Raw genomic sequence first — 427,371 nt, forward strand, 5'->3', positions numbered from 1 at the left:
CTGCTGGGCCCCAGCCCATGGGATTAGGATGGGGACGAGAAGGAACAGCATTGCCTACACCGCATTCCCGCCCTCTGTGCGCTCATTCACCTCGTTCCGGCACTGGACCTCACCACTGACAGCATGGAGAGAGGTGCCCAAAACATGCCCCTCTATCTTTCCGTTCTTGAATGACGATGGCCTCCCCTCCAAGAGACTAAAGACCACTGTGGACACGAATACTCATCGCACCTCACCCTCTTACCCCCTACATGCTGAACCTGGAACACAACTGGGAGAGTAGGGGGCCAAGGGCTGTGCCAACTCCAAAAAAAAAGCTCTCTGGAGTGGCGGCCACAGTTGGCAGCAGCAGGGAGTCAGCATCCCTCCCTGCAGCTCCTCTGTGCCCACCTCACTCCTGCTCAGCTCTCTTCACTCCCTTACACCTGCCTCCCCTGACCTCTAGGAAAAGTCAGGGCCATTTATCACCCACCCTGTGGTACCAGGCTCTTTCCCTCAGTTGACATCAACCAACTCCACTATTATATGTTTAATGACTGGCATCCACGTTGGATGGCAAGCTCTGAGAGGATGGGGACTGTGTCTGTTCTGTTTGTTGTTGTGCCCTCAGTTCTTAGCACACGCCTGGTACATCCTGGGTGCTCAACCAGATTCAGTAAGTGTCTGAGTGCACGAGTGAGGAGAAGCTTCCTCAGTGCCCCTTTCCAGGCTCCGAGGAGCTCTGAGGCGGCTTCATTTTACAAACACATACTGACCCCAGGATTTCCAAATTTCCTTTTATTAGCATTTTATTCTCAATCCCTATTACCTTCCTATAAGAAAGGGCTTTCCCCAGAATTTTACTGCTCCAGATCTGACTCCAGGCCTGCACAATGGGCTATACACCATGTGTGTGTGTGTGTGTGTGTGTGTGTGTGTATGTATATATATATATATATATATATATATACACGATCAGATGTTGAGTCTACTTTCCTACACAGGAAGTTTCGAACTTTTGAAGAGAAGCCTTTCAGCCACAGTAGTACTGATGGGTAAAAATTCTTGCTGGCAAGAAAAACCACTAAGGTGGTAAAAAGAAAAATGCTTTATAGCAGTGCCAGATCTCCGGGAAGAGCATCCACTGTCAAAAGGTGGCCCATGGGAGGTTTATGGGATCGCTGTTGCATTTGGAGCAAACAGCCTAGAAAATCTGTCCAATGACTGTTGAAGTCCACCTTCTGGATGGAGAGAGATTTATAGAGCACCCTAAGTGTCAGCACCCAGGCATGAGCAGAGCTTTTGGTGGGGGTGGGCTCAGTCGGCTGCGTTGGGCCTGGCCTTCCCCAGCGCGGTGTGCTGCGGCCCGCCGGTGCAGAAGGCCGCCTTGGCTCTTGGGGGCTGCCGAGGCTTCACGGCCTTCTCGGGGGCCCTGCGAACAAGCAGAGGGTGGGGTGAGTGGGGCGCCCCTCGACCTCCCCACATTTTGCACCCAGTCTTCGCGGCTGTGAAGACAAGCCTGGCGGTTGCTGAGCTACGTTTCGTGAAGGAGCTTCAGGAGGGACTGTAAATGAGAAGAGACTCGTGGCACAGGAACAGAAAACGCAAGGTTTCTTCTCCCATTTTCTAATTTCTTGTGACCATTCTTGCTGAGCTGACACGGTCAACCCTCAGCCGCTAAAGGGGCCTGGGCCCAGCAGGTGGGCTCCGAGACAGCCCCCGCCACACCCCGCTAGCTGTGTCCCGCCTGCGGCACTTCCCTGAGCAGGACCTTGGCCGTCAGTCCGCGGGCTCTGGGTGTACGCAGCTGTGCCGTAGTGAAAACCAGAAGGCCGGCCGTCAAGATGAAGTCAGAGGGCTCTCGGGCAGCCTGAGGCAGGGCTCCTGCAGGCCAAGCAGGGCTCTGTGCCCTTGCCCTCCAGCAGGTGAGATGACCTGCAGGCGGCCAGTCTGCAGGAGGACGAATCCCAGCCTGTGTTTCTGACATTCTTCAAGAGCTAATTTCTTCCTAATATCTGGCAAGAAGATATTTCACAACTGGGTATTCAAAGGAACTGGGCTTGCATAGTTTATGAGTTATGGGGAAGTCAGTTAGTAAAACTTTCCACGGAAAGTTCCGCAGAACCTTAGAGAACCAGCTTCATCTGAGATTCTGATTGCAGGGGAAATAGTGTGAGGGGAGGCCAACTCACTTGGACAGGACATCCATGGTCTGCTGGGTGGCCAGAGTCCTCTTGTCCTGTGGTCCATATAAGAGGGTCTGGAGCTGAAGACACTGCAGAACACCAAGTAGTAATTGTGAGGTTATGCAAATGTCACAGAGCATTTTGCAGGAAAATCAAGTCTCCCTTAAATGAGAGAGAGAATACTTCATTCATAGACCCATGCTATGACGGAATTAGTGTATTCTGAGTTTCTTCCAGGAACAGTCTGACCTTCAATTTGGATGCCCTGAGGGATCCAGGAAACAAATGTACAATTTTAGCACTATTTTATAGAACCCTCTGTGACTATCCGTATGCAAAACTATGTTTAAAAGTTATGTTTCTAGAAAATAAAGGCAAGAACATTGCTATTGACCAGAGGAGGGGTCTCTAGATTCTGATTTTAAATGACCCTTGCTACAGCCCAAAAAACTTTTCTTCTTTTCTAAATGTTTTTGGTTTTTTGTAAAGAAGTGCTTTATCTTATATGGGCTTTCTATATTCATTACTATGCAGCAATTTCTTAGGAGTTGATTTATTTAGGAGTTAAATATTCAGCTGTATATTATCCAGGACTGGCTTTGGCTTGATTTCTCCCTTCTGCTTATTGTCCTGCCATTTGGTTGCTTATACTGGGCCAGGGATAGAGATGAGAGTTGTGCCCAAAATGGTCAAAATAATTTTGAAGAAGAATGAGATGGAGGAGCTTGCTTTGCTGAATGTCAAGACCTTTTATAAAACTAGAGTAATTAAGACAGTGTGGTTTTCATCCAGAGACAGACAAATATATCAACAAAACATGGCAGAGAGTCTAATACTTGATAGATTGACAGAAGTGGCCCTGGAGGGTCCATGAGGAAGTGCTGAACTAGTCAGTAAATGGATCTGGTTTTCCAAATGGAAGGAAATGGATCCCTACCCCATATCAAACACAAAAATTAATCCCAGATAGATTGAGAAACTAAGTGTGAAATTAAAACTTGGAATTTATAGATGAAAATATTGAAGGATACGTTTATGATCTTGAGGTAGGGAAGTATTTCTTAGACAAGATCCAGACAAACCAAGAGTAAAAGACTGATGAAATTTAACTATATTAAAATTCAAAACATCTGTGCACCAAAATGCACCCTAGGCAAGGTACAGACAAACCAGACTGAGGGAAAATATTTGTACAAAACTGGAAAAGGATTAGCATAAAGCACTCATATAAGGTAATGAGAAAAAAAGCCTACCAAAAGAAAAATGATCAAAAGATATAAACAGATATTCAAAGAAGTTGAAAACAGAATGGCTAATAACCATGCCTAAGCTCACTAGTAACCAGTAATGCAAACTAAAACTTCAATGAGATTGCGCCTTCACCTACCAAACTGCAAAAATTATAGTCTGATAATGATAACACCAAGCTTTGTCAAAGATACGAAGCAACAAGAACTCTTTTATATACTGATAGTGGGTGTTAAAGTTGGTACAACCAATTTGGGAATATTTTGTAGAACAATTTGGGAATATTTAGTAATGGATAAGTAAATTGTGATATATGTGTATCATTTATGTATGATACCACACAAATTTTTGATGTATGTCGCCACATGGATGAATCTCATGATTATAGAGAGGAAAAAGAAAATAGCAGATGAATGCATATAATATGTGTGTGCATATTTGTATGTAAAATAAAACCATAGTAAAATAATAAAGATGAGAATGATATCTAATTCAGGATAGTAGTTATCTGGAGATGGGGTGGGGAGGGGGCTTCAACTGTATGGGTCATGTTTTATTTCTTATACTGAATAGTAAACTCAGAGGTGTTTGTTATATTATTCATACTTTTCCTTATATCTGAAATATTTCATATTTTTAAAAGATTGAATTCATTTTTCTACATGGTAACAGCTAGAGTCAAAAAAGTGTGATGGTTTGGGGACATCATACTAAAGACTGTATTCATTCTGATTGGCCAACTGTTTTTAGGTCTTTCGGAAAATTAACACGCAGGCAGCCAAAATCCTTTGTCTTTATGAGCTGTGGAAAACATCAAGACCATCGGAATGTTTGGTTCAATCTGAGGAATTGAGAGTGTGGTTCTGGAATCTGAGAATGTGGTTGTCTTTTGGAGGAAGGAAATATTATTAGATGAAAATATGGCAGGATTTTTTATATAACAGAAAATATTCATTATTTCTTAGCTGAATTATATAACACCAAAAAAGGAGTAAACATTTTCCTGTTATTCTATTTAGTATATAATCCAAATTCTGTAAAGGTAAGGATCCTAGCCCTTCCGCCCAGCAATCCCCGGACTTTCTGAATCTGCACTGGGGCCCTGGCTTGGCCTAGGCAATGTGCTGCTCATTCCCTGGGTTTGAGCTAGCGTTGCTTTAATCCACAGAGAGATTGTTGTGACCTTGGAAATTTAGGAACCGTGAGAAAGTTCTGTGTTGCTTTGAGGGGAAGAAGATGGAGAGGGACACTCATGACACTTGATGTAACCTCTTTTAGCACTCTTCCCCGTTTGGCTCACAGCTGCTGGGAGCCTGGGTACTCGCCACCCAAAGCCTGGCAGAGGAGGCTCAGATGGGGACAGCGTGCGAGAAGCAAGCATGCTCTCCCTCATCCATGTTAGTCGGGGAGAGGCCTCTCTCCAGGGCTAACACATCTTGCCAGACAGACTTCATTTTCTCCTACCTGGCCAGGAATACCTTCACTCGGTGTAAAAGATCAGGTCTAATTTTAAACCCACCCAAACTTCCCTGTTTACATATTTATGAGTGCCTCAGATGCAGCTCGTTTTGAGACGAGCTGATGTTGACATGCAATGGTGTTAATTCATTCACTGAAGCATTAGAATTTTACTGACATTATAACGATTATTTGAGAAAATCTGAGGTCTCAGGACACTCTGCCTTAAGAGGTGGCCTCCAAAATCTGAAACTCAGGAGGAATTTCCATCATACTCCTTTGGTTATTGAAGTTTCTTCTCCCTGGCCCCTCATCCTCTAGGGAAGGAGATATTATACTATTAGCTGAATATTCACGATTCCTGGGAAAAAGGACATGGCAACTGACAGGACTTAACACGGATTCTCACCGGTTCTGCTAACCACATCTATCCCAGACCTTGTTGCTCATTTCCACTGGGGGTGTCAGGATAGTAGAGAGAGTGGAGTTAGGAGAGAGGGTCGTGGTTGGGTAAAGCAGCCCTTTTCAATAATCAAGCCCAGAGAGAGGTGAGCCCATCCCTATCCTACCCCCTATGCCCCAGCAGTCAAGACTCTTCTCTTTCTGGTGTTATTAGGTTTTTTTTAAGGCTACTTATACTCACTAAGGGACTTTGCCCAAAACTCTAGCTGAAGAGGGAAGAGATGTAAAGGGATGTCAACTAGGAGAGGGAAACAGACCCTCAGCCCCAATCCCTTTTGTGATGACAATGCCCAGGGAAGCCATACCAGGCGCCGAGACAGGAAAAGTGGTTCATCCAGTAATTGAACTTGTCTTCAAATGCTATGTGTTTTAAAAAGTGAAATAATCCATTACTGACTTTTACTAGGAAACGTCTTACATAGCTATATATTTATCTAAGAAACATAAATTGAATTTTTCAGTGTTCTGTGGCTCTTAGCTAAATTCGTTTAAGCATTTTTGTGTGAGGTAGGTTTTGTTAAAAACAGGTATTAGAGACAAAGTCAATAAATGTTAATTGAACCTGGCAGCCAGGCATTGTAAACATCTCGCTGAACTAAGTAAAGAACTCCTCAAACCTCGATAGGAGAACATTCTCCATCATAAATAAAGGTATTCTGTACTCTCCAGAATCTTCCAAGGAGGCCAGTGCACTCTGGTCTGAAATCAGCTTCCAAAGGGTGTTTCTCATTTTCCTTTTGAGTGGACAAAAAACAAATTTTGAGGATCCAGATGAAGTTTAGGAAGCCATTATATTGCTTGTGTTCTCTTTGATTTTACCTGCAGGGGTTGGGAGAAGTCACTTGTGTTTTTATTATACCTTAGATACCAAACAAGGAGCTTTCCTCTCTCTCCCTGCAGGAAGACAAAAGGGAACTCGAGCTTTCACAGCAGCCTGCAAGCTGTCCCCAAAGGGGCCATGTTTGTCTTGCTCACCTTTGTGTCCCAGGGCCTTGCACAGTCCCTAGCACCTAAGATGCAATATTTGCTAAATGAATGAATAAGTAAGTAAAGCAAAAGTTCAACTGATGAAATTCTTATATGACAACCTTAGGACATGGCTGGACCACAGGGCTACTGAAACCTCTGGTAGGGAAGCTCCATTGTGGGTGCAGTGTTACAGACCTCCACCGTCATAATCTGGGCATGTTCAATAGCAGAAAGAAAGAGTGCTGTCCCCCAGGTGCTGCTTTCTCTTAGGTGTCATTCATAAAGCCAGGGGAGTTAAGACACAGTCTTAAGCATTTGATGAGAACCTTAAAAATTATATTTGACACGACTTTGAGTTTTGAAAGTTAGGTTTCTCAGGAGCCCAGGAGCCAAGGAGTCTGGATAGGAGGCACCGGCTTGCTGTCCTCCTGGCTGCGGCCCACCTCTGTGCCCCAGAGCTCGCACCCTTCCCTGTGTGGACATATGTGTGGACATAGCTCGCACCCTTCCCTGTGTGGACTGAGCCCTGTGTGGGCTCAGTGGCAGCTGCGGCTTGGAGGTTAGCTGACTGAGTCTACTCTGGCTTTAGAAAACCACAACAGTTTTAGAAAACCTGAACTCACAAGGAAGCATATTTTCTGATTTTGGGGGGACCTCTGAAAATCTACAGTTGGTACTCAGGGCCATTTCTTGTCATGGCAACGCCCCTGCAGAAGTGGGTTGGGGTGCCTGAGCCCTCCTTTTCTCCCTCAACCTTCGGTCTTAAGTCCTGAAATCACATCATCATCTCTATTGGGAAATTTCCAACAGTGAAATGCTGCTGGGACACATCCTATTTATTAACAGAGGCGTTGCAGCCAGGCTGCAGCTAAAGAGCCATCTCAGTTGCAAGGCTATGCAACTCAATAATGGAAAATGGAGAAAGACATACTTTTTCTTGCCTGGGAAAGGTCTGTGCCAAGCCTGTGTATTTTGTCTTTACGTGAAATGAGAAAGCCAGAGAAAGGTAAAAAATTTCAAATGATTCTAATGCTCAGAATCTGAAATCACTACTCTTCTTTACACATATTATCTGATGCTAGAGTATGTCCATGGAGGAGAAGTTACCCAGGAACACATGAACTGTGCTGCTATTTTCATGTCAATTCTCAAGGTTAGTATTAAGAAGAAAAGAAGACGTCAGAAACCAAAATACGTGGAAGTATGAAATGTCTTAAATGTTTAGAAAAACACAAATATGCTTTTCATTTACTAATCTTTACAAGGCAAGCAGAAATGATCACTTACTTGGGGAAATGAAAGGACAAACCAAGATACCGTTCATCAGACAGCATTGTCCTATAGAAACAGGGTCACACGGGGGTGGGGCTTGGTTTTCCCAAGCCCCTCAGAAACCAGCCTTGTCCTCTGGACCTGCGTCTTCTGCTGCAGGCGCACATTCCCGCAGATGTTTGCTGAGCCCCTGCCAGACACCAACCCTGAGTCCACCTCAGTGATGAAGCAGAGGATGGGGGTTTCCAGTGTAGTGTGGGAGCCAGGCATTTAAAAATGTGTAAACAAACATAGCATAACGACTCATGGTAAGAGCTGTGGAAAAGAAAAAAGAACATGGGCTATGAAAGAATAAAGGGGGGGTGGTGTCAGTAGTGGTAGAGGGTACTTGGGTCAGTGAAGGCCTTTCTGAGGTGACATTCAAGTTGAAACCTGCAGGATGGGGAGTCAGCCATGTGAAGAGCACCAGGTCGGGGGGAGGTGGTGGTGGGGTTCCAGGCAGGAGGAGTGGCAAGTGTCTGAGGCAGCATACCCTGCCCCGCTCGCTCTCTCTCTCTCTCTCTCTCTCACACACACACACACACACACACACTCAAACACGCACCTGCAGCTCCCTTACCTGGAAGCCCACTAATTCTGAGACCCAAGGATTGCTGCACAGGTGGGTAGGAAGCCTCCCATGAAAGAAATACAGATAGAGTAGGACCAGGGGCCCCGGGACAAGGGAAATGGGAGAGGAGGAAGAAAGGGAGGGAGGCCCGTCTGAAAAGCCCTCCCTGAGTATCTACGATGCCTGTCTTGGAGTCGAGGTGTCATCCTTGCTGTCTCCCTCACTCGTCACCTCTGAGTTGCCAAGTGCCATGGGTTCTATATCCTACTGACGTCCCTTGACTCCCCCACGACTTTGCTCCAGCCCCTGGCCACTGTCTTGGAGCAAGCTACCATCAACCTTCTCCAGGATAACTGCAACACAAATATTTAGAGAACAAATGCGTCAGCAGGACTTCCTGTGGAGGGGCCTCCTGCTGCGTACCCACATATAAATTCAGGCTTTGTTTTTAGAGTGGACAGCCAGCTGTTTGTAGAAAAGCTGGGCTTGCCTATTTCTGAGCCAGATAGAGCAAGAAATCGAGCCCCCTTAAAAATTAAGCTTTTCAGCTCCCTCCTGATGTGGAGCTCGGCCATCCCGCCCAGTCCCTCCTGAGTTGGTGCAGTAGCACCAGCCATTCCCAGCATCACTCTTTCCACTTGCTAAAGGTCACACTGAATTTATGTGGAAGGAGATTTTGCCTTTCTCGCCGTCTCTGGCAATCCACCCATAAACTCACACTTCTCCTGCATCCAATGAGGTTTTGACAAACACCAGAAGGTCACAGGCCAGGATGGTCTGTCCACACCCACAGTTCTGCACCCTCCAGAACTTGATGCCAATTTGGGAACTCCTGAGGCATTGTGCAGCCACGAAGCCACTGTAAGCGTTCCCATATTGGAGGAGCTTTCCATAGCAAATGTAGCCTTGTCCTGGGCAGTCTGTGTTCAGTGCCTATATATGTTTTCTAAGGGACAGGGAAGGTGGGAGGCGCTGTGCCTGGGCTGCCATAGTTAGGGGGCCCGACCCCAAGGAGAGCAACTCTTCCTGGCAGCTGACGACACAGGGCATCCTATTGCCAGGAGACCTGGAATTCTGATTTCCACCCAGCCTATAGCAGGCAAGGGAGGCTCCATGTTTTCCCCACAGAAGGTTAAGCCCTTGACCCCTTTAACCATCAGCTTCCATTCTTATACTATATCAACCAATTTACAAACATCTCCAAGTAACTAATGAGTGCTTGAAGTGTCTTCAAGCACACTTCTCAAACCAAGAACAGGATTCTGTATACAAAATCAATGTCATTATGACCTTCCTTTCTTTCAAAAAGGATCTGAGGTGGATTGCTGCAGCCCAGCAGTGGGTTAGTCAAAGATGATTAGAAAAATCAAGATCAAGGGATCAAGGACGAATGAGACTCTACCCTTGAAAGCAGTATGGGCTAATACAGGGCTCTGCGGGGACTCCAAACTTGGCTCTGGATTGCCTGGTATCCAGGGCAACAAGGAAAACACCACAAAAGCTAAAGGGAAAGTGAAACTAGGCAGGCCGCTGATGGAATGACAGGACATGAATCATGTATAAAATACAGCCGTCTGCAGAAGGCTCTGTATGTTTGGCCGGTTGGAGGAACAGCAAGGACCTGACAGTCTGTTCTAGAGACTTGACCTGTGGCCACGTAAGACCTGGCCAGGGTTGGCTTTCTCACAGTCAACCTATGAATAAAAACCATTTTCTTTTGCCTTTCTTCAAATGATTCATCGTAGTGGGCTTTGAATTTCTTGGAGAGAGAGGTCACATAAAATTGTTATTCTTTTATGGAAAATGTTTATGTTCACAGCTATAAAGTAATCAGGTAGTGGATGGAACCCTGACGATGACAGTACCTAACAGGGAGGCCAGATTAAGACGGGACCCAACCCTGGTAACTGGGCCTGGGATTAGTCCTGAGATGCTTCTGACCTAGGAAACAGTATTTGTGAATTCTTGTTTGCAGCCTTTTACCTGGATGAAAATCTAGTTCTCCATGTTGCAAAAATGGGAACTTTTGCAGTGGAAATTTCCATCTGGAGCCAACAGAGTTCTCCAACGTTCCCCTGCAGATGCCTTTGAAAGAAAGATCAATAATATGGTTTTCTTTTCAGTAACTTAATCCCACTGTCTGCTTTGTTTCTCGTGCCTTCCTGTTTTTCATGCCCACAGAACCATGCCTGGGCCATTTAGCACAGGAGAGCACATCTGGAAAGTCCAGTATTCAATGGATTCCTGCTCCAGAGTTGAAAACTTGGGGGATGCAGCTGTTGTTGTGATAAAAACAAGAGAAACGCTGGGCCAGTGGCTTTTGAGAGCTGCTGCTGCTGCTGGCTCTGCGGAGCCCAGCACTGAATACGGCATCGGAGAAAGTCCAGCTCAGGAGCAGATGTGAGAGCCACGTTTAAAGCCCTGTGTGTGCCCTGGTGTTCATGAAGTGGCCAGCCCTGTCCTCAGGTGGGTACGTGGGGACCAGTGGAAATGAGGACTGTGTGTACCACAGCGGCCATGACCTGCAGACATACACGTTTCTACCCTTTTCTCTCTGACTCTGGCAAGTGGCCAGATAGCTTTAAAATGTCAAAATCATTGTTTTTAGGACTGATTGGTTAATGAGGCCAAATGAAAGGTAAAAATGTCACCAACTTTCACTGCAGGCTCTGGGAGTGATGAAACCTGGAGTTTCTTGAAGCTGAGCTGATACTCAGCCCCGTGGGTGGGCCTGGGGCCCAGAGCAGTGATTCTCAACTTCCCCCTGGAAGCTAAAATGCAGGTCCCTGGGCCCCTGGCCCTTTGCCCCAGACTCTGGTTCAGAAGGTGAACCTAATGCAGGGGGTTTAAGACCCACGCTTGGCAAACCACTGGCATTAAGGAAAATGTGGGCTTTATTTAACAGTAACTTACCCATAGACAATTCACTTCTAGGAGCCTCAGGCCCCTCATCTGTAAATCAGAGCTATTAAGGTCTGACCTGGAGGGTTGCTGTGAGGGTTGGGAACGATGTATGAGCTGCCATAGCAGCAGTAAGCCTGGCCCCCAGTGTGTGGTCAGTAGTGGAACCAGCCTGGCCCCACTGGAGTCAGCAGGGCCACATGAAGGTTTGTGTGGCTCCAACTCAAATTCTTGCACTTTTGCTAACATTTGCCCCCCTCCCCTATTCCTGGGTCCCTCCCCTGCCTGGGGTTGAGTGTCTAGGCTGAACCCTCAGAAGAGTTTTTCCATATTTCATCTACCCTCCTCAGGGGAGAAATGAGGAAGGGGGAACAAAGTGGAGACTCCCAAGGGCGGGTGGTGTGCCTTGGCCAGGACAGCTCCGCCCTTTCCTCCATCTGGGCCCTTCAGCGGACTGCACTCTGCACCCGGGCAGGGCCTGGCACTTACCAAAGCAGCCCCACTCACCTTGCCTCATACCGGCCTCAGAACAACTATGGGAGTGAAGGAGGGCTTGGGGTTGCTGTTTTCTCTGTTTTACAGATGAGAAAACTGAGGCCTCTTGCCTCGATTCTTCGGCCACTCCACTCCATTCTCAACACTGTCCTCACAGTGATTTTTTAAAAAAAAAATCCAAAGAACAAATATAGACCTATTGTGCCCTACTTAAAATTCCCTCAGTGGCTCCCAGATGCTTAGAGCCAGGTTCAGAAAACTTTTTCTGCAAAGGGCAGGTGGTAAATATTGTAGGCTTTGTGGGCCAAGAGATAAAAATCCAGCTACTATGTAGGTACTTAACCTAGCAACAGAGGAAACAAATGTCCACAAACTTTTGTCGATGAAATTTAAAGCATAATAATAATAAGTACATTTTTTGGGTAATCTAGTTCTACTAATGAAAATAATGGATTTCTTTTTTTGGGGGGAGGATAGAATTTCACTTAGCTGTGGTTCAAAGTCAGTGTTCTCTATCAAATCAATTTATGATCACCTGTAAAATCATTACAGATTTGATAATCATCTGTAAAAAACCATTTTTAACTAAGGGGCCACACAAAAACAGGTAGTGGGCTGGATTCAGCTTGCAGGCCAACGTTTGGGACCCTAGCTTAAAGGATCAAGTCTCAGCCCCTTAACTGGCAAACATGGCAGCGAGGTCATTCCCAGCCACTTCTCTGCAGACAGGTACCCCAACTGCTTTTTGCTTCTTAAATAGGCTTCACTCTCTTGCCCCTGAGTCTCCTCTTCCACCTCGTTTCCAACATGGGAATTCCTGTCTCTGCTAGGCTATGCTCTTTTTCAGGAATACTTATCTGGACACCTTCCCTAATCCCCTTTCTCCCGTTGATCACAGTGTGGACCTGTAGCACAATACTGAGCACATAATATCAGAGTTAGGGGTTTACAGTCTGTAATTCCCCTAACTGGGACTGGGACTCTCTTAAGGGAAGGGGCTATGGCATGCCTATTATACTCAATGCACATGCCCCCAAATAGGGAGGGGCTCTAGTGACCCTGTCCCAGGTCTTCTAACTATGGGACCATGTTTCTTGCACCACCTCCACTGCAGGCCACCCATCGGCCTTGAAGGCACCATGTTCTTACTCCCCACCACACCCCTGGCCTCAGCTGATTGATCTGGGGTGGGCACTGGATCCAAGCCAGGCCTCTCAAATTTTCCCTGAGAACTTCCAAGCTGTGACTGAGAAATGGCAGCAGGGGTAGGAAGTAAAACTCTGGGGGGCTGGCCACCATGATTTCCATCTTGAGGGGAGATGCTGCCATGAGAGAGGAGTAGGGGCAGGTGCAGAGAGAAGCAGGCAGGAATCCTGGGCAGAGAGAACCCTGGTGGCATTCGAGTCTGGCCTTGGCACTTTCTCCCAAGTCTCCGCTGTGTTCCTGTCCTGCTAATCATGTGCCTGTCAGCGTTTCCTTGGAAACCATAAGACAATAGACAGTCCTTTATACCTGAGCTAATTTGAGTTGTATTGTCAGTGGCAACCCGAAGACTCCTACATATCCTTATCTTGGCATTCTCTCCACTGTGCCACTGGTTTCCAAACTTTTTTAAAGCACAAGAAGCCCCTGTTCAAACAAAATCTTACTTGGAAGCCCAAGCTGTGAAATAGATGATAGCATAGAGTAGACTGCACAATATGGACTGCCTGGTGCTAAATCCCCGCTCTGATGACTCCTAGCTTTGCAATCAAGGCTGAGACACTTATCCTCTCAGCCTCAGTTTCCCTCTTTGTAAAAACAGAGAGTAGAGGTATCCAACTCTTAGGGTTACTATAGGGCTTAAATAAGTTAATAGAAAAAAATCATTTAACTCACTGCCAGAGATATAACAATCACTCAGTAAGCATTAACTTAAAAGTGGGGGATGGAGAAACCCAGAGCAACTGCCACCCTCAGCTTCCTTTCTCACCTCTTCCCTCACTGTAATGTCTTTGGCACATGTGTAATGTTTAAAATTATCTGAAATGATTGGTTTAATATATCTTCCTGCCTAGACTAGAAAGTCACACAAAGACAAAAAGCATATTTATCTTGGTTATTCATTGTCTTTCCCCAGTTCTGCCTAGCACAGTAATTGGCCCATAGAAGATATCCAATAACTATTGTTGACTAATTGATAATAAATATAGGTTGTCTCATTAAAAAATAGGCACCACACATGTTACCAAATCTGGTGCTTTTTGCAGCAGAATCAGAAGTCATAAAAAGAGAAAAAAAGGCTTGACCTATAGGACAGCCCACTCAGAACTGAAGTTAATTCTTTTGGTTTGGGCAGTTATATTACTTAAAGGTTCCCAGGTTTTCACCATTTTAAAACTAATTAATGTTATGAAAACACAACATGACAGAACTTATAAGATGCATTTAAAGCAATAATAAGAGGACAATTCATAGCCTAAAACACTTATATCAATAAAAATAAAAACCCAAATGAATTAAATTCCCAATTCAAAAAGATAGGAAAAACTCCAACAGAGTAAAACAAAATAAGTCACAAAGAAAGAAAGAATAAAGATAAAATCAGAAATTAATGAAATAGAGAATAGGAAGGCAATTTATCCATAGAATTCAAATCCTGTTTCTTAGAAAAATTAACAAAATAGACAAACCACTAACTAACTCAGTCAAGAAAAAAAGTGAGAAAATCCAAATAAAAAACTAAGAATTACAATGGGAAAATAACTATTAAAAAAGTAAAAATTTTAAAAATCCATGAGACTACTTGGCAAATCTCTATGCAAATCAATCTGAAAATGTGAATGAAATAGATAATTACCTAGAAAAACACAGTTTACCAAAATGACCCCATTAGAGATAGAAAGCTTCAACAGACCAATTCGTTTGTAGAAGAAATAGAGGAAATTGTCAAGGAATTTTCCCCCCCTAAAAGCACCATGCCTAAAGAGTTTTACACGTGGTACAAACTTTCAAAGACTAGATAGTTTTAATGTTGTATAAAATCCTTCAGTGCATAGAAAATAAAGGTAAACTTCCAAATTATTTTTATGAAGCAAAATAACATTGATACTTAAACAAATATCACTTACAAATATTGGTGCAAAATATTTGCAAAAAATAAATATTAGCAAACAGAATCAACATCACATTGAGAATAATTCATTATGACTAAGGGGATTTATTCCAGGAATGCAAGGTTGGCTCAATATTATAATAAAGTGTACCATATTAAGTGATCTAAGAAGAATCATCTGATTATCTCCATTGATGCTGACAAAGCCTTTGATCCAGCAATTATTTCTAATTTTAAAAAAACCCAGCAACTATTTCTAATTAAAAAAACTCATGAAAATAGAAATTCATGGATACTTCCTTAGCATGATAAATATATATAAATCTTTGTCCAAAGCCAGCATATATTAAATGAGGAATCACTAGAGGCATTTCCATTAACATCAGGAACAAGGCAAGGATGCCTATTATTCCACATTATTTATTATTGTTCTGGAGGTATGAACCAATTCAATTAGACAAAATAAATCAATCAGAGGCATAAAACTTGGAAAACAGAAAGTAAAACTGTTTGCAGATGATGTAATAGTACACCTGGAAAACTTGAGAGAATCGGTGCTCAAATAAACTCAAGCACGAAAAGAATTAAGCAAACTAGCAGAATATAAAATTAACACAGAGAAACCTATAGTCTTCATATACACAAAAATAACCAGTCAAAAGGTGTAACAGTGGATAAAACTCTCCACTTATAGTAGCATTAAAGAAGATAAAATGCTTAGAAATCAACTTAGTAAGAAATGTACAAAACCTATATGAGGAACACTTTAAAAAAATGTGCCTGAATGATACAAAAGTAGACATGAACACATATAAAGACATCCCTTGTTCTTTGGTAGAATGACTCAACATCATAATGATGTCAATCCTCCCAATGTCCATTTACAAATAAAACAATTCTCCAAAAAATACCACCAAACTTTTTATGGAGCTAGATAAGTTGATACCAAAATTCATGTGGAAAGATAAAGATGCCAGAATATCTAGAAAACCTGATATACAAAAACCACGAGGGAGGCTTCCCTGGTGGCACAGTGGTTAAGAATCCGCCTGCCAATGCAGGGGACACGGGTTTGAGCCCTGGTCTGGGAAGATCCCACATGCCGCGGAGCAACTAAGCCCGTGCACCACAACTACTGAGCCCACACACCTAGAGCCCGTGCTCCACAACAAGAGAAGCCACCGCACTGAGAAACCCGTGCACCGCAACAAAGAGTAGCTCCCACTCCCCGCAACTAGAGAAAGCTCGCGTACAGCAATGAAGACCCAATGCAGCCAAAAATCAAAAATAAAAAGAAAACCACGAGGGGAGTCTAATCCTACCAGGTACTACATCATGCTATGAAATCTCTATAATTAAGGCAACGAGGTACTGGGATTCAAATAAACAAAGAGAAAAGTGGAATAGAAAGAAATCCAGAAATAGACTCAGGTACATGTGGAAATGTAGTATGTGACGAAAGTGTTAACTCACTGGAGCATAGATGGACTCTCTAATAAAATGGTGCTGGACAACTGGGCAGCCATTTGGGAAGAAGATAACATTAGATCCATACCTCATGCCATCCACACAAACTCCAAATTAAAAAAAAATAAACATAAGTACTAGAAGAACACACAAAGAGTTCCTCTATAAACCGGGTGTACAGAAAGAGTAAAATAAAATAAGATTGATAAATTACGCTATGTACAAATTTAAAATTATTTTCATAGTAAAGAATAATTAATTTATTTAAAAATCTATGTGCATAAGAGGATTACTGTACCTTTTGCCCCAAAAAGTGTGAGCTGAGATCAACTGCAAAAGTGATGTCATCTTACATAAATAAGCCACTTGTAAAGTTTCATTTAAAAAGAGCATGGTGGAGGGAGAGAAAGCTACCTGTGGGGAAGGGTGGGAGGGTTTTTTTCCGCATTAGTTGGGCTGCAGCTTTACCTTCTTCAGTTTCTTGTGGGCCCCGCTCTGGTTCCCCTGTGCCAGGTCAGCCCCGCCCAGGAGCCGGTATGTCTCTGCCACCTCGGGACTGAGATCGCCAAACACTGCCACTTTGGCCTCCAGGGACTCTCTCAGGATGGAGGTAGCTCTCTGTGAAAGGAACAAAAAGCTGTTTGGTTAAATAAAAAGTTCAAAGCTGGATAAAGATCAGTGCCTCCTAAGAAAATGATGTAACTGATATGTATTTTCACTTTTTAGGGGAATGAGTTTGGGTAGAGCGTCCCATGAGCTGAGCCTACTTTCCTCCTTAAATAGGAATCAGGAAATAATATACATGGGGTGAGGGGGGGTTGTGAGGGACAGGAATGGTTTGAACTCTGAAGAGAGAATGCATAAAGGACCCCTGGAGAAAAAGCCATCTCAGATGTTACAGGAACCCATTTTAGTTGAGTAGTAAGAAGAAAAGCTAACATGTACTGCATCGTGTCCTTTATGTGGCAAGAACCGTGCTAAACAGTTTATGTGTGTGAGCTCATTTAACTTGCACCATCTCCTTTAGATAAGGACAATTTTAATCCTTGTTTGACAGAGGAGGAAACTGAGGCACAGAGCAGTCAAGAAACTTGCTCAGAGTCAGCCCATCAGTGGCAGATCTAGGATCTGGATCCTGCCAGTTTTAATCCCTCTGAGTTGCAGGCTCTTCTCCCTCTGTGCACAGTGATGTTCTTATGTAAGTGAAAACTACAGAGTTTCCTGGCATTTATCTACTTACAGAACATCCAGAACATATTCCAGGGTTTTCCATTTCTCACAAGAAATAGTTCAGGAAACCAAAAGCAAACATTCCAACATGGTGAAAAGTTAAATATATTTGACATCTTGTTTGGTTTATCTGATTTATTTATACCAACATGGAATACAAAATATGAGTTGGTATTAATCTCTTCAGTCATACACCAAGACATACAGAGGGAAAGCCCTGTATGTCGGTCTCCCATGTTTCTCCTGAAATTCTTCTACGATCTTCTACATGAAAGCATGATTACAGGTAGAGATCACAAACGCCCAATTTAAGAGCCGAATAGGGACTTCGCTGTTGGTCCAGTGGTTGGGACATCGTCTTCCAGTGTGTGTGGGGGTGCGGGTTCGATCCCTGGTGGGGGAGCTGGGATCCCACATGCCTCACGGCCAAAAGCCAAGGCACAAAACGGGGGCAAAACTGTAACAAATTCATTGAGGACTTTGGGGATGGTCCACATCAAGGAAATCTTTAAAAAAAAAAATATGGGAGAAATAAGTGGAACTTAAAAGAAAAATAGAGCTGAATAAAGCAGGAACCAGTGAAGGAGCCTTGCCCACCGCATAGTCCTGAAGCCATCCTGCTGGCGCTCCCCAGATAGAGAAGTTCGCAAGGCCTTTACTCATTTTATTGGCAAGAATATGAATTAGGTGCTGGGGGTGGGATCAGGGAACCATGGTAAAGGGCACTGTTAAGGCAGAAACAATTTCTCAGATGGAAAGATAAATCACTGCTGGGGAAGAGAAACTGTAAATTGTGAAGTGTGTGACCCACCTTGGTATGGGTCTTGCCTGATGCTAAAGCCTGTCGTGTCCCTTCCCAGTGTCTGTGATGCAACTGTTGGGTTTGGCAATTTTTCCATGAAAATCGGTTGTCAGGCTTGGAGGAGCCGATGATGGAAAGAAGAGCCAGACACTTTTTCCTAAATGAAGCTCTCAACGCCATTTACAGCCTGATTGGGGAAACTAGAGATAGATGTGCATGAACTTGAATGGCAAGTCGAGATGGCAATGGAAGAGATGCCATATGGATATGGGTTTAAAGGAAAGAGACTGTGACAGTCTCTGAGAGTTAGAAAAGCTTAATGGAGAGAAGTGAAGAATAAATAGGATTTAGGTGGACTAAGAAGAGGGCATGGGAACCTGGGAGCACAGTGGGAGCTGGGGGAAGCACACGGCACATTCAAGGCCAGTGAGGGGACTAATTTGACAACAGCAGAGAAAGTAGGAAGAGGAGCAGAGGGAGATGAGGCAGGAGTCACGGGCTGGGCTGGTGGTGGAGACCTTCATGCCAGGCTGAGGAGTTTAGATTTTCTTATGGGGAATAAGAAGTCAGAGAAGCTTCCTGAGCAGCAGAGCAGCACAGCTGGAAGAGTATCTTAACACGGAGTATCTTTTAACCTGTGGCAAAGTAAACTTCACTTACATTTTACCTTGAAAGGCATTTTCCTTCCCAAAGACCACCTTCCTGTTGGCAAGGGTCCTAGCCCACATGTAGGCTGTGACACCTCTGAGGTGGTCTGAGCACATCCTTGTGCTCGTGCCTGGGACTGTCCTTGGGCCCAGCCCCATTGGCCAGCTCCTGCTGGAACCCACAGTGAGGTCTGTAACCAAGGGTGAGCATAACACAAGGTGACACATTTGGTTGGACAGATTGTGTCACACACAAGGGTGCCTGGCAGGAGAATGAGGAGGGCTGAAGTCCGGCCTGTGTTCCGCTCTCTAAGCAATGTGCTCTGGCACGGGCTGCACCCACCTGAGGAAGAGGCAGCTTTGTCTATTCTTATAAGGGCACCAGAAGGGCTGGCAGGGGCTGTAGAATGAAAAGAGCCAGTTTGCTAAAATCTCCAGGGGAGGCCTCAGGAAGTGAGGTACATCTTTAGATCAATGCCACTGATTTGGGTGACTTGGGCAAGGGCAGTGAGGTGTGGCAGCAGTGATGACAGACACCAGGGCAGGAAGCCAGACAGGAATGGGGAAAAGGGTGGATGCCCTGTGGCAGCCAGAGCAGTCAGGCAGCCCATAGCCAAGCATCCATCCATCCACCCATTGGCTCAACGCTCCCCCACCACGAATAAAAGAGTCCCTGCTGTCATGGAATTTGGTCTAGTCAGGGAGAGACAGTAACCGTCCACAATATTTTATTGTAATACATTACTCTGTTATATAATTATATCGGACAGGATTCTATGATGAAGAATAGTGGGGAGAATCTAATGAAGACTGAGGGAGGGGAATCAGGCAAGCTGGTGAGTCCTGAAGGATGGATCTGCATTAGCCAGGAGATCAATGAGGAAGAACCTTCCAAGAGCAGGAAACAAAAGCTGACACTGCCCAGAAGTGGGGATTAGAAAAGGCCACTGTGGCTGGAACACAGATCAGGGGAGGGGGCAAAATGAGACTGGAAATGTCAGCAGAATCCATAACGTGCAAGGTATTGTGGGCAATGTGGGATTCTGGCTTATCTTAAGGGCACTGAGAAGCCAGTGTAGTATTTTACAAATGGGGGTCCACTGATCAGATCTGCTTTTTGCAAAGATCACCATGGCTTCCTTATTCAGAATGGATTAGAAAAGGGCAACAGTGGAAGCAGCAGCTGGGGAGCCAGAGTTTGTTAGAGAGGTCCAGGTGGGAGATGATGACTGACAGAGGTGGAGATGGCAACCAATGGATGGATTCAAGGGGCATTTTGAAGGTAAAAATGACTGATGAGCTGGAAGGGGTGAGGCATGATGGGGGCAGAATTCCCCTCAGATTTCTGCCCTGAGCACTCCACATAGAACTTTGAGAGATGTTCTAGAATCTGAGGCCCCTGGAAGGCCCCTCTCTACTTGGTTGGGTGATCCAGAAAAATATGGAAACTCCATTTGTTATGGTTACTGTAGCCCGACTTTGGCCTGACGAACATTCGTGCATCTAGATTAAAAACCTATGTTCCTTAAACTCACATCAACTGAGAGAAGGGTGAAGGATTAAGGGTTAGGAGAGAGCTGTCGGGGAGAAGGTCTACAGAACAGCAGAGGACATAAAAAAGTTTTCATCTCAAGGATTTGCCTTGACAGGTTAGAGGTTTTTTGTTTTTTGTTTTTTAAAAAATATTTATTTTTTTGGCTGCGTCGGGTCTTATTTGCGGCATGCGGGATATTTCGTTGCGGCGCGTGGACTTCTCTCTAGTTGTAGCGTGCAGGTTTCCTCTCTCTAGTTGTGGCACACGGGCTCCAGGGTGCGTGGGCTCTGTAGTTTGCGGCATGTGGGCTCTCTTGTTGAGCCGCGCGAGTTCAGTAGTTGTGGTGTGCAGGCTTTGTTGCCCCACAGCCTGTGGGATCTTAGTTCCCTGACCAGGAATCGAACCCACGTCCCCTGAATTGGAAGGCGGATTCTTTACCACTGGACCACCAGGGAAGTCCCATTGACAGGTTAGAGTTGAAAAAAAAATCTATATAAATCAAGCATGTGGCTGTCTGGTAGTTGTTAGGCTTTTTATGGAATAAGTTCCCAAGGGTTTAACTACCAATGAATATAAATTCTGCGTCTGGTTCCATTTTTACAAGCCATGGATAACATGCCTGTATGGTTCAACGGAGAGTGAGCTGTAACTTCTGCACTGTGTAGTTCTTATTAGATATGCAAATTTCATCCATTAGCTAAGATAATAAGGGAGGAATTAGACACACTAACTTCCACCCTCTATGCCAGCCAGAACCACAGGCTGCGGTAAGCAGAGTCTGTCCACTGAGTTCTCAAGGTTTCTAGTCCTTTCAGATACTCTACAGGTGGACATGGCATCTACGTTCTCATGAACTTTTTTGTTTCCCTAGAGCGAATATCTGGGAGCTGCCCAAGAGTGGCTGCCTGGCCTTATTTATCCCTTTCCCTGTGGAGCCTGGCACATGCCTTGCACATGGTAGATGCTTAATGCTTTCAGAGTGCAGGAGTAGCCCTTTGGATATCAACTGGGTCACCCAGGTAAATAACTAGTCAGTGTGGTCCAAACTCACTTACCTCTTTTTGTCCAGTGACTTGTAGAAAATGGCAATAATCATCTTGAATTGAAAGAAATTTGGCTTTTCCTATCCCTTCAGCATCCTTAAGATTAGCCATGCTATCTTGAAAATACTGCTCAGCCACATCTGAAGAAAAGCATCACAACAACAATTTTGAAAACAGCTTGCAGATTTGAAATGGAAACAGAATAACTCTGTGTTTAGTGATGGTGAACTATCTGAAAATAATAAGTAATTGGACAAGATAACCCAGTTAAGGAAACTGTCTTCTTTTGTCAATTAATCTGTTTTATTAGACAGGGTCTAGTTCTCAGAAAGATACTGCAATTTATTTTCGTTGGTTTTCATACATCTTCCCTTTCCCAGTGATACAGTAAGCAAAGTTAATGCAAACAGGGAAACTATCCCCTAGACCTGACACATTGTTAAGTTTTCAGATTGATTAACCATTAATTCTTTGTAAAACTCTGGTTGCTCCTCACTGGGGTTAGGACTCCAAGGATCCACTGACTTTAATGGACTCTGTAATCTTGGAATGTAGGTTGATAACCCTAAAATTCTGGAAAATATGGCTGACATGCTGCTGAAGGAAAAACCTGAACCATTCCAAACACTTAAACATACTGGTGATAATATAACAAAAATATTTGTAAATATTTGCCAATCTTGAAAGCAAAAAAAGGAAAATCTCAGGTATGGAAAATGAAGAGGAAACTAAAAGCCAAAGCAGGGAGGGGGAGCTAAAGCTGAATGGTCCATAACGGGATTAGGAAAAAGGTGTACTGTATTCCAAGATGGGGTTTGATAAGCCTGAGTAGGGCTGGAGATGAAGCCTGAGGCCTGTGTGTGGTAGGAAGCTGGAATGGGGCTCCCCGCAAAAATCCAGTGTTATAGGCAGATTTCTAGGATGTCCCCAAATGACCCTCAACCTTGATTATGCCCTCCTCTTTGATTATGGGTGGAACTTATAAATATGCTGAGATATTACTCCTGTCATAAGATTATGTTATATGGCACAGTTGACTGTGAGAAAGCAAGATTACCCCTTGGGCCTAACCTAATGACACCAGCCCTTTAAAAGCAGAGTTTTCTTCAGTTGGAGGCAGAAAAGGAAGGCAGAGAGATTTGAAGCATGAAAGGGATTTGAAAAGGAGGTTTTCCATTGCTGAGGTGGAGGGGACCATGGTACAAGGACTCAAGAGTGGCCCATAGGAGCTGAGAGAGGTCAATAGTCAGCAAGAAAATGGGGACTTCAGTCCTACAACCACAAAGAACTGAATCCTGATAATAACAGGGATGAGCTTAGAAAAGGACCCCATGATCCAGATGAGAATGTAGCTGGCTGACAACTTGATTTTAGCCTGAGCAGAGACGCCAGCCTTACCATGCTAGACTTCTGACTGACAGAATTGTGAGCTTAAACTGGGTGTTTAAACAACCATAATTTGCTATGCAGCAAAAGAAAACCAATATAGCCAGGAATCCCTAAAATTGAGATAAGAACAATTGCGCTGGTCCAAGGAGAAGCCTCAAGGCTATCCCTCCAGAGGCCATGGCTAGAAAAAGAGCATCTGAAAGAAACTGGGACACTGCACATGAGGCACGCACATGTTTGAGGGCTGAATTTGCACCACCTACATGATTTGGAAGTTCTTTTTTTGTTTTTGTTTTAAATTGTTCCACATCCCTCTCCCTCCCTCCCTCCTTCCCTTCTTTCCTTCTTTCCCACCCTCCCTCCCTCCTTTCCTTCCTGCCATGCTGCAAAGCTTGTGGGATCTTAGTTCCCCAACCAGGGACTGAACCCAGGCCCATGGCAGTGAAAGTATAGAGTCCTACCACTGGACAGCCAGGGAATTCCCTTGGTTTGGAAATTCTGAACCAATAAATTAAAGTAGAAACTAAGGGCTTAATCTCCAAAATATACAAATAAATCATACAACTCGACAACAAAAAAACCAAACAACCCAATAGAAAAATGGGCAGAAGACCTTAATAGACATTTCTCCAAAGAAGACATACAGATGGCCAGTAGGCACATGAAAAGATGCTCAGCATCACTAATTATTAGAGAAATGCGAGTCAAAACTACGAAGAGGTCCCACCTCACACCGGTCAGAATGGCCATCGTTAAAAAGTCTACAAATAACAAATGCTGGAAAGGGTGTGGAGAAAAGGGAGCCCTCTTACACTGTTGGTGGTAATGCAAGTTGGTTCAGCCACTATGGAAAACAGTGTGGAGGTTCCTCAGTGTAGAAACTTCTAGCACTTAATTCTTTTCCACCTTTTCATATTAATTTATTATGCTGAGTCTTGCCAAGCTCAAAAAAAACAAAAACAAAAACCAAAAAACCACTGGTGGAGGAGGGGATGTTGGGAAAGCTGTAGAAGGCAAGAAGCATCTAGAATCCCCCAGGGTTATTTTTTTCTTTGGAAAAAAACATCAGAGGGCCTGGCAGATGGTGGAAACTGTGGACCACTTAGGAAAAAAGAAAAGCCCACTTGCCTTGTTTCCTCTAAGTCTTAAACATAGTTCATTTTCATTTTATGCGGATGATACTAAGAAGTCAGACCATTTCTTTGATAGAATAAGTACAAAATCTTAAGATGTTTTTTGAAAAGAAGCTATTAGCATTTATTAATGAATCCTGTTGAGACATTTCGTAAAAAGAAATATGCATTCCTAGCAAGCTCTGTCTCCAAACTGTTTTTACTTAGGTAAAACTAAAAATAGAATTACCATATGATCTAGCAATCCCACTCCAGGGCATATACCCAGACAAAACTATAATTCAAAAAGATACATGCACTGCTATGTTCACAGCAGCACTATTCACAATAGCCAAAACATGGAAACAACCTAAATGTCCATTGACAGATGAATGGATAAAGAAGATGTGGTACATATATACAATGGAATATTACTCAGCCATAAAAAAGAATGAAATAATGCCGTTTGCAGCCACATGGACGCAACTAGAGATTATCATACTAAGTGAAATAAGTCAGAAAGAGAAAGACAAATACCATATGATATCACTTATATGTGGAATCTAAAATATAGTGCAAATGAACCTATCTATGAATTAGAAACAGACTCACAGACATAGAGAACAGACCTGTGGTTGCCAAGGGGACTTGGGGTGGGGGAGGGAAGGACTGGGAGTATGGGGTTAGCAGATGTAAACTATTATATAGAGGATGGATAAACAACAAGGTCCTACTGTATAGCACAGGGAACTATATTCAATATCCTGTGATAAACCATAATGGAAAAGAATATAAGAAAATGAATGTCTATAAAGTAGAAACTACCCTGAAAGTGGAAAAGTTATAGGACTCCAGCAAAGGGGTCGCAAACTTATTCCGTAAAGGACCAGATGGTAAATATTTCAGGCTTTGAGGACTAAATAGTCTCTACTGCAGCACAGAAAGAGCCAGAGGTGACACGTGAAATGAAGGAGCCTGGCTGTGTGCCAAGAAAACTGTTTACAAACATGGGTGGGGAGCTGCATTGGCCTGTGGACTGTAAGTTTGCTGACCCCTGCTCTAGCAGAGGGAAATGTGATTGTCTTCCTCCCTCAGGGACGTGGGACACCTCCCCCCGCCACCCCGAAGTGCCTGCTGGAGACAACCTCACGGGGACACATGACAGTACATAAAGTTTGTTGGGGACGATTGTGAACCATACATACAATGGTCTACTTAACATTTCCATTTGGAAATCTCATATGTACTGTGTAGCACAAATACACATGAGCAAAAAGATCAGATGTTTTCTTTGGCTTCTTTAGACTTCCTCTGTATTTGGTTATTTTCCCTTTCTCACCTCTAATTTTGTTTTTCTGCTTTCTCCCCATTTTTCTTGATTAGACAGGACAGTGTATTATCTATTTGGATATTCTTCCAAAGAGTGGGCCCTCAAATTAGTTTTTCTCAGACTCTGATGTGAATGCCAGGTGCTTCCAAAGAGGCCTCCATGAACGCAGGGCTCCAGAATTCACGGAGGAGCAAGGATGGGGCTGGCCTGCGCAGACTGTGGTCGCTTCTGGAGGCGGGAGTGAGTGGGAAGGAGGGCAGGCTCCGCAGGTCAGGGGCTGCCTGCGTCAGGCTCCAGCGCTGCCGCCTTCCGGCTGTGCGCCTCCATTGTTGGCCTCGGCTTTTTCACCTCAAAGAGGAACCTTTAGGCTAGCTCCTCCATTATAGGGTTGTTGTAAGGAGTAAATGGGTTAATGCACACACAACTGATGACGTGCCTGACACCTAGTCAGTGCTCAATAACTGTTAACCATTTTAGTTTCAGGGACAGTTTCGATCACTGTGGCTATGGGCCTCCCTCATCCATACTAGGCTGACCAGCAGGCACACTGGAAGCAGAGATGGACATGGAGAGGACAGGAACACTTGGAAAACAGACAGAGTGGTCAAAAGGCACAGAAGCCTGGGATCATGTGCAGATAAACGGCTCTGTACACCTCAAGAGCTCTGAGAACAGCCCTGAAATTCACAATGAGCATGGTGGGTCTCCAGAAACGATTCAAGTACATCCCATGTGATCTGTTGTAGAAAGGAGAGAAGTGAACACTTGGCAAATGTGTCTGTCAAATCCAGGCAACCTAAAGAAAACTTAGGTGTGAAAACAAGTAAGTTTCATTTATCTGCAAGATTTACTTTGCTTAGGATCTAGGCGGTTGCCAGATAGAAGCGAGAATTAGGCTGGGAGGTGCTGCCTTTCAGAGAGGTCTTGGTGCTGACTGGCCCCAGACTTTGTGACTAGACAGAAGTCTATTGAACTGGAGTCCCTGCTCCACTCTTTCAATGGGGGTCTGTCCACTTCCAGACCAGCAGATGGATTTCTAAAGTATTACTCAAATTTTTTCTTGGTAGGAGAAAATTTTACTACTGTACATGAAAAATGTCACATCACTTTAGTCCTTGCTGGCTCATGGGAGAAAATACTACAGATTAAATGTTCAAACTACGTATTAACTTTGGTTGCTTTGATAATCTGATGACAGCAAATGTGGGGATGATGTGGCATTTATTTTGTTGATTCTAAAAGCACTACAGAGATGTATGTTCCATGTATGTATGTATGTATGTTCCATGTCTAAAAATTAACAAGTCTATTCAGGAATGGAGTACTGTTGATATTTTAATTTTCTGTCTAATTGGGAATTAACCAAAGAACGTAACTGAGCCCTTCTTGAAGAGTAGAAGTTTTTCCGAGTCTCAGCCTCGTTCCCCAGAGATGAGCCCTTGCTCTGAAAACCTGTAGTTGTAAAGGGCATAGGAAGGAGTTGGGACTGAACAGGTGAGAACTGAGTTTCTGACCCTGGGCTTTTGCAGAAGAAGTGGTGCCAGGCTCAGAAAAAGGAAGAGATCAAAAGGGATGGGAAGCATTTCCCTCCTTTCCTGGGTAAGGAGCTGGTCTCCCAGACACAGGTGGACATAGCTGAGCTTTGTCCCTTTCCAGCCCCTCTCTTGTAAAGTTCTCCCACCTCTTAGTATTCCTTCCCCTGGCAGTCACATGCTGACCAATCCCCCTCCCCCCACAAAACCACCCCATTTCAGCTGGTCCCCTAGAGCTTAGTGCCAGATGCCCCTTTCCTTTGTGTACCTGATCTCACAGGATGCTGGGAGAAAGGAAGCTGCTTGGCCTAACTCATACTAGTGTGTAAATGGCTCAAACCTCTAACTCAGGGAGGCCTAGTCACATTTTCCAAAGAGGATGCTTGTTAGCATATTTGGATCTCTGGAAGAGGGAATGGAAGTGAGGGAGGAAGGAAGGGGTTGGGGGAAGGAAGGAATTTATTACTCAAACTAAGGCTACATGGCTACTGAAGTGGAAGAAAGCTAGGCTTTGTGGTGAGACGTCAGAGACAGGCCCTGACTGGGAATCTGCCCTCTGGGGTCAGATCCTAAAGTTGCTGCTTCCCTTTCCCCATTTCAGAGTCCTCAGCTTCTCAAAAGGTCCAAGTTTCTTCCATTTCTGTTCCTGGGAGGTCTCTAGTCACCAGGGGGCAAGGCCAGGGAGGTGGGGGGGGGTCTCTGACAGCTGTTGTCACATACAAGCGGACCACAAGTCAGGCACCATGTCAGGACCCTTATATATGAGAACAGCCTAGGGCTCGGGAACAGTGGAAGGTCCAGGGCATACACTGTGGGTGTCTTCCCTGTCTGTAAATTTGAAACCACTTTTATTTTTACCTGGGATATAGGAAAGCTCTTTTATTGAAAGACCCTGACTTATTTTCCCCCATCCCCCAGGCCCCTAAATTAGCTTTCTGAACTATGAATCCCATGATTAGTCTTTGAGGGGAGAGCAAATTTGTCCTATTATTACAGCTAAGCAGTGACTCCCTAAGAAGCAGAGCTGGTTCTCCTGGGAGTGGGCATCCCCCAGGAGGTCCACTTGGCACAAGTGACAGTGGGGTTTCCAGAGGGACAGGAGGTCACAGCCCCTGGGGTGGGATGCCACTTCTTGGCACCGACCTTGTGCCTGAAGCTGGGTGTGGGTTCACAAAGAGCCTCGGCAACCTGATGCTGGTGGCCTCGGCAAGAGATGAGGTCATTTTCTAAAGCACAGGAGCATGACTTAGCTTGTAAATCTGAGCCCTAGTGGCACAGGTGTTCCAAGGCCATGAATCTTCTCCCATTTTCATTCCCGCAGAATGTTGGGGCTGTCTGTGAGTTAGGGTGAGGGGGTAAGTGTGGCCCAGCGGGCAAGGTGGCTTAATGTCTCCGGGAGGCCCCTTCAGACTCTATTCCATCTGTATGTTCATATACAGGCAAAAGAAAACAGGGCTCCATTCAAAGAGCAAGAGGAATGTGGGGTTACGATTTGGCACCCAGGAGGTCAGGAAGCTTTTAATTAAAATAAATTCCAGTGACCCTGGGCTCATTTTCTTGAGGCCCTCCCAAGGCAAGAGTTGGAACAGTGAGGACAACTCTCATTATGAGGGAGGCCTGTGTGTACAATGCGACAATTATCTTTTGTAACAGTCTTCGGAAACTGTACTCTGCACTAACCGCAAAAGCATTAAGGACCCCAAGGAATTTGAATATGGAAAGTCTCATATCCTAGCCTGGCATTAACCCAGAGGAGTGCTATCACCCAGCAAAAAAATGGATTGAACCCATTTAGACCCTGCTGGGAGCTGCCTGGGGCTTTGCACAGGCAGCTGCCCTGAGGCTGCCCGCCAGCCTTGTGGGGGCCACAGAGTAGCCTGAGGACAGACGAAGCCCCGGACAGGTTGACTCCTCACTGCATGGCCCTCAGTGGTCCACACTGGAGACCACCTTCAAGAGGAACGTTTTCATAGGGCCTGGACAGGGCATCCGGGAGCAGTAGACCTGCTGCTCCTGGGCTGTGTGGTCCCTGGAAGTCCATGGCCATCTCTGGGGGCAGGTTTGCATCAGTAGAGTAAGGTGACCAAGATGGCGGCAGGCTGGGTGAGGCTCACACAGCAAAGTGTGCATGAAGTGTCTGCATAGTGCCTGGTGCCCACAGGCCTGGTCTGGGCTCAGTCACCATAGGGACTGCCTGCCTTGAATGTCCTCACCACCAGGAAGCTGACCAGGACTGCCCCCCACCCCCAACACCACCCAGAGTCCCACTTGGGGCCACCCAGTAGTGATCAGGTGCCCAGCGCCTCAGGCCTGTTGCCACAGTTGCTTGTCTTGGTGAAGTATATGTCATTTCCATAAGCTGCCCTAATAATATGTTTTGAAGCCAAGTCAGGGTATAAATAACTTAGGCTTTTCTGAGAAGTTCTAAACATAAATTATCAGCCAGCACAAAAGTGAAAAACCAGAGCCTCATAAAAGTGGTTATCAGAGAGCCCATCATCCCCCCTAGGAGAGGGATAGAGCCGCAGACTTTGTTCTCAGACACAAAGATGAAAGGCAGTTTGTAAGCAAAGCTCAGTGAGGTTTCAGTTCTGCCACAGGTTGTCCCTCTGTGAAGAGAGACCAACAGCACAGACTTGGGGTGGAAAAGGCCACACCTTCTACTCCTCTGCTGGCCTCAAGAGCTGCCAACCCCTGCAGCCCCCACCTGCCCCCACCTTTGGGGCTTCCGGGCTCCCTGGACCTCTGAGGACAGAGCACCCGCAGAGCCACGCCCTCTCTGGTTCTGGAGTGTGGTCAGGTAGGCCGCGCTTGGCCTCTGTCTAAGGCCTTGCTTTGCCTCTAATTGCCAGCGTGACGCTGGACACACCTTGGACCCCAGTCCTCTACATGGGATGTGTTTTAAGGTGCCTTCCAGAGGTTTCTGAGAGGGGGTCCTACTAACGATGGTGGAAAACAGGGTAAGAGGCTTCCCTTTTCTTCTCTGGCCTCACCCACCGCTCTCTCTCTGCTGCTTCCCCTTCCCACCTGGCCTGTGGAGCACTGAGCGGGATGGATGCTGACATCTGCTTGGGGAGCTCAGGCACCAGGCTCAGGCTGGCTGGGCATTTTGTAATAAGAAGCGGGCCCTGAGTAGGAGCTGAGGAAGGGTCTCTCAGAACACACAGGACTTGAGGGGTGTGGGAAGGCCGAGGAGGAAGAGAGAGGGAGAGGGGAATAGTGAGGAGGAAGGGAGAGGTGGGTGGGTGTGGCCAGCAGCACCTTACACTCATTCCCACTGCAGGCCTGCACCACAAGGCCCACTTGGAGGCCTCAGGTTGGAGGTGGGCGATGGAGGCAGCAGGGGCAGCCAAGGAGGGCCACGGGAAGGTGAAGACCACCTTACCGTGGCTGCTCCCAGGTGGCCACATTACCTGTCAGGAGCCCACTGGAGTTGGGTGCGTCTGTCTGATTTCCAGTCTCTCTGAGACACATGGGGCTCAAGGAGCATCAGTAACCCCATGAGCAGGGAGTAGGCTGCGGGTGGGGCAGGGCCCAGCATGGGGCAAGCTGAGAAGCAGGCCACAGGAGGAAGATCTGAGAAGAGCGGTGATCGCCGAGGGTAAAAAAGAGGAGACTCCATGGAGATACAGAGCCTACCTTCATATACTTACATATTTCGTGTCTACTGTATAAAAGGAGGGGAGAGGACAGGACAAGTGGGGGCCCGGGAGACATACGTATCCGTGCGTAGGGAGTTATATCTTGGGAATGCACCCCATGCCCATGAGTCCGTCCATATAGCCAGGGATCCCACCCCCTGCCCCAAGGTGGGCAGGGGCATAGCCCATTCCCTTTTGCTGTCTCTGGAACCTACAGAGCTCCCTGGCCTGCTGGAGCCCAGGCCACAGATGGGGCCACTTCCAAACAAGGCCGCCCGTGCTCAGCGGGCTTTGCCTCTCAAAGGTTTACACTGAAATGTACTTGGCTTCAGCCCATTTCATTTTAATATCCTTTAGGAGAAGAGTTATAAACACAAGGCCAATGCCCGGAGTCTTAGCAGGGTTGGGAGAGCTGTTAATACCAAGTTTGTCTATGGCTGCTCCGGGAAGCTGGCCAGGCTCAGGTTAGTGACATTCTACAAGCCTGAATTGGGAGCCCTTATGCAATCACAATCCTTCGTGACTTCTAAGGCAGTTTTGTCTGCATAAGGAATGAAGGAAGGCACAGAGCAAAGGGATTAGTTTGATTGTGGAGCCTGAAACACACTGGCTTCTTGGCCAGTGGCGTTTTGTTTGTCCGAGGGCAATGCCTTCAATGGACATTCAGCAAGTAGGCTATGGAGAATCCCTAGATGAGAAATTTTTCCTATTAACGATTCTTTAAAAAACAAACAAACAAACTGTACTTGGCACAGACTAGTTTAAGCATAGGAGAGCAGAGTTGAGATCCCCATGCACGTGGATTCCTTGGCACTCCGTGGAACGTGCAGATTTGCTCCCAGGAGATCTGGATGGGACTTCTGAACCACAAATGACCAAAGTCCAGGCCAGAGAGTCCTGCCTGGGTGAGAGCTAGGGTGGGGAGGCTGGTCCCCCCCTTAGTTGTTAGACAAAGATAAATTCCAAATTCCTGCCTTTCCTTTCCCCTTCCAGGAGGTAGCAGAGGCCTGGAGAAACCTCAGCCCTGGGTGGGTTTCTCTCATTACCGCATTGGCCGTGTGTGAGGGGACAGCAGGGACATGAAAACCAGGCACCCTGAAAGACGGTGGGAAGGCGCCTGCCCACTGCCACTGCAGCTCCTGGCTGCGGGGGACCCCATACCTTCATGCTTTTTCAGGGAAGCTGAGTCCATGCATGTAACACGGCTGTACCCTCTGGGCCCAGGCCACTGTGCTTAGGCACTTGCAGGTAAGAGCCGGAACAAACTATCTTAAAATGCCAGCCGGACAGCTCATTGTCCACAGTCTTCCCCATGTTTGTCACCAAGGGAACAAAGATTCCCACGGCAGCACATTCAAGCCTGTTAACACAGTAGGAATAGTCTGTGGTTTCTCCTTGCTTTGATTCTTTTCTGATGTGCCCATTTTGATGGTTGGCTTGAGGCCTTAGGGGCAAGGGCTGGTGCTCCTCTCTGCCCCTGCTCCAGGGTTTCACGCTGCCTCTGCACAAGCATCTGTTTTGATCCGACAGCTTCTCTGCCCAGCCTCCTCATTTAGTGTTGACTCGCCTTCAAGCCTTCAGTAAACTCTCTTCCTGTTGGTGTCAAGGTGATAGACATTTCCAGTGTCTTCTGATTAGTGGAAGCTGACTCTGAGAATGGAGCATCCTTACACTGACTGGGGCTTTGTCCTTGGGTAGAGCAATGAGTAGAGAGGATATGGACTGATGGTGCTGGCGGTATGGAGAGCTGGCTGTGTTAGCTCCTTTGTAAAATGGGAGGTCATCTTGCCTCCAAGGCTTGTTAGGATTAAATGGACATGTTCGTGAGAGTGCCGGCACCTGCATACAATGGGCGCTCGACCCCTGCTACTGCTGTTGTCATTGTTGCTAGTATGATTGTTGCTATGATTCCTGCTGGTTCGGGTTCCTGAGGCTTCTGTGAGTCAATATGTTTCAAGCAATCGATCCTCCAGGCCTCAGGCAGAAGTGACCCCCTTCCTAATCTGCAAAGCCAGTTGCAACTGTCCAACTCCCTGCTCTTGGGGGAAGTTTTTTTCTTATCCTTCCCTATTCATCCTCCTCCTCCTTCAGATACTGACTGGCAAGTTGGCTTTCTGGGTCAGGTCACCAAACAGTCTGAGCTGCCAAACAGACATGGGGCAGAATGGGGGGCTGAGAGCCTGTGCATGCTTCTGGGCTGGCCCCTTCTCAGATGGCACTCAAACTGGTTTCCTTGGGCCACCGTTGCTCTTCTCAAGTCCCTTTCTCTCCCCAAAGCCACACACTCTTTGGGAGGGGAAAGAAGGGAAAAGGCATGTGCAGTGCCAGTCCTTACAATATAGCATGGAGGTCAAGAGCCTAGGTTCAAGTCTACCACTCCCTGGCTATGGCTCTTGGGAAATTACCTAACCCTCTGTGCCTTAGTTTCTCCATCTGAAAACTGGGAACACTTGTACCAAACTCACAGAGCTGTGGTGAGGATTAACTGAGTTAATAAATGTAACATGGTTAGAACCATGACAGTATGTACTATGTAAGAATTAGCTATTATTACTGTGTGAGGTCATTAAATTTTCACAGACCTAATTATCTGTATCAAGTAGGTATTAGTGGCATTCTCTATTTACAGGGGAGGCTATACCAACACCATATTTAGACTGGAAAACTTAGAAAAAAATACATAATTGGATTGTTTCTGATTCTATAATTACACAAAGCAGAATGGTCTAACTTTGCAGCTACAAGAAACAAGTATTTTAGGGACACGATTTCTATTGTTCCCCACCTAATTCATACATTCATCAGGTGTGTACACTGAGCACTAGCTGAGAGGCTGGCAAACCGGAATCCCTCTAGGCAAAGATGGTCTCTGGCCTTAGCCTCCTGTAGTTGCTTGGTATTCTCTGGGAGTAGACCCCCTCCCCCACACCCCAGCAGTTTAAATGCTCAGAAACTTCCAGTTCTCAACCCATGAGCCCCCCAAGAAAAACAGGAAGGACCTGACAACCACTTATTATATTCATGCTTCCCGGGTCAGAAGTTAGGGATCTAGCCCTCACACTTGTTTTGCGTCCCTGAGAGCCTGAAACATATTTGACTTGGTGACCATCAACTATGCATTGATTTCACATAAAAATTCAGATTTCTGCCTTCTACTGAAAAAGCAGACCTGCTAATACAAGCCTGCTTTCCACATGACAGTAATGGGCTGGAGCTGAATAACAGCTGCTCACTTTCGACAGGGGACGGGCCTCTCCAGTTTGCCACAGTCCTCACCACTCCCTATTGCATCTCTCAGATTACAGCCAACAGTTAGCTGCCATTTATAATTATGCTTGCTGCTGCTACTGTTTTCTAATGACTACCCGCTTCACTCACATTGCTTACTTGGTTCCTATAGACATTTAGATTTGTGACTCCTGCTAATCTAGGGGTTTCCAACATGTTTGCATTTTAAGTATCCTATTAATACTTGTGGCATGGAAGGTTCTTTTCCCTTATTAAAGGAATTTTAGCCACCAATAAACTGGTTAAAATGTTGGCTCTTTGAATGTTTTGAAGTTGATTGCTATGTATGGAGTGTTCTAGGGAGTTACGGTAAGGAAGGTCGCCTGCCTTCTCTATCCTCCAGCTCTGAAAAGGTGCTCAAAGCTCCGGGAGACCAGAATGAAGGATCTTTAAGGTGGGATGGACAGAAAGATAAACACTGGTATCCCCTTCCCCAGCTCCTCCCTGGACAGGAGCCCCTGCCTGGCCCAGGGACCTCTGCAGACCAGGCTGCTCACTGAGGTTCCTTCTTCATCTTCTCCCCCCCCCAGCCTCCTCATCTTAGCCCAGCTCCTACTCCCTGAACCTCAACCTCAAGCCTTCCAGATACTGATTTTCAAATTGATGACACACTGGACCTTATTTTCCTACAATGCATAAGTATTTTTAGCTGACATCTTGGAATACACCTCTTGTCTTCTTTATGAGTTATACTCTGTTTCTGAATATTCTGACCAACAACAAAGAAAGTCACTAGAATGCATGTTCTCCATCAATAGAGGCATATTGTATGATCTGAGCCCAGGATGGAGGATTAAAGAACTCCCAAGCTCACTGCTCTACCTATTATGTGGGGCTAAGAAAAACTATATGACTCATAAATGACAACTTCCTTTTGGAATCCTGAAGCCGTGTAAGTTCATCCTGATTGAAAGCTGAGCCCTGTGAGAGTCTGAAGGCCGGAGTTCCAGCAGGTTAGATCCTTTGCCACAGTAGCTCCACAACCTTTAAAAATAGATCACCTTTGAAAGCCCAGTAGATTTCCCTGTAAGCCCAGCACGAACTCTCTGGGGCTCTGATAGCTATGTTTGGATGAAGATTTGCTGTATTTGAGAGTAAAAGATTAGAGAAAGGCTGAAAAAAGATAGAAACCAAAGGACTCTGGACTCTGGTGAAGCTAACAGAGAAGGCTGTCTGAAGGGTCTGTCACAGCTCCATCCACCTGCTCACCCATCCCAAAGGCAGCTAGCCCACAGACACCGACGCACATGGGACAGGCAGGGAGCAGGCCTCGCTGTCCCCCACGGAAGGCTCGCTCTCGCTCTCACCATGGTGCTCAGGCCTCCCAGAAGCGACAGCAGCACAGGCGACGGAGTGTGCGGACACGGCTGCCTCCTCTTGAGAGGGGTTTCTGCTCAGGACGATGAGATGCGCCTGTCATCATGGAAAGAAGACACACGTTTGTTTACATGCTTGGCAGCAGCAGCAGGGAACTAACTGTTCTTGGAGCGATAAGCAGAAAGCCAAGGAAATTTCTAGCAAGCTAAACAATATGATTTATGTGGAAGCACAATCAACTCTTGGGAGAGCTCGGTTTTAAAAGCATTGTGTAGTGGAGAGAGAAAGCACCAAGCCCTGGATGCTGAGTCCAGATAGCTCGATGCTGTGGCCAGGACTTATTTCTAAGTAAATCATTTAGAAGTCTATGCTCCCATGAGTGCAGTGTTAGCAGAAGAGGGGGGAGGGTTTCCAGGAGGAAGGAGATGGATTAAAAAGTGCTTGTGCTGTAGGGGAAGTGGGCAAGCACAGAACCCTACCCACCGGTCAGCCCAGAGAGGGGCACCTACCCCCAGTGTCAGCAGCCTCACCCACAGAAACCCCGACCCCACCCCCATGCCTGGTCTGCCAAGCCCATTTGCCTATAACCTCGGCGAACTGGACCACAGGAGCTGCCCGAACACAGGAAACAACTCAGTTCCTTGAAAATGAAGCCCATTTAAAAATTCTTTAAGGGGAAAAAACCACCCTATGATCCTATGAACATAAAATAAAAATAATCCTTTCAAATAAAATACAAACTACATCCCTTCAAATAAAAAGATATTAAGCAAACAAACAAGTAAAGAATCCCATGGATTAGTCATAGCTCCTGGAGGCTGAAAGAATCGGGGTGCTTTGGGCAGTGTGCACCAGGGCAAGAGGAATGTCAGCATTCATGACATGGTAGAAACAGCAAATCTGAAGGCAGAGCATCAAGGTCAGAATCTTATCTCCATCCTTTATTAGCTGTGAGGTACCTTGGGCAAATCACCCACTCAGCAACCTCAGTTTTTTCATCTATAAAATGAGGATAATAAAAATTGTCAAAAATATTCAAATCAATATCACAAATGAAAAAGAAATGAAAAGTAACAGTCTAAATCTTAGACTAGATAAAGCCATACCACTAGAACCTTCTAGTCCAGACCAAGCAGTGAGACAGCAAAGCCATAGAGACTTGCTCCTCTGATGACCAGCTTAATACATTTCTGAGATGATAAGCAGGGTAGACTCTAAACTGTCCCCTCATTTGTCATATGTTAAAATCCACTAGTTACTAGATCTAGACTTTTTATGATAGGGGCTACTCCAAATCAAGATTGCTGGTAATAACTTTTATTGCTGTGTTAGAACAATCAGAATTTCATATTTGTAAATGCTAACAATATCCTTTGTTTTAAAATGACTTTTCTTATTACAGCAACGGTCCCCAACATTTTTAACACCAGGGACCGGTTTTGTGGAAGACAATTTTTCCACGGACCAGGGGTGGGGTGGGGTTGGGGGGTGGGGGGGCGTGGTTCAGGCGGTAATGCCAGCGATGAGGAGGTGGCAAATGAAGCTTCCCTTGCTTGCCGCTCACCTCCTGCTGTACGGCCCCGTTCCTAACAGGCCCTGGACTGGTACCGGTCTGCGGCCCAGGGGTTGGGGACCCCTATATTACAGGATATAGATAAACTGAATACTTGATTTTGGCAAACCCCAAACTGGTCATTATCCTCGATTTGGCCTGAAGTTCTGACTGGAAATGCTTTTCAAATAGGACACAGGGTTAGAGTGAAAGGATCAAATGTTCAGTGCTCAGGGAAAGGAAAAAAGAGAGGAAAAGCTTGCCCCACCCCAAATGCAAATAGATCATGTTTACTTTGTCTTTTCCCTGGGTTAACTATCTCTAGAATCCACTTTTGAAGAGAGCACCCTCTGATGCCAGAAGAGATTTAACTCATCTTGTTACAAAGACATTTTACACACAGTATTTTAGATTGATTAAAACTCAAATTCAAATTCAAAAAGATTTCATATGTTGTTTCCACTTAATATTATAATTCGAGGCAATGTAAAAGATACGTGTCTATCAAAATTACTTTCAAATGAATTATTAACATGTTCTGAGAGTTCTCTAAGTTGTCTTTTGTCTTGGAAACAGGCAGCAAAGTTTTCCATGAGCAAAAATGCTCATATTATCAAGAAAGTGGATCCTGAAATCTTATGGGGATCTGAACATATCACAAAATCTTCATAACTTCAATGTTTTGCTGTATGAGATGCTAATATAAGCAAACATTTAATATTCATTATTCACTTCAGAAACTCAGTCTCTGATCTAATTTGTTATTTGATGTTCGCGAAGCTTCTAAAAACCATATGCGGTAGTGGGGGGTGAGGGCAGTAGAGAAGGGAACCCATGATGTTTAAAATGTGCAATCTCATTTATTCAGAAAAAGTCAATTCAGTTTAATTTAATTCAGTCCTATTCAATTCAACTTTTCTTAATTTTTAAATGCTTTCTACATGCCAGATATTATTCAAACCCTAGGAATTCACATAAAGATTAGGCAGGGCTTTTGGTTTTAAAGGAGCTTACAGACAAACTACAAAAATGTGGGGTAGTTTGATTTTACCTAAACTCACAGACACTGCCCCTCACTAGGTTTTAGCACCCGGCTCACTACTTTCCTCTCCACCCCTCCTCCTGTTATCATTTTCAGTGATTTCAGTATCCGTAAGATTGGTCTGCACCTATTGGGCAAGAAAGAGATGGCACAGTTTAACAGATGAATAGAGGAAAAGAAGTTGATAAAAGAAAAGAAGTTTGCATGGAGGAAACCTAAGGAAGAGAGTGCAGGACCCCAAACAGGCTGCTTTAACATCACAGGCAGAGCAAGGGAGGGAACATTTGCTGGAACTGGAAAGATGAATTATAGGGGAGGGAGCTGTGGCTTTCAGTGAATGGATGCAGACCACCTGCACTGACCTTGCTGGGAGGAGCTGAGGGAATAAATAAGCTGTGCTCTCTCCTTCCAAGGTCAAGGCTGTGTGCCTCCCAGCCAGAGGGCAAGGCGGCCCACTGACACTGTACTTAAGTGGGCACAGTGAAGGATGCAGAATGGAGCTAAAAGAGCAAACTAAAACACCCAGCGAACGACCCAGCTAACACCTTGGCCTCTTGGGTTTTGACAGGCTTATTTTCCTCCCTACCCTCAGCCACCTGGTCCCCCATGATGCTCTGGGCCTCATCATCGTTTAATCTGTGCTACCTCTGGATCCCGCAGCTCACAGACCCTGTTTGACTGTTGGGGCGTCCTGGCTCTATCACATCCATGCAGCTTCTCGTCCTCTGTCCACTCTCCACATCTCACTAGCCATCCACCCCTCCTGCTGTCCCTTCCCTTCTGGTCCAGCTTAGAGGGCACCACCCATCAGTGTCTATACGGAAAATGCCCTCAACTCCACTGAAGCATTATTTGAGATGGTGAAAAATGGGGAACCATCTGAACATCCATCAGCAGGGGAACGAATATATTGTGGTTTATTCATACAATGATTGAACTCTATCTATATGTATTAACATTTCAAAAACACACCATTGAGTGGAAAAGCAACTTACGAAAGGATGCAAACATCATGATGCCACTGCTTTTCAAGTTTCTGATTTTAAAGCAAAAGAACCCCTTTTATTCCAAACAGAATGGTTCTCTAACATATAAAGCAGGTAAGTGTGGAGCTGCTCTCGCTGGAGCAGGTAGAGAGAGCCTGGGAAGCCCACCCAGTTGCTTCCATCCAGCCACCCCCAAAAGACCCTCCTTGGAACATGAGTGTTGGCGGTGACACAGTTTGACAACCACAGTACCACACCATGCAGGAGGCCTCCTGAGGGATTGAGTACTGAGGAAGCTGACAAAGCTAGTGATTAGATTAACCAATCTTTCCAAACTAAACCACTGTTCACAATTCTGGAACAACACTTTGTTTGCTAAGATAATATAAATACCCCTGTTACATACATCTGAGAGCATTTAAGGACTAGTTGTTCGGGTGAACAGAATTATAGGAGTCCTGCTTGCCTCTCCGGCTTTATACAGAGGCCCGAGTACTAGGCCCCGCTGGGTATCTGCGGCTTGACTACGCTCACTCCTCCTCCTTATTTATTAATCACCCCAGGGCTTGCATCTCTCCTCCCATCCTTTGAAGTTTTTGATATCTTATGGTTATATGTTTATCAACTGTCATCTTGAGGCTGAGGAGGAATGTTTAATATTCTTAAATCTCTTCAGCTGCTAGCATGTCGTACTGGGTTAAAAACAAAAACAAAAACATATTTAATATCCCACATGGAGTAAGGTCATTAATTGAAAAAACTCATTCACAAAACCAACTGCCTCAAGCCCTGGCAAGGTACAGAGCAGCTGTTGCATTCTGGTCCTCCTATGTGTTTCTGGGGGAAACAAAGGATTCCTCAGTGCCAACCCAGCTGTCAATAGACACAGCCAGAGCCAGGGCTGGCAGACTCTTATCTAACTGGGCCTGTCCCCTTGGATTGTAAAATGTGTAACAGTTCTTGAAGAGAAAACTTGATGACTACTAAAAAGGATGTTTCTATTTATGCAGGCAGACCCCACCATATGAACACTCAACTTAAAACACTGGGTGGGTTCTGAGTGTGGAACTCCAGCTTTTGTGGGGAGGGAGAGAGAGATTTTTTTCCCACTTTGATAATGATTAGGGGAATCAGTGACTCAGAGAGAAATCTCTTCTCCCATAGCAAAGTGAAGAGCACACAAGTAGCTCTAAGTACATTTGTGGACTTAAACTGGGTCTATTTACCCTGGAGATGAGAACACTCACAGAGAAGACGATAGTAATTGCCAGGATCTCTTTGTAAAGCTGAGGGCTAGGACAGGGAGGGACTGAGAGAAGGAGGGAAATAACATCGATATACACCAGCTCTGCTTAATCTCAAAATGACCAGTGAGAGTGATGTTAACTGCCTAATTTATGGATGGCGAAATGAAGCTTCGAGGAGAATAATCGACTGTCTGAAGGTCACATAGTTGGTCAATGGCAGAACAGGGATTCAAACTAAGGCCTGTGATTTCAAATTGCATGCTTTTCTCATCTAACACCTGGTTATCAAGAGGGTAGAAGTCACAGAAAGGCAATTTTCAAGTCAATGTAATGAAGAACTATTTAAGAGTCAGAGAAATAGTTGCTAAGTATTAGACTCAGCCCAGAATTAAATAGACTGGCTAGGGAAAGAGCGAGCTGCCAACATATGGAATTCTGAGCACTGACTGTAGAGAGACGCCGTGGAGGGGGTCAGGCAGTGGACGGTGGATGGAGCAGACGTTAAAATGCCTTCTACCAAGTGTCTCCGTTTCTGCTTTGATTCAATTTTGTGCCTTAATTCAACAGAAGCTCAAGTCCACTTGTCACTATGAGATATGAGCTTGCTGTGTTTCTTTTATAACTGACCAGCTGTGAGACTGCATAGCTTTCTCTCTCAGCTCTGCCAGAGCTGGCCATTCTACCCTTCAGCTTTGACTGTCATCCTCGTGCAAGACAGAGTCATGTTGCAGCCCAAGGTTGCCACTTCCTTTCCTCTCCCATCTCTGCGCAGTAGGGAAGTCTTCCATGGCCACACACACAGCAGGGGACTGAGGCGGCTGTAGGGCACTGGCTAAAAAAAAGATGGAGCTGGGAATCCCCGGGGGAAGTAGATGCAAGGGAAGTAACTGGGTGCAGAGGGCATTCAAAAACTGATTTCTGAGGGCCCCAGACTGAGCCAGTTTCTTTTAATAGTCAGAGAAAGTCTCTGCGGCAGCTTTCCAGTTGTCAATTTTAGCTCCTCCAAAGGGCTGGGGAGAAAAGGCCCTACTCGCTGTAAGAGTTAGCACCAAAATAGACATGTTGGGGCCTTATATTTTTGTCTTTTGGTTCTGTGTGTTTTCTTAAAACTTAATTAGATTTTTAAATTATAAGAGTAGTACCTGTATTAAATAGTGGTAAGTTTGTCTCGTTGAAAAGATAATAAAATTGCTTTTTGGTTCTAAAAAAAAAGAGTAGTACCTGCATATAACTTTTTAAAAATCCTAAGTAGTAGAAAAGAATAAGCAATTAAAAATTTTAATGCCCTGTCCTTTGTGTCTATAAGCCTCACCCCCTCTTCTCCCCATTTCCAGTCTGATTTCTTATAGCTACCCACTATCAACAGTTTCCTGCATATCCTCTCAGAAATACTGATGTGCTTATACACACACACACACACACACACACACACACACACACACACACACACACACACGAGATCAGAGCCTGGCCCTGCCCCCCTCTCAGCTCAGCTTCATCTCCTGCCACCCACTCTGGGCTCTCACCACAGTGGTTCCCCTCTCCTCAACCTTTGGGGTGTCTCATTATCAGATCCCACATCAGGTCAGGCTGCCCCGCTGGGAGCTCTCGCAGCACCCGGTACCTCTCCCTGTGGTGCACTTCACACTGGTAGTTTTGCATTCATCTGTGTGATTCTTCACTAAGGTCTATCTTACTCACTAGGCTGCTTCTTGAGGGCAGGGCCTCTGACATCCAAGCCTTCCATCATAGTCCCAGGCCTAACACTGTGCCCAGCACAATGTAGTGTTTAATTGGTCATTGACTGACAGAATACTCTGGTCTATATCTAGCTTTTTTAAATTAAGAATATATTTTGGACACCTTTCTTCAGAACACAGACATCCATCTCATTCTCTTTAGTGGCTCTACAGTATCCCATCACGTGGACAGATCATAGCTTTATAACCAGTCCCCTACTAATGGATTTTAAGGGTGTTTCTAATTTTTTGCTATTGCTAATAACCCTGTTTCTTTGCACACTTGTGCACATCTATCTGTTAGGTAAGTTTCTAGAAGTGAAATTGCTGGGTCAAAGGGTCAGTGTGTTATAAAACTGGAGAGGGAATGTCAATTGCTTTCCCCCAAAATGGTGCTGATTCCCAGTCCTACCAGCAGTGCATGAGGATGTCTGCTTCCCCACACCCTTGCCACCATGGAGTGGCACCAAACTTTTTTGGCATCTCCTTGGTTAAACTGCATTTCTTTATAACAAGTGAGGCTAGGGATTATTTTTGGATGGTTATTGGCCATTGTATTCCCTCTTCAGTAAAATGTCTGTTTCTGTTTTTTGTCCATATTTCTATTGAGTTGTCTTTTTCATCTAGATTTTTTTTTTTTTAAACTTTGGGTTTATTTATTTATTTATTTATTTATTTATGGCTGTGTTGGGTCTTCGTTTCTGTGCGAGGGCTTTCTCTAGTTGCGGCAAGTGGGGGCCACTCTTCATCGCGGTGCACGGGCCTCTCATTATCGCGGCCTCTCTTGTTGCGGAGCACAGGCTCCAGACGCGCAGGCTCAGTAATTGTGGCTCACGGGCCTAGTTGCTCCGCGACATGTGGGATCTTCCCAGACCAGGGCTCAAACCCGTGTCCCCTGCATTGGCAGGCAGATTCTCAACCACTGCGCCACCAGGGAAGCCCCTCATCTAGATTTTATAAGAACTCTTTCTATAATTTCCCCTCCTTGACATTTATTTCTTAACTTTGTGATATGTTGTCATAGAGAACTTTTTCATTTTTATGCTGTCAAGTTTATCAATCTTTCTTTCTCTTTTTTCTCCTTGTCCCTCTGTCTCTCAATCTATAGCTATCTGCACACCTGCAGAGGAAAAATGCTCAACAAGTGTCACAACACTGGGTACTTCTGGGATGGGGGAGGAGGGCTGAGATGACTTGTAGCCCATTTCTCTGTATTTTTCTGTATGGCTTGATTTTTTTTTTTATAAAAAGCATTATCATTATGATAAAAAATAGTTGTCTTTTCAAAAGAAGCAGTATGGCACCGTGATTTGTGTCATTCTTAGAAAAGGTTAATACTGTATAAAATCATAACTGCATTCTGCATCTTTTCTAATTTTAAACAAAATAGCCCAGTGTTGTCAGAGATTTTGAAAATTAAAAATAGCACTCATTTGATTATTTATAATAAATGAATTACACTTTATAGCAAATACACAGCAATTAACAAGAGCCAATAAGAAGTGCTGCCATTTACTGAATAGTCTGCACCTGCCAGGAGCCGCATGTGAGCACCTATCAATCAGCCACCACCTAGGCCTGACCAAGGCCAATAACTCACCCAGAGCAGGAACCTGAACCCAGATTTTCTGATCTTAAAGTCTTAGGTAGAGTAACTGATAACTTATTTCATCATACTTTGCAAATCAAACTTCTCTAAATTTGGGAACTACTGAATGGCAGAGCTGCCCTGAAAACTGAAAAGAGAGATATGCGATTCAAGTGTCAGAGACGTGAAAAAGCAATCCAAGCTAGCGCGGTGTTAACGTATACTCCTTGAAGGCACACACCCACAAACATGCTATTGCTCACACAAATGAAATCCTGTGATTTTTCTTTTGGATAGGAAAATAAGGTTCTAGTGCCAAAATCTGCCACGAAGAGTTTCAGAAACAATCACGTTTGTGTGGTTTTCTCACAGAACCCTGCTGCAGAGGACCCACAGGGCCGATGACAGCTCTTTCATCAGTCCTTGGGACTGCTGCCTTCCCTCTGTGATGGCTCTGTGGGGCTGGCTTTATTTTTCTCCATTTTAATGGGTTAGTTCCTAAAATACTTTGGAACTTTTCTACATTCTACAGAGAATAAAAGGTCTTTTCTCCCTGGGTGTTTCTCTCACTCCAAAGGAATGAAGAGTGAAAAAACAAGAGGGGAAATAACAAAACCCCTTTCCTTTGTGTGTAATTAATAAATGGCTTTTAGGCATGGGCTCCCTTGGAGAGCTGTATCTTTCTGTATTTTAGGTAAAGTTGCTAAAGAAAAGGGGAGCCTTGATAAATGTTTAACAATTACTGTTAATAAATAAAAGTAGCTTATACTGGCAACATGCCAAATTGTTCACAAAGCACTTTCCATTTTGAATCTTTGAGCTGTTCTGTGAAGTGGATAGGGTCTTTTGTAGGTTTTTTTTTTTTTTTTTCTTTTAGAGACTAAATGACTTATATTTTCAAACAAATGGTAAACAGAAGAGTCTGGACTCCAACCCAAGTTTTCTGATTTCAAATCGAATGCTATCTTGACTTCACAAAGCTATCTCTTTAATAATCATAGGCAAGTATTTATTTAAACACTCTCTAATCTTTATTAACCTCAAGAATAAACAATAAAAGTCACCTATCAAACTTTACAAAGCATTAATAAAAATGAGTGAATTCCTCCATAACCTGCATACAGAGAAATATCTCTCAGAGTCAAAATCTAAAAGTAATAAAAGATTGAAAACTTGAAAGCACTAAGAAAACTTTTGCATGGCAAAAAACATTATAAATACACATACACACACAAACTAGAGCTAATAAACAAGTTTACAAAGGTTGCAGGATACAAAGTTAACATACAAAAATCATTTGTATTTCTATGCGTAGGCAATGAACAATAAGAAAAGGAAATTAAGAAAACATTTCCATTTGTAATAACATAAAAAAACTCCAAAATACTTGGGAATAAATCTACCAAAAGAAGTGCAAAACTTATACTATAAAACATGGTTGAAAGAAATTAAGGAAGACCTAAATAAATAAGAGATTATCCCATGGTTATGGATTGAAAGGCTTAATACTGTTAAGATGTCACAATTGCAGTACAGATTCAACATAATCCTTACCAAAATCCCAGCTGTTCCTTTCTTTCTTTCCAGAAATTGGAAAGAAAAAGCTTATCCTAAAATTCATACGGAAATGCAAGGGACCCAGAATAGCCAAAACAATCTTGAAAAAGAATAACAATGTTGGAGATGTCACACTTATGGATTTCAAAACTTACTACAAAATTTGTACATGAATCTTCATAGTAGCATTATTCATAATATCCATAAAGTTACTACAAAACAACAACAATTGAGACTGTGATATAGGCATAAGGATAGACATATAGCTCAATGGAATAGAATTGAAACCAGAAATAAATCCTTACACTTATAGTCAATTGATTTGGACTTGGGTGCCAATATAATTCAATGATGAAAGGATAGTCCTTTTAATAAATGGTGCTGGGACAGGTGAATATCTACATACAAAAGAATAAAGTTAGACCCCTGCCTCATATCATATAAAAACTTAACTCAAAATGAATCAAATACCTCAGTGTAAGAGCTAAAACTATAAAATTCTCAGAAGGAAACATAGATATAAGCCTTCATGAACATGAATTAGGCAGTAGTCTCTTAGATGTGATGCCAAAAGCACAAGCAACAACAAAATAGCTAAACTGAACTTCATCAAAATTAAAAACTTTTGTGCTTCAAAGGACACCATCAAACAGTGAGAAGACAACCACATAATGGGAGAAAATTTTTACAAATCATATATCATAAGGGTCTAGTATCTAGTATCCAGAATATATAAAGAACTCTTAAGTCAACAATAAAAAGACAAATAACTGTATTAAAAATGGACAAAGGATTTGAATAGGCATTCCTCCAAAGAAGATAAACAAATGACCATTAAACATATAAAAAGATGCTGAACATCATTAATTATTAGAGAAATGCAAATCAAAACTACAACGAGATACCATTTCACTCTCTAGGATGGCTGAAATAAAACAGAGAGATAATAACAAGTGTTGGTGAGGATGTGGAGAAAGTGAAACTGTCATGCATTACTGGTGGAAATGTAAAATGCTGAGGCCACTTTGGAAAACACCCTGGAAGTTCCTCAAAAAGCTAAATATTGAGTTACTATATGACCCAACAATTCTACTCCTAGGTTTATACACAAGAGATTTGAAAATACACATCCACATAAAAACTTATATATGAATGTTAATAGCAACATTATTCATAATAACCTTAAAGTGGAAAAACCCAAATGTCAATCAACTGATGAATATAAACAAATGTAGTATATCTATATAATGGAATACTATTCAGTCATAAAAAGGAAATGAAGTACTGATACATGCTAAACACGAATGAACCTTGAAAACATTACTCTAAATAAAATAAGTCAAAGACAAAAGGCCACATATTGTATGATCCTATTTATATATCCTATTTATTTATTTACATTATATGAAATGTCCATAATAGACAAATCCATAGAGACAGAGGATAGATTGGTGGTTGCCAAGGGGTGGGAGGAGGAGGGAATGGGAATGACTCCTAACGGGTACAAGGTTTCTTTTAAGGTGGTGAAAAATTTCTGGAATTAGATAGCAGTAATGGTTGTACAACTTTGTGAGTACAATAAAACCACTAAATTGTACACTTTAAAAGGGTAAGTTTTATGGTATGTAGATTATCTCAATGAAATGCACAAAATTAAAACACAAATGACAAATTGGGTGAAAATATTTATAACATATATTACAGATAGTAGGGAAATATGTGTAATATATAAAGAAATTTTAACTGTTAAGGCAAACTAGATAAAAATTCTATTAAATAGTGGACAAATAATATGAATAATTCACAAAAAAGGAGGTTCATAAAAAATATACTGAAGTCCCTTAAACATATGAAAAGATATTCAGTTCCGTTTTAAGTAAGAGAAATGCAGATTAAAACTATACTGAGATGTCACTTCTCACCTACCAGATGGGAACTAATTCAAAAGCTTGACAATACACTCTTTTGGAAGGGGCTGTGGGGAAATAGGCACTCTTACACTCTGCTGATGGGAATACAAATGGTATAAAAGCCCAATGAAAGGCAACTGGTAATATCCTACAAAACTACCAATGTATGCTCTCTTCGACCTAGCTGTCCCATTTCTAGGAATTTACTCTGAAGATACAAATCCAACAATACAAAAATACATATGTGTAAGGTTATTCATTACAACATTATTTCTATTTGCAAAATATTGGAACCTAACCTAAATGCCAAAACATAAACTATTTGAAAAAACTGTAGAATGTACATAAAATGGAGTATTATCCATCTGTACAAATAAATAAAGAAGATTTAAATGAATTGTATGAAGTGATTTTCAGGATGTATTGTTAAGTGAAAAAAGCAAACATACACACAACAAATAAAAAACTTGGTGGGAAAAGGGAGGGATATTTCAACAGTAGAATATCAACTGATAAATGCAAATGGAATGGCAGAATGGAAAAATCATTGATTTGCAACCATCACGATAAAGACTGGCTTGAGAAAGACTCATCAATGGATGCTAAACCTAGAGGGACATTTCAATGAGGAGTAAGATATTTACATGGTCTTAAAAATGTCTCTTTACAGAATGCTTATTGTCTGCAAAGAGAAAAATAGTTAATACACGGTGAAGAAGCACACACATCACTGTCACTGGGAGATAAAAAATTAATGTCACCAATGAAGGACAGATGGATATCATGTGCCTCCAGATGCAATACCCCAAGAAAATACAACATCCTTTTGTAGCATTCTAGCTGGGAATGCATTGTCAGAATCTAGTCACGAGGAAGCGTCAGATAAACCCAAACTGAGGCACAGTCTATGAAACAACTGGCCTGTATTCTTCAAAAATTTCATTGTCATAAGAGACAATGACAGGCTGAGAAACTGTTTAGATTACAGAAGACCAGAGTCATTGACAACTAAGTGCAATACTTGATCCTGAACTGTATTTTTTATTGGAGTGGGAAAAAATTGCCATGAAGGACAGTATTGGGACAACTGACAAAACAATACGGCCCGTACCAATGTTGACATTTCTGAATTTGATAACTGTATTGTGGTTACATAAGAGAATATCCTTGTTCTCATGAAACATACACTGAAGTATTTAGGGATAAAAGGATATGACATATTCAACATACTTTTAAATGATTACAAAATATAAATAATTATTGCTCTGAGTAAACGTGTGTGTTATGTTTGTCTGTATGTCTATATAGATAGGCAGGGAAAACATGTGGCAAAATACTTTAAAATGATGACTCTGGGCCCCATAAACAAGAGGCACTATTTAACCCATTTCCCATTCACATAGTGCTAAGGGTTCCTAGGAGTGAGCCTGCACTTATATTTGAATCCCTTTGCTGTTCCCTGCCCTCAGACATTTGAATTTTTTTCTCTAGACCAGTGTTTCCTAAACTGTGGCCTGGGAACACTAGTGTCTCATAGACTTATTAAGCCCTACCCCCTTGATTAACAATTTACACTGGCATTTTTAATGCACCGTAAAATGTGTTAAAGACATCTGCTTAATTTTAATTTAATATTTCTCAAATTTATTTGGCCACAAACACCATTTCTGGGAAGACCTAAGAATTCTCAAGAGATGCCAGTATCTTATGGAACACAGTTTGGGAAATGCTTCTCTAAACCAAACTCAAATCTTTGCAATGCATACCATTGGGTCTTAGAAGCCATCTTTCATTTCAGTGAATTTTGTAGGGGGTAATGGCCCTTGCTGGAATACTCTGAGCGTATCTTGATTTCTTTCTTTGAACTTTAGGAACTGGTACAGCAAAGATAGTGCTGAGATGAGGACAGGTCTGGATTTAGTCAGGAAACATTGAGGGAATATGGACTAAGAAAAAAATTCTAAATTAAAATAAATTTGAGATTAATCTCAAATTTATAAAATTTGTAAAAGGGAATAAAATAATATAAAAAAGTTCACAAGGTTGGTGTGAAACTGGCTCAATTAAGAGCAAAGAAAAGCCAACTTCTGGTGGCCAGGTAACTCAAAACAACCTTTTGGCAGAATGTCAACAAAAATCAAGAGGTATAAAAATGTTCATATCTTACCTCCCAGCAGTTTAACTTTTGGAAATGTATATCAGCATATAATTCAAGAAAAGGAAAAACATTTTTTAAAATAAGAATATTCAGAATTATTGATACTAACAAAAAATTGCAAATCCACAGTGTTCCTTCACTCAGTAAATGTCCCAACCAGCCACACGCAGAAAACTGGTCTAAAGCTGGACTCCTCCATCTCCTTCACTCTCCCATCTGCACAACTGCACATCTGCACAACTCCCAGACCTGTCATTTCTACTCTCTATCTGTCCGTGTCTCTCCATTCTCATGACACCGCCTGAGTCCAGGCTGTCATCATGCCTACCTGGTCTGCTGCAGCCACCTACTGAGTCACCTCCCTGGTTATCTCTCTGCCATCCAGTCCCTTCTCCATACTGCAGAGCAACCCTTCTAGACTGATAATCTGGTGATGTCAATCTCCCTGCTCGAAAACCCTTAACTGCCCTTAGGATGAAGCTCAAATTCCTTACCATGACTTTCCACACCCCATCTGAATGATACCCACCCACTGCCTTCCCATTCCCATTGCCCAGGCATCGGGAACTTCTTGCAGTTCCCCAAATGCGTCAAACTTTGTCTTACCTTCAGACCTTTCCATGTACTCTGCCCCCTGCCTGGGCCAGTCCTCCCCACCTCTTAGTATGTTTTGAGGCAGGCACCTGCATTTATTACCTTTGCTTCCTCATATCTCACTCACAGTACAGTCTGGATTCCGTTCTCATCAGTGCCTCAATGTTTCCCTCAACTAGGTCATCAATGAAAGAAAAAGAAAAGCAAGAAAAGGAAAGGGAGAACTTTTCAAAAATTCATATATTGCACTAGCAGGCACTGTGCTCAACACTTTACAAATATGAACTCACTTTTCCTCCTGACAGCTCCATGCCCTCCATAACAGCAAAAGGTATCAAAACGGGTGACAATGAGGATATCTCTTTCTTTTTTACTTTTCTTCTTGTTTTTTTCTGGCAAATTCTTCTTTTTCCTTTACCGATTTATCCTTCTTTACTTGACCAATGAATACCAAAGTTCCTCCATAAACCCTGCCTGGGTGATCTCACCCTCTCCCAAGGCAATTACTGTGTATAAGTGGAGGACTTGCTGACCTATTTTCTGAACTCTAGTCCTGATTATGTAACTGTCTAGCTGTCATTTCTGCTTGGATGCCTTATGGGCATCTCAGACTCACCATCAAAACCTGAGCTCACCATCTCTCCATCACCCAGTCACACCTGCTTCCCCACTGTAAATGGCACAAACATCCACTCAGGTGTTCAGACCAGAAACCTGGGAGTCATCTTTGACTCTTCCCCTTCCCTTTTTGTCCTGCATCCACTCAAGCTCCATATCTCATAAATTCTGCCTCCTAAATCTTTGTCACACCCATCTACTTCTCTTCATCCTTACTAACATCATCCTAGTTTAAGCCACCACCATCTTCAGCCTTCAGTGCTTCACTCTACCTCCACTCTTGGCACACCCTCCCTAGTCTACTCTCTACGTGTCAGCCAGAATTATCTTTCAAAAAAAAAAAATACTGCATTTAAACCTGGGCTATGCCATTTATTGGCTGTGTACTCCTGGACATATCACTCAACCTTTCTAATTTTTGACTTCCTTATCTATAAACTGATAATAATAATAATATGTCACGGGGTGGTAATAATATTTAAGGGAGATAATCCAGAGAAAGTGAGAGAATGGCACACTCTAATAAACTGTGTGTGGGAGTATAAATGGTCATACAAATTTTAAAAGAAATAGCAATAAAGAACCCTCAGTACCATATCATTATATCTCATTTGAAATAAGAAATGAGTTAGTCTATATTTTACAACTTTAACAGGGAAAAATTCTCAGAAAACAATTTAAAATGTGTTTTTAGCAGATGATACCACACAAAAACATCAAACTGACTGTGATGGTTAGTTTTATGTGTCAGCTTGGCTAGGCTATGGTGCCCAGTTGTTAGGTCAAATACTAGTCTAAATGTTGCTATGAATGTACTTTGTAGCTATGATTAACATTTATAATCAGTAGACTTTGAATAAAGGAGATTACCTTCAATAATAGGTAATAATTGGATGAGTAGGCCTCATCCAATCAATTGAAGGTCTACAGAGCAAAAGGCTGTGAAGAAGGAATTCTGCTTCAAGACTGTAACACAGAGACCCTGCCTGCATTTTCAGCTGGCCCACCTACCCTACGGATTTCGGACTTGTCAGCCCCCACAGTTGTGTGAGCCAATTCCTTAAAATATCAGTAAATCTCTCTCTCTCTCTCTCTATGTATACATCCAATTGGTTCTATTTCTCTGAAGAACCCTAACTGACACACTCACAGAGGAATCTTTTAATGACAAAGTGGAACAGCAGCTACCAGATGACAACTCTAAGTGACTTCAGGTAAAGATTGTAGAATGTGGTAGATAAGAACCCTAATAAGTTTGATAACATAAGCTCTAAATAGATAAGCATTAAATAATAAAGAAACTTTGTCTGGGAAACAAGACTTAAATTATGCACCTAATATGAGAAAAGCCACCTTCAGGCAGTCTCAGACTGTTTGTGGAAGATGCACAGGTAACAGAGGACCAGTATCCCACACTTGCCCACTTACGAAGATGTTTGTTGAACTTCTACTCCAGACCAAGTGTTCTACTTATCTAGAGCACTTAACAATGCCAGGCATTCTCAGAGCTGCTATTCCACCTGTATCTGTGAAAAGCAGTGGATTGGAACAGCTTTGGTGGCCAGTACGTTGCAGCTTACCTGTAAAAGGTGGTTGATGGATGCGTCGTGAAATCCCAGGGCTTGTTCTACACCTGCCAATTCCCTCAATGTTGGTACGCACTCAAGACTTTTTTCACCTTTACTGATCTCAATATATTCTAAAGCCTCTTGGTAGTGGGGCAGAGCTTCTTTTGATTTCTTCTGACCTTGATATACCCTAAAAAAATCAAAGGGATTATCTTTAAAGTAATTAAAATAGAAGATACTGAAAATAATAGATGGATTTGGCTCTCTGACCCCTGTTGCCCAGGTTCATTTCCTAGGCAGCTAAGCCTTTCTTTCCTCCAAGGAGCAGCAGGGCATAGTAGTCAAGAGGATAGACTTTGGGATAATCAGGAAGGTTCAAGGGATAATAAGGAAGGTCAAGGGATAATCAGGAAGGTTCAAATCCTGGCTCCACCACTTACTAGATACAGGACCTTCAAGTCACTTGACAGTTTTCTCATCTGTAAGTTAAGAATAATAACAGTGCCCACTTCATTGGGTTATTATAAAGATTAAATTAGTTAATATTTTAAAAAAAACACACCTAGAATAGCTTCTGACACATAGTAAGTGCTGTGTAGGTGTTGGTTTAAAAAATATAAAATATTAAAACAACAATAGTAATCAGAAAGGATGCCATGATGCTGATAACTGATCTGTTGAGAAATTATAGAAATTTCCCAGTTTGGTGAGGGTGTGAAGCACTCTCATTAACTGTTGGGAAGAATATAATTTGGGCACAAACTTTTCTATATCAAAATTATACATATGTATGTACACACGTATTTCTGCTAATTGCACTTTTAATAGTTTATCTTGAAGAAATACTCTGGCAGGATAAGAAGATACTATATACAAGAATGTTTACTGAAGCATTCTTTGTAATAGCGTAAAAGTATAAAGCACTTAAAATACCCCAATAGGTGATCATCCGAGTGGGTTATAGTAAGTACATCTACACCATGTATCCATTAAAGTTAATGTCGATCTGTATTTATCAACATAGAAGTATATCCACTATATATTCTTCAGTAAAAAAGACAGATTACAAAAGTACTTTATATAATCTTATTAGATCAATTTTGTATCTAATCTATACGTACACATATGCATAAAGAGATACCCAGATGTCACTAAAATGTTAGCAATAGTTATCTCTAAGGAGTTGATTGTGAGTGATTTTACTTTCCTTATTTATGCTTTATAAATTTCCCAAATTTTCTTCTATAAAAATATATTACTTTTACATCAGAAAAAATGTTAATTTTTAAAATTAATTTAAAGGTGGCAGTGGGAAAATATTCTTGTAGTTTCTTGGGGTAAGACTCTCTCATATTAAAAAATGTATCTATTTTTTTTCCCCTTAGATTCCATATATATGTGTTAGCATACTGTATTTGTTTTTCTCTTTCTGACTTACTTCACTCTGTATGACAGACTCTAACTCCATCCACCTCACTACAAATACCTCCATTTCGTTTCTTTTTATGGCTGAGTAATATTCCATTGTACATGAAGAACCTAGTGGCAAGACGGGAATAAAGACACAGACCTACTAGAGAATGGACTTGGGGATATGGGGAGGGGGAAGGGTAAGATGTGACAGGGTGAGAGAGTGGCATGGACATATATACACTACTAAATGTAAAATAGATAGCTAGTGGGAAGCAGTCGCAGAGCACAGGGAGATCAGCTCGGTGCTTTGTGACCACCTAGAGGGGTGGGATAGGGAGGGTGGGAGGGAGGGAGACGCAATAGGGAAGAGATATGGGGACATATGTATATGTATAACTGATTCACTTTGTTATACAGCAGAAACTAACACACCATTGTAAAGCAATTATACTCCAATAAAGATGTTAAAAAAAAATGTATCTATATATATTGTTCAGAAACAGGCATTTAAAAACAATCTTCTCAAAAATACTTGTGAAGACTATTAGAAACTTTTCTTGCATGGAAAATTTTTATGTACAAAATTCATAATAAAAGAAATCAATCCTTCTTATGTTTCCCTCCACCCCAGAATCTTTAATACAAAAAGGCCTTACGATTCCCAAATTACCCAAAAACTGAGACATAATGTGAGAAAGTAACTAAGAGACCACAAAAATAGGTTTTGTTTTCAATTGTAAAAATTGTAAAAAATTACAAACAATTGTAAAAAAATTAATAAACAGAAACCTCAGTTAAATAGAGTCAGGAGCCCAGACTCTGGGAGCTCTCCTGCTCTGGGAGGACAGCAGAGCCCAACAGAAAGAAGAAAGACTCCTCTTCTTTCCTGGCAAGAACTTAGTCAACGAAAGCCATGGACTCTTTGTGTACTATGGCTCTCCCAAATCCTTTTCCCTTCTATAAAAGCATTCTCCTTCCCTCGCCATGTGGGGACTTGCACCTGGCTCACCATGGTTTCAGACCCCAAATGGAAATTTTCTGCCGATCCTGAATGAACTTAATTTTTTTTTTTTCCTGGAGAAATAACTGGCAGCCTATTTTTTTTTTTTTAAGGTCAACATAGTCATTGGATACTTTTCACAACTATTTTGCTCTCCAATAAATTTCAAAGGAATTGACTGATAGAAGTAGAGTTACTTTTCAGATCTGTGGTTCAGATGGCCATAATGAAATAAAATGCTCACTGAATAGCTTATGAACTGGGATACCTTCTATAATTGTAAGGAGGTTTAAAACACAAGAGGAGGTCAGGGATATGTTCCTGGACCAAGAAGGGTCCAGGATGCAACTTGCAGCAGCTCTAACCTTGGAAAGGAAGAGATAAATAGATGACCTAGTAATACTGGACTTGCCTTCTAACTCTTAATGAGCTTAGAATATAGTAGGTAATAAGTAGCTTTGTACGTATCACATTTTATTTTTTAAGAGAAACCCCACTAGCATCTATGGTGATAGAAAGAGGCTTTGAAACATATGGTTGGTAACAAATCACTTAGCCAAAGAATTAGATTCCTGGTAGACAAAAATTAAATAATTGAAAACAGGAGTCAGCAAACCGTGGCCTGTGGGCCAGATCTACTCACTGACTGCTTTTGTAAATAAAGTTTTATTGACATAGTCAGGCCCACTTGTTTACTTATTGTCTGTGGCTGCTTTTGCACTACAATGGAAGAGTTGAAGAGTTGCAACAGACACTGTATGGCTTACAAAGCCTAAAATATTTACTCTCTGGGTCTTTACAGAAAAAGTCTGTAAACCAACCTCTTGTCTAGAGTCTAGAGAAAGTCACATACTTTTAAAATGACTTCAGATTTTTTTCTACCTAATTTAGCCTAAATAACTCAGACAATGCCATAGTTATTTGAGCAAAGGAAAAAATTCATCTTTCTTTCTCATGTTCATAAATGATGAAGAGTGTGCCAAGGAAGTAAAGAAGAGGTCCTTTGTTTCCAAGGCTGCTTGTAAAAGTCATAGAAGAGAAATAAAGGCAATACAAATGCCAAGATGATTTCATTTGGGCAACAATTTTAAAAGAAAGCAATATTCGAAGCTTAGCAATCAAGCTGATAAATGAGAAGAAAATAGAAAAGTAAACAACAACAAGGCATAAGTTAATTCATGTATCAAAAATTCTTCCTTTCCTGAGATAGAACACTAAAGAAAAGTATTTGGGGGTTTGTGAAGCCATCTTAGCCAGAAGCACAGCACAGCACTCCAAGTTAACACCACAGCATCTTTTCAGGTATTAAAAAGTGATCCTTCAAATATCTGGCTCTCAGAGAAAATTTTATAGAGAAGAATACAGTATGAGAGGCAGGGCAATCAGTTACAAGTACTGCAACAGGAGTAGAAAACCCAGACTGCAGTTTGAGCATCCTTACTTACTAGGCCACACAACCTTGGGAAAGAACAAAATGTTTCTGAACCTTGGTTTCCTCATCTGAACGCTGGTGTCCAATAGGGTTGCTGTGAGAATCAAGTAAGATGTCTGAAAGTGCTTTGTAAACTGAAGCAAGCCATACAGATTGATATTAAATCCCTATACATAATCATACCTTTTACTCCTTCCTCTCCCAGCCTGTGGTCTCTCTGGAACTGAGAGGCATAGTTTCAGGTTATGTTGAAATGGGCTCATTTGTGGTTTCATCTTGTTCCCACCCGCATGAGATTTTGGAAAGTCCAAATAATAGGTAGAATCAGTCAAACTCATGTGCAAGTGAGGTAGGCATTTTCTTATACAATTGGGCTTTTTAAAAAATTGAGGATAATTTACTATCAAAACAATACATATTCATCATTAAAAGTAAGAAAAGATATGGGAAATTAAAATATATAATTACAACATCCAAAGATGACTGCTATACACCTTGATATATATATATACACACTTCCAGATGATTTTCTATGCATCTTTTAAAAAGGATCATGTTTTAGAACCTGCTTCTTCCACTTAATCATACATTAAATGTGGCAATAAATGCTATAATATCACTTTTAGTGGCTGAATGGTGGCATATAAAGTTTGATTGACCACTCATCTTCAAAAATATTTAGGACAGGGACTTCCCTGGTGGTCCAGTGGTAAAGAATCCACCTTCCGATGCAGGGGACGCGGGTTAAATCCCTGGCTGGTAGGGAAACTAAGATCCCACATGCCGCGGGGCAACAAAGCCTGCGCACCACAACTACTGAGCTCACGTGCCTCAACTAGAGAGCCCATGTGCCACAAACTACAGAGCCTACATGCTCTGGAGCCCACGTGCCACAACTAGAGAAGAGAAAACCTGCATGCCACAACTAGAGAGAAGCCCACGTGCCGCAACAAAGAGCCCGTGTGCTGCAATGAGCACCACAACAAAAATTCCCACATGCCTCAATGAAAAGCCTGTGTGCCGCAACAAAGACCCAATGCAGCCAAATAAATAAATGAATAAATACATATTTTTAAAAATATTCAGGACATATAAAAAATGGTTTGTGAAAAAAAACGGTTTGTGGAATATTTTTACAAATCATATTTCTGATGAGAGACCTGCATTCAGAACATAAAAAGAACTCCTACAACAATAATAAAAAAGATAAATAGCCCAACTAAAAAATGAGCAAAGCACCTAAAGAGTCATTTCTTTGAAGAAGATGCAATAAGCACATAAAGAGATTTTCATCATCATTGGTCATCAAGAAAATGCAAATCAAAACTATAATGAGATACCACTTCACACCCATTAGGACAGTGGCTATAATAATAATGATTTTTAAAAAGATAATAAAAGTGTTGACTAAGAGGTGGAGAAATTGGAATCCTTACACACTGCTGGTGGATATGTAAAATCGTACAGTTACTTTGGAAAACAGTGTCAGTTCCTCAAAAGTTTAAACACAGAATTACTAGATGACCTGGCAATTCCACTACTAGGTATATACCCAAAAGAAACAAAAACATATGTCAACATAAAAACTTGTACACAAATGTTCATAACTGCATTATTCATAAGAGCCAAAAAGTAAAAACAACCCAAATGTCCACCAATTGAAGAATGAATGAATAAAATGTGGTATATCCACTCAATAAAATGTTATTCAGTCACAGAAAGGAAGGAAGTATTGATACATGTTACAACATGGATGAACCTTGAAAAAATTATGCTATGTGAAAGAGGCTAGTCACAAAAGACCACACACTCTATGGTTCCATTTACATGAAATGTCCCTAACAGGCAAATCCATACAGACAGAAAGTAGACTAGTAGTTGCCAGGGGTTGGGGAACTTGAGAATGGGGACAGACTGCTAATGGAATGAAAACGTAAAATTGTTTGTGGTGATATTGCATACTAAAACCCATCAAATTGTATACTTTAACTGGGTGAATTGTATGACATGTGAATTATATCTAAATAAATCTGTTATTTTTGAAAAGTTTGTGAACATTTGGAAGCAAAACAAAATATAGATGAGACTCAGCCATAAACTTAGTCATTTTTGTTTAAAGAAATAACTATATTAATAATTATTAAACAAAAATCAAATTATTTTAACCTTAATATCATCTGCGAGCCAGACACTATTCCTAACTTACTCATTCAAAGCAGGTCAGAAAGAGATGTCAGCTTTGGCTCTAATTTGGTTGCGTCACTGGATGATCCTACCCATGTTTTAATGGGGGAGGTTAGGAGAACAGAGAATGCTGTGGGTCTTGCTGCACCTGACACTCAACAGAGTGGGCATTCCCAAGGGGAGGCCATAAATCAGGCTTGGACACTGAGCTACTGGTCTCTTTCTAACCTTCCAAAGCTGTTGGCATGCCTCCTGAGGAGCTCTAAGTCCTGGAGGTCTCCAGGGGAATGCCTAGGTCTATGAAAAGTATAATCTTAATGAGAAACAGTAAATTCATAGAGAGAAAAGCCGTACAAAAATATTTTAATGGAATATTCTGGTAAATCAATTATACTGTAAGTTTAAATACGTTAATATATTTCATATCATGATCCCAGATGCGGAAGAATCTAGAAATAGGTGATAAATCCAGTCTTTTCCCTTCGGCTGATCAATTCAAGCCACTAAGCTGGGGTTAAGGAAATTAGCCTGAGGATCGGTGAGTTACAAAAGAAAAATAAATTCAATATAGCTCCCAACACCCAGAGTAGCAGAATTCATGATGTGACAACATGGGGTTGGAACAGAAAGGCCAATCCTCCAGCTCAGAGCTGAGTGAAGCACACCAGGCCATCTGGGGTTGGTTTTGGAGTTCTGGTCCAATACTAAGGGCCTCAAACTCTTGTCTTCAGGGCCCGACTCTGCACCCACAGACTCCTGTGCCTTCCTCTGCCTAAATCCTGATGGACACCTGCCAAGGGGGCAAGTGGGAGTTTCAATCCAGCCCAGGCTCTGCTGACTGAGCTGTGTGCTTGGAGACAAGCCTGTGTCCACCTGGAGAAAAGGAGACTTTTTTTTTTAATTCTCACGAAGGCTTCGTTCACTCACCCAGTTGTGTACAAACGTGGCGCAGAGGTGGCAGTGGCTCTGCTGGGACTCTAGTTTCCCTTGACTTGATGAGTTCAGATGACTCATGGGAGTCATCTAAACCTTCCCATTTGGCTCCCCTGATGCCAGTTCTCTTTCAGCTCCCCAGTTGTGTCATGGCTACCTTCTCTCTGGGTCTTTGCTGGTCCTTCTATCTGGAATGTTCTTTCTTCCATCTCTATCTGGCAAACTGCCATTCATCTTTCTATCATCCCTTTTCCAGTTTTACCTTAGCTGTCTCCTCCTTTATGTAGCCTTCCCTGCCAGGGCCAGGACTAGAGTGAGACCAGTGAGACACCTAGGACACACCATTTAAGGAGATGCTCACTCTCAGCATCGGGCAAGTGCAGGGTTGGCATCCAAGTGTGAGCGCCTCCTTAAGTGGTGTGGTCTGGGCACCTGGCTCCCTCATCCTAGTGCTGGCTCTGTTCCCTGACATCCCAGGCTGGGTTGGGCGACTCTGTGAACACCTGACTGTGCTCCCACAGAACTGTGAACCTCCCCTCTCAGGATACATCTCTCGCATTGAATTATAAGTGCCTGGGGACTTGGCACCAATCCCTTTAGTGCAGGACTCTGAGAAAGCAGAGTCCAAGGCTGCCGCATTCATCCTGACATCCCCAGCACCCTGCAGTGTCTGACACACAGTGGGTGCCTGCTGTCTATGGAAGGAGGGAGCGTGAGGTGAGGAGGGAAGACAGAAGAAACAACCTGCAGATCCACTGACTTAGAGACTTTGAGGCTATAGTTCATACCTTAATTTTCATAGATTTTGGAATAAATTTTAGGGAAAAATCTTCAAGAAAAGAACATATTTTCACATTGATTTAGTTGCAAAAATATTAGACTGTTGCTCTAATTAAGGGCTGGAGAAATTATTGAAATTTTATAAAAGGCGGAATAAAAGAAACTTTGTAAGAACCTATTAGGGTTTGAATTGTGTCCCCCCATCCCAAATTCATATGAAGTCCTCATCCTCAGTACCTCAAAATGTGACTTTATTTGGAAATAGCACCGTTGAAGACATAATTAGTTATATTAAGAAAATGTCATACTGGACAGTATGACTGGTATCCTTATAAAAAGGAGATATTTGGACACAGAGGCACAGGGAGAATGCCATGTGAACACAAAGGCAGAGATTGGTGTGATGCATCTGTAAGACAAGGAACACCAAAGGTTGCCAGTACACATCTGGAAGTTAGCAGAGAGGCGTGGAACACCTCATAGTCCCCAGAAGGAACCATCGCCACCCATACGTTCATCTCAGAATAACTTTCTGTTGTTTAAATCACCTAGCTGGTAGTACTTTGTTATGGCAGCCATAATAAACTAGTGCAGAACTCCTACTGGCTGACTCCAGGCTCAGAGATTTTCCTTTCATCAGCACCCTAATAGATGAACACCGGGTGTACTCACCCAGGGCAGCTAGTTAGATATGGAAGTACCAATTTTTCTTTTTTAAATCACATTGTGGTCAAGTCCAAGTGGTAACTTTCCATTACTTCACTGCCTGGAAATTTAATTTGAGTATCTGCTGAGAAGGAGACCTGGAAGGAGGCAATTTCAGCAGGAATAAACACATGGCTTTCATTGACCATAGTTTTGCCCTTGCTACAAGAATGTCTACATGAGGGCACAGACCTCATGAATCCAATGACATCCAACAAGCTGTTAGCAGGATGCCCAGCCCTGAAGGGACGCAGTCACACGTGAAGGTGACCTGTTGCCATTTCTGAACTCTCTAAGTTTAAAAGATTTTTGTCAGCCTATCATTGGTCTCACATTTCAAACCCTCTAGAATTCTTCAGACTCTGAGTCCTTCTTTCACCTGTTGGTAAAACTATTTACCTCCTCACTTAAGTTATCCAAAGGGAAAAAATTAGATCCCTCACACTATGTACACAAAAGTTCCAAGTGACTTTTAGAGGCCTAAATTTAAAAAGCAAAACTTTGATACGTTTGAGGGAAAATATAAGGAAAAGTAACTCCATGACTTTGGGGTAGGGAAGGACTTCTTAAATAAGATACAAAAGTACAAATCAGAATGAAAGAAGTAGGTAAATTTGGTCACATTAAAAATAAAAACTCCTGTGCATCAAAATTCATCATAAAGAAAGTGAGAAGGCAAATGACACATTGGGAGTACATACACAATATATGTAACCAGCAAATAACTTGTCATCAGAAATATGAAGAATGTCTACAAGTTAATAAGAAAAATGCAAATAGTCCAGTTAAAAAATGAGTAAAAGAAATGAACAGACATTTCACAGAACAGAAATTCCAAATGTCCAGCAGATGTATGAAAAGATGTCAAACCTCTCTATCAGGGAAATGCAATTAAAGAAACTATATGATTGGCAAAGATAAAAAGTCTGACAATATCAAGTATTGACGAGGACATGGAGTAATGGGAATTACTGCTGGTGAAAGTATAAACTGGTGGAAAGCAAACCCAGTAAAGCTGATGATGTGGATACTTGTCAATTAAGCAATTACACCCCTGGGCATATACCTCAGAGATAATCTTGCACATATGCCCATAGAGACATGTACAAAAATGATCATGGAAATAGTGTTTATAATAGTGAAAAATTGGAAGCAATTTATGTGTTCACCCTCAGAATGTATAATTAAATTAGAGGAAAGTTAGACGGATTAAACATAATATGGAGGTTTAAAATGAAGAGACTAGTGCTATGTGTATCAATTGACGTGGATACATCTCAAAAATAGAAAAGTAATGGGGGGAGGAAAGCAAGCTACAGAAGGAAACATACATATGAAGTAAAAAAATGAAAAATAATACTGTATATTTTTTATGGCTATACACGTATAGATTCAGAGGAATGAAAAACACTAAATTCAACATCACAATTGCCTGTAACATGGGGAGAAGAAAAGAGTTTGAGAAGAACGCATAACAGGCTTCCACTTATCTGAAATGTTCTATTTTGAAGCTTGATAGTGTGTACTTGAGTATTCGCGTTAACAATATCTTTAGTTTTATATGCCTGAGATATTTGGTTAAAAAGATGAACAAATACAACACTCTGTTGTTTAGCGTGTGCAGAGAATGTGGCACTTTCTACTCTCACCCTTTGAAGTTGCCGTTGCATGCTATTCCAGGGTCCTGGCACTACCAGCCAGAAATGAAGACTATCAAGCTAATGCAATCTACAGTGAGCCTTCTGGAGCTCATTGAGGGTACACTGTTCACATAAAAGAAAAGACAAAATAGAAAATAAAATTACTTTAGCTTCACAATATGTTTAATAAAAAAGGAACTGGGGGAGTACTACATCAGGAAATAACTAAATTATAGTCTTACCTCCATTTCCAATCCATTTAAAGCCATCAGTCAATTTCAGGCAATCTTGTCTGTCTCTATTTGCTCATAAGTAATGTGTGGGAGGGCAACATTTTCTCCTTTCCTTTCCTATCTACCTGCCAGGGATGCTTTGAGGATTTATTATCTAGTGGGCCCATAATGTGTTTGGGTAGCTTTAGGAAACACACTGGACAGATGAAAAGATAGAGAATTCTGAACAACACAATGTGGCAGTATGTTAATTTGGCAGGTCCACAACTTAAACCACAGCATATTTCATTGAATGAAAATACATCTGCAGTAATTCTACAGAGCACATGACAAGACACTATCTCATTTCAGACGAGTTTCAGAAGATCCCACAGGGATGGAGATTTGTTTTAACCTGCAACAAACAAGTGCAATCTCCTCTGGTATTACTAAGGCAATAGAGGGTTTCCTTTTAAAAGCTCAGGAATTTGGCAAGAATATTGAGTACCAATGAACAGCAGAAGCCTTGTGGGACCATTGTTGATGATGGAAATCTGATGAAAAATCAATCTTGGAAGAGGAAAGTTAGGATTTTCTAGAGTCAAAAGGAGAAAAGGTTTACATCTGGGTCTCTCTTTACCATCTGGCACACATAGGTAAAAGCTGTGCTCTGTAGAGGGCATTGTCAGGTTTCCATTCTGTGCTAGCGAATGGGATCTGTGCTGTGGTGAGGAGTGTGGACACCAGAGTTGGATGCAGACCTGGCTCTGCTCTGCTACTTCCCAGCTTTGTGACCCTGGGAAATGACCTCACTTCTCTCAGCTTTGGTTTTCTTCATTTGAAAATGGGAACATGAAGGGTACCCACATCACAGGGAGGACTGCAGATTAAATGGTGAGATGAGGTCTGCAAAGGACTTAGCAAGAGCCAGACCAGAAGGTGATCAAGAATTGCTAGCTAGTGTGGTTGTTTAAAATCATTATTATTAAGTGCAGTTGTTTAAGGGAAATGTATATTATACAGATAGAGTATTAGAAAAGGGAAAGACCAAAATGCAGTGCTCTAAAATAGTAAAGCTATTGGAAGAAAATGAAAACACTAATTTGAAAAGATACATGCGTCCTAATATTCATAGCAGCATTATTTACAATAGCCAAGATATAGAAGCAACCTAAGTGCCCATCAACAGATGAAAGGATAAAGAAGATGTGATACACATATATTGGGTTGGCCAAAAAGTTTGTTCGGGTTTTTCTATAACAGCTTACGAAAAAACACGAACGAACTTTTTAGCCAACCCAATATATAAGCGCGCGCACACACACACAATGGAATAGTACTCGGCCATAAAAAGAATGAAATTCTGCCATTTGCAACAACATGAATGGACCTAGAGATTATTATGCTTAGTGAAATAAGTCAGACAGAGCAAGACAAAAGTCAAATACTCTCTATGCTATCACTTATAAGTGGAATCTAAAAGTAAAAGAATCGAATGAATATAACAAAACAGAAACAGACTCACAGATATAAAGAACAAACTAGTGGTTACCAGTGGGGAGAGGGATGGGGGGAGAGGCAAGACAGGAGTAGGGGATTAAGAGGTACAAACTACTAAGTATAAAGTAGATAAGCAACAAGGATATATTGTACAGCACAGGGAAATTTAGCCATTATTTTGTGATAACTTAAAATGAAGTACAATCTATAAAAATATTGAATCACTATGAAATTAGTTTCAGTACACCTGAAACTAATATAATATCGTAAATCAGCTATACTTCAACAAAAATAAAAATAGTAAAGCTTTAGAGGATTCAAATAATAGAAAGTAGATAAAGTATATGAAAGTAATCTGTGCCATGTGTTTTTCTGCTTCCCCACATTAAAAAAAATGATTTAAAAAACCAGATTTTGTATAAAGTAAGAGCGTCTCTTCAATCATGGGAATACAGGATGACGAAGAGTGCCAGGAAAAATCAAATTATTTCCTTCTTTGTTAAATAAGCATAAAACATTCTAGGCACATAGCATTGAATGGGAGAAGCTGACAGGAGAAATATCTCCTCTGGAGAGCAGTGGGGTGTTTCCTGGAAGTAGGAAAGGGAGAAGGAGGGTTTTGAGCACATGAGCATTTGTCAGAGCCTTTATGCCCAAAAGATAAGTGCAGAGAAAGTGATTCTTTAAAGAAACACTGGGACTTCCCTGGTGGGGCAGTGGTTAAGAATCTGCCTGCCAATGCAGGGGACACGGGTTCGAGCCCTGGTCCAGGAAGATCCCACATGCCGCCGTGGAGCAACTAAGCCCACGTGCCACAACTACTGAAGCCCACGTGCTTAGAGCCTGTGCTCCGCAACAAGAGAAGCCACCACAGTGAGAGGCCCGCGCACCGCAACAAAGAGTAGCCCCTGCTTGCTGCAACTAGAGAAAGCCCAAAAGCAGCAACGAAAACCCAACGCAGCCAAAAAAAAAAAAAGAAACACATCTCTAGGTGATGGCATGAACTAAAAAAATAAAAGCTGAGTAGAGAAAGCAAAAGCTAGATTTGGAGGTTATTGACTGGACCAATTAAGGGAGGATGATGGTAAAAGCAAAGGCTATTTACCGAAGTATCAAAAATTCACAATAAAAGCCTTGGGAATGTATTCTGGGAAACATGTGGAACTAAGTAGAATTCCACCATCCTAATGAGGTGATGGCAGGTAGATATAGACACTGTCCCCCTTGCCACTATTTTCTCCGTTATCTTCTACCCCCTCCCAGGAAGTACTGGCTAAGGGAGAAACCTCTCCCATGTTCTTTCCTCTCTGGAAAACTTGTGTTAGAATCATTTTCCAAATCTTGTGACTATAATGAATCTAGAGAAAGCAAGACAAAGAAACAAACTCGAGCTTAAAACATATACATGTGTATATGTATATACACATATCTACATACAGATATATACATATCTGATTTTTAGCTTAGGTGGTTCGTAAGAGCAAAGACAAAAAAACAAAATGAAACAAAACAGCCTTCTCAAGTCATAGGAAAAAAAAGTATAGGAAAGAATATAGCAAGACAGGGGCAGTCTTGAAGTACAGTATCTTATTCTGTGATGTCGGTACTACATGCTTTAAAATCAAATCATTTCCAGGATGAAATGGCAGAAAGGAAAATGCTCAATTAGACAGTAGCAATAATAATAGCTACTTTCTTAGGCCTACCACATACCCAGATGCTTTAATGTAGGGTTCATTTCATCACCACAGCAACCCTCTGGGGGCTGATCATTCCCACCTCAACAGGAGAGGAGAAGGAAGGACTTGCCCAGGGTCCTTCAGTTGGGAATGTTGAATGGATGCTGACACGAACCCAGGGCGACCTGACTCTAAGGCCATATTGTCAAATATATCATGTCACATACCTTAGAGATACCTGGAAGGTGTCCTGTTGATGCTCTGAGGAGCGTTTACTTATCACAGGCACACTGGAGAGCTAGTTCAGCACAGCAAGCAAGGCCAGGCAAAGTGTTCTCTGGGTAAGCTGTGGAGGACTCCAAAGATGACAAATCAAGCAGTCACAGAGAAAGCTGGGGACAGGTCACATGTTCCAGAGCAGCAGTCTCAATAGGCCATAACCATCATGCCACATAGAAAGATTATTTTAAAAGGTATGTGTGTATGTGTGTGTGTGTGTGTGTGTGTGTGTGTGTATGTGTGCAGTGATGTACTCCTGCCTTTATAAAGACACTATCTGTCTCTGGGGAATCTATCTACCAGTAACCAGGATAGAAAATAATCCTTAACACTGGAAAAAATTTGCTTGCTTTCACTAGTGACTACCTTGGCCCCATTTGAAAAAACAACTGCACACATAGGAACACAAGATTTGGATTCACTCTCCAAAGTTAATAAATAATTACTGAATGAAGTAGTGCTGGAACAGAGAAGCGCAGGTAGAAGGAATGAAGCTTCAGGCCACAGTTAGGGATGGAAGGCACCGAGCATGAGTCACCCTGCAGCCCTTATCTGTCAGCCCAAGGAGAAAAGAACTGGCCTAGCCTGATGGGCACCGTAAAAGGCGATGCAGGAGGAGGAAGAGGATGCACTGAAAGATACCCTTTTAAGAGAAACACAAATCCCGCGAGAACTGCCTATTATCCTGATCTTCCACTTCCAAGACCGGGCAAAAGAAAAAGCCCTTGTGGTTGTGAGCATAATTGTAGAAATGTACAAAACCAAAGCCTTGTTACTTTCTAAAGCAGATCAGTTTGGACAAAATATTTACACTTCACTGAGGAAACAAAGTGATTGCATGAAAACCATGCAGTTTAAACATGCATGTTCCAGTGAATATGTTACAGTGAAGAATCAGGACAGAAAGAAGCAGTGAAGTTTAAACCAACTCCCTTAAACACAAAAGTAACTGTAGGACAGCTTGGAACATTAACTTAAATTCTTGTTGGGTATTCAGCACATATGCGTACAAGGCCCGCCATCTGCTGACAAGGTTTGGTACTGCTAATTTGGAAAGCACTCAGGAGGTGGTGGATTTTGGCAGAGGATAATTTACTCAATTTTGTAGCAAGTGCTCAACATTAAGTACTAATAACATTAGTCAGGTCTCAACATATGCAACAAATATCATATCTTGGACCTCATATCTTTATATTTTCTGTTTTACAATATAAGAAGAATACCTACTTCTGGGCAGGAAGAAATTCTGGACTGGTAGGCCCTCCCAGTCACTATTCTCTTCCTCCTCTGTTACATAAACGGAATCATACAGTATGAATTCTTTTTAGTCTGGCTTCTTTCACAAACATTATGTTTGTGGGAGTCATCCATCATGTTAAGCATAGGAGTTGTTTCATCATTTTCTTTGTATGAACAGATCACAATTTTATCTACTCTACTGCTGATGAACATTTGGATTGTTTCCAATCCTTGGCTATTACAAATAACACATAGCTTTGGACATTCTTGGCTGTGTATTTTGGTGAACATATGTATGCATTTCTGTTGGGTGTATATTTGGGAGTGATACTGCTGGGTCATAGGGTATTCAAACATTTAAACTTAGTAATAATGCCAAACAGTTTTCTAAAGTAGTTATTCCAAATATATTCTAAACAACCACATATGAGAAAACATATGAGAGCACTACATACTTGCCAACTTGATGTTATTAGGCTTTTAAAAACTTTTAGCAATATTAGTGGAAATGTAGTAGTATCCTATGACTTTAATTTTCATTTCCCTGGTGACTGATGAGAGGAGTGTCATTTAATATGCTTTTTAGTTATGTGGGTATCCTTTTTTGTGAAAAGTCTCTTGCCAGGGAGTTCCCTGGCAGTCCAGTGGTTAGGACTTGGCACTTTCACTGCCATGATTCAATCCATAGCTGGGGAACTAAGATCCCGCTAGCCACATGGCCTGGCCAAAAAAAAAAAGTCTCTTGTCCATTTTTCTATTCAGTTGTTTGTCTTTGTTTTATTGATATATAGGAGTTCTTTACAGATGCTAGATATGAGCCCTTTGTCAATTATATTATTACAAATATCTTCTTCCTCTTTCTTCTTGTCTGTGGTATGAAACATATGGTGATTTAAGTACAGAACAATATAGCATCAAGCAGAAGGGAAGAGAGAATTAACATACTCAAAGTTCCTTACATTGTCCAGAAAGTGGTTAATTGACTAGTTGCATTAGAGTGCAATAAGTCAGGGATACAAGTGACAAATTCTATGGTAATCACTAGAAGAAAAACAAAATAATGTATAACTTACCAGTTAATAGATAGGGAAAGGGATGACAAAAATATTTGACTAAACTAAAGGAAGGCAAGAAAGGAGAAAGCAAGGAACATAAAACTGGTAGGATAAAAGGAAATTTAAAAACTCAAATATATCAGTAATTAAAACAAAAAAATATGAAGATTGAAAATTAAGAGATGGAAAAAGGTATTATAGGAAAATTGTTACCAAGAGAGCTAAAGTATCAATTTTAATATCAGGCAAAATAGATACAGACATAGGGGACAAAGAAGAACAATATATACTCACAAATAAAATAACAGATTAAGAAGACAGGCTGTTTAACTCTCCTCCCACCCAACAGAAGATATCAGAATATATAAAAAAATGACTGGCAGAACCATGGGAATCTACAGATGGATCAATAATTATAGTTTTTATTTAAGCACACTTACCTTAAAAACTAACGTATCAAATTGCCAAAAGATAAATATATATATAAATCTGAGTAACAGAATTAATAAAGTTACCCTAATACAGATTTATTAGAACCTTAAACACAACAGGTAAAGAATACAATTTCCTTTTGTAGCATACTTGGAACATTCACAAAAATTGACTATGGACTAGGTCACAAAGGAAGCTTCAGTAAATTTCAAAGAGTTGATACTATACAAATATGTTTCTGCCCACAATGCAGTAAAATTAGAAATAAGTAACATCAGAATATCCTGAAAAACCCCATATATATGCAAACTAGAACACATATCATTTGAATAATATCTGGATTAAAGAGTAATTTATAAACTAAGTTATGTGAGTGATAGTGTTACATGTTAAAACATGTGGGATAGGTTAAAGCAAGACTCACATGGACATTTTGGAGAATATCTTTGATATTTGGGTGAGAAAGGCTTTCTAAATAAACTCTCAAAGCATAAATCATAAGGTTAAAAATTAATGGATTTGACTCTAGAAAAATTAAGTTCCATGCCATGAAGAACACCATAGACAAAATTAATAAACAAGCGATAGATATAAGAAAATATTTGTAATATCGCTAATTTATAATATATAAGAAAATCTCAATTATCAATAAGAAAAGCACAGGAAACCCCAAAAGAAAAATGAGAAAGAATGCTAACAGGCTATTCACAGAAGGGGAATCCAATGGCTAAGCAGTATATGAAGAGGTACTCAAACTCACTAATAAGAGAAACGTAAGTAGAATTGAAAAGTAATTAAATAGCACATATATGCATCAAGGTGGCAAAGGTTAGAAAGACCAACAATGCCAAACATTGTTGGGGATGTGAGAAAACAGGAACCCATGTGCCCCACAAGTGGGAATGCAGATGGGTGTAGCAATTGGCCAGTATGTGGTGAACTTGAAGTATGAGTGTACCCTGTGACCATGCAATCCTATCCTTAGAGTATAAACTCAGAAAAGTCTCTCTGAGCCTCCTAAGTGGAGCTGCACAAGGATGTTCATGGCAGCACCATTGTGGCAGCTGGGAGCTGGGGATGAGCTGAATGCCCACTGCTAGGAGAACAGACAAGCACAGGATGGCAGATGCATTCTATGGAGCACAACAAAGTAGCCCGCAGCAACAACTAAAAACAGTGCTGAGTGGACAAAAGTGAGAAACAGAGTGAGACACATACTGCAAATTTATACAAACCTAAAACGTATAAATACAGAAAACAATGCTATTTATTATTCAGAGATACATATTTAAAGACATAAATCATCGTTTAAAAAGGTTATCTATGATCTGTATGTGACAGAATGAGAGTAAGGATCAGAGATGGAAGGAAAAAATCAATTTAAAAAAGCATATCAGGGACTTCCCTGGTGGCGCAGTGGTTAAGAATCCTCCTGCCAATGCAGGAGACATGGGTTCGAGCCCAGTTCGGGAAGATCCCACATGCCGCGGATCAAGTAAGCCCATGTGCCACAACTACTGAGCCTGCGCTCTAGAGCCTGCACGCCACAACTACTGAGCCCTCGTGCCACAACTACTGAAGCCCACGTGCCTAGAGCCCATGCTCCGCAACAAGAGAAGCCACCTCAAAGAGAAGCCCGTGCACCGCAAAGAAGAGTAGCCCACCACCCTTGCCACAACTAGAGAAAGCCCGCGCGCAACAATGAAGACCCAACTCAGCCAAAAATAAATAGATTAATTCATTTTAAAAAATGTTAAAAAAAAAAAGTGTACCAAAGGTTTTCATGGACTGATGAATTCTCTGCACTTCATATCCAAAAACACTCCCAAACAAACAAATTAACAAGAGTGGACTTATGATCACAAAAATATCTTTAAAAGCATGAGTCAAAGTTAGTCCTTCCCAGCTTCCATTCATATGGAAGCATTAGGTGTGCTCCTTCAAGGCCCTTTCCTTCTTAAAATGAGTCCATTGGGTCCCTGAGTTCTCTTGGGAATCAACCTATATGTGCAGTCTGATTATTAATTTACACTGAATTCTTCCAGGCTTGGTTAAAGGCCGCTGCATAGGTCTGCTGGGGATTCTCTGCCTCTTCTAGAATAGACCTTTCTCTGCCCTCTTCCTCCCACAAACACATCCTTCCAAAGAATGGGTACATCCTCTGTCACCCCACTGCTCTGGGGAATTGGCTTGGGGTTGGCCTTTGGAGAGGGATAAATGTGCTGACTACCCAAAGCCCCTTCTCCCTCAGGCTCCAACCATTATATCTCTTCCACCTGGGTTTATTTGGTGAGTGTGGGTTGGGGGTAGGGAGAAAAAGGAACAATCTTCTCATTCTCATGGATTCAGATACCTCTAAGATCTTTCTCCTTTGAGGCCTTAATCGTAAAATCAATGTATTGAAATATTTTAGACTAGAACAGTAGGGGAAAAAAGGAAGATGGGGGTGTGGGGAGGGGAGGGAAGGAAACAAGGGCAGGAGGAGAGGGGCAGGGAACGCAGGCAAGAAATAGAAAGTCAAGAGAATGACATCAGGACTCTAGGACCCAGGGGTGGGTATGAGAGCACTACACATTTAGTGAAGAGTGCCACTGACCTACATGCCTTGGTTGTGGCTGCTCTGACGTGACTGTCGTCCTCCTCTTTTACTTCTGGATAATGGCCATGGAGAAGCCACCGACACAGCACCATGCAGAAGCTCCTCCTGCCTGAAGACAGAGTCTTCTGGCAAAGAACCTCCAGGAATCACGTATACAAATGTCCTAAACTGAAAACTTACTGTGCAAATGACAATTTGATCTGCGTTTGAATTTCTATCCATTCTTCCTTTATAATCCTTCCACATTGCAGCAGCTCCTTTGAAAGTCTCTCTGCTTTTATCAAATTCTCTGAAGCTTCTTTAAACCTGAGTTGTGTTCAGGAAACTTTACACTTGGTGCTACATTCTGGGGCCCTAGTTCCTGGACATCCTTGGCTCTCATACTTCCCATCACCCTTCCTGAGTCACCTGTCAGCTTTTGATTTGGCCTTAAAAATTAAATATAAGCATTATGAACAGTATTTCTATTTGTAAAGATTAGAGGCAAAAGGATACTTTTGAAGGGAGAGTAAGGCTCTCCCCATGGTATGGAATAACTCAACCGAACACTTGAAAACATCTGTATTGTCATTGTAGGGACGCACAATGGCGTTGGTGAGGATTTCTTTGGCTTTTTCCGCATGTTGTTTTGCTTGCAGTGACAGTCCTGTGGACAAAGAAAAAGAAGTCTCAGTTTCTCTTTCATTTCAGCTGGATAGGAATATAGTTATCTCTGGCCAGGGAATCTAATGAGGTCTCTTTCATATATCATCAAGTGGCACATGGAGATATATCTGGACAGCATGAAATACCATCATGACTATAAGAAACAAAGAAGTGTTTCACACCTAGGACTCAAGATAAAAAATTTTTCCCAAAATGGTCTTTTTAGAATTAAACAGAATGAGCAGGAATTGAACAGCTTTGAAACTTCACCAATATCAGACGTAAAGTGTTATGAATAATTATAAAAAAACAAACGGAATACAAAGACTACAGCATTCTGGGCAGGAAATAAAATATTCATGAATTTTAATCCTGGCTTTGTGACAGCAATCTTAATGAAATACTAAAAATTCTGAATCTTCTGCTCACCCATCCATAATCATAACTTTAGAGAGTTATTTTAACATAATACAAATATGACAATATCTATAAAAACTGACAAACAATTCCAATGAGGTAAGGGGCTGATGTGCTACAATCTCTTATTTCTATGTGGTAATAGACTGATATGAATCAAATGAAGTTTAAAAAAAGTTATTACCAAGAACTAATTCCCGGTGGGTTCCAGCGTTCTTCCATTGGCGTATTCATTTGTGGTAAAGGTGACACTGAGGATCACTATTTAGGTTTCAGGTTTTTTCATTTTCCCACATCCCCATCTTCTTCCCCACAATGACACACCCTTCCACCCACATCCTAATACTCCTGGTCTTACATTCTTCATTACATGGAATTTTATCTCAAATCTCTAAAAAGAGCTGTCAAATTATGAAATTCATTCTGTTCCTATGTCTATAAAACAGAATATATTTTCTGAGGGAGAAAATCCAGGGTATGCTATTCCTATAGGAACACTTACAGAATTTTGTCTTATTTTTTTTAAAAGTACACAATCAACCTACCAGAAATCTATTAGTGCCAACAATGTGTGCAACATTATAAAAGACATGATGAATTTTGGTCCATTTCCTCAAGAAACTTGAACTCAATCTACAAGAGGCAGCATGGGTTGAGGTTCAAGAACTCTAGCTCTGAAATCAGACTGCCCAGAGTGAATTCCCTGCTCCACCACTTACCTGAAATGTTGGCCCCAGCTTCCTCGACTGTAGACAGGAATAATAACATTACCCACCTCATAGCACTGCAGTGAAGATTGAAGGAAATTATACATGGAAAATAGCATGGTGCCTGGCACTCAATAAGACCTTAATAAATAGTAGACACTGCTTTTACTTTAAATTGAGAAAAAAAGACTATAATGCAGAAAGGTAGCAGACTGTGGAAGAAAAACATCGTTAAAAAAAAATCCCCGATGCTAGGACACTGGTACTGGCAACCAAAATCCTAGGTCTGAGTCTCAGATCAGCTATCTATTAACAGTGTGACCTGGGGCAAGCTGTTTCAACTCAAACTAGTTGTTTCCTCTGAATCTAGAAAATAGGGGGTATAGGGGTATGGTTTGAACTAGATGATCTCCAAGGTCCCCTCTGGCTCTCATAGTCTTTGATCTAACAGGTAGGAGCAATCTATAATCAGATTTGGCTAAATTTATTGGGTGGCAATTGTGTGCTTAGCATTGTGGTGTTTTTCACTTCTGTTTGTTTATTTATTCACTGGGCCAATCCTGGGAAGTCAGTGCCATCATATCATCATCATTATCATCGCTTTTCAATTGAAGAAACAGAGTACAGTGATGTACTCTTGTACCTCTTGTCCTAGGTTGCCAGTCCATGTTTTTGCCTTCTCTGCATCCATTCTCCTTTCCCCTGTTTTCTTTTGAGGATGCCCAGCCCCTGCACACTCAGTCCTTGTGATTTAGCCAAGGCCAGCCTCTCCCCAAGGATCCAGTGGAGCCAAAAGGCAGGTCTAGCCAATCAGGGTCTTTCTTGTCTTTGGCATACAACCCACATCAGCCCAATAAGAATCCCCAAACCCTGAGATTTTGGAGGAGAGACACTCTTGTTTTCCTGGGAATGCTGAGGAGGGAAACCTAAAGCTGCTGGCAACCTTGCTGCCACCATGTGGGCAAAGTTTGGCTAAGAATGGAGCCAATACAGAGAAAAACAGAGTCAAGTGGTGCGAAAAGGGAGGAATGGAAATCTGATCACATTGTTTGAAAACGTGGATCTGGCTAAGTCTACAGTAAGTTTTACCCCTGGATTTTTAAGTGTATGGGCCAATGAATTACCTTTTGTTTATTGCCAGCTTGATTTAGCCTTTTATTTTTTTGGGGGGGGTGTCACTTATAGGCAAGAGACTTTCCATCAATACATATGTGAATGGATCCTATTTTAGGCCCCAACTCTATGCCCTGGGCCATTTCTACAATGCCTTCAAAGCTAACAAATTAATTATCTCCTAAGAAGTACTTTTAAGATCATAAAAAACAAAGCTCAGAAGGGCTAAAATCTTCCTTCTCTTTTTTACGTATTGTATTAAAAAATCTTATTGACTCTTTGTGAGAAGAAATGGCTCTCAATGTGTAGAGAGGAGAAGGTCCAAGAAAACCTGATCCTTCTAAAGTTAAGTCAAATTTGAGGAAAAGAGCAGAAACCAACCAGCCGATCCTCCTCAGCCTGAGGCAGACTCACCTTTCAGCTGGAGGTAGCCCTGAGCCAGGTTAACATGCGCCTCGGCCAGTTTCCAGTGTGAGTCACCATAGCAGATCCTCGTCAGCGCCACACAGCGCACAAGCTCCTGGAGAGCCTGTTTATACTGGAGGAAGGGAAATGGGCTCACCAGTTAGACAACAAAGCACAAAATCAACTTGTATTTTTATCCATTCAATATACACTTATTGAGTGTTGATTATGGGCCGGGCATGGTTTTAAGGACTTGTGATACATTAGAGAACAAAACAAAGATCTGTCTTGGACGGCAGGGTATTCATCTGGTTGGGTGAAATAGACAATACACATAAAAAACCAGTAAAATTTATAGTGCATTTAAATTTATAGTAAAGAGTGAAAAACGTTATGGAGTAAAGACGCTGCCCATCAATGAACAGCTACTACATATTCAGACACAACAAGTGGGCGAATGGTGATAGTTTTCAAATAACACCCGTTAGTTCTCAATTCAAACACCTTCTTTAGCAGCTGGGATATTAGCACAGCAAATGAGGTCAGCAGGACTTTACAAACAGATTTCATTAAAGGACTAAAGCACATTTTCATCCGGAGCCAGGACAAAGAGAATAGCGAACCATGGATTCCAGCTCCAGGTCAGCTTAGAGCAGCAATACACACAAAACAAGACTGGTGGTTTTAAAATACAGCTCCAAAATTCTTTGACACTCCTTCCATACAGAGATGGTGGTCTATGTCCCCTTTTCTTTGAATCTGGGTTTTATGACTGTTTGGCCAAAAGAACATGGAGGAAATGATGCAGCGCCACTTTTTAGACCCAGTTCTTAAAGAACTGGCAGTTTCCACTTTTAACTCACTCTTGGAACTTGTTATGGGCTGAATTGTGTCTCCCACCTCCAAATTCATATGTTGGAGTCCTAGGTACTTCAGAATATAACTGTATTTGGAGAGACGGCCTTTAAAGAGGTGAATAAGTTAAAATGAGGCTGTCAGGATGGGGCCCTAATCTAATATGACTGGTGTCCTTGTAAGAAGAGAAAGGGACACTAGGAATGGGCACACACAGAGAAACACGTTGTGAGGACACAGTGGGAGGGCAGGCATTTGTAAGTCAAGGAGCGAGACCTCTGAATAAAATCAACCCTGCCAACACCTTGACCTTAGACTTCTAGGCTCCAGAACTGTGAGAAAATAAACTTCCTTTGTTGAAGCCACTCAGTCTGAGGTATTTTGCCATAGCAACCCCAGAAGACTAATAACCTAACCACCATTCCCTGAGGAAGCCTAAGCGGCCCCACGGAGAGGTCTACATGGAAATGTGATGGTGGCAGCATTAATCGGTCAGCCGCAGGACTACGCCACCCTGGCATCGGATTCTCCACACCTGTTGAGCCCAGCTGATGCTGCATGGAGCAGAGCTGACCAGATCTCACTGAGCTCTGCACAAATTGTGCATTCATGAGCAAACTAAATGGTTGTTTTTGTTTTATGCCACTAAGTCTTAGAGTGTGATACAGTAATAGATAGCTGGAATAGCAAAAGAGGAGGTGGGAGGTACAAAGCTGAAGGGGGCAAAGCAGAGGAAGAACTGTAAGAACAAGGACAGAGTTGTGGAAAAGACCCAGTAGAAGACCCAGTACACCCCCCACCCCTACTCCCCCGGTCAATGCCTAATCTCAAAGGACCTGCACTTCCACAAAGTTCCCATGTGAGTTAGAAACACTTTCACCTTGAAACAACATTCCTCTTGACAAAAAATGCATACCCAGACAGTTGACCACAGGACAGTCGCTTTTCTGACCTAGCAAGAGAGGCTGGGGAACACTGTGCTCACTCCATAGTGATGAAGGAAGATGGAGGTGTGGCTTTTTCCTATAGTAACATTTTTCTTATTACAAAAGTAATACATGCTCATTATCAAAATACAGGTGAGCAAAAAAAATAAAAAATAAAAAATCACCTGCCATCTCACCTCTTAGAGACAACTAGGCAGCTAAATTTCTCTCTATCCTTCATTCCTATGATCTATCTATACATATTTTTTCTTTTTAAAAATAGGCTTATAAGCTACATATAGGTTTGCAACTTTTCACAATTTGTGAACATTTCTCCATGTCATCTTCTATGATAATAATTTTTTATGGCTGCATAGTATTTTATTGTATGGATATATTATAAGTGAGTTACTCAACCAATAGCTATTGAGCACTTAGGTTGTTTTAAAATTTTTTCTCTCTGAACATCCTGTGTGGATAGATTTGCTCATATCCATAAGCATTTTCTTTTTCTTTTTTTTTTATAGCATTCTTTTTTTTATAGATATAAATTTATTTTATTTTATTATTTATTTTTGGCCGCATTGGGTCTTTGATGCTGCACGCGGGCTTTCTGTAGTTGTGGCAAGCAGGGGCTACTCTTTGTTGCTGTGCGCAAGCTTCTCATTGCGGTGGCTTCTCTTGTTGCAGAGCACGGGCTCTAGGTGCGCGGGCTTCAGTAGTTGTGGCACGTGGGCTCAGTAGTTGTGGCTCGCGGGCTCTAGAGCGCAGGCTCAGTAGTTGTGGTGCATGGGCTTAGTTGCTCCGTGGCATGTGGGATCTTCCCGGACCAGGGCTCGAACCTGTGTCCCCCTGCATTGGCAGGAGGATTCTTAACCACTGTGCCACCAGGGAAGCTCCATAAGCATTTTCTTAGAATGAATTCCAACGTGACAATAGGGTAAAGGATGTGCAAAATCCTGAGGCTTTGCTAGAGTTTGCTGGAGTGCTTCCTCGAGAGGCTGCTTCCATCCACACCTCCCTTACAGCACGGTGTGTGAGCAGGGAATGCCCCTTACACAGAGCCAAGCACTAGTTGGGGTTTAACTTGCCAATTTGTCAGTTAACTCATTTCTCCTTGTTATAGTTTGTACTTTTTTTTCCGCAAAGCTAGTGAGGCTGAACATCTTCATGTGTTTATTGGCTTGATGCAAAGTCCAGATCTCTCCCCACAACATCATTCTTGAGTTACCTGAATTTCTTAAACTTCTTAATATTAAAATATGCAACTCTGAGGATCAGTAAGTCTGGCCATACATATTTTAAAATGGGTATTTAATACCCAGATCTTGGTGTCTAAATATCAATACTATTCTCTTCTAAGAGGAACCAGCATTCCCTGAATCCACAGCTGGAGCAGGGAAGTACAAGATGAACCTGAAAAATCTTATTGTGTCGGAAATTAAGGAAAGAATCATGGGGGCATATCAAGGACTCAGAAGCCAGCTTGAAGGGGCTCCCACTGGCAAATACAAAATAATTTAAGTTTTGATGATGATAATGGATTGTAACATATTTGTAAAACAGGATTTCTTGAACCCATACTGATATAAATAAATGAACAATAAAGTGTGAAGAAGGAAAAGCTCTTCCTCATAAAAAGAATGCCAACAAATAAATGTTGAAAGAATGCTGAAGTCAGAGAATCACCATTTGACAAACATCGTAGTAATAGCTAATTCAGGTGGGAATCATCAATGGATGCTATAAACTAGGGGGTGAAGTTTTAATGAGGAATAGGATATGTTCACAGTATCAATGAATCTCCCCACAAAATATTAATTACAAAGGGAAGAATAATAATTCTACAGTGAAAAAACCTGCCAGATAGCCCCTTAACCAAGCGATCAAATTTAGCCTCATAGTAATGAGACAAACGACATCGTATGCCTCCTAATATGATGCATTGAGAAGGGCCCTATGTCAGGTCTGTGGGATTCCTGCCCAAAATGCATAATCTGAATCTAATCATAAGGAAACACATGACAAATTCAAATTGGGAGGTATTCTACAAAATAATTGGAGTGTATATTTGTGGCCCCTGCCAAATTCATATGTTGAAGCCCTAACTCTCACTGTAGTGTTTGGAGATAGGGCCTCTAAGGCTCTAATTAGGGTCAAATGAGGTTATAAAGGTGGGGCCCTGATCAGTAGGATTAGTGTACTTATAAGAAGAGACACCTTTCTCTCCCCCTTCCCCCACACGCACAAAGAAGAGGTCATGTAAGGACACAGCTAGAAGGTGGTGGTCTGCAACCCAAGGGGAGAGCTCTCACCAGACGCCAGCCCTGCTGGCACCTTGATCTTGGACTTCCAGTCTCCAGAACTGCGAGGAGTACATTTCTGTTGTGTAGGCCACCCAGTCTGTGGTATTCTATTACAGCAACCGAAACAGACTAATATAGTTCTTTTCACAAATACTAAGATTGTGAAAGACAAAGACAGGCTAAGTAACTGCTCTAACTGTTGACTATAGTCAACATGATTTCATGGATTGGACCATGGCTGATTTTTTTTCTATAAAAGATATTACTGAGATAATTAGAGAAATATGGATAATGTTTGTAGATTAGATAATAATATATATCAATATTAATTTCCTAATTTCAATCATTGTACTATGGTTATGTAGGAGAATATCCTTTATTCTTGGGAAATAGACACTGATGTATTTAGGGGTAAAGGATCATACATTTGTAACTTACTCTCAGATATTCAGAAAAATAATGACAGAGAGAGAGAGTGAGAAATAAAGAAATAAAGTAAATGTTAACAACTGGTATATCTTGTAAATTTTCTGTAAGTCTGAAAGTATTTTAAAATAAAAAATTACCAAAGAATGGTATTTTAAGAAGCAAATTACGTCATATTAATACTTTCCTAAAAACACTTTAAGGCTTCCTAGAGCACTTAACTTGAGACCTGCAAGGCAGGTAAGCTGCCTCTCCAACTACATTTCACGTCAGCCTGAAGCTTCCTCTCATCACTTCAAACATAGTCACGCTCGTGCCAAACTTATAAATTTTATGGCTGCTGTTCCCTCTCCCTAGAACTCCTTTCCCTCAGCTCCTCCATGCTGGCTCCTTCTCTTCTTTAGGTGTCAGCTCAGATGTCACCTCCTCAATGAGGCCCTCCCTTACCTAAGATAGGCCCACTCTGTTTCCTCCATAGCACTTAGCACAATCTCTACTTCACTGGTTTATTTACAATGTCCCCTCAGCTCCATGAGGGAAGGCAAGCTGTTTGTACTGTTCACTGCTGAATCCAAGGATTCCTCATCTGAACGGCAGAACACAAAAAATGCTTTGATATCATTCTAGATGCATAGAAGAGAAGTTAATTCTTTATATACACCAAATGCAGATGGCCAACAAACACATGAAAAGATGCTCAACATCACTAATTATTAGAGAAATGCAAATCAAAACTACAATGAGGTATCACCTCTCACCAGTCAGAATGGCCATCATCAAAAAACCTACAAACAATAAATGCTGGAGAGGGTGTGGAGAAAAGGGAACCCTCATACACTGTTGGTGGGAATGTAAATTGATACAGCCACTATGGAAAACAGTACTCAGGTTCCTTAAAAAACTAAAAATAGAACTACTGTATGACCCAACAATCCCACTACTGGGCATATACCCAGAGAAAACCATAATTCAAAAAAACACATGCACCCCAATGTTCAGAGCAGCACTATTTACAATAGCCAGGACATGGAAGCAACCTAGATGTCTATCAACAACCTAAATGTCTGTCTTCTTTATCCAGCAAATGAATAAAGAAGATGTGGCACATATATACAATGGAATATTACTCAGCCATAAAAAGGAATAAAATTGGGTCATTTGTAGGTACATGGATGGACCTAGAGAGTGTCATACAGAGTGAAGTAAGTCAGAAAGAGAAAAGCAAATATCGTATAATAACACATATATGTGGAATCTAGAAAAATGGTATAGATGATCTTATTTGCAAAGCAGAAATAGAGACAGAAACGTAGAGAACAAATGTATGGATACCAAGGGGGAAAGGGATGGGGTGGGAGGAATTGGGAGACTGGGATTGACACATATACAGTATTGATACTATGTACAAAATAGACAACTGATGGGAACATACTGTATAGCACAGGGAACTCTACCTAATGCACTGTGGTAACCTAAATGGGAGGGAAGTCCAAAAGGGAGGGGATATCTGTACATGTATGGGTGATTCATTTTGTTGTGCAGTGGAGGCTAACACAACATTGCAAAGCAGCCATACTCCAATACAAATTAATAATAATAATTATATATATATATATATATATATATATATATATATATATATATATACACCAAATGCCTTAGGGCATTAGGGCTTAGTTCTCTTGCAGACCTCTGGTTGAGAAAGGCTGCCAGCTGAGGCCGACATAGCACACAGCTTGGCACATAGTAGGTACTAAATAAATATCTGCTGCATAATGAATAAGCACACCTTCAAAACCGAATTCACACCTTCTCTCCATAATCCTGCTCTTCTTCCTGTATGCATTACAATAACAAAGGGCTCTGACAAGCCTTGGGTCACCCAGGCTGGCTGAGCCCTAAGTCAGGAATTGCACACACCCGTCTCTGGCTCACTCTTGCCTCTCCAACCCCTATGTCCCCCCCAGTTACCAGGTTTCATTGATTCATATTTCCAAATTCTTATCAAAAGATTTCAGCATTTTGCAACTAGATATCATACTAAGTGAAGTAAGTCAGAGAGAGAAAGACAAATACCATATGATATCACTTATGTGTGGATTCTAAAATATGACACAAATGAACCTATCTATGAAACAGAAACAGAATCACAGACATAGAGAACAGACAGGTGGTTGCCAAGGGGAAGGGGATTGGGGGAGGGATGGACTGGGAGTTTGGGATTAGCAGATGCAAACTAATATATATAGAATATATATATATTTATATATATATATAGAATATATATATATATAACAAGGTCCTACTGTATAGCACAGAGAACTATAATCAATATCCTATGATAAACCATAATGGAAAAGAATATTAAAAAAAAGAATGTATATATATGAATAACTGAATCACTTTGCTGAATAGCAGAAATTAACACAACATTGTAAATCAACTATACTTCAAATAAAAAAAAAAAAAGATCTCAGCATTTCTACTGACTCTGCCATATTTCAGGCCCTTGCCAGGATTATTGCAAACATCCTGCAAACTGGCCCTCCTCCAGTTTACCTCCCTTATCTTCCTCCACCACCCAGTTATCTGAGGTCTGAGGGATCATTCCAGAAACTCAGACTTGCTCATGGCCCTCTTCTGCTTATAATCCTATGACAGTCTCCAGCACCCTGAGGAGAAAATCTAAACTTTTCCTGGGTGTTGAACACCTTCTGGTCCCAGCTCCTGTCCATAATCCAACCTCATTTGCTGCCCTGTGTAACTAAAGCCTCCATCCCAGATAGTTCCATATAGTTCCCCAAACAGCCTGTGCACCCTCAGACCCGCAACTCTTGCCCATCTGCCACCTCTGCCCAGAATGCTATTGTCCTCTCTCCTACCTGGGGCCAGCTCCTAAGTACTGTTATCAGTGCAGTCCAAATAACTCCCATCCCAAGAAGCATGCCTTAAGTGCTGTCCCTCCTCCAACTCCAGGGTCAATGCCCATCCCTCCTCCCCTCACTCCCCATGCTTTGCATCTATATCACCTGAGCTTGTGTTTGTCACAGAACTTATGCTGATTACCATTATCCATCTATCTCCCCAACCAGACCATGAATCCCTCTGAGGCAGAGGCTGTAGCTTTCCCATCTGTGCCCCCAGCACTTGCACAGCAACTGGCACACATTAGGTATACAGTAAATTTTTGTGAATAATTGGACAAATAGGGTCTGACACATAAGAGGTGTTAGAGAAATACATATTGAATGAATGAGTAAATGAATAAAACTTTGAAGAGAGATGGGAAAGAAGTATGCAGAGAACAAGATTAGGAACCTAAGAAATATAAGCTCCATGAGAGCAGAAACTTCATCTGCTTTGTCCTGTATTCCAGTGCCTAGACCTGGCACACAGGAGGAGCTCAATAAATATTTATTGATTGATGGAAAATGACTGTAGTAGGTCAAATCACAACCAGTCAGTCTAGTGTACACTTGTCAGAGGTCAGGGCAAACTTGTTTGTTCATTTGTGCACTCATTCAGCAAACATAATGTTGACTGTGCCAAGTGCTGGGCTTGGAGTCCTGAGGTACTACATCCACTCACACTATGAAAAAGGCACTGTCATATTTTCTCTTGTACCAAACTCCTGAGAGTAGGAATGCAACCTAAAGTATCCTACTTCTCAATTACCAGAGTACAGGTATAAAAAGAAAGGCTCCTTACCTCATGACTGCTAGAATAGGACTTTGCTTTCTCTTCACAGAGGTGGAGTTTCTCTCGAGGAGGCTGAAACAGTGCTGTTTGAAGCAGCTTGTTTTGGAGCTTTTTTCTAGGTGTTATACTGACGGCAGCAACAATTTCATCCAGGTGGTTGGATATGTGAGTTTCCTGTGATTCTTGCATATTTTTATATACATTATCCTCTAATTTTTAAATAAGGAAATGAAGGTGTTAATGATTATTTCCATAGTTACTGTTAGAAATACACATTTTTTTTCTAGAAATTGAGACTAGAATCTAAGAAAATTTCAACACTATACCCATGACTTCTTTGAAATAAGTAGCATTCTAACCAAAAAGATCCTAGTGGCTAGTACTAACTTCTTTCAGACTGATTTCAAGTTTTAACTAAACCAAACATTCTTTGTTCTCTCTCTATATTACATGTATATATATGTATGTGTATATGTGTATACACACATACTGATATATTTTATATATTATATATGATATATGTATCTATATATTATATATGGTATATATATGTATGATATATATGTATGATATATATATATGTATGATATATATATATGTATATATATCAGTAGGAATCAGCTGAGCCCAAACAGTTCTCAAAGAGCTCAGATTAGATCTGTTGAATCCCAAGTGACCTTGAAAACAGGAAAAAATGACATGTTAAACTTTCACTTCCAGCCAAGATGGAGTAATAGGGATGAGATTTATCCTCTTGCCCGAAGTCACCAACCAATTAACAAATAACAACAACAAAAAACAACCCATAGGCAAAAAAGGTATGAAACAATGGTTTTCAAGAGACAGGACAACAGACTTGAGAAATGGAAAAAAGAAACAAAGTGAGACCCATGATTGCCCCAGGTTATTGCTTTGAAAAAGTTTCTAGAACATGCAGGGTAACCCAGAATTACCCTGTGGACTATCTGAGTTGAGGAAATAGAGTAGAGCATCTGGGGAGACCAAGGTGGCTGGAGTTCACAGGACAGATTACTAGAGAGGATGGAGCTGCACAGAGAGGACCCCAGAGATTAGCACCCCTCAAGTATGGGGAGAGAATACTGACCAGCATGTGTGTAAGAAAACTACTTGAGTCTGGAGAAAGACTCCTCTAATAAGATTGAAAGGAAGTGTCTGGTGCTTACCAAGGCTGGCGGTGCCTATTCCCACTGACCAGACTGGAAAAACTCATAATTCATGAGGTACAAGGTAAAATATTCAGAAGGGTTTCGTCTCAGTAATGGGGATTAGTCCTAGAGTGAACCCTGCTTAGATCCACTTAACAAACCATGAAAGTAAAACCTAAAAGGATAAAACTGTTTCCAAGTAACTTAACTGTATCAGAGGGCAAAACTCAAGGATGTTCATAGGAATGCAAAAATAGCCAGCATTAAACAAGGTAAAATTCATATAATCTGATGTCCAAAGAAAGATCACCAGGCATGCAAATAGGCAAGAAAACATGGCCCATAATGAGAAGAATAATCAGTCAAAACTGACCCAGAACTGACCCAGATATTAAGTTAGCAGAGAAGAATATTAAAGGTTATTATAATTGTATTCCATATGTTTAAAAAGTTAACTAGAGACACGGACTATAAAAAGACCCAAAATGAACTTCTAGATAAGAAAATTATACGTGAGATGAAAAATACACTAGATCAGATTAATGGGAGATTAGATATTACAGATGAAAAGATGCATGAACTTGCAGACACAGCAATAGAAACCATCATTTAAAAAATCAGTGAGCTGTGAAACAACTTCAAATTGCCTAATATATATATAATTTGAGTCCCTAAAGGAAAGCAGATTGTAGTGGGGACAAAAAAAAGTGTTTGAAGAAATAACGGCCAAAATTTTTCCAAATTTGAGGAAAAGTAAAAACCCAGAGATCCAAGAAGCTAAATGAAAACTAAACACAAGAAGCATAAAGGAAACTACACCAAGATACATCATAACCAAATTGCTCAAAAACCATGATAAAGAGAAAATATTAAAAGTAGTCAGAAAAAAGGACATATTAGTATTAAAAAAAAAGATGATGATAGCAGGTTTCTGGGAGGAAACAAAGCACATGAGAAGACAGTGAAGCACCATATTTAAAGTATGGACAGAAAAAAAATTGCCAAGCTAAAATTCCGTACCAGTGAAAATATCTTTCAAGATCAAAATCTGAAAGAAATCATCACCAGCGGGACTTCCCTGGTGGCGCAGTGGTTAAGAATCCTCCTGCCAATGCAGGGGACACAGGTTCAAGCCCTGGTCCAAGAAGATCCCACATGCTGCAGAGCAACTAAGCCCGTGCGCCACAACTACTGAGCCTGCGCTCTAGAGCCCGCAAGCCACAACTACCGGGCCTGCGTGCCACAACTACTGAAGCCTGCGCACCGAGAGCCTGTGCTCCACACCAAGAGAAGCCACTGCAATGAGAAGCCCACACACTGCAACGAAGAGTAGCCCCCACTAGCCACAACTAGAGAAAGCCCGCGCACAGCAACAAAGACCCAATGCAGCCAAAATAAATAAATAAATAAATAAATTAAAAAAAAATCATCACCAGCAGATCTGCACCCCAATGTTCCCAAGAAATATTAAGTGAAGTCTTTCAAAAGGAAGAAAAATGATAACAAATGGAAATATAGATCTACACAAAGGAATTAAGAACAATGAAAAAGATACATGAGCAAATATGTAAGACTGTTTTCATATTATTTAAATCTCTTTAAAAGATAATTGGGCAGAGGAGTAAGATATGGAGATCACCTTCCTCCCCACAAATACATCAAAAATACATCTACATGTGGAACAACTCTTAGAGAACACCTACTGAACGCTGGCAGAAGACCCCAGACTGCCCAAAAGGCAAGAAAATCCCCACGTACCTGGGTAAGGCAATAGAAAAAAGAGAAAACAGAGACAAAAGAATAGGGATGGGACCTGCACCTCTGGGAGGGAGCTGTGAAGGAAGAAGAGTTTCCACACACTAGGAAGCCCCTTCACTGGTAGAGACGGGGGGTGGGGGGGAAGCTTTGGAGCCATGGAGGAGAGCACAGAAACAGGGGTGCAGAGGGCAAAGCAGAGAGATTCCCGCCCAGAGGATTGGTGTGGACCAGCACTCACGAGCCTGAGAGGCTTGTCTGCTCACCCGCCAGGGCTGGTGGGGGCTTGGGGCTGAGGCTCTGGCTTTGGAGGTCAGATCCCAGGGAGAGGACTGGGGTTGGCTTCATGAACACAGCCTGAAGGGGGGCTAGTGCGTCACAGCTAGCCGGGAGGGAGTCCAGGAAAAAGTCTGGACCTGCCTAAGAGGCAAGAGACCATTGTTTCGGGGTGCGCGAGGAGAAGGGATTCAGAGCACCGCCTAAATGAGCTCCAGAGATGGGTGCGAGCCGCAGCTATCAGCGTGGACATCAGAGACTGGCATGAGAGGCTAAGGCTGCTGCTGCAGCCACCAAGAAGCCTGTGTGCAAGCCCAGGTCACTAACCACACCTCCCCTCCCAAGAGCCTGTGCAGCCCGCCACTGCCAGGGTCCCGTGACCCAGGGACAACTTCCCCGGGAGAACACACAGCATGCCTCAGGCTGTTGCAAAGTCACGCTGGTCTCTGCCGCCACAGGCACGCCCCGCATTCTGTACCCCTCCCTCCCCCGGGCCTAGTGAGCCAGAGTCCCCTAATCAGCTGTTCCTTTAACCCCATCCTGTCTGGGGGAAGAAGAGATGCCTTCAGGCGACCTACACACAGAGGCGGGGCCAAATCCAAAGCTGAACCCCAGGAGCTGTGTGAACAAAGATAGAAAGGGAAATTTCTCCCAGCAGTCTCAGGAGCAGTGGATTAAATCTCCACAATCAACTTGATGTACCCTGCATCTGTGGAATACCTGAATAGATAATGAATCATCCCAAACTTGAGGCGGTGGACTTTGGGAGCAACTGTAGACTTGGGGTTTGCTTTCTGCATCTAATTTGTTTCTGGTTTTATGTTTATCGTAGTTTAGTATTTAGAGTTTATTATCATTAGTAGATTTGTTTATTGATTTGGTTGCTCTCTTTCTTTTATATATATATATATATTTTTTTTCCTTTTTCTCTTTTTGTGAGTGTGTATGTGTATGTTTCTTTGTGTGATTTTGTCTGTATACCTTTGCTTTTACCACTTGTCCTACGGTTCTGTCTGTCTGGTTCTTTTTTGTTTGTTTTGTTTTTTTTAGTATAGTTTTTAGTGCTTGTTATCATTGGTGGATTTGCTTTTTGGTTTGGTTGCTCTCTTCTTTCTTTCTTCCTTTTTTAAAATTTTTAATAATTAAAAAAAATTTTTATTTTAATAACTTTCTTCTCTTTCTTTCTTTCCTTCTCTTTCTTTCTTCCTCCCTCCCTCCTTCCCTCCCTCTCTCCCTCCCTCCCTCCCTCCCTCTTTCTCTCTTTCTCTCTTTCTTTCTTTCTTTCTTTCCAGCAGGGTGTCAGGCCTGAGCCTCTAAGCTGGGAAAGCTGAGTTCAGGACATTGGTCCACCAGAGACCTCCTGGCTCCACATAATAACAAATGGCAAAAGCTCTCTCAGGGATCTCCATCTCAACGCTAAGACCCAGCTCCACTCAACAACCAGCAAGCTACAGTGCTGGACACCCTATGCCAAACAACTAGCAAGATAGGAACACAATCCCACCCATTAGCAGAGAGGCTGCCTAAAATCATAATAAGGTCACAGACACCCCAAAACACACGACCAGACGTGGTCCTGCCCACCAGAAAGAAAAAAAATCCAGCCTCATCCACCAGAACACAGGCACCAGTCCCCTCCACCAGGAAGCCTACACAACCCACTGAACCAACCTTAGCCACTGGGGGCAGACACCAAAAACAATGGGACTTACGAAGCTGCAGCCTGTGAAAAGGAAACCCCAAACACAGTAAGTTAAGCAAAATGAGAAGACAGAGAAACACACAGCAGATGAAGGAGCAGGGTAAAAACCCACCAGACCAAACAAATGAAGAGGAAACAGGCAGTCTACCTGAAAATGAATTCAGAGCAATGATAGCAAAGATGATCCAAAATCTTGGAAACAGAATGGAGAAAATACAAGAAATGTTTAACAAGGACCTAGAATAACTAAAGAGCAAACAAACAATGATGAACAACACAATAAATGATATTAAAAATTCTCTAGAAGGAATCAATAGCAGAATAACTGAGGCAGAAGAACGGATAAGTGACCGGGAAGATAAAATAGTGGAAATAACTAGCACAGAGCAGAAAAAAGAAAAACGAATGAAAAGAACTGAGGACAGTGTCAGAGAACTCTGGGACAACATTAAACGCACCAACGTTCGAATTATAGGGGTCCCAGAAGAAGAAGAGAAAACGAAAAGGACTGAGAAAATATTTGAAGAGATTATAGTTGAAAACTTCCTTAATATGGGAAAGGAAATAGTCAATCGAGTCCAGGAAGTGCAGAGAGTCCCATACAGGATAAATCCAAGGAGAAACACACCAAGACACATATTAATCAAACTAGCAAAAATTAAATACAAAGAAAAAATATTAAAAGCAGCAAGGGAAAAACAACAAATAACATACAAGGGAATCCCCATAAGGTTAACAGCTGATCTTTCAGCAGAAACTCTGTAAGTCAGAAGGGAGTGGCAGGACATATTTAAAGTGATGAACGGGAAAAACCTACAACCAAGATTACTCTACCCAGCAAGGATCTCATTCAGGTTCGACAGAGAAATTAAAACCTTTACAGACAAGCAAAAGCTAAGAGAATTCAGCACTACCAGACCAGCTTTACAACAAATGCTAAAGGAACTTCTCTAGGCAGGAAACACAAGAGAAGGAAAAGACCTACAATAACAAACCCAAAACAATTAAGAAAATGGTCATAGGAACATACATATTGATAACTACCTTAAATGTAAATGGATTAAATGCTCCAACCAAAAGACATAGACTGGCTGAATGGATACAAAAACAAGACCCATATATATGCTGTCTGCAAGAGACCCACTTCAAACCAAGGGACACATACAGACTGAAAGTGAGGGGATGGAAAAAGAAATTCCATGCAAATGGAAATCAAAAGAAAGCTGGAGTAGCAATTCTCATATCAGACAAAATAGACTTTAAAATAAAGACTATTACAAGAGACAAAGAAGGACACTACATAATGATCAAGGGATCAAGCCAAGAAGAAGATATAACAATTGTAAATGTTTATTCACCCAACATAGGAGCACCTCAATACATAAGGTAAATACTAACAGCCATAAAAGGGGAAATCGACAGTAACACAATCATAGTAGGGGACTTTAACACCCCACTTTCACCAATGGACAGATCATCCAAAATGAAAATAAATAAGGAAACACAAGCTTTAAATGATACATTAAACAAGATGGACTTAATTGATATTTATAGGACATTCCATCCAAAAACAACAGAATACACTTTCTTCTCAAGTGCTCATGGAACATTCTCCAGGATAGATCATATCTTGGGTCACAAATCAAGCCTTGGTAAATTTAAGAAAATTGAAATTGTATCAAGTATCTTTTCCAACCACAACGCTCTGAGACTAGATATAAATTACAGGAAAAAATATGTTAAAAATACAAACACATGGAGGCTAAACAACACACTACTAAATAACCAAGAAATCACTGAAGAAATCAAAGAGGAAATCAAAAAATACCTAGAAGCAAATGACAATGAAAACACGATGACCCAAAACCTATGGGATGCAGCAAAAGCAGTTCTAAGAGGGAAGTTTATAGCAATACAATCCTACCTCAAGAAACAAGAAACATCTCAAATAAACAACCTAACCTTACACCTAAAGCAATTAGAGAAAGAAGAACAAAAACCCCCAAAGTTAGCAGAAGGAAAGAAATCATAAATATCAGATCAGAAATAAATGAAAAAGAAATGAAGGAAATGAGAGCAAAGATCAATAAAACTAAAAGCTGGTTCTTTGAGAAGTTAAACAAAATTGATAAACCATTAGCCAGACTCATCAAGAAAAAAAGGGAGGAGACTCAAATCAATAGAATTAGAAATGAAAAAGGAGAAGTAATAACTGACACTGAAGAAATACAAAGGATCATGAGAGATTACTACAAGCAACTATATGCCAATAAAATGGACAACCACGAAGAAATGGACAAATTCTTAGAAAAGCACAACCTTCCAAGACTGAACCTGGAAGAAATAGAAAATATACACAGACAAATCATAAGCACTGAAATTGAGACTGTGATTAAAACTCTTCCAACAAACAAAAGCCAAGGACCAGATGGCTTCACAGGCGAATTCTATCAAACATTTAGAGAAGAGCTAACACCTATCCTTCTCAAGCTCTTCCAAAATATAGCAGAGGGAGGAACACTCCCAAACTCATTCTATGAGGCCACCATCACCCTCATACCAAAACCAGACAAAGATGTCACAAAGAAAGAATACTACAGGCCAATATCACTGATGAACATAGATGGAAAAATCTTCAACAAAATACTAGCAAACAGAATCCAACAGCACATTAAAAGGGTCATACACCATGATGAAGTGGGGTTTATCCCAGCAATGCAAAGATTCTTCAATATACGCAAATCAATCAATGTGATAAACCATATTAACAAATTGAAGGAGAAAAACCATATGATCATCTCAATAGATGCAGAGAAAGCTTTTGACAAAATTCAACACCCATTTATGATAAAAACCTTCTAGAAAGTAGGCATAGTGGGAACTTACCTCAACATAATAAAGACCATATATGAGAAACCCACAGCCAACATCGTTCTCAATGGTGAAAAACTGAAACCATTTCCACTAAGATCAGGAACAAGACAAGGTTGTCCACTCTCACCACTATTATTCAAAATAGTTTTGGAAGTTTTAGCCACAGCAATCAGAGAAGAAAAAGAAATAAAAGGAATCCAAATCGGAAAAGAAGAAGTAAAGCTGTCACTGTTTGCAGATGACATGATACTGTACATAGAGAATCCTAAAGATGCTACCAGAAAACTACTAGAGGTAATCAATGAATTTGGTAAAGTAGCAGGATACAAAATTAATGCACAGAAATCTCTTGCATTACACTAATGATGAAAAATTCCTGTACACTAATAATGAAAAATCTGAAAGAGAAATAAAGGAAAATCTCCCATTTAACGTTGCAACAAAAAGAATAAAATACCTAGGAATAAACCTACCTAAGGAGACAAAAGACCTGTATGCAGAAACCTATAAGACACTGATGAAAGAAATTAATGACATTACAAACACATGGAGAGATATACCATGTTCTTGGATTGGAAGAATCAACATTGTGAAAATGACTATACTACCCAAAGCAATCTACAGATTCAATGCAATCCCTATCAAACTACCAATGGCATTTTCCACAGAACTAGAACAAAAAATTTCACAATTTGTATGGAAACGCAAAAGACCCCGAATAGCCAAAGCAATCTTGAGAAAGAAAAATGGAGCTGGAGGAATCAGGCTCCTGGACTTCAGACTATACTACAAAGCTACAGTAATCAAGACAGTATGGTATTGGCACAAAAACAGAAATATACATCAATGGAATAGGATAGAAAGCCCAGAGATAAACCCACACAAATATGGTCACCTTTTTTTTATAAAGGAGGCAAGAATATACAATGGAGAAAAAAGAGCCTCTTCAATAAGTGGTGCTGGAAAAACTGGACAGCTACGTGCAAAAGAATGATATTAGAACTGTTCCTAACACCATACACAAAAATAAACTCAAAACTGGTTAAAGACCTAAATGTAAGGCCAGACCCTATCAAACTCTTAGAGGAAAACATAGGCAGAATACTCTATGACACAAATCACAGCAAGATCCTTTTTGACCCACCTCCTAGAGAAATGGAAATAAGAACAAAAATAAACAAATGGGACCTAATGAAACTTAAAAGCTTGGCACAGCAAAGGAAACCATAAACAAGATGAAAAGACAACCCTCAGAATGGGAGAAAATATTTGCAAATGAAGCAACTGACAAAGAATTAATCTCCAAAATTTACAAGCAGCTCATGCAGCTCAATATAAAAAAATTAAACAACCCAATCCAAAAATGGGCAGAAGACCTAAATAGACATTTCTCCAAAGAAGATATACAGATTGCCAACAAACACATGAAAGGATGCTCAACATCACTAATCATTAGAGAAATGCAAATCAAAAGTACAATGAGGTATCACCTCACACCAGTCAGAATGGCCATCATCAAAAAATCTACAAACAATAAATGCTGGAGAGGGTGTGGAGGAAAGGGAACCCTCTTGCACTGTTGGTAGGAATGTAAATTGATACAGCCACTATGGAGAACAGTATGGAGGTTCCTCAAAAAACTAAAAGTAGAACTACCATATGACCCAGCAATCCCAGTACTGGGCATATACCCTCAGAAAACTATAATTCAAAGAGAGTCATGTACCACAATGTTCACTGCAGCTCTATTTACAATAGTCAGGACATGGAAGCAACCTAAGTGTCCATCCACAGATGAATGGATAAAGAACATGTGGTACATATATACAATGGAATATTACTCAGTCATAAAAAGAAACGAAATTGAGTTATTTGTAGTGAGGTGGATGGACCTAGCGTCTGTCACACAGAGTGAAGTAAGTTAGAAAGAGAAAAACAAATACTATATGCTAACACATATATATGGAATCTTAAAAAAAAAAAGTGGTTCTGAAGAACCTAGAGGCAGGACAGGAATAAAGACGCAGACGTAGAGAATGGACTTGAGGACACGGGGAGTGTGAAGAGTAAGCTGAGACGAAGTGATAAAGTGGCATGGACATATATACACAACCAAATGTAAAATAGATAGCTAGTGGGAAACAGCTGCATAGCACAGGGAGATCAGCTCGGTGCTTTGTGACCACCTAGAGGGGTGGGATAGGGAGTGTGGGAGGTAGACGCAAGAGGGAGGAGATATGGGGATATATTTATATGTATAGCTGATTCACTTTGTTATAAAGCAGAAACTAACACACCATTGTAAAGCAATTATACTCCAATAAAGATGTTAATGAAAAATTAAAATAAAATATAATCAACTATTTAAACAAAAAAAAATGTACCGTGGGGCTTATAACATATATATGTGTATATATATATATATTTGTGAAATGTATGACCAAAGTTGTATAAAGACTAAGAGGAGAGGATGGAACTGTGACGTTCTTATACTGTATGTGTAACGGTATAATATTACTTGAAGGTAGACTGAGATAAGTTAAAAATGTATAGTGTAAAGCCTACAGCAACAATTAAAATAAAAAAAATGAGTTACAGGTAACAAGCCAACAAAGGAGATAAAAATATAGTCATAAGAATAATCAAATAGAAAAAAGAGGGAAAAGGGAACAAAGAACAGCTGGGACAAATAGCCAATAAATAGCAAGGTGATAGACTTAAATCTAACTATAACAATAACAACATTAAATGTAAATGATCTAAACACCCCAATTAAGAGAAAGACATTGACAGATTGGATAAAAATGCAAAACCCAACAATATGTTGACTATAAGAAATTCAAAGACACTAAGATTAAAAGTAAAAGAATGGAAAATAATATTCTAAAATTAGTCAGAAACAAACTTGGAGTATCCATATTAATATCAAAGTAGATTTTACAGCAAAGAATATTACCATAAGGAAGGTCATTTCATTATGATAAAGGGTCAATTATTCAACAGGACATAACCATCCCAAGTGTTAATATACCTAATAACAGTTTCAACATATAAGACCCCAAACTGATGAAACTGCAAGGAGAAATGATCAAATCCTCAATTATAGTCAGAGATTTAAATACCTTGTTGTCAATAATTGGTACACCAAGTAGGCAGAAAATCAGTAAAGGATACCGAAGACTTGAACTACATCATCAACCAACTTGATTTGGCATTTACTATAACACTCTACCAAAAAGCACAGAATATCCATTCTTTTCAAGTGCATATGGACATTAACTACGACAGATTCTATCCTGCATCATGAAACAAGTTTCAGTAAATTTATAAGGATTCAAGTCATACAAAGTACATTCTATGACCACAAAGGGATTAAGTTATAAATCAGTAACAGAAAGATATCTGGAAAATGTCCAAATATTTAGAAACTAAATAACATTTTTCTAAAAAAAAAAAGCCCCATGGGTCAAAGAAGACATCAAAAAGGATATTTGAAAGTAGTTTAAACTGAATGAATATAAAAAGACAATATACAAGAATTGGAGAATGCCGCTAAAGCAGTCATTATGGGGAAATTTATAGCATTAAATGCCTGTATTAGAAAAGTAAAGTAAAAAAAATCTCAAAATCATGGTCTTAACCTTTACCTTCAATGAGTAGAAAAGGAAGAACAAATTAAACTCAAAGTAGGCATAAGAAAAGAATTAATAAAATAAATAATAAAGATAAATTCACAAATTAAAGTAGAAAAATAGAGAAAAATCAATGAAACGAAAACCTGGTTTTCTGAGACCAATAATGCTGATAAATCTCTAACGTGACTAATCAGAAAAAAAGGAAAGAAGACACAAATCACCAATATCAGGAACGAGAGAGATACCATCACTGCAGATTCTACAAATGTTAAAAGATTAATATGGGAATGTTATGAACACCTATGCCAATAAATTTGACAACTTAGATGAATGGAAAAATTCCTTTAAAGACACAAAATACTAAAGCTCACTCAAGAAAAAACATATACCTGACTAGCCCTATGTCTATTAAAGAAACTGAATTTGTATTTTAAAAACCTTACAAAAAACAAAACAAAAGAAACAAATAAAAACCTCCAGGCCTAGATGGCTTCAATAGTAAATTCTACCAGATATTTAAGGAAGATATAATACCAATTCCATACAACCTCTTCCAGAAAATTGAAAATGAGAATATTTCCTAACTCATTCTATGAGACCCGCATATCAAAACAAGACAAATATATTACAAGAAAAGAAAATTTCAGATCAATATGCCTCAGGAACATAGATGCAAAGATTTAAAGCAAAATTTTAGCAAATTAAACCCAGTAATAAATAAAAAGGAAAATACATCATGACCAAGTAGAGTTTATCTCAGAAATGCAAGATTGGTTTAACATTCAAAAAGCAGTCAATGTGGAACAACAGGAAGGGAGGGGCAAGATGGCGGAAGAGTAAGACGCGGAGATCACCTTCCTCCCCACAGATACATGAGAAATACATCTACACGTGGAACTGCTCCTACAGAACACCCACTGAACGCTGGCAGAAGACGTCAGACCTCCCAAAAGGCAAGAAAATCCCCACGTACTTGGGTAGGGCAAAAGAAAAAAGAAATAACAGAGACAAAAGAATAGGGACGGGACCTGCACCAGTGGGAGGGAGCTGTGAAGGAGGAAAGGTTTCCACACACTAGGAAGCCCCTTCGTGGGCAGAGACTGCGGGTAGCAGAGGGGGGAAGCTTCGGAGCCACGGAGGAGAGCGCAGCCACAGTGGTGCGGAGGGCAAAGCGGAGATTCCCGCACAGAGGAGCGGTGCCGACCAGCACTCACCAGCCCGAGAGGCTTGTCTGCTCAGCCGCCGGGGTGGGCGGGGCCTGGGAGCTGGGGCTCGGGCTTCGGTGCTAGCCGGGAGGGAGTCCGGGAAAAAGACTGCAGCTGCCAAAGAGGCAAGAGAATTTTTCTTGCCTCTTTGTTTCGCGGCGCGCAAGGAGAGGGGATTCAGAGCGCCGCCTAAACGAGCTCCAGAGACGGGCGCGAGCCGCGGCTATCAGCGCGGATCCCACAGCAACAGGGACGCAGAGGGAAAAACGGAGAGATTCCCGCACAGAGGCTCGGCGCCGAGCAGCACTCACCAGCCCGAGAGGCTTGTCTGCTCACCCGCCGGGGCGGGCGGGGGCTGGGAGCTGAGGCGCGGGCTTCGGTCGGATCCCAGGGAGAGGACTGGGGTTGGCTGCGTGAACACAGCCTGAAGGGTCTAGCGCACCACAACTAGCCGGGAGGGTGCACGAGAAAAAGTCTGCAGCTGCCGAAGAGGCAGGAGACTTTTTCTTGCCTCTTTGTTTCACGGCGTGCAAGGAGAGGGGATTCAGAGCGCCACTTAAACGAACTCCAGAGACGGGCGCGAGCCGCGGCTATCAGCGCGGACCCCAGAGACGGGCATGAGACGCTAAGGCTGCTGCTGCCGCCACCAAACAGCCTGTGGGCAAGCACAGGTCATTCTCCACACCGCCCCTCCCGGGAGCCTGTGCAGCCCGCCACGGCCAGGCTCCCGTAATCCGGGGACAACTTCCCCGGGAGAGCGCACGGCGCGCCTCAGGCTGCTGCAACGTCACGCCGGCTTCTGCCGCCGCAGGCTCGCCCCGCCTCCTCCGTACCGCTCCCTCCCCCCGGCCTGACTGAGCCAGAGCCCCCGAATCAGCTGCTCCTTTAACCCCGTTCTGTCTGGGCGGGGAACAGACGCCCTCAGGGGACCTCCATGCAGAGGCGGGTCCAAATCCAAAGCTGAACCCCGGGAGCTGTACGAACAAAGAAGAGAAAGGGAAATCTCTCCCAGCAGCCTCAGAAGCAGCGGATTAAAGCTCCACAAACAACTTGATGTGCCTGCATCTGTGGAATACCTGAATAGACAACGAATCATCCCAAATTTAGGAGATGGACTTTGGGAGCAGGATATATTAACTTTTCCCCTTTTCCTTTTTTTGTGAGTGTAGATGTGTATGCTTCTGGGTGAGATTTTGTCTGTATAGCTTTGCTCTCACCGTTAGTCCTAGGGTTAGGTCCGTCGGTTTTTTTTTTTTTTTTTTTTTTTTTTTGGCTTAAAAAAATTTTTTTTTCCCCTAATAAATGTTTTCTTAATAATTTTTTCCTTATTTTCTATTTTAAAAAAAATTTTTAATAAGTTTTTTCATATTTTTTATTTTAAAAAAATTAAAAAAATTTTTTTCTTAATAAATTTTTTCTAAATAATGTTTTTCTTATTTTTAGTATAAAAAATTAATAAATCTATTTTTAAAAATTAAAAAAAAATTTTTTTTTCTTAATAAATTTACTCTTAATAATTTTTTTTCTTATTTTTTATTATAATTGCTTTATTTTATTTTATTTTATCCTCTTTTTTTCTTTCTTTCCATTTTTTCTCCCTTTTATTCTGAGCCGTGTGGATGAAAGGCTCTTGGTGCTCCAGCCAGGCATCAGGGCTGTGCCTCTGAGGTGGGAGAGCCAACTTCAGGACACTGGTCCACAAGAGACCTCCCAGCTCCACGTAATACCAAACGGTGAAAATCTCTCACAGATCTCCATCTCAACATCAAGACCCAGCTTCACTCAACGACCAGCAAGCTACAGTGCTGGACACCCTATGCCAAACAACTAGCAAGAGAGGAACACAGCCCCATCCATTAACAGAGACGCTGCCTAAAATCATAATAAGGCCACAGACACCCCAAAACACACCAGCAGACGTGGACGAACCCACCAGAAAGACAACATCCAGCCTCATCCACCAGAACACAGGCACTAGTTCCCTCCACCAGGAAACCTACACAACCCACTGAACCAACCTTAGCCACTGGGGACAGATACCAAAAACAACGGGAACTACGAACCTGCAGCCTGTGAAAAGGAGACCCCAAACACAGTAAGATAAGCAAAATGAGAAGACAGAAAAACACACAGCAGATGAAGGAGCAGGGTCAAAACACACCAGACCTAACAAATGAAGAGGAAATAGGTAGTCTACCTGAAAAAGAATTCAGAATAATGATAGTAAGGATGATCCAAAGTCTTGGAAATAGAATAGACAAAATGCAAGAAACATTTAACAAGGACGTAGAAGAACTAAAGAGGAACCAAGAAACGATGACAAGCACAATAAATGAAATTAAAAATACTCTAGATGGGATCAATAGCAGAATAACTGAGGCAGAAGAACGGATAAGTGACCTGGAAGATAAAATGGTGGAAATAACTACTGCAGAGCAGAATAAAGAAAAAAGAATGAAAAGAACTGAGGACAGTCTCAGAGACCTCTGGGACAACATTAAACGCACCAACATTCGAATTATAGGGGTCCCAGAAGAAGAAGAGAAAAAGAAAGGGACTGAGAAAATATTTGAAGAGATTATAGTTGAAAACTTCCCTAATATGGGAAAGGAAATAGTTAATCAAGTCCTGGAAGCACAGAGAGTCCCATACAGGATAAATCCAAGGAGAAACACACCAAGACACATATTAATCAAACTATCAAAAATTAAATATAAAGAAAACATATTAAAAGCAGCAAGGGAAAAACAACAGATAACACACAAGGGCATCCCCATAAAGTTAACAGCTGATCTTTCAGCAGAAACGCTGCAAGCCAGAAGGGAGTGGCAGGATATACTTAAAGTGATGAAGGAGAAAAACCTACAACCAAGATTACTCTACCCAGCAAGGATCTCATTCAGATTTGATGGAGAAATTAAAACCTTTACAGACAAGCAAAAGCTGAGAGAGTTCAGCACCACCAAACCAGCTTTACAACAAATGCTAAAGGAACTTCTCTAGGCAAGAAACACAAGAGAAGGAAAACACCTACAATAACAAACCCAAAACATTTAAGAAAATGGGAATAGGAACATACATATCGATAATTACCTTAAATGTAAATGGATTAAATGCTCCCACCAAAAGACACAGACTGGCTGAATGGATACAAAAACAAGACCCATATATATGCTGTCTACAAGAGACCCACTTCAGACCTAGAGACACATACAGACTGAAAGTGAGGGGATGGAAAAAGATATTCCATGCAAATGGAAATCAAAAGAAAGCTGGAGTAGCAATTCTCATATCAGACAAAATAGACTTTAAAATAAAGACAATTACAAGAGACAAAGACGGACACTATATAATGATCAAGGGATCGATCCAAGAGGAAGGTATAACAATTGTAAATATTTATGCACCCAACATAGGAGCACCTCAATACATAAGGCAAATACTAACAGCCATAAAAGGGGAAATCGACAGTAACACAATCATAGTAGGGGACTTTAACACCCCACTTTCACCAATGGACAGATCATCCAAAATGAAAATAAATAAGGAAACACAAGCTTTAAATGATACATTAAACAAGATGGACTTAATTGATATTTATAGGACATTCCACCCAAAAACAACAGAATACACATTTTTCTCAAGTGCTCATGGAACATTCTCCAGGATAGATCATATCTTGGGGCACAAATCAAGCCTTGGTAAATTTAAAAAAATTGAAATCGTATCAAGTATCTTTTCCGACCACAACGCTATGAGACTAGATATCAATTACAGGAAAAGATCTGTAAAAAATACAAACACATGGAGGCTACACAATACACTACTTAATAACGAAGTGATCACTGAAGAAATCAAAGGGGAAATCAAAAAATACCTAGAAACAAATGACAATGGAGACACGACGATCCAAAACCTATGGGATGCAGCAAAAGCAGTTCTAAGAGGGAAGTTTATAGCAATACAAGCCTACATCAAGAAACAGGAAACATCTCGAATAAACAACCTAACCTTGCACCTAAAGCAATTAGAGAAAGAAGAACAAAAAAACCCCAAAGCTAGCAGAAGGAAAGAAATCATAAAGATCAGATCAGAAATAAATGAAAAAGAAATGAAGGAAACAATAGCAAAAATCAATGAAACTAAAAGCTGGTTCTTTGAGAAGATAAACAAAATTGATAAACCATTAGCCAGACTCATCAAGAGAAAAAAGGAGAAGACTCAAATTAATAGAATTAGAAATGAAAAAGGAGAAGTAACCACTGACACTGCAGAAATACAAACGATCATGAGAGATTACTACAAGCAACTCTATGCTAATAAAATGGACAACCTGGAAGAAATGGACAGATTCTTAGAAATGCACAACCTGCCGAGACTGAACCAGGAAGAAATAGAAAATATGAACAGACCAATCACAAGCACTGAAATTGAAACTGTGATTAAAAATCTTCCAACACACAAAAGCCCAGGACCAGATGGCTTCACAGGCGAATTCTATCAAACATTTAGAGAAGAGCTAACACCTATCCTTCTCAAACTCTTCCAAAATATTGCAGAGGGAGGAACACTCCCCAACTCATTCTACGAGGCCACCATCACCCTGATACCAAAACCAGGCAAAGATGTCACAAAGAAAGAAAACTACAGGCCAATATCACTGATGAACATAGATGCCAAAATCCTCAACAAAATACTAGCAAACAGAATCCAACAGCACATTAAAAGGATCATACACCATGATCAAGTGGGGTTTATTCCAGGAATGCAAGGATTCTTCAACATATGCAAATCAATCAACGTGATACATCATATTAACAAATTGAAGGAGAAAAACCATATGATCATCTCAATAGATGCAGAGAAAGCTTTCGACAAAATTCAACACCCATTTATGATAAAAGTCCTGCAGAAAGTAGGCATAGAGGGAACTTTCCTCAACATAATAAAGGCCGTATATGACAAACCCACAGCCAACATTGTCCTCAATGGTGAAAAACTGAAACCATTTCCACTAAGATCAGGAACAAGACAAGGTTGCCCACTCTCACCACTATTATTCAACATAGTTTTGGAAGTGTTAGCCACAGCAATCAGAGACGAAAAAGAAATAAAAGGAATCCAAATCGGAAAAGAAGAAGTAAAGCTGTCACTGTTTGCAGATGACATGATACTATACATAGAGAATCCAAAAGATGCTACCAGAAAACTACTAGAGCTAATCAATGAATTTGGTAAAGTAGCAGGATACAAAATTAATGCACAGAAATCTCTTGCATTCCTGTATACTAATGATGAAAAATCTGAAAGTGAAATTAAGAAAACACTCCCGTTTACCATTGCAACAAAAAGAATAAAATACCTAGGAATAAACCTACCTAAGGAGACAAAAGACCTGTATGCAGAAAATTATAGGACACTGATGAAAGAAATTAAAGATGATACAAATAGATGGAGAGATATACCATGTTCTTGGATTGGAAGAATCAACATTGTGAAAATGACTCTGCTACCCAAAGCAATCTACAGATTCAATGCAATCCCTATCAAACTACCACTGGCATTTTTCACAGAACTAGAACAAAAAATTTCACAATTTGTATGGAAACACAAAAGACCCCGAATAGCCAAAGCAATCTTGAGAACGAAAAATGGAGCTGGAGGAATCAGGCTCCCTGACTTCAGACTATATTACAAAGCTACAGTAATCAAGACAGTTTGGTACTGGCACAAAAACAGAAATATAGATCAATGGAACAGGATAGAAAGCCCAGAGATAAGCCCACGCACATATGGTCACCTTATCTTTGATAAAGGAGGCAAGCATATACAGTGGAGAAAAGACAGCCTCTTCAATAAATGGTGCTGGGAAAATTGGACAGGTACATGTAAAAGTATGAAATTAGAACACTCCCTAACACCATACACAAAAATAAACTCAAAATGGATTAAAGACCTAAGTGTAAGGCCAGACACTATCAAACTCTTAGAGGAAAACATAGGCAGAACACTGTATGACATAAGTCACAGCAAGATCCTTTTTGACCCAGGTCCTAGAGAAATGGAAATAAAAACACAAATAAACAAATGGGACCTAATGAAACTTAAAAGCTTTTGCACAGCAAAGGAAACCATAAACAAGACCAAAAGACAACCCTCAGAATGGGAGAAAATATTTGCAAATGAAGCAACGGACAAAGGATTAATCTCCAAGATTTACAAGCAGCTCATGCAGCTCAATAACAAAAAAACAAACAACCCAATCCAAAAATGGGCAGAAGACCTAAATAGACATTTCTCCAAAGAAGAGATACAGATTGCCAACAGACACATGAAAGAATGCTCAACATCATTAATCATTAGAGAAATGCAAATCAAAACTACAATGAGGTATCATCTCACACCGGTCAGAATGGCCATCATCAAAAAATCTAGAAACAATAAATGCTGGAGAGGGTGTGGAGAAAAGGGAACACTCTTGCACTGTTGGTGGGAATGTAAATTGATACAGCCACTATGGAGAACAGTATGGAGGTTCCTTAAAAAACTAAAAATAGAACTACCATATGACCCAGCAATCCCACTACTGGGCATATACCCTGAGAAAACCATAATTCAGAAAGAGTCATGTACCAAAATATTCATTGCAGCTCTGTTTACAATAGCCAGGACATGGAAGCAACCTAGGTGTCCATCATCGGATGAATGGATAAAGAAGATGTGGCACATATATACAATGGAATATTACTCAGCCATAAAAAGAAATGAAATGGAGGTGTTTGTAATGAGGTGGATGGATCTAGAGACTGTCATACAGAGTGAAGTAAGTCAGAAAGAGAAAAACAAATACAGTATGCTAACACATATATATGGAATCTAAGGGAAAAAAAAAAAAAAAAAAAAAGAGGTCATGAAGAACCTAGTGGCAAGATGGGAATAAAGACACAGACCTACTAGAGAATGGACTTGAGGATATGGGGAGGGGGAGGGGTGAGATGTGACAGGGTGAGAGAGTGTCATGGACATATATACACTACCAAATGTAAAATAGATAACTAGTGGGAAGCAGCCGCATAGCACAGGGAGATCAGCTCGGTGCTTTGTGACCACCTAGAGGGGTGGGATAGGGAGGGTGGGAGGGAGGGAGATGCAAGAGGGAAGAGATATGGCAACATATGTATATGTGTAACTGATTCACTTTGTTGTAAAGCAGAAGCTAGCACACCATTGTAAAGCAATTATACTTCAATAAAGATGTTTAAAAAAAAAAAAAGCAGTCAATGTAATTCATAACATTAATAAACTAAAAAAGAAAAACTGTATGATCATCTTGATCAGCACACAAAAAAGAACTTGACAAAATCTAATATCCATTTCTGATTTTAAAAAATCCTTACAAAGTAGTAATAGAATTGTACATCCTCACCTGATAAAGGGCACCTGTGAAAAACCTACAGCTAAATTAGTGAAAAATTGAAGGCTCTTCCCCTAAGGTCTGAAACAAGACAAGGAGGTTCACTCTCAACACTTCTATTTAACATTGTAGTGGAGGTTCTAGTCAGTGCAATCAATCAAGAAAAAGAAATAAGAGGCAACCAAATCAGAAAGGAAAAAGTAAAACTGTCTTAAGTCACAGACAGTATACCTCTATTATCATCTGTGTAGAAAATCTGATGGAATATGAAGAAAATCTCCTAGAATAAGTGAGTTGAACAAGGTTATAGAATATAAGAGCACTATACAAAAATTATATTTCTATACATTAGCAATGGACTATCAAATTGAAATTAAAATACAATACTACATGCAATAGCATCAAAATATGAAACAAGGAATAAAGCTGCATTATTTATTTAAAGATGAATATGACTTGCACAATTAAAACTGCAAAACATAGCTGAGAGAAATTAAAGAAGACTTAAACATTTACCATATCCATGGGTTGGAACACTCAATATTATTAAGATGTCAATTCTCCACAAGTTGATCTATAGATTGAAAGCCTTCCCAATCCAAGTCCTTGCATTTCTTTTTTTAAACAGAAATCAACAAACTGTTTCTAGAGTTCATATGAAAATTCAAAGGACCTAGAACACCCAAAACAACTTTGTAAAAGAACAAAGTCAGAGGACAAACACAACTTTTTATCAAGATTTATTATAAAGCTACAGTAACCAAGGCAGTTTGGTATTGCTGTCAAGATAGACAAATAGATGAATGGAACAGAATGGAGAGTCCAAAAATGGATGCCTGCATACATAAGCAATTGATTGTTGACAAAGCTGCAAAGGCAATTCATAGTCTTTTCAACAAATGGTGCTATAACAACTGGATGTTCACGTGTAAAATCAAAACAAAACAAAATAAAAATCTTTGATCCATACCTCACAGCATGTACAAGAATTAACTCAAAATGAAACATAGACCTCTATAAGAAAATCTTTGTGACCTTGGACGAGGCAAAGATTACATATATATGACACACAAAAATTCATAAAAAGAACAAAATGACAAATTGGACTTCAAAAATTAAAAATGTCTGCTCTTCATAAGAAATTGTGAAGAGGATAAAAAGACAAGTCATGGGCTGGGAGAAAATATTTACAAAATATGTATCTAATAAAGGACTTGTATCTTGAATATATAAAGAATTCTCAAAACTCAATAATAAGAAAACAAACAGCTCACTATAAAATAGGCAAAATATTTTAACACACATTTCATCAAAGAAGATATATCAGTAACAAATAGGCACATGAAGAGATGCTCAACATCATTAGTCATTAGGGAAATGCAGTGAGATACTACTCATAACAATTAAAATAACTAAAATTTTAAAGTCTGTATTAAGTGCTGGCATGGAGGTGGAACAACTAGAACTCTCATACGTGTTGGTAGGAATGTAAAATGGTACAACCACTATGGTAAACAGCTTGGCAGTTTCTTAGTAAGTTATGATCTGTCCATTTCACTCCTAGGAATTTACACAAAAGAAATGAAAGCATATATCCATACAAAGACTTATGTACAAATGTTCATAGGAATTTTCTTTTTAATAGCCCAAAACTAGAAACAACCCAAATGTCCATCAATAGTTAAATGGATAAACAAACTGGTATAGCTATATAATGAAATATTACTCAGCAATAAAAAGGAACAGATATGCTACAACATGAATGAATCTCAAAATAGTTATGCTAAGTCCAAGAAGCCAGACCAAAGAGAGTACATACTGTATGAGTCTATTTATATAAAATTCTAGGAAATGAACATCAGTGTTTAGTGACTAGATCAGTGGTTGTCTCAACCTGAAGGGCATGAGATGGCGGAGTGGTGGGGCAAGGAGGAGATGTGGGGAGGGGTGGGATGGAGACATTACAAAGGGGCATGAGGATATTTTGGGGGGTGATGGATATGTTCATTTTCTTGATTGTGGTGGTAGTTTCATGTGTGTATATATATTCATGTGTGTTTTTCAGATTTTGCACTTTTATGTCAATTAATAAAGCTGTTTAAAAAAACCATATATATGTATCAGTCTTTCAGAGATCCCTCCCCATTAACACTACTCCCCATGTGGATACTTCAAACTCCAATTCTATAATTTACTATAATTTACTCTAATTCTATTAATTTATAATTAATAAAGCTGTTTTAAAAAACCATATATATGTATCAGCCTTTCAGAGATCCCTCCCCATTAACACTACTCCCCATGTGGATACTTCAAACTCCAATTCTATAATTTACTATGGATAACTTATTTAAAATTTCACCTTATTGTCATTCATTTATTTATTCATTCAACAAATATTTATTGGATTCCTATTGTAAGCAATGCTAGAAGAGTGGGTAGTGGTAAGACTCCAGAAATGTGAACATTTTCTGTTGCTGCAACTCAGCTAGTTTGATTGAAAAGATTTCAGAGAACAAGGACAGAGAAGAGAAAGCATCCCAAGTAGAGCGAAGGCTCAGGGGTGTTAAGTGAAATGGGTATATGAATAACTGCTGGTGGTTCAGTTTGGCTGGTATGTTTGGGGGCTAGGGGCCATGGATGTAGCATAGCATTTTCCAAACCAATCTCTGTAGTTCACTAGAGTCACAAGACATTAATGCACAATCTATGAGGGAAGGTTACTGCCAAAGATGATCAAATAAGCTGGGAAACACAAATATTGGTTCCACAAAAGAAGGGTTCTAGGATCAAATAAATAGAAAAACATGAACAGGTTTCTTCACATTTTCTCAAAGGCTTTAATGTGGTGTAATTCCTTGTGAATATACTGCAGAGGGGTATAGTATGCAGCACTTTCCCTAACTTTTTTGACCATGAAATCTTCTTTTGCTAGAGCATCTATTAAATGTTATGCAACCATATTTTGAGCATTGTTTGGGAGACCCTTGAGGTAGAGGAAAAGTAGAAGGGTGAAGCGATGTTTAGAAGACATTGATTTCAGGCTAATAGTTTGACTGACTATTTGGAAGGTAGTGGTGAGCCCCTGAAGGTTTTCATCAGGAAAGAGAAATGAAAATGCTCCTATGAGACTGATCTGTAATTAGTAGACAAATATATTATAATGGAAACCACTGGATGCAAAGTGATTTTCAAACTTCAGATATTCTAGTACCTTAACATATCTGTATTCTGCCTGCAATATTGTTAACTTTTTCTTTGAATCTGCACAGTTTTTAAAAACTTAAATACTTGCTTCAGCTTCATCCTAATAAACAATAAGTGACATTATGAGTTTGATGTTATATTTTCTCCTAATACACTTTAAAATAAAAACATACATATTAATATTTAAAGTGTTTGTGCTCCACCTAACATCACATTAAGCATCACCAAATGCAAGCACTACATACTTCAGGAATTTCTAAATTTGAGCAATGTTTCACGACCATTTTTAACCATGATCCATCACTCAAGAAGATTTCATCAAGTTTTACTTTCTATAGTTTATATTCTGACAAAGTAGGCATTTTCCCTAAAAATAAAATGAGAATATTCTATATGGTTCTTAAAACTTCCCCCAAGAAATTCTGATACTTCTTCAGTAAATGAATATGGTCCTGAAGACATCTTCTTACCATGAGTTGAAAAAACTCACTGGGTGAGTATGTTACTGCAATTGTAGAGAATGAATTCAGGTGCATAGTAGCAGGGGGAAGGAAAGGGCAGGGAAGGGAGGGATGAGGGGGATTACGGAAAGGAAAAATTATTGTAATTTGAGAGCTACGTGGATGTAAAAATTAAAGAAGGGGGACAATCAAGACCGACTCTTGATATTTTCATCCTGAGACTGTGGAATAGGGCTTGGAAAATTTTGGCAATGGGACAAATCCTGTCCAGTCTGTTTTTATAACTAAAGCTTTATTGGAACACAGCCCTGTTCATTCACTTACATGCTGTCTATGGCTGCTTTCACAATACAACAGCAGAGGTGAAGAGTTGTAACAAAAACCCTATGGCCCTCACGGCCTAAAATATTTACTATCTGTCTCTTCACAGAAAATGTTTACCAACCCTTAAAAATGGTGATGTCAAGAACAGAAGTAGCAAGATAGAGAGCAATTGTCCTATTGATTAGACAATCAATTTGGTCTCAGCCAGATTGAATTTGAGGTTATGGAAGAAAGTTTATATATAAAGTCTAATTTAGTTGTTAGAAACAGGTCACTAGTTCTGAATGACACCTTTTTAAAGTTAATAATTTTTCCTTTTCTTTAAAAAAATTATAAATTATTCCATGCCTATTTCCAAATAAGATTTGAGATGGCTGCAGGCAAGTGTTGAAGTGTGCCCTCTCCTTAATAATCCAAAATAGAGCTTTACCTTTTACCAGGAAGGAAGTAGGAGCTTTTCTTTTCTTCATAAAGAAATATAGAGGGCTTCCCTGGTGGCGCAGTGGTTGAGAATCTGCCTGCCAATGCAGGGGACACGGGTTCGAGCCCTGGTCTGGGAAGATCCCACATACCACGGAGCAACTGGGCCCGTGAGCCACAATTACTGAGCCTGCGCGTCTGGAGCCTGTGCTCCGCAACAAGAGAGGCCGCGACAGTGAGAGGCCCGCGCACCGCGATGAAGAGTGGCCCCCGCTTGCCACAACTAGAGAAAGCCCTCGCACAGAAACGAAGACCCAACACAGCCATAAATAAATTAAAAAAAAAAAAAATTAAAAAAAAAAAAAGAAATATAGAATGAAAATATCAAACATAGAGGGAAGGAACAAGCCTAAGGTCAAACTATGAGAAAGATACAGAGGCTGAACTATAAGCCGGGCAAACCACTCATTCCTGGGTAGCCCTTCAAAACGTGAAAAGCGAATCTTTCAGGTTCAACATCTAAGCTTTGCCTAAGCCACACTGTACAGAGGCTCCGATTCTAAGATTTGGCTGACTTTTTTTTTATAATAAGCTCTTGCCCTATTGGCAAGATGAGACAAACAATTCAATAGGTGCTGTGGTCTAGAGAAACAGCAGTAGCTTGGGATGGGGAATCTGAGATTCCAGAACCTGTGCTGTCCCAACTACTCATGTAATGTGGGAAATACTCACAACAGATATTTATATAACACTTTATACTTTCACATATTTTATCTCATGTGGCCCTTACCATAGCCATGTGAGGTAGAGGCAGGTATGATTATCCCTATTTTATAAATGAGGACAATGAAGCTGAGAGATGCTCAATTACTTGCCCTATGCTGCATGGCCAGAATCAGGACCCTGGTCTTCTAATAATTTGGTGGTTTCCCACCACATCATTCACCCCTTCATTGACCACAATCTATAGTAGTAGGAATCAAATGCTTTTGCTTTGTAAACCTAAGAATGCAATTTTAAAGTAATCACATTTTAATAATCAGAAAATACAATATCTTTACCAGATTTTACCACACTTTCTTATCTTCTGTTTAGGGGAGGCAGAGGTGAAATTTTAAAAGCTACATAAGTAATATGTCCTGCAGTATTTGCTATTCTGGGCCTCTGAACCTAGTATTAAACTTTGAAATTGATTTTTCTTTTTCTTTTTCATTTTTTTTGGCTCAACTTTTGGTTTGTCTCATGGTCTCTCTTAATAGTGAATCCTTAAAACAGAGGTTATAATCTGAGCACTCACATGTTGGATCTAATCCCTTTACCCCCCTGTTTTTTCCTTTTGGCCAGTTAAAAAATTGAGCCATTATTTAAAAATTAGAAGTTTCACATAAAGATCCAGATTTCTAGATTTCTGGCTTCCTTTGAAGACACCTAACACTTGTCAACACTGGGCCTATGTCACCACAGGCAACAATTAGGTGGGGGAGGGGGTGAGAGGCAGCTGCCCCTGGAGGTAGGATGCACTCTCTAGTTTGCCAGTTGCCACTGCTCTCTATTGATTCTTGGACACAGAAGCAACAAAGTAGTTGCCATTTGTCATCCCTCCAGTGTTGTTGTTTTTCTCATTGTAGAAGAATAGGTCTTTGTATCCATACCTCTCTTTCAAAGTGCAAGGCTGACATAAAAGGATGTGATTTTCCTGGCCCATGCCACTAGCCACTCATTTCCTGAATTGAATTTTATCTAAAACATCTGATTATGACACACTAGTATTTTATAACACTAAAACAGAAACACTGCCATTAAACTATGACTTACCATCGGTTGTAACATGAATTCCAGTTTCAGAGATGTTTAGATGCCAAAAGAAATGTGCATCTCTGAATCAATGAAACGAGGAATGTTATCGATATCTGCCTGGCTTCTGGAAGCATTTGAATCAGTGACCTTGCTTTAAATATGTGTCTGTTTCAATGTGTGTGGTACCATATAGTAACACCTTTAGCACAAAGACACACTTTACAGTTCACTTACTTTGAGCTACCCGCTTATCATCAGTCACTTTTCTTTTCTTTGTAATAGCCATAGCTGGGATTTAAATTTTCAGTAGAAATCAGCCCAGGCCCACACATTACCCTCTTGGGCTCGGCTTCCCAGGTCTCTCAATCCACTGGCCCACAACTGCCAGTCAGACATACCCAATCAATTGATACTATTCCTTCTGCCAGACCTGCCCAGTAGAATGCTGAAGCACACGATCAGCACCAGATCAAAGTGGGAGGAAGTAGAGGTCTGAAGCAGGGTCTCAGTCTTCCATTTCCAAGAGGTGATATTCAAAAATTTAATAACTGGTATAGCAGGAGGACCAACTAATCTGTACAGATGGCAACTATGCTGGAGCTGGGTTCTGAATGTCCCCTGCTCTTCCAGGTGTTAACCTTTGGGTGCTGACTTGTGGGGAGCTGTAGGGAGGCTTGAGGAGGTTACTGGCTCCTAGGAAATAACAACCATTATGACCGTATGAGAGTACTAGTTAAACACCCACTTTGTCAATATGTAAGCTGAGGCATCAAAAAGCTGTGAAATGGAAAAACACCCTATAAAGATACAAAATACCAAAACTGAATGAAAAGGAAATAAATAATCAGAATAGAATTATAACAAATAAATAAATTAGTAACTGAAAATATTCATACAAAGTTAAACCCAGGCCCAGATAGCTTCATTTGTGAATTCTACTAAACCTTTCAAGAAAAGAATAATGTGTACCTTTTGCAAACTCTATCAGAAAAAAGAGGAGGAACCCTTTCCAACTTATTCTACTAAGCCAGTATTATCCTGATACTGAAGCCCGTGTTATCCTGATACTAAAGCCAGACAAAGATAACCCACGAAAACAACAAACCAATACCCTTGATAAATATGGACACAAAATAAACCTCAACAAAATACTAGCAAATGAAATCTAGTGACATATAAAAAGATTATACCCTATGACTGAGGGAGATTCATCCCAGGAATGCAATGTTTGTTTAACATCTGAAATCATTAATGTACTACACCATATTAATAGAATAGCGGACAAAAACTGCATGATCATCTTGATAGCTGCAGAAAAATTATTTGGCAAAATCCAACACCCACTTATGATAAAAACTTCTTCAACCTGATAAAAGCCTTGATTTAAAAAATTTAAGGCTAACATCACACTTAACACTGAATGTTTGCATACTTTCTTCCTAAGGTTGGAAACAAGGCAAAGGTGTTTACTCTCACCACTTGTATTCAAGATTTTAATGGATGTTCTAGCCAGTGCAATAAGGCAAGGAAAAGAAATAAAAGGTATGCGGATCAGAAAGGAAGAAATAAAACTTTATTATTAGATGACATGATCTTATGTGTAGAAAATCTTAAGGAATCCACACAGAAAAACAAAATAAAAAACAAAACAAAAACAACAGTAAAACCCTATTAGAACTACCAATTTCAGCAAGGTTGTAGGATACAAAAGAAACAAAAATTGTATTTCTGTCAATCTGAAAATGAAATTAAGAAAAAATTTTCATTCACAATAGCATCAAAAAGAATAAAATACTTAGGGATAAATTTAACAAAAAAGTACAAGACTTTCACTCTGGAAAACATTACTGAAAGAAGTCAAAGAAGATCTAAATAAATGGAGAGACAGTCCATGTTCATGGACTAGAAGTCTTAATAATATTAAGACAGCAATACTCCCCAGATATTGATCTATAGATTTAATGTAATCTCTATCAAAATTCCAGCTGCCTTTTTCCCCCCAGAATTTGACCTTAAATTCATATGGTAATGTAAGAGACCTAGAATAGCTAAAATGATCTTGAAAAAGAAGAACAAACTTGGAGGAATCACACTTCCCATTTTAAAAACTTACTACAAAGCTACAATAATCAAAAGAGTGTGGTGCTGACATAAGAACTGACATAGAGTTCAATGGGATAGAATTGAGAATCCAGTAATAAACACTTACATTAACTGTCAATTATTTTTTGACTAGCATGCCAAGATAAATCAATCAGGAAAAAATAGTCCTTTTAATAAATGGTGTTGAAACAATTGGATAGGCACATGCAAAAGAATGAAGTTGGAGCCTTACATCACACCATATACAAAAATTAACTCCAACTGGATCACAGACATAAAAGTAAGAGCTAAAACTATAAAACTTTCAGAAAACATAAAACTATGCATGAGCTTGGGTTAGGCAAATATTCTTAGATACAACACCAAAGGCACAAGGGATAAAAGGAAAAAAATAGATAAATAGGACTCTATCAAAATTAAAAACTTTCGTTGCTCTAAAAGACAACCCACAAAATGGGACAAAATATTTGCAAATACATCATATACCTGATAAAGGACTTTTATCTAGAATACACTTACAACTCAATAATAAGACAACAAATAATCCAATTAAAAAATAGGCAAAAGATTTGAATAGATATTTTACAAAGATGATATATGAATGGCCAATAAGCACATGAAAAGGTACCATTATAAGTCATTAGGAAAATGCAAATCAAAACTATAATGAGAACCACTTCACAACAACCAGAGTGACTATAAACAAAAAGACAGACATTTAGAGGTGTTGGTGAAGCTCTGGAGAAGTTGGAACCCTCATTCAACACTGGTGGAATGTAAAATTATGCATTCACTTTAGAAAGCAGTTGCATAATTCTTCAAAAAGTTAAACACAGAGTTACTATATGACTCAGCAATTCCACTCCTAGGTATATACCCAAGAGAACTAAAAGCACATTCACACAAAACCTTGTGAATATCTTCATAGCACTATTATTTACAATAGCTAAAAACTGAAAGCAATCCAAATGCTCATCAACTGGTGACTGGATAAAACAAATGTGGTAGTATCTATATAATGGAATATTTTGCAATAAAAAGGAATGAGGAGGGAACTGATCAAGATGGTGGAGTAGGAGGACACAGAACTCACCTCCCCCCACAAATACATCAAAAATACATCTAAATGTGGACAATTCTCACTGAAAACTAACTGCAGACTGGCAAAAAGACTCCTGTACAACCATGGCTGTAAGAAAGATCCACACAGAATCAGGCAAGAAGAGAAGAGATGAGATCAGGTCAGTTCCTGTGCCCCTGGGAGGAGATTCAGAGTAAAAGGGAGATTACACAAGTAGAGATCCTCCCTGGGGAGTGAGTGGTTTGAGCAACATATTGGGTGCCCCAGCCTTGGGGTCTGACACAGGGAAGACAAGTCCCCATGACTGGTTGGAATGCCAGTGGGACTAACGGGAAGGCCGTGGGAAGCCTGAATTCCACTCACGAGTATCATGTGCCCACTTGATTGCTCCCAAGGCAGGGCAGAGGGAGCAGACTGAGGGCCGTGCAAGTGACTGGTTGGTTTCCCATGATTACCATGGTGTGCGCCACAGCCTGAGCTGAGTGAATATTGAAGTCCTGCTTGGGAGCTTAGCTGTGAGACACAGACTTGGCTCAGACCTGAAGCAGCATCTAGAGGGCAGGGGCAGCCACTGCTGGTGCTAAAGGTAGCTCATCAGAAAAGTTGTGTCTCTGTCTGTGGCTGGACCACCACAGTTCACACCCCGACACATGCTGAGACCCCACGCAGGCCCTGCCTGCTCTGTGGTGCATCTATCTTCATACTAGGGCAGGGGTGGCTGAGGCTATGGGGAGAGCCCAGCTGTGAGAGACAAAGGAGTCTTGGGCCTGAGGTGGCATCTGAACAGGGCAGGGGCAGACATTCCTGCTGCTTACACAGGCAACACATCAAAAGCAGTCCAGATCTCTGACCCCACCTGGACTGTCACAGCCTGTGCCCTGACACATATCGAGTGACCACACCAGCCCCTTTTGCTCAAGTGCAGCTCCCCTCTGGGGCAGTGGTGTCAGTGCTGGGAGGGAGGAGAGCACACACTTGAAGGGAACTGAGGCAGCTTGGGCCCAAGCCTCAGGGTTTCTGCTTCAGGAATTGACACCCACCCCCAACCCCAATATGGTGGTAAAAGCCACTGAGCAGAGGGGAAGCCTCGGCTCACACCTGGCTCTGGCTCTAGCCCCTCCATCTCCAGCCCCACCTTCTACCAAGGTGATAGCTGCCAGTTCACCTTGAGGAAAGACATGACTTGTGTTCACGCCAAATCCTGCTCTCCCACCAAGGCCACTGGGGACATGCAGAATGTATAGGGATGCTCCCACATAAGGACACCCCTTCAAGACTGCAATAGGTTACTATTTCACCTAATTTCATAGAAATAGAGAAAGTTAAGCAAAATGAGAGGACACGGGAATTTGTCATAATTGAAAGAGCAAGAGAAAACCCTTGAAAAAATTACTAAAGAAACAGATATGGGGGACTTCCCTGGTGTGCAGTGGTTAACAATCTGCCTGCAAATGCAGGGGACGTGGGTTTGATCTCTGGTCCAGGAAGATCCCACATGCTGTGGAGCAACTAAGCCTGTGTGCCACAACTACTGAGCCTGTGCTCTGGAGCCCGCGAGCCACAACTACTGAGCCTGTGCGTCACAACTACTGAAGCCTGCGCACCCTAGAGCCTGCGCACTGCAACTACTGAGCCCATGTGCTGCAACTACTGAAGCCTGCATGCTCTAGGGCCCGCAGGCCACAACTACTGAGCCCGCAGGCTGCAACTATTGAAGCCTGCATGCCTAGAGCCTGTGCTCTGCAACAAGAGAAGCCACAACAATGAGAACCCTGCGCACTGCAACTAAGAGTAGCCCCCACTCGCCACAACTAGAGAAAGCCTGCATGCAGCAACGAAGACCCAACGCAGCCAAAAAAAGAAAAAAAAGAAATAGATATAAACAATTCACCAGATAAAGAATTCAAAGCATTGGTAATAAGAATGCTAACTGAATAAAGAATACATGAACACAGCGAGAATTTTAACATGGAACTAGAAAAATATAAAAAAGAACCTGTCAGAACTGAAGAGTACAATAACTGAAATGAAACACACACTAGAAGGAATTAATAGGAGACTAGGTGATACAGAAGAATGCATAAGTGGAAGATAGAACAACGTAAGATAGAATAATGTAAATAGAATAGAATAATGTAAATCACCCAATCAAACAGCAAAAAGAAAAACAAATTCATAAAATGAGAACAGTTTAAGGGACCTTTGGGATAACATTAATGTTACCAATGTTTGCATTACAGGTTTCCCAGAAGGAGAAGAGAGAGTGAAGGGGGTTGAAAATTTATTTCATGAAATTATAGCTGAAAACTTTCCAAACCTGAAGAAGGAAACAGATATTCAAGTACAGGAAGCACAGAGGGTCCCGAACAAGATGAACCCAAACAGACCTATACCAAGACATATCACAATTAAAATGGCAAAATTTAAAGAGAGAATTCTAAAGCAGCAGGAGAAAAACAAAGAGTCATATACAATGGAACCCCCATAAGACTAATCAGTTCATTTTTCTGAAGAAACTTTGCATGCCAGAAGGGAGTGGTGTGATATACTCAAAGTGCTGAAAGGGAAAAATCTGTACCCTAGGATACTCTACCCAGCAAGATTATCATTTAGAATTGAAGGAGAGATAAAGAACTTCTCAGACAAGCAAAAACTGAAAGAGTTTATCAATACTAAACCTACCCTAAAAGGAATGTTAAAGGGTCTTCTCTAAATGGAAAAGAAAAGGTTATAACAAGAAGCAAGAATCTGTAGGAAAGGAAAAATACCACTAGTAAAGGCAAATGTATAGTAAAGGCTGAGGATCAACCACTTAAATAAGGTAGCATGAAGATCAAGAGAAAAAGAAATTGTAAAATCAACTATAATGACAATAATCAGTAAAGGGATAAAAATGAAGATGTAAAATATGACATCAAAACCCAAAATGTTGGGGTGGAGGGAGAGCAAAAACTGTAGATCTTGTAGAATGCATTTGAACTTAAAGGACTACCTTGTTAAAACAAGAAGATATAGTTATAGGTCAACATATATATAGGTAACCACAAATCAAAAACCTATAGTAGATACACAAAAACTAGAGAGAAAGGAATACAAGCCTACCAGTAAAGAAAATCATCAAACCACAAGGGAAGAAACAAAAAAAGAAGAAATAAACAGAGAACTACAAACACAACTGGAAAACAATTAATAAAGTGGAAAGAAGTACATACCTATCAATGATTACTTTAAATGTCAATGGACTAAATGTTCCAATCAAAAGACATAGAGTGATTGATGATAATAAAGCAAGATCCATCTATATGCTGCTTATAAGAGACTCACTTCAGAGCTAAAGACACACATAGACTGAAAGAGAGCAAATGGAAAAAGATATTTCATGCAAATGGAAACAAGAAAGTGGAGACAGCAAAACTCGTATCAGACAAAATAGATTTAAAAACAAAGTCTATGACAAAAGACAAAGAAGGGCATTATATAATGATAAAGGGAAAAATACAAGAAGAGGATATTACACTTGTTAACATATATGCACCCAATACAGGAGCACATAAAGCAAATATTAACAGACATAAAGGGAGAAATTGACAATAATACAATAATAAGAGGGGATTTTAACACCCCACTTACATCAATGGACAGATCATCCAGACAGAAAATCAATAAGGCAACAGTGGTCTTAAATGACAACACAGACAAGTTGGTCTTTAGAGATATCTACAGGACATTCCATCCCAAAACAGCAGAATACACATTCTTTTCAAGTGTGCAGGAAATGTTCTCCAGGATAGACCATATTCTAGGCCACAAAACAAGTTTCAACAAATTTAAGAGGATAGAAATTATCTCAAGCATTTTCCCGATCACAATGGTATGAAACTATAAATCAACTACAGGAAGAACAATGGGAAAAACACAAGCATATGGAGACTAAACAATGTACTACTAAAAATCCAATGGGTCAATGAGGAAGTCAAAAAGGAAATCAGAAAATACCTTGAGACAAATGAAAATGGAAACAAAACTTTCCAAAATCTATGGGATGCAACAAAAGCAGTTCTAAAAGGGAAGTGTATAGTGATACAAGCCTACCTCAAGAAACAAGAAAAATCTCAAAGAATCTAATTTCCCATCTAAAGGAATTAGAAAAAAAAAAATAAAGCCCAAAGTCAGCAGAAACATGAAAATAATAAAGATCAGAGAGGAAATAAAATAGAGACAAAAATAGAAAAGATCAATGAAACCAAGAGCTGTTTTTTTTAAAAAGATAAATAAAATTGATAAACCTTTAGCCATGGTCATCAAGAAGAAAAGAGAAAGGCCCCCAATAAACAAAGCAAGAAATGAAAGAAAAGAACAACTGATATCAAAGAGATACAGAAAAAATTATGACACTAGTATGAACAGTTATATGCCAACAAATTGGACAATCTAGAAGAAATGTACTAATTTCTAGAAACACACCTCCTGCTAAAACTGAAACAGGAAGAAAGAGACAATCTGCACAGACCGATCACCAGTAGAGATATTGAATTTGTAATAATAATAAAAAAAACCTCCCAACAAACCAAAGTCCAGGACTGAACGGCTTCACAGGGGTATTCTGCCAAACATATAAAGAAAAGATAATACCCATTCTTCTTAAACTATTCCAAAAATTGAAGGGGACAGAACACCCCCAAATTCATTCCTTGAGGCTCCCACTACCCTGATACCAAAACCAGACAAGGATAGTACAAAAAAGGAAAATTACAGGCTAATATCTCTGATGAATATACATGCAAAAATCCTCAACAAAATATTAGGAAACCAAATTCAACAATATATAAAAAGGATCATACACCATGATCAAGTGGGATTTGTTCCAGGGATGTAAGGATGGTTCAATATTTATAAATCAATCAATCTGATATATCACATTAATAAAAGAAAGAATAAAAATCACATGATAATCTCAATACACACAGAAAAAGCATTTGACAAAATTCAACATCCATTCATGATAAAAACTCTCATCAAGGTTGTTATAGGGGTATCATATCTCAACATAATAAAGGCCATTTATGACAAACCCACAGCTAACATCATACTCATTGGTGAAAAGCTGAAAGTATTTCCTCTAAAATCAGCAACAAGACAAAGATGCCCACTCTCACCACTTCTATTTAACATAGTATCAGAAGCCCTAGGCATAGCAATCAGAGAGGAAAAATAAATAAAAGGCATCTAAACTGGAAGGGAAGAAGCAAAACTGTCACTATTTTAGATGACATGATACTATATATAGAAAACCCTAAAGTCTCCACCGAAAAAACTATTAGAACTAATAAGTGAATTCAGCAAAGTTGCATGACACAAGATTAATATACAGAAATCTGTTGCTTTTCTATATACTAATAATCAGAAAGAGAAAGCAAGAAAACAATCCCATTTAAAATTGCATCAAAAAGAATAAAATAGATAGGAATAAACTTAACCAAAAAGGTAAAAGACTTAAATTCTGAAAATTATAAAAGCTTGATGAAGGAAATGGAAAGATATCCTGTGTTCTTCGATTCAAAGAATTGATATTGTTAAAATGTCCATACTACCCAAAGCAATCTCCACATTTAATGTAATTTCTATCAAAATACCCATGAAATTTTTCATAGAACTAGAACAAATAATCCTAAAAATTATGTGGAACAACAAAAGACCCTAAATTGCCAAAGTAATCTTGAGAAAAAAGAACAAACTGGAGTTATCACACTTCCTGACTTCAGACTACTACAAAGCTACAGGAATAAAAACAGCATGATACTGGCACAGACACATAGATTAATGGAACAGAATAGAGAGCCCAGAAATAAACCCACACACTTATGGTCAATTAATCTACGACAAAGGAGGCAAGAATATACAATGGAGAAAAGACAGTCTTTTCAGTAAGTGGTGCTGGGAAAACTGTACAGCTACATGTAAAAAAATGAGACAAGAACATTTCCTCACACCATATACAAAAATAAAGTGGATTAAAGACCTAAATGTAAGACCTGAAATCATAAAACTCCTAAAAGAGAACATAGGCAGAACACTCTTTGACAGAAATTGTAGCAATATTTTTTTTGGATCTGTCTCCTCAAGCAAAAGAAGTAAAAGCAAAAATAACCAAATGGGACCTAATTAAACTTAAAAGCTTTTGCACAGCAAAGACAACCATTGACAAAATGAAAGACAACCTATTGAATGGGAGAAAATATTTGCACATGCTATGATCAATAAGGGGTTACTATCCAAAATATATAATCAGTTCACATAACTCAATAACAAAAACAAACAACCCAACTAAAAAATGGGCAGAAGACCTGAATAGACATTTTTCCAAAGAAGACACACAGATGGCTAACAGGCACATGAAAAGATGCACATTACTAATCATCAGAAAAATGCATATCAAATACACATGAAATATCACCTCACACCTGTCAGAATGGCTATCATCAGAAAGACCACAAATAACAAATGTTGGCAGGGATGCAGAAAAAAGGGAATCCTTATACATTATTGATGAGAATAAATTTGTGCAGCCACTATGAAAAGCAGTATGGAGGTTCCTCAAAAAACGAAAAATAGAACTACCATATGATCCAGCAATAATTCCACTCATATATCTGAAGAAAATAAAATAAAATATACATGCACCCAATGTTCATAGCAGCATTATTTACAACAGCCAAGATTTGGAAGCAACCATCAACAGATGAATGTATAAAGAATATGTGAGAGATATATATATATATATATATATACACACACACACACACACACATACAATGGATTATTACTCAGCCATAAAAATAATAAAATTCTGCCATTTGCAATAACATGGATGAACCTAGAGGGTATTATGCCTAGTGAAATAAGTCAGACAAAGACAAATACTGGTTATAACTTACATGTGGAATCTAAAAAAAATAAAAGAATTGAATGAATATAACAAAATGGAATCAGACTCAGAGATATAGAGAACAAACTAATGGTTACCAGTGGAGAGAGGGAAGAGGGGAGGAGTGAGATAGGGGTATGGGGTTAAGAGATACAAACTACTATGTATCAAACAAATAAGCAACAAGGTTATATTGTACACCACAGAGAAATATAGCCATTATTTTGTTATAACTTTAAATGGAGTATATAATCTGTAAAAATATTGAATCACTATGTTGTATACTTGAAACTAGTATAATATTCTAAATCAACTATACTTCAATAAAAAAACAAAAGGAATGAAGGACTGACACATACTACAACATGGATAAACCTCAAAAACATGCTGAGTGAAAGAAGCCAGATGCAAAATACCACATATTGTATGATTCCATTTGCATTAATGTATTAAATGTCCAGAAAAGGCAAATCTATAGAGACAGAAATTTTATTATTGATTGCCTGGGCTGGGGGTAGGAATGAGAAGTGCTTGCAAATGGGCATGAGGTATCTTTTTACAGCGATGGACATTTTCTAAAATTGGGATGTGGTGATAGTTACACAACTCTGTAAATTTTCTAAAAAAATCATTGAGTTATATCCTTAAAGTGAGTGAATTTTATAGTATGTAAATTATACCTTACTAAAGCTGTTAAAAAATAGCTATGAAACCACCATGCAGTTTTATATGTAATTCTGACTTTTATACATCTTATAACTACAAGACTTTCATAAGATAGGGCAGCACTGATTCCCAACGACAATATGGCAGAAGCTCCAAAAATTTTGAAAATCAATCTTAACATTCTGGCTCTACGAATAGATGGGTCACATGGTATTATTGCCTGACACCTAATAGGCCTCAATAAATGTTTACTGGATGAACAATCAAACCATCTTTATAGCGTGATTTTCCCCCAAACGTATCATCTACCTGATAGATGAAACTCAGTTGATTAGGGCATATTTTTCTTAAGAAAACTGAAATAAATGAAATGCCGATATCCTCAGGGGAAAATCTGATAAGAGCTTAGGTAGTCAGGATCTGTTAGGCTATAATGAGGTAAGATACTAACTCCTACATGCTACAGACTCACTTGATTTAGTAGGGTGTGGAGATGGAGGTGGGGAGTGGGAATGTCTGATCCACAGTCTTTCAGAGATCCAGGCTGACCAAGGTTTAACTGTACATCAACAGGAGTCATGGTAGACTAACAGAGATTGAAAAACTGTGTATGGGCTTTTCACTACCATTGCCCTTAAGTGACCCACCTCACTTCTGCGAATATTTCATTTGCTCCCTAACTCCAAAGAGGGCTAGATATCCAAGGGAGTAAATGGAATATTTGGTGAGCATTGCAGTCTGCCACATCTGTCATCAGGGGACTTTGTCTCAGGATTCTTTTCCACAGCTAGAGATAACCTCCTTCTCCATCTATCCGATTAAGAACCACTGATCAAGAATTTAGAATAGTAAGACAGATAGCTAGTGGGAACCTGCTGCATAGCACAGGGAGCTCAGCTTGGTGCTCTGTGATGACCTAGATGGGTGGGATGCAGGGGGTGGGTGTGGGTGGGAGGTCCAAGAGGGAGAGGATATATGTATACATATAGCTGAGTCACTTCGTTGTACAGCAGAAACTAACACAACATTGTAAAGCAATTATACTCCAATTAAAAAAAAAAGAATTTAAAATAGATGACCTTCAGGTTCTTTGGAGCAAATTTTGAAGCAGGAGACAAATACCCTGCTTGGTATCCCTGAAGCTTTTTTGGGAGAAGATGGTTCTTGATTCACCTTTTTTTGCCCAACACTGAGGATATCATCTGGTACATGGTAGCAGCTCACTGAGGTATGGAACTGAGTTTTGTCTCAGAGAAACAGATCAGGTGAAAGCCTACAGTCTGAGTACAAATATCTCCCATCTTCCCATGGTGTTCTTCAGTCACAACTTTTTTTTTTTTGGTTGAAATTCCTTCAATTCAGTTAAATAGAACCAAGAAACCGTTAAATTCTGAGGGAAAAGGAGCAAGAACTGATGCAATGTAAACAATTACTTTTACTGTTTTATTACACCACAACTAACACCTCATGTAATAAAATTTATATATGTAGTGTTTAACAAAAAATAAGCTCAATGCTTTAGAAGAATAGAAAGAAATGCATCAAGATTTATGTTATTCAACCATGTGAAGGTATTTGGAGAAAATGTCTTACGAGGCTGTTACCAATCTGCACTCCATTATTTATAGTATTTAGCCCCTTAGCTTCCGGTCTCTGTTCTTGCAATGTCAGTTTTATCTTTTTCAAATATTACCTTTAAAACGCAGGACCAAACTCCTTAATTCTGGCAATTTTGACTTTTCGTGTAACTTCTCATGCTTTTAAAAAATTTTTTTTATTATACCAAGGTCCCCAAATGAAGCTTTTGCTGCATCAGAGCTTATTATTCTCTATTTTTTAGGCTGCACATATTTGCTAACAACTCACCCACTACCCGGGATGCCGTTTCATTTCTTTTCTATCTACTGAAAGTTTGCTCATTGCTCAAGCTCAAAATGTGTCTTAACCCTACTGTGAAACTCTCCCTGAATATTTCTGCTCACACTGATCTGAGCACCTGAAGCACCTAGGGTCTACAGCAGTCATCTATGCACCAAAAACTATCCAGAAGTCTTCATTTAAACTTTTTGAGTCTCTTTCTCCCAGCTAGAGTATGAGCTTCTTGAGAGACTGTATTTTATTACTTTATATCCCCATATATGGATTAACAGAGGACCCTCAAGAAATATTTATTGCATACCTACTCTGAGTTAGGCCTTGTAGAGGTATAGATGTGCTACAAGGTATTATATTTACTAGTTGAATTAATGTTTGAAGAATCTTTAAGATGCTATATTTTGGAATTTTTTAGTGGGCTGGATTTTTTAAAAATGTTGATATTTCAAATATGTTTTAATATATATTATCCTCATTTATCAGTACTTCCTGAACTTTTATATTTTAGTTTTAGTGAAAATATCATTTTGAAAGTATAAATGCTGGATTTCATTTTTGAGAATTTATCCTTACATTCATTACCTACTGATTCTGTTTCATATACCAATATTATGTTTCCCTTTGTTGTTAGCAGATCTGTCCCTGGATCTCTGAATCTACAAATATACACAAAACGTGGGTCCAAAGATGACGATAATTTTCTCTTATATCTTTTAACAGCTGGATTGTCTATTATGCTAGGTATGACAATATACATACAAAAATATTCATTTCCCTTGATAATTACAATAATATTACTAAGTGTTCCTCTAAATCCATGTTAAAGCAACAAAAAACCACAGCTTCTTGGAGTATAAAATAATCTATTATTAATCTTACTACCTTTTTCCCTTTACCATTCAAAAATCCATTGCTAATCTGCGAATAATGTTCTTTCTAAAAACATCCTCTGAAAAACTCTCTTCCTGCCACTCTTACATTATGCCAGCATTTTATCTGCTTTTCCTTTGACACTTACTCCTTTAAAACTAGCAAAAAAAAAAAAAAAAAAAATCAGAAAAGTTTAACTCTTACATCTCTCACTGTGTCGTAAAATCCTTCGTCAATTACCCGATGTGCTTGAGAGGTTGTCCGTTTCTTTTTCGATCGAATTACACAATTGTCTCGGCAGCCTGATTTATCAGTTTGGTCCACGCTGTTTCAGTTTGGTGAGTCTTTGTACAGATTGATAACCAGAAAAAGTTTAAAGTAGGGCAATTTCAGACTAAATTGGAGCAGCCTTTTCCCGTAAAGCAACTTAGTACCTCACAAAATTCCAGGGAGAATGAATGATAGAGCATGCACCAATAGGGAGTGGAGAATAGTGTTTTATCTAAGTTTGCAACCCAATCCTTGGGAGCCAGAGGTGGGAATTTTAAAATGGGGTTGTCCTTTCCTTGGAATTTTCTTAAAGTGGTATCGCTGCCTGATGATGTTAAAGTTTGGCAAAGATTGCCCAATCACTAGTTTGTATTAGAGGATTCCCACCCGCCCCCCCCCCGCCTTTTTTTTTTAAGACCTTTTTGATGTGGACTTTTTTCTTTTTTTTAAGTCTTTGTTGAATTTGTTATAATATTGCTTCTGTTTTATGTTTTGGTTTTTTGGCCAGGAGGCCTGTGGTATCTTAGCTCCCCCACCAGGGATAGAACCCACACCCCCTGCACTGGAAAAGGAAGTCTTAACCACTGGACCGCCAGGGAAGTCCCGCCCCCTTGTTCTGAGGGAGGCAAAATGTGAAACTGACACTTGACAAATTTAGAGAACTTTTAAGAGTGGCCGTAGGATAATATACTAATACGAAGAATCACATGGCTACTTTTGTGTCAGTTTCAGAGGGCAGAAGTTGTTTTAAGATGATTCATTTTTCATGATCAAATATCAGATGTCAAATTAATGCATTAAAATATTTCATTTTTTAAGAAATGAAAACTAAGAGACTAACATTGATTACTTTTAAAAAATTGTTCTATCTATATAGTTAAGCCTTTTTTGTATGTGTGACTCTTCAATATTAGGAGCAAATATATATTATCTGGGTTGATCTTTAATAACCGAAAGATTTTTGTTTTTACATAAACTGAAGATTTCCTCATTTTAAGTCTAGCAAAAAAGTTCTAAGTACTACAAATTCTTAAGTATTTGGAAACCTGTATAAAAGGTCTTAGAAGTACATGACATATACCATCCATATACTTCAGTAACTTCTGAAGACCAGGTTTACTAAATAGATAATTGGTAAGTATTTCATTATAACTCATACTTTATTTTGAGATAGGTCTTATTTTTATTTAATATAACTCTGCTTTCTAGGTTATTTACCTCTAACAGTAATTAAATAAACCAACGTAAATCTATAAAGTCAGGATATCTTGACAATGAACTGCTACATTATAATCAACATCAAGCTTGCCAAAGAACAATAAATAACAGTAGTTTCATGAGAGGAAATTTTTAAAAAACTTCATTTCAGAAGAAAAGTTGTCTTGTTAACAAGCAAGGTACTTAAAAAATTTTTTTTACTGTTCCTTAACAATGCTTTGATTTTTTCTTTTTACCATCATAAAGGTCTCTTCCTTTGATGACTCTGCTGACATAGGAAATTCTGTCTTGAAGAAATATTTATTGATGGCCTACTCAGTCATGCTAGGAACTGCCAGAATATTTAACTTACAAAGTTGTTATTGTCGTTTTAACGATTGTTTCTCACAGCAGACCTACGGTATTTCAAGAGCAGAGACTAGGTTACTGCCTCACGCTTGGAACGAACCTGCCAGCGCGCAGTGACTTCTTTTATACTGGGCTTAAGCTCACTACTTGATTACTAACCTTGGCCATATTACATAAACCTACCTGACCTAAGTTTTTCATCCGTCATACGAGTATAGTAATAGTACCTGTGTCATAGGATTGTTGTGAGGGTTGAGATAACCTATGCACAGATCTTAGAACGCTGCCTGGTATACAGTAAAGCGACTGGGTGTTATTACTGTTGTAATTTCTCAACGTATGCATTGAATGAGAGGACGAGTGCGTCAGTGAATGCATGAATGAAAGAACTGATCAGTTACTGACGGTCCCTGAGGCTGGAGCCGGCTAAATTACCCCCCTCCAAATTCTGAGCAAAAAGCTGATCTCAACAGTAAACCCGGAAGCCGGAGCCGGAAGCAAAGACCGAGCCAGGGGCGGGGCCAAGTCGCGGAGAAGCCACATTCTTGGCCAATAGGCACATCGATTGGAAAACAAGCCTCTCGTGCGATCTATCGTAAAAACCGCGAGAACGGTGGAGCATTATCGCGAGGTTCCGTCTTCCTCTCCTCCGCTCTGTCTTCCCCCAACTCTCTGAAGTGAGGGTTCCGCCCCGTCCCGCCCCCCGTCGTCCGCGCCCCGCCCCGTCCCCTCCCGGCGCCCCGCCCCGCCCGCCGAGTCCCGGCTTGCTGTCCAGCGCCCCTGCGCCCGGGAGCGCTGGCTTCGCTGGTCGAGGTGAGTGTGACACTTCGCCGTTTCGGGTGGCTCACATAGCAAGGGCCTCTGGCCCGACCCCCGGCCCTGAGGCTGGGTCTGGCAGAAGCGTCCGGGCTGCAGCGAGTGGACCCCGGCCCGAGCGGGCCCGTCTGGGCCTCGGGTCGCCACAGTTGCCGGGCCCTCCTCGCCCTCGGTGGTCGGAGAATCCCGATACCGGGTCTGTGAAATCCCTGCCACTGGGCTCACTGCTTCCAAACTCTAACGACCAGAGTGTTTCGTTAACTCGGGCAAAACGGCATGTGTTTTGCCTAAGACTTCTGCCAGCCTTTGCAGTACTGAGAAAATAACCTTTAACAAATGCTTTTAATGTGCGTGTTTTAATTCATTAATCTACAATATTAGGAAATTGGAGTGGGTATTCCACTGAATTAAGTACGGAAGTCAATCTAAGGGACTCCTTTCCCTTAAAACACACCTGTTTTAAAATGTGTGGAATTTTCTTAAGATGGAAAGGTTAGTTTGCTTTAAATAATAATAGAGTGGATTGGTGTTTATCTGTCAGAAGACTGTTATGCAGGTGCAGTTGTGTACAGCTAATATTAAGTATATCATTTGCTTTTATTTATTTATTTATTTATTTTTGTCTGTGTTGGGTCTTCGTTGCTGTGCGAGGACTTTCTCCAGTTGCGGCGAGCGGGGACCACTCTTCTCGCGGTGCGCGGGCCTCTCACTATTGCGGCCTCTCGTTGCGGAGCACAGGCTCCAGACGCGCAGGCTCAGTAGTTGTGGCTCACGGGCCTAGTTGCTCCGCGGCATGTGGGATCTTCCCAGACCAGGGCTCGAACCCGTATCCCCTGCATTGGCAGGCAGATTCTCAACCACTGCGCCACCAGGGAAGCCCCCATTTGCTTTTAATTGTAGATAAGAGGTAGTGAAGGGAATATGTGTAAGAAAATTATCCTGGTAAAGGCTGTGCATTGCCAGTGAATGCATACGGAAAACCATTATCATTATTTATTACTGGAAGCTTTCAGATTTCATTTGTGTAGATTTCATCTCCCAAACTGCCTTCCTAGCAAGACGCATTTTAACAGAGTGTAATGGCGTTTTAAGGGCAACCAATCCCACCCATCAGGATTCAGCAGGATTAGAAGGAAAGCCATCAGGTTACACTGTATTCTCTTATTGGATCTTCCCATCAGGGAGTGTGGGTTTTGCTTTGTAGTCTTAAATTTGTATAAGCTTTGCCTACCACTTAAATAATAATAGGAAGAAGCACAGGCCCCACTGAAGTTCATGAAAGTCTGCCTTGTAGAGCAGTGCACAGGCTTTGGAGTTGAACACCTGGGTTGGTATTCTGGCAAGTTACCCTCTGAGAAACTCAGTTTTCTCATCTATAAAATAGGCTAAATAATGTCTATTGCAGTGCAGAGTTTTCAGGATTGAGAGATCTTTATTGCACATAGCATGCACTCAGCATATAGTATGTACAAGCTGACCTTAGATGGAGGTGAAAAAAAATCTACCTTGCAATATTAGTCACATGTCCTACTGTCAGCTGTTCATCAGCTGTTTGAGGGCCTGCTTTGTGCTAGAGGCAGGTATACAAATGTAAAGAAAACAGCAAGGTCTCTGCCCTCAGGAGCTTACGGTACAGTCTCTTGGCTAGATTGACGATAGATAGATACACCAATAAATATATAGATTACAAATTGTGAAGAGTCCTACAAAGAAAGAGTAAGAGAGAAGACTTTAGCTTGGGATGGGGAAGTGATTTTTACGTTGAAACCTGAAGGGCGTTGGGACAGTGCTTTCAAAGGCTAAAGGAGAGCAGGAAGTGGTGTGAAGAGTTTAGCACTTTCAAACACTAGAAAAGCCCAGGAGTTTGGTGAGAAGCCAGGGAGGGTGCTGCCAGGCTGGAGAAGTGGGTGGGGCCAGATTGTGAAGAACCCTCAATACTTGGTAAGTTTGATTTTTCTTAATAAACTTTTGAAGGGTTTATTTAGAATGCATGTGACTAGGGAGCAAGTTTACCTGAGAAAGAGAGGGAGATATAGTTGGATTTACTTTTTTAAAGGCTCCCAGCTAAGTGATTAATGTATTGCAAAGTGACTCGAGTGGACACAGGGAGACCAGTAATACATATGGCAAGGCAGGAGATGACAGTGGCTTTCCATTTGGGCAGATGGAGAGATGTGGATAGATTTGAGGTGTATTTTGGAGATGGAAACCGTAAGCCTTGTGATAGATTGGAGGTGGTGGAGGAATCATTCATGACTTCCGGCTTTCCTGGTGGTTGGAAAGACTGGGGAAGATTTGGATTGGTGATGAATATCAAAAACTCTTTTTGAATGTGTTAAGTTTGAGATACTTGTGAGACATCTAAACGGCTTCTAGTTTACTATTTCAGTGAATAATTACCCAGAAAGCGTCCCTTTCTAAATACAATCAACGATGTTATTTCTAGCCTAGTTCCCCTTGCTTTACAGGGAGAGAATTAAGATGTGGAAAGATTGAGTATCTTGTTCAAAGTCAAGTAATATGTCTCATAAAAATAGGTAAGTGAGTAGCTAGTATAAATATGGGAAGGTACTGGACTCTCATGTTGCATTGGGGATATAATTGAATACTCCATATTCTCTGACCTTTTATATAAAATAGCAAATACTTTCTTATTAGTTGGGAATTAAGAGTTTGGAAATAATAGAAAATAACCAAAAAGTTAGAAAACTCTGCTTATTGAAAGCTTATGTTACTACATTTTGTACTAACTTGGTATTAATTCCCAGTGAAAATAGTTTTTCTTAAGAAAAAACATTTTCTTTGAAAGGTACTTCTCTTTGGAGAGTTTGAGAAAGGGTGCCCAGGAAAACCAGAGTAGAATCTTTGAACAAAGCTCAACTTGTTTTTAGTGTTTTAGCATTTTCTTAGTATCCTGTGGAATCCTGTCAGTCTGTGTGTATAAAGACTTAAGGCTTAGAAATCCACTGGACACCCTTCCCCAGCCCAAGAAAAAAAAATCCTCGTTCCCTTATGAGCTGTTTGACCTTGGACAAATTATTGAATCTCTGAGTTTGTTTCTTCTTGTGGTAAGTGATGTGAAGTTTGTTTCTGCCCTGTGCCTAGTTGATAAGATGGGAAATGTTATTTCTCTTCCTATCCTTGTCAATTTGGAGCTAGAAAGGAATTTAATCTGTTCTGGGTTCTGGCCCTTACCAATAAATTGGTGTCTCCATTTTATGTTAGGCAACTAAGGCCCAGAAAGATTGTAATAGAAAAGTACAGGATTCTTATTTCCTAGTGCAGTATTTCTTCTTTCATTGAAATAATTAAGTAAAACTCTATGTTCCCAGGCCTGTTTCTTTGCTACTTCTGATCATCTGCAAAGCTAAGAAGAAAGAAAGAAAAGAGAATAAAGAGATGAAAGAAAGAAAATATTAGAATATAGGACAATATTTAGATAGTAAGAAGTGAAGAAAATGAAGCTGTAAGTGATCTAGTTATATTTTATATTATATACATTTAAATATATATATATATTTAAATTTGTTTGGACTTTATCTTTTTTTTAAAATTAATTAATTAATTAATTAAATTTATCGCTGTGTTGGGTCTTCGTTTCTGTGCGAGGGCTTTCTCTAGTTGTGGCAAGCGGGGCCACTCTTCATCGCGGTGCGCGGGCCTCTCACTATCGCGGCCCCTCCCGTTGCGGGGCACAGGCTCCAGACGCGCAGGCTCAGTAATTGTGGCTCATGGGCCCAGTTGCTCCGTGGCATGTGGGATCTTCCCAGACCAGGGCTCGAACCCATGTCCCCTGCATTGGCAGGCAGATTCTCAACCACTGCGCCAGCAGGGAAGCCCACATTTAAATATTTTTAAAATGTTTTAAGCTAAAGACAAAATGAGGTAGTTCAAGAAGGAAATGGGTTTGCTGTGTCTAATTTTTTAAGCTCTTTGTTTGGTTGCATGTTATGAAACTGGTCTCTGTTCTCTTAGATAGGGATTCCTATCTCAAGTTCAAGAACTATTTTTTTCAAATAGGACTATTTCTACTAAGTAGTAAATATTGCTTAAATAGTGAGAGTATTTTTATTAGTTATTCATTTTAATCTCCTTCTAAATATGTGTGAAAATTTAGTTTTCTTATAAAAGAAAAATATAGGAATTGATGTATAACTCTCTTTTTAATGTCTGCAAATAGCTATATATGCTGACTGGTTTATTTGGCAACGTTTGTTAGCAGTATCATAATTTTCCATTTTTTTGTTCTCTTTAGAAATGGACCAATTTTGACAAGATGTAGTGCTGCAGTGTGCCTGATGGGATATGTTGAGTCATGGCATCTGAACTTTGTAAGACGATCTCTGTGGCAAGGCTGGAAAAGCACAAGAATTTGTTCTTAAATTATAGGAATCTGCAGCATTTCCCATTGGAGTTACTAAAAGATGAGGGACTACAGTACTTGGAGAGACTCTACATGAAAAGGAACTCCCTTACAACCTTGGTACAGTATTATGTTGCATTAAAAAAAAAAGTCATTTATAATGTGGTCCTGACCAAGATATATTTTATATATCTTAAGATATTCAGACCAAGATTTATATCCCCTCTTGTTGTATAAACAGGTAATAAAAGTACACATACAGGGGCTTCTCATTACATGAGAATTCACTATCCAAGTTCTTGCAGTTATGAAGTTTTAAGAGTCGTGTAGGAAAGCAAAATATTCACTAATATACCACTTATAAAATTAGTCCCACACACTGCTACATATAAGATAGATAACCAGCAAGGACCTACTGTATAGCACAGGGAATTCTACTCAATATTCTGTGATAAGCTATCTAAGAAAAGAATCTGAAGAAGAATGAATACATGTATCAATATATGTACAACTGAATCACTTTGCTATACACCTGAAACTAACACAACATTGTAAATCAACTATACTCCAATAAAATTAAAAAAAAAATTAGTCCCTATTCAGAAACCCCTCTTCACTTAGCCTGTGCATCTCTCTGGGCCTGTGCTTTCTTTGTGTGTTAAGATTCTTAGATGATTTATGGATGTTACAGTACCCAACAGACCAGTTAAAAAAGTAAAGAAGAGAAAGACCAACAAGGATGACTTTGATTTAGACGTATTTAAAAAGGGAATGATTTGAAGATTAAAATATTAAGACAGGCATTAGGAGGCTTGATGTAGCCTTTGAGTGTTTTGAAAAAACCCCAAAACCAAAAAACCTTCTTTATGATTGCACTGTGAAAATCAGATGACTTTGAATTGGGCTGTCATCCAATTTGTTGGAAAAATTTTTGCCACAAAAGCCAACATTTGATTCACTCTTTTTACGTTCTAAGAATAAGCACATAGTTATCATTATAACCTAAATTTTATTACACATGAGATTAAAAAAACAAATATTTTTCAAGAGAGTGTGCCTGTCAAACTTTTTATTCCCACTGTTTATCATGATATTTGGTCTCTGTTTTAAATGGATTTTGCTTTATGTGGCCTTTTCTGATTATCACTGAACCTCATTTAAATCTTACACTTTGAATTCTAGTTCTTTTTCACTTTAGATGATTTATGCATTCTTGTTGTTTCTTTGTGAACAGACCCATTTTTCATTCCCTTCTCTGAAAGTATCTGAGTATCTGAAAATATGCCTTACTGGCTTCATATATATGGAGTGTTTTTCTGGAAAAGTTTTACTTAGTCTGTGCAAAATACCTACAATGTGTAGAAAGCATTATCAAATTTGTTTATCTTTGTTGTGTCTGAAAGTAAGTGCAAGTATATCTTTTATTTTTAGTGTTTGACATATTTGTGTATATATTATTTTGCATGCCTAATTAGATTTTTTTAAATTAGATTTTTCACTTTTCAAACTTTAATAATCTGTATATAGTTATATTAATCCTTTTTGAGAGATCATCGCATGAAGTGAAACCGTATTTACCTAGTGTTTTTCCGCCCTTTGGAGAAGTGGTGTAAGAAATAATTTGTCAAGGATTACAGCCCACATTTTCTCATGTTTGTTGTTGATGTACAAAGAAAAGGTTGTGAGTGGATTGCTTCTCAACCATCAGTTATAGTCCACAGGTAGAAGAAATTGACCTTTGCTTATAAATGTTACAATAGACTTTTGGTTTTGTGGCCGTTTCTTGGCTGCAGTTTTCTATTTATGAAAATATTTAAGTATCTACTATACAATTTTAACTGATATAATGGCTCCCAAGCATACATTTCAAGTTCATGCTTTGCCACCTTTTTAGTCACTGAAGATTAAATTGTTGCATATGTTTATAATGGTAGGTGTATATATTTTATTTTAATGCTTTCTCTTAGCTGGAACATTTGATTCCTTTGTATCAAAGAGCTTTTTAAACTGTAAAGTGCCATACAGATATCGGGATGGTGGGAATGGTAGCAAGCATACCATTCCGTGACTATACTGAGTATAAGACAGCCTACTTATATCCAGCATAATCTGAGAATGGCATACTGCACAGGTTTTCAAAGCTGATGAAACAGTACTTGCCCTTGAGTGCTCCAAACTAGTGACTGCAGGCTTTTAGAATGTTTGCTGGTGTTATTGATAAAGTATATTTCCTATAGAAATAATAGAGATTTAGTATGTAAAATTTGACTTAAACTGCAATACTGTCCAAAGGAAAAAAACACATTATTGGAAGCATATACTATCTCAAACACATTATGAGTTAATTGGCCTTTTTTTTTTTTTTTTTTTAGAGAAGCTTGGGAACCTGCCAATTGTTTCCATTTCCACATTGTTTTATTATTTCTTATTAACATTGTTTTATTGTGTTTAAATGTCTTCTCCTCAGCATTCCCCTTCTCCCCTCTTCGTATGAAGCCTCTTGGTGAGGAGTCACTAATGCCCGACTTCTGTCCTTCCTTTTTCCCTTCAAGCTGCTCAGTATTGCACTATGGTTTATATTTGTAGGATGATTGTATGTCAGATGCTTAGAACTTGGGGAATGCCCATATAAAAAATAAAGCACAGGGAAAAGCCTTTTTTATATACAAAAGAATAAACTGTTCATATTTTACATATAAAAATATGTGCCCTTATAGCAACCAACATAAGAAATATATGGAAAGTAGTAGTTTCTCTTTCTATTCCTCCAATTCTGTGCTTTGGAATAACCAGTGTTAATAGTTTGGTTGTGTCCTTCCACTCCTTTGCTTGTGTTTATGTAATTATGTACTCTGTATTTTTTTCCGTTTTTAAACAACAAAAGGGAATCATACTCTACATATTTCTCTGCAGATTTCTCTCTTCACTTCATTCTCATTCCACTAAATTCTAGGCCAAGAAATATATATACATCCTTGTATTTAGGATCAGGTCTCAAAAGTAGGATTGCTGGGTCAAAGGGTAGGAACATTTTATATTTTAAAGTACTTTTTAGCAGTATTTCATTGTACAGTATTACCACTTATTTGTATAACTGAAAAGTCTTAAAACTGTTTAAAATATAATGAGTCAATTTATATAGGAATCCAGTTATATAATTAATAGGTGAATAAGAAGTAGTTAGGAAACATTATGATTTTGGTTCCTAACATTTATCTTAGAAAATGATTTAAAGAATTTTTCTATAATTATTTTAAATGCAGTTCAAGAATTATTAAGTCTCTGATTTTTGTGGTAGTTTGAAGTTAATAAGAGAATAGGAGATACAGGTTCTGTATTTGATAGGCATCCACATAGTTGTTGAATGAATAAATAAAAGAATATAAAGTAGAAGAGCATAAGGTCTATAGTACAGGTATAACAGTTCCAGACTGAGAGTCTTTGAGGGCAGGGACTCTGTCTTAAATTCTGTATCCCCAGTGCCTGGCTACTGTCTAACATTTGTAGGACACATAATCTAATTCTGTGTAGCAGGATTGTAAAAGATTTTTTAAGGAAGGTGCTATTTGCATTGACCCTGAAAAATGAGTTTGTCAGCAGCTTGGGAGGAAAACTATCATTCATTCATTCAACATGTATTTATTGAGTACTTTCTGTGTATCCAGTACTCTACAAGGCACTGACATAGATACATCATGGAACAAATTCTTACTCTCATGGAATTTTTGTTTCTTGACATCCCAAGCTGAAGAAAAAAATATGAACTGAGATTCAGTGGCAGAAGATTAGGATCAATATTTGTCCAAAGACTTTAGTGACAAAGTGATGGTGACTATGATGGTGACTATGTTAGAAGCTCTGGAGAGTAGAATGCAAGTTTGAGGGGTTAATTGGTGAGAAGGAGATGAAAAAATAGATAACAAGGTTGATGGGTCTTCAGGTTTGGTTTTGATATGGAAAAGCGGTCATAGCTGGAGGTGTCTTGACAAAAAAGGAGAATTTTTTCTTCTTTCTCCTTTTTTCTTTCCTGTTCACCCCTCTTCTCTTTTCTAAGAGGAAAGAGTTGAGCCTGTGTAAATGTTGATGGGAAATCTCCATTAGAGAGGAGTTGAAGATTCAGAAATAAGGAACAATTAAAAGTTCAAGATTCCTAAGAAGGTAGGAAGGGATGGGCTCCAGAGCACAATTGGAGGGAAGGACTTTAGAATTAGTATCCCCCTTCCACCTTTAACAAGAGAAAGGAAGGATAGGTGCAAAGGAAGATTCACATTGTGGGGGAGAGAGTTCTTGTTTGGTGACTACCAGGCAAGGCCAGCTGCTTAGGGAGTGAAGATTTGTGGAGAGTGCAGGTTTGAAATTATTGTTGCGAAGAGTCACAGCAGTTTGGTTAGAGAAAGGTAGTAGAATCATTGGCATTATTCAGCAAGCAGTTGATGGCTAGGTTTATGGTGGAACCATCTGCTTGTTTAGGGAGTTTTCTCCTGCAGTTCTCAGATGTCTGAGGTATGAAGAAGTTGGGATGTCGCATTTATGCAGGCTTAGGTTTTTGCCAGGTATAGAGGGACTAAGGAGGTTTAGGATTTTGGCAAGAGTGATTAAAATGATGGGACATGGAGTCTGAGGTGGATTGGAGGCAAAGAAAGAAAGGAGTGAGTGAATAGGGAAAATGGAGAGGGTCCAAAGGATCCATTGATGTTGAAGACTTATTATACTGGGCATGATTGAGTAAGCCATCTGGGAGGATGGGATATTATAGTTGTGGAGAGAGACATCAGTCATGGAGAAGTTTCAGATGATGACAGGATATGAGTGTGCAGGCTGGAGGGGGCTGAGGTAGAGCCTACCTTGTCCCCTTGCACCCTAATCCCCACACCCCCTCCCTGCAAATAGCTGGGGTCTTTGTAAGAGTTAGAGAAGGAATGAAACATGGAAGCAGGAATTAGCAGTGGAAGCATTTGAGTTCTGCAGTCCCAGCAAGAGAGTGTTTCATTGTTTGGTAGCACAACTTAGTACTAGGAAGTAATAGACCAAGATCCTATGTGCTTAACCTCTTTGGATCTCAGTTCCTTCATTTATAAAATAAAAGGCCACAAGCGACTTGGAGGGGAAAAGAAAAAAACTCAGCTTGGAAGCAAAATCACTTAATGGATCTGCCAGCTTCTCTTAATGAGTGTAGTAGGCAGCAGGCCTTCCTGGGGACGTGGAAGAGTGACCTCCCCAAATACTGATGGAGCTCTCATCTCACCTGTTGACAATTTTATTTATAAATATGAATGGATAAGAAAGAGGCATCTAAATTTTAGTGAAAGAAGGGAGTTTGGCTTATGGCTAAGAGCAATAAGAGTAGATGGATCCTGATTAAGCAGTTAATCTATGTAACAGGAGAGAACTTAAAAATGATATCCTTCTGAGATTCAAGGGAAGAAGAGGTATGTCCATCACAATCCTGAATTGGGGTGGGGGGATGAGGTGGGGGATGAGGATGTTATTTCTTTCCTATTGACCCAGGAGAAAATTTTCCTGACCTCCCCCCATCAAATATAAACAGGCAAATCATAAAAGAATACAGATAGTCAAAACAAAAAAATGTTTAACTTTCAATAGAAGTGATAAAACATTGATCATCCTTACCTAGTAATTAGAAAAGATTTAATACCTGGTGTGGAAGATTATCAGTGCCCTATGTTGAAGACAATGGGGAGAAGATGCTCTCATACACTATTGGAAGGAGTGGAAATTGACTCATTACTTTTGGTGGGCGGTTAGACCATATCTAGCAGAATTTTACATGTGCATATGTTTGAACCAGCATTTTCACTTGCAGGAATTTACCCAACAGAAAAAATAGTCAAGTGGACAAGGATACTCATCACAACATTGTATATGATGAAAAACTGTGAAAACCTAAGTGTTCATCAATATGGGGTGGGTTAAAATCTGGTAGCAGCTGCCATCGTTTGAGTCTTTACTAAGTGCCAAGCACTGTTTTAAGTGATTTATATGTATTAATCTAATTAATCTGCAAGACAGTCCTATGAGGTAGGCACTATTATTCCTACTTTATAGACAAATAAACTAAGGCATAAAAAAAGAATACATCAAACAATAGTGATTATAGCTGTGGAAGAGGGGAGGGCACAAGAAGGGGGGTGGGAGCTGGAATAAACAGAGCCTTACACTTAAGTGTTTATAGTAAAAGGGAAAGGTCCTACTACTAAGTTTGGTTTATATTCTTTTCAGTATATGATTTTTATAATTAAAAATCAAAATAAGATTGTTGGAATTTAGTGCCACTAAGATCTTATCCAGCTCTCCAATTTTATTAATTAGTGAGTCTAAACGTTTTGATTTACAGTGATGGTGATGCCTGCGTTTATGCTCCTTGCAACTGGTGGCTGGGTTGAGGGTGAAAGGGGTTGATGACTGAGAAGTCACACAGCTACACGCTGTACCCACTTTGAATTTGGTAAGAGTAGGATCTGGATCAAATGAACATCAGAACACCCTGACGGGAAAAACAATAAGTTAAAGAGATGGTAAAAAAAAAAAAGCACCATGCAATCAAGTGTGCCAGAAGAAGTAGGGAGAGGGAATGGTTTTGTTTCTGTTTGATTGGTTCATTTTGAATTCCAGCACAAGGGCTTCTTGTTTTTCCCTAATCTGTCGGACCCCTGCAGCTTCCACTGCTGCTAGGGTGTAGGGCCTCCATAATCACTGTGAATACTCTGTTCTTGAGTTAGCTCTGTATAAAAACATCTTAGTTATTTCTTAAATTGAATGTGTGGAAACAACTTATGTCAAATGGTAAAGCATTCTGATGCTCTGTTTATGTTTTAATGCTTATAGTCCTGCAAAACATTCATTACAAATGTACCCCGTCTCAGTAATATACCTGTGCCTGAAAAGTGTGAGTGTTGTTATAAATCAAAGCTGTTTTTCCTACTGAATTTTCAGATTTAAGTAACTTTTCCTCATTGTTACTGGTTGATTGACAGTAGCTCCTTGTCAAATACTTAAACTATTTGAAATAGTTTGGAAAATGAATGTCTGACCTATAATTTATTCTGTTGAATCATAGAATTTCAAAGCTATATGGAACTTTATAGATGATTTAGGCAGTTTTTCTTTTTTGAGGTAAGTAAGCTTAGAAGAGGTTAATAGATGTGTCTAAAGTCATTTTTATGGCCAGTTAGAGCAAAAAGCAGGTCTTCTAATTTGTAGTCCAGTCAGTCTTGCTTTTTTAATTCTGCAGGTATTTACTGATGACCTGTTTCTAGCCTAGCACCATGTAGTTAAAATTTAACCACATTTATCCACTGTGGAGCAATGAGGTGTTCCATGTTAGGTGAGTTTTCCTAGTTACCTCTTTGAAGTTTACCTCTGAGTTTTACTGTGAGTCTAACTGTTTTGATAGAAATACTTTTACAACATGCATCATTCTATACTTTCTTAAAGAAGTATGGGGAACATGATTTAACCCACTCTTCGTGATTTGTAGTTTTTGCCTGGGGAATTAGGAGGGAGGTTTTAGAAGGAGGGGGCAGGGATACAGATCTTTATCTAACACTAGACCATATCCTTGTCCACTTGAGGGATTCTGTGTACAAGCAGAAGACTCAGAAGCCATTACTTTGTATATGTTTCCACAAATTTAAATTCATTTTCAAGCATTCACTATACTAAAAATGAGGTACCTGTGCACTGAGATACCAATTTTTAAATGTTAGCCCCATCGAATCAGTCTGTGTCTCTCCCTCTCCCTCTCCCGATAGATAGATAAATAGATAGAAAGAAATAGATAAAATGTATGTAAGGTGCTTAAAATATCATACATTGAGCTTGGAACACTGTTCCCTCCTAAAACAAACAATTATGTTATAAGCATATAGAATTATAAAGGGTAGGTATATTTTTAAATGGTTGATCTGGCCTTATGGAAAAAGTGTTTAGTATTCTTTTTTTTGTGTCTATTTTTGTTGCTTTGAAAATTCCATTTGTAAAATCATACTTACTGAATGCATATTAAATAGGTTTTTTAAAAAATAAAAAATAGAAAGCTGGGGGCATATGATGATCTAATCTTCAACCCTTGTTTATGATATCTATATAGCTTTCCTTTTTAAACAAATATTTTTAATATTAATACTTCACAAAAAATTTTTTTTTAATATTTATTTATTTATTTGGCTGTGTTGGGTCTTAGTTGTGGCACCCGGGATCTTCATTGTGGCATGCGGGATCTTTTCGTTGCGGTGTGCAGGCTTCTCTAGTTGCGGTGTGTGGGCTTCTCTCTAGTTGTGGCATGTGGGCTCCAGAGTGCACAGGCTCAGTAGTTGGGGCACGCTGGCTCTCTAGTTGTGGCGTGCGGGCTCTAGAGCGCGTGGGCTCAGTAGTTGCGGCGTGTGGGCTTAGTTGCCCTGTGGCATGTGGGATCTTAGTTCCCCGACCAGGGATTGAACCCACATCCTCTGCATTGGAAGGCGGATTCTTAACCACTGGACCACCAGGAAAGTCCCAATACTTTACAAAGAATTTAAGTAATTTTTAATGTTTGTTTTCTTTTGAAAAATATTCAGATACAGTCGTCCCTTGGTATCTGCGGGGGATTGGTTCCAGTACCCCCTCCAATACCAAAATCAGAGGATGCTCAAGTCCCTTACATAAAATGGCTTGGTATTTGCATATAACCTATGCATACCCTCCTATATACTTTAAAATCACCTTATAAGATTGCTTATAATACCTAATACAGTGTAAATGCTATATCAGTAGTTGTGAATACAATGTAAATGTTATGTAATAGTTGCTGGTGTAGCAAATTCAAGTTTTGCTTTTTGGAACTTTCTGGAATTTTTTTCCCCTGAATATTTTTGATCTGTGGTTAGTTGAATCAGAGGATGTGGAACCCGCACACAGGACTGACTACATATTTCAGTTTTGTAAATGTATCAGATGTACAGTCTTTAATTTTGAGTGTATTTTCTGTAAGAGTTTTTGCTAAGTAAAAAATATCAGTCTTGAAGTTTGTTTTACATTTTTGGCAATGAAACACTTGCAGTTTTGCAGATACTTAACATTTACTTATATTTTTTAAGGTGATAATTTTAGCCTCTGTAAATGTCAAACAAATATTTCATCATTTCGAAGAAAAATAATCTAAAAATTTTATCATTCATGCAGTTAGTTAAGTAGTTCTTTTATGTTTTATATCTAAAAGAGCTGATTTTAAGTGAAAAATTGGTAGTGAGTGTAATGATATAAATTTTGCACTAACATGATAGCTACTAGTTATGTGTGGTACTAATGTTTAAATTAGTGATGTAACGAAATAATACTGAAAATTCAATTCCATAGTCACAATAACTACATTTTAAGTGCTTAATGGCTACATGTGGCTAGTGGCCACTATATTGGTCATGTAGCTAGAGAATATTTCCATCACTGTAGAAATTCTGTCAGACCAGTGGTGTGCGTGACTGAAAAAAAAAAGAATACCTTAAAATTGGTAGTAGCAACTCATTTTTATCATGAAAGTCAAACTGCCACTGTGTGTTAATGCTACAGAATTGTAAAGAAAAATTTTCCCAGAATTCTTTTTAGACACCTCAAAGACAACTTTAGAAACAAAAGAACTTGTCCACATTTTGAAAAATTTTCCTTTCCTCAATTTTCCCCCCTTTCCTTCCCTTTTGAAATGGCTTTATTTTAATATTTGTAATGCTTGTATTCAATGAATTTCCAATGAAATTTTTGTTTTAATGAACTTGGGACATAAAATATCTGTGATTATTTTGATGGATGCATTCCAAGAAATTTGGGTATTTGCCATGGTTTTTCATTGTTTTTCTTTTAGAACCATGAAAATAAACAAAAAACCCTAAAGATGCTATGCTTTCATATCCAAATAATCAAAATTTGCATTTTCCCATAAAACACTGACATATGTTTGGGATTATCTTTTTGTATTGCTTATGAATAGATTACTCATTATTTGCCCAGTGTAGTCATTACATTTTTGCTGGGAAACAGGATGTCAGTGGTAACTTCTAGTGGTCCTTGACCTAACAGTGATTGCACAGCCCTTGTTAGGAGGGGTTAGTGAGCTGTTAATTCTCTTAAGCACATTTCTTATTGCCCCTTCTCCCTCTCCCTAGCACCTCCCCTCATCCCTCTCCTCCCAAAATGTGTGTCAGGCTTTCTAGGATAATTCAAATGAAAACCAGAGTTAATAACATTCCTTTGTGTCACTCGTTTCAGAAGAAAGGAATTTAACCGTCAGAGATTTTGATGATGGTAGATGCAGATATTGAGAATCTGCTGTGTTTTTCTATATCCTGGAAATACCAAGGAAATATGACAAATGTTTAAGACAGGCTTATGCTTTTTTGGTCTGCTTAATGTTTATTTGGAGAGAAATTTTAAAAGAGGAAAATGAGTAGTTAATGGGAAGTGAGCCAAGAGACAACTGGGTAAATGGTAAGGGACATTGGGGAGCAAATGGTGAGTAGAACTGTGGAGGGCCTTTCTGCTATTGTGGACAAGGAAAGGTGGTGCTGCTCATTTCTCTCTGTTCCCATTAGCCTGCCAGAGCTTCTGACTTTCCTGCTGAGAGATCCTGCTTTATAACATATATAAAAGAGGGAGAAATACTTGAGGAGGAATGAAATAATATTCCTGGTAGTAAAAGAGGTTTACCTTAGTTGTTCTCATATAACCACATGGTATTTAACCCTTGCTGTATGCTTGCCCAGAAGCAGTGACACCAAATTATTAATCCAACTAGAAAGCTTGTTGAGTATGTTGTGGTGGTTTTTGAATGAAGTACTTTTTGCCTTCAGTACCAAAACTTTATTAAAATTAAAAATAATTTATTGAGGTGAAATTGACACAATGTAAAATTAACCATTTTAAAGTGAAAAATTAAGTAACATTTAGTATATTCACAGTGTTGCACAACCACCACCTCTTTCTAGCTCCAAACATATCCATGACTCCAAAGGAAAACCCCTTATCCATTAAGCAGTTTCTCCCCACTCCCCTCCACACCCCAGCCCTGCAACCAGCAATCTGTGTTCTATCTCTCTGGATTTATCTATTTTGGATATTTCATATAAATGGGATCATTCAATATGTCACCTTTTGTGTAGGGCTTCTTTTCACTTAGCAGAATGTTCTCAAGGTTCATCCAAGTGGTAGCATGTATCATTCCTTCATTCCTTCTTATGACTTAATTAGATTCCACTGTATGTGTATACTATAATTTGTTTATCTGTTAATCCATTGATGGACATTTGGGCTGTTCCCACCTTATGGTTATTATGAACAGTGCTGCTATGAGCATGGGTGTACATGTACATGTTTAAGTACCTGTTTTTAATTATTTTGGGTATATATATAGGAGTGGAATTATGGAGTCTTGTGGCAATTCTATGTTTAACTTTTTGAGGAACAGCCAAACTGTTTTCTATGGTGGCTGAACCATTTTACATTACTGCCAGCAATGTACAAGGGTTCCAATTTCTCCACATCCTTGTCAGTAGTTGTTATTTTACATTTTTAACAAATTATGGCTATCCTAGTGGTTTTGAAGTGGTACCTCGTTGTGGTTTTGATTTGCATTTCCCTAATGCTAATGAATTTGGGTGTCTCTTCATGTGCTTTTTGACCATTTGCATATCTTCTTTAAAGAATGTCTTTTCAAATCCTTTGCCTGTTTTCAATTGGGTTGTTTGTTTTTTGTGGTTGAGTTGTAAGTGTTCTTTATATATTCTGAATGCTAGACCCCTATTGGATATATGATTTGCAGATATTTTCTCCTATATGTTGCCTTTTCACTTTCTTGAAATGTCCCTTTATGCACAAAAATGTTAAATTTTGATGAAGTCCAGTTTATCCATTTTTTCTATTGTTGCTCCTGCTTTTGGTTTCATATCTATGAATCCATTGTCAAATCCTTGATCTTGAAGATTTACCCATGTTTTCTTCTATGAGTTTTATGGTTTTAGCTCTTAGCTATAAGTCATTGATCTGTTTTTAGTTAATTTTTAGTTAACTTTTGTATATGGTGTGAGGTAGAAGTCTGACTTTATTCTACTTTTTATAACTGCTGTAAAAACTATGCACTTAATTCATGACCTCTTTGAAATGTGTTGTTAGAGGCTGGATGGAGCAGGTTTTGCAGAACCCTGAATCCTAGTGGTTTGTAACAGCACAATGATTTCTCGTTCATGCTGCACTACTCTCTCAGATCTTTCGGGGACTTTGGTTCATGGTATCTTTACTCAGGGATGAAAGCTGATAAGGTCACTGTGGACCTTTCGTGCTCAAGCTCTCTAAGGCCTCTACTTTGACATAATTCCATTGACCGAAGCAAGTCACTTAGCCACGTCGAGCTTGAAGAGAGAAGTGTAATCCTACCAGCTGCCCAGAAGGAGAAGAAAAGAAAGTAAGTAGTGCACAGTCACTACAAGAGAACAGGATTGAACATGTGTTTGCAACATATTTGAAATATTTGTTCCAAGATACACAATTTTAAAACATTCCCATTTAAGGGGGTTGAAAGTTTTCCGTAAAAGGACATGGTAAAGCATCATTGATTCAAAATTTGAGGTAAAATTTATACTAACTGTGCTTGCTGAAGTTCACATTATTTGTAAAGAAAAAATTGTTCAGTTAAGTGATAGTATGAGATTTAATGAAGAGAATTTTGGCTTAATTTGTAAAACAATTTTTAAGTAGTTTAGTAGGAAGTATTCATACTCAAGGAATTTGGGTACAAGTTGTTTATTAAAACTTTTGTATGTCAAAATTGTGAAAAAGAAGGAAATATTAGCAATAACAGTTTTGCAAGGCACTTTAAGGTTATTACTTTTGTCTATCAGGATTTTAAAATTTAAAAACATTTTAAAACTTAATAGACTAAATGCTATAGATCAAGATAAACTAGTTTGTGTGGCATCGTAATCCAGCATTAGAGCTTAGTTACCCGCAGAGTAACAAAAATGTTGATGTTAACTATATAGTTGTCCAGTCTCTTACCCACTTTTCATAAACTATGGAAATAGAAAAATTAAAATGTATAATATTTCTCTTATATTATTCAGTTACATTTCTAAAATGTGCCACTAGAAAGCAGAGAATGTATTAGAGAACACCAGTAGGTGTCAGCCACAGCGTTCGCAGCAGGCTAATTATTTACCAGGCTTTTGGGGTTTTTTAAAACCCAGTATTCTAATGAACTGCAATTTTCTCAAGGTTGGTGTGCTTATTTTTAAATTAAAACACAGGGTACTTGCTAATAAAGACATAGTGATGCACTAATGGCAGCAGGAACATTATTCAGTGCTTAATTGTGTGTGTAGCTAAATAGCTCAAAGAAGTAACTAGTTTGTCATGGAAAAGTTGTGATACTGTCTGATGGAGACAAGTAGGCATCTGGAAAGAATGACCATGGGTCCTTTAGTTAGCCAGATATGATACTGATATTGTAGCAGATCAAACTAGATGAGGGTCTAATACCACTTCTTTTCTGGACAAGCCTTTCCTTTTTAGAGGAACAACTATTAAGCCTCTTACCTCCCCTCCACCACCCACACAGTGCTTTAGTTTGCCTGGGATGCTTTGTAAGTATGCCCATAAGTGGAAGTGTATATTCCTCTTACTAGGCGAGATACCAGTACTAGAAGAAACATTTTGGGGACTTGGACAGATCCAAGAGCAACTTTCAAGGAAAGACCATTCATGAAGGACCTCATTGCAGATATTGATGTCAAAACATGGGGTAAAGGGAATCACAGCATTCAGCATTTGAAAACAAAATGTGGTTTTATCAAAAGTGGGAACTCAATAAATGTTTCACTGACTTCATAACAGTATTCATATTCAGTGCTATTTGGTTATTGTAAAAGGGCGAGGATATATATGTAAGTAGCTTGGGATACTGTTGCTAAGTATTTAAATACATCAATATACCTATATTAAATTAATAGTTTTATTTCCTTGATTAAAATAAACTAGTGGATTTCCATTGTGTTCAAGATTTTTAAAAATAGTTTTTCCTCAATATAAAATATAAGCCCTTAGTGATCTGTTCCTTGATACTCTCTGCAAAATCATATACCTTCATACCCGATGGCCCAGAAATACCAAACTAATGGCATTTCTCTTATTGAGTGTTTAGAACCTAAATTGTGTATCATATGATTGGTTACTCAATTATGTAGCAATTTAAATACTACATTTTAAAATTTAATTTTAATTTTTTTAATTTAAAAGACATACATGCTCATTGTCAAAGATTCAGATGATAAAAAAGTAGATGGCGAATAGCAACACTGGTCCTTTTCCTAATGATAATCGCTGTTTATAAGTTTCTGTCAGAAAAATTATTTGTTACAATTGTAAAACTTTATAATCCCCCAAACTTTTGTTTTTCTATTGACACAATTGTTTTTATAACAAGTGTTTGAAAATATAAGATTTTGTCATGAGTACTGTTGGGGAGCTATAGCAGAAAAAATTATATTTTTGATTTCCCAAACATACCTCTCTCTCTTTTTGTCTTTTCATATGTTGCTTCATGTGCCTACAAAGCTAACCAGAACTTTCCTCCTCCCCACTCCATGGCAACCTCTGATAATTTATATTTGTCCTTCAAGCCTCAGGTTAGACATAATTTCCTGATTCTTTGTTACTGATATTTAGCTTAACTCTACAGTATGTTTTAATGTAGAATAAAAAAAATTACTCCTGACTCAGTGTGCTCCTTTAGTTTTAACAACTCCTGTCTTTGTGTTTATGTGTATCTATGTGCATGTGCATGTGTGAGAGATGCAGGCTGACTTTCAGTTACTTACAGGAGGCTTTTCCTTCCACCCAGGGCCTCCAGCAGAGAGAAGTCTGCTTTCAGTCTACCAGTGGAATTTTTCTAGGATTCTTCTCATGGAATAGCCAGTCCTTCCAGGGCTATGACTCTGTGTAAGAGACCTAGACCCATCTCCCTCTCCCCCCAATGGCCAGTTTCCTATCCCTGCCACATCACACTCCTACTCCGAACTTAGAACTTGGGCCAGATGTGACACTCCCTTAGACCACCTGAGCTCCAGCTTACTCTTTTTATCCTGAGTTTAGTTAGGTCTTGATGTCGGCCCCCTGGGATTTCAGTTTCTTCCTCCTGAGGAGCAGTTTGGGATTTTGGTTTGGCGGGGGGTAGGTGTTATTTTCTTAGGGTTGCTATAACAAATTACACAGGCTAGGTGACTTAAAATAACAGAAATTGATTGTCTCACAGTTCTGGAGGGCAGAAGTTCAAAATCAAGGTGTTGGCTGGGTTGGTTTCTTCTTGTGGCTCTGAGGAAGAATCTGTTCCTTTCTCCGAGCTTCTGGAGGTTGCCAGCGGTGTTCCTTGACTTTGCAGCTGCATCACTCCAATCTCTGGCTCCGACGTCACATAGTGTTATTCCCTCTGTCTGTGTCTGTTAAAAACATTTTCATTTCTTCCATGATTGTGGAGTATGAGATCTGGTTTCTGTTCAAATGTATAAATTTAAATTGTAGTATGGTCTATGTAAGCATAAACCCAGACCTGCTGATTTATTATTTTCACATTTTCTGAAAATTTACAGCCCTTCAAAAGGTAGTACTTTGTGTTTAAGCTATTTAGAAATGTTTATACATTTTTCAAAAATAAAATTTAATTCTGAGTTTTTAATTTTCAGCCAGAAAACCTTGCTCAGAAGCTTCCAAACCTTGTGGAACTGTGAGTCTGCTTATTCAAATTTTTTTAAAAGACAAGAATGAACATAATTTTAAGTTATTTGAAATAATAGGAAATACAATTTTAATGTATTAATTTATTATTTTTTGGTATCATGATCATGGTGCTCATGTAGGTAGACCTGTGGTTCTGCTAAACCCAATAGTATTTTAAAGTATTTTACCATTTAAATTTGTGTTTTAAATATTTCAGTTCAGGGTAGTGAAGGTGATGAAAGATACATTTTTTCTGGGTGCAGCATCTTTGTCACAGAATCCTTCTGGGTAGTCCATGTTATTGGGAATATTTATTATTATTATTGTTACTACTACTACATGTGATACTGATATAAACAGTCTGATGGTATAAAAGATTTAAAATATAGAGTAAAAGCCCCCTTCCTTACATCCTACATTTGTTTTAGTTCTGTTGATGATTTACCTCCATAATACTAAATAATGTTTACACCTTTGTTTTTTAGTACATCAACTTCAAGTATCTATTCACTAAGGAAGATAAGAAATTTCAATGTCTTGTATTTCCCTTTCTTTCTACCTGTCTAATTCCATTGAAGGAGGAATTTGCATCACCTTTTCTTGTTCCTTTTATTATTTGGCATGATTTTCAGGAGGTAAAGTAGGGAAAGCTAACTTTACACCTTCATCTATAAGCCGGGAGTCTCTGTCGTTTTCTTTTTTATCCATCCTTTTATTTTAAAAAATTTCAAACCAACAAAAAAGTTGAAAGCATAGCACAATGAGCATCCATACAATTGATCCTTGAACATCATGGGGGTTAGAGGTGCCACTCCCTCATAGTTGAAAATCCAAGTATAACTTTATAGTCGGCCCTCCATATCCACAGTTCAACATCTGTGGACTCACCCAACCTCAGATGGTGTAGTACTGTAGTAGGTACTTGTTGAAAAAAAAAATCAGAGTATAAATGGACTTGTGTAGTTCAGACCCATGTTGTTCAAGGATCGCCTAAGACTGTTGTTCAGTCTTCACCTAAATTTAACCAGTTAACATTTTGCCACATTTCCTTTCTCTCTTTGCCTTTCCTACCCTCTCTTTACTCTTGCTCTCCCTCCGCCTTCCTTTTCTCCCTCTCTCACACACATTATGATACTTTACCCCTAAATACATTAGTATGTATCTCCTAAGAATAAAGACGTTTTTGCACATAATTGTATTGTTTTTAGGCCTAAGAAAAGTAATATTAATTCAATAATATCATCTAATATATAGTTCGTATTTAAATTATCCCAATTTTCCCCCAAAAATATCTTTTTGAAGTAGATGTCTGGATTTGTCTGATTGTTTCCTCTGGATTAGGTTCAGTTTAAACATCTTTGGTGATGTTCTACCCCATTTGCTTTATCAAGTTTTTGCTTTCATTCTCTTTATACATATTATATGTGTATTTATTTTTTTTCTGAAGCGTTTGAAAAGTTACATACATCGTGGTTCTTTACCCTTAAATACTTCAGTGTGTATTTCCAAGAACAAGGATGACTTAACATTTTTTTAGGTCTACTTTTCTATCCTTAATAGGTGCTTTATATTTTTCTTCATATAGATTTTGAACATTTCTAATAGTTTGTTCCTAAATATTTAATTTTTTTGCTGTGTAAATGATTTTTCGTATCTGTTATATCTTCTAACAGGCTATTTTTTGTATATAGGAGCACTATGGGTTTTTGCATGTTAACTTTATATCTTGCTCCTTCCTGAAATCTTTTATTGTTTGAGTTAGTTTTATCATTGATTCTCCAGAGTTTTCCAGGTATACTCTCATGTCTGAAAATACAGACAGTGTTATTTCTTCTTTTCCAAATCTTTAATTATTTTCTCTATTCTGATTGCATTGGCTAGTCCCTCTCCAGAGCAGTGTGAAATTGTACTTGAGGTAGTGGGCATCCTTGTCATCTTTCTGACCTTAGTGGGAATACCTCCAGGTTTTCCCCACTAAGAAAGATGCTGGCTTTACAGTTAACACAATTCTTTTGTGTTCAGAAAATATCCATCTGTGTTAGTAATCTATTGCTGCTTAACAGATTACCCAAAATGTAGTTGCTTAAAATGTAGGGGTGCTTAAAAGAATAAACACTTATTCTCTGATATTTTCTGAAGGTCCAGAATCTGGGCTTGGCTTAGCTGGGTGCCTTTGCTTCAGTGTCTCTTTCAAGTCTCTAATCAAGATTGTTGCCCAGGGCTGCTGACTTACCTGAAAGCTCAACTGAAGAAAGATCCTCTTCTGTGTTCACTCATGTGGTTGTTGGCAGGATTCAACCAATTTCTTGCAGTTCGTTGGACTGAGGGCCTCAGTTCCTAGCTGGCTGTTGGCCAGAGAACTCCTTTAGTTCCTTGCTGCTTAGCCTCTGTTATGTCGCTCACAACATGGCAGCTGATTTCCATCAGAGTGAGCAAGCAGAAGAGCAAGAGAGGGTATACAAGACAGGAGCCATAGTCTCTTTCTGACCTAATCGTGGAAGTGGCATCCTGTCACTGTTACTATATCTGTCCTTTAGAAGGGAGCCACTAGATCTAATGAACACTCAAGGGGAGGCTATTACACAAGGTCCTGAATGCCAGGTAGCAGAGATCATTGGGTACCATCCTAGGGGCTACTTACCACACTATTAATTCCTATTTTCTCAAGATTTTTTTGTTAGTAATGGGTGTGAAATTTTTTCAAAGGTTTTTTCAGACTTTAAAGCTAAAGGAAAAATTCTTGGGGGCTTCAGGCAAAAAGGTGAAACAATGATGAAGGTGAAGAAGATTGCACCATAAGACTCCACACTGAATTATCTATACAATGGCTGTTGAATTCTAACTTGATGGTTTTTATTTCTTTGAGCCCTTTAAAAGTATTTGACTGTCTCCTGAGGTTGCTGTCTTTTCTTGAGGTTGCTATCCATTGTTGTTGTTGACATTTTTCTGGGTTTTCATATATTGAGTAATTTTAGATTATATTCTGACAAATGAGGACGTATGTTTTGGAGACTGGAGTCTGTTATATTTCATCAAAGAGTGTTGATGATTTTATTGGGCTGGCCGGAAAGTTCGTTCGGGTTTTTCCATAACATCTTACGGGAAAACCCGAACGAACTTTCCGGCCAGCCCAATATTTCAGTGATTAATTTACCTGGTTTGACTCAAGCAGTAAACAGCCTCTTGGCAGGCAGCTGAAATCTCAGTCTGGTTCTTTTATCTTTAGTTGTAGTTTCTTCCACACGTAGATGGTTTTGCAGTCAGCCACTGATTTAGGCAAAGTTTATACATAGGATTTGGGATTTCCCCACCCTGGCTTTTTTTTTTTTTCTGGTATTCTCCCTTTATTTGTCAGGGGCCATGGTTGCCCTGAACTCTGTCCTCCTTTAGGCTAGCAAGACTGCAGTTTTCTATTGGAATTTTAGCCATTTTTTGTGGTAACTGTATCCTTCCTTAGACTAAATGCTTTTTTTTTTTTTTTAAATGAAACCCAGACTCACCCAGTGCCACTCTTTCTTATAAGTTTTGACTCTCCTTCAGAATTGGTTTTTTTGTTTACTCTTGCAGTGCCTTAGGTCCATTTTGTCTGTGTGTGTTGTTCAGTGTTTTAGTTGCCAGAGGATTGGTCCAATAGGAGTTTATTCTGCTGTACTGGAATTAGAACTTGCATTCTTTTATTTTAATCTGTTTCTGCCTTTATAACTCAAGTGGGTTTCTTGAAGTCAACATTAGTTGGTTCTTTGATTTTGATCAGTCTAACAATCTGGCTCATTTAACTGGAGTGTTTAGACTGTTTATGTTTAATATGATTACTGATATGATTGAATTTAAGTTCACCAACTTAACAATTTGTCTTTTTTTTGTCCCAGTTGTTCTTTGTTATTTTTTCCCTCTTTACTTTTCCTCTTTTAAATTATTTTTGTGTTATTTAGGATTAAATTTTACTACCATTATTGATTTATTAACTCCATTTCAATGTTGAAAGGTTTATATTATGTTTCTTTAACTTATTATAATCTACCTTCACATAATATACTACTTCACATTTAATATAAGAACCTTAGATCAATACTTTCAGTTCATTGCTCCTATCCTTTGTGCTACTGTCCTGTGTTTTACATGTGTGTGAGTGTTGTGAGAGAGATAGATCTATGTATGTATAAACCATGTATATATCAGTCAGGGTCCAGTTAGGAGATAGAAACCATACCCCTAATTTAAGCAGGGAAAATTAATATAAAAAATTGTTAACTAGTAAAATGTTATTAACTACTAAAAGAGGTAAAAGAGGACTCCATGGTATTCATAATTAATTAGTAAGTACAAAAAAGTAGATCTGGACCAAGAGAAAGTAGACAATGAAGGAACTAAAGACTTAGGAGAGCCCCAAACCTAGGCTGAGATTAGACTTCTTCAAAGAAGATGTGGCTGCCACAAAACATACAGTGCTCTGGTGGTGAAGAACCTTGCCATCTGGTTAGGCCAGAGCAGATCTGTAATATCAGCTCACTGTTGCAGGACGGTATTGGTAATGTAGAGCTGATCTATTAGAAGCAGTCTGACTGGTGGGGAGGAGGCAATTGCCTGAGAGTGTGGCAGAGCTAACGCAGAGGTGGCCACAGGGTGGGAAGACAGTTGCTTGAGGCCAACTGAAGTTCTTTATAGAAGTGCATTGTTGGATGGGGAGAGTGTGGCCTGAGGATAATAGCCTGAGATGCCACAAAAGTGACTTCATGGTCACTTTGAGAATGTGGTTTAAGGTTGTCCAAGAGGGCTACTGGGCCTTGGCTGTGTGCTGAATACAAAATTGAAAGGGGACTGGACCCAGAAGGGAAATGCCTTCCTGCTACTCTCATCTTGCAGAGTCACTCCAGTACTCTCTTTTGATAACATTAGGCCTAACATTAGATCAGTTGGCAAAGGAGAAATTTTGACAGGGTCCAGCTCCAATATGGCATAGCAGGTAGATTTGGAGCTGAGAGACAAAATTGATAACTGGCAAAATACACTATTATAATTTTGAATTTAAATTGTTAATTAAAGAAATTTAAAAATGAGAAAAAAATGTCTTTTATATTAATTCCTATATTCTCTCAGATTTGGTTTGCCTGAAAAAAGTCTTTATTTCTCCTTTTTAAAAAATTAAACTTTTTACTTTGAGATAATGGTAGACACACGTAATCATAAGAAATAATATGTAAACATCCTTGTGTACTCTTTTAGGTTCTGCCAGTGTTCATGTCTTGTATAACTACAGTATAAGATCACCGCCAGGAAATTGACATTGCTACAATCCACTGATATTATTCAGTTTTCATCATTTTCTACCCTTTTATAATCACATTCCCCCTGTCCCCCAAACCCTGGCAACTACTACTCTGTTCTCCATCTCTATGATTTTGTCATTTTAATTTGTTATGTTATATAAATCATATAGTATATAACATTTCAGGACTGACTCTTTTTTTCATTCAGCATAATTTCCTTGAGATCTATTTAAGTTGTTGCATGTACCAATAGTTCCTTTATGTTGTTGGGTTATATTTCACAGTATGGATGTAATGGAGTTTGTTCATCCACTCACTTATTGAAGGACATATTGGTTGTTTCCAGTTTTTAGCTATTATGAATTTTTAGCTGCTATGAACATTCACGTACATGGTTTTTTGTGTGTGAATAAGTTTTCACTTCTCTGAGACAAATGCTTAAGAATGTAATTGCTGAGTCACATGGAAATTGCATGTTTCATTTTTTAAATTGAGATATAATTTACATACCATAAAATTTTAATCATACACTTTTAAAGTGTATGGTTCAGTGGTTTTGGTATATAAACAAGGTTGAGCAGCCATTATCACTGTCTAATACAGAACATTTTCATCACCCCAAAAGAAACCCATCAATAGTCATTCCCCTCCCCCATTTCCTTGTAACTCCCTAATAGGTGTGAACTGGTATCTTGTAGTTTTCATTTGTATTTTTCTAATGACTAGTGATGTCTTTTCCTGTGCTTATTGGCCATTTGTATATTTTCTTTGGGGAAATCTATTCAAATCTGTTGTCTGTTTAAAAATTATTATCTAAGAGTGTTTTATGTATTTGGAATACTACACCCTTATCATATATATCAGCAGCCCCCAACCTTTTTGGCACCAAGGACTGGTTTTGGGGAAGACAATTTTTCCATGGACGGGGTGGGGGCAGGTGGTTCAGGTGGTAATGCAAGCGATGGGGAGCAGTGGGGAGCGGCAGATGAAGCTTCTCTTGCTCGCCTGCCGCTTACCTCCTGCTGTGCGGCCTGGTTCCTAATAGGGCACGGACTAGTACCGGTCTGCGGCCCGGGTATTGGGGACCCCTGATGTATATGATTTGCAAATATTTTCTCCCATTCTGTGGTTTATCTTTCACTTTCTTGATAAATTTTTATTTGGTTGCTTGTGTTTTGTTATCATGTCTGAGAAACTTTCTAATACAATGTCATGAAGATTTACCCCTCTTTTCTTATTTGAGTTGTATAATTGTAGCTCTTACATTTAGGTCTTTGATCCATTTTGAGTTAATTTTTGCATATGATGTGATGTAGAAGTCTGTGTTCTGTTTTTGCATGGGCTATCCAGTTATCTCACCACCATTTATTGAGAAGGCTACTCTTTCCCCATTGAATTGTCTTGGCATGTTTGTTAAAAATCCGTTGACCATAGACACATGGGCATGTTTCTGGATTTTCACTTCTGTTCCATTGATCTGTATGTCTTATCTTTTTGCCAGTACCATGCAGACTTGATTACTCTAGCTTTGTAGTAAGTTTTGAAATTGAGAAGTATGGATCCTCCAACATTATCCTTATTTTTCAAAATTGTTTTAGCTATTCGAAATTCCTTGCGTTTCCATGTGAATTTTAAGATCTACTTGTCAATTCATGCAAAAAAAAAAAAAAGCCAAATGTGATTGTTGATAACGACTACACTGAATCTTTAGATCAGTTTGTGGATTATTGCCATCTTAACAGTATTATGTCTTCTAATCCTTGAATGTGGGATATCTTTCTGTTTACTTAGGTCTTCAGTTTCCTTCAACAGTTTTAAAATTTGAACATTGAACACTTTTCAGTGTAAAAATACTGAATTTCTTCTGTTAGATTTATTCTTTCTGATGCTATTGTACATAGAACTATATTCTTAATTTCACTTTAGAATTGTTCAGTGCCTAGTATATAAAAATACAATTGATTTTTGTATATTGATATTATATCCTCCAACCTTGCCAAACTCATTTATTAGCTCTTTTTTGTTGTTGAATTCCTTGGGATTTTCTATATATAAGATCAAGTCATCTACCAATAAAGAGCTGTATTTCTTCTTTTCTGATCTGTATGCCTTTTATTTCTTTTTCTTGCTTAGTTGCCCTGGCTAGAACATAGAATGTTGAATAGAAGTGATGAGATGAGACATCTTTGTGTTTTTCTTGTGCTCAGTTACCTTAGTGGTCAGCTAATGATTAAGCAGAGATTTCCTTACCTACCTGAATCCGCTAAGTCTCCCAGTCCTTGCTGAGGGTCTCTGTGTATGTATTGTGGCATGCTTTCCCCTCTCAGCTAGGCAATTGACAACTTTGCCTTAGACTTCACTTCTTATGTAGAGCTTCAAGTCCAGCAGAGGTGAGAGCTTAGGGTCTTCTCAGGTCTTTCCTGAGCATATGTGCAGCTCTGGGCATGCATGTGACCTTCTAGATTTCTAGAAATATGCCAGAGTTTTTAAAGTTCCTCCAGAAGTCTCCTTCCCCAACTTTTTCATTTAAGGTTTTTGGTTGTCTATTGTTTGCTCCAGCTGTTATCTAGTGCCTCAGGCACCAGCGAAGTTAAACAATTGCCTGTAATTTATCTCAATTGGGGAAAGGGTTTTTGTACTGGGCAAGCTTCTAGTCAGATCAAGTTAAAAACAGCCTTGCAAATGGGGTCTTTCAGAGATCCATGAGACAGTCAAATGACAGTTCTCTGGAAATTAACTCCAACTTGGTTCTGCCCCTTTAGGTACTAGCCAGGCTACTGCAACTGAAGTGAAAAGCAAAGTGATTTTCCAGGCTTCTGTAGAGGTGGAGAGTAGGGTATAGGACTGGGGCAAGTAAAAATACCCCAAAGTTCACAGCTTAGTCTTCTTTCTGAGATTTTTGCCATTTTTCTTACATAAACCCTCCCTGTATTACTGCAAGTCTTTGGTTAATTTCCAGAATTCTGTACATGTAGCTTCTGATAATTTTTGCCAATATTATTGTTGATTTTACAAAAAAAGAATTTTTGGAGGCCCTTACTCTGCCACTTTTGATCTGAATTTGTAGTTTCATTAAAAACTGCCATATAATTTCCCAGGTTGGCTGTACCATTTTACATTCTCCCTTGGCAATGTGTGATTATTCCAGTTTCTCCACATCTCACCGGCATTATTTTGTTGTCATTATTTTTAATTTTTGTCATTCGGATAGATGTGTGGTTTTATCTAATTATGGTTTTAATTTGTATTTCTCTAATGGCTAATAACGTTAATTTAACATCTTTTCAAGTACTTGTGATCTTTATCTTCAGTGAAATGTCTGTTCATGTCTATTGCTCATTTTCTTTTTGGATATTTTTCTTTAGTTGTAAGAGTTTTAAGAGTTCTTTACATATTCTAGAAAACAGTCCTTGGTTGTATAGGTTGTTTACAGATATTTTCTCCCACTGTATAACTTCTATTTTCATGTTCTTTTGTAGAGCAGAAGTTTTACATTTTGATGAGGTCTACTTTATCAATTTTTGCTTTTATGTATCATGTTTTTAAGAAATTTAAGAACTTTGTCTAGTCCTAGGCCCTGAAGATTTTCTCCTGCTTTTTTTCTCTAAAAGTTGTATAGTTTTTTGCTTTACATTCATCTTCATAGTTCTGAAATGTGTATATTTTGCCTTCTGGAATTAGAGTTCTTGGTTGCCAGTTACTTTTTTTCTTTCCTTTCAACATTTTCACGGTGTTCATTGTCTTCTGGCTTGCATACTTTCTGAAGAGACATCTGCTGACATTCCTATATTTCTTCCTCAGTATGTAATGTGTCTTTTTTCCTTGGGCTACTTTGAAGAATTTCTGACTCTTCTATTGGTTTTCAGGGATTTGATTTTGATGTACCTTGTTGTGGTTTTCTTTTTCTTTATCCTTGACATTCATTGAGCTTCTTGGGTTTGTGTCTTTATAGTTTGCATCAAATTTGGATTTTTTAAACATATTTCTTTAGATATTTATTTCTATACCCCTATCTCTGGTCCCGGCTTCTGGGACTCTTACATGTTTGTTAGTTTAATATGGTCCCATAATCACTGACACACTGTTCAGTTCTATTCTTTTCAGTCTTTTTTTTTTTTTTTTGATGTACTTCAGTTAGGACAAATTATATTTCTCTGTCTTCAGGGTTGGTCATATTTTCTTCTTCAGTATCTAATAAGCTGTTAATCCAACCTAGTGACATTTTCACTTCGTTTGTTGTATATTTGATCTCTAGAAGCTCTATTTGGGTCTTCTTTATATGTTAACATTTCTCTCACAATGTTTAAATTTTCTTTGAGTACCCGACTATAGTTATTATAGTTGTTTTGTTTTAAAGTTCTTATTTGCTAATTCCATCATTTGTGTCATACTGGTTCCGTTTGTATTAACTGTTTTTTATCCTGGTTATTGGTCACATTTTCCTAATTCTTAGCACTTTTTGATTAGATGCTGGGCCTTATGAATACTTTATTGTGTCTACACTTTGTTGTCTTCCTTTTTGTGGTGCTTTGTTCTGGCCTGCAGTTATTTGCAATTTAGTTTGATCCTTTCATGGCCTGTCTTTATGCTTGTTAGGACAGGTCTAGAGTACTTCTACTAAAGGGATAGTTTAGCCCTATTACCCACACAGGACCTGTCTAGAATCTCGTTTAAATGCACCAAGTGATCAACAAGGATTTGGTACACTTACTGCTCAGAGCTTGAATGCTTTCTAGCCCTGTATGAGCTCTGTGGACTGTTCAGCTGATAGGTTTTCAGTTACTTTTTGACTGGAGTGCATTTTAGAATTCAGCTAAGAGTCAAAGGATCCCTTGAAGTTTTTTTTTCAGTAGTGCCCTCTCCTCCAGAACTGTACCCACAACTTCCAGCTGCCTCAGGTTCCCTGAACTCTGATATGTTTCTTCATAACTCAGTGAGACTTCCATTCTTTGTTTGGGATCCCATTTTTGTACCACAGTGCACAATTTGCCTCCAGGCATAAATCTGTGGACATTGTGTGGCTCACCTCGCTTGTTTCTTCTCTGTCAGGGAACATAGTACTAGTTGCTTCTTGTCAGTATTTGAAAATAATTGTTTCATATATTCCATCTGGTTTTCTTGCTGCTTATAGCAATTAGGTAAATCTGGTCCTTATTATTTCGTCATGGCTGGAAGTATAAGTCCTGTTCCTTTAATAAAAATTTTTTTTTTAAATTTTGGAGCAATTTTTATTTACAGAAAAGTTGTAAAGATAGTAAGTACAGAGTTCCAGTATGCCCAGGTTTCTCCTTACAATTTACATCTCCTTACATCTTACAATTTCATTGAACATTTGTCAAGACTAAGAAACTGACATTGCCATATTACTATTAAGTAAATATCTATATTTAATTTTATTAAAAAACTACCAAACCATTTTCTAAAGTGGCTGTACAGTCATGCATTCCCACCAGCAGTGAATGAGAGTTCCTGCATTATTTGAGTAGAAGAATAACATGATGAAAACCAGTTACGTCAAAACACCAACATTTTAACTACTTTGAAATTACAAAAATTAAGTAGAGAGAAGTGACTTAAAATTGCTAAGCCTTTGATTACAAATGACTTATAACAATAATAATTATAACAGTGGCATTCATGGAACTCCGTTCTAAGGGCTTTACATTTATTAATTCATTTAATCCTCACAGCATCCCTATGTTGTTGGTGCTATTATCCTCCACTTCTGTAGATTAAGAAAGTGAAAAGGTCAGTAATCTTCCCCTGGTCACATAGCTATTAAGGTACAGGCAGTCTGGCTCCAGAACCTACTCTGATCTACTCTACCAGTGATGATTCTTCATTGGCTGCACATCAGAACAACTTGAGTTGAGATGCCCTTGGACATCTATATTTTGAAGACCACTGGTGATTCTAATGTGTAGTCAGGATTGAGAACATTCTGAACTAACATTTACTGCTTTTCATTATAATGTAGATAATTTTAATATGTTAAAATATACTTTTTGATTTTAATGATAATAGTACTTTAGTTCATATTTTGACTTGGACATTTTAAGGTCCTTTTTTGTAGGTAGAATTGGAGTTGAGGCAAAAATTTTGTGGATTACTGAAAAATCAGTTATGTCTTTATTTTGGTGTCTAGGCACTCTGCCTTTTGTGTAATACATGCAAATGTGTGTGTACACTTACTTATATACAGTCTTTCAGCATAAAGAATTTTTAGAGTAATCTGTTAAAGTAGTTAGATATTTCTTCCTAAAAGTAATGTTTAAAGAATATTGATTTTAAAATACGGAAACATTTTAAAAAAAGTAAAATATGGAATCATTCTGTATACACAAAGCAAGGAATAAAATGAATCATAGAATGGTGTAATTGTTTAAATTGTGTTAGGCCCAGCAAGTTAATACCTACACAAAATTGATTTAATCCAGCATATAAAAATCTTCTTAAATTTATTAATTTTGTATCTTTCTTATTCTGTGTCATTGACATTTTAACATTTGATATTAGGCTAAAATATATAGAAGAAAAATTTTAAATTCTATTTAAAATATACTATATGAAGAGTGATTATGAGGTATAATAAATAAGACAACAGGTTTGAAAATAGTTTATCAAAATCTAGTTCTCTGGTCTCAAAATCAATGATCTAAATTTATTTTTAAAATTATTATTATGTGATTTTCATTGGTCACTGTTATTTTGCTCTGAATAGTTGGCTGCCGACCATTGCATGAAGTCTCCACCAGAGAGTGCTAAAGATATTTCAGTGGGGAATGTTATTTACTTAGACTTGCCTGGACTTGTCAGCCGGGTAGACTTTTTTTTTTTCTAAGAAAAGAATTTGATTTCTTATTTACAAAATCCTCTTGCTGTGTAATATATTCTGTACCTTGACAGTTGAATATTTCTACAGATATCGTAAATGATGAGTATTTAATTGCTTCATTTTTGGTTCTCCATACTGGCTTGAAATATCTTTGATTATTTTGTGAAGTTATCCTTTAAAAACTAAAAGTTGCATTTTCCTTTATACAATAGATGTTGACTTTTCTTTACACAATAGATGTTTTTTGAAAACCTGAATAATTTAAAATGAACTAGAGAAACTAGTAATTTGTTTTATGAGGTTGAAAAAAATACTGTGTACGTTTTAATTTTAAAATAGCAACTAAATTAGCAAATAGTTTCAATATTTGCAATTCTAGCATACAATATTATTCTCAAAGTATTATTAATTATCTGTGATGATGTGTTACACATTTAGAGTAGGGTATGAAAGAAAATCTGGTCCCTTTATATTTGATAAATCTCTAAGTGAGCATTTTACAGAGTGATTATCTAACAGAAGTACTGAATGATAACAGCTGTTTTTTCCCTTCTTTTCCTCTAGGTATCTTCACTCAAATAACATAGTTGTGGTTCCGGAAGGTAAGTGCACTTCCAGTTTTTAGTTAGGAGGTGCTATAGTTTACATAGTAGAACAGATAGTATAGTGCTATTATAGTTTATAATAGAACAGATTGTCTCTTTAAACCAATTTTGGTTGGAAAATTAGGGAATTTTAATTATAGAGCATCTTTATTAGTTTCAAAGCTTTTTTCCCTCTAATTAGTAATCCAGTTAACTGTTACGATTAAATTAAATTTAAGAAGTCTAAAATGGTTATAATGGTTAGGTAAAAATTTATTATCAGGTAAACTGTCATTGGGTAAATAATAAAATGATAACTTTTAAGTTTAATAATCCAGTTAAGCATTTTGGTTAGATAAAAAAGACTTTATATATCATTTCATGAATTATTTATTCAAGTAATTTTTACATTGTTTTAACATTTTTATTCGTGCTCTTTTTAAACGTACTTTATATCGAGGTAGAAGTGTTATCACTTCATAAAATTTAGTTTGATACTATACTCCAATAAAAATTTTAAAAAATTTTAGTTTGATATATGTTTTTACTATTATGTCAGCCGTGGAGACAGGGATATTAAGTATTAAAATATTTAAACTTGGAGTACTTGCATTAAAGTTTGGTCTTAAAACACTTGGGTCAAATTAATCTTGCTTTTACCCTTCTTTTCTCTTCGAAGCCATTGGGTCCCTTGTAAAACTACAGTGTTTGGATCTTAGTGACAATGCCTTAGAAATTGTTTGCCCAGAAATTGGTCGTCTGAGAGCTTTACGTCATCTTCGATTAGCTAATAACCAACTGCAATTCCTACCTCCAGGTAATCATAGTCTGTAGCACACGAGCTTCTTGTATATTACAAGTCTATTTTTATTAATATTTCTTACTTTGTGTCTAGGCAGTGGGCTTTGGATATATTTGTAAGTATTTGATTGTCTACTTGTTTGAAGATGACACTAAGGAATGTGGATGAAATATGACTCAGATTCTTTTCCTTGATGCAAACCTGAGAAGGTGGCATTTATGTTTTTCAGCTACAATTACTACAGTTGTGCATTGGAATCAATGCTTCTTCAAATCACTGTCCTGGTGAAATATTTGTACCAAAAGCTACTTCAGTTCTAAATTTCACATAGGAGAATTTATATGAACTTTGCATTTTCGTGTCCAAAAAGCAGATACATACAGTGTTTTCTCTCATTCTCTAGTGAGGTAAATGATGTACATTAACTTGCATTTAATGTGAAATCATACTAGAATTTAGTAGCAGAATTTAAGTTTGAGTCCTAGAATTAATTGTCAGTTCTGCCTTCTGATCATCCTATTAGATTATGATGTACCTATTGATAGTACCAAAATCCTGCATTCTCCTGAGCTACCATTAAACCCTTTGACTTTCTTACAAGGGGTATTCAGAGACCTTCCTTTGTGAACCCACACATTTGCAGATTCCTCTGTCCTGTGTCATGTCGCATATTTTTTTAAAAAGTGAAGTATGATTTAAAAAAAAACTTGTGCTTCAGGTATTACATAAAAGTTACTCTGCATTCAAAAATGAGCAAAAAAAATACAGATGTCATTCACATTGGCTGGGATTATTTCTACCTAGTAACTCAGGAATACCAACTAGTCTTTTAGTGTATCCGAGTGAAATGTGTGACTCAACCAAAATTACAAATTACTACCTGTCATAGAACTTCAGGGACATGTGAAACTGTTAAAAACTATTCATGTTAAATCCATGAATGAATTTATAATTTAAAAAATACTTTCTCCAAAGTTTTTCAAGTACAGAAATTTCTAAATGAAACACAGTAGCTGATTAATTTTTAGACTTTATGTGCTGACTTTCATATATAGGTTCAATATTGTATACAAAAATGATAATTAGTATAGCAGTTGACTCTGCTTAAAAAAATATTTTTTAACCTCATATAATGAGAGTCTTCCTTTTTCCAACTCTACTTAATACAAAAATTTTCAGTATGGTGTGGGAATATGATCTTTAAATTTTATTGTATGTAATCAGACTCAGTGGTGTTTCATCATTCTAGCTTTCATCAAGTTTATGTATTCACATACTCAGGAAATTAGATTCTCTTTCAGAGATTGTCTAGAAAATATATCAGCAAAGATAATACTTTAGATTTTCAGGGTATTTTCATATATGAAACTTACACAAGATACATTATAGAGTCAAAACACATGGATATAATACTGAATATTTTAGATTTTCATAGTATTTTCATATGTGAAGTTTATACAAGATATGTTGTAGAATCAAAATGCATAGGTATAGTACTGTATTCATAAGCCCCTTTTTCTATACATTTAAAGAACGTCTGAGTAACACAACTCTCTGTTAAAACATTGTTCTTTGTTTTCTATTTTTCTGTCTTTTCCTGTAATGTAAGAACATTTTGTGGTAAAATGTGGCCATTTCCTTCCATTATATACTCTCAGAGGTTAAGGATATACTACTAATGTCATTGACTGCTTCCTAGTAACCAGTGGAGGGTATAGGTTTCCTGACTACTTTAATATGATTTTAAATTTATATCTCACCTGTTTCATAATGGATTTGAGGCATTTACTTCTGATTTTATTTCCCTAGCTTATTTCTGTTGTTTATGTTTGGTTTTGCTTGTTTTGAAAAAATTGCATACAGTAATAGCTGTGTATTTTGAGTAGAAACTTTTGATTAAACTATGTATAGACTTTTTTTTCTAGGCCATCATAAGTAGCAATGCACTAGATCTTACTAATTTTTTGAATCACTTTATGTATCTCTTTATGAGGTAATTTCAAGTGTTATGATTTGAATGGGAGAGGGGCTAGGTATACATCCCCCAAGTGTTTGACCGTCTTTGGGGACATACTATGGAAAAGTTATTTTAACTGCAGTAAAAAATGTGAGGGACTTCCATATAGTGTCCATTTGATGACGGTAGACTCCAGTTGATATCTGATTGTTAGCCTCTTCTACCTAGTCCATGTTATTAGCATAGACTTCTTCCGTGTTATATTCCTGTGAAAGACTTAATATTTTATTATGTGTATTTTTTTTGTGGTTGAAAAACCGTTGAATGTAATTTCACATTCAGTATTTAAAATTTGAAAATTTAAGAGCAGTATTTAAAAAATTTTAAGCATTTAAAATATAAATGGATAATAGAGAGTTTTAAAATTAGGATCTAAGAATGGATTACAGGGGCTTCATGAATGCCCTCAAATTGTATGGACAGTTTGGTGTTTGTGAGTGTGTACATATTGCTGTGAAGAAGGTCCAATGTTTTTATCAGTTTCTCAAACAGATCCATGACTCATATAGTTGATTCTCTTGGGTTGTTTGCCAATACCCATTCTTTGGGAATGTCCCTTTCCCCCATTCTATTGGATTGCAGAGTACTGCCATTTTTCTACCTTGTGACATTGCTTTCTCTCCACAGTTGATTGGTCCTGGTGTAGGTACCTGACCCAAGCAGGACCATTTCTCTCCCTGGGCATTTTGAAAGAGATGGTGTGGGAGAAGGAAAGAGAACAAGAGAGAACAGGGGAGGCTGAGAAAGAAAATCAGGCTCTCTTTCTCTCTGGGCTTCTATACAATACTGTGTAATCTTGTGAGGTCTGGTAGTAGCCATGTGGACTGGGAAACAAGGAGAGAAAGATGAAGTAGATAACTAGAAAGAAGATGGAAGCAGAGACTTCCTAAGTTTTCTTTAATTTCCCAATCACTGATTCTGTTCTTAAGGCCCATAGACTTTGCGCTTAAGCTAACTCTAGTTGGCTTCTGTGAATTGTCAACAAAAGAGCTCCATGTAGCATAACTGCCCCAAAGACGTAAAACAGCCTGTCTGGGGTATAGGATTAATTGTATATTGAACTCTCCTATTTACTTAACTGTTATGCTTTGAAATTGCAAAAGCTGTTATTAATAGTAGGAAGTCCAGGGTTAGCAACAGCATGATCAGTAGTATGTCTGTGAAGTGGTTCATTCTGTCATCTGTTTTTTCCTTTTTGTAGTATGCTTTGTACCCTTTCTATTTTATTTATTTATTTATTTATTTATTTATTTATTTATTTACCTGAACTCAAGTAATTTTGGAGGAGGTACAGAGATCATTGGCGTGGGGTGATGATGGGTATAGAAATGTGAAGACAGGCTATAAAGAGTATGTTGGTAAGTCAGTATAGGGAAAGTGTACTGCCCTCTTTGGCCCCGTAGCTGGGCCTGAGAAACTGACATAAGACAGATTAACAGGAGAAAAGTATACAGATTTTATTTAGTAATTTTTACATGTACACAGGAGCCTTCATAAGAAAAATGAAGACCCAAAGAAGTGTAGTTAGAACCAAACACATATATACTAGGTTGGACAATGAGTAGTAAATTGTGAAAATGTGACAAGACAAAGGAGTTTGAGCAAAGGCAGTTATTTGTAGAAAAGTGACTAGGAAGATAAGGTTTGGTTTAACAAGGTTTGTTTGTCGTTTGGCCTCACCTCCCTGCCTCTGGTCATAAGAATGTCTTCCTTCCTCCTGGTATGGGGGTTACACCTTTTGCATGGGAATTTTATCTCCTGCTTTCAGGAAGAAGAAGGAAGCTTAGAGTGCCCTTCTTGCATCTGCTGTTTTTCAGTGCCTTTAACTTAAAATAATCAGTACACCAGGATGGCATATTTTGGAGTGGCATACTCTGAACTCCTACACCAGCCACCACAGTGGGCAACTAGAGCTTAATTCTGTGTGAAACATATCCCTCAGAATCATCCCACTAAAGTGCTGAAAGAGCTACAGTACTTCAACATCAACTTCCAAAAATTATGGTTGAGAGCTGATTGGGTGGGAGGGTGGGTGTTAATTCTCTGTTACTTCTGGCATGCTGCACATGTACACACATGGACAGAGCAGCAGCCTTCTGCAGTTTCAGAAAAGTCCTCAGCCACAGCGATATGGATACTGGTAGTGGAGCAATGGCCAGAAAACACTGAAGTGGTCCACCTAGGTGATATGTGTGGAGCTCTGACAAGTTCTCACAGACATCATGCACCATGGATGAAGAGAGGTGCTTGGTACATCTGCTTTCAAAATCTTCCAGACTTGGTCCATAGACACCAACCTGAAAGATAAGACTAATTTAATAGTTTGGGTTTAACTTGGTTCCAAATTACCTCCCCCCCAAAAAAATCTTCTGGCTAATGTTATTGAAATCATAGTCTATGGTGTAAGAACTTTGGAACCTGAAGCACTATTTTTCTGAGCAGATCCAGTCCCGCCTCCCTTTTTTTCAATAACTTTGTATATTATTTGGCAATGAGTGTTGTGGGTTTATATTTTAAATACCATATGGAAAAGGTTAAATGAATATTTTGGCTTTTTTTACTGTGATATTTTAAAATTTATTTTTAATTTTTGTTTATTTTTCACAAGTAAAAATTATACATATTTAAAGTATACAGTGTGATGTTTTGACATATGTATATATTGTGAAATGATTACTACAATCGAACTAATTAACATATTTGTCACCTCCCAAAGTTACCTTTTGTGTGAGTGTGTGGTGAGAACACTTGAGATCTACTCTCTTAGCAAACTTCAAATACACAATACACTATTATTCAGTTGCCTTTTAAAAAAAACTTTTTATTGTGGTAAATTTTAAGCACAATCAAAAGTAGACAGAATAGAATAGTAAGCCCCCATATACCCAATACCTAACTTTAACAATTATCATGGCTTTCTCCTCTCTTGTATTATTTTTCTTTTAACTTTTGTTCTTCATATTTTTGTCCTCTCTTAAAGTTGTTTTTTTTTTAAATTGGGGTAAAATTTACATACAGTGAAATGCTCAAGTGTACAATTGTGAGTTTTGATAAATGTGTATACCCATGTAACCAACATCTTATTTGAGATACAGAACATTTCCATTAACCCAGAATGTTCTCTTATGCCACTTCCAGTCAATCTGTTTGCTATAGGCAAACCCTATTCTGATTTCTCTTACCATAGATTAATTTTGTCTGTTGTTGAAAATAATATAAATGGGAACATATAGTATGTTCTCTGTTTGACTTCTTTCACTCAAAATAATGGTTTCAAGATGCATCCATGCTATTGCATGTGTCCGTAGTTCATCCTGTTTTATTGCAGAGTAGAATTCCATTGTATAAACATACAATTTATAATTTACTTTCCTCTTAATGGACATGTCAGTTTTTTCTAGCTTTGGGCTATTATCAATAAAACTAATATAAACATTCTTGTATAAGACTTTTTATGGATATATGTTTTTATTTCTCTTGGGTAAATACCTATTAGTAGAAATGTGATTCATAATATAGGTGTATGCTTAACTTTATAAGAAATTGCCCAGCAGTTTTTAAAATAGTTATACCATTTTACACTTCTCACAGAAATATATGAGAGTTCTAGTTACTCTGCATGTTTGCTAGTATTTGGTGTTGTCTGTTTTTGGCTTTGTTTGTTTATTTTAGCTGTAGTAATGGATGTGAAGTTAAATTACATTGTTTTAATTTGTATTTAATTGAATTTGTCTTTCCCTCTTGACTACTGGTATTGAGCACCTTCTAATGTATTCGTGGACTATTCCAAATCTTCTTTTTGAATTGTAGGCGGTATCTCCCTGCTTTACAGACCAGTGGCCAGATTTAGGTTGCTGAAGAATTCTCTTTGCTCTCTAGTTCTGCCCCTTGCTTTCTGTGCCTTGAGAGCTCTTTTAGCCCTGCTGCCCCATCGTTGACCTGTGTATGGCTGCCCTGTACTCTGAAGGTGGGTCTTGCCTCTGTAAAGTTTCTCTTGGCTTTCCTGTTATCTTCCATTCCTCAAGTCTTCCTTAGCTCAAAGCCTAGAGGACTTTGGGGAGATGATCTCAGCTCTCTTCTCTTGCCCCCATTTTTGGTGAAAACTAGTGGAAAAGAGTTAGTGTGAAGGGGGGCCAGGTAGTTCATACAGCCTCTCTCTGTGTCTGGGGCTGCTCTGGATTCTATGCTGGTATGCCAGTCCACACATAGCCCTTCAAAGTTAGACTGGTTTCTTTTTAGCGCTTGTCTGTGGCAGATTCCTTGTCTTCCCATTACAGTCAAGGGTGATAGCAACTGGAAATCTCTTCTGTTTTAAAATGAGCTTATCACTTTTTGGAGTTGATTTTGGTTTCTGGGTGTCCTCAGTCTCTGAAAAATTTTAGAAACTATAATTATGTAGCTTATCCAACTTCTTTTCATGGTTAGGGTGTAAGTGACAACTCTTTTGACTTTTTATTTTCTTATTGGCATTAAGTTCTCCTCCCTCACAGGCTACCACAATTTGGTTTTTGTTCCTCTCTACCTTTCTTTCTCTACCTACTTTCTGTCTTCTTTTGGATTACTTGAGTATGTTTTAGTGTTCCATTTTATTTCCTCTACTGGTTTTTCTTTACAGTTTACAATATGCACCCTTAACTTATTACAGCTTACTTAGGATACTGTACCACTTAATATAAATTTTAAGAACCTTCCAGGGACTTCCCTAGTCGTCCAATGGTTAAGAATCCACTTTCCAGTGCCGGGGATGCGGGTTTGATCCCTGGTCGGGGAACTAAGATCCCACATGCCGTAGGGCTACGGAGCCTGCATGCCACAACTAGAGAGCCCACGCGCTCTGGAGCCCGTGTGCCACAACTACAGAGCCCACGTGCTCTGGAGCCAGCATGCCACAACTAGAAGTCTTTGTGCTGCAATGAGGAGCCCATGTGCCGCAACTAAGACCTGAAGCAGCCAAAAATAAATGAATAAATAAATAAATATTAAAAAAAAGAACCTTCCAGTAGTATACTTCCATTTACCCTCCTTCCTTTGTGTTATTGTATCATGTATTTTATATCTATATATGTTATGAACCCTACAATATAATGTTTATTTTGCAATGGTCAGTTATCTTTAAAGGAAATCACAATAATTTTTAAAAAAGATATTCTTTGTATTTACCCATATATTTATCATTTCCTGTGCTCTTCATTCTTTCTTGTAGATCTCTTTTTTATTTGGTATCATTTCTCTTCAGCCTAAAGTATTGATACTTTCTTTACTATTCCTTGTAGTGCAGTTCTACTGTCATAGTTCTACTGAACTGTGTCAGTTTCTCTTAATGCAAAAATGTCTATTTCACCTTTGACTTTGAAGCATATTTTCTCAGGATATAGGAGTCTGGGTTGACAATTTTTTTTAGCACTTTTAAAGACAGCTTTCCATTGTCTTCTGATCCCATTGTTACTGATGAGAAGTCAGTTGTAATTTGTATCATTGTTACCCCATATATGTCTTCTTCTATGGCTATATTAAAATTTTTCTCTTTATCTTTGGTGTTAGCAGTTTGTCTATGATGTACCATGATGTAGGATTTTTTATATTTATCCTGCAAGGGCTTTTCTTGATTCCCAAATTGGGAAGTTTCCTGTTACCTGTTATTATTTCTTTATATATTTTTCTGCCCCACATTTTTTTTTTTTCTTTCAAGAACTCCAGTTACACACATTAGATCATTTGATAATGTTTCACAGGTCACTGAGGCTTTGTTCTTTTTTTAATCTTTTTTTTTCCTCCTTATCTAGAGGTTGGATGATACCTGTGTATCTGTCTTCTACTCCAGTAACTTCTTTTGTGATCTCGCATATGTTGTTTATTAAGCCCCTCTTCACCCTCTCACAGCTTTTTCCTCTTTGGTACCTTGTCTTGCATTTTCCAGCTGCTTCAGCCTCCCAAACTGTGATCTCTGTCTCTTTAGCACTGTGAGACTGCAAGGTTCTACTTGGGTTCCACTTCCCTGTGTTGTGGGCAAGAAAGCCTTGTCCAGCTTGGGACACAAGGGGTGTTTACCTTATTTCAATGATCAGAGTCCTTTGTTTCCTGTTTGTTGCTTGAAAGCAGTTGCCTCATATATTTTTGACTAGTTTTATTGCTATATTTTGGTGGGAGGCAAGTCTGGTATCAGTGTCCCTGTCATATCTGGAAGTGGAAGTCCTATTAGATGTTCTTTGATTTCTCATCTGATTGCTTACCTGCATTCTTCTATATATATAACTTGTATGCCATTTAAACATTTATATGTTGCCTTCTGCTACTTCCAGTATCAAAACTATAACATTATTTGTTACAGAATAAATTTAAACTCATTTTCTTCCAAAGGCTTTTTCTAACTTAAGTAAAATTACATTATCTATTATGAAGGGAAGTACAGTGTACTTACAAATAAAGGAGTACTGGAGAAAGATTTCCATCAGTGCAGAGCAACTTGCCAAATACTTTGTGATTCACCATTGGCCACAAAGGCCAATGAATATTAGAAGAATCAGAAAATCCAGCTGCCCCTTGATAGTAAAGAGAATCCTGATGCTGTGATTCACTATAAACTCTGTGAATTCCCATGAGAGAAGATTATGGTAGCAGACAAACAACAAAATGTAACTAGGAGTCAGAAAAGATGTTGCTTACATCTGCTATATAAATCAGCCTGTTTTTTTTTTTAAATGGTTTTATCTTTGAAAAATTGTTCTGCATACCAAAAAGGGAAGGATTTTTTAGCCCAAATTGAAAACGTTAAAGCAGTCTAGGGGCTTCCCTGGTGGTGCAGTGGTTAAGAATCTGCCTGCCAATGCAGGGGACATGGGTTCGAGCCAGGTCTGGGAAGATCCCACATGCCGCGGAGCAACTAAGCCCGTACGCCACAACAACTGAGCCTGCGCTGTAGAGCCCACGTGCCACAACTACTGAGTCCACATGCCATAACTATTGAAGCCTGCGTGCCTAGAGCCCGTGCTCCACAACAAGAGAAGCCACCACAATGAGAAGCCCATGCACTGCAACGAAGAGTAGCCCCCGCTCAACGCAACTAAAGAAAGCCCGCGTGCAGCAGCGAAGACCTAATGCAGCCAAAAATAAATAAATAAATAAATTTATAAAAAAAGAAAAGCAGTCTATGTTGTACTTAAATGGATAAAAGCATGCAAAAACAGAAATACATACTACATATAACTAGCATGAATTGTTCTAAAACTCAGGCTTCAAGTATGGTCAAGTTTATCATTTTTTCTTAAAATTTATTTTTCCTCCAGTTGAGCCTCTGTTGCTTTATTAAAATGAAATTTAGTATCTCTTCTTAGCTCTGGCCTGTTGCCACCAAATTATTCTGAAATCTTTATGCTCACTGGTCTAATGTGGAGTTTGGGGTCAGCCTTCTTCCTACAGAGGACAGGCTTCCTAGGAAGCCCAATCACTCTAGAGCTTCCCCTGTTGCTTGCTGCCCACCTGCTGAAAATTCTTTGGCATAGTCTGACAGATAGTAGTGCAGGCTGCTGTGACTCTTCAGAGGTGCTGACCCCGCTCCTGTAGGTACAGGCCTGGTCAGAGGTGCTCCACGTTTGCATTCCGTGGGTTTCAGTTTCTAGGAATGATGGGTGGCCCCAGGAACACTGGGTCAGCCCTGGTTTCACTGTGCCTGTGTTCTCTTTCTTTTTTAGTGATCAACTGAAAGGGAGAAGAGAGCAGCTTTCTTTTTGAATCCTCAAAGCACAAAGGATCTTACTGTGCCACTGCCGCCAAATAATCAAGGTTGTTCACCCCCGTATTACCCTCCTTGGGTGGATACCATAGTAATTCAGGGTGATTTACCCTCCTAGTGAGACAGCTTTTCACTGATTCCACATCAGTACTGGCAAAATAACTAGCTAGCACTTTTCTCACTAAAAAAATGTAAATAAATAATCTCTGGCAGAGTCCCATCTGGTGTTACCAGGCTATATATGTATAGTCATCAATATATGTAAATAGATTTTCTCTATTTTACAGGGTTATCTACATGACCTGGGGCACTTACTGTTTCACCTAATCAACAGAAAAGTATTTGTTGGTTCAAAATACCATGCTATGTACTAGAGGAACTGGGGACAGGGAAGGGGTACAAAATCCAGAGCCAGGTTTCAAAGGAGCTTATAATATTTTATTGTCAAATAGTTTAAACTATGAACTTCCAAAGAAGAGACTAGGTGGAGGGCTTCCCTGGTGGCGCAGTGGTTAGGAATCCACCTGCCAGTGCAGGGGACACGGGATCGAGCCCTGGTCTGGGAAGATCCCACATGCCGCGGAGCGGCTAAGCCCGTGTGCCACAACTGCTGAACCTACGCTCTAGAGCCTGCGAGCCACAACTAATGAGCCCGCGTGCCACAACTACTGAAGCCTGCAAGCCTAGAGCCTGTGCTCTGCAACAAGAGAAGCCACTGCAATGAGAAGCCTGTGCACCACAACAAAGAGTAGCCCTCGCTCGCCGCAGCTAGAGAAAGCCCGCGCGCAGCAACGAAGACCTAATGCAGCCAAAAATAAATAAATTTATTAAAAAAAAAAAAAAAGACTAGGTGGAGAAGAGAAAGAAGTATCGAGTGTGTTAGTAGTTGGTCATTATCTTGGTAGTGTGCCAAGTGGTTCAGATATCCATTTTGGCAACTAATGGATATAGGGATAAAAATCTAGCAATCTACCTACCCTCAGTTTGCTAGGTGACCACTGAATAAATGAATAAATGTCTACCAGAGTCCTAAACTTATATTCATAACCTGTTCTTTCTGTGTCTCTTACAGACTTCCATCTACTTTATTAGTCTCTTTGTAACACATATAGTACTTTATTCGTAAAGTTAACTTTATACTATATAGTTAAACATATATTAGTAACTTTATAGTATTATATAGATTTTTAATTCAGACTTTTACATAAAATTATTTTGGTGTACTAGATTAGATAAAACAGATTTATCAGAAAAAAATTCTGTCAATACTATTACGTATTATAAAATCTGTTTACAAATAGAGTTAAAACTTAAAATTGTATTTTAAAACTCTTACAAGTTTTGAAAATTGGGCAAAAGTCTTAGAATCAAAATGACCATTAAAATTCTTCTAAAAGAAAAAAAATTGTTTTCTGGACTATGCATCCTTCTCAGTGCAAATAAATACAGAAAATGCTCCTTTTTAGGAAAGGTGTGAAGGGAAGTGGTGGAAAACTTCCCAAATGTCAGAAACACAAAAGTTCATTCTGATGATACTTTTAAAAAAAAGCAAAAGGAGAAAAGTCCCTCAGACTTGGAAAGCCTCTCCCATCATACTATTGGCTAAGGCATGTTGAATTCCTTTCTGTGGCCCATTCCTTTGTGAAAAGATTTCAAAGCAGCTAATATCATCACAGCAGTGATCTAATTTGAAATCTTTTAAGGGGAATACTGCCAAATTCACTTCACACGCAGTGCTGCTTCTCTTCCCTTTCTGTACACAATTTTCTACTCCATGGTCTATTACAAGCTTGGTGCTGTATGGGAACCTTGAAGACAGTACTGAGGTCAGTGAAGAGAGTTTAAAGAGAAGTCAGGCATGATGTGAGGGACTGAGATGATGTTTACGTGGTGTGCAAGAGCAGATGACTTGGAGTTGGATATTTTCCATTATTTTGTCTTTGAAATGTATCTGTCTCATAGTCTATCATCCACACTGCTTCCAGGATTATCCTTCTAAAATACAGATTTGGTAAACTACTTCCCCAATTAAAATCCTTCGAGGATTATTTCAATCCTTCATTGAAATAATTTGCTAAAAGTGTGTGGTTGCCGGAATAGAAGCCCGTGTTGGGTAATAATCATTTGTTTATTTTGAAGACCAGGAATTAGGAATATTAAAAGAAAAAAAAAAACCCTGATAATTGTAGAAGTGTTCTTTTTTTGATTTTTTTTTTTTTTGATGTGGACCATTATTAAAGTCTTTATTGAGTCTGTTACAATATTGCTTCTGTTTTGGTTTTTTGGCCGCGAGGCATGTGGGATTTTAGCTCCCCGACCAGGGATCGAACCCACACCCCCTGTATTGGAAGGTGAAGTCTTAACCACTGGACTGCCAGGGAGAGGCCCTGTAGAAGTATTCTTAATCTTTTGGAATAAACTTTCTTCAGAACTTATGTATTTTCTTAGGCACAACCTATTAATGGGAATTCAGAGATTTTATTTTTTTATTCAAATCAACTTGCAGTATTTTGGAGGTGGCATGGAGTAATTTCTATCATACCTTTTGATATGGCAAAACTTGGGTTTGTAGTTCATTTTTATGCAGTTCATTCATAGCTTTCAAGTATTCAGCATGTTTTTCTTATGTTAATAGAGTGATTTGATATATTGCATTTATTAAGCAATCTTTGGGAAAGGCAAGTATTAAATAGATACATAAACAAAGGTTATATTTTCATGGTTGTTGTATGGTTTTAATTGATTTTTCTACCTTGATTTCAGTATACTGTTGTTTTGTGATATAATCAGAAAATTACAGTTTCATGTTAATACAATTGTGGAGAAAAATTAACTGGCAGAATATAGGTGATGTGCTGAAATATGTATTTCTTAAAAAATAATGTCTTCAACGTGTAAAATATTTTGTTTTGTTTCTTCATGTGTTATTTGAACATGCTTATTGGTTACTTCATCTGTTTTATCTTGTTAAAGGTTTTAATTTAAATCAGATTGTCTGTTCTGCAAGTAATTTTAAGGTTAATGATTGTTTTAGTGCAGAAAAAGCATTATGATCTGCCAAGGATTGATGTAATGAGAAGTAATTAAACAAAATTTAGTTTGTTACCAAATTCACCCTGCCCCCACCCCACACAATTGGCATCACAGTTCTTTGGGTTTTTTTCAATTTCTTTATAAAAAATCAACATATTAAGCAGATACATTGATGTTTTTGAGCAATTTGTTGTAGTTTTCACTGGGTATTTATAAGGTGGTGAGAGAACTTGAAATAAAAACTGTGGCTATGGAAGTGACAAAGGGTTCAAAAAATGAATGTCCTTATATGCTTATAACAAATGCCATTAGTTGGTTGTATGTCTCTTCTACTTCTTAGCTGGATCTGCTGACTTCCCTGCTCCTGACTTATTCTGACAGAGAATCAAAGTCTGGCAGGTCTGTTTTGATGACTTTTTTCTTTTTAATTTAAAAAGTTTGGTATTCATCACTTTAGTATGAATTTATAGTACCAATATTAGTGTCTTATTATTTATTTTTTTAGGAATAACTGCAGGTTTTGTAGGAGTCATATTATTTACACATACATTTAGGTCCTAACACAAAAGTTTGTTGGAAAAAATAGCTGAAAGATACATAGATGTTTAGAGTAATAGATCTCAGAATTTCTCTTTCCTTCATCCATTTTTACCTCTTTTTAAAATATAAATGTACATTTTTATGAAGGAAAGTACAAGTTTCTTACAAGTAAAATAAGATTAAAATTTTAATTATTAAATCTTCAGTTGAGTAACCAAAGAAATATTCTTATAAATGCATTAAAAAATGCTTTTTTTTTTAAAACGTTTTATTTTATATTGGAGTATAGCTGATTGACAATGTTGCGGTCGTTTCAGGTACACAGCAAAGGGACTCAGCCATACAGATACATGTATCCACTCTCCTTCAGACTCCCCTCCCATCCAGGCTGCCACATAACATTGAGCAGAGTTCCCTGTGCTATACAGTAGGTCCTGTTGGTTATCCATTTTAAATATAGCAGTGTGTACATGTCGATCCCAAACTCCCTAACTATCCCTTCCCCCCATTCCTTCCCCCACTCCGGGTAACCATAAGTTTGTTTTCTAAGTCTGTGAGTCTGTTTCTGTTTTGTAAATAAGTTCATTTGTATCATTTCTTTTTAGATTCTGCATATAAGTGATATCATACGATATTTCTCTTTCTCTGACTTACTTCACTCAGTGTGACACTCTAGGTACATCCATGTTACTGCAAATGGCATTATTTCATTCTTTTTAATGGCTGAGTAATATACCATTGTATATATGTACCACATCTTCTTTGTACATTCCTCTGTCGATGGACGTTTAGGTTGCTTCCCTGTCTTGCCTATTGTAAAGAGTGCTGCAATGAACGCTGGGGTGCATGTATCCTTTCGGATCATGTTTTTCTCCAGACATATGCCGAGGAATAGGATTGCAGTGTCATATGGTAGCTCTATTTTTAGTTTTTTAAGGAACCTTCATACTGTTCTCCATAGTGACTGTACCAATTTACATTCCCACCAACAGTTTAGGAGGGTTCCCTTCTCTCCATACCCTCTCCAGCATTTATTGTTTGTGGATTTTTTGATGATAGCCATTTTGACTGGTGTGAGGTGATATCTCATTGTAGTTTTGATTTGCATTTCTCTAATGGTTAGCGATGTTGAACATCTTTTCATATGCCTCTTGGCCATCTGTATGCCTTCTTTGGAGAAATGTCTATTTAGGTCTTCTGCCCATTTTTTGATTGGGTTGTTTGTTTTGATGATATTAAGCCTTATGAGCTGTTTGTAAACTTTGGAGACTAATCCCTTCTCGGTCACATCATTTGCAAATATTTTCTCCCAATCTGTGGGTTGTCTTTTCATTTTGTTTATGGTTTCCTTTGCTGTGCAAAAGCTTTTACGTTTAATTAGGTCCCATTTGTTTATTTTTGTTTTTATTTCCATTATTCTGGGAGATGGATTGAAAAAGATATTGCTGGGATTTTTTTTTTCTGGCTGCATTGGGTCTTTGTTGCTGCACATGGGCTTTCTCTAGTTGTGGCGAGTGGGGGCTACTCTTTGTTGCGGTGCGTGGACTTCTCATTGTGGTGGCTTCTCTTGTGGAGCATGGGCTCTAGGTGTGCGGGCTTCAGTAGTTGTGGCGTGTGGGCTCAGTAGTTGTGGTAAGTGGGCTCTAGAGCACAGGCTCAGTAGTTGTGGCACACAGGCTTAGTTGCTCCGCGGCATGTGGGATCTTCCTGGACCAGGGCTCAAACCCATGTCCCCTGCATTGGCAGGTGGATTCTTAACCACTTTGCCACCAGGGAAGCCCGTTGCTGTGATTTATGTCAGAGAGTGTTCTACCTGTGTTTTCCTCTACAAGTTGTATAGTGTCCAGTCTCACATTTAAATCTTTATAAAAAATTTTTTTTTACTTAAAAAATTTTTTTTATTATTAATTTTATTTATTTATTTAATTTAATTAATTCATTTGGCTGCATGGGGTCTTCATTGTTGCATGTGGGCTTTCTCTAGTTGTGGTGAGTGGGGGCTACTCTACGTTGCAATGCGCGGGCTTCTAATTGCGGTGGCTTCTCTTGTTGTGGAGCACAGGCTCTAGGCGCATGGGCTTCAGTAGTTGTGGCACACGGGCTCTAGAGTGCAGGCTCAGTAGTTGTGGCACATGGGCTTAGTTGCTCTGTGGCACATGGGATCTTCCCAGACCAGGGCTCGAACCCATGTCCCCTGCATTGGCAGGCGGATTCTTAACCACTGCGCCACCAGGGAAGTCCACATTTAAGTCTTTAATCCACTTTGAGAGCTTATTTTTGTGTATGGTGTTAGAGAATGATCTAATTTCATTTGTTTTACATGTAGCTGTCCAGTTTTCCCAGCACCATTTGTTGAAGAGACTGTCTTTACACCACTGTGTAGTCTTGCTTCCTTTGTTGTAGATTAATTGACCATAGGTGTGTGGGTTTATTTCTGGGCTTTCTATCCTGTTCCATTGATCTATATTTCTGTTTTTGTGCCAGTACCATACTGTTTTGATGACTATAGCTTTGTAGTATAGTCATCAAATGTAGGGCTCATAACCTTCACTCCAGTGGGAGAATTTCTGTGGTATAATTGTTCTCCAGTTTGTGGGTTGCCCACCTGGCGGGTATGGGATTTGATTTTATTGTGATTGAGCCCCTTCTACTGTCTCACTGCGGCTTCTCCTTTGTCTTTGGATGTGGAGTATCATTTTTGGTGGGTTCCAGCATCTTCCAGTCAGTGGTTGTTCAGCAGTTAGTTGTGAATTCAGTGCTCTCTCAAGAGGAGGTAAGTGGACATCCTTCTACTCTGCTCTCTTTGATGCTTTGAAAAATATGTTTAACTTAAAGCAGAGCAAATGTACATTGGAAAATATTTTTTAAAGTATGCACAGTTAGGCATGTTGTTGTATATATCTCAAACCCAAATTATGATTTTTGCGGTGCAATTCTTTTATTACCTGAGATCATCAGGAGGCTGAATACTGCACATTTGAAAATGTGAGACAGTTTTTCTGTATCAGTGCATAACCAGTGAAGGAATAATCACTCATACTGTCTTGTGTATATGGAGTGTTGTCTTCCAGTCTTTATACCCACAAGTGCGGTCTTCAGGGATAAATTTCCATGACTTCTTCACTTAAAGTGAAATGATCCAATGGCATAATTGAATATGTATTCTACACATAACAAATTCCTAAGTTATTTAGCAATTTAAGAACCAAATACTTATATTTTTTTTAGGGAGTGATATATGAAATACAGACTACAGAATACTGTTAATTTTAAATACAGGAAAAATGAAAGTTTTAATCTGTTTGTCTTTTCAGGTTCTTAATATAGTAGATCAACTCAGATCTGTAAATCAACAATTAGTAATAATTTTACCTATTCTCTACTTCTTAAGAATTTTTTTTATAAAGTGCCAATCACCATATGTATTTTAGTTGACTGTTCTTGGTTTGCCTATGGTGTCCTGTGAAATTGCTTTTGAACTTAATAAAAGCTGTTTTAAGCTTCTCATACCTAGAATGCCATGGAGCTTTATGAACTATCACTTTCAATAAAACAACAGCCTATAAAATTAATGTTACTTGATCCCTGCTTCTCCATTTTCTTATCCAATAGGTAGGTTTTAACTTGATGGGTTCTGATATTCCTTCTCTCACTAATATGCAACATCCTTAATTTGTACTGACTCTGAAGATTTAATTTTATAAAAGGTATAGAAAGACAGTCTTGAAAATTTGCTTCTCCTGCTAAAAGACATGACATAATAGGGTATGAGGATTTACATACTATGTCTGTTTATTTCCTATCCATAGTTTATATTTCTACTTCTAAATCAGAAACACATGTTAAATTATGATACATAAATGGTAAAGCAAGGAATAGAACTTTGATTTCCTTATCTCTAGGGCAGTATCTAGAACTGATTTACAAAGTGTGATGTATACATAACTTTTTTCCTCCATATCACTTTTAAAAGTCTTCTAGACAATATCTTTTTAAACTTTATGACAATGTCAGTAATTTTGTTCCTAGCATGAGTTAATAATTTAAACTGTTGCCCATTGATTTTTTAAAATAGCTTTATTGAGGTACAATTTGCATAGCATAAAATTTATTATATGTACAGTTTCTTGAATTTTATTAAATGTACATAGTTGAGGAAGCCTTATTACAGTCTAATTTTAGAATATATCCATCATCCCAGAAAATTCTCTATTGCCTGTTTGTTGCTAGCCCGTTGTCACCCCCATCCAACTATTAATCTTGTTTCTATTTTTATAAATAGCTTTGCCTTTTCTAGAAATTTCATAAAAATGGAATCATGTACAATAATATGCAGTCTTTCCTGTCTGGCTTATTTTATACGTAGCGTAGATTTTTTTACATGTATGTTCTTTTATGTTTTAGTAGGTTGTTTCTTTTTATTATTGAGTAATATTTTATTGTATGGATATGCCATATTTTGTTTACTCACCAGTTAATTGGCCATTTAGATTGTTTTCAGTTTGGGCTGTTATGAATAATGTTGCTAACAACATTTGTGTACAAGCTTTTTTTTTTTTAATTTTAGATTTTCTTTTTTGTGTACAGGCTTTTTGTGGGCTTATGTTTTCTTTTCTCTTAGGTAAATACCTATGAGTAGAAGTGCTGGTTTGCATGGTAAACATATTTTTAACTTTGAAAGAAACTGCTAAACTGTTTTCCAAAGTATCTGTACCACTTATATTCCCACCAGCAATGTATAAGAGTTCCAGTTCCTCCATATCCTTGCCAACATTTGGTATTTTCAGTCTTCTAATTGTGGCTATTCTAGTGGCTATATAGTCAGCTCATTATTGTTTTATTTTGCATTTCCCTCAAAACTAAAGACTAAGCATCTGTTTGTGTCCTCATAAAATTCCTATTTAAAATCCTAACCCCCAAAGTGATGATATTAGAAGGTGGGGCCTTTGGGAGGTAATTATCAGTAAGCCATAAGGGCAGAGCCCTCATGAATTAGATTAGTGCCCTTATAAAGGAGGCTCTTTATAAGCTTCCTCACCCCTTCTACCAGGTGAAGTTGCAGTGAGAATTGCACAGTCAATGAGAGGGCAGGCCCTCTCTAGACACTGAATCTGCCAGCACCTTGATCTTGGACTCCCTAGCTTCCAAAACAGTGAGAAATAAGTTTCTGTTGCTTTAAAGTCACCCAGTTTATGGTAGTTTTGTTATAGCATCCTGAACAGACTGACAGCATCTTTTTCATGTACTTATTTGCCATTTCTTTGGTGAAGTATCTATTCAGAAATCTTTTGCCCTGTTTTACACTGAGTTGTTTGTGTTATTTTTAGTTGTAAGAGTTCTTTATATATTCTGGTGTTAAAGGGTAATTTTCACACAAAAAGGTAAGATTATGACTCCTGTATAGATATAAAACTTTTTTAATGTGTTAAAGTTTTTATTTAACCTGTTAATGAGAAAACTGGTAAGGTGTTATAACCAGTTCAAAGGAGGATCCAAAGAACAGACACATTTATAGATCAAGAATATTGAAATGAACATTCAGATGGAACCAAAGGAGGTTTTTTTCCACAATGGCAGAGGGTGTCTCTCCATTGTGGGATATAATTTATTTTTGTGTTTATAAATAAGGATTATTTTAAATTTTATCAGGTTGTAATCTATAATACAACTTACAGAGTTATAAAATAGCCCTCATAGGATGAGAATCAGATCACCTGGAACGAAGTGCTATAGAGCAGGGCTCAGCAACTCTGACCTGTGGGTCGAATCTGACCCACCACCTGATTTTGTAAATAAAGTTTTATTGGAAGACAGCCATGCCTGTTCATTTACACATTGTCTTTGGCTGCTTTTGTGCTACAGTGGCAGAGTTGAGTAGTTGTGACAGAGACTGTATGGCTCACAAAGCCTAAATTATTTACTAAATGACCTTTTACAGCAAGGTTGCTGATCCCTGCTTTTTCCTGGGTACAAGTCCTTTATCAGATATGTTATTTATAAATATTTTCTCCTAGTCTGTGGCTTGTCTTTTCTTTTTTTCTTAAAAATATCTTTTGAAGAGCAAAAGTTTTACATTTTGATGAAGCACAATTTATTAGCCTTGTGTTTTATGGATTGTGCTGTCAAATGGTTTGCCAAACGTAGGATCACAAAATTTTTCTCTTATGCTTTCTTATATAAGTTTATATAAAATTTTATCTATTACATTTATGTCTATGATCCAGTTCAAGGTAATTATTGTGTATGATGTGAGGTAAGGGTTGAGATATTTTTAGATGTGGGATATTCACTTGTTTTAGCATAATTTGTTGAAAAGACTATCCTTTCTTTGTTGAAGTACCTTGGTACCTTTGTCAAAAATCAGCTGACCATAAATATTTGGGTTTATTTCTGGAGTCTCTCAGTTCTGTTCCATTAGTCTTTATGTTTATCCTTATGGCAATACCACATTAGCTTGATTACTGTAGCTTTATAGGAAGCTTTGAAATGAGGCCATGTAAGTTCTCAGCATTTTTCTTCTTTTTCACATTTCTTTAAAAAAAATTAAATTTAATTGATATTTTTCAAACCAAAGAAAATTCTTTTTTGGGTGTTTCATCTGTATATATATTTTTGTATGTATGTATGGGTAGCAGTAAGAAGATAAAGATGAAGGTCTGGAGGACCTTTCAACAAAATGATCTATGGGGATCATTACACTGTTCAGTATCATTTCTAACTACCCAGTCTATTTCTTGCTTTCATTTTTAATTATGTAACTTATGACTTTAAGCTTGCTTCTCTAATTTTATTGTGCCTCCCACAACAGTGTGCCTCTTATCAATAGCATAGGGACAGTGAAGGGCCAGACAAGGCCAGTGACGTGGTCTACATTGTGCCTCCAGTAGGATGGATGGTTGAAGGACAGACAGACTTGAGACTGAGGGAAACTGTTTCTGTTTGTCCCCTCCCAGCTGTGGACCTGCTTCTCCTCTTCACTGATGGCCAAATCTTGGTGGTGGGAGTTGAGCAAAAGAAGGTAAAGACTGAGTTTTGGCTCACAGCCAATCACCACAAATGCTTTTCAATGTCCTATAAAGATTATATAAATATATATAAAGAGATTAGATGAAAGGATACCAGACAATGAGGATGGTTACTGGAAGAGTTCTTTTCTCTGTGGCTTCTTTATAAATATGAATGAATTTCTGTATTGCTAAAGATGGGGAAAGTAAATATCGTGAACATCTTTTTTTTTTTTTTTTTTTTTGGTCATATCTGATAAGCCATTCAGGGCCTATCATAGCACTCAGACTTTGTTATTTAATTTTTCTATAATTTCTAAATTCTGGTATTTAAACAGCCTTCATCCATATAAAAATACAGATTTTGTAGCAAATAAATTAATTTTAAAATTCTTTCATAGAACTACAGTAAAATAAATACTACTTTGAAATTTATCAGTATTTAACAAAATGTTTATAAGAAAAGTTCAGCTATTGCTAGAACTAAAATTGTCCCAACACCTTTAGGATACAGGCTTCAGCTTTTGACAAAGTATTGGGATATGTTTAAAGTATGTTTATACTTCATAGAATGTTAATTATCAACCACTGTCTTTTTAAACCCCCTAATGTGCTAATTAGAGGCAAATAAAGGTGGAAAATTATGTATTTTTCCTTCTGTATTTTTGTCATTTTAAAATCACTTTGAAAGTAAACACAGTGGCTTTGTTCTCTTCAAATCCGTCTTTTTGTTTCATCCATTCTCTGAATGCTCTACTTACTTTCTTTAAACAGTGCTTTACATAAAGTATATTAGTAAATCTTTGTAAAAATTGTGATGAATAACTTCCCATTTCTTCCTCACTGCCTAGAAAAAGATGGCAGTATTTTAGTGTCAGTCACTGAGACATTAAGCCTTGAGTGGTAGTAGTTAATTTATTTTCAACATCATGATTAAGGCTCTTCAGAAGAATGCTTTTGTTAAATGTTTGTATTTCTCCCTTTATCTTCATTTAATTATTTCTTAGTATTACTCCTTATTAGGCTAAATTATTTTGGTATCTCTAATTAAAACTTAAATATCTTACAATGATCTGGCTTTTAAGAAGACATGCCGACTAAAGATGCTGAACCTTTTTCTCTTTGCTGTAGGCCCAGACATTGCCCGCTTTGGTTTCCTAATTTAGTAACAGAAATAAAACTATGCACGACTGGGCAGGTTTGGTATGCTGGCACCCAGCTGGGAAGCATGGGTTTCTTAAGTAAATGGACCAATGGGGATTTGCGGAAAACACAGATTAAGTTACATGAGCTTTGCACTTCGCAAATTCCTAGCTATTTAAAGGAACTCGACTAACCCACTGCCACCTAAATAAAGCTCAGTTTTGTTTAAACACACAGACACACTAAATGATGTATTGTTTCCTTTTCCAAAATTACCCCTCATCTTTGTGCTATTAATTTCATATTTTTGTACACTTTTAAAAAGCACTTTCTCTTTTAATAAATAATGCATCAAAATTAGTTAACTCTATTCAATTATTTTGTGCATTTGTAATACCTTTCAAGATAGCATAATATAAAACAGTCAATAATATAGATATGTAATGTGTTTCCGTGTGAGAAAAATGAAAGAAAGTTCTGACAGAGATAAATTAAGAAAAATTTTTAAAAAGCATGGTTTTGCACACTGCCTCTGGCACCTGCTTGGCTGGGTGGCCTTGATTCCTGCTGTCTCTTCCTCCACCACAGATATTGTCAGTGCTCTGCATCATGCAGCGCTCACTGTGCTCGGGTGGGTTTGCAGTGGGTGCTTTCTTGGAAAGTTTGAACACAGGCTGCTTTCCTGTCTGCTGACACTATTCCTTTTCGCTGCTGCTTCTTATCTGGCATATTCCTGGTCTTCTTTTCTTTTCTTTCTTTTTCATCTTAGTCTTCTTAAGGTCCATTGCCTCTGAATTTGGGGAAGAGCCTTGAGGCCCAAGGATTAGCCCACTTCTTTTCTCCTTCAAACCTTTATGTATTTCTTCTGGCCACTGTCTTTCATTATCAGATGAGGGCCAGCTGTCCACCATGGTGATCTTTTTTTTTAATTGCCTTTAGACTGTTTATAAACTCTGGAGGCATATTCTGAAGTGTAATTTCATTGAAAGAGAGAGAGAATATGAATGAATGAGAATCTCTCATTTCTGATAAGACTTCTTTTTTAAATTAATTAATTAATTTTTTTTGGCTGTGTTGGGTCTTTGTTGCTGTGCACGGGCTTTCTCTAGTTGTGGTGAGCGGGGGCTACTTTCGCTGTGGTACGCGGGCTTCTCATTGCGGTGTCTTCTCTTGTTGCAGAGCACCAGCTCTAGGCATGCGGGCTTCAGTAGTTGTGGCACATGGGCTCAAGAGCGCAGGCTCAGTAGTTGTGGTGCATGGGCTTAGTTGTTCTGTGGCATGTGGGATCTTCCCGGACCAGGGCTCGAACCCGTGTCCCCTGCATTGGCAGGTGGATTCATAACCACTGCGCCACGAGGGAAGTCCCTCTTATAAGACTTTTGACAAATAGGAACGGACAGTTAATTCCAGTACTTGAGAGAGTATAGGTGGTGTGTGGAGGAGGATACAGTGTGCATTATAATCATACTTAAAGCAGTATTAGTTCACAATTAGAACAAAAGGGATTTAATATAAACTTTAGTCAAATTACATTGACTTTAGGATCAATATGATTTCCCATTGTATAAACGCAATCCAAAATATAATAATACTAAACATCACAAATACTTTGACTGAAAGTGGTCAGAAGGTTACTAATCTATAAAAAAGTCAGTTTTTAAATGATCTATTTCTTGACTTTTGTGAACATCTGAATAAGGCAGATGCCCAGTCCTAGCATCAGGGTTCCTCCCTCTTGACTTCCTTCCTTACCTCATTCTCTGCCTTTCACACCCAGTGGAAACTGGTTCATAGTTTCTCTGCTACTGGCCTTTCCTTTGCTTTCCTGGGAGAGAGAAGACAACTGTTCTTACAAGGTTTCCCTGACAAAGGGAGGGGGCGTCTCTGCTGTCAGAAACTTAAAGTGGCATCTCTTGGTTACTATGTAATTCTAAACATTAGTGAAGATCTAGTATGTAGATATTTTTGCTCTGTCTTAGTAATTTTGATTTCTTAAATGTATTATATTCATGCTATTGTTATTGCTAATAATAATAATCATATCTTAACAGTTACTGTAAAAAGTGGTAACTCTCCAGATAATCAAGAGATTATTATTATTGCTAATACATTTATTAAGTGTTTAAACTAGGCCAGGCATGTTAAATGCTTAACTCTTTTTTCTCTATTAATTGCCACAATAATCAGACAGAATAGGTATTATTGTTTTTCACTTTTTTTAAAGATAGGGAACCTGAAGTGTAGCTATTAAATGGGGGATCAAAGATTCTAATCAAGTTCATTCATGTTTTAAAAATGTAAAAGTTGTTACATACGGAAAAGTACACAGATTTAAAGTAATACTCAATGAATTTTCACAAAATAAATACACTTTTGTAACCAGAACCCCATAAGCCTGCTTGCACTTCTTTCTAGACACTCTCACCCCTCTTCTAAGGGTAACTACTATTCTGACTTCCATCACCCATTCAGTGTTTTTTTTTTAATTTTTGAATTTTATTTTATTTGTTTTTTTATACAGCAGGTCCTTATTAGTCATCAATTTTATACACATCAGTGTATACATGTCAATCCCAATCACCCAGTTCATCACACCACCAGCCCCACCTCCCCACCGCTTTCCCCCCTTGGTGTCCATACGTTTGTTCTCTAGATCTGTGTCTCAGTTTCTGCCCTGCAAACCAGTTCATCTGTACCATTTTTCTAGGTTCCACATATATGCGCTAACATACGATATTTGTTCTTCTCTTTCTGACTTACTTCACTCTGTATGACAGTCTCTAGATCCATCCACGTCTCTACAAATGACCCAATTTCGTTCCTTTCTATGGCTGAATAATATTCCATTGTATATATGTACCACATCTTCTTTATCCATTCGTCTGTCAATGGGCATGTAGGTTGCTTCCATGACCTGGCTATTGTAAATAGTGCTGCAATGAACATTGGGGTGCATGTGTCTTTTTGAATTATGTTTTTCTCTGGGTATATGCCCAGTAGTGGCATTGCTGGATCATATGGTAATTCAATTTTTAGTTTTTTAAGGAACCTCCATACTGTTCTCCATAGTGGCTGTATCAATTTACATTCCCACCAACAGTGCAAGATGGTTCCCTTTTATCCACACCCTCTCCAGCATTTGTTGTTTGTAGATATTCTGATGATGCCCATTCTAACTGGTGTGAGGTGATACCTCATTGTAGTTTTGATTTGCATTTCTCTAACAATTAGTGATGTTGAGCAGCTTTTCATGTGCTTCTTGGCCATCTGTATGTCTTCTTTAGAGAAATGTCTATTTAGGTCTTCTGCCCATTTTTGGATTGGGTTGTTTGTTTTTTTGATGTTGAGCTGCATGAGCTGTTTATATATTTTGGAGATTATTCCTTTGTCCACTGATTTGTTTGCAAATATTTTCTCCCATTCTGAGGGTTGTCTTTTCGTCCTATTTATTGTTTCCTTTGCTGTGCAAAAGCTTTGAAGTTTCATTAGGTCCCATTTGTTTATTTTTGTTTTTATTTCCATTACTCTAAGAGGTGGATCAAAAAAGATCTTGCTGTGATTTATGTCAAAGAGTGTTCTTCCTATGTTTTCCTCTAAGAGTTTATAGTGTCTGGTCTTACATTTAGGTCTCTAATCCATTTTGGGTTTATTTTTGTATATGGTGTTAGGGAGTGTTCTAATTTCATTCATTTACATGTAGCTGTCCAGTTTTCCCAGCACCACTTATTGAAGAGACTGTCTTTTCTCCATTGCATATCCTTGCCTCCATTGTCATAGATTAGTTGACCATATGTGTGTGGGTTTATCTCTGGGTTTTCTATCTTGTTCCATTGATCTATGTTTCTGTTTTTGTGCCAGTACCATATTGTCTTGATTACTGTAGCTTTGTAGTATAGTCTGAAGTCAGGGAGTCTGATTCCTCCAGCTCTGCTTTCTTCCCTCAAGACTGCTTTGGCTATTCAGGGTCTTTTGTGTCTCCAAACAAATTTTAAGATTTTTTGTTCTAGTTCCGTAAAAAATGCCATTGGTTATTTGATAGGGATTGCATTGAATCTGTAGATTGCTTTGGGTCATATACTCATTTTCACAATGTTGATTCTTCCAATCCAGGAACATGGTATATCTCTCCATCTGTTGGCATCATCTTTAATTTCTTTCATCAGTGTCTTATAGTTTTCTGCATACAGGTTTTTTGTCTCCCTAGGTAGGTTTATTCCTAGGTATTTTATTCTTTTTGTTGCAATGGTAAATGGGAGTGTTTCCTTAATTTCTCTTTCAGATTTTTCATCATTAGTGTATAGGAATGCAAGAGATTTCTGTGCATTCATTTTGTATCCTGCAACTTTACCAAATTCATTGATCACATCTAGTAGTTTTCTGGTGGCAGTTTTAGGATTCTCTATGTATAGTATCATGTCATCTGCAAACAGTGACAGTTTTACTTCTTCTTTTCCAATTTGTATTCCTTTTATTTCTTTTTCTTCTCTGATTGCCATGGCTAGGACTTCCAAAACTATGTTGAATAATAGTGGTGAGAGTGGACATCCTTGTCTTGTTCCTGATCTTAGAGGAAATGCTTTCAGTTTTTCACCATTGAGAATGATGTTTGCTGTGGGTTTGTCGTATATGGCATTTATTATGTTGAGGTAGGTTCCCTCTATGCCCACTTTCTGGAGAGTTTCTATCATAAATGGGTGTTGAATTTTGTCAAAAGCTTTTTATGCATCTATTGAGATGATCATATGGTTTTTATTCTTCAATTTGTTAATATGGTTTATCACATTGATTGATTTGCATATATTGAAAAATCCTTGCATTCCTGAGTTAAATCCCACTTGATCATGGTGTATGATCCTTTTAATGTGTTGTTGGATTCTGTTTGCTAGTATTTTGTTGAGGATTTTTGCATCTGTATTCATCAGTGATATTGGTCTGTAATTTTCTTTTTTTGTAGTATCTTTGTCTGGTTTTGGTGTCAGGGTGATGGTGGTCTCATAGAATGAGTTTGGGAGTGTTCCTTCCTCCGCAACTTTTTGGAAGAGTTTGAGAAGGATGGGTGTTAGCTCTTCCCTAAATGTTTGATAGAATTCACCTGTGAAGCCATCTAGTCCTGGAATTTTGTTTGTTGGAAGATTTTTAATCACAGTTTCAATTTCATTACTTGTGACTGGTCTGTTCATATTTTCTATTTCTTCCTGGTTCAGTCTTGGAAGGTTATACCTTTCTAAGAATTTGTCCATTTCTTCCAGGTTCTCCATTTTATTGGCATAGAGTTGCTTGTAGTAGTCTTTTAGGATGCTTTGTATTTCTGCGGTGTCTGTTGTAACTTCTCCTTTTTCATTTCTAATTTTACTGATTTGAGTCCTCTCCCTCTTTTTCTTGATGAGTCTGGCTAATGGTTTATCAATCTTGTTTATCTTCTCAAAGAACCAGCTTTTAGTTTTATTGATCTTTGCTATTGTTTTCTTTGTTTCTATTTCATTTATTTCCGCTCTGATCTTTATGATTTCTTTCCTTCTGCTAACTTTGGGTTTTGTTTGTTCTTCTTTCTCTAGTTCCTTTAGGTGTAAGGTTAGATTGTTTATTTGAGATTTTTCTTGTTTCTTGAGGTAGGCTTGTATAGCTATAAACTTCCCTCTTAGAACTGCTTTTGCTGTATCCCGTAGGTTTTGGATCGTCATGTTTTCATTGTCATTTGTCTCTAAGTATTTTTTGATTTCCTCTTTGATTTCTTCAGTGATCTCTTGGTTATTTAGTAACGTATTGTTTAGCCTCCATGTGTTTGTGTTTTTTACGTTTTTTTCCCTGTAATTCATTTCTAATCTCATAGCATTGTGGTCAGAAAAGATGCTTGATATGATTTCAATTTTCTTAAATTTACTGAGGCTTGATTTGTGACCCAAGATGTGATCTATCCTGGAGAATGTTCCATGTGCACTCGAGAAGAAAGTGTAATCTGCTGTTTCTGGATGGAATGTCCTATAAATATCAATTAAATCTATCTGGTCTACTGTGTCATTTAAAGCTTCTGTTTCCTTATTTATTTTCATTTTGGATGATCTGTCCATTGGTGTAAGTGAGGTGTTAAAAGTCCCCCACTATTATTGTGTTATTGTCGATTTCCTGTTTTATAGCTGTTAGCAGTTGCTTTATGTATTGAGGTGCCCCTATGTTGGGTGCATATATATTTATAATTGTTATATCTTCTTCTTGGGTTGATCCCTTGATCATTATGTAGTGTCCTTCCTTGTCTCTTGTAACATTCTTTATTTTAAAGTCTATTTTATCTGATATGGGTATTGCTACTCCAGCTTTCTTTTGATTTCCATTGGCATGGAATATCTTTTTTCATCCCCTCACTTTCAGTCTGTATGTGTCCCTAGGTCTGACGTGGGTCTCTTGTAGACAGCATATAGATGGGTCTTGTTTTTGTATCCATTCAGCAAGCCTGTGTCTTTTGGTTGGAGCATTTAATCCATTCATGTTTAAGGTAATTATCGATTGTATGTTACTATGACCATTTTCTTAATTGTTTTGGATTTGTTTTTGTAGGACTTTTTCTTCTCTTGTGTTTCGCACTTAGAGAAGTTCCATTAGCATTTTTTGTAGAGGTGGTTTGGTGGTGCTGAATTCTCTTAGCTTTTGCTTGTCTGTAAAGTTTTGATTTCTCCATCGAATCTGAATGAGATCCTTGCTGGGTAGAGTAATGTTGGTTGTAGGTTCTTCCCTTTCATCACTTTAAGTATATCATGCCACTCCCTTCTGGCTTGTAGAGTTTCTACTGAGAAATCAGCTGTTAACCTTATTGGAGTTCCCTTGTATGTTATTTGTCGTTTTTCCCTTGCTGCTTTCAATAATTTTTCTTTGTCTTTAATTTTTGCCAATTTGATTACTATGTGTCTTGGTGTGTTTCCTCTTGGCTTTATCCTGTATGGGACTCTCTGTGCTTCCTGGACTTGTGTGGCTATTTCCTGTCCCATGTTAGCGAAGTTTTTGACTATAATCTCTTCAAATATTTTCTCGGGTCCCTTCTCTCTCTCTTCTCCTTCTTGGACCCCTATAATGCGAATGTTGTTGTGTTTAATGTTGTCCCAGAGGTCTCTTAGGCTGTCTTCATTTCTTTTCATTCTTTTTCTTTATTTTGTTCCGCAGCCGTGAATTCCACCATTCTGTCTTCCAGGTCACTTATCCATTCTTCTGCCTCGGTTATTCTGCTGTTGATTCCTTCTAGTGTAGTTTTCATTTCAGTTATTGTATTGTTCATCTCTTTTATGTTTGTTCTTTAATTCTTCTAGGTCTTTGTTAAACATTTCTTGCATCTTCTCCATCTTTGCCTCCATTCTTTTTCTGAGGTCCTGGATCATCTTCACTATCATTATTCTGAATTCTTTTTCTGGAAGGTTGCCTATCTCCACTTCATTTAGTTGTTTTTCTGGGGTTTCATCTTGTTCCTTCATCTGGTACATAGTCCTCTGCCTTTTCATCTTGTCTGTCTTTCTGCGAATGTGGTTTTTGTTCCTCAGGCTGCAGGAATGTAGTTCTTGCTTCTGCTGTCTGCACTGTGGTGGATGAGGCTATCTAAGAGGCTTGTGCAAGTTCCCTGATGGGAGGGACTGGTGGTGGGTAGAGCTGACTGTTGCTCTGGTGGGCAGAGCTCATTAAAACTTTAATCTGCTTGACTGCTGATGGGTGGGGCTGGGTTCCCTCCCTGTTGGTTGTTTGGGCTGAGGCAACCCAACACTGGAGCCTACTGGGGCTCTTTGGTGGGGCTAATGGCGGACTCTGGGAGGCTTCACGCCAAGGAGTACTTCCCAGAACTTCTGCTGCCAGTGTCCTTGTCCCCACGGTGAGCCACAGTCACCCCCCGCCTCTGCAGGAGACCCTCCAACACTAGCAGGTAGGTCTGGTTCAGTCTCCCCTGTGGTCACTGCTCCTTCCCCTGGGTCCCAATGCATACAGTACTTTGTGTGTGCCCTCCAAGAGTGGGGTCTCTGTTTCCCGCAGTCCTGTTGAAGTCCTACAATCAAATCCCACCAGCCTTCAAAGTCTGATTCTCTAGGAATTCCTCCTCCCGTTGTTGGACCCCCAGGTTGGGAACCTGATGTGGGGCTCAGAACCTTCACTCCAGTGGGTGGACTTCTGTGGTATAAGTGTTCTCCAGTCTGTGAGTCACCCACCCAGCAGTTATGGGATTTGATTTTACTGTGATTGCGGCCCTCTTACCATCTCATTGTGGCTTTTCCTTTTTCTTTGGATGGGGGTATCTTTTTTTGGTGAGTTCCAATGTCTTCCTGTTGATGATTGTCCAGCAGCTAGTTATGATTCTGGTGTTCTCGCAAGAGGGAGTGAGAGCATGTCCTTCTACTCTGCCATCTTGGTTCCTAATCCTGCACCCATTCAGTTTTAAAAGTAAATTAAAGATACTACAATTGAGATTTTTGCTAAGGTGTAGTACACAGGTTTTTCTCAATGTGGTTACATCCTAAGAAGCCATTGTAAGTTGAAAATACCATTAAGTAGAAAATGCATTTAATAGACCTAGCCTACTGAACACCATAGCTTAGCTCAGCCTACCTTAAATGTGCTCTGAACACTTACATTAGCATCCAGTTGGGCAAAATCATCCAACACAAAGCCTGTTTTATAATAAAGTGTTGACTATCTCATGTAATTTATTGAATACTGTACTAAAAGTGTAAAACAGAATTGGTCGTATGAGTGCAGAATGGTTGTAAGTGTATCGGTTGTTTACCCTGATCATCTGGCTGACTGGGAGCTGTGGCTCACTGCCACTGCCCAGCATCACAAGAGATTTATAAGATCAAAATTCAAAGTATAGTTTCTACTGAATGTGTATTGCTTTTGCAGTATCATAAGGTTGAAAAATTGTAAGTTGAACCATTGTAAATCAGGGATCATCTGTACTACACAGTTGGGCCTCTGTATCTGTGGATTCCGTATCTGTGGATTCCACCAACTGTGGGTTGAAAATATTTGGGGAAGAAAAATTCCAGAAAGTTCTAAAAAGCAAAACTTGAATTTGCAGCACTGGCAACTATTTACATAGCATTTACTTTGTATTAGGTATTATAAGTAATCTGGAAGTCAGTTAAAGTATATGGGAGGATGTGTGTAGGTTATATGCAAATACTACTCCATTTTACATAAGGGACTCCAGCATCCAAAGATTTTGGTATCTGTGGGGGTCCTGGAACCAATCCCCCTTATAAACCAAAGGGTGAATGACTGTACTTATTAAAGACTTGGTCATTATGGACTTTATTCCAGATGTGATGGAAAGCCACTGGAAGATTTTGAGCAGAAGAGTGATATCATGTGACTTAGGTTTAAAAGGATCACCCAGGCAACTGTGTAAAGAAGGAGCCAAGGATAAAAACTGAGAGATGAGTCAGGAATCTACTGAAATAAGCCACACGAGAGAGGATGGTGGCTTACACTACAGTGGTATCAGTACTGTTGATGAGAAGCAGTTGTATTTTGGTTTATTTCATGCTTTGTAACTCTCACAGTGCTTTACTTGTTTTCTTTCATCCTCAGGGCTGGTTTTACCCCTGCTTACAAATAAGGAATCTTGAGGCTCTGAGAGGTTATGAACCTTACACAAGGTTACTTAGTAAGGTAGAATCATGACTTTCACCATGTCTTTTGATTCTCAGTCCTGTGCTTTTTTCTAAGCTGTTACCAGAAATACATAGTCTTTTTAAAAAAATGTCTAATTCAAAGATTTGTAAGATTGAGGAAATTAAATTAAGAGCATGTACTAGTTTGTGATACTATATTAGTTATCTACTGCTGGATAACAGATGACCACAAACTTAGCAGTTTAAAAAAACACAAATTTATTATCTCAGTGTCCGTGGATCAGGAGTCTAGGCACAGCTTAGCTAGATTATGTGCTTCGGGTCTCACAAGGCTGCAGCCAACGTTGGGTTGGCTGAGGGCTGTGATCTCATCTGAGGCCTGATTGCTAGTTACTGTCAAGATCTTTTAATATTGCTTCTGGTGTGTGAGACGGGGACAAAAACGGTTGAAGTCATATAATGAAGTTTAGTATGTCAGCCATCTAACAAAAGGAATTTTTGACTGTTTTTGCTGCCCAAAGGAAAGAATTCTATTAAAGAACGGTGCCCTTGTCTTTTTTCCCTGTAGGATCTCTCCCTTTTTACTTCAACTTTAGACATATATGCTTAGCATTTGGAGTGTTAAAAACTTGTTAATTCCATTCTATAAGAATCTTGGTATCCAGACGGTGTGTTGGTGGGTGTTATCTGGCTCCTCATTTTGCTGCCACTGCTAAACACACTAATTAGGCCTGTTAATGGTTATTTTCCATTTCACTTTTACTTTTGTTCTTAGTCCAGTGCCAGTGTGATATTTTGTAGCTTCTTTGACTGCTGAATTAAGAAAATTAACTTTGGAACCAACTTCTGCGTTCAGGGAAAAAATGTGATCTGAATCTCCAGTCCTGTAGCTTTTCCAAATTTTACTGCAGTTTAGTTGATTATTCTGAACTAGTCTTCCATTTTATGACATACAGTGGAGGAAAGCAGACTTTAAAAAGCTGGTCTTGGTACTGTCTTCCACTAATAAATTATTCTGTTAGTCTGTTTCTTTGTGCTTTCTGCTTTACTTATTTTAGGACTTCTGCTTACAAAATTGGCAGACTGGGTAATTCAAACCAACCCTCCCTTAAGGTCAATTAGAAAAACTGGAGGGAAAAAGTCTGTTTTGAAGGCACTTGTGAGCTAACAACGTACTGAAGAATTCCCAGGCCAAAGAGATTGCAGTTGTTACACACTGTTTTACACTAAAACAAATCTAAGTTGCTTGGTTGAGGCATAGCATGTAAAAGATGCACCTGGGATGTCTTGTGCCAGAGAACAGAAGACCAGTCAAAGACTACTGGGGTCATGTGTAAGTAATAGAGGAGTCAACACTGGACAATTTGACCATCAAAAAGAATGATGATTGAAATGGATTAAAAACACATAAGATATATAAACTTCTATGAGTTCATAATGATACTCTTTAAAAATAGTTGGTAAACGGCAGGTTGATAGGGTAAAGGGAAAGAATCAAACATTAGTATGCCTTTTCTAAACCAGTTGTATTTCAGGGTAACTAGTTGAATGAAGGAGAGTTGTTCCATATGGAATAATGATACCTAATAAATATAGAAGGAATGATGCAATTAGAAAAACCAACATTTTGTAATATCTAATGAAATAATTGATTGCAGCAACGATCATAGCTTCCTGAACCATTAGGTAAGAAGTTGATAAGGAACTTTGTGCTGGATGGATCAGGCTGATGACACCTGAATCCACTGATTAATCTTAACATCACTAAAAGTGGGTGAAACAGACATTATATCCTTCCCAGTGTGATGTAATCAGAAGTATAAAACCCCACCCTTAAGATCTAATCTTACCAAAGAAAATTGAACCTGAATCTATTTAAGCTTTTCTGACTGCCAGTTTATAGGGAATACAAGGGGTGAATAAATATTTTAAATGACACCATAAAGACATAATAAACCAAATTTAGAATGTTAGAAATTCTACAAAAAAATCCACTTTTAAAGTAAGTGAAACATGAAAAAAAAGGAGGGAGAACTGTTATAAATGTTTAAAAACTTAGGAATCATATCAGCCAAATGAAGTTGTTGGACCTTGTTTATATTTTGATTCAAATAAACTGGTTACAAAAACACAATTTTTGTGACTATCTGGGAAAAGTGAACATGGATAGGGTGTTAGACAGGTTTAAGAAGTTCTTGATTTTATTAAGTACAATAATGGTATTGTGGGGTTTTTTTTAACATCTTTATTGGAGTGTAATTGCTTTACAATGGTGTGTTAGTTTCTGCTTTATAACAAAGTGAATCAGCTATACATATACATATATCCCCATATCTCCTCCCTCTTGCATCTCCCTCCCACCCTCCCTATCCCACCCCTCTAGGCAGTAACAAAGCAGTGAGCTGATCTCCTTGTGCTATGTGGCTGGTTCCCACTAGCTATCGATTTTACATTTGGTAGTGTATATATGTCCATGCCACTCTCTTTGTCCCAGCTTACCCTTCCCCTCCCCATGTCCTCCAGTCCGTTCTCTACGTCTGCGTCTTTATTCCTGTCCTGCCCCTAGGTTCTTCGGAGCCTTTTTTTTTTTAGATTCCATATATATGTGTTTGCATACGGTATTTGTTTTTCTCTTTCTGACTTCACTCTGTATGACACACTCTAGGTCCATCCACCTCACTACAAATAACTCAATTTTGTTTCTTTTTATGGCTGAGTAATATTCCATTGTATATATGTGCCACATGTTCTTTATCCATTCATCTGTGGATGGACACTTAGGTTGCTTCCATGTCCTGGCTATTGTAAATAGAGCTGTGATGAGCATTGTGGTACATGACTCTTTTTAAATTATAGTTTTCTGAGGGTATATGCCCAGTAGTGGGATTGCTGGGTCGTATGGTAGTTCTGTTTTTAGTTTTTTAAGGAACCTGCATACTGTTCTCCATAGTGGCTATATCAATTTACATTCCCACCAACAGTGCAAAGGGGGGTTCCCTTTTCTCCACACCCTCTCCAGCATTTCTTGTTTATAGATTTTTTGATGATGGCCATTCTGACTGGTGTGAGGTGATACCTCATTGTAGTTTTGATTTGCATTTCTCTAATTAGTGATGTTGAGCATCCTTTCATGTGTTTGTTGGCAATCTGTATATCTTCTTTGGAGAAATGTCTATTTAGGTCTTCTGCCCATTTTTGGATTGGGTTGTTTGTTTTTTTGTTATTGAGCTGCATGAGCTGCTTGTAAATTTTGGAGATTAATCCTTTGTCAGTTGCTTCATTTGCAAATGTTTTCTCCCATCCTGAGAGTTGTCTTTTCGTCTTGTTTATGGTTTCCTTTGCTGTGCAGAAGCTTTTAAGTTTCATTAGGTCCCATTTGTTTATTTTTGATTTTATTTCCATTTCTCTAGGAGGTGGGTCAAAAAGGATCTTGCTGTGATTTATGTCATAGAGTGTTCTGCCTATGTTTTCCTGTAAGAGTTTTATAGTGTCTTGCCTTACATTTAGGTCTTTAATCCATTTTGAGTTTATTTTTGTGTACGGTGTTAGGGAGTGTTCTAATTTCATTCTTTTACATGTAGCTGTCCAGTTTTCCCAGCACCACTTACTGAAGAGGCTGTCTTTTCTCTATTGTATATTCTTGCCTCCTTTATCAAAAATAAGGTGACCTGGGACAATAAAGTCATCCTTCTCACAGGCATGGACTAAGTGGCCCTTAGGGTGTAAGTTTTTCATCATAAGAAAAAGTCTTAGGATTTACAGAAGTGGAGAGAGGAAGCCAGCAGATGTGAAGCCCACAAGGTCCATGAAACGCCGCTCTCGAAATCGTCCTGCTTGGTATGAGGAGCTTGTGTCTTGAGGAGGGATGGGCCAGGCTGGGGCTGGCGGACAGCTGCTGCCCAACCCCAGTGAACACAGTGCTTTCATGGGGTGTTCAGCTCATGGGTGGAGGTGGAATAAGAGACTGAAAGGAGTTTTTTCAACTTTAAGGTAAATTAAAATCACACTTGAAAAAAAAATAAGGTGACCATATGTATGTGGGTTTATCTCTGGGCTTTCTGTCCTGTTCCACTGATCTATATTTCTGTTTTTGTGCCAGTACCAAACTGTCTTAATTACTGTAGCTTTGTAGTAGAGTCTGAAGTCTGGGAGCCTGATTCCTCCAACTCCGTTTTTCTTTTTCAAGATTGCTATGGCTATTCGGGATCTTTGGTGTTTCCCTACAAATTGTGAAATTTTTTGTTCTAGTTCTGTGAAAAATGCCATTGGTAGTTTGATAAAGATCGCATTAAACCTGTAGATCGCTTTGGGTAGTATAGTCATTTTCACAATGTTGATTCTTCCAATCCAAGAACATGGTATATCTCTCCATCTATTTGTATCATCTTTAATTTCTTTCATCAGTGTCTTATAGTTTTCTGCATACAGGTCTTTTGTCTCCTTAGGTAGGTTTATTCCTAGGTATTTTATTCTTTTGGTTGCAATGGTAAATGGGAGTGTTTCCTTAATTTCTCTTTTCAGATTTTTCATCATTAGTGTATAGGAATGCAAGAGATTTCTGTGCATTAATTTTTGTATCCTGCTACTTTACCAAATTCATTGATTACCTCTAGTAGTTTTCTGGTAGCATCTTTAGGATTCTCTATGTATAGTATCATGTCATCTGCAAACAGTGACAGCTTTACTTCTTCTTTTCCGATTTGGATTCCTTTTATTTCTTTTTCTTCTCTGATTGCTGTGGCTAAAACTTCCATAACTATGTTGAATAATAGTGGTGAGAGTGGACAGCTTTGTCTTGTTCCTGATCTTAGAGGAAATGGTTTCAGTTTTTCACCATTGAGAATGATGTTGGCTGTGGGTTTGTCATATATGCCCTTTCTTATGTTGAGGTAAGTTCCCTCTATGCTTACTTTCTGGAGGGTTTTTATCATAAATGGGTGTTGAATTTTGTCAAAAGCTTTTTCTGCATCTATTGACATGATCATATGGTTTTTCTCCTTCAATTTGTTAGTACGGTTTATCACATTGATTGATTTGCGTATATTGAAGTATCGTTGCATTCCTGGGATAAACCCCACTTGATCATGGTGTATGATCCTTTTAATGTGCTGTTGGATTCTGTTTGCTAGTATTTTCTTGAGGATTTTTGCATCTATGTTTATCAGAGTTATTGCCCTGTAGTTTTCTTTTTTCTTTTTTTTTTTTTTGAGTATTATCTCTTTTTTTTTTTTTAACTTTAAAGTGGATAATAGTGTTGTTATTAATTAATTAATTAATTTTTTATGGCTGTGTTGGGTCTTCGTTTCTGTACAAGGGCTTTCTCTAGTTGTGGCAAGCGGGGGCCACTCTTCATCGCAGTGCGTGGGCCTCTCACTATCGCGGCCTCTCTTGTTGCGGAGCACAGGCTCCAGACGCGGAGGCTCAGTAATTGTGGCTCACGGGCCCAGCTGCTCCGCGGCTTGTGGGATCTTCCCAGACCAGGGCTCGAACCTGTGTCCCCTGCATTAGCAGGCAGATTCTCAACCACTGCGCCACCAGGGAAGCCCTGTAGTTTTCTTTTTTTGTGACATCTTTGTCTGGTTTTGGTATCAGGGTGATGGTGGCCTTGTAGAATGAGTTTGGGTGTGTTCCTCCCTCTGCTATATTTTGGAAGAGTTTCAGAAGGATAGGTGTTAGCTCTTCTCTAAATGTTTGATAGAATTCGCATGTGAAGCCATCTGGTCCTGGGCTTTTGTTTGTTGGAAGATTTTTAATCACAGTTTCAATTTCAGTGCTTGTGATTGGTCTGTTTATATTTTCTATTTCTTCCTGGGTCAGTCTCGGAAGATTGTGCTTTTTTAAGAATTTGTCCATTTCTTCGTGGTTGTCCATTTCATTGACCTATAGTTGCTTGTAGTAATCTCTCATGATCCTTTGTATTTCTGCAGTGTCAGTTGTTACTTCTCCTTTCTCATTTCTAATTCTGTTGATTTGAGTCTTCTCCCTTTTTTTCTTGGTGAGTCTGGCTAATGGTTTATCACTTTTGTTTATCTTCTCAAAGAACCAACTTATAGTTTTACTGATCTTTGCTACTGTTTCCTTCATTTCTTTTTCATTTATTTCTGATCTGATCTTTATGATTTCTTTCCTTCTGCTAACTTTGGGGGGTTTTTGTTCTTCTTTCTCTAATTGCTTTAGGTGTAACGTTAGGTTGTTTATGTGAGATGTTTCTTGTTTCTTGAGGTAGGATTGTATTGCTGTAAACTTCCCTCTTAGAACTGCTTTTGCTGCATCCCATAGGTTTTGGGTCGTCATGTTTTCATTGTCATTTTTTTCTAGGTATTTTTTTATTTCCTCTTTGATTTCTTCAGTGATCTCTTGGTTATTTAGTAGTGTGTTGTTTAGCCTCCATGTGTTTGTATTTTTTACAGATTTTTTCCTGTAGTTGATATCTAGTCTCATAGCATTGTGGTCGGAAAAGATACTTGATACGATTTCAATTTTCTTAAATTTACTGAGGCTTGATTTGTGACCCAAGATATTATCTATCCTGGAGGATGTTCCATGAGGCCTTGAGAAGAAAGTGTGTTCTGTTGTTTTTGGATGGAATGTCCTATAAATATCAGGTAAGTCCATCCTGTTTAATGTATTATTTAAAGCTTGTGTTTCCTTATTTATTTTCATTTTGGATGATCTGTCCATTGGTGAAGGTAGCGTGTTAAATTCCCTTACTATGATTGTGTTACTGTCAATTTCCCCTTTTATGGCTGTTAGCATTTGTCTTATGTATTGAGGTGCTCCTTGTTGGGTACATAAATATTTACAATTGTTATATCTTCTTCTGGAATTGATCCCTTGATCATTATGTAGTGTCCTTCTTTGTCTCTTGTAATAGTCTTTATTTTAAAGGCTATTTTGTCTGATATGAGAATTGCTACTCCAGCTTTCTTTGGATTTCCATTTGTATGGAATATCTTTTTCCATCCCCTCATTTTCAATCTGTATGTGTCCCTAGGTCTGTAGTGGGTCTCTTGTAGACAGCATATATATGGGTCTTGTTTTTGTATCCATTCATCCAGTCTGTGTCTTTTGGTGGGAGCATTTAATCCATTTCCATTTAAGGTAGTTATCGATATGTGTGTTCCTTTTACCATTTTCTTAATTATTTTGGGTTTGTTATTGTAGGTCTTTTCCTTCTCTTGTGTTTGCTTCCTAGAGAAGTTCCTTTAGCATTTGTTGTAAAGCTGGTTTGGTGGTGCTGAATTCTCTTAGCTTTTGCTTGTCTGTAAAGGTTTTAATTTCTCCGTCGAATCTGAATGAGATCCTTGCTGGGTAGAGTAATCTTGGTTGTAGGTTTTTCCCTTTCATCACTTTAAATATGTCCTGCCACTCCCTTCTGGCTTGCAGAGTTTCTGCTGAAAGATCAGCTGTTAACCTTATGGGGATTCCCTTGTATGTTATTTGTTGTTTTTCCCTTACTGCTTCTAATATTTTTTCTTTGTAGTTAATTTTTGACAGTTTGATTAATATGTGTCTTGGCATGTTTCTCCTTGGGTTTATCCTGTATGGGTCTCTCTGCGCTTCCTGGACTTGATTGACTCTTTCCTTTCCCATGTTAGGGAGGTTTTCAACTATAATCTCTTCAAATATTTTCTTAGTCCCGTTCTTTTTCTCTTCTTCTTCTCAGACCCCTATAATTCATATGTTTGTGCGTTTAATGTTGTCCCAGAGTTCTCTGACACTGTCCTCAATTCTTTTCATTCTTTTTTCTTTATTCTGCTCTGTGGTAGTTATTTCCATTATTTTATCTTCCAGGTCACTTATCCGTTCTTCTGCCTCAGTTATTCTATTGATTCCTTCTAGAGAATTTTTAATTTCATTTATTGTGTTGTTATCACTGTTTGTTTGCTTTTTAGTTCTTCTGGGTCCCTGTTAAACATTTCTTGTGTTTTCTCCATTCTGTTTCCAAGATTTTGGATCATCTTTACTATCATTACTCTGAATTCTTTTTAGGTAGACTGCCTACTTCCTCTTCATTTGTTTCATCTCCTGGGTTTTTACCTTGCTTCTTCATCTGCTGTGTATTTCTCTGTCTTCTCATTTTGCTTAACTTACTGTGTTTGGGGTCTCCTTTTCGCAGGCTGCAGGTTCGTAGTTCCTGTCGTTTTTGGTGTCTGCCCCCAGTGGCTAAGGTTGGTTCAGTGAGTTGTGTAGGCTTCCTGGTTGAGGGGACTGCGTTCTGGTGAATGAGGCTGGACCTTGTCTTTCTGGTGGGCAGGACCGCGTCCAGTGGTGTGTTTTGTGGTGTCTGTGACCTTATGATTTTAGGCCGCTTCTCTGCTAATGGGTGGGGTTGTGTTCCTGTCTTGCTAGTTGTTTGGCCTAGGGTGTCCAGCACTCTAGCCTGCTGGTCGTTGAGTGAAGCTGGGTCTTAGCATTGAGATGGAGATCTTTGGGAGAGCTTTCGTCGTTTGATATTACATGGAGCCGTGAGGTTTCTGGTGGGCCAATGTCCTGAACTCGGCTCTCCCACTTCAGAGGCACAGGCCTGACACCCGGCCAGTGCACCAAGACCCTGTCAGCCACACAACTCAGAAGAAAAGGGAGGTAAAAAAAAGAAAAATAATAATAAAATAAAATAAATTTATTAAAATTAAAAAAATTATTAAAAATTAAATAAAATGTCATAAGAAAAAGAAAGAAGAGAGCATCCAAACCAATAAACAAATCAACCAATGATAACAAGCACTAAAATTATTCTAAAAAAAAAAAAGGGACAGACAGAACCATAGGACAAATGGTAAAAGCAAAGTTATACAGACATAGTCATACAAGGAAGCATACAGGTACACACTCACAAAAAGAGAAAAAGGAAAAAGCTATATATATTTATATATAAAAAAAAGGAAGAGAGCAACCAAATCAATAAAGAAATCTACCAATGATAATAAACTGTGAATTCTAAACTAAGATAAACATAAAACCAGAAACAAATTAGTTGCAGAAAGCAAACCCCAAGTCTACAGTTGCTCCCAACGTCCACTGCCTCAATTTTGGGATGATTCATTGTCTATTCAGGTATTCCCCAGATGCAGGGTACATCAAGTTGATTTGGAGATTTAATCTGCTGCTCCTGAGGCTGCTGGGAGAAATTTCCCTTTCTCTTCTTTGTTCACACAGCTCCTTGGATTCAGCTTTGGATTATGGCCCCGCCTCTGCTTGTAGGTCACCTGAGGGCCTCTGTTCTTCACTCAGACAGGACGGGGTTAAATTAGCAGCTGATTAGGGGACTCTGGCTCACTAGGCTGGGGGCAGGGAGGGGTACGGTATGCGGGGCAAGCCTGTGGCAGCAGAGGCCGTCGTGACGTTGCAACAGCCTAAGTGTTCCATGTGTTCTCCCGGGGAAATTGTCCCTGGATCATTGGACCCTGGCAGTGGTGGGCTGCACAGGCTCCCAGGAAGGGAGGTGTGGATAGTGACCTGTGCTTGCACACAGTCTTCTTGGTGGCTGCAGCAGCAGCCTTAGCAGTTCACACCCATCTCTGGTGTCTGCGCTGATTGCCAGTGGCTCGCATCTGTCTCTGGAGCTCATTTAGGTGGTGCTATGAATCTCCTCTCCTCGCACACCCCAAAACAATGGTCTCTTGCCTCTTATGCAGTTCCAGACTTTTTCCCGGACTGCCTCCTGGCTAGCTGTGGCGCTCTAGCCCCCTTCAGGCTGTGTTCACGCAGCCAACCCCAGTCCTCTTCCTGAGATCTGACCTCCGAAGCCCAAGCCTCAGCTCCAGCCCCCACCTGCCTTGGTGGGTGAGCAGACAAGCCTCTCAGGCTGGTGAGTGCTGGTCGGTACCAATCCTCTGTGTGGCAATCTCTCTGCTTTGCCCTCTGCACCCCTGTTGCTGTGCTCTCCTCCGTGGCTCCGAAGTTTCCCCCACCGCCACCCCCTGTCTCCACCAGTGAAGGGGCTTCCTAGTGTGTGGAAACTTTTCCTCCTTCAGAGCTCCCTCCCAGAGGTGCAGGTTGTGTCCCTACTCTTTTTTTTTTTTTTAAACATCTTTATTGGAGTATAACTGCTTTACAATGGTGTGTCCTATTCTTTTGTCTCTGTATTTTCTTTTTTCTTCTGCCCTACCCAGGTACGTGGGGAGTTTGTTGCCTTTTGGGAAGTCTGAGGTCTGCCAGCGTTCAGTAGGTGTTCTGTAGGGGTTGTTCCACATGTAGATGTATTTCTGATGTATTTGTGGGGAGGAAGGTGATCTCCACGTCTAACCCCTCCTCCATCTTGAAGGTCTCTCTGTGGGTTTGTTTTAAAAAGCCCTTATCTGTTAGGATATATACTGAAGTATTTTCACAGGATAAATGCTTCATGAGGTGAATATGAAATAAAATAGACCTTGCATAGATTGCAGCCCAGCTTCCAGTTGTCTGGGCAGCCAAAAACATGAAAATTTCTGACATTGCCTTTTAGGTTGCTTATATCCCCACGTGCCTGACAGAAGCAAATAGAAATATTCTCAAGCAGAAGATAACATTATTCTAGGTCTCAAATTATTTGTATGAAATGTTTTTCAAATGTAAAGTTAACCCAATAGAGTTTATAGAATACCATACTCTACAACCGAAGAATTCACATTCTTTTCAAGCACATGGAATGTTTACAAAAACTGAATAAGAAGTGAAATCTTACTGTTCTTTTACCACAGTGCAGTTAAACTAGAAATCAATAAAATAACATAACGAGTAATTCCCCTGGATAATGCAGGTGAATTTCTTAATGTCCTGAGGGTAGGGACTTCTTAAAACAGGATACAGAATGCATAGATATAAAGGGAAAGATTGATAAAGATTGACTTGAGAAATTTAGAAAGCATTTTTATTACCTAGATCAGGGATTGGCAAACTTTTTTCTGTAAAGGGCCAATTACTCTGGCACTACTGTCTTTGTCCCAACTACTCACCTCTTCCCTTGTAGCATGAAAGTGAACAAAGGACAATATTTTAATGATGTGTAATAAATAATAAGTGAAACTTTATAAACAAAAATAGATAGTGGGCCAGAATTGGCATATGTACCATAGTTTGCGGCTGTTTGACATAGATCATCAAATAATGAGAAGGTACGTCTCACCATGGGAGAAGATATTTGCAATACATATAACTGACAAAGGACTTGTATCCATAATGAACTCCTGCAAATCAATATGAAAAAGACCAACAACCCAGTTTAAAAAATTTGCAGGAGACTTGAATAGGTACTTTTCTAAAGAGGAAATCCAAATGTCCAGTAAACGTATGTTAATATGCTAAGCTTTGTTAGTTATCAGAGACATGCAAATTGAAACCACAACAAGGTTACATTAAATAGCAACTAGACTCACTTCAAGACTGACAAAACTAAGCATTTATGAGCTTGTGGAGCAACAGGGGCTCTCATACCCTATAATGTTGATGATATGCATACTCTGACCAAGCAGTTCTCCTAGATTTATTCTCATATGAACTAAAAGACGTGTAATAATGTTCATTAAACTCGTAATATTCATAATTGTCCCAAACTGCAGACAACACAAGTGTCCTTTAACAATAGAATGGATGAAACTGGTTAATTCATAAACTGGAATATTAGACAACAATGAAAAGGAGCAGGCAGCTACATTCTACAATATGTTTGAACCTCACTAATATAATGTTGAGCAACAGAAGCCAGTCGCAGAAGAATGTACATTATATGATTCTAATTATATAAAGTTCTGAAATAAGCAAAATGAAATAATAGTTATTTTAGTATAATACTATATATCATATATAATATAATAAAAAATTTAATATAGTAATAGGGATGCTTAGTTGGCTGGTAAGAGTGAAAAGACAAGTTAAAAGACAAAGAGATGATTTTCATGAAAGTCAGGATTGAAAAGTCTCAGCAACTTCAGCTTTTAAGGAGGATGTATTTAGTTGAGGCAGGCCAGTGATTCCACAGTAATAAACAAGGTAAAACTGGGTAAGTTTCAAAACTCCTGTTTTTAAAAGTCTCAGAAAATGGAAGCTGTTTGGGGACAGGAGGTGATTAATCCTATTTATCTTTGTATCTCCCACAGCTCTTGGTGCCCTGCCTTTCACATAGGTAGTTCAATTAATAATGAATGAATGAAAACAGAGTGAGAGGGAAAAGGCACATATCTGGAATGGAAGATGGAGAAAAATGTTTGCTCTTTACCATAGTCAAAGTTTAAGGAGAAAGGACTATATAATCTGGGTACCCAAGGGAGAGAGACTTGTCACACTGTATCCTTCGTAGAGCCTAAGATATTATGCTATAAGAATTTGATGTTCTTGTTTAAGTCATCTGTTAAATATGTATGTGTATGATATATGATATGCATTTTAAAACACACCCATTATTTATAATGCTTTGGGACATTAAAGTTTTTTGTCTTGTAGTCTTACCTCTTGTTATCTTTTGTACTTTTCTCATAATGAAATTTTCAGGAAGCTGTTGATGCTGGTTTGTTACCTTTGGAATCCTAGAACTTTAGCACAGGAAAAGACCTTATATAGAATTCGCTATTTCCTTGTGATTAGATTGAGGTTTTACGTTTTGACAAGAATATCACAGAAGTGATCTTGTATCCTTCTGATTGTGTCATATTGGGAGGTACATAGTATTGCTGTGTCTTGTTGCTAGTGATGTTAATCTTAATCTCTTGGTTAAGCTGTTGGCTACTGGGTTTCTCCACTTTTTATTTTCCCTTTGTAATTGTTAAGTATTTTGGAGATACTTTGAAACTACATCATTATGCCGTTTCTTCTCAGACTTTCACGTCTGATTTTGGCATTCATTGGTGGATCTTGGCTGCAGCAATGATCACTGTGATGTTTACTAATTGTGCCATTTGTATTTCCTTCATTCCTTCTACATTTATCATTGGAATTATGTAAAGAACTCTCCCTCTTTTATTTATTCATGCCAATAAGAACTCTTGGATATTTATTTTATTCTATGGGTTATAATCCAATGCTGTTATTACTTTGTTGCTCAGATTGTTCCAGTGTTAGCCATTGAGAGTTCCTTCTGGTTGGCTCCTGTGTCTTTTTGATATGCCCCATCTTTTTTCAAGCACTTCCTTGTTTGCTGCCATCATAAGTAGTTCAAGGATCATTTTGTATTTTCTGTTGGAGAGTGATATTTAGAAACTCAGATCTGGGTGTTAAGTGTGCTCTCTGCTACTGAGGTGATGGATGTTGATGATGTGGTTTTTATTTGGGAGTGGTGGATATAATTTTTTTTTTTTTTTTTTATAAAGCAACACTGTCTTATTTGTTACATGAACTGGATGCTATTTCAAGTATTACTTCACCAGTTTTGTGTGTTTATTGGCTATATAAGAAAGATTTATTTATTTATTTATTTTTGGGCTGTGTTAGGTCTTCGTTTCTGTGCGAGGGCTTTCTCCAGTCGCGGCGAGCGGGGGCCACTCTTCATCGCCGTGCGCGGGCCTCTCCCGTTGTGGAGCACAGGCTCCAGACGTGCAGGCTCAGTAGTTGTGGCTCACGGGCTTAGTTGCTCCGCGGCATGTGGGATCTTCCCAGGCCAGGGCTCGAACCCGTGTCCCCTGCACTGGCAGGCAGATTCTTAACCACTGCGCCACCAGGGAAGCCCTGGATATAATGTTGTTTGTCCATGTTTCTTGGTGCTTATGTGTGAGAGCTTTTGTAAGACAGTGCTTCCCAATCCTTTTCATGTCATGGTACATGCTGAAAATGGTGTTTTTCCAGCATGTTGAAGTAAACTGGAGAAGATTGGAAGCTCTGAGTAAAGCTGCTCAAATCAAAGGTTACCCTTCTGGAACCACTTGAAGGGCACAAGAGAAGAGCAGCTCCTACCTAGGGTACATTCATCAGAGTAGAATTGCTAGTTACAGGGAATATATATGACTCTCCATGGTGGTTGTAGCAATTCACACTCCCACCTAGAGAGTTATTATTTTTGCCAGTAACATTTTTCCTAATACTTGCCTTTATGAAACTTTATTTATTTTTTAAATTTATTTTGGTTGCACTGGATCTTAGTTGCAGCAGGCAGGCTCCTTAGTTGCAGCACATGTGCTTATTAGTTGTGGCCAGTGGGCTCCTTAGTTGCAGCTCACGGGTTCCTTAGTTGTGGTATGCGAACTCTCAGTTGCGGCATGCATGGGGATCTAGTTCCCTGACCAGGAATTGAACCCGGGCGTGCTGCATTGGGAGCTTGGAATCTTAACCACTGCGCCACCAGGGAAGTCCCGTGAAACTTTAAATTATTTGCCAATAAATAGATATAAAATCACTTTCAGTCATTATTCTGTCAGTTGTCAAATTAGCTGTCCCTCCCACTTTTAAATCACTTACACATTTGAAAAGCAAGTCCTCTGTGTCTTTACAAAAGTAACCGATAAAAATGTCTAACAGGATAGAGCCATACAGAAGAAACCTATAATACTTTACCTTTATGTCAGTGGTTTTAATGCTGGAATCTTGATGAATTATGATTATGATTATCCTAATCTAGTAACCTTCTTTTAGTTTGTTATTAGTAGCTCAGTCTAAGTTGGGTTCTAATTAGTACCACATCCCTTTTGGTAAACATTTTATAACAGGTTTATTGAGGTATAACTTACTACATACCATAAATTTATGATACAAAGATTCAAGGTGTTTCAAATGGCAATTCTAACTTCTAAATTATTAGTGAATTTATCAATTGTGCCACCATCACCATGATCCACTTCTAGAACACTTCCATCATCACAGAAACTTCCCTCATGCTTAATTGTAGTCAGTCCACTCTCACTCTGTGACACAACTTCTGACCTTCTTTCTGTTTCTCTTGTTTTGCTTTTTATACATATTTCGTATAAATGGAATCATAACATATGTAGAACTTTGTGTTTGTATACTTTCACTTAGCTTAATGTTTTTGAGGTTAATTCATGTAGTTGCATGCCTTGGTAGTTCATTCCTTTTTGTAGAGCTGATTTATGTTTTATTGTATGGATATACCATATTTTCTTTATCCATTTGCCAGCTGATAGACATTCGGACTGTTTCCAATTTTTGGCAGGTATGAATAGTGCTGTTAGGGATGTTTGTGTACAAGTCTTTGTGTGGACATATGTCTTTATTTTTCTTGGATAAATAAACTACAGGTGGAATCTCTGAGTCCATCATAAGTGTTTACCTTTTTAAGAAACTGTCAAACTCTTTTCAAAAGTGGCTTTACCATTTCACATTCCCATCAGCAGTGTGTGTGAGAATTCTGTTTTTGCCACATCCTCATCAGCACTTGGTATTGTCAGTCTTTCGATTATAGTCTTTCTAGTGGGTTATGTAGTGATGTCGCTTTGTGGTTTTAAGTTGAATTTCACTAATCACTAATGATGCTGAGCATCTTTTCAAATGAAAACTTTCCATTAATATGTATTCTATGCTGAAGTGCTCATTTCTTAACTGTGTTGTTCATCTTCTTATTGAGTTTTTATATTTTTTTATATATTTCAGATAGAAGTCCTTTATCAAATGTATGTTTTGCAAATATTTTCTCTCAGTCTGTGACTTCCCTTTTCATTTTCTTAATGGTATGTTTCAAAGAGCAAAAGTGTTTAGTTTTTATGAAGCCCAGTTTGTAAATTTTTTCCTAAATTCTTTTGTGGATTTTTCATAGTTTTATCTCTTATATTTAGTCTGCTCAAATTTCAGGTGACTTTTATGTTTGATGTGAGATTATGGTCTAAGTTTGTTTTTGAATATGGATATTATCCAACTATTCTAGCAGCATTTGTTGAAAATTTTCCTCATTGCCTTGGCACTTGTGTTTATAATAAGTCTTGAAATCAGGTAGTATCAGTCTTCCAACTTTATTCTTCTTTGCAAAATTGTTTTGTCTATTTTGGGTTCTTTCATTTCCATATAAATATTAGGATTAGCTTGTAAATTTTCTTTAGGATTGGTACTGTTTTACTTTTAAATGTTTGATAAAATTTACCTATGATAAATGGTACCTGTTTTTCTCATTGTATAAAGATTTTAAGTTACTAATTCAGTTTCTTTACTTGTTTTAGTTCTACTGAGGTTTCCTTTTTCTTTAGACCCTTTCATCATTTTTTAGGCATTTGTCCATTTTTGTCTACACTGTCTGGTTTTGGGCATAAAATTATTCATACTGTTCCATTACAATTATTTTAATTTCTGTAGAATAAGTGTTAATTTGGTAATGTGTGTTCTCTTTCTTGCTCTCCCTCTATCTCTCTTGCTCTCACACTCTTTGGTTAGTCTAGCTAAATGTTTGCCAATTTTGTTGATCTTTTAAAAGTACCAACTTTTGGATTCATTGGCTTTCTCTGTCATTTTTCTGTTTTATATTTTATGGATTGTTGCCCTGATGTTTATTATTTCCTTCCCTGTACTTTCTTTGGGTTTTATTGCTCTTCTTATTCTGGCTTCTTGAGGTGGAAGCTTATATTATATGGTTTTAGATCTTTCTGGCTAGTGAAAACATTTAAAAGTATAAATTTCTCTATTAAAGCACTGTCTAGCTGCTTCTCATAAATTTTGTTATGTTGTATTTTTGTTTTCATTTGATTCAAGGTATTTTCTAATTTTCTTCATTATTTCTTTTTTGACCCATGAGTTATTTAGAAGTGTGTTGTTCAATTTCCATATGTTTGGGAATTTCTGAAATTTCTCTTTGTTGGTGATTTCCAATATAATTCTGTTATGGTCAGAGAATATTCTTGTATGTTTTCAGTGTTTTTAAAAATTTAGTAAGACTTGTTTTATAGTCTAACACAGGGGTTGGCAAACGGTAGCCCACCCATAAGCCAACTTTAGCCTGTGGACTTTTTTTTTTAATGACCTGCAAGGTAACAATGGTTTTTACATTTTAAAGGGTACTTACATTTTAAAGAGACAGAGAAGGTTATTATATAATGATAAAGGTGCTAGGCCATCAAAAAGATGTAACAATTGTAAATATTGATGTGCCCAACACCAGAACACCTAAATATATAAAGCAGAAACTAACAGACTAAAAGGAGAAATGAACAGCAATACAGTAATAGCTGGGTACTTTACTGTTCCACTCTCAACAAAGGATAGATCATCCAGACAAAGAATCATTAAGGAAACAGCAGATTTGAACAGACATTGTAGACTAAATGGACCTAACAAACATATACAGAACATTCTGTCCAACAATAGCAGAATACACATTCTTCTCAATTGTACATGGAACATTTTCTAGGATACACCATGTTACCCACAAAACCTTCAATCTTAGCAAATTTAAGAAGACTGAAATAATAATCTACTCTGACCACAGTGGCAAGAAACTAGATATCAATAACAAGAGGATGCTGTCTGTCCTACTTTTGAAATCAGGCCTGGGTGAAAGAGCACTTCTGACTTACTGTGATCATGCTCACAAGTACCCTTCCTGTTCGTTTTGTTAGCATTAAAATCAAGACTATTTATTTGGAATAGCTACAACAGTGTTTTCCACTGTACTTCATTTGCAAAAGCTGAGAATAGCCTTCCCTACTTTTTGCAAAGAATTAATATTCCATATTGGATTCTCCAAGACTTTGATATGGTGAATCTATAAAACCTAGAAATTGTCTTTCATCCTTTCGTGACTGTGGCCTGAGTTCCCAACCCCCTCCCATTTTTTAGATGAAACTCTTAGCACAATTTCAGTTATTTACACATTCAGCATCTCTTGAGTATGTATGTTGAGCCATCAACCCTCACAGCTGATTCAGTAACCAGCTTCCTGCTATCATTCACACTCACTAATTATACTGTCATGGTGACAATGTGGAGGAAACAAGTTTCCATGTGTGTCTGGGAAGCATTATCCATTTGTACATTTTTTCATACGCTGATTCTGTAACATTTCTGAGTTCTGTTTTTGTTTTACAGAAAAATAAATAAATAGCAGTGATAAAGCAATCAGAAGACAAGAGGTTTACTCTCAATACTTAGGGTTGTCTGACCTCTGGCCAGTAGTCCTACATGGCCAAATTAATTTACTAGAGTAATAAGTTTTCAAAAGCCAATTTTTTTCAATGTTTTTTCTGTATGAAACTGCCAATATCATGAATAGAAAGGGAGAACCATAGAGGAGAAAGCGATTTTCAGTTGTGTTTGTGTTATCTAAAGGAGCAGTGTGGAAACAGGCACAATCCACTGAACTTTAGGGACCTGATAGTGTTGCTTTGGAGGCATCCATACTTGCATTTCACATTCTTCATATGTAATCATATTGCCAAAGACAAACTGTTTCATCTTCTATTTTGAATAACACTTTTCCCCAGACCTACCATAAAGTTTCTGTGACGTATTGTCTTCCAGTTGCAATAAAAATTACTGAGCTGCATCAATTAAAAAAAAATAACAGGAGGAAAACTGAAAAATTCATGAACACATAGAAATTATACAACTCTTTCCTGAACAACCAATGACTCAAAGATAAAATTAAAGGGGAAATAATTTCTTGAGAGAAATGAAAATAGAAACATAACATACTAGAATTTATGAGGTATAGCCAAAGCAGTTCCAAGAGGGAAGTTTATAGCAATAAATGCCTACATTAAGAAGTAGGAAAGATCCCCCCAAAACAACCTAACTCCATGCCTTAAGGAACTAGTAAAACAACAACAAACTGACCCCAAAATTAGCAGAAGAAAGGAAATAATAAAGATTAGAGCAGATATAAATGAAATAGAGAACAAAAATCCAGTAGAAAAGATTACCAAAGAGTTTGGTTCTTTGAAAAGATAAACAAAATTGACAAACCCTTAGACTAACAAAGGAAAAAAGAGAAAGGACCCAAATCAACAATATTATAAATGAAAAAGGAGACATTACAACTGATACCACAGAAATTTAAAGGATCATAAGATGTTACTGTGAACTATATGCCAACAAACTAGACAACCTAGAAGAATTGGGAAAAGTCTAAGAAACATACAACTTTCTAAGACTGAATCAGGAATAGAAAATCTAGAAATGGACCAATTACTAGTAAGGAGATTGAATCAGTAATCAAAAATCTCCCAACAAAGAAAAGCCTAGGACTAGATGGTATCACTGGTAAGTTTTACCAAATGTGTGAAGAAGAATTAACACCAGTCCTTCTCAGACTCTCCCAAAATATCGAAGGGGTGGGAGCACTCCCAAACTCGATTTACAAGGCCAGCATCATCCTTGATGCCCAAACCAAAAAAGGACACGATTAGGAAAGAATACTACTGGCTTCTATCCATGATGAATATAGATGCAAAAATTCTCAATAAAATACTAGCAAACCAAATTCAGCATCACATTAAAAGGATCATTCACCATGATCAAGTGCGATTTCTTGCTGGGGTGCAAGGATGGTTCAACATATCCAAATCAATGAATGTGATATAGAAGAATCATTTAGGCCAAACCACCAACAGGGAAGGAACATAGCCCCACCCATCAGCATACAGGCTGCTTAAAGTCTTTCTGAATAAACAGTTTCCTGGTAAACACAACCCTTGACACAGGCCTGCCCATCAGAGGGACAAGACCCAGTTCTACCTACCAGTGGGCAGGAACAAGTCCCTCCCACCAGGAACCCTGCACAAGCCTCTTAGACAGCTTCATCCACCATGAGGGGGAGACAGCACAGGCAAGAAGAACTACAACCCTGCAGCCTGAGGAACAGAAATCACCATCACAGAAAGTCAGACAAAATGAGACAGCAGAGGATTATGTCTCAGGTGAAGAAACAAGATAAAACCCCAGACGAACAACTAGGTGAAGTGGAGATAGGCAATCTACCCAAAAAAGGATTCAGAGTAATGATAGTAAAGATGATCCAAGATCTCGGAAAAAGAATGGAGGCACAGATTGAGAAGATACCAAAAAAGTTTAACAAAGATCTAGAAGAACTAAAGAACAAACAGAGATGAACAATATAATAACTAAAATGAAAAATACATTAGAAGGAATCAATAGCAGAGTAACTGAGGCAGAAGAACAGATTAGTGACCTGGAAGACAGAATGGTGGAAATCACTGCCTCAGAACAGAATAAAGAAAAAAGAATGAAAAGAAATGAGGACAGTCTAAGAGACATCTGAGACAACATTAAATGCACCAGCATTCACATTACAGGGGTCCCAGAAGGAGAAGAGAAAGAGAAAGGAACTGAGAAAATATTTGAAGAGATAAGAGCTGAAAACTTCCCTAACATGGAAAAGGAAACAGTCACCCAAGTCCAGGAAGCACAGAGAGCCCCAGGCAGGATAAACCCAAGGAGGAACACATCGAGACACATAGTAATCAAATTGACAAAAATTAAAAACAAAGAAAAAAACATCAAAAGCAACAAGGGAAAAGCAGCAAATAACATACAAGGGAATTCCCATAAGGTTATCAGCTGATTTCCCAGCAGACACTCTGCAGGCCAGAAAGGAATGGCACAATATATTTAAAGTGATTAAAGGGAAGAACCTACAACCAAGAATACTCCACTCAGCAAGGCTCTCATTCAGATTCCACAGAGAAATCAAAAATTTTATAGGACAAGCAAAAACTAAGAGAATTCAGCACCACCAGACCAGCTTTACAATAAATTCTAAAGGAACTTCTCTAGGTGGAAAAGAAAAGGCCACAGCTAGAAACAAGAAAATTACAAATGGAAAAGCTCACCAGTAAAGGCAAGGATACAGTAAAGGTAGGAAATCATGCACACACAAATATATCAAAACCAGCAATCGTGAGGAAAGTACAAATGCAAGATATTGGAAATCCATTTGAAATTTTAAGACCACCAACTTAAAACAACGTTTTTTATATATAGACTGCTATATCAAAACCTCATGTTAACCACAAACCAAAAATCTACAATAGATGCACAAAAAAGAAAAAGGAATCCAAACACAATACTCAAGTTAGTCATCAAATCACAAGAGAAGAGAACAAAAGAGGAAGGGAAGAAGAAAGACCTACAAAAACAAATCCAAAACAATTAACAAAAGGGCAATAACAATATACATATCGATAATAACCTTAAATGTAAACGTACTAAATGCTGCAACCAAAAGACGTAGACTGGCTGAATGGATACAAAAATAAGACCCATGTATATGCTGTCTACAGGAGACGCACTTCAGATCTAGGGATACGTACAGACTGAAAGTGAGGGGATGGAAAAAGGTATTCCATGAAAATGAAATCAAAGAAAGCTGGAGTAGCAATACTCATATCAGACAAAATAGATTTTAAAATAACGACTGTTACAAGAGACAAAGAAGGACGCTACATAATGATCAAGAGATCAATCCAAGAAAAAGCTGTAACAATTGTAAATATAAATGCAACCAACATAGGAGCACCTCAATATATAAGGCAAATACTAACAGCCATAAAGGGAGAAATCAACAGTAACACAATAATAGTGGGGGACTTTAACACCCCTCTTTCATCAATGGACAGATCATCCAGACAGAAGATCAATAAGGAAACACAGGCCTTAAATGATACATTAGACCAGATGGATTTAATTGATATTTATAGAGAGTTCCATCCAAAAGCAGCAGAATACAGATTCTTCTCAAGTGCACATGGAACATTCTCCAGGATTGATCACATGCTGGACCACAAGGCAAGCCTCGGTAAATTTAAGAAAATTGAAATCATATCAGAAAAGCATCTTTTCTGACCACAACACTATGAGAATAGAAATCAACTACATGGAAAAAACTGTAAGAAACACAGACACATGGAGGCTAAACAGTATAGTACTAAACAACCAATGGATCACTGAAGAAATCGTGGAGGAAATTTTAAAATACCTAGAGACAAATGAAAATGAAAGCATGCTGATCCAAAACCTATGATATGCAGCAAAAGCAGTAATAAGAGGGAAGTTTATAAAAATACAGTCTTACCTCAGGAAACAAGAAAAATCTCAAATAAACAATCTAAACTTACACCTAAAGCAACTAGAGAAAGACGAACAAACAAAACTTAAAGTTAGTGGAAGGAAAGAAATTATAAAAGTCAGAGCAGAAATACAAGAAATAGAGATGAAGTAATCAACAGAAAAGTTCAATGAAACTAAAAGCTGGTTCTTTGAAAAGATAAACAAAATTCATAAACCTTTAGCCAGACACATCAAGAAAAAAGGGAGAGGGCTCAAATCGAAATTAGAAATGAAAAAGGAGAAGTTACAACTGACACCACAGAAATACAAAGGATCATGCAAGACTACTACAAGCAACTATATGCCAATAAAATGGAAAATCTAGAAGAAATGGACAAATTCTTGGAAAGATACAACCTTCCAAGACTGAACCAGGAAGAAGTAGAAAATATGAACAGATCAGTCACAAGCATTGAAATTGAAACTGTGATTTAAATAAAAGAGAAAAACTCCCAAGAAACAAAAGTCCAGGACCAGATGGCTTCACAGGCGAAGTCTATCAAACATTTAGAGAAGAGTTAACACCTATCCTTCTGAAACTCTTCCAAAAATTGCAGAGGAAGGAAAAATCCCAAACTCGTTCTATGAGGCCACCATCACCCTGATACCAAAACCAGACAAAGATACCACAAAAAAAGAAAATTACAGGACAGTATCACTGATGAACATAGATGGAAAAATCCTCAAGAAAATACTAGCAAACCAAATCCAGCAAAACATTAAAAGGATCATACACCATGATCAAGTGGGATTTATCCTAGGGATGCAAGGATTTTTCAGTATCTGCAAATCAATCAGTGTGATACACCACATCAACAAATTGAAGAATAAAACCATGTGATCATCTCAATAGGTGCAGAAAGAGCTTTTGACAAAATTCATTCAACACCCACTCATGATAAAAACTCTCCAGAAAGTGGGCATAGAGGGAACATACCTCAACATAATAAAGGCCATATAGGACAGACCTACAGCTACCATACTCAATGGGGAAAAGCTGGAAACATTTCCTCTAAGATCAGGAACAAGACAAGGATGTCCACTCTTGCCACTTTTATTCAACATAGCTTTGGAAGTCCTAGCCATGGCAATCAGATATGAAAAAGAAATAAAAGGAATCCAAATTGGAAAAGAAGAAGTGAAACTGTCACTGTTTGCAGATGACATGATACTATACATAGAAAATTCTAAAGATGCTACCAGAAAACTACCAGAGCTCATCAATGAATTTGGTAAAGTTGCAGGATACAAAATTAATACACAGAAATCTGTTGGGTTTGTATACACTAACAACGAAAAATCAGAAAGAGAAATTAAAGAAACCACCCCATTTACCATTCCATCAAAATGAATAAAATACTTAGGAATAAGCCTACCTAAAGAGGCAAAAGACTTGTACTCTGTAATCTATAAGTCACTAATGAAGGAAATCGAAGAAGACACAAACAGATGGAAAGATATACCATGTTTGTGGATTGGAAGAATCAATATTGTCAAAATGTCTATACTACCCAAGGCAATCTACAGATTCAGTGCAATCCCTATCAAATTACCAATGACATTTTTCACTGAACTAGAACAAAAAAAATTTAAATTGGTATAGAGACACAAAAGACTCCAAATAGCTAAAGCAATCTTGAGAAAGAAAAACAGAGCTGGAGGAATCAGGCTCCCTGACTTCAGACTATACTATGAAGCTACAGTCATCACAACAGTATGGTACTGGTACAAAAACAGAAATATAGCTCAATGGAACAGGATAGAAAGCCCAGAAATAAACCCTGCACCTATGGTCAATCTATGACAAAGGAGGTAAGACAATGGAGAAAAGACAATCTCTTCAACAAATGGTGCTGGGAAAACTGGCCAGCTACATATAAACAATGGAAATTAGAATATTCCTTAACCCCATACAAAAAATAAACTCAAGATGGATTAAAGACCTAAATGTAAGGCCAGACACTATAAAACTGTTAGAGGAAAACATAGGCAGAATACTCTTTGACATAAATCGCAGCAATATCTTTTTCAAGATGTCTCCCAGAATGATGGAAATAAAAACAAACAAATGGGAGCTAATTAAACTTAAAAGCTTTTGCACAGCAAAGGAAACCATAAACAAAACCGAAAAGACAGCCCACAGAATGGGAGAAAATATTTGCAAAGGATGTGACAGACAAGGGATTAATCTCCAAAGTTTATAAACAGCTCATGCAGCTCAATATCAGAAAAACAAACAACCCAATCAGAAAATGGGCAGAAGATCTAAATAGACATTTCTCCAAAGAAGACATACAGATGGCCAAGAGGCACTTGAAAAGATGCTCAACATCACTAATTATTAGAGAAATGCAAATCAGAACTACAATGAAGTATCAACTCACACCAGTCAGAGTGACCATCATCAAAACGTCTACAAATAATAAATTCTGGAGAGAGTGTGGAGAAAAAGGAACCCTCCTAAACTGTGGGTGGGAATGTAAATTGGCACAGCCACCATGGAGAACAGTATGGAGGTTCCTTAAAAAACTAAAAATAGAGCTACCATATGATCTAGCAATCCCACTCCTGGGCATATATTGGAGAAAATCATAATTTGAAAAGTTATATGCACCCCAATGTTCATTGCAGCACTGTTTACAATAACCAGGACACGGAAGCAACCTAAGTGTCCATCAACAGATGAATGGATAAAGAAGATGTGGTACATTATATAATGGAATATTACTCAGTCATTAAAAAGAGTGAGCTAATGCCATTTGCAGCAACATGGATGGACCTGGAGACTATCATACTAAGTGAAGTAAGTCAGACAGAGAAAGACAAATGTCATATGATACCGCTTATATGCTGAATCTAAAAAAAAATATACAAATGAACTTATTTACAAAACAGAAACAGACCTACAGACTTAGAGAATGAACTTATGGTCTTATGGTTACCAGGGGAAGGGTGAGGGGGAGGGATAGACTAGGAGGTTGGGATTGACATATAAACACTGCTATATTTAAAACAGATAAAACAACAAGGACCTATTGTATAGCACAGGGAACTCTGCTCAATATTCTGTAATAACCTAAGTGGGAAAAGAACTTGATAAAGAATAGATACATATAACTGAATCAACTTGCTGTACACCTGAAACGAATACAACATTGTTTATCAACTCTAATATAAAATGAAAATTTTTTTAAATCAAAAAAAAAGAGAAAGAAAAGAATCATATGATCATCTCAATAGACACAGAAAAAGCAGCTGAGAAAACTCTAGTATCCATTCATGATTTAAAAAAAAAACCTCTTAACAAATTAGGCATAAAAGAAACATATTTCAGTGTAATAAGGGCTATACAAGTTCAAGCTAACGTCATTCCCAATGGTGAAATGTTGAAAGGTTTTCCTCTAAGATCAGGAACAAGACAAGTTTGCTCATTCTCACCACTCATTCACATAGCATGGGAAGTCCTGGTTAGAGCAATCAGGCAAGAAAAAGAAATTAAAAGTATCAGAATTCGAAAGGAAAAAGTAAAATTGTCTCTATTTGCAGGCGACATGATTTTATATATAGAAAATCCTAAACACTCAATCAAAAAACTGTTAGATATAATCAATGAATTCAGTAATGTTGCAGGACACCAAATTAACATACAAAAATCAGTTCCTTTCTGTAAACTAACAACAGAATTTCTGGAAAAGAAATGAAGAAATTGATCTCATTTATGATAGCATCAAAAAAAGTAAAATTCCTAGGAATAAATTTAACTAAGGAGGTAAAAGATCTCTACAATGAAAACTACCAGGCCTTTGATGAAAATCACTGAGGAAAACATACAAATGGAAAGCTATCTTGAATTCATGGATTGGAAGATTTAATATTGTTAAAATGTCAATATTACCAAAAGACATCAATAGACTCAGTGCAAGACCTGTCAAGATTCCAGTGGCATTTCTTTTTACAGAAGTAGAAAAATCACTCCTAAAATTTATATGCAACCCCAAAAGACCCCGAACAGCCAAAGAAATCCTGAGGAATAAAAAAGTAGGAGTCCTTGCCCTTCCTGATTTTAAGCTGTACTATAAAGCTATAGTCATCAAAGCAGTAATGTACTGACATGAAATCAGAGAAATATACCAAGCTCAGAAAGAAGCCCAATCATATATGGTCAACTAATATTTGACGATGGAGGCAAGAATAATTAATAAAGACAGTCTCTTCAATAAATGGTGCCGGGATAACTGGATATTCACATGTAAAAGAATGAAACTGGACTCATATTGTACACTGCTCACAAACATTAACTTGAAATAGGTTAAAGACTTAGATGTAAACCTGAAACTATGAAACTCCTAGAAAAAAAACATAGGAATAAAGCTCCTTGAATGGGTCTTGGTAATAATTTTTTGGAGATAACACCTAAAGCACAAGCAACAGAGTCAAAAATCCACAAGTGGGACTACAGCAAACTAAAAAGCTTCTGCATAGCCAAAGAAACCATCAACAAAGTGAAAAGACAACCTATAGAATGGGAAAACATATTTGCAAACCATATATCTGATGAGGGGTTAATATCCAAAATACATAAAGAACTCATACAACTCAATAGCAAAAATTTCAAATATTCCAACTTAAAAATGGGCAAAGAATCAGAATAGACATTTCTCCAAAGAAGATATGTGAAAGACCAACAGGTACATGAAAAGATGTTCAACATCATTAGTCATCAGGAAAATGCAAGTTAAAACACAGTGAGATACCTCACACCTGTAAAATGGCCGTATCATGAAAAAGACAAGGGATAACAAATGCTGCCATGGATCTAGAGGAAAGGGAACCCCTCTGCACTCTTGATGTAATTATAAATTGGTACAGCCACTATTGAAAACAGTATTTAAATTCCTCAAAAAATTAAAAGTAGATCTACCATAGCATTCAGCGGTTTCACTTTTGGCAGTCTATCCAAAGGAAATGTCAACACTAACTTGAAAAGATATCTGTACCTGCATGTTTATAGCAGCATTATTTACAATAGCCAAGACATGGAAATAATCTAAGTGTACATTGATGGATGAGTGGATAAAGAAGTTGTGATATATATATATATATATATATATATATATATATATATATATATATATGTCCATAGAAAACAAGGAAATACTGCCGTTTGCAACAACGTGAAAGGACCTGAAGGCATTATGCTACATGATGTAAGTCAGACAGAGAAAGGCAAATACTGTATGATCTATGTTTCTAAACTCATAGAAACAGAGATCAGACTTGTGTTTATCAGAGGCAGAGGGTGGTGGGAGGGGGAAATGGAGAAAAGTGGCCAAAAGATACAAACTTCCATTTATAAGTTAAATAAGTACTAGGGATGTAATGTACAGCATGATGACTATAGCTGACACTGCTGTACAATATATGGGTAAGTTGCTAAGAGAGTAAATTGTGAGTTCTCACACAAGTAGAATTTTTTTCCTTTTCTTCTTCTTTTTTAAATTGTACCTATGTGAGAAGGTGGATATTAGTTGAACCTATTGTGGTAATCATTTTTACTGTATATGTAAATCAAACCGTCATAGTGTACACCTTAAACTTATACACTAATGTATGTCAATTATTTTTCAATGAAACTGAGGGGAAAAAACCCAATAATATGCAGCAGATACTGTATGTGACCTGCAGAGCCTAAAATATTTACTATCTGACCCTTTATCAAAACAGTTTTCCAACCCCTGTCCTAATATATGGTCTAATTGCTTAGGATATATAAAAGCTTGATGTATATTTCTTAATTTCTTTTAAGAAAACATAAAGATTTCTTAAAGCAATAGTTATAACAATGAGAAAGGTGGAAATGGAGCTATACTGGAGCAAAGTTGCTATATTTTACCAAAATTAAGCCAATATTAACCTGAAATATATTGTTATTAGTTAATGATGTGTATTGTGGTCCCTAGAACAGCCACTAAGGAAATAACTCAAGAAGTATAGCTAAAAAATTAACAAAGGAAGTTAAAATAGTATATAAAAATACATAAGGCAAAAGATTTAACAAAAGAGAAACAAGACATGAGACATAATAAAAATAGTAAAATCAGATATAAATATAACCTTATCAATAATTGCATTAAATGTGAGTGGTCTAAACACTGCAATCAAAAGGCAGAAATTTTCCAACTTGATAAAAAAGCAAGATCCAACTATATGCTACCAAAAGAGATACATAGAGCCAAATAGATTGAAATAGGTTGAATAGGTTCAAATAAGTTAAAAATAAAAAGCTGTATCTTGCAAACAGTATTAGGTGCAGTAACTACTTTGAGAACAGACAAAGTAGACTTTAAGATAAGAGTCTTACTGGAGTTAAAGAGGGAAAATTCATAATGATAAAAGGATCAACACATTAAAAATATGTAACATTATAAATGTATATCTACTTAACTACTGAGGCCCAAAATACATGAAGCAGAAAACGACAGAATTAAAAGGGGAAATAGACAACTCAACAGTTATAGTTGAGGATTTTAATACTTCTTTCTTTTCATGTGATAGAACAACTAAAGATATAGAAAACTTGTACAACCCATTGACCAGCTTGAACTTAATGTATTTCTCTACTTAACAAGAGCAGAATACATACTCTTTTCCAGCACACATACAACATTCTCCAGGATAGATCATATGCTATCTCATAAAAGAACTTTCCTTCCTGTTGATTTATTTACCATCTGGTATCATTTTTTTCAGCCCTACAAACTTCTTTTAATATTTCTTATAGGGTAAGTCTACTAACACCTAATTTTCTCATTTCGTGTTCATCTGAGGATGTCTTTTCTGTGACTTCATTTAGCCCTGTATATAACTCTTGATTAACATTTTTTTTCTTTCAGCATTTTAAACATGTCATTTCAGTTTCTTCTGACTTCTGTGGTTTCTGATGAGAAGTTAGCTTTTAATTGTATTGTTACTCTTCTATATGTATGAGTCACTTTTTCCCTCGTGACTTCAAGATTTTCTGTTTGTATTTATCTTTCAGCAATTTGCCTATGGTAAGTCTAGGTGTAGATCTCTGTGTTTATCCTACTTGGAATTCATTGAACTTCTTGGATCTGTAGATTAATGTTTTTCATCAAATCTGGGATATCTTTAGCCATTGTTTTTTCACATATTTTTTCTCTTCTTCTGGGACTCCTATTATGCATATGATGGTATCCCACATGTACTGAGGCTCTGTTTATTTTCCCTTGATTTTTTTTTCTCTTCGGATTTGATAATTTCTATTGATATGTCTTTGAGTTTACTGATTCTTTCCTCTACCATCTCAAATCTGCTCCTGAGACCATCTAATAATTTTTTCATTTCAATTATTGTATTTTCTGCTTTAGAGTTGTTCTTTGGTTCTTTTTATGGCTTGTTTTTTTCTATTTAGATTCTCTATTGAATCATTGTCATCATATTTTTGTTTAATTTTTGGACATAGTCTCCTTAGTTTCTTTAAACACATTTATAACACCTTCTTTGAAATCTTTGCCAAGTTCAACAGCTGGACCTATTCCGAGTCAGTTTCTGTTGACTCCTTCCCCTACCCCCTTCTCTTGGCTATGCGTCACAATTTTCTGTTTCTTTGTATGTCTTGTATTTTGGTTGTTGTTGTTGAAAACTGGAAATTTAGGTAATATATCAAATTTAGGTAATATGTCCACTTTGGATTTTGATTTATTTTTCTGAGAGTTGTTTTTATTTATTTTTTGTTACTTTGGGTTTAAAATGGAGAATCTTCCCCTGCTGTAGTTGTAGCCTTTGATGGCTCTGCTCAGATTTTATTCTTATTTTTATTTTTTAACCTAATTTCCTAGCCATTGATTTGAAAAGAGGTTTGTTCAAACACGTCAAGCGTATAAGGCTTCTATCTTTGCTGTTTGAAATGTGTTTGGATTGAGGAGTGCATTCAGGGTCAGTCAGTTACTTCATCTGCCTTGGCCTTTAATTTCTGTGGACTCCCTTGAGTCTCCCCTGCACATCCACATAGTTTCCTAGCTGTCTAAGGACTTGTAGAGAGCATATCTAGCACTTGCTTGGCTCTCTCACTTCCATAATCTCCCAGTTCAATTTCTGAGTGCTCAATAGCTCATTCCAACTGGGTCTGCAATTCCAGGCTGGCAAAGCAGATGCTCTGTATTTTCTTCATTCTTTTCCTACAGAGTTTGCCACTTTTAGCTGAAAAAGATGTGGGATTTTGTCCCTTGCCCCAAATCAAAGATTCCCTCTCTGAATGCCAAGCTGCTTGTTTTCATAGTCAATCTTGCCTTGGTAAACTAACATTCTTGAGATTGAACTTGGGGATAGGATGGGAGAGGGGCCACACCAAGCCAGAAAAGGTTGTTAACGCCCACTGTTTTTGGATGAAGCTTTAACAGGTTTTCAAGGATAAACATTTCTGAATTTGTCTGCCTTTGGTTGATTTCTAGAGCGCTGAAAGAGTTGTTTTTTCACAGTTTTGTCCAGCGTTATGCTTATTTTTGGTGGAGAGACTTCATGGAGCTCTTCACACTACCCTAGGCCCCCACTCTTAAAATATTCTCAAGCCATTAGTGTAATTAGCTATTTAAACCTTTGAAGGGGCTCATGGAGCTTCAGAATCCCTATTTTTATCATAATTTTTTGACAATATCTTCCCATTCCTGGGTCTTTGTCACTTCTATTCTAAAGTTATTGGACAAGGTCCTATGTCCATAGTTTTTGATAAAAACACTGAGAATATGCTTGTTGTGTTCGTTCAGTATCTTGGGATGCTCTTTCTCTGAGTTTGTAAACTGCTCTAAGATGTGTGAAAATCTTCCCAGCCACTTCACCTAACCTGGGCTTTAAGTTTCTCTTTAGGATGTTTGAACATCACTTTCTTTGGTGGAGAAGGTGGAAGCCTTTTATTGGTCATTTGTTAGCTAATTATTCTTGCTTCAAGCATAGCTTGAGAAATCATTTTGGTATCTTTAGCATTTTTCTGAGGTGTGGTTCATGCAGAACAACAGAGTTACTTCCATTCTTGCAAATTCATGTCTAAAACTATAATCAAGACAAATGTAAGTCTTTGATTATAGTTTTCTCAGATAGCAATAATGGGTGTATATCAGTCAGGCCTTGGATTTTATTTACTTAATGCATTATTTAACATTTTTTAATGTTCTTTACTCAAAAGGAATAAAATAATAAAAGCTAAAAAATGGTTTTTATAGATTTTCAACTCTTCAGAGAATGAAAAATTGAGATTTTATCCTGTAATGGATTTAAACGATAAGTATGCAATTCATGTAATAATTCTTAGAAGAGCACAGTACAATTCCAGTGTTGACTATTTATTTAAAATATGAAACATTATTGAGTTGTTGAGGACCACAGCAGATCAACAGACAATAATATCCTGGCAACAGAAAAGGAAATTGATTCATTTTACTGTTTTAGGTGCTGTTTCTGTATTAATTGTTTTTGTGATGCCAAGAGTGTCTTGATGTTTTGAATCACCAACCTAAATAACTTTCTTACTGTCTTAATTGTAGGCTTAAAATGAACTTCCAGTGGAAAGTTGCTACTATCCTAAAATTTTTATGGTAGGAAACAGAGTTCCAGGATCGCACGCCAGCAGTGCCATTGGCAGTTCATATGTTTGTTTGCTTGTTTATTAAACTTTTAATTTTGAGGTAATTGTAGATTCCCATGCAGTTATATGTCCATATGCTTTGACCCAATCATGTTTTTTTCTTTTTTGTTTTTTCCAACCATTACCTAGTTTTGCAAAAATTAGCTATTGCTACTTTGTGGGTAATGAAAGGGGCCTTGCAGAAAGGTTTGAAGTTTTCTGAAACTCTGTGATACTAATTTGGCTAAGCACCAACTATGACAGTGGTCATGATTAAGATAAGGTGTTAGAAACACTGTCTTTTTCTACTAGTAACCTGTTTCTTATCCATGAAGCTTTTATTTTAAAATATAAATTTGTAACAAAAAGTATTGTATTTGAAAAAATTAAAGCATCAAATTTTCAACTTTTCTGTGCCATTAATGGAATAAGCTCTTGCTTTCTGCAAATTTAAACACCCCATATAAGTGTAATTAGTTCTAATGCCATATTTGCTCAACCAGTAAGCCTTTTACAATGTTTGTAGTGACTGTGTTCAGTCACTCATAAAATATAATTTATGTCATATATACTGTTATTGTCTGTTAATGGAAGTGAATACAAAGAAATATTAATAATTATTTGAACAGTAGTTGTACCCATATTTTTGTTGAGTCATTTCAAGCCAGGATGACCTTTTTTCCTTTTTAGTTTCATTTATTAGTTTTCTGATTGGAACTTTTTTCTGAAGAATTTCCATGATAGAAGCTATTTGTCTAGGAATAATGAAAGTCATATATTTGTGGAAGGATTTGAAGAGATCATGGATGTGGCTTGTTCTATATTTTATAAAAAACTTTAAAATTACTAGTGTTATAATGGCAGCATGGACCATAAAGGGCTGAAATGCCTGTTTACCTAGAAGGAAGAAAGTGTAAAGTTGATGGGTGATGGGACAGGGTTATAAAGATAGATTAGGCAAGATTTAATTTTAAAATCCTCTGGACATTCTTTGGAAGGGCTTCAAGAATAAAATTAAAATATCTGAAAAATTGTGTTGAAAAGACCATGGCTGATACAGGCTTGGACCTCAGGGGAGTAATTTTTAAGCTGATAACCTGAGGTTATGATAATCATGGTCTCACAAATGTCATGTGTACACATGTTACAATGACCATGAGTATTAAAATAAAGTCAGAGTTTAGTATCACATTTTAGTTTTCTTTCTCTTGAGCAGCGTTCAACGTAATTATTCTTTTTTGCTTTTCCTATACAAAAGTAAAAAAAAAAAAAGATCACTACTACTATTTTGAGTATTAGACCTTTCTTACTGAGTACATAGGGGGAAAAACATGCCTTAAATGCTGATTATCAGCATTTTCCAAACTCTATATGCTCTGTGAAAGAAGTGTACCATGACCAATTGAATGGGAGATTGCTGGTGAATCACAATTAAATGGGTTTCCTGACTGGATAACTGTTCTTTAATAAGCTAATGTGTGCTATGATAAGCAGTATAGCATGTACTTTTTCCTAAACTTATTTGTCCATGGGTACATCCCTCTAAACTGGTGTTCCTGTGAACATAGTTGGAGTAAACACTGCTCTAGGTAGGTGGTGTTCCAAAGCTGTGTCACAACTATTATTGGAAATATTTGTTTTTGATAAAAATTAATATAAAAATTAAATATGGGCTTTTTTTATTTCTTTTTTTTTTAAGTTGCTTTTTAGGTATTGTTTTAATATAATTTCTTATTTGGTATGAAACTGCTGGTTCAAATAATAGGATGAGTAGATTCTAAAATAAATTAATTTGGAAAATATTAATATTCTTAGAAATTTTATGTACAACTAATTTTTGAAAGAAATACAAGTTATAGAGCCATGAGTCATCTGTTCACATTGAACTGTTTAGTATTCTTTATGTGCTTACAAGTTTTTATCATTCTTTTTGTTCCACTATTCTGTTACTTCCTGTTATTGAGGGGCATTTGAAAGCTTTTGTTAATGCAGTACACAACAAAAGGTTTATAGAGTGCAAGAAAAGATTTTGAACTCCAGTGTATATTGACTGACTTGCAGCAAAGCAGTGGTACTACTGTGTAGTATTTTTTCCAAGATTGGAGAACAAATAGAAATCTGAAAAAATATATTTTTATGTATTCTCTTTAGAAGCACTGTACAATTTTCTGTAATACTTACATTTAACAGAAATTATATAAACTTTTTTCATTTTTTTCATTTTATAATGACAGAACTTGTAAACTTTCAGCAATATAGATTTGCATAGCAGCACTGTATATATATATCTGTTAAATTTTTCTTTTCTGTTGCATTGTATTTCAGTGAACTGAAATGTCATTAGGAAATCCAAATTCTTAGAATTTAATCACGGATTTCTGTGTGATCCCTCTTAGGCAAAATAAATACAACTATTAAGTTTTTTAAAAACCCCAGTGTAACAAGTGTTTAGAATTGTGGCATCTCTTACTCTAAGGAATCCCAAAGTTATGTGATGAGGTATCATATTAGTATGTGATACTATTTTAGTTTTTGTATTATTATAAAAGTAATATTTGAGCATAGAAATAAACAGTCTAGGAAAGTTAAAAAATGGAAAGTTAACATCTTTCTATGACCCTGTTTCATTCCTATCCTTCATATTAATCGCTATTGAGTACGTTTTGTTTTCATTCTGTTGGTGGTTTCCTCCTTAACTCTAAACAATAGCAGGTAGTAAAGGAACTTGCTTTTGTATTAAGATTGACAATCAACATGTACAAATTAAGATTTCTCTAACATAAAATTTCTCATGTTAATAATGGTAACGTGAGTTTATTTTAAAGAGTGTATGTTTAGAAATAACAGTTATATTTTGAATTAAATGTAGAATTCTTTTAATTAATAGAAAATTGTTTTTAAAACTATGGTTCATATGTTGAGCCTGGTATATTTTTCCATTAGTTTCTAAGTGTTCTATCAGTGGAGGTCATTCTATTATCAACCACTTTCTATTTTCTCATGGGAATTTCAAAGAAATACACTAGAATGAATCAATTTGAAATGTATTTATGCTAAAAATTTTCTCTTTAAAATTTTTCCTTATTTTGAGTTTAGAAAGTGAGATGAAAGCAATCATTATTATAACAATATTATTCTTTTTAGATAGTGAAATATGGATTGCTTGCAGCTATTCTCTGCAAAGTAGTAAAATGAAAAAATAAATTTTTATTCTGGGCTATGATATGATGATATTTCTGAGGCAGTGATTATAATAGTCTCATGCCAACAATGGACACCTGGTGGTCTCATTCAGGTCAAAACCTAAAAACTCCATCGTGCTACCTTAGTAAAGAGGAAAAAAGCCTACCTAGAAAAAAATCTGTGAAATAGACAATCACTAAAGTATAACATAAAGTGAAAATCTGCATAGGTTGGCTCCATAAATCTTACAGAATGAGGACTATAAAAGATTTTTCCAAGTGGTCATCCATGTACTGACATAAAGCAACAATAAAGTACAAAGTTTTAGAATAAAGGCCTTTAAATTTCTAAGACAGAATATGTCTGAAGAAGAGACATGTCATTTCTCTCTAGTAGTAGTTATAATTGCCACTTAGCAAGAATACTTTCTTAGATACTTTTTCTTATCTTCTGCAGTATTCTCAGTGACATTTTGCTAGGTACAATACCTCAAATGTCATATTGATTATTTGGTTACATAAATAATTAACACCTGGCAAATAACTTATTTTGAAGAACATTCAGTGAGAGGTCTAGTGCATAGTTTAATCATAGGCAAAGCACCAGGTAAAATGTCAAAACAATGTGATTTTCTTGTTTGAAGCAATGTCTTTAACATTTTAAAATTTCTATTGGGAACTAATTGACAAGCTTGATACCCAGACATAAATATTTAAGTTAAATCAGTTTCTATTGTGCTTCTTAGATGTCCTGTGTTTCGGAGCATTTTATTTTGAAGTTCCCAAATAACATTTAATTGTCTTTCATAATTAAGAGGACTTCTTAATTGCTGGTTTGCTGTTCTTAACTTAGAAAGTTCTTTTTGTATATTGCTTATAACAGACAAATGCATAGTTAATAGATTTTCTCAGTGAACTTTTTGGTGTTGTCAATTTTATTCTCCATTGTGATTATTTGTTATTAAACATAACCTGCCACACACAAAGTTATGAATATATTGCAATCCCGTTATAGGGACAGTTTTGTCCTATGCTAGAAGACCCTAGGTAGTATATTACTAAGGTTATTAAAAATGTTGTTTATAATTTCATGTTTAATTTTTAAACCATTATCCCTCAGAAACAATATAATTGGTGAATAGGTTCCAAAGCAAGTCTTGTAACACCTGTTTAACTCACGGTGCCCTTGAAATACATTATGCTCCTGCTATCATAGGAGGGAACACATGCAAGTAAGTATGAAACTATAGTGAAATATGATAAGAGTGAAGATGGGAGAAATATGCTGATACTGTTTGAGCCCCCGCAAATAATCGCTCCCTTAGTCTTACTGTATCATGATACGAACCAAATTCAAGCTGTTTCTGGCCCATGATATGGACCAATTAAGGAATGGATTTGGATTTTCCAAACTGGATGGATATGGTTACACCTTCCTAAATGTGAGAAGGATGTAATAGTTGAACAAATATACCCAAATTCTAAATTCACAAAGCCAAAATCGTTGTGAATTTCTTCACATTATTCCAGTAAGACTCTGTGGTTTACCTTTTGATAGCGTTTCTAAATATTCCCCAAACCAAGAAAGCATCATTGCTATATGAGTGCCCCTGAGCTGTCATTGAACACATTCAACATATGTTATTCTGGGGATGCCAGTCTTCTTTAAACCTTTTTAAAATTTTTTTCTTTCTGACTTGCCTTCAGAGTTTGAGGCATGTAGTTTTCAATGAAATTGATGGTGGCAAATCCTTATCCTTTTTGGGGTGGATTTGATTCCTAGTATCCGTGAATTAATTCTATATCAAGATCTTAAGGCAGTTACAAAACAGGAATTTAAAAAGATATGAAGGAAAAAACATATAATTGGTTTTGCTTTGCTGGCTGACAACCTTGAAGGACAATATTTATTTGCTTATCTAACTTCTGAAATTCTTGCTGAAATTTTAGGTACATTATTTTATAGTCACTCTTTGTAAGTTATATACATTATATTTTTTTCTCTAAAATTGTATCAAATATAGCAAATCATATACAAGAGTTTGAAAATGCATAAGAGTCTGGGGCAGCTAGTCTTCTGTCAATAATCTCTTTAATCTTATAGAGTACTCCCATCAAGTTCACAGAGATAATTATAAGGCATTGGGGAAAACAAATTATATTCAGTATGCAACAATCCTCTGGCAGTCTTGGATTTCACATTTACTTTTTCAAGGATTTGTGAGTTGTCTCAAAGTTCCATAACAGATTTGAGTCATAAATTGTGAGGCTTTTGTGCAGCTGTGACTCAGGTCTGTGGTTGCTTAACAAGTGAGACAGTTTAAGAGTTTTAAATTAATCTTAATTCTTAATTAATCTTAATTCTTTGGATTAATTAATCCAAAGAATATTTACTGAGCACCTACCATGAGCACCACTGCTAGGTGGTAGGGATATAGCAGTACAGAAGACAGTCAAAGCCCCTGCCTGTTCTTATGACATTTATTTTCTAGTGGGAGGCACAGACTATGGTTTTTAAAAAATTAATAAACAAAATAATTAAAGATTGCATTAAATGCAGGGAAGGAAATAGCTACAATTGAGAAAACAGCAGATTCAAAGGCTCTGGGGGACAAAGTTGCTTGACACTTTCTCAGGCCAGAAAGAAAGGCAGGGTAATTGGATTGTAGTGAGGTGGATGAGAGGCATGCCAGGACTGATCGGGGGGCCTTGTTTGCTAATAAGATGGTGTTTAAGATTTTATTCATGTACAGTGGGAAGCCAGAGCAGAGTTTGGCACAGGGAAGGAATGTGATCTATGTCTTAGTATCACTTTAGCTTCTGTGTATAAAATGGATTGGAGGGGGCCTGGAAGTAAGAAGACCAGTTTAGGAGGCAATTTGGTGAGTTCAGGCAAGAGAGAATAGTGGTGCTGGGCTCAGTGTGGTAACAGTGGAGGCAGAAAGAAGACAGATTTGATACATATTTTGCAGTATGGCCTGTCACAGGGCACTCAACAGCCTTTGTTCTCTATTTGTCTCTACCTGTAGAGGAAATGCCAAGTTATAGTACTGTTCCCAGATTTGGTCATTACCCAGTTCAAAAAATATCATCCATAAAATAAGATGGTTTATTATATACTTTTTTTTGTTTTAATAGATCTGGTCATCTGTTAATTACTTATTCTGCATTTCTGCTTCTTTGATCTTCGGAAAGAACCACAAGTTAGGCAAAGTATTGTGTGATCAAAAGATTTGAAAGGTGTGCTAGGGCCAGAGATGAGTAGAGCATGGGGGTGCTTGGTTTAAGGTTAATGACAAGACAAAGGGGTGTCTCCTGCAGAGAACTCTTTCCTGCAGAAAGCTTTTTCTGCCAAAATCTGCTTACAAAAAGATATTTATATTCAGATTTTACATTTAGAATATTATGTAGTATGGTGAGCTGAAAAAAATAGAAATAACTATTGATTTTCTGCCATGTACTATTGAATTATGTCAAATATTTCATCTAATCATTTGAGGTATGTGCTATTCCATCTCTTTTTTTTACAGATGATTTTTAAATTAACATCAAACCAATGATCTAAATATTTGAGTAAATAACCCAAAGTTGCACAGCTGATGGTTTGAACCTATTTCTACATACCAGAATATGTACGTTTCACAGCCCAATCAAGAGAAAGAGAATGAATCTAGAGAGGGACACTTACTGTATATAGAATGGAGTTTGGCTGGCATTGAAATATTGTCTTTTATTTCTCTGTATGCTCTCCCTAACCCAGTGTGCTTTGGATCTCAAATTAGAGATGTTTTTAGGGGTACCAGAAAAAGCCAGTGCTTGAAAGTATCAAGCCTTGTTATTGACTCTCTGTGGTCACTGGCTTGGCATGGAGTGGGTGTCTTCCCTCCCATTCCCATTTAAATTTTAGGTTAGGTCAGTATGCATCAGCAGAGAATGATGATTTAAAGGAGACTTAATGTTTTTTTGTTTGAAATTGGCACTCTAATGTTATTTTTATGCTTAATCTAAGTACTTATTGTGTGGCAGTAATGAAATCATTTTCAGGATATTCTATAAGTAGCTGAAAGGTTAAGGTATTGTATATTTAGCATGAAAGTAAACAGTGCAAACAACTGAAGTTAGGATTATTCTGGGCACACTAAAGAAAGTGTCCAAACTGATGTTTACTCCCTGAGAATTGGTGTGGTGACCCGGAGACCAGCTGAAAAGAGTAGGATTCCCCTTGTATTCCAAAAAGAATGCGTTGTAACTTTACATCAGTAATACTACATTAATTTCAAGATGGCATAGCAATAAATATTTTTGAAGGTGTTAGTAAACTAATTGTTAATAAAATGAATTGTAAACAATTTTATTAAAAAGAAACATAATACCATACTGAAAAAAGACTTCAAAAAATGCAGGTAACTAACTAATGTTAGAAATAAAAACAGCTAAGAACTGATTAAATTATATGAATTTATGCTAAGAATAATTATTCTGACTTACAATGTTCAGATGATCAGTATATGGAATTTTTAAATATACATGTTTAATTTATATATTATATTTAATGGAAATATTTTTAGCTTTTAGAAAGAATTTTTTAAAAAATAATTTTTGTGTTACTGTTTTTATTTTTTATTTTAATATACAGGAAAATTCACCCTTTGAGTTACGTAATCACCATCACAATCAAATATAGAAGAGTTGCAGCAGCCCCCATGATTCCTTTATGCCCCCTATGACAGCCTTCATGCACCCTGCCAGGCCCTGAAACCACTATTCTATTTTCTACTTGTATAGTTTTGCCTTTTCCAGAATATCATATAAATGGAACCATACATAAGTACCCTTTGAATTTGGCTTCTTTCACTTAGCCTAATGCATTTGAGATTTAACCGTGTTGTTATGTATATGTTATCTCCTTTTGTTACTGAGTAGTATTTCATTATATGGACATGCTAAAGTTTGTTCATTCACTGAAGTGTAATTATTTTTCTTTTTCAAAATTGTTTTGGCTATTCTAGGGCCTTTGCATTTCAAATATAAATTTTTTTTTTTTAACATCTTTATTGGAGTATAATTGCTTTACAGTGGTGTGTTAGTTTCTGCTTTATACAAAGTGAATCAGCTATACATATACATATATCCCCATATCTCCTCCCTCTTGCGCCTCCCTCCCATCCTCCCTATCCCACCCCTCTAGGTGGTCACAAAGCACCGAGCTGATCTCCCTGTGCTATGTGGTGGCTTCCCACTAGCTATCTATTTTACATTTGGTAGTGTATATATGTCCATGCCACTCTCTCACTTCGTCCCAGCTTACCCTTCCCCCCCCAGTGTCCTCAAGTCCATTCTCTACGTCTGCGTCTTTATTCCTGTCCTGTCCCTAGGTTCTTCAGAACCAATTTTTTTTTTTTTTAAGATTCCATATATATGTGTTAGCATACGGTATTTGTTTTTCTCTTTCTGACTTACTTCACTCTGTATGACAGACTCTAGGTCCATCCACCTCACTACAAATAACTCAATTTCATTTCTTTTTATGGCTGAGTAATATTCCATTGTATATATGTGCCACATGTTCTTTATCCATTCCTCTGTCGATGGACACTTAGGTTGCTTCTATGTCCTGGCTATTGTAAATAGAGCTGCAATGAACATTATGGTACATGACTCTTTTTGAATTATGGTTTTCTCAGGGTATATGCCCAGTAGTGGGATTGCTGGGTCATATGGTAGTTCTATTTTTAGTTTTTTAAGGAACCTCCATACTGTTCTCCATAGTGGCTGTACCAATTTACATTCCCACCAACAGTGCAAGAGGGTTCCCTTTTCTCCACACCCTCTGTAGCATCAAATATAAATTTTAAAATCAGCCTGTTAATTTCTACTTTAAAAAGCCTCTTGGGATTTTGATAAGGATTGTGTTATAGCAGTTTGGAGAGCAAGCTGTCTTAACCAGTGTTAAGTCTTCAAGTCCATAAACATGAACTGACTGTTCATTTATTTAGATATTCTTTCAGCAATATTTTGTAGCTTTCAGCAGATACTTTGTCTCTCAACAGTATTTTGTAGCTTTCAGCAGATAAGTTTATTCCCAAGTATTTTCTTTTTTGGTGATGTTGTTAATGGAATTATTTTGTCTTTTTTTTTGGCTGCGTTGGGTCTTCATTGCTGTGTGCAGACTTTCTCTAGTTGTGTCGAGCAGGGGCTACTCTTCATTGTTGTGCACAGGCTTCTCATTGCAGTGGCTTCTCTTGTTGCGGAGCACGGGCTCTAGGTGCGCGGGTTTCATTAGTTGCGGCACGCGGGCTCTAGGGTGCGTGGGCTTCAGTAGTTGTGGCCCGCGGGCTCAGTAGATGTGGCTCGTGGGCTCTAGAGTGCAGGCTCAGTAGTTATGGTGCATGGGCTTAGTTGCTCCGCAGCATGTGGGATCTTACCGGACCAGGGATCAAACCCATGTCCCCTGCATTGGCAGGCGGATTCTTAACCACTTCACCACCAGCGAAGTCCTGGAATTATTTTCTTAATTTAATTTTTGGATTGTTTGCCTTGGTATACAGAAATACAATTGATTTTAAAAATATTGATCTTGTATCCTGCAACCTTGTTAAAAGTGTTTATTAGTTCCGATAATTGTTATTAATTGCTTAGTATTTTCTACTAAGGAGCATGTCATCTGTGAATAAAGAAACTTTTACTTCTTTTCCAGTCTTGATATTTCTTGTTAGTTTATTTGTTTTGCCTTATTGCATTTGCTAGAAACTTGAGTAGAGAGAGTGGATCTTCTTGCCGTGTGTGTATTGTTCCCCTAAACATAATAAGTAATTATTCTCTTGCTGTTTTCAAGATTTTCTGGTCTTTCACAGTTTATGATGAGTATAAGTGTGGATCTCTTTTGTGTTTATCCTCCTTGGTATTTATGGAGTCTCTTGGATCTTTAGAGTAATATTTTTCATCAAAATTTGGAATTTATGGCCACTATTTTTTCTAATATTTTTTTCTTCTTCATTCTCCTTTTCTTTTTATGGGAATCCTGTCACACATATGTTTGTGCAATTGGTTTTGTCCCACAGATCTCTAACCCTGTTCACTTTACTTCAGTCTTTTTGGATGGTTTCTATTTGGATAATTTTTGTTACCTGTTTATCACTGATTTCTTGTTTGCCTATTTGGATCTACTGTTGAGGTTGTCTAGTGAATTTTTCTTTTCACTTGTACTTTTCAACTCCCAAATTTCTGTTTTCTTATCTCTTTATTGAGAATAAGTTTTCTGTTTTTCGAGTCATTGTCATCATAATTTCCACCAAGTCTTTAAACTTATTCTTTTAATTCTTTCAACATATTTATTATAGCTGCTTTTTATTATAGCTGCTGTCATTGTCTGCTAAATCCAACATCTAGGTCCACTTAGAATCAGTTTCTATTTACTCATTTTTTCCTGAACATGGGTTACCCTTTCCTGTTTTATTGTATGTCTTATAATTGTTTTAAAAACTGTACATTTTAAATGATATATTTTAGCAACTCTGGATCCTGATTATTTTTTCCTACCTAAAGATTGTTGCTATCTTATTTATTTATCTTAGTAATTTGTCTGGACTAAAGACATGAAATTCATTTCCCCCACAGTGACTGATGTCTCTGTTTCATGTTTTTTTGTTGTTGTTATTATTTTTGTTTTAATTTTTAAGCCTAGCTTTCTATGATTTGGCCCTGTGTCTGTATAACTTAGTGGTTGAACACCTTAAGCTAGTAAGGCTCCTATCCTCTGCCAGTGGATCTGTGTGTGGATTCAGAAACACATTTAATGTTTAGGCAGTTTTCAAGTTTACCCCAGCTATCATTTTCTGTTGGACCCTCTCTTTTCTCCTCTGTGCATGTATGCAAGTTCTGTGTAGTCCTGGGATATGTAAGTAGCTGGAGCCCTCTGTGGTCTCCCTTGTGCTTGCTCACCACCTCCTGTCAGCCTGGGATATGTGGAGAGTCTATCAAATACTTTCTGACTGCTTTATATCCCATTCTTCCTTGTTGCAGTTCTGGCTTATCTGCCCATTCCATTGCTTTCCCCAACCAGGAACCCCTCAGCCTCATAAAAATCATTGGTCTTTCATGTTTGCTTGTGACCAAGATTACTAATTATTACTGACAACAGTACTGGGTACGCGTTTTTCACCTTTTGTTCCAAATCAACTCCCTGACTTTTGTTCCAAGTCAGCCCACTCCGTCAGTGAAGCTGTTGGTTCTTTGCAGCCTGCCCTGCCGTATTAGAACTATTGTCCTAGCCAAGCTGGATGGGGGAATAGGAGCCACCCCAAGGAAGCATGCCACAGATTTCTGTTCTTCTCATCTGAAGTGCAGTGGTTTTTCATGAGTAAGCTCTTCTCTATTTGTTGAAAAACATAGGTCAATTTCCAGAGTACTGAAATGGTTACTTTTGATAATTTTGTGTAATTTTTATAGTTGCTTTTTCAGCAGAGGATTTGGCGTCCTCCTCAATCCATCATACTGGAAGTTCCAGCTTTTGTGGGGGGGGGTCATTGTTTGCATGGCATATGTTTGTATTAATTTATGTTTCATCTATCTATGTATTTATATTTTAAATGGATTCCTTTTAGATAGAATATACTAAGGTCTTGTTTTTAAGTCCAGTCTGGTCATCTCTTTTAATTGGTATTCTCAGACTATTTGCTTTTAATGTTATTATTGATCTTGTTAGATTTAGGCCTGCCATTTTATTATTAGTTGTCTGTTTGTAACATCTGATTTTCTTTCTTTGTTCCCTTTTCCCTGCCTTTTTTGGTATTATTTGAATATATGTTTTGTATTATGTTTTAATTCATTTATTGGCTTTTTGAGTTTATCTTTTTTTCGGTATTTATCTTATTTTTAGTTATTGCTTTAGGGATTACATTATACAGATCTTTCAAAGTCTGCTTTGGAACTCCTTTTTACATTACCCCACTGACCTTTGTGTTACAGTTATAAGTAGTACACCATATATTGAAATGCTTTCAGCAGTTATGCGTAACTTAACTTAAAAGGAGAAAAGTGATAGTTTGTTATATTTACCCAGATATAATAATTCTTAAATTTGAAGACATAATGTCTAAAACTTCAAAAATTTGGTGAACGACATAAATTTACAAATTTAAAAAGGTCAGCAGACTCCAAATAGGATAAGTTCAAAGAAAGCCATTTACAGATACATCGTAATCAGTCTGCTAATGACTAAAGATAAAGAACAATTCTTGAGAGCACCTAAAGAAATAATGATTCAAATAATTGTGAATTTCTCCTCAGACACCATGGTGGCTGGAAGACTGTGGAACACCATCTAAAAGTACTGAAAGTAAAGAATGGTCAACCCTGAATTATGTATCTAGTGAAAACAATTTCTAGGAATTACAATGATATAAAGACATTCCCAGGGAAACTAAGAGAATTTGTTGCCAGCATACCTACTCTAAAAGAAATAAAATTTCTTCAGGCTGGTGGAAATGATATAAGCAGGGTACTTGGATCTTCAGGAATGAAGGAAGAGCAGCAGAGTATTTAAGAGTATCCTGTTGTCCTGGCCTCAGTGTAGGTTCTGAACTTGACCAAATTTGCTAGATTTATGCTTGGCTGATAGTTTTCCAGTTTTTAACTTGAGCTCACACTTTGGACTCTGTTTCTTTATTCCTGCATGATATATTGCTACCCCAGGTTTATTTTCTGTCTCTTGTGTTTAAGTTAGAATCTTAGCTTAAGTTTGTTTGACTCTGTTGTTTTCTAAAAATGTGCTTCCCATTAGCTGAGCTTAATAAGTATATTTTTAAATTTTGTTAGAATAAAGATGCCATGTATAGTCTTATATTTGTGGCCTGTTATAAAATGGTCATGAAAATTATGTTTAATTCACTCCACCTGAGAAGCTATTTAATTTTGTTTCTCTCTCTTTCCCAAATACTTTCGTAGGATGACAAAATCGTTAATTTTCCAACTATATTATATATAGTATTTTACTCAGTATTATAATTGGAGTAATATTATAATTAGCTCAGGTTTTTTCTAACAGATGAAAAGGCCTATAAAGCTACTTAGACAAAAATGTCCTTTTGTTACATTTGTTCATTTAATATATGCAGTCCTGCATGTTTAAGTCTTATTCATCACATATAGGAAATAAGAAATGTCAGCTCCTGTTTCCTCTTCCCATTCCTTAGTACTTTGACCTTTGATACTGACAGTATGTGTTCTTTTCTTTGTCAAAAGTGTTATTAATTTTAATATCTGAAAATGTATGCATATCTGTTAAAACAGCGTGTGAATATTGATCTGTTAAAAGTAAATAATCAAATTATAGAAAATTTAAATTCATAATCACATATTGTTTCCCCATTTCACAGTACAGTAAGGCAATGCTGAATCAAAATGGTGGACAGTTGCAAGCCTTAGTAGTTTTTGCAGCCATGTCAAAACACTGTTTTACACAGTTAATTATTTTTGAAATAATGATGAAAATAGCTTATTTTGCTTTACTCCCATGTGATTTTTGATGGATTTTTCAAATTCCTTTAAGTAGGTGGCTTATAGGTACTGCAATTCAGAAGTATTGGTATAATTAAAATTTTTTTTCTACAGAAAGATTAAGTTTTTAGCATTGGCGTCACCATACTTAGAGTATAATAGTCTAGAAACTTGAAAATTATCTTTGACTTTTTCCTGTTTCACCTTTTTCCATTTCCAACCAAGCATACTCTCTGCTTTTCTTAAAATATCTCTGGAATTTACCTGTATGCTCTGTCACACTGCCTCTGTTCTCATCAACTGTCTACTTGTTTTCCCAGCCTACAATCTCTTTCCATTTCATTGCTTTCTGCGTATTTACCAAGAGTCCTTTCATCCTTTGAGAATCTTCAGGAAGTGTTATGTTCTCACTGTGATAAGTCCAAACTTCTCTACCCAGTATTCATTATCATCCACATCTCCACCAAGCCCTCTGTATTGAACTTATTTTCTGCTTTTTTCCCATTGGTATCTTTGGTACTTGTCGGGTCTCAAATAGTCCATTGTGCATGTTGTATTTATTTTTTCACTTGCATTCCTTTCCTCATGCTTTCAACCCCATCCCCATGCCTCGCTTGAAATGCTATATCCGTTTTCTTTTTGACCTATTCGAGTTCTCATTTCCTTCAATAAATTTTGCGAAAGCTTCTCCAACCCTTCATCTAACTCTTCTTTTCCTGAGCTCCTATCACACATGTTTTTTATATGTAATGTGATTCTCAGTGGCAGAGACCTTGTCTCATTCTTCTCTCAGCACCTGGCTCTGTGGTGTGTAAGCTGATTCGTTGCATTTCCGTCCCATTTCACTCCCCTAATAACTTTATAAAGTGAGGTCAGGAAGATTTCTTGTTTCTTTTTCTTTTTCTTCAATTCTAAAACATGTTCTTCTGTCAACTCCCTCACCCCCACACGCCCCATCAGAAGCAATCTGAAATAGATAGGCAGACAGACTTAGCTAGAGGAAATACTGAGCTAATGGAGCCACGAGTGAAATTGACCCCTATGTGCATCAGTTAGGTGAAAACAGAACAAAACTCCCATTGGGAGTCACAGACTGTTCATTGAATCCTATCTCCTGTCTTCAAATATGTATTTGTGTAGTATTGGGGAAATTAGAAAATAAAGTGTGAACTTCCTAGCACAAATCTCTTCTATATATTAGTAAAATAACTAGAAATTAATGTATTTTTGCACTCGTATTACTTTTATAAAAAATAGTTATTAAAAACGCTCCTGTTAAGAGTAAGTGTATACCAAAGACAAGCAAACTTTTTTTTGTAAATGGTTAGATACTAAATGTTTTTAGGCTTTGCAGGCCATGTATGGTCTCTGTCATATGTGTGTGTGTGTGTGTGTATATATATATATATTTTTTTTTTTTTTTTCTTATCGTTTTTGTTGTGTTTTACCACGCTTAAAAATAACCAGTCTTAGCTTGCGTGCAGTACAAAAGTGGGCCACGGGCCACATTTTGCCTGTGAGCCATAGTTTGCCAAGCTGTTTGCCAATAAGAAAAGCTAATCTGTGTAACTGGACATCCAAGAGGCAGAAGATTTTCTCTCCAATAGAGAAGACATTGCTCATACTAATCCAAGTCCTAAACAAACTGGAGTGTGCCCAGTGGGGTGCATTCAAAAGGGGGGTATCATGAGAAACCTTAACCTGAGAGGAACAACTTGTTGAACAGGGTCAGGTTGGAGAAGTGAGAGGTGGCATTACAGTGGTCTTCAATACGGAAGTTCCATGATACGAGAGAAGCAGACTTGTCCTGCACAGTGCTCCCTGTAGAGCCTCGAGTGCAGTGTGCTGTCCTGGACAGAGTAATGTCCTTCCCCTAGAGACTGGTTAGCAGAACCTCCTCTGCTCTGAGTGCTTCCTGGTGGTTTTCCCTGAGAAGGACAGAATACCTTATAAAGAACTTCCCCCCCCCTTTCAGAAGTGGTGATTTGGTGTATGACAGGGACATAATTGTACTCACCATGGAATAGATTACAAATATAGACACCAATAATGAAGGAATATTGGAGTAAATGGAAGGATTTCATTCAGGTGGAATTAAAGTAAATCTTCATAGGATTTGGGGTTTTAAAAGAGGAACCACATGGCTAGACAATATCTAAAAATATTACCTTACAATAATTTCATTTTTATTATTATAATCTTAACTGTGGTGAAAATTTCAAAAGCCATCCTCATTCTTAGTCCAGAAATTTTCTACTTAGTTCACATGGACAAGGTGCACTTACTGGCATACTATAATTTATATTTTTAAGTCTCCTACTATCTACTTAGATAGAAGGTAAAAACCACAAAAGTAGCAAGAACCAGGTATCATGAAGTGACTGTAATTGTTCTTCTTTCACATTTGCAACAACTTTTGATTCATCGGGAAGCAGAAGCCATAGTAACAGACTTTTGGCTCAGATTCATCACTTTGTGTTTCTCCTTTCTCCAATGCCAGCACTTTTCCCCTTTTAAAAAAATTCTGGCAGACTAATTTAAAGACACCTACTTAAGTTGGATTATTTGCATACTGGACCTAAATCCTGCACTTCAGTATTAATGTCTATGGAAATATTTGCAGCTACTAATTTTATTTGGTTGAACTGTTACAGTGTTGATTCATTTTATTTAATTTATTTAATTAATTCATTTAATCAGGATGCAATTTATCTTGATTTTGGTTGTAGAGGTTGGCGATTTGAAGGAGCTGCAGACACTAGACATTTCTACCAATCGTTTGCTAACTTTACCCGAGAGGCTTCACCTGTGCCTTTCTCTGCAGTACCTCACTGTGGACCGAAATCGTCTATGGTGTGTGCCGCGCCATCTCTGCCAGCTGCCCAGCCTCAATGAGCTCTCCATGGCTGGAAACCGTCTTGCATTTTTGCCGCTTGGTAAGTAATCATGTTTATGTGGTAAAGCAAAACAGCTAAAGAACAAGATGGAAAGTCTTTGTTTCCTTAACTAGGAAGGATTAGTTAGTTTCCTTCATTCTGTTTATCTTGAAGATGCTTCTCTAAATCCATTTTTGCAGTGAACAAAGCATCATTCCCAGTTAAAAAAGTTTATTTCTGTTAGGGATTTCATATTTTAAAAAACTTGTGCTAAAAGTTTGTTGAGAGACAAAATATATGAGATTTGAGATGATTTACTCAGAGAAAGGAATTAAAATATATGTATATGTATTATATACGTATATTTTATATATATAAAATTATAAAATTGACAAGAGGTATTGAGCAATATGAAAGAATAGCTACTGTACAAATATATCTGCTTACATGTTGACTTCTATGTAGAAAAATTTTTATTGAGTATCCTAATGATTAGTATTGCCAGATAACCAGACTAGAAAATTTTAAAGACTTTTGAACTGCCTGCTGAGCTAGAAATGTCGCCCTGGCTAATAAATAACATACTTTGCACTGTAGATCTCTGTAGCTGGCCCATTTTGATATATGTTAAAGAACATAGGCCTTTAATAAACAATATATTTATTTTTACTGAGAATTGAATTATTTTGTTAACTTGTAAGAAACAAAGCTGCCATTTAAAAAAAAATTAAAATTTGAAGGCCCACAGAACCCTAAACTGTTAGAATAAGCATCATATAATCTTATCCATAAAAGCATTTTTTATAATGAGTAATTTATCTCTGAGGGCAATGAAGTGAATAATTTACTAGCCCCTAAAAGGAAATATTTTCCACCATAATACAGTGTACATATTATTTTCAATTAAAAACCTCTTTAAGAAAACTTGAAAATCCTGAGAGACATGAACATCAATTTGAGTAATAATAAATAATTATCCAATTTAAGAAGATTACTTTTCTATAAATATAATTAAATTCTTTTTAAAAATGAAGAAAATAAAGTAAAACCATTTCAGAAGTAACCTACATTTGTAAGAAATCAGAGTTTTTTTTCAAGTGGGAAAATTATTGAATATAAATTGATATTAGAAAATAAATATACCTGCTGCATAAACCACAGGTTGTAGAACAATTATAGTGGACAAGCATCAAGTTACAAATCTAGAGATACAGGTTCTAGATTAGCTCTACCACTTTGTAGAGCAGTACCTGGAGTAAATCACCAAAACCTCCCTGAGCTTCATTTTCCTTGTCTGTAAACCAGAAATAACAATGTTTATCCTGCTTACTTTAGAGTTATTTTCAAGTTGAATAAAATAGCTGTTTTTTATCCAGTCCAGCCGTGGTTCCTCATCCCCCTAGTCAATTTCTACTCATTCCTACCTGCTGTTTCACCAGTGACACAGCCGAGCATGTGCTGTGGTGGCAGTGGTGTTGGGAGAGGAGAGGGAAGCCATTCCAGTAGGCGGTTGACCACTGTTAACGGTTGGGGTGCCAAGGAGTGACATTGTGTGTCCTGCTGAGTGGTTACAGCAGCAGATGACCTGAGTGGCAGTGGCAAGTGCAAAGTGATAGAAATGGCTGTGGGGTAGCGGATAGAGTTCATTACACTTTGCCCGGCTGCTTTCTGCTTTCACTTATGTACTGGGGCATCTTCTCTATGCACTGTGGTGAGTGCTGCTGTGGCTACAGAAGTGGACATCCCTTCTTCAGCACTCAATGTTCAGTGGTAAGGAGAGCCTAACAAGTTAGTTTCTATCTCCAGGTTTCTTGTCACCCACAAAGCCTTGCCTCTGTGATAGAGGAGGTTTTCCTTTGTGAACTTGTTAATATGTTATCAAAGAGAGGCAAGAGGGTCTGCACTGAGTTCTGAGGAGGGTCCCTCCCAACATTCAAGGTCACCATAACTCTCAAACCTGGGACCGTGTACAGCCCAAGATATGGAAGCAGCTTCCACACTCCCCTGGGTGCCATCTCAACTCACAAGGCTCACAGCCCTGACAGGACACAGGCCTGTGGGCAGGCTTTACTCTACTTTAGAAAGACATATAAGCAAGAGGATGGTGATGAAGATCATCCAGTGAGAAAGAAACAGGCTGCCTGAAGCGATGCTCTGCCCTGGTCTCAGAGAACAGCATGAGTAAAGGGCCAGGGGGCCAAGACAAGCACTGGTGGCCTTTCTATATTGTTGGGTTGGATGATCTTTGTAAAGAAATGGGTGGGACAACCAGAGAGCCACAGTATGAGGTTGCCCAAAGAGGGCTTCAGAAGAGCAGAGACAGCATAATCTATGAAGATGAGGAAATTGAGGCTGACAGAAATACCAACAATCTTCTCAGTCTCGTTTTGGTTTTTGACTTTTGTTTTTGACACCATTGAAGGTGGATTTGGAAAGGGAATTCAATTAAGTCTTTAGGAAGAAAATAATTAAGTCCATAGCTGTCCTTCCATGGAGTTTGTGTACTTGAAACCCTTCCTTGAACTCCTTTCTGATACAGCAAAGCCGTCTAACGCTAAGAACTATGCGGAACAGAGTCAAATGAAGCAGGCAGCTGCTGGTACTGCCTTTCCTCAGAGAACTTAACTGTTCCTGGAAACTTAGCATATAGGGATGCCTCTTTACAGTAGTTAGGAGATACGGTGTGTATACACATACACATAACTACAGTTTTCAAATAAAAGGCTCCTATGTTTAACCATGATTCTAATGTAGAACTTGAGTGTTTATGAAATGGGTGCTTTAATATCGCTGCCTGTGATTGGAGGTAGGAGTCTTATTTTGGGGAGCTACTCACTGAATTCAGTTTCTTGCCAAAGAACTTTACTTAGGAGAAAAGCAGTTTTTTATGGGGCTTTTTAAAGGAATGTCAGATTACAGCCTCTTCAAAAAGCGACTACAGAAGCTATAGTAAGGATGACTTAAATCACTTGTAATACTATCAAAATCATTAACACTCGTGGAGTGTGTTCTTTTTAAGATGAAAAGTTGTATCAAGAAAGGAGGATGTTCCTGCTATAACTATACCATGACAGCTGAATGACAGATCAGTCTACACACAGAAGCTCTGTTCCCACTGCTGTCAGTGAGGAGGAGGGGAAATTAATCACTTGAGCCTCATGCTATGAGATTTAATAGAGGCCTTGAAACATGAATATTTGTTGTTGATTCAATATAGCTCTGTTGACTAAATACCTCATAAAGATCTGACTCACCTCTGGGCTTCTGAAAATTTAGGAAAATACAAAGAAAAGGGTTTTTTCCTGTAAGGCTTTTTTACTAGGTTTACTGGTTTCTCTTGCATAATTAATAAGCCATTATTCAGTAATGTTTACAACTTATTTAATGTTGAATAATAGATACAAGTACTGTGAGGTTGCCCATGTACAGACTGACTATGGAAGAGCATTTTTTAGTTCGCCCCCAGGAAGTGCTGTGTCAGCTAAACTCAATGTCAGGAACTTCTGTAGTTTAAGAAAACAAAAGTTGCACCCACGGTGGCAGGTGGAATTTTTGAGTGTTAATTTAGAAAACAGTGAATGAATTCTTAACTAAGAACAAATGACATTGAGATTTACGGAGTATCCTGGTATGTAAACTGCCATGTAGTAAACCCCAAAGTTAGTGAGAAAACAGCTTCCTACTAATGGGTAATTATTTATGTTTCTAATCAGTCCCAGAGTTGTTGTTCCTTGGACATTCTAGTAGTGAAGTATTTATTTTCTCAGGAGAAGTTATTCTGTGTGCCAAGGATGTGTGCTATGAGTGAAATGACAGCTCCTTTATTGCTGTGGGTTATACCCTATAACTTTGATAGGGATGTAAAACTGGCCCTTTGTCACATAACAGGAGATCACTCCAATTTTTTGTAGTAGCTGTAGTCGTTTTTCCTTTATAGGAGCTGGATACATTGTGTAGGGAAAAAAAGAAAAGTTTATTCCAAGTATTGGTGCAATTTTAGAAAGTAGCTGGTAGGCATTTTCAAAACCCATTCTGAAATCTCTTCTTTTGTTGCAAATGGCATATAAAAGACACAAATTTTCAACTACACTTGTTTTTTCTATTACTTCTCGTTCCTGCTTTCTCTGTATCTGCTTAGAAGATCAGGAAAAGAATTGCTGTTTACTGTTTTGTAAGGAACTATTTAAGTCCACAAAGTGGAAGCTATTAGAACTTCAACTCCAGGATGGAAACCAGATGGAAACCAATTAATAATTCCTTAATCTCAGACTTAGAGATGCATGTAAACTATACTTTACTGAACCATGGAATGTATTTGAAGTACTTGAAGAAGTACTGCCTTGAGGTCATTGTTTAATGGGAATAGTTTGCAAAGTTTGTAGCCTTAAATACGTTTCAGTGCTAAAAAGTTTCTTCTGGTTCAGACCAGAAGTCCCAGAGGTTGGAATCAGTCTTATTTTTTATTTACTTATTTATTTATTCATTTATTTATGGCTGTGTTGGTCTTCGTTTCTGTGCGAGGGCTTTCTCTAGTTGCGGCAAGTGGGGGCCACTCTTCATCGCGGTGCGCGGGCCTCTCACTATCGCGGCCTCTCTTGTTGCGGAGCACAAGCTCCAGATGCGCAGGCTCAGTAATTGTGGCTCACGGGCCTAGTTGCTCCACGGCATGTGGGATCCTCCCAGACCAGGGCTCGAACCCGTGTCCCCTGAATTGGCAGGCAGATTCTCAACCACTGCGCCACCAGGGAAGCCCCAGTCTTATTTTTGAGTAGAAGGTATCTTCTGCTTTCCAAGGAAGGACCCAAACATGCCATTAAAATCGTGTTCTGTAGAGACTTTTGGGCAGGTCTCTAATCAAAGGCATAATGAAAAAGGAGAAGAGAAAGGCTTGAAAACAAGGTTCAAAAACTAGTAGTGGGAAGAAATGAGAGAGAAGTATTCTGTTAACTACAGTTTATATGACCCTATTTCAGGAGCAAAGTTGTAACTCTGCAATGTGTATTTGTTCAAGAAAATGGATGTTCAGTCCTCCTTTTTGAGCTCTATCTTTTTGCAAGTATTTATAACAAAAATTTTTCGTCCTGGTGCTGCTTACTCATCTGACTTTTTCCACTGTCTTAATGATCCCCTCTGCTTTATTTATTTTTTTTATCATATCAGGCCTTTACTCTTGCCTTAAGGTTTTCTTAGGGCATTAACAGGATTATTTAATATGGCTGAGTTAACAGGATTATTTAACATGGCTTCTACAGTGTGGGCAGACATTGACTTTACTATGCTAATATATGAAGAGAAAAGTTCACCTAGAGTAGGTGAACTTTAAAGGGACAAATGTATATTTTTCTCAAAGTTTTGGAATAGGATTTTGGAGTAGGCAGTGATTAATATGAAAAAGTGAACCCTGTTTTCCTCAGATACCAATTTAAAAAAAGAATTGCTGCTTATTCTTAAAAAGGTACAGATGTGAAACAAAAATAAGTAGTGTGAGGGCTAGATTCATGAGCAGAATCTTTGCTAGCAAAGTTTTTGTTAATTTGGTTTTCTAAATAGTGGCAAGAATGTACAGTACAAGCAAAGTCTGGAAGATGTTGTCAGTTGACTTTAAAGCAAGAATCTGGAGTTTCTGTCAGTCTTAGTTTTCAGCCAAGTTCTTAAATTTGGGGAGAGGGAGGACAGGTCCCAGTCCAGCTGAGCAAGAGCTGAAGGTAAGATGCAGAGTGAAGATGTTTTGCTCTCCGCGCTGGCTGCCCTGGCCTAGAAGATGTGCTGCTGTAATGCCCAAGCCTGTGCGGGACAGTCAGCGTGAAGGCTCCTTCTCTAGGATCTTCTCTGAAGGAATTCTTCGTATTTCTTGCAACTGCTGCCCTAAACCTGTAAGTCAGAACTACCCCATCACTTATCTCATCTTTTAACAGAAGCAAAGGGATATTTTGTTCATATTTATCTCCTTGTCAGTGTCTCCTGACATCACACCTGGATGCTTGGGCATGCCCGTCCTCAGGTGCCCACTGCACCCATGCAGCCTGCTAGGTAGTGTCACTTCCTACATTATGTGGGAGTGCCCTGCTTATATGGAAATGATCTGTTAAGGGAGGCTGCCTAACTAACGTCATGGTGAAGCAGGCAGGCATGCTTTTAAATTCCAGCTCTACCATTTAATAGCTGTATGATCTTGAGCTTAGAAAAGCTATTTAATTTGTCTAAGTCTCAGTAATGGGGTAATATTAATACCTACTTCATAGCACTTTTGTGAGAATTAAATAAGATTTAAAACACTTCTATCACTCATAAATACTACATAAGCACACAATCAATATAAACTTTTATTGTTTGACTAGACTGTAAGAAAGGGTTGGGACAGCTTGTGTCTTATACCCTAAGCATCTAGCACAGTGTCTTGCCCATTGCTTATAATAATTTCTTTATTACTTGACTGTGCAACACAAGTAGAGATGCTAATGCTTGAATATTTAAACCAACTGCAGAGGAAGCCTTCAGTCATTCAAATTCATTAAAATCAATTTATTTTAATTTAACAGTTGATGATCTACTGTATGTAAAGTATCTTATTAAATTCACTGTGAAATCTTATTTGGTAAAAGTTGAATAGATCAGGGAGATGCAAGAGGGAACAGATATGGGGACATATGTATATGTATAACTGATTCACTTTGTTATAAAGCAGAAACTAACACACCATTGTAAAGCAATTATTCTCCAATAAAGATATTTAAAAAAAAAAAAAGTAGAATAGATCAGAAAGAATATGATTATGTAAAAGATTTAATGGAGTGTGTGTGTGTGTGTGTGTATGTGTGTATTTAGAGAAACTAGCACTTTAAAAAATTCATTATTCTGAGTAAGTAGTCAAAAATTCTCTTTGTCAAATGCATCATGTAGGTAATTTAATTAGTTTTAAAGATAATTTTGGAATACACTGTAAATTACCCTGAATTCATTGTGAAGAAACCCAGTTTTTATAGTAATTAAAAATGTAATTGTGACTAATAATCTATCTGATTTATTGAACCACAATAATTGGAATTACATTGATAGAGCATTCCAAACAACCTGTTTTGGTCTATTGCTTTCATGTGTGGTTTCTATTGCCCCATCATTTTGTTGAAGAGAATACATCATTCACCTTTTGATAAAATAAATGAGTTTCATGCTGGTTAGTGTGCAGTAAACATCCTATTTGGTCTGGCGCATGCTGTCATTCTGTGCTTGCTTTTACAGTTACAGTTAAAAGAGCAATAGCCTCAACACACAGGAGGTTTTTGTTCCATCTTCAGCCATGTGGACTGCATATGCCGGGGCCTTGAAGTTTAAGGGGGGAGAGAGAGAGAGAGAGAGAGAGAGAGAGAGAGAGTTGGAGTTTATGCAGGACTGTTAGCTTTTGCTAATTTTTAGGTAACAATACTTTGATCTATGAGTCTGGAAGAAAAAAAAGGGAAACATTTTAGACACAGTACACCACTTTAAAAAGCCACATGAAAAAGTTCTTTGTTGCTTTAGCATCTTTGCAGATGGACAACTTCCTTGCTTTACATAGTTCACATACTGAGCAATTTTTGCACAGGAACTTAAAAAAATATTATTGCATGATATATTTATTGAAAACTATTGGTCCATTGAAATTAAGAGAAGGAAGAAACAAACCAGCTTATTAGCTAGTAGATTAACGGTCTCTTCCAAAGTTAATTATTGAGTGAAGATTTTCTTTTTTAAGAATAGAAGAAATAGCTCAAAGCTTTTTCATGCAGAAAATACTTATATTTCAGCCTCATTATGATTAAAAATGCCATTCCTTTGTGCTTGGGGTTTTGCCAGCTGACGGCTTTTTGGCAAGAGCACACTCTCACAGCCGTGCCTGTGTAGCCTGTGACCTTGCTGGGTGTTTAGTTGTCTTAGCCTTGCCAGGAGGCTGTGCTGTGTCAGCTAAAGCAAGGGTTGCCTGGTTCTCTTTAGAATCCTACACTCTGTTTTGTGATCTTCACTTTATATTCAGGAGAGAGAGATAAAAGACTAAGATGTATTGAGTACCACTATTATGCAAGGGACCAAGCTTGACATTATATACATTGCTGAATCTTTATAACAAGCTCATGACATAGGTATTATTATCTTCATTTCACAGAGGAGGTAACAGGCTTGGAGCATTTGAATTGGAAAGCCAGGTTTCAGAGGTCTGACTCCAAAGCCCACTACATCTTGTAATTTCAGTACTGCTTTTTCTTACTCTATTTGAGATTGTGTTATTTGCAAAGTTTAAATGTTTGTATTAAATACTCATGTCTGTGTGATAATATACTGGCTAATGTATAATAGATTTGAACACAGCTGATTCGTGTTTTCTTTCAGCTTCAGTAGAAAATAGTTCATTCCATTATGGGCATATATAAAAAATTATATTCCCCACACAAATTGGTCAGGAGGTATAAACAGAAATCTTTGGAATATTGAAAACCTGAGATAAGGTCTAAACCAAATAGCATTTTAAAATCATCAACTCTTCATTTTTTTCCTATAAAACTAGGATAGGAAAGAGGACTAAACCATATAAGAAGTAGCAAGTGCCAAATTTTATTTAACTTTGTATTATGATCTTTGCATGTAGCCTCATTTAATTTGCACAAGCTCTTTTGTGTATGTTAGAGGAGAGAGGTGTTTCCTCTGTCATGTCCCATTTTGTGTCCTTGGCTCAGGGAGATGAATCACTGTTTCTGGAGGCTGTTGCCTCCAACTCTTTTCTGTGCAGTTAAAGTATAGAAAAGAGTACCTTTTGCTGCATGCCAAAGAGAATTCTCTCTTAATTGGCCTTCTACTGTAGGCCACACTTCCAAATGTGTCACTAATAATGAGAATAATAATAACTGCCATATACTGGAGAAGGCTGTATGCCAAGAATTCTGCTTGATAATTTATGAACTTTGTTAGTAGTTTTCACTAAAATTAAGGGACAGCATTATTTTTCTCTTTATACAGATGAGGAAACTAAGGACACACATTTAGTAAATAGAAGAATGAAGATTCAAACCCAAGTTCTCTGACTCTGAGAGTGTGTTCCTGCTCCATTAATTAGTATCCTATACTCCTTACCACTGCATAAACTCAAGTAAAGAATCTTTCCCTGAAACCCTTGCAGGCTCTGACAGTCATATCTGAGACCAGAGCTCATTTATATTTTATCAGTGTAGTTTCAATTTTTTAAAAATTCCAAACATTTCTATATGCCTTTAAAGTCTGCAGATTTCTATATGTGATGAAAGGATTTGTATACAGTCAGAGAAGTAGTGAAAAAATATAAAATAGGAATTTTTAATGTAATTTTGAGGACTCTTTCATTGCAAGTAGATTCTGATATTTCTATGTATATTTTTTCCGTCTATGTTTTATAAATTTGTAGCCTTTTATACCAGTAGAGAAGTTTATACATGTTTACTAAAGTAGCAGTACATATTATTGTGGTAATTATGTATTCTTATGCTTAAAAAAAATACTGTATAGTGATTTAAATTTTACAGATTACTTTCACATTCAGTTTTAACAACTTGGTAAAGTTGAGGGGTTAAGCACTATTATGCCATTTAACATATGTGCAAACTGAGGCTCTGGTCACATGGCTAATAAGTGAAAGAACAGACACATAAGATATGAACAGACAATTCACAAAAAAGAAACTATGTAAAAATGGCCCTCAGACACATTGAAAAATGTTCACACTAATAATTAGAGAAATACAAATTCAGAATGACAGAAATTTTTAAATAAGACAACATGTTTTAAAACTTGGTGAAACTGGGGGAAAACCAATGCTCTCATACACTGATGAAGGGAATGGAAATTGGTGTAACTCCTCTGGAGGGAAATACCAAAGAATCTACACATCTACACATGTATTTACCTTTTGACCTAACAAGTCCACTCCTAGGAATCTATGCTGAAGGTACATTTCCAACAATATAGTTGTATATGTATACATGGGTTAGTATACTTACATATGTTTTGTAGATCTTTCTACTTAGGGATCCTAGAAACAATGTCATTCCCATAGTAATGAGCACACCTAGCACTCAGATCTCGGTTTCTAAACACCATACCCTATTAAAAGGAATTAAGGCTCCTTGGAGAAGTAATTGATTTCAGGGCTACAGCAGGGAAAATACAAGCTGAGCTGGGACTGTCTTGTGGTGCTGGAAAGTATGGTGATACTCAAAAAAGGATGAAAACTTGTGAAAGAACATAAGGACCAATTTTAAGTGTTCCTAATTGCCAAAACTGGAACATTTTAACCACCACAATGAACAATAATGGTATTGGGTTTTTAGTCCTTACAATAAAATAAATATCCATGAATCCATACTGTTATAAAAATCAAATAAATAAATGGGGGAGAAGGGATGGTTCTTCCTTACAGAAGAATTCCAGTTAATAAATATAGACAGAAAGATGGTAATCGAAAATCACCACTAAATGAATACCGTGTAATAATTGTTGCAAACAAGACCCATTGATGAATGCTAAAATTAATGGGAAAAACTTTGAGAAGGAACAGGACATTTACATAGTCTTGGGGCTGTAGTAATCTGAAGACTTGACCTGGGGCTTGGGAGAGCTGCTTCCAAGATGGTTTACTCACATGGCTGTTGGCTGGCGGTCTCATTTCCTCTCCAATAAAGCTGCTGGAGGGCCCTCATGACAAGGGAGTTGTCTTCCTGAACAAGCGATCCAAGGGAGAGCAAAGAGGAAGCCACAATGCCTTTTGTGACTTACTCTGAAATCACAAAATCACACAGCAGTTCTGCCTATTCTGTTTGTTAGATATATTAAAACCACCACACTGGGAAAGGGCATCTCTAGCTAGTAGGCAAGTAATTTTTTTTTCTCCCTAAGAGTTGCCACTTCCCAGTGCTTTTGTTGCCTGTTCCCAGTGCTGCCAATTTTGGTTCCTCTTTTTGTAACTTGCCCCAGTGCTATTCCTGGGCAAGAATACTGTGATAGGACTTGTAAGGGAAAAGAGGAGGTAATGTTCACCTTTTCCTACCCATTTCCATGACAAACCCTTCCTTACCTCAATCTTATATTATCCCCCTCCCACTTAATGTAACAAATTGTCCAGAACCCATCTGTGAAACAGAGAGACTTTATTCAAGCCTCTCTAATAGCAGTGATCATATTGTATTACAGTTATCATTTTTCATGTCCGTCCTCAATATCATATTCATATCTGAATCCCCAAGGCCTACCATAGTGCCTAAAAGGTCCTTAATGGGTAAATGGGTTTTGTTTTGAAATGTAAATATGCTTAAGAACCACCTAATTTAGCTATCTGGGCCTTTGTCTTTCCTAACTGTAGAACGACAGGGGAAAAAGAGAGCTCCTTCAGCCTATTTCCTATTTTCACAAGCAGAATTATAGTTTGAAACTTTTCAGAGATTGAAAACTTTTCAAAGATTATGTTCTTACTTCAGGAGGCAGAGGGTTGGCAAGGCTACTGAGGATTCTGTTCTGTGCCTCTGTAACGATGAAGACAAATAGCTCTACCCTGTGAGTGATAGGAGTGGAAAGGAAAGCTGGTCGAACAATCTTGGGCACACAGTAGACAGGAAGGGATGACCTCGGCACTTGGAAGTGTCTCTGCTGCCTGTGATGGCCAGAGATCACCTTCAGTACTTTGTGCTTTGTTTCCTCACTGAATCCTCCTCCAGTCTTTGCTCCCCCCTTGTCCGGCTACTTCTGCGAAACTTCTGGATTCTCCCTCTTTCTGGCATACTTGTTCCTATTGCAGATTCTTCTCTTTGGGCTCCCTTTCTCACCTCTTCCCATTCCTGGTACAAACCCATTCCTGTCCTGGCTTCCTGGCCTGCAGGTCTCGTCCATCCATCTGTACCTCACACCTCACTGAGGACTGGGATTTGGGGTTCCCTTTGCTTCTTCCTCCCCCTGCAGCCACGGGCATTTCCATCCCTTCCTAGATCCACCTGGCTCCTGAGGCCCAGCCCAGCAAGGGTCAGATTGATCCCTAGCCCTCCTTTACCCCTCCTCCCATCTTTCTGCCCAGGGGAGGTGAGACACAGTAGGCTGACCTGCCAACTTAGTTTGTGTAACACTTTTTCCTATGGAGAAAAATGAAACAAAATAAACGACCTATAACAAACTTAATAAATAAATAGAAATTGTTTATTAAAAGTCATAGAATTTTTATGTGGGAAGGAAATCTAATAATATTCCATTCCCAGTACTCATTTTACAGCTTAAATGCTCAAGGTTCAGGTGGGTTGAGTAATTTTTCAATAGTCATGTTTTCTGATGTAGAATCTCATATTACAGCTGAGATAATTTCACACCTAGTTAAATCTGCAACATTTTTTTCTTCCAGAGTAGAAATTTGAATTATTCTAATATTATGTATTAAATTTTATGTTTCACATTATATTGGTGTATATTTATAGGAATTATAGCACTTTTCTCTCTAATCCAGATTTAGGTCGATCTCGAGAACTACAATATGTGTACGTGGATAACAACATTCATCTGAAAGGCTTGCCGTCCTATCTGTACAACAAAGTCATCGGGTGCAGTGGGTAAGGCTGATTTCACATTTTATACTGTCACTCACCTCTTTTGCTAGCTTTGTTTCTACTTCAATATTTAGTCCTGATAAAACTCAAAAATAGATGAACTACTTTTGATAATCCTGTTCAGTTTTGTTTTGGGGCTTAACATGCTAAACCAAATACCCTTAAAAGCCAAGAATATTGAGCAAGCAATTTAGAGTATTGTACTTCAAATTTAGTTAGTAAGCTGTAAATTCGGTCAGTAAGTTGTTTGTTATTTTCCAGTCAAAAGAAAAATTAATCTATGCATACCATTATAAGCTCAGTAGTATCAGTCACAGAAACTGGAGGAATCAGCATTAATGTAAAAGCTTTTCTTTCTCTGCACTCCATTGCAGTGACAATTTTACTACATTAGTATCTAGGACTATACCAATTGGAAATATTTAGAGCTCAACATTTGAAATAGTCCCTCAATACAAATCATGATTCTAGCAACCAAAACAGATGTTTCAGTTAATAGGAAATGATAGGCTTTTATTTTCAGAGCAGCAATGATCTTTCATTCTCAGTTAGGCTTTTAGAAAGATGGCTTCAGCTCTCCTTCTATAGCAGTGAGAAAGAACCAACCCTAAAGTGGTTCCCAGAGTGGCGTGGGCTTAACATAGGACAACTCAGCTGCCAGAACCTGGTTTTGACTGGCCTCACTTAAGCAGCCAAAGGATACTTGGAACACCTTTGAGGGTACTTAGCCAGCATGTTGATTCTCTCCTTATAATTTCAAACATCCTGCATAACCTGGCTCATACTGTATGTAGTTCTGGCAAGGAAAGGGATGACAATAAACTTGTGTGTAGCGACAGCCATTCCCCTGCTGGCATGGCTCCGGGGGATGGGCATTGAGCAGTGATTGCTCCAGAGAGGGTAATCCTAGTGTCCTTCCCCTAGGAAAAATTATACAGTTGTTATCTTGGGAGAGCCCTAGATGAATTCAGTGCCTGTATAGGCTGATGAAATACAAGCCCAGAGATATATTCCAGAACCTTCTATGAAGCATAGATAATAGAATATGTAATGGAGTTTTTAGCTCATTGATTTTTCTACAGCTGATCATGTGACAGCTACGATCCTACTCACTCATTAATCATAATGAGTTTGTAAAAGATCTATAATATAGCCTAACTTTTCCAAGTGGTGAGTAAAATACCCTCAATCACCAAGACACACGGAATGATGCAAGCAGGCTCCAAGGCTGAAGGCAATTTTCTTGCACCAAAGCCTTCAGAGACTGCACTGAAATATGATTTAAATCTCTACCACAATTAAAGAATAGCTCTTACTTGAGATAAAGAGCCTTCTCCTTTGGTGTTTAGACATGGATGTTACTGACTGCCAGAAAGTTCTATTTGTGCAGAGTAGAGAGATAGTATATTTTATTTTATTTTTGGCCGAGCTGCGCAGCTTGCGGGATCTTAGTTCCCCAACCAGGGATCAAACCTGGGCCCACGGCAATGAAAGCACAAAGTCTTAACCACTAGACCACCAGGGAATTCCCTTTTTTTTTTTTTTTTTGATATATTTTAATTGTTGACTTGGTATCTGGTAGCAGAGGTAGTGAATTTTATGACAGTTGCAAATCTTTGAGAAAACAGTAAGGCAGAATATGCAAATTACTAGCAGATAGTCTACACTTTTTATTATTACTAGCATCTTCCTTTGGTAGTAGTAATAAGAAGATAAATAAAATTTTTAAAAAGACAGTTATCAAACAATCAGTTTTCTAATATTAATAATTTTTGGAGTGTTGGCAGTCCCACATACAAATAAACAGTGATCCAAAAGGTATTTTTAATCTGTTGGTTTAACTCAGAATGCATTTCTTACAGAAGAGGTTCTGGTGGTTATACTCCTAGCCAGCTCACTAAAAGGTCATTTAACCCATTTTGCACCCCCCAAATTATACTTACTTATAAAATATTTCTGTGGCAAAAATGTATTCAGAATTCTAATACATGGTGACTATTGAAGTCTTGGCAACAGAATTTAGGGGTCCCCTTCTTTTATCTCTTTTATCTGTTGTATATGTGCAAAGGGACTCTCCCATTCCAAGTCAAAGTGGGGGTGCTTTGGGAAAAGGAGGGGCAAGGTGTAGAACAGGGTTCTAAGGTAAATCTTATATAAAGAGCATAAGGGTATTTGAGGCCTAGAAAGTGTACCTTTTGTTTCTGAACAAGGATCTTGGTTCGGTTGTTTATTCAGTGCGTATTTATTGAGCAACTGCTCTGTTTGGTCACTGTCTAGACAGTGGACATACAATGTAGGAGCCAAACAATTCAGCACCTGCCTTCCTGGACCTCATAATCTAGCTAGGGATCCAAGTGAACAGTCAATAATTAAACAAACTCAGTGCTAATTCTCTCCAAGGAGATGATATTTAAGGTGAGAATAGAAGGATCAGCACACTTGGTTCTCCACCACCATTACATGTTCCTTCTAGCCCAGAGGTAGGTCTGGAATAAAGAACACATCAGCTCCTGCTGTACTGTGCTTTCTCTGAAAGAATTGTATTACCCTTCTCTGATTAACAGTCTAAGAAAATTAGAGCAAAATGAATACAGCTTTAGGGACCTGTGGCATGATATAAAAATGTCTGATATATATATATATATATATATAAAATTCACATCTCAGAAGGAAAATAGAGAACCAGGTATAAGGCATATAAAAAGGTATAAAAATAGCTAATAACAAATGTTGCACAGTTTCAAGAAATCTCAGAAGTCTCACAAAATTATCTTGATATTCATAGAAATGTGAATAAAGTTAGCTCCTCCTTATTCTATGTTCATTTATTTGTCAAATAATTATTGAACTTTAGCAGGTCAGCACTGTGCTAATAATTGTAGAAAAGATAATTTAGATGTTTATCCTAATATATAAAAATAACTGTAATACAAAAAATAAATACCCTAAGAGAAAAGTAGAGTGGTGAAAATTCAGAGCATAGGACTGCCTTTTTATGACCTAGCTTTGAAGTCACACACTGCCATTTCTATTATATCCTATTGATTACACAGGTTAACCCTATTCATTGTGAGAGGAAACTACCAGGAGGGGAGCAGCATGGGAGCCATCCTGGAGGATGGCTGTCGCAGATTCCTTGCATTCATGCTCTTTTAGCCTCTTGGAAAAATATGATTTTTATTTTGTCTGGATTTTTCTTATTGTTACCACAGAAACAAATGTCTTCCATTCTTCTATATTTTACCTCGAAAGAGAAGTCCCTCCCATGTTAGAATTTTAAAAAGTGGTAATTGGCACATTTGCTTACTCAGGAGAACTTAATGGTAAAAGTAGCCCTATACCAGAGTTATTTTCTCAGTTGTCTGATTATGAGAAAAAGAAACCAAGCCACTGCTTTGCTTTTTCTTATATAAATAAGCAATTATAGCTGGATTTGGGTACAAATTGGATAAATGATTTGGTTAAATGGTTTGTTAATATAACCACTCAAGGTAACAGAGTTGTCTTTATGAGAAATGCATTCAGAGTTCTGAGTTAAATCAACATACTAGAAAATGTCCTTTGGATCACAGTCCATTTTTGTGTGGGGGCTGCCTACACACAAAAAACAAGCTATACTAGATACTTGAACCACACCTCCGTGTGGCAGGCACAAAGCAGCCTAGCTATGTATTAAAAAAACTGAGGTAGGATTTGAGCTGTTACTCAAGTGACAGAGTTTGTTGTTTGATTCCAATGTAGTAATTAATTGCTTATTAAAACAAAAATAGTGACACTCCTTTTAAGTTTTAGAGGAATATAACAGAATCCAGAGTATCTGCAATATAACTTTCAAAATGTCCAGGGTATAATCCAAAATTAAATAACATTTGAAGAATAAAGAAAATATGACCTAGTGTCACGGAAAGTAAAAACTACTTGATGAGCTTAACACAGAATGGTATAAGAGAGGAAAAGTCAGTGAACTTGGAGGTAGATCAATAGAAAGGATTCAGTCTGAAGAACACACACACACACACACAAAGATTGAAAGCAAGAATGAACATCAGCATCATCAGGGACCTGCCAAACAGTACAAAAAAGCCTGATATTTGTCATCCCAGAAGGAAAATAGAGAGAAAATGGGGCCTTAACAACAACAAAATTGTTTGAAGAAATATTGTCCAAAAATTTGCCAAATATGATAAAAGACATAAATTTACATTTTCAAGAAACTCAGTGAACTCTAAGTAATATAGATTACAAAGAAAACCGTACCCAAAGCTGCTGAAAACCAAAGATAAAAAGAAAATCTTGAAAGCAACCAGAGAAAAATGACAAACTACATACAAAGAAATAATTCAAAAGACCATTGCCTTCTCATCAGAAATTTTGAAGGCCAGAAAACAGTGGAATGATATTTTTAAAGTGCCAAAGAAAAAAAACCAGTCAACCTAGCAACCAGCAAAAACACCTTTCAAGAATGAAAGTAAAATAAATGCATTCTCAGATGGAACAAAACTAAGCCTTAAAGAGGCTCTGCCAAGAGGACAGACGCTTTATCCAAACCAAGGCTTATTCTATCAGGGTGACATAATTTCTTTCCTTCTCCATATCTACTTTTTCCCTTTACTTTTCCTCTTATTTTAAGCTGAAAAAGAACTTTTTTGCTAAAAAGGGTTAATCTGGTAGCAGTTCCCCCAATAATGAGCATGTGGATGACAGTGTATTTTCTGAAGTATAAAAAACAGTTACTTGGGTTCTTTTGGTAAGGGAATTGAAACTAATTCTTTACTCTTAACACTTGGGTCGGTCGCATGGTAAGTTTGAAAATGCATATGAATTAATTTGCTAAATCACATACATGTTTTGGAGCATAATCTCAGTGGCAAAATGATGTTACCATTCATTTAGCTTGTTTAGGTTTAAATGCTGAATGGCAGCTCTGAAAACATTGAGTTGAAAGGGAATTGTGATAATTGTTATAAATTATTTATGTAACTAAGCCAAGGGTCCTGACATTTGTAACAGACTTCAACTCATTTTAATAACTCACTTAAGGGTTCGAATGTACAATCTTTTTTGTAACCACCTCAGCATTTATTCTAAAGTAATAAAAACTATCGAGTTAGAAATCAAAGATACCAAGGCTTAACAATTGCCAGCTACTAGTTATTTCATTTTATTGTGAACTGAACATATCATGGAGCTTCCATCCCTCTTTACTGACAGTTCCTTTCATGATTACTTCTTATTGAGATGAGCGACACTAGCTTTCAAGACAGGTACCTTTCCGGCCTTCTCTCCCGTTTGCTATTCTCTTCCATGGACCTGACAGTCTGGCCACTAGAACTGTTTGTGTAACCCCATCTTCCCTGTGCATTCACAGAGCTGAATCCCTGTTCTCTTTCCCTGGAATATCATCATGTTAATCTTAGTTTTCAACAGTAGGTACCTTCACAGCAACATCTAGACTAGTGTTTGACCAAATATCTGGGTGCCGTGGCCTAGCCAAGTTAATACAAAAATTTAACCATCACACCATGTATATTATCCCCCAAAATCATTTATTAAAATAATAAAGAGAAAGCACAGCTATAAACATTGCTTAAACTTTACTGTGTACCAGGCAGTGTACTCATTGATTTATCTGCATATTGCACATTATCCTCCCAGCAACCCTTGTGATAATCATCCTTATCTTAGAAATGAAGAAACCAGAGCTCAGAAAGATTAAGTAAAGTGTCTCAGGTCACAAAGCTAGATGGCAGTAGAGTTATTATCTGCTTCATTGTCCACACTCTTAACCACTGCACTACATGTACTGTCTCCCTCTTCTCCTTGGTCTAGAATCACCTCTATATGTTTGAGCCCCTCTACTAGCTTCTTGAGAACAGGGATGAAAAATACCTTTCTTGTTCCTGCATCATTCCATGTAGTGGGGTGGATATTTGGTATCTGATGAGGTCAAGGGAGGTTGGCTATGGCCAACAGAAAGATTACTAACTCATGTGAATTCCTGCCTTGTAGCCTGCATTCTACATAGCTGCAACTCTTCTCCAGTGTTAACTAGAGAAGGCATTTAATAGAAGTATCGTAAAATGAATTGAATTAGCTGTTTATAGCCAGCGGTGAAGAGTAGGAACTTCTGCTAAAAGAATTGTCAAAGGAAAATTAGACCTTATATAAAATGAGGATCCACATACTTGTTAATGTGAGTCTTTTCAGCAGTTTGTCAGAAACCTAATCTTTCTAATTATTGGAGGCAGAGAAAGCATTAGGAAAAGTCTGGCTTTCAGTTTTCTAAACCTTTATTTGTTGTTAAATTCTTTGGACAGTGTTCCTTGTAGAGTTCATCAACAATTGTAAGGTTAAGAAGCAGCAGCTGTTAAGGCAATAACAGTATGAAGTAATTATTCATGAATCGCTTGCTTGCTTTTTACCCTATATTTTTATTGTTCTATGATTTTGCCCAGGATCTTCATAACTGAAGTATGGCTATAAAGTTTGAAAACAAATAATATTCTTTACCATGAGTATTAGGCTTCTCCATAGCAACAGAACCAATAGAGAGAGAGAGAGAGAGAGGGTGTGTGTTTGTGTGTGTGTGTGTGTGTGTGTTGTGTAGGTGGGGGGGCTTGCCCTGAGAGGAAGAGGGAGATTGATTTATTTTAAGGAATTGGCTCATATGATTGTGGGCACTGGCAAGTCTGAAATTCGCAGAGCAGGCTAGAGACCCAGGGAAGAGCTGATGTGGTAGCTTGAGTCTAAAGACAGTCTGGAGGCAGAATTTTTCCTTGGGGGACCTCAGTCTTTTCCTCTTAAAGGCCTTCAACTGATTAGACAAGGCCCACTCAACATTATAGAGGGTAATCAGCTTTATTCAAAGTCTACTGATTTAAATGTTAATCTCATCTTAAAAATACCTTTACAGAAGTATCTGGACTGGTGTTTGACAGAATATCTGGGTGCCCTGGCCTAGCCAAGTTGATACAAAAATTTAATCATCACACTATGTATTGCTGTATATCGTCAAAAGAGTCACTTATTATGTGTTTGCCTGTGTTTCCAGACTTAGTGGCCATACTGCATAATAGCATTTTGGATATGATTCTCTCATCTTAATTTTCTCCCTATTAAGAGACAAGTAGTAATTATAAAGTAAAATTTAAATTTATTTCCTCATCTTCACAAAATGGTTCATAAGAGTAATACCTTTCTAACCCATAGAAATACTCATGCAAAGTCACAATTGTGCTGCTACAGACTCTTCATGTTTATGTGATCACATAAGGTCAACTGAGGTTTCGAAAGTAAGAGGGATAAAGGCAAAGTAGCAAATCAAAGAAAAATATCATAGAAATTTTGACACCAGTTGGCAGGCCACTGTGCAGCTGGTTTGCACTAGTGTACCTATACTAGCTGTTAAATTATTGACAGTATTGAAGTATTTCTACACAAGTTAATGAATAGCTATTGAACTAAAAGCCCCTGAGGTCCCCCACTGCTGTGTCTGCCTTTCCCCTAAGATCTCCCCATAATCCAGCAACTAAAAGGCTAATGACCAGCAGAACAGAGGGCCCTAGGACTGTGCTTTAGCACAATGGTACTGTTTGTTTGTTTTTTGCTTGTTTTATTAAACTATAATTTACGTACAGAAAAGTTCACCCTTTTTAGTGTATAGTACTGTGAATTTTGACAAATGCATACAGTTGTATAGCCACCACTATGATCAAGGTTTAGAACAGTTCATTCACCCCCAAAATGTCCCCCATGTCCCTTTAAAATGAACCTCTTTTCTTCGGGAGACACCTCAGCCCCTGGAAACGGGTATGTTTTGTGTCCCTATGTTTTACCTTTTCCAGAATGTCATATAAATGAAATGACACAGGCTACTGCAAACATTCATGTCTGGGGCTTTGTGTGAACATAATTTCATTCCACTTGGGTAATATCTAAGAATGCATTTGCTGGGCTATGTGGTAAGCATATGTTTAACTTTATTAAAAACTGCCAAAATGTTTTCCAACATGGCTGTGCTGTTTTGTATTTCATGAGAGTTCTTGTCAGTTTTTTCTTCTTTTAGACATTCTAATAAGTGGGTACTATCTCATGGTTTTAATTTGCATTTCTCTAATGACTGTTGATGTTGAACACCTTTTCATATGCTTATTTGCCCTCCATGTACAGTTGACCCTTGAACAATGCGCGGGTTGGGGTGGACTCTCTGCACAGTCCAAAAACCACGTATAGCTTATAGTCAGTCCTCTATATCCGGGGTTCCTCCGCATCTGCGATTCCACATTTGTGGATTCAGCCAACCCTGGATTGTGTAGTATTGTAGTACTTATGATTGAAAAAAATCCATGTTTAAGTGGAACCACGCAGTTCAAACCCATGTTGTTCAAGGGTCAGCTGTATCTTGGGTGAAGCGTATTCCAATCTTTTGCCCTTTTTTTAAAAACTGTATTGTTTGGGCTTTTTCTTATTGAGTTTTGAGAGTTCTTTATATATTCTGAATACATGTTTCTCATCAAATACGTGATTTGCAAATATTTTCTCCCAGTCTGTGGCTTGTCTGTCATTCTCTTAACAGATTTAACTAGCCTATATTGTGGTTCTTCATAGTTCACCACTGATAAACACACAACTCAAGATATATTTAATTTAATCCATAAATGAGACATTTTCCATTTGACAGATTACTATGTTTTCCTAAATAACCGTTTCCTTAAATGTTGCCATCATGGTGGGTAACCAAATACAGATAATGTGATGCTTATATGTTTGGCACATCTCCTGCTCCTGAGACAGACTGGACCCCCACAAACTACCCCAAAATTATTTCCTTTTTGGCACCACGTGGATGACTCAGTATTCTTTTCACCATTTCCTTTTTATCTTTTCTCTTTCAAATTTCTTTCCCTGTGTGTGAAGACTCAAAACAACCAATCTGTATTTGGAACTGCTTAGGCACCAATATAGAACTGCTAGATAGAAGAGAAAACTGATCACATTAGATGAGTTAACAACAGAACTCCCATAATACAGTTAGATAATGTGTGATTTAGAAACATCAAACGTTGTGATATATCATTGGTAAAAGATGATGTCAGGAAAGACTTTATAAAGGAATTAGATTTGGGGAAGAGTAAAATTTGTATCTGGAATGACAGGATATAGAAAATTCCAGGCCCAATTTGGCCTGTAGGCAAGAATAGCCATGGCTCATTGAATACAGTGTTGCTTGTGTTAAGGGGTATGATTCAGAATCCACAAGGAAATGGTAAGGCCATCAGCACCCATGGGGTACCTTTCTGCTTAAGTTCTCTCCCTTTTGCATCAACTAAGGTAAGAGGGTCATTTCTTAAAATTTGACTAGAAAGCTTCCATATTTTGACCCTGCACATCAGTGTAAATATCATTAGCTTACAAAAATAACATTACTAACAATTTTGAAGCCCCTGTATGGTTCTCTCCCATGTATCATCCTCCTTCTTCTCCAAGGTTAGCCACTACTCTGAATTTTGTATTTATCATTCATTTTCACTGAGTTATGATTTTAATATATGTAAATACATCCCCATATAGTGTATTGTCAAGTTTTATATCTTTTCTTTAATTTTGTGTAAATTGAATGATGCTGTATGTATTCCTCTATGGTGTACTTCTTTCATATAACCTTTTGTTTTTATTCTCCAACTTCTCCACTATTTTTCTGCTTCCCTTTAGAGAAAAACTCTTTGAAAGAGTTGTCTATACTCACTTTCTCCACTTCTTTCTATTCTGTCACACCAGTTAGGCTTTTATCCCCATTGCACCTATATAAAGTATATATATAATTTGAAAAGTTTTGATGTATATATGTATACACACACATACATACGTACCTCTGAAACCATCACTGCAATTAAGATAATAAACATATCCACCACCACCCAAAGTTTCCTCATGCCCCTTGGTAATCCTTCCTTCCTTGTCTTCATCCTATCTCCAGGGAACCCCTGATCTGTGTTCTGTTACTGTCGATAAATTTGTATGTTCTTGAGTTTTATATGAATAGAATCAAACAGTATATACTCTCTTTTTCTCTGTCTTCTTTCACTCAGCATAGGGATTTGGAGATTTATACATGATATAGTGTGGATCAACAGTTCTTTTTTTTATTGCTATGTAGAGTTCCATTGTATGGATATACCGCAGGTTGTTTCCATTCACTTGTTCATGGACATTTGTGTTGGTTCTAGTTTTTGGCTTTATTACAGATAAAACTGATGTGAACATATGTAGACTGTCTTTTAAAGGTCCTAGACTTAAATTTCCTTGGATAAGTACCTAGGAGTAGAGTGTCTGGACCATACAGTACATGTATATTTAATTTTTGGAAGAACTGCCAGACTTTAAAAAAATAACTGTAACATTCTACATTCCCACCTGTAATATAAGAGATTATCAGTTCTTACATATTTTAAATTTTATCCTAGGTGTGTAGTGATTTTTCCATTATGTTTTAAAATTTCATTTCCCTAGTGAATAAGGGTGTGCATCTTTTTATGCTTTATTTGCCATCCATATATCTGCTTTGATATAGTGTCTAAGTCTTTCTCCCATTTTTTCCTTGGGTATTTGTGTTCTTATTATTGAGTTTTGAAAATTCTCTATAGATTCTGGATAAGAGTCTTTTATCATATATATGCTTTGGAAGTATCTCCTCCCAGTCCATGGCTTACCTTTTCATTTTTTCACAGGGCCTTTTGGAAAGCAGACATTTTTTATTTTGATAAAGTCCAATTTATCAATTTGTTCCTTTATCGATCTTGCTTTTAGTGTAACCCAAATCACAAAGGTTTTCTCCTATGCTGTCTTCTAGAATTTTTAAGGAATTAGGTTTACGTTTAGGTCTATGATTCATTTTGAGTTAATTTTTGTGTATGGTACAAGGTATGGTTGAAGTTCCTTTTTTTACATATGGATATACCAGTTGTTCAAGCACCATTTGTTTAAAATACTATCCTTTCTCTACTGTATTTCCTTTGTATGTGAGTTGAAAATTAGTTGTTCATATATGTGTGGGTCTATTTCTAGATACTCTGTCTGCTCCATTTATCTGTTTGTCTGTTTTGACACAAATACCACACTGTCTTGATTACCATAGTTTTACAATAAGTCTTAAAATTTAAAAAAATTTTTTTTACTATTCTAGCTGCTTTGCATTTCTATATAAATTTTAGAATCAAAATTTCAATTTATATATATTTTTAAAAGCCTGTGATTTTAATTGCATTGAATCTTTAGATCAATTGGAGGAGAATTAACATCTTAACAATATTAAGTCTCCCAGCCCGTGATCACAATAAATGTCTAATTCCTTGTCTTGGACATCTTTTGTCTGATTTATCTCTAAGTATTTCATATTTTTCATAGTATCGTATATGGTATTTAAAGTTTTTTAAATTTCCAATTGATTGTTGCAACCATATAGAAATACAAATGGTTTTATATAACTGATCCTGTATCCTCCAAACTTGCCAAGCTCACTTACTAGTTCCAGTAGGGTTTTTTTAGATTATCATGGACTTTCTACATGCACTCATGTCTTCTGGGAAGAAAGACAGTTTTACTTCTTCCTTTCAAATATGGTCACGTTTTATTTCTTTTTCTTTCGTGACTGTACTGGTTAGAAGCTCCAGTACAATGTTAAATAGAAGCAGTGAGAGCAGACATGTTTGTCTTGCTGAACTTATGGGGAAAACAGTCTTTCAACATTAAGTATAATATTGACTGTTGTTTTTTCATACATATGCTTTATCAGATTAGTAAATTCCCTTCTATTCCTAGTTTGCTTAGAGTTTTTTAAATTACGGACAGGTGTTGAATTTTGTTAGACCCTTTTTCCGCATCATTGAAATGATTATGTGGTTTTTCTTTTTTAGGTTTTAAAATAGTGAATTACATTGATTTTTTAAGGTTAATACAATCTTTATTAATAAGATAAACTTCATTTGGTCATATGACTTTATACATTGTTAAATTCAATTTGCTAAAATTTTGTTTAGACTTTTTCCACCCATGTTCATGAATGATACTGGTTGTTTCTCTTTTCTTGTTGTGTGTTCATCTGGTTTTGGTATCAGGATAATGCTGGCTTCATAGAATGAGTTGGGAAGTATTCCAACCTTTTAACTACAAATTCAACTTCATTAATAAATGTTGGGCTGTTCAACTTCTCTGTATCTTGAGTGAGCTTTGCTAATTTTTGTCCTTCAAGGACTTTGTATTAGCATAAAGTTGCTTCTTATATTTTTATTATCTGTAGAAATCGGGCAATACTTCCTTTCTCATTTCTGATATTGGTAATTTGTGTCTTCTCTCTGATTAGACTAGTTAGAGATTTATCGTTTTTATTGATCTTCTCAAAGTTCCAGCTTTTGTTTTCACTGATTTCTCTCTATTCCTTTCTTCTATGTCATTGATTTTCTTTATGCTCTTTATTTTCTTTTCTTTTATTTACTTAGAGCTTAATTTGCTCTCTTATTTCTGGTTTCTTTAGGTGAGAGCTATGTATGCAACATGTCCTTCTATGCAGTAATTATAATTACTGTTATAATGACCTTTTCTGCCAGTTTTAACATCTATCTTGGTTGTTTTCAGTTGCATTTTTTTTTTCTTCATCATAGGTCATATATTGAAAAGGCTGGTAATTTTTGGTTGGATGCCAGACAGTGTGAATTTTATGATGCTGAGTGCTGGATATTTTTGTATTCACGTAACTATTCTTGATATATGTTCTGGGATACATTTAACTGGAAACAGTTTAATCTTTTCAGATATGGCTCTTAAGGATTTGTTAGGTGGGAATGGAATGGTGTTCAGTCTAGCACTAACTGTTCACCACTACTGAGATAAGACCTTTTTGTGTACTCTACACAATGCCCCTTGAATTATGAGGTTCAAGTCTGACTGATAAGAGTAGGCACTATTTCCAACCCTCTGTGACTGCTGGGCACTGTTACCTTTAATCTTTTCAGCTCGTCCTTTTTCCAGCCTCAGGTAGTTTCCTCATATGTGCTGATCAGTACTCATCTGAATACTCAAGCGGAACCTTCTGCAAATCTCCAGAGTTCTCTCTCTGTACATCTCTCTCCCCTAAGGTTCTCTGTCCTGTGAACTCTTGCTGCTTTGGACCCCTGAACTCTTAGTTCCTTGTCCTCAGTTTAAGGTACCTACCAGGCTGTGACTGAGTTCCCCTTCCCTGAGTTAACTCTTCTCTTCCATCAAGTCTCTGCTGAAATGTCACCTCCTCAGAAAGACTTTCTTTGATTATATTATCTAAAGTAGTACAGCTCTCACTCCCCTCTTCACTCTATTTTAGCATGTGTTTATCTTTTAATTGTCCATCTCTCCTCACTATAATAAGCTTCATTCTGATCTTAAGTATGTCCCTAACAGAATTTTATGCTCATATATATTAAATAATATATACAACAAAGTTCATAATAGCCCCACACTGGAAACAGCCCATATGTTTACCAGTACTACACAGCAATGAAAATGAATAATCTATAGTACATGCAGTAGCGTGGATGCATCCCAGAAAGATAATGTTGACAAAAGGAGCCAGACACAGGATTCTTCATGCTATGAAGAAGGCAAAACCAAACTATAATGTTAGAATTTGGAAAAATGGTTCCTTTTGGGATAGAGGTTTTGCTTAGTAGGAGGGCCAGCGTGACCTTCTGAGGTTCTTTTTTCTTGAGCTGAGTGGAGAAATTGAGTAAAATTATTTGAGTTCTAGGTCAGACACCATCTTCTCTGTAGAACCTTCCCTAATTCCTTAGAAAAAGTCAGTTCCTCCACCTTCTCTGACCCAATATTAGAATAATTATATTGTAATTATTACATTTTTCAAAGGAAGGGGGTCATCTTTTTTTTTTTTAATTTAAGTATTTTGACTGGTATATAGTAGGTGCTCTGGAAACATTTTCTGATGAAAGGAATGAGCAAATGCAGGAACTTGTAGTGAACAAATAAGCTGAGGGCTTCTGCCTTCCAGTCCTGTGCCTTCTTCATTGCCTGTTTCTAGTTGAGGGTAGAGAGATTATCTCACGTTGTATCTGGAGAGCCAAGGTTTGTTGGCACCTATTTGTCGTTAGAGAAGAAAAGTGTTGAGACTTTTAGGTAAGCTGGTGGTCTCAGACAGGAGGTAGAATGAGATTGGACTCCTGATTTTTGGTAACCCTGTAGCTAAAGGAACAAGGATGTCTCTGCCTTCTGGTTATGAGTGGCTGTAGGGAATAGGATGTGACTTGGCTTATTCAAGAGGCTTTGCCAAGAATATTTTCTTCACAGGTTTATGGAAGGACCCAATAAAGTTATCTGCTATCATTACAAATCTGTTTGCTTTGTAGGGTTTTTTTCCCCCAACACAAAAATTTTGTTAAACCATGGTACTATAACTAAACAGAGTACTCTTTGTTCCTTTTAATTTTGAAAATTTCAATAAACATAAACTTGGAAAGGGTAAGAAAATGAGGATGAATAGAGCTTACAAAGCAAATTATATAGACCCTATGAAGGAAATTTCTTCTAAGTTTGTCCTTACTGGAAGTGTCTGGACCTCAGGGAAGATTTAGCTGAGTTCCAAATGATGCATCTAAATTTCTATGCCAGGTTTTATTAAGGAACCCAGAATAGCATCTGTTCACTTTGAAAAGAATTCTGCTAATTTATCAGTGTCTTAAAATTTTAAATGTGTATTTTGATTAACATATTTTTATTGGCACATATAGTCATTTCCTTTTGGCTAATACTACTGTGAATGTGTGTCTTTCTGTAGCTGTGGTGCTCCCGTTCAAGTTTCTGAGGTGAAGCTGCTCTCCTTTTCATCAGGGCAACTAACAGTTTTCCTCCCTGCTGAGGTGAAGGCCATAGGGACAGAGAAGGATCACGTCCTGCCTCTGCAAGAGCTGGCCATGAGGAGTCTGCATCACACCTACCACAGTTTTCTGAAAGGTACACGGGACTTTTTTTTCTTTCCTTTCCTTTTCTTTCCTTTTCTTTTCTTTTCCTTTCCTTTCCTTTTTTCTTTTCTTTTCTTTTCTTTTGTTTTCTTTTCTTTTCTTTTCTTTTTTCTTTTCTTTTCCTGCCTCTTATTCAGTGAGCTTAGGAATTGTGTTTTATGCTATTTTGGTGTTCATTTTTCAAAATTGTGGTAAAATGTACATAACATAAAATTTACCATTTTAATCATCTTTAAGTGTTCAGTTCAGTGGCATTAAGTACATTTGCGTAGTTGTGTAATGGAACATTTTTTATAAGAGAAAAGTTTTAATATTTTATTTTAATATTAATATTTTATATTTTAATATTAAAATATTTTATCAACACTGAGCCCTTCAGCACCCCCTACAGACACAGAGAAGCATTCACTAAATATGGTCTTCAGTCACAAAGAACAGAGGTTAAAAGTTAAACTATGCAGTTTAAATGAGAGAAATTGGTGTTTGGGAGCACATATTTGGTGGAAGTGAGAAGGCTGGCAGAGGTACTTTCTTCTGTATCGAAAAATGTGCAAAGATCTTATCCTTAAAGCAAAGTTGGGTACTTCTTCCAACAGAGCAACTTTTTGCCTTGTAACCTCCTTACACCTGAGAAATATATATACCTAAAGGGAAATTAATTTCAGGAGCCTTTGGCAGTACTACCACAGGATTTGGCGATGTGTAGATGTCATAGGTGACATGGAGTGGACCTGTGATGCTTTAAGAAAGCACTAGGCAACATTAATAAGAAAATACATTTCAAGTGCTTTTAAAACTACTAAATGTTTTGTCTTTGCTTTAAAAAAAAAAAAAAAAAAAGGTGCAGACAAAAACATCTAACATTAACCTTCCAGGAATGTCTAATACAAATTAAGTTGTTTTTAAAAACTAAACAGAAAACTGAAATTATTCACCTATGAGCAAATTACATTTTTCAAAATGGTTATTGATAAGTCTGGACAGATATAAAAGATGGTAAGATAATTTGTATTTCCTTCCTCAAGATGATTCAGTGATTTTTAGGTGTCACCTCATCATGACCGTTTCTCTCTCTACTAGATGTTTTACTCTCAATAGCAACCCAGTGTACATTTGTGCTCAGGATTGCCTGGGCCACTGGGATGTTTTGCTTTAAACATTTCTTTTGTGTAGCTCAGACTAAACTGAGGAGGAAACACCCTATTTTTATTAGTGACAGCTCATGGGAGTGAGACAAGGAAAAGCTTGGTTTCATTATTTTTCATTTTCTTTGATTTCTTTGTTTCCCCCTTTCATTCTTTTCAGTAAATATAATTTAGCTTGAAAGATTCTAAATGCCCAATAGATTTAGGAAGAATTTAATGAAAGTCTGTTTTAGTCTGCAGTCCCAGTCTTTTTTTTATTCTCTGTCTCTTATAGAAGTTTACAGACCCTCCCTGGGTAAACTTAACGCCTTTTCAGTCTTTGTTCTTAAAGAATATTTGGTCTTATTCTTTCCTGGCCTCTACCTCAGGTTGCTCTTAAAAGAGTAGATTTAGGTTTTCTCTTAGTATCAAAAACATAAAAAGCATCTTTCATTTCCAAATAATGTTACACTTTTATTCAATGCCTATCGGATAACAGAATTTTCAACATGCAGTACTTTTCACTAACTGAACTTATTTGCTAACAATAAGAAATATTTTAAGAAGCCAAGTTTAAGGAAATCTCATTTTTTATTTGTGCATGATTTTCTCTTGTGTTCCAGATCTGGACTTTCTGTCTCCAATCTCGTTACCCAGAAGTCTCCTGGAGCTGCTGCACTGCCCCTTGGGGCACTGTCACCGGTGTAGTGAGCCCATGTTTACGATTGTCTACCCCAAGCTATTTCCCTTGAGAGAGACGCCAATGGCAGGGCTGCACCAGGGGTAATCATTCCTAAGTGGACACCAGGGCTTACACCTGGGCGAGGGGTGGGAACGTGGGGAAGGGTGGAGGACACACATAAAAGTGTTGGTAAGTCAGCAGCTTTAAAGGGGCATAGAATGTTTCCTGCCATACAGCTAAATGAAACAAATGCACATTTTCAATATCACAAGAAAACTGGATTTCTCTTTATTACATTTTTGGTCTTATACAGAACGGTTTTATTGTATATGTTATTTAGAGTAGCTCATTCTTTGTAGGAGTGTTTTCCTATTCACAATAGTCTTTAGGCAATAAGGAATGTAAGAACAAAATATTTGTTATATAATGGGTCCAGCCCAGCTCTTCTATTTAATTCGCATTGCTAACTGAAAGTGTGTGGCTGAGCATTGTGTGTGTGTGTTTCTGTTTTGAATTTCTAACCCTTCCAAATAGCATTCTCTTGCCACTGTCTATTTCTTGGCACAGTGCCTTGAATTTGCTAAGAATGTTAACTAAGTAAAAACCCCCATTCTGGTAGTTTAAAAAAAGAGTATCAGACAATTAAAAATAGGACATGAAATGAAAAATCCCCCATTAGCACAGTCTCAGCTTATAGATTTTCTAAATTTAGGATCTTCTAAGTTCACATTTTTCAAAGATGAAAAAAAATACTATAATACCTCACTTATCCATCAAATGTGGTATTTTGGGTTAGTACATTTTTCAGGATAACTTGTTACCCCTATTCAGTCCTAGAAGCATTTCCTTTATAATCATTTTTGTAGAATGAGAGCAAGCGTGGGCAGGGTGCTGAACCTCTCAGAGCCTCAAAATGGAGAAAGAACAGCCTGCTGGGCAGGGCCATCTAAGGATTAGCAGATGATGAAGGCAAACACTTGGCACATAATGGGTGCTCGGCAAATGGTAGTTACCTTTTGCATCTCTCTACCCACTCCTTCCCAAAACTGCATTTGTCTTTTTCTTACCCTGAATAATCCTATTTTGCTATACTTTCAGTTCCTGTTTCAACTTTCTGTATTTTTAATGTTTCCTGCTTTACTGTGCCTGCCTACAGAAGCCCTCCTCCAAAACTTGCTAATCTGCTACTTCTGATCAGAGGTGATCAGATCACCAAATTTAGTAAAATTCCATTTTAAATTAGAGTTGAAAGGACTGAGTCAGGATTTGAGTACGTTACTACATGAATAAAATTAACTAATGAAATAGGCACATCTATGAGGAGCAGTAGGGAATATCGGTCAAGTGCACAGGCCCTGATTCTGACTTCTCCCCTGGGAGACCTTGGACAAATTACTTAACATCTCTGAGCTTCATCTTTTCATCAATAAAATGAGCATAGTAATAATATCTATTTAATAAGGTCATTGTGAGGATTAAATGAGATCATTTATGTAAAGAGCCCAAGATGGTGCCTGGTATGTAATAAATATTAAGTGACTTAACTATGATCTCTTTTTGTAGCTCAAAGACTTCTAAAAATTTATTTTATGTATGTCTTTAGCAAATGATCTTCATATTAGTAAGATATCATCATAGGAAAATCTTCCATTAAACTATAGTAAAATCCTTCTGCATTGTTGTTGCACAGTTTCCTATAGAAGACATTTTCTTACTAAAAATGTGAAAATGAAAACAATTCAGTATGATAAGGATGCTCTGTTAGTAGCTGATAAAATTCTAAATACCTGTTTGAAAAGATAAACTTTCTTTCTATCATGGTAATTAATTTGTGCAAATAAAGTAGATCCCTTAAATGAAGTCATTTTTGTGTTATCTTTATATGAAATTTGGGAAACTTGTTCGATAAGTATTTGCATATTTACTGCTACTTATTTCTCTGCTTAAACCTAGAAATTCAGTGTGAATATCTTATATTGCTTTAGAACATAAAATATAATAGTGTTAGTTTAATAAAATGAGTGTATCAAATACATAGGACTTAGGCAATGCCCTTTTGTTAAGAAAAGCCAGAAGTGCCCATGTTTATAGCAAAAAATGAAATACCAAGATACAAACATGGCTTTCTGTGGTGAGTTAATGCTAAGATCTGAAACTGAGAACTTGTGTCTTTCATTTGGTCCACCGGACTTTGCTCCTTCCCACGTTGCTATGGAGATTGTGTTAAAAGCTTTGACTTTAGTTTCTACCGTAGTTTTTAAAGTACTTTCTTTTGTAATTGACAACCGAATACTTGAATCTCAATAGCTTATTGCTAAAAATAAAATCAATATTTTTAATATCATAAACTCTAAAAGGTCTTGATAATATTATTTTTAAGTTTTCTAATATATTCTGTTCGGTGTTCATTGCTTCTTATAAAATAATACATTGTATCAGCCAATATCTAAATTAATGTGGACATCTGGCATTATTTTAAAAGAACATATTGAATATTCTTCTAAAATACCAAGTCCCATACGAGTGTTAGTTCCAACTTAAATTTAATACAGAGTCAATTAAAAAGAAACTGCAGTATTTTGCATAAATAGTAAATACCCAAATCTTCAAATATCTATAGAAGAGAATAATGGCTAGTATGTTCATAACTTTTGATCATGATAGGCATAGCAAATTTTCATTCCCCCAAATTACTGTTCATTTATTAAAATGGAGAATGTCAACTCATAGGATTATTTACTAGTATAACAACATGTGTCTGGCTTTTCCCACACATGTATGCGTCTCATAAGTTTTGTATTTCCCAATAGGAAGTCAGGCTACCCAAGGTTTTTCAAGGGTATTTTACGAGTTTCCTAGGGATACCTCAACAAAATACCACAAAACTGGGTGACTTACAGAGCTTCTACAGATATTGTCTCAGAGCTCTGAAGGCTAGAAGTGTGAAATCAAGATGTGGCAGGATTGGTTCCTTCTGAGGGCTGTGATGGAAGGATCTAATCCTTGCAGATGGCCATCGTCTCCCTTCTTCTCTTCACATCATCTTATCTCTATGTGTGTCTATCTCAGTGTCCAAATTTCCCTTGTTTATAAGAATACCAGTGACATTTCATTAGGGCCCTCCCTAATGACCTCATCTTAACTAATTACACTGGCAATGACCCTGTTTCCAAATAAGGTTACTGTATTACTCTGCTAGGGCTACCATAACAAAATACCATAGGCTGGGTGACGTAAACAACAGAAATTTAATTTCTCACAGTTCTGGAAGCTGGGAGTCTGAAATCAGGGTGCATGTGGTTAGGTTGTGCTGAGGGCTGTCTTCCTGATTTGAAGATAGCTGCTTTCTTGCTGCCTCAAGTGGCAGAGAACACGAGCACACATGTGCACAAGCTCTCCAGTGTCTCTTCTTATAAGGGCACTAATCCTATCATGAGGGCCCCACCTTCATGAACTCATCTAAACCTAATATCTCCAAAAGGCCCCATCTCCAAATACCATCACATTGGAGATTAGGGCTTAAAATAGGGATTGGTGGCAGGATGGGGGGACACAATTCAGTCCATAGCAGTCACATTCTGGGGTTCTGGGGATTAAGGCTATAACATGAATTTGGGGGGGATACAGTTCAACCCATAACAGTCTGTCCTCCAAAAATCCATGTCCCTCTCAGATGCAAAATAAATTCACTCCATCCCAACACCCCCCAAATCCTAACCCATTCCAGCATCAACTCTTAAGTTCAAAATCTCATCTTAAGTATCTAAATCAGGTATGGATAAAACTCAGGTATAACTCGCCTTGGGACAAAACTCCTCTCCATCTGTGAACCTGTAAAACCAGACTGGTTATCTGCTTTCAATATATAATGGTGGGACAGGCATAAGATAGACACTCCCTTTACAGAAAGGAGAACAAGATGTCATGAGTTTCAAACAAGTCCAAAACTTAAAAGGGCAAATTCCATTAGATTTTAATGCTTGAGAATAATCCTCTGGCTAGATGCTCTGTCCTTTAGGCCTACTGGGGTGGTGGCCCCACCTCCTCAGCCCTGAGTGGGGCCCTGCTGTCTAAAACCAAGGAAGTTGCCCCATCCTCTGGAATTGAGGAGGTGGCCCCATTCCTGGGGTTATTCTTCCCTTTACTTGATAGCTTGTTTCCTGCCTGTAGAATCCCAGAAGGCTGACAGCATGTCTTCACCCTGTCCCATCTCTGTCCTCTTTAGTCCAAGCTGTCAGCCTTTCTGCTGAAATGGTTGACTGGATCCACAAGTCACATGCCTAATCTCTTTAGAAAAGGTTGTCCAGCCACACCCTTGGTGTTCTCTCCAGAACGTGCTTTCTCATTTTTTACAATGTAGATAGCCTGAGAATTTTCCGTATCTTCAAGTTCTGGTTCCTTTTTGCTGAACAATTTCCTCAATTTATCTCCCTCCTCTCACATTTTACTGTAAGCAGCAAAGAGAAACCAGGCCATGCCTTCAATGCTTTGCTTAGAAACCTCCTCAGCTAAATATAGGCATACCCATCTTTTTGTGCTTCATTTTATTTCACTTCACAGATATTGCACTTTTTACAAATTGAAGGTTTGTGATAACCCTGTGTCAAGGAAATCTGTTGGTACCATTTCTCCAACAGCATTTGCTCACTTCCTGTCTCTGTGTCACCTTTTGGTAATTCTCACAATGCTTCAAACTTTTTCATTATTATCATACTTGTTATGGGGATCTGTGATCAGTAATCTTTGATACTACTACAGTTCACTGAAGGCTCAGATGATGGTTAGCATGTTTAGCAATAAATTATTTTTAAATTAAGGTATATACTTTTTTTAGACATAATTCTATTGCATACTTAATAGACTACAGTATAGTGTAAGTGTAACTTTTATATGTACTGGGAAACCAAAAAATTTGTGTGACTTGCTTTATTGCTGTATTTGCTTTATTGCGGCGGTTTGGAATTAAGCCTGCGATATCTCTGAGGTCTGCCTGTATCCAAGTTCATCACTTACAAGTTCTATTTTCCATCCAACAGAACACAATTCAGTCAAGTCCTCTGTGCTTTATAACAAAGATCATCTTTCTTTCATTTTCCAATAACACATTCCTCATTTTTGTCTGAGACCTCACCAGAAACACCTTTAACACTCCTATTTCCAGCAACATTCTGTTCATGACAATATGTGTATTCTCTAAGACAAAAGAAGCTTTTTCTATAGCTTTCCTCTTTCCTATGTAAACCCTCACCAGATATCCTTTAACATCTATATTTCTACCAACAGTCTCTTCAAGGCAGAACTCTTCTAGCCTCTGCTACGTAATTTCAAAGCCACATCTAGATTTTTAAATATTTGTTACAGCAGCACCTCTTACCAGTAGCTGAATTTGTATTAGTTAGCAGTCTCCAGAGAAACAAAACATATATCTATATCTATATCTGTAAATAATAAATATAGACAGAGATTGATTTTAAGGAATTGGCTCACATGACTGGGGAGCTGGCAAGTCCAAAACCACAGGGCAGGCTGACAGGCTGGAAGTTCAGAAAAGAGTTGATATTGCAGTCTTGAGTCTAAATTTCACAGGGCAACAGGCTAGAAACTCAGGGTTTTTAAGTTGCTGTCTTAAGGAAAAGTCCTTCTATTTCTTTGCTCTAAAGGCCTCCAACTGATTGGATGAGGCCCACCTTATGGAGCATAATCTGCTTTACTCAAAGTCTACTGATTTAAATGTCAGTCACATCTAAAAAATACCTTCACAGCAGCATCTAGACTGACATTTGACCAAACAACTGGGTACCATGGTCTAGCCAAGTTGACACATAAAATTAACCATCACAGACATTCAAAAGGTCTCACTTAAATCACCAGGATGTTTTGAGACAGAAATTGCCAATGGCCCAGAATCCCAGTGTTCCTTCCCATATCGCTTGGGTTAAGTTTGGGCCATAGCAGATGTTAACAGTGTACGCTCAGGTGTTGGTGTGGTGACATCTCTGCTTTTGTACAGTGAGGCCCTGGGCTGGAATGAAAGAATTCATAGGCTTTAGGGGTCAGGAGACCCAGCTGGAAGTTGAGCTGTGTTACTTAGTACTGTAAGATAGGTACCATTATTAGATTGAACTGTGTGAATCATATGCCTTCCATGTGGTTCAACCTAATATAACCCCCATGTTACAGGAGTAGGGGGGTGTGGAACTGAGGGATAGGAAGATCAGAAACTGGGCCAAGCCCTCATAGCAGAGCTGGGATTTGATCCATAGCAAGTCTGGCTCCAAATCCATGTTTTAGACACTATGCTGTAATTAGCTACTGAGTGAATCACTACATATGAAGAAATTTTGAAATGGTGCTCATAAATATAAAATGAAAATAAGCTCTAATATTCTGAACAAGATACTTTTGAAATATGTATGTGTGTATACATATACATATATGTGTGTGTGCACTAAAGAAATCCAGCAGGATGTAGATCTAACTCTAAACTGTGGTTACCTTGGAAGGGAGGAATGTAGGGTTATGGAGTAGTCAGGTGGGGACTTTAATTTTCAATTCTATATACTACAGAATCATTTGAATATTTTCAATAAGGATGTATTTTTATAAATACACAAAATAACAATTAAAAAATAGTATGTATCTAAAGGGACTTTAAAAAATCCTTTGCTTAAAGCTTTATATAGGTTAAAAAAGAAAAGGAAAGGTTCTTGGAGCAATTTTTTTTTAAGTTTAGGTAAAAATGTTTTTAAACAGGTTACACAGTGATATCCAATTTTTGTCAGCTATGGGTATATATATAAATATATACATATATATACACACATATACATATATAGTCTTTTACACATATATATATATAGTGTTGGCCAACAAAGTTTGTTTGGGTTTTTCTGTAACATCTTATGGAAAAAACCTGAGCAAACTTTTTGGCAACCCCAAACTTTAAATTGTTAAATACATAGAAAACGTCTTGAAGGCTCACTAAAGTAACAGTAGTTTTCTTTGAGTAGTGTTGAATTTTTACAACAAACTGGTGTCGCTTTAAAAATTAAAAATAATGTTTAATTATTAAAACATTAGTAGACCAGTGGTTTCTTTTCTACTTATTTATTTGGGGGGGGAGACAAAATAAATCTGTTAAAATCATACGTTATCATCAAAGCAAAATTAGGAAATAGAATTCTGCAAAAGGAAATTGTATCAAATGGAAGTACTGCCACTGGAAATGACAACTGTTAATATTTTAGGTTAAAGTAGAATATCTCTTAGTTGACTTAGATATTCAACTCTTAGTTGAATATCTCCTAACTGAGGATCCAGATTCTTGATGCTTCCTTTTCCTTTTTTTTTTTTTTTTTTAATTGGGGTAAGAACATTTAACTTGAGATCTACCTTCTTAACAAATTTTTAAGTGCACAGTATAGTATTAACTGTAGGCACTATATTGTACAGCAGCTCTCTAGAACTTACTCATCTTGCATAACTGAAACTATACCCATTGAACATAACTCCCATTTCTCCCTCCCTGCAGTCCCTGGTAACTCACCATTCTACTCTCTGCTTCTGAGTTTGACTATTTTAAATATCTCATGTAAGTGGAATCATGCAGTATTTGTCCTGTGACTGGCTTATTTCCTGTACCATAATGTCTTCCAGGTTCATCCATGTTGTTGAAAATGGCAGGGTTTCCCTTTTTTAAGGCTGAATAATATTCCATTTTATGTACATACCACATTTTTTTAATCTATTCATCAGTCGATAAACATTTAGCTTGTTGCCATATTTTGGATATTGTGAATAATGCTGCAGTGAACATGGGAGTGCAGATATTTCTTTGAGACCCTGATTTCAGTTCTTCTGGATATATACTCAGAACTGGGATTGCTGGATATGATCATTCTGTTTTTAATTTTTTGAGGAATTATTTTGCATAGTGGCTGCACCATTTTACATTCCCACCAACATATGTAAGGATTCCAATTTCTCTACACCCTTGCCAACACTTATTTTTTTGTTTGTCTGTTTTTTTAGAGCAGCCATCCTAACAGGTGTGAGGTGATATCTCATTGTGGTTTTGATTTGCATTTCCCTGATGATTAGTGATGTTGAGAACCTTTTCATATACCTGTTGGCCATCTGTATGTCTTCTTTGGAGAAATGTCTATTTAAATCCTTTACCCATTTTAAAATCAGATTGTTTGGTTTTTTTTGCTATTGAATGATAGGAGTTTCTTATATATTTTAGATATTAACCCGTGATCAAATACAGGGATTACAAATACTGTCTTCCATTCTGTAAGTTATGTTTTGCTTTTGTTGATGGTTTACTTTGCTGCTTAGAAGCTTAGTTTGATGTAGTCCCACATGCCTATTTTTGTTTTGTTGCTTGTGGTTTTGGTGCCATAGCCAAGAAATCATTGCCAAGACTAATGTCAAGTAGCTTGTCCACTGTGTTTTCTTCTAGGGGTTTTATAGTTTCAGGTCTTATGTTTACGTTTTTAATTCATTTAGAGTTGATTTTTTTGTGTATGGTGTAGGATAAGGGTCCACTTTCAGTTCTTTTGCATGTGGATATCCAGTTTTCCCACACTATTTGTTGAAGAGATTGTCCTTTTCCCATTGTATATGCTTGGCTTCCTTGTGGAAGATCAGTTAGCTGCATATGTGTGGGTTTATTTCTAGCCTGTCTATTCTGTTCCATTGGTCTATATATCTGTCTTTATGCCAGTACCATACTGTTTTGATTACTGTAGCTTTGTGGTATATTTTGAAATCAGGAAACATGATGCCTTCAGCTTTGTTCTTTTTTCTCAAGATTTGTTGGACTATTCAGGATCTTTTGTAGGACCATATGAATTTTAGGATTTTTTTTTCTATTTCCATTTTTAAAAAGCCATTGGAGTTATTTCTAAATAGCTCAGAATAATGCATCCACTCACTTATTGATTTATCCACTCAGTTAGCAGACATGCATTGAGCATCTACTGTGAGCAGGGCACTGTGGTAGTGATGACAGCATGGCTTCAGTCGGCTGCTTTGAAGCTCAGATTTACAGAGCTTGGTTCTTTCAGGAATGCTCCATGGTCTTTTAAGCCAGAGTAATTACATGAGAGGACCAGATGTCTGAGTAACTGTTGCGCCTTGCGATAGAGACCCATTTGTTAGAGAGCGTGCAGAACTGTCTTTGTCTTATTACTTCCCTTTGTCTGTTATAACAACTTAATACTCCTTCCTCCCACTCACTAGTAGTTTATTTTAAAATAATATCTACTATCTAATACTTATATGGTTAAATCACTTATCACTTGTGAAATGTTTCACATTTCCTTACCCTTGCTTTTTGTGGGTATTACTTTCTTTTACTTTTTTTTTAACATCTTTATTGGAGTATAATTGCTTTACAGTGTTGTGTTAGTTTCTGCTGTATAACAAAGTGAATCATCTATATGCATATGTATATCCCCATGTCCCCTCCCTCTTGTGTCTCCCTCCCACCCTCCTTATCCCACCCCACTAGGTGGTCGCAAAGCACTGAGCTGATCTCCCTGTGCATGCAGCTGCTTCCCACTAGCTATTTTACATTTGGTAGTGTATATATGTCAATGCTACTCTCTTACTTCGTCCCAGCTTACCCTTCCCCCTCCCCATGTCCTCAAGTACATTCTTTATGTCTGTGTCTTTATTCCTGTCTTGCCCCTACGTTCATTAGAACCATTTTTTTTTTTAGATTCCATATATATGTATTAGCATATGGTATTTCTTTTTCTCTTTCTGACTTACTTCACTCTGTATGACAGTCTCTAGATCCATCCACGCCTCAACAAAAGACTCAATTTCATTCCTTTTTATGGCTGAGTAGTATTCCATTGTATATATGTACCACAACTTCTTTATCCATTCGTCTGTCGATGGGCATTTGGGTTGCTTCCATGACCTGGCTATTGTAAATAGTGCTGCAATGAACATTGGGGTGCATGTGTCTTTTTGAATTACAGTTTTCTCAGGGTATATGCCCAGTAGTGGGATTGCTGGATTGTATAGTAGTTCTATTTTTAGTTTTTTAAGGAACCTCCATACTGTTCTCCATAGTGGCTGTACCAATTTACATTCCCACCAACAGTGCAAGAGGGTTCCCTTTTCTCCACACCCTCTCCAGCTTTTATTGTTTGTAGATTTTTTGATGATGGCCATTCTGACCAGTGTGAGGTGATACCTCATTGTAGTTTTGATTTGCATTTCTCTAATAATTAGTGATGTTGAGCATCTTTACATGTGTTTGTTGGCAATCTGTATATCTTCTTTGGAGAAATGCCTACTTAGGTCTTCTGCCCATTTTTGGATTGGATTTGTTTGTTTTCTTGATATTGAGCTACATGAGCTACTTGTATATTTTGGAGATTAATCCTTTGTCAGTTGCTTCATTTGCAAATATTTTCTCCCATTCTGAGGGTTGTCTTTTCGTCTTGTTTATGGTTTCCTTTGCTGTGCAAAAGCTCTTAAGTTTCATTAGGTCCCATTTGTTTATTTTTTCTTATTTTCATTTCTCTAGGAGGTGGGTCAAAAAGGATCTTGCTGTGATTTATGTCATAGAGTGTTCTGCCTATATTTTCCTCTAAGAGTTTTATACTGTCTGGCCTTACATTTAGGTCTTTAATCCATTTTGAGTTTATTTTTGTGTATGGTGTTAGGAAATGTTCTAATTTCATTCTTTTAAATGTAGCTGTCCAGTTTTCCCAGCACCACTTATTGAAGAGGCTGTCTTTTCTCCATTGTATATTCTTGCCTCCTTTATCAAAGATAAGGTGACCATATGTGCGTGGGTTTATCTCTGGGCTTTCTATCCTGTTCCATTGATCTATATTTCTGTTTTTGTGCCAGTTCCATACTGTCTTGATTACTGTAGCTTTGTAGTATAGTCTGAAGTCTGGGACCCTGATTCCTCCAGCTCCGTTTTTCTTTCTCAAGATTGTTTTGCCTATTCGGGGCCTTTTGTGTTTCCATACAAATTGTGAAATTTTTTGTTCTAGTTCTGTGAAAAATGTCATTGGTAGTTTGACAGGGATTGCATTGAATCTGTAGATTGTTTTGAGTAGTATAGTCATTTTCACAATGTTGATTCTTCCAATCCAAGAACATAGTATATCGCTCCATCTGTTTGTATCATCTTTAATTTCTTTCATCAGTGTCTTATACTTTTCTGCATACAGTTTTTTGGCTCCTTAGGTAGGTTTATTCCTAGGTATTTTATTCTTTTTGTTGCAATGGTAAATGGGAGTGTTTCCTTAATGTCTCTTTCAGATTTTTCATCATTAGTGTATAGGAATGCAAGAGATTTCTGTGCATTCATTTTGTATCCTGCTACTCTACCAAATTCACTGATTAGCTCTAGTAGTTTTCTGGTAGCATCTTTAGGATTCTGTATGTATAGTATCATGTCATCTGCAAACAGTGACAGTTTTACTTCTTCTTTTCTGACTTGGATTCCTTTTTCTTCTCTGATTGCTGTGGCTGAAACTTCCAAAACTTGGAAGTGGGCAACCTTGTCTTGTTCCTGATCTTAGAGGAAGTGGTTTCAGTTTCTCACCATTGAGAACGATGTTGGCTGCGGGTTTGTCGTATATGGCCTTTATTATGTTGAGGTAGGTTCCCTCTATGCCTACTTTCTGGAGAGTTTTTATCATAAATAGGTGTTGAATTTTGTCAGAAGCTTTTTCTGCATCTATTGAGATTATCATATGGTTTTTATCCTTCAGTTTGTTGATATGGTGTATCACATTGATTGATTTGTGTATATTGAAGAATCCTTGCATTCCTGGGATAAACCCCACTTGATCATGGTGTATGATCCTTTTAATGTGCTGTTGGATTCTGTTTGCTAGTATTTTCTTGAGGATTTTTGCATCTATGTTTATCAGAGATATTGGCCTGTAGTTTTCTTTTTTTGTGACATCTTTGTCTGGTTTTGGTATCAGGGTGATGGTGGTCTCGTAGAATGAGTTTGGGTGTGTTCCTCCCTCTGCTATATTTTGGAAGAGTTTGAGAAGGATAGGTGTTAGCTCTTCTCTAAATGTTTGATAGAATTCGCCTGTGAAGCCATCTGGTCCTGGGCTTTTGTTTGTTGGAAGATTTTTAATCACAGTTTCAATTTCAATGCTTGTGATTGGTCGTTTATATTTTCTATTTCTTCCTGGGTCAGTCTCAGAAGATTGTGCTTTTCTAAGAATTTGTCCATTTCTTCCAGGTTGTCCATTTTATTGGCATAGTTGCTTGTAGTAATCTTTCATGATCCTTTGTATTTCTGCAGTATCAGTTGTTACTTCTCCTTTTTCATTTCTAATTCTATTGCTTTGAGTCTTCTCCCTTTTTTTCTTGATGAGTCTAGCTAATGGTTTATCAGTTTTGTTTATCTTCTCAAAGAACCAGCTTTTAGTTTTATTGATCTTTGCTATTGTTTCTTTCATTCTTTTTCATTTATTTCTAATCTGATCTTTATGATTTCTTTTCTTCTGCTAACTTTGCGGTTTTTTTGTTCTTCTTTCACTAACTGTAAGGTTAGGTTATTTATTTGAGATTTTTCTTGTTTCTTGAGGTAGGATTGTATTGCTATAAACTTCCCTCTTAGAACTGCTTTTGCTGCATCCCATAGGTTTTGGGTCGTCGTGTTTTCATTGTCATTTGCTTCTAGGTATTTTTTGATTTCCTCTTTGATTTCTTCAGTGATCTCTTGGTTATTTAGTAGCATATTGTTTAACCTCCATGTGTTTTATTTTTTACAGTTTTTTTTCCTGTAATTGATACCTAGTCTCATAGCATTGTGGTCGAAAAGATAGTTGATATGATTTCAATATTCTTAAATTTACCAAGGCTTGATTTGTTACCCAGTATATGGTCTATCCTGGAGAATGTTCCATGAGCACTTGAAAAGAAAGTGTATTCTGTTTTTTTTGGATGGAATGCCTTATAGTTATCAATTCAGTCCATCTTGCTTAATGTGTCATTTAAAGCTTGTGTTTCCTTATTTATTTTCATTTTGGATGATCTGTCCATTGGTGAAAGTGGGGTGTTAAAGTCCCCTACCATTATTGTTTTACTGTTGATTTCCCCTTTTATGGCTGTTAACATTTGCCTTATGTACTGAGGTGCTCCTATGTCAGGTGCATAAATATTTACAGTTGTTATATCTTCTTGGATTGATCCCTTGATCATTATGTAGTGTCCTTCTTTGTCTCTAGTAATAGTCTTTATTTTAAAGTCTATTTTGTCTGATATGAGAATTGCTACTCCAGCTTTCTTTTGATTTCCATTTGGATGGAATATCTTTCTCCATCCCCTCACTTTCAGTCTGTGTGTGTCCCTAGGTCTGAAGTGGGTCTCTTGTAGATAGCGTATGTATGGGTCTTGTTTTTGTATCCATTCAGCCCGTCTATGTCTTTTGGTTGGAGCGTTTAATCCATTTACATTTAAGGTAATTATCGATATGTATGTTCCTATTACCATTTTCTTAATTGTTTTGGGTTTGTTATTGTAGGTCTTTTCCTTCTCTTGTGTTTCCTGCCTAGAGAAGTTCCTTTAGCATTTGTTGTAAAGCTGGTTTGGTGGTGCTGAATTCTCTTAGCTTTTGCTTGTCTGTAAAGGTTATAATTTCTCCGTTGGATCTGAATGAGATCCTTGCTGGGTAGAGTAATCTTGGTTGTAGGTTTTTCCCTTTCATCACTTTAAATATGTTCTGCCGCTCCATTCTGGCTTGCAGAGTTTCTACTGAAAAATGAGCTGTTAACCTTATGGAGATTCCCTTGTATGTTATTTGTTGCTTTTCCCTTGCTGCTTTCAATATTTTTTCTTTGTATTTAATTTTTGATAGTTTGATTAATATGTGTCTCAGCGTGTTTCTCTTTAGGTTTATCCTGTATGGTACTCTCTGTGCTTTCTGGACTTGATTGACTATTTCCTTTCCCATATTAGGCAAGCTTTTGAACATAATCTCTTCAAATATTTTCTCAGACCCTTTCTTTTTCTCTTCTTCTTCTGGGACCCCTATAATTCGAATGTTGGTGTGTTTAGTGTTGTCCCAGAGGTCTCTGAGACTGTCCTCAATTCTTTTCATTCTTTTTTCTTTATTCTTCTCCCTGGCAGTTATTTCCACCATTTTATCTTCCAGCTCACTTATCCGTTGTTGTGCCTCAGTTATTCTGTTATTGATTCCTTCTAGAGTATTTTTAATTTCAGTAATTGTGTTGTTCATCACTGTTTGTTTGCTGTTTAGTTCTTCTAGACCCTCGTTAAATGTTTCTTGTATTTTCTCCATTCTGTTTCCAAGATTTTGAATCATCTTTACTATCATTACTCTGAATTCTTTTTCAGGTAAGTTGTGTATTTCATCTTCATTTATTTGGTCTTGTAGGTTTTTACCTTGTTCCTTTGTCTGTAACAAATTGTTTTGTCATTTCATTTTTTTTTTTTTTTTGGATGGGTGGTGCTGTATTCCTGTCTTACTGGTTGTTTGGCCTGATACGTCCAGCACTGGCGTTTGCAGGCAGTTGGATAGAGCTAGGTCTTAGTGCTGAGATGAGGACCTCCAGGAGGCCTCACTCTGATTGATATTCCCTGGGATCTAAGGTTCTCTGTTAGTCCAGAAGTTTGGACTCGGAGCTCCCACCACAGGAGCTCAGGCCTGACCTCCAGCTTGGGAACCAAGATCCCACAAGCCAGTCACTGAGGGTTCCTCCCGTCCCCTTAGGTGTCCATGGTCCCCCACCAGTGCCTGGTAGGTGCCCTAGTTGTGTTGGTATTACTTTCTTCTGTGAAACCAGTTGACATCAGTAATACTGACATTAATTGCTTACTTATGTTTGGGTTTTTTTTTTCTTTAAGCAGAAGCCTATTTGTTGGCACCAACTTAAGGTAACTTATGAAGTTTTGCACGGGTAAAATATTCTTCAACAAATTTAAGTAAATTGTTCTTAACTTTTTCTTTCTCATTGTATCACTAAACAATCATGTACTGACCATCTGCTGGTGCCAAACTCTCTACTAGGTATTAGAGGTTCAATTATGACCAAACCACCTGATACTTCTCTTCCCATACATATCTCACCCCTAAAGTTCTAGGGCATGGGCAGATCTAGTAGAGAAGCATGTATATATTTAAGTCTTTGGTTCTGCACACAGAATCTTCCCATGAGAGACAGTCATTAACCATAAATGTAACAAGAAATACCGTATGTTATTAGATGATTCTCACATAATCCTCTTACATGTTAATATGTTCACAGGCTTGGGATTTCATCTGATAGATTCCTTCTAATATTATTTTTCTTCTGGCTTGAATTTCTGTATGAGTCAAGGATATGCTTTTTGTTTCTAATCAGAAAATAGGTTTATAAAGAAAACACCACATTTCTTATGATTTTTGTGGGCTCCAATATATGCAACAACATTGTGATTTTTTTCTTAAAAATAATGGTATTTCTTTATTTTAAAACTAAGCTGAAATGTTCTTTCTTCTGCCTTGCCTATAAGTATGCTCAGAGATTCTAAAACAACAAATGTCGTGTCTGATGTTCTTTGTAGAATTTATCAGCATCTTTTTCCTAATTCTAGAGTTTATTGCTTAGCTAAAAGTTTCTCCCCTGAAACTATCATGTCTCTGGTTCCACAGTTCTGTAATTTTTTTAAAGGACCTAACCAACACAAATGCATTGTTAAGGCAGTAGACCTGTTGATGTACTTGTAACAACTTAGATCATTAATGAAGCAAGCAGATACAGTATGCTCTTAGATGAGTTTCCCAAAAGTAAATAAGTACACATATTACTCAGCCATTGAAAAGAATGAAATAATGCCATTTGCAGCAACATGGATGGACCTAGATATTGTCATACTGAGTGAAGTAAGTCAGACAGAGAAAGAGAAATATTGTATTATATCGCTTATGTATAGAATCTGAAAAGAAATGATACAAATGAACTTATATACAAAACACAAACAGACTCACAGACTTAGAGAAGGAACTTATGGTTACCACTGGGGAAGGGATAGTTAGGGAGTTTGGGATTGACATGTACACACTGCTATATTTAAAATGGATAACCAACAGGGACCTACTGTAAAGCACAGGGAACTCTGCTTAATATTATGTAACAACCTAAATGGGAAAAGAATTTGAAAAAGAATAGATACAGGAAGGAATTTGAGAAAGAATAGATACACGTATATGTATAACTGAATCACTGCTGTACACCTGAAACTAACACAACATTGTTAATCAACTATACTCCAATATAAAATTAAAAGTTGGTTTTTTTTAAAATAAATAAGTACACAGGCTTGGGATTTCTTTGTAGCACAAATAGGACAACTCCATGTTGCCCACCCTACCCCCTTGAGCATCATAAGGAGTTAATGATGATCCAGTGAGCATTATGCTTCAGTCAATAACAATCCCATATCTTTATGGAATTGGATATTTTGCTTAGAACCTTAATTTTTAATTAAATGGTTGTGGTATGAAGTGCATCACTTCTATGAATGATTTTTCAGTTAACATAATCATCTTTTAAAAAAACAGGAAGAAATAAGTTTAGATAGCTGATCCTCAAAAATGCACTTGCCTTTTAAGATCATTTTGTGCCTGAGTTTCATTTCAATTGTTATTTATACAACCATGTATATTCTGGTGTAGCAAATTGTCTGAACTAGGGTTCTAACCAACTTTAGTTTTTTTTTTTAAATTAAGGTAATACAAAGTATCTAATAACTTAAAATTCACATAACTTCCTGAGTTAAGAAAATCTCAAAAGTGATGCCTGCCTTTTCATTTTCTCATGAGTATAATTTGCAAAGTAGAAAGTTTTAATTTTGATCGAGTCAAATTTATCCATTTTAATTTTATAGCTAGTGCTTTTTGTGTCCTAAGAAATCTTTACCTACTGCCAAGGTCATGAAGATATTCTCTTATGTTCTCTTCAATTTCATTGATCTGTGTCTCTCTCTCAGTCAGTACCAAACTGTCTTGATTACTGTAGTTATATAGTAGGCCTTAATATCAGGTGAAGTGATGCTTTCACTTTAATCTTCTCCTTCAAGATTGTCTTAACTATTCTAAGGTCTTTGCTTTTCTGTAGAAGTTTTAGAATAAGCTTATCTTTGTTTCCAAAGAACAAAGATAAGCTGGATTTTGTGCTGGATTTTGATAAGAATTGCATTTAATCTATAGATCAATTTGGAGAGAATTGACATCTTTACTATTTCTGAGTCTTCCAGTGCATGAACACAGTATGTCTCTCCATTTATTTAGGTATTCTTTTATTTCTTTCATCAGCATTTAATAATTTTAAGCATCCTTAAATGTTTTAAGTTTATACCCAATTATTTCACTTTCTTTGTGTGATTATAAATGATATTATATTTTAAAACTTCAATTTCCATGTGTTTATTGTGAGTATACGGAAATATGATTAATTTTTATATTTTGATCTGATGTGCTTGCAACCTTGCTGAACTTGCTTAAGAGTCTAGGAGTATTTTTTATAGATTCCTTGGCATTTTCCATGTAGACATGTCATCTGAAAGTAGGAATAGTTTTTATTTCTTCCTTTCCAATCTGTATGCCTTTTATTTCTTTTTCTTGCTTTATTGACTAAGGTGGTGAAAATGGACATCACTGTCCATTTTGTATGATGTGAGCAGTAGGTTTTATCAAATATTTATCAAATTGAGAAAGATCCCCTTTATTCCTGGTTTGCTGAGAGTTGTTTTTTTTTTTAATCATGAATGGATGTTGTATTTGGTTAAATACATTTTGAGTTCATTGATATCATACTAATTTTTCTTTGTTAACCTGTTGATGTATTGGATGACATTGATTTTCAAATATTGAACCAGCTTTACATACCCAGAATAACTCCCACTTGATTGTGGTGTATAGTTCTTTTTATACATTTCTGTATTTAATTTGTTAATACTTTCTTGAGGATTTTTATATCTCTGTTCATGAGAGATATTGGTCTGTAGTTTTCTGGTTTTGTACTCTTTGTCTGGTTTTAGAGTCAGAGTAATACTGGCCACATAAAATGAGCTGGGAAGTGTTCCTCCTCTCCTATTTTTCTGAAAGAGACAGTGTAAAAAATTCCTCTTAGTACTTCTTTAAGTGTTTGATAGAATTCTCCAGTGAAACAATCTGGGTGGGCCTGGAAATTTCTCTTTTTTAATTACAGACTCAATTTCTTTAATAGTTATAGGACTATTCAGGTGGGCTATTTTATCTTGGTTGAGTTTTGGTAGTTTGTGGTTTTCAGGGGATTCATCTGTTCTCAGTTGGCAAACTTATTAGTGTGAAGTTGTTTAAGGTATTCCCTTATATCTTTTTAATGACTGCAGGATATGTATTAATATCACCTGTTTCATTTCTTATATTAATTTGTGTTTTCCTTTTTTTAATCTTTGTCAGTCTTCCTAGGGATTTATCAATTTTATTGATCTTGTTAATCCTAGTGAAGGTTTTAATTTCATTGGTTTCTCCTCTTTACTTCCTCCTACTAGCTTTGGATTTATTTTGCTCTTTTTTTTTTTTTTGGAGGGGGGGTTAGGGTAGAAACTTAGAGTATTGATTTAAGACCTTTCTTATTTTCTAACATAAGCATTTAAAGCTATTAATTTCTCTGTCAGCGCTGCTTTACTATGTCTCAAAATTTTTGATATGTTGTATTTTTATTTTCATTGTTTAAGTTTTTATACCTTTGATACTGCCTCTTTAACCCATGGAAAAGATTTACACACTTGGAGATTTTCCTGTTCTTTCTGTTATTGATATCTAGTTTGATTCCATAATGGACACAGAATGTGCTCTATGATTTTTACTTGCTTTAGACTTAAATTGTTCTTCTTTCTCTCACTTCCTGGGGGAAGCTTACATTATTGATATTAGAGCTTTCTTCTTTTCTAATATTTGTATTTGTGCTGTAAATTTCCCTTTTATACTGCTTTTGCCTCATCCCAGAATTTTTTGATCAGTTATATTTCATTTTCATTCAGTTCAAAATATTTTAATTTCTCTGGAGCTTGAAAAGAATGTGTGTTTTTCTGTTGTTGGATAGAGTATCTATAAAGGTCAATTAGGTCCAGTTGATTAATGATGTTGAGTTCAACTATATTGTTTCTGATTTTCTGCTTTCTGGGTCTTTCAATTGCTTAAAGAGGGGTGTCGAAGTCTCCAACTCTAACAGCAAGTTTGTCTGTTTCTTCTTGGAGTTCTGTCAGTTTTTGCCTCATGTGTTTTGATGCTCTGTTATTAGCTTCATACACTTTTCACATTGTTATGTCTTCTTGGAGAATTGACCCCTTTATTATGTAATGCTCCTCTTTATTTCTGATAGTTTTCCCTGTCCTGAAGTCTGCTTTATCTGTAACAAAATAGCTATTCCATCTTTCTTTTGATTAGTGTTAACATTATATATCTTTCACCATCCCTTTACTTTCAACCAGTCTGCATTTTTATGTTTAAAGGGAGTTTCTTGTACACAACATTTAATTGGGTATTGTTTTTCCATCCACTCAGTCTCTGTCTTTTCATTGGTATGTTTAGACCATTCACATTTAAAGTGATTACTGATTTAGTTGGATTAATAGCTACTGTGTTTGTAACTGTTTTCTATTTTTTGTATTTGTTCTTTCTTTTCCTACTTCTTTTTGCCTTTTTTGATTTTATTGAGCATTTTATGTGATTCTGTTTTCTCTCCTCTCATAGCATATCAATCATACTTCTTTTCTAAAAATTTGTAGTAGTTTCCTTAGAGTTTACAATATACATTTTAAACAATCTAACTCCACCTTCAAACGATACACTATACTGCTCCACTTGTAGTACAGGTACTTTGTGACAGAATAATCCTAATTCCTTCCTGGCAAACTTCATGACATTGCTGTCATTCATTTCACTATTCATCTGTTGTAATCATGCAGTACATTGTTACCCTTATTACGTGAAACAAGTTAATTTTTAGATCGATTGAAAATTATAAAAATAAAAGATTTTATTTAACTTTATTCCTTCTCCAACAACCTTCCTATTTATTTATTTATTCATTTTATTCTGAAGAATGTTTTTATTTTTAAAATTTTTATTGACGTATAGTTGATTTACAATATTACGTTAATTTCAGGTGTACAACAGTGATTCAATATTTTTATAGATTATACTCCTTTTAAAGTTATTATAAATACTGGCTATATTCCCTGTACTGTACAATATATCCTTATAGCTTATTTATTTTATACATAGTAGTTTATGCCTCTTAATCCCCTATGTCTATCTTACCCCTCCCCCTTTCCCTCTCACTGGTAATAACTAGTTTGATCTCTATATTTATGAATCTGTTTCTGTTTTGTTATATATATTCTTTGTTTTATTCTTTAGATTCCACATATAAGCGATAACACACAGTATTTGTCTTTCTCTGTCTGACTAATTTCACTTAACATAATACTCTCCAGGTCCAACCATGTTGCTGCAAATGGCAGAATTTCATTATTTTTTATGGCTGAATTATATTCCATTCTGTATCTTAGCTATTGTAAATAATGCTGCTATGAACATTGGAGTGTATGTATCTTTTCTTGTTTTCCTTGGTTGTATACCCAGGAGTGGAATTGCTGGATCATATGGTAGATCTATTTTTAGTTTTTTGAGGCACCTCCATACTGTTTTCCATAGTGGCTGCACCAATTTACATTCCCACCAGAAGTGTGCTAGGGTTCCCTTTTCTCCACATCCTTGCCAACATTTGTTATTTGTAGACGTTTTGATGATAGCCGTTCTGACAGATGTGAGGTGCTATCTCATTTTGGTTTTGATTTGCATTTCTCTGATGATTAGCAATGTTGAACATCTTTTCATGTGCCTGTTAACCATCTGTATATCTTCTTTTGAAAACTGCCCATTCATGTTTTCTGCCCATTTTTTAATCAGGTTGTTTGGTTTTTGTTTTTGTTGTTTGTTTATTTTTGATAATGAGTTGTATGAGCTGTTTATATATTTCGGGTATTAACCCCTTATTGGTCATATCATTTGCAAATATTTTCTCCAATTCAGTAGGTTGTCTTTTCATTATGTTGATAGTTTCATTTGCTGTGCAAAAGCTTTTAAGTTTAAGTAAGTCCTATATGTTTATTTTTGCTTTTGTTTCCTTTGCCTTAGGAGACAGATCCCCAAAAAATGTTGCTACAATTTATGTCAAAAGTGTTCTGCCTATGTTTTCTTCTAGGAGTTTTATGGTTTCCAGTCTTAAATTTAGGTCTTTAATCCATTTTGAGTTTATTTCTGTATATGGGGTGAGGAAATGTTCTAATCTCATTCCTTTACATGTAGCTGTCAGTTTTTCCAGCACCACTTACTGAAGAGACTGTCTTTTCTCCATTGCATACTCTTGCCTCCTTTGTCGTAGATTAATTGACCATAAGTGCATGGGTTTATATCTGGGCTTTCTATTCTGTTCCATTGATGTATGTGTCTGTTTTCGTGCCAATACCATACTGTTTTGATGACTAGCTTTGTAGTATAGTTTGAAGTCAGGAAGCATCCAGCTTTGTTCTTTTTTCTCAAGATTGTTTTGGCAGTTCAGGGTCTTTTGTGGTCATACTGAGTGAAGTAAGTCAGACAGAGAAAGACAAATATATTTCACTTATATGTGGAATCTAAAAAAAGGGCACAAATGAACTTATTTACAAAACAGAAGTAGAGTCACAGATGTAGAAAACAAACTTATGGTTACCAGGGGGTAAGGGGGGGAGGGATAAATTGGGAGATTGGAATTGACATATACACCCTACTATATATAAAACAGATAACTAGTAAGGACCTACTGTATAAATGTGAATGGATTCAGTTCCTCAAAAGAGATTCTTATGTCTTAAGTTGTGTTAAGGCAGAGAGAGAGAAGGTGAAAGCAAGAGAGGAAAGAATACCTTAAGACAAAATTACTTAAACTTTTGAAGACAAAAAGCTAAATTACACCAAAACAAGACAAACAAACAAAGTGGGAACAGCAGTATTATTATTGAACAAACTAAAATTCAAGTTGAAAAGTATTAAATGAAAAAAATAGATTAAAAAAATAAATTTTAGGATTATTTGCTCTAGTTCTGTGAAAAATGTTCTGGGTATTTTGATAAGGATAACATTAAATCTGTAGATTGCCTTGGGTAGTATGGACATTTTAACAGTATTAATTCTTCCAATCCATGAAAAGAGGGTATCTTTTATTTGTATCATCTTCAATTTCCTTCATCAGTGTCTTGTAGTTTTCAGAGTATAAGTCTTTCACCCTCTTGGTTAAATTTATTTCTAGGCATTTTATTCTTTTTGATGCAATTGTAGAAGAGATTGTTTTCTTGAATTCTCTTTCTGATAGTTCATTATTAGTATCGATAAGCAACATATTTCTGTATATTAATCTTGTATCCTGCAACTTTACTGAATTCATTTATTAGTTCTAATAATTTTTTTGTGTGTGTGGAGATTTTAGAGTTTTCTATATATGGTATCATGTCATCCCTAGTTTTATTTAGATCTGAATTTTTTACCTGTACCCTTTTCCTCTCCCTGAAGAACTCCTTTCAACCTTTCGTGCAGGACAAGTTCGCTGGCAATGAATTCCCTCAGTTCTCAGTTTGTTTGAAAAAGTCTTTATACTCCTTTACTTTTGTAGGATAATTTCACTGGATATAAAATTCTAGGTTAGTGATTTTTTTTTCTTTGAGCACACTAAATATTTCACTTCACTCTCTTCTTGCTTGCATGGTTCTTATAAGAAGTCTACTGTGTCTTATACTTGTTCCTCTATAGGTAACATTTTTTTTCTCCTCTGACTTTTTTCTAAGATTTTCTTTTTCTTTGGTTTTCTCCAGTTTGAATATGATATTTCTTTTTTTTTTTTAATTGAAGTATAGGTGACTTACAATGTTGCTATACAGAAAGTGATTTTCAGTTTTATATATATATATATGTGTGTGTGTGTGTGTATATATATATATATATATATATATATGTATATATATATTCTTTTCTATATTATTTTCCATTATGGTTTTCACAGGATTATGAATATAGCTCCCTGTGCTATGCAGTAGGACCTTGTTGTTTGTCCATTCTATATTTACTAGTTTGCATCTGCTAACTCCAAACTCCCAATCCATCCCTCTTCCACTCTCCTCCCCTTTGGCAGCCACATATCTGTTCTCTATGTCTGTGAGTCTGTTCTGTTTCATAGATATGTTCATTTGTGTCATATTTTAGATTCCACATATAAGTGATAGAATATAATATTTCTTATGTGTAGTGTTTTTGTTTTTGATTTTTATCCTGCTTGGTGTTGTTAAGTTTCTGGATCTGTCATTAATTTTGTAAAGTCCTTAACCATTATTACTTCAAATATTTCTTCTCTTTTCTCTCCTTTTCTTTCTAGTATTCTAATTATGCATATCTTGCACCTTTAGAAATTGTCCCACAGATAGTGGATTTTCTGTTCTTTTTTTTTTTAATTCCCTGTGATAATTCTAACATCTCTGTCATATCTGAGTCTGGTTCTGAGGTTTTCTTTGTCTCTTCAGCATGTGCTTTTTCTTGCCTTTTGGCATCTCTTGTAATTTTTTGTTGAAAGACAGACGTATTGGGTAATAAGAACTGAGCTAAATAGGCATTTAGTGTGAGGTTTTATTTTAATCTGGCTAGGAGCTGAGCTCTGTTTATGTTTGCTGTAGTAGGTACTAGAGGCTTCAGATTGAAATTCAGACTCCTTTAGTGTCCTTTTATGATTCTCCTTGCTTAACTTTGGGCTTCCCTGTATACTCCTCAGAGAGCCTGCATCTTGCAGCTGTATTTGTTTTTGTTTTTAAATGCAAAATTTTAATGGGAATGCATTTCTCTCATAACATTCTTCATTCTCTCCTATTTTCTCATGACTTTTCTTCTGTACTCCTATATAGTTTAAAAACTAGATCCTTACCTCAATATTCTGTCAAGCCCAGGCTGCACTGTTGGTAAATGAGCTTTAGGAGCATGATGAGCCCCCTTCCCCCAGCACCCTCAGGACTGCCCACTGCACCCCCTGCAGGCCCCTGGGTGGGCCCAGTAAGATGAACCCAAGGTTTAATAGTGCTGGGATTTTATTTATTTTGCTTTATTTTTTACTTTTATTAATTTATTTATTTTAAAATTTTATTTTAGAGTATGGTTGATTTACAATGTTGTGTTAATTTCAGGTGTACAGCAGAGTGATTCATTTATACATATACGTATTTCCATTCTTTTTCAGATTCTTTTCCCATATAGGTTATTACAGAATATTGAGTAGAGTTTCTTGTGCTATATAGTAGATCCTTGTTGATTATCTATTTTATATACAGTAGTGTGTATTTGTTAATCCCAAATTCCTAATTTATCCCTCCCCACCACGTTTCCCTTTTGGTAACCATAAGTTTGTTTTCAATGTCTGTGAGTCTGTTTCTGTTTTGTAAACAAGTTCATTTGTATCATTTCTTTTAGATTCCACATATAAGTGATGTCATATGATATTTGTCTTTCTCTGTCTGACTTACTTCACTTAGTATGATAATCTCTAAGTCCATCCATATTGCTGCAAATGGCATTATTTCATTCTTTTTTTATGGCTGAGTAATATTCCATTGTATATATGTACTACATCTTCTTTATCCATTCCTCTGTTGATGGACATTTAGGTTGCTTCCATATCTTGGCTATTGTAAACAGTGCTGCAATGAACATTGGGGTGCATGTATCTTTTCGAACTACGGTTTTCTACAGATGTATGCCCAGGAGTGGGATTGCTGGATCATATGGTAGTTCTATTTTTAGTTTTTTAAGGAACCTCCATGCTGTTCTCCATAGTGGTTGCACCAATTTACATTCTCACCAACAGTGTAGGAAGGTTCCATTTTCTCCACACCCTCTCCAGCATTTATTGTGTGTAGACATTTTGATGATGGCTCTTCTGACTGGTGTGAGGTGATACCTCATTGTATCTTTTGTATTGTATCTTTTGATACAATTTGATACCTCATTGTATCTTTTGAGCATCTTTTCATGTGCTTTTTGGCCATCTGTTTGTCTTCTTTGGAGAAATGTTTATTTAGATCTTCTGCCCATTTTTGATTGGGTTATTTGTTTTTTGATATAGAGCTGCATGAGCTGTTTGTATATTTTGGAGATTAATCCCTTGTCAGTTGCTTTGTTTGCAGATATTTTCTCCCATTCTATGGGTTGTCTTTTCATTTTGTTTATGGTTTCCTTTGCTGTGCGAAAGCTTTTAAGTTTAATTAGGTCCCATTTGTTTATTTTTATTTTCATTACTCTTAGGAGGTGGATGCAAAAAATACTGATGTGATTTATGTCAAAGAGTGTTCTGCCTATGTTTTCTTCTAAGAGTTTTATAGTATCTGGCCTTACATTTAGGTCTTTAATCCATTTTGAGTTTATTTTTGTGTAGGGTGTTAGAGAATGTTCTAATTTCTTTCTTTTTTTTTTTTTTACATGTAGCTGTTTAGTTTTCCCAGCACCACTTATTGAAGAGACTGTCTTTTCTCCATTGTATATTCTTGCCTCCTTTGTCATAGATTAATTGACTATAGGTGCGTGAGTTTATTTCTGGGTTTTCTGTCCTGTTCTGTTGATCTATATTTCTGTTTTTGTGCCAGTACCATACTGTTTTGATGACTATAGCTTTGTATTATAATCTGAAGTCAGGGAGCCTGATTCCTTGAGCTCCATTTTTCTTTCTCAGGATTCCTTTGGCTATTCGGGGTCTTTTGTGTTTCCATACAAATTTAAAAATTTTTTGTTCTAGTTCTGTGAAAAATGTCATTGGTAATTTGATTGGAATTGCATTGAATCTGTAAATTGCCTTGGATAGAATTGTCATTTTGACAATATTGATTCTTCCAATCCAAGAACATGGTATATCTTTCCATCTATTTGTGTCATCTTCAATTTCTTTCATCAGTGTCTTACAGTTTTCAGAGTATAGGTCTTTTGCCTCCTTAGGTAGGTTTATTCCTAGGTATTTCATTCTTTTTGATGCAGTGGTAAATGGGATTGTTTCCTTAATTTCTCTTTCTGATCTTTCATTGTTAGTGTATAGGAATGCAAGAGATTTCTGTGTATCAATTTTATCTATAATTCACTGTCCTTATGCTGGAGGCCATTTACTCTGGTGGTAAATGAGGGAGGGAAATGTTCTAAATTTTATGATTATATCATTATTTTAGTGGGCCTGTATTTCTAGGCTGTGACCATCATAAATTTTTCTCATCTTTCATAGTTTGCTTTCCCCTCTTAGGTGGGATGGGCAGGCTAAAGGGGGCTGGGGTGGGAAGAATGCCCTTCCGCACCTGGGATAAGGCTCTGGTAAACTCTTTCTCTGGAGAACAGTCCTTTGTTATGGAGGATGCTCTGGACATGTTACATAATGACTACTCTTTTTCTCTTTCTGAATGAGCGACAAGGGGATCTTTTACGGATTTTCACCATGATAGCCTGTAGGGTTTCTATAGGTAAAACCTAAGAATGTGTGTCACCCTAACATTGCAGCCCCAGGAGTATCTCACTCTCAGGCTTGCCCACACTCAGCCTCCAGCAATTCTAGCATCTTCTGTCCAGGTAAGCAAGTCTCAGCTGTGACTCTGGAGTTACCTGTCTCACCAGATTTTGAGGTTGCAGTTTGCCCTATGACCTCAGTTCTCTGGTGAGTGGAGAAAAGTTGTTGATTTTCAATTTGTTCAGCTTGTTCTTGTTGTAAGTACAGGAGTGAGGACTTCTAGGCTCTTCATGTCAGAGATGAAACCAGATGTGTTCTCTGTATATAATTTCAATTCTTTCAAATTTGTGAGGTTTGTTCTTTAGCACAGAATATAGTCTATCCTGGTGAATATTCCATGGGCTTTTAGAAAAAAAAAAAGTGTACTTTGTTGCTGTTGGGTGGAGTGTTTTGTATATGTCAATTAGATATCTTTGGTTCATTGAGTTGTTCAGTTCTTCTACACCTGTGCTGATTTTCTGTCTGGTAGTTCTGTCAGTTGCTAAGAGTAAAGAAGTTGAAGTTCCCACTCTAATTGTGAGTTTATCTATTTCTCCTTTTAGTGCTATTATTTTTTAACAGCTTTATTGAGAGAATTTACATATCATACAATTCACCCATTTAAAGTATACAAATCAGCAGTTTTTACTGTAGTCACAGATACGTGCAACTAATACCACAGACAATTTTAGAATGTTTTTCTCACCCTAAGAGAAACCTTGTACCCTTTATCTATCACCTCTTTCTTTCCCCATACCTAGCCCTAAGCAACTAGTTATTTACTTTCTATAGAAACTGATGGATTTCTCTGTCCTAATCCTTTGGATAGGGATAACAGGCTTTTCTTGGAGTTTTTTGGGGGGGGTTGTTTTTTTTGTTGTGTTTTGTTTTGTTTTTTTGACTCTGCCTGTTGGTGGTTCTGGGTTGGAAGCTCCTACAGCATTCTATCTGGAGTATATGGGAGGCAATAAGGAAGCCTAGGGAGTTTACCATTGCTGTGTTGCTTCTCAAGTCCCAGGGTCATAGTCTGTCTATCTTCATTCTGTCTTTCAGAGTCTTCCAATGCTTGTTTGTTGTATTATGACCAGGGTGTTTTAGTTGTAAGAGAAAGGACCTTGGAAGATTGGTGCTCCCAAAATGTATTTTGCCTCCAGAATCCAAAGGGACCCACAAGTGTGTATCTGTTTCTTCATAGTGGGCAGTTCTGGATGTAACTCTTCTTTTCTGTTTGACACTTTACCAATGTAGCAGACACCTGAGCTTTTGCAGGCTTTCTCTCTCACCTCTAGTTAGGCATGTGTCATATTAAGTATCAGGTGTGCTTGCTACTTCCAGTTTGATTTCTCCTCACCAATACATATATTAATGTCTTAGTGAAGGGACTGTCTTCCTGACCCTTCCAGAGGTTTCCAGGTGGTGGCTGAGCATGTTAGGCCGCATTGGATCCACTTCAACATTCCCATTTCTCTAAAGCCTTTGATCTCCTCCCTCTAGACTGTGCAATGGAAGTTCTAACATCTCTGTCTCATTGACTGTAGGCCTCTACTGAATCAAGACTTCTATTAACCATTATAGGTACTCAAACTAACACATTAAATGCTGAGGCCTCGTGAAGCACCCTTCTTGGCCTGATCCAACCTTAGACTTATTCTCACTGGCTAATGTATTATACTTAGACTCCATTTCCATGCTTACTCTCCAGATTTCTGCAAATAAAATTTGCAAGATTCTACAACTCCTTCATGTACATAATCTCTCCCAGGAGCAGCCCTTGCAATTAACTCTCTGAATCATGCTGGGATTTTGCTCTCTCTATGGCCCTAGAGGCAGTGAGTATTGTTCCTGCCTGAAGAAGATAGGAATTTCCTTTTTAGGTAACCACACCAGATGAAGTCAGTGAAATCTTTTTATTCAAGTGAATGCTTGTTTTCTTAGATGGTAAGAAGGGCTGTTTCTGATGTGAAGAAATGTTTAGAGATATTAGAGGTTTAAGGTCCTTAGCTTTGTGTCTACACAAAGGTTTCCATCTCAAGTCTTAAGTCCTCACCCCTTCCCAACCAGAACCTTTACCTTAGCATAAGAGACTTAGCATAAATATACTTTTACCTGGCATGTGATTCTGCAGCCTGTACATTCAGGCCTGAGGCATGTCCCTCCCACAGCTTCATAAAATAAGAATTCCTTTAAGGCCACCATAGAAACTTTCTGATTCTCTACCTATGCCTTGAGTTGAGAGTTCAAGAAGGCACTAAGCTTATCTTTTTTTTTTTTTTTTTTGGAAGGGAGTTGGGATTTGGGGGAATCTCTTAAAGCAGTCAAAAGAAGCCATCTCCCTCCACAATCTTTGAATTCACCATGATGCCACAGCAATCAAGTGCCACAGCAGTTGATCTCCCAGTGCCTTACCCTCCACTGGCAGTCTTAGTGATAATTTGAGTAATCGTGATACCACAGCTTCGAGTAATCAGTGATGTCCCACTTTTCCCTGGTAATGAGGTCATTCATGCACTCACCAACCCAATCCCAGAATCCCACTTTGATGGACTGTTTCCTTAGGCTACTCCCTACTAAATCAATCAGGGTACTGGCCGGAAAACACAAATAAGCTGGGATTTTGAAGAGAAATTAATGGAGAAAGACTATTTACAGAAGTTCAGGCAGGGTTCAGAGCACCCACAGGATGATAAAGTACCTGGGAACTTACAGCAGTAGGAAGGTTTACCATTCTTAATCTTTTGGCATGAAGGACAAAGGAAGATCTGGAGGCTGTTGAGACTTAGAGCCAACAGGAGGGGCTGCCCAATAAAAGCTCTGGTCAGAGATATAGAGATGGAGTGGGATAGAAATAGTCAACCTTTCCATAAAAGCAATGAAAAAACTGGCAAAACTTGTCGGAATTGAATTTTTCAGAACTCTGGAAATTAACAAAAGGCTCACAGCAATCCAGAGTGCATTTATTCAAGAAAAGTGACTGAATCTCAGAAAGAACAGAGACCTTTGTGATATTTTAACCCATAGTCCCATCTTCTAGTCTTAACCTTGAAAACCAAGAACCTGCCATCACAGTTAAAACCAGCAGCCGGGCAGCAACTGGAAAGGGGTGGAAGGAAGTTGGAGCATCTTCAAAGGGTGTTTCACTGAAAAACCCTACTTGCAAGCCTGTCTTTATTTCCTCAGTCAGAGATCACCAGCACAAAAAGCCTCTTCTCTGAGGGTATTTGTCAAAAATTGTCAAAACAATTACAGGCAATTGCTTAACTTCACAGATGCCTGAGGCAGTGGGTAACTGTTGGGGCAAACAATAGACTAGCCATAAAGCTGAAAAGGAAAATTGGGGGAGTAAGGTTTCCACAGGGGATTTGAAAAGCACTAACATATTCCTAGGAGTATGTAAGGTCATGTGCATGCAAAGGGATGTGAGCATGCTCAGAAAAGACCCAAGAAGGCCCTGAGCTCTCACCTCTGCTTGCAGGAAGTGAGACTCTGTGCAAGCAGGAAGTGAAGGCTAAGGCAGAGTTGTCAACTGCCTGGTTGAGTGTTGAAAAGTGTGACTGGAGCCTAGTGAGAACTAGAGCCATACAGGAGGGTCCATCCAGGGGAGCTTTATCCTCACATCAGCCAAACCTAGCTGGAACCAGTTGGTAAGGGAATCCTGGATTAGTACAAAAATCTAAGGCAAGAGAACCCATAGAAGTAGGTCTAGCTCTTGCCTTGAGATCTTTGATCATCCAAGATGAAATAATGGCAAAGCTTTTTTTGCAGGATTGTGGTGGCCCAGGGAAAAATAAAGCCCACGGAGAAACAAAATTATCAATGGTTGCCAGAGACTTGGCAGGGGGTTTGGGGGATGGGGGTTGGCTGCAAGTGGACACAAGGAACATTTGGGGATATGAGAAGTATTTTATATCTGATGGTGGTATTAGTTAAATAATTGCATACATTTCAGAACTCATTCAACTGTACACTTAAAATGGGTGAATTTTATTGTATCTTTGTATGTAACTATACCTCTATTAACTAGACTTTTTATAAAAAAGAAGAAAAAGAAAATATTCAACTTTTCTCTCTTCCTGCCCTTTACCCTCCTGCTATGCCTCCCTTGTCCTAATTCAGCCTGAAACCAGCAATCAGGCAGCTTTGGAGGTTGGGTCTGTAGAGGTCACCTTCTTGGATTACAGAGAAAGGCAAAGACTGAGTTGAGGGGTGGAGAAAAGAGAAGACAGTCAGCACAGGGAGTCCTGTGAAAACAACAGTAGATTAATCTCTCCTCACCAGAGGATAGCACTTCTGGTGGGAAAACAAGGCATCCAACAACTGGAGCTGCCCAGACTGGGATCAGAGGGCTCATGACTCGCTGCAGAAAGATGCCAAGCAGGAGTCTGAGATGGGATTCCTCTGCTGTGTGGGAGAAGACCCTCAAACTACATGATTCAGATTCTGAAATTACCTCTATAAGCAATCTGTGGGCATACATTTGTAGGATAAATTCCTTAATATTATGTTTTTTGAGCTCTTCGATATATATGTGTTCTAGCTAAATTGGTGACTTTTTCTATTACATGATTTTTATAATGTATTTCAAATTCTGTCATTGCACTGGTTCTAGTAAGCTGAATTCAGACTGTAACATGGAAAAAGCTTACTGTTCCTTAGCTGCTAACATAGGGATGTTACGTCATCTGAAAACTGCTAATAAAATAAGCACACACATACCTCACCTGATTCCAGTGCTCAGTTTTAAAAGGAATTTACATTTCTGTTGTGTACTCTGTTGACCATACCTAATCCTTTATTTTAACAAAGGAAAAGACTGTCTCTAATGGAAAGAATTCTGAGACTTTCCTTTTGAACTCACAGTGTCCTTCTCCCCCTCTTTCCCCTTCCAGGAGGACAACTGTGAGTTTTGTGGCTTACTGCTGCTCCACCCAGTGTCTGCAGACTTTTGACCTACTGAGTTGATAAACACTCAAGAGCCTCAGGAGTGTTGCCAGCTTGACACTGCAGTTGCCTGCATATCGCACAGTGTGACAGAGGGACAGGAGAGTCCAGCCAGGCCCAACAGGCCCTTCCGTCCTGTCCTGTCACACTTGGAGACTGCAGGACTCTGGAAATGTCATGATCGAGCTTCAGAGCTGAAATGCCTTCACCCTTCCCCCAAGTTGGAATATATCCTTCCCCAAATTAAGAACCCTTTGTCTTCTGTGTTTTTCTTTTATGTCAGCGAGTCTCTTATGCAGACTATTTAGTTTGATGTGCCTCCCCAAATCCAATTTAGAGCAAGTTTAAGCTCCCTGAAGAACTGTAATTTGATAATATAACCAAATTAACTTTTGAACACACATACTTTCAGTGGTATCTGTAATCTTCTCATCTCTCTTTTTTCCCCAGAGAATTATTCCCCAGAGGTTATTCTCCATGTTTTTAACAAATTTCAGTAAACCCTGTGACCTCAATAGTATTGAATAGCAGTGTGTGTGGGGCGGGGGGTGGGGGGGTGCCTGAGTTGGCTTCCAAGTTAGACTCCAGTAGGGGGTTCACGAGGGTCCTAGCACACACCCTCTGGAAAGTTACAACCTTGTTTATAAAGTTTTGCAACATATTAAGAGACTTTTGTGAGGGGTTTTAAAAATAAAACTGCAGATTATAAATGAAATACACACTTATTTTGAAAAACTACAGAAAAATAATTTTTGAATTTATTTCCTGATAAGATTTTTTTATATGAGAAGAGGGACATACGAGGCTTTAAAAGATCTGATCCTTTTCTTTCTAGATTTAAACATTTTCTGGCTACTGAGAAAGGGAGAGAAAAAACACATTAAAATATGATCTCTGGTGTTTCTTGTTAGATGGGTTATGGTTAAATTTATGTTGACTTTGAAACATTTTTGTTACATATGATAAACAGGCTTCAGCTACTTCTGCTACTAGTTTTTAGCAAGGTGATTCTAAGTACAGCCTGTGCACATTTATTTAAATACCTGGTGCATTAGATCATCTTCATTTTGACCTTAGGTTTCTTATGTACTTGACACACTGTTGTCCAGATAACATTGAGAAAACACAGGAAAAGCAGGTCCAAATTCAGCCTTGGACTTCTGCAAAAAGGCCATAAATGGAAAGTGTGAGATTATGCTCTGACATAAGATAATGCTCTTAATGGAGGACTCACATACTTGCTCTTCCTTTGAAAGGATGGCATTTTAATGTTGCTTTGCTGCCAGATGTTCATCTGGTTGCTGTGAAGTGATTCTTTTTTTACTTTTTAAAAAAAGTTTAATTATACATAGTTTTCTTTAAGACAGGACTAAAAGGGAACCAAGAAGTTTTACTTAGTAGGAAAATTCTTTTCAAAAAATTTCAGACTTGTCAAAAATTTGGTTTATGGAATTTTATTAGCTGCCCTAAATCTGTAATGCTAGGCTCTAACAGTGCTAAAAATCCTACATAGTTACTGACAAATGTGTGATCTTTTCACAGTCACACCACCTGCTGCCTGGAAAGCAGACTATCCACATAGAATGGTGAAGGCAGAACATTATCAACTGTATTTCCACTGTTCTTACTTCCTCTTGTCCCTTTCATAACTTGGCCTCTTCAGCCTTAATATTTCAAAGGCTTATGGTATAATAGAAACTGAAGATCTATATCAAAATGTAACACTTCTTTCATCCTTTGGAATAATTGAAGTTTTAGTGTAACCCCTCCGTGTATATAAATTGGGAGGTGAAAAATGTGGCATGAAATTTCACAAATGTGGTTCAGGCCTATGTGGCTGCTACCTGTCATTTAAGTGACAGTAATATGTTTCAACATCTTTCTACTTTACCCTCTACAGTCATATGTCTTAAAATGGAGCTATGAAATTTGCTAACCTGATATTCAGGATTCTGTTGAGATAAGGATATGTAATACTTTTAAATTGTTTGAAATTTTACAAAGACACTTACAATCCAAACAGCCTCTGTACAAGCAATGTGTGTTGAACACCAGCAGTGGGCTAGGCAGACAACCTTTGGGTGGTCTCAGCCTTAATCCTTGATGCAGCACCCAGCTTAATTGATGAGAAATGGAACTTATAATTTGGCTTCTTTGGTGCTGTTCATTATAAAAATTTTGTACTGGATTCACTGATGTCTTTTGATATTATAAAGAAGTGTTGTAGACTGCAGAAGATTTGCCTACATTCTAAATATTTAATTGTGTCCAGAGCTTTGCAGAAAATTCTAAAGTTACTATATATATGTTTTCTTGAGCAATGGTTATACTAGGTAGAGAAATAATTCATGCAATTATAATAATGTTCAAAGAAGTGAGTTATTTGGAAAATATAGTCTGTTCAGGTAAGTTTACATCAGTAATCTGATATGTGGTTAATGGTAAATTTTAAAATACAGGATACCCTGTTGGGCATAGCCCTTCTTATGATATAATACAAGGGGGGGTCCATTTAAAGTGGATTACCCTATCAGTGTTCTTCAAAATGCCCAATTGTTATACCAGAATCCTCAATTACATAACATTGTGTAGGTGAATGAAATGTTGCATCTTCAATGAATAAAATATATGTTTTGAGCACACTTTAACATTTTTTAAAATGATCAATACAGAAGAGTCCTGGCTAGTGGAGGATACATTTTGGTTAATAGAAAAGAGTGATGAACTGCTTTGTTACCTGGCCCTCCTTTCTGGAAAAGCAAGGTCTGCATTAAACATCTTTTAGTCAACGTACTCAACACTCACTAAAACCTTTCACACTCTGGCTTGTCTGCCTAGTTTAAGGTACCTCTCACTTTTCTTCCACATTAAGCATTAAGAATTAAAATGTTTACAGTCTAAGAAAAAAGGCTTCAATGCCAGTCAGCTTACGAGGCTTTGCACATAGTTTTCCCTAAAATATATACCTATTTTGTAATCTCTTTCAAAGCCAATTTTAGAAATTATTAATAGTAAAATTAGGTTTCTGTTCCCTGAATTGAAAAATCAAACATGTTCATCTTAAAGACGATACATTGCTTCAGGAGAAATCAAAACATTTTTATTCAAATGATTTATGAACATGGATTCCTAACTGGGCCAACACTAATGCAACCTGATGTAATTAAATATTGAGATGTAAATTCATTTCATAGACTTGTAATGTTATTTAAAAATAAGGAATCTTGTTTTAAAATGTATCCTTACATAACTCTGGACATTTTATTATGATTTTATTATTTTTGTGGTTTCCACCAACTTTTGTTTACTCTTAATGAGGCTCTTCTACATTTCTCGAGGAATTAAGTGAATATCTTGCGTTCTCTTAAACTGATGGGATTTTTATGAAGTCCGTATTCTTGAAAATAACTACATGTCTATCTAAAAATCATTCAAGTCTCACTATCCCTACCCAGGAAGTACCTCCCTGTGCTATTAGCCGATAGATCTGAAAGTGATGCAAGTGTCTCTAGTAAAGGAATTGATCATAGCTGAGTGACTGTTATCCTTGGTCAGGAAAAGAGATTGCTTTACAGCCTAGGATATTCTCTTTGAAGCATGACTATATGGTCCCTTGTACATCAGAGACAGAAAAGTACTGGCAGTCCAGTGTGGTGGCTGGACAGAAGGTGGAGCATTTGGAGGTCATTTCTATATGTAATTAAGAGACTTGCAAGGGTTGGCCAGGTTTCTGTGCCCCCCTCCCCCAATTCATCTTACAGCAGAGTGTGGATTTATCCTTGTTACCTGTCAGGTTTTGCTTCTCATAGCAATTTTGAGACTATAGTAATCCAAGATCATTCTTTCTTTCCTTCCTCCTTCCCTCCCTCCCTCCTTTCGTCCCTCCCTCCCTCCCTCCCTTCTTTCCTTCCTTCCTTCTTTCTTTCTTTTTTATATAATGAAAAAATGTTCTAATACTTTGAATCTGCCTACTGAAACATTTTGGCACCATTCGTTTGTAGTATGGACATTTTCTATAATTCATACTATATCCAGTTTAGTTCTCACAGATACTGCTGTTTATAGAATAGTTGAGCTTGAACCATGCAAATGCCTAGAAGTGTCAATGGTGGTGGGTTTATTGTTTTAACCAGATTCATTTTGCTAAGAAAAATAAAAGGACATTAAATACTTAAAGCCAGCAAGAATGGGGGAGTAAGGACCTCTGAAAATTCTCCTCTCCATAAAGACAAGGAGAAAATTTGCAAAAATTGTCAGAATCAACTTTTTTCAGAACTCCGGAAATTAACCTCATAGCAACCCAAGGAATATTTATGCAAGAGAAATAGCTGAATCTCAGTAAGAACAGTAAGCTTTGTGGCATTTTAACTAGTCCTATTTCCATTCCCCCTGCCCATTTCCAGCTCTGCTTATCCTTGAAAACCAACAGTCTGTAATGTAGAAGCAGCAGCATAGAAGCCACTGGAAGGGGCAGAGTGGGGTTGGAGCTCCTTCAAAGCCTCATTCCCAGAGAACTGTCTGGTGGTTCCCTGGAAGACCTCACTTGCAAGGCTGTCTTTATTTTTCTGATCAGAGCTTGCCAGGTATAAAAAGCCTTTTCCACAGGAAAATAAAAATTTTAATGAAAAAAAAAATCAGAAGCAGTTGTGGCTGCCTGAAGTAGTGAATAAACATTGGAGCAAACAACAGGCTAACCATAAACTTAAAAAAGGAAAAGCTGAGGAATGAGATATTCATAGAGGCTTTGGAAATGCTCTGCCATTCCTGGGAATTTAGATAGTCATGTGCATGCACATGCCAAAAACGTTGCTCAAGCCAAGGATTGTTACTCCTGTTCAGGAAAGACCTGGGGACATCCTAAACCGTCACCTTAGGTTGATCTTGATGATCTGCCCAAGCAGAAATTGAAGGTGAAGGCAGAGCTGTCAGCTTCCTGGCTGAGTGTTGAAGTGTGTCCCAACATGCACACAAAGCCGTCAGCAAAGACCGTGAGAGTTAACTGGTTTCAGGTGTTTAAGGAAATACCTGTCCAATCATTAGTTCACTAAGAAACTATCTGAGCAAGACTTCAGTGTCTATCTAATAGACTTTAAAGAATTAGTTCAGATGACTTGCTAGATAAACAAAAACCAGCAACTACATCAAAACCTTGGCAAAGGGGTTAGTAAATCTAATTCCACAGTTATCCTATTATTATTTAAAATGTCCAGTTTTCCTCAGAAAATTATGAGACATGCAAAGAAATAAGTATGTCCCATACACGGTGGAAAAAGTCAATAAACTGTACTTGAGGAAGTCCAAACATTGGAATTTGCAGGCAGAGACTTTAAATCGGCTATTTAAAATATATTCAAATAACTAAAGTATGAAAATGATGTCTCACCGAATAGAAAACATCAATAAAAAGATAGAAATTATTTAAAAGTAACCACATATAAATTGTAGAGTTTAAATACAATCACTGAAATGAAAAATTCCCTAGAGATGCCCAACATCATATTTGAGCAGGCAGAAGAAAGAATCAGCAAACTTGAATATAAATCAATTGAGATTATCCAGGCTGAGGAACAGAAAGAAAAGAGAATGAAGAAAAATTAATAGAGCCTCAGAAACTCATGGGATACTATTAAGTGCACCAACATATGCATAATGGGAGTCATATAAGGGGAGAAGAGAAAAAGAATATTTGAAAAAATAATGACCAAAGACTTCAAACTTTGATGAAAAATATTAATTTACATACCCAAGAAACTCAATAAACCTGAAGCAGGATAAACTCAAATTCATGCCTAGACATATACTGTCAAAAGATAAAGACAAGGAGAATATCTTGAAAGCAGCAAGGGAGAATTGACTCAGATGCAAGGAATTCCCATCAGAAACTGTGGAGGGCAGAAGGCAGTGGGATGACATATTTGAAGTGCTGAAGTAAATCACTATCAAACAAGAATTTTGTATCCCCAAAACAATCCTTTGAAAATGAAGAAGAAATTAAGACACTCCCAGATAAATAAAAACAAAATTCCTCATTAGCAAGCCTGCCCTACAAGAAATAATAAACAGAGTCCTTCAGGCTGCAATAAAAGGACACTAGACAGTAACTCAAATCCACATGAAGAAATAAAGAGCAATGATATTTACATAGGTAAATATAAAAGACCATAAATGCATTTTTTGTTCATAACTCTTTTTTACTCCTATCTGATTTAAGAGGCAACTCCATTAAAAAATTATAAATCTGTGTTGATGGTCACAAAGTGAAAAAACACAAAATCTGTGTGACAATAACTGTACAAAGGAAGGGGGAGGGAACAAACCTATATGGGAACAAAATTTTTGTATACTACTGAAATTAAGTTGGTATTATTCCAAACTAGACTGCTGTACATTAAGATGTTAATTATAATCCTCAGGGAAACCACTAAGAAGATAACTAAATATATAGTAAAAGATACAAATAGGGGATTAAAATGGCACACTAAAAAATATACAACAGAAGGCATGGGAGTAATGGAAGAATAGAGGAACAAAAAGACATAAGACATAGAAAACAAGTAGAAAGATGTCAGACTAAATCCTACCTTATCAGTAACCACATTAAATGTAAATGAATTAAACACTCCAATTAAAAGATAGAAATGCCAGAATGAGTAAAAATCATGATCCAACTATATGCTGCTTACAAATCAATAACACAGTTTGAAAGTAAAAAGATGGAAAAAGATATACCATGCAAACTTAACAAAAAGGGAGCTGGAGTGGATATATTAATCTCAGACAAAAGAGACCTTAAGGCAAAAATTGTTACTAGAGACAAAGACACTACATAATGATAAAAGGATCAGTCCATCAAGAAGACATAATCATGTACATATATGTACCTAACAACAGAGCTCCAAATAAATGATGCAAAAACTGATACAATTGATGGGAGAAATATCCAATTCAATAATAGCAGTTGGAGACTTCAGTGCCTCGCTTACAATAATGGATAGAACAAGTAGAGAGAAGTCAACAAGGAAATAGAAGACTTGAACAACACTTTAAGCCAAGTACCCCTAACAGACATGCATAGAACAATCCACCCAACAGCGTGTGCACATTCTTTTAAAGTGCATGTGGAACATTCCCTGGGGTAAATCATATGTTTGTTAGGTCATTTTAAAAGCCTCAATATTTTTAGTAGGATTGAAATCATACAAAGTATGTTCTCTGACCACAATAGAATGAAATTAGAAATAAATAACAGAAGGAAATTTGAAAAATTTATAAATATATGGAAATTAAAACATTCCTAATTAACCAATGGGTGAAAGAAGAAATCACAATCATAGACTAATGGTTGCCTGGGTAGGGGGAGGGGAAAATGGGTCGTGACTGCTAATGGGTGTGGGGTTTCTTTTTGGGTGATGAAAATGGTCCGGAGTTAGACAGTGATGATGGTTGCACAACCTTGTGGATATACTAACAACCACTGAATTGCACACATTAAAGGGGTGACTTTTATGGTATGTGAATTATATCTCAATTTTAAACTCAAAGCCAGTGACGCAACTTACTTTACATATCTGTTAATGAACTATTTTTGGATAGACCAACAACCCTTCCAGAAGCCATGAATGGAACTGCAGTCACTATGTCTGTGAAGTGGATGGAAACTCAGTATTAACACTCATCTGGTTTCAGAGTCTGTGCTCACTGATTAACACCAGCATCAGGCCAAATCTATAGTAATTTAAAAATCCCAGTTGGTAAGTGTTCCAACTCAATCCATTGAGCAAAGAGTTACCATTCCAGTGAGGGCTCCTCAAGGACTAAAGACCACTGAAAGTAAAACACCAAGAAGTTAATGTGTTTGAAAATATAATCAAGTGGAAAATTCTGTAAAGTACTAGGAAGTACTGTTCTGTAAAGTACTTGGAAGTCATACTTGCTTTTTTTCCTGGTTTGCAACACTATGGTACCATTCATTTAAAAAAAAAAAAATTATTTATTTGGTTGTGCCGGGTCTTAGCTGCAGCAGGTGGGCTCCTTAGTTGTGGCATGTGAACTCTCGGTTGCAGCATGTATGTGGGATCTAGTTCCCTGACCAGGGAGCGAACCTGGGCCCCCAGCATCGGGAGCACGGAGTCTTAACCACTGTGCCACCAGGGAAGTGCCCTGGTACCATTCTTTATCTAGAACAAAAATTTACAGGGAGGTATTATTTACTAAAGGTCATTTCATATCTTTTCAGCATAATTACAGATATATGTTTATTTTATAATGTATTAAAAAATACCTCAATCCAAGGCTATTCATAATTCTCTGAAACTGATAAAAGTCACTGTTAAATTTATTGACCAAACAATTACACCCACTTTGAGGGTATGCAGTCTAATTCAGTAGACCAAAATGATGTCTAGATTTTAAATAAAAAGATAGGGATTTTGTAATTGTATATAAGAAACAGGAGTCTTGCACTCTTCAGGTTTATGTTCTTTATTTGTGGTTGATTGGTCTGGTAAAAAATTTTAAGAGAAAAACCCAGTTGTAATATTATTAGTATGATCTTACTATTTGAAACAATCCAGGTAAATTGTGTTTTGAGCTATGACCAATGAGTCCTGTACATTGATTATATAATCCAATCATGCATAAAAGCACGTGGTAGACAACCCTAAAATGAAAACCTGCTCTTTTTTATTTAAACCCAGTCTTCCTGTAAGAATTCTCTATCCATGTAATTTTTTTACAGCTTGTAATTCACATTAAAGTAGCCTTTTCTGATTACAAAAGCAACACTGCAGCCTAGACAAAAGGATGAAGAAAAAGCTGACCATCCCAATAATCCCCCCATATTTTGGTGAGTATTTGTCTATCTTTTCACTCTTTTCTATGAATGCTACACATACACTTGTGGATTTACTTAAATGGCATCTTAGCATACATACTATTTTATAACTTGCTTCCTTCAACTAATATTTTGTGAAAATCCATATCAATAAAAATACATACATAATCACTGGCTGCACAGTATTACATTTCTACCAATACTATGTAATATGTTATATATATTTAATATATTTTTAAACAAAAAAAATTGTTTCCATTGTATTTGAAAATATCAATTTTTTTTAGTTTCTTTATGTAGTACCAATTTATTTGGGAAGGCAGATGGGAGATTAATTTTTTTATAAGCAAGTATTAGATTGCTACTAGTTTTATAAATATACATCATCAGTTTAGCTCTTTTCAACTAGAGCAGTCTTGGAAAATTTTAACCTTTTATTTAATGTCAAATTCATTGTGACTAGAGCCCTGAAGTAGGATTTAATTCAAAATGTACTTTTATTTGTGTAACTGTCTAGTATGCCACGACCACTTACAGTTTTCAGTAAAGAGATTTCCCCCAAAACGTTTCCATTTGGCATATTTTCTCTAGAACAACAACAAAAAATGATCTGGGATTTGATCAATTAAGCTTTTGTTTAATATTAAATTCAAAACATTGTTTACATCAGATTCACAGCCAAAATATTTATAGTTAGCATAATAATCTGGGATCACTGCAAAAATAAGAATATGGGATACAGCTTTAGTTAAAACAAGCAGCTCACAGAAAGAAATGTGTTAATGCCAATGAGAAAATGGCATCGAAAAAGACTAGGGTAGCAGCAGGAGGGGCGGGGCGTGTGTCAGCTGCAGAGGAGCAAACCAAACCCTTTGGGGGAGTTTTCGTGGCTCACAGCCAAGTGGCTGAGGAACTCTGCAGACTTAGGAAGTGTGAAGAGTGAAGAGATAAGGGTCGAGGAGAAAAGAAATGGGGTGGGGGTGGGGAATGACGAAAAATACCACTGCTTCAGGAAGAAGGCATTACTTAAAAGTGAGCATAATTTTACCAGTACCTGTGTTTTCTTTCCATCCTCTTTTGCTTTAACAATATGCACATTGCTTAGGGAAACAGAATCCAAATTTAAGGAAAGAAATTGAATTTGATACTGTCGGTATTCTCCTCTGCCTCTAGCAAACCAGCGCTACTATGACCCGACTCACAGTGCCCTGGTTTTTTTGGTGCCAGGCGTTCACCTCCCGGCAGCAGACCCGAGATGCTCATCGGCGAGGCAGTGGGCGGCTGCAGTGTGTCTTGATGGCTATGGTGGTCGCAGTTCCTCTGAAGAACTTAGGAAACCTAGACTGAAAGTGAGCGCATCTCTCTTTCCTGTAGGAGGCTGAGCCAAGCGAAGATCTGAAGATGAAGGGAAGGCCCGAAGTTCTGCGCATCGTTAAAGAAGAAATGTAGAGGGGTGGGATGGGGAGGGTGGGAGGGAGGGAGATGCAAGAGGGAAGAGATATGGGAACATATGTATATGTATAACTGATTCACTTTGTTATAAAGCAGAAACTAACACACCATTGTAAAGCAATTATACTTCAATAAAGATGTTTTTAAAAAAAAAAAAAAAGAAGAAATGGTGCCTGATCCTTCACAAAAAGTCCCTGGACTTGCAGTGTGTGGCAGAGGAAGAGATATGGGGAAATACTGAAACTTATTCTAAAGGTAAACATGGAAATGTGAGATTAAAGAGCAGAATCATCTGATACCACAAATATCAAGAAGAAAGCAAGAAATGACTTGATTATCGCCTGTGCCTGTGGCCACCTCAAGGAGTTGTCTTCACATGCCACCTTCCTTTGGGACAGTCCTGCCCAGTCCCATATCTTTGCGTGGATCTCACTGATGTATCTGAATTGGCAAACTCACCTCAGAGGATGTGGAAAATTCCTTAAATAGAATTCATCACGTCCTGCCCCACCTCACCCTCAGGTTTCTCACAGGTTCCTTCTCAGCCTCTTTGCCAAAATTGTAGATAATCTGTGCAAGTGTGGATAATTTCTACTTTGGATCAGTTACTCCCTTTCTGTTAGATGATTCCCATTATTTGCAGATAAATATTTTAATGATCTTAACCAGGAGTTGTAGTGGCCATAAACTGCAAACTGCATTTTCCACTTTACCAATATTAAAATCACGTTTATTCTACTTGTATACAAAGAACCTTCTAGAAAAATCTGAAATTTCATTTTGCACCACGTTTATGTCGTGTTTTTCTCTAAAGTCTTAAAGATCCAATGTAGCTAGCTAGAGCCTTCATCTGAAAACATGCCATCTGGTACTTCGTCACCATAAGCTGCTGAGACACTGCACACTTCATAGTTTTAGTTAGACGAATGCTTTCTTTTTCAACCTGCAGCTTTCTCATAACAAAAAATTTAATGTTATTTTTACTATTTGAAGTAACATATAAAACATTCACCTCTAAGTGATATCATGGTGCCTCTCAATAAAAGAAAAAATTCCAAATGAAACCCAAATCTAGGAAGGGAGCCCACCTAGACCAGCAAAACCAGAGGGAATTGAAAAAAAGATGTTCAGTGTACACCAAGTTTGTAGAACATTAAAAAATTCTCCTCCCAATCCCAGCCCACCTGTACTTAGGAAGAAAGAAGGCAGGGTATAGGTAATGAATGAATAGAATAAATAGGTATGATGGTGATGACGTGTGTAGAAACAACCGGTCATGCTTTTAGGCTCATGAAGTCAATTCTCTAACTATGTTTTGCCCTACATAGAGGTTTAAGAATATTCAGACATGTATCTGTTACACAAAATAATCACTTCAGTTCTAAAAATACTCTCCTGCTACTAACTCAATTTTTTTAAAACAAAAAGTGCAGCAGAAAAGCTTAATTAAACTTGCTGGTTGTTAAAGCTCTGCTTACTGAAAAAATATACTATTCTTAGAGTCCCACAGTCCAATTGCAAGAAACAACTAATATATTTTCAGTCAAGAGATAGTTCCTGTCTTATGCTTAGCACTGAGGCCACTGGATGGGATTTTTAATTGCGTAAACCCAAGACTGTCCTGGGCAGCTGAAGAGAGCTCTGTTCTGCTAGTAACATCAGCCTCGGGAGAGGGGAACTGAACAGAGGCCAAATTCCTCCAGGAAATTTGGGAGTAGTTGAAACCATTCTACTCCACCTTGCTTTGATGATGGCGATTGATGATAAGTTTTCATTTTTCAGCACCTGGTGTTAACATCACAGGTTTCACAGCTCCAAAGCAACAACAAAGAACTAAAACATCATTTACAGATTGGCAACATGTTCCAGAGCCCACAGGGGAGCAGAATGTAGCAGGGTGAGGAGAGAAACTTGGTTCCCTATTCCAGAACTTACAAATGAGAAAAGCCACACAAGACAGGAAAGAAGCATGTTGTTTGGGACTCTGGGAAAAGAGACCGACAGGCAGGGCCAGGTTGGCTTTGAGTAGATTCAAAGGCTGTGCCCCCAAGAGATGCAGCCTGGGGACAGCACCTTGTCCCCCAGGCATCAGGCTTGGCTAAGACACTAATAAACCCCACTGGGTTTCAGGCCCTCTCCTCTGTCAGGCTCCGTGCCATGCAGGGCACAAGTTGGTATGGGAATCTGCACAGTTCCAACATCAGAAGGAAACCAAGGCTTTCCGGCAGTCTAAAAAACTAGCCAGAACCGCATAATGATACAGGAAAGAATGATCTTCGGTCCTGAGAGATTGGGAGGGCCACATTTGTTATAAGAGGAAAACGGTACCAAAGGAAAATTAGTAGAACTGTCTTCACAGTCTAATTGTGAAAGGGGTTGAAGTTAAAACTCCGCCCATTCATTCACTCCCAGGAAACACCTTTGAAGTGGCCGGTCCTGTGCTAGGCTCTGGGGATTCAAGGGTGAACAGTACAGAGCTGCGGTCTGCCTTCAGGGAGCTTGTATTCTAGTGAAGAAAATAGACAGCAAACATAAACATACCAAAATGGATCGTTACAAAGAACGGCAAGTGCCAGGAAAGGGGCTGCATGGGGCAGACGTGGCCCCTGAGTTGGAAGGACTTGAAGCAGCCTGTCGTGGAGGAGTTGGGGGAATAAGGTCCAGGCAGAGGTCTACCTCCCGATGGCTCTGCAGCAGGGAAGCAGCACGGGCGCATTCCGGGACTGAGGAAGACCATCAGTGGGCACGCTGGGCAGACGAGGCCAAGGGCTGGCGCGGAAGCAGGACCCTAGGGTGTGGCAGCTGTGCTTTGCTGCTAAAGCCACCAGGTTTTCTCCCCAGGGATAACAAGAAGCTGTGACGTGTCTGGGGGAAGTTGACATTCGTCCCACTTTTCGATGTGATTCCCTGGAGAATGGGTTGGAAGCAACTGAGGGTGGACAGTGGACAGAGGCCCACTGGAATTTACTGTGGCCTAGGGGAGGGGTGGCCGTGGCTTGGATTCACCGGATTGGAGATGGGAGAAATGGTCAGAGGAGAAGGTAAACCAGGCAGGACTGGAGACGAGGAATGGAGAGGGGAAGACAGGTGCCCAGGTTTCTACGAAGTCTTCCAATTCCCATTCCATCTCCATCTTGCCTCCACCACCCTCTGACACTGCTCTCAGAGGTGGCTGACGGCCCACCTCCCCTGCTGCAGTTGCCCACCCTCCCATCTTCTTCTGCATCACCAGTGTCTTCACCTCAGTGACCCTCCTCTCCTTGAACTCGGGCCCGACAGGCTTCTCCTCCTACCTCTCTATGTCTTTGGCTCCTCCTTCTCCTTCTCCGCCTTAAGTCAACACAGTCCCCAGGTGGCCCATGGCTCCCACCATCACCTTGAAGAAGGGGCTTTCTCAATATCCCGAGGCGGCCTGACCATGCCCCTGAGGCCAGGCTTGACCACACCCCAGGTGGCCTGACTACACGCCCCAGGCCTGGTGTGCCTCCTCAACTTCATGAAAGCTCTGCAGCTCATTAAAACAAGGTTGTGGTGATGGCTGCACAACTCTGTAAGTACATCGGTAACCTTTGAATTCTACACTGAAGAGGGTGAGTTTATGGTACATAAATCATACTTCATGAAGCTTTAAGAAACAGACAAAAGAAAAAGCCCAACAGTACTCCTCTCAGGCCCCAGCCCTAACCTCCACATCCATGCCTTGTCATCAGGGAGCCACTATTGGCCTCCAACATGAGTCATGCTTGAGTCCTCCCTCTGAGTAGCCTCCCAAGTCCAGAAAGTTGCCAGAGTCAGCCAACTCTCATCCACCAGTATTTCTCCAACCCAGGCAGCCCCTCATCACCATCCCACCCGAGCTCCCACTGAGCCCTTCAGGACTCTCCAGTCAGAGGTTCGCAGCCTAGGCACTGCCACCTAGGGCACGTTTGGCCCTTTTGGGGGGTGCTTTGGGCTGCCACATGGGTCTAAGGCACTTGGCACTAGTGGGTGGGGGAAAGGATGTGTGACATCTTCATATGACAAATTGTCCCCTGTCCTACAGTACTTCAGAATGAATGTCCCATCCACATTCTCTTACATACAGATAAGTCTTGCCTTCCTACACTAAGTCATTCTTGTATCCACCTGATCTTCTGCTTTTTGTTCTCCTGAATTTCTTATACAGAGTGGCTGCTGATCCTCTTATTTTCTTAAATTCAAAATCACTTACTCTATCTAGATGTCAGCAATGGCGGACCTCACTGTGCCTTTATCATTCGGGAGCAGGGCAATCTACAAACTGTGTGGCTGGGACCTGGAGCCAGCTGGGACCCGGGCCCCTTCTTCCAATGAGGGGGGCCACCACCAGGCTCAGCCTCCTCTGGGACAGGTGGTTTCTCCACACCTTTCCTGGGCCCAGGTCTCTAGTTGCCAGGTAGCTGGCGTTTCCAGCCTACTCCTGCACACAGCTGGCACCACAAAGCAGGCTTGCTGGCACCAAGTGGTCCAGGCACTCCCCCTGTGACAGGGCTGTCTTCTCACATGGGCCCTATGAAAAAGGAGAATAACAGAGGCAGGAAGCCTTCACTGGGACATCTACCTACCAGCCCACCCTGCCCTACTCTGTGCCATGCAGGAGGGCAGGTCATGCCTCCCCCTTTCTTGCTGAGTCTGGCTTTGTAAAGACCCACATCCCCGGGGAAGGCCTATTCCTTACCCAATCCAGTGACAGTGACAGTGTGGAGTCCAGTCTGAGCCCTGGGATACACGCAGCCACCCTTTGCTTACTCTTTGCTCTCTGGGTCAGATGCCTTTGGACCTCTTCAGTTTCCCCTCCTCAGGGCAAGCGTCCCTGCTCACCACTGCCAGTGAGCAGCAAGCTCTCTTCTCTGACTCTTGTGACATTTTATTCCTAGTTCTCTGATGCTATAGATGACTTCCTTCTTTACGTATGAGGGTCCCATTCCTCCCAATGCAGTCCTTCCCATGCAGTCTATGATGAGCGACTGCCTGAGTGACATTCAGGTCCTATCTTTCTAGAAATGTTTACTGAGCATCTATGATATTTAAGATACTATTCTATGCCCTGCAGGGATACATACATAGGGAACATGGCCGGTGCCTTTGAGAAGTTCATAATATATTCATTTACAGCCCTTGGAGTGAAAAGACATTAGTAGAAAAGGGAAATGGAGAGAGGTAAGGGACCACATTATAATCAAATAAGGATAAACATCACCCTGTTCACATCCACTGTTTGTTCCAGGCAGGGACATTGCGAGGTGGTGACTGGGGCCCGGGGACAGGGTGCTGGCCATAGCAGTCCTCTCCAGGAACTCCCCTCCAAGCTCGGTAAAGACAAGATTCCATCCTGCAGGCCTGATGAGGTCCCAGAATGTCCCCTCAATACTTCCCTCTGCTGCTGGACTAGAGAAAGCAGTTCACTTGGGGAGGAAGAAGTAGGCTCCCCGAGAGTCTCTGGGGTCCCCACTTTTTAAGAAAGAGTCTTAAAAAAAAAAAGTCCTGATTCTTACCCAGTTCCTTTCTAAGATGGGAAGCTGCCTCTGGCCATGGCAGAGGGAAGCCCAACTGCCATTGCTTCAGACTGTGGTCCCATGGTAATGGGGAGAAGAAAGAGGCTCTTCCAGGCCACAGAGCCTTGGGGAAAGGGAGCCCACGAGACCACACTCCTGGGAGACTCCAAAGATCAGACATGTCTTGTCCAAAATGAATGAATGAATGAAGGGATTGGATGGGAACCTAAGTGCAGTGAGATGAAATGACACCCCAGTGCTGGGAGTGGGCTCCGGCTTCTGGCTCTCCACCCTCTCCCCACCCACAGGTTGCTTCTGACAGAGCAAGAGGGTGGGTCCAGCCCGGGAGAGGGGAGGAGATACCCCAGGAGCCTTGTGCTCTGTTCTTTGGCAAACATCGCCATTTCCAGCCAAGGAAGCTGGGTAGGCTGTGGCTGGAGTAATTGATCGTGACATGGTCAGGGGGCAAAAGGCACCTGTGCTCATTTCTGAGAAGTGAGCAAGTATAGACACTCTTCTTGGGCCAGGTGACTCTTGCAGACATGAAATGGTGGCATCAATGTTTCTTCTTAAAATAAACAATTCTTGCTCATAAAAATCATTCTTGTGCCTAAAAATGTTTCAATCAAAAAATGTGTTCTTTGTTCTAAGGCATTCAATTGGCCTGACAGGGCCAGGGGTTGTGATAAGAATGTCCATCCTTGCTCTGAAAGCAATGGCCAGCCTTCCAGGTGCTGGGCAGGGCCCTCCCAGGTCTCTCCGGGCTCCTTGCCTCTCTGTGGCTCGAATGTGCCAGGGTGAGCATTTTAAAAATAAAGACTCCTTCCAACTGAAGAATAGAACAGACTTGGTGACATTTCTGCAGACAAGAAAGAGTCTTAAAAAAGAGTCCTGATTCTTACCCAGACCCAAGCTAGACAACTGAATGATTCCATGAGCTCAACTTGCCCTCCTCAACCTCTCTGCCTACACCTGTAGCCTCAAATTGGGCATATCCCCACCGTGCATCCAGTATGTTGCTCTAAGGAAGTTTTCAGTCACTCCAGGTGGACAGTTGGGACGAGATGGACAAGGATACACACACGGAGGCACCAGGAATGGGGAGACGGGGCACAGACCTGGGCGTGTTCTGCCCTCCCATCCGAGTCAGGTGCACTGTCTGGGGCCTTGCCTGCTCTGCCCCATGTCACACCCCCTCTCAACATCGGAGCCAGCCAGGCAGCAGGTCTGTAGAGAAGGAAGTCCATCCTATGCGAACACCCTGCCTGAGGGGGTCACCACTTGGCTGGGACCTCAAGTGGCACAAGTAAAAGCCCGTGGTGAACAGCTCAAGAGTGGCTGCTTCTAGCCACAGGCTAGAGAGGGTTCAGAGAGGCCCTTTGATGTCTACCCCCAAGACCTACCCTGGGCCCCACGTGCCTACCCTGGAAACCTGCATTTTTTAAGTAACAGCTTTTTTATTGTTCCATTTTTCTTGATAATCTTCTAACAGAGACTCAGATCAGGCTGAGCCTCCGGGTTGATGTAAACCCCTTGTAAAGCAGATGCGCACGGCCTCTGTGTGATGCTTCCCGAGCCCCTGCCTCCCCTTTGCTGACTTCTTTGGCCCAGGACTCAGTTCAGAAGTGCTCCTCTGGGCTTCAAGGGCCTGGCACTGGAGCCCGAGAACCTAGGTAGCTGCTAAAGGGAGGGCTGAGCCATCCTGCGGGCTGGGCAGTGCCGACTCCAGAGGTGGCACTCCCCAAGTCCTGTCCCCCAGCTCCTCCATGTTCTGTGTCCCCAGTATCTAGAGGCACCCTTTGCCTTGGCTGGAGGGGACATGGCTCTGCGGTCAGACAGCACGTGTTCAACGAGTCCAGCTGCGCCCTTCGGCCTCTCCAAGCCTCCTTTCCTTGCCTAGTGAAGGGGGCCACGAAGAGCTGCTCCAAGGATTTCCCCAGGAGTCATGAAATATGCCTGGTATCTCACAGGGGCTGAAAAGGAAACCTTCTTCCCCCAACCCCCCTCCTCCTGCCCACTCACACCCTCTCTTGGGTTCAGCTCAATATTTCTATGTCCCTGGAGCTGACTTAGGTTGGGAGGGGGTGGCATAGGAAAGCCCTTCTCCTGTTCCCAAGGGGATCACACTCTCGAGGCCCAATTCCAGCCTCCACTCAACTCACACAGGCGCCCAGCTTGCCGCTGCCTTTCCTCTCCTCATGGCTCCGGGCCCAGCTGGACACGCTTGGCTCTGACGCACTTCAAACTGCTGACACAAGTTACTTGGATGCCTTTAAACCCAAAACAAGGTCAGACATCAAACCACATCTCCCTCTGCAGCCAGGCCTCCATTCCCACCAACCTCGGGAAGGACTTGGAGAGAATTAAAATATTAGTGGTGGAATTCATATCGTGCCCACCCAAGACTCCAGCCCCTGCAACAGAGGCAGCCTCTCTTGTGAATGTGTTCTGGAATTTCTCTGTTTATTTGTCATATGTTTACATACAGAAAGTTCCATGTATAACACAGTATGGTATGGCTTCAATGGGCATTTCACTAAAACTGCATTTCTGAGATGGAGCCTGTCAATCCATTTTGCACGTGGGTTTCCTGAGCTCCTGGCCACTGCCTGCAGCCCCAGAAAGGATCAGCATTTGCTGACTCCGAGGCTGTGTGTCTGGGTCAGGAGCCCTTTTCCTTCTATTCCACAACATGATCACTTTGGCGATAATGTCCCTTAAAGAAATAAAAAGCAAGGCACGTTTGCCCAATTTTAAGTTGAGCGGGCTCTGTGTGTGGCATTAGGCAACAGAAAGGTATTCAGTGCCAGCCAACACTTAAATGACACTGTTTCCCACTCTGGGTCGTGACATTGGCCCTGGCACCGTGAATAGCACCTGTGCCTAATCCCAGCGAGGAGCAAAGGGAGCCTGGGAGCCCAGGGTGGGCTGGAGGCTGATGCTGTACCTGCTTCTCTCACCTTTTCAGCTGCTGCATTGTTGTTTAAATGCACCTTTAATCTGGACTCATCAAAATCATCACTGAGAACACAAGTCTGACAGGCAGCAGGGGTTCCAGGCCATCGACCTCCTGATAGTGGGGCCCCACTTAGCAGGAAATCCTTCCAGAATGGCTCTATTGTAAATGCCCCTCGAAGCTGGGTGATATTAGCAGGGGGGCCCCAGGTCCTGCTCCAGGGCTTTGTGAAAGAGGCACCCAAAGCCACTGTCTGTCTCTCTGACCCTGTCTCTCTCTCTCTCTGGCTTTGGCCTCCAGGCTGTCAGGACACACCATACCGGAAGGATCCATGGCAGGACACAAGCCAGCCTAATTGCCCAGCCTCTGAGGTAAAGGACCAACCTGAGCTGGAGAGTTTGATTTTGGGGGGCTTGCCTCCTTTTTGATTAATTTCCTCCCCTTTTAGATCTGGGGTCCATCTGCCCATTGCTCACTAGCCTCTGCCCCCCACCCCCTTCCCCAGGCCTGTCCCAAGCATCCCTGCTTCAGTGCTCAGCCTAATTGGTCCAAGTGTCAGCCCATTGTCTTGGGCACCATGATTGGTTGAGGAATCGAGACCTAAGCCAATCAGCACAAGGCATTATCCTGGGCCCCAGAGCTGGTCCTCACATGGCTGGGTGGTAGGCGGGTGGCCCAGTTGGAGATAGTGAGATGTGAAAACATTCCACCCTCTTAAGAGCCAGTAGGGAAAGAGACACCTTCCTTTTCTCTGGACATCTGGGCATGTGGGTGTGAGGCTTGGGACTGCTGCCAGCATTTTGCCACCATGAAGGAAGCTGAACTAAGGGTAAGCCTCAGTTAGGGAGCAGAGAGTAGAGAGAATTTCCAAGAGATGAGGCCAGAGTCCCTGGATTAAAACAGCCCTGAAGCCCACCCTAACACTGGGCATCTACTTATGTGAGAACAAATTTCCTGTAGTTTGGTGTGTTAATGGAGAAAGTCTCCTTTTAGCTTAGGTGAGCAAGAGCTGAGGGGGGCCTCCTCAGGGCAACCTCCCACCCAACTCACTTTCTGGTAAACACGCCGTCTTTAGACTGGTCCAGGGCAGTGGAGGATTACTGTTGCGTATTGATGCCACAGGATGATTTGACTGAAATAACAGGTGTGTCAAAGGTACTTTTGGCCTTGGCTCTGCCCATCTTGGATCCCCTTCCAAGTGCTCCTCTCTGGCTGTTGTGAAGACCCTCAGCAGAAGGACTGAGGACCACAGGCTTGGAGACCAGAGGAGAATAGAGCGAAGCCGCTTGGACACCTCCAAGACTGGGACTCCACTCCCAGGTGAGAGGGATCCTGGATTCGCCACTTGGCAATCCTCTGCAGGCTGTGCTTTTCTTTAGAGAAGCCAGAGAGCAGAGAAGTCAAGACTGCCAGGGCACCTGGGTTCAAATCCTAGTCCTGCCACTTGTTAGCTATTTGGCCTTGGGCAAACTACTAAACACTGCTGTGCCTCAGTTTCCTTATCTGTAAAATGGGAGTAATTCCAACCTCATAGGGTGGTTGTGATGATCAAGTGAGTTAATTATTACTAAGAAACTTAGAACAGTGCTAGACACACAATAAGTAGGCAATAAATTTAGCTATTATTATTTGCAAGAATGGAGAATCAGTTGAGTTGGTTTCTTGGTTTTTATGTGTGTGATATTAATTTTCTTTTTTCCCTGGGGAGAAGTGTCTGAGGATCCTGGGCAGTCCTGTCTGCACTTGGAGATGTGAGGCTTCCAGAACTCTGAGACTCATCAAGTTTCTTGCGTCCACACAATGCAGATGTGAGAGCAGAGAGGCTGGGGGCCATGCCAGGGCAGACCAACAACAGAAAGCCTGGGATTCCTGCTCTTTGGAAGCCCAAGAATAACTGAGATCAAATTCCCTCCAGCCTGGTATGATGAAGCCTCAGGCTCAAGGTAAATTTATCAATAACAACTAAATACATAAATATTCCTTCCACCCCGAATTCCTGCCCAGCACATGTGCATAAATCCTATCATCGATAACCGTGGAGAACGTGAATGCCCTGACTACTCATGTCTGTTCCATGTTCTGAATCCCCTTGGGAGATACCCTGTGTGGCATCTCGTTTGGTTCCAGCACGAAAGTGAGGAGAAGTACTCTAAGAAGAGGAACCTGCCTGCCGAAGTGTGGCAGGGAAGGCAGGAGGGCCCTCATCCTGAGAAAGGTCACAAGGAATTGCCATGGAGGGAACTGGATTGTCTGCGAGTCTGTGTTCCCACACGCTGCACCGCCTCCCACCCACCCGGAATCCACCTTGGGTAAGGCCTGCTGCCCCTCCTCCTCGTCCCACCTGTGCCCCTCCCCTCCCATGGGGTCCAGGTCAGCCCGTGTGGCTGTGATTGTGATGGGGTTCATCACCAGGCCAACTCTGAGCAGACCCCAGGGCCTCAGCCCACCCACGCCCATTCCCAGGAAGTCACCTCTGTTCAGGGCTAAGGAGTGCCCCTTGGCATTCCACTTGCTCTGGACTCCAGGGAGCCTCATGGTGATGCTCTCATGGCCACTCTGGTCCAGCCCGTGGAAGAGCTCAGGGGCCTGACCATTTGCTGTAATGTCAGAACTACCTTATGATTGTGACTCTTAGAGCCTCTTGGTCAGCCTTCCCTCTACCGTCGGGCAGCATATGGGGCAGGAGGCTGTCAGTTCTCACCCTCCCTGTATCAACACCCATCCGCCATCAGTCCCCTTGTAGGGCCCTCCCTGTGTGACCCCATGGGAGTCACGTGACTTGCTTTGGCCAATGGGCTGTTAGCAAGTGTGATGTGAGTAGAGGCTTGAAAAGTGTTGCCAAATGGAGGTTTGTTTATTCTGCTTCTCTGCCACGGCCATGAGCACACCCTCAACTGGTCTGCCAGTCAGTGTGCACGTGAAACAGAGCTAGTGCCCCCAGTTGCCCCACTGAGGCCACCCCAGACCAGCCAACAGCCAGTGGATCCCCAGGCAGGTGAGTGAGCCCAGCCAGCACCAGGACAACTGCTCAGGCGAGCCTAGACTGAGTCACCAGCCCGCAGACTTGCGAGATCAATAAATGCCTCTTGTTTTAAGCTGCTCAGTTTTGTGGCAATCTGTCACACAGTGTCCTCGTGGCACTAGTAACTGAGACGCACACAAGGTGGGGCTCCTGTCAGCCTCGTCAGAGAGGAGCTAGTGAGTGGCCAGTGCGGAGGGCCAGGAAGTGGGTGGCCCTTAAAATAAGGGTCTCTGGCAGCACCCAGGGCTGATCTTCGCAAGTGGTCATTCCTGAAGCACACAGGAAGGGGCAGAAAATGAGGCCAAGGCACAAGCACCAGCAGTTGTACTGAGCACCTGCTATGGGCGACTGGGTCCTGGGGCCACAGGCCCCTAGGGGTGTGTCAGACTCAGGCGGTGCTGCTTGAACTCGTCTCCCCAAGGTCCCAGGCTGGCTGTGGGGGTCGACAGGACAGCGTGCAATCCCTCCCTTCCCTCCTCGCCCCCGCAAATAGTGACTGCGTTCCCTTGCTGCCTTCCATCTCCAAGGCTGAGTCATGAGGCTTATAGTCCAAAGAAGGAGGAGCCTAGAACCTCCAGGTCTGTGTCTCAGCTGCCAGCACATTGGGCTGCGAGGGCTGCCTCGCCCAAGGGCACACTGCTTCCCAAGGGCTCACCCCTTCCCAAGGACACACCCCTTCCCAAGGGCACACCCCTTCCCAAGGACATACACCTTCCCAAGGGCAGCCCCATGTCTAGCGGCTGATCAATTTGGGTTATAAGCTTCAGTCCCCTCACCCAAACTTTGAACACCCCCAGCTCCAGCGCTCTGTGAGCCCTTGGTTGAGACCACCTTCTCCCTCTGCACCATCCCACCCAGCCCCTTCCCTTCCTCCCACCAGGCTGACCCCCCAGAGGATACGCTGACAAACTTCTGCGGGCCAGGCTCCACCCAGAGGCAGCTTCCCTGGGAACCCAATTGCAGAGGTTTTCAGGGGAGGGAGGGCCTTAGTTCCTGTCTTAGGTGCCCCCTCAGTCCCCATAGAGTTGGCACAAAGCCAGGCAGATCTCCTGTGATTCCCAGGGCAGTCTCAGGACATCACCTGAAGGAAGCGAGGCAGGGCCGAGCCAGAGCAGAGGGGACCCGAGGTCGCCAGGGCTCAGCAGAAGAAGCCTACAGAATCCCAGGTTCACGACAGATGTCACCTGCCCAGGAGTGGGACAGTTGTCTTTGCTACCAACTATAGGAAATACATAATCCATGCAATCTTCACCCACCTGAGGGGACTATATGTCAATTGCCCTGTCACCATAATAGGTGTGAGGGCTGTCACATCAGAGGAAGTAGGTCTGGAATGGAGGGTGCTATAGTCTGAATGCTTGTGTCCCCCCCAAAATTCGTATGTTGAAATCCTAACCCCCATTGTGATTGTGTTAGGAGGTTGGGGCCTTTGGAAGGTGATTAAGTCAATCCGGTGCAACCCTTATGAATGGGATTAGTGCCCTTATATAAGAGACCTAGTGAGCTGTCTCATCCCTCCTGCCATGTGAGGACACACGCCATCTTTGAGTCAGGATGCAGGCCCTTACCAGACACCGAATCTGCTGGCAACTTGATCTTGGACTTCCAGCCTCCAGAACTGTGAGAAATAAATTTCTGTTGTTCATAAGACACCCAGTCTACAGCAACTTGCTATAGCAGCCTGAAAGGACTAAGACAGAGGGTAAGAAAGAGATCCTGGAGAAATTCTGTGAGGTCCCTGATGGCTTGAACATGCCTAGGAAGCCATCAGTTCAGATGCTGAGATTCAAAAAACTACTGTGTAGTAGAGGAGACAAGATTTAGACACACCAACTATAATTCCATCTCTGGATACCCACTAGTACCAGGTACCAGGCTGGGCACTGGGAGCTGCCAGCCAAACCTGCTCCAGGAGCACTTGGTGTAGCTATGACACAAACACATTGTGGCAGTGTGAGATGTTAGCATGTGGTGTCTCAGTAACTACACACCACTCCGTGGAAGAGAGTCCCATCATTCCTTTCCCCTCACTGGGGGGGAACAGCAGCAGCCAGCTGTGCCCACCTCCTCACAGGTCTGGGTCCCAGCTTCATGGGGTCCCTCAGTCCTGGGTTTTAATCACTCCACCCTGACCTCTTTGTCCCCAGCCCTCTTCCTGCATTTGCTCCCCTATTGTGCTGCCTCGGTTTCCCCTTTTCCCTTTTCATGCACAGAATTAGCCATTCTTTATGGTAAACTCCCTCTGTTCAAAGAGCTGGTGGGGTGTCTGCCTCCAGCTGGACGCCGAGTGACACAGCGAGGCGGGGGGCAGTGTGGTTGGAGAGCTGCCCTGCACCTGGGCCTCACACACACTCGAACTTCACCCCCGGGAGCCCCATCCTTGCCCAGGCTCTCAGGTGGCCCACAGGGTGAACCCCCTCGCTCAAGGCCACACAGCTGCAAGCAGCGCCCACTGTTCAGTGCTGCCGGTTAAGGAGGAGAGGCCCAGCCCCATTCCTGAGGGAAGGCAGGGACTCAAGACTCCAGAGTTGAGTTGAGTTGCTGCCACGTTTGGGAGCATTTTCTTCAATCTCTGAGGACATGGAGCTGGGAATAAATTAAAGGAGGGCTGAGGCCTTGAAGTTCTTGGCTGGGTTTGGGGCAGGGAGGGCAGTCTGTCCTGTGCCTCCAGGGCCCTGCCCTTGCTGCAGAGGTCAGCTCCGGCCCCTCCACATTCCGCACACGCCCCCCCGGGCGCCTGGCTCAGGTCGACGGCAGGAGCCGGCAGGGCTATGGGCTGGACACTGTAGACACCTGCTCGGTGGAGACCACGGAACGTTCTTACATTTCAATCCGCCCTGCAAATTAGGAACATGTTTACTTGCATAATACCACTTTATTAGGTTTACACACAGTTAAGCCACAGCCCATGGGTTCACCGAACACACAGAAATGTTGTGAAAGGATTGGCCGTTTCTGGGCTTTTCCATGAGGATTAATTTGCTGCTTGTTCATTGCCTTTGTCATCTGCTAGCATTCGCCAGCAGGCAGGCCCCTTCTCACAGTCATTGAAGGTTTAAGAAAAGCTCAGCAGGGGGAAACTTAAACTTGAGGAAAAAAATTCTAGCGGACACTGTGGTTACTCACCCAGCTTCCACCACCCTCCCTCCATCTCAAGAACCCGATTGTGTGTGATGGTCGCCCCAGTCCTCTTTCTTGGTGGAGGCCCCAGGACGAACCCCCAGGGGCTTTGTCTTCGTTTGGGTGTACCCCAAAACAGACTCACAACAGGGACTTGGTTGTGGGTGATCCCAGGAAGCACGGGGTGGAGGTGGAGGGGGCCTGAACAGTGCATGAATGAGGGCTTTCCCCTGCTGCCAACAGGCTCACCCAACCAGGACCTCAGAGAGACGCAGGGAACAGGTTTCCAGTGGGCATTTAGCCACAAGCCCCTGTCTTCCTGAGATAAGAGGCCCCTGGGGGCATGAACTCCCCTGGCACTTCTGGACTGTGCCTGCAGGTAAGGGAGCAGCTTCTCAAGGTGGCCAGGAAGAAAAGAGAAGCTAGCCAGTAGATGTCTCCTGCCAGGCAGGAGAGCTGGCTGGGCATCGCAGTCTCTGCTCTGCACTCAATCACTGAAGCCTCGATTTCCTTACCTGTAAAATGGGGCTAGGGGTACTCACATGGCAGGGTCAATGTGAGAAGCAATAACAAATGTTCTCCTGGCATACAGTAGGGGCTCTATAAGTGCTGGTTCTGTAAGTGGCGACTCCTTCAATGAGGAACCCGTCTGACTCATTAGCCTGCCAGATTCTGTGTGTGACTCTGGGTTCTGCTTCCTCTTCTGCCACGTGGGGATCAAGGCACATCCAACACACAGAGCAGGCCTGCCGCCTGAGAGGCCAGACCCTGTCCTGAGGTGTCCCAGCCAGGCTGGGCCGGGTACCATCTGCTCAGACTCAGCAGCCGGGGCCCAGGCTGATCTGCGGGGTCACTGCCACTCACCTGTGTCCCCAGGCCATGAAATTGGCCCTCTGGCCCGAGCAGTCACCTGCTCCCAGCTGCAGGAGGCCCAGAGCCTGACCTTTCCCTGGAAACGTCATTTTCCGTTCTGCTGCATTGTTGGCTGGGCCTGGAACACTTCTCTGGGGGAGCCGGGGAGAATTGTTCCAAGGCTTGTCATTGTTTCAGGATCAGGTCGCCTGAGCCTCAAGAATCCGACAGAAACCAGAACCTCCTCTGAGTCACCAACACCCACAGTGAGGCCTTGAATGGAGAGTGGGGGCCAGGGTGGAGGGCGGTGGCTCCCTTGTCTACTTTTGGGCCCAGAGTGCTTCAGCAGTGCCTTCCCTACCTACAACTGAGCTTGGTTTTTGTAGCTCAGGCCAAGTGCCAAATTGGCATGATGGTCTGGCCCCCAGCCTGGGCCTTGCTCTGCCTGGGCCAAGTTGGAGGGGAAGGTGGCAGCCCCTCTCAGGCAGGGAGAATGCCACCTGCCCCCCCCCAGGAGGAAGGAGGTTTCCGGGCCCTGGGTTAATGCTGCAAGGCCCACAGTAGCCCTTTTAGATCTGCGTGGTCTGGGCGTGAAGACAGAGGACCCAGGACCCCAGGACCCACTGCTGCTCCGTTCTCGAGCTCCTTCCCAGGCTACTCCTCCTGGTGCTTCCAACGCCCCCACTAGGGAGCAGGCAAAGAGGCTCTGGCTTCAAGCCAAGGTCCCCAGGAGTAGGTCCACCTGTCCTGGCTCTGCCTCTCCCTTGGTCTTTCCCCCAGTGCAGCCTGTTAGCACCTCAGCAGAATCTGACTTGTCACAACCCTGCTTCATCATCACCTACATTGCTTAAGCACCTAATGTATACCCAGGGCTGTTCCCATGAAACGGAGCAGGTGGAAGAGCTTTTTGGTCACAGCACCAGCATCTGAAATGCATTTACAGTTTGAGACACATTCCTTTGATCCTCTTGGCCAACTCTGGGTGCACAGAATCTATGAAGTGTCCCATTTTCCAGATAAGGAAAGAGAAGCTTGTGTGAAGTCACGGCATTGTGGAGTCAGAATCTAGCTGTTTTGAAGCCGACGTCTCTTTCATAATGCTGAGTGGCCTCCCTCTTTTTGAAAGGAGTTTATTGCTGAGTTTTGGAGGCAAGGTGGCCCGGGTAAGAACTCTCTTGAGCCATCAAAGCCAGCCAATAATCATGCAACTGTACTCATAGGCACCCTTCTGGAGGACCACTTTGGGGAGGGTCTCTGTTGCAGGGCCCAGAGAGCAGCAGGTGCAGCTGAGAGGATGGCGTCCAGCAGAGCCACTCGGAAGGGACAGCAGAGACAGGGCAGCACCGTGGACAGTGCAGATGTGCCAGAGGGTCGCATTCTCCAGCAGATCAGGCTGGGGTGTGGTGAAGGCTCAAGAGTGTGGTCTGAGTGAAGGGTAACAATGCCACAGTGGATTTTGACCTGGGAAATGGCCTCTGCACGCATTCAGTCTGGAGTAGCCTAGGGAGATGGCAGAGGCAAAGGGTCTCAAGTTAGAGCAACTGGGTTGGCTGTATGGAAGGCGACAAGAGCCTAGAAACTGCATTTTAAAATGTAGAGTCAACCAGGTAATTCAGTAACAAGTGTGGCACATCTGACTTGTAGTCACCATGACTTATTCTGCATAGCAAAGGTCCCCACGGACCTCAGACTGTTTTTTTCTCCTTCCGTACCTTCAGAGAATGGCCTTTACCCTCGTCAGTGGCGGCTCCTCACTCCCAGTATCCTCGGTCAGCAGGTCTGGCAGGACCCCACATGCCCTCTTAGGCTGTCCTGGGGTCTCTCTTCCCAGGCTCCTCTCTGGCTGGGGTGTTGGCTGGTGGTCAGTTTTGCTCTGTGAATTGTAGATAAAGCTACTTTCTGTAGCTTCAACTTCGCTATTCTGTGCCCCTCCCCCTTCCCTCTTCTTACCACTTGGGCTTCTCTCTCTGATCAAACTCTGCTCCCTGGGAGGATCAGAGAGGAGTCATTTATTCTCCTTTGCGGCCAGTGTCTCAGCTTGGTCATCATTGTACCCTCAGCTGGTGAACATAGCACCTGGCATATAGTAGGTGCTCAGTAAGTTAGAAGAAGAAAAAAATATTTTTTGACTGAAAGGATGGTTGGATGGATGGGTGGGTGGGTGGGTGGATTGGTCGGTAGATGGGTGAATACATGAATGAGTGGATGTGGAAGTGTAAAGGCTCTCCTGGGCAGAAAATCAACTGAAAAAGTCCACTTGGATTGGAGACAGGTGGAGAGAGGGACCTGTTGGCTGTTTCACCTGCATCCCCCTGGGTATAACTCTTTGGGCTCTCTGGGTTGTGAATGGTAGGAAAATAAGTTGATTAAAGTGACCAGAGCACTCACGACCCCAGGGAGTAATGTGTGGTCTGAGGCAGGGAGGCTCCAGGTGAGGCTGAGCAGTGCGCAGCAATCTCAGTGGGACCTGAGTGTGGAAGGCTACTGGAAAGCAAAGCCTCACACATCACTTTGCAGGGGCCCAAATCCTCCAGGATGGAATGGCAGTCAGCACCTCCCTGTCCTAGCTGCTGACACCAGACATCTTCCATCTCCTGGGACCCCATTTGTATCCTCTGATCATCTGCCTGGTGAGGACTAGACTGGAGCAAGATGGTTTCCAGAGCAACTTTGCTGTCCACTGATATATGTATAATTTGAGGTCTTTAGAGAACTTTACTGTATGTGTGTGTATATATATAGAACATATGTATACATTGTATATATCCATATATAATTTGTATATATTTATATGCATGTGTGTATATATATATATATATATATATATATACAACTTTTTTAAGAATAAGAAAGTGCATTAATTCCTGGAGATCTGAGTACATGCTTAGAATCTCAAAAGTGAATGTCTGAGCGGTGGTGCAGCCAGGGGGCTTGGAGCAGGCCTGGCCTTGAGCTCCATAAACATATCATGATGTGGCCGTTGCGTGGCTTTGGTGGCAGGAGGGGGTGAGCAAGTGAGGAGGGAGTTTCCTGGAGCCTGAGCACCGGAGCAGGCCAATGGCAGTCATCAGTATTGTTGACCACCCAGTGACTGGACACCCAGTGGGACGGCCTTCCCGGCCCCCCAGTGTTCGGGCAGGGCCATGGGACTGGTTCTGACCAATGAGCAGAACTGACCTGTGACACTCTCAGGCTGGAGCATCTGGTGTGAGACCTTCCAGAGGTCTCCCTGAAACAGAAGCTGGCAAGTTCAAGAAAATGCCTGCCCCATCCACCTGGTCCCGGAGAGACAAGGATGCTCAGCCCCTCAACCAACTCACGATGGGCATGTGCCACGAGCAGGAAAGCAACCTTTGTTGCTATTGGCCACTGAGATTTGGTGGATATTTGCTACTAGTGCATAACCTAGCCTATCGTGGCAGGTTCAGGGTCCAAGTACTCTCAATAATCCTAGAAAAAATCACCTGCTTTTCCTTCCAGCCATGACCAGGACATGCTGGTTCTCAGGTTCTTGGTGGGTCTGACCTAAGTTTCCTGGCCAGTTCTTTCAGCAACACTGTGGACAGCCTGGGCCCCAACTTGGAAAGCCCCACAACCACTCACTGCAGGGTCTAGCCCCAGCTGTAACAGTTCTCGCTTATGGGGCTATGATTTCAAGCCAGGCTGAGGAATTGCAGTGAACAAGTGACCTCCAGGGAAGGCTTCCCCTGGAAGTGTGGGCCCCACTTGGCATAAAAAGCTGTTTTCACACTTGCCTTATTTTTTGCTGTGAGCTGATGATCTCCTCTGGATGTGAAGCAGTCACGGAGGAAGCCCTCTCCCCAGGAAGGCATGTGTTAAGCAGGGAGCTGAGAGGTGCGTGCATAACCTTGCAGGCCAGGCCCTGTCTCCTCGTCTATCTGAGCCCCATGTGCGTGCCCTGCACACCCTGTGTGGACGGGCCCTAAGTGCCCACGGGCTGGGTAGGCCATGAAATGAGCATCCCTCAGCTCCCGGCCAGCAGCAGGCTGATGGGGAGGTGGTTTTTAACAGCCTCCTGCTTATTGATTTCTGTGTAGTGAGGTCAACTTCAGCCACTCTCCTGTGGAGAGAGGCTGGAAACCAATGCTGTTTTGTCCCCATCTATTTCCTGCAGGTTTTCGGCAGTATGACCAGCTCCCTGCTGGCTGTGACCTTGGGCACATCACCTCGCCTAGGTCTTGGTTGCTCCCACATCCCTGTCACCTGGCGATGACATGTACTGAAAGCCTACTAAGGGCCAGGCACTTCCTCAGTGACCGATACACAGTCATGCCTACCGTCCTCGCCCGGCTCCCTTATCCATTCCTGGTTTTTCAAATGAGGACATTGAGGCACAAAGTTAAGTAACGTAACTGAGGTCACAGAGCTGGTGGCTTTGGTGCCCAGCTCAGTGCCCGCCTCTGCGGCAGGCTCAGGACCTGACCGCTCAGCCGAGCATTGCCCAGATCCTTTACTGGGGGGACTGCTGTTTCCTGCTTTTCATGCCCTGTGCCAGTTTTGCCCTTGGCCTTTATTATCACAGCCCCCCCGCCAGCCCGCATCTTGTTCCCTAATGGGGAACAGCACAAGGGGCTGGGGACTTGCTGTGCACACAGCCATGCAGACACCTGACAGGCCAGCCTTCCTGCGGGGTTCGGGACCTCACCTGGGGGTGGGCAGGAGCTGCCATGGGAAGGCTGTAGCTGCAGGTGACAGAGCATAGGTGGGAAGGCCTGTTGGCCCACCTGAGGAAGCAGAGGCCCAGACAGACACAGCAGCTGAGGACAGGGCTGGACTTTCTCCAGTGGCCACCCCGGCACACCGTACAGAACCCCAGAACTGACCTGACCTGACCCCAAACAGGGGCTCCCTGGGATTAGTGACCACCAGTGAGTGCCACTCCCCGCCCCCCAGCAAGTGCTGGAAGACAGGGGTTCTGGCCCTCCAGTGGCCTGGGTCAAGCTGGGTGACAAACTAGGGAGGGGCCAGGCCCTCCTGGGAGAGGTCAGGGAGCGTTCTGTGGCCTGGTGGGTGGGGGGATGAGGAAGAGGAGCAGCCGTGGGAGGCCCTGGACTAGCCTTGGGACCCAGCCAGGTGAGCGGTGCCCTGCCCAGGACAGTGCGTGTGGGAAGGGGGGCCCTGCCTGGCTCTTGGGGGTCCTTCTCTCTTTCCCCTGGAGCCACCATATAGGCTAAGGATGGGACACAACCAAGGATTCTGGAAACATTGGTTTGGCCCAGAGTGGGCTCCTCACTCAAGACAGGTCCCTCCAGGGTCTCTTCCCTTGGAAGCGGACCAGGGGCTGTAACTGGGAGGGTGCCCAGTAAGTGGAGGCTGCCTGGCAGAGGGTGAAGAAGTTGGGGGGCACAGGTCTCTGCCATGCTCTGCCGTCCCCCCCCAACAGGAAGGAGCCACAGTTTCGGGGTGCTGATTGAGGCTGACCGCCCTGCAGTCAGATTCCTGGGCTTTGCCTCTGCCAGCTCAGCACTCACTCTGGGTCCCAGCTTAGAGCTCACAGCTCCTCCAAGTCCTGCCTGCATCCCCCGAGCCCGGCTGACTGCTGCCCTGTCTGCTGGGTGCTCCTCCTCCCAGCTCGTATAGCCTCAATTCATGGGGATTCCCATGTGGGGAGGGATGGCCCCTTGTGCGTGAACCCAGGACATGGAAAGGCCATCAAGACAAGGAAGGGGCACCAAAGACAGAGGTCATCTTGGCCACACTCATGCCTGGAGCTGGTTTGTGCCCCATGGTCGGCGGGGGTGCTCAGATAGAGCCCGGAAGCTGGCTGGGGAGCCCAGAGGGACATGTACCAGGCACAGAGACACTCTGGTCAGTTCCCCCTTCTCATGGGGCCATGGCCAGCAGGACATTGCTGCCCCTCCCAGCTGCTAAGTGGAGAACAGTGAGAGGAAACAGAGGATAGGATGGGCGAGAGCATCACTGAATGCAGGTCTGACTCCGGGGAAGGCAAGTGACCCTGTATTTGAGAAATCCCCTTGACCTGAGAGGGTGGAGAAGCCCAGCCCAGTGTGGGTGCTCGGCCTTCAGAAACCACGCCCCTCACCCCCTGGAAGCTACTTCTACAGCTTCTTGGTTTGGTTCCTCTCACTCTGCTCCCACCTCCGTCCTGGGTTAAACCTGACTCAGGGCAGAGGCTGCAAGAGGCCGCACGCAGGGCAGGTCCTGGCGAGGAGGGGAAGCCCCCCTTGTGGGACAGCATGGCTGGGGAAGAGGCTCCTTTGCCACGTGATGGCCAGATTTAACCCCTAGGATTTCAGTTGAAATGGAAAATTTGGAAAATCAGAGCTGTTGTGGCTCAATCTGCCTCTCCCCTACGAGCAGGACGTGCTGGGGCTCCACCTGGCTCCTCGCTGGGCTCTGGGGGGTTCTTGGTAACTTCTCCTGGGCAGGGACTCCACAGATTCATCAGGAAGATGGCCATGCACGGCCATTCCCCGTGGCTGGAGGGGGCAGGAGCCCGTGATAGTCTCCATCTTCCTTCCCCTAGAACAGGTAGAGAACCAGGAAGGCACCCCATTGCCGAGGGGACAGCCCCCCAGATGCTGGGGAGCACTAAATGACACACAGATTCCAAGCACCCAGCCCAGAGCTGATCTCCTATCCCTGCCCCTGCTAGCATCCTGATGACCAGTCAGCCAGCCCTGGGACAGCCTGACCACTGCCCCTCCTCCATACTCCACAGAGGCCACAATGCAGACCCCAGTGGCCAAGTATGGGAAGAACGAGACTGTCACAAAGGGTTCGTGTTTTTGTCACGCGCTCAGAAATTACAGCTTTTCAATTTTTAAAAGAACTTATACCTTTGGCTTACAAACAATCCATCCTCTAAAAATCTACCTGGATGGATCCCTGGATGGCCTCCTGGGCACCTGATTTAAAATAGCACCCCCCCACACACACACACACCTGCCTGGATTCACTAACTCTCTCTCTGCTTTATTTTGCTCTATGCCTTCATTGCCAGAAATACACTTTGTATTTTACTTACTTATCTTCTTCAGCATCTCTCCCCAACCCCACTAGCAAGAGAACAGAAACATCAGGAGGGAGTCACATGGTCTCTTTTGTTTACTCTATATCCTCAGAACCTAAACTGTGCCTGGAATGCCACAGACACTCAATAAATACTTCTGGAAAGAATTTGTCAGAAGGATCCATTTCTCAGGAGAGGGTGACACTTTCTCACCAGGGAGGGAAGGGGGGCCCCAGGGTCCCCATCTCTCCTAGGAGCCCTCCTGGCAGCATCTGCCCTGGGCTAGAATCGAGTGCACCCCCTTCATGGTCTTCACTGAAACCCGGGAGTCCCTGGGCTTGAACCCTCAGTTCAGCTCAGGTGCAGGCAGGGGTGGGGAGACCTGCTCCCAGCGCCTGGCCAGTCCTGGCTCCCCACCTCCCACTGTGCTCTTCCTGGCACCTTTGTCCTCACACCGAGGCCTGCAGATTACTGTCAGACACACGAAGTCTCCAGCCCTGCCCTGGACCTGGAGAACCAGAGTCTACATTTTAGCAAAATCCCGGGGTCATTCAAGTTCTGGTTCCAGCGTGAGAAGCGCTGGTGACCTGCTCACAGATGCCCCCTTCTCCCAGGCTAAGGGAAATGCTTTGCTGAAACCATCTTGATTTCTTTTTTTCTCTGCAGCTACTGAAACAGACAGCCCCCGTGGCTGAGGGGCACGGGACTTAGCGTTACTGCGCAGAAACGGTGAAGGGCAAACCCAGCAATTAGCCGCAGAGAGTGGGGAGGAGAGGCAGGCAGGATGGAGAGCCAGGGAAACAGCAACCATAATTGCAGGGTGTGCCAGCTGCGGGGACGTGCCGGGGGAGGCGGCATTAAGACAGCAGCCACCTATGCGTGGGGGGATGACAGGGGCGGAGCCCGGGGACAGGGATGCAGAGAACGTGTGAACCCAGCAACCCAGGGGCCTCCTCGGGGCTGGATCCAGCCCTCCCCATGTTGGCCCAGGCCTGCCGGGCCTTTGTCTCCACTAGGCCCCACCCTCCGTGGATGACACCCAAGGGACGCTGCTCCAGGTACCTGCAGAGGCCTGCACAAGGCTTCTTGGCAGCTGGAGCGTCAGGCTTCCTGCTAGAAGCTCTATTTGCCACATTTGAATTGGTTCCAGAGAGGTCTAGCCCTTCAGATTGATGTTCAAACTGGGGTACCCAGCACCCTGCGGCTCCATGGAGGGTCGTGGAGGCAGGCACCAGGGCAAGGTGGAGGCCAACCTGGCAGGCTTCCTGCCCCGTGCCCAATCCCCCTTCCCCCACACCCCAGCTTCAGCCAGGCAGCTCTGCTCTTGTCTCTTTTATATATTGGAATCTGAATGAAAGTTCACTGAATTCTTGCTGCTTTAAAAAGAGAGAGAGAAGAAAAATGGATAAATCCTGCATACTGTCTCATTTTACAGGTAAGTGGTACGCCCAAAGTGACTCGGTAAGAGGTACGTTCTGTTCTTCTTCCCAGACTTCAGGGCCTCAGAGAAGTGGAGCCCACGTTTAGTCTCCTTGTGCAGATGACCAGAGCCTGCTGTTTCCATTGCCTAAAAGAAGATGACGAAGCTGACTGCCAGGATTGTTAAATCCCCCAAAGACATGCATAGGTTAGAGGGTGACCCGGGCTTGGCGCCCAGATCTACAGGGAGCATTAGGGCACAGAAGCGCCTCAGGGCCACTTAAAGCCTGAGTGACATCACCCCACCCCCTCCCAGGCTCCTCTGGCTCTCTTAATTCAGCTTTGCTCTGTCCACTGTCCATCAGTTGTTGTGGTGGGCAGGCACTGCGCTGGGCGCTGGGCGCTGGACCAGATGCTGTCCTCCTGGGGCTGAGAGCCCCACAGGGTAGCCAGACAGGGAACAATAGCGGATTTGATTTCACCTTTGATCAGTGCTTCCAAGGAAAAGGGAACCAGTTGGGGCCAGTAGGGACTTCTAGTCTGTAGCTCAGGCTGCCCCCACTTCCTGCCCCCACCTGGGACCCCTCTGCCATCTCAAGCTGATAAAATCTGATCCATCTTTCACGTTCCATGGCAAGGCCCACTGCTTCTGGGAGCCTTCCCTGCGCCCCCAGCCTCAGGACGCTGCCCCTCCCATGAGGAAGACCCAATTCCGCCCGTTACCTCACTTTGCAAACTCTCTCTTCCCTGTACATGGGAGGGCCCAACACGCCTTCTGCTACATTGAGCTGCAGCAGGATGAGCCTCTGAGGCTAATTTGAGTGTGACCACAGAGACATGTGTAACTCCTCTGGGTCCCCCTTCCCTTGGGTGTAAAATAGGAAGATAGCACCAGAAGGTCTCTCAGTGACCCCAGCCTGACCTCTGCAGCCCTGCACTCTGCCTCCTGTCCAAGGCCCGTTAGCATTTTCTCAGTGCCAGGCGGACCATGCTGCACTTGGCCCTGGGGAGTGGGGAGAGGGGCTGCGTGCCGGGGCCACCTTCATGGAGGTTGTCAAGTCATAGGCCATGTGGGGACACTGGCGCTTGGGCCAGCTCAGCACCACTGTCCTTGGGAACTGCCTTCTTCCCTGCAGAGTGGTTCTGGGGTTCTGCCATCCCAGACAACCCCACCCCCTGCAGCATGGGTACCTATGAACAGAGTCCTTCCCCGGTATCTTACACCTGGCGCTAGGCTAGGGCTGTAGGAGCTAAAGGCCGAGGGCAGTATGCCTCCTAAGTCTCCCCCGTCCCCTAATCTCGGGAGAGCTTGTCTGCAGCAGGAGACTGAGGCCCACACGAGGGTGGGAGTGGTGAGTCCATGAGCCCTGTGTGGTGTGAGTCGGCTCTTAGTAAAGGGGCTTCGACCCTGCTTGCTGCCTATCAGCTTAGCTCTCCCTCCCCAGCCCCTCCCTATATCCACCTTCTCTGCATCTTCCCAGCATGGCGGCCTGCCGGGTTTGGAGAGCAACACCCACTGGCTTTTCCGTGTTGCCCACCTCACGTGCCCCATGCCAGGGCTCTGCTTTGGATGGCCTGGGCATTGGGCAGCAAGGTGAGACCACCGCCCATGGGAGGGGGACATTTCAGGAAGCAGAGCTGGATGAAGAGATCAGCCCCGCTGCTGCCCAGGCAGCCCCTGGGTCCCAGCCCAGGATGACCAGGGAGGGAGGTGAGATCGGCTACTGCCAAGCAGGAGGGTGTCCTCAGGGCCAGAGACCCCACAGAGCCATCAAGGTGGCCCCTCCCCTCCCCCACCCGGTCAGTTTCCCGGGCCCCTCCCTATGTACCCACTCTGATCACTGGTTCTGCCTCCTGTTCCTTGTGCCTCTCTGGTCATGGGAGCACCTGGCATCTGCGCCTTGCTGGGAGCAGGACAGCAGCCAGCCTGCAGCCTGGGCTCTCACCACAGGCTGCGCTTTTCTGTCTCCTCCAGCTGGGATGACTTTCTACAGGGAAGGTTCCCCAAGGTCTGGAGTCAGGAGGTGAGGAGGCGTGGATGAGGAGTAGTTTCAGCACTGGGTCCCTGAGGCCAGGGGCCACAATGGCCTGTCCATCCGTCACTGGTTATAAAGGCATGTTCCTAAGAAAATAGCAACCTTGTATTGAGACTTGAAACTTGGGCTTGGCTTCCTCTCGCCTCTCGAAGCACGTTTAGCCAAGTGTGAGTGCTTTTTCACTGGAGCGATTAGCAGGTCTAACCCTGAACCCCTGAGACTTTTCCTGAGTCATCCTGGGCCTCTGGGCTGCCTGGAAGGGTCAAGTGGCTAACACAGGCTGCCCGGCCACCCTCCCGCTCCACACACTGTGCAGGGACCCAGAGGCCCTGCATGACAATATTTTATTTTAACATCCAGATTTCCACCCAGCTGCACTAGCTGTGTGATGACCCTCCCCGTGAACGTACACTGTAACGCAGACAGCAGGGCAGCTCCCCACTTTGGGGATGGAGAGGGTACTGGCGCTGTGATTTCCCTGACTTTATCTTATCTTGACTGCGCAGATATAAACGTAGACCCTTCATTATTCCCCAAACCCGAGCTGGCCCAACACCGATGTCCCCAGACCCAGGCTGTGGGTCCCTACCTGGGGCAGGTTGGAGGCTCCTGTCCACCTCCCCAGCCCCCCACCCCAGCCTCTAAGAAGTTCTGAAATAATGAAAGGAGTGAAGGTGGGGGAGGTACCCAAAATAAAGGCCTCTGAGGATGAAAGCCCGAATCCAGTCTTTCCACTGAAAAAAGACACCCATTTGTTCTTCGGTATAGAGTTTAAAGAACAGAGTATTGTCCTTGTGAAATGGTTTCATTTTAAGCCTTTACTTTGGGGGGTTTGTTCTGGTTTTGTGCTTTCTCTCCTCCCTGTGGCCGCTGCACATGAAAGGCTGGGGTCAGGCCTTTCATGGGTTGGCGGGGGGCAGGAGCTGCCCGTTCCTCTTTGATTTACCCGAGAACAGCAGGATGCTCGTTCTAACTGGAGATGTCTGGCTGTCTCCTTCGGGCCAGTCCTAGACTTTGCTGAGAATAATTCCTCCTTGAAAAAACATAACAATTCCCATTAAATGATTCACTCTGTCCACGCCAAACTCAAAGCTCAGAGAGAGGGCTTTGAAGGCTTTTCACTGAACAAAAATAAAACCCTTCGCAGACGCTGGAGAAATGTTGCTGAAATAACTCTCAGTTATGTGAAAGAGCTGAGATATGTGAGCGGCGGAACAACAGCCTAAGATGGTGAAGGTTTAATGAACAAATGGAAGAAATGAGGAACGTGGCTGGGAGAGAGGCTGCTTCCTGGGAGATTTCGGGAATTTTTGTGATTTGATCCAACATTGGGCGGATGTTGCCACTGCTGATTACCCCCACTAATGAAGGAAGCAGATAATCCCAAACAATGTGTAATCCCCACAACGGAGGCACCTTCCAACAAGACGGCCGGGGAAGGAGGGGCCCCAGCCCTGGCAGAAACCACATGGTGATATGGGAGAAGGTCTTCGAGGTAATTCTGAGCCTAGAGCCTAAACCAGACATACCCAAATTCACTCGTTCATTTATTCATTCACTCAGTAAACATTTATTGAGTGTCTACTATATGCCAGGCCTTGTTCTAGGTGCTGTAAATATAGCACTAAGCAAAAAGATTCCTGCCAGCCATGCTCCTGACGTCGGCTTCATGGTCCAATAAACCCAGATGAAACATAAGACTGATTTCTGGGATGCACTTCTCAAACTGGAACGTGCAGATGAACTACCTGGGACCTTGTTAGAAGCAGAAGGTGATCAAGGAGTTGAGGAGGGGCCCGAAGCTCTGCATTTCTAGCAAGCTCCCAGGTGATGGCATTGCTGCTGGCCCATGGGTAGAGCTTCAAGCCAGCTGGGTTCCATCCCAGCTCTTTTGTCTGCTGCATGAGCTTGGGCAAGCGTTTCAAGCACATTCTGCCTCAATTTTCCCATCTATAAAAGAGAGGTTGAAATAGTCCTCAGCATACATTTGCACAGAGTCTCAGTGATGCATCTTTGTAGCTTGCTCTTGTTCTGAATTTGCCTGTCTTTCTTGCCATACAGCTACATCTGCTTGGTTCAGAAGGCTCCTTCCAGACCTGAGGAAGTGGAAGGGTGCACAGCTTTGTGCTCAAATGCTGCCACTTGGGGTAGCTGGGCACGGGGAGTGGAGGGTTTCTCCACAATACTGCAGTGGGGAATCACATCCTGGGCAGCCATCTAGCAGCTGGGAGAACAGAGCAGACAGCCATGCACTGTGGCATCACACGGGCACCGTTGAGATCATCCAGAAAGACGAAGAACAGAAAGTTATTCAGCACCCAGGATCTGGGGTCAGACTGCATGGGTGCAACTTGTGGCTCTTCTGCTGAAGCTCTGGGTGACCATAGGCAGAGTACTTGGTCTCTCAATGCCTCATTTCATTCATGGGTAAAATGGATTCATCCTAGTGCCCACTCCCAGGCTTGGTTCTTCCTCCATTTCTCTGCTTTCTTGAGATCCAATTTGTAAGCAGGCCCACAAGGAACATGTCAAGAGGCATCTGTCCCAGGCAGGTGGCATTTTGACTTGGGGATTCAACACCCTGAGTGGGTGGGTTCGTGATGTAGATAGTGCTGGTCGTGGTCACATGATTACATCATAGGGATGGGCATCAACCTCAGTTCCAGCGGAGATTCGAATGTCTCCATGAGTGATGCTTCCAAAGGTGAAAGAGTACAAAGAGCCTATCACTGCTACACACAGGGCAAGGCAGGTACATGTCCAGTGTCTTCATCTGAGCGGCAAGGAGCCTGAGGTCCCAAGTTGAAGTCAGGTGCAGGCAGCGCGGCTGCATCCCCCAGCCTTCAGCATCCTCCTGAGGGCCGCAGCAGGAGCTCTTGGTCTCAGTGGGCATCCAGACCTGCCACTGACCGGGCGGGCAGCTAAAGAGACTGGGCAATTCGTTCAAGCCCTCTGGTCTCAGGATTTTCTTGCATAAAATGAGAACATTGGGATGATGGTTTCTAATGCCAGGGAGAAGCCAGTCTCCTGTGGACAAGGGTCTGGAATATCATTGCAGCTGGGAGGTGAGGAATCACCTTGGTCCAGCCCCACCCAAAACCTATGTGCGGGTTTCTTTGTCTGCAGCAACACCATGCAGTATTTGAGACATACTTACACCTAAAAACTATTCATTGTTTATCTGAAAATCAGTTTTAAACCAGCTTCCTATATTTTATCTGGCAACCCTACCTCAGACCCCTTCTCTTCTCTAGTCTCCATCCCTAGCCCCCAGCCACCCCAAGGCCTCACCCACCCTGCTCCACCCTCTCCCCCAGCCCACATGCCCCTCCTAGGTTAGGGGAAGGGGATGTTTTGTCTTCCCTCTATACTATTATTAAGATACAAACGCTATGCTTATCTCGGGCTTCCTTTTTGATTGCAAAAAGCTATCTTGGGTTATTTTTTAAGCACGTTGGCTGTTGGTTGCTTTTTTCATTCCCACTATAACTTTCCTTCTTCTGAAAGCAACGAGGGTCCGGCAACTCTGGCCGACCACTAGGGAAAAGGTAGGGTGTGAGGACGGGAAAGGAAAAGGATGAATCTTTTGAAACACTGTCTCCCTATGCAATGAACCACAGCAGATGGAGCTGCCACTACCGTGGGGTGGGGAATGGTGAGGGAGGGAATCGAACTGGGAACCCAAAGGGGTGGACAGGGTTTAAACGTTCTAAGGGCATCTTGTTTGGAGTCTGGCTGTGTGCACCGATGAGGCCCATTTAAATATTTAAAATAATAAGTTTCTTTTTGGAATAGGAAATGCTTGCATGTTATTTTTTAATCCAAACAGTACAAAGTGGAGTTGGGTGCAGCCTCATTCCCACCCCATCCCCAAGCCCTTTATTTACTCCCTGGAGGCCAACACAAGGGCTGGTGCCTTTTGTCTAGCCAGACACAGATTGTGCCCCCTTGGGCACATTTGTCCCTTGCGCTTGGGTATGTTTCGTGCACGAGCTGGAGCTTATGGGTTGCCCTGTTCTGCTTCCTTCTCTCACCCTCCTATCTTGGAGAGCATCCCCAACCCTCCCAGCTGAGGTCACCTTCAGATGGGTCACTCACAACAGCAGGGGAGGTGGCCTCGGTGTCTGTCCTGGGAGAGGGCCTGCCACCAGATGTCTGCGGAACACTTGGAGAGCCCTTGGGAATACCACCTTCCTCCTGGAACTATAAGTCCAGATCACTAATTAATATTTACAAGAGCAATTCAAAACTTAACTTTGCATTCAGAAGAAAGTCCAGCCAGTGGCATAGCTTTGAGATTCCATCTGATCTTTGTTGATGTATTTAGAGCTGTTTCTACCCATTTTAATTAGTGTATACATGCCAACTTTTGTTTTGCCCCCCTTAATATCACTTCTCATAAACATTTCCCTGTACTAACATAAGATCATATCTTTTTGATTTGCAATGGAAAAACTGTGTCACTGTTTTTTCCATCACTCAAGCATCTATGGAGTTGATCTTTTTGCAGTTCTCTCACTGGCGTTTGCATACAAAAAGGAATGTGAAATATGTCATCTGAAAACTGCTGATTAACTATTAAAATGGCTCAGCTCTCATGTGCTACACGTGTAAAGATTAAAATCAATAGTAGTCATGTATCCCCCTCTTCTGTTTCAGAAAAGGGCAAGCGGAGGAACACCCCACCCCCACCCCATCTTCGCCACACATGCCCTTCCTCGCAGGCTCCTGGCATGGAAAGGATTAGTAAACTATGTCAAAGGCCAGGAGCCAAAAATCACGCTCCATGCTAGCCAGGAAAACACTCTGCTCCCCAGGCCATGGCCTCATCCCACCGGCTCTGACACCCCGGGCACCTAAAATCATGAGCAGGACAGTGGGTGCTTTGGTGGCCAACTCTCCCCTTCGAGATATTTGCTTAAATACTTACTGGACCAAGTTGGAAAAGAGTGCATATGGTTCCTCTTTGGAGGATGATGTGGCTGAATCTTCTCCAGGACAGATGTCATCAGTAATTTTACTTTAAAGATGAACCTTGAGCTTGGTGCAGACATAGGCAATAAGACATTTGACATCACAACATTTAACCCGGTAACTGGAGGAGCAACACCCAATCAGAAGACATGGCAGAGCGTGGGCTGTGATGGATCCTGGAGCCCACCTCCCAGGGAAGGGCAAGTGTTAATTCTTTAGATGCTGGGTACCTGGGAGGGGCCCTGGAAAAAGGCTGGGGCACCAGCAGTGGTAATTGGGCCATGGTCTGGAAGAATGACTGGGTTTTAACACCCAGTACAGCCATCACTGGGAGTATTGATTGAACACCAGGCGTAGGTGTAACCGAAGGTGTGGGCTCCCACAAGTGTCCCTCATCTTCTTTCCATGTCCCCACCCTGGGGCCATCCTCAGTAATCCTCATATTCCTCAGAGAGACCCAACTTCACAGCAGGCTAATAAAAGGGGGTAACCTACCGAAGACTTTGGGGGATCCAGGGGAGATGCCACCCAGCATTCAACAGAAGTGCAACACGATTCCTCAGGAACCATGCCCCTCGCTCCCCATCAGCAGCTTCTTCTATCCTGTCCTCTTCTCCAATGCAGCCTCTAAAGACTTTCCTAGGTGTCCTGAGCAACTCAGCCCTGACACAGTGACTGTATAATTTATGGTTTAAACTGGGGTGCTCTGAAAGTGAAAGGGGGGCTATTAATACATCAGGTCCAAACCCAGCAAACAACTAGCTCTGACTTGTGTACCCCACTTGGTGCAGAACAAGCCAGTGGTTTGCTAAATAGGTTTGCTATTTCCCCCGTTCTCCTTGGAAACAGGGACAGATTTCTCTCTGAGTCAATTTGGCTGCTAAGAAAATATTTGCTCCCTAGTCTTCCATGTAGGTTGTCAGAGGGAATAAAGGAAAATTTAAAATGGATATTTTATGGGCAGTCTGTGTACCAGGAGCTCCACGTACAATCTTATTTAACCTAAGCCTCACAGGCCTGTGGGGAAGGTGGGATCTTCCCCCATTTTATAGACACGGAGACTGAGACTCAGGGAGGTCCCAGCTGGTTGGTGGCAGGGCCAGGATTCTAACCATCTAACCAGTATTTCTAAATGGGAAGAAGTGAGGTCTATTCAAAAGGTCATTTACCCCTGAAACAAGTGTTCTTCATAAGGGACTCAACTTCACACTGACAACACTTAACCTTTTCCTTCACAGGCATTTTCCTTTTTCACGTTGGACCTTTTTGAGATTTTTCATCAGTGGGCTGTTTCTAGCTGGTTTTGATAACTACATTTTTATTTACATGCAAATTCATAGCAAGCGGCTCGCATATAAATATGATACTAATTATTAAACTTCAATGGCTCATCAGAATGCTGTATCCTAATTGGCTGCAAGATTGCTGATAACTTACAATAGCCTGATTTGGAGCCAGACCAGTTTTTGCATCTGCATGATAAAAGGAAGCAGGAGGCTGGGAGAGTGTACACCTATTTTATATGTGTTTCTTCAAGGTCAAATAATCTTTTATTCCCTTTTCAATCTACATATTCATAAAGACCTTTGTACAATTAATGAGACAGAAGATTAAATGGTTGCAGATTAAGAACAAACCCTACTGTTCTAATTAGGGTAAAAGTTACTCAATCAGAGTAGAATTCCAAATTCAAACTAGCTAATACAGAGGTATAACAATGCCAACACACACACAGTCCCCCAACCAGCAGCTTGCACCAGCCACTGGATCCTGGGTTGGAAAGTCAGGAGCCCTGGTCATGATTTCTATCTATGCAAGGACCCTTCTCCTGGAGATGGACCCCAGTGACTCAGTGCCCACAATGGTGGAAGAAGGGAGGAGAGGGGATGGAATCCCACCATATCACAACAAGGCAATGTTCCTTGACCCCCTGGTGGTAGAAGACATAATAAGTTCTCCCCATATTGACTGGGTTGTAGATCTTCTCCAGACTCCTCCTTGGGGAACCTTAAGGAGTTTTGACAACCAATGAGACCTTACCAGATGAGGTCTTGGGTCATTGGGGTTGGATGTGGAGAGATTTAAAACGCCATTCCTTTTGCCAGGGAGCTTGCAGCTTCCTTTGGTATGTCAAGACCTGTGTATCTGGAATTGCAGCAAATGGAGGTGGGTTTGGAGCAGGGTCCTCACCAGGGCGCCATGGACTCCTTCAGCCGTGTTTCTCAAAGTGTGGTTCTGGAACCTGCAACAGAACAACCTGGGACCTGGGCCAGAGCATAGATTGCTCAGTCCTGCCCCAGAGCAGCTGGTAGAGCCTGGACATCTGTGTTTTGGACAAGCCCCAAATGATTCTGATGCACACTATGGAAACCACTGTCTTGGAAGATCCATGGATGGACTTTGGAGAATCATGCACTCCTAGATACTGAAAACAACATTTTATTTTTACATATGTTTATCTAGGAAGAGCTTGATAGCTTCTACCAGGTTCTTAAAAGTGGCCATGCTTCAGAAAAAGGGTAGTAAGCCCCGGGATAGAGGAAAGAGATTAGGAGAGCAGAATTCAGCCAAGCAGCAGACATGGACCACCATATAACCTAGTTTAGAGGCTTCCCCTGTGCCATGAGGTATTGGCAGTTCTTTCCTTCCCATTCCCATGGTGCAGGTGACAGCCCCACAGGAGCTCAGGGGAAAGAGAGAGGGTGACAAGATGGCCTGGATGAGCGCTTTTCCCGGCAGAGGAGGGCTCCTCTGGTCCACGGAAGAGGGTCATTCTGGGTGGGCACGCAGCCTGAGCATTGACACACAGGTGGGGGTCAGCATGGCTGCGGAGGAGCCAGGCGTGGCCTGCCAGCCCAGGGAGCACCGCCCAGCCAGTCTCCTCCTGTCTTGTAAAGCATGCCCAGTCTCCCCACCAATCCTCCCTTCATTTCCCCAAAATCTGGAGCTTGGTTCCGTTTGCATCTGGAGCAGACGGGGCATATTCTCTGGCTTTGAGCACCTCTCCCAGCCCCGGGGAGCACGGAGTCCTCCCCCAAATTGATGTACGATCGCTAATGAGATCACGTCTGCTTCCCGGGAATGGGCGATTGTCCTGCTGCGCTGGGTTATTACCCTTCACAAGTGGCGCTCGGCCTGCCCAGCTGTCTGCCCTCCCCGGGCCACCCACACCTAGCCAGGCCAGGGCAGCTGCTGGGAGCCACTCATTGGCAGCTGGAGACAGCCTCCATGGCGGGCAGAGCTGGGTGGGGGACAGCACCTGGGCCTGCCCTGGCCTCAGGGCCAAATCACAGGAGGAGGGTGCACCACCCCCCCTGCACCCCACCCCCCAGCTCAGCCTGCGGTGGTGGGCGGGGACTCCCCAGGCCCTCAAGGCCAGGGGAGGATCCCCACCCAGGCCGAGGTCCGGGTGTCTCAGAGGGGAAGGGCCGTCATTCCGTGGAAGCCCTTGAGGCCCCTGCCCTGCCCTGTATGGAGAACCTCTGTCTCTGCCGGGGGTCATGGGAGCAGTAAAGAGAAGCACTGACAGTCCACACAGGGCTGTCTCCTGAATTTGGTCGGCAGGTCTGTCCTCCAATGAGATCTGTCACTCCTCCAGCACGGGGACTCCAGTCACCTCCCTTGAAGCCACAACCCAGCCTTCCCAGATTCCCCTGCAGTGCCTGCCTTTCCCTTGGTTTGGTTCGCTCCCACTCTGGGGTCAGGGTTGGGGACAGAGGAAGGGGCACCCAAGAGCATTCTCAGGGTGCCCAGGACATGCCCACCGTCCGCAGGAGCCCTGCAGGCCAGGAAGACCGGGAATGTCAGCGCCAGGACCAGGCTGTCTCTGCCCCATCACCCCTCCCCCACGTTAACCTCCAGCCACCCTTCTGTGCTGCCCACCCAGCACGGGCCCCGGGGGGCAACCGGCTTCCTGCACCCATACATCTGATCTTGTGCAGCTGTCTGCAGGACCCTGGGGGTCTGTGGGCCTTTCGGGAGTCCCACGTGGGCGTCCCCGCCCTTGCTTGGTGAAGGACAGGCCCTCACGCTGTGCCTGAGCACCTGTCCTTTGGCTTTGATCTTAGTCCAGACCCAAAGCCTCACATATTATCTTTCAGATCATTCGGTGGGGGGAGGGGAGAGCAGCAAGAACAGCTGTCTGCAGTTGGGTCATTGTCTTCAGCAGCAGGTAAGGGGTAGACAAGACACCCAGGTAAGCCCACCCTCATGTGGGGCCCAGAGAGTCGGAGGACTGAACTGGACTGCCCAGAGCAGGCTCTTCAGAGCCCCTGCCTTTGTCTGCTGGGGCTGAGGTCATAAAACACCACCGGGGCCTCAAATGACACTGTCTTCTCCCAGTTCTAGAGGCTGGAAGTCCATGACCGAGGCATCGGCAGGGTTGGTCCCCTCTCAGGGCTGGGAGGGAAGTGTCTGCTCCAGGCCTCTCTCCTTGGCTTGTAGATGGCTGTCTCCTCCCTGTGTCTTCACGGTGTCTTCCTTTGTCTGTGACTGTGTCCAAATTTCCTCTTCTGAAAAGGACACCAGTCAAATTGGATTAAGACCCACTTAATGACCTCATTTTAATTTAATTACCTTTTTAAAGGGTCTATCTCCAAATATGGCTACATTCAGAGGTCCTGGTGGTTAGGACTTCAACACATGAATTTTGAAGAGGAAGCCAGTTTAGCCCCGAACAGGGTTCCCGGGACTCACAGTCCCTCTGGGGCTTGCCGCTCTCAGGGGCAGAGGCTGCAGCCCTCTCCTGGGGACCCCGCACCTCTAGGCTGAGAGTCAGTGGTGGAGGAAGCAAGCATGTATCCAGGCCCAAGGAAAGCCCCTCATTCTTGGAGTTGGGAGACTGTGGATCTGTGAGGTTCAGCCTCCTCTCCAGCAGGCCACCAGTTAATCTTTCTAGTTTATCTGGAGCCTTTAAACCTTCTTTGGGTTGAGAATGTGAGGAGGCACCCCAGAGAGAAGCACACACCCTATCCCCACTTTACGGAGTATAAAAGTGAGGGTCACTCAGGAAGCAGGAGAGCTGGGATTGGAACCCAGGCTGTCCAGCCCTGGAGCTCAGGCTCTTATCCAAGGACTTTAGGAAAACATAGGGGATATTTTAAAATCTCAAAATGGGAAAGGCTTTTTAAAGCATGACACAAATCCAGAAATATTAAAAGAAAAGACTGATATATTTAATATCCTACAAGGAAACTCCTTCATGGCCAATAATAATAACAACAACAACAACAACAAGGCACAAAAATTCATACAAAAGACAAAGGAAATACCAGGGAAAACCATGTGTAATATATGACAATTAACCACTTTCCTTAAAATGTAATGAGCTCTTCCCAATCAATAAGAAAAAGTCTAATAACCCAAAGGAAAAATGGGGGGAAAAAGAAAGAAAAGCTATGAATAGACAGCTCACAGAAAAAAATAGAAGTGGCTACTGACACGTGAAGGATACTCACAGTTGAAGAAATGCAAGTCAAACTCTGACTCTCCATTTTTTTCACCTATCAGAGCGGCAAAATGGAAAAGTCTTACAAGTTCAGTACTGACGAAAGAGTGGGAAAGGGAAATTTTTCTATATTTTGGGAGGGAGTATAAACTAATGGAACAGGTTTTATAGGTGTCTAGGGTCTGGAAGGATCTAAAGAAAATTGGCATCACAAATCTCATTCCTCTCAGCAATGCCACCACTAGATATCTGCCCACAAACAGACTCCCCGATAGATGTCATTGCACCAGCCTTTGAAAATAGTAAAAACCTAGAGACAGCCTAAATGTCTCTGATAGGGCGATGGTTGGACAAATTACGCCCCTCTCCCTCTGCAACAGAATTCCACACAACTGTTAAAAAGAATGAGGTTGGGGGCTTCCCTGGTGGCGCAGTGGTTGAGAATCTGCCTGCCAATGCAGGGGACACGGGTTCGTGCCCCGGTCTGGGAAGATCCCACATGCTGCGGAGCAGCTGGGCCCGTGAGCCACAATTACTGAGCCTGCGCGTCTGGAGCCTGTGCTCTGCAATAAGAGAGGCCGCGATAGTGAGAGGCCCGCGCACCGCGATGAAGAGTGGCCCCCGCTTGCCACAACTAGAGAAAGCCCTCGCACAGAAACGAAGACCCAACACAGCCATAAATAAATTAATTAATTAAAAAACAAAAAAAAAAAAAAAAAAAAAAAAAAGAATGAGGTTGATTCATAAATTCTGGCATTGGGGTGGGAGTAGGGGTCATCTAGGATATATTGACATTTATTCTGGGAAAAGGTGAAGTGCTGGGCGGTGTGTAGAAGGATATGCTCTCATTTGTGTGAGAACATGAACTGAGAAAGGGAGGAGGAGCACGGAGAGCAGGAAGACGTTTACCTTCCATTGTCTCGTCTCTGTGTTCCAGGATTCTCGGGATCCCCTTGAGGGTCTTGTTTAGACACAGCCTGCCAGTCCCACCCCCAGAGTGCTGATCCAGAAGATCTGGGGTGGGCCCCTGAATGTACATTTTCAGCAAGTCTCCAGGAGCATCAGCTGGGACATGGAGAACCACTGCTGTAGCGTTTGAGTTATGGTACCATGTAGGGTATTGGTTTTAAAATTTTTAGAAATAATTTATCAAAATAATCCCTGGTCCAGGACCATGGCTAGCCTGTGCTCCTCTTCTCTGCAACATTTACCGGTGATTAGTCGTCTTTGCCTTGTAGTCAGAAACTACCCCCTGTGTCTAAACCCAGTCTCTGCTGCTTTAGTCTGCACCCTCTCTCCCCCAGTGGGGTCAGCAGCTCACAGGAAGGACAAGCCACATTCAGAACAAATCCACCACCACCTGCTGGGAGACAAGGAGCAGACGATGCCCCTCCAGCCGTCTCCTTGCTAAGATCAAAGCCCCAAAGCCCCTCACTGTTACAGCAGCCTTTTTCTGGTTGTGTGATCACAGATCACAGGCTCGGCCTGCCCTCTTTTCCCACCAAGTCAGAGGAATGCAAAAAAGCAAGGTTGACACCTGTCCTAGTAGAAAGGTGCTGACTTCCCTGTGACAAGCAGGAAAACTCTCAAGATGAACTGCCATAAAACGAACAGCAAAGTCCCAGGCTGGGAAGAGAGGCGTTTGCTAGGGAGATGGGGTCATCCTTCAGGTCTGTTCTGTCTGATGAAGGTCATCTGGACCATCTCTGCTGCAATGAGGAGGTCAGGGTCCCCAGGATGGCCCCCAGGTCACCCCCAGGAGTGGGCGCCAGCAGCGGTGACCCAGGTTCCCGGCCCAGATGTTAGGGTGCCCTCCTCACACCTAATAAATGGGATCTTGTCATGCCCACAGCCCCTCCCTCCCTGCGCCCCTGTGAGGCTGGCAGCCATTGAGAGGCACGACCTGCAGAGCACTCCAAACACTCACCTGACCGCATGCCTGCTGAGTGGAGTGGCCCATCCTCGGCCACCCCTTCCCCTCGGATGCCCCTCGCAGGCCCCGCCCTTGTGCCTTCAGGGAACACCCTCATTTCCCTCCCCTCTCTCCCCCTCCCTGGCCACCGAAGCTGTGACCTTGTTCCCCCTCTCGACCTGTCCATTCTCGTTCCATTCTTGTTTTCAAAAGGGGGAAAAAGCATTCTGATTATGAAGCATTTCAAGGGCTGTTTAGGTTTGCTGAGTGCTGGGCCTTTTGCTTGCCTTCCCTCCATTATTATCTCCTCCTGACAGGTGAAGAAGTGCTGATGAGGAAGGCCCATGGCGGCCAAGGTCAGACCCCCTGTGGCCCAGGCCATGGCCACCATGCGGAGCCTGAGGCAGGCACGCAGGGTGGAGCCTGCAGTGACAAGACCCCAGCCCAGAGGGGATGGGCTGCCAGGCTCCAGAGCCAGGACTGTGGGAGGGAGACACTGGTGCCCGCCAGGAGCCACAGAGGTGAGGAGGATGAGAATGCAAGTCCCACCTGAGCAGGGATTGAGAGATGGTGAGAAACTCTGGAGGAGGGAAGAGAGCGAGTCAGGGTTTATTGCCTGGCACTTTGACCAGACTTTTCACCCTTTCACTGTTCCCACAATGATCTCCTCGTTTGATTTGTAGAAGCACCAATGGGCAGCCAGGGAAAATCATGGAAACCAAGGCTCCAGGGCACAGGGATGTGTTCCAGGACACGTGGCTCATCCATAATGGCCTAAGGGAGCTGTTCCCAGTTGGTGTCTTTATCCCAATGGCACGGACCCTTGGGTTGTGTCCTGGGCTTTAGGGGGCCGGGGCATCGGGTGAGGAGGAGCAGGAAGCCCTGTTGTGCCTGTGGGGGTCTGAGTGACCCTGCTGTGGAGTAAATGGCCAAGGAGAGGCACACCTGGCAAGTGTCAGAGTGACCAGCCCGGGAGCCCGCGCCACCTTTCCCTCCAGCCTCACCCCTGTATTTTGTTCCAGGCAGCCCCTCTCCCCAGCTTCCCCGGCAGCTGGGCCTTGCACGTGATCAAGTTCACCAATGAGTTCCACATGGCAGGGGTCTGGCATGCTGGGGAAGGGCTGGTTCCAGACACAGTCACCGCCCTGTCTCCTGGCTGCTTCCTACTCTTCCTGCCTGAATGCAGAAGCGAAGTCCGGCTGGGGGTGGCCATCCGGTGACTCTGAGGATGACAGAGCCCGGAATTCAAAGGATCCTGTATCCCCGGTGTCCCCTCACGCAGCTCCACCAGCCGGTCTGCTTCTGGCCTCGTGCTGGGAGAAAACGGAACTCCTATCAGGCTAAGTGGCTGAGGCTGGTGTCGGGCAGGGGCAGCTGAACACAAGAGCCCCAAGTCCCAACAGTCGTGGAGCCCATCGGAAAAGAAGGCCCCTTGGTTACCCATGGATTTTGGTCTTGGATGTGGCTCCCAGGACCTCAGGACCTGCCCCTTCCCCCACTGCACACCCCACCGCCCGTTCCCGAGGAGCTGGGAGAGACACCCACCCACCCTGATTCTGCTCTTTCAGCCAAGGCTCTATCCACCCAGCTAGGCACTCTGACTAAGGGCTCCCACACCAGCTCAACTGTCAGGCAGACGGAGGGACACTCCAGCAATTCCTTACCTCTGTCCCACCACCCACAATGGTCAGTCCTGACCATCTCTATGTGGTCTCAGGACAGCCCTGAGGTGACCAGAACAGTCATAGATGAAGTGACAGTTGATGAAGTGACCTGCTGGGGACACGTGGCTGGTGAATGGTGGAGATGGAAATAGAACCTGGTGTTCATGACCTGAGGTTCTCAGAGTGGATTCCTCAACCCCACATCCAAATCTCCAGGGACAATGCTCACCAGGTCCTACTCTAGACCTGCTGAATTAGGATCTCTGGGGAAGGTGCCCATGGAATCTGCATCATCTGCACCCCAGAGCCCAGGGACCTCTCCCTCCACTGAGCTGCCTCCCCAGGAGTAAGGGGCAGAGTTATGAGATGTCAGGTACAGCCTCCACCCAAGGACCGACCCTCTGGTCCCAGACAGTGACGCTGAGCCACTTTCCAGTGCTTCAGAAAGCAAGTTCTTGGCTGGCAGGCAGCTGAAAATCCTGATGCCCAGGCTGGACTTCAGACCAATGAAATCTGAATCTCTGGGGGTGGGACACAGGCATGGGCATTTTTTAAAGTTCCCCAGGTGATTCTAAGGCAGAAAACCTCTTGTCTCCATGCTGTGTGGGTCTCCCTTAAACTAGAGGGCATCAGAATCCCCTGGAGAACTGTTAAACACAGCTGGCTGGGCCCCAACCCCAGAATTTCTGATTCATTAGGTCCTGGGAGGACCCAAGAATTTGTATCTCCAAGTTCCCAGGTGGTGCTGCTGTTGCTGGGCTGGGGACCACACTGTGAGAACCACTGGAGTAAAAGAAAGAAGGGGCAGAGGAAAAGCTAAGAGTGGTTCCCATTTGGCCATTGTCAAGGTGTGACTTGCTCTAGTGAGCAGGTCCTATTAAGTGTTACATGTGGCTCCCAGGGATGTGTTCTCCCAAATGTACCTGCTGAGGATGGGAACCTATCTCTTGTAACATAATTACCACTGTATAGATGGAGAATTGGGACCTTGCACCCAGAGCCCTCAGGGATGGTTGGGCAGGTTGTGCACTACACAAATCCAGGGACCGCCGTTCACATTAATGTGAGCTGTGTTTCCCTGTACTGTCAAGCGTAACAGACTTCCCACTCAAAGCTCAGTGTCACCATGGAGATTTTCACACGGTGCCTCAGAAATTCTGCGCCTACATTTGTTTTAACTTGTCTCCCCTCTGCCCCTCAGCGTTTCCACAGGACTCTCCACCTCCCTAGTGGCCACCCACCCCAGGCAACCTGGGCTGGGCCTGATATGACTTGTGCGGTATGGGGCCTCTCCCCTATCCAGGGCCACCAGAGGCCCCCATCCTGGGAGCAGGTGTTCCTGGACCACTGTCTGCTCTGCCTAGTGGACTCTGGCACCGGCCTTGGGCTGGGGCAGGAGCTCCTGGCCTTCCTCCTCTGCCACTTCCTGCTGCTGATTATCCCTCCTCCACAGGAGATAAACCTGCATGAGGAATTTGTTTTCTCTGGTAACATATGCTGCGTCCAATAGAACTGCAGGCTGAGTCACCAGCGCCAGTTTCCTCTGAGCCCACCCCACCCTCCCCTACCCCATCCCCACACCCCGTGGCCTATTCGGGCTTCTCCCTTTCATGAGGCACTTCCTGGCATGACATACGTGTCCTGTGTGTTTCTGTCTTGTGATTTGGGCCCAGCTGCCCCCACATTCCTTTCGTGACACTTGGCCGGTGTGAGTGGGCACCCATAAGTGGGCTGGGGCATCTTATCAGAGGGTGTTCTGTTTGGGACCCAAACACAGAGAGAGCTCATGGGCCCAGGAGCCCAGCTGATAGGGGCAGAGGTCCACACCCTGCCTGCCAGCTTGTGACTCTGCAGGGAGAGAGGGCAGGTGGCAGGTGACCCAGGGGAGAGAGCATCCAACACACCAGGGGGAGTGGGGCCTCTGCCAGGTATGAAGTAGTTGAGGAAAGAATGTCAGAGCCAGCTGATGCCTCCTGTGTTTATATCTCCAGCCTGGTCCTCTCCCCCAACCTCCAGACTCATAAATCTGACTGCCTCCTTCCCAAACTATCACTCCCAATTTCCACCCAAAAGGTACTCCTTCTAATACCTCAGCAACTCCATCCTTTCTTAGCTCAAGCCAAAAACTGTGATGATATCCTTGACTCCTCACCTCTTGTATCCAAAGCTTCAGCAAATCCAAACTGCCTTTTTCTTTGCACACCTGAGTTTGTCCATATGACTATGAAATGTCACCAGTGACCCTGGCCAGGGCCATGTGGGCACCATGAGAGGCTCCCCTCCCTTTTTCTTTCTCCCCGATGAACCTACAGTCAGTAGGCTTCTCTCCTGGGAGGAAAGCGTTGCCCTCCAACCCCCTCCACCAGGGCAGAGGCAGCTCGCGGGGGCTTTCATGGTCCTGCTGGGACAGAGGGCTGGCAACATTCTTCTCCAAGCCCTGCACTTCGGGCAAGGCCTGGGGGAGCCCCCTGGGTCGGCCAGCTCCAGAGGCTTCCTGAGAAGGGGGCTCATGGAGGTGTGCTCTGGCTGAGAGGGTCACCTTCCAGCAGACCTAGGTCTGGAGATACCAGACCCCGTTGTGGCCTGGACTGGGCAAGGCAGGGCGGCTCACTCAGCCTTAGCTAACCGACCTAGCCAAGCGCTGACAGAGTGACGTCAGTCTCATTTTTGTGAAAAAGCCAATCCTGTAGTTTGCTCAATCCCAGGATGGAAGGTGGGAGTGACGGGGGGGAGGCGGTGCACAGGCCAGGTCCCCTGGCAGCAGCTGAACTTTGGGAGGTGCCACCAGCTTCAATTACTTGCTGCTGCCTTTAATTTCATGTTGAGAAGCCACAGGTGATGGAAAAAGAAATTGGTCCCCATGGGCCGAATGCTTTTCCGATCTGCAGTTATTAGCAGAGCTTCTGAAGGTGTCATGAACTGAACATGAGACAGCTGCCTCTGGAAGTGAGACCCACATGCAGTGTGGGAATGGTGGATGGGGGCTCAGGAGGAGAGATGTTTAGGAAAAAATCTCTGCTAGCAAAGGATCTTTCTTTGAGAGTTCTGAACAGTTTTGTAACTCTCCTCCTCCCCGGCAACCTCCTCACCTGTCCCTCCTTTCAAATCTCTCTGAGGGCCCATCCAAACAGGTGTTCTCCTCCAAACCTGTGAGCCTGGGAATTTTGGTACAGGTGCAGCTCGTCTCACATAATTGATGTGTATCTAAAGAATTCTGTGCTAATTAGCTTTGTTATAAATCAAATGCTGTTTTAAATGCACCAAAATGTTTTGCATTTTGAGATAATTCTACAGCCAATTCTTTGTTTTAAAAGGCTCTCATAGCCATTTATATTCAAGTTCATGTCTTCTTTCCTGAACAGCCTTTATGTTCAGGACCAGGACCTTTATCACAGAAATTCACAAATGGAAGGAATCTCAGGCATTTTCACTTTTTTCCAAATGTTCTCTCTCTTTCTCTCTCTTTAGCCATGGAACTACGTCTTCACATGAAATCCTATCCAGAAGCTGAGTGAACAAGACAGGGGGAGAGGGGAGCATCTCCAGTTGAATCAGGGTGGAGAACCCAGATGGAGAAGGTCCTACTAGCCTGACACCTCATACAGCATCCTGTGTCCTCTCTTGAAGTCACTAACACCACCATGGGATCCTCGGTTTGAAAACAATCACTCTTAAAGTGCCATGAGCATTCTCTCTTACCTGTAGTTCCACCTCCAAGACTCCAAATACTCCCACTTGAGCATGCACGTTCAGCACAGCTTTGTTTATGACAGCAATTTATAAAAAGGAAAACATTTTAGCTCCCTGCCCTCAACTTTGTCTATGGAGAATATAGGGAGAACCTAGATGTCCCCCACTACTTGACAGTAATGGAGCATCCCTCCCCCTCCCACTGGGGTAGTATCAGTGGAAGGCTAGTGGTGCTGGAATTCCCATGCTGGACCAGCAGTAAATAGAGCCCCTCTCCCCTCAGATGTTAATAGAGGCCAAGTGGAAAATCTGGATTTCTACCTCTACCTGGCAGTAAGGAGGCAGCATGCCGCACCACCCCCCAACCGTTTTGCTGCAGGATCAGTCTCAGAAGAAGCCAGCTGAAACAGAAGTTTCAATAGGATCCAGATTCTCACAACATAATATCCAAAATGTCCAGGTTTCAACTGGAAATCACTCGTCATTGGAACCAGGAAAACCTCAACGTGAACAAAAAAAGACTATCATTACTTGCCAATACTGTGATGACAGAGATGTTGGAATTATCTGACAAGGATACAATGCTTCAATGAGCAATTATAAGCACACTTGAAAAATAGAAACTCTATACCACATGATCCTGCAATCCCACCCCTGGGCATATTTCCAAAGAAAACTCTACTTCAAAAAGATAATGCACCTCAATGTTCATAACAGCACTATTTACAATAGCCTAGACATGGAAGCAACCTAAATGTCCATCAACAGATGAATGGATAAAGAAGATGTGGTATATATATATACAATGGAATATTACACAACCATAAAGAAGAATGAAATGATTCCATTTGCAGCAATATGGATGGACCTAGAGATTATCGTATTAAGTGAAGTAAGTCAGACAGAAAAAGACAAATATCATATGATATCACTTATATGTGGAATCTAAAAAAATGATACAAATGAACCTATTTACAAAACAGAAGTAGACTCACAGACATAGGAAACAAACTTATGGTTACCAAAGGTGATAGTGGGGCTGGGGGGAGAGATGAATTAGGAGTTTGGGATTAACATATACACACTACTATATATAAAGTGGATAAGCAACAGGGACCTACTGTATAGTGCAGGGAACTATATTCAGTCTCTTGTAATAACCTATAATGGAAAAAAATCTGAAAAAGCATATGTTTATATACATACACTTTGCTGTACACCTGAAACTAACACAACATTGTAAATTAACTATACTTCAAAAAAACTCTAAGCAAAGAAATAGAAGATATAAAGAAGAGCCAGATGGAAACCTTAAAACAGAAAAATACAATGACTGAAATAAACAACTCAGTGGAGAATGCAGAATGGAGGAGATGGAGGAAAGAATCAGTGAACTCGAAGTTAGAACAATAGAAATTACCCAATCTGAACAACAGAGGGAATATAGACTGAAAAAAAATGAATAAATAGAGCTTCAGGGATCTGTGGGACTATAAGAACAACAACAACAAAACCTAACATTAATGTCATCAAAGTTGCAGAAGAAGAGGAAAAAAGGATGGGTTGAAAAAGTGCTTGAAGAAAAAATGGCTGAAAACTTTCCAAATTTGGCATAAGACATAAATATATAGATTCAATAATCTGATCAAACCTCAAATAAGATAAACTCAAAGAAATCTATATCAAGACATAGTGAAACTTCTGAAAGCTAAAAACAAAGGAAAAATCTTGGAAACAGCAAGAGAGAAATGACACTAATGGGGAAAAAGCAATTCAAATGACAGTGGATTTCTTATGAAAAATGAAAAAAGAAAAACCCAACAAGGCCCACAAAAGAGTATCACCACATTTTCCAAGTGCTGAAAGAAATGAAGTCTCAACCCAGAATCCTATAAGCAGTGAAAATATCCTTCAGGAATTAAGGGGAAATCAAGACATTCTTAGATGAAGGGAAACTAAGAATTTGTCACCAGAGATGTAAAAGAATGGGTAAAGGAAATTCTCTAAATAGAAAGGAAATGATTAAAGAAGGAGTCTTGGAACATCAAGAACAAAGAAAGAACAATAGCAAGACAAAATATAGGCAGATATATTTTCCTTCTCCACTTGAGTTTTCTGAACTATGTTTGACAGTTGAAGCAAAAATTACAGCACTGTCTAATGTGGTTCTACATGTATTAGAGGAAATATTTAAGACAATTATACTATAAATGGGGAAGGGCAAAGGATGTAAAGGGAGGTAAGGTGTCTATACTTCACCTGAACTAGTAAAATGTCAATAACAGTAGACTCTGATAAGTTACATAGATATAATGTAATAACTAAAATAACCATTTAAAAAAGCTACACAAAGCGATTCACTCAAAAACACTATACATAAATCAAAATGGGAAACGTAAAAATGTTCAAGTACCCGCAGGAAGGCAGGAAAAAAGAAAATGAAAAACAGAAAGAACAAACAGAAAACAAAAAATAAAATGGCAGACAAGCCCTCAAAGGTCAATAATTACATTAAATGTAAACGTTCCAAAACACCAATTAAAAGAGATTGGCAGAGTGGAGTTAACAGCATAACCAAACTATATGCTGCGTACAAATTCATATAGAAACTCATTTCAAATACAGTGATATAAGTAGGTTAAAAGTAAAAAGATAGATAATATAAATTGTGCAACCATTAAGTAAAAACTAATATCAATCGTGAGCATTCTAAGTAACAGGAACTCTCATTCATTGCTGGTTGGAATGCAAAATGGTACAGCCAGATTGGAAGACACAGTTTCTTACAAAGCTAAACATAGTTTTACCATACAATCCAGCAATCAGGCTTCTAGTTATTTATCCAACAGATTTAAAAACTTATGTCTGTACAAAAACATGCATGTGGCTGTTTATAGAGTTTTCTTTATAACTGCCAAAAACTGGAAGCAACCATGATGTCCTTTAATAGGTAAATAGATAAACTGTGGTACATCCAGGCAATGGAATATTATTCTGTGATAAAAAGGAATTAGCTGCCAAGCCACACACACACACAAAATGGATGAGTCCTAAATGCCCAATGCTAATTAAAATAAACCAATCTGAAAAGACTGAAAAATGTATAATTCCATTTATATGACATCTATAAATGGCAAAACTATAGATACAGTAAACAGATCACTGATTGCCAGGGATTTGGAGAGGGAGGAAGGTGGAATAGGTGAAATGCAGGGGCTTATTTTTAAGGCTGTGAAACTCTTCTGTATGAGAATGTAATGGTGGATCTATGACACTATGCATTTGTCAAAATCCTTTGAACTTTACAGCACAGAGTGAACTGTAATGTACGCAAAATTTTAAAAATCATTTAGGAGGTCAAGGGAGCCCAGGATGGAGTGCAGACTGTGATGAAGCAGTGTAACTGTATTACAAATGTGTAAACAGCCTCCATGAAGGGAGGGAAGAAGGTAAATAAGTTTGGAAATAAATGGAAATTGTGTGAGTAAAGGCAAAAAGAACTGTGCATAAGCACTGTACTCTCATCGACAGTTGTTTCCCACAGAGGTATGGTATGGGTTAACAATTCTGAAACAAATATCTATGTATACTGGACTTGAACAATTAAGTAAATGGATGGTGAGTGTTGGAAGCCAAATTTCTCACTGTTGGAACGGGAGGTTACAAACAAGGGAGAAGCCCAGAATGATCCACGGGTGATGGATTAGAGTTGGAGAAAAATCAGTGTAAACTCATGTTTAGCCTAATATAGATACAAGTGGATACATATAGAAATACAGTATTTATAGATATGTGTATGTACACAGGTTAGTACACACACACAGGTTTTTCTGCTCTCTCAGCTGAGAGGGCCTAGAAGTAATCACATCCCAGGATCATACCTAGTGCCCCGATCTTGGTTTCCAGTACCAATCTCCAATACAATTAATATCTTTGAGTCCATGCTGCTATTAAAAAAAAAAGATTCAATACATAAATAAATGGAGAATACAGACAAATCTCCCATGCAGAAGAATCTCAAATAATTTGTGTAGATACTCTGCCCTCAGGGAGATGGAACATCACTCCTCACTGGGAATGAGGCTGTGCATAATGACTTCCTTTCCAGGAAGGACAGTATGGAAGGGGAGAGGTGGGGGAGAGTAACTTTATAGTGGAGAAACCTGACAAACACCATCTCATCAAGGTGATCAAGGTTAACATTAACAATGAAAGATCATGTTGATAGCATGTATTACTGACATGATGTGATGAGAATGGCACTTTAACTCTGTGATCTTCCTCCCTAAAACCCATAACCCCAATTTAATTATGAGAAAAACATCAGACAAATCCCATTTGAGGGACATCCTACAAAATGTCTTACCTGTACTCCTCAAAATTGTCAAGGTCATCAAAAACAAAGAAGGTCTGAGAAATCACAGAGAAGAGAATTCTAAGGAGACATTATGACTAAATGTAATGTGGTAACCTGAATGGAATCTCAGACAGAAAAAGGACATTGGTAAAAACTAAGGAAATCTGAATAAAGTATAGGCTTTAGTTAATAATAATATATCAGTATTGGTTCATTACCTGTGACAAATATATTATACTAATGTAAGATGTTGGATAATAAGGGAAACGGATAGTGGGGTATATGGAAACTCTCTTTACTCTCTTCACAACTTTTCTGTAACAGTAAATCTATCCTAAAATAAAAGGTTTATTTTTTAAAAGAAAGCAGGAGTGGTTATATTGTCAGATGAAGTATACGTCAAAGCAAAGGAAATTACCAGACACAGAGAAGCACATTATGTAATGACAAAAAGTTCTCCACAAAAAAGATAACAATCCTAAATGTGTATGCACCAAACAACAGAGCTATAAAAATGTGAAGCAAAAACTGATAGAACTGAGTGGAGAAATAGACAAATCCATAATTATAGTTGGGGAATTTAGCATTCCTCTCTCAAAAATTGATAGAGTAACTAGACATAAATCCAGCAAGAATATGAAAGAACTCAACAACATCATCAACTAACAGGATCTCATTGACATTTAGAAACCATTCAAGTCCACAACAGCAGAATATACATTCTTTACAATAGTCCATGGGACACACACCAAGATAGACTATATTCTGGGCCATAAAATAAACCTCAACAAAATTAAAATAATTGAACTTATGTAGAGTGTGCATTGTGACCACAGTGGAATCAAACTCTAAATAATAAGAGGAAAAAAACAGAAAAATTGTCAAACTCTTTGAAATTAAATACACTTTTAAGTAATCCATGTGTCAAAGAGGAAGTCTTAAGGAAAACTAAAACATATATTGAACTAAATAAAAATGAAAATGCAATATTTCAAAATCTGTGCTAAGGCATTGCTGAGAGTGAAATTTGTATAACATTAAATATTATATTAGATAAAATGAAAAGTCTCAAATCAATAATCTGAACTTCTTTCTCAAGAATATCAAAATAAACCTAAACCAAGCAGAAGACAGGAAATAAGAGTATAAAGCAATGACATTGATAGCAGAAAAACAAAAGAGAAAATGCAGTGAAACCAAAAACCTGATTCTTTTAAAAGATAAGTAAGATTGACCAATTTCTAGCAAGACTGAAAAAAGAAAAAAAAAAAAAAGATGAGACTCGAATTAACAATATCAAGAACAAAGCAGGGGAGACTTTCCTGGTGGTGCAGTGGTTAAGAATCTGCCTGCCAATGCAGGGGACACACGTTCGAGCCCTGGTCCAGGAAGATCCCACATGCCATGGAGCAACTAGGCCTGTGCACCACAACTACTGAGCCTGCGCTCTAGACCCCGCAAGCCACAACTACTGAGCCTGCGTGCCACAACTACTGAAGCCTGCGCCTAGAGCCCGTGCTCCACAACAAGAGAAACCACTGCAATGAGAAGCCCGTGCACCACCACAAAGAGTAACCCCTGCTCACCGCAACTAGAGAAAGCCCGCACGCAGCAACGAACACCCAACACAGTCAAAAATAAATAAATAAATAAATAAATTTATTTTAAAAAAAAAGAAAGAACAAAGCAGGGAATGTCATTACAAATGATGCAGACATCAAAAGGATAATAAGGGATACCACAAACAACACAACAGACATATATTTAACAACTTAGATTAAATGAATCAATTTCTTGAAAAGAACAACTTACTACACCTCATCCAAAGTGAAATAGATCATTTGAATAGTCCTGTAACTATTAAGAAAAATGAATTCATAAGTTAAAAATTCCGAAAAAGAAATCTCCATTCCCAGACAGCTTCACAGGGAATTCTATCAGAACTTTAAAGAAGAATTAACACTAATTCTACATAATCTCTTCCAGAAGAGAAGTACACTTCCCAATTCATTTTATGAAGCTAGGATTACCCTGATACCAAAACCAGAAAACAACAGCATAAAAATAAAACTACAAACTAACATCACTCATAAGTATAGATGCAAAAATCCTTAACAAAATTTTAGCACATAGAATTCAGCAATATAGGAAAAGAATTATATATCATGACCAAAGAGAATTTATTCCAGATATGTAAGGCTGGTTCAATATTTAAATCAATCAGTGTTATTCATCATATCATCAGGCTAAAGGAGAAAAATTTTATGGTCATATCAATGACCTCATAAAAAGCATTTGACAAAATACAATACTCATTCATGATTTTAAGAACTCTCAGAAAACTAGGAATAGAGGGCACTCCCTAAACTTGATAAAAAGCATCTACAGAAAGCCTAGAGGTAACATTAGTATTTAATTGTGAAAGACTGAATGCTTTCCCTCTAAGATCAGGAATGAAGCAAGGATGTCCACTCTCATCAAGGATGTCTCACTTCTTTACAGCATAGTACTGGAAGTTCTAATCACTGCAATAAGGCAAGAAAAGCAAATGAAAGGCATACAGTTTATAAAGGAAAAAATGAAAGTGTGCCTGACTTAAGAGTATTAAATAAAAGTGACACAACTTAATAATCACAAAAAAAGAAATAAAAATGTCACTATTTCCAAATAATTTTCTATGTCAAAAATCTCAAGGAATCTACAAAAAAATCTTCCTAGAACTAATAAATGAGTTTGGCAAGGTTGCAAGATCCAAGATAACCATTCAAAAATCAATTGTATTTCTATATACTAGCAATGATCACCAGCAATTAAAAATACAGTGCAATTTATAACTGCTCAAAAAATGAAATACAGGTAAATTAAATAAAACATAAGGACTTATTTACTGAAAACTACAAAATTCTAATGAAAGATCTAAAAAATGGAGAGAAAGATTACATTTGGATTGGAATGTAGTGGATTGGAAGACTCAAAATAGTAAAGATGTCAATTCTCTTCAATTTGATACACAGGTTTAACAAAATTTCTATCAAAACCTTGCCAAGATATTTTGTAGATATGGACAAAATTATTCTAACATTTATATGGAGAAGCAAAGAACTAGAATAATTAAAACAATTATGAAAAAAAAGAGTAAAGTGGGAAGAACAGTCTGCCTGATTTCCAGACCTGTTATATAACTATAGTAATCAAGACTGTGCAATATTGGCACAGAGATAGATACAGATCAACAGAACAGAACAGAGAACCAAGAAATAGACTCACACAAAAATGCCGAACTGATTTTTGACAAAGGTGCAAAGGCAATTCAATGGAGGAAGGATAGCCTTTTCAGCAAAGGGTGCTGGAGCAATTGGACATCTAGAGGTGAAAAGTGAACCTGGACCTAAACTTCACACCTAATTCAAAGTGGATCATGGACTTAAATGTAAAATGTAAAACTATAAATCTTTTAGAAAAAAATAAGAGGAAATCTTCAGGATTTAGGGTTAAGCCGAGAGTTTCTAAACTTGATACCAAAAGCACAATCTATGAAAGGGAAAACTGTTAACTTGGACTTCATCAAAATTCAAAATTTTTCTCTGTAAAATACCCTGTTAAGAAGATGAAAAGACAAACTAGGGACTGGGAGAAAATACTTGCAAACCACATATCTGACAAAGAATCAGCATCTAGAATAATATATAGAGGGTGGAGTCAAGATGGCAGTGGGGGAGGACTCAGAGTTCACATCTCCCCAAAACTAGGGTGCCTGCCAGACGCTCATGGGGGACCTTGACGCCCAAGGAGATGGGAGGAACCCCTGAGTGACCGGGTAGGACATGGGGGGAGTGAGGGGGGAGGAGAAGTGCAGGCCAGACAGGACCAGCACCACTGAGGGGTGGCTGGGAGGCAGGGAGGGGTTCCCATGCCTGAAGGGGCCCTTGGGGACTCAGAGGATCAAACATTTTTCCTGCCCAATTGGCCTGGGAAGCCTGTGGGGCTCCAAGGCCAGGTCCCCTGCCCTCCAAGGCCCCCTCAGGGCTGCATTGTTCCTGGGGACATAGGAGGGAGGCGGAGGGGAGAAGGAGAGGGGAGGACGGGGGAGAGGCCCTCCAGGATTGGGGGGTCAGGGAGGAACACACCTAGCTTTTTACCCATCCACTCGGGCTCAGTGAGCCTGCTGGGGTCCTGGACCTGGTCCTCCGCCCTCCAGGGCCAGAGGCACTCCTGGGCCCCTCCTGCTGCATTAAGCCTAAGCCTCCCCACCCCTCCAGGGCCTTTTCCGGCAGTGTGGGTCCTAAGCATAGGCTCCACCACTGCCTAAACCCACCCCTGCCTAAGCCCTGCCCACCCCCCAGAGCCTAGGCCTTTTCCAGCTTTTTTTCTTTTTTCTTTTTTTTCTCTCCTTCCTCTTTTTTAATGTTGTGGCTCTGTTTTATCTTCCAGTTGTTATTTAATCTATATTTTTATTTTTTTATTATTATTGTTCTGCTCCTTTTTTTCTTTTATTTTCTATTTTTTTTTTTTTGCACAGCTTGCAGAATCTTGGTAAACGAGCCGGGGGTCAGGCCAGAGCTCCTGTGGTGGGAGCTCTGAATCTGAACCATTGGACTAACAGAGAACCTCAGACCCCAGAGAATATTCATCAGAGTGAGGTCTCCCGGAGGTCCTCAACTCGGCACAAAGACCCAGCTCTACCCAACAGCCTACAAACTCCAGTGCTGGAAGCCTCAGGCCAAACAACCAGTAAGACAGGAACACAATCCCACCCATAAAAAAAAAAAGAGAGACAACAAAAGAATATGTCACAGATGAAGGAGCAAGGTAAAATCCTACAAGACCAAATAAATGAAGAAGAAATAGGCAACCTACCTGGAAAAGAATTCAGAGTACTGATAGTAAAGATGATCCAGATCTCAGAAATAGAATGGAGGCACAGATTGAGAAAGTACAAGAAATGTTTAACAAAGATCTAGAAAAACTAAAGAACAAACAAACGGAGATGAACAACACAATAACTGAAAAGAAAAATACACTAGAAGGAATCAATAAGAGAATAACTGAGGCAGAACGAATAACTGAGCTGGAAGACAGAATGGTGGAAATAACTGCTGAGGAGCAGAATAAATAAAAACAAATGAAAAGAATGGAAAGCAATCTCAGAGACCTATGGGACAACACTAAATGCACCAACATTTGAATTATAGAGGTCCCAGAAAAAGAAGGGAAAAAGAAAGGGTCTGAGAAAATATTTGAAGGATTAGAGTCAAAAACTTCCCTAACATGGGAAAGGAAATAGTCACCAAAGTCCAGGAAGTGCAGAAAGTCCCATACAGGATAAATCATAGGAGAAACACACCAAGACACATATTAATCAAACTAACAAAAATTAAATTCAAAGAAAAAATATTAAAAGCAGCAAGGGAAAAGCAAAAAATAACATTCAAAGGAATCCCTGTAAGGTTAGCAGCTGATTATTCAGCAGAAACTCTGTAAGCCAGAAGGGAGTGGCAGAATATACTTAAAGTGATGAAAGAGAAAAACCTACAACCAAGATTACTCAACCCAGCAAGGATCTCATTCAAATTTGACGTAGAAATCAAAAGCTTTACAGACAAGCAAAAGCTAAGAGAATTCAGCACCACCAATCCAGCATTACAACAAATGCTAAAGGAACTTCTCTAGGCGGGAAACACAAGAAAAGAAAAAGACCCACAAAAACAAACCCAAAACAATTAAGAAAATGGTAATAGGAACATACATATCGATAATCACCTTGAATGTAAATGGATTAAATGCTCCCACCAAAAGACACAGACTGGCTGAATGGATACAAAAACAAGACATGTATATATGCTGTCTACAAGAGACTCAGTTCAGACTTTGGGACACATAAAAACTGAAAGTAAAGGGATGGAAAAAGATATTCCATGCAAATGGAAATCAAAAGAAAGCTGGAGTAGCAATACTTGTATCAGATAAAATAGGCTTTAAAATAAAGACTGTTACAAGAGATAAGGAAGGACACTACATAATGATCAAGGGATCAATCCAAGAAGAAGATATAACAATTATAAATATTGACAGCAGAAGCAAGAAGAACTACAATCCTATAGCCTGTGGAACAAAAACCACATTCACAGAAAGATAGACAAGATGAAAAGGCAGAGGGCTATGTACCAGAAGAAGGAACAGATAAAACCCCAGAAAAACAACTAAATGAAATGGAGATAGGCAACCTTCCAGAAAAAGAATTCAGAATACTGATAGTGAAGATGATCCAGGACCTCAGAAAAAGAATGGAGGCAAAGATCAAGTAGATGCAAGAAATGTTTAACAAAGACCTACAAGAATTAAAGAACAAACAAACAGAGATGAACAATAAATAACTGAAATGAAAACTACACTAGAAGGACTCAATAGCAGAATAACTGAGGCAGAAGAATGGATAAGTGAACTGGAAGACAGAATGGTGGAATTCGCTGCTGTGGAACAGAATAAAGAAAAAGAATGAAAAGAAATGAAGACAGCCTAAGAGACCTCTGGGACAACATTAAACACAACAACATTTGCATTATAGGGGTCCCAGAAGGAGAAGAGAGAGAGAAAGGACCAGAGAAAATATTTGAATAGATTATAGTCGAAAACTTCCCTAACATGGGAAAGGAAATAGCCACCCAAGTCCAGAAAGTGAAGAGAGTCCCATACAGGATAAACCCAAGGAGAAACACGCCGAGACACATAGTAATCAAATTGGCAAAAATTAAACACAAAGAAAAATTATTGAAAGTAGCAAGGGAAAAACGACAAATAACATACAAGGGAACTCCCATAAGGTTAACAGCTGATTTCTCAGCAGAAACTCTACAAGACAGAGGGGAGTAGCGTGATATACTTAAAGTGATGAAAGGGAAGAACCTACAACCAAGATTACTCTACCCGGCAAGGATCTCATTCAGATTCGATGGAGAAATCAAAAGCTTTACAGACAAGCAAAAGCTAAGAAAATTCAGCACCACCAAACCAGCTCTACAACAAATGTTAAAGGAACGTCTCTAAGTGGGAAACACAAGAGAAGAAAAGGATCTACAAAAACTAACCCAAAACAATTAAGAAAATGGTAATAGGAACATACATATTGATAATTACCTTAAACGCGAATGGATTAAATGCTCCAAGCAAAAGATACAGGCTTGCTGAATGGATACAAAAACAAGACCCATATATATGCTGTCTACCAGAGACCCACTTCAGACCTAGGGACACATTCAAACTGAAAATGAGGGGATGGAAAAAAATATTCCATGCAAATGGAAATCCAAAGAAAGCTAATGATCAGGGGATCAATCCAAGAAGAAGATATAACAATTACAAATATATATGCATCCAACATAGGAGCACCTCAGTATATAAGGCAACTGCTAACAGTTATAAAAGAGGAAACTGACAGTAACACAATAGTGGGGGACTTTAACACCTCACTTACGCCAATGGACAGATCAACAAAAATGAAAATAAATAAGGAAACAGAAGCTTTAAATGACACAATAGACCAGATAGATTTAATTGATATTTATAGGACATTCCAACCCAAAACAGCAGATTACACTTTCTTCTCAAGTGAGCACGGAACATTCTCCAGGATAGATCACATCTTGGGTCACAAATCAAGCCTCAGTAAATTTAAGAAATCGAAATCATATCAAGCGTCTTTTCTAACCACAACGCTATGAGGTTAGAAATGAATTACTGGGAAAAAAACGTAAAAAACACAAACAAATGGAGGCTAAACAATACGCTACTAAATAACCAAGAGATCACTGAAGAAATCAAAGAGGAAATCAAAAAATACCTAGAGACAAATGACAATGAAAACATGACGATCCAAATCCTATGGGATGCAGCAAAAGCAGTTCTAAGAGGGAAGTTTATAGCTATACAAGCCTACCTCAAGAAACAAGAAAAACCTCAAATAAACAATCTAACCTTACACCTAAAGGAACTAGAAAGAAGAACAAACAAAACCCAAAGTTAGCAGAAGGAAAGAAATCATAAAGATCAGAGCAGAAATAAATGAAATAGAAACAAAGAAAACAATAGCAAAGATGAATAAAACTAAAAGCTGGTTCTTTGAGAAGATAAACAAAATTGATAAATCATTAGCCAGACTCATCAAGAAAAAGAGGGAGAGGACTCAAATCAATAAAATTAGAAATGAAAAAGGAGAAGTTACAACAGACACCACAGAAATACAAAGCATCTTAAGAGACTACTACAAGCAACTCTGTGCCAATAAAATGGACAACCTGGAAGAAATGGACAAATTCTTAGAAAAGTATAACCTTCCAAGACTGAACCAGGAAGAAATAGAAAATATGAACAGACCAATCACAAGTAATGAAATTGAAACTGTGATTAAAAATCTTCCAACAAACAAAATTCCAGGACTAGATGGCTTCACAGGTGAATTCTATCAAACATTTAGAGAAGAGCTAACACCCATCTTTCTCAAACTCTTCCAAAAAATTACAGAGGAAGGAACACTCCCAAACTCATTCTATGAGGCCACCATCACCCTGATACCAAAACAAGACAAAGATACTACAAAAAAAGAAAATTACAGACCAATATCACTGATGAATATAGATGCAAAAATCCTCAACAAAATACTAGCAAACAGAATCCAACAACACATAAAAGGATCATACACCATGATCAAGTGGGATTTCTCCCAGGGATCAAGGATTCTTCAATATACTCAAATCAATCAATGTGATACAACATATTAACAAATTGAAGAATAAAAACCATATGATCATCTCAATAGGTGCAGAAAAAGAAAAAAAATTATAAATATTTATGCACACGACATAGGAGCACATAAAGAATACATAAGGCAAATGCTAACAGCCATGAAAGGGGAAATCGACAGGAACACAATAATAGTAGGGGACTTTAACACACCACTTACACCATGGAGAGATCATCCAAACAGAAAATAAATAAGGAAACACAAGCTTTAAATGACACAATCGACCAGATAGATTTAGTTGATATCTATAGGGCATTCCACCTGAAAGTGGCAGAATACACTTTCTTCTCAAGTGCACACAGAACATTCTCCAGGATATATCACATCTTGCATCATAAATCAAACCTTGAAACATTTAAGAAAGTTGAAATCATATCAAGCATCTTTTCTGACCGCAACGCTATGAGACTGGAAATCAATTACAGGAAAAAAACTGTGAAAAACACAAATACATGGAGACTAATCAGTGCACTACAGAATAACCAAGAGATCACTGAAGAAATCAAATAAGAAAAAAAAAAAAAGTAGAAACAAATGACAGTGAAAACAAGACAACCCAGAACCTATGGGATGCAGCAAAAGCAGTTCGAAGAGGGAAGTTTATAGCAATTCAATCTCACCTCAAGAAACAAGAAAAATCTCAAATAAACAATCTAACCTTACACCTAAAGCAACTACAGAAAGAAGAACAAAGAAAACCCAAAGTCAGTAGAAGGAAAGAAATCATAAAAATCAGAGCAGAAATAAATGAAATAGAAATGAAGAAAACAATAGCAAAGATCAACAAAACTGAAAGTTGGTTCTTTGAGAAGATAAACAAAATTGATAAAACTTTAGCCAGACTCATCAAGAAAAAAAGGGAGAAGACACAAATCAATAAAATTAGAAATGAAAAAGGAGAAATCACACCTGACACCACAGAAATACAAAGGATTATGAGAGACTACTACAAACAACTATATGCCAATAAAATGTACAACCACAAAGAAATGGACAAATTCTTGGAAAGGTACAATTTTCCTAGACTGAACCAGGAAGAATTAGAAAATATAAACAGACCTATCACAAGTAATGAAATTGAAACTGTAATTTAAAATCTTCCAACAAAGTCCAGGACCAGATGGTTTCATATTTAGAGAAGAGCTAACACCAATCTTTCTCAAACTCTTCCAAAAAATTGCAGAGGGAGGAACACTCCCAAATTCGTTCTACAAAGCCACCATCACCCTGATACCAAAACCAGACAAAGATATCGCAAAAAAAGAAAATTACAGACCAAAATCACTGACGAACATACATGCAAAAAATCGTGAACAAAATACTAGCAAACAGAATCCAACAACACATTAAAAGGATCATACACCATGATCAAGTGGGATTTATCCCAGGAATGCAAGGATGCTTCAATATAGGCAAATCAATCAGTGTGATACACCATATCAACAAATTAAGGAATAAAAACCATATGATCATCTCAAAAGATGCAGAAAAAGCTTTTGACAAAATTTAACACCCATTTATGATAAAACTCTCCAAAAAATGGGCATAGAGGGAACCTACCTCAACACAATAAAGGCCATGTAGGGCAAACCACAGCAAACATCATACTCAATGGTGAAAAACTGAAAGCATTTCCACTAAGATCAGGAACAAGACAAGGATGTCCACTCTCACCACTCTTTTTCAACATAGTTTTGGAAGTCCTAGCCACAGCAATCAGAGAAGAAAAAGAAATAAAAGGAATACAAATTGGAAAAGAAGAAGTAAAAGTGTCACTGTTTTCAGATGACGTGATATTATACATAGACAATCCTAAAGATGCCACCAGAAAACTACTAGAACTAATCAATGAATTTGGTGAGGTTGCAGGATACAAAGTTAATGCACGGAAATCTCTGGCATTCCTATACACTAACAACGAATAATCACAAAGAGAAATTAAGGAAACAATCCCATTTACCATCGCAACAAAAAGAATAAAATACCTAGGAATAAACCTACCTAAGGAGGCAAAAACTTGTACTCAGAAAACTATAAAACACTGATGAAAGAAATCAAAGACAACTTAAATAGATGGAGAAATATACCATGTTCTTGGATTGGAAGAATCAATATTGTGAAAATGACTATACTACCCAAAGCAATCTACAGATTCAATGCAATCCCTATCAAACTACCAATGGCATTCTTCACAGAATTAGAAGAAAAAATTTTACAATTTTTATGGAAACACTAAAGACCCCGAATAGCCAAAGCAATCTTGAGAAAGAAAAACGGAGCTGGAGAAATCAGGCTCCCTGACTTCAGACTATAGTACAAAGCTACAGTAATCAAGATAGTATGGTACTGGCACAAAAACAGAAATATAGATCAATGGAACAGGAGAGAAAGCCCAGAGATAAACCCACACACCTATGGTCACCTAATCTATGACAAAGGAGGCAAGAATATACAGTGGAGAAAAGACATCCTCTTCAATAAGTGGTGCTGGGAAAACTGGACAGCTACATGTAAAAGAATGAAATTAGAACACTTCCTAACACCATACACAAAAATAAACTCCAAATGGATTAAAGACCTAAACGTAAGACCAGACACCATAAAACTCTTAGAGGAAAATGTAGGAAAAACACTCTTTGACATACACCACAGCAAGATCTTTTTTGACCCACCTCCTAGAGTAATGAAAATAAAAACAAAAATAAACAAATGTGACCTAATTAAACTTAAAATCTTTTGCAGAGCACAGGAAACCATAAACAAGATGAAAAGACAACCCTCAGAATGGGAGAAAATATTTGCAAATGAAGCAACTGACAAAGGATTAATCTTCAAAATATACAAACAGCTCATGCAGCTCAATATCAGAAAAACAAACAACCTAACTAAAAAATGAGTAGAAGACCTAAATAGACATTTCACTGAAGAAGACATATAGATGGCCAAGATGCACATAAAAAGATGCTCAACACCACTAATTATTAGAGAAACGCTAATCAAAACTACAATGAGGTATCACCTCACACCAGCCAGAATGGCCATCACCAAAAAATCTACAAACGATAAATGCTGGAGAGGGTGTGGAGGAAAAGGAACCCTCTTGCACTGTTGGTGGGAATGTAAGTTGATACAGCCACTATGGAGAACAGTATGGAGGTTCCTTAAAATACTAAAAATAGAACTACAATATGACCCAGCAATCCCACTACTGGGCATATACCCTGAGAAAACCATAATTCAAAAGGACACATGTACCCCAATGTTCATTGCAGCACTATTTACAATAGCCAAGACATGGAAGCAACCTAAGTGTCCATTGACAGATGAAAGGATTAAGAAGATATGGCACATATATACAATGGAATATTACTCAGCCATAAAAAGAAACGAAATTGAGTTATTTGTAGTGAGGTGGATGGACCTAGAGTCTGTCATACAGAGTGAAGTAAGTCAGAAAGAGAAAAACAAATACCGTATGCTAACACATATATATGGAATCTAAAAAAAAAAAAAAAGGTTCTGAAGAACCTAGAAGCAGGACAGGAATAAAGACACAGACGCAGAGAATGGACTTGAGGACACAGGGAGGGGGAAGGGTAAGCTGGGACAAAGTGAGAGAGTGGCATGGACATATACACACTACCAAATGTAAAATAGATAGCTAGTGGGAAGCAGCCACATAACTCAGGGAGATCAGCTCAGTGCTTTGTGTCTACCTAGAGGGGTGGGATAGGGATGTTGGGAGGGAGACGCAAGTGGGAGGAGATATGGGGATATAAGTATATGTATAGCTGATTCACTTTGTTATAAAGCAGAAACTAACACACCATTGTAAAGCAATTATACTCCAATAAAAATGTTGGGAAAAAAAGATGTGGTACATATATACAATGGAATATTACTCAGCCATAAAAAGGAGCGAAACTGGGTCATTTGTAGAAATGTGGATGGACATAGAGTCTGTCATACAGAGTGAAGTAAGCCAGAAAGAGAAAAATAAATATCGTATATCAGCATATATGTGGAATCTAGAAAAACGGTACAGGTGAACCTATTTGTAGGGCAGGAATAGAGAAGCAGATGTAGAGAACAGACATGTGGATACAGTGGGGGAAGGGGCTGGTGGGACGAGTTGGGAGATTAGGTTTGACATAAATACACTACCATGTGTAAAATAGATAGCTAGTGGGAACCTGCTGTATAGCACAGGGAGCTCAGCTCAGTGTTCTGTGATGACCTAGATGGGTGGGGTGGCAGGGAGGTCCAAGAAGGAGGGGATATAGGTATACATATAACTGATTCACTTCATTGTACAGCAGAAAATAACACATCATTGTATAGCAATTTTACTCCAATTAAAAAAAAATTGAATAATATATAAAAACACTCAAAACTTAACAGTAAAACAAAGCAAAGCAAAAGCCAGTTAGAAGATGGCATGAAGAGACATTTCACCAAAGATGTTCAACATCATTAGGCATATGGGAAATGCAAATTAAAACCACAAATATCACTACATACCTGTTAGAATGACTGAAATAAAAAATAGGGACAACACTAAATGTTAATAGAGAAACTCTGTCACTCGTGTGTTGCTGGTGGGAATGGAAAATTGTACGGCCACTCTGGAAAACAGTTTGGCAGTTTCTTATAAAACTAAACATACAACTGCCATACAACATTTGCACTCCTGGGCAATTATCCTAGAGAAATTAAATTTATATTCCCACAAAAATCCTGTACAGAAATGTCTATAGCAGCTTCATTGGTAAAATCCCAAAACTGTAGATGTCCTTCAAAGGTGAATGATTAAATAAACTGTGGCAGATACATCCCATGGAACAGTTCTCAGCAATAAAAAGGAACAAACTACTGATACATCCGAGAACCTGCATGAATCTTCAGGGAATTAGGCTAAATGGAAAAAAAAAATCAACAATCAAAAAACCAAAAGGTTACATTCTTCACGCTTCCATTTGTATAACATTCTTGAAATGACAAAATTATAGAAATAGAAAATAGATTCGTGGTTGCCAGGGGTAAAAGATGGGTCAGGGGAGGGAGTGGTGGTGAGGATGGGAGAGAAGTGGGTGTGGCTAAAAAAGGGCAACTAGAGGGACCCTTGTGGTGATGGAAATGTTCTGCATCTTGACTATAGCAATGTCAATATCCTGGTGGTGATATTGTACTGACTGTAGTTTTGAAAGACATCACCATCACCATCAGGAGAAACTGGGTAAAGGGTACATAATACTTCTCTGTATTATTTCTACAACTGCATGTGAATCTCTAATTATCACAAATTAAAAACTTTAATAACAAATTTTTTTTAAGGAAAACGGTTTAAATGTCTATTGTTAGGAGCCTCGCTAAATGAACTACAAATCATTCGTATACTGTAAGACAAGCAGCTGTCACAAAGAATAAGGGAATTCTAATGAAGGGGGCATCAGATCAGTTGGGTAAAAACAGCAAGGCATAGATGAGTGTGTATATGTGATTCTTTTTCCACAAAATGATAAATTTGAAGTATGTTTGTAAATGCACAGAAAAAGTTTGGGTAGATAAGCTGTAAAGTGTTAATAGTGATTCCTCATGGGGAAAGAGATTGGTTGGGAGACAAACTTTTACTTGTAACAACAAATTTGTGCTAAAAAATAAAAAAAAAAGAAAACACTTCATTTTATAAATTAAGAAATTGAGGCTTAGCAGAGGTGAAAGCAATGGCCAGGGCCACCAAGCTGGGAAGAGGTTCAGTGCTTGGCTCCAAACTCAGACCTTCTGACTTAAATCCACAGTGGCCGAGGCAGGAAATTGGCAGGACACCTCCTCCGGGCCTGCTGCTGTGTGCTGGACCCTCCTCAGATAAGGAGCTCTCTGGAGAGGAAGAACTTGGGACAAGGAAGATCTGCACGGATGTAGAGAACAGGAAATGGCGCCGGCTGGGATTTTCCCTCCTCTTGGTTCAGGCAGCACCAGGAACTCAGCAGAGGGGCAGGAGGGGCCAGCGAGCCTGGATTTCAGGAGACACCCAGCCACTGTGCCAGGCTCTGCAATGGGCTCTGGGCAGCCAAAGTGCCTGCTTTCCAGGATCTCACCATCTAGGCAGGAGACCAACGGCAGTCAAGTCACTAGGGTGCAGTAAGATCCTGCAATCACAGGTGCTAGGGGCCTGGGAGAGCCTCAGAGAAGAGACCATGTTTGACCAGGGCCTTGAAAAAGGATGAATAAGAGTGAGCTTGGTAAAGCAAGAACAGGTGGTTTTCTCGATGAAAAGATCAGCATGGACCAAGGCATGGAGGTAGGTGATAACTTGTGGCTGAAACTGGAAGTGAGGGCATGAAGCCAGTCAGCAAGCTTGGGTTCCATGGTGACATTCTCTAGTTGGGAGCCATCGAAGGTTTCTGCACGGGAGAGTCACCAGGTCAGTGTATGTTTCCAGAGGTGAGTTCTGGCAGCTTGGTGGAGGAGAAGGGGAAGAGGCGGGGGACAGTTGGAGGGCCACTGCTGCAGCAGCTAAGGCACCATGTGATAAGGTAGAGGCCAAGGAATCAGAAAGGCAGGTATGGTTTGGAGAAATATATTAGAAATATATCTGAAGAATATTTTGTAGGCAGAATGAACAGGACTTGGTGTGGGGCACCTTTGTTGGTTTTTGGTCACCCAGCAGCCATGGCCCTCTCTCTGGTCACAGGACCATGATTTCCCTTGGTGACATCTTGGAGAAGTTCTCAGCCAAAAGGTCCTGCCCACAACACTTTTTGCAAGGTAAAAACTATCTTTACCTTGTGTCCTGAGACTCTGACTCTTGAGAGGGGCAGACAAACATGAATAGAACTGTTGGACACTGCCATCCACCCCCCACCACCCCTTGCAGGGCCCTGAGTCTGTTTCTCCAGTCTTACTTCAAGCCCATGACCCTCCCTCTCTCTGCAGCCCCTTCCAAAGGGCTTTGGTAATGGGTGGGCTGTGACCATGTTGGAGACAGGATGGAAGCCCCTTGGCTCTTCAGAATCTCGGAGAAGATTCTTTAGAAATTCCACTGGGCCCTGTGGGCTTCTTTCTTCATTCTCTCTATGTGGTCTGAGTTCTGCTAGGTTTGAATCATCTATTAAAGCTGAAAAATTGAAGAGTTTCCATGGCCCAGCCTCCCAAAATCTGTCTCAGATGGTGGCTTCAAGGGAATGTTGTATCCATTCCACTCTTTGAGGCACTGGGTCAGGATGTCGTGCATGACTACAAATGGATGGGCCTGTGTAAATGTTTATGACACCCAATTCTCCCAAGTACCACACCTCAGTGGTAATGCCTTGGTCTCCTTGTGGATATCACTAAATTGCCATTAGGACTTTGGCTAAAAGTTGCCCTGGTGGGGAAGGGACAGGGAGAACAATGTTGTTGCCCTTGGATGACCTCAGGTGGCAGCAGGGGAGACCTAAGGGGACTGAGTTATACTGGGCACCTTCTACATGCCAGGAACTGAGCGAAGTGAACTAAGGCCCTGACATACATGAGCTCAGGTTCTTACAACAATCTTGAAGGGAACATGCCACTTACTATCCCCATTTTACAGACAAGAAGACCGAGATTTAGAAAGGTCAGGCTTTAGTAAGTGGCAGAGTGTGGGTAGGAATCCAGGAAAGTGCATCATATTATGCACTTTCCACCACACCACATGAACCCCTATGGAAGGGAGGATTCAAGGGGAGAGGAAGTGATCTCAGTGCTCCAAATCCTGCTGCGTGGCCCAGGCGAGGATGTCTGAGGCACATGTGGGAGAACCAAGCTTTGCGTTGCATGAGAAAATGACAAGGCTGCAAAAGGCCACTCCAGATTCCTTACTAAAGTAAGTTGTAATAAAGAGAGAGAGAGAACCTGAGAGTGTAGGAGTAGGCAAGTCAGGTCTCCTGCCTCCTAGGATTCCTTCAAGCTGGTCCTGGCATCAGGGAAGCAAGGGCCATTTTAGTCTCTGGGGCAGGACACATCTCCTTTCAGGGTGTCCTCCCTGCTCACAGTGATGCTGTTCTCTGAGTGCTGAACCCTTCCACCAACCCACCTACAAAAGACGGCCCCTGGCAGCAGTATCTACAACACAACCCTGTCTCCCTGACCCCAGATGGTTGGACTAATTCGTTCCTGGGTGAAGCGGGTTGGTCCTGTAAAGAGAGGGAATATAAACTTAGGAGCTGTGCCGCAACCACCTTCCACCCACTACGTGCACAGGGCATCGCAGAAGATGGGTTGGTGGAAAGAAGCAGAGGCAAGTAAGACAGATAGGGAGTAGCTTCCTGCATTCTCGGCACCTTCTAGGCCTTGTTCCCACCTCTCTTGGGGCCCAGTTGTCCGATTTCATCTTGATTCGAAGATATCACCCAAATTCCTCCCAGTAAATTTCATAGGCTTGTTTGACCTGGGCTTCTGTCACTTTGGACCTAAAGTGTCCTGGCAATCCCAGGTGAGACTTTTGTTGCTCAAGGAGCCTCCCCAAGGATCCCAGAGGGGCTGGGGAGAGAAGGGACTAGTCTTATATCCAGTTGATGTTGAGATCCTCATTCCAACTCTAGGTGAAATGAAAGAGTTAAACTCCAAGGACATTTATCACAATAATTGAGCCCTATCAGAATGAAGCAGGCATCACTCTCTCTATGATAACTGAACCTTTCAATGTCAACTCCAAGGACTCATACACAGCTTCTGGGTATAATTCATCTGCCAAGACTGTTCGGTATTAACTCACTAATCTACATCTGACTAATGACTCAGGACTGTGTGTTGACCTTGACCTCACATAAAGGTTTTCATCATGCTGCCCTCCCAAACAGAGCAAGGATGGCAGGGGGCTGCCTTGTCATCACACTTGTTTCCCTCCACAACTGGACTCGCATATTTAAAGCCTTCTGTTTTACCTTTGGCCAGTTTCCACAATCCTTCCTGGGAACCCATTGTCTCTGGAGCTGGCTCTTCCAAGCCCTGCGCCGTGACAGGGTGAAACCCTGTGCCCAGCAAGGAGACAGGCAAACCAGCCTTCACCTGGCTTCATGGGGCGGGGCTGTCCCAAGAGCCCTGACTCCCCAGTACTGTCAGACCTCTGCTGTGTACAGAAGGAAGACCTGGGGAAGCCAATAGTGGCAAAAATCCAAGGGTTGGGGAGTAGGAGGGAGGGGCAGGGTTGCTCTGCGTCCACCCCTCTTGCCCTCTTTTCTAGAGGAGTGATCAAGGGAGCACATATATTGCTGGCTGCAGCAAGGAGCCTTCCTCCTTTCCTGCCCAGAAGTGGCCATGGCGCAAATGATCCCCAGCAGCTGCGAGCACCAGGGTTGCAGATCAATCCCCACCAGCACTGCTCATGCTGTGACCAGAGGCCCGAGGACCACCCTGGGTTCAGTGTGTGTAATCTCAAAGCAGAGACTTTGCCTTTTATTGGAAGCCCCACGCAAATCACAAGCTTCCAAAGGCATTTATGAAGTGCCTGTTTCTTCTTTGTCTACTTCGATGCTAGATCAGAGAGCTACATTTTAAAATTTCATTAACTGATTTATACCCTGCCCATTTCCAAAGCAGATGACAATAAAACCACAGGTACAAGTGTGGCCAGGAACATTTACCCAATACAAAAGAGGGGAAAACAAGCAGAGAATTATGCCTAGCCTCAGCCTTTCAGGAAGGTAAAATCTAAGATTTCATTTTCTGGGTTGTCTTTAAACTTCCCCAAGATGTCAGGGCTACTGTCATTTCTTTCTGTAAAGCTCCTCCACCCGCATCAGAAAGGCAGCCCCTGCTTTGTGGCTGTGCTCCAGTCCCACTTAGAGGAATTTATCTGTTGCAAGGTGGCTGACTGCCGCCGAGGAGGCCGGGCGGGCTTTCTGCTGTCACTTTCCAATCTTCTGCACCGCTGCCTCTGCCCTCTTGGCCACGGCTGCCGAAAGGCCAGGCAGGCTTGTGTTTCTCAGCTGAGCCTCCATGCTGTGGACAGGTCTTCCAAGCTGTGCCCTGGCCTGGTTTGCAGTGCATTCTCATTTCACTAATGGAAATAAAGGTGAAGAAACAAGAGGGGGCTCCCACCCCTGGCAGTTCACTGTGCCTGGCTCTGTGGGACACCAAGATGAATGCCACAAGCTATGCCTTTGGGGGAGGCAGACGCAGACCTGAGAGTGTCCAGAAGTGAAAGGGGAAGAGGAAGGTGGTGGAAAGCACTGAGTGTGGGCTCCACAAGTGTCTGCGAGAGCCTGAGTGCAGGGACTATGGGTGGGCAGGGCCGCTGTGCCGGCCTCGTGATGCGGGCAGTGAGGCCAGAGGGGGGCCTTGTTTAAACTCCGTTCCCTGCTGTTGACTCTTCTTCAACCTTAAAAACAGTAGACCCAAAAATTTCCTTTTGTGTCTCTCAGGGAGCATAATGAAATCTGTGATCGAAAGAGGGGCCCAACTAATGCCCCTGCTGGGTCCTCCTGTTTCGTGGCCATTGCCTGAAGGCACGCAGAATGTGGGATTTGAACTTTTGTCCTGCCATTTGCTTATTGGACCTCCCTGAGTCTCATTTTCCCTTACTTATAAAATGGGGACAGGCAACAGCCACTGCCCAGAATCTTGGAACATTAAATGAAATAAAATCTTAAAAACGTATAAGTTAAAGGAAGCACATATATGTATGTATATGTGTTTATATAATTTGCATACACATGTATATGCACTCAGTGTCCCCTCTCTGCAGAGGTTGGAGTGCCCCAGACTGTGGCTCCCTGGCCCGAGTGTGGCTCAGGTTCTGATGGCGAGGACAGCTGCCCTGGGGCCTGCTTCTCTCCTCCCTCGCCCACCCCGCCCCTGCCTGGCAGCAGCTGCCTCAGCACCCCTGAGGCCAACTGGGATGGGCCAAAGCTCCGGCAGCTGGTCCTGGACAGGAACTTGGAGGCCTGACTGTGGGCACAGTGCTCCCTGTGCAGGCCCCAGGCCTGGAATGCCTGCTCATGAAACCCTAGCCAGCTGACCTTTGGGACACGGTGTGAAGTGAAGCCTGCTTATGCTTTGGAGGCCAGAATGCAGGGAGCGTGGAGTGGTGGGAAATGACGGGTCACCCGTCGCAGTGCACCAGTGTTACCCTGGCTTTAAAGCCATCTTCCTCCCAGCTTGCTGCACCCTCCCTTCAGCATCCTCACCCCAAGCGCATTGCCGTGCGCATTGCCAGCTGTCAAATAATAATAATGTTGGCAGCGACGTTTACGGAGCTCCCACTGTGTGTGGCACAGGCGCTGTCCTGCTTCATGGTCGCTCTCTCTGGTCCCTCCTGCCTTGTTGCCTGCATCAGTCCCCTGGGCTGGACCCCCTCATCTTCCCAGCCTCAGCCCAAAACAGCAGAGCACAAGGGCTCACCGACCCACATCTCATCTTCTGTTTAGTATTTCCCTCCGCCTGGCATGGTACATATGCACGCAGCTGTAGAGTGTCAGAATGTAAGTGCCAGGGGGCGGGCTAGGCCTGACATAAAGTGCTCTGAAAATAGGCATTGAATGAATGAATAGAAGAAGCAACAGAGGCTCAGAGAGGGCAAGTAACTTGCCCAAAGCCACAAAGCTAGAAAGTGGTGGAGAGAAAGTTTAAATTCCATTGTCTCTGGCTATTGGAGACCCCGGTATCTGAACTGCCATCTCCACTCCTCCCTGCTCTTTAGAGGCCCCCTTCCCTTGCCCCACACACCTCTGCTGTCAACTGCACCCATCCCCCATCCCCCACCCAGGGAGCATCAGGGGCCCCACCAGCCCAGCTTGTGGCCTTTTCTAACAGGACAAACCTGCAGAAGGAGAAAACGACCATGTCACCCATAAGAGGAGAGGGTTCAGGCAGGAACAGGAGAGAGCTTCATCCTGCTGGCTTCTTCCGAGACCTTGGGACCCTGTGCACAGCAGCCTTCAGAAGACAGGAGAGCTGGCTCTACCTGTCTTGCAGATTTGGAATCTAGGTCATTCTGCTGCCTCCCCTCCCCCTCTGGAAGACAAGCTGATTTCTCCTAGGGTCTCAGAGTGGGAGAGGGGACGACAAGAGAAAATGTTTTAGTGGGACCTACACCCTGTGCGCTGCTGTCAGGAACATTTCATTTTGAAGCCAATATAATTTATGAGATGCAAATGGATTTAGCATATAAAAAAAAAAACTTGGAAAAGGTACAAAGTGCACCTCACACCCTTGCGCTGAGGCGTGTTTGAGGCTCCATTAATCATCTCAGACAAAAGAGATTTAATCTGAGGCTAGGCAGTCTAGGGAGCCCCGGCAGAGCTCCCCAAACCCCAGGGCTGGCCGGGAGCAGCGGGCGTTGGCTGCGGCTCCAGCCCTGGGTGCTCGGCACTTGTGCTGAGCCCTTGTCTGAGTCACGCAGTAGATGAAATTACAGAGGTTCCTGCACATGATGAATCAGAAAGCAGGATCAAGCCAAATATTTGGACAAGCCTTGCCCTGAGTGGAGCAGGAGGGAGACTGAGCCGCCAGCAGCCTCCTGCCAGCTGCCTGCCCAGAGATGGTTTCTGACAAAGTGCCGCCGAGAGGGGCAGGCTGCTGCTTAGAGGGGAATTAGCTCCGATCCATGAAGGCACCCTGCAGTCGGATCTCTTGGCCAGGCCAGCGCTGGGAAAGAGGCCCAGAAGCATCCCAGAACCCTGAGCCGTGATTCAGTCTCACCCTCAGAGGAGGGGGCTTGTGTGGGTGCAGCGTGCTGAGTTGGGGGGGAGGAGACAGTTCACTTTGAGTCACGCCATCCGCCTTCTTTTCTGGGAGTCATCAGGGCGGCAGGCAGCGTTTCCTGCAGCAGTGAGCTGAGGAGACTACGCAGCCCTCCCGCCGCTCCTGCCTAGGCCGTGGTGGGGACGCAGGCGGACGTGGTGGCCACAAAATGGGGAAGGAAGTGAAGCCCTGCGCCCTGTGCCAAGGCTTTACTGCTGCGAGGACTTTCAGGAGAGGCTAATTGCCACCCTTTGCAGCTTCAAAGCCGGGAGTCTTCAAGGCTGTTCAGAACAACAACAACAAACCAGTAATAACAATGCTACCTTAGGTTTGTCTGGAATCTTTATTAATTTTTTAAAGTTAACTTCTGAAAGAGCTCAACATTCTTGGGGTTATTTTAAGCTACATTCTCCCCTTTGCAGGGAAGCTCCCAGGAACTAAACTAGTCCGCATTGGAGAGAGCAGATAAATCCCTACAAGCAAAGAGTTGCTGTTGATGAATGGCAGGGATAGTGCCCATATGCTGTGGGCTGACTACGTGCTAGGTCCCAGCTCCATGCTTCCCATGAGAATGTCCTGGGCGAGCCTCCCGAGAACCCCTACAAGGTGGGTGCTACTATTTTCCCATTTTGCAGATGAAGAAACAGGCTTGGGGAGGTTATATAACTGACCTAGACCATACAGCTAGAAACTGCACAGCCAGAATTTAAACCCAAGCAGTCAGACACCCAGATTATATTCTGCTTCCCAGCAGCTCTCCCGGTTACAACCATCTGCGAAATGACCACGGGAACAGGGTCAAGCGATACCTACAGTTCTAACCCTCAACCAGGTGATCAGACCTTGAAAAGACCAGACATTATGGCTGCCTTTGGGACCCTGGCCTGCTCTCGGAACCTGAAGAAGGCTGAGGGGAGCTGGCTTCCTCTGAGGCCAGAGAGTCCTCGTGGGTCAACCAGAGTCTAGCCCACGTGGGCCAGCCCTGCTTGCTCAGAGACAAGACTCAGCAAAAACCCTCCTACCCAGACACCCTCTGAGACAGCAAGGCTGCTGAGCTTGCTTCCGGAGAAGGCCTGCCTTCTGGAGTCAGGGAGCCCCAGCTCTGGCTCACTAGCTGTGAGGCTGTTCCTATTCCTGTTGCTCCACAGAGCCTCAAAACTTGAGGCCTAAAAACCCTATTTTATTATGCACATAGATTCTGTGGGTTGAGAATTCAGACAGAATTTAGTTACAAATAAGAAGGTTCCACTTGCTCCATGATATCTGGGGTCTTGTCTGGGAACACTCAAAAATGTGGGTAAGGGCTTACCTGGTGGCGCAGTGGTTGAGAGTCTGCCTGCCAATGCAGGGGACACGGGTTCGAGCCCTGGTCTGGGAAGATCCCACATGCCACGGAGCAACTAGGCCCGTGAGCCACAATTACTGAGCCTGCGCATCTGGAGCTTGTGCTCCGCAACAAGAGAGGCCGCGATAGTGAGAGGCCGGCGCACTGCGATGAAGAGTGGCCTCCACTTGCTGCAACTAGAGAAAGCCCTCGCACAGAAACGAAGACCCAACACAGCCATAAATAAATAAATAAATAAATAAATAAATAAATAAATAAATAAATAAATAAATAAATGGATCATCACGTTTTAAAAAAAAAAAAAAAAAATGTGGGTAAACCCAGGGGTGGGGGGATCTATAGCTGGTGGCGGGAATCATCTGGAGGTGTCTTGGCTCATGTGTCCGATGGTTGATGTTGGCTGTCAGCTGGAACCTCAGCAGGGCTGTCAACAGAATACATACCTGTGGCCTCCTTCTGTGGCCTGGGCTTCCTAACAGCATGGAGGCCTCAGGGGGAGTCTGCCTTCTTACACGACAACTGTATTTGTTTGCTATGCCTGCTGTAACAAAGTACCACAACCTCATGTAGCTTAGAACAACAAAAATGATTATCTCACAGTCTGGAGGATGGAAGTCCACATTCAAGGTGCTGTTAGTGTTGGTTCCCTCTGAGGAACGTGATTGAAGGATCTGTTCCAGGCCTCTCTCTTTGGCTTATAGATGGCTGTCTTCTTGTGTCTTCACACTGTCTTCTGTGTGTGTGTGTGTGTGTGTGTGTGTGTGTGTCTAAATTTCCATAAGGATACCAGTCTTATTGGATTAGGAGCCAACCTACTGACTTCATTTTAACTTGATTATCTCTACAAAGACCCTATTTCCAGAGAAGGTCACGTTCTGAGGTACTGAGAGTTAGCACTCCAACATATGAATTTGGGGGTACACAATTCAACCTATAACAACAACTTAGGGCTCCAAAGGCAAGTGTCCCAGGGGAACCAGGCAGAAACCACATGGCCTCTTCTGAGTAGCCTTGGAAGTTGAGCTTCATTCTATTGGTCACAAGCAAGTCATTAAGGTCAATCCAGATTCAAGGGGAGGGGACAGAGACTCCACTTCTTAGGTGGAGGAAGGTCAGGGAACTTGTGGATTTTTTTTTTTTTTTCCTGAGGTGGGTATTATCTCTATTCCTCTTTTACAGGCAGAGAAATTAAATTTTAGCATGCTGAGGTAGCCTGCTGGGGGTTTGAGAGTCAGTGCATGGTGGAGCCAGGGTTGGATCTTAGTGTGGTAAGTTTTAGAACTCCCCCAGTGTCCTTGCACAGGTTAACTCAACCTCTGTAAGTGCCAAATGTCTATGAAATGGTGACAGTGATGCCCAATTCACAGAGTTGTTTTAAGGACTGAATGAGGTGAGTTGTGTAAAATGCCTGGCACATCGCAGGAGCTCAGTTAATGGTAGTTTTTCTCATCCTCCTTCTCCTCCTTTTTCTTCTTCTTCTAATAAAATATAATTGACGTATAACATTATATTAGTTTCAGGTGTATAACATGATTTACTATGTGTATATATTACAAAATGATCACCACAATAAGTCTAGTTAACATCCATCACCTAGCATAGTTAAATTATTTCTCTCATGATGAGAACTTTGAAGATATTCTTATCAGTATCATTAATCTTAGCTGTGGAAACATGATGTCAAGAGCTTTTGGGGGTAGGAGTAATGGAAAAACATCAGACTGAAAGTTAAAATCTCTGGATCTTAATTTCAGCTGTGGATGTTTACAACTGCTAACCTTTATTGCAGCCTTATGATGTATCCAGCCCGGAGCTGAGCATTTCCCCATTTGATTCCATTTAACCTTCACACCAGCTAGCGAGGTGCAGAGCTCACATTTGAACCCAGGAGCCAATGCACTGAACCTCTATGCTACCCCACCTCTGACCAACAACCTGTAAGATTTTTTCCAGCTATAAACATATGTAGCCCGTAGTAATGTCCTGACCTGTGTAATAATGTAATGACTCATGTTCTCATGTGGCCAAAGAGGACTTTATTTTTCTATACCTGAACCTATTTCCTATCTTTAGGTTTCCTATTTCTCCCTGATGACAAAAATTATAACCTAGTCATTTTCATGAAAACCCAGTAGAATTCAGTGATTTCTCAATTTAGATTAAAGCTTGTTGCAATTTAGGGTTTTCTCCCAGAGATGACATCTCAGTTCTGCAGGGAAATTACGGATCATCATGTCCAGGATATGCTTGGTTCATGATGGTGGTAGAGACAAAACTAGGTCTTCCTAAATCCTGTTTCATTTCCTCCACCTGAGCACACAGAGGACTGCATTTCCCAACCTCCCTTGTAGTTAGGTTGGGGTCATGTGATTAGTTCTGGTCAAGGGTCTGTATGGGGAGATAAGGTATGCCATTTATTTGCTAAGGCAATGAAAAGCCCTCTGTGTGACTTTCCAGTCCTCTTTTCTCCTGCTTGAGGCCACCCTGGAGGTTGTAACTAAGCATTTGGATCTCTGAGTCATCACTTGGAAGGGAGCTACCCAGGAGGAGGAGTAGTCCATCAGACCTAAATGAAGGAGAAACAAACTTACAAGTACCAAGGTACTCTGTTTTGGGGTCTGTTTGTTACTGCAGCATAGCTACCCTATCCTGACCATAACAAGAGTCATCCTGTGCTGGCCCCCTCTGAGATATGCACTGTTCAGTGTTGACTATCAACATTGATTTCCGCTGGTATCTATTGAAGCAACCACCACTTCCTCATGTCAATGTCTATGGGATTGAATATACCTTTATCTGGCCTCTGGTTTGCGTGGCTCAATCTGCCACTGATGACCGTTTTTGTCACGCCCCCAGCACCCCTTGGGCCACCAGCTTCTACTCTCTTCTTACTATCATATCCATCACAGGGGCATACGAGGTTTTGGCTACTCTCCCAATCTCTGTAGGACTTCAGGAGATCCAACCCAGGCTCTTTCACTCAAGTATCCCCACATCCACTTGTTCTCAACTGCTCTCCTCCCAGGAAGCTGGTGCAAGGTTTCCCTACCTTAGATTTCCCCAAACTCATCTAGTGTTTTTTTTTTTTTTATCTTCCCTTGATCCCCAGCCACCTTGGAAGGACAGGGAGAATCACAGGCTTCTCCCTTCAGACTCCTTCTCCCGTGCCCTTAGCAACCTGAATCTGGTCTGCATGGCAGGTGACTTGTTTGGATTCTTTTCCTGTCCTCTTCCTTCTATTATTCGGGGGAATAAACTTTACGCTACAATTTCTTTAGAGTACTTTAGTTTCTCTTTGAAACCCAGCAAACATTTCTTTTTCAAAAAGCCTCACTCTTTGTGATGGTTAACTTTGTGTCAACTTGACTGGGTCCCAGGGTGCCCAGCCTCTTGGTCAAGCATTATTCTGGGTGTGTATGTAAGAATGTCTTGGATGATTAACATTTGAATTGGAAGATTGAGTTAATTGTCCTCCCCCCACCCCCACCTTAAGGTGGGTGACCCTCATCCAATCAATTGAAGACCTGAATAGAACAAAAAGCCTGAGGAAGATGGATCTTCTCCAGCGGGACTGTTGGGCTGGGACACCAGTCTTGTTCTGCCCTCAGACTGGAAGTTACACCATTGTCTCTCCTGGTTCTCAGGCTTCAGACTCAGGCTAGAACTACACCATTGGCCCTCCTGGGTCTCCAGCTTGCTGACAGCAGATCTTGGGACTTCTCAGCCTCCACCATCACATGAGCCAATTCCCCATGTAATTAGGAATTAAGTAATTATAATGTATTACATTTTACTATATCATATTATATTATATCACAGCATATTTTATGTGCTATTGGTCTGTATCTTTCTTTGGAGAACCCTAGCAAACACTCTTACAGAGCAAAATCCTAGATTTACATGATTATTTTCTCCTTTATAAGTTTTAAAAGTAGATTTTGAAACTTCAAAGCCAAGAATTTGATTCCTTGGTATTTGTATTCTGTTGCATTTGCTCTTTCTCAGGAAAAGGAGACCTCTGGAAGAACCAGGGCAATAAGAACATGCTGGGGGGTGGAAGGAGGATCCTTAATTTTTATCTCTGAACATAATTGTGCTGAATAATGAGGAACATTTGCATCATGCTGATGTGCTTTACTCCACTCACAGCTCACAACAGCCTGTCACGTAGAAATTACCCATCCTTGACAGGTAAGGAAGTTCAAGTGCCTAGCCCAGGATCAAGTGGCAATGCCTGGGCCTGGGGAGGGTGGTCTTTCTTCAGGGCATGTGTCAGCACAGCTAGAAAAAGAAGCCTCTACAAGGAGAAACCAAAGGCAAATACACGGAGCCAGTGCACGCCAGGGCAAGCTCCAAGTGTGTGGCTGTGCCCAGCGAAACCTCAAGGATCCTCAAGACCAGCATGTTTACGGGCATCCACGCTACGGGATTCAAAGAGAGAAGAAGGTAAGCTCCAAGAGCATGGACCCTCTGTTCTAGGCAGTGCTGTGTCCCCAGGGTCCTAGAGCAGCGTCTGGCCCACAGCAGGCACTCAAATGGTATTTGTCCAATGAGTGAATGAAGGAAGAGAAAGAAATGGGACCTGCTCTCAGGTCCCTCATCATTTGGCTGAGAAAACCAATTTCATGAAGAAGGAAAATAGGAGAGCAGATGAAGCACTAAACCAGGCGAAAGAAACTCTAAGCAAATATGAATGCAGTGAAGAAAAACAATCAGTATGTGGGTAAGGCCACCTGCATATCATAAATGTCACATCTGTGTCACACAACTGAAGTGGCTCCAGGGTTGTCTCTGTATGACTTACAGAAATCATGATGACTGGGAGTTCTGTTTTCTGTGTAGCTGGTATGAGAACTATTAAGGAGAGGCTCAATTTGGTGGGGAAAGTTTGTTTTTAAGCAAATTGGGATAGAGTGAGTCTAAAGGGTATACACAGAGGATGGCTGCTTCAGAAAGGGATAAATGATTGGGCATTTCTAAAACCTCACGAGGGAAGAGAAAGCAGGGTCAGACCCTGAAAGGAGATGGGTAGAGTGTGTCATAGGGGAAGGTGCTCCCGAGAAGAGTCTTGTCTTTTGAGGCTTTTGTCAAGCAAAAAAAATGTGTGCTGTGTGATGTCCCTTCACCAAGGACCACTGACACCCCAGGGAGATGACAAAGGGCCTGGATAGGTTGGATTTCTGGTGGCAACAGTGAAGGATGCAGGACTTCTAGTTCCTGGTTGGAGTGGAGCTGAAACAGAGTCAAACACACGTGATCACACCTTTCCACAAGATTGGTGTGAGAGTCAGTAAAGTCAGTACTTAGTACCTAGGACATTTACCACCCAGACCAGGATGAGGTGAGATGGGGGGACTTAAAAATTAGGTCCTGGAGGAACAGGAACTGAACATTAGTTCATTCTGTATAGTGCCTAACCAGTCAGGGAAAACTCACGGCATAGATGCTGTCATTTTTTCAGGCTGTGCCCATGGCAGACATTGCTAATGGATTTCAGCACTTTCTCATCCAGGCCAGACTCACACTTAGAACCTTCTCAACATTGCACCCCAGGTAACCACTACCAATGGAATGTTGATTTAGGAGATTAAGTCAATCCACCTTCCTTGGTCTGACCCAGAGGCCACAGACAGGCAGGCAGCTGATGAGCTGCGTGGGGACTGGAGATACAATGGGTTGTTTTCTCATTCCCTCACATAAGATTTGAATTAGCGATGACATTTTTAATTGGGAAATTTCACATCAAGATCCAGATTTCTGGCTTCTCTTGAAAAATTAGAGTGTCTGGCAATGTTGCACTGCTGAGGAGCGGCTCTTCCCCCACACACCGTGAAGGCTGTGTGCTGTGCAGTTTGCGGGTCCTCTGTGGCCCCTGTTGGCCTTTTGGATTGCCTGCATCCCTGCCTCTCAGCCTAACCAGCTGAGCATTGGCAAGAGAGTGGCTCTGAAGGCGGCCCAAGTTCGAGTCCCACCTCTGCCCCTTAGGCATCGAGTGACTTTGGACAAGTCCCTTATCTTTACTGGGCCTTGGCTTTCTCATTTGTGAAATGGGAGATAACAATAGTACTTACCTCATCAGGTGGTTGTGAAGATCAAATGAATTAGAACAGTGCCTAGCACACAGGAATCACTAAAACAAGCTTAGCCATCATTGTTAAGCCTTTGAAGTTTCTGTAAACACTGGAGAGCCTGTCTACAAGTCCTGAGGAAATGAGGCGCAGAAGGGCCAGACAGTGTCCCCCCATGCAGGAGGACTCGGGGTCCTTGCTGGGAGCAGGTCTCTGCCACCCACCCCAGGGCTTGGAAGCAGCTTTCTGTATCTACAGCACTCAGAACACTTGCAGTGTAGAGTATGTATTTGAGCTCAGGAAAAGGAAAGAAAACGCTTGTTATTTGACCTCACTGTTTTAAGGGTAGGCCTGGAAGGTGCTCCTATCTGGGAGGAGTTACAAGATGAAGCTAATTAGTGTAGAAACGTTGGCTGGAATGTACACTCAGAGCCAGGGAAAGGGGTCCCCGGCTTCTCTAATGACATACTTTAATGGGGTGGAGATTCAAAAATACAAACACACAAAAGCAAAAATAAACACGCAAACAAAACCCAGTAACACCAAGGCAAGCCTGAGAGGCAAACGTCAGCCACCTCTTACTTTTCAGTCTGGGGGGTGCTCTTCATGCTGATGCTCAGTCTTCCCACCCCCCTGAAATACCCTTCTGTCCCACACCCCTCAGCCTGTGAACATCCCGCTGCAGCTCCAGGAAACCCAGAGCATCCACGCTGGCCTCTGAGACCACAGGAGAGACTTGGTGGGGACGTGCCCGGGGTGGGAGCCTAGGTGGCACGTGGTGGGGTGAGTAGCAGCCGGGGGCACACACGGATTATTCAGGGAAAGGGGTGTTTCAGGGAAAGGAGCAAATCTCCCCTCCCTGGGGAGACTGAGCCCAGACTGCTTTTGAACTGCATACCTTGTTTCCTCTCTCCTTGAGAGAAAAAAAAGGCCATTGGTTCTGCTCGAAATTCAGCCAAATGGGTTCCTGAATGCCTGTTGGGCCTCTCATTTCTCCGGCTTTGCCAGCCTCTGCTTTGGGTGTTTACAGGTGAGAGAGGGTAGATTTAGATACACCTGCGCTGAAGGGGAGGGGAGGGGAGGGGAGGGGAGGGGAGGGGAGGGGAGGGGAGGGGAGGGGAGGGGAGGGGGAGAGACACTCCATGTGGAAGGACACAGGGGATGGGGGACCCCAGAATAACCAAGGAGCTCACACCTGGTGGAGGTGAGAGAAATGGAGAGAGAATAGATGTGAATCCTACAGACTCTCCAAACCTCCAATCCCTGGAAGCGCCCAGCCACCTTCTCCCATGTGCTCTGTGGGCCAGTGCCCCCAGCCTGGCCCTGCACGCAGCCCACGTCCCCAAACCCTGGCCACAGGAATGAACTGCTCTGAGGTTGCCTCGGCTCCTATGGACTCCACCTTCCTCCTCTTTGCTCCTTCTATATGTAATTCATGGCAGGAGGGACATGCCATGTCAAAATATTTTTCCTGGAGCAGGTTAGCGAGCTGGGGGTGGGGGGGCGGGGAGAGGGGGCGGGCGTTTGCAAGTGGGCTCAGCAGTCTGGGAGGCGAGCGGCTTGCCAGCGTGCCAGGCAGCACTGTTGGCAGTGCATGCAGCCTGTGCTCCTGGCACACTGCCCAAGGGAAAAATCTGAACTTTCTATGCGGAGCTCCTGCGCCTGCGTGCGGCCCCACCCAGCTCCGAGGCAGATAGCAGGGAAGCCAAGGCACGGACTCCAGCTTTGAACCCCTCAGGGAGAGGAAGCAATCTCTTGGGCCAGGGTATTTGTAGTGGGTATAAAACTTACAACTCAGATGTGCAGGAAAGTAACTTTCCTTATTTTCTACAGTAGAACTCAATTTATTGAAGAGTTTCATTTCTACTCAGCGGTGATGAGGGATGAAACTCATCCCTTCAGGAGAGCATGGTCACAGGAGTTTACAGTTTAGTCCAGTGAACTCAGGCTCTTTGGAGAGATGCTCAGTCTTTCCTGGTGGCACCTGGAGTGTGGGGACGCCCGTGTACAATCTTGTCTGGGCCCTCTGGTTCGCACGGTGACCTCCTTTGGCTGGCGGGAAGCCGGGCAAGCGCCCTCCCTTCTGGGATTCCTGCTGGGGGTCCCTATCGTTCCTCACTCCAGGAACAGGGAGGGGTGCAGAGGCCACACACTTAAGCCTCAGCTCTCTTACTCTCCCTCTCTCTCCAGACTCTTCCTCCAGCCCAAGAAAGTGGGATGGGCTGCATTCCTGTGCGGCAGGAAAATTGCCCATATGTTACATCTTGCTCCTTTCCTATTTTACAGCTTAAAAACAAAACTCTCCATTACTATGAGGCTCCTAGAGTAGTCAAATTCACAGAGGCAGTAGAAGGGTGGGTGCCAGAGGCTGGGGGGAGAGGGGAGTGAGGAGTTGCTTAATTGCTTCAAAGTTTCAGTTTGGGAAGATGATAAAGTTCCGGAGAGGGATGGTGGTGATGGTTGCACAACGTTGTGCATGTACTTAATGTTACTGAACTGAAAAATGGTTAAGATGGTAAAAATGAGTAAGATGGTGTATATTTTACCACAATAAAAGCTCCATGTTTAGCCTTTCTGGATTTGGTTCTTAATATATAACAAGATGCTTTGGGAATTTAGAAGAGTTTTTTCTCTCAAGTACCTGGCTCTTATCATTGAAAGACTCAGTCTGGAATGGGCTTCAAGAACCCATCCAGGATGTCAAAAAAGGGACATCGTCTCTTTCTCTTTTTTATCCAACTATGAATTATCTTAATCCTCCCCTTGCTGCACCAGGAGACCACTGATAAGGAAGTGTGAAAAAATTTAAAACTCATTAATTAGTTCTACATGATATCTCCTATTATCATTAACCATGTGATAGATGTACTGGGTTGGTCAAGAGATTTAAATTTAGTCTTGTCTCTAAGACTGGTTGAGGCATAAGACGGTCTCCCTGTTGTTCGCTGATGGGATCCCTTAGCTTTAAGAACGCAGAGAGAGGCACAGGGTCTGGTAGCCAAAGTGGCAGCTAATCTCCTTATTTAGGTATTTAGAGCACCTCGCCCTTCTTTCATTCAGCACTGGAAAGATGCCATCCCATAGTCTGCTGACTTCTACAGTGTATTAGCTTCCTTTTTCTGCTGTGACAAATTACTGAAATTTAGTGGCTTAAAAGAGCACAAATTTATTATCTTGCAGTTCCAAAGGTCAGAAGTCTGAAATGGGTCTCACGGGGCTAAAATTAAGGTGTCGGCAGGGCTGCGTTCCTTCTGGAGGCTCCAGGGCAGAATCTGTTTTTTTGCCTTTTCCAGCCTCTAAAGGCTGCCCACATTCCTTAGCCCGTGGCTCTTTTCCAGCAATCACGTTGCTGTGACCTCTGCTTCCATCATCACATCTCCTTCTCTGACTTCCTGCCTCCATCTTATAAGGACACTGGTGATTACATTGTGCTCACCTGGGTAATCCAGGATACTCATCTCAAAATGCTTAACTTAATCACATCTGCAACGTCCCTTTAGCCAAGTAAGGTAACTATTCCCAGATTCCAGGAATTAAGGCATGGATGTCTTTGGGGGGCCATTATTCTGCCTGCCATGCATAGTTTCTGTTGAAAAGCCAGCCGTACAACTTATAGTTACTCCCTTGCAGGTAATGACCCTTCTGCTAATAATTGCTTTTAAGATTTTATCTTTGTTTTTGGCTTTCAACAGTTTGACTATGATGTGGCTAGGAGTGATTTCCTTTGTATTTATCCTGCTTGGGATTTGCTGAGTATTTTTCTTTTTAAAGAGTGGGTTGATTTTTTTTAATTGGTTTTAGAAAATTCTCAGACATTATCTCTTCAAATATTGCTTCTGCCCATTCTCTCTTCTCTCCCTCCAGGCCTCTAATGACGGCATGTTAGATGCCCTCGGTGTCTTCAACCAAGAGCTGCTATTGGCCCTGCAGGGGCACCACTGTGTCCGGTGGGATTGCTTCTCTGCAGACTCCCGCTCTACCACCTCAGGACTGTAGGCCATGCGGTCATGGGGACTGAGAGGGTCTTACCTTACAAGCTGACTTCTTGGGAGCCCGTCCACAGGTCAGTGGCCTGAGCCATTACTCCATGCAGGCGCTTTGCCCACTGGCCTCCTTCAGCCATGTCCAGGGAGGCTAGCTTCCTCTCAGGAGTAGGGCCTTGCTGCTGCTGTCAGCAGATGGGACCAGGCCGGGGGAACGCCCCCTCACCAAGGACCCAGGAACCTTAGGTGAACAACAGAAAAGTAAGAAGTTCTAAGGAGATGGGCTGGACTCCAGGACGGCCTCCACCCCCAGCAGGGGAGAGCCTGGCGCAGGGCTCAGCAGGTGGACCGAGGATGCTATTTGTTACCCAGATGGGGCCCAGCAGGAAGGATGGCAAGCCCTGGCCTCCAGCCCCAGGCAGGCCCAGCCTCACAAAGACCCCCAATGGAGCTCGGCAGTGGGGACAGGGCCTGGCTTGGTGGACTTCCCTTTTTGCCAGCTGGGGTGGGGCACAAGCCTCGGGTTTGACTGGTGCTGGGTAGGTAAACATTTGGAGAACGTGAGCATCGGAAATTTCTACAGTAAAGTAGGCAGGGGCTCTGAACCATTGAGATTTGGACACTGATGTTGGAGACCTTTGTCCCTTGGGGCTGGTGACCTGTGTGCACTGATTCTGTGGAAAGGGCCACTGCCCTGGGACCTGGTACACAAAGGAACCTCCACGCAGACCCACAGGCTGACGAGAGAGAAGAGCTGCCATTGTGCTTTCGGCAGGAGGGGGCAGAGGGGACTCAGCCCACTTTTAACAAAGTGACAGAGCCCACGGCCACCTCCTGTGCAGAGAGGGCCAGGGCCACGTGAGGGTGGCTGCTGCCAGACTGGAGAAACAAGGAGACCAGTCTGATCCTTCAAAACAAGGAGACATCCACATTTGTAACTGAGATAAGAGGAGAACTGCATTATTTATGAAATAGCTCAGCCCAGAGTTAACAAGGAAGAAGGAGGCCCTAAGAGGGGAAAGTGGTTTCCAAAGCATCCGTATTTCACTGAAAAAAACACACACAAACTATGATTTAGGGTGTGCTGAGGTTTAGAACCGGAGATGACTCTAGTGCAGTTAGACCATGGGAGAGGGGATGAGGGTGTGGGCAGGGTGGGCAGAGGGACAGAGAGTGGGCGAGGGGCCAGGGGTTGATCCTGCAGGCTCCCTGTGGGAGGGGGGGCACATGCAGGGGACACTCCCTGGGCATAAAGGAGAGTGTGTGTGCATGGATGTGTGTGTGTGCCCGGTGTGTGTGAATACACTTTGAATGGATCAAGGGACAGAGGGAAGGTGCACCCCCAAAGATGCAGAGCCTTCTGGGACTTGCATGTTAATTCTGTTTGCCTGGCTAATCTGCTGTAAGAACTTGGGCCAAGACTCTGAGAAAATGGTATTTTTCATCTATATTTTTTTAATTAAGGTATAATAAATTAAGGTATAAAGTGTTCAGTTTGATGAGGTTTGGTCATTGTATATGCCCATGTGACAACCACCATGGTTGTTACAAACATACCCATCACCCAGAAAGTGCCCTCATGCCCCTGATCACTTTTTGACTTCTATCCATGTAGATCAGTTTGCCTGTCCTAGAAATTCATATAAATGGAGTTGTACAGTATATGCTCTTTTGGGTCTGGCTTCTTTCACTCAGCATAATGTTTTTGAAATTCACCCATGTTGTGGGTTTAACATGGGTGAATTTAAGTGGTCCTTTTTATTGTGAGTAATATTCCATTAAATGGATATACCATATTTTGTTTATCTGTTTGGTTGATTCTTATGAATATGACTACTATAAGTATTCATGTTCAAGTCTCTGTGCAGACATATGTTTTCATTTCTTTTGGGTTGGCACCTAGGAGTGGAATTGCTGGGTCATATGTGGATGCATGTTTCCCACTGTGAGAGGCTGCAGAACAGGTGTCCATGCACTGGATGGAGTTCCAGTTGGCTCACGTACTTCCCAGCATCCACTGTATTTTATTTTATTCAGTCTCGTGGATGTGAAATGGTATCTCATTGTAGTTTTCATTTGCATTTTCTAATAATGACTGATGATGTTGAGCACTTTTTCATGTGCTTATTGGCCATTCATGTATCTTGTTCATGAGATGCCTGTTGAACTCCTTTGCGCATTTAGAAATTGGGCTGTTCATCTTTTTGTTGTTGTTGATTTACAGGCATTCTTGATATATTCTAGACCCTCCAAGGTTTTTCAAAGTAAAACAGCAGCTACTAGTCATGTGACCTCTGTTCCTTAGGCTGAATAATGCCACCCCTCCCTCCCACTTCATATCATATCCTTTGGGTGGTATGCTGGCTTTAAAATGCATCCACTGTGTTCCCATGGTGGAAATTCTACTTAATCAAACTCAGCTGCCTTTCAAGGCTCTATTCTACTGAAAGTAGAAAACAAAACAAATGAACAAACAAAAGCAATCTTACTGTTTCAAAGTAAACTCCCATTTAAAGACTTAATCTCTTTCTTATAATTACTCAGGCAATTCAGGATTTAACTAAGTTAAAGTCCCTTTCATATTTCTATCCTCTCAAAAGTCTTCCTGTCCCCACAAAGGATGGTCAAAAAGTTGTTTCCGTTCCTCATGGCAGCAGGGTAAGTCCTCCTGGTCCACTCCTTGTCCTCCAGGTTCAAGTCAGACTGTGTGAGAGGCACGTGGGGTCAGCCATGGTCCCTGGAGGTCAGCTCCATCCCTGGACCCATGCTACTACTGACCACGACCATGCCTTGGCCTCAGCTACAGGGTCTTGTCTCCTAACAGGCAACTGTATTCCTCTCCCTCTACCCTCTTAGCACTGCTGTTCCCACTCCCAACCTACACAGAACATGTAGGATCTCACGCAAGACACTCACCGGCTCCAGGGAACCTGGCCTACGGCATCTCAGACTCCCTCTCCACCTAAACGTGCCACACCAGGATATCCCTTCTACTGAAGCCACCCATGTGGGTGTAGGTCACCCTGCAGGGTGCTCTCAGCCTGGAATTCTAAACCAAAAGTGGAGCACAAGCTTGTGGATTCTTCCTCAGGCCATCTGCTATCTCCTGCCCTGACTACAGTGTCTTCATCTAATTTTGTTGACTAAATATGTCTCTAAATGTCTGACCCCCACATCCCAGCCCAAGAAGAGCTGTTCCCTTTCCTGTGGGGTTGGGAACAGCTCTTAGGTTATGCTGCCCATTCTTCCCTATTCTAGTAATTCTGTTCATCCTCCAAGATTGTTATATTTAAAAGATATCTATTTGAATTTAGGAAAACCTTTCTTCTCTCAATGGCCTGATCTTGCCATTGAAAACTTAACTTTCAAGCCTATTGTTTCGGAGCTTGTTTGGACACGCGAAGCTGAACGTCCTCTCTTCATGCCAGGTTCTCCTCTCTCCTGCATCCCAGCTACCACTCATGAAAGTGTTGGAAACCATGGCTAAAGAAGGAAAAATCACAAAGAAGGAGTGGAAAAAGAAAGCACATTAGTATTGTTCAAGGTATTAATCTTAACAGACATTTAAGTGGCAACTAGGAAAGACTTCTCGCTTCCTTTAAAAAAAGTCATGTATTCCCGCACTCAGCTCCAGCTTTAGTTCCCACTCGGCCCTCCTACGTTGGACAGGCCACTAGACATTCCAAGGCTTTTGGCTCTCAGATCGCCTTCTTGGCTCCTGTTCGTGGTAGCTCTGCACCCAACATTGCTCCACTTCATGGGAGGATTTTCTCTAGTATCCAGCTCCATGGGACCCGTCCATCCTGGGCAACAAAGGGGTGGGATATAGACCCCGAGGGAAGGCACTCCTGAGATCCTCATTTCTTGATAATGCAGGTGAGCCTAAATAAATTTAGACAGGGCACATTGTGACAGCCAGCCTACTACACTGCTCTTGTGTAGTACCCTCCCACAATGCATCAGTGTTGCTCGGTGTGACTGATAGAATAAGGCCCAGTGATAGTATGTCATTTCTGAATCTAGGTTTTAAAACATGGTGGCTTCTGCCTGTCTCACTTGGGTCACTCACTCTGGGGGAAGCCAGCTGCCATGTTGTGAGGACACGCAGACAGTGCTATGGAAAATTTTACATGGCAAGACACATGAGTGAGCCATCTTGGAAGCAAGCCCAGAATCACAGCAGCAGTCTAGTGTGGTAGACAGGGTTTCTCCATCCAGACCCAGCAGCTCATAGAAGAGGAGGTAGAGGCTGCAATAGGTTGGATGATCCATCAACGTCACACATCTGGTTAGTGCCCAAGCCACGCCTTGACTCACAGCCCCATTTTAGAGAAATGGATTGGTCTTCAGCTCACAGTGTTTCTCAGACTTCACCATTAACACTCCCTGTGCCCTAGATTCTCCATGCCGTGGAGCCTGGTCATCAGGAGAGCCCAGGACATCCTGTGGTGGGAGGCAGGGACTAGGGTGGGGGTGCTGGGCACTCCAGGTTGAGGAGACAATGTGGCTAAAGGCACAGTGGTGAGAAAATGTGCAGCATTTTTGGAGACGAGCAAGTTGCCCGCTGCAGTGAAAGGCTGGTGCCTCATGAGAGGGTTCCTTGAATATGGTACAAAGTGAGGCTTCCTGGAGCAAGCTGAGCCTACCTAGGGCCTGCACCAAGACCCTGGCCTCGAGTTCACAACAGGCAGGGTGTCTGTCCTCGAAAGTGGAGGGTACCAAGCAGCAGACACCCTGGGAGGATGCGTATCATCAGCCCCAGCATTGTGGGGTCCAAGGAAGATGCCATGAAAGCAAGAGGCAGAGTGAGGGCAAACTTTGCACTCATACTTGATCAGAGGAGATGTTTCTAGAACAATGTGAGACTGGAGGGCACAGAGGATGGGCCCTGCAATGGCAACTGGGGCTCCGGGGCTAGCCGCAGTGACCCAAGAATGCTGATCTTTTGGAAGAACTTCCTCAGTGGGCTCTCAACAACCTCTGGGTCTGAGCTTCCAAAAAACAGAGGCTGAAGCAGCAACGGTAGATGGAAATGCATTTGGTTTTGTTTCACCTCGTTTTCATTCACTGCAGCATTTTTTCTTCCCAGGAAAGCAGCGAATTTCGCAGAAGAAGGGTCCTGGACCTTCTAGATGACCTACCTGTAGGCATTACTTTTCAAGGCCAATTTGCAGTCATGTGTTTCTTGCCAACAAGTTCAGAGATGTGACCTCATCAAGCTCAGAAAGCCTGGAATTCTTCAAGAGAAAGACAGAGCTGAGTTGGAGGAAGGATGGTTCTCTATCTCCGATCTCCACCCTCTTCTAGAACCTACCACGTACAAAGCTAGGATAACCCCAGGAGATGAGAAGGTATATATTTTGCAGACTCATGCAAAATTTTTCTATTATCTAACTTAACTTGGTTCCCAACTACGTGTTTACATTCAGTCACTACCAGATTTTTCTTAGTGCCTTTTGGGTAAAAATGGAATAAATTAGGGATTTTTGTTTCCCATTCCTCTTTCCCTCCCTTCTCTCCAGGTGTTAAGTGGGAGGAGGCTGCATTATGGGTGGGAGGCACTGTGTGGCTGTGACCAAGATGTCCAGTGCTAATTGGCCCCACGACATTGGCACCTGTTCTTCTACACCTGTATCTGTGCCCCCTCCACTCTCCAGCTGCCAGATCCAAGTAGATCCCTCTGTGTCCTCTTTATCCCACCACCAAGACTCCTCAGCTTGCTTTCAGGCACCACACCCCTCCCTGGCACAGAAACATTGGTTGTCCCACCCTAAGGCTCTGGGAGACAACCTGTGGCCCATCTGCCTGGGTCCCTCCATCCTCTGGTTGCTCCTGCTCTGGTGTCATGGTGCACATGGGCTTCTCCAAGAGGCTTGTTTCCCTTCTGTCTCTTCCCCTCCCCTTCAATTTATTTGTTAAAGAAATCAAAGCCTTGGCTTTTTTGAAGAGTATTGTCACTGTTAAAAAAAAATTCAAATGATTTTTTTTGTCTCTTTCTTTGTGTAGAGGCTGCACGCCAACAAGGAAAATAGGATAAAGAAAGGAAATCTCAGGTGGAGGGAAACAGATGCTCTTCACAACAAAGTTCTTAGTAGCAATCAACAGAAACCAATTCTGGCTAAATTACAAGAAAGGTCTTGTAATTTTAAGTCTCTTAAAACCATATAGGACGACTAACAGAATTGCGTGGAAGCCCAGAGGGCAGGTTCAAAGCTGATCTTTGAAGAACAACAAGTCAAAGCACACCGCAGAACTGGGGTGATGGGGAAGCCCCACCACTGGCCCTGAGCACTGCTGGGAGCCATGCTGGGCTGCCACCGCCACTGCAGCCACCACCAACTCTTTCCTCCTGGGTCACTTCACTGGTGCATTTGCCTGGCAATGAGACGAGGCCCCACTTTGAGCCCCAGTTGCAAGGTAGACTAGGAGGAGAAATATCTGACCATCCCAGTACCTAGGAGTGGAGGTGGTTTTTCAGCTCACAGACTCATACAGTTGACAATTCTCCAAATAAAAGATCCCAGGAAACCAAAACAAATGACCAGGTTCTCTTTTCACATGAGAAACACATGAGAGGTGGGTCTCAGATGCTCTACCCAAGGATTGGAGCTGGCTGGCAGGTGAGAGGCTGAGAGGACCAAGACATTCGGTCTCGGGAGGGTCAAGGATTCAAGGGGCTGGAAAGGGTGGTACAAGAGATGAGAACTACAATGAAAGACACTCTCCCATTGAGGAGCACATGCTCTGAGGACCGAGTATGGGCTGGAAGATATGACTAAACTTAAGGAAAGGACTGTTATGCCCAGGAGTGCTTGGCTGGCCAAGAGCAAAGTTATTTCATAACGGGCTGCATAGCCCCTCCCTCCCATTACTAGGGAGGCATGCAACACTGAGATGAAACCAGATTCTGCTGGAATTAGGTCACGGCAAGGGGGAGACGTGAAGACCTCAACTTTTGGATGTGAATGTGAGAAACCACCTTCCCTCCGCCTATGGCGAGACGGGGAGGGGGCAAGGGCTCCAGTTGGGGTCACAAGGCAGCTCCCCATTGGTCCACACGATGACATTATTCCTGCGGCCTCTTGTCGACAAAGGATAGTGTTTCCACTTAAATGTCACCTCTCCCAGAGAAGCAGTCATGACTGTTTTGCAGACTGTTGGGAAGGTCAGAGTATAAGCCATCAGATGACAAAGGAGAACAAATGTTTCAGGGTGCTGCTCTGGCCGTTCCTCCCCTGTGGAAGCACATGGTCCACCACTGGAAGTGGCCCCTGCAATCCCCGTGTGCTGGGATTGCCTTTCTTGCTGATGCCACCGGCTGCCTTTGGTTAGAAGCAAGACAGCCTCATCAATTCCGGTTGCTGTTAGGAGCTTTTGAAAGAGATGTCGGTGGCACTTAACACACAGCTGGGGCCAAAGTAAGGGCTGGGTAAGTGCCCGGGCTATTCAGCTGGAAATTACATCCTGCTCAGGAGCATAAATGTCACGCTCCCCAGGCCCCAACACAGGCAAACTGCCTCACTGTGCTGGTTTCCCAGGACTGCAAATGTTCTGACCAATGGCCCTGTGCTTGCCTTCAGACACAACCTGTCTCTGTGAGGAAGGCCAAGGTGACAGGAAACACGGAGCGCTATCATTGACCTAATCTTGCAAGACCTATCCAAGTCAAAATGCATCACTCCAGAAACCCTACAAAGGACATGATCTGTGAATCCTATCAAAGGTCATCTCAATAATTCAAACCGTACAGCCAAGAAAAAATGCTAATCTAATGTGGTTGAAACCACCCACAGGCAGGTGCTTATTGCTGGTGAAAATTAAGACTTGCACATCTCTGGAGCCTTAATTCCAGAGATATTGGATACACAGGGCTTGTCCTTTCGTGGGCAAATAACCCTGTGTCGTCTTCTACTGAATACAATCGCCTAACGGCAAATTGAGTTAGTGAGATCTTAAATGCAACTGAAAGAGAGTTACATACAAATGGAGATGCTTCATTTGATTGCATAAGTAAATCAAAGCCAGAAATGCAGCAATCTGAGAAAAGACTCCCAGGCATGAGGAAGGAAGACTGAGTGTGGCCATTTCTTCGAAAGATAAAGGAACCCCACCCAGCTTGTCCTTGGCATCCTCAGCCTCCCCTTTCTAAGACTTTCACATCTTGGGGTTCCCTTGGGTACCTCCAATCCCACCACCCTAGAGCACAAGGGCCCAAAATTTGTTCTCAGAATCATTCACACGCAAGTGTGAGTGACTGATATCAACCAAACTGGGAACCAGAATCAAATGTGAAACTCAAAGGAGAAAACCTCCAGAGAAACTTCAGAAATCCTCACTGGGAGATCTGGGGACCTGCATGGGGAAGGGGCTCTTCATACTCACCATTTCCATGAAGGGACAGAATGACTGGACTCACTGGATCTGAGTGGAAACTCCAGCTCTGCACCTTCCTTCGTATTTGGCCTTGGGGTAACCACTTGGATTGGTTGTGAACTTCCTTACTGCATCAACAGAAAGGGGAGACCCACAGACCTCTCAGGCTGGGGATGAAGTGCAGTCCTGTTTGTGGGGGGGTTTGGCACATCAGGGTGTTCATAGGACTAAAGAACTGTGACCTGGACACTGGCTCTTCCAGGCTGTGGCCAGAGCAGACCAAGTTCTAGTGGAAAAATTTGCCTCCGTCAAGGGCTGTCCAGAGGTTGGTGCTTTGAGCGGAAAACCAATATCTGGCGAGCAACCCACACGCAGTCTCCGGGAGCTGCAGGTGTCTCTTGCCCCTGTGTGTCCTGAGCACTAACTCTCTTAACAAAGTGTTTACTCATTGGTCTCCTGGAGCTTGTGCCCGGAGGCCTGGCCTTGGAATGAGTCAGATTGTATGACACCAAGCTCTTTTGTTCAGAAGTGATACAGGACACGGAGTTCCCATGGAATTAGCTCAAAATTAATTTAGCCACAATGGCTTATTATTAGATTTAATTATAAATTAAATTATTCACCAAGGACTTTTTACTTTGTAAACAAGTACCTTGGAGTCAAAAGGGAATTTTTTTTTCTATTCTCTAGTCTCTCCACAGGTTTTCACAAAATTGTGGCCAAGGAGAAAAAGTGATTTGGATATAGCTTTGGATGAGAAGCCACTGCTTCCAGCCACCCTTCCAGGTACTCCTGCTTTTGGGAGGAGGGCGCTTTTCCCACACAGCCTGCTGGGCACAGACAGACAGGTGTTCTCTGCTGCAGTTAATACATCATCCAAAAATCACCCCGACTTCCTTCCAGAATCCCCAGTGCTTCTGCAGAAACATCGATTGCTGAAATTAAAAAGTCCAAAGAACAAGTTCTAGTCAGTCTGGGCTATAGTCTTCTCCAGAACTCCTATTACCAGTATTTCTTAGAACATGATGCTCTGCTATACCATTGTTGGAACATGAAATTATTGTAGGAATATACTTCTTATTTTAACAGTTACGTGTTCATTTTAAGGTGTATTAAAACAAAAATCACTCCTCAAGCTGTGATTTCATGGTAATATCCAGATCTTGAAATTAAAAGGTAGGTCAGTTTGAAGAAAAGTATTAGCTAAATAATAAAATAGATGACAGGTGACAAAAAATGACTAAAGTTTGCTAAATAATATGTCAGAGCCTAGCTCCTCAGAACGTGATTATCAGACAGCATCGCGGGCACCGCTTGGAAGCTTGTTAGATCTGCAGAATCTCAGGCCCCACCCCAGACTTACTGAATCAGAATTAGTGTTTTAACCAAGTCCCTAGGGGGTTAGCGTGCACTTCAGACTTTGAGAAGCACAGCCTGAGAAAACCGTGTGGGAGTGTTCCCGGGGGCTGCTGAGATTGGATGAATCAAATACATCTAGTCGAGTGCCCATCACTCTGGCAAAATTGGGTGAAATTTTGCCCAGCAGAGACAATTATTTTGAGTATTTGCAGCTCCTCTTTCACTCTCACAGCAAGATGTTCTGTGTTTCCGTTGTGTGCAGGGCCCAGGGCCTCCCCATTGAGCTCCTTTGCCTGCATAGAATCAGGGGCTCTGCTGGCCCTAGAGACTGACCAAGCCCAGGGTGGTCTCATCTGCAGGTGAGCAAAGGGGCTCCTGGCAGAAGACAGCCTGGGATGGGCCAGGACGTGGCCTAAAGCGAATGCCTCAGAGACCTAAGGGGAGGCTGCCAGCTGCAGGGGCCAGAAGATAACAGTGTTAATTTAGCTTGGCCAGCATCCAGAAAGCTGAGCAAAACTAGGCCTCCAAGCTAAGGGCATAAATAAATAAATAACATAAAAATAAGTTGGCAGATGTTTATGCTTCCCTTTGTAACACTGGCTGCATGCATTCAGCACATCCTATGTGCCAGGCGCTGTGCCAGGATCTCCGTCCCTCACTAAAACCTCCGCAGCTCAGCATTGTCACATCACTGGGACCACAGGCAGTGAAGTCCACGTGGCTGGAGAGGCGTCTTGCTTGTGGTTGCCCAGCCCTTCCCTCTACTGTTTTCTGTTGAGACTAGCCCCGGGCAAGAAGTGGGAACAGGCTGGTTGCTTTCAGGGCTGCAGCCTGACCAGTTCTCTCTAGTGGATTCATGATTGAAGAAACTCTCAGGAACCTAATAAGGTTTCAGAACAGAAAGGAGTGTCTTTATCACGCTCAGCTTTGCCAACACATCTCATCCATCCTCTCCGCACTTTGACTCAGACATGACGGACTGTTAGCCATGAGGCAAACGCAGAGGCATCTTAAAAGACAGTCTAAGCAAGTTGCCAAGATGCTAGTCTTGTGGCGGGTGCCTCCATGACAGAGAGCCTGAGAGGCCGCCCCTCACTGGGAGGCCAGAGGAAGAGGTGGGGCCACTTTGGGAAAGTGCACACCGTGTGCCTAGTACCCAGTAGGCACTCAGTTCATGGGCGGTGCCTTCCCTCTCCCCTACTCCCTCTGAACATGGTTGACATTTTAGCTCATATCCCCCTGCAGAGAACTAAAGAGACCAAGTTGGACTCTGTCCAAATAGGAATGGATTCTGCTGCTGGTGAGACAGTGGGAGAAGCTCCCCCTTACAATGCTGTTTCTCAAATATTTTAATCCATGCCCTGTTTTTGATAAATGTGTGCCCTTCTTCAATATTATTTGAAATTTCAAATAAAATTAAACACTGGGATTCAAAGCAAATCAAATGAATTATGTAATTTAATATACTTTATGCAAACGGACTCCCCCCCCTGAGATCCTGATGTGACCACCAGTAAGGACAGCCTGGCTGCTCTCTGCTGAGTTTTGATGCTTCAAGCCATTGCCAGGACATGATGAAAAGATGTGGACAGTACAGCAGACCTATACAGTTATCACCTGCCCAGCACGGGGTAAAGGGCTTTGCCCCTCCTCCCCCATAGATGGGCACAAGGCCAAAGCTGAGCTAATTGTAGTGCCTCGCCTGACGTGGCTGCAGGGGTTGGCCCAGGAGGTGGGCACATGACTTTATCCTCCCAGGACATTTCAAACTGGAGGGGTGGGGGAGGGGAGAGTGGGGGAGGGGAGAGTGGGGGAGGGGAGAGTGGGGGAGGGGAGAGTGGGGGAGGGAGAGTGGGGGAGGGGAGAGTGGGGGAGGGGAGAGTGGGGGAGGGGAGAGTGGGGGAGGGGAGAGTGGGGGAGGGGAGAGTGGGGGAGGGAATGGAGAGGCCTCTCTCCTCTGGTCTGGAAGCTGGACAGGAAAGAGCCCAAAGCCCAGGCACCGCATCTTTTGCCTCGTGGAGAGAGAGGTCTGAGACAGAGAAGTCCACTCCCAAGATGAGAGGGAAGCAGCGTTGGAGAGAGGTGGGCTCTCATCTGGGTCTTGGCTCCATTTGCCTTCTAAGCGGGTGCCCACCTACCCTCCCCACAGTGGCTGCTGGAGACAGTATATTTCTCTTATTTAACTAAAAATGGTTCATTTAAAGATCTCTCTGCACCCTCAAGTAAGAGTGGCCTGACTAAAACAAGAGGTGTAGGAGAGGGTTCCAGAATATCCCTGGACATTGAGGCAGTTGTCTCTCAATGCCAGTTAATTTGCACTGACCCTTCCCTGCACAGACATGGTCTTCTTCCTCTGCTTTTTCACACATCTCTCTAGATTTCATAGTGCCTCTCAGTCTTTCTATCCCCCTACCTCCCCTAATTCTCTTCCTTCTCACTACATACTTTTATCCACCCCGGCCTCTGACTTCTAAGTACTTTTGGCTGTTGGCTCACATTTCCCATAGTATTTTTTTCCTCTGGGAAATAAGGGTGCCCACATGCCCCTAATCTTGGGACTTTGCGAGTGCTCCCCAGCTCTCACAGTTGGGCTGCCAGCCTCGCTGGACACTGCCTGTCTGCCAAAGCACACACTCTGGCCTGATGCGGGGGGGTGGAGGGTAAAGCCACAGCAGGCTTGACAAATGCACACAGGAAGCAGCCGCATTTCCTCAGAAGCTGCCCAACTTCTGCGATTCAATTTTAGCATCTGGCCGACCAAGCAAGTTGGGCCTGATACATTTATAAAATCATTTGTTGGAGCAATCATATTCTAGAATCCCATCTGTGATCTTTTATTTTCTGTTTGGTGTTACACATGTTCGGGGGAAGAAGTCAATAAAAACCATCATAATTTAATTTTAATTCACACAAAGACAAGGGACCCCAGCAAGTGACATGATATAAACCCTAACAGTTTAGGTAGCAAATGCACACTTGTATACCCACTCTGTAATACCCACTCTGGAGGCAGTGATCCAGGGTTTCAAAACCTGCCCAGTTATATGAGCTCAAGAAAGTTCCTTAACTTCTTTGAACATCACTTTCATCATCTGTGGAATAGGTGATACGAGAGTTTGCTGTGTGAATTCAAGGTGAAGTAAGTCTCTGATACCATTGTTATTACGGCCCTGGGCGAGCTTATACCTTGTACATTAGGACTGAGGGGCAGATCAGTGATACAGAAACACAGCCAGATCCCAATTTGCAAATTGAAGTGGAGCTTGTTGGGTTCAAATATGTCATAACTTGGGTTAAAATCTCAGTTAACCACATTGTGCTCTATTACAAAATGCTTTTTAAAGTTTTGGGGAACAGTAACCATCCTGCTGTAATTCAGCCTGCAAATAGTCACCACATTTGAATTAGAGAATTAGAGAACTTTCTAAACCACCTGCCATCCAAGAACTTCCCATTTGTGTGGGCACTTAAAAATTACAAATTCATTTGAGCTTTGCATTGCATTTGGCACTTCTTTGCATCTTAATAAGAATGGGTTTTAAAATTTTCCAGTTGTCTAAGTAGCTAGAAATTTAAACCAATTCATTTTCCATTTTAAAAATTTTCTCCTAAGATAACTGTAAATAGTAAGACTAAATTTTTCACTATGGAGGAAAGGAAGGAAACCCTCCTTCTACCACCTCCCCTTTGTAAATTTTTTACAAATTTTGTAAAAGGCTATTTTCAAATCCCAAGGTTAGAGTTAGTGAATATACCCTTTTTTTACAAAATATAATTTTGTGGTGAAATGACCAAATAGCATAGAAGGAGAAAAATAAGAACTTATAAAGAAAATATTAGACTTCTAATAACTTTCTCTAAGATCCATTCATATTGCTGACTTTTGTAAGTTAGATGCTAAATTCTAACCCACCTAAGTAGACCCTGGCTCTATAAATACACACACATCTAACATACTTCTAAAAGAAAGTAAATGTGTGCTGGGAAAATATTGGAACAATGAAGTTCCTGAGAGAAGTTTGTTTTTTCAAGTTATTAAAAGAAGGTGGCAAGCATTCATGAGGATATGAAAAATTTAACATCGTCTGAAGGAAACTCTTGAATATGGTTAATGTTGCTGCCAAAAATCTGAGCTATGTTATGTCAGAATGTTCAACTGCAAGCTACACTTTAATGAATGGAAAGATAGGGCAAGAGCAGGAAGTTTCTGCAGCAACATACAGCAACCTTGAAAACCAAGTTCCCAGTGTTGAACTCAATCGTTCAAGGACTACACCGTCAGATTACGTGATCTACCAGTTAATGATCAGGAGTGCCAGGTGCCTATGAGTGGGGAGCAGGGAACAGAGGGAGCAGTCTGCCCCTCTCCACGTTCTCCTCCACAACACTTAGGTGGAAACAAAACTTGCTTTGCTCTTTCTGAAAAAGTGGGCACTCCAAGAGACGCAGCTCTGGACTCAGAAAAGGTCACGTGCTACCCTGCATTGAATACTTCATTCCCATCTTTTCCACGCAGCTTGCTCACATAGTAAGGTTGCTATTTTTATCAGCTATCTTCAACCCAGCTGTTGCTTCATGTTAACATGGCGACTGGTGTGAAAATCCCAGCAGAGGCGCGTGAATCCCACAGGGACCTGTCTTCTGTCATTTCTAGAACAGATAAAATGTCATGCGCTTCAGTGGGGAATGGGTCACGTTCATTTCACCAACAGAGGCAATGAGAACATTTCTGACATTTAAGTGATGTGGAGCCAGGGGCCAAAATTCCCCCTCATCTGCCCCAAACAAAAGCACGCAGCGTGCACACACATGTCTAGTGACCAATAAGGAACCATGAATCTGTGTAGAAAAACTGGAAGCTGGGGTCTTCCCATTTCAGGGTTAGGCCATGGCTGTCCCAGGTGCTGGATGTTGTGGCATTATGAGGTTTGGACAACTGCATAGAGTCCAGCCCGGAGGTTGCCCCAGAGAACCCACTTCCTTTTTCTGACTTAAACTGTGACTTGTCATTTTAAACCCACTCTTTGTATTTCCTCTGTGAAAATAACAGCATTTTGGTGAGACTGTGTATGGGAGGAGAGAGTGCCACATAAAACTTAGACGATTTAAAAATACAACTCTAATTGCAGGTTTGTTTTCCCATGGTTTGGCAAATTAGGGGGGCAAATTGGAGGGGCAGTTGGAACTTGCCCAGGCGCAAAAAGACTGCTTGGTTATCCCTCCAATGGTGTAGTCCTGAGCTCCTGCAAAACCTATGAAAATATGATTTTAAGAGCTTCCTTCTTGAACAGCAACTACTTTCTACATGGGGATATTCTGTGTCTGAGTGCTGCAATTTAGAATATGAGCATCAAGGGCTTGGATTTCTCTGAGTTTTCTCTCTCTGGCTTTAATACGAGGACAAAATGATTTTCCTTTTTATTCCAAAATTCTCAGATTCTCTTAAGTATAGATGGAATTCAGTGAAGAGATCAATACCTCACATAGCCCCACAGGACACTGAGGACAAGAGTTAGAGCTTCCAAATTTCTATACAAACCTGGATCCACTGTCATTCTATAACACCTTTAACATTAAGGAATAGTCTAAAGGGAGGCTAAGGTGTGAAGACACTGTGGATTGACATACAGTCCATTTTGACCTCCGAGTAGGCCTTTCTCAAGGCTAACAACTAACAACCTCAAGTTAACAACAGCTTTTCCAGGATCCCTTGCAGCTCAACTTTTGGGTACGATTCCACTTGGGCCCATTAAGTACCCTTGCACAAGTTTGGAAGGCAGGAGTAAGGTGGAGACCCTGTTGGGGTTGTTTCTACTGACAAGTCACTGAAGATGTGTTGGATTGTGTGACAGCATCAGCCCACCCAGTTTCACTCTTGACCTCCAGAGGCAGAGCATAAACAGAGCGCTCATCTTTGCTGGTGTAGATGAATAATCACTACTTGCTTCAGAGCCCATGTTTCTGAGTAGCTTTCCGAGCACTGGGTTGCAACTAAGGGAAAGTGGCCTACAGGCAAAGTGTCTAGGGCAGCTTCTAGACTCTCTTTTCACCTGGCTGTGGCAGCTTCCCGGCACACCAGTCATGCCTCGATGTGTTGTTCATTGTTCCTCAAAGCCCATCCTGAGGACTGGGCTTGAACCCTTCCTGTGAATTTTTAAGCACATAGTTCCTTGTATTAAATCCTTTTCTGCTCAAAATAACTAACATGGGTAAACCCTGACTTAGAAAGCAGGCAACACGGAGCTGTAGAAAATTGGATTCCAGTCAGCTGTATCCTCACTAACTGGTACGGGTCACCTTCTGCCAAATCCTTCCATGGGCTCATGTCATAGCTTCCACTTTCATAGAGAAAACTGGAGGCATGAATTCCCTCAACTTTGACTTCTTACCCGTGACCAAATGCGTTTCATGTCTTTACATGTTCCTTCACATTCTGAGAGAAAACAAATCCATCAACAGAAATTTTTGTAAATAATGTAGAGCTTTACTCTTGGTGTTTCTAGAGAGTGAGTCTCTGGGGTCTCTCCCAGTACACACCACAGAGAGCTTCCCCCAGATCCCATTCAGACCTCCCCCGCCACCACCATGGGCTGGCCCTAATTTGTCCTGTGCTCCCTTCCCACCACGCAACCCCTTCCCTCTCTCCTCCCCTCCACAGTGAGTAGGTTCCCACAACCTGTGTCATCTGCCCACCAGGCCTGCAAGTGGCTGGGATCCCTTGACACCATAGCCCCTGCTCCTCCCTTGCCTCCCAGTCAGGGAAGCTCAGAAAGGTCCAAAGGTTGAGAAGTAGAGTTTCTCTATTATTCTGACTGGTTTTCTCATGAGAAAATTCCTGGTGAGTAACATTCTCTACCTGGCCATATAATTTCACATTGGAAGAAAAGACATAAACAAGTCAGGTCTTTTCCAAAGCAGATGGAATATAAATCTAAAAAGGCAAGAGTATTCATCCTTTTAAAAAATTGTATTGAGGTGAAATTCACAAAACATAAAATTAGCCATTTTAAAGTAAACAATTCAGTGGCATTCAATTCACTCACAATGTTGTACAAGGGCCACCCGTCCTAGTTCCAAGACATTTCCACCACTCCAAAGTAACCCCCTTGCCCACTAAGGAGTTACTTCCTGCTTTTCCTGCCTCAGTCCCTGGCAACCACCAGTCTGCTTTCTGTCTCTATTCTGGATATTTCATTTCAGTGGAATCATACAATATGTGTTCTTTTGTGTCTAGCTTCTCTCACTTAGCAGAATGTTTTCAAGATTCTTCCATGTTGTAGCATATTTTAAAACTTCATTCCTTTTTTTTTTGTGTGTGTGTGTGTTATAAATTAAAAGTTATTATTATTATCATTTTTTTTTAGATTTTAACATCTTTATTGTAGTATAATTGCTTTACAATGTTGTGTGAGTTTCTGCTGTATAACAAAGTGAATCAGCTATATGTATACATATATCCCCATATCCCCTCCCTCTTGTGTCTCCCTCCCACCCTCCCTAACCCACCCCTCTAGGTGGTCACAAAGCACCGAGCTGATCTCCCTGAATATCCCACTATATGTATATACCACAATTTGTTCATCCATTCGTCCACTGAGGGACATCTGGGTGCTTTTAAACTACTTTTTGGCTATTGTGAACAGTGCTGTATGAACATTTGTGAAAGAGGAACTGTTTGAGTAACTGTTTTCCATTTGGGGGGTATATACCTAGGAGTATAATTGCTGGGCCATATGGTAACCTTATGTTTAACTTTTCAGGGAGTCACCATACTATTATCCACAATGGCTGAACTATTTTACAGTCTCACCAGCACTGTACAAGAGCTCCAATTTCTCCACACCCTTTCCAACACTTATTATTATTATGTTTTTTTACTATAGCTGTTCTCGTGTGAAGTGGTATCTTGTTATTTTGACTTGCATTTCCCTGATGACTAATGGTGTTGAGCATCTTCTTGTATGCCTGTTGGCCATTTGTATCTCTACTTTGGAGAAATTATCCATCCATTTTAGATCTGTAAAGCTGATGGCCTTTGGAACTAGAGAAAATTGGGTTCAAATAGGTTCAACTATTTAGAAGCAGTGTGACCTTGGGCTGATTACTTCTCCAGGCTTCATTTTCTTCCTCCATGAAAAGCACAGAATAACTTCACATGGTTGCCTCCTTGACATCCTTCAGGTCTTGGCTTAAATTGCTGGCTCCTAGAGACTTTCCTGATACTCTTCTTTAAATTCAAGTGTTATTCTGTTTCATAGTATCCAATTCTTTCCTTCATACCATTTGACACAGTTTGTAACTATATATTCATTTGTTTGTAAGGTTTTGTCACCCATCCCCTCTGCTAGACCATTCACTCTTTGTGGTCAGGAACCACGGACTATCTTGTTCACAAGTGTATATCCACAGCATGGCACAATGTCTAGCAGATAAAAGGGTATGTAATGTTTGTTGAATGGGGGAAAATAATAAATTATTAATGATATTTATAGGGAATTAAGTAGAGTGCCTAACACATCAGTTGTTCACAGTGGGAAATTTTGGAAATGTGGTCAGGGGGAAGGGAGAAAGTTTCTGGTCAACACAACAATTGGGAAGGCACTACTGTCATTTAGAGGGCAGGGGCCAAGAATGCCTAGACAATGCCTGTGGGGCAGCCCTGTAATGCAAAGAATTGTCCCACATCCCTCAAAACTTTAGAATATCCTACCAGATATTGATATAGGGGGGACATCTGTCTGTAATTATCTGCATTTATAGGACTCTGTTTTACATATAAACCAAAAGTAACATTTGCACATTTTAACATGCACTGAATTTTCCAAGAATGCAACTATCATATAGATTTAGAAAAGACTACATTGTATTTTATTTGAGACTCCATTGAGAATTGTTCATCTTTTCAGAAAATCACATCCCCATTAGCAACATAGCTTACGGTATTTGGACGCTCAAAATAACACTAGGATTAGGTTGCATCTGTAAGTGTGATTCTACATATTGGTGCAAAAATTTGATTAGTTCATTATGTCTTTTAGTCTAGACATGTCTGAGTATCTACATATTGAAATACGCATTCTTTTAGTATAATTTAATTTCTTTTTTCTTTCTTCTTCATATTTAAAGTATATTAATTATTTTGAAATAATGTATTTAGGTAGGTAATCTATGAATTTTATTACAGGATCTTAAAAAAACAAACTCTTTGTTTTAAAGGAAGGCATTGAGTCTAATAGGGATTAGAACTCTGTATTAGATGCTTTTTTTCTAATAATAATGATAATAGTAATGGAAATTTACAGCTTTGCCTGAGATGAATGGCAAAAGAAATAAGATCTTTCTTGTTTTTATTCTAAGATCTTACTTTCCTATTCTTATTGCCAAAATACTCCTTTACACATACCCAGGGACACTTTTAATACTTTGTGCACTCCAGGTATTGGTGCCTAAAAGAATAAGGTGTATTACAGACCTGTGAGTAAATTTTCTACACATCAACCCACAGTGAGGTTTGAAAGCTGTAATTACACAAAGTCTGGCTGGGGTTTGAGAGATGTGTGATATAGCAGAGAGTCCTGGGTCATATGTACTGTTCGGTCCTGGGTTTAAATCCTGGCTCCACTCCTTAGTAATTGTATTATCTCAGGCTAGTTGTTTAGTCCTCTGAGCCTCAGTTTCCTTGGCTGTAAAATGGAGTAAATGACAGCCGTCTCCAGGGTTACTGTGTCATGAAATATGATCATGTGTATACAGGGCCCAACACAATGCAGTCACTGATGTGATAGGTACTTAGTATTAACTTCTTTCTCCACCTTTGATGTCTCAAATTATTCAAGTAATTGCCACCCAGAGAACACAGGTTTATATAGCATCTCAGGACTATGAACTTATAAAATGATCACACACCACACTCATTATGGGCTTGGATCAAAGAAGTATATTTTTACACTACATTCTATGCATTCTGCTCAATATAAACCATGGTCCAAGGTTACTAAACCTGCAGTTTGCTAATGAGCATTTTTCCAGGAATTCTGTAGCTTTCATCATTCTAAAAGGTGATTGCAATCTCCAAAGGTTAGAAATAACCACTTTAGAGAAAATCGATTCATCAGTTTTGAGGCAATTATCAAATGATCAAGTTATGTTCTACTTTACAGATACTTAAGTATGTTAGATAACTTAATGTCAACCAACCACCAAGACTCATCCACTGTCTATTTATTGTGTTACTTGAAAGAAACAAAAATATTCTCTGGTTCAAGGAACTGTTGACTGATACTAAGAGACAAAAACTTCAGACAACTTCAGAACACTTGGAGCAAGTGTAGCTAGATATAGTTCAGAATGAACATGTCAAAACTGAGGCTATTCAACAAAGAGGAGAATTCATGTAGAAGAGATGAACTTGGAAGAGGTGGAACCTGGTGATATACTCGTGGTGTTGTCAATGGATATAGATCTAGAACTAGCACATATGTGAAGAAACATTACAATGACCTCTTAATTGAGTCAAGCACATATGGCATTGTATTGTGTTCAATTCAATCTTACTAGTAGAAACCATAGTTGAAGTCAACCCATTGGTTTTGATGGAAAAATGCCTGCATTCACTCAACAAATATGTATTGAATTTTTTAGTATGTATCAAGCACTGAATAAGAAATTGGGGACTCCCAGGTGAGCAGTCAGACAAAGTCCCTGCCCCCATGGAACATACAATCCAGAGTGATAGATAAATGTTATCTCACTACAAGTGTACAGCTGCCTCCTTGCAATATAGGAAGGAACCAGTATCTATAGGAACATAAAACTGCACCAAAACTAGTCTGAGACATCCAGAAAGAATTTCCTGAGGTAGTGATGGTTCAGCTGAATTTTGAGGAATGAAACGAAGTTAGCCCGGCGGGTGGGAGGGGCGGTGAACATTCCTGACAGAAGAAATAGCATATGTAGAAGTTATGTTTTTACCTTTTAATATTTTAAAATAAATCTAGAAAGGAGACTCAAGATGTCTGATCCAGATCATTCTGTGTGTTATATTATTCACATCATAATTCTGCAGTCTTCGATTTTTTAATGTTTTCAGTCAATTAAGAAAATGTCCCCCAAATATTTAAAAATACCATCCTAGGACCCCAAAAAGACAATGGCTTAGAGTCCATAAAAACTGTAGGAGCAGGGACACGTACTGAAATGACCAAGTAATTGACTGGATCTTTATCCAAGATAGAGCTTTGGGTAGGAGAGAAGCAGAGTGGTTAGTCTTGGGGCAAGGAGTGCAAGGTCATCAGGATTCAGTGATGGTGGCCTGTACAGTGACAGAAGCTTTACTCTGAGTTGTAGTTCACTAGAAGGGACTGATAATGATGTAATTTTACATCCAGAAATGATCTTAGAAATAATTTTTTTCGATTCTCCTTTACTCTCAGATAGCCAGACTTTTACTGTACCATGCCATCTGGCTAAGAAATTTTTGTTATGACTTTTTTAAATTGATGAAAGTAATGCATTTATTTATTTTGAAAAATTGGAAATTATGAGAAACAGTAACAAATCAGAAAAGCACTCATAATCCTATACTTATTTTATTCCATTATGGGGTTTACAGTTGTTTAAGTAACCATGTCTCTATTTTTTGTATTGTCAGATTTTTTCTTTTTCTTTTTCCTTTTCTTTCTTTCCCTCCTTCCTTTCTTCTTTCCTACCTTTTTTCTTTCTTTTCTCCTTCCTTCCTTCTTTCCTCCCTCACTCCCTCCCTCTCTCTCTATCTCTTTCTTTCTTTCTTCTTAAATAACGCTGCAACAAACATCTTTGTTCCTAAAGTTTTGTTACATATATTATTCTCCTTTATTATTCATTTCTAGAAACAGTATTTGGACTCAGAGGAATTGAATATTCTTGAAGTTCTTGATACATCCTGAATTGATTGTCAATGGCTGCTGATGTCACTGGATGAAATATTGATGGGGAACTTTATAAAAGATGAATCAGGTAGAAAACAACTAAATATCCTGATTAACCTTAACATCACTAAAAATGTGACAGTCAAACACTATGTTCAGCCCTTGATTTGTTGCAATAGAAAGTACAGAGCCCCCTCTATTAAATATTCTTGCTGAAATTAAAAAAAAAAAAAAGAATGCAAACCCATCAAGCTTCTAGGATTTAATCCCAGTTTACAGGACATACAAGAGATAGAGAAATAAGTTAAACAATGCCACAAGGAAATAATCAAATACAGAATCTGGAAAAGTATACTCCACAAATAATTCAGTTCTTTCAACAAGTGGCATAAACTGAAAGAGAGAGGTAACTTCACGGAGAGACATAACAACCAAATTCAATCTGTGGACCTTTCTTGGACCTTGATTCAAAAAAACAACTATAAGAAACCATATTTGAAACAACTGGAGACATTTGATTATGGACTGGGTCTTAGAAAACATTAGAGTAATTTTCTTAGGAATGAAAATGGTATTATGGATATGTAAAAAGTAGTTCTTACCTGTGAAATATTCATACTTAAGAATATACAGGTGAAATTAGATAATATCTGGGATTTTATTTGAAATACTCAACAAACAAAATACAAGTGTGTGTATGTGTGTGTTGGGGGGGTGTTAAATTAAACATGTTTGTCAAAATGTGAATAACTGATGAAGTTGACATGCATAGGTGAGCTTCACATTTGTCTGTTTGAAATTTTCCATAATAAAAAGTAAAAATAAATGTGTTAACCAGGTAGTACTAAGAGAGTGAATTTTATTTTGGAATTTACAGGTTGGAACCTATTTTAGTTGTAAGCAGTAGCATCTTCTGCAAAATTATCTCATGTGTCTTTTGAAATTGGGATACTAGGATGGCACAGTTTGCATAGCTCTAGAATTGTTGTGGAGGTGCAGCACTGGTCACCCCACACCATGGACATCCCTGAGCTGGAGCCACAGTGAAAACTTGAAGTAGTTGCCTCTTTAAAAGTAAATTCCAGATTTTCATTACAATCTACAGGCTCAACATAATAGAAGGTCAAATTCTTAGAGGAAATCCAAACTATTTAGGGAGTACTCAGAACAGAAATTTTTTCCTGAACCCAAGCTGGGGTGTTATACTCAGCTAATCTTATGGATGCCCAAGTCCCCTGAAAGCTGGTTCTTTATCCTTAAATGTTTAAAAAAGAAGGTCAGATGAGATAGCTTCAAAAAGTGGGGTGGCATATTATCTTTGAAAAAGTTTATCTAGTCAATGTATTAGATAAGGAAAGTGATGACTGCCCTACCAGATTAAACTTGAGAGTTACAAGCTGAAGCTGACAGAGGGCATTTGATTTGGGCATTTACAAAACAAAAGATAAGACTTCAAAGAATTATGCTAAGTGAAATAAGCCAGACACAAAGGAACAAAATATTATATGATTCCATTGACATGAGGTACCTAGAATAGACAAATTCATAGAGACAGAAAGTAGAATAAAGGTTACCAGGGGCTGGGGAGAGGAGAAAATGGGGAGTTAGGGTATACTGGGTACAGAATTTCAGTTTGGGATGTTGAAAAAGTTCTGGAGATGGACGGTTGTGATGATTGTATGACATTGTGAATGTACTTAATGCCACAAAACTGTATACTTAAAATGGGTTAAAATAGTAAATTTTATGTTTTGTAATATTTTACCACAATCAAAAATAAACAAGCACACTCACAGAGAAGGGAAGAAATGGAGTGGGCAATGGAATGGTTTCCTGCCTCAGCTCATTTGCTCCTCAAATGATGTCCTTTGTGGTTGTGCCATGAATAAAAAAGTATTTCTAGCTTTTGCCTATCAAACCACAGTCTATTTTACAGTTCAGTGCTTCACAAACTCGACCAGGCCTCGGAATCACCTGCCTGGTTTGTGAAAATACAGGGGGTTTCACACCCAGAGTTTCTGATTAAATAGGTCTGAGCTGAGGCCTTAGAATTTGCATCTCTTCTAAGTTCCCAGGAGATGCTTATGCTCTGGTCTGGGAACAGCTCTTTGAGAACCATAATTATCGTCTAATATACTCTAAATTGTTTTTAAAAAAGTCCTAAAATGTTTCCCTAGTTGCCTGTCTAGAAAAATTAGGAGCTTTTCAGATGCAAACAAAGAAAATTCAACCCAAACAATCTAAAGTAAAAATGGTATTTAATAGCTCCAATCACTCAGAAATCCAGTGGTAGGGCAGTCTTCAGGTACTGTGTGATTAATTGACCCACCACATTCTCAGACTGATGGCTCCATTTTTGTTATGGGTTGAATTGTGTCCTACCCCCTCAGAAAGATATATTGGAGTCCTAACCCCCAGGGCCTCATAATGTGACCTTATATGGAAATAGTGTCTCTACAGAGGTAACAAAGTTAAAAGGAGGTCGTTGGAGTGGGCCGTAATCCAATATGACTGGTGTCCTTATAAAAAGGGGAGAATTGGACACAGAGATAGACACGCACACAGGGAGAACACCATGTGAAGATGAAGGCAGAGCTCAGGAAGATAATGTACCAGCCAAGGAACGCCAAAGATTGCCGCAAACCACCAGAAGCTGCGGGAGAGGCCTGGACAGATTCTCCTCACAGCCCTCAGAAGGAACCAACCTGCTGACACTTTGATCTCAGACTTATAGCCTCCAGAACTGGGAGACAAATTTTGTTGTTTAAGTTACCCGGTTTGTGGTACCTTGCTATGCCAGCCCTAGGAAACTAATACAATTTTAAAAGATTTTCTACCTGGCCCTCTTCTGTGGTTGGCTTCGTCCCAGGCCAGCTCCCATCAAGTAGTAGCAATGGCTTTAGCAAATTCCAGAACTCATACACTCACACATACCCTCACATCAACCATCTAGAGAAAGAGTCTGTTCCCAGAGGAGAAAAATGAAACTCTTTCCCAGAATCCCCCAGGAAATATCTCCTGAGTTTCACTTGTCCAAATCAGACCATGTGCCTACCCTGGAATCAATAACAGTGGTCAGGGGAATAGAAGATGCTAATTGACTCAAGCCCATAAGGGTCCATTCTTGAAGAAGACTGATTAGAGGAAAAGTGTGCTTCCCTAGAGGAAAACCTGGGGCAGCTGGTTGGAGAAAGGAAGCTGTGCAGCCATAATTATATTGTCATCTAGGGACTGGAGAAGGGGATTAACAGTGTGGCAGGCACTATGAGCTGAAGAAAAAATTAATTACCACTTTTTCTTTTTTTATTGAAGTATAATTTACACACAAAAAAATTCAACAGTTTTAAGTATACAGTTTGATGAGCTTTGACAAATGTAACAACCATCACAATCATGATGTAGAACTTTTCTATCACTCCCAAGAAGTTCGTTTGTACCCCTTTGCAGCCAATTCTCCTCCCCCCACCCACAAGCCCAGGCAACAACTGATCTGCTTTCTGTAGAACAGTATCACTATATTATAGTGTTAGTGTACATTTTCCAGAATTGGCTATGAGTGAAATCCTACAGTACGTAGTCCTGGCTTCTTTTACTTAGTAATAATGCTTTTGAAATTTATCCATTGTTCTAGGTACCAGTAGTTTTTTACTTTTTGTTCATGGTCTGTTGAACGGCTATACCAGGATTTGTCTGTCCGTTCATCAGCTAATGGACATTTGGGCTGTTTCCAGTTTGGGAGCTGTTATGAATAAAATTTCTATGAACATTTCAGTACACATCTTTGCATAGCAATATGTTTTCATTTATGTTGGGTAAATACTTAGCATTGCTAGGTTTGTGTGGTTGTATGGTAAATGTGTGTTATCAATTTTAAAAACTACGAAACTATTTGTTTTCCACAATATTTAGTCACATTTGCACTCCTGCAAGCAGTCTATGAGAAATCTTATTGCTCCAATTTGACATTGTCATGTCTTTTCATTTTAGACATCCTAGTGGGTATGCAGTAGAATCTCATTGTGGCTTTAATTTACATTCACGTAATGACTAATAATATTGAGCATCTTCTTATGTACTTATTTACAATTTTTATATTTTTCAATGATGTTATCTGTTCAAATCTTTTGATCATCTTTAACTGGGTTATTCATCTTATCATTCAGTTGTAAGTGTTCTTTATATAGTCTGGATACAAGTCTGTCATTAGATAGATTTTTCATAAATATTTTCTTTTAGTCTGTAGCTTGTCTTTTTATTTTCTGAACAATATCTTTGAAAAGCAAAAGGTTTATACTTTAATGAAGTTCAGCTTATCAATTTTTTTCATTTATGTTTCATGTTTATGTCTTATTTAAGAAATCTGCCTAACCTATGGGCACAAAGATGCTTATGTTTCCTTCTAGAAGTTACATAGCTTTAGCTCTTATATTTAGGTCTGTGATCCACTTATAGGTAATTTTTATATATGATATGATATAAGGAGTCTAGGTTTGTTTTTTGTGTATGAATACCCAATTGTCCCCACAGCATTCATTGAAAAGTTAATCCTTTCCTTATTGAATTATGTGGTACCTTTGCTGAAATTCAGTTGCCCGTACATGTGTGGGTCAACTTGTGGACTCTCTGTTCTGTTCCATTGATATATAAATATATTTAAACCAATAGTATGCTATTTTGATCATCATAGTTTTTTACTAAGTCTTCAACTCAGATGGTATGAAGCCTCGAACTTTGTTCTTTCTCAAATTTGTTTTGGCTATTGTAAATCCTTTGAATTTCCATATAAATTTTAAAATCACCTTATCAGCCTCTACACCATTCCCCCCCAACAAAAAAAGCCTGCTGAGATTTTAATTGGTACTGCATTGAATCTAAGATTAATTTGTAAATTGTTAACATTGTAACAATGTTCCTATCCATGAACATGGTATATCTCTTCATTTATTCACATCTCTTAAAATTTCTCTTAGCAATGATTTAAAGTTTTTAGTGTACTGCTCTTGCACATATTTTGTAAATATATTTCTATTTCCAAAGTTATTACACATAATATGTATTATATTTCTAATTTATTATTGGTACTATAATTTTAACTGCCAATTTATATTTATAAATATAATTAATCATTTTACATTGATTTTATATGTTATAACCTTGCCAAATTCGCTTTTTCGTAAATCCTTTCAGATTTTCTATGTACATGGTTGTGTCTTCTGTGAATAAAGAAAGTTTACTTTTTCTGTTTGTATGGCTGTTAGCATAAGTGATGCTATGTTGGGCTCTTACAATTTCTGCTGTCCTCCCACTGACCCCCCTACCCAGGACTGTACTGTGCAGTAAACCACTTCTCTGTTGTCAAGGGCTTTTTAGTTAATACCTATTGTTTAGTAATCATTAGGACCAGGTGGCCTCCATGCTCTGTTAGTCTGCAAACAATGATGAAAACCTTAGCTGACGTATTCCCAGCACCCACAAGCCTAGTTACCCATTCATAAATCTTAACTTAGGAATGCACGTCCTGTTTCCAAGCACCTACCCCCATACCCTAGGTTAACTATAAAGTTGTCCCAATGGCCCCTTGGTGGTGCAGAGTGCAGCTGCAAATGCTTCCAGATCACTGTCCAGCCAATCCCAATCCCACTCTGTGAGTAAGTCACCCTATAATAAACTGATCCATTGATTATATGGAGCCGCCTGCCTCATTCTTCACTCTCAATATGCCTTCTCAATTCAGTGGACACTTCCCTCCATACTCCAACACTGTTCCAATTTATATAACTTTTATTTCTTTCTCTTGCTTTATTGCATTGACCAGCATCATCAGTAGACATTGAAAGAAAGTGGTGAGAGTGGACATCTTTACCTTGTTCCTGACTGTGATGAGAAAACAGCTATTTTGAGTTGCTGCCTATGCATTTTACAGTATGACAACCCTGCTCACACCCAGAGTTGAGGTTAAGATTTCCACGACAAGTTCCCATTTTGTTTTTCCTGGGGCACATTTTAAAATAACTACTTATTGTTGAGCCCTTGAAAATTTAGTGACCTCTGCCCCAACCACCTTGTAGGTAACAAGTGCTTGCTACCTGCTCTCTGTCACCTGCTGGATCATGACCTGGGATGGAGGACCGCCCTTTACCAGGCTCATTGCACACCCCTGCCCCCGTTTCTAGGATCTATAATACATCTTGTCACTTTACTTCCTTTATTAATATATTGAAACTGCACCTTCAATCAAAACTACCCCTGGGGCTTCCATGGTGGTGCAGTGGATAAGAATCCACCTGCCAATGCAGGGGACCTGGGTTCAAGCCCTGCTCCAGGAAGATCCCACATGCCACGGAGCAACTAAGCCCGTGAGCCACAACTACTGAGCCCGTGTGCCACAACTACTGAAACCTGTGCGCCTAGAGCCCATGCTCCGCAACAAGAGAAGACAGTGCAATGAGAAGCCTGTGCACCACAACGAAGAGTAGCCCTTGCTCGCCACAACTAGAGAAAGCCCACATGCAGCAACAAAGACCCAATGCAGCCAAAATTAAATAAATAAAATAAATAAAAAAGAATTTTAAAAAAACCACCCCTGGATTTTTGCTTCCCTAAAGTGGAAGCTCGGGTGCTGAAGGAGTCACCTGCCAACACTGTGTGGATGGCTTGTGCCTCCTCATTCAGCAGGTCATATTTTGCATATTCTTAACTTAATATGCCAGCTACACACAGGCCCCCCCCCAACACACTGATTTTAAGTGTAAGAACTCAGTCTTTCACTATAAATGTATTAGCTGTAGGGTTTTTGTAGGTGCCCTTTATCTGGTTAGAAGACAAGTTTGCCTCCTAATCATAGTTTACTGAGAGTTTTTATCATAAATAGATGTTGAATTTTTAACAAATCTATTGAAAAAATCATTTGAGTGGTTTTTTTTCAGTCTGTAAATGTGGAGAGTTACATTGGTTGATTTTCTTTATTATTATTATTTTTTAATCCCTCCACCCCCCTTTCCCCTTTGGTAACCATAAATTTGTTTACTGTATGTGAGTCTATTTCTGTTTTGTAAATAAGTTCATTTGTATCATTTTTTAAGAGTCCACATATAAGTGATATCATATGATATTTGTCTTTCTCTATCTGACTTAACTCACTTAGTATGATAATCTCTAAATCCATCCATGTTGCTGCAAATGGCATTATCTCATTCTTTTTTATGGCTGAGTAATATTCCATTGTGCATATATACCACATCTTCTTTATCCATTCAACTGTTGATGAACATTTAGGTTGTTTCAATATCCTAACTATTGTAAATAGTGCTCCTTTGAATGTTGGGGTGCATGTATCTTTTCGATTAGAGTCATATTTTCTGGATATATGCCCAGGAGTGGGATTGCTGGATCATACGGTACATTGGTTGATTTTCAAGTGTTAAATGAAACTTGCATTTCTGGAATAAACAGCACTTGGCTATGATCTATTATTTATTTTATATATTGTTAGTTTCAATCAACTAAAATTTTTTGTTAAGGATTTTTATGTCTATGTTCATGAGGGATATTGGTCTGTAGTTAGTGTAACGTGGACCTCATAAAGTAAGTCAAGAAGTTCCCTCCACCTTTATTTTATGGAAGAATTTGTGTAGAATTTGTATTAGTTCTTTAGACTCCCAGAAGAGAAACAGTTGTTCACCATAAACCACATTGTTTGTACAAACAATTTAGGCACATTGAGCCACTATTATCAATTCTGGAAATAATAGTAACCCGTCAAAATCCAAGGTCGCGGACACCAGCCAAAGGCCAACTTTTCAAGAAAATCTGTCCAAGGACAGCAGTCTTAGGCCTTTTATGTTAACTCTTTTCTGCCCACATGGTGTATTGTTTCCCATCCTTTCATCTGCTAGCATATATTTGACTTTATATTTAAAAAGGCTTTCTTGTAGGCAGTATGTATTTGGATCTTGCTTTCTTATCTAATTTGACGATCTCTGGCTTTTAATTGGAGGGTTTACATCATTCATGTTTAATGTAATTATCAATATAATTGATTTAAATCTATCTTGCTATATTTTTACTATTTGTTCCATTTGATGTTTGCTCCATTTTTTCTCCTCTTTTCCTGCTTTCTTTTGGATTGAGTATTTTTATGATCCCGTAATATCTCCACTATCAGCTTATCAACTATACCACTTGGTTTTATTATTTTCAGTGGTTATAGTTTACAGTATATACATATATATAGTTGACCCTTGAACAACAGGGACATTAGGGCACCAAGCTTCTGTGCAGTTGAAAATTTGCATATAGTTTTACAGTTAGCCCTTCCTACCAACTGTTCCACATCCATGGATTCAACCAACTTCTGACTGTGTACTACTGTAGTATACATTTATTGAAAAAAATTTTTGTGTAAGTGGACCTACTGAGTTCAAACCCGTATTATAAAAGGATCAACTATATATATGTATATATATAAAATATTATTTGAGATAAGATTAAGATAATTTATATGCAAATTAATAACCATAATACATTAAATTGATAAATTATAATAAATATATACATCATGTATAAAAATTATCTTAATCTTATTTCAAATAATATTACACAACTTCCATAGTGTAGGAATCTTAAAATAGTATAGTTCCATTTCTACCCTCATGACTTTGTGCTATGGTTGTCATATATTTTACTTCTATATATGGTATAAGTCTCACAGTACATTATTTTTATTTCACTCTAAATAGTCAAATATTTTTAAAGAGTTTAAAAATAAGAAACATTTTTTTTGCTATAATAATTAGCTTGATTCAAAATTCTAGAAATTAAGCTATTCATATCTGACAATAGCAAATACCAAAACCAAAATTCAAACACTGGTAGTCATTTTGAGTTAACTCTAAGTAAACTCTGTATCATTTAACTGAGCACTGTCTATGGCGAAGACTGAGTACTTGACAGTCATTATTTAATATACGACACAACCCTCATTGACTTCAGTCACCAAATATTATAGAGATTGTGGCAAGTATCTGGCATATAAAATTTTTTTTCCGGGCTTCCCTGGTGGCGCAGTGGTTGAGAATCTGCCTGCCAATGCAGGGGACACGTGTTCGAGCCCTGGTCTGGGAAGATCCCACATGCCGCGGAGCAACTAGGCCCGTGAGCCACAACTACTGAGCGTGCGCGTCTGGAGCCTGTGCTCCGCAGCGGGAGAAGCCACGATAGTGAGAGGCCCGCACACCGCGATGAAGAGTGGCCCCCACTTGCCACAACTAGAGAAAGCCCTCGCACAGAAACGAAGACCCAACACAGCCAAAAATAAAATTAATTAATTAATTAATTAAAATACTTATTAAAAAAAATAAAAATAAAAAATTTTTTCCCACACATAAAGGTTTTCTTTTTTCTTTTCTCAATTGCTTTTAATACTTTTATCCACCAATCTAGCACAATCATGTCCCTCAGATGTTTTTACAACAAATTTTGACCCACATACTACAAATACCCAGCAATGGAAATTGGACCCTCATCTTTTACTGATTTCTCTGAGAATTCTCTACTTTCAATGCAAAAAATTAAACAGCTCAACTTCTTATGTACTAACCACAGCAGCAGCTCATTATTATAGCTTCCTCCAAACTGTGCCAATTAGCTCTTTAAACTAATTGAACTAGTCTTTCAATATATTCATTGGCACTACGTTATTATATTTACCCTATTTAGGGAATGGTTGTCAAAATGGCAGCTGATATTTCTTTTTATTGTTAAGTTCCAGCTTTTTTACTTACACAGGAAATTGAAAGTTGTAGAGGGACCTCTTTGTCCCTGAAGGAACAGATAGAACAGAAATGGGACTTCTGTTCAGGAGCCTTTCCATTCTGCTCATTATTATGACACTGTTTTGCTGCTTTCCTTCTTTTTACAACACCAGTGTTACTGACATAAATTATAAACTCACCTCCAAGAATGCTGTCAGAGAGTTTAACTTACTTGAAATAATTATTTTCTATGTATAAATATGTTATCAATTTGATAGTGTTCATTAGTTTATGTTCAGTTTTAATGTTTGCTTTTTTCCATTTCTTTTCAATTAAATGTTGTAATTTGAACATATGAAACGTTTATATAGCTCAAAATTCAAAGCTATTAAAGAAGAGAAGGAAATGTTGCCATCCACATTCTCTTTACCACCCTCTTGTCTCCCCACCCTCCCACCATCCCAGTACCATTTTCATTAGCTTCTATGTTTCTATTTGCAAAAATAAGCACGTATGTATATGTGTGAATACACACCTATATATTTTCTTATTTCCCCTTCTTTGACATGAAAAGTAGTGTACTGTATACACTGATTGGCATGTTGCTTTCTTCAGTAGTTATTTTACCTTTGAGTTTCTTCATCTGCAAACTAGGAAGAACACTGTGTGTGAAGAGTAAATAGAAGGAGGCATATGAGTCACCTACCACAGGGTCAGGCGCAGTGGAACCTATCCCACACTGTCCCTACAGCCCACTCCTATTGCTCCACATGGCAACGTGATGGCTACAAACACTCTCATTACTTCCCGTTGGCACTGTAGATTGAAGCATCCTTGGGGAAGTCAGGTGCACACAGCCGATCTTCCAGTGTGAATGGTTTGTAGCTTTTTACTTGCATCTACAACTGAAGGACTGCACCTTCTCAGACTTTGAGGTAAACCCTCAGAACCCAAGGTTGGCTCCTGACAGCCCTTCTGGTGGTGCCCAGCAATCTACCATAGGTAGCCATGAACCCATCCAACCTACTACAGGGGACAAACAGATGCATGGCTGGTCTGCAGTGCAAAGACTTTTTAATTTGCCCACATAGTTACCACTTCCACACTCTTCCTTAGTTTGCATAGATGCACATGTCCATCTGGTGTCACTTTCCTTTGTCATGAACTTTCTTTAAACTTTCTTGTGATACAGACCTACTGAGAAGAAATTCTCTTACCTTTTGTGTGTCATTTTTGGGGGACATTTCAGGCTGAAGTTACAGATAGAATATTCCTTAAGGAAAAGGTTTTATATTCTTTAGTAAGCAGAGACATATCATAGAAGACTGGGATTCAAATCCACTTAACAGTTACATGATCTTGAGGATGTAACTTCTCTGAGTTTCATTTTCCTCATCTATGCAAGATGTGTTTAACAATATCTACCTTCAAGAGTTTTCATGAGGTTGAGAGACTATATATATACATATGTAGTCCCTCACTGTAGGCTGGCATTAGAGAAGATTCAATAAACAGGGACTAAAATGAAGATATTCATTTTTTATTAATAAAGAATATGGAGCTAACTATTTGAAGAAGTTTAGACTATTCAGAGGAATCACTTTGATTTGCTAAAATTTTGTTAAGATTTTCATATCTATGTGCATGAGGCATTAGAGTCTGTAGTTTCTTTTCTTGTAATGTCTTTGTCTGATTTTGGTGTCAGGGTATAATGCTGGCCTCATAGCATGAGCTGGAAATATTCCTCCTCTTCAATGTTCTGGGATAGTTTTAAAATTTGGTATTATTTCTTCCCCAAATGTTTTGTATAATAACCAGTAGAACCATCTGGGCCCTTAGATATGTGTGTGTGTGTGTGTGGTATACTTTGAAGATATTTCTCCACCATTTTCTCATTTGCATTGTTTCGGATAAGAAATGTGCTACCATCTTCATCTTTATTCCTCTGTAGATAAAGTTTCTTTTTTCTCTGTTTTAAGATTTTCTCTTTATCACTGGTTTTAAGCAATTTAATTATAATGTACCTTTGTTTTCTCCATGTTTCTTGTACTTGGGGTTCATTGAGCTTTTCGAATTTAGAGGTGTGTTTAAAGTTTTCAGTAATTTGTTTGGGGGGCATTATTTCTTCAAATATTTTTTCTGCCCTCTCCTCCTATAGAGATTCCATTTACACATATATTAGGCCATTTAAAGCTATTCCAGAGCTCACAGATTCTCTGTTACTGTTTATTAGTCTTTTTTTGTCTTTGTGTTTCATTTTGGATAGTTTCTATTGCTTTGTCTTCATGGTCACTGAACTTTTTTTCTGCAGCATCTAATCCATTCCATCTTCTTCATCATTAATACCATCTAGTGTATTTTTCTTCTCAGACATGGTAGTTTTCATCTCTTCAATTCTGATATATATTTAAACATGTTAAGTAGATACATGGTTAGATTAATATATATGTATACTTACATATGTTGATTTTACATGTATAATCTTTATATATCTTCTTGAATGCATGAAAACCATTATAATAACTGTCTTTACTGGCTACTTATAACATCCATGTCATTTTTGGGTCAGTTTCTATTGACTATTTTCTCATTATGGTTCATATTTTCCTGCTCTTTTGCATGCCAGGTACTTTTTTTTTTTTACTGGATACAAGTATTGTAAATTTTACCTTGTTGGGTGCTGGGCATTTTTGTATTTTTATTCCTATTAATATTCTTGAGTTTTGTTCTGAAATTCAGCTAAGTTACTTGGGACTAGTTTGACTCTTCCAGATCTTACTTTTAAGCTTTGATAGGAGGAACCAGAGTGGTGTTTAGTTTAGGGCTAATTTTTCCCCACTGCTGAGTCAAAACCAACGCCCAGTACATTATGATGCCCCTGCTCAGTATGAGCTCCAGGAGTTGTTCCCTCGAATCCTTTCAGGGGCTTCTTTCCTCAGCTGTGGGTTGTTTTCTCTCACACACATGCTGATCTGTCCTCAGATGAGTATTTGAAGGGATCCTCTGCACATCTCCAGAGTCTTCTCTCCCTGTAACTCTATCTTCTCTGATGCTCTGCTCTGCAAACTCCAGCCACTTTGGCCCTCAGACTTCCAGCTCCTCAACACGGGGAGACTGCAGGGTCCCACCTGGGTGCCCCCTGCCTGCATTGATGCCTGGAAATTCACTTCTGGAAGTATGCTGGGGGATTGTAGGTTTCATCTCGTTCATTTCCCGTCTCTCAAGGGTCACTATCCTTTGTTGCCTATGTCCAGTGTCTTGAATTGACATTCATATTGAATGTGGGTGTAAAAGAAAGTTCATATCGTTTATTGGAGGAATATTGAACTGTTTTTACACCATGGACCCTCTGGCCATCTTGCAAAACCTATGGCAGCTTCTCAGAATAATGTTTCCAAATACACAAAGTAAAACACAGGGCTACAAAGGAAATAGTTATAGTGTTTATAGTGATTAACATATTTTTCTAACTGATTTTGTTCTATAGTAATAGATGTACTTCTTAATTAATGCATTAAATAACAAGATCTAGAGGCGGGTCTAATAAGTTCTGCAATTTTCAAGCAGTAACGAGCATAAAAAATATTCTGAGACATGTGCAACAATTGTAATGTGATTTGAATATTTCCATACTTTCTCTTGGGGACAATGTCAAGGCATTGTTAATATAGCTGTGGTTTGTTGTCAACATGCATTTGGAAGGAAATACTAAATTTCAGTCTGAGGCTAGAGAACATTGTTCTCTCATCTAAGTTGAAGGACCCCTGAATTCTATCCATAGACCCCTTAGGGTCTACAGTTCCAGGGTAAGAACCCTTGTTTTAATAAATGGAAACCAGAGGGCCTGGAAGTTGTGGATTATACACAATGGGCTGACCTTATGAAATGGCAATGATTTTATCTGAATCTACCGTGATCATGGTGAGATGCCATGGGGATAGTTTTGGGGCAGAGCGGGGGAACATGGTGCTCACAAGACAACTGAGAGTGTCCTTCATGCCAAAATGAGTCTTCTCTCAATGGTTCCCAGACCAGGGAATTTTGCCCCAAATGCTGAGGAGCCCACCTGTCAAATGACTTCTTGCCAACTCCCATCCTCAGTCTCAAGTCTTCATCCCTCATAAATGACGAATTGGGCAGGTCTGCTGTTTATTTTTGCTTCTGGTCCTTTGGCCAGGCCACAAACTCCTGGATTTGTGAATACACATTTCTGTTCCTATCCAGTGTCTCCCAACCAGAGAGTCACTGTAATTTTTGGTTTTGTTCCCATACTGCCTCCAAATATCATTAGTCATATCCTCCTTCCCATTTCTGCCTTGAATAGGCAGTCATTATGATGAAGCCAGGCTTGTTTCAGAATTCCATGAGAACCACAGTGTCAGGCCGTCACAACTCTGGAGCTGGAAATGGAAAAGGCCGTGATCTGGGGCTGGCTGGCACAGTCCTTGTGAGTCATTATGGAAACACTGTCCCCGGATGCTGCTGAGAGGGACTGGGTTACTGGTGAGTCCATCTGTCAGATGAGATCCTGACCCCCTGACACCTTAAAAAGTTTCATAATATGTGGGATGTTGGGCCTTCTGTCTGGTATCCTGGTTACATTAAAATTTGGGTTGTTTTACTCTATTTTTGGTTCTCTTGCAGTTTTCAATGTGCCAAAAACAAAATATATTTTTTCAGATTACAAAAATAATACATATTCATTGTACAAAAGTTGAAAAAGGCAGAAAAACATTCAGAAGAAAATTCTACCACCCAGATATATAGATTTTATTTTTTTTAATGTGTTGCCTTTCCTTTAGATAGCTAGTGCATATAGTGCTTTTGTAAGCTGTGTTTTTTTTTAACTATAACAGTATAACTCACACAGTCCCCATTTTTTAAAGTATAAAATTAAATTATTTTTACCCTAAAGGAGACCTTATATAAGATATCTAGTCCAACACACTCTTTCTAAATATGAGAAAACTGAAATCCCAAGAGGGTAAGTGATTTATTTGCCCAAGGCTCCCCAGCTCATGAGCCACAGACTTGGGAATGGAACCCTGTATTTTTGTCTCGGTATCCTACTGCCTCATGATCTCCCCATGTCCATACTCATCTGTCTGTGTTCATCTTCAGACAAGAGCTGAAAGGGCTCTGGCCTCTCTGTCCCTTGAACGGGAGGAAATGTATATGAGTTCCTGAATTACTAAATAGGAAATTTGTCCCTGCCTTAGATCTTGAGCTAGGGAACTACCTACCTTCTTCCAATCTATTCCCTGTAGGAAAGTTTAAAATCTGAGGGGCAAAAGAGCTCTTTCCCATGCAAAATTATTTTGGGTTATCATTTGGAAATTAAAAATAAGAATAGTCATTACCAGCAACTTAACGACTTAACTAATATACCTGTCTTTAAACTCAATAATGGTTATTTAATAACACTTATGAAACTTTATAGTATGTATATTTTCCAGAATTGCAAATTCACCCCCTAGAAAGTAAGGAGGCTGCATAGTATAGTATGCTATAGTATAGTGTGATGTGGGATATAATATATTTAGTATTGTGCAGGGTAGAATAAAATGAGTGTGGACTTCAGAGTGAGGTGATCTTGGATTCAAATTCTGTTTCTGCACCTTCCTGGTTTGCAATCTTGGGCACTGAAACTCTTTGAGCTTTATTTCATCATCTGTAAAATAAATATAATAATAAGAGTTATCCTAAGATCCATATCTATATGCAATAAACAAAATAATGCATTACCATTTTCTTTATAGTAGAAAATGGAAAAAAAGAGGTGAGAGATGAATTTCTGAATTGGTGAAGATAGTAACCAAAAATGTAAGCCTTCCTAAATTGAAGAAGAGCCCTACCTAAAAATAAAGAAAACAAAAGATGAATAGGAATGACTTGAATATAAAAAGTAAGCATAACATAAAATAATGACAGAACTGAGATCAAACATGTTTGGCATGTCAATCAATGTAGAGTAGCTTAGGTTGCCCATATAAGAGATTTTCAGATTGAATTACAAAACCAAACCCAACTCTATGCTATACACAGAAAGGTTGAAAAGTAGAAGTAAAAGCAGGACTTTTGCTTCTGGTCCATGATGGAGTAGCAAGAACAGATTTAATCTCCCACCACAAACAGCTAGAAAACAACAAAATATTTTAAACAACTGCTTTCAGACATTGGACAACAGGCAGCATGGGAGGACTGTGATCCCTCAGAGAAGGGAAATAAATGAGGTGTGCCATACAATTGCCCCATTCTCTGCCTGCAGACAATTTCTGGACCACTGGTGCAGGGGAAAGACACAGGCAGAGCCAGGCAGCCTTGCTGAGTGGAGGAGATGGAGTTTACAGTTCAAGGACACTGCTGGGAAAACAGCCACTCATACATTTCCAGTCGGGGTGTAAATCGGTAAAAATCTTTATCGAGGCCAATTTAGCAATATCTAACAAACCTACTTTTTGAGTTGACAATCTCATGTTTGGGAATTTATCTTATAGATACAGTTGCCCAGGTGCAAAATGACATAGGTACAGGGTTGCAGCAGCAT

The 427,371-nt window shown here is 40.1% G+C and overlaps 2 protein-coding genes across 5 annotated transcripts; one reads left to right on the forward strand and one right to left on the reverse strand.

Moving 5' to 3' along the window:
- Positions 1 to 395: 395 nt before the first annotated feature.
- On the reverse strand, positions 396 to 122,335 carry TTC23 (tetratricopeptide repeat domain 23). 2 transcript variants are annotated; one of them, XM_061181808.1, is made up of 11 exons: positions 122,107 to 122,335; positions 82,156 to 82,355; positions 73,944 to 74,067; positions 71,143 to 71,293; positions 70,828 to 70,953; positions 51,578 to 51,755; positions 34,997 to 35,102; positions 21,410 to 21,537; positions 16,610 to 16,759; positions 2,172 to 2,254; positions 396 to 1,411 (listed from the first exon to the last, which is right to left on the reverse strand). In XM_061181808.1, exons 2-11 carry the CDS (start codon positions 82,333 to 82,335, stop codon positions 1,297 to 1,299), a joined length of 1,341 nt encoding a protein of 446 aa, XP_061037791.1. In that variant the 5' UTR covers positions 82,336 to 82,355; positions 122,107 to 122,335; the 3' UTR covers positions 396 to 1,296. The 2 variants fall into 2 exon arrangements, with proteins under 2 accessions (XP_061037791.1, XP_061037792.1); XM_061181809.1 differs by lacking the exon at positions 82,156 to 82,355 and having other exon boundaries at positions 122,107 to 122,222.
- Positions 122,336 to 124,352: 2,017 nt separating this feature from the next.
- LRRC28 (leucine rich repeat containing 28) lies at positions 124,353 to 298,699 on the forward strand. 3 transcript variants are annotated; one of them, XM_061181811.1, is made up of 11 exons: positions 124,353 to 124,551; positions 127,887 to 128,020; positions 128,810 to 129,037; positions 144,634 to 144,674; positions 157,334 to 157,371; positions 158,033 to 158,170; positions 237,238 to 237,444; positions 249,869 to 249,971; positions 264,784 to 264,959; positions 266,715 to 266,874; positions 298,245 to 298,699. In XM_061181811.1, the coding sequence occupies exons 3-11, from the start codon at positions 128,870 to 128,872 to the stop codon at positions 298,315 to 298,317; spliced, it is 1,104 nt and encodes a 367-aa protein (XP_061037794.1). In that variant the 5' UTR covers positions 124,353 to 124,551; positions 127,887 to 128,020; positions 128,810 to 128,869; the 3' UTR covers positions 298,318 to 298,699. The 3 variants fall into 3 exon arrangements, with proteins under 3 accessions (XP_061037794.1, XP_061037793.1, XP_061037796.1); XM_061181813.1 differs by lacking the exon at positions 124,353 to 124,551 and adding an exon at positions 127,075 to 127,091; XM_061181810.1 differs by lacking the exon at positions 127,887 to 128,020.
- Positions 298,700 to 427,371: the final 128,672 nt, after the last annotated feature.

This window comes from Eubalaena glacialis, chromosome 2, assembly GCF_028564815.1.
Source record: "Eubalaena glacialis isolate mEubGla1 chromosome 2, mEubGla1.1.hap2.+ XY, whole genome shotgun sequence".
Lineage (NCBI taxonomy): Eukaryota > Metazoa > Chordata > Mammalia > Artiodactyla > Balaenidae > Eubalaena > Eubalaena glacialis.

Excerpts from the sequence above, each read along its gene's own strand:
- TTC23 (XM_061181808.1), bottom strand. The coding sequence starts at position 82,335 with ATGCAAGAATCACAGGAAACTCACATATCCAACCACCTGGATGAAATT. Across the intron at positions 74,068-82,155 it reads CCTATTCTAGCAGTCATGAG|TATAAACAGGCTCTCCAGGA; the intron begins GTAAGGAGCCTT and ends CCCTTCCTCCAG. Across the intron at positions 70,954-71,142 it reads GCCTTACTCTCCCTTCAAAA|GTTTAAAGAAGCTTCAGAGA; the intron begins GTATCCTTTTGC and ends AACACAACTCAG.
- LRRC28 (XM_061181811.1), top strand. The coding sequence starts at position 128,870 with ATGGCATCTGAACTTTGTAAGACGATCTCTGTGGCAAGGCTGGAAAAG. Across the intron at positions 144,675-157,333 it reads CTTCCAAACCTTGTGGAACT|GTATCTTCACTCAAATAACA; the intron begins GTGAGTCTGCTT and ends CTTTTCCTCTAG. Across the intron at positions 158,171-237,237 it reads ACTGCAATTCCTACCTCCAG|AGGTTGGCGATTTGAAGGAG; the intron begins GTAATCATAGTC and ends TTTTGGTTGTAG.